This window comes from Mauremys reevesii, linkage group 13 (assembly GCF_016161935.1).
Source record: "Mauremys reevesii isolate NIE-2019 linkage group 13, ASM1616193v1, whole genome shotgun sequence".
In the NCBI taxonomy this organism is placed as follows: Eukaryota; Metazoa; Chordata; order Testudines; family Geoemydidae; genus Mauremys; species Mauremys reevesii.
This window is the reverse complement of record NC_052635.1, coordinates 33051604-33628319: the sequence shown is the minus strand read 5'-3', so window position 1 is coordinate 33628319 and position 576716 is coordinate 33051604. Positions and strand designations below refer to the sequence as shown.

General features: G+C 44.2%; 6 protein-coding genes and 1 pseudogene across 16 annotated transcripts in view; 4 read left to right on the top strand and 3 right to left on the bottom strand.

Moving 5' to 3' along the window:
- LOC120379852 (opsin-5-like) overlaps window positions 1-9331 on the top strand; it is a 20819-nt gene extending 11488 nt beyond the window's left edge. Inside the window, exons 4-5 of the mRNA XM_039497376.1 lie at window positions 4691-5019; window positions 8753-9331. Coding sequence (XP_039353310.1) covers window positions 4691-5019; window positions 8753-9331 — 908 coding nt within the window. The remainder of the gene's footprint in view (window positions 1-4690; window positions 5020-8752) is intronic.
- Window positions 9332-10188: 857 nt separating this feature from the next.
- Window positions 10189-10344, bottom strand: LOC120381345 (annotated as a pseudogene).
- A 24039-nt stretch (window positions 10345-34383) lies between these two features.
- SLC9A8 (solute carrier family 9 member A8) lies at window positions 34384-90059 on the bottom strand. Its single transcript, XM_039497750.1, has 17 exons — window positions 89647-90059; window positions 88983-89125; window positions 87651-87829; window positions 83489-83569; window positions 66277-66335; window positions 59056-59139; window positions 57495-57596; window positions 56498-56532; window positions 54552-54695; window positions 52643-52781; window positions 49804-49909; window positions 47579-47695; window positions 46110-46192; window positions 44409-44520; window positions 43714-43934; window positions 41735-41881; window positions 34384-40435 (listed from the first exon to the last, which is right to left on the bottom strand). The coding sequence occupies exons 2-17, from the start codon at window positions 88994-88996 to the stop codon at window positions 40328-40330; spliced, it is 1731 nt and encodes a 576-aa protein (XP_039353684.1). The 5' UTR covers window positions 88997-89125; window positions 89647-90059; the 3' UTR covers window positions 34384-40327.
- Window positions 90060-109763: 19704 nt separating this feature from the next.
- B4GALT5 (beta-1,4-galactosyltransferase 5) lies at window positions 109764-181591 on the top strand. Of its 2 annotated transcripts, XM_039497752.1 has the most exons (10): window positions 109764-109872; window positions 110192-110227; window positions 161401-161535; window positions 169603-169716; window positions 170984-171108; window positions 172145-172261; window positions 172850-173037; window positions 173295-173417; window positions 174330-174431; window positions 178435-181591. In XM_039497752.1, the coding sequence occupies exons 3-10, from the start codon at window positions 161418-161420 to the stop codon at window positions 178580-178582; spliced, it is 1035 nt and encodes a 344-aa protein (XP_039353686.1). In that variant the 5' UTR covers window positions 109764-109872; window positions 110192-110227; window positions 161401-161417; the 3' UTR covers window positions 178583-181591. The 2 variants fall into 2 exon arrangements, with proteins under 2 accessions (XP_039353686.1, XP_039353685.1); XM_039497751.1 differs by lacking the exons at window positions 109764-109872; window positions 110192-110227 and adding an exon at window positions 119565-119812.
- Window positions 181592-224434: 42843 nt separating this feature from the next.
- PTGIS (prostaglandin I2 synthase) lies at window positions 224435-275467 on the top strand. Its single transcript, XM_039497657.1, has 12 exons — window positions 224435-224497; window positions 227586-227710; window positions 245861-246313; window positions 249526-249649; window positions 250603-250781; window positions 254940-255083; window positions 257894-258048; window positions 259450-259631; window positions 263560-263728; window positions 266132-266313; window positions 273852-274003; window positions 274883-275467. Exons 1-12 carry the CDS (start codon window positions 224435-224437, stop codon window positions 275025-275027), a joined length of 2073 nt encoding a protein of 690 aa, XP_039353591.1. The 3' UTR covers window positions 275028-275467.
- A 4897-nt stretch (window positions 275468-280364) lies between these two features.
- KCNB1 (potassium voltage-gated channel subfamily B member 1) lies at window positions 280365-485648 on the top strand. Of its 7 annotated transcripts, none has more exons than XM_039499476.1 (4): window positions 280369-280424; window positions 281713-281898; window positions 297771-298427; window positions 481937-485648. In XM_039499476.1, exons 3-4 carry the CDS (start codon window positions 297861-297863, stop codon window positions 483953-483955), a joined length of 2586 nt encoding a protein of 861 aa, XP_039355410.1. In that variant the 5' UTR covers window positions 280369-280424; window positions 281713-281898; window positions 297771-297860; the 3' UTR covers window positions 483956-485648. The 7 variants fall into 7 exon arrangements, with proteins under 7 accessions (XP_039355412.1, XP_039355410.1, XP_039355408.1 ...); XM_039499474.1 differs by lacking the exon at window positions 281713-281898 and adding an exon at window positions 295918-296102 and having other exon boundaries at window positions 280370-280424; XM_039499478.1 differs by lacking the exon at window positions 281713-281898 and having other exon boundaries at window positions 280365-280424.
- A 45421-nt stretch (window positions 485649-531069) lies between these two features.
- Window positions 531070-575752, bottom strand: LOC120381044 (somatomedin-B and thrombospondin type-1 domain-containing protein-like). 4 transcript variants are annotated; one of them, XM_039499076.1, is made up of 6 exons: window positions 575636-575752; window positions 565619-565760; window positions 542725-542919; window positions 541638-541716; window positions 538535-538711; window positions 531070-531612 (listed from the first exon to the last, which is right to left on the bottom strand). In XM_039499076.1, the coding sequence occupies exons 2-6, from the start codon at window positions 565743-565745 to the stop codon at window positions 531495-531497; spliced, it is 696 nt and encodes a 231-aa protein (XP_039355010.1). In that variant the 5' UTR covers window positions 565746-565760; window positions 575636-575752; the 3' UTR covers window positions 531070-531494. The 4 variants fall into 4 exon arrangements, with proteins under 4 accessions (XP_039355010.1, XP_039355009.1, XP_039355007.1 ...); XM_039499075.1 differs by lacking the exon at window positions 575636-575752 and having other exon boundaries at window positions 565619-565905; XM_039499073.1 differs by lacking the exons at window positions 565619-565760; window positions 575636-575752 and adding an exon at window positions 550182-550797.
- Between the last annotated feature and the right edge of the window lie 964 nt (window positions 575753-576716).

The window sequence follows — 576716 nt, the reverse complement described above, 5'->3', positions numbered from 1 at the left end:
TTGTTTGTGCTTCTGCCAGCTGTATAATGTAGATAATAAATAGTGACCTACCATTTGGGGATTTGCAATAATTAATTGCTTGTATGTAAAGTACTTTGAAAGAAATGAAGGACACGAGAGAAATGCCACTGTTACTTAGTATATTACTAGATGAAAGTCAGAGCCAAACTTTCAGCAGATTTCTCATTAATACTTCTGTCAAACTTGTGGTGCCTCCATTCTGCACAATGCAAACCCCTGCTTTGCCACAGCTGAACTCAACTGCCAAGCTGCAGGGACACATTGATTTGCTTGCAAACTTTTGCAGATGCATGACTGGCAGCCACAAAGCAGATAGCCTCTAGGGACAAACAGTCCAATTCATAGAGATAGCATTGGAAGGAAGTCACCTCAGTTAAGCAGCCAACAGAAAGCTTATGGGATCACTTTGTATAACTGCAGAAATTATCACAAAAGGTGGGGAAAAAAAGAAAGATTAAATTTGGCTATTAAAAGACAGCCAGGTACCAGCATCTTTTCCCTCTGCAATTTCTGTTTCTGCTCTCTAGATGATTACTGCACTTGGTTGTGTGGCTTCTCAAGCTTATCTTCCTGTAATGCACTTGTGCATTTGCCACTAGGAAATGACTAATCTCAGCATATTTTTAATTGCTTAGTTTCAAAGAAAAGTTATTCCAACATATGTCTGAAGATTTAGCTCTTTAAATTAAGCCCTTAGAAGATCAGAGAGTTTAAGATTTAAGGGATGGGGGAGGGAACTCAGAGAAAAATCCAACTCATGTTTCATCAAATGGCTTTTCTGAAGTAAACTCTGATAACGCTGTTGATTTAAAACTTAAAATAAAAGCTCTGATCTTTCTCCATTTCCAGATGCAAATCCCCCCAGGCGCCTCTCCCAAACCCTTATTTTCATCAAGGTTTAGGAAATCTGCATCTTACTTAGCATTTCACCTCCAGAATTTTAGGGACTCTCAGAAACTGGAGCTGAAAAAGGCCCATCAAAGCGACCTTCCCTGGAACCAGTACAGGACAGAACTTGCGGGACTGCCCCTCAGCATATTCTTCAGCACTTTGGCTCTGATTACTAGCCTTTATACTGTAGGTGGCTTGTCATACAGAAATATATATAATGGGCACTATACAGATGATTAAGTAATCACAGTTCGCGCTCTAAAGTACATACACACTCAATATGCAGTGAACTTACTACACTTTCAAAGTGTAGCATAGAGTACACTTTAACTGCAGAGCTACTATGCTTGAAGGGTTTGTGTTGTGTGTACACAGGTCATTTCAATGAACTCAGCCCCAAATTAGTGCATAGTAAACCCCACCTCCTTCCCCGGTGTAGACAAACCCTAGAAGGCAAGGAGTGGGGGAAAGGGAATATTACAAAGTAGAAGTGCCTGGTCCAGTTTTAACTATTCAAATGCTGATGCTCCCCGTATCTTGCATGTGAGACTATTGCCAGTGAAGTAGATCTCACCCTTGGGTATTTCTCCGATTATTCAGGTGAAACAGGCTTTACCTCAATTTCCCCTGGTTACGTGGATCATCTCACCATGAATTCCATGGGCCCCCACATGGAAGAGGAAGGCCAGGATTTCTAGCTATTACAGTCAGTCAGGGTTTTACCACTAACTGGGGCAAGTCATTCCACCTCCTTCTGGGCTTTGTTTTCCCTGTCTGTCTAATGGGGATAAGAGTACGTGTACACTGCAGTGCTTAATTTGTGCCAGGGCTGAGCCCCGGCACCTCTGCGGCTTGGCAGTTCAGAGCCCCGGCACTTCTGGAGGTTGGTGCATCAGTTATGAAAATAAAAAATAGTGCTTGAGCCCCAGCACCTCTTTCATTACAAATTAAGCCCTGGTGTACTGCCCGGCCCAGCGGCTTGGTGAGGCTTCATTAGTTAGAGTTTGTTAAGTTCTCCAAGCTGCTCAGCTCCATGCAGATTGTTGTTATCCATTCCAGTGTTTCTCTGCTAAGCCAAGGCTGATTGCTTCAGCTCAGGAGTGCCATGCTATGCAGAGTGTTCACGGAGGCATAATCCTGGCTGGACACGGGTCAAAGTGGTGAATGGCAGGCAGCTCAGGCTGCATGCCCAGGGTTTGCTACACTGGCAGAGCTCCCTGTAACAATCATCATCTCGTCTCACTGAAAGTAACTACGGTGAAGTGGAAAAGGTTCATTTCCCAGCAACCAACTGCTTGACAGCTTTTTGTTCTAACCTATATGGAGTTACACCAGGGAGGCCTTTAACCCACTGGATATAGGACAATGTGCCTGCAAACCGTGAGGACTTCAAGCCTACATTTCCAGAAAGCCATCTGATTTGTACCAGAAACTGACAGGACTGCTCTGGGATAGCTCTTGTCCTACCTTATAGGATTGTTCAGAGAGAATGGCAATAGGCAAATCCTCCTCCCCATTCAGACCAAGGATCTGTGGAGTCTCAGAAAGCTCAGTCCTCCTCCTCCAACTCTTTTAAGACCTATGGGGAACTATGAAGCACCATGGTCTCAAATGCCAACACCACAGAGGACGTCATCTATATATCATTGCAAATAGCCTCATCTCCCTCAGCCTGGCTGAAGAAGAAACCACGTATGACACAGGTGATGCTGGGAGAAGACGGAAACACTTTGGAGACCTACCAATTATCATCACCTTGCCCTGCATCAAAGGTCTCTGCTGAAGATGGTGACATCAGCCCTCCTGGACTCCTCACTGTTGATGAGCATATGCCACATTGTGACCACACACATTGTTCTCTTTCATTTGTGACTAGCCAGAAAACTGCACCTCAGCTTAGCCAAGAAGCTTGGCCGCAGAGATCAAGGCCCTTTGACCCTCCAGGCTGGGCTCCTGCCGCTCACTGGATCTAGATATGAACACTCTAACATCAAAAAAGCTTCAGTAACTCCAGAAGACAGCAGTCTTCTCCTCAGCAACACCAGTCACCAGAAGCACTTCATTCTCCCCAACTCCTGATGCTCTGCTTACTACCCAGGGTCCCTGTGAAACACTGCATCAAATTCAAGGTTTCAGAGCTAAACTTCAAGGCCTTACAGGGGATAGTCCTGAGATGTCACAGGGAGAGGCGGCCTCTGAAGTAACCCCTCCCTCACAGCTGCTTTTCTCAGGAACAAAGAAGCTGCCAACCTCCAGTGGAGCTTGTGGAAGCAGGGCTTTCTCGGCAACAGGGCCAAGGCTCTGGCACACCTTCCTGGGGAAGACCAGAGCGACCGTAGATCTCATACTCAGAACCCAGAGAGACAGACTGGTGCATTTGTGCATGCAGTGACCACGACTGTGCACATGTTCATGGTAACTTTGTGCCGGTTGAGGCGTGTAATTACACACGCATCTTACTGAAAATGCAGTAAGCAACACTAACCCCAAAGCTCCATATTTTTGATGTTTGTCTTTAACAACTTACTCTGATAGCTAGGACACCAGTCACCTGAGACTCAGGCCCAAATTAAAGTCAAATACTAAGTACTGTCCTGCAAACAGTAATTTATGAAAATACCCAATCGAGCCTGTTCCAGGTATATAGACACACACACACAAAATCAGCCTTCGGTGCACATGTGTATTGGATTCCCATTCTGATCATTGCCCGTGGCAGATATGAGGAAATGCTGCCTTTTGGGTTACAGTCAACATTGCTAGAGTATTACTTTGGAAGGTAGGGGCCATAATCTGCTGCTGATGCACCCATACAGTGACTACTATCAAAACAAATGGAAGTGACTGGCTCAGTGGTTTGAGCATTGGCCTGCTAAACCCAGGGTTGTGAGTTCAATTGGGGGGGCATTTAGGGATCTGGGGCAAAAATCTGTCTGGGGATTGGTCCTGCTTTGAGCAGAGGGTTGAACTAGACGACCTCCTGAGGTCCCTTCCAACCCTGATATTCTGATTCATACCAAAAGGAGGATATACCCCTTGGGACTGGAGCTGTCCATCAGCACTGACATTAAGGGACACATGTTCAAATGGCTTCTGAAAGTATTTGCAGGTGCTGTCGTGCACGTGTGTAAATACGCAAAGTTTAATGCGGAGAGGTGCAGACTATTTACTGTGCATCAAATTCCAGAAGCCCTTTGAAAATGCAGTCCTGAGCCCATGTAATGTAAAGCTTTGCTGAAAACTTTGGAGGAGCTGCCAACACTTTCTCACACAATTCCTCAGAAAGTAAAAACTGAGAACAAGAGTTATTCAAGTAACACTACTGACTGAAGCTCAGGAAGGGGAGAGAGGATCTCTGCTAAGGGTGGTTGGGTTTGTAAAAATATCTCATCAATCCAAAAGAGCATTTGCTACCTGCAGCAAAAGCAGCATGCATCAGGGGACAAGCCCAGAGCTGGGGAGCAGGAGACACGTTCTGTTCTTAGGTCTGTGACCTTGGGCAAGTCACTTAGCCTGTCTGTGGTGCCTCAGTTTCACTATCTTTAAAATAGGGGATGATAATGCTGACCTGCCTTTCTAAGTTTGCTCTGCAAAACCAGAACTAGGGAGCGGGGGTCATATGTGGGTCCTATTTTATCTCAGTGCCCTACATTTGGGGTTGGCTCAGATAAACGGCTTCAGATTATGGCCCTTTTCGGAAAGCCATCCCCTCAGAACTGAGGGAGCTCAGCCCTTTTCTTTGGAAACCTGCCAACTGCTGTCATTTCTCTTTTTGCAGGCAATAAGTTCTCTCCCACACATGCTGGTGTCCTGTTACTGTGTGTCTGGGCATATGCCCTTGTCTTTGCCATAGCTCCTCTAGCCAACTGGGGCAGTTACGGACCAGAGCCCTACGGGACAGCCTGCTGCCTGAAGTGGAAAGCTTCAACCAGGGAGGCAGTGATCTATATTGTGGCCCTCTTCATCTTCTGTTACCTCTTCCCTTGCCTTCTGATCCTCATCTCCTACTCGCTCATCCTTTGGACTGTGAAAGTGTCCCGAAGAGCCGTGAAGCAGCACATGTCACTGCAGAGCAAAGCCAACAGCGTGCACAGCTTGATTGTAAAGGTAGGGCAATGGGGCTTGTGTGCAGCAATGAAAGCAAAGGGGCTTTGCTGGGAGATCTCTCACCACACCCGGGGAAAGTGTTACTAAGGGGATACAGCATGGACTGGAATGTAGGACCCCTGGGCTCTGCTCCCAGCTCAGCCAGAGATTTCCTCCATGACCTCAGGCAGGCCAACACCCCTCTCTGTGCCTCAGTTTCCCCGACTGTAAAATGGGGATAATGATACTCATCCAGCTTTGTGGAGCTCCTTGAGATCCTTGCATGCAAAGTGCTAAGTATGCTCAATTCTTTAAAACAAAAAATAAACAGGAAAAAAGAATCTGATCTGAGCCTGCTGAACTATTGGGAAAGTTCAGGCTCTGAGCCAGTTTGCAGCAGAATTCTGCAGCTTGAGCATAGCTTCTAAGACAAGGTAAACCATCATGCATTTTGCCTGTATCTCTTCTCCATTCTCTGTTCATCACTTACCAGGGCAGGGCCTGATACATGGCTTGTGGGGGCTGGATGATCTTGCAGGGGAATGGACTCAATGATCTCTCTCTCCTGTGGCCTTCCAGTGCAGCTGGAACTCCTGCCCAGCTCATTGGTTGAAGAGGACAGTATAGCATTACACAGGATTTGCTTTACTGCATCAGGTCACTGGTACTTTAAGTCCAGCATTCTGCCTCTGGCAGTGGCCAATACCTCATGCTTTAGAGCAGTGGTTCTCAACCCCCTTGTGGCCTGATCAGCACACAGCTGCAATCCATGGGATGTTCTCAGGGCCATATAGGTAGTATCCATATTGTGTGGATGCAGCCCACATGACACAGAGAGAGCTGTGTATGCGGCTCACAACGGTAAATAGGTTGAGCACCACTGTTTGAGAGCAAAGTGACCTCCTCTTCTCCATGCTGCTGGCTAATTGATTGCATGTGCCTTTCCTTCCGAACACCAGCAGGGATCAGCTGATGCCAGAAGTATGAGGGTTCATTACCCTTTCCTGAGCAATTAATTGCTCTGTCAGCTGAGACACCCTGAACACTGCCCAGGATTTGAGGGCCAGATTCTCAAACAAGCTAGGCATGCAAATATATGCCTAATATGCATGCACATGGCTAATGAGTTACATTGGGTCCACAGTTATCCTGTTTGATTGCACAGCTGCAGTAAATGCACACATATTTTAGGCTTGTAGTTGCTGAGTCACTGGAAGATCTGGCCCAAGCATAAGCTAAGAATTCTGAAGCCATTTGCTCCTCCCTAGAAATAGGCCCAAACCAAAAGTCAGATGCTATGCCCTCAAATTTTGGTGAAATTTGGATCTGAACCTTGGCTCCAAATTTTGAAGCTCTATCCTATTTCTATTCCTCTCCAAAAGGAAAAATACGTACAAATACCACCTAAGCACTCTGGCAGTCAAGACACACAATGGAGGGGTGGGAAAGCGTGGCTAATAAATAATTGAGAACATGAAAATAGGAAGGGAAAAGATGGCTGTTACCATTTCCCTGCATAGTGACACATGAAAGAAACACACAGGACCATGAAAGAAGAAAAAAATCTTATCAGATCAGCAACAAATAATCTTGCCTGCAGCTATTCCACCCCTCCCCCACATTCCCCAGGCACAAACCATTAAAACAAAGGCAAGTGCAGGCTGAAAATATGACCACCTCCACCCCGCGTATCTCAAAATCTGAGCGTCTCCTGACTATCTAGTGACAGCAGCATAACTGACTGTTCCCAGAGCTGCCTTGATTTGTTGGCAAACACATTCTCCTTTTATTATGGAGGAGTTTGGAGCCAGGGTGGCAAAGCCACCTTCACCAGTGACAGATGGAGGCAGCTTCCTGGAGGCAATATCCAAACATGCTAGGGTCTTGCTCATTCCATCAAACACTGGTTTGTTTGGAATTCTGAGTCAAGCATTTGAATGAGTCCACACGAGTCCATATTTCTTTGCACCTAAAATAATGAGACTCTTGAAGGCTTCTGAAAAGTAGAAGTATTTACCAAGCCAGATTAATTCTCCAAGTGTTTATATTTGTGCTGCTAGTAATACATCCCTTCTCCTCCTCCTTATTTAAAGCCATCTGATGGATTTGTTTTCATATTAAATTACATTGGAAATAATAAAAAAATGCTGCCTTCATGAGTCTTTGTTCCCCAGTCTACCGCTAATACTATAATTTACCAGGGGGTGCGGGAGAAGTCTGTCAAAAGAATTTATGCCTTTTTTAAAGGAAGAAAATTTGATTTTCTAACAGACTCAAATGTGTGTGGGGTATTGGAGGAAGGATGGACTTGTGGTGAAACCACTGGACCAGCACTCAGGAGATCAGCACTCAGTTCCCAGCCCTGCCACTAACTTCTTTTGTTTGTGCCTTTGTTCCTCATCTGTAAAATGGGAGGAAAAATGCCCCTGCCCATTTGTTTGCTGTCTCTCTCTAGATTATACATTCTTTGGGACAGAGACTGTCTCTCATTGTGCACAACAGGATCCTGGTCCAGTTAGGGCTTTTTGGTGTGACTGTAATACAATCATTCTTCTCTGTCCCAAAGAGCTTATTATGTTCAGCCTACTTGTGCTTTTTGCCTTCACATCTCATCACGATAAGGAAAGCCTCAGGACTGTTAACCTTTCCCCAACAAGCATCCTATATGACATAGAACAGTATGATATGGTTGAAGCTGTAACATGCTGACTTGCTTTGCCTATGTTACACTGCCGGCTGGCAATTTAACCATTTACATTCTGAACCTTCCTGCATGCCCGAGCATCACACAGCTTTTCAGATCATAGCTATTTAAATAAACAGAGAAGTAGGGCTCTCAAATTGTGTTCAAAATACCACCCCAATGGACAGGGGCGGCTCTATGTATTTTGCTGCCCCAAGCACGGCAGTCAGGCAGCTTTCGGCGGCGTGCCTGAGGGAGGTCCACTGGTAGCGTGGATTTGGCGGCATGCCTGCGGGAGATCCCACGGTCCTTTGCCTTCAGCGTACCCACCATCGAATTGCCGCCAAAGCTGTGGGACCGGTGGATCTCCCCCAGGCATGCCGCGAAGGCAGCCTGACTGCCACCCTCATGGCGACCGGCAGGCCGTCCCCCGCGGCTTGCCGCCCCAGGCATGCGCTTGGTGCACTGATGTCTGGAGCCGCCCCTGCCAACGGACATCCATCCCAACATACAGACAGGGTTAAGACCTCACAGCAGGAGAAGGCAGAAAGGGGATCTCACACACACCACCTGGTTTCTTTTCAGTACCTCAGTCTCTCTCAGGAGCTATCTATTTCCTGCAGTGAGGCCTCCTGATCCCACAAACATATCTAGTATGGATGGTCTGTTGGAGACTGGGAGGGATTATTGAAAAACAGAGACCCACCTAACTATTGTGCCGGGGTCTCTGGCATCATTTATCCCGTTAGATACATTGCTGCAGACGGCATGGCAGCCAAAATGCTCACTGCAAAGCTAGGAGCTGTCTTTCTTACTACTCTTTGTACATGTGTATGCTACAGAGGGGCTGCTGAGGAAAAGTTTGATCTGGATTGTTTGAGCCAGGGGGCTGGTTCTGGCCCTTCGGGGCTATGGCTGAATGGTTTGGAGTTAGGTTCAAAGTGTAACCTCCCATCCTCTCAAAGCTTAGGGATGCTTAGGCTTGGGATGTTGGCATAGGCTTGTGTGCACTTCATGAGTGTTGGGGGAACACTATGCTTCATACCATAGCCATTTCCTTTTCTCTTCCAGCTAAGCATTGCTGTGTGCATTGGATTTCTGGCTGCTTGGACCCCATATGCAATTGTTGCCATGTGGGCAGCCTTTGGAGATGCCAGCCAGGTTCCAGTTCTGGCCTTTGCACTCTCTGCCGTTTTTGCCAAGTCCTCAACGACCTACAACCCGCTGGTCTATCTGCTCTTCAAACCCAACTTCCAGAAGTTCCTCTCCAAAGACCTGTCCCTGCTGCAGGCCATCTGTGCCGTCATCTGCTGCAGCCACCAAAGTGTTGTCACACTCCAGTCTTTCCAGACCAGAGAGGGCAGAACCTCTGCCAGGCTCTCCACAGCCTTCCCTGAGTCCCCTGGGGCTTGCAGGAACTGCAACGACACTTTTGAATGTTTCAGTAACTATCCCAGGTGCTATAAGCTCACCCAGCAGCCTGATCCTACAGCCAGGCCCAATCTCTTGGCAGACAGGCCTGCTTGCCAGCCGGCTCTGAAAAGGACCGTGCAGGTCATGGTGCTTGTTACCAGGAAGAAGTCGGGAATAGGGACTACAAGCGTGGCAGGAAATGTTCTGCCTTCAGACCTTGTGAAAGATCTTATCTGAGCATCCAGAGAGGCCAGGAGCTCCTGAGCAGGGCTAGGCCTCCCCATCCTAGACAACAGGGAATATTTTAGCTTCATATTAAAAACAACAACTGTGTATATGCCTGATGGGTCCTAACCTGCAAAACACCCTTTATGTGATACAGAAAACTGTAGACCAGCCTTCCATTTTTGCTGTTGCAATTTTGGACCCACAAATTGCCCCTGTAAAAATGGACACTGGTGTCTGAAAATCTGACTATATTACAGTTATGGATGTTTCCACTGAAATACACTCCTCAGGGCCCTTTATCTTTGTTTTTCCACATTCTGGTGCTTTGATGGCCATGCATGAACTTTATTCTCTTGAGAAGCATTGTCGAGCTTTCAGGGCTGGGAGCTAGGAAGTTCTGATCCCAGCTCTGATATAGACTCCTGTAGCCTTTTGCAATCAAGCCACTTACTCATGTCAGTTTTCCCACTCATCTACCTCACAGGAGGACTGTGAAGATTAAGTAGTTAATGTTTGCAAAGTGCTTTGACTCCAAAGAGCCTTATATAAGCACTAAGTATTGTATTAAATCTCAAGAGACATCACTCTGTGCTTATGCCATATTACCCAATTCTCTCACATTAATACAAACCACCACCATTAATATAAAACAAAGCCCTGTCCTACAAATAAGGATTTGGGTCTAAGATGATCCAGTTCAATTAATACAGATTCCATGGACTTCTCCCCACAGTGAGATGGTCTTGGGATGCGGGAGCTGCTTGCTGTAGCACCTCGGTCTCCGGACTTCCTGGCTCGGCATGTCCCTGGGACCCTAGGGGCTACTATAGCCGGGAGCCTGTGCAGGGCAGCAGAGTGCTCCTGGACAGGGGTTGACTCCCTGGGCTGTGGTGCAGGAGCCGCAGGGTCTGTCTTATGGGACATTATTAGGTCCCCTCAGTATGTATCTCATAATAAAAGAGATTAAACTGATAAGAACAGAGACTACGCTTGATCTGAGCTCTAAGGAGCTGAGAAGCAATGTGAGCAGCAAGACTGCAACTGCATGACATCCATTTAGGTAGATTTGCAGTGATGCAAGACTGGGCTTTATTGTCCATTTAGCGTTTAGGTGTAATTTAAACAATGTATAGGCAAGACATTCCTAGGGGAGGGGACTGGAGTAGAGCAGAGCAGAGCAGAGCAGTTATCAAATGGCATGATCCAAAGTCCATTGAAGTTGATGGGAAAATTCCTGATTACGTGCTGAACCCTGTCACAGGGCAATTTACAAGGCAGAAAAAGATGGAAGTGAGAAGCCTGTGCACCAATACACAATCTGGTCAGCTCGCATTGTTTCCTGTTCTCAGAACTCTACCTTCTAATGGCAAAACTGACAGAGTGAGCACAAATACTACAAGTTTATATATGCACAACAGCTCCTGCGTAAGCACTTCAAGGAATGCAGTTTACTAGAACATTTGGGTAAATAAGGGAATCCCAAAACAAGAATATCCTTCTGTGACAGAAAAAAGGCGGCTATGTCCCGGATATATACAAAAGGATCTAACTCCAGAAATGCCATGTCCAAGAGAACCCACACTGGAGAAAGAGTGGCTACATGGAAGACAAAAAGAGATGCCCAATCTCTTTGCTATAGAGTTGGCTATTGGAATTACATATCCCAAACCATAAAACAAACTGAGGAAATGAAATGAATACAACACTCTCAGGAGAAACAGCCTCAGCACATGGAACACTAGCTACCATGTTGTATAATATACAAAACATTTCTAAGATCCTGTAGAAACTCTGTCGGTTACCAGGACCACTAATCAAATGAGGAGTGAGAGAAAACAATACACACTGGAAGTGGAGCAAACAGCCAGGTAACTCATACACATTCTGGATGCACTGAAACCAATGCATTTTGAAATAAGTTACTGGCTAAGAAAAATTTCCACCTTAAAATACAGCAGTAGGGGTGGAGAGAATGACAATATGCTCAGACTAGGAAATACAAAAATATAATAAAAGAAGAATGGAGGTGTAGAAGAGTAAGCTCATTGCTGGAGCACCCCCCTCATGACTGAGGATGGCCTAGCAGGCCCTCCTTGTCTGCCCACAGTTTCTCCAGCCTTGCAGTGGTGTGGCTCATCTTGTGACTCAGCCCTCCAGCCAGTCCACTTGTCCATCCTGCCCCTTTGAGGGTAACAGAAAGTCCAACAAACAATAGTCTCATGGACTCAAGCTGAGTCTTTGGCTCAAGTCTGGACTTGTTAGTATTACTACCACCCCCAGTCTCTGGGGTCTTCAACCACCTTTTCCAGTGGCTGGTAGGGGAACCCAGGTTTCCCCTCTCTTCTAGGTTCCAAGGCAGGGACCTTGTATTAAGCAGGCAAGGTCTGTCTACTCAGGCCCTCTGCTTCTTCCTACCTCAGCTATCTGCAGGCCTCCCTAACAGCCCCTTCTTGGGCTCAGCATATAGCAACATTCCTCACACCTACCCCAAGGGCTCAGGCTTCACCTGTCCTTCAGGGCTGTGGTTTGCAGGATTCCCCTGGGAGTTCGCTAAAGGATCCCAAATCACTAGACTCGAGCTTCAGTCCTTAAGAAAGCCTCTCTTATACTCTGCTTCTCAGCGAAACACCAGCTCCCCAGAGCCATATCCCTCTTTTGAAATCCACCATAGGTGCTAACTCCCTCCTATCTCCTCTTCCTTATTAAGGAAGGTAATCTCAGAGAACAGTTGCTCATAGCATCCTCTAGCTTTCTAAAAGTCCTTTTAAGGAACAACTCTTCTTCAGGTGGATCTGCTAATTGACCTACTTACCACCCCTACAGGTGCCAACAGGCAAGCTAATTGAGTTCACAGGCTTCTGTTAACCCTCTCAGGACCAGTGTGGGATTTATACTCCATCACCAGGGAAGGTGGGAGAGGGGGAAGATAATATATGTTTCCTAACAGCAAAGGGCCAGATTTTAATGCCCCACAACCCACACTCACATTGAATTGTACCGTACTAACATAATTGGCTATATTGATTTCAGTGGGGCTACGTGCAGAGTAAGGATCTACTGAGTGTGAGTATGGGTGGCAAAATTTGGCCCTAAATAAACAGATGCTGCCATCCACTGGAAGACAGAGCAGCTCAGACACTAAATGGCTCACAGTATCTGCACTAATATTCAGCTGTCCAGATGCCTAAGCCTCCCCACCCCCACAATACAGAAACTGCTTCCAGACTAACTAAATTCAACAAATATAATTAAAACGAGATTGCAAAATTCTCCCCCCTCATTTGACTCTTATTACTTTAATGTAAGGGCTGGGAGGCATCAGTCACAGCATCTATTCCCAGCTTTGCCACTCAGTTCTTGCATCACCTTGGGTAACTCACATCACCTCTCGGTGCCTCAGTTTCCTCATTTGTAAGATAGTTTAGCCTCTGTGAAAGCCGGATTATGGCTAAGGTTTCTAAAGTGATTTTCGATCCTGAGATGAAAGGGGCTATTGAAATGCAAAAGCATTGTTGATAGGATTCTTATTTTCCAGGATCTCTAAGTATTTACTTCTGTTTCATACTAAGAAATGTAGGTCTGTCATAAACCAGAGCAACTCTCAGAGCCAGTGACTGGGTAACAGCTGCTCCAGTCAGTGTCACATGGAGGTAGATGGGACACTAACTACCAATAAGAAACGCAGGAGCAGAATTGCCAGTGCCAACTGTTCAAAAATCCCAAGTCAAGTCCCAGAAATCCAGGAGATTGGCTTAAACATCCTGAGATTTAAATACAATTTGGGGTAATTTATACTTCCCTTTGGCTGCTGAGCCTCCATGAGGTTTTCAAGCTTTTCTCTGTAACCATAAGGATGAAATAAATAAATAAAATGAAAAGTGAAATTCTCACCTAATCACATGAATTTGGGAGCTGGAGCTTTAAGAAAACACTAAATATTGTGAAATTGTTGGCAACACTGTGAAGAGTCACCTGGCAGAACAAGGAAACCATTTTGAAAACCCTGAACACCCATTAGACCTCATCATGACAATTGGCCCATAGACAGAGCAGAAGCCAAAACAGAAAGAGGTTGTTTTTACTATCTACTTTGAAACCCGCAAGTGAAGGGCAGGATCTCTCTGGGTCTAAGCTGCATTAAGGCCTCATCACACCTCTCTGGTAGTGCAAATGGGGCTGGAAAGCAACCAGGTCTCCTTAGCTGGGGACTCTTCTCTGCCAGGAGAATCTCCAGCTGGCATAGACCAGATACAGCCAGCTCCTGGAACCCAGAATAATTTTGAGCTGCTTTGAAATACTTTGAGGCCAGCACGGAACCAGCCCAAGGTCATGGAGCTGCGCTGCTCAGAATCCAGCCCTCTATGCTCTCCCATCGTTTTGTTTACCACTGAAATCATGATGCTCATCACATAGCTCCTTCCATCACAGGAGTTCACATTACTTTGCAGTCAGCAAGTAATTTAGCCTTCCCACGGTTCTGTGAGGTAGGTAAGAATTGTTATACCTATCTGCAAAAGGGTCAGCCAAGAAGCAGAGATGTCAAGAGACACAGTTAAGGTCACAAAGAGTCAGTAGCAGAGGTGGGAACAAGCCCAAGCTCCCTCATGTAGTGATTAGAGCAAGCTGCCTTCTTGGTCACATTTAATGAGCTACTCCTAACAGTGATTTTCTACATCAATTTTTCAGTATTATTAGTTAATTAACAAAACTACCCTGCTCCACAATCCATTCAGCAACACTGCAGGGGAGTGGCATTAGACCATTAAGGCACTTAACTGGAATAGTAAATTATTTTCTCTCTAGTGAGCTATTGGCAAATACCATCTCACATATACAGTGCTACTGTGATAACATGTTGCTCTGTATTCTTTCCACAGCACACACTAAATTACTTGTCTTCTTTATTCCGTAATCTGATTCTTATCTCTTTCTCATGGATTATTCTCTGCAGATACAGATATTGCTATTCTTAGAATGCACTCTCTGAGCAGCAGAATATTGCTATCTTTTCTTTGCACCATGTGGACTTTTCAGTAATGCTAATACTTTACACTTATGTAGCAGCATCTGTTATTCAGACTGCACAAACCACTTTATAAAATATTAATTAATTTGAGCATCTTACAAAAGAGAAAAGTGTTATCCCCATTTTACATATAGGGAAAATGAGGCATAGGGAGGTTAAGAGACTTGTCCAAGGCCACCCCACCAATCAGTGGCAGAGCAGGGAATACAATTCAGGCCTGTGGTCCAAATACTGTGCCTTCACCATGACTATAATTCTGGTGCATACTTCTCCTGCCCCAGTTCACAGAGTTTAGCCAATAGTGCCTAAAACATCTAGGGCTAAGAATGGCCACAGGGTCGAAGAGGAAAGCAAATCTCACATTCCCGGGGAGAGGGAGTTACACTCCGTGCAGGAAACAGGAAGGAGGCAAATCATTCATCAGCTGATAAGATGACACACGGTCCAAAAGTTTCTCCTGTAATTTGATACTGGCTATGGACTGGGGTTTCATGTGAGATAAATTTCTGGTGTATCATTTCACTGAGGAAGCTCATCTGCCTCAAAAAAATGTGTCTCTCCACTGGGCCGATACTGTCCAGAGAAATGAAAAATGTCATCAGAAACAAGCTTTGCTTTTCAGGTGTCCAGAAGAGACACCTGTAAACTAAGTGAGTGCAGTGGGAGCAGCTGCTCCTTGCCCAGCGAGGAGACGGTAAGGGTTCCAGTTACACCCAGCCGCTGACTGAGCCGAAAGCAGTTTGCTGCCCATCGTTACATCCCAGCAAATCTTTATTCTCCACATTCCAAAGGACGCCCTCCAAGGCCCAAACCCGAATTCTGTGACTTCCACACTCTTTTCAGTTCCTGGCTGCACTGACACACCTTCCTGCCCACTTTTCAATTAATAGAGAATCAAGCAGTGTGCAAAAATGGCCTATACAAGTGACTTATACAGAGTTATCCAGGGCCATCGCCTGTGCCACCCAGGTGCTGTAGAAATTGTAAAGACTCCCAGAAGGGATTGAGGGCTGGAGCAAGGCAGAAACAGATGAAGTGCGGGGAAATAGGATCATAGAGGTTAGAGATAGAAGGCACCTTCCACTGGCCACCTAGGGCAAAATCCTAGGCCCCAGTGAAACCAATGGCAAAACTCCCATTACTTCAGTGGGGGTTGGATTTCACCCCAGTGCTTCACTCCCTACTGTGTATTTTCTAGGGGCTTTGTCTCATTCGGGTTTAAAGAGGATGGCAGATATGCAGGCAATTTAAAAAAAAAAAGAAACAGGGTGTTAGCCCCCAATGTCCTGATCGACTTTCAAGGTGAGTCATTATATTCTTCCTACCTACATTTTTCTAGCAGTTTCTATTGCACATAGTATCCTCCATGTCCTGTTCTTAGATTATTGTGTTGTGTCGCTATGGATCGTTGAATGGTTGCTGCACTTTAACCCAGAAGTGGCTGCACCCCAATGGTGGAGAAAGTGATTGCTGTATATTGACAGTAAATCAGAGCGCAAGGCTTGTAACAGTACTCTGGGATCCTGCTAGATGAAAGGTGCTTTCTATGTGTATGCTCATTATCAGCTTCTGCTGCATAACTATAACTAGCATGTGACAGCATGACAGTTATGTGAATGGTGGCATATGCCTTTGTGCTTCAGTGGTCTCTGCTTAGCCTTTTCTAACTAGCAACTCCCTATGATGTGAGTGGGTTTGTGAACAAGAATGGGGCTCAGCTTTTCAGAACTGAGCGCACATTTACCCCTCCCCCCGGTACTGTGATTTCATGTACATGTGCAAGTGCCCAGTTAGACAGCCATTGGTACAAATGGAACAGGTCAAGTTCTGAAAATCTGGGCTTTGGTTTCTATTCATGCTCTGCAAAAACTTACAATATTTGCAAAATCTGGAAAAACAAAAAACAGGACAGCAAACGAAGACAACAGCCAAAGGGAAACCAAATTTCAAATGTTTGCAGCTATCTGTGTGTCACAGCCGCCTTGGCCAGTCAAGACAGCAAATCCCACCTGAGCCAAGCCAAGCTCATTCAGTAGTTGCTACAGAAATCTGTAGGGCTACTGCTGGGAATGCCCCCACCACAGTGACACCCCTGCCCATGAGGAAATCCCTAACACTCTCTTTCTCTGTTTAATATTCATTGTCTTGCAAAAATTGTATGGTTTTAAAATAAATTCACTCCTGCAAAACTTGTATTGAAGTCAGTTCCGTTAGCCTGCTATTCACTCTCCTGTATAAAATATAGCTCTCCACCTTCTGCTGAACTAATATAACTACTAATGCAAGCCCCCCTGGGCATGAGAATACGGAAATCTCCTGGATTAAGAACACTATATCAAGAAGATGGTAGGAATGGCTCACTTGTCAGTAGTACTAACATTGCTGGGAGAGAAATTCTTCTCCAAAATTTCAGCCCTTATCAAAGGGACATATCCTCAGCCAGCTGATTAGCCATCCACCCCACACTACTCCCCATAGACACTGAGCCCAATTCTGACTCATTCACATCCGTGTAAATGAGGAATAACTGCAGTGAGTCAGTGGGGTGACACCAGAAGAGAATCAAGCCAATTAGCATACTATTGAGTATCAAAGGCTCATACACTCCAGACAAGGGATTGGAGCAATTAGGTCAGATCAGTTCAGGATTGTTCCTTACAATTTATTCTTCTGAGCTTTGTCTAATGCAGTATATATAATTCCTCAAACAAGCTGGGAGGCCACCACTTCCCTTGGGAGACCACGCCACAGTCCACTTTATCTCCCCATAAGGAAATATTTCCTCAGATTCAGCCTAAAATAGCAACATGGAGAGCAAGTCTGGGCCCCTTTCTGGCTGGATGTGAGGGGCTAGCTCGCCTGAGCTAAACGGCCCCACTGAGGCTGCAGCACTATCAGCAAGAGGAGGCCTCCAAAATCTGAGGGGAAGGGCCAATAGAGGGGCAGCCCACATCATTGTTTATCATTTTTATGAGCTCAGGGCCCCTTGTGCTAGGTGCTGTGCATACACATAGCGAGAGGCAGCCCTGCCCCCCAGAGTTTGCAGTCTAAATGGCAAGACACACAAGAGGTAGGAGGGGAAACAGAAGCACAAAGTGATGAAGTCCAAGGTTACAGAGACAGTTAGTGCAGAGCTGGAAACAGAATCCTGCCCTCCCAGTCCAGTGGCCTATGTGCCAGCCTGTGCCAATGTGCTTTAGCATGGTTACATTTTCCTGCCAGGTACAGAGCTCCTTTTTCCAGGCTGGCTCTGTTTTAATCAGCTCTCCTAGCAGCCACAAGGCTGGCTCTGCAGGATCTTCTGCAGCTGTCAGTGCAATTGCCCTTGATCCGTGATGCCTGGTCAGTTGAGGACACCCACTTGGATTTCAGACAGGGGAACAAACTCCTGAGCTGACAACTTGTTTTTGCTTTTGGGCAAGGCACAAGCATATCCTGCTGTCTCCAGAACCAAAGAGCAGAACAGGCCATCTGGCCTGACAGACCAGAATAGGGGATCAGCTGCTCCTGCCAACCCCAGGACCGCTGAGGTGTCTGCTCAGCTGTGGCTTGTGAATACTCCCATGGGCTGCCCTGAATCAGGGAACGTTCTGGTTCCCAAACTTTTGGGAGAGAGGAGCACGAATCAGCCGCTGCTCCTGCACCTCTGTGCTGTGGGCCCAACCCTGCCAGCCTTACTCACAAAACTTCACCCTTGTCTAGTGCTTAATTTGTAACGAAAGAGATGCCAGGGCTCAACCAATTAGGGGCTAGGGGTCAAGCAACTTTTTTTACTTTCATAACTGATGCTGCAAGCCCAGCAGTGCCGGGGCTATGAACGGGCAAGCCCTGGCACAAATTAAGAGTGCCCTTGCCCCTATTTTCTCAGTCATTCTTCCCAGTGCTAGTTGAACCCAGAGCTCTGTAGTCCCTCCCTCATCTGTGGGGGAGGGGTCTTTTGTTCTGGTGGTCTTAGGATTTATAAGCCCTGGTTCCCTGTTAACCTCAGCTGAGCTTCCCCTGTCTTAGTGCAGAAACATTGTCCCTATGGTTACCCAGGCAGGCTGTCCTTGGAGGGGGGGTGGGCATTTTGTCCAGTGTTGTAGGACTAGGCTGAAATTCCAGCTGGAATTGCTCTTGGGCTCCTCTGTTTGTTTCTGCTCCCTTATTTCACATTATTCGTTGAGGAACAGACCTTGCTGCCTCTCTCTGAATTCCATCCCCCAGCACTGGCCACTAACTCATTCCACCAGACTTCTCAAGCCGCCTTGGAGCCGGCTATTTCAGACACTACAGGTTTCTGCAGTACCCCCAACCCAGGGAGTGAGAGCTGGCTTCAGCATAGGCCCTGGGACAGGCTCATGGCTGCAGAAGGCTCTGAATGAAGCACCTCAAGGAGAAGGCTCTGAAATGGGGCATGCATGCGATCATGGCCGGCTGCCCCTTGCTGGGTGCAAAGCATCAGCTCACATGCTTAGCTGTCCCCTTTAACATTATTAGTGTGTGGCAAGATGAACAATATTTCTCCCTCTGTGACATGGCCAAGGAGTTTACAGTCTGTGCTGACGTGGGCTGTGTTCCCCCATGTGCTGGGGTCTGCATGGTCAGAGTGTGCTCCCAGCTCATCACAGTGGTGGAATTCCCTTACAAGATTGCTGCACAGGTCCAGGGTGATCTCTCTCCTCTGATGCTTTCCCCCTGCTGCCTGATTCCCACCCTGTGCAAGTTCCTCTGGCCGCATGGCACACAGACCTCAGCTGCCCCGTCCGTTTGGATTGCATTCATCTACAGGGCAAGCTTTGCACTCCAATGGAAATAATTGATCCCAGCTGTCTCGGACCAATGCAGACTAGAAGATAGGAAGTCCTATTTTCCAGCCTAGGGATAGAAAGGGAATAAACAGCCTGAACATGCTAAAAAGACTCATTTGGTGGCAGACAAGGTAATCAGTTAGAACTCCTAAGCAGTGCAGCAGCACCCTCAGCCTTCAGGTAAGGAGCACGCGAGGGACCATTAGCATCTCATCTCAGGTTTATAGTTCTAGGTTTAGCTTTCCTTTGAAAAGGGACGTGGCCTTGAGGTACTTCTGAAGACCTGCTAATCCTGGTTGTGTGAATAGGATTTTGTCTCACCAGATAGCTATTAGTTGCCCATCACTGAGCTGCAGGGATGTCTCTCAGAGCTTAGCATGTCCAGGACAGACCAACAGGGTGGTTGTAATAACCCCAAAGAACAGGGCTGTTGAACTAACAGATCAACACAGACACTTGCTCGTTGTCAGATCCAGCAGGCTGCAACCCTCCCAAACCTGGAGACTTAGAGTAGCAGCACATGTTGTTTCTCAATAAAAATTGTTAAACTTTTCCTGTCAACCCAGTGAAATGCCCCATGAAACCTGCTCAACCTAGAATTAGAGGTACCATGAAGGTGTCCTTCTGAATTACAACTGTGCTCGTTCATTGCTCGTTGGGCTTGGGGCCTATTGCAGCTCGTTATGTTTTCTTGCCATGGCTACTACCAGACAGTGTTGCAAAAATCAAGGCAAAGTATCTTTGCAGAGGGAGGTCTGTATCCTCTAACACCCCTCCACAAACACTCCTGTCCCCTAGCTCCTGCCATGCTGAAGGATCCCAAAGCACACACAGTGACAAGCCAATCTGCCAGACACTGTGAGAGCCTCATTTCCTCCTCTAGGTGAGATTCTCTCTTGGTTATTTGCTTAGTGCATTTAACCCAGCTGCTGTTCATGCCCAATGTAGGAACAACACTTAGCACACGCAGCTATGTTCAACTTCTCAACGCTATTGACAATCTTAATCCATCTGCTGCTGTCTCAGGGGACTCTGTGTCATTTGTCTTCTGCCACTCAGTGCTAAAAACAGACTGTGACTTCAGAAGGTTAGAATCCCAGTGTGCAGCAGGAGAGAAATCTCATCTTGAAACAAAACTATCCCTTCAACAGAGGCCCATGTTTATCTTTACTGTCTCATATCAACATTCACATAAAGGCATAAGAGTGACCTTTATGTCCCAAGAACATTCATTGAGCACAGGGACACAGTTACAGGAGAGCACCAGAAGGGGCAGGGTTGGCATCACATGGCTATTTGAGGGCAGTGACGGGGCGTTTCCCCCACCCCACACACAAGGCAGAGTAGTTTAATTTAGATAAATTAACTTTATATGCTGCACCTGGGGGAGGCCAGCACTCAATAAAGCCTAATGGAAGATGATGTACAGCTGGGAAGGAGCAGGCTGGGCCCGTATAAAGAGAGGAAGCTGCAAAGAGAAGGGGGCTGCTGGGGAAATAGCCTGTTATCATTTTCTAGGCGATGAGGGGCTTGTCTAGGGCTCTGGAACCTAGTGAAATGTGAAAGAGGAGAAATGATCTATAGTTATTGCCTGGGAGGAGGAAGTTTGGGCTGGGAGCCTAAAGGAGAGGGTGGGCAGAAGGGAAGGAAGAGGGAATCTAGGAACAAGCAACCTGTAGCTATTAGATATAGCACTTCTGTCTGGAATCTAGAGTAGTGGGTAGGCCTGGGTTCCCCTACTGGGTAGGTGGCCCAGGACCTGGTCTTAGAGCAGCAGACTCTCTGGAATGGCATGTGGACAGCTGATCCAGTGGGACTCTGATACCCAAGAAGGAGAAATGACTTGCCTGGAGGCCTGAGTCACAAAAAGGGAGTATTGCAAGTCCTGGAAAGTGAGAAGAGACACCATGTGAGCAGCCATTGGAAGGAGGGCATCAGACCTCAATGGTGCTAATCCCCAGGTGCAGCTACAAGGAAACACTCCAACAGTGAATGAACCCTGTTAAGGGGGATCCACTGACTTTACTGTTTCTGATTTTACATTAGTGTTGTAACCTAAAAGGCTACAGATCCAGCCTTGGAGCATTCTCAGCTTTGGGGATTCCCATCCCTCTCTAATCTAATCTCTGGGTGAGGGATTAGACTCAGGATCAGTGTTCAGTGAGTCAATTATAATGTGACATTTACATTCCCTTGTCTGGTTGAAAAGACTCAATGTGATGCATTTACTGGCATATGCTAGATCTGTCAGCAGCTGATCAAGCCATGGTACCGTGTGTGCATGTGCAGGGATGAGTCACAGAAACTGGAGATGAGTCCCTCCACCTGTCAGTGTAGCTCTGTTCCCTGGAGTGTGTCTTGTAGGGTTCTGTCCTATTAATTTAAAAAGTCCCATGTGATGGCACTTCTGCTGGAAGAGGCCATTCATTTAGCTGGCAGATGTTGCTGTCAGGAAGGTTTTCCTTTGCTTATTTTCATCTCCTTATCCCCAAGTTATTGCCCCTTCCTCTGCTGCGTGTAATTCCTCTTCCTTGTTGTTTGCAGCCTTCAAATATTTATAAACTTGTCTCCTACTAGCCTGTGTTTTTTTAAATTCTGAGAGTGTCAATTTCACTTACCATTCTAAAGTCTTTGGTAATGTTTGGGCACATGGGTAACCTTAGTCACATGAGTTGTCCCATTGAATGGGGTCACCAGCAAGAGTAAAATTGCACATCTGGGTATATGTTTGCAGCATTGGGCCCTTACATGGCACATAGGAAGCACTTCTCCTCCAAGCATCTCAAAGAACTTTACAAAGGCAGATGAGCATCATCCCAGAGTGGAAACTGAGGGATAGTGCCACACCCACGAAGGGCTGGGTGGTACTAATCTTTGGGGTGACAGGTACTATAGGATTACAGGCTATTATAAAGATGAGGTAATATTTTTTTATTGGACCAACTTTCATTGGTGAGAGAGACAAGCCATTGAGCTACACAGAGTTAGTACAATGCAGCTTAAATGGTTGCAAGTACAAGCATGCTAATGTCCAATATTTACCTATATTTAGCAAAAGGGCATAAATAAGAATCCTCCTTTCTCCCTAGAGATAAGAGCTTTTCTTAAGGTACTGAACTGGGACTTAAGAGATCTGAGCTAAATTCCCATCTCAGTCACAGACAACCTATGTGACCTTGGGCTAGTCACTTAGTAGTTCTGGGCCTCCTTTCCCATCAATATAAAAGAAATACTGTTTCCTTTCTCCCACCCTTTGTCTGTTTAGACTGTAGGCACTTGGGTGTGGGACTGTCTCACGGTGTTTGTACAGCACCTAGCACAATAGGGCCTCTATCCTGGCTGGGGTCTTTAAGTGCTACTGTAAACTAACACAGCTGCCCATGTGCTGCCTGCCTAGTTCTCAGCACTGCTGGGGTGCTGCATAATACCAGCTTCTGCACATCTGCCCAAAAAACTGCAGGGTGGAGAAGTCTGATGGAGACTCAGTTCACCTGTTCCTGATTTTACAGCTTCTATCTGCTTATTAAATATCTGCTGAAGAGACAAGAAATCCCTTTTGGGGGACAGACTGTTTGTCCTCTTATCTGCACTACAAGTGAGCTGCAGCCATCAGCTTTGGTCACTATTTAAATAGTCCTCTGATCTGCTCTGCAGACTGTGACCCTGGGTCCAGCTCACCCCTCTCACTGATTGGGGTGGGGGAGGGAGGGTGAATGCTGCAGCTAATGATTCCTTGAAAGGTGTTTAGGGTGTCCTTAGAGACCTGGGTTGAGACTTGACACACAGCACAGGAGATGCTTCAGGGAGAAAGAAAAGCCTCCTGCCGCCAGGCATGGGTGTAGATTACATGCTCTGTGAGTAACTGTGGTATCTCCTGACTGGGATTCTAGTAACAGTGCTAATGCATGAAACCTGTGGCAGGGGAGGCTAAGCTGTGCCCTTGGAAAGCTGGGCTGCAGGCAATGGAGTCTCACCCACTTACTTCACTGGAATTGTGCCAGGAAGGAACTTGACAACCCCCCCACCTCCTTGTGTTGGGCCACGATTCCCACATTAATACATTTTTAAAGAACTGTAGCCTTAAATAAATGACAGTGAAGGTCAAGGGAGATGTTTCCAGAAGGAGCTGGGGGGAGTGAAAGCCTGAGACTTTTTAACCCTGTAGCACAGACAAAGGTGAGTGAGACAATCCGGTCAACCAGAAGATGCTGCAGCTTCACGTCAAGGGCTGGCTGCAGCCATGTGCAAGACAGCAGGGGGACAGGAAAATGGCTGTCAGAGATGAGCATCACAGCCCAGTGGGTTCCCTTTGACATTGGCTTCAGAGCCAACATCCTTGTTGTGCCTGGCTCACTTACTGCATGCCACTTCCTGGGGCAGCAGGAATGGACACGCCTGGGTATTAGCTCTTCTGAGACTGTCCCCCCACCCTTTCCCATGGTGCCTTGCTGCAAGTCCTGAGGAAGAACAGGGGAGAGATGGGTGTCCTTGCGTGTGTTTCTCCTTGGATCTCTAGGGCATGTGATTCCACCCGTGCCCTTGGCAGCATGTCCCAGTGTGAACACATGCCTAAGGCTCTGCCTGGCTTGACCTGAAGCAGTGAAGCCCATTGCTGTTCTGTCCCCATGGATTCATGACTAATCATTGATCCCTCTCTGCTTTCTACTGGCCCTTGCCATATCTGTAGACAGCTGTCAGGCCTCCCCTAGGTCTATGCCACAGGGCCCACACCTAGCTCTTATCCAGAACTCTGACTTTCCAGCTCATGCATCGTTTTGGCTGCTTTCTGCCAAGCTCCCTCCACTTTGTCCTTTTGAAAGGCAACACCCTACCTGAGCCCAGCTTCCCCCAGGAGCAGCACTTCCTTCTGGAAGAATAACTAAGATTGAAACAGCGCCTGTCTCTTGGGACCCAGAAACAGTGATAGCAGGGGGACGGTGGAGTGAGTCCTCCACTTTTCGCTGGAAACTCCCATCTGGAAAAGTAGCAGCAGTGGCCAAAGGCCAGTGAACAGCCGGCCTCACCTCCTTGACAGCAGCACCAGCTCTGCTGTCAGCAGCACCAATGAGGAACAGGGGTCTGCTGTCCTGACCCAGCTATAGAGTGGGCTTTGTAGTTCTGGAGCAATGGAGGCAGCATCCTGCTTGGCCATGCTGCTCCCACGCTGCTGTACTTCCTCTGGGGAGAAAAGGTGATGGTGGCTGCAGTACCAGAGAAGAGCCTCTTCCAGTGAGCAGGACACCTCTGTCGTCTCCTCTGGGTGAGCTATGGAGAGTCTCACTCCCGCAGAGGCCACTCTAGCCCAGTGCTGCCTCTTCTCCCCACTTCTTAAACATAGTCAGATTCCCGAGGACATTCTGCACCAAAAAAATAAAATTTCTGTGCCCAAAAAACCCATCTGTGCACAATATTTTAAAATTCTGCAAATGTTATTTGTCAAATAAATGTGAAGGCTCCAGCATGGCACTGGGGAGCACTGGCCACTGGAAGATCACTCTGTAACTCCCTTGCAGGACATGGACTCAGCGATGAGGCTGTACCCGACCCTGACACAGAGGAAGGACCAGGCCTACCCCAGGGGCCTTCCCCTCCGTGCCAGGTGCACCACGTGTGGGCAGGCAGGCTCATCCTGGAAGGAACTAAGTATGGAGGTGCTTATTTGGAGTGGGGGAGAATCCAGGTATGGGTTGAGAGAGTTCTGCGTGGGGCAATCTGGGAGAAGGTGGGATCTGGGTGCAGGGAGGGGTATGGATGCCCAAGTGCTTCTTGGGGGTTATGGGTGCAGCGGTAATGAGACTCTGGATACAGGTGGCTCATCAGGGTGGTCCAAGTGCAGGAGGAGTGTGGCTTGGTAGACGGGCTTTTGGGCATGGGCGGGTGAGGCTTAGCAAGAGGGTCTGGGTATGAGGGGGTCTGGATGCACAGGGCTTGGGCAGATGGGGGAACAGCTTCCTGTACAGTGGTCTCTTCCCCTGAGTGATGGGTGCAGGAAGCAGGTGGGGGCGAAGAGACTTTGCAGAGCTTCCTGCAACCTGGGGAGAAATCTGGGGTTTGATCTGACCCAGCCCCAATTGCTGTGCATGGGACAAGGAAGTCCCGTCTTCCCTAGCCCTGCTGGGATTAGCAGCTGAGCCCAGTGCAGGGTAGGAGTCCCCAGCCCCGCCCCCTTCAGCTGTCTGCCAGCTGCCCTGGACACCCAAAACATATTGCTTGGGGTGGTTGCATGACCGTTCTTGTGGCTTCCCTTTGCTTCCCTGTCAGAAAGTCATTTTTCTGCGGGGAAGCAAAGAAATCTGTGGGGGTCATGAATTCAGCGCATGTACAGTGGTGCAGAATTCCCCAAGGTGTAATAGCCAGTGGGTGGTGCTTTGAATCTGAGAGGTCCTCATTTTGCCTGTGACCTGCCCTGCCCAGCCCAGCCCAACCCAACCCAACTCAACCCAACAACCCCCAAGGGTCAGGCTGGAACAGCCTCAGGCCCTGCAGGGACTGAAAGAGGAGAAACAATAGGATCTTTTCAATCCCCCTTCAGTCCTTTCCTCTGATTTTCCAGCAGAAGCAATTAGGGCCCTGTCGTTACTGCCCTGCGGTTAGTTTAATTATTTTCTTATCACAATTCTTTGATCTACTCTGAATCTTAATTTAAACCTTAATCTTATGTTGTGCAGCAAAATGATCATTATTATTTTTTACGTCTCTGTGCTGAAGTGCTCACTGATTGTGCCAAACCGCTGACCAAGACTTCATGCACAATAACTGAGGGACGGGCATTGCTCAGGCCCCAAAGCTGCTTCTGTATCACTTCTGGATTTTACTGCAATAAAGAAGTGAACAAGGCAGGCTTTAAACATTCCCCAGGGTTGGCAGCATATGCTCCCCAGCCTTGGTGCGCTCTGCTGGCCAGGGCAGAAGACAGGAGAGAATCTGGCCCTACCCCATTAGCCTGGTTGCATTAGCACAGTGCCTACATGCCACATCTTGACTGTGCAATACCAGTGACCACTCAGGGCTCAGCATGTACACTATGCTTTCCACCTTCAAAGCACTGTGTTCTGCACACTTCTTCCTAGAGCTCAAAGGTTAATTAGCTCAGTCCACTTACAAGCTAGAGCCTAGATGAGCTCAGTGTTACCTGGTTCTGTTAGCTAATAAACAGACAACAGGTCGTTTTTTCATGTTCTAGCCTTCACATGCTTCCTCTGAAGACAGCTTGGAGGAGAACACGTAAAGATCAGATTGCTCACTCTTTAGAGGGTTTTCTGTACAATGCAGGTTATGCCTTGTTTTTAAGGAAATAGAACTGGGGGCTTTGTATTCCTCAGACTAAAACAGCTTCTGCTCAACTTTTGCTTGAGGAAAGGTGGCAACAGCTGTTCTTGTGGGATACTCTATTGGACCAATGACTGGGTCTATTCAATTGTGCAGACTATGAACCGGGGCATTCTGAAAGGAGAAACTCACTGAGCAAAGCTTACTGGGAAAGCCCATTTACACCCAGCTGTTTCCCCATGCAGTGGAACTGTTATCTCTTGGCAGTCACAACCTGGCCTAGAAGCCATTTTCCAGCTACTCCTGGACCAAGAGGCTCATAATAAAAGTCCCATCTTAGAATGTCAGTTTTATTCCTCTTGAATTCTGTGAAAACTGCTCTGTGCTGCTGGAAGGAATTCTGTGAACACAAGCCAGTCAGACTGTTTCCATCAAGCTGGCACAATCAACACCCCACTTTAAAAGTTTAGCATTGCATGGAGCACAATCCATAGCTTTTAATTTGTTTAAAATTGTTTAAAAAGCCACCGCTCAAAAATATGCCACTTCAGCAGAGCTGCTGGAATGTTAATTTCTTTGTACGCCTGGAGAACTGCCGTCCATGCTGAGACTGAACATCAAATATTGATTAAGCTGCCTTCTCATGTCTGTGCTATTTCAGGTTCTTGTGCTGCGCCCATCACCATGGTGCACAGACTTGCCTTCTAATAACTTAGTGTGCCAGCTCTTGCCAGACTGGCTCACTCTGAGTGACAAGTAACAGCCACCCCAAAAGGTATCAAGCCTTGCAGAGAGCTGGAGCTCTGCTAATTCAATGACATGAGGTCCCCTGGATTCCAACATTGCCCATCAGCGTTTAGGGAATAAGCAGCTGGCTAGCTTCCCATGAAATGGCATTTCCTGGTGCATCCCTCTGCTTTCTCAAAGCCCCTCACACACTGAGAGTCTAAATGTGCTGATTAGATGTGGAGCTACGACAGCTCTGCACACGGTTCTTGGTCATTCCCCTGCTCTAACACCTGTTCTCTTTCCATGCACCAGTACAGCCTGACAGAATTGGAACCATGAAGAAAGGCCGACGACAACCACTGTGCAGCTGCAGGAGAATTCATGGAAGGGGTAACACAACAACGTCATGTGCCTCAAATTAGGTGTCCTTTCAACTGTTGTAACAGTGTGGAAAACAATGGCAAAGAGGGCCAAGAACAGGGATGCATGTAAAGATGTTGCTGGTTGTTTTCTCAGCTCCACTGTAGAACCACTTGCTTCCTTTGCTTGGGCAGTTTGGCTAGATCCTGCTGCAAACCCAAGATAAAACTTTCTACAAATGGGCTTTGCCATTGGGGGAATTTTGCACGTGGGATTCCCTTGCTGTGTTGTCAGTGATCTGAGCCACGTGCTCAGTGGCACAGTTCACAGCTGCCAGGAAAACCAGCAGACCTTTGCTATGGCTAAGACACTTCACAGAGCCTGAATTTTCTATCTGGGTATTCAGCAACAATGTTATTACTGTAGTGGCCTCTGGACAGGGGTGTGTACAAACTGTACACATAATGCAGCTGTACAAACACATAGTAAGAGATTGGCCCTGCCCGATGTGCTGACAATCTAAATATACAAAACTAACAAAAGGGAGTATGATTTCCACTGCCCAGATAGGGGACAGAGGCACAGAGATCCCAAAGTCAGAGGTGTGTGGCACAGGTAGGAATTGAATTGTCAAGAATTCTTCCATTGACCTAGCTCCTGCCTCTTGGAGGGATGGATTAACTACAGCAATGGAAAAAAAAAACAACCTTCCATCGCTGTAGCAAGTGTCTACAATGCTACAGGGGCAGCTGCAGTGCCATAGTTGTGCCGCTAGCCTATAGCATCTGTTGTAGACAAGCCCCATCTTCTGTCCTCAGTCCTCTCTGCTGTAGAGTACTAACTCCCGGGCTGCCTTCCCTGGAGTCCCTCTTGCAGTCCACCTCTCACTGAAGTTCCCTGCTTTTTGCCCCTATTTCTGGGCCCTGCAGCGTTCTTCTTTGCCCTTTAACTGAGCACTGTCTCCCACAGCTTTCTGCCCTGAATCTCCTTCCTAGCAGGCTCCCACTGCCTCCCCTCCCAGGGGACTCAGCAGCTTCTGGCTGACCCTGCTTCATGGCCTCCCACAGGAGCCTGCCCTGCTTCCTGTATTTTCTCACTTCCTGAGTTCTCTCTGGCCTTTTATGAGGCCCATGTGTGACCCCATTCGTCCCATGCTCTCAGGCTGGGAGGCAGCAAATCATGGGAACAAGTGGAGCTGGCCCCATTTCCCCTTTAAAGGGCCCAGGCACCCTGTGACAGTATGGGATGAAGACATCTGACAGAGGTTGGCACTGTTCCATCATCTACCTCTAATAGCTTTCAGTTTGAAAATAAGTCAAGGAGAACATTAAAATGAAGTGTAATAGGATCTCCACTGTAGCAGCTCATTAGTAATATTAAGGCAATTGATGGTTTGGGGTTTTTTTTGGTCTTGAAAAGATTCAGCTACCATTCCAGACAACTGTGATCAAATGGACGGAGACCTGGGAACAGAGCCTCAGCTGGTGTAAATTTGTTAGAGCACCATCATGACAGAGGAATCCATTGAGAGAACCCTGAGGACAACTTGCAGCCGCTAAGGATCTAGCCCTTGGCCTCTTTTCTTGACATTGCCATTGTTAGACTGTGGCTCGTATTACTTGACTATAGGAACAGGCAGGTCATTAAGCATCTACATTCTGTTGATGGGAGGAGCAGAATTGGTCTTTAGAAATGTGGCTAACAGTGTTTTGTTTACAAACAATGTGTGAACTGATATATCGATTGTGTAAGCAGTGGGGTAGCCCTGTTGGTCCCAGGATATTAGTGAGACAAGGTGGGTGAGGTAGCAAAGGGCTACGAGGTCTACACCGACGCTCTGATCGTTGGGGCCTTGGGCGCCTGGGACCCCCTTAATGAACGCGTGCTGCGGACCTGTGGGGTGGGCCGTCACTACGCGCGGCTCATGAGATGCCTAATGGTCTCGGACGCTATTCGGTGGTCCAGAGACATTTACACAGAGCACGTCACCGGCCACCGTCAATACCAAGAGTGAGCCGGCGTGACTTCGTGCACCCACAAGGGGGAAGAGACCTGTAAACTTCCCCTGTTGGACTTTATCCCCTGAGCCCTGAACCAACCAAACTGAACTCTGCCCTGTGAGGGTCATCCTATCATCATTACCCAGTCCGCTCATTTATTCATGCCCACGACTATCCATAACCTGTTTGTATGAGTGATGTACCCTCACTGCTTGCTGGCTGTACCTTGAACTCACCCACCGTATACCCCGCATTGGGGACATGACAGACTGTGTATATGTATATGCCGTCCAATACCAAAACGCTAACATCCCCCTACAACCTGTATGTTACCCCCAATGACACAATAACAGACGCTTCAAACACTTTGTATAGTTTATTTTTAAATATTCTCTAATAATCTTTTATTGGACCAACTTCTATTGGTAAGACAGACAAGCTTCCAAGCTGCCTCAGACCTGTTGATCAGGTCTAGGGAAGGAATTTTAGCTGGGACACTGAGCACCTTTCCTACACCTGAAGAACAGGTCTGTGGAAGCTCAAAAGCTTGTTTCTCACCTACAGAAGTTGGTCCAATAAGATATTACCTCATCCACCTTCTCTTTCATTTGATTACTTATAATTATAGACTGACTGATTGATTAGAAATACCACTTACACTCTAGCTTTGCAGGGACTGGCCTTGTGACCAGATCCTGAAGTTTTAGTTATTACATGGGCTCTGCTGGGCATGAGAGAGGCAATTATGCTTAGGAAACGGGTTCTGCCCTTGTAATATTTTTGTTAGCCCCGTTAACAAAAGCACAAACACTCCCATCCAGCACAGTAGACAAAGATAATATAAAATGGTCAAAACATCCAGCATCTGAGCATCCGTATACTTGCCCACCACTTGCAGAAAAGCCTGAAGTGTTGGTTATTATCCTGATCATCCTCACCACCATCGTCATCAGTCTGGTCATCGTCCTGGCATCTCCCACGTCACGCAGGCTGGGTTACAGTTTCTGTAATGTTATGCGGACTCCCACTATGCCTAATGCATATTCAGTAGGGACTTCTGTCCCTTTCCCATATTTTGTATTTCCTCTCCTCACAATGTTGGTGCCCTTTTCCTGTAGGTGACGAGGCCTTTTACCTCCACACGTATACATCAGTTACCCTGGCATCTGGTCATCAAATGTCTGCTGATTTCTCCCCCCAACTTAAAGTATCTAAAGATGGTCTAAGCTGGCATCATGTCCCTGTTGGTTAGAGCATTGCGACTAAACTGCTGGTGCTCTATGATTACTCCTGGTGAGCTGCTTATGCTAAGGCTTCTTGGGCTTTATGACTCAATTAAATACGCTTATTGCCTTGCCAGCCTTGACCCTTATAGGCTCATTGTGTTACTCCCTGATGCCTTGCCTAGCAAGCACCTATATCCATAGGCCACAAATGGAATGTAAATATGAATCACTGCTGTCCTCTAGTGGTGAGGGTTTGTCTTCTAAACCCGTGTTTAAACTATACAAAGGCCTGTCACTGGTGCTGCCTTGGTTTTGAAAGAGGCTCGGTAGACAGGGAGGCTGAATACTTAGATGGCTGAATTTTAGGTCAAGCCAACTCCGAAGAAGGTTTAATGGGGCTATGATCTTGCCTTGGCATACGAACTGCATTTCAAAAGCTGCCTTTTTCTAAATGTTACCAAACTGATCCGGGGAAAACCCCTGCTTTCCCCACAGTGTTTTTCTTAATGTTTTATTGAAATAGCGGCAGGTCAACAGGCTCTGCGCTCACTAATTCAGCATGCTTTGCAATGGGTGCTATGACCCCCAGCGATCGCCTCAAAGCAGCAGAATGGTTCAGTTTAGGTGCAACACGAATTAGTATTGTTGCTTTGGGCAGGGGCTTTTTGTTTTGTTTATGCAGCGCCTGGTGCAGTGGGGTCCTGGGCCATGCCATGCCTGAGGCTCCTAGGTGCCACTATCTCCTGGCTGGCTTAAAAGGCCATGTCGCCAGCTACCTTCTCCTGTGGATGGGCTCAGTAAAAAGGAACATGGCCACAAACCAGTGCAGAAAATAGGGAGAGCCCCCCATAACCTTGTTATAGGAAAAGCTGCAGATGACTTTTCTCCTGGATGCTCAAGTTCTTTTCAGAAATGATTTGGGCCTTTGTCGAAGTTTAGATCAGTGAATGTGCCTTGTATCAATGGCACTTAAGCCAGTTCTTTACCAACTTAAGTTAAATTCATATAAGGGACTCTTAAATCAGTTTGTGTCCACCCAATGGGGCTGCATTGTGTGGGTGGTTTTTGTTTTAAATGAAAGCAGTTTGGGGTTAGACTGATGCAACTTGTGTGTCGATAGGCCTTAGCGGCTGGGTCACTAAGAGGGCCAAATGCAAATTCTGGAACAATAAGTCGCTTTGGAACAGAGAGCAATAATGCAAGTTTCCTCACCCAGTGACCTCTAGGCTCTAGAACAGGGGCTGTCAATAGGCAGATGATGGGCCAAATCTGGACCGCCAGATGCTTTTGAATGGACCCCAACATCTTTTTATTTGTATTAAATTATTTTATTAAATGAATTATTTTTATTTATTTACTCTTGAGTCTGGACCTTGACGAAAAATGATAACCTACCCTCTAGAGCAGGGGTAGGCACACTGCTAATTCAGTCATGGTCTACTGCTGGAGAGGGTGTGTATCAGCCCACTAAGAACTGTCTGGAGCTCACCAGCTCATGTCACATTCAATATCAAACCACTGTGAGATGAGGAGTCTAAAAGGTTTTGAACCTGTGACTTCAAGACAAAAGGCTTTATTTCTAAGCCCTCACCTGAGCCACCTCAGTTTTTCTACAGCTTTTCCCAACAACACTTAGTCTAAACTTGATGTACACTTCCAGGACTTAACTAATACAACAAGACTGGATTTCAAGACATTTTAAAGTAAACAAGGAAGGAAGGGAGAATTGTAGAATACACGATGCTGACCGCCCACCCCTACCAACCCCAGGTAAAACTAGACCTAACTTTTGAGCTCAGAGCTAGCAGGGTCATACACCATAGCAGCCCCAATCCAATACACCACATACTGCACATCTGCATGGGGGAGATAGGCAGCATGTGGGGTGAGGGCCACCATGCACATCTGGAATGTATTGACAGAACAATCCGGCCTGGCAGAGAGGTGGACTATTTGGTCTTTTCTATCTCTGATTTCTACCAGCATGGCACAAACTGCAGCTACGCTACACTACTTCAGTTGTATTTAGCACTCAAACACTAGCAGAGTGAACCCTACAGAAACAGCAATAAATCAAAATAAATCATGAATAGTATGAAGCAGAATTACATCACACATTACACGTCCTGTAGTATTGGAATAAGACACATTACTGCAGTTTTCTGGTTATAACTTTTATTTCAAAATAAATAAATGTCCTATTCAGTTTACAACTCCATGAAGTTTATATTGCTCAGGCAAATATGTCTGTTTGGATTCTGTACACCCCTTATAAATAACACACATTTACTAAAAAATTAATTGCAATAAGAACCATTTCTCAAAGGCAGGAATCTGATAAAAAGTAAAACAGAGACCCCAGTTACAATCATAAGGCAATTTTCAAAAGATATCTGTGCCCAGATTCTCAGAATTGTGGGTTTAATTTGCACATAAGTAGTCCATGATTATGCATGCAAATAAAGTAATTTAAAACATCTATACAGTGTTAACAAGTGCTGGACTATCAGCTTCCTTCACCATTCCTGCATTTCTCCACTATCAATTTGAGCAGAAATTGAAATGTATGTTTTCATACATGTCATTTGAGTAAAAAGCCTGAATAATTTGCTGGGAATACAATTGTCACAGCTGGGTTTTAAACTGTGTTTTAGATATGGAATGTATTTACTGTGACATTCATTGAAATTCAGGATTTGGAGAAAATGACCATCAATATAACTTTTGTTTGGATGCAACACCGATTACTTAAAGCTGTACTAAAAAGTGCTGGAGAAACTTGTTTGCACAGCCTAGATTCCATTTGTCCTTCAAAGTATATACAACATTGGAGGTGTTCATATTTCACTGCAAAGTCGGGGGGGGGGGGGTGGGTGAAACGAGGGGGAGAGGGAGGGAGGAAAGTTGACAGAAAAACCTGTGAAATTTTATAGTGTTGCTCAACAGCTGAAAGGTCAATTTTTACATGTTTTACATGTTGCATTATTGTTGCAATAATACGATCAAAAGCAAAACTTCTGGATCATGCAATAAAATTACATGAGGGGAAGGGGTAGCTATTTCCCATTCCGTTAGTGTCAGAGTTTAAATACAATAATTATGGTGTGAACCTTGCGCCATCCCAACTCCTCTGGATCTCTCAAGAGCATTATAGAGCCAAATAATTTAAAACTGTGTATTTAGATTTGTGTAGCTCCTCAACCAGATGAGCATGGCTTTAGACACGAGTTCCCATTTATTCTAAAGGGCTTCAAAACTTCCTGTCAGGGTAGATAAGCACTGGAATAAATTACCTAGGGAGGTTGTGGAATCTCTGTCACACAAGATTTCTAAGAGCAGGTTAGACAACACCTGTCAGGGTGGTCTTGTCAGGGATAACTGGTCCTGCCTTGAGTACAGGGGACTGGACTAGAAGACCTCTTGAGGTCCCTTCTAGTCCTATGATTCTATGCGTTCTCCAACAGAAGAATGTCTCTCTCAATTTCCATTAAACTAGAAAGTAAATTCTTAAATGTGAGAAGCTACTCAATTCAAAGCCAGGGCTGTACAGTTATAGCCTCATTCATGTGGTTACACACTGCAGCATGAACCCTGATACAGCAGTGCTATTCCACATATACTATCTTAAATCACTGCAGCCTTTCAAGATCCATTTTTTAAAAAAAAACACTCTGGATACATTTTGTGGGCTATTTAATACCCAGGTGTGCACAAGTGCATGAAAACATGGTGTAGTGGAACCCCTAAAATTTGTACAGGACCTCTCTAGAAACAGTTTCAAATGATACATAACAGAATGGAACCAAATGCCACCTTGCATTTATTGGTAATACATTACACAATGGGTGAAGAGAGTGTAGGATCATGCTTCAGTTTTGAGCCTCTCTTGGTGAGCATATAACTGGACATTTTTCATATACACTAGCTGCTGAGCACAGATAAAACAGGCAGCCTGTGATTCCAACCCCGTAAAAGTTATTTATCTGTAGGTTTCATTCAGCTCAATCTAGTATATTGCTTTACCAAGCACTACAGAGGCTAGGGTTGGGAGGGACTGCAAAAGTATTTGTATGACCAGGTTTCCTTCTGTGCTTATGCTTTACAGAAAAGCCCTGACTACGAAATCTCAGAGTAGTGCAAATAACCTTCCTTTGCCATCTCCCTCCCCTCTCCCATTTGAGTTTCAAGACTAACCGTTTCCTCACTTTCCTCAGTTGTCCACCCTGTCCATCAGTGATCTCTGCGAGCTTAACTTCTACTAAAAACTGTTAAACAGAAGCAACAAGGGCAGCCTCACCTCCAAGAAAGCTTACTAGCAGTGCGCTTTGCTCACCTTCAAAGAAACTCTACAGCTAAAATAGTGCAACTCATGCTAGCCATTTCCTTTAGCAATTCAAGTGGAAGCTCTGAGCAATGGGAAATGCTCAACACTGAAATATAGCCAAGCCAGAATGTTCATCCTACCTCTTTAAATAAAATGCATGGCAGTGATACAAAGTAAACTGATGTTCATTCGAGTTGGAACTCTGACAATCCGTTCATCTCCAAGGTAATGGAGACATCAGATCTACCCAGAAATTTTATATTATTTTACAGGCTTTTGCATTGATATTTCCCAATATTGCACAGCCACCCTAGTCCCTTCCAACTATAATTCAAGATGTTGCTATTGATCTTCCTAGCCCGATTGGTCCTGTCTAACTCAGACACTGACCTACTATGATGACAGGAGCTGTAGAATTGCTGGGAGAGATTATAAAAGTTGATAACCTTCTGCTGGTCTCTTGCTAATGCTGCCTGGATCAGAATGTCTAGGCCCAGTGGACAGCTGTTTTGCTCTGGAATCTGCTTTCTACAGTGGTCAAATTCAATGGAGTTATGCCACTGTAATTGACAGGAAACTCTGGCCATAGGTTGACATGGGATTTTGCAGGCGGGTGGACAGGGGATAATACTGTCAACAGTTTAGGATTTTTCGTAAAAGCGGTACGGTTTTGTGTCTTCAGTATGGTGAAGAGGGGGCTTTTTACAGCAGTGGCAGTCTCAATGTCTTCATGTTGCTAGAACAAAATTTCTGGTGGTACATGGAAGAGAAGCAAATCCTAGCTTTTGGCTCAAACTTTTTTGCTGGCGCTACAGAATCCTTTATCTATGGACCATGAAACAGGCTGTTCAGAGACACACGCCCAATTGTAAAGAAGAGCTGTTAGCTGGGAATTGTTAGCCTGCTTGTGTCAACTTCGCAAGAATGATACTCCCTACATTCAGACACCTGCCCTCATGTACCACCCTTTTAGCAAACACGTTTATAACCCTGACATTATTCCAAGACCCATTGCTCATATTTGTGATAGGAGGACTCTCACTAAATTGGACTGAGCACTAGAAGTAGTCAGGAGTAAGGTCAGCAAGTGGCACAAGAACTGACTGGACAAACTCACACGTGGATGCTTGGAGAAAGCGAGCAAACACTGGATTTGAGGCCGATCTTAACAGTGCTCTCAAAAGGCGAGAGGACGGTCTCTTAATCATTGTACCTTGACAGTCTCCATTTAAACATGATTTCTGCTCCCTTTTCAAATGAAAGCTACTCAAAGTTGAGATCCCAGCCGAAGGATGGGGTTGCAGTTGTGGTATCAGACTGGGAATTGGATTCAATTCACTACTCTGCCACAGCCATTGCGTGGCACCCTGTGCAAGCCACTGATCTCTCTCTAATTCGGTTCCCCTCTGTGAAAAGGGAGTAATAATATAGGCCTTCCTCACACAAGTGTTGTAAAGATAAATCCATTCATGTCTGAGCTGCCCACAGTAGAGTGATCAATGCCACAGAAAAGCCAACACATTTATAAATGAACCTACAAATCAGTCATCACCATAAAGTGTCAGAACTGAATGGTTCTTCCCTGTCTTGTATTCAGGGAAAAACCCAGTTGTTGCAAGTAGCAAGACTAAAATGTGATGTTCAGAATGGTTCACACAAAGCCTGCCTCACTGTCTCTGAAGCTCTCAAATATTACCTGAAGTGGCACCTCAATTCTATAGTCCTGCAAATGTACAAAGAGCTGGGCAGGGGCAGGTCATGGCTCACAAACAGGTCTCTGAAACGATTACAATCCTAAAGGCACAAATTAAGAAAAAACAGAATAAGCTAATGAAACTGAGGCACACAAAGGCTAACTGGCTTGCCTGAGAGTCACACAGTGATTCTGCAGCAAAGCTAGACTAGAACCCAGGAGTCCCGACTCCCCAGTGATGTGCTTTAACCACAAACCCATCCTTTCCTCTCATGTGCAAGTCTTTGATAGATCCATTAAATAGGATCTCGTTGTTAAAGCTTTTGCACAGATGCTTTTTACATTTAAATAAAGTAAATATGCCTTGAAATTAGGAGTTTCAGGCTGCTTTTGTTAATTTAGAAAATATCAGTTCATTGCATCCATTTAATGTGTCTTAAATTATTTGCAGCAAACGTTTCCTCACTTAGATCTAACTGTATTTTCAAAAATTACCAGCAGAGGGCAGGAAATGACCAATTTATCATGATGAAATCTAACTTCCGCAGAAGACTGATATATTGGCATAGAATTTCATTCATTTGATAGATTGCCTCGTCTTTCAGTGAAGTAACTAGCTAACCGAGAACAGTGGCTCTGATCTCTGGCTGTTTTATGTTGCAGCACCATTACAAAGTGGCTCTAAACCCATCCTAAGAGCCACAGGGCAATCAGGGGACTTTCCAGTGGTGCAAGAGGCAACATAGCACCTCACGTGCCACCCCTTCTCTCCACAGCTAACCTGTGAAATGTCTACAGAACAAGAGGTATGGCCAAGGCTTCCCTGCACCTTGGCAGTCCCTGGGTGCCATAACAGTCCCTTGGAGCTCTTGGCAGCTAGCGTATCTTAAAGCTGCCTTCAGGGTGCTCTAAGTTATGTCTGGCACAAAGGGAGCACAGAGTGACTTAAAACTATCTTTGCAGCTCTCCTGCTCCATCTGGGGGTGCGCAGTGCACTACGCAGCCGTAGCCAAGAATTGGTACCACTGTGTTCTACACCACACAATTCTTAGGAACAGGTAAATCAGGACAACAGCTGCTATTTGTTACTAGAAAGCTGAAATGATTGACATCTCAATGATACAAAAATATCTCCAAGAACTGACAATTAACCTCAATTATTTATTTACCATAGTGCATCAAAACAACAGGAACTGCTGTCTAACACGCAACCCATTGTTTGAACGGGGAAAGCTGGGTCTCACCAATCTTTTTTTTAAAACACAATTTCTACCATTCTCCTGTAAGCCAAGAGCATATGCATCTGGCAAAGCGATCCTCATATACTCAGCAACCTCAAAAGGTTCCTAGCCCCTACAGCTTAAACTATTCTTTGTGAGCAAGTGTGACATCCCATAAAAAAACCTCATACAAACGGGCGCTTACTCTGGATGGGCACCTGAGGAAATAGCTGTATTAGAAAGTGGAATTTACATTTTTCTCCCTCTCTCTCACACACACCTACCTTATAGTACTGCAGCTAGGGTTTTCACATCCTAAACAATGTTTTCAAGCATATACCCCTAACTCTGGACTAGTTAGAAAGATCTAATGTTAGAGTTTCCTTCAGTCTCGTTAGTATGATTCTTTACAGATCTGTTCTCCTCCCAAACAACAAGCAAGATGTGATTCTTCAGTACTCAACACTGGAAACAATCTGACTTCATTCCTCTTCATGCTCACATTACACAGCATGTTCCAGTTCTATAAAGCATGAAGCCAAATTCTGTTCACGTACAAGGGTAGGAAATAAAGTGCATTTCATGGTTGATTAGCAGAGAGAAGTTACTTGATTTGTTACCCCGCAAAAAGTGTTCTTTCCTAGTGAGATTAATTAGTTTAAGTGAAAATGCAGAAGCGAGTCTGAAATTAAAGTGAGGAGGGCTGGACTATACGATCAACCTTTTAATGGCAGCATCATGCAAATCACCCATTGTGCTCTCACGAATGAGGGAGACATTCTCTAACAGTTCTGCTTCTGCACAGGATATAGCTTCAGCAGACCCACATATTCAGTAATGCTCTGCTTCAAAGCTAAATGAATCAGATATCAATGCCTAACGTTAGCATGTCTAATTTACAGCTGTTGGAAAGCTGCCAGCATCAAGTGCTGCCACTAGACTTGTTTCAAAGTAGGTATGTAGAAAAGGGAACCAAAACTTTACTCCACTTCCCTACTTGCCTTAATCTGTATTGATTTAGGGGGTGCAGATACCACTAACGGTGGCTCGAAAGTACAGAATGCTCACCAGAGAGATTAGCCAGAAACTGCTGCACTTTTTTTTCTTAAACACCAGGACTAGCTTCCGAACACACACACATGAAAAACTAGTAAGTCAATGCATATTTAGGATTTTGAGCAGTTATGCTTTTTGAATACATTCCTGAAGTGTCCTTTATTTGTCCAGAAACAATACAACAGATCCATGATTGAAAACGCTCAGTAAAGTGGTGTTTTTTTGTTTTTTTTACAAACATGTGCAAATGACCAACTAGGCAATAAAAATTTGTATTTACTGTAGCTGAAACACAGTAAGTGTGCACCATGAAAACCTATATGGAAAAGCCTGCTACTGGTGCCTGTAGAATTTAAAAACCTCCCTACATGCCTCATGAACCCTCAGGCGTGTTAGGGACATTTCAGGAATTTAGGCAAAGCAAAAATGGCTGCTTCCTGAGATTCAAAGCCTGTAGTGCCAGCTAGGAGCAACCTTTTTTATTATAATTTTTGTTAAAAAAGTGTAACCATTTATAAGTTTCAGGAGTGTATGTGTGGAGGGAGGAGGATGGGGGGGATAAGTAAAAAAAAAAAATCTATGGATTTCAAATCCAGTTCTATGCTGCTTTCTCCTTAAAACACACTTTAGGCAATGGCAAGTACTGTGGATTAAGTCATTTCAACATTAAAAAACCAACAACAATGGCAGACACACTGAGTATTTAAAAGGTTCTGGTGCTTTTGTCCATGCACAGTATCTGCTTCTTGTCTGGGGGCTCACTATGCATTCTGGATCCATAATATGCAAATTACAGTTTTGTTCCAGACAAAGATTCAATTATTCTTACTGGCACAAATTCACAGTATAAACCATCATGACTCCCCAAGACATGAATGAGTATTAAAGTATACAATAAAGTGCAACTCATTCTGTTTTGTGGAGTTGTATTACGGAACCTGTACTGTAACATGCATTTACAGCTTAGATCAGAGTGGAAGACACTCTTCTTCAAGGTTATTTCAATGCAGTTTTGCATGGGCTGAGTGAAACTTACAAGAGCTGTGATATTCAGAATTAAAAGGTACAGCTCTAACCTCAGCCCACATACTGCTTTTGTGTTATTGTAAGGGGGTCCTGCAGCAACTGGTCTTATGAAGTACAGTGTAGCTGGTTCTGTGAAACCTAAGTACAACAGCACATGGTGGGACCTGCATTGGGACGTCTTCATTCTTAATACCCTGGTCTTTTGTACAGTCAGAATCTTTTGTTACTTAAATCTAGTTTTTGGTGCTCTATGATAAACCTGTTACAGTTCTCCTTCTCTAGCCTGCTATAGCAGCTCTTGTTCATCATCTTCAGACCCTGAGGGTCCTTGTCGTACCTCTTCATACCATTTGTTGGTGAGGCTTTTCATCTGTATGCGTCCATGATGTAGGTCCTAAGGCAAAAGGAAATCAAAATTGCTGTTTAGATACAGCACCGTGTGAGTGAGAGTGACGATTTACCGTATCTTCATTAAATACCCTTCATTCCCATCGCTTCTGTCCCTAAGCGTAGACACAATTATGCTCACAGTGGAAAATAAACATCAATGTACAATCTGTCAGTGGTTATTTTCAGCAACGATTAATTCTGATGACAGATTTTTTTCCCCGTGTTCTCCAGAGGCCCACAGAGCTGAGCTGTCAGCAGTAATGTTTTCTGGGTGGCCTGGCTCCGAATCACCTTTCTTTGTATGTGCGTCAGGTTGAAGCAGGAAGCTTGTAGTCAGCTTCAGTGGCTCATCCTATCTTCCCAGGCCTTGGATGCTGCTCTGTTCTCCCAGCAGCCCATATTCTGGCTCCCTGGCACATGTGGACTCTAGCTCTGGTTTCCCAACCCATCCGCTTGGTTCTATGGAACAGTGCGGGGAGCATGCACTGGAATCTAATTAATTTTCTCTTGCAGGGAAAGGCGCCAGAGCAAGAAGCAGGTTTTACCTGGGCCCAGAGACAAAACAAAACATGCCTGGTGCAGCAAAACGGTGAATTCCGCAACAAAAAATGCTGAATTTCACAGCATGTTGGGGAAAATGCCCAGAGTCTACGGGGGCTCTGAGTGAGAAGAGTAGAGCAGTACACACCTCTCAGTCATAATTTGTAGAGAGCCTGAAGCAGAGGCATTAGATTGCTTTCAAGTCACAGTTTCTCTTCACAAGGAGAAGGAGTAGAAACTTTTTAAGTGAGAGCTGCAATTCCAGTGACAAGGGGTGCATTCTACAGCAAAGACCACAGCTGCAATATACACAGGGCCCTGGGTATAACCAGTACCGCACCTGCTTGTGCCATAAGGTTTTTAAAAAGCATGCATGTGTGGGGGCAACATTTTACACTAACATTTTAGCTTTGCCAGGTCTGATGCTTCCATTTTTAGTCACAAACGTCTACTAAGCCTAGGTTTAGTAACCAAACTGTTGATATAGGGATCTTAGTCTGTAACATTAAAGAAGAGTTTAATAAAAGCTCACACTTCTGTACATTTATTACAGACTTTGGAAGCCATGAAAAGTGTTAACTTAAATCAAATTAGCATTTTACAAGACAGTCAACTCTCTATAAAAAAGTAAGATTGGTCACCTCACTATGCCTAGCTCGAAAGTTGCAAGCCTTTATCACAAACCCTTGGTTGCCTTTGAATGGAATCCCACAAAATGCTATGCCAACACTCACCATAGAACAACAAAACAAGCAGAACCCACCTCCTGTGTGAGCCGCCTTGTGAAGAATGGATTCAAATACCTGGCATCAAGCCACATAAAGCCTTTGAGATCCTGGCGCTTTATGTAGTGGGCTTCATACTCTTCTTCTGTGAGTTCTGATAAATGTTCAGATTCAATGGTATTACCCTACAAAGATCAGACATATTGGAATAACCTTATAAATTGGCCACTGCACCTTTTGCTTTTGTTTTGAACTTGTTATTTTAAACAACTTTCACCTGCCTCTCATTATTGAGGTGCCAGTGGCCTCCCTCAGCGACATGGGACTCACAATGTACCAGCTATTATCGATTTGTCTATGACTTAGTCCATCCTGAACCTTGCCTGTGTTTCCATGGGGGTTACTTTATTTTGTGCTGATCTATTTGTAATTAGATTGGGTTATAGTCATTACTTTAGATCCCTAAATTTTCAAGAGTTACTCACGTAAATGTTGGTCTAGTAATGCTTTTACAATATTTTAAAATGACAAGGTTTTATCCCTTAGTGTATTTTCATAAGAATGGCCACACTGGGTCAGACCAATGGTCCCCCTCTAGCTCAGTATCCTGTCTTCTGACAGTGGCAAGTGCTAGACACTTCACAGGGAATGACCAGAACAGGGCAACAGTCGAGTGATTCATCCCCTGTTGTCCAGTCCCAGCTTCTGGCAGTCAGAGGTTTAGGGACACAGAGTATGGGGCTGCATCCCTTGCCATCTTGGCTAATAGCCATTGATTGACCAATCCTCCATGAACTTATCTAATTCTTTTTTTAACTCAATTATATTTTGGCCTTCACAACATAACTTGGTAACAAGTTCCACAGGTTGACTGTGCATTATGTGAAGTTCATCCTTAAGTTTTTTTGTTTTTAAAATGGCTGCCTATTAATGTAATTGGGTGATCCCTGGCTCTGTGTTATGTGAAGAGGTAAATAATACTTCCTTATTCACTTTCTCCACACCACTCATGATCTTACAGACCTCTATTGTATCTCCCTTTAGTCGTCTCTTTTCCAAGTTAAACAGTCCCAGATTTTTTAATCTCTCCTCAGATAGAAGCAGTTTCATATTACTAAGCATTTTTGCTGCCCCTCTGTGTACCTTTTCCAATTCTAGTATATCTTTTTTGAGATGGCTGACCAGAACTGCATATAGTATTCAAGGTGTGGACATACCATGGATTTATAGAGTGACATTATGATATTTTCTATCTTATTTATCCCTATAATAGTGACCTAAAGAGCTCTGTGTGGCTCGAAAGCTTTTCTCTCTCACCCACAGAAGTTGGTCCAATAAAAGATATTACCTCACCCACCTTCTCTCTAATATTTTGAGACTGACATGGCTAGAATTAGTAATTTTTCGGAGACAGCTTTGGACTTAACTATCTTGACCACAGGTTGAAAACCAACGATAAAGAGAATCTCCTAAACCAGGGGTTCCCAAACTTGGTTCGCGGCTTGTTCAGGGTAAGCCCCTGGCGGGCCACGAGACACTTTGCTTACCTGAGCGTCTGCAGGTATGGCAGCTTGCAGCTCTCAGTGGCCATGGTTCGTCGTTCCCGACCAATGGGAGCTGTGGGAAGTGGCGTGGGCCGGGCCACCACTTCCCACAGCTCCCATTGGTCAGGAACGGCAAATCACGGCCACTGGGAGCTGCAAACGGCCATACCTGCAGATGCTCCAGTAAACAAAGCATCTTGCAGCCCACCAGGGGCTTACCCTGAACAAGCCGCGAACTAAGTTTGGGAACCCTTGCCCTAAACAAATCCTCCCGTAAAGGATGTCTCTGTCTGAACTGTGTGCCCCTCCGCACTGTCTTAGCCCTTCATTTAAAAACTCCTTTCTTTGCTTTCATCTCTTTTTCCAACAGAAAGTATCACTGTATATTTATTATGCATTGATCTTTTTTGAAAATTAAAGAAAAGTATCAATGATCACTCATTTAAAAAAAAAACAGAATAAAAGGAACAAACCATCTTTTCAGTCTTGCTGAGGTTAATATCCTTCTTGTTCCTTCTTCGCGCTTTAGAATCCTCAATATCAATCAGTCTGATAAGGGGCATGGTTCCTCCACCCAACAATAAAATTGTGAATAACACAATAATGATAGTTGTGGTCCCAATGAGCTGCCGCTTTTCTATTGGCTCCAAGCCCAAATGGAGGCTCAGGGCATATGGAATTGCCCCACGTAAACCTGATCAGAGAGGATTATAAACCAAGAATAAAAACTACATCAACAGCAAGATTTGCCCTCTGCATCCTTATAAATGAACATGGTGTTCAGCCTACTGGAAGTCTCTTCTTCTAAACCTATTTCATGTTTTAAGGCTATCTAGGTTCTTACGCTGTGCCCATCACCCTAGCATTTGATTGCCTATCTGAATTTCTAAACAAATCAGATCTCTACAGCTTTTGAATGCAAATCTGTCAAGCTATTAGGTCCCTAAAATCAGGCTATTTTAAAGGCAGACTTTGTACACTTTCCTGGGCTGGACGCTTTACTGCCTGGCTCACCTGCATAGGGAAAAGATAGCATTGCGGATGCATGTGGATTTGAGAAGGACACAAATGCCCATTTAGTGTTTGCTCCATAGACAGAGGCACAATATCATGCAGAGCAGCACCTACTATGATACACTACTTTGTAAACTCCAAGCTTAAGACTTACCACTAAACCACATGATGAACATCATTTTGGGGGTGATTTTATGATCACGAAAGAAGTTGAGCAGGTAAGAGAGAGGAAAAATATTCACTGCTCTGCCAAACAGAACAAGCACCTGTTAACAGCAACAAATTAGATAATGAGTTAAAGGCTATTTAATGCATTACATCCATTCCCTATAGAGCAGTATAAATTGTAACCAGTTTGTGACTAGGCAAGGGAATGTATTACTCTCCTCATAACTAGCTATACTGGCAATCCAACTCAAAGCAATTGCTCAGCATAGGTCAATGTGGAGCTTACATTTTCAAACACCGAGTCATTGGAACTAAATCTCGTTACAGAGACACTATAGGAATAATTGAAAAAGTTACCAGATGCTGTTTTACAAATGACAAGTGAATTGAAAGCCAAGAGGGCCTTCCAAAAAACCCAGGGATTCATTTGAGTGCAGGTTGAGCACCTCGGATAGCCCCTGAAAAGCAGTCCAGCTCCTTTAATCATCTGTGGAGCAGCTGAAAAATAAGCAGAAATTTCTGCTGTCTCCCCATAGGCCAGTGCCTCAGAGAAATGAGCGGAAAGCCAAACAGCTGGTTATAATTCAGTCCCTCAGCACTTCCCAGGTATCACTGTAAAAGAACATACCCAATATATGCAATAGAATTATGAGAACTGAGGATCATTTTCTTCTACAGAATGAATGTCAACAAATATAAAGGAAAATTCCGCGTAGTACGGTGGAGTTCCTGGCAATGCTGCTCATGAAAGACCACCGCAACAAACAGGCCTTGACAAGATAAATATCCTACAGCTAGAACGTGGGGGAGTTCCTAGGGCTGTGCCCTTTTTCTGCATGGCAACCAGTCATAATTACTGCCTTTGCCTCTGGGCTGTGAAGGCAGTCTCCAACAAGAATGAAAGGCCACTCTGCTTGTGAGAAGAGGTAGTTAAATGTAATAAATTGAGAGCAGCCTCTCAGCTCCCACAGATGAGACCAACACCTCAACATCTCTCATGGCAGAACAAGACACTTCTGAAGTATACACTCAAATGTGGCAGCGTCTAGTGCTACCCTCTGGGCCAGCCTCACTGTGGATTAATATTTTGTTCTTTTCTCTCTGTGAAAGGGGAGCATGTTATGAATTTGTAAACTGATAATGTGATAATAGTAACAGGCACTTTATCCTTGTGTGAGGCATAATCTAAAGTATCATTTATACCAAACCCTTCTTTTACTTTGTAATTAAAATCTTTAAAAAATCCAGGAACTTAAAATGTTACATAGGGAAGAAGAGCTCCCCTCATAATCTTTACATCCTTTGGGACTTCTGAAAAGATGCTATTTTAATAAATCTGATTGAAAGTCATTCTCAAGCAGGGATTCTTCAGGTCTTTTCAAATAATCTCATACACACAAGCTGCACTAGCTACACTAGTATTCCTTAAAATATAGTCTGAGATATCCATGCCAAAGTCGTGTGGACAATCTGAAGAAATAGTTAATTTCAATTCACTGCTGGGGATTCGGGATGCATGATGTATAATATATAAATAGCCTGAGAATATTTTATGAAAAGATAAACATAGGAAGTTTTGTAAAAACAACTTGAGCCCTATAGACCATGAAAAATACTGTAATGTTTTTTGTTTTTTACAAATACTGTAAAAGTTTTTAAAAACTTTCAGAGGAAAGTAAATACTTACTATGCACCAGATGACAAAGGACATTTCAAACTTGTGAGGAAAACTAAAAATGGACAGACCAAGAAATGCAAAAACACAGGTTTCTGAAAAAGAAAGATCAAACTTTGTTATTCAAATAAAACTATGCTGGTCAATAAAAGCTGGTATCTAAAACCTTTGCTACTCCTGTAATAGGCTATTACATACATTATATATATGCACACACACACTCCCTGCTTCTTTGACTCAGGCCAGATTCAAAATAAACATATCTACCATAATGCAGGGGCAAGATTCTGCCACCCTTACTTTCACTGAGCAGCACCTTACTCCATGAATAGTCAGATTTCAGGAGTAAATATTAATCAGCGTGAAGAAGGCTAGCAGAATTTTACCCTAAATTACTGAAAAATGTCTTCACTGGTATGCTTGCCTTCTTGAAGATTTTGGGCCTGTTTCAAAGCTCATCGAAGTTAATGAGAAGACACCCATTGACCCTAGTGGACTTTTTTAGATCAGGCCCTATATAAAAATGAGTATCTCATGGAACTTTCAAACGTTTTATTATAAAGTTACATGCATAAATATTTAAATCTTACTAAATTACGGCACTTCTTAATGCTTTGTATGATAAATTAAAATACTGCATTGTACAAGCAAATATATTGTTCTAACAACACCTGGAAGTTATTTTTACAAATGTCTCCGATAGTGGCATTAACCATTACTAAAGCATTTTCATAATGTCACTATTTCTGAAGCACAAAGCCAATATGCTATTTAGAACATTCAATGTGTTTTAAAATTATTAGACTTTGCATGTATATGATTACTGCATTTTCAGCTGATCTAGTCCTAGCAAAGAGGGCTCTTTCTTAGGAAGAGAGACAGAGACACTAAGTGCTATTCCTCTTGCACAAGGTATGGTATCATGCAGGTGCCCTTAAACATAAGTTTATATCGTGATGCAGAATCTTCTCCCTTTCTTCCTTACAAGTTTAGCCAACAGGAAGAAAAGGAAAGGCTACCAATTGCATTGCTCCAGGCGGTTTGAATGGAGATACCTATTAATCTTTGCCAATGTCTGAAACACTATTATTTTTTCAAATAGCTTCTTTATATCCAAAACTACTTTAAAAATAGGGACATGTTCAAGTCTCCTTCAGCTGAAACTAGGCCAGAGGGGGAAAGGAGGCAAGAAGATCTATTTGGTTCTCAATTTTGTGTCAAGTCTCAGCTAAAGCTTGGACTGAAGGATGTGGGAGGGAGAAGATTTACTGTATAGCTTACCCAATATGTCAGTAAAGGTGACTTTAGACTATGTGGCAGCCTTCATAGTAGTAAGTGTGTTGGTAGAGACATGTAGTACTGATATACGACTGGCTAGAGGATCACTCAACCTTCCCTCCTGGCCCTAACAGAATCTTCCTTTCATACAAAACAAATATTAATCTAATGGATATTAGGCTTAAGCTAAAGGCAGTACCTACCACACATGAAAGCAACGGCTCTCAGTGTCTGTTGCATTAGGATCTGTGTAACTGGGGAAAGGTTATGGTGTGTATAGTGAGACATCACAATGCCAGAGAACAGGATTGCCATGATACCTGTGGATACAGTGCAACTGTCAAACAGCAGAATAATACTTAGCATTTAGATGGAACTTTACAAAGACTGCCTACTTAATCCTCACAACACCACCACAAGGTGGGATTAGCCCATTTTACAGTTGGGAAAGCTGAGGAAGAGGTTAAGGAGGTGTCTACTCTAGGGGAAATTTTCCCATCATTGCTAACACTGGTTCAGCTCCATAGTCATGGGAACATTGGGAGCTCCAGTGTACATGGATTGCTGGCTGCTGTTGGAATGTAGTTCACCAAAATACGCTTGCAAAGGTGTATTCAAGGGCAGAATCTGGAACTCCATGTCTAGTTTAAAGAATAAACCCTTGTTCTTTCAGGTTTTCCTATCAGGATGTCCGTGAGAGGTGTAATACGCTGAACCCAAACCATGTTTTCCTGCTTTTAATTTCCCTGACAAACAGCAAAGGTAGGCAAGACCAAAAGGGAAAAACTCAAATCTATGGGGCTAGGAAATTGCATCATTTAATTATCCAAGAAAAGTTTGTCTCCCCGCTCTATACACTGCTCACTCGCAATCTGAGACTGGGGGGAATTTTATCATTGGTAGGGAGAGATGGCACAATCCTTAAGGCCCATGATGGAGCCAGGGCAAAGCTGCGGTGCAAGGTGGGCCCAGGCACTCCCAGAACGATGCAGAGGGGGCCTCTAACCCAGTCATTTTAGGTTAGCATGGAAGGTAGCACTGGCAGAGAGCTAAGGGAGGGGGCACTGGGTTTACAATTATAAAGATCCAGTGGCCCTAACACCATATGCAAGTGGCAGGGTGAGCCAGCAGTTGATATTCCACCCCATGGGCTGGAGCAGCAGCTTAGAAAGTGGGGTAGTGTGGTGCAGTCCTGCACCCTTGCTTTAAGCTGGGAGAGGATTACTTTACTCCATTTTTCCATCCAGTTCTTGGGCTATGTTTTACTTTCTCTGAGCACTCAAGAAGCAATAAGAAAGCATTATGTGCCGTGTTCAGTTGTTCATGAAGAGCTGAACATTTTAAAAAAGGCTTTAAAAGTTTCAAAAGCAACCCGAGGGTTTTGTTCCTGTGAAAGAGTGAATCCAAGATGGTGGCTGTGATTTTTGCAGTTCTGTGGAAACACATGACATTACTCACTTGTGAACTTACTATGCTGTCACCTGTAAGAAATTTGTGGATTAAGTAAGCACAAGGCACAGCATGTTCCTCAAGAGGAAATCAACTGCGGTGAAGATTACGGAAAGGACTAAATGACATTTGGAAATAATGATAAACTTACCTGAGGGTTATAACACAATGCCCTGTTTAGTCAAAAACAAAGAAAGTTTGAAAAGCTAACAGTATTTGACTACAGCTACATGCCCAAACAGGAGTGGCCCTGATGAACTGGAATGGAAGGAAAAGAACAAGCATCTGAAGTGTACTCAAAAGAATCCTTTGTTTGGAATGCAGAGATGACCTTTGTAGTTACAGAACATGACCAAGGTTATTCAGAGTTTCTATTCTTCTGATAAATCATTTTTGAAAGTAGTTTGAACAAATAAGGGAGTTTGTTGTTACGATGTGTTACGTATTTAAAAAAGAAGTGAAGTACTTTCTAATGTCAGCATTTAAGAAGTCATATTTGGCACATAAGAGGCACATTCTCTGCCATATACAATAATTAATGACTAATTTACAGTATTTTACTATGATTTTTATATTACTATGCAATACGAACCAGAAATAAAAAGGTTTCATGTTTTGAAATGTTTATGTAATATGCTCAGTATTTTAGCATAGCTAGTTTACAGGTCAAAGCCTGTTTTCACAGTAACACCAAATACTTTAACACATTAAACCACTAGGTCAGGTTTCAAAACAGTTTACATTTCCATTTGTATGCCTTAGTAACATGACTGTATGCACAGAGTAATTGTGCTTGCAAATATGCAGAATGAGTCATTTGAAACTACAGAATTAATATTAGTGTCAATGGGTCTCTCACGCACATTGGAACACTGGGTGAAGAAAACAGCGTACCAGAAACTGAAAATCCTGTACATCCAGATTGCTAACTTTTTATAATTCAATAACTAATTTTGCACATATTCATTTTGCTGCTTACCTGAGAGTGAGATACCTTCTGCAAGTCCATAAGGAAGATAAGCAAAGATAATCATCATCCCAAACTCCAGGGAGGGTGTTTTCCTTAAATCAATGTGCTTTAGTACGTACATATCAAACCATTAAGGAAAAAGTAAGAAAAGAAATCCACAGAAAAATTCTAATCTATTCCATACAGGTTCATCATTCACCACATTTCATATATTTGTTTTGTGAATAGCTAATATTAAGTCTGTAAAAGATCCTGTGGCTTGATTAATCATTTCTGGGATGGAGGGTTTGAAGTGAAATTAAAGTTGGTGAAAGCTGTTAGACAGCCCTAGAGACTGAAGGCCACTGTTTTTTGAAAGAGTACATAAAACATGGACAGCACCATGCCAACATGTTTAAACCTGGATCTGGAAGCACCACTTTTGTATGCACATTCACTTGTTGACCCCTACACTCAGAGTAGCAGACATTTCCAATCATGATGTGTATTCCTGTTCCTTTGGAACTGAATGGAGACCACCAAATTTATTGCAGAGAAGTCACAGAACAGTCTTCAAACAATAATGGCTTTCTATCAAAATGGGATGAGTTAGAAGCTGGGACTCAGAACTGAAATGGCCCACACATTTTCTCTCATTTCTACTTTTGACAGAAATAAAATCCTTCTTTGTCCTTGCTTAGACATTTATGAAAATGTGAGCTAACCTCTGACTGCATCTGTATTTGTCCTAGAAAGATTTACTAGGAGTGAAATCCTGGCTCCATTCAAATCAATGACATAGCTTCCACGGTTTCAGAGTAGGAGCCGTGTTAGTCTGTTCCGCAAAAAGAACAGGAGTACTTGTGGCACTTTAGAGACTAACAAATTTATTTGAGCATAAGCTTTCATGGGCTACAGCCCACTTCATCAGATGCATAGAATGGAACATATAGTAAGAAGATATATATACATACAAAGAACATGAAAAGGTGGAAGTAGCCATACCAACTGTAAGAAGCTAATTAATTAAGATGAGCTATTATCAGCAGGAGAAAAAAAAACTGTTGTAGTGATAATCAAGATGGCCCATTTTAGACAGCTGACGAGAAGGTGTGACGACTGACTTCAATGAAGTCAGGATTTCACCCTGGCCTAGACTGCTTTTGAAGCAGCTGTAATATAGTTATTTCTCACTTAGCATCAAAGATTTGAAAAAGTTAAAAGCAAAATGATTCTTTACTGTGAAAGTGCAAAGAGTTTAATTAAATTAGAACCAAACCTGGACCCCACTCTCACCCCCACATCTCAGCTGGCCAGGCTGCGAGCTGGGCTTCTCTCGGGAAGAAGGAAGCAGAGCAGAATCAGAGCTGTTCCATAGCTGGTGTTACAGCCTCAGGGCTGCAGCAGCACCCAAAGCAAGTGAATTCCCAACTCAGGAGGAGATTTAACCAGTGGCTCAGCATACACTACGTCCGAATCAGTGTAATCTACGATTTCAGATTCACTGTAGCAGACCTCTACTACCTGTATGAGTCCTTCCCCACTCCATTTCATGGAGTGGAAATGCAACATGGTTGCAGAGGAGGGGAGCAAGATTTCACCTTATATGTTTAGTAGGACAAACATGATCTATATGTCATCAGTTGTATATTCAAGCTAGACTTTGAGTTAGTTCCAAATGGACATGATTGATCAGCGATAACATCTACATCAACATGTTCATGCACTTGATGAATCATACTCTTGTCTCACTTTCAAAATAGTCCACATTCATCTTTGTTAGAATTCAGAAGACATTTGTGACATGGAAGTTCAGGTTCCTCCAGGCTAATGAACAGGCAAGTTTCAATCATATCTATCTGCCAGCAACTATTATACATTTTCTTTGCTTCACAGAAATATTTTGCTCTAGCTAATATTTTCAGGCTCAAACAATAAAATATCAGAGCAGTTAAACTGCTTTTCTGTTTGTCCTTTTTCAGTTAGATATTGAATGAAAAATAGCTGCATCAGGAAAATGTCAGTCTCTCTCTTTGCTGAGATGTTTTGAATTAATCAAAAGTGCATGGAACAATTCTAATGAACAAAGATAGCAAATGTGCCCATTTTTAAACAAACACTCTGGTCCTCTCATTTACAAAACAAAGTACTTGGCAATATGGCCAGTTTAAACAAATAACTGTAGCATAAGGCTAGCACAAAAAATATGAAACAGGTTTCTATTTTAAACATTGAAGCAAGCTTTCAAAAGCAACAAAGGTGTCTAGTTTAAACAAACATCCTTCCTTATCTTAGGGGAGAAGCTCTCGGGTTGTTTAGCAACCAATTCAAGCTGGTGTAGAGAGCCACAGATATAATTCAGCATATAAACCCAAACTGAGCAGTATCCATATTCAGTTTGCTGAATATGACATGTAGGACTGGAAGATTTCACGGTCTGACTTTAAAATTTCTTTGGGAAAAATATTTTTCTTTTTTTTAAAATTAATTTACCATTTTTACATTTGAAAACTAGGACATATGCTATTAAAATGGATCAATGTTGAAAACAGAATATTGTGAATTTAGAAAACAACTAGCAAATTTATAACACTCTATTTACATATAATCTAAAATAGTATACAATTATTTAGACCTTAATTACATTCATCTAAGCATACAAAGCTTTTATGTAAGGTTTAAAAATAGGCCCATTAGCACTAATATTACAAACAAAATAAGCGAGAGAAAATATCATGCCCGCAAAAAGACCTTATATAAAAATCATCCCTCTAAGGAACATTACAGAATGACTGGATGAAAATCATTGTTAGAACGGTAGACTTCACCGATTTATGCATGTGCATCACATTACCCCAAAAAAGGATATTAATGCAGAAATAAGGCCGGTAAGAGTGCCAAGTGCTGCAGAGCCAAAGAACATCTTCAGAAAGTAACCCAGTGCCTGGAGAAAGGTTTGCCATCCACTTACATCTGACATATTTTCTCTTGTCAAACCTTCTGCTGTGCTGGGAATGATTTTTAAAAAGAAAAAAAAAATTAGCAACAAACAGTTATGAAGACTTGATCTGAAAAAGCCAAATGTCTTTAGAAAAAAAAATTCAAGCAACCTACAGTTCTCTGTTGCTACTGCTTTTAAAAGGCTTTTACTGTGATATAACAAGAGCAATGTCAGAAGATATTAAATCAAGTGTTGGTATAATCCCTAAAGGGAAACCTAATTCCACTAAAAATCTGGAAATCTAACATTGCTCTTGTGAAATCTTCTCACAATGGCATAAATAGGCTACAATGATGCCCAGTACAGCAACACAGGTTCCATATTTTTAGCAGGGAAAAGAAAATGCATTTTTCAATGGTAAAAACTCAAGGTTGGAGAAGGAATAAAAAGACAAAAATCACATGATCCTTATGTGGGAGAGTAAACAAACGAACAGAAAGCCCCATCCCCATGTGGATGAGAGACGCTGCAGGGTCACTGAAGAAGGGCAAAAGAAGTGATTTAGGGGAGAGGCTGGGAGGAAAGGGGAGAGCTCTTTGGATCCCATGGAATATGAAACTGCTACAGCATGAGGCAATATGGAAAGAAAGAGCTCAATTGTGTTAGAGCTTGCAGACCCCACGGCCTTACTGAAAAGTACCTATGATAGATAGGGGTTAAAGTACATTTCTTTCCTGAAAATGGCTATGTAAATATAGCACCTTTTTACTCAGGAGATCTGCTGTCCCTATGTATTCTTAGTGAGATCTACTGACTTCAATGAAAACAGTAAAATTGGGGAACATTTTACACCTGTCAGCACTGCAGAACCAACATAGCTAAGATCTCTCTTAGGCCTGGTCTACACTAAGGGGGGGGGGGGTCGAACTAAGGTACGCGACTTCAGCTATGCGAATAGCGTAGCTGAAGTCGAAGTACCTTAGTTCGGGCTACTCACCAGTCCAGACGCCACGGGAATGAAGTCCGCGGCCCCAAGGTCGACTCCGCCACCGCTGTTCGCGGTGGTGGAGTTCCGGAGTCGACCGGAGCGCGTGGGGAGTTCGAACTATCGCGTCTTGATTAGACGCGATAGTTCGAACTCCGAGAAGTCGAACTCTCTGCGTCAACCCGCGCGGTAAGTATAGACCTACCCTTAGCTATGTTGGTTCTGCAGTGCTGACAGGAGTAAAATCTTGTGAACTGGATTCTCTTCTGGCTCATGTACTGTCAATAGAATTCTTAATTTAATTCCCTTTGCAGGGCCACCAGTGCAACCCCACTGGCTTGCAGTCAGGATTCCATAAGCCAATGACCAGGAGTCAAAGAGGAGCAATGACAGAAGGATTTGGCTAGCAAAATCTTTCTAAATAAGCCAGAAAGAACAACGCTTGCTTTTCAGATCCCAGGACTGGGGTGAAGAGGAAAAAAATTTAACATGTAAACTGAGCAAATCTGATCTGGAATCAATGAAATACAACTGAAATAGTCACCTTATAAGGTAATTTTTCAGAGTAGAGCTGCACTTTAAGGATATGAGATAGACAAGCTAATGTGATTGCTATTATAATATTAGAATAGAAGCAGAATGACAATACTTAGTTCCCCTGTTATAACTTCTGGATACATAGGCAAGCAACACAATGATATGAGATGAAAAACATGTATTTTCTGCCAATACCATTTTTGTTAAGAATCAGGAGTTTTGTAAGTCCAAAAGGGATCTGTAACAAAATTAATTAGAGTTTTAAGCCATCTACAAGGGAGTGCTACAGTATAGTACAAATTCAAATGCACCTACTTTGTCAGGACAATAGAGACTGCATCATTGAGAATACTTTCTCCAAAAACCAACATGTTAAGCACAGGATCTACGTTAAGGGCATTGAAGATGGCAATAGTAGCCACCGGGTCCACAGCAGATATTAAGGAGCCAAATGCAAAACTGCAAGAATAAATAAAATCCAAAAAAGAAAACATGCCAATATAAATGTACAGCATATTTGATAATACTGATCAGTGAAAAAGCATGGAAAATATCAGTGGATTTTCTAGGGAACAGTATAGGTATATTTTGCAGAAAGTTGTATCTTCCCATTAAGGAGCACTTGACTAGCAATACTTAAAACAAAAAGTAAGATAATTTTGTTGTCTCTTTTTGGAAGAAAGGATCATCTGTTAAATACAGCAAAACTTGTTAACAGACCATGAATTCATGGGGATTGTGTGTACTCTGAGTTTTCCACCAACCCTGATAACTCAGGCTGACTTATGGATGTCCACGTTGCGAAGAAGTAGGAGCAATATGCCTCCCCAGACTTTCGGAAATAAGTAAAAATGTCCCACTAGAAGCAAGCAAGGGAAACTGTATACCTTTGTGGAAACAGATTTCCAATGTGTATCAATCCAAACCACCAAATCAGATATGTACAATGATACAGAGTGAACAGACTGTACAGAATCCCATTAACAATGTAAAACCTGCCCGAGACAGTTACTTGAAAAATTGACTGTGGTCACACTTGTATCTACTTGTCATGCCATTGAAGTTATTGAAATTGAAAGAGGCTTTATCAACTAGGTGATGCCTAGTTTTCTTTCACAGTTAGAATATTTTATATTTCAGATTTTACATACACTGTCAGACTGTCAAACTTTATTATTTTATTGTTTTAATGTAGGTTTCCTTACATCAGTTTGTTGGGTTTTAGTTGTGCATACATAGTGGGGAACTTAATTATTTTGTCAGAAAAAACCCTGACATAGGAACTGTCTTTTACATACTTATTCGTAGACTAGGGGACTAATAGAAAAGACTGAATGAGACCAAAACAAGGAGCTGGTTTAGCCATGCTATCAGTTGCTACTTACAATACTCCTGCTATGTAGCACAAAAGCGCAACATTTAAAAAAAGATGCTAAAGCTTCCTTAGATCTTATACTAAAAGGTAGAGACCACAAAATCAAGTGCTGTCAGCTGTGCAAAGCCAGATGCTGGAGGCAGTAAGGAAGACATTTGCAGTTCATGCATACTTTTTCTTGTCACGTTTCCTGGTTCTGACTAAGCCAACAGATTTGTGGACTTCTGTGGACTACAAATTTTCCGTGCTTATGTACACGGTAAAAGACAAACCAAAACAAAAAACCAAAAAAGTAAATGCAAGGTCTCCATCCAGTTACACTGGATTTATACTACTGTAACCAAGAGCAGAAATCTGAACTTTTGTGCAGTTAAGGGGGGGTTCTAGAAAATTATGTTGAGCCTTTGCCAGCCAAGTGCTCTGAAAAGTCTATGGTATTAATTCTCACAAGTTCATTCCTTGTTTAAGGAGAAGCTCTGGGTAAGGAAGCCAGACCTGCATAATATATTTTAATTATGTCAGGTTATCAAACGCACATCACAATTTACACATTTTAATTTTGAAGTCTGGGAAAAAAGAATTTGCAAGGAAAAAAAATACTGTGAAAATATTTTTGTGCCAAACTGTTCATTATTGTGTTTTCACTGCTCCAGTCACTTTGATCAGATAATGCTATCGATTAGTAAGTCTTAATATACTTCATTAGAAAAAAGGCATTACAAGAATTAAAAATGTTAATTCTGATTAATGATTTTACAAGTGATATTAAATCTAAGCGATCCACAACACAATCAGAACACCTGGGCAAGTACTGTTCATCATATCTATTGCAGTATTTTGGAGAATGCCTCTTGGAAGATACTAGGCAATTTTACCAAGAACTTACCTGTCTGTCATGTTCAGTTTATAAATTACCTCAGCCTAAAAGGACAGGCCAAAAAAAAAAAAAAATTACAATCAGCTGTGTAAAGATTTCATTTTATTATTTTTACTATGTATACATTTAGTATAATTTCATAAGAAGCTCTGTTTCAAACTTCACTTTAATCCTGATGTACAGGTGTGCATCATACGGCAAAATTATGATAAAAATGTCATAATAAATTAATTATTAATACCTAAGAAGTGCTTTATAGACTGAAAATTCTAACTAGAACTCCCAGGACATCAGTGAGGTAGGGAATTATTGTTATCCCCACTGTAGAGTTAAAGAAATAAGAGATAGGAGAAAGATTAAATGAATTTGCCCAAGCTATACCATGAGTCAGCGACAGAGCTAAGATTAGAACTCATAGAGGTGCCTTACTCCCGGTCCTATGATCACTTCTTTAGTCAGAGGTGGCTCTAGGGATTTTGCCGCCCCAAGCACAGCAGGCAGGCTGCCTCCAGCGGTTTGCCTGCAGAGGGTCCGCTGGTCCCGTGCCTGCGGGAGGTCCACCGAAGCCGCAGACCACCGGACCCTCCGCAGGCAAGCCACCGGAGGCAGCCTGCAGGCCGCCCTCGCGCCCCCCGCGGCTTGCCGCTCCAAGACCGCGCTTGGCGTGCTGGGGCCTGGAGCCGCCCCTGTCTTTAGTTTAGCCCATGCTGCATTTCTGAAAAAGCAATTAATTCTGATTCTCCTGTTTAATGCACTTTTCCACCTTGATCCACCTTTTGTGCACCTCAGTTGCCTGACTTCAGGAGCTAACTAGGAAATTACATAAGCTGATAGACCTTCCCCCGCTTTTTGTAACGTAATGTGTGGGATACATGGTAATGTAAAGCTTATCATCAGTTCCTGTTTTATATAATCTTTTCCATTGACTACTGACCCTTCTTTGAAAGAATGGGCTTTTGAAGGACCATCCTACTACATGCAGGAGTTTCAAAGACATTTTTCTTACCTGACCCAGAAAATAAATTCCTCCACCTACAATGAAAGCTGAAATTGCTGTGCCAAACACAGAAAACAGAGTGATGGAACCTATGTTCTGAAAGAAGTTACCCTGAAACACAAAAGCAAGACAGAGTGAGGTAGTGAAAATGAACTGTAAAACTAAAAATCCTCAAAACAATCTAAGAAGTTAAAAGCAGATTTCTATATATTTGTCTTACAATTGCTGGGTTATCTGTGCTTAGCATTTGGTTGGACTGGGTTGAATGTACCCATATTCCCATATCTATACCAAGCAGGCAGGGGAAAGACATTTACAAGACTTGCTTTGACAGTGTGCGTACACATGTATCAAAGCACAGCTGGGAGGCCTTCGTTTATTTCTATCAGTCTTGATCTTTACAAACAGTGTTTCACCCTTAACTCAGAATCTCCTTGCTTGTTTTGTTATTGTGTTCTGCATCCTTCAAATTAAATACATATTCTCGTACTATAAATCTGGAAATCCTTTATGTGCAATACTTTTTGTAAACTAATACATTTTGATGTTTGTACTTTACAAGTATGATTAAAGTGAAATTTTATTTCATTGCAAATACTTACTTTACTCCTAGTAATTAAAATAGATTACACTAATTTCTCTCCTGGTCTTCTTTATGCAGGATCTAATTCTCATTTAGCTCAGTATGGTTATTAAGATTCTCCACACAGTGATACTAGAAGCCCTGGCTGATATTAATCATGGAATTAAAAGTTCACTGAGATTTAAGCGGTTATTAAAGAGCTGAGCAGCTAAAAGAACCTCCCAATATGTTGTAACAAGAAAACCCATCTGTTTTTTTAATAACATGAAGAATATATTGTAATACATTTACTTCCTATTTAGGGCCAATAACTTTGATTTTAAACTCTTTGGGGCAAGGAATGTGTCTTCCAGCTTGTCACTAAAATACAACAGGGCCTTCTTGACTTCAGCCAAGCCCAAAGCAAAGGCTTAAAGTGTGGACACTACAGCCAAGTTCTAAAAAGGAAGAGAAAACTCTCTAGAGCTATGTCTACACTACACAGTTTTAGCGACATGGCTGTGTCACTACAGCTGTGCTGCTAAAAGGAAACTTCCACCCCCAATGAGCAGCGTTTGCGTTGTCGGGAGGAGCGCGCTGTTCACACTGGCACTTGTCACAGCAAAACTTGTGTCTTTCGGAGGGTGCAGGAGGTTAACACCTCTGAAAGACAAAAGTTTTGTCATTCAATTGCCAGTGTAGACATAGCTGAGGTTTCTTAGATCCTTCTTCCTTGATTTGTCTGCATCAGAGTAGAAACTTCTTGGAGAATGGAACATGACTCATGTTTTTATAGTACTTAGTACATTACCAATGCTCAGTTAATATTAGCAGAAACTACATGCCCTGCATTCTGGGTCCAAGAGGCCAAGTTCCACTCTCAGTTCCATGAGTGTAAGTATGGTGGAATTCAATGCAATTATTCCAGAGTTGCATCACAGTAACTGAGGCAGAATTTGGTCCAAAGGAGAGATCAAGTTGTAAAATGATTATCTAGTAGTATCTCACCTTGTGTAAGGAATATCCAGATTCAAATATAATAGGTGGAAGCAAGAGAAGAAAAAACATATTTGGACGAAACATTTCTTCCTCCTGCAAAACAAAAAATGCAAAGGAATTTCAAAGACTGCACAATAACTGAAATAATACCAAATCTAGTCCCTTCAAGTTTCTACCTAAATGGAAACATTTTTAAGAAGCAAAAATACTTGGAAATACAAATTATATTTAACCTGTCTCATTTCCCACCACTAAATAAAAGAGGATTACAGGATGGTAAACAACTTTAGGATTGCCTTTTAAATAACTTTTTTACTTGATGATTGAGACAGGATGTGTTATTTATCATGAACCACTGTTCCCAAATGTACTGTATGGAAAACAGACTGCTTGCAAAAAAGAAAAATGTTTCTATATTACGGAAGCATTACCATTTTTATTGCAGGCTTTCAAAGCCTGAAAGGAAATTGGTGGAAAATTCTAAAAGAACACACCTTTCACCTTTAGGTCACTGATCTGAATCTAGTCCAGGACAGTAATTGCCAAATACTGTTGCCATTAGATAGCTGATCAGGGGACCACGTGAAATCAGTTAATCGTCTCAGTACAGTTCCTGGTGGGCAGATGTGTATTTAAATACTTTGCATTTCTAAAGTGAAGCCCTCATAGTGCTTTACAAAAGGTGAGTAAACTTTATTATCCCTTTCTTTAGAGACAGAGAAAACAATGAAGAAAGAGGTCAAGGTCACATAGGGCCTGATCCGAAGTCCACTGCAGTCAATGAAAAGACTCATTTATTTCCATGAGCTTTAAATCAGGCTCACAGGATGCCAATGGAAAAAAAAATTAAAGGGCTTGAGTCTCATTTGCAAATGTAATTTATGTCCAGTTAATGCCCTTTTACACTGTCACAGTGATGTAAATGAGCCTTAGGCTATTGCTACACTGCAAGCGAGGGGTGTGATTCCCCTGCTCATGTGCACATAGTATCACTGCGCTAGGCATGGCTATAAATAGCAGCGTATCCACAGTAGCACTGGTAGCAGTAGCACAGGCATGGCTGACACATGCCACGTACACACTCATCACAGGTAAGTACTCAGCACAACTCATCAATGCCTCCACTGCCGCTACCAGTGCTACGGCAGCTCCACAGCTATTTATACTCACACTAGCTTGATGAGAACTAACACGAGTGTGTGTACACGAGCAAGACAATCAGATCCCTAGCTTGCTGTGTTGACATAGCTTTAATGTAAACAAGAATCAGGCTCTTAAGTCTCCTGACTCCTTGTCCTCTACTCTAAGCACTTGGGCCGCACTGCCTTACAAAAAGCCACCCTCAAAAATGGCTTTTTTTTTTTTTTTTTGCTGGCACTCTGAGCAAAGAAGCTGCATCACTCATGCACAGTCTTTGGCCCAGTGTGGTTCTCTTTACATCCCCTGGTTCCCTCAAGATTCCAGGAGCACTGACTAAGAAGCCTGCTCCCTTTATAAACAGCAACAAGGATTCTTTAAATCCAGGTTGAACAATATTAAGTCCTGACACTGTAACTCCTACGCTGTATCCTTGCAAGGAGAAACTGCAACTTTGTTCCTAGTATCACCCTGCAAAGCAGAAACACTTACCTATTTAAAACCTCATTCACATTTGCACATGTAATGAATTTACCTTCTTAACACAGAGGATTTATGTGGATTCATCAGCATATGAAACTCATCTCTTACAATGAAGTTTATTTCATGGAAATATCATTTATTAGATTTTTCCTTTATATGAAATTCAATTTAGCAATATGTCTAGTAATTCCAAGTTTTCACTCTGATTCAGTAACTGTATACTAGGCTACTCACTAAACACATTCTTTCTTTAGTATTACAATTTTTTAAATCTAGGTAAAAGTGAGAGCATAGGGAAAGAAGAGGAAGAATTTAAGCACAGGACAAGCAAGTGAATACGGTGTCTGTTTTAGCCACCAAGAATCATATGAAAGTAAGTATAAGCTTCGCTGCTCTCTAACTCAGACTTGGCTGCAAGAAATCTAGGTTGTAAAATTCTTAGGGCAAGGATGTGTCTCCTTATGTTTGTACTGAACGCAGAGCAAGTTCAATAAATAATAAAAGTTGCCAGATGCACTGCTGTCCAAGACCACATTTGCTTCTTAGCCAGTGTCACCTTGACCTGAACCTCAACATGCTGCTGTTCCACACCGGAAATACTACTTTTAATGGATTGTTACACCCTTTGAAATAAATTAAGATCATAAGAATGGCTATAGTGGGTCTGAAGTCCATCCAGCACAGTGTCCTGTCTTCCAACTGTGGCCAATGCCAGATGCTTCAGAGGGCAATCATCGAGTGAGTCATCTTGACCTGACCATCTTGGCTAATAACCATTAACCTTCTTATCCTTCACGAACTTATCTAATTCTTTTTTGCGCCCATTATATTTTTGGCCTTCACAATATCCCCTGGCAATAAGTTCCACAAGTTGACTGTGCTTTGTGTGTAGAAGTACTTCCCTTTGTTTTAAACATGGTGCCTATTAATTTCATTGGGTGACCCCTGGTTCTTGTCTTATGTGAAGTGGTAACATTTCCTTATTCACTTTTCTCCACACCATTCATGATTTTATAGACCTTTATCATATCTCCCCTTAGTCAACTCTTTTGCAAGCTGAATAGTCCCTGTATTTTAATCTCTCCTCATATGGAAACTGTTCCATACCCCTAATAATTTTTGTTGACCTCTGTACTTTTTTCCATTTATATCTAATACACCTCTACCCCAATATAACGCGACCCAATATAACACAAATTCGGATATAACACGATAAAGCAGTGCTTTGGGGGGGCGAAGCTGCACACTCCAGCAGATCAAAGCAAGTTCGATATAACATGGTTTCACCTATAACATGGTAAGATTTTTTGGCTCCTGAGGACAGCGTTATATCAGGGTAGAGGTGTATATCTTTTTTGACGTGGGGCAACCAGAACTGTATGCAGTATTCAAGCTGTGGGCATACCATCAATCTATATACTGATATTATGATATTTTCTGTCTTATTATCTACCCCTTTCCTAATATTCTGTTAGCTTTTTTGATGCAGCTGCACATTGAATGGATGTTTTCAGAGACCTATCCACAATGACTCCAAGATCTCTTTCTTGAGTGGTAACAGCTAATTTAGACTCCACCATTTTGTATGTATAGTTGGGATGATGTTTGCCAATGTGCATTACTTTGCATTTATCTGCCATTTTGTTGCCCAGTAACCCAGTTTTGTGAGACTTTGTAACTCTTCGCAGTCTGCTTTGGACTTAGCTATCTTGAGTAATTTTGCATCATCTGTAAACTTTGACACCTCAGTTTACCCCTTTTTTCCAGCTCATTTATGAATATGTTGATCAGCGCAGGTTCCAGTGCAGATCCCTGGGGGACACCACTATTTACCTCTCTCCATTCTGCAAACTGACCAATTATTCCGATCTTTTGTTTCCTGACTTTTAATCAGTTACTGATCCATGAGAGGACCTTCCTTCTTATCCCATGATTGCTTAAGAGCCTTTGGTGAGGAACCTTGTCAAAGGCTTTCTGAAAGCCCACATACACTATATCCACTGGATCACCCTTGTCCATGTTTGTTGACACCCTAAAAGAATTCTAATAGAGTGGTGAGGCATGATTTCCATTTACAAAAAGAGTGTTGACTCTTCCCCAACAAATTGTGTTCATCTGTGTCTGATAATTCTGTTCTTCACTACAGTTTCAACCAATTGGCCCGGTGCTGAGGTAAGACTTACCAACCTGTAATTGCTTGGATCACCTCTGGAGACTTTTTGAAAAACTGGAGTCACATTAGCTATCCTCCAGTCATCTGGTATACAACCTGATTCAAGTGATAGGTTATATACCACAGTTAGTAGTTCTGCAATTTCATATTTGAGTTCCTTCAGAACTCTTGGGTGAATACCACCTGGTCCTGGTGACTTATTACTGTTGAATTTTATCAATTTGTTCCAAAACTTCCTCTACTGACACCTCAGTCTGGGAGACTTCCTTAGATTTATCACCTAAAAGAATGGCTCAGAGTTGTGGGAATTTCCCTCACATCCTCTGCAGTGAAGACTGATCCAAAGAATTTGTTTAGCTTCTCCATAATGGCCTTGTCTTCCCTGAGTGCTCCTTTAGCACTTCAATTGTCCAGTGGCCCCACTGATTGTTTGGCAGGCTTCCTCCTTCTGATGTATTTTTTAAAAAAATGCTGTTAGTTTTTGTGTCTTTTAATTTCACGTTTCAAATTATTTTCTGGCCTGCATAATTATACTTTTGCACTTGACTTCCCAGAGTTTATGCTGTGTTGCATTTTCCTCAGTAGGATTAGACTTCCCATTTTTAAGGGATGCTTTTTTGCCTCTAACCAACTCTTTTATTCTGTTTTGCCATGGTGGCATTTTTTGGTCCTTTTATTATTATTTTTTTTAATTGGGGGTATATGTTCTTTCTCATTTCCATTTACCTAGCTTCCTCATTTGTGTGTATTTCCCATTTTTGACGTTAAATGTGACTGCAGTGAGCTTCTTTGGTATTTCCTCCCTTACAAGGATGTTTAATTTAATTGCATTACGGTTGCTATTACCGAGTGGCTCAGCTACCTCTTGGACCAGATCCTGTGCTCCACTTAGGACTAAATCAAGAATTGCAATCCCCTTGTGGGTTCCAGGACTAGCTGCTCCAAGAAGCAGTCTAGAAATTTTATCTCTGCATCCTGTTCTGAGGTTACATGTACCCAGTCAATACAGGGATAGTTGAGATTCCTCATTATTATTGAGTTTGCTATTTTTATAGCCTTTCTAATCTCCCTGAGCATTTCACATTCACCATCACCATCCTGATCAGGTGGTCAGTAATATATTCCTTCTGCTATACTCTTACAATTCAAGCCTGGAATTTCTATCCATAGAGTCTCTATGGTACAGTTTGAGTCCTTTAAGATTTTGACTCTATGCTTTCTTTCAACATATAGTGCCGTTTCCCCATAGCATTATCTAATCTGTCATTCCTATATATTTTGTACCCTGATATTAGCATGCCTCATTGATTATCATCATTCTACCAAGTTTCTCTGATGCCTATTATATCAATATCCTTATTTAATACCAGGCACTCGAGTCCACGTATCTTATTATTGAGACTTCAAGCATCTGTATGCAAGCACTTATAAAAATTGTCAATATTTATCCGTCTGCCTTCATATGATGTAATTGAATGGGATTCTTGTTCATTTGACGGTTTCTCTTCAGTTCTTACCTGTACTTTATCAACTTCTATCCTCTCCTCTTTACTAGGATATAGAGAATCCCCATTAATTGAGCTTCCCCTAAGGGATGTCTCTGTCTGAACCACGTGCTCTTCCGCACCTGTTGGCTTTCCCAAGCCCTTAGTTTAAAACTCCTCTATGACCTTTTTAATTTTACATGCCAACAATCTGGTTCTGTTTTGGTTTAGGTGGAGCCCATTCTTCCTGAATAGGCTCCTCCTTTCCCAAAAGATTCCCCAGTTACTAATAAATCTAAACCCCTTCCCCCTGCACCACGAGCTCATCCATGCATTGAGACTCTGCAATTCAGCCTGTCCAACAGGCCCTGCCTGTGGAACTGGAAGTATTTCAGAGAATGATATTATGGAGCTCCTGGACTTTAATCTCTTACCTAGCAGACTAAATTTGGCTTCTAGGACCTCTCTCCCACCTTTTCTTATGTCATCCCTACCTACATGTACCATGACCACCAGCTCCTCCCCGCACACTGCATGTAAAGTCTGTCTAGATGTCTTAAGAGATCTGCAAGAGATTTACACCTGGCAGGCAATTCACCATGCGGTTCTCTCAGTCATCATAAACTCAACCATCTATATTTCTAATTACCAAATCCCTTATTATTACCTGTCTCCTCCTAATAACTAGAGTTCCCTCCCTGGAGGGGCATCCTCAGTGTGAGAGGATACCATGACATCATCTAGAATGAGGGTCCTAACTATGGGATCGTTTCCCTCTGCTCCAATTTGATGTTCTCCTTCCCAACACTTTCATCCTGGACAAACGCTTAAAGATTAAATTATCTTAAAATAAATCAGCAGTAAAACATCAAATAATCAAGAGTGAAATGCTTTCCTGATGCAGGTTAGCCTGCAGGGGATAAAATCCTCCTATAACTGTAGGATTCACCTCATGGAGTCACTGCTGTAGCATTCTCCCCTCATGGGGAGGGCTTTACAGTTACGCAGAGGCACAGACTAGAAACCTTATGGAAGGTGTGGGTCCTGGGACATCTGCACAGAGCCAGCCCCTCTGCACAGCTACTTCACTTCTGTTAAATCCTGGAAACAAGACTCATGTGCATGCCCTGCTTTGCTCTGTGACTTTTCCAACATGGCTCCCAGAGTATGGAAAATGCTGCTGCTCCAAGCACCTCTGGCTTCTGTAGTTTTTATCAGGAAACAATTCTAGGGGTTCCCAAGAAACATGCAGTGCAAAATGCGAGTGTTTTAAGGAAAGGTTTGATTTATTACTCATTGGTGCTAAACACAGTCAATTGCTAAATTTTCAAAACATAAAGCCTATTTTAAAAATATAAAATCAGTAAATGCAGCTTCTTTTGATTTTTATCAAAATAATTTTGAAGAAGGGTTTCTGCTCTTCTCTGCCAAGGCTGGCTCGACAGTCACAGGCAAAAAAATGTGCATTTGTAAAAGTATAAGAACAGTATTTTATAAGAAGAGCCCCTACACTACTGACCGACCACAGTGACAGTACCAAGCACGTTGATTCAACCAGGAGGGGAGTTGTTAAGAAAAAATAATTGAACTTTGTTCCTTACTTAAATTGTACCAATCCTGCAAGATACTGAGCACCCTCTATTGCCATTTAATTCAATGGGAATAGAAGAGGCAAGACACCTTGGAGAAGGTACCTACTATTCAGCAGGATCAGGCCCTTAACAGGGAAACACAAGTATCTGGTTGTGGTTATTCAAAAACAACCATACTATGCAGCAAAAAAAAAAAAAAAAACCCTACACCCCCACCCCCAAAAAACAAAAAAACAAAACAAAACCAAAAAACCACTCTTCGGAACTAAGCCCAAAATAATTAATATTGCAAACAATAATCAACATTTAAAAAATCCCAGAGAACATGACTACAATAAAAAATGAATTGCTTCAAATATACCTTCCAGTTGGCCAGTTTTTGAGACTCTATAATTTTTATAAATGCTCCCATGAGGATACCTGGAGGGAGAGAGAGAGAGACAGACAGACACAACGTTCTTAATTCACTAATCGTGAAACACATAACTCTTCAGGTTACTGTCACTGACTCTCTGTCGAGAGGATCTTAAATTGTTATTTGCAACTCCACTGACCTATTTTCCGCATACTAAACAACATTATTAAAAGCAAAAGACAAGGCAAGATATAAAGCAAAACATTTTCCCATCCCTAGAACAGCATATTAGAGGACTGTTTCTGTCTTACTAAAGTTTCTGTAGTACATTTCAAAATAAAGCATGCTCATACTGCACCAAAGATGACCAGATAGGATATTTAAATGCTGTACACCAGTTTTGAGGGGGTTTTGTTCACAACTAATAAGGAAAATAGATTTTGGAGAACACTTTTGTAACTTTGCAATTTGTTTGTTTTTAATTTCTTTCATCATTAAGTGTGAACAGCAGGTTTACTTACTTAAAAAGGTTCTTCACCTGTATGTAAATGAGAAACCCTACTTCTCTTCCTATTGAGTCAATTATTCAAATAGGGACTGATGGGTGAAATCCAACCCTGTGTCAGCACTAGGGGCTTGGCTACACTGGAGAGTTGCAGCACTGGTGGTGGGTTTACAGTGCTGCAACTTAGTAACTGTCCACACCTGCAAGGCACATCCAGCGCTGCATCTCCCTGGCTGCAGCACTGGCCGTACACCTGATCTGCCTCACGTATAACAAGTGCAGCGCTGGGAGCAAGTGTAAACAGTGATTAATCTTACTACGCTGTAACTGACCTCCGGAACCTTCCCAAAATGCTTTAAGTACCAGATAACATTCTTTGTTTTGTTGTGATGCCTCTCTTTGTTTTGTTGTGAACTCCGGGCTCCCGGAGCTGCTTATCTAAAAAACAAACACAGCTCCTGTTTGCTGGAGCAGAGGCAGGGGAATTCCTTTGGAATGTGCACAGCTAGTGTTTGCTAGTGTTTGCTTGAGGAGAGAAGCAGGGGGAGGGGGGTCCGTTTTGAAACAGCTGCTTATGTGGTCTGAAGGTTATTTGCATTTAGTGAATAAGAGAGGGGTGGGGGAAGGGGTCGAAAGTTTTAAAATGATTGAAGGTTGGTGCTGTGTATCTTCCAGTCCTTAGAACTTGCAAGGCAGGGAGCTGACACACAGTGTCGGCTCCAAAAATCCACTCTCTCTGTCTCCCCCATGCTCCCTGTCACACTCCACCCCACCCCCCTGTTTTGAAAAGCACGTTGCAGCCACTTGAACGCTGGGATAGCTGCCCATAATGCATCACTCCCAGCAGCGCTGCAAATGCTGCAAATGTGGCCACACTGCAGCGCTGGTAGCTGTCAGTGTGGCCACACACCAGCGCTTTCCCTACACAGCTGTATGAAGACAGCTGTAACTCCCAGCGCTGCACACCTGCAAGTGTAGCCATGGCCTAGGTCTGCACAACACTTAAGGCCAGGGCTTTGGAATGGAGCCCGGAGCTGGAGCGCAGACCAGTAGGTTTTTGTCCGGAGATGGAGTGGAGCAATTCAAAAATTTGATTGCTCCAAATCCCTGCTTAAGGCCATTTAAACCATCAGAACAGGGCAGGAGTGGAAAATGAGAGTGCACAGACCCTCCGTACAGAGATAAATTTCACCCTGATGTGAGCAAGCAGCAGCAAACTAGGAACCCACTTCTGATCAGTGTGGGGAAACTGACAGAACCACTCCTCAAATGGGTGGACATACTGTAAAAGTCACCAGCAGGTATTAAATATATTGCCCACTTCACACACAGTTGTTTTATAGAATAATTATTAACCAAACCAAATATGTTAAAGGCTGAATTGCTAAAGCTCATGATGTTCTCCCACCTAATGTGTCTCCAGAGAGATCTGAATGAAGACTTCAAACTAGGAGGACAACTTTTAGTGTGAGTCGGGGGCATAATTTGCAGCCTGCCCCAAAGAGACTACAGAAAGGGATGAGGCTTCATCTCGTTACTCAGACTCCGTTTTTGTGTTTCTCTGTTTGTTTACAGAGTGTGGGTGTAATAATCAGATAGCACTTGGGAAACATGAAATACACTGCATGAAAAGTACAAGATGATTAAGTAACTTTGAAGTTTTAAAGTATGTTTTCAAGGAAATGGATGTAATTTTTACTCCATCACACTGTAGTTCTCAAAAGAATTTCACAATAGCATCACATGGACCACTCCTGATGGATGCATCATACACATGATGTTCCATGAGGACTAAGCCTTCTTTCATACACAAATATTTTAAGGGGCTTGTCCAAGCGGATACAAATAATTACTCAGTGAGATGGTTTGAAAGGAGACCAAGAACAAAATGTTAATACAGGAACATCAAAGATCTGCTGTTCTTTGATGCAGGATGGAATCAGCCATGGTAATTCATAAGTCCCATTACCAATTTGTAGCCCTTCTACTCTGGGATGGGAGCTACGTTGGAAGCCAAACACTGGGAAATTGATTATTATTTGCTGACCACCCACAGTAGGCTTGACTCTGTTAGAAACAGTATTGATGACAGAATATACTCTAGGGAATTTATAATCCAAATGAGAAAAACATATAGGAAGCAAAAATCAGCAGCTGAGACTTCAAGAAGTGTATTTTTCAACTGTACTTTCTAAGTTTGATAGATTTTCATTGAGAAGCTCCCTCCGCCGGAATAAGTGTTTTAACAGGGGGAACTTCAGTGACAAAAAGGAAGTGACTTAGTGAACAATCAGATGCATTTGACGAAGTGGGTATTCACCCACGAAAGCTCATGCTCCAAAAACGTCTGTTAGTCTATAAGGTGCCACAGGACTCTTTGCTGCAATTATTGGGAGGGAATTACAGGTGTGGAGGAGAAGCAATCACAAAGGCATGAAGAGACAAGTGAAAGGTGGATACAAATGGGACATTCAGGAGGGAGAAGCAGTGGAAACTGGAAGAGGAGGAGGAAATGATTGTATAGATATGGCCCGGGGAAGGATTCTTTCTCCCTCTGCTGCTCTGTACATTACTTTAGATCAGTGGTTCCCAAACTTGTTCCGCCGCCTGTGCAGGGAAAGCCCCTGGTGGGCCGGGCTGGTTTGTTTACCTGCTGCATCCGCAGGTTCGGCTGATCAAGGCTCCCAGTGGCCGTGGTTCACTGCTCCAGGCCAATGGGAGCTGCTGGAAGTGGCGGCCAGTACGTCCCTCGGCCCATGCTGCTTCCAGCAGCTCCCATTGGCCTGGAGCAGCGAACCACGGCCACTGGGAGCCGCGATCGGCCGAACCTGCAGACGTGGCAGGTAAACAAACCGGGCCGGGTTCACCAGGGGCTTTTCCTGCACAAGCGGCGGAACAAGTATGGGAACCACTGCTTTAGATATTGCAACATATAATTTTGTAGTAACATTATTAAACACTAATCTGTCATTGACTGAGGTGTGGCTAACAGTCTAGATCAATTCAATCTGCTCTCCACCATACCACCACTACACAGTTAGGTACGCATGAGTAATGGAGCAAAGGAGCGCTGAAGAAGGGGCACAGGCAACCTGGCATGTGTCCAAACCTTCAAGGTGCTTGCTGGGCACCCTTTACTCTTACTGATGTCAAGAGGGCTGGAGGGTGCTCAGCAGCCAACGGATGTTGTTCAGAACCTAATAGGAATTGAGGCCCTCTATCGATTTTCGCTTTCTACATCCACAGGTATCTAGTTGTGTGTTCAGGAGGCATGAACAGGTTTGCCCCATCTGGGAGAACTACTTCTTCTGGGAAGGTGGAAGAGCTAAATCACAAGCTGCACCACACAATTGCATGGGCATTAGAAGGCCTTTCACCAAGCCTTTTGTTCCCTCTTAAAAAAATATTATGTTCCCTGTTCTGATCAGGGCACCAGAAAAATCACTGTCTGTTGTACCAGTTCCTGAAATTTATTCAGAGAACTTTCCACTTTAGCTTTGTTTGACTCGGAAATGGTAGCGACTTAGCTTATTACTTGAAACATCTGCAGACAATATTTCTCCTGCATCTATTTTAATTACTGTCTTCATTCCCTGTTTATTTCTTACTCCTGACACCTCTGGGTAGCGATTTGTCAAAGAATGTAATCTGTTACATTCTAATCTAACTCTTCAGCTACCTCTCAAAGCTGTAGTCACACTAGCAATCATGATATAACATCTGTATGTTTGCCAATAACCTTTTTATAATACTTGCGTAGATTTCTTTGGTGGCTTATTCTCAAAGAATAGATATATAATTTCTAGCTTCAGAACATAAGGATGGTCATACTGGGTCAGACTAAAGGTTCAACTAGCCCAGTATCCTGTCTTCTGACAGTGGCCAATGCCAGGTACTTCAGAAGGAATGAACAGAACAAGTAATCGTCAAATGATCCATCCCCCGTTGCCCATTCCCATCTTCTGGCAAGTAGAGGCTAGGGACACCATCCCTGCCCATTCTGGCTAATAGCCATTAATGGACCTTATCCTCCATGAATTTATCTAGCTCTTTTTTGAACCCTGTTATAAGTCTTGGCCTTCACAACATCCTCTGGCAAAGAGTTCCACAGGTTGACTGTGCATTGTGTGAAGAAATACTTCCTTTTATTTGTTTTATATGCAATTGCATTAAAATGGTAGATTCTTTATCAACATAATAAATATAATCTTTAGTCTTCTGCAGCGTTGCAAAGTTCATTTATTACATGACTATTACAAACTGCGTCTAGGAATTCATCAAGTAGTTAAGACAATGTGATAAACACAGTTGTATAAGTGTACAGTGAATGGAGAATGCACTATCGGCATTTTGATCAGAAGTGCGTGCCTCTAAATCAGTTTTACAAAACTGTCATGAAAATTTACCAGTTTAGGCACAAATTATGTATTACTAATCACGTTTACTATAGTAACGCCTAAAGATGAAGGTACTGAGGCACCATTGTGCCATGCACTGCACAAACATAGAGTAGCAGACAGTCCCTACTTGGAGAGCTACAATCTAAATAAATCAAAATTTACCCATATATCTTTTCCATGGTGATAAAAAAATATATATATATTTATTTATTTATTTTACCTTGCCTGGGAAAAAATACTCTTTTGCCCTGGGAAAGCAGAAGTTTGCAACTCTGCTCTAAATCTAACACTGAAGTTTGCATTTGTTTTTTTTTAAATCGATATTGCTGGTAAGAGATATGATCAAATGGACCTGAATTACAATAGACATCAGGATTTCAAGATGTAATTACTTCGAGGGGACGTTGTGACAGACATGGCAATTTCCTGCAATATCATTGGGAGATCTTACTGTATTAAGTTTATGTATCACTGTATATAATTCCATAGGGGTGCTGAAGCCAGTCAGGGGGCTGGTGACCTTCGAGGAGGTGGCTGTGTATTTCACCAAGGAAGAATGGGCTCTGCCGGACCCCGCTCAGAGAGCCCTCTACAGAGACGTCATGCAGGAGAACTATGAGACTGTGACCTCACTGGGTAAGGATTCCTGTCCCCTTGGTTATTAGAAGGGGAAGTGAGGAGTTAAGATTCACAACACCCGACAGTGCAACCTCAACTCTGCCCTGTTTCAGCAACACCCCAACAGGCAAATGACACATACACTAGCACTCTACCCTCCCGACCACGGAGCAGTTTGGGAACAGAGCACAGGAGCTGTATAGCACAAAGTCTAACACCTTCTCTTTGCTAAGACAAAACGTGGGGTTAGGTCCCATGTAGGGAACAGAAGGTCCTACACCTGGCCTGCACTTAGACACTGAGCCTACTACACACAATCTATCTCAGACTTTCATAATGTTACCACCTCTTTACCCTTGCACTGAGGATTCCTTCTGAGTCGTTGCCTTCACTTACCCTCCCTGAGCATTGGAGACCACTAGCACGTATGCCACCAGACTGCTGACAAACCTTGTGACAAGAACACGCTCTTAAATACTTCTGCGGTGGGCTTCTTTGGTATTTTACCCCTCACAGGCATATTACATTTAATTACATTATGGTCTGTATTACGAAGTGGTTCAGCTGTATTCACCTCTTGCACCAGATCCTGTGCGCTGTTTAGGGGTAAATCTAGACTTGCCTCTTCCCTTGTGGAATCCAGAACTAGCTGCTCCAATAAGATGCCATTAACGGGGAATGGATCTAGATTGTTCTCAGTGGTGGCAGATGATAGAACAAGGAGCAATGGTCTCAAGTTGCAGTGGGGGAGGTTTAGGTTGGATATTAGGAAAAACTTTTTCACTAGGAGGGTGGTGAGGCACTGCGATGGGTTCCCTAGGGAGGTGGTGGAATCTCCTTCCTTAGAGGTTTTTAAGGTCAGGCTTGACAAAGCCCTGGCTGGGATGATTTAGTTGGTGTTGGACCTGCTTTGAGCAGGGGGTTGGACTAGATGACCTCCTGAGGTCCCTTCCAACCCTGAGATTCTATGATTAGGCAAATGCACTCAGGCTGTAATGTCTCCAAAGATGTACCACCATCTGGAGAGGCTCACATATACTAGCTCAAATTGGGTTCTCCAGAGACCAACAGGCAGAGAAAGGACTTTTGGATAAATGGCCTGAGTTTAAACCGACTCAGGGACTGCTGTCTGACCAAGCAAACATACAGGTCAGTCTGTCCAAGGAGGGACCCGATCCTTTCTAGGAAGGGTTGGAAGGACTTTGGCTTACTGAGGCCACATAAGACTGATGGGTGACCTCTGGTAAGCTTTTAGCATGTGAATAGGAATTTTTATTAGTTCTTATATGTTTTCTCGGTAATGCTATCACCTTAAGAATAAATGTGCTTGCTTATAAGGAGCTGTGTGGTAACTTGTAAGCATGGGCAACTACAATTATTCATAGCCTCTGAGGAGAAAGCAAATTGTACATGCTGGTCTATCTAGGCAATCTGACTTGCTGCAAATAACACAGTGTAGGCAGGGATCTGTGCAGCCCGTAAAAACCCAGTCAGGAGGGAGAGAGATGCAGGTCTCTGACAAAGAGAAGGGATGGCTGAGGAGCCTAGAGTGGGTGCCCTTGCTGGACCACAGAGGGGGAGACACGGGGTGCAATTGCCCTGAACTGTGAGAGAGGACAGAACCAGCAGTTTGTCTCAGCTATTACAGGAGATACCCAAAATGTGTGCAGTGTATCTTGTATCTTGGTGAAACTCACTTCAAGCAGAGGACCAGCACAGGGCTTATGAAGAACTTACAGCCTGCTTATATACAAAAATTAATAGAAGGCAATGAGGAAAGAAGGATGAACAGAAGGGGTGACAATCTCTAATGTCCCAATATCCCCCAGAGGTAGATGGGAGTTTCCTCTAATGCCATAAGCCTATTGAACAATCAGAAGTTCATAAGGCAGCAGCAGAGTGTGAGTGGAAAAGAGGGAGTAAAGGGAAGAAGCATTGGCGGCGGGTAATGGTGGCCGGGGGAGGCTGACTCCCCAAATCTCAGCTAATGCTTCCCGCCGCAGACCCAGGGCTGGACCACGGCAGGGCTCAGAGCTTCTCTGGGTGGCCCAGGCTCAGGGCTCCTTTGGACTGCTCCAGGAACTGGCAGGCTGGCCGGGGTACAGGGCGGCATCAGTGGGCCAGCCGGTGAGAGCAAGGTGGGGGAGAATGGAAGAAGCAGGGCAGAGGGCTAGCCTTCCCAAACAGGGGGTGCACACACCACCCATGGGAGGAAGCACAAGCTATACCAAGCTTATGACTTTTTAATGGGTGCAAGCTAGTTCTAGCTACATAACATGCAAGACACCACTATGATTACCATAAAAAAAGGAAAGACAGCTGTCCACATAGAATTCATCAGTATATTAATTTGGAGGGATGCAGAATGAAAAAACCTCCTGTGTTGGTTTTGGATAATGGAAGAAACCCACCTTGTTTTGTAGCAGACACTAAAACTGCTCTTCCTTAGAGGTTAGTTTAATGGCTGCACTTTTATCAGAGCAGATTTCTTACTATGTTATTGCTCAATGCTTTCGTCAAAGTGCAAGCTGGAAAGTTAATAGTGTCAAAGGCCAAAAGTCCTTCCTTGGATAACTTTATATCCAGCTCCATGTTGAAAATAATCTTTATTGTCTCGAGAAATGAGTTACTGTTCAATGATAAACAAAGGGCCTGATTCTGATCTCCCATTGCTGTTGCACCAATGTAACTCCATTAACTTCAATGGAGTTACTTGGGACTAACATCTGAGTAAGGGAGATCAGAATCTGGTCCAGTGAATGCACTCATCCCCTGCCCCTCATAAGAAAAGTGTGGCTAGAAATTGCTAAGAGCAAAAGGAACTAACAATTAAGAAGATGATCATTGGCAGAAAAGCGATTATAAAAATAACAGTTCTGCCATGCTATTAATTCTCCCTCAGTGACTGCCACAGCACATTTGCTTATATCTAACTTCTGGCACACAGGCAGAACTGGATACTTGAAAAATGTAGCTGTGCTCTTTCAGCTGCATATATCATCACCAGTAATAAGGATTCTTTATTATGGCAATTAGCTGGCAATTTTGTTAATGAAGCAGAAGCTGTATCTCCTCTACAGAGCTGACAAGAGCAAAAATGTGATTCTGTTGGTAAACTAAACAAGTAAGGCCTGGTCTACACTAAGGGCGGGGGTCGAACTAGGGTACGCAAATTCAGCTACGCGAATAGCGTAGCTGAACACAAAGTACCCTAGTTCGAACTACTTACCCGTCCAGACGCCGCGGGATCGAAGTCCGCGGCTCCAAGGTCGACTCCGCCACCGCCGTTTGCAGTGGTGGAGTTCCGGAGTCGACGGGAGCGCGCGGGGAGTTCGAACTATCGCGTCTAGATTAGACACTATAGTTTGAACTCCGAGAAGTCGAACTCACCGCGTCGACCCGCGCAGTAAGTGTAGACCTACCCTAAGACTCAAAAGATCAAGGCCAAACACAGCCCTGATGTAAGTGGCCACAACCCCCATTTACTTCAGTGCAACTGAACCAGCTTACACCAGGTCTAAATTTGGGAAGTCAGCAGCTATGTAATAGTTTACATTCAAAACAGCATTGAATGTATTATCCTCGTGACAAAATGGGAACTATTCTTAATGGTTTGCATAAATACTGTGTGTGTCTCTGTTTCCCCTATGTGCTGCATGTTTAACGAGGTGATGGGAGAGGGTGTTCTTTTGTTGCAGAGGATCAGGTGTGACCTTGCCTAGCAGCTGGGACCCCAGACAACGGCCTGGAGATTGGGCACCCTAGCAACTGGTGACTGAGAGGCCCACTCCATCTTGGAAGTCAGCCAGTTCTGGCCAGTGGGAGGACAAAGGGCTGAGGAGAGTGGACCCCAGTGACCTGATTTCAGTCAGTGGGGGAACAAAGGATGGAAGGAAGAGCCCAGGTAACCTGTTTGCCTGGGACCACAGACAAAGGATGGAGAAGGGGCTGTTGGGGAAGGCAACATAGGATGATCCGCTTGAAGGACTGAGGACATAGAGCAGCCTGAGCCCATTGGACCTGAGATAGAGCCAGCTGGACTATGCTGAGACGTGCCAGGCTTGAAGGCACTGAGAACTTCCAGTGCTGGGTTCAGATATTCAATTAGCCCCTCTGTCTTACGCTGGCTGAGAGTCACTGCAGTCTAGAGATCGGGGTTGCATTGTGCCCTCTGGATGTGGAGGCCCCAGGGGTCCAGACAGCGAGTGGACTTCCTGAGGAGGCCCACAGTGAGAGACAGGGATGCTGAAGGCTCAGAGAGGTGCAGTTCTGGAAGGTGGTGGAGCCCAGAGCTTAACCGCAAGAGTCAGTGTGACCCATAAGAAAGGCTGTCACACTCATGGGGGTTCCTCCCCGGGATCATAGGGAGCCGAGAGAGCATGGGGCCTGTGAGCCCATGGCAATCATAGAATATCAAGGTTGGAAGGGACCTCAGGAGGTCATCTAGTCCAACCCCCTGCTCAAAGCAGGGCCCATCCCCAGACAGATATTTGTGCCAGATCCCTAAATGGCCTCCTCAAGGACTGAACTCGCGACCCTGCCGTTTAGCAGGCCAATGGTCAAACCACTGAGCTATCCCTCCCCCATAATCTTATACTCCATCCAATTTGGAAACATCTTTAGATGCTTTGCTGTGATCACCACTACCTATTACAGACCCGGAGCTGCAGTAGCAGCCTTACTTAGCAATCTTAGAAAGTTTCACTGCAGTCTTTATTGGGGTTGTGCGATGAGCAGGAGTACAGACCACAGTCGCCTAGCCACAATCCTCCACGGCTGCTGTGAATGCTCTGCAGAAGGGAGAGAGAGAGCCTCTGCCGTTCCTGCACAGTGTTCCCCAGGAGGAGGAGTAAAGCTACACTGACTTAGTTTCTCAAATCAGTAAAACTCTGTTGTTTGCGAAGCCCTTGGGGCGGAATCTTCAAATGAGCCAAGAGTCAGAGGCAAAACCAAAGCGGAAGGAGCAATCAGTGAATAGCTACATTTCAGTATGGAGATTGTATCTGAGTTTACCTAAATCCCAGTGACAGTTAACTGGATTAGGAGCCAAAAGAAACGCATACCCTTTCATTGGAAGTTGTGCATGCAGTGCGGGAAAGAGGGATGGTGATATCCTCTTCTGTCCCTCCAACAGACTTACACTACACTGAAGCCCTGATATGGAAAGCACAAAGGAGATATTTTGGCAGTCTCCCTTTCTAACAATGACTTCTATTAATATATTTGCCTTAATGATAAAGTCGTTCAGTTTCTGAGGGAACATTGCACATGCTGGGCCAAATTCTACTGTCCGTAACTCCAACTGACTTGAGTAAAGTAACTGAAAGCAGAATTTGGCCCAGAATGTATGTGCCTCTTCAAGTAGCATAGATACTGTAAAACATTCAGGAAATAGTTATTAGGCAAATTTACTTATTAACAAGCACTGAATATCAACAATTTAATCTCATTCCATAATTTCACAATGAAGCATTATTAAGCCTCACGTTGATGCAAAAGGAAAATTGCCCTAAGGGGTCATAGTCAATGTTTGATGTATCCGTTTCCTGTCAGCTGCTTTTCTAACCCCATCATATATCATATTTTCTTTTGGATTTACTGCAGTTGAAGAAAAATGCCACATTCATACTAAAGTATGTGTACATCCTTGCTCTAAACCACCTCACCAAGTAATGGAAAAAGAAACAGATTTTCTGAAATATGTAAGGCATTTTACAGAACATGAAAAGATACTACCCTACCCTAAAGATCTTACAGTCTAAATTAGATAAACACAGATAAGAAGCCTCTTGCTGGAATAAATCTAGATACAGCAGGAAATGCTTGGTCTTTTAGAACAGTGTCTTTCGATCATTTTGATACTAGGGACCGGCTTGCTGCTTCCCTAAACTGTGTCAGGGAGATCTCAGAAACCAGTACCAGCCACTGAGAAACCCTGCCCTAGGGCAGAGGTTCTCAATCTTTTTCTTTCTGAGGCCCCACCAAACATGCTATAAAAATTTCACAGTCCACCTGTGCCACAACAACTGTTTTTCTGAATACCCAGTAAATTAAAAGCCAGGGCCAGCATTAAGGGTTAGCAAGAAGGGCAATTCCCCAGGGCCCAGCACCACAGGGGCCTGCAAAGCTAAATTGCTCGGGCTTCAGCTTTTAGCCCTGGGCGGCAGGACTTGGGCTTTGGCTTTCTGCCCTGGGCCCCAGCGAGTCTAATGCCAGCCCTGCTCTTGGGTTTATTTTGGTGGACCCCTTGAAACCTGCTTGCGCAACCTCGAGGGGCCCCGGATCCCTCTTTGAGAACCGCTGTTCCAGAAATCTATCTAGGTCAGACCTGGTGATCACAGTGATCTCTTCTGGCCTTGGAGTCTATGAACTGTTTGCTTCTCAATTTGAGACTAATCTGTGCCCAAATATGATTTTTCAGATGAGTGTCCCTTTAAGCTAAAGGATTTCCTAATATAGCTCTTGCTGTGGGCAATGTAATGTGCCACAAATCAAGTACTGTGAACTAAAAAGCAACTGCAATAAGTCTTATGCCTGGGGAGGAGAGAATCTGATTTCCTTTCCACTTAGAAACAACTTTGAATTCAGGATCCTTGTGGCACAACACCCAGAAGGTTGCAACATTCTTATTTCTGTGAAAGCCCTAAGATTTTGCAAGCACCGGAGGGCTTTGTTTCCTCCAGCACAGTAATCTGATGGGTACAGCTTTGAGAATTTGTATGAAAACACAGTTAACCAACCAGAAAATGCAGCAGGCAGAAGTCCAGGAGAAAGATGAGAACTACTTCCTCAGTAGGTATGACACTACTACACTCCTAGGCCTGGTCTACATGGGGGGGAGTGGGGAGGGAGATTGATTTAAGTTACGCAACTTCAGCTACGTGAATAATGTAACTGAAGTCAACGTACTTAGATCGACTTACTGTGGTGTCTTCACCACGGTGAGTCGACTGCTGCCGCTCCCTCGTCGACTCTGCCTGCGCCTTTCGGCAAGCTGGAGTACAGGAGTCAACGAGAGAGCGCTCAGGGGTCGATTTATCGCGTCTAACTAGATGCGATAAATTGATCCCCACTGGATCGATCGCTGCTCGCCAATCCGGCTGGTAGTGAAGACATACCCTTAGTTTAGTATTATAGCTAACCATCTTTTCCTTTGTGGTGTATTTTTAGGCTGACAGTGTCAGTGCCACTAACGACTGAAGTAAAAATATCACCACTGCACAAAGATTATGGTAAGCAGTTACACAGACAGCTGAAAAGCTGCTGCCTGAGGTTACTTACGCCAGTAAAATACTCTATTTCAGTGATAGGGACCTCTAGACAATATAATATCTACTTGAGTCCTGATTCTCTTCTCATTTACAGATTTGTAAATCAGGAGTAACTGCACAGAAATCAGTAGTTATACCAATGTACAACCATTGTGAGAGCAAACTCAGGCTCGTGAACTTTTCAGACTTACTGAGAAGTGGCTAAGAGCTTGATATGAATTAAGGGTGGCATTCTCTTGCCTCAAGTCATAGAAAGAGCCCATGTGTACAATAGGGACAGTTCAGTATCTAGTAATCCCGGCAAGTTGTCAGGCTATTAGTCAAGTATCAGAGGGGTAGCCGTGTTAGTCTGGATCTGTAAAAGCAGCAAAGAATCCTGTGGCACCTTATAGACTAACAGACATTTTGCAGCATGAGCTTTCATGGGTGAATACCCACTTCGTCGGATGCAAGTGGGTATTCACCCACGAAAGCTCATGCTGCAAAACGTCTGTTAGTCTATAAGGTGCCACAGGATTCTTTGCTGCTTTTACAGGCTATTAGTGAAATTTATATTCTTGGAGTAGGTTAAATCACATGTACCACACAAAGTTCTTCTGCAATTAAAATAAACTGACCTCATAAATGGAGATAAGATTCATGGTAGCAGGTGCCACTATTGTATCTTACCCCAGGCTAATGAGGATGCATGAGTGAGAGGAAGTTGGTAAAGTATTTCCCTCCTCCTAGATGCATCCCAGTTTTGCAGAGAATTACACCTCACTCAGGTCCACCTTTGAAGTCAATGGGACATAAGCACATACTGAAGTGCTTTCCTGTCTAGGGATGGACTTAAGCAGTAGAACAGAGACCCTGGACTTCAGAAAAGCAGACTTCAACTCCCTCAGGGAACTGATGGGTAAGGTCCCCTGGGAGAATAACATGACGGGGAAAGGAGTTGAGGAAAGCTAGCTGTATTTTAAAGAATCCTTATTGAGGTTGCAGGAACAAACCATCCCGATGTGTAGGAAGAAAAGTAAATATGGCAGGCAACCAGCTTGGCTTAACAGTGAAATCCTTGCTCGTCTTAAACACAAAAAAACAGCTTACAAGAAGTGGAAGATTGGACAAATAACCAGGGAGGAGTATAAAAGTATTGCTCAGGCATGCAGGAGTGAAATTAGGAAGGCCAAATCACACTTGGAGTTGCAGCTAGCCGGAGATGTTAGGAGTAACAAGAAGGGTTTCTTCAGGTATGTTAGCAACAAGAAGAAAGTCAAGGAAAGTGTGGGCCCCTTGCTGAATGAGGGAGGGAACCTAGTGACAGAGGATGTGGAGAAAGTTAGTGTACTCAATGCTTTTTTTGCCTCTGTCTTCACAGACAAGGTCAGCTCCCAGACAGCTGCACTCTGCAGCACAGTATGGGGAGGAGGTGACCAGCTCTCCGTGGAGAAAGGAGTAGTTCGGGACTATTTAGAAAAGCTGGACGAGCACAAGTCCATGGGGCCGGATGCGCTGCATCCGAGGGTGCTAAAGGAGTTGGCCGATGAGATTGCAGAGCCATTGGCCATTATCTTTGAAAAATCATGGTGATCGGGGGAGGTCCCAGATGACTGGAAAAAAGCTAATGTACTGCCCATCTTTAAAAAAGGGAAGAAGGAAGATCCAGGAAACTACAGGCCAGTCAGTCTCACCTCAGTCCCTGGAAAAATCATGGAACAGGTCCTCAAGGAATCAATTCTGAACCACTTAAAGGAGGGGAAAGTGATCAGGAACAGTCAGCATGGATTCACCAAGGGCAAGTCATACCTGACTAACCTAATTGCCTTCTATGATGAGATAACCGGCTCTGTGGATGAGGGGAAAGCAGTGGATGTGCTATTTCTGGACTTTAGCAAAGCTTTTGATACAGTCTCCCACAGTATTCTTGCCAGCAAGTTAAAGAAGTCTGGGCTGGATGAATGGACGGTAAGGTGGATAGAAAACTGGCTAGATGGTCGGGCTCAACGGGTAGTGATCAATGGTTCCATGTCTAGTTGGCAGCCGGTATCAAGTGGAGTGCCCCAAGGGTCGGTGCTGGGGCTGGTTTTGTTCAATATCTTCATTAACGATCTGGAGGATGGTGTGGACTGCGCCCTTAGCAAGTTTGCAGATGACACTAAACTGGGAGGACTGGTTGATACGCTGGAGGGTAGGGATAGGATACAGAGGGATCTAGACAAATTAGAGGATTGGGCCAAAAGAAATATGAGGTTCAACAAGGACAAGTGCAGAGTCCTGCATTTAGGACGGAAGAATCCCATGCACTGCTATAGACTAGGGACCGAATGGCTGGGCAGCAGTTCTGCAGAAAGGGACCTAGGGGTTACAGTGGACGAAAAGCTGAATATGAGTCAACAGTGTGCCCTTGTTGCCAAGAAGGCTAATGGCATTTTGGGTTGTATAAGTAGGGGCATTTCCAGCAGATCGAGGGATGTGATCATTCCCCTCTATTCAGCACTGGTGAGGCCTCATTTGGAGTACTGTGTCCAGTTTTGGGCCCCACACTACAAGAAGGATGTGGATAAATTGGAGAAAGTCCAGCGGAGGGCAACAAAAATGATTAGGGAGCTGGAGCACATGACTTATGAGGAGAGGCTGAGGGAACTGAGATTGTTTAGCCTGCGGAAGAGAAGATTGAGGGGGGATTTGATAGCTGCTTTCAACTACCTGAAAGGGGGTTCCAAAGAGGATGGATCTAGACTGTTCTCAGTGGTAGAAGATGACAGAACAAGGAGTAATGGTCTCAAGTTGCAGAGGGGGAGGTTTAGGTTGGACATTAGGAAAAATTTTCACTAGTAGGGTGGTGAAGCACTGGAATGGGTTACCTAGGGAGGTGGTGGAGTCTCCTTCCTTGGAGGTTTTTAAGGTCAGGCTTGACAAATCCCTGGCTGGAATGATTTAGTTGGGATTGGTCCTGCTTTGAGCAGGGGGTTGGACTAGATGACCTCCTGAGGTCCCTTCCAACCCTGAGATTCTATGATTCTATAAGTGCTCTCCTGAATCAAGGTCTCAAAATCTAGACAGCAAGATAAAGCACTCTGTAAGGAAATATGGCATACTAGCAACATCCTGCCATTTGACCTTACTGGCCAGTTTTTCTTTTTAAACTTGGCTTGTTCACTGAGCCTTGAGATTTCCTCCTCTCTTCCGATTTTAACTTCTGAAAGGCAGAGTAACAATCTTCATGTTTCCAATCAGCTGACTGTGATAAGTCAGGTAGGAATAATAAAAAAGGAAAATGGAACCATCACCCAGCACTAGTGTTAAAATTACAGAATCTCAGGGCCACATTTTTCAGAAGCGCTCAGTGTCCAGCAATTCCGTTTGAGCTCTGAAGGCAGTGCTCAGCCCTTTTGAAAATCTGACCTGAAGATTCTATAATATTAGCACTAGCACTGGGTGACGATTCCTTTTTCTTTTTGATTACTGGCTGATTTATCACACTCATCAGCTGATGAGGATCAATGGAAGCTGCTGGGTGCTGAGCACTTTTGAAAATCTAGTCACTTCATTTAGATGCCTAAATGGGAACAGGGTTCTTTTGAAAATCTGGCCCTTAGATGTTAGAAATGACAAGGTGGGTGAGCTAATATATTTTATTGGACCAACTTCTGTTGGTGAAAGAGACTAGTTTCGAGCTACACAGAGCTTCTCTTCAGGATGAGCTCACCCATCTTGTATCTCTAATATCCTGGGTCCAACACAGCTACAACACTGCAAAGCACTAGTAGGTCATCCTGTCCATCTCCCAACTGGTGCAGTAACACATTTTGCTTTGTCCAGTCTAGTTTTCAAATCATTTCAAAGATGGGGCTTCCACTTCCTCCTACGGGAAACTATTCCAAAGTAATGGATCTCACTGTCAGAAAGAGTCTCATGATATTTACCATTCCAGTTTCCTTGTATTAGTTTAATGCCAGTTATACCCTCTTTACTATGTGAGATACTTCGTCTCCCAACGTAGTGCTTGCACCTTTCAGATATTTAGAGCGCTATCATGGTTCCCCATGAAATACATCAAGCAAGTGCCCCAGTCAGGCAAAGTGGTCCATGTAAATGTGCTCTCATGCAGTCCAATTGATTTCAGTAGGATTCCACACAGCCATAAGGGGCTGCCCACATGTATCACTTTGCAGGGTCATAACACATGCTTAGCTCTTTAACTCTTTCATAAATTAGTCCTTCCATCCCTAGAATTCCTGTTGCTCTTCTTTGAACTAAATCCAGTGTGCCTACATCTTTCTAGCAATAGTCAGCCCAGAAGCAAACACAGTAGTTCAGGCATTGTCACACCAGTTAAAGAGGGCACCAAAGTATGTAAACCCTATTTTTATCTAAAAATATTGTAACAAAAATCAAGTTTACTTCAAAAATATTAAAAGTGTGGTCACAGAAATACTCACCTAAAGAAACAACAGCCACACTCTCTGGCAAGAAATGTAGTCTGTATTTTATCAGTAAATGCACCAATATGATGCAGATAGCTGTGGGGAAGAAGTAAAACAGTATTAAAATATGTAACTGGTAGGACAGAAAAAGACATTCTTCTAAACGATGTTCCAAGAATACAAACTGTGAAACTTTCCTAGTAATTTAAAATAAATCCGAAAGTAATCAGATTATAGACTGTTGTTCAAATATTTCAATGATTCCTAGAAATGGGTTAAAATAATTAAAAGATGAATTAGTCGGAGGGGAAGGGGAATGTACACACACACACACACACACACATATATATATAAAAAAACACATCAAATTATGGACCTGTCACTCCCAAGAGTGTGTCTTTAAATTCTGTTCAGTATTTGATAAAGCTAATTGTGACAAAGCAGAAAAGTAATTACTAAGGCTATCTTCATTCCCTTACCTCACTGTGCCAAATAATAATTTGGGGGTCTTTTGCTAATTCAGTTTCCAGCCTCCACAAGGCTCCTGCAAATAGACTGCAACAAAACCTGTTTCTGACTCAAGAACTAAAAAGCTTCTCTGAACTGCTCTTACTAATGGTAAGCTTTAGCAACTCCCTCTAGCTACCAGTGAACTGTCTTTGTTCAAGGGGGCAATCTGATGTGCTTCTGATCAAGAGTTGATTGTGGCTTTCAAGTAGGTAGTTTATTTTATATGCGATTCCTTTGGAATATGGCCTCACTGAAAATAATGATTTTCAAGTACCTACAGAATGAGTGAACTTGTCACTTATTGTCCTTTGTCCCACTGAAAAGGACTTTCCCTATATACTGTTCAGAAATGGAAGTCATGCCACTGTGTTCAGAATTCTGCACATTGTTATACTCATATTGGTAGGCACCTCACACACAGCATGCTTTGCATTTAGTACATTTACAAATGACAGGCCCCGTAGACTAGAGAACTGAGCAGAAACTTCTGATATATACAGTAATACTAGCTGTACTGCTGACAAGTGTTGGCCCTGGGCAAATCACTTACCTTCTGCATCTCGGTTTTCATATCTATAAAATAGGGATAATATCCACCTCATGAGGGAATCTGGATGATTAATTAATGTTTATATAGCACTTTGTAAATGTAAAGCTCTTACTACTGCCTTATTAATAATACAATTTCTGTTTAGTAGATCCAAATGCCAGCACCTTCCTACTTCTATTTCTTTGAACAAAAAAGAAATACTGTAGTGCAACTATAGGCTCAGATAATGGACTCCTACCAGTAGATATTACGAGTGGCAGGTTGGTTCCCATCTAATTCCATAGCTATTTGGTACCTATTCTCTTGGCAATAGTTTGTCCAGCTGGTAACTGACACTATTTAATCTGCTCTGCCTGCACCCTCTTCTATGGGCATGACATGAAGCAATCAAGAGATTGACAAGAAAATGCTTCAAATGTTTTTGTGAAGGGTTTGAGTGTCACACAAGGAAGGCAAGGAAGATTAAGAGCCCATAACACAGGTCAGGGGAGCTTGCAGGCCACATTTATCTACCAGGATGCTGTATAAAATGGAGAGAAGTGTTACAAAGATAGGCCCTTTTGGCCAAACAGGGTCCTGAAGTTAAACTGGGGGTTGTCTTGATAGATAAGCAGACTGCAGAAACCTGGGGCCAGAGACTAAGCAGTGTCACTTCTGGCCTGCTGAATTTTGGGCTTAGATGGGGACCTATCCAGCCCTAAAGTAAAGCAGCTCCTTGGGCTCCTCTAATTTAGGGCAGCTTCCCATAGCTGTCTAGGGGCCACTTTACAATCGAAAATAGTCAAAGCTCAGAGCACTCTGGCCACACCCTCCTTCATCCCCACCACACTCTCTGTCAGATGCTATGAATGGGGCAGCACAGAGCTCTTATACTGGCTATCCACTGCTCTAGAAACTCTCCTTTGCTGGGGGGAGAGGGAAAAGAGGGAGGAAAGGGAAATTCAGCTGCTTCCAAAATCCATTATGCTGCTGGAGTGGTGTAACGGCAGCCAAGAATTGTGGCCCTACTCTTTAGCTCTAGGAAAAGATGCAGAAACTTTACCATGAATAAGCCTCTTAAATTCCATTTGACACACACACACACACACAGAATTTTTCTTTTAAACTTCATGTTTTTTCTGATCTATTGCATTTTGTTTTGATTTTTCTTTAATACCTACTCAAATATCACTTTGGTATTGGTCACAGGGAGAACATCAGAGGGAAATGTGCATATATCTAAAGGACTGGGTTTTCTCTTTGTTGCATTTAATAAAAAATACTTCAAAGAGGGTGACACAAGTAGGATTTTATCCAAGTGGACGTATAAAATCTGCTGTTATGACAAACACACACATGCTTTCCTACTCAGTTTGCCAGATTGTGACACAAGCCACATATCAACACTGCAAACGGTGATCTAAAAGATATTGAAGAACCAAGCAAGTAATATTACATACTTCTTCAGAAAGGATCTCTTATTGCAGTTTGTTTATAGGTCCCCCACTTTGCTTGTATTTCATACAGCCAGAGGTAGGACAAAACCCTTAAACATGCTACTGAAATTGTGTTGTTACAGTTTTGACTACCGTATAGTTTACACTAGATCAGGGGCAGGCAAACTTTTTGGCCTCAGGACCGCATCAGCTTTCATAAATTGTATGGAGGGCCGGTTAAGGGAGGGAGTCGTGGCCCAGCCCTCACCTCCTATCTGCCACCCCCCCGGGACTCCTGCCCTATCCAACCCCCGTTCCCTGACGGCCCCTCTGGAACCTCTGCCCCATCCACACACTGCCACTCCCTGTCCCATGACTGTCCCTGGACCCTCGCCGCCCCATCCAACCCCTCCTCTCTTTCCTGATGCGCCCCCCCCCCCCGGGACCCCTGCCCCATCCAACCACCCTTTCTCCCTGTCCCCTGACTGTACCCAGAATCCCTGCCCAACTGCCCCATCCAAACCCCCTCCTTCCTGACTGCCCCCCGGGACCCTTGCCCCCATTCAAGCCCATTTCCCCCCAACCACCATACACACCCCTGTCCCCTGACCACCACCCCAAACTCCCCTGCCCTCTATCCAACCCCCCCCCCCGGCTCCCAGCCCCCTTTCCACACTGCCTCGAGCACCGGTGGCTGGCAGCGCTACAGCTGCGCTACCAGGCTAGAGAGCCAGGTCACGTCGCTGCCGCCGCCACCACACAGCACAGAATACCAGGTCAGGCTGGGCTTTGCAGATGCGCTGCCACAGGAGCTCACAGCCCCGCCGCCGAGTACTGCGCTGGCGACGGAGCGAGCGAGCTGAGGCTGTGGGCGAGTGGGGACAGCAGGGGAGGGGCCAGGGGCTAGTCTCGCAGGCTAGGTGCTTGGGAGCCAAATAGGACTTTCCCACGGGCCAAATGTGGCCTATGGGCAGTCTGCCCACCCCTGTACTAGATAGACAGCAATTAACACTGTTTATCAAAAAGCTGTATAATGTAAACAGACAGACTTACTGATGGCCCAGATTTTCAGAAAAATTGTGTGCAACTGTATGTGCAAAATATCTGTGCAATTATCACAAATTAGTGTTCAAGTTGCCTATGAATAATTGTGGCAATTTTCACTATAGTTACCTAATTTATGTATAATTACGGTAACTGTGCATGCAAATTCTATACAGGTTCTTACACTGCACTCTTCGCCATAGCTGAGCACCTTCCAGCAGTGCTTTAAGCTATGTGACTAATGTCTCTCATATGTTCTCTCATCCTCTCCTCAAGGGAAAAACTGTGCATAGTGCAGTATTTTGTTTTGGTAGGACACACACACATTGATGTGTGTTTATATTAAAGACAAGATCAAAGAAACATGCCTTGCACTTGGAGCAGAAGGTGGTGAGGTCTGTGAGGGTTCTTAGTTCCTTTAGGAGTTTATTCCACAGTCACTCAGTTCCACAAGCTTACCTTTTTGAACATGTAATTGCATATCCAACTTTTCCAAAAATCTGGGTCTATATGACAAACTTTTGTGGTTAGGGGTTTGCAGGAGAAATACTGCACCATACCAAAAAAGTATCCCCACGACTCATGCATATTACAAATGTTTCAGACATAACACAAACTCAACAGTGAACAATAAGAGATTTTTCAGTTCAGCATTCACCTAATACAAGGAGACTAAAGAATATAGTCATGCCACTAGATTGCTCCTCTTGCTGAGCTTGAACTCCAGTCTGCACTGGAAGGATAGGTTTGGCAGGCGTAGGAACCACCAGTTTAGTAGTAACAGACAGCGTGGTGTGGAGGGTGACATTGAGGACTTCATGGGTAGCATTTGAGAACCTGTCAGGGCAATACAGAACATGATTAGACTTAGCAAAAGCTGGACATTGTGGGGGACGTTGGTCAGGGGGAAGCACAAAACTACTGAAAGATTAAAAACAAAACTTATCACCAACAAGTTATCTTGGCAACAGAATTAATGATAATCATGTGCAGCTGCCTTAAAGAAGTGGTCCCTAATAATGAGACCATGTGCAAGTACTAGGATTCCAGGCTCATGGAATAATTTATTGCTGAATTCTTTCACTCATGTATGCAAAGAATACTTTGTATTGGAGCTGAGATTTAGCACACAGATGAATGGAAGGTGTGCAGAGCGGACAGGGGCTTATTTTGTATCGTTTGTCCAGTGGAACACATCTACTGTAATACAACTAAGACATCTCTACGGAGATGCCATGGTATTGCATTTGCACGCTACTATACCTGGCAAAGTGGCAATATTTTGATGGACCCTCCCCCATACACTAAATACTGCATCAGGACATTTGGTGACTATTCTTTGCCTTGTTACCATGTTAAAACTGGGATGTGCCTATGATTCCCTTAATGGCACTTACGCCTTCCCACCTTTAAAGATAAACCCCTCTGCTACACCCCAGTGCACCAGTACTGCCTGGTCACCATTTGCCTGTACATGTCCCATCAACGGGGCCTGCATCGTGCCAAACCTCAACTGTAAGACAAACACACCTGCCGGGGCAGGCTGGCTCACTCACAACCCAAGGGAAGGGGCAGGCCCCCTCCCGCTCAGATGAGCCTCGCAGAGTTGCCTCTTGGTTAATTTGTGCATCAGTGCATGTGTGCTGGGGGGGGATCGTTATGCCTGTACAAATGTGGCAGCGGGACCAGGGGGCACGGGGGGCTCGCAGTGGCTGCGCTGGGCAGACCCATTTCACGGGGGAGAGGGCCGGGTGGCCCCGTTTTACAAGGGGCCCAGTAGCAATGTCAGGGCCCATAGGGGGGGGCACATGGAGCTAGGGGGGTGGCTACCACTGCCCCTCCCCCACAGCGAGAGCCCCCGGCCTGGGGCTGGGCCTGTAATGAGGGGCTCGGCCTCCCGCCCCCGTATTCCCGCCCCGTCCAGGGGGTCCCTCCCCCGCCGTGCAAACTCTCCCCTCGTCCCGCAGCGCCCTACAGAGAATCAACTCACTCCACTTCCGCCATCGTGCCGCTCGCTCCGCCCCGGCCCCGGCCCCGCCCCTTCTGCCTGAGTCCTCCACAGGGCCGGGAGCGGCTGCGCAGGGCGCCTCCTGCTTCCGGGTTCTGCCGGCGGCGGCGGCGCTCCAGGCAACTCTATGGTGAGAGAAAGGGCGGGGCGAGGGAACACGCGTAGGCGGGGAGGGCGAGGTTTAACGGGGACGGAAAAGGGACAGGAACAGCTCACGTGACCCCGGGGGGGGCGGTGTCACGTGACTAGCGGGAAGTGGCCGTCCCGTAATATGGGACCCACCGCCCTTCCCCGGGAGCGCCTTGCGGGGAGGAATGTAGAGAGCAGCCGCAGCGTCATGCCCCTGTGCTGTGTCCTCACGCGGTCGCCATGGCATCGTGCTGTGTCCTCACGCGGTTGCCATGGCATCGTGCTGTGTCATCGCGTCGCTGCTGTCAACAGCCCCCAAATCGTAAATGCCCCCCCCCGGGGAATCCCGAGCTTGCATAACAGCCCCTGCGGTTACTCTCACCGCCGCCCAGGGCGTGACACGGTGGTGCAGCCACGCTACCACGGTTTCAAGCGATGCTCCACAGCCGCCAACTGTGGGGGAGAGGGGGGCGGACTTAACTCTTCTGAATGGGAGTCGAGCTCGTGGTGTACTCACATGGCTGCAGCCAGGAGCTGGGGCAGTAAGAAAACCCTCAATAGCTTCAGCCCCACCCTACAGTTGCAAGTGCTGGCAAGCAACGCTGCATCAGCTGATGGTGTGATTGTGCAGCTGTGCCAGCGCGCTGTGTCCTCACGCCGCGTCTACGTGTAGTGCTGCCTAAAGAAACATCTCTGCATTGGCAGGTCGCCTTATGCTGTGAGCCTAGTCAATGATCCCGAAACTCTGTGTGCCTGGAAGCGTGGCCAAGTGTCGTTTTTGTCTGATCGTGGTGATGTTTTGATGCAGTGATTGGTTTGGAAGCACCACTGGAATTATCTCGATGTTATCCCGGCTTGACAAAGCCCTGGGTGGGATGATTTAGTTGGGGTTAGTCCTGCTTTGAGCAGGAGGTTCGTCTAGATGACCTCCTAAGGTCTCTTCCAACCGTAATCTTCTATGATTCAATCATTGAAGTGTGATAATCCATCATTTCAAACTATCTTCATGTTGTGTCAGAATGGTTCTTTCATCCTGATGCTAAACCAAAATGCAATTGTCTCTAAATAGCATTATATCAGACTACCCTCAAGCTGAATCAGAATGCTGTGTCTCAAAATCAGTGTCAAAACATACTTGGATGAAAATGTCATTAACTCATAAAAATATCACTAAATTGTGCCAGAAGAAAGGGAAAGGACAACTGAATGGTAAGGGCATAAGCCTGAGACTTGGGAAATGCAGTTTCAATTCTCTGCTTTCCCACACACTTCCTGTGTGACCTGTGTCATTTAGCTTCTCCGTGCCACAGTTCTACATCTATAAAATAGAAATGATAGTGCTTTAGTGTTGTGAGGATAAAAATACATTAAAGATTGTAAGGAGGTGAGATACTACAGTGTAAATACTAAAATAGATAGCTGTGCCAGGCTCTTTTTCAGCCCCTCAAGGAATCTAAGGATCTATCATTTCACTTTCCAATATGAGTGCCTCAGGAAAATGGCTGGATTTGTGCACACAGGCATACGTGCCTGCACATTTTGGGTGCATTTTTGGAGGCCCTTTTCAAGTTGTAACCCAAGTTTAATAATTGAGATTATTATTCATTATGCATACACAATCCAGTAATGTGTTAGGGTTTTTGCAGACACTTACATACTCACTTTGTATATGTGTTTGTGAATGTTATTCTAACATGCATCAAAATGTAATAAAATGTAGGTGTGTTTAAAAAAAATGTTAAAACTGGAGGAGCTGCTATTTCTCCTGCCCCCATTTCAGGACCATGCTTGCAATTTATAGAAGGGTTATGTTTATGACTCAGGCTTCCTGTTTTTTTCTGGTCAGATATACTCCCACAACTCTCCCTGTACAATCAGCTTTGGGTGGCTATGTAGTAAAATACTTCTCTAAAGCTGATGGATACGATCAGTGGAAGCGTTAGAGTCACTGTAAGGGTTCATATGCCACCCACTCCAGAACCTTGTGCAGTAAGCATACCCAGAGAAAAGGGGACATGGCGAGGGCTGTTGTGTGCTCTGGTGATGTGCCTCAGCTGCTGGAATGGTCCTAGGGAGCCATGGGCAGCTGGCCCAGCATAAAGCATCTTTCAGTCATCCAGTGGTCCTAGGATTGGTGTGGAACAAAGGCATCTTATAGCCACTTGTGCCCCTTCCCCTTCCTTGCCACCTGAGCTGTGCCTGGCACAAAAAGACAGACCCTTGGACCTAGCCATGGTAGTCTGAAAATTTAGCTGGAGTTTACTTTTTTATGGTGCTTTTTAAAGGGTTATTATATTTCCTGACTGGTGTGATCTAGTCCAGTAGCTCTGAACCTTTCCAGACTACTGTGCCCCTTTCAGGAGTCTGATTTGTCTGGCATACCCCAAAGTTTTACCTTACTTAAAAACTACTTGCTTACAATATCAGACATAAAAATGCAAACGTGTCACAGCCACTATTACCGACAAATTGCTGACTTTCTCATTTTTACCATATCATTAAAAAATAAATCAATTGGAATATAAATATTGTACTTACATTTCAGTATATAGAGCAATATAAACAAGTCATTGTCAGTATGAAATGTTAGTTTGTACTGACTTTGCTAGTGCTTTTTAGGTAGCCTGTTGTAAAAGTAGGCAAGTATCTAGATGAGCTGATGTATCCCACCCCTCATAAGACCTCTGCATATTCCCAGAGGATACGTGTATCCCGGTTGAGAACCACTGTTCTAGAAGCTCCACATTTGTTTGTTGGCTTTGGTGAAGAGATGAGCCTTTAATAAAAAGGGATTGTAATGTGTCTAAAGTGCAAAGCCAGTAATAGAACTGTTTATAATATAGAAGGAGGTCAGTTTAACTCCAGCTGCTTGACTCAGCAAGGGCAGAAGTGGGGAATGGATTGGGGGCAGGGGACCAGAGAAAATGTATTGGGACAAGAATTTGGGATGGGGAATAAAGGGGAGGGGAGTTGGGGGACCTGGCCTGAGAATAGAGAATTGGAGACACATAGAAGGGTGGCATGGAGCCATGCTCCCAGCCTTAGTATGGGTGGGCTCGAAGAAAGCCGAAGGAGGCGATGCATTGGAGGGCAGGGTGCTGATGTGGAATGGAAGGAGGGTGGCAATGTGGGCAGGGGACCCCAGGAGCATAGGAAAGGAGGGCAAAGAATGTGGGCAAGGGAGATGGACCTGGAAGGGGGTACAAAGAACCAAGGAAGGCATATAAAGTGTTTGTGTATGGGAACTGGGGAGACATAGATGGAGACAGGGAAATACAGAGAGTTTATAGTTTCCAGGGCAGAAGTTGAGGGGTGTAAATTATTATAGCTCAATTGAAATCAAGTCTCAGCCTTCAAATCTATAGGTGGCTAGCAGAGTTATCTCAGGTGATCTCATTGGTACATCTCTCAGACAGCCAGGACCCAGACCATATAGGATTACAAACTATATAATACTCCGTGACGATGACAGGAACAATCCTCATTTCCTGTCCTTGATTCGGAGGTGGAACATACCACAGTGCTTGACATTTTGACCTAGACACACCACTGAAGGAAACAAAAAACAAACTTACTGTCAATGACACTGATAGTAACTCAACCAAATACTAGGCTGGCATAATTGCACAGCTGGGCTCTTCATGCTCTGAGAGCACCAGCACAACACAAACTGATCATTTTTTGCAGGAGGACTTTCTGCAGTCTTTTCATTTGCGGTTTTTTGATGTGTGTCTAATGAGCATCTGCTGGCAAATGTGTGTGTTGAAATGCTTCTTTTGAAAGATCCCAGGAATTTCATAATTGTTTAAAATTCATCCAAAATGATGTGGCTGTAGGTATCATTGTATTTAATCTTATTTCTTGAATAATACAGAGTAGCCTAAATAAATAATTATGATTATAATTAAGAGCAGACACACGTGAGTACCTGACTATATGTAACCCATGCACTGGAAGCTTGGGAGAAATAATTAATCTACAGGTCTAGGGCAAAGTCTCTTCTCAGTTATACCAGTGTATAGTCAGTCAGTAGCGTTACTTTAGATTTACTCTTGAAGAAAGAAAGGATGGTCCAGTGGTTAGGGTAGTAGCCTTGGGCTTAGAAAGCCAGGGGTCAAGTTCCTGCTGTGCCACAAACTTCCTATGTGACTTTGGCCAAGTCACTTAGTCTTTCCCTGGCTCAATTCTCCAGCTGTAAAATGGAGAAAATAGTAATTCTCTACCTCACAGGGTGTTGTGTAGATAAATACATTAAAGATTGTGGTAATTGGGAGCTATAGGAGGGATATAGTGGTTTGAGCATTGGCCGGCTAAACCCAGAGTTGTGAGTTCAATCCTTGAGGGGGCCATTTAGGGATCCAGGGGCAAAAATCTGTCTGGGGATTGGTCCTGCTTTGAGCAGGGGGTTGGACTAGATGACCTTCCGAGGTCCCTTCCAACCCTGATATTCTATGAACCTGAGATATACTTACATCAGTGAAACTAATAGCTGAAGTTGGGCCTTTTTATCTAATACATTTATAAGATGTTCTTTACCATGGGATCTTGGCTCTGCAATGGGAAGAAATAAGTGAAAGGAATTACTTTCTTTGAGTGAAGATAAGACAGGGATAAAATTTTTAGCTGACCTCAAGTGAGCTTCTGATTTTGGCTGCCCACTTTTGCACATGCAGGACAATGGCTGGCTGTTGGAGCTGCATGTGGAAAATGGGGTGCAGGCCCACTTTGCAGGCAAAATCAGTTTTGTGTTCTAAAGATGATATGTAACATCAGAACCTAAATGGGCCTAAGATGGTCCATGTCCCTTGCTTGCATGTTTGTGAGTTTATAGAAGGATTATACCCAGGACTTTGGAGCTGTTCTCCAACTCCGCTCCAGCTCCAGGCAAAAACCTGCAGCTCCACTGCTCTGGAGCTCCTCCGCGTTCCAGCTCTGGGCTCCGCTCCAAAGCCCTGATTATACCAGCAGTGCTCTAGCATCCATCCTTTTGATATTACACCTTCGCCTCAGAGGTGCTCAGTGCCCCGAGATGTGTTCAGCATTCCTCAGGCTCAGGCTCACAGCAACTCCTCAAATGCTGTCAGACCCATGCCAGACACAGTGGATGCTAATGAACTGTTGTGAAATTACCCATTTGTCAGAAGACCATCTGCTTGCAGTCCCTTATTTTATTCCCCCCACCCCACACACACACTTCAGAATGGGGTTGAGGAAAGAGAACTCATTGTACGCTGAGTGGACTGAAGATGAGTGACCTTTGCTATCAAACTCAGGATATGTATTAATTTTAGAGAGGAAGGCCACTGAAAGAAGGGAGAGGAAGAAATAGCCATGTAATGTACTTGCTTTATTGCTTTGGAGCAGATGGGGAGGATTCTCTCAGGCTGACTGATTAAATACTGATAATTGTTTCAAACCCTTCACATAATAGATTTGTTTTTATATCTTCTTAATGTGTCTTATCTTAATATTAATAAAATATATTTGGAAAGATCTGAGCATGAGCCATCAGCAGATAGCACCTCTCCTGCCCCCTTTATATTAGTTACTTGGAAATTGTTAGATACTTTGGACTCCAGTGGTTTGTTTGCTTTTCATTTAATATTTCTATATTTTAAAGTAATAAATCCTGAGTTTATCCAGGACAGTTGTAGATGTAAATAGATTATATCTTATGGGCTGTGGGCCGTGCTGGATGTACCAGCAGAGTCAACACTTTATGACTGTTATCAGTCATAAAATAATAAAGAATGAAACTTACACAGATCCAGCCCAACAGGAATCCAAAGGGCACAGGGAGGGGACATTGTTCAAGGATGCTGTCATATCACACCCTTGTTGGCAGGCTCAGCAGAATGGCCAAGGACAGTGGTCCATGGACCGTGAACTCCCCTCTGACCATGGTCAGGGTTGAGGCACGTTAATTAAAAGGGGGACAGTATAGAGAAGAGTTTATTGGTAGTTGGCTAATGGAATGTGCATAATCCATGTCTTCACCAGCCTTTTCCCATCTTCAGTTGGCGTGCAGGTCTCATTGACCCACTGAGGGATTTCACAGGCTCATTTCCTCTGTCTCCATTGTAAATACCAACTATTAACAACAATAAATAAATAATAATATATTTACTTATAATGCAGTAGAACCTAAGAGCCCCACTCAATGATGAACACTCCATTGTGCCAATCACTTTGCAGCCAATGTACAGAAACCAGGTTTTCTGCTTCCCAGGCCAATGCCCCATCCACTGGACCACACTGCATCTGCTAGTTGAGCATTGTTCCTATTGGATAAAATGAGGTCAGGTCACTTATCCAAGGTGACACAGCAAGTCAGTGGCAGAGCTAGGAATAAGAAACTCAGTGTGTTGACTCTTGCTCTAACTACCAAACCACATGCTTTCTCACAGTTCCTTTTTCATTAGAGGAATTATTTTTTTCCAAGGGCACATCTCCGAAGCTTTCATCAGTAGAATGTCCTGCTTCTTAGGCTATCTCTGTAATTCCTCCTCAGGATAACATTGGCTATGTTTCTTAAAGCATAGCTCTGATGAACACACAGTATACAAATCACTTCTAGTACGCTACACACAGGTCCTATTTTACATCTAGAGACATCAGTTCCCAACATTGTATGGCCTTTCTTGCCTTAAATAAAGGACTGGACTAGGGTCCTTGGTCTCTGGAGCTGAGATAGAGGGAGACGTGCAGATTTAAGGGACATATAATGAGAAATCCGGAGTGATAAAGGCTTAGCACTAGCAATAGGCAGAGGCCACTCATGACAATCTGCCATCCTAGGCAAAACTTCAGTATGCTACCCGCTCCAGCTCTCTAGAACAGAGAGGGGAGGAGGGATGCAGAGAGCCTTCTGATGTTTCAGTGCTTGTGGTAGGGGTGCAGGCGAGGGGTGGGGGGAGGTCAAGTTGTAGGTTGTAGCATCACTTAGGGTTGGCCCAGCTCCCCCTCTGTCATGACAGGGGGCAGCCAGGCAAAATTTGAGTGGGTGGCATTCTGACTTGGCATATGGGGTTGCAGCATCACTCAGGTTTGGCCCAGCCGCCCCAGCCACCCTATGCAGAATCTGCCACCTTAGGCAGCTGCCTAGTTTGCCTATAGCTAGTGCAGCCCTGATCATAGGTCAGAGTTGATTTAATAAAACAAATAAACATGATGAATTAACATGGAATAGAAACTATGTAGCTAGGCATTCCAAAGCTGAGATGCTGTGCAGAGGTGAGACATTCATGGGGGACTTTTAAGAAAGAGGAGGATTGAGGTTATCCAGTTAATAGGATTATTTCCTTGGCCAGATGAGGGGATCCTCCTTGGAATTCTCTCTTCTGACGGAGAAGTGATGTCAACTAGCCTCATTTGTTTTCACCTCTGTAGTGTAAAAAATGAGCCCTCAGTAGGGATTTTCCAGCAACCACTCCTTTTCTCTATGCCAGAACCTGAGGTCCTGCCTCAGAGCCTGATTCTGATCTCACCCCCTCATCTCTGAAGTAACTAGTTAGGAGTCAATGGAATTCTGCCTTTGGGAGGCTAGTGTAAGTGACTGCAGAATCAGGCCCTGGGTCTTTACTGAGGCAGCCTTCCATTGACTTCAATGGGAGTTTGCCAGAGAAAGGACTGAGTAAAATCTGCGTCAGAGTCTCAGGATTTGGCCTGGTATTAGAAGTTTCATTCCCTTCTGCTTCACAGGATCACTATTGATTTTAAGTTACTGCAAACCTAAGAAATCTGCAGTGTCCACAAGACATAGACTTAAATGTGTTTGGTCAGCTTAAAATGTCCTTTTAAATTTGATAGTTTAAGCACAGATTATGTAACATCGGAGTTTATTCCTGTAATTGCACATTGAAAAGCAAAATCTAGTTTGCATTGTTACAAGACACTGTATTTAGTGAACTATAGCCTTTAGCAACATTCAGCAGCTGTGAAGAATGAATCAACGATACTTAAGAATATAAAAATCCATGCACCTTGGTATGCAAGCTGTGGTGCTAGTGCTCTCCCTTTTGAATTGTTACTGAACCAATGGCTCACCATGACCTTAGGAGTTGATCACTTATAGATTCATAGATGTTAAGGCCAGAAGGGACCATTATATTAGAGTTACCATATTTCAATAGAGGACATTGCTGGAGGGAAGAGAAGCTGGAGAGGAGGTACAGTTGGGAGGTGCTGGAGGGGCGTGTGTGTACTTGGAGGGGGTATTTGGGGGATGCTGGAGGGGGTATCGAGGGGTGTGTGTACTGGGAGGGGGTATTTAGAGGGTGCTGGAGGGGAGTGTGTGTAGTGGGAAGGAGTGTTTGGGGGTGCTGGAGGGGTGTGTGTACTGGGAGGAGGTATTTAGGGGGTGCTGGAGGGGATACCTGTAACCTCACACTTGAGGTGGAGGCAGTGTCACATTCCCTGTCACAGTGGTAGGGTGGTTGGTGCAGGCCCAGGATGCAGCTCCAGCCCATTAGTTAATGCCTCCCAGTGGGTTTCTCCCCCTCCCCAGGGCAGGGAGCTGGGGCCTGGCCCTATTACCCTGGCCCTGTCACCTCTCCACAGGGCCGGCTCCAGACCCCTGCACGCCAAGCGCGTGTTTGGGGCAGCATGCCGCAGGGGGCGCTCTGCCGGTCGCCGAGAAGGCGGCAGGCGGCTCCGGCGGACCTCCCGCAGGTGTGCCTGCGGAGGGTCCACTGGTCCCGCGACTTCGGTGGAGCATCCGCAGGCACGTCTGCGGGAGGTCCACCGGAGCCGCGGGACCGGCGACTGGCAGAGCGCCCCCCACGGCGTGCCGCCGTGCTTGGGGTGGCGAAATCGCTAGAGCCGCCCCTGCCTCTCCAGGCCAGACTCTGAGGCCCTGCGGCGGGGCAGGCAGCCCGGCCAAGAGGCACGTGACAGCTCCGCTTACCTGGTGGGCCGGGTGGGGTCAGCCATTCGTGTGGCCTGGTGGAGATTTAAAGGGCCAGGGGCTTCCAGCCACCGCTGCCAGCGCTACCCTGGGGCTCAAGCAGTGATTGAAGGCAGGGACTGGACTCAATGACCTTCAAGGTCCCTTCCAGTTCTATGAGATATACCTATCTCCATATTAAAAAAAAATAAAAAGGCCGGAGCCCCTGGCCCTTTAAATCACCACCCCATGTTAGTGGTAGCAGCAGCTGGGAGCCCTGGGGCTCTGGCTACTGCTCGGAGCCCCAGGCCCTTTTAAATTGTTGGGTCCCGGGGAAGCTGCCCCAACAGTGGCCCTGCCGGTACGGTCGGCTGTGTACCAGCTCTTACCAGTATGCTGTACTGGACTGTACTGGCTTACTTTCACCTCTGCTTGGATCTGACTAAAATATAATTTGTGATTGGTTAAAGCATCTCTTCCAAAAAGCCTCCTGTTGTGATCTGAAGACATCAAGAGATGGAGAATCCACTACTTCCCTTGGTAGTTTGTGCCAATGATTAATCATCATCACTGTTAACAATGTGTGCATAAATTTAATTTGAATGTGTCTGGCTTCAGCTTCCAGCTGTGGGTTCTTGCTATGCCTTGTGTCCATTCAAGATCACATGGCACTTATGATAACTGTCAGAATGTTAGCTATGGTGTCTTGACCGAATTCCAATATGGATGATCACACTCTGCTTCCCTAAAACTCCCAATGAGTTTTTATTGCCAAATGATAATCCACATATCCTGTCCCATCTTTTGTACTATTGCTATGTGTTCTTCTGAGTACAGGGTGTCAAATACAATGGTGACAAGAGCAACATAATGGATAAGATGGTTAGGTGGATAGACAGGCTGAACATCCACAACCCCTATTGACTTCATTTGGAATTGAGGGTACTTAGCTTCTCACAGGAAGTGCTTTGCATCTTGCAAGTTCCTGAAGAGCTGACTGCATTTCAGTAACAAATCAGTTTTAAGGTGCTTTGAGCGCCTTGCACAGAAAGATGTTATATAAATGTAAGACCATTATCATACCAGATTAGACCACACGGTAGGTTCATATGGTCCAGACTCCTGTCTCTGTCAATACCTGGTGCTTCTAAGCATTAAGTTTTCTGTTTTTGTAAAACTTAGCAATTTGGCAGGGAGATTCTTAGTGTTTCAGTAAAAAGTATTAGGCCAGAATACAGTGGCTGGTGCTATATAAATATCCAAGACAACTGGAGAGATACACTGGCCTTAGGCCACACATAAAAGTTCCATTAAAGGAAAAGGGAGTTGTTTGCATGGATCAGACACAACATGGAATTAAAATCTCTTTGTAGTAAAATCTGCATACAAATAAACATGGGGAGTATATTCAACAATAAACATCAAGAAAGATGGGATCTATATAGTAACTTGTTTGTAAAGTATTGCAATGAACTGGAGTGTGTGAGTGTATATGTGCTCGCTCTCTCTCCCTCTCTCTGCTGGAAAGAATCAGAACTGATTAGCTGTGTGTCACAGGCCCTATACTGATATACTAGCTAATAAAGTTTCTTGGACTCAAGTGGGTGAAGCCTATGCTTTTGAAATAAGAGGACCTGGGTTCTACTCCCATTGCTATAAAATTCAGAATGGCCTTACTGAACAGCATAGCGGTGGTTATGAAGCCCTAAGTAGCTAATGCTTTGTTACAATGTCATATATATTGTTTATGGCTTGGTAGTCTGAGTAAGTATTATTATTTTATTTGTTACATGTAACCCTACATGCAAACTGAATGGGTCTGGTTTTAGTTATGTTCCATGCTGGGAAATTTCTGGTGCTTAATTTTTCTGATGGATACTATGAAGCTGACTAATCCATTGGAACAATCTTAGTCTGCCTGAGCACGGAGCCTTGGATGGAGTTACACATTTTATGTTCTAGAAAATGTATGCAAATAGCTTTTTTAAAACATTCTCATCACCATCCACATTAAAAGCAATTAACTTCCCTCATAGTGACACTTCCATGCAAAAAATATTACACAGTATGTCAGCAAAACCTGAGTGCAGCCAAGTAAATCATGAGTGGCAATAACTTTGGTCTTTGAACCGTTGTTCTCCAGATGAGGTAAAAATCATTTTGAATAGAAGCAACCGTAGCATCTGTATTCAGAGCAGGCCAAAGGCCTCTCTAGCTTGACATCACCTTTTCCATTCTGTCATGCTTTCTCCTGCAAAGACTTTGGAATTCGATATTTATAGAACAGCAAGAACCCCCCCCCCCACACACACACACACTAATATGAACAATTCTGAGCAAAGGAGGAAAATAAGCAGAATTTACTTGGAATAAACTAAATATAGAAAGAGGAGGTAAAATCTCCCTTTTGGAAAAAAAATAAAAGTAAAAATGCAAATGGTATTAAATACTGGGAATAGATAGGAATTAAAGGTAGAAGAGAGAGAACCAAAAATGACCCTTAGGGCTTTTCTACGCTTGAAATGCTGTAGCAGCACAGCTGAAGCACGGCAGCTGCACCCCAGTGGTGCTTCAGCATACATCCTACCTATATTGATGGAAAGGGTTCTCCCATCTGCATAGGTAATACACCTTCCTGAGACACAGTAGCTAGGTCAGCAGAATTCTTCCATTGACCTAGGGCTGACTACACCGGGAGTTAGGTCGGTTTAAGTACGTCACTCGGGGTATGGATTTTTCACCTAGAATTTAGTGTAGACCAGACTTTAGGTTTGCAGTAGTCCACATTGGGGATAATCAGGACTCTTAATTGCTGATTCATCAAAGCATTTAAGCACACATTTAAATCCCACTAAAGTCAATGGGTATGTCTACACAAGCCCACAGCAGTGATGCACGGTTTGTGTCAGCATCAGAATATAGCTGTGTAGACAGTGCAATGCTTCCACTAAAGCCCCAATTCAGCAAAGCTCTTAAACCCATGCTTAGGACCCATTGGGTACATCTATACAGTCCATGACAGTGAGCTTCCTAGCCCAGGTTGAAAAACTCTGGCTTGTGAGGCTCACCCTAATGCTCTAAAAATAGCTGTGTAGACAGCACTTTGAAGTGGTGGCCCCAGGCTGGAGCGCCAGCTCTCAACTTAAGAGCATAAGAACAGCCATACTGGGTGAGTCCAATGGTCCATCTAGACCAGTATCCTGTCTGTTAACAGTGGCTGGTGCCAGATGCTTCAGAGGTAATGAACAGACCAAGGCAATCATTGAGTGATCGATCCTCTGTTATTCAGTCCCAGCATCTGGCAGTCAGAGGATTAGAATGCCCAGAGCATGGGGTTGCATCCCCTGCTCATCTTAGCTAACAGCTACTGATGGACCTATTCTCCATGAATGTATCTAATTTTTTTTAACGCAATTATACTTTTGGCTTTTAAAACATCCACTGGCAATGAGTTAAACCGAATGACTGTGTGTTATGTGAAGAAGTACTTTCTTTTGTTTGTTTTAAACCTGTTTATTAATTTCATTGGTGAGCCCTGGTTCATGTGTCATATGAAGGGATAAATAACACTTATTAACTTTCTCTCCACCATTCATGATTTTATAGACATCTATCATATTCCCCTTAGTCATATATTTTCCAAGCAAAACAGTCCTAGTTTTTTTAAATCTCCCCTCATACAGAATTAGTTCCATACCCCTAATTATTTTGTTGCTCTTCTGTGTACTTTTTCCAATTCTAACATATCTTTTTTTGAGATGGGGCAACCAGAACTGCACACAGTATTCAAGGTGTGGGCATACCAGGGCTTTAAATAGCAGCATTATTATATTTACTGTCTTATTATCTATCCCTTTCCTAATGGTTCTAACATTGTTAGCTTGTTTTGCTATTTCGTTGCTCAGTCACCTAGTTTTGTGTTCTTATGAAAGGTTCTAGTGACCTTAGTGAGAGAGTGTAAGAGACCCTGTCAGCTATAGACTATCCTTCCTCTCTTTGGCACATTAGCACTGTCTCCTTCCCCAGGCCTAAAGATGCAGAAACCAGGGCCACCCAGAGGGGGGGCAAGAGGGGCAATTTGCCCCAGGCCCCGGGTCCCGCCGGGGCCCCCACGAGAGTTTTTTGCGGCCCGTGGAGCAAGGTCCTTCACTCGCTCCGGGGGGCCCAGAAAACTCTTGCGGGGCCAGGCCCCCGGAGCTTCTTCCGCTCCCGGTCTTCGCCGGCATGGGGTCCTTCTGCTCCGGGGCGGAAGGACCCCCCACTGGTGAATTACTGCCGAAGCGGGACCCGCCGCCGAAGTCCAGCTCGGTCTTCGGCGGTAATTCGTTGGCGGGGGGCCCTTCCGCTCTGGTACCCGCTGCCAAAGTGCCCCGAAGACCCGCGGTGCGGGCCCCCTACCGCCGAAGACCGAGCTGAACTTCGGCGGCGGGTCCTGCTTTGGCAGTAATTTGGTGGCGGGGGGGCCCCTGCCGCGGGTCTTCGGGGCACTTCTGCGGCAGGTCCCGGAACGGAAGGGCCCCCCGCTGCCAAAGACCCCAGGCCCCCGGAATCCTCTGGGCGGCCCTGGCAGAAACTCACCTACAGCCCAGTGCAGGAGGAAGGCAGCTGCCAAATGTGGGAGACTTAGCAGCAGAGAGATGGGCTCAAACCAAACTCCAGATCATACTCCAAAACTTAATGGTTCCCTGGGTCTGAGCCTGCACTACATTGCACTAGTTTTGCACAGATGTAACTATATTGACTTAAGGGCTAATGGATCATCCCCAATCCAAACCCACCAGGTTAGAATTTTGCAGCTAAATCCATCTCTGTAGGTCAGCATCACAACACCTGGAAAAGAAAATGTCTGGCCCTGCTAATGCATATTTATTAACCCCTATATATAAAAAACGAGGGAGTTCATCTGAATAATTTGAAATCTTCTCTGCCCAATGTGCTCTTGAAAGTCTTATAGTTACTGAATTGAACTACGTTTAAATTAATTGTGATGTGCTAAGAGCTGATATTGTGCTCCTTGTATGAGACATATTAAGAAAATATCCCAGGACAGTGTTACACTCAAATATGCAAATTCATTTGTATATCTAACTTGTACACACAAATAACCAACTAGCAGTATTGCTAGTATTTGCAATTTAGACATGTAAATCCATACCTACTTTTGTGTGCATATATGTACATGCATCAATCTGAAAATCCTGGCTCTGAGCTTCTGAGTAAAACTGCATGAACTGTTCATTAGAAATAATTTATTTGGCAGATTTAGACCTTTGTAATTGTTTTGTTTGTTATTTGATTAATAGAATTTAGGAACCATGTTTCAGCCTGTTGGATTTTTGCTAACTACTCATACTGAGTATTCAGAGTTTACTGTTCGAGCTGGGTGACTGGCCTGCAAAACATGATATGGTTTCTACCTTCTGACCTCAGATGAACAGAGAATACTCTTGATTATTAACAGCTACCTGTGTTCACACAAATAACTGCGCCCCCTCCTTCGCAAGTGTTTATGCAGACACAACACAGCAGCGCAATGTTCATAGAAAAGCAGACAAAAAATGGTCAGATTGTGACTGGATCAAACTGAGCTCTGGATTTAGTGAGCACACTCACAAATATTTCGGCATATTGTTCTCAAACTCTGGTTCTGTGTAGAACAGGCCTCTGTGCTAATGTGGTTAATGCTGTAAGCAATGCAGGTGCAGTCATGCTCTTTATTTCTTGTACTTAGTGCTTGAAATCTATTATGCACATTCTTCTGCTTAAAGCCTGACAAGGTGGTGGTTGTATAAACTGACACCCATATATTTGGAAGACTTCAGGTTTCTTATGACAAATTAATTTAATCTTTTTAATACTCTGGCCCATTTGAGGAGTTAATTAACAGGATGAACGTGGACTCAAATTTTTCTATTTCATGTGTATCCAAACAGGAGCTTTATTTTATTATAACAGTGCCCACTAGCACTGCAGTACTTTAAGGTTTGTTACCATTTCTGTGATAGAAACCTCATATTTCAGCATTTGTTGCTAGGCCATAAAAATAGACAAGATTTAAAACCTGACTTAAAAAGAAAAATCCATGTCTTTGTTTTCAAGTCACAGGAGAGCAAAAACAATGAGTTGCTGAGTTCAGGTGTTTCTTTTATGCCACTATCACTCAAAAATGATTTTGTTATTTAAGCTGATTTGGCGGAGTCCTGTCGTTTATAATGCACGTGAGTCCCTGGGGCTATTTTAGGGGGAGGGGAAAGTGGCCACGTTTATTTTGTCTAGAAGTGTGGGTCATTACCTGGCCCAAATCCTGCTTGACTTATTTGCATAAATAAATGTGTGCTGTTGGACCTAATCCTGCTCCATTTGAAACCACTAGGGTTGTGCTGTGATTGTGTACTACAATTCATATCAAATGCAGTACTAGCCTGTTGGAGTGAGCACAGCACTGGGAACAAGAAACACCTGATCGTTAATCCCACTCCTGACAGTGACTCCCTCTGTGGCTATGGGCAAGTCACTGAACATCTCTGTGCCTCATGTTGCTCATCTGTATAATGGAATAATAATAATAGCTATATTGCAGGGTGTAGTGAGGATTCATTTGTTTATATTTGTAAAGCCCTTTGCTGGCAAGGAGCACTACACACATGCTAAGTATCTCTTCCCACACCCCTTTCCACTGCCTAGCTCCACCCAGTGCTTTCGCTTGACTGTTCCCTCCTCCCACACCCAACTCCATGTCTTCTTTCATGCAGGCCTGTATGACTGGAATAGCTTCCTAATTAATGCTTGCAACTGTCCTCCCAGTCCCATGAAGGCCTACCTAGTATCACAGAATCACCGGGCTGATGCTCTGGAACTACTCCATACGAAGCCAGTCAGGACTCTGGGGTAGCAGGCATCCTCTCTCTGAGCATATTGTCACCAGGGCAAGAAGCTGACCCAGTTTCCACCTTCCTGGGTCTGACCTCAGAGCATTCAGCATCCCCACCCTCGGAAGGGCACTGCTAGCAAGTTTGTATAATAATGTTTAGGAGTCCAAACCTTGGGCTATGCCCAAAGAATATACAATCAACTCAGGAGGAGGCATGCAATAGTGGCTTTATGTCACCTTTGTACTCCTCCAGTCCTGGGCCAGCTGTGTACCTGAAGGCTGCTCTAATTTGTGCCAGGTGACTGAAGATAGTGGTCAGGTGGGAGTAAGGGAGGCTCAGCCATACCCCTTGACCACATCCTCTCTGTTGGATGTAAAGGGGGAGAGTGGTGTGTTCTGAGTTTGTACAATAGGGCCGTGGTCTGTGACTGGGGCTCTTAGGCATCAGTGCAATAGTACTACTAATAAAAATAACAATAATAATAGAAACGGCTGTGAAAACCTGTGGAGGATCCATCTATGCTCGAGTGATCTCCCTAAGGCTGTCCCAAGCCCTGGCAGGCCCCTCCCTGGAGTGCTAGAGCCCTGACTCCCCCCTCCCTGTGGGGCAGAAGCCCCAGCCGGTGCCTCCGTACAGGGCTGGAGCTCCGAGCCCTGAAACCCCCTTTCCCTCAGGGTTGGAGCCATGAGCCCTGGCTGGCACCTCTTGTGGGGTTGGAGTCCCAAGCCCCGGCAGGCTCACCCAGCTCTTGAACTTCTGAAGATTATTTTATGCAGCTTGGAGAGTGAGTAAATTTTTCCACCCCTCGTATATAGAACAGCATAAATGAGTGATTATATGAAATTTAAGTTTGTACTGACTTTGTCAGTGTTTTTTATGTAGCCTGTTGTAAAACTAGGCAAATATCTAGATGAGTTGATGTACCCCTGGAAGACCTCTGCATATACTGAGGAGTACATATACCCCCGATTAAGAATCACTGAGGTCTGAAATCTATCATTTGCACACAACTTATACACAACAAGAGGCAGAACTGACAGGGGTGGCTCTAGCTTTTTTGCCACCCCAAGCACGGCAGGCAGGCTGTCTTCAGTGGTGCGCCTGTGGGAGGTCTGCCAGTCCTGCGGCTTCAGTGTACCCACCACCGAATTCGCGGGACCGGGGACCTCCCGCAGGCAAGTCGCCAAAGGCAGCCTGACTGCCGCCCTCGCAGGGACCAGCAGGGCGCCCTCCGCGGCTTGACGTCCCAGGCACATGCTTGGAGCGCTGGTGCCTGGAGTCACCGCTGAGAACTGAGCCCCCTTTGAAATTTTAGCTTTCAACTTCTCATCCTTTGCCCATTGAAGTGAGTGGCAATGCTTCAATTTACGTCAGTGGGTACAAGGTCAAGCCCTCAATGCCTGTGACACAGCAACTATATTAGCACTTGAGGTGCACATTATTTGAGGGACATTCTAATAAGCACTTGGTGGGGTTATGACATAGCAGTGAATGTATCTTCCCACATCTTCCATTCCCCTTTGCTACTGCAGTCACTAAGCCAATGCTATAATTACGCTTGATCCCAGATATGAATTAACACAGGTTATTTTATATTTAGAATGAACTTCAGTCAGTCAGACTTTGTTCCTTGCTTACAAGTTAATGTTACTTCCTTTTGAGTCTGATGTTTTTGCTTTGAGTCTTACTTCAAGTTCTGAGTAGCTTTACTACTCAGATCCTGGCATTATTCTGTGAGACACATGGATGCATCTTGGCTTCCTGAATGTATTTATTTTCCCCAATGACATTCCATAGTTTCCTTAGCTAAGGAAGACCCTAGAACAGTTCAGCACTAGCCTTTACTAGCCTTGTATATCAGGAAGCCAGGAGTGAACTTTTTCTGTGGGCATTTATAATCAGTGACTATTTAGTTGCATAAAAATCATTTCTTGCTCAACTTGATCATGTCAATAGATCATGAAAGGGTACAAATAAAGAAATGAATAGCAGGGAGAAATTATTGGAAGGGCACTGCTAGCAAGTTTGGATCATAATGTCAGGAGTCCATACCTTGGGCTATGCCCAAAGAATATACAGTGCAACTCAGAAGGAGATGTGTAATAGTGGCTTTATGTCACCTTTGTACTCCTCCAGTCCTGGGTCAGTTGTGCACCTAAAGGCTGCTCTAATTTGTGCCAGGTGACTGAAGATAGTGGTCAGGTGGGAGTAAGGGAGGCCCAGCCATACCCCTTTGCCCTTGGCCACATCCTCTATATTGGATGTAAAGGGGGAGAGTGGTGTGTTTTTGAGTTTGTACAGCACCTAGCACGATAGGGCCATGGTCTGTGATTGGGGCTCTTAGGCATCAATGCAATACTACTACTAATAAAAATAACAATAATAATAGAAACTGCTGTGTGAACCTGTGGAGGATCCATCTATGCTCGAGTGATCTCCCTAAGGCTGTCTAAAATGGCGTTAGAGCCACTTTATGCCATTGCAGTTGTGCAAAATGGCCACAGCTCAGCCCAGGATCAGGGGTTATTTAAAAAAACAAACCTAGTATTACCAGAAATGTTTTGGTTTTTAAATTCAAATAAAAATATTTAAATGTAGACATTTCCCTGCTGTGTTTTCTCAGTCCAGCTTCTGTCATGTTGCACTAAGGGCTTGAGAACCGCAAAGTGAAAGTGATTAGAAATGAAACTAACTGAGGAACATAGTTTAACCAGCCCAGCTCAGTGAAAACAGCCTGCAGGCCAAGATAAGAGGAAATTGCATTTTAATAATTATTTCCATTTGAAGCGCTAAATGACATGATTCTCAAACTTTTCTGTGCTGTGGGCCACTTCCTAAATTTCAGACCATCTTTATTCCCAGCCCCTATTCTTTACACCAGTGGTTCCCAAACTTGTTCCACCGCTTGTGCAAGGAAAGCCCCTGGGGTGCCGGGCTGGTTTGTTTACCTGCCGCATCTGCAGGTTCGGCCGATCGCGGCTGCCAGTGGTCGTGGTTCGCTGCTCCAGGCCAATGGGAGCTGCTGGAAGCGGCGCAGGCCAAGGGACGTACTGGCTGCCACTTCCAGCAGCCCTCATTGGCCTGGAGCAGCGAACCGCAGCCACTGGGAGCCGCGATCGGCCGAACCTCCGGACACAGCAGGTAAACAAACCAGCCCGGCCCACCAGGAGCTTTCCCTGCACAAGTGGTGGAACACGTTTGGGAACCACTGCTTTACACTATACCTTCTGTGTGGCAAGTGGGGAGTTTAGTTACATGAACAAAGACTATGAGGACAGAGTCAAGGAGATAAGATGAAAATGAATTCACTTCAATGCAAGGGGTGCAGGAGCTTGGTTATATCTAAAGACAGGCCTGAGGTGTGAAATTCAAAACTAGATTCCAATTCCCACATAGTTTGAGACTGTTTTGATATGGGAAGTGATATGCTGCCAATAGTTAAACAAAAGACTCCCTCCCACAAACATTTCCCCCACTAGCCTGTATTTAACTCTTTGCTCAGTGGAACACATGAACGGGAGTGAAAGACTTATTGAAATATAGGAATTAACATATCAGATCAGACCAGTGGTACATTTAGTCTAATAACCTCTCTCTGTCACTAGCCAAAACCGGGCACTTCAGAGGAAGATGTTAAGATCCTCTTAATAGACAGCTATAGATGTTAGTGTGTAATCTGTGCCATGGAGGATTTATATCTCATATTTTAAAAAAACCTTATCTAATGTAACAGTGAATATTCTCATTATCCATACACGTCTAATCTTTCTTTAAATCCTACGAAGCTCTGAGTCTCAATGATGACTTGTGGCAGTGAGTTCTACAGGTTAATTATGCATTTTGTTAAAAAAAAAATATTTTTTGCAGTATCCCTTGGAATAGCCTCTTGGTCATATATTATGAGAAGGTAAATAGGAGTGCCTGATTTATTATATCTGTTTAATTCATTATATTGTTTACCGCTATCATGTCCCCTCTTATTCATCTCCTCTTTAAATTAAACAGTTCCAATCTTTTCATCTCTCTTCATACAGAAATTTTTCCATGTCCCTAATAGTTTTCCTTGCCTATCTGTGGACCATTTCTATTTTTGCTGTATATATGCATATATGTTTAGTTAGGTTCACAGGAACTGAGCATGCTAAGTGAGGGTATACCATTGATTTATATAATAGCATTTTAATATTGACATGATTTATTTTCAATCACATTTTTTATACAGTCCAACACTTTGCTTGTTTTGACTTCCACTGCTTACCAAGCAGAGGTTTCCATTAAGCTTACAGTGTATGGTGAAATCCTGAAACTATTAGTAAGTGAGAGTTTTGCCATTGAGTTCAATGGAGCCAGAATTTCATCTCTGGTTTTATTCTAAGTTGTTAATTTAAAATCTAGCAGTGCATCGCAGTAGTCCAAATTTTTTCCTTCTAGTGTACATTGACTTGCATGATTCAATACTAAGTGTCATCTACCACTGTGTTGCCCATTCACCTAGCTGTGTGAGGTCCCTCTGAAGTTCCTCGCAATCTTTCATAGGCTTCGCTAACCTAGGGAATTTTGTGTCACTTGTAGTTTTTGCCACCTTACTGTTCACCCCCTTTCAGAGATCATTAATAAATATATTAAAAACACTACTCTTAGCACAGAACCATCTGGCACTCCACTGTTAAGCTTTTGCCATGTTGAAAATTGACCATTTTTCCTAATCTTTTTTTTCCCTATTAGCCAATTTCAGATCTCTGACAGTACATTACTTCTCATGCCATGACCACTTTGTTATTTAATAGCTTCTTGTGAGGGACTTTGTCAAATGCTTTTTGAAAATCCAGATAAACTATAACCACTGGATTTCCTTTATCCACTATCTAGGAGAGCCTGGAATGGTTTCCCTTGGAAAATGTTTGAAAGTACCTGCCATCTGGTGCAATCTGGTGCATTCCACAGAAAAGAGATTTTGCTCCTCCAAGGCATTTTTATGAGCCCCAGGGTAAGTCATCTCTTGTAGGGATAAATTAGCAGTATCCAGAGATGGGCTAATATCAGCAGAGACAGACAGTATTGATATGTCTTCACGGCAGAAAAACCCTGCCTCAGTGAGTCTCAGAGCCCAGGTCTGCAGATGCCAAAAATAGTCGTGTAGACATTTGAGCTCAGGCTCTGAAGCCAGAGGAGGTAGGTGGATTTCAGAGCCCAAGCTCCAGCCCAAGCCTGAATGTCTACACAGCTATTTTAGTGCCATAGTGTGAGCCTGTTAGTAGACTCACTGCCACAGGCATTGTGATTTTGTTTTGTTTTTTGTTGTGTAGACATACTCAGAGAAAGCACCTCAACCTTTTGAAAAGGTCAGTGACAAACTCTTAATATTTTGACCTATCATTCCACAGCTAATTACTTCAAGGTGAAAAGATGTCTCTTTCAAAACATGTTGATTGGCATTGTCTTCTTGCGGGGCGGGGTGCGGGGGAGGGATGTGACATGCATGGCAACTCCGAAAAAGCCAGCTCTCAGACACTCCTTGGGAAGTGCATGGTGTAAGAGTCATCAGTAAACCAATGCCCATTTCTGCCAGACCTGAAGAAGAGTCCTGCAGAAGTTGGTCCAGTAAAAGATATTACCTCATCCACCTTGTGTCTCTTCTGTTGATGGCAGTCCTGATCTTTCAATGGCACCTTAACTTTACACATGAGACTAGTCCCATATTGACTTCAGTGGGATGACTCACATTCTGGAAGTTAAGCACGTGCATAAGTTCTATCAGGATTAGGGCCTTAATAGTCTTGGTAGAAAGCTTAGCAGGTGGAGCAGTCAGAAAACAGGTCTGAACCAGTCCCTCCCGCAAAAAGAACATTTCAACTCTGATGTTCTTGCAGTTAAATATTAAAACATCTTAATAAATACTTATGTGCCTCCAGTCTCTTAACTATTAGTCCGGACACAACAAGATTAAATAAATTGACAATACACCTAAGTGCTAGTCCGTACCCAGCCTTTAGTCTTATGCTACCAGTGCCACCTAGGTGTGATCTTATTATGACACACCCCGTTGTGTCTTTTATAAAACTTGTAAAGTTAGATTCATGGCTGCATCAATAATTATTTTTCAGGGGTCCTGCATGAAGAGCCATATGCTATGTATTTATGCTGTGCACTGTGTGTATATGTGGGTGTGTTGGTTTAAAATGTATACATTGTTACCACACACAAATCCTTATGGGCCATTATAATACTTCCACTGACTTTAAAGGGCACATGATCAGACCTAAATGTTGCAAAACGGAGTATTTGAAAAATGGGAAAAAATCATTAATTTTTTTGACCGGGGTTGCAAAATAAAGTAATCAGCTGTAACTCTCAGTCACTCCCTGCATGGCACAGCTACCATCGCCTACCATCTCTCTTAAATAAAATATTTGATAGTGATAATAGGAAGAGCTGCAGGGAAAATGAAAGTGCAAACTAACTAGTACTGAATAACAAAGAGTCAGATGCTGAGAGATGCTGACCATCACCAGCCTTACAGGGGAAGTGCTCTACACACACAGGATTGGACCACTAGATAGTCTCCTCTTTGACACCTGAATTGAACGTGCCGGGCTCTACAAAGATATTGGTAAAACTCATAAAATGCTAGCTGGACTTTTAATGTCCTGGCACCATTCTGTAATTTGTTGAAGCTGGCAGAACAAATATCATCCCCCCAAACTGGGTACCAGTTCCATGCTAAGGGTCTGTAGAAGCTGTCAGAGGCAGACTTTGATAAATGTCCAGCTGATCAGAGACTGGACTGTCATTTAATGAGTACTTCCAAAAAGTGCTGTTAATTTTTGTACAGGGGTGAAGGAGTGCTCTGAGAATTCTACCTATTTTCTTCTACTCCTTTATGGCCACACTATGCTACCCTTACTCATGTTTGGTAGCATCTTACTTTGCAAGTAGTCCCAATTGACTCTTATAGAACTTCACATGGGGTCAGATTCTTCTCAATGGCCTTGTCTTTATTAGGGGAAAAAAGGTGTGTTCTTAACCAGGGCCGGTGCAAGGATGTTTCGCGCCCTAGGCAAAACTTCCATCTTGCGCCTTCCCCCCGCTGCGCCCCCACCCTGAGGCGCCCCCCCACGGCAGCTCCCCCCCTCTGCCCTGAAGCACCTCCCTTGCGGCAGCTCCCCACCTTCCGCCCTGAGGCACCCCCCACTGCCCCAGCTCACCCCTGCTCCGCGCACGAGCATGAGCACCCCGAGCACGCCTTTGCTGCTTCACTTTTCCCGCCTCCCAGGCTTGTGGCGCCTAAGCTGATTGGCGCCGCAAGCCTGGGAAGCGGGAGAAGTGAAGCAGCTCACCCCTGCCCCACCTCCTCCCCAAGCACGCCGTGGCTGCTTCACTTCTCCGTTACTTGCTGCAGGCAGCCCTCCCTGCGCTCCCCTGCCCCAGCTCCCTCTGTCTAAATGCCGGCGGCGACCGGGGCGGCCGAAGATCTGGCTGCCGCGGTCGCTGCTGAAGAAAATGGTGCCCCCCAAATGCCAGCATCCTAGGCGACCACCTAGGTTGCCTAAATGGTTGCACGGGTCCTGTTCTTAACTTGATGTTGCTAACTTGTGGTAACTTACTTTAGGTCAAATTCTAGTGAAGCTAAGGCAGTTTGTAGTTTTCACATGAGTTAGCAGGTCAAGTGATGAGTTATTGTATTGCAATTTGGCTTTCAAACTTTTAGCCCCAAATTCTAAGGATTACCCATGAAAAAATATGTTTGCACAACTGCATGACTAATCTGCATTGGTAATTGTTGCAGTTGTGTGCATATAGTAATGGTTACTGTGCAGGTAAACAGCCAGTGAGATATCTGAACTGTCGTTTGCCTGCATTTAGCACAGCAGAGTAAACTGCAGAAGTTGCATGTTTGGTTACGCTCACACTTTTGCATGAGCAATTGTGTAGGTGCAGTTCTGAAAATGGGGACCCTAACTCTTGTCTATGTTGTCTACAAACTTTATTTTTGTTCTTCCTTATCTTTTCTATCCCTGTACGTGCACTCTTCAGCCTTAGTTATACACCCTTCAAATCTGGACTGTAACAAGTCGATATATTTGTATGCAGCTTGTGGCACGGACTAACAAATCAAAAGACAAATATGTGATCCCTTTCATTGCATGGTCTTTTATTCATAAATTATTGCACCTTCTTACACATTTACAGGAAACAGCATGTGGAAATATTGTGCCCAGTTTATCTCTTTATAGTTCTATGCTGCTAGCTGCTTCCTCCTGCTCCAAAATGTCAATCTGTTCTGGATTTGCACCCTGCATTCACCAGTTTATACTTTTCATTAAACCTGTGTGTTTACTGACACAATAGAATATATTAACTATTTGTTCAGGGCTACCAAACTAGCTGGTACCCCATCCACTGTGGGCTAGGTGCACACAATCAAACAAGGCTATTAAGCAGGGATTCTATTACAGCATCTGTTTCGGCAGGCAGTGATCCAGTTAAAAAAAGCCATCGGGACTTCCTGCAGAAGCTGAGGCTAGCCTGGGTTACCAGCAGAATCTACACCTACCTGGAAGACATAAGGTTGCTAATATGGCCTGGAACAGACCCAGGTGCAATATGAGAGACAAGCACAGCAGCTCCCTGTAGAGCAAGGGGTCTCAAACTTAATTGTACCACGACCCCCTTCTGACAACAAAAATTACTATATGACCCCAGAAGGGGGCCCGAAGCTTAAGCCCACCTGAGCCCCACAGCCCTGGCGGGGGGGAGCAAAGCTGAAGCCCTCATGCTTCGGATTCAGCCCCAGGCGGTGGGGCTCGGGCTTCAGGCCTGGGCCCCAGCAAGTCTTAGCCAGCCATGGCAACCCCCTTTTAATGGGGTCACAAACCACTTTGCGGTCCCGACCCACAGTTTGAAAACCGTTGCTGTAGAGGTATTTGAGGAAGAGCAAAGAAGCAAAGGGCCCTTCTCCTTGGACCCTGAAGTCCCAGCCTTTCCCCATTTCCTTCAGTATTCACCACCTCTGAGATGTCAGCTCTTTCTAGCTGACAATTCTCCCAGCTCTGCTAGATAGCAGGAAATGTCCAAATGATGCAGAGCTGAAGAAGTGGAAATCACAGTGCAAGAGGAATTGAGTGGGAGCAGCAGAGCATAGGAGAGGGAGGCAGGGCTGCTGGGCGGATGTCTGGCTTACTGGATATTAAAATTCGTATCCTCTCTGCTTCACCTATGTGAAACTCCCTCATCTCCCTGCCTTCCTCCTTCTCCATTCCTCCACAACCCCCTTTTCTGTCCCCGCTCCCTGCACTTGCTCTTCACCTTTCCTTCTCATTTCTGTGTCACCAGAACACTCCTGCTTTCTGCCGTCCCCTTTCCATCCATCAAACAGCAAAATCAAAGGAACAGATTAAGGGTACTGTGTACCTTGTAATGTGCTTCTCCCCCTTTCCATGGAGTGCTGCCCCTTCTCCTTAAAGTATTTTGAGTGTGCTGCTGGTGGCTGTCCTTCATAGGCACGGTCTGAACAGCCTTGCACCACTGCTCCTCCTCTTATGTGCGGTGTAAGAGCAGAGAAAGACAGAGGAAAGTGGAGGAACAGCAGCACTGCAGGGTAGGCGTATACCACTGATGGGGTCTTAGTGGCACTGAGTCATAAACATTGAGAGGGGCAAGAGACATAATTACAATCAGTAAATACTTTGAATTGATGTTAAACCTTCCAACCAAGTTTCTCAAAGGAAAGGTAAGGATTATTATTGTCAGTTTACAGATTAGTTTGAGACTCATGGGGTTATTCTTAGTGTGGAAGTCTCCAGACTAAATATAGTTATTTGTATTTATTTATTACTTATTTGTATTCCTGTCACCCCTAGGAACTCCACCTGAGATCCGGACTGAATAAAGGCTTGCCTCCACTTAAATGTTTTGCTTCCAATACCAATATAGTTAAAGTGCCAGATTCCACCCCCTAGTGTGGATGCAGTTATATGGTATAAAAGTGCTTATACTAGTATAGTTTATTCTGGTTCAAGAAGGCCATCTCTGCACTAGAAACAAATGACCAGTATAGGAGTACCAGGATACTATACTGACAAAGCATTCCTGCCTAAAGCTGCAAAACTGCATGTAGTAAAACTACCTCTCATAAGCAAAACAAGCTATACCAGGCATAAAAGCACAGCTTTGCTGATGTAGCTACATCTACATCAGGGGCTTCTGCCAGCACAGCTATGTCAGTCAGAGATCACACCTCTTACACCCCGGCTCAACACAGCTATGCCAGCAGAAGTCTGTAGTGTAGGCATAGTCTAAATGAGAAAAGCTATAAGGCACTTTTATACTGGTATAAATATATCTACACTAGGGCTTTTACCAGCATAGCTATGCTGGCAAAAATTCACACCTCTACCGAATGTAGTTGTTCCGGTAAAACTTTTTAAGTGTAGACAAGCCCTGAGAGACTGCCACTGCCCCAAAGATCTTACAGTCTAACTAGACCAGAGGTGGGCAAACTATGGCCTGTGGGTCACATCCGGCCTGCGAGACCCTCCTGCCCGGCCCCTGAGCTCCTGGCCTGGGAGGCTAGCCCCCGGCCCCTCTCCCGCTGTTCCTCGTCCCCTACAGCCTCAGCGTGCTGCGCCACCAGCACAATGCTCTGGGCAGCTGGGCTGGGCAGTACAGCTGCAGAGCCCGGCCTGACCCGGTGCTCTGCAGCTGCGCTGTGGCGTGGCTGGCTCCAGCCGGGCGGCGCGGCTGTAGCCCTGCCAGCCACCAGTGCTCCAGGCAGTGCGGTAAGGTGGCAGGAGCAGGGGCTGTTGTATACAGGGCAGGAGAATTTGGGTGTGGATAGGGGTCGGGGTTCCCAGGGGTCAGTCAGGAAGGAGGGTGGGTTGGATGGGGCAGTGGAGGCAGTCAGGGGCAGGGATTCCAGGGGCAGTCAGGGGACAGGAAGCAGGGGGGGTTGGATAGAGGACAGAGGAGTTTGGGGTGGTGGTCAGGGGGTGGGGGGGATGGATAGGGGTTGGGGTGGTCAGAGGGCGGGGAACAGGGGGTTGAATGGGTGCAGGAGTCCTGGTGGGCAGTCAGGAAGGAGCGGGGGTTGGATGGGGCGGTGGGGGCAGTCAAGGGTGGGTGTTCCAGGTGTGGTCAAGGGACAGGGAGTGTGTGTGGGGGTGGATGGGACTGAGGTCCTGGGTGGGCCATCAGGGAATGGGGGGCTTGGATGGGGCAGGAGTCCCGGGGGGGCCGTCAGGGGGTGAGAAGCAGGGGGAGATAGAGGGCAGGGGCCAGACCATGCCTGGCTGTTGTGGGAGGCACAGCCTCCCCTAACAGGCCTTCCATACAATTTCCGAAACCCGATGCAGCCCTCAGGCCAAAAAGTTTGCCCACCCCTGAACTAGACAGTGTGTAACATACAAGCCAGGTAATCAGTGTGATGGTTTGCAAATATCATGTTTGTGTCATGATGTTCTTGTTGGCTGGCTTCATTCTTTTTCTACTTATTTGGATGGAGTTTTGTTGGGGGGAGAGGTGGGATTAGCTAACCACACAGGCAAAGGGCAGGAGAGGGGACACTGAAGAAGGGCTAAAGAAACAGGGGAGCAGAAGGGGAACATGGAGGGCAGGGTTGACTAAATAGACTGGGAAGTGAATAGACTGGGAAGGCTAGGGCAAGAGGGAGCTCAAGCAAATAGCCAATCAGCAGAAAGGAAAGAATGTCCAGAGTGAAATCGGTAATAAGCAGCTGGGCTTTGGAGACAACATCAGTGTCTGACCGACCCTACTACAGCTGTTGTTTCTGCTCCTGCTGGCTGTTTCTCTCCCAATTAAACATATATGCAGGCTAGAAAATTGATGGCAACAGTGTATCACTTTTGGCCTTTCCTGGACCTGGTAAGAAAGTGATGACACCTTCTCCTCAATTATTGGGAGTGGACCACATCCACCCTGACTGAATTGGCCTTGTCATTACTGGTTCTCCACTTGTAAGGTAACTCCCTTCTCTTCATGTGCTAGTATATTTATGCTTGTATCTGTAATTTTCACTCCATGCACCTGAAGAAGTGGTTTTTACCCATGAAAGCTTATGCCCAAATAAATCTGTTCATCTTTAAGGTGCCACCAGACTCCTCGTTTATGTCAGGAGAGTTGTTAAACAGGTTTGTCAAAGGAATGTGTATTTGATTTTCTGACAAGCCCAATATTCAGACAAAGACAATGAAGGTCCATGTTAACACATAAGCAGTAGACAGACCATCAAGACAGCAGGGGGAGGAGATGGCAGGAAACAGAGTAAGTTGCATTTCAGGAAACACAAGTAGGGGAAAAAAGAGTATGGAACTTCCTTCACCATCAGACTCCATGTTTTCTTCTTCACTGCTTGAATAAATGTTACTTTGAGGGGTAACTCTCAGAAGAATCCATTTCAAAGGTCTATAAAGATAGGGGATCTGAATCTCAAGTGATAAGCAACTGAATCAACTGATTGTATACAATGTTACGGTATTATAAGGTCGAGTGAGGTCTTTTCTGAAGGCTAATGACACATTGGTGATTGATATAATTGTGAAATGTATGTAATAACACAATGTATGGAATTATGTATAGCCATGGATATTAGGCTGTACAATCTGCCCAGACAGCTGGGAATGTCAAAGATATCTACCTGTCTCCTATGTAAATAAGCATGGTGGAATGAGAAACAATGGAAGCCCCATTTACACAGAAATCATACAGCAGGATGGGAAGCTCACAGTAAGGGAAGAACAGCATGAGTTCATCCTGCCTCTTGAAAGAAAGTCACTGAACTTTGGAAGATATAAGCAAGGAGAGAAGTAATCTTGGGCATCCATCACTAGACAGACAGACGAGGCCAGAGCTCTTGCAAGCTGAGAAATATGGATCCTTCAAAGAAAGGGTGAGGGGAGAAGCTGAACTCTCTGGAACTGAATACAGGTGAGAAATTTGCTTAGGCAAAGATCTTTCATCTGCAAAGTCAAGGAAAACCAACCCCATTTGCTTTGTGGAAGGTCCAGGCTGAGGGAAAGTCAGACATTGCTGGGAAGAATGACTGGTGAGAGAAACCATCTTGAACAAAGCCTTTATCTTGCTAGATTAAGTTTTAGACTTTTAGATGTGTATTTTCATTTTTATTTGCTTGTAACCCTTTCTAACTTCATTCCTTTTATGTGGCATCACTGTCTCCAGATATGTCCTATTGTTAATAAGTTTGTTTTATTTTACTATAAACCAGCTCAGTGCTGTGTTTAAAGGGAAGGGTGTATTTACCCCAGTTAAGTTAATAAGCTGTGATGTGGTTTTGTCTCTTTACTGGAGTAATGCATCTTATTATTTCTTTGAGCTGTTCAGGAGAGGGCTGGGCACTTCAGAACACATGGTTTTGGGGAAATTCTGGACTGAGAGTGTGTTGGGGCCATCTTGCTAGTTGTTACCAACAAGACTGGTAGAAGCCAAAGTGAGGCTATGGGGCTGTAGACAGGCTGCTGGGGTCAGAGTTACTGGACCAGGGCTGTCTAGCACACAGAAACTCAGGGTGTGATCTGCATTCTTGTAGACTGATTGTGAGTGTCCGAGGCTGGGAGCTCCAGCAGCAAAGCACTGTAAAGGCACTCAGCGCTGCAGGACAAGTGGTGACACAACCCCTCACTGCTCTGGATTGCACCCTGGACCCTGACCGGACAGTGAAAGGGGGTAATCAGGAATAGCTAATAGTTAATTTGCTTTAAATTCACATCCTGCTTTATTCTGGATTAATTTTCATGTATACACAAATCAATGTAATAGGAAAGCAAAAAGCACACTTTTGTAGTGTGAGTAGAATTGAAGGGGTAATTTGAAGATGCTGCAGTGTGAGAGGGTAATTTTCAGGCAGTGTAGAGTGGGAGAGAAGGGTAGACATTGTTTGTAGACATTGCATGGGCATAACAGTGTAAAACCCAAGAGGAGCAGACACGCGTGCATGCTGAAATGCAAGGGGAGAAGAGGCGGATACTTTTCAGAGGCTCCCTGGGTGTTGTAACGTGAGTGGGAACAGAAGAGAATTGACAGAGGGTACCAACTTGGGTATTCCAGTAGGACTGGGAGGGGTGGGTAAATTGCAGATAATTCCTGAGTGTTGTAGTGTGAGGATAGGGTAATGTGTAGACTCTCTCTAGGAGCTGAAGCAAGAGTGGGGAGAACTTTATAGAGGCTCTCTGGATGCTGGAGTGAGAGTGGAGGACACTTAGCACTGTTAGCAGATGCCCCTGTAGCTCAGTGATAAGTGCTGCAAAGAGATACCCCCCTGGTTCTCAGTATTCCCAGAGTGCTAGCGAGTGAGTAGAAGGGTGTTTTCAGGGAGTCCCTGAGTTCTGCAGTGTAAACTGAGCTTAGTTAGTGGACACCCGCTGGGTGTTTCATTATGAAACAAGGGGTGTTTGCAAATGGTTCCCAGTACTACAGTGTAGGCAGAAAGGACTTCGCAGATGGTCCCTAGTCATTCTGCGGTGTAGGCTGAGGGGCGCTTGTGGCGTGTCCCTGTTCTGCAGTGTGGGCAGAGGGGAAGTGGGGGCGGGTCCCTATTCTGCAGTGTCGCGGGTGCGGAGTTTCCAGACGGTCCCTGCTCCGCCGCCTCTCTCGGGCCCCGCCCGCCCCGCGCGCCGGTGCCGTTCCGCTGGGGGGGGGGAGCGCAGCCGGCTCCTCATTCATGCGGCGGGGCTGCGAGCTGGCGGCGGCGGATCGGCCGTAGAGCGCGGAGCCGCCCCCTCCCCGCCTGTGAGCGGCCGCGGGACCGGACCGGATCGGATCGGGGGCCATGCGGTGGCTGCGGGGGGCCCGCGGGGCCTGGCGGCTGCTGCCCCGGCGCTCGCTGGTGGCGCTGCTCTTCCTCTTCTCGCTCTCCTCCTCCTTCCTCTACTTCGTCTATGTGGCGCCCGGCATCGGTGAGAGGCCGCGGGGGCGGGCTGGGCTGGGGGGGGTCGCCTGTGGCTCTGCCCCCCCCCGGCATGCGGGCGGGATCGGGCCACCCCCCCGGGAGCGGGCCGGGGCAGCGGCGGGATCGGGCCCCCCCCCCCGGGAGCGGGCCGGGGCGGGCGGAACCGGTGCCAACCCCGCGTGATCCGCGCCCGCCCGAAACTTCCAGAGAGCCCGGCCCGTGCCCCGGCCCCGGCCCAGAGGGGCTCGTTCCCCCTCGGAGTCCCCGAATCCTCCTGCTTCGGCCAGGTTCTGACACCGCCCAGGGCGGGGCTGGGCTGGCCGGCACCTGGCGCCTCCGGGGCCGTGTGGTGTGCCCGGAGCCCCGGCTGTGCAGGGAGTGTGGCTAAACGGGGGCGGGGGTCGCCCCCGTAGCTTCTCGGCGTCTTGGGGAAAGGCCGCCGAAGGAGGTGGTTCTGCTCGTACCGTTTTAGCCAGGGGTTGCTAATGGGGTAACGATGCAAGAAGGGCAGGAAACGCTCCGTAACCCACTCTAGAACTTGGGGTGGTTTTTTTTCATTTCAAAATAGAAAAATGACACTACCTCTGTGTCCGGTGTATTCCCTCGTGCCAAGGGGCGGGGAAAGCATTGGAAGAGGAAGCAAGTTTGTAAAGCTAATAAGCAGTGACACCATTTTCCCTTTCAAACTGCCGTCCACTAAACAGCTATTAGCTTCACAGGCACCTAGGCTGTGCAATTAGACCATTACTAATTCAGTCTGGTGATTAAGGGTCTTACTGCTAACTACCCAGTTATGAAAATGGTAACTGTTTGTTTGTTTTTAAAAAAAACAAGAATGCTGTATTTCCAAATGTTCTCCAGTTGATTAGTTTGACAAGTTTAGTTTCTAATCCAGTACATGGTATACTAGGTATATCTTGTGAAAGAGTGAATGTACTTCAGAGACCGCACCACATCCTGATAAGCCTTTTCTGAGAAAAGGACTCGGGTAGTTTTCTTGTGTTTGTACATAAGCTGGTTCCACTGTTTAGTGCAAACTATTGATCTGAAAATTCATGGTGTGGTTTGCACCTTCTAATGTGAACAGATTAAAATCATGTTCGAAATGAAATGCGACTGCGGTGCTTACCCAGCAGTTCTGAGAGTGTCCTGGGTTGATGGTCAAGCTTTCTATAGAAATCAGTTATAGAAAGTTAGTATTTTCATCACCTTCAGCATACTTTAGAACACCCGCTGTTTCTAACATGCAGAACTGATCCTTAGGGGTTTAGGTCCTGTTGGTATAATATGAAAACCGGAAGGAGGGAGATATGTTCCCTATGTGTATTAAATTTAGTAGCTGTAAATTAAGCCTTGGAGACTTCAGGTGCCTAATGGAGCATAGATTAACATGACTTTAAATTTGTATTATTAATCCATTATTTTCTTCTTTTTGGTTAACATGCAGTTTGGTTTCAGTGATTAAGAATATTTCTTCTATTGGCTTATTAAGTAGATCATGAACTTTTTGTTAACAGAATATGGAAATCAAAAGAAGCCCATTTATATAAAAATCCTGTAATGCAAAGTATGTGTCATGCATTATTCCAGCCTTGCAAAATTCTACTTTTCCTCTGATATAGGACAATTTTTTTTGATAATTCAGAATATATTATTCACTTATCAATCCACCTTGCTAAAGGATGGGCTGGTAATTACACAATTTTCCAAGGCTGCATTACTTCTGTTCCAGTTTCTGGATGCTAGTTGAGTTTTGGGACTCTTATAGCCTGCTATGGGTTAAATTCTGAGGCTGCTGATTTCCTGATTATTGGAGAGTTCACTGGAAATGAGTTAAGCATTATCAAAAAAGTGTTAATGGTTTAACCTCCTTCCAACAGAAACTTTCTCCTCATTCTTGGAATGTCTCAGTGTGAAGTGTATACTGTCTTCTAAGGAGCTAAAACTTCCCTCTTGCTAGTCAGCCATAGTGCACCACACACACGCATGGTGAAATGGGCATCCACCCACCAAAATGCTATGGCTAGTAAAGTACACCAAAAATGTTGTCTGAGTTCCATCAGAATCCTTTAATGTCCTGTTTTTGTTCTAAAACCTTATTCTTACCTGGGGCTTGGGTAGCAATGATGGCCTGTCTCTGTATTGTATCCACTGTAGAAATCTACACTGCTACCTGGGAGTTTGGTATGCACATTTACCAGCATGACTTTCTTGAGTTGGCAACTAGACCTAATGCTCTTAGGGAGGGGAGTTCTGCAATCATTGATAAATGATAACATCCCAAAATGACAATGTGGAAGCAATACAGAAGTACTATCTATCTAGCTCTTATTTGGGGAGAGTCTAAAGTGATGAGGAAGGGCTTGGGGGAAGTTAATATTGCTGTGTCTCTAGTTCTCAAGTAACTGTGCTGTAGTTCTTAATAGCTCTTCTGCATAGGGAGTGAAGTAAAACTGTGTAAACATTTGTATTCTGTAACTCTAACAATATTTGAACTATCTGAGGCGTTCTTAAGCAAAGGAATGAGCTCAGTCTGTTTTTTCTTCTTACTCTGTGAAGAACCTGGAAAAGTCTCTGTACTAGTTTTAGCCCCTGTTGGATGCCTCAGTCAAGAGAGGTGGAAAGAGATCTTGCAGTCAGTCAGCTAAAGTGTGGTTTTTTTCGCCTTCTAATCTTCGCTAGCCTCTGGGAAGGAGAAACATTTGCAGCTGGTGGAGGAAAAGGGAGAGTGGTAGTTAAAAAGACACATTTTAGAGAACAATGGGTACACTCTTTCATGTTAAACCTTGCTGTTCACATTACACAGCACGTGCTTTCGTTACAAGGTCACATTTTGCCTCTTGTATTGAGGGCCTGCTGGTTTGGTGTGAGAGATCACTCATGCTTCACCCCCCCCCCCCCACCATGTGGCTAACAGCAGGGAACATTTCTGTTCAGCAATAGCTGAGCAGGAACGGGCACCTCTGAATGTCCCCTTAATAAAAGCACCCTATTTCAACCAGGTGACCATGAATGATATCACTCTCCTGAGGATAACACAGCGAGATACAGAACAGATGTTGTTTGAATGCCAGCAAACACCAGGACCATACGCTGCCTGCCATGCTTTGTTATGCAATGATTCCCGACTAAGTGCTACTGGCCTGGCGTGGTAAAGTGTCCTACCATGGTGGACGGAATAAGGCCACCCTCCCCAGAAATCTTTTGCAAAGGCTTTGGGAGTACATCCAGGAGAGCTTTCTGGAGATGTCCCTGGAGGATTACTGCTCCATCCCCATACACGTTAACAGACTTTTCCAGTAGCTGTACTGGCCGCAAATGCCAGGGCAAATTAATCATTAAACATGCTTGCTTTTAAACCATGTGTAACATTTACAAAGGTACACTCACCAGAGGTCCCTTCGCTGCCTTCAGGGTCCGGGAGCACGCCTTGGGTGGGGTCGGAGGTTACTGGCTCCAGGTCCAGGGTGAGAAACATATCTTGGCTGTTGGGGAAACTAGTTTCCCCGCTTCCTTGCTGTGAGCTATCTTCAGTCTCTTCATCATCTTCCTCATCCCCAAAACCCATTTCTGTGTTGTGTGATTCTCCATTGACAGAGTCAAAGCACAGAGTTGGGGTAGTGGTGGCTGCACCCCCTAGCATGGCATGCAGCTCGTCATAGAAGCAGCATGTTTGGGGCTCTGATCCGGAGTGGCCGTTTGCCTCTCTGGTTTTTTGGTAGGCTTGCCTGAGCTCCTTAATTTTCATGCGGCGCTGCTTTTTGTCCCTGTTATGGCCTCTGTCCTTCATGCCCTTTGAGACTTTTTTTCTAATGTTTTGGCATTTCATTTACTAGAATGGAGTTCAGCTAGCATGGATTCATCTCCCCATATGGCGAGCAGATCCCATACCTCCCATTTGGTCCATGCTGGAGCTCTTTTGCGATCCTGGGACTCGATCATGGTCACCTCTGCTGATGAGATCTGTACTCACCTGCACCCTGCCACGCTGGCCAAACAGGAAATGAGATTCAAAAGTTTGCAGGCCTTTTCCTGTCTACCTGGCCAGTGCATCTGAGTTGAGAGCACTGTCCAGAGAGGTCACAATGGAGCACTCTGGGATAGCTCCCAGAGGCCAATACCGTTGAATTGCGTTCATACTACCCCAAATTCGACCTGGCAAGGCCAATTTCAGCGCTAATCCCCTTGTCGGAGGTGGAGTAAAGAAATCGATTTAAAGAGCTCTTTAAGTAAAAAAAAAAAAAGTCGTGTTGTGGACAGGCTTAAATCGAGGTAATGCTGCTAAATTCGACCTAAAATCGTAGTGTAGATCAGGCCTAACAGATTTATTTGGGCATAATCTTTCGTGGGTAAAAAACTTCACTTCTTCAGATGCATGGAGTGAAAGTTACAGGTGCAGGCATTGTGTCATTCTATAATGCCTGCATCTGTAACTTTCACTTCATGCATTTGAAGAAGTGAAGTTTTTTTACCCACAAAAGCTTATGCCCAAATAAATCTGTTAGTCTTTAAGGTGCCACCGGACTCCTTGTTGTTTTTGTGGATACTGACTAACACAGCTACCCCCCCAATACTTGACACCAGGACAAAAACTGTGTAAAGTCTGATCTGATCCTGCATCATCATTGTTGACTAGACCTGCTGGCCTCAACTGATCAAAACTGCAAACCTTGAACCTGAGAGTTAAGTTTTTTAAAATCAAGAATTAACTGTATTAACAAGTATTGCAGTGTTAGAGATATCACTATCCCTTTGTTGTTTTTTGGTCTTAATTGCTTTATTGTCTCAAAAATAAAGAGCAATGAAGTTGGTTAGTTCTACTTGGTCTTATGCTTCTAGATGAGTGTTTCTCAACTGAAGGATCATGACCCCCAAGGGGGTCACAAAAGGCAATGGAGGGGGTCACGAGGCATTGAAAATTGTATTATCTAAAGCAAAGAAAATTTTGTTTCCCCTCTCCCCTCATGCACTGATCAAGTACTTACTGTCAGCCTTTTGAAACATGCACACAGATTAATTGTATAGGCTTATCATTATTTGTACATCTTTGACTTGTACAGTAAATTTGGGGGGGGGTCCTCAAAAATATTGGACTTTGAATAAAGGGCTGCCAGCTCTAGAAAGGGTGAAAAACAGTGTTCTAGGTTAATTCAAAAATCTTGAGACAAAAAGAATAATTCATTGGCACTAATGAGGCTAATAAATTACTATCATCCTCAGGTACTGGACCAGGTTTTGTAGAAAACAACAAAATTCTGTAAATTGCCTACATTAAAGCAATACTTAATAGTTGATCACATTTTAAAACCACTGGTAAGGATACTCCTAATTCTAAAGGAGATGTAAGCCCATGCTTAGGGGGTGGGGGGTAGTATTGCCAATTCCAGGGTCAAAAACCAGAAAGTAGTCTTGAAAGTCCTGTCTTGGGTAGGAGAGGTTGTTTTGTGCATCTTGGCAGCAGAGAAGCTGAGTGCCCACCCATATCTTAAGATTTTATTGTGTCATCCATCACCATAGCATCTGAGAACATTCAAGATAACGTCAGCAGAAACAGTGATGTTCCTGAGGTATCTTCTCTTCCCCTTTTCCCCCCTTTTTGAGTGACAATGGGGGAGTCCACCTACCTGTCATTGTCAACACCATGTGTGTGCAGGGAAGAGTTTTGAGACTTTCTTCCCCAGTTGGTCTGGGTGGGGAGTCCTGCCTGGCAGCAAGATAAAACTGTTAATGTAGTCTCATGCTCTTTTGTGTCGCTTGAGCTGAGGACACCACTTCTGACCATGTGCGCCCTCCTCTCCTTGAAACATCTCCGTGTTTATGGGATCACCCTCATGTGTCTGGGATACTAGGTGAATGCGTGCTTTAGAAATAAAGGTAAACCCACCCCCTCTCCCCTGCAACTAACTAGTCATTGTTTGAGATGCAAGAATTACTTGAGAGAATTTGGTAGGATTTGATCCCTTCTCACCGTCAGCGCAAGGAGACACTTTCCAGGAGATGCACTTCTCTGCTTTCTCCAACCCTTCGTCTCTTCCACCCCCAACCATGTTCGTTTCTCACATGTTACCTGGCTTCCTTATAACTCTCTCTCTCCTGGTTGTCCCCTGGGATCTCTCTGGATGCTGCTGCCCTCAGTGTCCATTCCTCAGGCCTCCCTTTTTCCAGTTGCCAGAGAATCTTAAGATCTCAGTGTTCTAGCCCCCTTCCGTTAAACAGAATGTTGGGTGATGCCCGTTTATGCTGTGGCTAGCAGAAGGTCAGGATTCAACTGTAAATCCTCCAGCTGGCACCAGTGCACATGCAAATTAGGTGCACAGCTGTGCATACGTTAATGCAATAAAGTTCTTGAAAATTTCACTGTTTAGCCTTGACTGCTCTAAAGAATTTCTAATTAAAATTTTCCACCATTGTCACTGGTTCAGCGGCACTGGTGTGAGCCATACTGGGGGACTTTGTGTAGATGGGCTGCTAATACAATGTCAGTTAGATTTGCTCTGATGAGATTTAATTGGGACAATGGTGAAAAAACTAGGGCTGTCGAACTATTAAAGATAATCACAATCATGAGATTAAAGAAATAGTCATGATTAATCACACAGTTAAACAGTAATAGAATACCAATTTAAATTTATCTTTTTGAATATTCTCTACATTTTCAAATATTGATTTCAATTACAACACAGAATACACATATTTTTTATTACAAATATTTGCACTGTAAAAAGGAGTGCAATCTACAAGTCAAAGCATGAAGGGGCATATGAAATTTTTAAAATCTAGTTAATTTGTTTTGCATTAATTGCTTGAGTTAACTGTGGTTAATTGCTTGTAAAATTTCCATGGGCCTAGAGTAGACAAGGCTTCAGTTGGCGTGTTCATTGATATTCTCCTGAATTAATAGGTCAATTCACACTTCCTTGGTGCTATTTACGCTTGTTGGTGTGTTTGCATGTTGACATTCCCATCACAACTAGAAGAGCTGTCTTCTTAGCATTATCCTTTCCTTAAGCTATTGGAGATATCTCACTGGTACAGCTCAACCAATGAGAGTAATTGTAGGAGTGAACTTCAAGTGGCTGCTACCATTTTAGGCAGTGTCTAACCCCGCTCTGAACAGATCTACGCAACCATGGTTGTCTATAGTGACAGACTCCAGGAACTCAATCTATTTAGCTTAATAAAGAGAAGGGTTAAGGGTGACTTGATTACAGCCTGGTGACATAGGGGAACAAATATTTGATGCTGGGCTCTTCAGTCTAGCAGATAAAGTGATCCTGTGACAAGAAGTTGGAAGCCAGACAAAGTCAGACTGGAAATAAGGTGTAAATTTGTAACAGCAAAGGTAATTAACCATTGCAACAATTGATGAAGGGTCATGGTGGATTTCTCGATCAGTGAATTTTAAATCAAGGTTGGATGTTTTTCTACAAGGGATGCTCCAGGAATTATTTTGGGGAAGTTCTATGGCCTGTGTTATACAGGAGGTCAGACTAGTTTATCACAATGGTCCTTTCTGGCCTTGGAATCTATGAATATGGTTTAAATGCTGACAGCTTGGCTAGCACTAACATTTTTGCTGTAATAGTGTGAAATCCCTAAAAGAACTTCAAGCCTATATTGTAGGGAAATGAAAGGTCAAATTCTGTAGGAAACAGACAAACTTGTCAGGTATCCACGGGGAACCTGAAGTTCGCGGATTTGGGTTTGCCCCTGTTTTTTTTTCTCTGAACCATGGGTAGCTCCACCCTTTCCTGTTCTTGACAAAACATCCTTGCTCATGAAACTATCTACCCTCCTTAGCATCCTGCAAGCTAGAGCCTGCACAGAGTGAAAGAATGAATGTAAACACACCCAACCTCTAATTCTCCTTGGTACTTGAACAAAATACTTCTCTGTGCGTGCACACACGTGTTTAAATAAAATCTGCCTTCCCGGCCCACATAAAAACTATTTACTTTTGCTGATTGCATAAATGCAGTGGGTTTTCCCCCACCCCAAGAAGCCTGTGATTCAGGGGTGGCTCTGTTTTTTGCCGCCCCAAGCATGGCAGTTTGGCAGCATTTCTGCGGGAAGTCCGCCGGTCATGCGGATTCAGCAGCAGTTCTGCAGGTGATCTGCCGGTCCCGCATCTTTAGCGTACCCGCCACCGAAACCGCGGGACCGGTGGACTTCCCGCAGAAATGCTGCCTGACTGCTGCCCTCAGAGCAACCGGCAGGCTGCCCCCTGCGGCTGGCTTCCCCCTGCGGCTTGCCGCCCCAGGCACTTGCTTGCGGCACTGGTGCCTGGAGCTGCCCCTGCTGTGAATTTTAATGTTGTTCAGCTCTTTGGTTTCACTGTCTTGTTTCTGGTTTGGAAAGGGTTATTAGGGAGAATACCACATAACCATTAATTGCCATTGTGCATTATGCCTCATGGTAAACTGAGTGGCACTATTAACAAGTCTACGCTTGCGTCCTCCAATTAAGAATAGTGCACAGTTTCACTAGGACACATGCCCAGAAGTAAATTTGCGTAAATTGCATACATACGCAGAAGCCAACACTGAAGCAGGGAGTTGTACAGCTACACACACACACACACAGCTCAAAAGCACAGATTTAGTGTGAGCTAAACAGTTTCATTTTAAGTTTTAATCTATATTGCACTGTGTGTTCCTTAACTATCACATTTTTGGTTGCTTGTTGAGCTATTGCTGTAGAAATCTACATGGTGTTTGTGCTAGTATCGTCAAAGTGTGGCTAGTTTAGCTCTCCTAAAAATGTAGTCCTCTCTTGCAAATGCAGTTTTGAAACTTAACAGGAAGTAGGGAGTAACATTCCAACTTTCTAGCTCAGTTCAAAGTAATAGCAGTGCTTTCACAAATCAATTGTCGAGTCAGTTATAGGAATCTCCAACAACTTGGTCTTGGTTCTCTTTCAGGATTGTTGCTACATTGACCTTAATGCTTAGGAAATGGAGGCCTTCACACTGTAATTGTGTACTGCCTTCTATATTCCAAAAGTGTTTTCCTTCAAATTTAACTTTGACAGGAGATTTTTCTTTAAACCTGTGCTTGCATTGGGAGTCTCATTTGGTTGACCCTGGAAAATGCAGAGAAGCTAAATCATTGGGTTAAAAAAGCCCTTTCTGTCTAGTAGAGTTGTAATTCACTTTGGTTTTACTTCTCCAAACTTGGTGGATAACAGATTCCTGCTCCAAACTCATCAGTGGGGCTGCTGGTTATGGTAAAATAACAAAGAACTTGGTTTTGGCATGGTAGCAAAGTTCTTGAGTGCATCTTCTCTTTTCTCTCCAGTGCTTAGACATTTTCTCTCAATAAACAGTAGCACAATAAAAGGGAATCTAAAATTACACAACTGCTACTAATGTGTCATTCTACATTTTGCTCTTAACCTGTTGTTGTCCTTCTCTGTAAAATATCTCACTTAATTGTTGTCAAATGTGATACATTATACAATTAAACTGTATCGTTTTGACAAATCTGAAATGCTCAGCAGTTGGTGGTGGAAATGTTACAGTAAGGTGGTGAGGGAAGCTGGGCATAGCTGACAAGACTTGGGGGGTTGCGATGGTGGTAAGCATTGCCATTGGAAACAGCTCAAGAGCTATTAGCAGTGGGCAGTGTGGAAAAGGTGAATTGTAACTTGAGCTCTGTTTTACAATGGGAGACAGTAAGGTGAGCAGAGCTCTATAAAGAGGTGGTCAGGTTCAGCCCCTTCAGAGATAAGTGGAGATGTGAAAGAAGAATACCAGAATTACTGCAGCAGAGAAAGAGGGAAGGGCATCAGAGACATCAGTGATCGTTTCTTACTTGGGGGAGAGGGAGATCTCCAGGAAAATGTACCCAAGGTAAAATAAGTAATGAGGACACAAGCAATGCTTGAGCATCCTTTGCCCCATGGGCATCTGCCACTCAGTCAGTAATTTTGTGTTAGTTTAGTCTTCTAATTCACCATGATCACAAATGTAGATCCAGATTAGCTGACTCCCAGGAGGTATCATTGATCACTACCTGGCCCTCTAAAAAAAGTTAAAATAAATAAGACCCCAAGCAAATCAAACAAAAAGGACTGTACCCCCCAAGCGGTTTTTATACCCTGATAAAGGAACAGAAATAGATTTCCATGAAATCCCCTGGGGATCTTACTATTGCCAGATACCACTGTAATGGGCAACAGTGCAAAACTCTTAGACCGAATGCTTGAGTAGTTTTAAATGCTTGGTTTACCTAAGCATGCTGCTCAGTGGTAGAATTAAGAGTTAACAGATCTACTATGTTAAGCATGGCATAAGACTGACAATAAACATGATGAATAATCCCAGCTTTATGTCTCGGAGATTAATTTTAGAACTAAAGATTCTCTTCTTTTAAAGGAACATGCAACTAAGGAGACCCGCTTCAGCCATCTCTTACTATGGGGTACGAGAATTGTCTACACTACGGCCATGTTTACACACAGTTATTACAAGCATTGCTTCTGCAGCCAGTGTATCTAATACCCAAGTGACGGAGGATGTCAGGGCTACAGCTCTCTCGCTCTCGCGCGCTCTCTCTCTCTCTCTCTCTTTCTTAATATGCGTTAGTTGGAAGCATTCTTTTTGGCAAGGCTAAAGACTTGCATGTTTGGATACCAGTCTCAATAAAAATGTAAGTTACTGGGTTTTTTTTATATGCCTGTTAGGTATCAGTTATGTTGAACAGTGTTATCTGACTTGGATTGCAGGTGTTAGTTATTTCTGTTGGGTGCTCAGTACTGTAGGTTTAAACAGTTTAAAAATAGATATTCACTGTAGACAACTAAATATTGACAAATTTTATAAGTGCTTATGTACAAATGCTAGAAGTCTAAATACTAAGGTGGGTGAACTTGAGTGCCTGGTATTAAATGAAGATCTTGATATAATAGGCATCACAGAAACTTGGTGGAACAATGATAATCAATGTGACACGGTGATACCAACATACAGAATATATGGGGATGACAGAGTAGGTCATGCTGGTGTGGGAGTGGCACAATATGTGAAGGAAAGAAGTAAAATATAATAAAAACCTAAATGAATCAAACTGCCATAGGATCTCTATGGAGAGAAACCATATTCTTGAATAAGAAGTGTACAGCAGTAAGAATATACTACCGACCACCTCATCAGGATGGTGACTGACTGTGAAATGCTCAGAGAGACTAGAGGGGCTACAAAAACAGAAACCATGCAATAATGGGGTCTAAATTAGCTGTCATCACTCAAGAAAGAGATTTTGGATTCATTGTGGATAGTTCTCAAAAAACATTTGTTCAATGTGCAGTGGCAGTCAAAAAAGCTAACAATGTTAGGAGCCATTAGGAAAGGGATAAATGATAAAGCAGAAAATATCATAATGCCACTATATAATTCCATGGTATACCCACACCTTGAATACTGTGTGCAGTTCTGATTGCCCCATCTCAAAAAAAGATCTATTAGAATTAGAAAAGGTACACAGAAGGGCAACAACAATGATTAGGAGTATGGAACCACTTCCATATGAGGAGAGATTAAAAATGCAGGGACTGTATAGTTTGAAAAAGAGATGACTAAAGGGTTATATGATAAAGATCTATATAATCATGAATGATGGAGAGAAAATGAGTAAGGAAGTGTTATTTACCCCCTATAAAAAACACAAGAGCCAGAGGTCCCCCAACAAAGACAGTAGGATTAAAACAAACATAAGGAAGTACTTCTTCACATGGTGCACCGTCACTCTGTAGAACTCATTGCCAGGGGATGTTGTGAAGGCCAAAAGTGTAACTGGGTTCAAAACAGAATTAGATAAGTTCATGGAGGATAGATCCATCATTGGCTATTAACCTAGATGGTCAGAGGTGCAACCACAGATTCCGGGTGTTCCTAAACCTCTAACTAGAAGAAGCTGAGACTGGAGGGCAGAGGATAGATAATTTAATAAATTTCCCTGTTCATTCCCTCTGAAGCATCTGGCACTGGCCACTATAGGAAGACAGAATACTGGGCTAGATGGACCATTGATCTGAGCCAGTATGGCCATTCTTATGTTCTTCTTTGCTGTATTCTCTCAATGAGGTGGAATTCATGCAGGCTAATAGAATAAGACAAAATAGCTTCCCATTTGGTGGTTTTTCTTGTAAAACAGTTACATGGATCAAAGCCTTATCACAACAGTATGCAGTGGGCAAAGCCTTATATGGCATTGCTACTGTCCAACCAGTTGTAGTGTTGTGCTTGGCTCTCTGCTGTTTGCAAAATGAATGAATAACCTGTAGAAATGTGGTTTCAAAACAGTGGTTGAATCCATCATAATTACCTCCAGGGACGCATGCCGAAATCAAATGTTGCTCACAATTAGCATCATGCCAAATTGCTCTCTGACCAAACTAAACAAACATGGATTACTTTTCTTCCTGAATGTTGCCAGATTTTGTCTTGAGTGGACTGAGGAATCAACTTTCTGTATCTTCCATGAACAGCCTACCACAAGTAGTTCAACTCTGGAGATTGATCATAGGCACTGACTCCGTGGGTGCTATGGGGTTTGAGCACCCATGAGGGGAAAAAAATAGTAGGTGCTCAGCACCCACCAGCCACACCTGATTGGAGGTGCCACTGAACAGCTGTTTGGTGACTGGGGGAGGGGCTTGGGGGAAGGTGGAGAGCAGTGAGGGCCTTGGGGAGCTGGGGTGGGAAGAGGTGGAGTGAGGGCAGGGCCTTGGAGCAGAGCAGGGTGGAGCACCCTTGGCGGGGAGAGGGGGTGGAAGAAAAACTCAGCGCTTATGAGATTGATGCCCATCTATCTCTACCCGCAAGAGTGCTTTTTCCTAGCTGGACTCACTCAGGGTTTTTCCTGAATAGATTGAGTGGTGTAGCTGTGTTTTTATGGCGTCAGTGGATCCCTATGGGAGAACTTCAGCCTCCTGTTTCTGAGAGAGAGAGAGAAATCACAGCTGTGGCCATCAATGCCTGAATAATAAGCTGTCTTGGAGGCTGAAAAACCAGAGCTGACAGCATGGAAGGCTGCAGTGTCAACCAGGGTCCTGGACAATTCAGGTGGCTACAGTTGTGGAGACAAAGGGTCTGGCAACTGCTGACTTGTTTTCTGAGCCCATTGTCTGTCTTTTCCAGGTGGACTAATTATATTAACTCAGACAGCGTCTGAAGCAAACCCTAGAGACTAGGTCAGAAGGGAAAGGGAGATGAAAATACAGGGATCTGTGTGTTGCAACTTTTCCTGTATCAGTGCCGTAATGTAGGCAAAGTTTAACTTCCAAACAGAGCATGAATTTTTAAGAGCTAAGCAGTCTGAAATTTCTGAGGGTCTCAGTTGCTGAACGGAAGTGGGTGAGTGGTAACAGTGGGATTTTTGATGTGGAAAGGCCACTCATGCCTACATATAAATGTGTTACTATTGACGTGCATTTTGACCTAGCTGATGTTTTCTGGAATCTCTTATGGATTATTCCTCCAAGCACAGTGCTTACACAGGTATTCAGATAGAGAAAATGCAATAGAGTTGTCTAAGGGCAGGATAAAAATAATTGTCTCTGAACAATTTTACTCATAAAAGGCCGCTCTGTGTGTATAACTAATTTACTGATTAGACGGAGCACCTTAGAAAGAGAGATGTTTCCATACCAGGTTTTCCATCTGGCTAGCTATACTTTGAACAGTGAAGCATTTGTGTGGTGGTGATAATACTTGAACATCTTCCACATAAAGAGCTCAAAGTATTTTATCAATGGTAAAGTAATTCCTTCCTTAGAGACATCTTGAAACTTATCTTTATTTGTACAGTAGGCTATTGAAACACAAAAAGAAATTGTTCCCAAAGACACACATGGTGGAGTGGAGAATAAACTCCAGAAGTTCTGACTGGGGTCAAGATGGTGATGTAGTGTATATGGTTCCTTTTTTTTGCGGGGGGAGGGGGGACCTGTTGAACTAGCACACTTTACAGTAAAGCTACAGTTCCAAGAAATTATAGGATTCCTGGATCTTTCTGGAACTGTTTTATTTTGTAGGCAAAGACAGTCTGCCTCTGCTAGCTTTTGGGTCTGTTTTTTTGGTCTGTTTTCTAGTGCCTAGCTTTCTGGTTTTTTACCAGGGCTCTTAGGCACTGTGATAATGCAAATAATAATTGAAGTGTGATGTAACTTCCCAAGCAGGTTGTCCCTGGAGATACACAAATGAATCGTAATCTGTTACTGGAATAGTCCCAGAAGCAAGGAAAGGATTGTACATGTAATCAGTCCCCACAGGAAATGCCTCTGGAGTGTGTAGTTACTGCATAACATTCAAAAGGCAGAGAGACTGTGGCCCAACTTCAGTTGTAATGGAGAATTTCCATTTTTTTCTTTTTGTCATTTACATTTAATCTGAAAACACGCATGTTCTCATCCCCTGTTGGGATGTGTCTTAAAGGTCTAAGTCTCTCTAAAAACACCTACAGTCTGTGTGAAATAGTCAAATCTTGGCATGATTATCTTAGTGTTTCATCTTTCTGAGGTAGATAAGCTGCCTGGAACTGATGGGACGTTTTTCCAATGCCACTTTAAGATGAGGCTGTGTGGATGTTAAAGATCTGTCCTTAGCTACAGCCTATCAGGATTATGTTATTTCCTTGAGTTAATATGGGTAGTGTTGGATCTCTCAGCATTGTGGAAGTGGTAATCAGGTTCATGAAGGTCATGCTGCACTTTAAAACCTTCTCTTAGGCAGCCTACAGTTGGGGAAGTTTAACATCCTTTCAAAGCTGAGAGAGCCACCTTTAGAATCACTCTCTGAAATAGTGTGTTCTAGGTTTTTGCCTCATGGCAGCAGCTTCAGTATGCATGGTGCATGTACTTCTAGGTTTCAGGGGTTGGGTGATGCTGCAGTACACATTATAAGCCTAAGGTGTTGCTATGGACTCCTCCTGCAGGCCTTCCAAAGGTGGTGTCAAATTCCACCTAATAAATCATCTTGCTAAGCATTTGCTGCACCTGCATGCCCATCCACAAATACTGCTTCTAAAAAAACCTTTAATCCTCTCCAGATGAAAAAGTTAAGTTCGGAGAACATCCATCCAGCTCTTGAGTCATTTGATACTACAGTAGTGCAGTAGGTCAAGCAGTTTCCAAGAGAATCATGTTTAAATAGCTAGCTGCTTGCATCTCCTTGGTAGGCCTACAACTCCAAGCTCATGTTAAAGCTCATTGAGTCAGAGGAATGTCAGCTTCCCCAGCTAGCCTTCTGGAAGGGAACAAGTTGGAGGCCAGCAGGACATCTGCGTAACTTTCAAAACACTATTGCTTGGACTGACCAAATCTACATTTTGCCCATCACAATCTGTGTCTGGGTTACAAGTTCCCCAACATTCGCAGCTCTATGAAGAGAGTTTGAGAGAATGTTTGGTTTTGATTTTGTATGTTATGCTAAGCTGTTCTCACTTTTCACCCCCTTTTTTGACTTGTTTATTGAAGTTTGGAGGTCACTTTTGTTTCCTACTTGCTTGTACAGAGTGGTTTTCTCTGGATTTTTGTTAGCTACTAGCTGTGTAAATCTGTTAATTTCTGAGCTGTAAACAGTGCTGGGGAATGATTAAATTGGATCCTTTTTATTTAATTTTTTTAAATTACAAATTATAGGAATTTGTAAACATCCTCTAAAAACAAAGACCTAAATTACCAAACAATACAATGGAATGATAGTATGGGACAACTTTAGGATGACTGAAAATTTAATACTGAATACCTCTCTGGAGATTGTGGTTCCAAACTGTATAATAAATGTCTCTTCTGGGAGGGCTATTCTTTCTTCTTCTGGTACAGATTGTGTATGTATGAAGGCCTTGAAGTGTGGCTCTTTCTTTACGTGGGGTGGGGAATTTTCTGGCAAGTAGTTGAGCAGTTCTGATTTGGATTACGGAGCCCCTAGTATACAACAATAATTTATCATGTGCTACCGAAACAGATACTGGTGTTGCATTACACTCCCATCTGTTTGCTGTTGTCAGTGTCATGGATTTGTAGCTTAGGATATGTCTACACAACAAGTGGCTGGCCCATGCCAGTTGACTCAGGTGTAGACTTCTGGATTTGGGGACCCTGCGAGGGAGGAGGGTTAAGAGAGCTCAGGCTGCATCCTGACCCCAAACGTCAACACCGTGATTAAACTTCCCTTTACCTCAAACCCTGTGAGTCCAAGTCAGCTGGCACAGGCCACCCGCAAGTGTCTAATTATAGTGTAGACATTTAACAGAAGGGCCAAGAACATACTGAGGATATGTTTAAATCTGTCAATAGGCAATTGAATTTCTTTTCTTACAAGAAGAGATCTATAGGCCCCTGTGAAAATTAGGATGACTCAGTGGCTTACATAGACGCTGCAATGACAACTTTGTATCAGCATGGAATTATTTGTCTTCATTGCTTCTTGTGCTAACCTGCTGTAGTGTTGCTGTGTGTCAACACCTGTCATGCTAAATGTTTAGGTGTAGGGTGAAGCAGAAAAGTGTGTGTGTTAACATGCCCAAAGCACATAGGAAAAAGGTACAAGCCCTATAGAAGAACAAGAACAATAAAAAGCTTAAATGTTGTCACTGGGTAGTCAGGTGTTGATTGTGTCCTGCTTATGCACCCTGTGTGTGAAGGGAGCACCTGTATGTATTTCAGCACCTGCTATTTCATTAGGGCCTTTTGGCTAAGATTATCATCCTGTTGCGTATGAATAATGTACAAACAATGTATTTTGCTCATCTCTTTGGTAATGTTGATGATCTGCCATCTATTGTGACAAATGCCTGTGGATTTTTAGGATCAGGAGAGAATTGAAAGCAAAATCAAGATTGGTGTGTTTTGGGTTTTTTTTTTCCTTCCCCAGCTGAGGGTATTGAATTGGCCAATAACAAACCAACTTTCTGGTATATTTGTCTAATATTTTATTGCCAGTGCTAAATTTGGGGCTGACCTGCATTATTTCTTCCACAAGTTCAGTGGCAGTCTTGCATGTGTTGCAGAATCCAGGACTTGGCCTTTAGAGTTGTAGTTTGTCATTCCCAAAAGGGAACCTATTGCTGATGCATTCAGTGTTTCATATGTGACCTTGAAGAAGGAAATGTGATTTTCTTCTATAGACTGTCTGCTTCTCCCTACATAAAACAAGTCTGGGGTCAAGACAGAGCTGTCTACAGTGTGGCTAATGCAGTGCCTCAAGCTCATGATATGGGCTTCTTGGACACGACTGGGAGGGAAAGCTGGGGATCATGAGCCTGGAAGGGGATTTAGTAGTGGAATAAAAGGCAAATAAAAGAAAAGAACTGTCTGGTGCCTCACGCTGACACATAATGCAGTTAAAAGTAGTCAAAACGGACGTAAATCAAAATGGGAAAAAGCCCAAATCAAAGCAGCACGGGCCAGCTCCTCTGTTTTCAGTATTGAGGCTGAGCCAGATGATCCAGGGGAAATAAAGTCCTGCGGGCCCCCGCAGCAAAGGTGCAGTCACCTGCTGATCAGAGGCACTGTGATAGGAACTCTAAAAGCTGGGTGATATCAGTATGTGTGTCCCATCGCCCCTGGGTGTGACTCCAGAGTGAAGTATCTAAGGCCTGGTCTACACTAGGGGGGAGGGGGGGGTCGAACTAAGGTACGCAACTTCCTACGCTGAAGTCGAACTACCTTAGTTCAAACTACTTACCCGTCCTCACGGCGCGAGATCAAAGTCCACGGCTCCCCCGTCGACTCCGCCACCGCCGTTTGCGGTGGTGGAGTTCTGGAGTCGACAGGAGCGCGTTCGGAGTTTGATATATCGCGTCTAGATGAGACGCGATATATCGAACTCCGAGAAGTCGATTGCTACCCGCCGATCCGGCGGGTAGTATGGACATACCCTAAGAGAGCCAGATTCCGAATGGGAAATGTAAACAGGATAGTGTGAAATGCTTAAATGGGTGTAGCTTTGTCTTGTTCTGCAGTCAGATGTTTCTTCAGTGTTTTTCCAACTCAGACCCTGCTGCTAGAGTCAATATTAATAATGCATGACTTTTTTGTGCTTCCTTCCCAGCATCCCTTTCAGCTGCTGAGTCAGAGAAGTCTGTTACAGCAGCAGTCTCCAAAGCAGTGAAATCCCTCTGCAGTGTTGTAATTTATCATGCAGGGTTAGTTTCCAGGAAGTCCTTCCCCTTAGATACTCCAGCTGGAGATACAAATGCCAAAGGAACATTGCTGTAACATCAGTGGATGGTTAGAGAACCCTGCATACTGTGTAGGAGAGTTTCTCCAAGAAGAACTGCTTTGTGTATCTGATTAAAAGATACAAGTTATCTCCTTTGTTTTAAAATTGTCCTTTTTGAAGTTTTTCTTTATGCCTGTCTGTAGGATTTTTCATCAGTTTGTGAGGATCTCCCTCCCCCATCTGTGTTTATGGGCTCTTCAAGGTCATAGAGATTACAGAACCCGCATAATATGCTACATTTGTTAAATAAATTTGAATCCTTTCAGTAGCTGTCAGAATGTGTTTGGCTGACAGCAGTAACCAGCATCAGTGCTGCGAATGCTGCATAGAAGCTTGGATTTATTTCCATTTCTGAGCTCACATGATTAGACTCAGGCTAACTGATTGTGGTTACTGCAAAGTGGGAGCAATATTTACGTAGCTGCAGTATTTACACTTGGAAAACTATTTGAGAAGCAGGGAGGAGTATGACTCTTCAGGACCTCAGATTTCAGAGTACTTCAAACTTTAAGGTGTCTGGGAGGGATAGCTCAGTGGTTTGAGCATTGGCCTGCTAAACCCAGGGTTGGGAGCTCAATCCTTGAGGGGGGCCATTTAGGGAATTGGGGTAAAAATCTGTCTGGGGATTGGTCCTGCTTTGAGCAGGGGGTTGGACTAGACAACCTCCTGAGGTCCCTTACAACCCTGATATTTTATGGTTAAAAATACTTCATTGAAGTAGTACCTACCATGCAGTTACATTCCTGAGGGCAAGTCTACACTACAAAATTAAGTCTACCTAAGTTACTTTGACTTACAACTACCACACAGTAATTAAACTTGATTTGCATGTCCACACTATGCTCCTTGTGTCAACTGTTCATGTCCTCACCAGGAGTGCTTGCACCAATTTCACTATCAGTTTGGGGCATTGTGGGATGGCTTCTGAAAGGCAGCAACAGTCCATGTAAGCAGTGCAGTGTCTACACTGACACTGCATTGACCTTAACTATGTTGACTTAAGCACTACGCCTCTCATGAAGGTGGAGTTAAGTCGGTGTAGTGGGCAAGATGCAAACTCTTACAAAAGCTTACAAACTCTGTAGTGTAGACCAGGGCTGAGACCAGATGCCTTATGTGCAAAAGCAATTTCCTTTTAAATAAGCCTATTCTGAGAATAGATCCTTCTTTTGAATGGTAAATTTATCTGAAGCCTCAAAAAGTGTACTGTGCTTATTCTGAAAGTATTTCATTCTCTGTCTGTTTAGCTACTTTCAGACTTTAATTTTTATACAAATTTGTACCTTTATCAACAGATCTGTTAATGTATTGATGCATGCATCAGTACAGATCTGCTGACTTAATGACTCACAACAATGTTGCACTATTTATTATTCCTGCTAGTTCTGCTGAGCCAATACAACTGAGTGAACTGGATTCTGCCCCTTCTTATGCATGATCAATAGAGTTCTTTGTTAATTTCCACTCAATTACACCTGTGCAGCCCCAATGAAGATATTAGCTTTACACCACAGATAGAGAGGACGTAATTTGGCCTGTGGAACCTTTGCTGGTGAAGAGTGAGAAAAGAACCTAGCTTGATTCTTGGAGGCAAACAAAGCTCATTGAGTTCATTGCTGCAGAAATCACTGGAACATGGAGCTTTCTTCAGAGTAGAATTGTACTGTAAGGATAGAGATGGAAAAAACATGTTGAAAGTGAACGCAAGGGGGGAAAAAGGGTTTGTGCCTCTTATTTCTTTAGAAGCTTAAAAAGAGAGAGAATTCCTGATTATTTTTACTAGTAGAAACTCATCTTGTCCAGTTTGCAAGACCCTAACTGGTGCACTGTTGAAACGATAACCTCACCAGAGCCAAAGGAATGAAGGGTAAGCAACTGAGAGGGAAAGGGATTTTTAGTCAGTGCTTAAAACGGACTTTTGTGAGTTTGACATTAAATAGATGATAAAACAGTGACTAACATTGGAATTCCCAGAGTGGACTGCCTGTATGCCCCTCACAATGTGGACGAGGGGCTGAGTCAGCTTGCTCGGCTTGCACAGCGGCATCCCTGGGGTTTCTGGGAAATGTGGAGAAGAGAGAGACTCAGGCGTTGTCCACACTAGAAAGTTGAACTGCTTTAACTGTACCAGGATAGCAGTACAGTTCTGCTACTGTGGACACAGTCCTTGGGATGAAGGTGTTTTACACATCATAGCTATTTATGTACAGGAAGGGGAATGTTGCACTGGTATAAAGCACCTTTATACTGGTTCAACTGTGTCCATACTAGAGCTTTTAGTGATATGACAATTTTGATTAAAAAAAAAAAAATCACACACCTAACCAACATGGTTATACCAGTACAACTTTTAAGTGGAGACCAGGCCTTCCTGATTTTCTTAAAAGTGCATCATTTTTGCTTTCAGTTTTCCCCTCCATTAAATACCAGCTGCTTGCTGTATTGATTAGTTTCTCCTTGGGAAGAGCAGTATCAAGCTGCAAATGTGACATGCCCAGACAAATCCCATTCTTTATCAATAAAATTGTGGTCCCCCATCCCCCCCACATTGTATTCAGTGAAGCTATTGAAAATCCTAACTAAGAGGTAAACCGTGGAATCCCTAATGCTGACCAAGCTAAGATACACCAAAGAGCCATTGAGACCCCAGTGACTGAAGGAAGTAGTCTGTAGGCAATCTATTATGTTGCCTGTGGTGAGATGAATCTGCATCTTTTCACTAGGGGCGGCTCTAGCTTTTTTGCTGCCCCAAGCATGGCAAGCAGGCTGCCTTCGGCGGCATGCCTGCGGGAGGTCCCCGGTCCGCAGATTCAGCGTACCCACTGCTGAACTGCCTCCGAATCCGCGGGACTGGGGACCTCCTGCAGGCAAGCCTCTCAAGGCAGCCTGACTGCTGCCCTCGCAGGGACCAGCGGGGGGGGTCCCCCGTGGCTTGCCACCCCAGGCATGCGCTGGTGCCTGGAGCCGCTGCTGCTTTTCATTGATTGCTGTCTATTGCAGATATAGATCACATTTTGTAGGATTATAAAAGAAACCCACAATCTCCAGTGCCTTGAATCAATCTAAACCTCCCTGCAGCAGATGCACTGAATTGTGTTGTTTCAGTAAATGTTGAAACCTCTGCTCAGAACTGTTTGCTCAGCACTTCCTCCTTTGCTGTAATATGCAGGTGACTTTGTCAGGTGCAATTTCAGTTAGTAAGACGTCTTCAGTGCCTTCCTGGCAGCAAAATAAAACACCACCTACATCTAGCAAGATGATTGACTTGCTTTTCAGCTAACAAGATTTAGGTGGATTATGCTATGTATTTAATCAAGGGATAAGCTCATTGCCTTATTTTAAATGGATCAAACCCCTGAAAATGCCAGCCCTGAGACTAGCTATCAAGCTAAAATATTTGACTGCATTTCAGCAAAGGGGGTAACTGGGGACAGCCCTCCTTTATTTTTAAGTATAGTAGTTTAGCCAGCAACCTAGTACCTGAAATTCAGACAGGAATGTACAATGGCAGCAACACCCTTCTATATCTCTAAAATGTTTGAATACTAAAGGGAGGACAAAGCAAAAAAGATAATGGTGACCATGAGTGAAAACTTTTCCATCCTGTCCTCCCTTCAAGGAGCTCATAATGCATTAGTCTAATGGGCTTAGCTTCCTGAACACGACTATAGTAGATAAGTAGTCTAGTCTTCATTTTACGGATGCTGGAGGAGAAGTGCCTTGTAGTTAAGACAATCAGTGTCAGAGATGGGAATGGAAACCCAAGAGACTGAGACTTGGAATCAAAATATATAGTGTCATTTAAATCTATTAAATCAAAATTTGCTGCATATGGTGCACAATGCAGCACTCTTTAATTGCAGGGGGCATGGCTTTGGGGGCACTCTCCACCTTGGATGTGAGGCTTAGTCCATGAGGCAGTAAATGTTGGGTAAATGCTTTAAGCCCTGACAACTGGAACTAAGGACTCACTATTCCATTTATTTAATCAGAAATTACTCTTTAGGAGACCAAACTTCACTACTGTGTGTGTAGGAGGCTGCTACTGTGAGGAGGTCACTCTTAGCCTATGTCTACACTACCACTTGTGTCAGAAAAATTTACGACACTCAGGAGTGTGAAAAAACACCCCTCCCTGAGCAACATACGTTTTGCTGGCATAAGTGGTAGTGTGCACAGCGCTACCTTAGCAGGAAAGCTTCTCCCATCAACATAGCTACTGGTGCTTGTTGGGGATGGTTGAATTATGTCGATGGGAGAGCTCTCTCCTGTCGGCATAGAACACATGAGAGATAGTACAGCTACATGAGAGATCGTACAGCGATGCCAGCTGCATTGGTACAGCAGTGCCGTTGTCAGGTCTCTAGTGTAGACCTAGACCTAGCTTTTGTGAGTGAAGGGTTTTTGTGTTCATCTTTAGAAACCAGAAGTCAAGAATTTTGGCCTCACTCTGAATCCCACCTCACCCTTTCAGTGGATCACTGAGTGACATGGTGTGAAGGACTCAATTTTGCAGCTGGTACCTTTATTTATTGTGAGACTCGACAGGAGCAGCACATACCCTTACATGCATTAGGTGTGATACACTGCAGTTTTCTCCTGGTACTTATAAGTACTCTTAGGAGGAATAGGAGCTCAATTTTGGCATCTATCTAGGGCCCTCCCCACTTTCCAAAGGTTGTGCTTCATTGTCTGCCTCACTATTGTCTAACAATAACAAAAAAAGAACAAGACTGTATGGTCTCCACTGGATTTAGCCTTAAATACTTATGCCTAATTATAAAAAAACCCAAGTTACTTACCTGAGTTATTTTAACTACCCACAAAAAAAAAACCCCACAATGAAGTGAAGCTCTAAAGCAAGGGTTGGCAACCTTTCAGAAGTGCTGTGCCGAGTCTTCATTTATTCACTCTGATTTAAGGTTTCGCGTGCCAGTAATAATTTTAACATTTTTAGAAGGTCTCTTTCTATAAGTCTATAATATATAAGTAAACTATTGTATGTAAAGTAAATAAGGTTTTTAAGATGTTTAAGAAGCTTCATTTAAAATTACATTAAAATGCAGAGCCTCTGGATGGGTGGCCAGGACCCGGGCAGTGTGAGTGCCGCTGAAAATGAGCTTGCGAGCCACCTTCGGCACCCGTGCCTTAGGTTGCCTACCCCTGATCTAAAGAATAGTAACAATAATTAACATTTTATTAACGTTAGGTTAGCATTTAAATTTGAAATTTATTTAAGACAGAACTGTTATTAAAAAAGAGAAGAAAATTAATGCATAGTAACTATAAAAGAAAAGTCATTTTTAAATGCACTTACACTAGGTGGGCAGAAAACCAATTTTTCATGGAGCTTGATGGCTGTACATCTTTTCTCTAGTTAGGGAGGAGGTTTAATGACTGAATTGTTATCTACCTCCCACCACTCCCTTCTGTGTGAACTTCTGTACGGTTGTAGTCAGTTTAGAAGGTAAACTCTTCAGGGCAGGGATTATCTCTTTTACCTTGTTGAATGTGTTTTGTAAACCACCATGTACATTGATGACCTGGTGTACAAACAAAGATATACAGAATATAAATATACTGTAGTGTTTGTTCTATAAGATTCCAGTCAGTCAGGATGAGGTTAGTTCACCCATTTCCCAACAGGCAGTGTTAACATTTAGTCAAGTGAGTGATTGAGACATTTAAGTAGGCTTGCTAACAGGTGGCACTATGATGCAATCAGAAAAGTAGGCCACAATCTACATTGCTGGAATACTGGACAAGATTTGATCGTGGTCGAATAATAGTCAGTTGACATTATTTGACTGGTCAATTGTCTTGTCAAACCTAATTGCAGCTTATGCTCTATCGATTTTTGTCCTGTTCTCCTATCAGTCAGTGAGAATTCTGAATCATTCACGAAACAGGAAGAGAAATCTTTTAAAACTTTGACTCCTCCACTCCTATCAGTGTCGTGCAGTAAGGTCTTAAGTTTTAATAGCTCAGATGCAAAAGCGTGGATTTAACAGAATTCCAGTAATATAGTAGATTTGAGGAGCCTGAAGTTTTGATGATTTGCGAGAATACTAATAATTCTTTGCACTCATCTAGCACCGTTCATTTGAGATCTCAAAGTTCTCTAAGATCCATTAGCCAAGCAGCTTCATAATATAATGAAGAGGTAGTTAAAAGGCTATTTCCCCCCCTCTCCCTCCCCTAAAAAAAAGTGTAAGTGGCCTTTAGAGTGGACCATGGCAACAGTTTAATAATTCACATCAACACTATGGAATAGTTGAGAATAGGAAGGGTGGAATACCCTATCCTTGAAGCTGTAGGAGGAATTTAGGGAGGCAGAATGTATTGGAATTTGTCAAGAATGCCAAGGATAGTGCCTTGGCTCTTAACAAGTTTAGTTTCTAAAATTCCACAATATGGATAAAATGCACCACAAGATTATTTTTTTTTGACCTCATGGCAGTGGTGTAGCATTTTATTTTATTGGTTACTTTTTTTCTGTTTGGACAAACGACAAAACATACAGTACCACTAGCAGATCCACTGGTTAGAGCTAATTTAGAATAGTGGATTCTGGTAACTGAATTTTATAGCACACAAGTCTTTGTGCTGTAGAGAAAGCAGCAGGCTGTGGTGGGGACTGCTTAATTGCCTTCAGGGTGCATTCTGAAGTCTGATTATAAGGCAGTGGTGATGAGGTACTTATTTCCCTTGATAAACTTAGTCTCCCAGGTTTCAGAGTGGTAGCAGTGTTAGTCTGTATCAGCAAAAACAAGGAAGAGTCCTTGTGGCACCTTAGAGACTAACAAATTTATTTGGGCAAATAAATAAGTCTCTAAGGTGCCCCAAGGACTCCTCCTTGTTTCAGTCTCCCAGGGTAGCCTTGTTAACACTTAACATCAGACTGTAAACATTTTTTTAATTCAATTGTAACAGTAAAAATAATGTTGTTGGTGGTAAAGTCTAGTAGTGCTTTTGCCTCACCTGCAATGCATTTTGTTCCTGCTGTGAAGGAGGGGGCATACCAGTCTTACAGGACCATGTCTGATCATTTCAGGCAGTAGTTTTGGTAAACATAGCTTTCCATGGCCAAAAGGACGTGGGAACTATTGGGGGGAAATTATGATGGCTTCTAGAAGCCACCTCCTGTAAACAAAGTAACTGAGCGTATGCAGTGGCCACTTCAAAAATATGTAAATACGTCTCTGCTCGCCTTCAGGTGCCAGTTGTCCATTTAGAATTCCAGTTGCTTACATTGAATGTATGTTTGGCCTTTAAAAGAGTGTGTGTCTGTCTGTCTCTCGTTGGGGGAGGAGAGAGAGAACCTCATCTTTTTTCCATTCCTCCCCTCCACCTTCCCCAAAGAGGTTGGAAACAAAAAAACATTGTTTCAGCCATGAAGGTAGGGATATCCCTGGAGTAAGCTTTGTAAATTACATTAATATTTTAACATTGAAAACCTGCTAATGAATGTTGGAAACACTGAACCTAAAATGGAAAGATAACTTTCTCAATACTAAGTTGAACTGGCAGTTGATTAAATAAACATTGCCTTCCTGTTTAACAATAACAGCTTGTGCTTATATTGCCTTTTGCGCTAAAAAATTCCTGAGAACATAGGCTTCGTAGACAGGCAACTTTGTATCCCCATAAAATATCCCTTTTTCTGAATGTTCTCACAAAATAGGCAGTTCAGAAATAAGGACCCAGCTATCATTAGTTCTGGTCTAGAGCACAATCCTCGTTCACCTGCCTAAACTTGGGTCTGGCTGGTCCTGATCTCTGCTTTCCTGCGAATGAATGTCTGGTGCATTTGTTAACCAGAAGGGATAAAGACATTCATCATGGGTAGAAGAATAACTTCTTCCTAACCAAATAGCAACTCTATCCTTTAGCAGTGAGTTGGACCTTCTGAATAATGCCATCTCTATCAGCTGTTTGCCAGCCAGTGGAAGAAATATTTTAAAGTTATCCAAAGTCTACATAAATAATTCCTGAGAGAGCCTAATATAAACACCTATCACATAACCACATGATTCTTATATGAAATGGCAGCCTTGATACCAGAGCATCAAGGTTGCATCTTTCTTCTGTTATAGCAGTTGCAGCAGTTTTGTTACAGTGTTGCAGTTTTTAATGTCAGACAATAAGAATCCCTCTGAAATCTTATGCAGCATCTGGGTACTTTGTATGATTTTTGTAGCTGCATTGGAACACAATCGTTTGATTTTTAAATCTAGAAGTAACTTAGTCTATTGACCTCAATACATTGTTAAAGGCATTATTTTGTTTTGAAGCCAAACTTTTTAAAAAAAACTTTCCATAAGTATAGTGGACCTTGCTGACAGGAAACTCTGCTGTAGTGAAGTAGACCAGAAGTCTGAAATTGTTTTGGGCCATAGGTTTACTCTGCAGTTTTAGTTCTGACATTCTGTGGGGAATGTCTTCCCAACAGGAAACTTCTACTATATTGTGAAAAGTAAGTGACCCATTTTTTTTGATGTGGGGCACCAAACTGTTGGCACAATCATCCACGTGATTAAAAAATAAAATAAATCCTTCAAACAATTGGAAGTGGTGTGAATCCAACAGTGAAACTTAACAAGTTTCAAGCTGGAGGACTGAAAAGGTTTAGAAAAAATGCATATTGAAATGTCACTTTTATTTTCCACCATGTTTAACAATGACTAAAGTAAATAATAAGGGGGAGATGAGTCATTAGGTGCAGTTAAGATAAAAAAGGTTAAAGTCCCATTACTACAAAGGAGCCTTGAAACTGTACTAAGTTTTACTAGGTTAATTGTATCTGCCTTGAAATCAGAATAACAGCTTGTGCTTATATTGCCTTTTGCACTAAAAAATTCCTGAGAACATAGGCTTCGTAGACAGACAACTTTGTATCCTGAAATATCTGAAATATTGAGCTCCATGCCCCGGTTGTGTCTTGACTCTTTAGCCTCATTATGAGGGTTTGAAACCTTGGCAGGAGATTTTTTTTGTTTGTTTAGATTTTTATATTGCTTTTAGGGAGTAAACATGTTTATGTGAAATAGGAATATTGTTGACACTGCATATGAACCAGAACATAAGAATGGCCATACTGGGTCAGACCAAAGGTCCATCTAGCCCTGTGTCCTGTCTTCTGACAGTAGCCAGTGCCAGGTGCCCTAGAGGGAATGAACAGAACAGGTAATCACCAAGTGACCCATCCCCTGCTGCCCATTCCCAGGTTCTGGCAAACAGAGGCTAGGGACACTATCCCTTTGAGAACCTATTCTCCATGAATTTATCTGGTTCTTTTTTGAACACTGTTATAGTCTTGGCCTTCACAACATCCTCTGACAAAGAGTTCTACAGGTTGACTGTGTGTTGTGTGAAGAAATACTTCCTGTTTGTTTTAAACCAGCTACCTATTAATTTCAGTTGGTGACCCCTAGTTCTTGAGTTATGAGGAGTAAATAACACGTCCTTATTTACTTTTTCCACACCAGTCATGATTTTCAACCTCCATCATAACCCTCCTTAGTCATCTGTTTTCCAAGCTGAAAAGTCCCAGTCTTATTTATCTCTCCTCATACAGCAGCTGTTCCATACCCCTAATAATTTTTGTTGCCCTTTTCTGAATCTTTTCCAATTCCAGTATTTCTCTTTTGAGATGGGGCAACCACATCTGCACACAGTATTCAAGATGTGGGCGTACCATGGATTTATACAGAGGCAATATGCTATTTTCTGTCTTATTATCTATCCCTTTCTTAATGACTCCCAACATTCTGTTTGCTTTTTTGACTGCTGCTGCACACTGAGTGGATGTTGAAGTTAGAGGCTGAATCTCAAATTTTCTTCAGTTTTGCCACACTGGAGACAAACGATGCAACCCTCCAAGCTGTGCGCACTGCCTCACAATCCCTTTTGGCTTTGGCACAGAATTTTTCAACCCAAGTTTTGAAGATGGAAAGAATATTCAAATATTTTAGGGCCTGGTTCTACTCTTAAAAAATGTCATCATGAGTTCCCACGTATGTTTCAATAACTGTAGAGCAAATATGTTCCATTTCCATGTTTTAAAAAAAAATTAATTGCAAGCCTTGCACTTGCACTGGAGAATTTAGAGTGTGTGCTTTCCTTTTGCACTATTAACTTTAACATTCAAGTCTCATGCAAGAATGTTAATCAGTCAAGTCTATAGCTTTCTCATTAGGTAAAAGAGATTAATCAGAATTTGAATTAAACCTAGACCCCTGGTAGGGGTGAGACACCTATTATCTGACGATTGACCAGAAACGCACACATTTGGCCTCCGTAAGAATAGTTCAGTTGCAGCCACAGCTCCTAGTTTGTTGTTTTAACAGCTTAGATTCATTTCATCTTCACCAGTAGTGAATTGAAACTGCACTGCTGAGAAGTATATCAAGTATCTTACTCCTGTCTGAGAAATGTGGAATGTCCCAAATGACTGCATGCCATAAACTGTTTAATTCTTATGGCTGGGGTGCTAAAACTTGGTTAGGAAGCTAGGATTGGATTGGATTGGATGGCAAGGCTTTATTTAATCCACCAAACCAGATAAACCCATTAGTCTGTTTAAAATCTTCCAGGCTAAAAATAATTTGTAATCTCTCCTGGGCATAGATAATCTTTTTCTAATTTAAAGGATTTAGCAAGTCCAAATGCTATTTTTCTTTAAATTGAATGTGATATAGATAGTGGCTTTAAATTTTTAAGAAAATGATTTCTATTGTCTATTCTTCCCTGGATGTAGCAGCCTGCTCCAGAGTGTCTGAATTTTGGGCCTGCAAAGTTGGGCCTGCAAAGTTTATTTATATGGGCTAGAAACACCATATAAATAAAGGTAGTGGCTTTATTTTGAAGAAGTGCAGGAAATAGCTCAAATTTAGCCTCCACTCCTGTATGATTTTCTTGGTGTCCGGAACTTGAAGGTGAAACTGAAAGACTGCCGAAAAACATGGTGCTTTCTTGGTTTGGGGAGGGGAATGAATGACATTATACATACACCCTCCCCTAGTCCAGGAGTTCAGGAGACCCTTTCTTAGATCTAGTTGAGGCTGACTGTGGATTGACCTGAGCATTCCTTTACTGGCATTTGGTGCTCTCTCTTAAAAGGTTTTTGCCTCTGCGGCACTCTTGCCGCCACCTGGCCCGAGGAATGGGGGTGGTAGTAGGAACTAACTAGTTGGATCTCTTGCATTTAATGGAGAGCATGGGTCCCTCTCTTCCTCCCCAGGAACTTGTTTATTGAAAGCAGATGGCTCTGTAAATTAAGTAAAGATCCCAGTCTGCCTAAGGATAGTGAGGAATCAGTGCTCAGTGAATGACGGATTTATGAAGGTCTTACAATAAAAGCAGTGCTGAGGTGGTGTTTGGGACTCTGACTTGGCTCTTGCTGTTGTTTCCTACATGCTGAACTGTAAGCATTTGCCAGGGTTCAGGTTCTCAACAGGACATAGGTGGTGCCACGTTAAGAAGAGATAAGGTGTTGGTTACTGATATTGGTACTCAGCTCATTGAAGAGAGAGTCTGTGGCATTATAGACTTAACTGTGTAATGCCCATAAGTCCTAATTGGACACAATAGCATTACTTTCCTTGTCTTAGTGGAAAATCGGATCCACAGCTGATGTTTCCCTTCCTCTTAGAGACAGTGTTACTGGCCCTGGGGAAAGAGAAACTCTTGCAAGAAGTTAGTCTGGTCTCTTAACTCTCTCCTTGGTTGATTACAGTAAATGGAGAGACAATGACATCTGCATAGTTGTGAAGGGGGAGGGAAGGAATGTAAACAAGAGGCAAGCTAATGTGGAATTGCATCTCTTCATGAACTCTAATTACCTTAAAGTAAGAGAATCAGAATCTTGCTAGGAAGGCATGCATCTGATGAAGTGGGTTTTAGCCCACGAAAGCTTATGCCCAGATAAATTTGTTAGTCTCTAAGGTGCCACAAGTACTCCTCATTCTTTTTGCTAGGAAAGGTAATCATTAATTTAGGCAAATGATCGTTGAGGTGCTCCATATTTTTTTCCTCCCAGGTGTATCACTTTTTGTGAGAAAAGGTTTAGTGATTGCAGCAGGAGACTGGGAATCAGGACTGGGTTTTATTTCTGACTGGTTTGGTACTGACAGTAGACAAGTAGTTTAAATTATGTGCCTGTTTGCCATTCAGAAAATGACAGTATACACTTAGCTAATAATATATTAAAAACAACATCCCTACACCTTCATAGCACTGTATGACCATACTGATTTATGGCAAGGAGCAGTTATTCCCTCCTCTTATAGATGGAAGATCCAGGACATAGTTTACCCTTGGGGGATTACTTACCTGGGGCCACACATCAAGTATGTACCAGAGCTAGGGTTAGAATTCTGGCTCCCAGTTTTTATGGTTAATCATATAACAACTCAGCTACCTCAGAGAGATTGAGATTTAATATATCAACTTTGAGGTCCCTGGATGAAAGGCACACTCAAATGAACAGTATGTATTTTAGAAGCTAGTTCTCTTGAAGTTAAATCGTCCCAAATAACCACTGGAACAATTTACTGTGAGTTGTACATTCTTCTTCACCCGAAGATTGTAAACCAAGACTGGAGGTCTTTGGTTTAAAAACAAAATGCTGTAACTCAACCAGAAGGTATGGGCTGGATGCAGAAATTCCTGTGACATTCTATGGCCTGTGTTTTGCAGGTGGTCAGCCTGCATGATCATAGGTCCCTTCTAGTCTTAAAAAAAAATCTACAAATCCTCCTCTTTTGAAGCCTCAAAATACTTTGACATTTCTGAGATAGCATATATAGAGAGAAATACTCCATTTCTGGTTAAGCAATACTTGATGATGTCTGATCTGTTTCTCCAGTCAATCCATGCATGTACAGTTTGAAAACTTGCCAGTTCTGGGTAAATGTTTTGTAATTACTTGCGTGTGGTGCCTCTGCACTGTTAATTTTTAGCCTAGCTAGTGCTATAAATAGTTCAGCAAGTAATAACTTATTAATACATGGTAGATAAAGGGGTGATACCAGTGTTACCACATTTAAGAATAAGCATTTGTTCTTTAAAATTAATATAAATTCAAGACCTATGCATAGTTGGAGAATACTTTTTCTTCTTATTTAAATTAGGTAGAGGGCCAGTAGAATTGCAGGTGTATCTTTGCATGTACAATATGGGGAGGGAAAATTAAAAAAAAAATCCAGCCTCCTAATCGCTAAGTGCCCACTTTGTACTCTTGGTAGCCTAACAGTGAAGGAATTGCACAGTTATTTAAGGCTTTGTCTGTGCTGAGCTTCGGTAAAAGCTCTCACCGCTGCTACCACCAATGGAGCTGCACTGGGGCTGGAATGCTGCTGGAAGACTAACAAAAGAGTCGCTGTAGAGAAGGCTCTGTTGGTTATTACATCAGTTTGTCTCTTAAGCCACATTGCAAGGTCTTTGCAGAAGGGAACATGTCTGTCTGTACTAAGTGGACAAAAACAATGGTGTCCTGGTCATGATTGGAGCTTCTATGCTACTGTAATAAATTAATTATTTAAGAGATTTGTTTTTCAGATTCTTTAGCATATTGCATGTGTACTGCTGAGTGCAATATTTTGTGTAATATTTTCAGCTTTGCATTATTTCCAAAAGCTGAGTTCAGCCTTTGTACTGCAGTAGTGCCAAGGAGCCGCAACGATGGATCAGGGTCCTGTTGTGCTAGATGCTTGACAAACATGTAAGAAAAAGATGGCCCTTGCCCTGAAGAGCTTATACTCTTAGGGTCAATAATTTCTGGAGCTTGCTGTCAGACTTGTCCCTAGATGACAGTTGGGATTGGTACCAGTTACATTCTGGAATGCAGGTGAATAGCATTCCATAAACCCTAGTTTTCCTGAAAAAGTTAACATAGCTTGATTAGAATATTTTTTTGTTAATTCAGAAGTGGTCCATATGCATTAAACAAGGCTTTCAGGCCTACTTACAAATCAATTAGGGTGACCAGACAGCAAGTGTGAAAAATCGAGATGGGGATGGGGGGTAATAGGATCCTATATAAGAAAAAGACCCAAAAATAGGGACTGTCCCTATAAAATCGGGACATCTGGTCACCCTAGGAAGAATGTCAGATACTGTAGAAACAGAGGTTGATACGAGAGCCCCTAAACCATACTGCATGCTTTTTTGTTGGTCGTGGTTTGGGTTTTTTTTAATAGTAGTCTGGGAAGATGGTCTCATCAGGAAACATTGGGCCCCAGTACTCCAAGCTGATAACTGTTTCTGTAGTGTGTGAACCCACCCCTTTGATTCTCTCAGGTTGCTGTCTGTTAACTGAATTCCTCCCTCCCTCCCGTGCCCTTCCTGGCTGTTGTCTAGCAGTTCCTACTGTATCTTTATCTTCATACCATCTGCTGCTGAGTGCATTACTTCATTAATAAAACAGACAAGATGTTCTTGCTGTTTCCTCCCAACAATGAAACTCTAAAGGAAGCATTTCTTTCTTCCTCTTATTTCAGAAACATGCTAACAGACAGTGACCTTCACTGGACTCTTATCCCTTCTTGCATAGACTGGTTAGCAGGAATAGTTGTTCAGGACCTCTTCCTAATAAGCCTCTGAACTGGAAAGTTTCCCACTGTTGGCAGATCATTATAGTGAAGTTAAATTCATTTCCCATGAGAAGAGGTTATTCTATTCCTTTGTTAGAAGGGTTACTAAAATGCCAACTGAAAAGTTATTACAGGCAGCTGCAGCACTGACTATGTAATTGGGCTTTGTCTCACAGTTAAAGCTATTCCCATCTATAGTTTTGTAGCGAAACTTGTGTCTGTAGTTTTTAGGCCATGGCCATTCTTTCCTTTGTTAGAAGCTTATAAGGTTATCTGTCTCTCTCTCAGATCCACCATACTGTCACATCTCAAGAGTGGGAATTTCTAACTGCAGTTGGATGCCATAAATGATGTTGAGACTAAAGTTTGATTAAATCTGGATTCATATTTATAAATCCTAGCCAAGTTGGCCTTAACCAGCATCTCTCTCCCTCCATTGTCATGCAACAAGTTGTATATCAGTTGTCTGCCACCTTTGGTATAAATATAGCTTGTAAATTACTTTGTGCTGCCATGAGATGAAAAGCACTATGCAAACATAATTTAATAGTAATAATCATGAATGATCCATTAGATCAGGGATAGTCTATTATTTTTTGTCAAGGTGCAAATTTCTTGGTCAAAGGTATAGTCAAAGTCCAGACTCAAGAAAGTAATAAAACAACAATAATGATAATTAAATAAGATTTCAGAGTCCATTCAAAAGCATCTAGTGATCTTGCTTTGGCTTGTCATTCATCATCATTCATGCCCGTCACCCCAACCGGGGTGTGGGCTGCCAACAACAGATCTCCATAGTCTTCTATCCTGGGCCATTCGCTCTAGCTGGTTCCTTGGCTTGTGGTCTGCCTATTTTAGACTACCCCTGCATTAGATCAACAAGATCTCATTCCAAGAATTACTGCACGGATGAAGCATAGTTCAACCTGAACAAACACTGCAACTGCATGTGTACATATGCACATTCTTTTGCAGACAAAACAGCAACAGGATATTTGGTATCTTGAGTTCTGCTGCTGCTCATAGCTGTGCCAGTTTTGCATGGAGAGAAGCAGTCTGTAAGTAGAATAGTCCCAAATTACTCATCATTTTATAGGTCAAAACCAATAACTTGAAACTCTGCTTGGAAGCTAATAACTTCTATTGGGGAGGTTTGAGTGCAGTTCAGAAATTCCTTATTCAAGACTTCAGCATGCCATGATCAAGCCCATAGATAGCCATGCTTCACAACCATGACTCCCATTGAAGTTGTTTTAAGAGCTTTATATGGATAAAGACTGTAGTGCTTAATATGGCTTCCTGTAATCTGATTCCATGATTAGCTGAACAAATCACATGTCCCAGTTATGGATAATTTTAAGGTGCCTAATAATGGCAGCATTTTTTTAATGGTGATGAATCATTTCCAGCATTGGCATTCAAATGCTGAAAAATAGGCTGTCTTCCCATAAGATTAGGTGGTGGTAACCATTGTGGCTTCTCTTTGCATTTAGCATGTTGGCTTTACAATGTGTTCTCTGGACAGGTATCTCACTAATCATTTTACCAAAGGGGTTAATATCTGAAATGACAATCAGCCATCTCAGATTTAAACAGACTTGTTTTTCTTTCTTCAGTTTTTCCATGAGATGGTAACTGCTGAGACAGTCTGTTAAGGATTCCTGCTGCAGTCTCATGAAAGTCAACAGTGTCTTGTCTTGCAGCATCTACTAGGTTATGCATCATCTAGCCCAGGGGTGGGTAAACTTTTTGGCCCGAGGGCCCCATTGGGGTTGCAAAATGGTATGGAGGGCTGAGCAGGGAAGGCTGCCTCCCCAAACAGCCTGGCTCTCGCCCCCTCCCACTTTCTGCCCCCTGACCCATCCAACTCACCCTGCTCCTTGTCCTCTAACCGCCCCCTCCTGGGACCCCACCCCTTATCCAACGCCCGCTGTCTCCTGACTGCCCCCTGGGACTCCTGCCCCCTTACCATGCTGCTCAGAGCAGCATGTCTGGCAGCCGCGCTGCTCGGCCGGAGCCAGACACGCTGCTCGGCTGGAGCCAGACGCGCTGCTCGGCAGGAGCACACAACCCCCCTGCCTCCCAGAGGGCTGCCCGCATAGCTTTGGGGGAGGGAAAATAGCAGGGGAGGGGCCAGGGACTAGCCTTCCTGGCCGGGAGCTCAAGGGCTGGGCAGGATGGTCCTGCGGGCCGGATGTGGCCCGCAGGCCGTCGTATGCCCACCTCTGATCTAACCTATTAAATGGAACAGAGGTAAAAACAGAATACTCAGTAAACTGGACAAGCCTGTGTTTTAAGCAGGAAGACACTGGGTCCTATGCTTATTTGTTCTTACTACTCACGAAATGTGATGGAACGATTTCCTGTGAGTATATGGCATAGTGAAGTAAAGGCTCTCTTAATCATTTGTTCAGAATCAGCAAATAGCATGGTGCTCTACAAGCCACAGAACTGTTCCTATCCCCTAATGCAGGGGTTCTCAAACTGGGGGTTGGGACCCTTCGGGGTCGTGAGGTCATTATATGGTGGGTCACGAGCTGTCAACCTCCACCCCAAACCCCGCTTGCCTCCAGCATTTATAATGGTGGTGTTAAATATATTAAAAAATGTGTTTAGTTTATTGGGGGGGGGGGTCGCACTCAGAGACTTGCAATCTGAAAAGGGTCGCCAGTGTAAAAAAAAAAAAAAAAAAAAGTTTGAGACCCACTGCCCTAATGCTTCTAAACTAAAAACTGCACAAAAAGATGCGCATCAAAAACCCATCTTCTATGACTGAGCATGATGCAGATAAGTATCTTAAACTGAGTAGTTAGCATGATGCATGTTGTGTGCTTCCTATGAAACGGACGAGAAAGAACCACAGTACTTCACTAATTTTCAGTCTGTTTTGATGTTTTTCATCTGAAAGTGGAACTGTCACTAATGTCCTCCACTTACCATTTTACCACTAAAATCACTGTACTGAACAGAGCAGCATGTCTCAGATCTGTAAAGGGAAATCTGTTACACATCCTTTTGTATGACACACCTCTAAGGCATGGGAAACTCTTGTAGTCTCTTGTCAGTGCTTTTCAATGCACAACAAATTTTCCCTAGCAAAAGGTATTAGAAGCACCTACAAATCCCTGAATTACATACCAGAGGCATTGAGACCTATGGCTCAAAAAGTGAGTGGGGTGGAGTAAGTATGTTTTTGATTTTAAAGATGCTTTGGAGTTGGCACATCTGCCTGCTAATCCCAGCTCTGCTTTGCTGTGTGACTTTGGAGAAATTACTTATTCTCTCTGTGCGTCGTCTTCACCCTGTATAAGTCAGAGATAACATCATCTCCCAGTGCTCAGCAAATGTTTTTAAATGTAACCTTTGACAGGTGGGCAAAGTATTATTACAAATGGTTCCTTAAAAACAGTAAGCCCCAAATATTCTTAATTTTAACAATACGTTAGACTGTAAATAGCTAAATTTTAAAATTTCACAATTGCAGACTAACATATTCAGGGAAATCAATTCTGCTTAACTTTTTTTTTCGTATTGTATTACAATCAAATGTAGACCTAGTCTTCCTATATTTAATTTTTCTTGCATGTTAAGGCCAAGCCTTTGGAAGCCATTGTTTAGTTGTTGTAGTACTACCTATCCTTCCTTATAGCCTCAGTGATATACCACTCCTACTGCACTGCTTGCTTCTCTTGTTCACCAGACTTTCACGGCTTACTGTACCTATATAACAAAGCTTTTTAGAGACTCTAGAATCTATTTGTAGCAAGAGAGACTAAAACCTTAGTTAAGAGCTGTTGGAATCGTACTGAATAGTTATGATAGGTCCATCAGTGTTTATTAGCCAGGTTGGACAGGGATGCAAAACCATGCTCTGAAGTGTCCCTCGCCTCTGTTTGCCAGAAGCTGGGAATGAGCAACAGGGAATGGATGACTTGATTACCTGCTCTGTTCATTCTCGCTGGGGCACCTGTCATTGGCCATTGTTGGAAGACAGGATACTGGGTTTGATGGATTATTGGTCTGACCCAGTATGGCCATTCTTATGATGGCTAAATTGCAGAGTCTACCTAGGCAGCAAGCAGAGTCCAAACAGTTGCATCAAACTGGACAGTCTTCAAGGAGTAAGTCTCACTGCCTCCTCCATTCCGTCACCGTGTCTCACTTATGGATGCAAAAACAACTTTGCACTGAGACTATAATTAATAATTATAATTAATAATTATAATTAATAATAATTATTAATTATTAATTTCATTTGGTGACCCCTAGTTCTTGTATTATGGGAATAAGTAAATAACTTTTCCTTATCCACTTTCTCAACATCACTCATGATTTTATATACCTCTAACATGTCCCCCCTTAGTCTTCTCTTTTCCAAGCTGAAGAGTCCTAGCCTCTTTAATCTTTCCTCGTATGGAACCCTCTCTAAACCCCTAATCATTTTAGTTGCCCTTTTCTGAACCTTTTCTAGTGCTAGAATATCTTTTTTGAGGTGAGGAGACCACATCTGTACACAGTATTCGAGATGTGGGCGTACCATGGATTTATATAAGGGCAATAATATATTCTCAGTCTTATTCTCTATCCCCTTTTTAATGATTCCTAACATCCTGTTTGCTTTTTTGACCGCCTCTGCACACTGCGTGGACATCTTCAGAGAACTATCCACGATGACGCCAAGATCTTTTTCCTGACTCGTTGTAGCTAAATTAGCCCCCATCATGTTGTATGTATAGTTGGGGTTATTTTTTCCAACGTGCATTACTTTACATTTATCCACATTAAATTTCATTTGCCATTTTGTTGCCCAATCACTTAGTTTTGTGAGATCTTTTTGAAGTTCTTCACAATCTGCTTTGGTCTTAACTATGTTGAGCAGTTTAGTATCATCTGCAAACTTTGCCACCTCACTGTTTACCCCTTTCTCCAGATCATTTATGAATAAATTGAATAGGATTGGTCCGAGGACTGACCCTTGGGGAACACCACTAGTTACCCCTCTCCATTCTGAGAATTTACCATTAATTCCTATCCTTTGTTCCCTGTCTTTTAACCAGTTCTCAATCCATGAAAGGTCCTTCCCTTTTATCCCATGACAGCTTAAGGTTGGGTGCAGGGGGTGAGGCCTCCGGCTGGGGGTGCAGGCTCTGGGGTGGGGCTGTGGAGGAGGGTGTTCTGGGGTTACTGCTGGGAGAGAGGACTCCCCCAGTGCTCTGTCTCTCGCAGCAGCACCTGGGCTGCGGGGGAGAAGCGCCTGTCCCTGCTGCGGGGGGGCTGGGGCTGCGGGATAGGCGCCCCTTCCCTGGCCCCAGCAGGGCAGCTGCGGAGGCAGTCCCGGAATCTACATGAGGCATAATAAACAAAAACTTTTTTGCCAAATCCCACAACAAGAGGTCCAGCTGCCGCAGCAGCACCATGAGAGGCAGATTCATGGCCTGCGATCTGTCCATGTCTTATACTGTATATCCCTGACTAAATCTTCGGGGAGAGGGGTGGCCTGGAGGGCACCGCGGGTGCTTGGGGGAGGGGGGTCGCATCTCTAGGGGAAACCGCGCCTCCCCAGTAGCAGCGACATCCCTCTCTCTCAGCTCCTAGTGGCTCTGCACACTGCCTCCACTACTAGCATTGGCTCCGCAGCTCCTATTACGCGGCCAATGGGAGCTGCGAGGGTGGTGCTTGCAGGTGGAGGCAGCGTGTATAGTTGCCTGGTCACGCCTCCACCTAGGAGCTGACGGAGTGGGATGTCACCATTTCTGGGGAGCCCCCCCGCGGTAAGTGCTACCCTAAGCCCCTGCCCACACCCAAACTCCTGCTTCTTCGGAGGTGTGGGGGCAGGAGGCGGTGGCCTGAGACTGCTCCAGCGGCGCTCCTCTTGTGCACTCCCTGGGGTGCGCGCACCCCACTTTGGAGACCACTGCCCTAGAGTAACCTTTCTAACCTGGGCTTTCAGTGACTGAGTGGGTGCATAATAAGCTTTGGAGCTTTCTGGTATGAGCCAACCTTTGTTTTTCCAAGTTAAGCCTTTGTTCTGTATGTTGCAATAGAAAGTCAGTTGCTTGTTACAAAACTGTATGGTCCTTGTCTTTGGGTTCAGAGGTATTTTGTTGGTTTACTGCTCACCCTTGTGCTGAGGGCCTCCTTTTTAATGAATGTCATCTTTGCTTAACTTGTTAGTATTTTCATCTCTCCTTATAGCTTTTCCATCTCACTGCTTCAGGGGGCCTTGGGTCACTTTTAAATACTCTTGTTTAAATAATTTACCTGTGTTGGGTTAATTTAACCTGCATGTTTCCTCTACTTTCAAACAGTCTGTTTTTTCCTCTCCTCTTCAAGCCCCCCAAATGAATACAAACATTTTAAATCTCATTAGAATTGTGATGCAAACTGGCAAAAGGGAACTGAAGATCTGACAATGAAAAGATTAGTGAAAATGAATTCTTTTAGCCCGCAAGAAACCTGATTAAAGGGTCGGGGAATACAATAACAAATACATAGTATTTGCATAATGCTTCACCCTCAAAGTGCTGTAAAACATCTTATCTGAGGTTAAAAGGGGTTATTGTCCTCTGGGGCAGAGGTATGATCTTAGACATTGGGAACATTCCAGTCACAGAGGAAGACACTTGTCACTGAGGGCAGCTAGGCTATAAGGAAAACAGTCTCTTGAAATAAGGGCGTGACCATCTTTGGAAGTGCTGAGAAACAGATTAGAGACAGTGCTGATTAGACAGAATTTTGCTCAAAGCAAAGATGGGACCACTTGGTTTAGGGCAGTGATACTCAGGCTTGTCTACACTGGCAATTTACAGCACTGCAATTTTCTCACTCCGGGGTGTGGAAAAACACCCCCTGAGTGCAGCAAGTTTCAGCGCTGTAAAGTGCCAGTGAACAGTGCACCAGCTCTGCCGTGACTACACAAGCCATGTTAAAGCGCTGCCTTGGCATGTACACTGAGGAGAGCTTTTATGTGCCAAGGCTGACACCTGGGTCATTGTACCCTCTTCTCTGAGTTGTCCAAAAGAGTTTTTACAAAGCGTAGAAAGGGAAAAAAGGCATCTCACTCCATAAATTGTCACTATCCAAATGGCAGAAACCCCTGCTGCTTCTAGGACCTTGCCAAAAATCATGCCTCATCAGCTGAGCCATCAGAAGGTATTTTTTAATACCTTTTAATACCTTTTGCAGAATTGTATGTCAGAATATTAAGTTGTATCACATTTTCCTGAGCCAACCCATGGCCTTTCGTGGAATTATTCATTGTAGCATATTAAAATGTAAATGAAAGATAAAAGATAAAACCAGAAGGAGAATGTATGTAGACTTCTTTATCACACTTTTTACAAAACCTATGTAAATTTGTCAGTGAGCCTTATTTATCTTTTAATTTTGGGCCAGGTATAAAATTTCCTCTTTCTACACAATTCTTTTAGCAATTTTCTTTAAAAATAGATAGAAATCCCCTCACAGACTATTACATGCCTGTCCCTTATTCTATTCCACATGGCTAACCCCCTCCTTGTGGTAGGGGTTTCTGCTATCAGGCTAGTGGCAGCCTGTGGGGTGAGATGCTCTGCTCTGTGCTTTCAAAGTTGTCCAAAAGTTTTTTGTTTTTTTTTTAAAGGTGGCCGTAGAACAACTCGGCCCTATACAATGTAACTCGCTTCTAGGATACATCTTCTTTGTCATTAATAATCTGTGGCCTTGGTGCAGTTGTTCAAATAGACTTTATTTAGAAATTGTCTGAGGCTGTGTATAAGCTAGCACTTTTGTTGGTATAACTTAGGTTGCACCGAAGTGTGAAAAAACACCCCACTGAGAGACATAAGTGGCACTTCTGTCGGTGTAAATGTGAACAGCACTATGACGGCATGAGAGCCTCCCTGCTAACATACCTGCCGCTGCTTGTTGGGAATGGTTTAATGATGTCAATGGGAGAGCTCTCCCAATGGGATAGAGCAGCTAAGCAGGAGATTTTACAGCTGTGCTGCTGTAAGTTCTCTGTATGTTCCTCGGAAAGCCAGGAAAGGCATATGTCATCTGTCTTTATTAGTAATGCTGCCAGTAAGGGTAAATCTATTTTTAAAAAATCCTTTTTTGTCCAAAATGACTGGTGGCACAAAAATGCATATGTCCAAACATGATACGTAGGGGCCTTGGAAAAGGCAGAAGGGGACCAGACAAAAGGCAGCAGAGGACTTAACATATAAAAAGATACATGATGAGTAAAGGTAGAGTTATTACTACTTACTAGTCTAGTTCTAAGCATCCCAACAGACGGGCTTTGCTAGTATACTGACTAAAGGTGAGCTTCAAGGCTAATGAAAATGGAATAAATTCCATGTTTATGTGCTGATTTCTGTTACTAATCAGGCTGTAGTGCACCATCAGCACCAAAACCCTAAATTCACTCTTATTAAAGTCCTCCATTTACAAAGTCCTGTATTTCCTGGTTTACTAAAAATGTGACCCAGTGGTATCAGGGTTTAGTAGGAATGTAGCCTCTAACTATAAAATACAGTCCTGGATTTTAGGGCTAAATAGTTTAAATTCCTTTTATTGTTCCAGTTCCGTTTTGAAATATGCCTTAGATATAGTCATGTGAAATTGTATGATCTTTCCCATCCCACATCTGGTAACTTGGTCATGTGTCCCCCAAAGAGCTTCTTGACACAAGGAAACTGAGGTGAAGCAGAATGGTTCCAAAAAGGGTTAAGTATTTGAGTTTCTCTTACCTATAAAATTTGCTGCTAATTTAATCTCTCTGGTTATTTCTTTCAGTGAACACCTACCTCTTCATGATGCAAGCCCAAGGCATCATGATTCGTGAGAATATGAGAACAATAGGAGCTCAGGTTTATGAGCAGGTGGTCCGCAGTGCCTATGCCAAGAGGAACAGCAGCATGAATGACTCAGGTATATTTTTAGTAATTAAGTCAATTTGATTAGAATTTCCATTGCCATAGGAAAGTCTAAACAGTTTTTCTTAGGAGAATGAATGCACAGGTAGACACGAGAGGAGAGTTTGCTTTTAGGTCACCCTCTATATTATATTATAGGGTCTATATGGCCCTTTCCTCAGATGCCTCTAGTAACTGAAGAATTGACAAAACAAGACAAGAATGGGTTGCATCCTTTTCCTTCCATCTGCTTTCTAGAGATACAGTGAGTGACATCTGTGAAATCCCATTTTGTTTTCTTGAAGGGATAACACAGAAATGCATATGCTTATGAGCCTCACTGTTCACATGCAAGAAAGGACCTGAAGCTGCCCTAAATTGTTTTTGTTTCAGAAGTGGGAGTAGATACAGGGGTTCTGACTACAGGCCCCTGTTTTTTTTGTTTTGTTTTTGTTGTTTTTTTAAACTGCTTACACTGTATTCCCTCTAATGCAGCGGTCCCCAATGCGGTGCCCGTGGGTGCCGTGGCGCCCGCGGGGGTGTCTAAATGTGCCCGTGTCCTGGCCAGCGGTCAAGCACCCGCCGAAATTCGGGGGCATTTCGGCGGCGACACCTCTCGATGACACCGCTTGCCGCTGACAAGCGGCATCATAGAGAGGCGTCGCCACTGAAATTTGACTGCATTTCAGCGGATGCTCAACCGCCGCCACGGTCCCTCGTCTGGCGCCCGCCAGACGAAAAGGTTGGGGACCGCTGCTCTAATGTAATGCTAGTTTGACATATGCTTTGGATATACCACCTTTGTATTTTAGTGATCCATTTGAACCAAATTGCTCTTCATACATACCCATCTTCCTCCTCCGAAAGTGGCCTATATTTAAATTTCCCCTGAGGAATTTCTCTGCCAGTTCTCTTAATCTGGTCTTCATCCTTTTTATCTTTTTTTTTCTTTAGACACGTAGTGCAATTTTATGTTCCTAGGGCACACAAAACAAAACTTGCAGCCCAGAAGAGAGGGAATTTAGGTGCCCAATTGTATTTTAATTTAGGTAGCCCAAGCCAAACCTATGGCAGTGTACGTAAAATTGCTGTAGCAGTGTCTGCTGTGCAGAGGTGGATTAAGATTTATGGTGGCCCTGGGCACAAAGAACATTTGGGTTCCCCCAACTCCCCCTCACCATGGGGCCCCCTGCTCCTCCTCTTCCCCGCAAAGACCCTGCCCCTGGCCAGGCCAGAAGCCAGATCTAAGCTGTGGTAAGAGCTGCCTAGGGATCCTGGGCCATTGTGAGGAACCCCAGCCCCTTCACCTGCTCTGGGCAGCGTGCCCTGGGGGGGCTGCTCTGGGGCGCCTGGCACACTGCAAAAGGCAGGTGGAGTATCTGGGGCTTCCCATAGCAGCCTGGGCTCTCTGCGTAGCTCTTACCACACCCGAGGGTGATCGTATGGGCCGTTTTGGCTGGGACTGTCCCCTTTTTAAGCCCTGGCAAGAGCAAATGGGACAAATACCCAGTTTTGCCAAAAAAGGGCTTGGGGGGGGATGAGCAATGGAGCTATCGGAGGTGGGAGGGGCTCAGGCCAGCTCTGTGTGGAGGGAGGGAAAGGACAGTTTGGGCGAGCCCCACATGGTGTTCCATTTTCCTTTTAGAAATTGTGCTTACCCTACCACGGCAACTACAGACACAAATTAGGGGGTTGCAATCAACTAAGTTTGAGAACCACTCGTCTAGGTCAGTGGTTCTCAACCAGGGGTACCCAGAGGCCTCCCATGGGGTACATCAACTCATATAGATATTTGCCTAGTTTTACAACAGGCTACATAAAAAGCACTAGCGAAGTCAGTACAAACTAAAATTTCATACAGTCAATGACTTGTTTATACTGCTCTATATACATACACTGAAATGTAAGTACCATATTTATATTCCAGTTGATTTATTTTATAATTATATGGTAAAAATGAGAAAATCAGCAATTTGTCAGTGATAGTGGCTGTGACACTTTTTTTTGTATTTTTGTCTGATTTTGTAAACAAGTAGTTTGTAAGTGAGGAGAAACTTGGGGCCACTGGTATAGCGTGTCTTGCTTTTCTGGTTACATAAAGAATTCAAACTTGGGACTTTTACCAGCATAGCTAATTTGGTCACATGCACACCCCGCAGGCCTGACCAACCTAGCTGTGCCAGCAAAATCCCTACTATAAATAGACACAGTTATACCAGCAAAAAAACCCTTTGTTTCTATAGCTTATTTTGTTTGGGGGAAATGGTATAAACTATACCGGCAAACCCTTTCTAAATGTAAATGGTTACTTATAATGAAGCGCTGACAGCATTTCTTTCTAAAACTAAGTTAGGCAAACTGATGTCCCGTTGAAACTGCTCCTTTCAGTGTTAACACAGTACAAGTGAGTCACTACTGCGAAAGTCTCGACCTACCTTCATGCAGTATCAGGCTGGAATAATGTCAGTTTCAGATAAGCACCGCACCTCATGAGGGCGAATCCCTGCTGTGTCACGGGGTTTCAATAGTGAGAACAAGTGGGTCAAGAGTGTTACACAATAAATGTTACTTTTATGAATAAAATCCAGGATACTCACTCTGCCTCGCCTTTGTAAATAGGGAGTGGGAGTTGCCGTGGTGGGTGTTAGGTCACATCCTTTCTTAAGCTTTTCTACTGTAAAGTTAGCTTGTTAATGCATTCACAAATTACCCAAGCAACAGGTAGCTCACCACATACTTAGTCTTCACTACCTGATTAAAAGACTAGAATTTCCACTGGATATGGCAACTCAGTTCAGTCAATTTTAATATATGAAAATTGGTAAAAATCTGTTTAATCTAACTTCTGAAAGCAAACCCACACATTAAGGAAAAAGAAACCAATTGAACCACTTTTTTCCTCTACTACTCCATGTGGTGGTAAAGCATTAGGGTACATCTACACTACCCGCCAGATTGACGGGTAGCAATTGATCTATCGGGGATCAATTTATCACGTGTAGTGTAGATGCAATAAATCGATCCCCGATCGCTCTCCTGTCAACTGCTGAACTTCAGCAGTGCGAGAGGCAGAAGCAAAGTCAACAGGGGAGCCGTGGCCATCAATCCAGTGCTGTGAGGACGCGAAGTAAGTAAGTAATTTTAATTCAGTCTAAGATATGTCAACTTCAGCTACGCTATTCTTGTATTCTCACTATTCCCCGCCCTGCTCACTCAATTCCTCCCTCCCTCTGTCACGTGCTCTCCCCCACCCTCACTCACTTTAACTAGGCTGGGGCAGGGGTTTGGGGTTTGGGAGGGTTGTGTGGGCTCTGGGCTGAGGCCAAAGTGTCCGGAGTGTGGGAGGGAGCTACAGGCTGAGCCTGGGGCAGGGGGTTGGGGTGCAGAAGGGGGTGAGGGGTGCAAGCTCTGGGAGAGAGTTTGGGTGCAGGAGGGGGTGTAGAGTGCTGGCTCCAGGAGGGGGGGCAGAGCTGGAGCAAGGGGTTGGGGTGCAGGAGGAGGTTTGGGGTGCTGGCTCTGAGAGGGCTCAGGGCTTGGGATGCAGGAGGGGATATGGGGTGCTGGCTCCAGGAGGGAGCTCAGGGTTGGGGTGCAGGCTCCTACCAAGCGGCATTTACCTCAGGCAGCTCCTGGTCAGTGGTGCAGCTGGGCTAAGGCAGGCTTCCTGCCTGCCCCATCTCCACACGGCTCCCAGAAGGGGCCCGTGGGAGGGGACGTGGCTCCGTGTGCTGCCCCTCTCTGCAGGCATCATTCCCGCAGCTCCCGTTGGCCACAGATCCCCATCCCCGGCCAATGGGGGCAGTGCTTGTAGGCAGGAGCAGCACGCGGAGACCCCTGGCGCCTCCCCCGCCCCTGGACAAGGGGGAAAGCTGGCCGCATCGGGGAGCAGTGAGGGGCCAGGGCAGGCAGGGAGCCTGCCTTAGCAGCAGCGCTGCTGCACCACCGGACTTTTAATGGCCGGAGATCGTGATCAACTGGGAGAGTCTCCAGGATTGTCCAGTCAATCACGATCTATGGATTGGTGACCACTGCTGTAGAATGCAGTTTTTAGCTATTAAACGAGATCTGGTTGGCTTTGTGTTCAGTGGCGTATACCAGTAATTTTCAGTCTGTGGTCTGCAGACCACATCTAAGGGGTCTGGGAAAGGTGTCTATGAAAATAAAATTTCAGATTCCAGAAAAGGAATTCTGTTTTTCTGATCAATCAAAAGTATGTAAATACCCCCACCTACAGATCAAAACCCAGAACTGTTGTCACCATAGAAGCCCACCGTTTAGTGCCTTTTCTCAAAATTCTTCAAATGCCATGCCGAGCATGTGCAGCATTTATAGCTGAATTCTATTCAGTCATATTTTAGTCTAAGGCTTCTATAATAGGGGTCCACAGACCACAGGTTGAATTTCTAAAGGGGTCCACACCTCTATTAAAAAAACGTTTAGGGGTCCGCAAATTAAAGGTTGAAAACTACTGGCATATACAGTAGATCATTACTTTTGAGGGCATTTTGTGCCCCCCCCAAAAAAATCAAAAAAAAATCTGCACATATTTTAAAATTCTGCAAATTTTATTTGTCAAATGAATATGGAGACTCCAGCATGGCATTGGGGAGCGCAGGCCACTGGCTGCGCAGAGATGGGAGATCACTGTGCAGCTCCGTCCCCGGGACATGGACTCAGCGCTGAGGCTGCACCCAACCCTGACACAGTGCAAGGACCGAGCCTGCCCCAGAAACACGCCAGGGCCCCATCCCCCCACTGCCTCTCACTTGCCAGCAGGCCCCACAGATCAGGCTCCTCCCCCCTTCCTCCCTGTGCTTGCCACAATCAGCTGTTTTGCTGTCTTCAGTAGGCTCTGGGAGGGAGGAGCGAGGACATGGCGCACTTGGGGGAGGGAGAGAACTGGATGGGAAGGGGTCAGGTTGGGCCTTGGGGGAAGGGGTGGAGGGGGGGCACAGCCTGGGGCAGAGCTGGGGGTTGAGCACCCCCTAGCAGTTTGGAAAGTTGGTGCCTGTGTCCAAGACGCCCCTTCCCACTGGGCAGAAGCCCTTACCCCACCACCCCGCTGCAAGGTAGAGGTCCCGAGCTTCTTCCCCACCCCCAGTCTGATAGGTGCAGAATGGGAGGGCTGTGGGGGGCTCAGCGAGCTGCACTTTAACAGTAAAAGAGCCTCATGTGGCTCACGAGCCACAGTTTGGCCACCCCTGATATAGAGGGTGTACTACCAGTGTAGTTTTACTGGGAATTTTTGTCATAGCAATAACAAGTGTCCAAGATAAATTGGCTCATCTAGACTCTAATAATATGCCCTAGGCTGTCAGTGTTTATTTGCAATTCCATCTTGGCCTCTTTCACTTTCTAGTTTGAATAAGACTGTGCAATTACTACTCGCTCTGATAAACTGAGCTAATTGCACGGGAATGCCATACAGTAGTGAGAGGAAGGAACCTGAAATATTGAAGCAGTGAATTGTAGTTAATTTAGTGCAGGATGGATTTATTTTATTCAAAGTTATTTTAATCACCCATTTTAAGCATGAGCTAAAGCAGCAAGCAGGAAACTTTGATTTAAATAATTGATTTTAATCTTGTTTTGCATTTGTACTTTAGTTAATTTCTAAAGAAAAGTTTGTTTTCCTTGTTTGGTGTAACCATTAAAACATGTTGATTTGAAACCAAATGTATCTTTTACAATGAATTAGGTACTTTTGTTTTGCTAGAAGGAGGTTACACTACATCTATAGGTATTTAAGCAATTATGTAGGTTAAACACTTATACGGGTTTTTAGTTTTTACATACCTTGTTCACTATTTTCTAATGAATTTATTCTTTACTATGTTTTTTCCCCCTCCGGATTTGTGTCAAGTTGCATTTGGGTAGAAATTGAAATTCAAGTAAATGTACAAAAAGAGCATTTGAAAACTGGTTTTAGTTAAATAAACTACCTTTTAAATATACAGTATACACAAAGGAAAAAAGTGTAGCAAAGCACATTTTGTATTTAAAGCGGATTTAATAAATGTTTCTGGTCACCGTGGGCCAGATTTTTGAAGTATTTAGGTGCCTAAAGATGCAGATAGATGCCTCATTGGATTTTCAAAAGCACTTAGGCAGATGAGATACCTAACTCTCATTTAAATCAAAGTTGAAACCAGTGGGAGTTAAGCACCTGACTTCCTTATTTTCTTTTGAAAATACAAGTTTGCATCTATCTGCATTTTTATGTGCTTAAATAGCTTCAAAAATCTGGCCCCATCACCTCCTAATTCTAAAAAATGGTGGATTTCATCCTTGCCCACCTGGTTTTTATTCATGGATTGGGAGAAGAAAATAAGCTTTCCTGCTTTTTCAATTCTCAGCTGGTTTTTCAACTTTAAATGAAATAGTCCTAATGAAGAAAATAGTCTCTCTCCACTTGCTAGCTTGTCTGAACCAAAAATTATTAAGGCAACAGCTTTTTCCACAACAAACTGAAAGCACTTGCTTTGGAAAAATGTAAATACCAGCGTTTACTCCATTATAATGACTGAAAAGAATATAGGTACTTAATGCGGTGCATAGCACTGAGATGTTGTTTAAGGCTTGAGTTGACACATTGTTTTCCGCTTGATTTTTATATATAATTAAAAAAAAAAAAAGCAGCTCCCTTTAATTCATTAAAATTTGAGGGTTCATTGACTCAGTATGATGATCATTTATTTAAATAATTTTAATAGATTATAATTTAGGTATTAACACAGGTTGTTAATTTCAAATGTGGTTTATTTAAAAAAAAATTTAAATTAAAAAATCCCTGATTTATAAAATAGTTATCTGGACTGATTTAGTGTCCAGCAGGAATATCAGTTCTGGCCATGTGATGTTAACAGATCATACAATGTACTTGTATGTGCAATGTATTTGTATGGCTCTGTTTAAACTGTAAACTCTTTGGGACAGGAACTGTCATTTTGTTCTGTTTGCACAACACTTAACACAATTTGGGGACTGTTTCCTCGAGTTAGGCAAAGAGGTGTTAACTGACTTGTCCATAACTCTAAGTGGGGAAAGGAGGCAGGCATAAAACCCAGTCCCCTGGCTTTTTCCCCTTTGACCCTCAAACCCGAAACTTATGAGAGGTACAGTATTGTGATTTTAGGGGTCTTGTGAGAAACTTCTAAATTAGCTGTACCAAACAATTGCTTTCAAACATTAGAACTTCCCCTTTGATCTCAGCAGTGCCTAAAGCGACTATTTGTGAACACTTACTTTGGAAAAGAATGGCGCATGCATTGTCTGTAGAAAACAGAAATACACTTCTTGGAGGCCCAGAAGCTTTTTAAAATAAATGAAACTCACAAAGAGATAAATGTGTTTACACTTAACTGAGAAATAAGAGAGCTGCTTTGGAGAAACACGCTCTTGAGATAGTCATGGCCTGCTGAAGTGTCAGCCTCACTTGCCCTTTATTTTTAGTTAACTGAATAAAAGGCTGCACCTAATGTTGGATTTTTTTTAAGCGGCGCATTACGAAAATGAAAAGTAGAATTATGCAAGATATGCAACCTTTCATACATGAGAGAAGTTGCCAGGCTTGGAGGATAGATCTGGAGGTGGAGTTGGCACGTGTGCCCTTAGGAAAAGCATGACCCAAGCAGTACTTGCTTCTCCTTCACCCAACCTTCTGTTTCAGTCTGATCTTTTCTAATAAGAAAAGATGCAACTCAAATAATTCATAGGTTGCAAAACCGGAAGGGATCGTTATGATAGTCTACTCTAACCTTCTGCATAACTTGGCCCATATGCATCTCTTGTGGTCCTTTCAGCCTCAGCTCTTCTGCCTAGCAGAAATGTTGGGACAGTTCCTAAATGTCCACCTGTTGCCATGTGCACGCTGTCTGTTGAAATGGCCAGGCCAAGAAACTCTAGTCTGATCATGACATATCAAGGAATAAAGCTTTGTGGAAATGCCTGCAGTTGATTGTAGTTGAAGTTCCATCAATACACTGTAGTTGCGAAATAGTCAGCTAAATGGCTTTGTTAGTAATAGAATATTGGAGAATGAAAAAACCTATAGCTCAAGTAGCTTTTTCTTTCCCCTCCCTAGATTATCCTCTTGATTTGAACCACAGTGAAACCTTTCTGCAAACCACAACTTTTCTTCCTGAAGATTTTACCTACTTTCCAAACCATACCTGTCCCGAGAGACTCCCTTCTATGAGTGAGTAGTGCTGTGACTCGTTATCTTCCTCCCCTCCCTAGACTCCATCTCCACGCTGCCCCCTCCTTCCTGGTTACAATCTATAAAATCTGTTTCCTGTGGGAGTGGGAAGAGGTAGGAAGAGCGTACTGTTTTATTACAGGTTCTGCACCATCCCAGTGTGGTGTACACTGCAGTCTTTGGGAGTTGAGCAGCTATGCTGATGATAACTAGAATATCCTCATACCCCCCACATTTGGGTTTCTGGGAGATCTTCACCGCCTACCTAACTGCTCCAGAGTCCTTGTTGTCTGTTCCTGCGTGGTTTTGGATGGTGTATTCTAGTACCATTTTTCTACCTCCTGGCTTATGTACTGCACCTTCTTTTATCTAGCTATGTTAGGAGGGTGGGGAATGAATAGAAATGTTGTTCTGCAAGCACAAAAGCTGTAAATCATTTTTACCAAACTCCCAAAACTAATCAATCTCTGTCTGAGACCCTTTTTTTTTTTTTTTTAAGGGAATGATAGAAGTGCTTGCTTCTTACCTCTTCACAATATTTGCCAACCTGGACTAGTCCCAGAAACAGAGCAATGGAATACGATGATTTGGACCACCAAACTATTCTCTAAAAATCCTATTTTGAATTTCACTGGGCACATGTCTCTTCCTTGAGCTATGGTCAGAAAATAGTGACTAAGCTGGGGTGTTGAGAAGCTAAATGCTAGTGAGGAAAGAAGAAACTAGAAAAATTTTGTCAACCATTTTAAATTGAAAATTGACTTTTGATAAAACAAAACTTTCCTGTGACAAGTGTCTGTCTTTCTGCTGAATATTGATATATATTATTTTTTAATTGAATCTCATTATTTTGATTTAGAAATGCTGCTGCTGTGCCTTGTCCTCCCATTCTCTTCTAAAGGTTGGGCTCCCTGGCCAGACAACAATTCCTACTATGCCTCACAACCAGTCTCCCATGATGCAGTGCCTCTCTACAAGAGGGAAGATCATGATGCATCATGGGAGATGTAGTCTGACCAGGGAACCCAACCTGTAAAGGAGAATGAGATCATGAGGTACTGTGGCAGCATTTTCTAATCATTTTTTTGATACTTGACAGGAAAAGACCCATTTTGCAATCAGCCCTAGTAATAAGTGTATGAAAAGTGAAGTGGGAAGAAGCATGCACACTGATGTAGGACCACTGAGACTGAAGTGTGTGAGAAGCCTGAGATGTACCTTCTCTTGCTGGGACTGGAATATTGACTTCTTTCCATTGTGTACACAGAGGGCCCAATTGATGTAAATATGAGTGAAATCAGAATGGAGGATATCCATCAATTATTCTCTAAAGACCCGGGTATCAAGCTAGGAGGCCATTGGAAACCTGACGACTGCCTGCCTCGCTGGAAGGTAAACTGTAGCCTCAAAACAGCCACAAGCTCCATTAAAATGTGATGCCATTGTTCAGTACAAAGGAGTACAAACAATGGTATTGGCAAGAACTGGGCTATGGTTACATTTTGCTGTTCTAAAGAAAAATATCTTGAGTTGCATCACAGATAATGTAGGGCTGCCTGTAACGTAGGTATTTCTTGTCTGGCTACAGCAGTCCTCTATAAACCCATAGCTTCAGAAGCCTGTTACCTAGTGACAGATGGGTCAGCACTTCATTTCTTTTATAAGAAAGTTTTGGGGAGGGGTGTCTGTTGCTAATTGTATGTGGAGCCTGTCAGCTCTGTAACAGTTCAAATCCAGCTCAGCTGATAGTGTCTGAAATGTGTTGCATGCAGATGGCTGTTTAATAGTTTGTGTAATGAATGAGTTCCTAGCTGATAGGTATCCAGATCACCAAAATTACCTCTGGATTTGAGCAAGAACTAGCCCAGAAAGACCAAGGGTAGCATGGACCTTGGAGACCATGAATTTATCTTTGCTAGAGGAGTTCCCTGCTTGTGAGGGTGGAGACACATTCACCATGGTATAAGAGAATCATGCCCTACCTATTCAGTTGGTAGAGGATTTAAGTCTCCAGTGCAGTCAGTCTCTGTCCCCTAAGCCAGCATGAAATTTAGTTAATATTTGACAAACTTCCTCTCCAAAGTAGTATCTATTTTAAAAAGCCAGAGTACCGAAATGCACAGAATAAAGGAGGCATGAGAGTGAATGGCCAACACACAATTGTGTGCTCCATGTTGTATGTTGCACTATAAAATAATCCTTCATGGCAGCCCCAGGAAATGGGTTAGATCTGTTAGTCCTTTTCCATCAACATTGTCTACGGTCCTGTGATCTCTCTCTCACACTCACCTCTCTCTCTCCCCCTCCCTCCCTCCCTCCACCTGGCGTCAGGCACACCCAGTGCCCTGAGCTGAAGATTTGTGGGCTGCCAAAGTGAAAGCTGGTTTCCAGATATAGTAATAACTACCTGATGTCTTCCATCTCTTAGGTGGCAATCCTGATACCATTCCGCAATCGTTATGAGCATCTTCCAGTTCTCTTTAGGCACCTTATTCCAATGCTGCAGCGCCAACGTTTACAGTTCGCGTTTTATGTCATTGAGCAAGTGAGTCACTTCCCATGTATATGCAATGTATTTTTCCGGGTTAATCTACCACCAGTGGGAATAACCACTGGAACATGAAACTTGCTATTGTGTGACTGATTTGCTGCCCAATGCATCCCACATACAAAAAGCTATTTACTGCCTTCTGCCCCCAGTTATTGCACAGTAATGTCAAATCTCCAAAGTGTGTTCTTTGTGCTTTTGTTTATCAGGCAGAGTACGTATCTATCATAGGCTTTCAAAGGTTACTGCCGAACATTGACGTGTGTACAGTACCTAGTTTCTCATAATATGCCATTCACCTGAATGCTATGTTGGACACAGGCACTTTCTGAAAGCTGCTGGGAAATTAAAGTGTATTAGAATACGTGAGGGTGGTTTAGCACATATCTCTATTGTTAAACCAGGGCAAGAGGGTTACAAAAGCAGGAATTTAAGGGGGTTTTTCCCCTTGAGTTTGTGTAGGAGGTCATGAAAAGAATGACTGACTTCCAAACATGTACTTGCAGTGTACATAGAGAGAGAGAGAGTGAGTGTGTGTGTGTGTGTTATATTGAGCTTCTTCTGAGAAATAACTCTATTTCCTAGGCTGGTAACCAACCATTTAATCGTGCCATGCTCTTCAATATTGGCTTTCGGGAAGCAATGAAGGACTTGGACTGGGATTGTTTGATCTTTCATGATGTGGACCATATACCAGAAAATGACCGTAACTATTATGGATGTGGACAGATGCCAAGACACTTTGCAGCCAAGCTGGATAAATATATGTATCTGTAAGCACCTATTGTCCCCCTTCATGCAATAATGGATAAAAAGTCAATAGCTAGATTTTAAAAAGATTCATTTCAGTTTGGTTTCCAGGTTTTGTGCAAGTAAACATAGTAAAAATAGAGGCAAACCTCCCAATAGCTTCATTCAGCTCCATCCAGGAGAATGGCTGCTCTGACAGGCTGTGAGCAGGCAACTGCATCAGCCCTGATCTGAGACACTGTTCACACCTGTGGTGACTAATGTGCTCTCTTTTATTTAGGCTCCCTTATAATGAGTTCTTTGGTGGCGTGAGTGGCTTAACAGTGGAACAGTTTAAGAAAATCAATGGCTTTCCTAATGCGTTCTGGGGCTGGGGCGGAGAGGATGACGATCTTTGGAACAGGTAATGTGTGTGTCTTGGCTTGAGTCCACTTCCCAAAGGATAGGGGGATAAGTCCATGCTGACTTTCCTAGGGTGTGATGTGACTCTTCTGTTCATTGATGAGTTCTTGTAACAGCATCAAACTCGCGACACCTGATGCATGTTGTACAAACTGCCATCACTGATAATACAGTAGCGGCTGGCCGGGTACAGGAATGTGCTGCCACACGGGTTGGGGATATATTTCCTCAGGCATACAGTGCATGCACCCACCTTCTTGGCAGTGGACACTCCTCAGGGCTCTGCCTGCTGTGTTCTGAGTGAAATAAAGCATGGGTATTTTTCCTACTGCTGTGAACTGGCTCTAAGCCTGCCCCCTGAAAGCCTTAATTTGGTTGAGCAGCTTTCAGACATCTCCAGCCTCGCAATCACCTGGAGAGGGGTTTTACACAACATGTGAAGGGAAGCTGCCCCTTCCCACCCCAGGCAGTGTGGATTGGCTCTGGAGCTATTCCATGCCCTCTTCACATGCGGGGAGGGGGAAGAGATGCTCACGCCCTCGAGGGCATCCTGATAAATGAATAGATTGAGGTTTCATTCCATTCTACTAAAGCAAATTGGACTGGAAGCTCGTAACTAACAGAGAATGAGGAAGTATCGTTCTTGCCATAAGTAACTTTGTGAAATTGTTGGCCTTGGGCATTATTTCTCATGTTCATCTGAGGATCAGTTTGACTACTCAATTAAAATTTAATGTACTGAAAGCGGCTTAGTTTGCCCAAAGCCTGAACTGGTTGAAATCTTCTCCCTTTATTTAGCTAGCTAATGGAAACTTGTGCTTACTACAGATGAGTCTGTTGTGGCTCATGATTGTTCAGCCTTGGCAAGTATTGAATTTGGAGCAAATGCAACAGTCTGATCTTTGTAATACAGGGTGCAGTATGCAGGCTACTCAGTGACTCGACCAAGAGGAGTCACAGGGAGATACAAGTCAATTCCGCACCATCATCGAGGCGAAGTGCAGTTCCTGGGAAGGCAAGTGAGATTTTCATTATTGAAGATTTGTTTTATTCAGAAGGATCCCCAAATCATCATGCCACTGATGTGCCCACACCTTGAATACTGAGTCCAGTTCTGGTTAACACATCTCAAAAAGAGTATAGTGAAACTGGAAAAAATTGAGAAAAAGGTGTCAAAAAAGATCAAGGGTATGGAACAGCTTCCATACGAGAGGAGAGTAAGAAGACTGGGGCTGTTCGGCTTAGAAAAGAGATGACTAAGGGGGGATATGACAGATCTATAAAATCATAACTGATGTGGAGAAAGTGAATTGAGACGTGTTATTTACCTTTTCACACAATAGAAAAACCAGGGGTCACCTGATTAAATTAATAGGTTGCAGGTTTAACACAAACCAGAGGAAGTACTTTTTCACACAATGCACAACTAACCTGTGGAACTCATTGCCATGGGATGTTGAGAGCCAAAAGTATAACTGGATTCAAAAAAGAACTGGGTAGTAAGTTTATGGAAGATAGATCCACCAATAACTGTTAGCCAAGATGGTCAGGGTGACCCTAAGCTTCTGACTACCAGAAGCTGGGTGTGGTAGACAGGGGGTGCATCACTGCAAAATTGCCCTGTTTGCTACATTGCCTGTGAAGCTTCGGTATGGGCCTCTGTCAGAGACAGGATGCTGGGCAAGATGGGCCATGATCTGACTCCATATGGCAGCTTGTATGTTCTAATGTTATGTACTAAAGCACTTCCAAATTAGCATTCATACTGTATAAGAGGCTCACTGCATTTACTTCAGGGTGATAGGTGGCAGCTGTCAAGCAATGCACAGAATTTTTTCACAACAGTCTTAGGACAGGAAGGGGATAATCAGAACTGCAGAGGGGCAGGATGTAATAACCCAAACTGGCATGGTTAATACCCTGGACTCTCTATTCTAAGGTCCTCTTTAGTGGTTGTTGCTTTTCCAAAAGAGTGGAGTTCAGCAGTTCAGAACCTTTTAGCAACAAACTGTGGCCCTGGCTCTGTACTCTGAAGAACGTGAGCCTCTCATGGAGTAGTCAGCACCACATACTGAAGCAACGTGTGTTTTCCTTGAAGGTTCTCATCCAAACATCGAACCAGGCCAGCCCTGCTTAGCCTGCAAAAGGGATTGTAGCAGGATCCACAGCCTTGGGTGTTATAGTTACTATAACAACCTCTGTCCCTGTTTCTATTATACCTGGTTTGTGAGGGATTTCAAACTCTTATATTTGCATCATGCAGGTAGCTTCCATTGCGAAAGCAATATGTCTGTGTCACGTGCCTCATAGCAGTTTTGCTCCAGTTTTGTTTGAGGTGAAATAACACCTCAATTGGCTTTCTTTCTTCCCCCTCCCTCCCCCCACCCCGAGTAAAAGCTAGCTGCAATAGGAGAAAATATATTTTGCCATAATTTTAAAGTGAGCAAGATTTTCCATCCTGCTAATTGATTTTGATTTTACAGTAGTGTCTAGGAATGCCAACCAAAGCTCAGGGCTTCATTATGCTAGGACTGTAAAGATAAGTAACAAAACAGTGCCTGGCTCCACAAAGTTTATAGTCTAGGTGAAACAGTATTCTGAGTCACCGGGAAAAGCTCCACATCATTCGGTTTTGTTCCTGTTCAAGAGGATGTAAAGACTTAGATTGTGTATCAAGATTGGCATTCCAACAGGGCCCAGAGAGCTGTTTCTGGAAGCATAAATGCACACGTGCTGTCCCCTATTTTCCAGGGGGCCCCTGGAGGAGTATGAGCGAGCAGTACACAATGGTGCGAAAGAGCTTGTTTAACAGAACCAGTGGGAATGATTTATTTGTGAACAATTACATGACTTAACACCTCACAAACTACAACTGTTTGTTTAGAATGGCAATCAGCTATAAATTGTATTCTCCACTACTAATACCAGAACAGGAACTGCTAGGAGAGCTCTAGAAGAGAAACTCACAAAGCTCACCCTGCTAATACTTTTTGAATTAATTGCAAATTCAAGCAGGGAATGAACCAGTTCATTAAGCTCTGGGCCTCTTTCCAGCATCAACTTTCCTTTATTCTCTGAGCTTCCAGTTGATAGAGAGAAAAATCTTTTCCCTCTCTCTGTCTAGCTTTCATTTTGCTACCAAACAGATTAGGGTGAGGAAAATAAGTTTCTACCATTTCAATTCTCTGTAGCTGAACCAAGGAAGTCAATTTCGGGGAAAATGTCACAATTGTTCAGTTCTCTGAAGTATCAAAGGGCTTACAGTGCAGTGGAAATGAGAGCTTTAGATCTGCCTCCTTTGTTTAATCAGATCTGGAATTTTGTAGGCTGATGGTCAGCGTGCATCCAGTGAACGGCTGTCACTTATTTGGCAACAGTCACTTGAGGTGCGTTGCTACCTGATAGTATGTTTCAGAGGGTTCTGAAGCAGTGTGATGATTATTTTATTTTTTTAAGCCATTCAGCTTGCTAGTTGGAGGTATTACAGATCAGAGCATAACATCGTAGCCCAGCGCTGACTGTAAAGCTTGCAGTGACAAAGGCCTACCTGACTCAGTTCAAAGGCTTTGAATTAACGCTTTCTTTTATTCCCCTTTTTTCTGTAGACGAGGGCTTGGTCCAGTATGGGGTCTGGTTAGAGCCACCAGTGGGTGCTCCCTAGTGCAGATGGGCCAAAGCTGGTATTTGCCCCGGTGCAACTTAGCCTTGCTTTACACTGATGTCAGTCGTGTAAACAGCTTTGCCTGATGACCGCTCCTGTAATGTCAGAGCCCTGTGCCGAGGAACCTCCAGCCTCTTCACATTTCCTCCTGGATCCCACTATTTCTCAGACTTTAATTGATCAAATGGAACTTCACTTCCCTGTGCACTGTCCTTACTGACGCACTCATAGTCTGTTCACTCAAACCTTCAGCTGATTGTCAGTTTCCCCACACCCAATCTCTTGCCAGATCTTCGCTGCTACTTTTCCCTCTGCTGTGTCCTTTCCATCCCCACTGCTAAAACTCTTATCTCATGCCACTGTTTTTCTCCTGCTTGGGCTACTGTAATTGTCTCCATTCTGGACTCACTCCTTCCCTCTCTTCAATCTATCCAGCGTGCTCCAGATAAATCTTCTTGCTGCTCCTGTAACATTCACTACTTCACCTCCATGTTCCTTTACCAATTTAATATTTCACTGAACCGAGTTCAAAGTCTTCATGCTCTACTTTAATTCCCCCTCTGGAAAAACATTAAAAGATTGTGAAACACGTAGATACTACAGTAATGAGGGCTATGCAAGTACCAAAGAGCCTACCCTGCCTGTATATTTCCATTTGTTCCTTCTCACACCCTGTGCTCTCATGTACCTTTGTGACTCTTTTTTCCATGCTGCCCCCACCTCTGAAATGAGGTGCCAAGAACCTTTGCTCTCCCCCTCCTCAAATTCAGTTCTTCTGGCTTCTGTCCACCCCCAGCCTCTAGGCTAGTCCAATGTCATTTGCTCCTGCTTTTGTGAGTAGTTTTATTTTGTCTTCCCTCCCATTTGCTCTGTCTCACTTAGATGGTAGGTTCTGTGGGATGAAGGCCATGTCTTATTCTTGTATAGGGGCATGCAGAAAACACCTGGAGTCATTCAGCTGCTTTGTGTCAGCATGATCTTTTGGTTTTGGGGAAGGAAGTTATCAATTCTTATTTCTGTGCATATTGACAGTTTGACAAAACTGTGCCAACTGGACACACAGAAAACATACTAGCCTAGAAAAATAACACTGATCTGATTCTGGTCTGTGCTATGCATCACTCCAGCCAGTGGATCAGAAATTTATTTCTGCAAAGTGTATTAAATATTTCTGTGTCTAAATGCTGGAGTTGTCTCTTATACATATATCTTAAGGGATCTGTGTTCAGGAGGATTTTCTCATGTTAGTTTTTTCTTGTTCTTGTTGGGACTGTGTGTAGTAGCTCTCAGTCTAAATTTCTGCAGCCTTGAGCAGTGTTGGGAGTGGATACATTCATCTTTTGTTCTCTTTAAACAGGTATGCATTGCTGAGGAAGTCAAAAGAGAGGCAAGTCCTGGACGGTCTCAGTAACTTGAACTACTTTCCAAACATTACGTATGACGCCTTGTATAAAAACATAACTGTTAACCTGACACCAGAGCTGGCTCTGGTAAATGAATACTGAGAGGAGAAAATAAGTTTGCTTTGCCCTTCACCAAGAAAGCAACACATTAGACATTCTTTTATAGAATTACCAAGGACAAGAAACACATTGTCTAATGAAGGATCACAGTATTTCGAAGAATAAAATTGAAAGTGCACGCACAAATCGTCTGGCCCAATCCGGTTGTTTGTGCAACAAGCTCGGGGACTTCACTCGCTTTCTGGTTTTATGAACAATGGTGCGACCTGTTGCTCTCATCTCTGCATTCCGTCTCCTCCAGCAATCTCAAATATCACAACGGTGATCTGACGTACTTTCTTCTCACGGAACCAGTTTGGCTGAATGACTCTGTTGGCTTCTTGAGTTTGGATGCCAGAAGCAATCCAGTAGGCAACTGCCCTAATAGGAGATCAAATGAAGCTTAAGATGATACCATTCTTCTACATTTGTGTGTTTTTTTTAATGACCTGCTTGAAATATATACAACAGAATCGCTTCTTAAAGAAGTGCAAGTGTAAATAAGCTGTGTAAAATGCCTTTTTTATTTTCTTTTACAATTCAAACTCAAGCTAAAGGTTTACATATTAAGATCACTCATTTAGGCCCCAGCCCTGCAAACACATACATAACTTTACCCCTGAGCAAGTCCCTCTACTTATGTGAGTAGACCCAGTGATGTAAAGTTAAGCGTAAGTGTTTACAAGATAAGGGCCTTAGTTGGTAGGATGCCGGGGTTCAGAAATATGGAGCCACAGCATTGCTTACTACGGAAATGGCGGGGGCTTTTGGGAGAAGGGAGGGATAAGGGAAACTTCATGAAAGAACAAATATCCAGCTCATATCATTGTGTGGTAGATAATGCGTAAATTATAGTTCATATGGAGTTTTTTTCCATTTTATTCCTGTTGGGTTTTCATTGCCCATTACCCTCTATTCCACAGTGGTGGCAAGTGCAAGCTTAGATTCTAGACTTATTCAAACACATCCCTCCTCTTCTCTCTCTTTCCCCCTCCCCCAAAATTCACCAGTAGGCCTGTGTGGTTTCCATGCACAAATCCCAAAAATCTTAACTTCCCGCCTCAGTCACTGTCTTTGGTTTTGGGCAGTCAGCTGCAGCTTATTAAAACTGCCCCTAAATTGACAACGTTCTACAGTGATTCCTCTAATGTAACATTTTTGTTTCATGAAATAATATTTTGATATATTTATTGTGTAAATTGAACAGAACACTGAACTAATGTACATTCTAACTGTAGGTAGAACCCTTGGTTATAATCCTTAGCCAGGGAATGCATTCCACAAGGACAAATAGTGAGCTAGATTTATCCACAGATGTAAAATCATAATGAGAAAAAATGAAGGGCATTCTAATTAGTTCACGAAAACATGAGTCTCCAGAACTGAAGTGCTTGGTTGATGTCCTCATCCAGTTTTACAGGGTTAGGTTTTTTTCTGGATTTTCCGTTCTCCTTGGGTTGTGCCTGTTTTAGGATTGTTTTGTTTTTTTTCTGGTTTAAAACCAATCCATCACTTATACAGTATGTACAAACTCACTTTTACTCGACTTCTATATGGTAAAAGTGCTTTGGGTTGCTTTTTTTTATATATCTATATATACAGATTGTGAGTATTTAAACTCAGAAGTTCTTTAACTTTCTTTTATTGTATTGTTTGCCTTCTGTTTCCTTAACTCTTATGGTTTACATTATTTTCTTGGTTCCATGGACATATGATCCCCATACACATCTGCTGTGGGTGTGATTGACCAGGGCTCTTTTTTGTGTCTCGAGAATAACTTAGGTTTAGAAAACATGGAGTTCTTGTTGTGTAGATCTTATCAGCCTGCATGAAAGGACAGTGCTTCTGCCCTGGAAAGTGCTGGTAAGTTTGTAATTTAGGTTTAAAGTCTTTGGAATACATGTGCTTTAAAATGGTTTTTTGAGGGTTATTTATAGTTTGTTTTTTATGGCACATATAGCAATAAAGACGCTCTTTCTTCTGATTCTTGATCTCTGTAATTCTTGTGGACCCTTTTCAAATGCTGAACCTTTATTCTCCCCCTCATTTCTTTAATCTTTAAATGTTGCTAGCAACTGATGTCTTTAATGGTGCTTCAAACAAGGAATGTATTTCAAATGGTCTAAATTCACCACCACAGGAATTGTGCATGCATGTGTGAGTAGATGTTACTGTATTTTAGTTTGAATCCTCGGTCTTTAATGTATATTTACAATCTCTTACACCCTATGTTTTGAACAAAAAAAAGCATTACCTCCACTCAGAAATGTACTCATTTAAGGTTGGCCTGAAAGTGCCCGTTTCACACCTAATCAGTGTCACTCTTTGCATTTTTTTTTTTGTCAATCAGGTTGAGTTTTTCCCTCTCTCTAAAATGTGGAATATCTTAAAATGTGCACTGTTAATCTTATCAGCTAAGTCAAATATTGTGTAGAAATGTAATTGTTAAAACATTTTGTCAAGCGCATGTACTGTTATGGTGTAAAAATTCTCATAGTAAAAAGAACTGTACATATTCTGGCAGCTGAAATTCAACAAGGCCACTTGTGCACCCCTTGTATGTCAACATTGTCTACTAACCTTGCTGGGAGTCAGGGCGTGTTCAATGCTGATTTTTTTTAACAAGCCATGTGGGGTTTTATTTGCTAAAATATTTATTTAAAGTTCATTATTTTTTTTTAAAGATCCTCTTCTTCTATAACAAATTTACCAACTGAGCAAGAGTCACACACTTCTAGTCACCCACCGTCTGAGGTGGAGTTAAACCATAAGTAGTATCTGTCCATCATCATGGCTTTTGAACGTACTCTTATGTTTTTAAGAGGTGCCAGGGTACATGTTTGCACTGAAATGTAGTGTTTTAAGACACACACACACACACACACACACACTTTTTTCAGCAGAGCAATTCTTTGTATCATTACATTTATTTACCCATGTGTTTGTACATTTTTGTATTTAATTTATGAATGATTTTTCAGTAAAAAAAAAAAATACATATTCAAGAACCAAGAAATTGCAGTGGAGTCTCTTATGTTGTGTGTTCTTTTGGGGAGGAAGGGGAGGCTTGTATCTGAGGATGGGAAGAGGAGGTCTCTGTACCTTGAATGGTAAGTCTTTAGAACAGAGCAAAATGTCAACAAACAGAAAAGAGTGAGGGTCCACCCAATCTTCTGCTCTTGGATATGGAGTCAAACGTTTATTTTTATTGCAGCAGCATGTAGCTGTGGCATTCTGAGATCAGGGCCTGCTTGTGCTAGGCACTGTGCAAACACATAATCAAGATGGTCATTGCCCTGGAGAACTTGAATATAAGTGACAGATAAGACAGCAGGTGGATGCAACAAACATGGGGAAAGCACATGTAGCAGTGAAATAACTAGTAGTCCTGCACATCAGCTGCTTAGCATTCCCACAGGCATTCCCTCCTTTCCTAAGCAGCTATAGCCGTTCTCTTGAGCACCTGTGCAAAGGGAAGGGAAAACCACACAGCTCAGGCCCTAAAGAAAAAGAATAGGAGATTCTTTGCCTTTTTGTGATTCAAATGCAGCAATTGCACGCGAGAAAGACTTGTGCATGCCGGGTTAGCAGTCTGGATTAGATTTGGTTGGTGATTGGCTGATGACCTGGTGAAATGAGTTGAATATTTAGTGATTTGTGGGCAGGTACCTACGTCTACTGCCTACCACCACCCAAATTGGCACTGATCCAAGGCAACTGGCTGAACACCCCGCCTCCTTAGGAGTGGTAGCTGTGATAGAATAGGACTGAATTGGTGGGGGACACTATGGGGCAGCTTCTCATGTAGTCTGTGTATGGAAGAGATCCTTCAAACCTCTCATGAGCATCCCGTTTTCTCTAATATTAAAGGGGAAGCTCCTCAAAAGATGGATTTTGCCCATCCCATGTTAGAGCTGGATTCACCAGGATCTTTATCTACTGCTGCAAAATGTCCCAGAGACTGCCCATCTGAACCTTTTTGTCTACGCACTCCCATAGTGGTCAGCTGTCGGTAATCTCTGGGGAAAGAGCAGAGTATGTTTGACAAAGCTGGCACCTCTGTAATGTATCTTCCTGAAAAGCTTGTATTAAATGCTAATTATGCGTCTTGCTGGGGGTCATATTTGTAGTTCCTAGGTCTGTCCTGTGCTTGCTTTATGCTCTGGATCTGATGCAGTGTGTTCAGATGGCCTGGCAGGTCCTTGGGTGTGTAATACATAAGGAGTTTGCCTAATCAGATTATCTAGTGATAAGAGGTGTTATAAAGATTGTAGGAGTCATGAAGGTCGGAACTATATGTCGTTCGATTGCTTTTCTCACAAGCTGCTGTTGTCTGCATCCTCTCAGCGGGAGGTGGCCTTGAACATTAACAGAGTTTATTAAACATCATCCTTGGAGATGCACACGTGAGTCTGACGCTCTTGGCCTGTAACTGAAGCTGACCTCTGATTGCTTTGGATGAGAACAGCTTTGCTCTGGATGGATTCTTGCCATAGTGTCCTAATTTTGCTGTTGGATTTTAGTGCAGTTTGAGATTAAAATATAACGTATTGTTGGATTTTAGCCACACCAGAGTTCTCACCATTCCCTAAACTGGCTTTAGTCATCCGCTTTCAGAGGGAAGGGAGAGATCAGTTTCAATTAGCAATCCAGGACAAATTTATCTACTGCAGCTTTAACCTTTCTTTCATGCCTAAAAGTGCCAACACACTGGTACAAACAGCTGACATTCTAGTTTCAAGACAGAATCCTCCTTTGAGAGATTTTGGGCATGCACATTCTGCTACAGGTATATGTGTGTCCAATGCACTCGATAGTCTCAACTATGCCAGAAGCTATCCTCCTATGGAATCTATGCATATGTCACAACATTTCCTCGGAGGCCTTCCGCTTTCCAGGAGTGAGGAGCACAGTGCTCGGAGGCACCAAAGGACCCGCCGCTGAAGACCCATGGAGTATGCAGAGGTCTTCCAAGGGGTACATCAGATTATCTAGATATTTGCCTAGTTTTACAACAGGCTACATAAAAAGCACTAGCGAAGTCAGGACAAACTAAAATTTCATACAGCCAATAACTTTATACTGCTCTATCCACTATATACTGAAATGTAACTATAATATCTATATTCCAATTGATTTATTTTATTCTATGGTAAAAAGGAGAAAGTCAGCAAATTTTCAGTAACAGTGGCTGACACTTTTATATTTTTGTCTGATTTTTGTAAGCAAGTAGTTTTTAAAGTGAAGTGAAACTTGGGGTATGCAAGACAAATCAGTCCCTGGAAAGAGGTACCGTAGTCTGGAAAGGTTGAGAGCCACGGCCTTAGGACTAAACTTATGCTTAAGACAGTGTCAGCTTTCTACCTGAACCAAATTATTCATTTGCTTGTGGGTTTTATCCCTGAAACCCATTCTCCTAAAGCTGAAGAAACACTTCATATCTTGGGCATTCGTAGAGCTTTGGCATTTCTACCTGGATTGCACAAGGCCTTTGAGGACTTCTCCCTGGCGTTTGGTAGCCTATGCTGAGAGTGTAGAGTGTCAACCAGTTTCATCTTGGGAAATCTCACATTGGATTATGGCTGTTTTATGCTCTGCTACAAGGTTCTCTTCCACCAAGAATAATGGCTCAGTCCACGTCTTCAGCCTTTCTGAGCTGTGTTCCAGTAGCTGATATCTGCAAGGCAGCTGGTTACTTTTTCCTGTTGTGCCATTGCTCGAGCCTTGTGACAATGCCAACTTTTACAAGCCAGTGTTACAATCTCTGTTCAGATGATCCTGTCAGGGCTGTGCTGATGAGCCTCCTGCCGTGACTGTGTATGTGCCTCATCATTCGAAGGAGGACAAAACGGTTGTTTTACCTGCACAGTATCTGTTGTTCGAGGTGTTGTGGAATGAATATGTGCACAATCTTCCCACCTTCCCTGCTACTTCAGATGTTACAGTCAGTGGTGGATTACTGCACAGGCCGACGGGGACTGTGCCCTGGGGGCCCCGCAGGAGCACCAGCAGTCTGTCCCCAACCTCTGCTGCTCCTCCCCCGCCCATCAGCCCTGCTCCTCCGCTTTGCTTCTCCTCTTCCCCCTGAGGCCTTGGCCAGGTCAGAAGACAGAACCTGTGTAGCGTGAGTATATTTCCCCCCGACTCTCCCACGCACGGAGCTGGCCGAGCTCCCTCTCCTTTTATCCCCCTGCCCCACACATGGAGCTGGCTCAAGCCTCCCTTTCCCTTCTGCCCCCTGCTCAGAGCTGGCCCAAGACCCCTCCCTGGGTGGGGGACCAGGGTGCCCGAGAGTAGTCCCTGCCCCAGGATGCTGCTGCTCAGGGCAGATGGGGAGGGTCCAGGGTTCCCCCATAGTGGCCCAGGTTCCCTGGCCAGTTCTTATGATGGCCCCAGCTTCAGGGGAGGGGCCTTGGGGGAAGGGGAGGAGCAAGGGACAGGGCTCCATGGTTGGGAGCAATGTGGGGGGGGGCCAAATGTTTTGTGCCCAGGGCCCCAATAAATCTTATTCTGCCTCTGGTTACAGTGATGAGAAGTTAGAGGGAGGAAGCAAACATACCCCACTTACCCCTCACCTGAGAGCAAAAGGGGAGCAGGGGCTCGTGCGCCACCTAGAGGTACTGCCAGGGCCGGCTTTAGGAAGTGTGGGGCCCAACTGGAACAGTTTCGATGGGGCCCCGGCAGGGATGACTTGTAAAAAAGAACACGTGGGGCTTGTACTCACCAGGCGGTGCTCCGAGTCTTCGGCGTCACTTCGGCGGCGGGTCCTTCGCTCGCTCCAGGTCTTCGGTGGCACTGAAGGACCCGCTGCCGAAGTGCCGCCGAAGACCCAGAGCGAGCGAAGGACCTGCTGCCGAAGTGCCGCCGAAGACCCAGAGCGAGCGAAGGACCCGCCGCCGAAGTGCCACTGAAGACCCGGAGCGCTGCTAGGTGAGTAAAAATTAAAAAGGCGCCTCTAGCCAGGGAAAGGATCCTCACTGGGCGCAGGGCCCGATTCGGGGGAATTGGTGGAATAGGCCTAAAGCCGGCCCTGGGTACTGCTGACAAAAGTCTCCGGCTCAAGTGCACTGGGCACGTGCACCTAGAGGGGAAGGTTTGTGTGCACAACACCTGAAAAACACTTACTGTACAGATAATTAGCTGGTTTCTTTTCTTCATCATTCCCTTTCCTTCACTGCAGTTTCCTCCCACTCATTGTGCATGTAACTCTTGGCTATGGGGTAATGTGCAGTTATCGAAAGTGATGCTTTTAAAGTTACTGAGTCAGATTAGGAGTATGTTTTGTTATCCACCCACTTCATGTGGTTGCTGGCCTGCTCCGTGGAACCAATCTCTCAAGGGTTTTGTTCAGGTTTAAATATCTGATTAAGGGTCGTTTTGAAACTACATTCTCTGTTCTCCACTGAGCTTCCGACAGTGATCCCGTGGGACTGGTGGTGTAATGGAAATGTTCTCCGCTTGTGCCTTAATCTCTCGGTATCAATTTCTACATATTTCAAGTGGAATTGAGCAAGCGAGGTAATTGATCATTCCTAGGCACTGACTAGTCTGGTTGTGGTGAAAGCTTTTTATTGGCATAACATCAGAGAAGGGAGAAAGTTAGTTGCAAGAGACAGAATAGTGATGCAAGGATGCAGTCTATCACCCTCCATCGCCTCTTCCAACCAGGGCCTAAGTTAGGAAGGTGACAGGTACTGCCAGCTGGCTGAGCATGTGGGTCTCAGTCCAGTTCTCAGTGGACAAGTGTCCATATCCCAAAAACTATACCAACAGGTGTCACTTGGTTGGCAGTCTAAGGAAAACCAAGGCTTGGATGGGCCATGGAGATAGAGGGCAGGGTGGAAGAAGAGCATATATAAGGAAGCTGCTGCTGCCCGAGGTGTATATGCTCTGTTGCTAAAGAGGGACCGGGGTTGCCTATCCAGCACCTTTCATGTGCACAAAATACAACTTTAAACCTATGGGAGGATACGCAATAGAGAAGCCATTCCGGCCTCTCTCAGAGCAGGGGCTGTCCTATTGATTCATCACTGAATCATGAATAACTATTTGTTCGCTGGCCTAGCAAACTGCTCCACCAAAGGAAAACATGATCTCCTGGGGAAACTCAGGAGGTTTCATTGATCCTACAGAAGACAAACCAGCTTAGTAGTGAAGTCTTGCGCCCACATCCTGCCTACCCCCTTGGAGTCAATAGCCAGAGTATCAGAAGAAAGGTACAGGGCCCAGGTACCTGGGGCATTTGTATCTGGCAGTATCTTTCTCCTCGTCATCAGGATTGGACATGAGGAAATCCAAGAAGGTGTGAGGTAGATTGAAATGTGATTCGGTGCCTGCCCAACTCAGGTGGCAAAGTTCCACAAGAGATGTTGCCTTCTGGCTGATTATATCTTTCTTTATCAGTTCACGTGGGAAGTCATGGAGCAGTGCGCTCTGCGTATGTGCTTCTCTGTCTGCCAGTCACAGAGTCCAGAAGCATTCCATTCAGACGCTGCTGACAGATCAGCCAGATAATCTGGACTAAATAACAACTGCCTTTCTGTTAGGGACAGGGTTATTGCCTCTGATTATCTGCAATGTGATTCTTCCATTTACATCTTCAAAGGGTTTTGCATGGAAGGGGGGAAAAAGGTATCTTGGTGCTGATTAACCGTAGGGCAGGACAAGCATATGAATTGCTCTCTTCTGGACAGAGGGACCCACGCAGTGAATTTCAGTCCTGATTTCCCTGTGCTTTGGGAGTGGAGGGGGTAAAGTTAAATCTCTGAGGCTCTCTTATGTCTATCTCTGAAACAAGAGAGATGCAGCATCTCTCAAGTCAGCTTCCGGTTAGTGACACCAGGCTCGTTGGGGTGATTTTTTGGATTCTGACACATCTTCCATAAATGTTGGGTTATTTTTCCTTCTACAAAATGTCTAAAATTGTCCAACTTTCCCCTGAATGGCCCTAAATAAAATGCCCTTGGAGCCTGCAGCGTCTCCGAGTTAGTCGTATTTCATCAAGTTTGGGGTCCCTGGCTTTTCCTAGGCACAATAAATCATACTATAATGGCCTTGTCTGGCTATGCCTGATTCATTACCTGTGCGGACTAGCCCTGGGAGCAGTTTTCTGAGATGAGCCTTGATTAACTGCATAGAGATACTTTGAAAATATTCACAAATGGGGGACTTGTAATGAAAATATTGTAAAGAAAATGCAGAAATTGTTTTTCTGGTTCTTTACCCATATTTTCATGATATATCTGCTTTTGCAGGAGGGAGAAATCACTGCTGTGTTTTAAAGTCTTAGCAAAGAATTGTTAGGCTGGGTTTTACCACAAACACAGACACAGCAACGCTCCAGGGCAGGATGATGTCTGGCTGTACAGTCAGAGCAGCTGTAATAATCAAGTGGCAGTAATGCTTGGTGAATAATCTCTGGCTCCTGCCCTTTGCAATGTGTGGGCTAGAAATTAGACTCCTCTAACAGCTAGTATCACACTAAATTGTAATGACTTTCTCCTCCAAGACAGCTGGAGCTTAACTACTTCCTGCCATGGGTGGCTCACCATGGATTTCTGATTCAGCTGGTGGATGCTCCATTTGTAACCCAGGAAAAATTGGGACATTTCTGTGCCTTAAAGAGCACAGGGAAACTGAAAAGAAACATGCAGCTCCTACCAGTAAAGGAGAAGAGATTAGAAATACCCCAGGCTCTGTAATCCAGAAGGTGGAGAGAGATGGCATGTGAATTCTCCCTAGCTATCATATCATCTGGGTGATGGTGTTTCTTGTATTGCTGCCTAGAGTAGCACCTTCAACAGTACAGAAGTGATGCTTCCCAAAGGAGACATCATCCCAAATCACTGGAGTTAGACAAGGGCTTTGCACCTACTAGTCCTCATCCCATCTCCACCCTGTTCTCCTGGAAGAAGGGGAGTAGCATCCTCATTGTTCAGACTAGGACATTTGGGTATGGAGGAATTAGCTTGAGCCTGGGCAAATCACTTGAGTCAGCCAGCACAGCTGGGCAGAGTGATGGAAGGCTGATGTCACAAATTAAAGTGCTAAGGAACCTTAGTGCAATTGAGTTGCTTGCTGTGTTCCAGCTGCACACAACCCAGTTGGAGCCACACGCTCTCCTTTGTAGGATCTGGCTATTTATCTTAGGGTTTTATACTGCTGCCCATTGTGATAGTATCAGCTCCTCTGACATCCAATCAATAGCAATTGTGAAGTCCCTAGTGGACTTCTTGAATTCTCTGGCACTTCACCCTCTTTGAGGTAAAATATCTACCTGGGACCAGGGCTTGTTTCATTTTTTTTTATTATTAATGTTAATTTCTTCTTTTTTTGGAGATGGTGCGATTTCTTGGGCTGAAGCAGATGTCTGTGCTGAGAATGTCGTTCTTATGGTGGCAAGGGCTTTATGGAAGATTTTGCAGCATTTCCTAAAGGTGCTCAGACTCTGGATTTGTCTGAATTCCTCTGTATGTTTGTTCCATAGCCAGATCCCCTTTGCCAACAATGCTTTGTCACCAGCTCTCACACACTGAGTCCTGGGCTTTATCTGTATTGTTCCACTGGAGCTGTGGCAGTAGTTCATAGCTCGAAATTCAATCTTCAGGGTAGCTGGGGCTTGATCCAGCCAGGGTGGTGTTAGAAAGATGTGGCCTGGCTTTCCTTTCAACCCCAGTAGCATGCTCCTTAGCTTGAGCCCTCCAGTCAGCATCCTATGAGAGATGGAGATAGGATAGGATATCTCCTAGAACTGGAAGGGACACCCCGAAGGGTCCTCGAGTCCAGCCCCCTGCCTTCACTAGCAGGACCAAGTACTGATGGATTACTATAAAGACAACAGGGCAGAAAGGATTAAAGGTAATTAGCAACCTCCAGTTGAGAGGAGTTTAGTGCAGCTAATGGCAGGGGCTGGTCTTTTGGGCTCACCTTCTAGAGATGCTGCAAATGATACTGGGCGTTACTAAAGTCCCAGTGTTGGCAATCGAGCTACAGAGTTAGGGCCTGGCTATCCCACAACCCTGTCAGGGAACCTGATGCCTCCTAGTCTAGTTACGTGCCTGGCTGCAATGTGTAATGCAGACTGGACTGACCTTAACCAGACCAAAGGTAGGGGACAACAGCCTAGCTAAGCAGTGCTATGTTCATTGTGTGCACTGAGAGAGTGAAGAGCCTTTTCTGGGTGCTTAATGCTGCTGGAAACCGGGATTGCTTGGTGAGTGGAGGGTGGTTTTGTTCCCATGTATTTATTCCTCCTCCTGGGCTGGCGCTGCTCATTGGCATTGACTGTTGTTTAAGGGAAGGCACTTGTGAGTCAAGAGGCAACATGAGGCACCCACAGCAAGGGGAAAGGAGAGGTCTGGTTCTCTGTGACGTCCCCTTGCAACTCCTGTCCTGGGGAGGTGTCCAAAGAAATCCTGTCTCTTGTTGCTTTTACAGTTTAAACAAACGGCCTGCCCCGGCTTGTGTTCTCTAGTGTTTGCTCCTTCCCCCATGCTCAGCAAACAGCCCAACTCCATGGTTTGGAGCTGAGCTGGCACCTGCCTGTGCTCTGACGGAAGCAAAGTGCCCAAGTCTCAGAGAAGCCACGTCTCAGTCCTGTGGAGTGGGGGCGCAGGGCGCTTTTACAGTCTCTCCCAGCTTCTGGCAGGAGACCTTGCCCTGGGTTCTGAGGAGGCTTTGAAACCCTCCCTGCTTCAGATTGTCCCTGACGTTTGAACGGCCCTGGCCCTTTGCTTATCTCAGCTATTAATTGCTTTCACAGATGCCCTTTAAAAATAATGTGTAGCTGAATTCTCGGGCCATATGGGGCACATGGTAGAAAGGGGAAAAGGCCTACAACTGTAACCCAGTCTTGTGCTCTAATCTCTAGGCCATACTTTCTTCCAATACAGTTTCCTATATCTTGATCTCTACACAGGGGCCAGTGCACGTGGTGTCCATCTTGGCAGGCTCAATAGAAAGTTGTCTGTCTTGACTGTGAGCTCTGCAAGACGGGGCTGTCTTTTCCTGGAGGGGGAGAGGGGTGTGCAGCACCTAACACAATGGTGCTGGGAGCTCTGGTGGAAGGGAATCTCTAACTACTGTCACCATACAAACTCATGTGACAAATGCCTTTGGTGCCTTTCAGTCCAAAGCTGTATGGGCCAGATTTTCAAAGACTTCAGGGGTGCTGCTACCATGACTGGATGTGCCAGGGGTCAGTTCTCATCACTGGCACACAATTACCTGATTTGTATGTGCAAGCTCTGTAACTCTGCATGCCCAAAAATGTAAAGCCTACAATCTGACTATCTCAATATGAAAGAATCCATTATTCCCTCCACCATGGAAATGCAACCAAGTTGGGGGTGAATTGAAGCAGCTATTTCACTAGGGAATAGTTTAGGACACAAAGCTGAAGACAAGGGACCAGATCCTTGGCACCAGCTCAAAGGGATAGAGAGCAGCCCACATGTAACAGGTGGGGTTTCCTGTTGCATTGGGAGAACCCTGGGTGATGTAAAGCTTGTGCAGATGGCTCTATACCACCTGCTTCTGGCCCTCCAAGATAGGTGTGAGTGTGCCAAGGTGGGGCTGGAGTGCGTTGTGCTCTAACAATTCTGGCCTTTTAGGAGTGTCCTTAAGGAACTGTTCAAGATGGTGCCAGTCAGAGCAGCCTTGAAGTTACTCTAATTTGAGCTGAGGACAAACTGCCCCCAGCCTGGGGAAGGAATAGGGAAGTAATGGAAAGTCTCCTTCTATGCAAGCTTTCCCCAGGTGGCCCTCCTCCCCAACACAGCTCAGGTGCACCTGTGACTCTGACTCAGCGATTGATCAAATGTATCTGGGTTTTAAAGCTGTACTATTTAAGAAGCAATAACTGGGCTCACCAACTGTAGGCATCCTTGTTCCCAAGCTTTCAGACAATAGCAGAAGGTTTGCACTCATGCTTAATTGCTTTTGGCTTAAGGAAAAAAAAAGCGCAAAACCAATAATCCTCCCCAGGTCAGCTTGGTGAAGTGAGAACAAATGATACCTACCAGCTCACAGAGAACAGAGCTATTCATTTACCAGTATTGACATTCCTAGTGCGATTTCCTCAGAACTGCAATGCCACATCAATTTCATTATACTTGAAATTAGGAAAACAATGCATCCTTGATGTGTGGGTGGATGTATGTGTGCAGAGGTAGCTATGGCAAACACACATATCTGGCCTGCCTCTGATTACTAAAGGACACATTGAAATATGGTTGGGAAATAAACCCTTTAAAATCCCTCCCAAGTTATTAGAGGAATATCGGTGTCGCTTCAAAGGAGCTGAATTTCAAACGGCCGGACATTAACTGCACACCCCAAGATGCATGCCCATTTAGTGTGGCTGCATGCCCAAACGTGACTATTTGCTTGTAAAAATGATAATGCAAAACTGCTTCTCCGTGCATGGAAAAGCAAATCTCATTGGGGTGACTGCACAGCTATGCCAGTTCCATGTGTGATTGCACACATCCTCAGCCGGTAAAGTGATACGTAGCAATATAAACCCCCTGGAAGATAGACTGGCGTTTTATGCACTGTTGCCTTCTGAATCTTAGGCACAATCTGTTCCCAAATGGTTTTAATAATAACATATAGGGGCCAATTCCTGGCTCCCATTATGGTGTGTGCTGGAATACTGGCTTAAATAGCTGGCTAAAGTCAAACGGGTAGTTCTCAGTATAGGGGATAGTTAGGAGTTGGGGCATAGCCAGCTGTCCCTGTCCTCTGATGATTCTCAGCTGATGTAACAGCCCCTGGGGGGCTGGTTACCAGCCAATGCAAATTAGAAGAGGCTTGAAGCTGGTCACAGTATGGGGTGTGTGTGTAAAGGAGAAATAAAGCCATGTATACTTGTGCTGAGCAGAGCTCAGCTCCCCCAAGCATTGGGCCCTCAAACCAGATGTCTTCAGCTTGTCCCTGACATCTGAGCAGCCCTGAGTAGGCACTGGCTCTTTGCCTCTATTACGTATTTTTAAATGGTTTCATGCGAAAGTACAGAGAAGAAAGTGCACGTGAATCATCAGGGAAAAAGGCCAGGGGTGGTGTGAATTAATGTTTGCTGAATTGATTCATTGGCCATATCCACATCATCAAGTAATTCACAGCCACTCTTTCCAGTAGCAGCCCTGACCTGCAGATGACGGGCCGCAAGGGAAGCATGAAAATAACCCTAACATGTGGCCAGCTTCCTTTGTTTTGCACTAGAAGTCACTGCTGACGCTGAGTGTGCCGGATGCATGTGTAACCCACACACCTCCTGGGTGTGGTGTTCGGCCCAGCGGGGAGGGGGAGAGAGAGAGAGAGTGAGTGAGTGTGTGTCTCTCTCTCTCTCTCTCTCTCTCTGCATGTCTGCTGTGGGGAGGGATAGCTCAGTGGTTTGAGCATTGGCCTGCTAAACCCAGGGTTGTGAGTTCAACCCTTGAGGGGGCCATTTAGGGACCTGGGGCAAAAATCTGTCTAGGGATTGGTCCTGCTTTGAGCAGGGGATTGGACTAGATGACTTCCTGAGGTCCCTTCCAACCCTGGGATTCCATGATTTTACAGCCTTAGCATGTGGTAGAGGCTCATGCACTAAACTCTCGAGATCCCTGGTTCAGTGCTGACGAGTGGGGTCTGTCACATTATACGTGCTTTGCCTCTACTGTAATCCAGTGCTCTTCTCTCACTCTGATTGAATTAAGCAGCTAATCTTGTTAGCTGTGTGATCACCAGGGGACCCGTCCCAGAGGACATGCACATGGGAGGGCTCTGTTGTCAATAACAGTGCCTAAATTCCAACTGAGTCCTAATCTTCCACTATTAACTGAGATTCATTGCATCCTTCTTTTCTCTCTGCCATTCACAACTAGGAACTTCCTCAGTAGTTAGATGGCCACTTTCTATAGCCAGTGATTGAAGGATCCAATAATACCTGTGTCCAAAGCAATCAGTACAAAGAAAGGCAGGTGAGGGAGGCTACGATTAATAGAAAGCATTTCTGTTCCAAAGGTTTTGATCAGATTTAAAAGGATGGGCAGACTAGCCGGTGATTGAATTCATGGAAGTCCCGCTAATCCAAAAGAAGCACTGAAGCATCAGTAACTCCTTTGTCCACTTGCCATGACTGGAGTGCAAGAGCCTGTGTCTCTTCTGCTGCAATTTGGAAGGAGGGTTCAGATAAGCAGGAGCAAAATCCTAACCCAGTTTTGCTTTCGCAAAACCTGATTCCCCCTCCTAAAGTCCTCCCTCTGCTTTAGATCCTGAGTATGTTGTTCCCAATGAAATCGGTAACAACATCCCCCACTCCTCCCACTGACATCAGTGATTGCAGGATTTAACTATTATGTCAGTGAGGGATCAGGGAGTCCTGCACATACAGTGTTTGCGGGCTTAGGCTCAAGCCAATGCCAGAGAGATGCAGACACCTGGAAGTTGTTCTTGCCAGGTCAGCTTAGTTCACCAGCAAGTGTACAGTGTTTTCAGGTGTAAGAGGGCTGTGCCCCCACAACCATGTGACTCCCCAGAGCACCTACCTTTAAACATGTGGCCCCCAACTCTATGCAAATCCATACGAATACCGTGCTCTTATACAGCAGCACCTGCCACGGGAGAAGGATTTACAAAGGGAGGCCAGCTTGTTCTCTCCATTTTACACTCTGGGGAGCCAAGGCAGGAGGACTTTAGGGGGCAGGGCCACACAGCGAGTCTATCTCAGTCCCCTTTGCTAACCATTCTGCCCCCCGTCACATGACATTGGAAATCAAACGCCGTTCCCAGTGTTTATTACAGACTGCTCCGTGCTGTGTTGGAGACAGGGGAGAGCTCATGCACAGCAGTACCATGTGTTGGGGAAAGAACCACTAAGAGATGGTTCCCTCCAAATAAACCACCTGGGTCATTTTCCCCCTTCCCCATGGCCCAGTGGCAGCCTCACATCCAGGGAGCTTCTGCGTATTATCAGGAAGCTTTAGTTAAACAGCAAGAGCTTTAACACTGAAGGAGGGCTCTGAAGAGATGCCTTTTGAAGCTCCTGGGGGATGCAACAGGGGGAAAGGCTTAGTGCCTGATGAGGGACTTGAACCCTGGACCCTCAGATTAATAGTTTGATGCTTTACTGTCGTCTTCTTCAATGCTTAGCCAGAGTGTTGACTGTAGCGATCATTTGCCATTTGGTCTGTTCCTGCACGACTGGAAAGGCTTGACAGCCTGAGAGTCCAACGTCGGAACAGACTTGATGAACCCATGTAATAGGGGTTCTGCCTCTGGGCCACCTCCACCCCTCAGTTGGTGGAATTTTATCCCAGATGTTACAAGCCACCTGGAGAACAACGTTCACTGGAACGTCTTGTGGCATCCTTGCAACATGTCCGAAAAGTGTAAGGCGCCGCCTGCGGACAATGGCCCCAGTAGTCCGTAGACCCAAGTGACCATAAACAGCTGCATTACAGATGAAGTCACTCTATTTTATGCCCAATATACAATGTTGACATTTTGTGTTGAAAGCCTCCAGCTTTGTCCAGTCTGTGCGGCGTAGTGTCCATGTTTCACAGCTGTACAACACTATGGGAAGTATGCAGCTCGAATAAATCCTGAACTTGGTTGTCATACTAAGATTATGTTGATTCCATATCCGTTGTAAACAGCCTATGGCAGATGCTGCAATGCCAATCCGATGGAGCACCTCTGTGAGAATTGAAGGAGCTAGTAAGTATAGAACCAGATAGCAAAAGCTGGAAACTGATTTGACGGTTTTGTTGTACAAAGAGATTGGAGATTGGTCCTAGATTTTGGAATTTTTGTCTTTGACCATGAAATATGGAGACCAATCTTAGCTGACTCCTTCTCCATACACTGGAGTGCCTCACAAAACCTGTCGGGGCTCTGTACTAAAAGAACAACGGCATCAGCGTAGTCAAGGTCTGTGAGCAAGAGATCACCGATCTCGGTGCCTATGGACCTGACGGAATGCTGCATTATGAAATCCATTGCCCGACAAAGGAGTGCAGGGGCCAGAGCCCAGCCCTGCCTAACACCAGATACTGATTTAAAAGGCACTGACATCTGGTTCCCCAGACGAACACGGGCAGTTGTTCCATTATGAAGCTCTCTAATCAAGTCCAGCAGTGTGGGAGGGACACCTACGCCCTTTAAGGCCTTCCATAATGCGACACGGTCTACTGAATCAAATGCAGCCTTAAGATCAACACACACTACATGCAGGGGCTTCCTGAACTCGCGATGTATCACTGACGACAAGCGAAGAGCCAAAATGGCATCTAATGTGGACCCGTTCCTCGTAAAGCCTGACTGTTGGGGACGACACTTCTGGTGTAGCACAGGCTCCAGGCATGCCAGCAAAACATGCGCAAGCACCTTCCCTGGAATGGAGTTACCTTTAGCACTGATGGAAAAGTAGGCCTGCCTGGGCTTAAACCAAACCAGTCTCCCTGGCTGCCTTCTCCCAGGATCCCTGCTGTTCTCCTACCCATCACTGCTTGTAGCTCCTGCCTTAGCTAGTGAGGACCCCTGCCCAGTATCACATCCGCAGCCTATGGGGACGTGTACGTTGTAGCTGGGAGCAGGCCTCCCAGCCCACATAGACAGACCCATGCTAGCTCTGCTGTGGGAGCTAGCATGCTACAGCAGTGTAGACATTGCAACATGGGGGTGGCTCAGGACAAGTGCAAGGCTGCCTGGCTGGCCAGGTCCCCATTCAGATGGCCAGCCTCTGCAGCCACAGCCACCCCTGCTATTTTTAGCACATTAGTTCAAGCTGAGCTAGTGAGTGTCTGTCTCCAGGCTGGAAGGCCCACACTCAGTTGCAGTATTGCCATCTGAGGGGGGAGGGATAGCTCAGTGGTTTGCGCATTGGCCTGCTAAACCCTGGGTTGTGAGTTCAATCCTTGAGGGGGGCCATTTAGGAAACTGGGATAAAAATCTGTCTGGGGATTGGTCCTGCTTTGAGCAGTGGGTTAGACTAGATCTGCTGAGGTCCCTTTTAACTCTGATATTCTATGATTCTATCCCCTAAACCCTTCTACCTGCCTGTGTGAAGTGGGAATTCACTGCTGGTGCTAATCACTGGATTATAAAGCTCTTCAGGCCAGACCATGGGCAGGGAGCCCTTCCAATAGCCAGCTGTGAGTGGGCAACATCCAAGGCCTTTGTCAAATGGCCACTGGGACCTACACGTTGTTTGATCCTCAGCCAAAGAAATGGCTAGAACCCTCCACGATAAGGATTTGTAGGGTTTTTATCAGCTTTTAATTGTGCTACACTAGTTTCTCACCCACACACATTCCTCCTATGCAACTAGGTGTGGTCCCCTGTCTGGGTAAAAGTGGAAATGAGAAATAATAGAAGTTACGCTCTGGGGAGTGCCTGCTACAATAAAATCTCAACAGAGCCTCTTTCTTGACAAGGCTATTCCCCCGCTCCCCCCAGCTATGGCACAAGAGAGAAATTAGGCTACCAAACATAAGAATACCTAGCTCTAATACAGCGCTTTTCAGCAGGAGCTCTCTGCACTTCACGGTCTTTAATGTATTTATCCTCACAACCCACATCATATCCCTACAGTAAGGAGGAGGTGCTGGTGAGTATTTAGAGCTGGCGACTGGCAGGCACGACTTCTAGGTTCTATTCCTGCCTCCAGCACCAACCCGCTCTCTGACCCGCACAATTCACATCACCTGGCTGTGTGTCAGTTTCCCTAGTGGTTAAAGGGGGTTAATGATGCTTCCGTGTTGTCAGGTGTAATTAATTTATTGCTGGCAAGGCCTTTTAGCCCCTCAAAGGGAAGTATTAGCCCCACAGAAGAGGATCACTGGGGGTTTCCTGTTCTTGAGGTACCTTATGCTGTTATCAGGTGCCGTTGAGCACTGTCAGGGTACATAGATGGCCTGCTCCTGTGCGACACAAGTGTCCCCAACTCCCATTGGAGTTGGGGGCGGGATTGAGAATGGCCAAGGCTGTGATGTCTTTGGGACAGCCCTGCTAAGGTTTGGCCTGCTGGAGTGGCACAATGGGACCTGAAACCAGCTCTAAGAGGCTGCAGAGGCTTCCCGCTGTTCTGCAGAATCTCTACCTTGTATAAAGCTGTTTTTGTCACCTACTTTCCCACCTGGCATGGGGGCATGTAGAGAGTAGCTGGGTAGGTCCATTGCAGGTTGTAGAGCAAGCCAGGAAGGGGTGCACTATATATTCCAGTCAATCCTCAGGTGATAGTGTGTTTCCTATGGGACCACTCTCACCAATGTAATTTAGAGCAGCCTTTAGGCTGCTTTTAATTATGCATGGGGCTTTTAATGACCCCCTCCCTCTGCCCAGTCCTAGGATTAGAGCAGCAGAAAGATGGTTTAAAGCCACCTCTCTTCTAGCTGTGCCAAGTGTAAGCAACAGCCATCTCAGGCATTTTACAAGCACTGGTTGTGCCAATTAGTTGCAATAGCTGGATCAAGGTCTCTGGCTCTGATGCAGACTGTAGTAAAAGCATCTCTCAGTACGAACAGGAAGCTGAAAGCGCTTCAGATGCAACCATTTCAGCCAGTCTCTCTAAATCCATTCCAGAATGCAGGGCTGTGTCTGTAGAAATAATCCCAAACCCACTGCACCCAGTGAAAATGCTGGGCGGTATCTGGGATGGGGCTTCTGGTGTTCCAGAATGCACTGCTCCAATGATTGTAAGGCACCTGGTGTGTGGATGCAACACACAATGGTGCTATTGCAAACTGTGTTGCTAGGTGGATGCACTAAACTGGAGCTCGTTATTTCATGCAATCAGTGTTCGGGAAATGGTCTCGTCACGAAGTATAGGTGTAGCCCAGGAAATTTCCAGAACGGCTGTGAGGTTGACCAATGTACGGTGCAGTCTGTGCACCATGAAACTGTCCTCCACAGCAGCCAAGCTCCATGACCACAAATCAGCCTGACAGCTAAGCTTGCAGAGGGATGTGCCTTCTGACAATGTGAGTATATTGGGAACAGAAAACAAATTCTGCTGGAATTCCCTAAGCACAAGTGACTCATGTTCTCAGGTACTGAAAAGCATCTAGTATTTCACTGAGAAATCTACAGGTATGTAACCACACTGAGCTGTCCTGTTCTGAAATAATCCCCACAGCTGGGAACAGGAACCATTAATTCAAAGGGTTTTGTTTTTCAAATGAGTCAGGTGTGCAGTGGTGTGAGGCAAATTTGTGTCTAATTAATGCTCATTGTTATCACGATGAGTGCACAACCAATTCAGGCAACTGTGTGTGTGAGGGGTGAATTGTGCAGATTGACACAGCTATCTGCCTTGCACTCTCAAACACACAATATACATATGTGAATTTAACTGTTTTGACAATCTCGTCCAAAGTCTATAGTAAAACTAGGCATTGATAAAGGAAAAGAGATTTTGGTGGGGACAGAGGAGGGGAGCAGAGATTTGAAGTATGCCTAATGTAGATAGCTATATAGATTCCCATGTTAAGAAGAGAGAGGATCCTGATGAGAACCCCGAGGCCAGAAACCCTCACATGGGGGCATATTCCCAATCTTATTGCACAGAGAGGTAGCAAGTACCGAGACAAGACTGTCTCCTTCATAATCAACAAAACACTGAGTCCAAATAACAGGTATTCGCATTCAGTGATGCATCAGAATTTAAAATATTGCCTCTTAACAATGTATCTTAGACTGTAAGCTCATTGGGGCAGGGAGTCCTATGGCTGCAGAGCCCTTAGCACTAAGGGGCCCCCATAGGTCAGTGCTGCTCGCTGGAACTACTAAATGATTGTGTCTCTTCAGCTGAAGAGACGCTGTGATTCTAAGAGCAGTAAATGAATTGGAATGCCAGTCAAGAGCTCTATCAGTCTTCAAAGGGGACCGTCCGGTCCCTGTCCATCCAAACCATTTCAAAAATGGGCAATTCAGCATCTGTTAGAACAGTGGTTCCCAAACCTTAACAGCCAGCAAACCCCTTTCACTAAACTGTGAAATCTCATGAACCCCCTCCTAAAAATGAATATTTCCAGGGATTTAAGTTTAAATTTCCTCAGTGTGGTGGATGCGCTTGCTTTGTTTTGCAGAGCTCTTGGAAGTCCGGAACCACCGGAAAAAGATGAAAATCTCAGGTCTGGTTCAGCATCTGGCCCCGCTCTCTCTGGGGTTTGGGCTGCTGGCCCTGCGTGGAGCACTGGGGTTTGGGCTGCCGGCTCCCCCACTGACAGGGGCAGGGCTCGGGCTGCCAGCCCCAACTGCCTGGCCCTGCTCTCCCTGGGGCTCGGGCTGTTTGCTCTGCAACCGGGTCCCACCTGCTGCCTCCAGTGCCTGGGGTCCTCTGGCCGCCATTAGTGAAATTTTTCTGGCGAACCCCCTGGCCCATAGTGCTCAGCGGTTTCCTTTTCGGAGCCTTGAGGCGGTGAAGAGGACAGTTGGCAGGAAGGGCTCAGTTTCCTCGTTCACGCCATGAGGGGAATAGAAACAACCAGCACAGAGTCTGGCACAAAGGAGGGAAGTAGCGGGAGATTTTCACTTTTGCCAGATTAATGGGACTGAGTAGGCCTTTGAGAACAGCGGAGTTGCCTGACTCACCTCTCACGACGAACGAGCCAGGGCTAATTTCTAGGATAGCGGTGGGGGTGATGTGGGTCAGTTAAACAGGGCAGAAGATGAGGGACGACGCTCTGTGCTGCATGCACCTCCCCCCCCCTCCCCAGGGCGTGATTCCACAAAGTTATGCTGATGTGTGCCAGCTGAGGATGTGGCCCTGAATATCTTTACAGCACTGGCAACCTGTCAGTGTGATCCATGCCCTCCAGAAGAATGCGGAGTATGCCCTCCCAGAGGGCTTCCTCGGTGAGTAATGGATGATTCATCACCACCAAAATGGCTGGCTGGCTTGCTCACTGATAACCATGTGGGGCCAGGAAGGAATTTCCTCCCATGGTCCATTGGCAGTGACCTGTTTTGTTTTGTTTTTTCACCATCCTGATTGCCTCCTATGATATAACTGGCTCTGTGAATATGGGGAAAGTGGTGGATGTGATACATCTGGACTTAGCAAAGCTTTTGATACAGTGTCCCACAGTATTCTTGCCAGCAAGTTAAAGAAGTATGGATTGGCTAATGGACTATGAGGTGGATAGAAAGCTGGCTAAATTGTCGGGCTCAACGGGTAGTGATCAATGGCTCGATGTCTAGTTGGCAGCTGGTATCAAGTGGAGTGCCCCAGGGGTTGGTCCTGGGTCCAATTTTGTTCAACATCTTTATTAATGGTCTAGATGATGGTATAGATTGCACCCTCAGCAAGTTTCTCTTGAGTCATAGACTATCAGGGTTGGAAGGGACCTCAGGAGGCAGGCAGGGCTGCGGCGGAGCGCCAGCGCCGCGCCGCGCGTCCGCGCCCTTCTCCCCCCTTCGGTCCCTCCTCTTGGCTCGGTTGAGCTCCTGCTGGCATGCATGCGGCAGGTCCACCGGAGCCCGCGCAGCGCGGACCTGCGCTCGCGCGCGCGGCGGAGCAACGGAGCGCGGGAGGCGGGCCACCGCCGTGCGTCATGCGCGCGCGGTCCGGTCCGTGCTCCTCCGGACGCGCCGCGGCGCGCCGGGCCGGAGCCGAGCCACGCCAAAAACCGCCCCCGAAGCGCCGCCGCGCCTGCTTGGCGCGCTGGTGTCTAGAGCCGCCCCTGTCAGGAGGTCATCTAGTCCAACCCCCTGCTTAGAGCAGGACCAATCCCCAGACAGGGCTATGGCAAGGGCAGTGCATGGCTCGTTTTCCCCGGTTCCTAACTGTGGGCTGTGTGGCCATGAACTGTGTTCATAGCTAAACAAGCCCCACACAGGAGAGCTAGCAAAGCTGGAATCTTTTATTTTCCATCAGGCAACACAAGCTTCATAAAAACGGTCTGAAATCGCCCCCTGCTGGCAAAGCAGTGCTATGGCAGCCTAGTAAAAACTGCATTGGAGAAGGAACAAAAACCTGCCAACATTACTCCTTGTACAAAGCATAGAGTGGGACAGATCCTTGGCCCTGGCTCCAGGAGCCTTGTTTTACTAGCTACCTGGGGATTCCCCCAGCATGCGGGAATCCCTGGGGCATGTAGAACTAGAATAATTTGCTTCTGTTTCTCTTAAGATCATAAGAATGGCCCTGCTGAGTCAGAACAATGGCCAGTACCCTGTCTTTCCTCGTACGCTGTCTTGGCCAGTACCCTGTCTTCTGACAATGGTTGGTGCCAGATGCCTCAGAGGGAATGAACAGAGCAGGGCAATCATCATGTGATCCATCTCCTGTTGTCCACTCCCATTTGCTGGCACTCAGAGGTTCAGGGACACCCAGAGCATGGGGTTGTGTCCCTGACCATCTTGGCTAACAGCCACTGATGGACCTACCCTCCATGAACTTATCTAATTCTTTTTTTAAACCCACTTACACTTTTCGCCTGTTAGGTGAAGGGATAAATAACACTTCCTTATTCACCTTTTCCACACCATTCATGATTTTATACATGTCTATCATATCCCTCCTTAGTTGTCTCTTTGTTTAAGCTAAACACTCCCAGTCTTTTTAATCTCTGTTTGTATGGAAGCTGTTTCATCCCCCTCGACATTCTCGTTGCCTTTCTCTGTATCTTTTTCCATTCTAATATCTTTTTTGAGATGGGGCGACCAGAACTGCATGCAGAGCTGCACCTGCCTTCCTTGCCCTCTGTGTGAGGAGTGGGTCCAAGAGAAATGTGGCCAGAACACCAGTACACTTTAGTGAGCACTGGTTGCATAGGGGCGATAGCCCAAAGGCTGTTCTAAAGCTATTCCAGGAACCAGTGCATACTGGACGCAGCTAAGACTCTGGGCCAGAAACTTTACAGAAAGAAGCCAAATGCTTGGGTGGTGTAGCCCTGCAGTTTTTGGGAACCCCATTGTGATGCCCATCATTGCCAACACTCGTGATTTTACTGAAAGTCTTTCAATAGCTGGGATGAAAAGTGCCTAAGTCACTTATTGTCCAAGTCTCCAAAAGTCAATGGGACTTAAGGTCCTAAATCACTTTTGACTATGGTCTTAGACTCTGAAGTCACTGAGGTGCTTTTGAAAATGTTACCCGTGGTGTTTTTCTTCAAGCCCCAGCTCCTGGAGTCTTGTGATGACAAGACACTTTCATTTTTTTTTAAAGTAAGTTTCTAGCCCTCCTGACTGTGGAGGAAAAAAATACAAAATGACGCCATGTGCCATAGGGCAAACCAAGAAATGGTCCGGTTACAAGCAGCTGGTGTTATTGAGCCTGCCCAGTTCTCAGACTGGGCTGCTTCTGTTGTTCTATTGTTGAAATCAGACAGTGGAGTGAGCATATGCAGGGACTACAAGGTCAGGGTCAACCGTGTAGCATACTGATTTTCTATCTGCTCCCCAGGATCAAAGACCTGTATGTATGCTACCATATCTGGGACACAGCTTTCACAAACATTGATTTAAGTAGTGCATTATTCTGAGTTTCAGACCCAATGGCAGTAATTCCATGTTAACTGTACATCTAATTGTGTATTTTTTTTCTGAAAATGTAGCTCCCATCCCTTATATTTTGAGCCTTGAATTTTCAGAATTACACAGTCAAAAAGGTTCACACTGAATTTGTAAGCACAGATACTTTGGTAGATGTAATTGCAGTAACTGTATGTGCAATGGCCAGCTATCCATTTGACCATAATTGATGCTAGTTTGAAATCTGGCCCATATTTTTGCTGTTTGTAGTACACAATGCCTGAGTTTTCAGAGCAGCATACCCACAGTTACCAGAACTCCACAGACACATTGTATATCAGTGCTGGCCATTCTGACTAACTGGTCAATTGCATGCACAGTTACCAGTTTGCAAGTGTAATCCTGGAATTGGTAGGTGAGCAATTGCACCCACATTTAGGTCATAATAAAAAATGATATCCATCAATCAAAGATGACCAAAACATTCTCCATTTATGCCTTAAGGATCTTGAGATAATCAACACGGCCACTCAGCCTTTAATTCCTTTTAGTAGACCAACAGATTGCTTTCTAACCCCCCAAAAAACTCTCCTGAAAAGCATTTGGAGCTTATAAATTCCAAGCTGTTATTGAATAAACCCAACAGAAGATGGAGACATTAGATAGCCCTGGAGCTGGGAGAAACAATTAGCAGCTGTAAAGCCCCAGCGTGTTGGTTCTGTTTCTCCATCCAGCTTCTCTGACAAAATCCTGCCCATCTTTTAAAAAGGGGGAAGAATAAGAAGCTAGAAATCAATGGGAATTAGGTGCCTAAATACCTCCGAGTAGCTGGGCCTTCCTCACACATTGTCAATGATTTGCACATAGGGATATCTCCCACTATACTAAATACTGTGCAGGTTAAACTATGCAGCTCTAATTGGTTTGTTCTGTTGGCCTAGATTGATTTGCTATACAGAAACTCCTCGCTTGGTGTTGTACTTATGTTCCTGAAAAATGCGACTTTAAGCAAAATGATGTTAAGCAAATCCAATTTCCCCATAAGAATTAATGCAAATAGGGGGGGTTAGGTTCCAGGGAAATTGTTTTACCAGACAAAAAACTATCTATCTATATATACACAGTATAAGTTTTAAACAAACAATGTAATACTGTGCACAGCAATGCTGATTGTGAAGCTTGGTTGAGGTGGTGGAGTCAGAGGGAGGGATATTTCCCAGGGATGCCTTGCTACTAAATGATGAACTAGAACAGCTGAGCCCTCCAGGGTTAACACATTGTTCATGTAGCCTCACACTCTGCAAGGCAGCACAAATGGAGGGAGGAGAGACAGCATGGCAGACAGACACACACCCTGTGTGTGTGAGAAAGAGATGTGCATTGCCCCTTTAAGTATGCTGACCCCAGTCTAAGTACATTGCCTTTTTAAGTAGATCAGCAACTTGAGACAGCAGCTTATGCCAGCAAGCTCCCTCCGTCCTGAGCCCTGTCATGTCCCCACCCTGTTCGGTGGAGATGGGGTAAGTGGGGGGCAGGAGTAGGGGGGGAGGGGAGACAACCTGACATTAGCCCACCTCTTCTCACGCCCCCTGCACAGCAAGCAGAAGGCTCCTGGGAGCAGCTCCAAGGCAGAGAGCAGGAGCAGCACACAGCAGTGGGGGGAGGGACAGCTGAACTGCCGGCAATTGATAGCCTGCTGGGCGGCTGCCGCACAGGGAACTTGGGGGAGTGGGGAGCTGATGGGGGGCTGCTGGTCCACCCTGGTTCCAAGCCCCCACCAGCTAGCTCCAACGGGCTGCTCTTTCTGCAAGCCGTGGACAAAGCAGGCGGCTGCCAAACAATGTTATAAGGGAGCATTGCGCAACTTTAAACGAGCATGTTCTCTAACTGATCAGCAACATAACAATGAAACAACGTTAACCGGGATGACTTTAAGTGAGGAGTTACTGTACACAGAAAGTTGGAAGTTCGTGCATTCTGTGAAAATGCTGCTGCTGCTGCCATAGGAGTGTCAACCAAACTACCTGTGTAGTAGCAAAGGAAAACTCTGATCATTCCCTGGGGAGCCAGGACTGGAAATGGCAACAGAGCAATGAAATCTGAAGAGAGTGTGTTAATAGGAACCAGCCACGTTCCTCTGCATGGGCGTAAAAGAGTAGAAGGCTAGAACTCTATCCAGCCTCCTCCTGTCCACTTCAGAGTCTGGTACAAGCTGAGCCATGAGCGTTTGGACCAGAGTGTGATTCGGGAGTGCTCCCTTTTGTAACTGTATAGGAAATAGGGAGCTGAGCTGAGCAACAGAAAACAGCTTTTTGTAGGTTCTTTGTGGCTTCCCCAGTGCCAAAAGCACATGCCTGGGAGAGATCCTTCAGCATGCAAACCTCCACGATCCCTGCACCGAGTGCCAGGATAGCATGTCCAATTCTGGGCGCAGGCAGGCACATTCCATGAGCTGGTAAACACCATCAATCACTTATCTAGCGAGAGGCTGTGGAAGGATTTTAAAACATTCCTGATGTCAAGCCCGCAGGTCCAAGCTCGCCTGCTGCAACTGGTGGTCCCCACATAGAAATGGGCTTGAACCAAACTTCATCCTCCTGGGCTTTGGGGAATTCAGAGTCGGAACCTGGATCCAGACCTCAGCTTGACAGCTGGCTCCTAGCTCTAGAATGGGCCCAACCGTTAGCTGGATCCGGATACCTCCAAAGTGGGGCTTGAAAACTGGATCTGAATTTAGCAGCTGGGCCCCATCACTAGCTTAAAGGCAAAATGTAAAGGGGGGGAAATGCCGCCAGGCTGACCCTGATCCTGGCACAAAAATGCCCCTGCTAATGAAATGTAGGTGCTAATTTTAATATTTGCATATCTAATAACCTGAACGGAGCCCATCAACAGACAGTTAGATACCGAGGGCCTGACTGACACATGGGTTGAGACCCACAATTATTAGGAAGGTCAGTGGGAACTGGGAGCACTCAGCAGCTCTGAAAACCAGATTTCTAATTGCTAAAGCTTGTGCCAGCAGGAGGAAAATCTGTCCCAAAGGGAGGAAGTGACTCCCAGGGAAGAAGAGGAAGGGTGTTCCAGACACACATGCAGGGGTGTGAGGTGCTGGGAGGTGGAGACGGGCCAAGACTAGAAGAATACCATGAGTAGGCGGAGAGGCCGTCCTGGGGAAAGTAGATTTGAAAACCAGGCCACAATCAGGGTGGAGAGGAAGCCAGTGACGGTGCCTGCAGAAGTGAGTGATACACTTCATTTTCAGCTTTGAACAGTGAAAGCTGAGGCTGGCCGGGGGATTTTGAACTCCCTGGCAGTTACAGAGCAGGAGATGGGAAGTGATTGAAGCATGAATAAGGAGTTCAGCAGAGGCTTGTTCAGGATTAACTGTGGCAAGTGCCCAGAGACAGAGAGAAAGGTCCAGAGTTTCAAAGATGTACAGGTGCCTAGTGGGATTTTCAAAAGAGCCTAAGCAAGCCAGACACCGAACTCCCATCGAAATCCATAAGAATTCGGGGCCCATCTGCATCTTTAGGTGCCTAAAAATCTTTTAAAATCTGGCCAAAGGACCCCAGTCAGACTTGCCAGGCCAGGAGGAAGCGGTAGGAGAAAATGAGACACTGTTGCTGTGTTTTCCCAAGACAATGCTGTCCACTTTCCCACTACAATTTTTTTTCTTGTTTCATACACAGACTTGGTGCTCGTGAGAGGGAAAGTATTGCCTAGGAAGGGTGCCCATGTCATGATCTCAGAAATTTGGAGGCGGGGGGCTTGAGCAGCTGGCGTTTTAGTTTTCAGAGAGACCCCTAGCTACTTGTAGCTGCCAGGAACCCCCTTGCAGAAAGGTTACAACAGTGAGGTGTTCTTACACCACAAATCGGGGCCGGGTCCCCAAGAAGAACAAGGCGATTTAGGAGAAGAGTTGGACAAATCTGGCCAGTTTCTACCTACCGGTCCTGCATACTGCCCCAGGACCTGACTACCAAGCTGGGCTCAGGTGTATTCCTCTCAGGGAATAGTCTATGTTTAGAATTTAGTTACAAATTCAGAACAGATTCCAGCTGCCTCCCCAGAGCGATGGTGGTTCTGTACAGCTAGCAGGAGAGGACAACGATAAAAGTGTCTTTGTCAGGAAAATAAGATGATCTGACCCTAAGTGCACAGGGAGAAGGTCTGCTAATGGGGAGGTGCCACGTTTGCAGTTTCTTTTCTGTCCAAACAGAAGAGCAATAATTCTGCTCTCAGTGACATGGGTGTATGACCCATTGTCTTCATCCGAGTTACTCTGGCCTAAGCTTCCAAAATAACTAGTGATTTTTGGTTTCCTCGATTTTTTTTTTTGAGTGCCCAACTTGAGACACTCTCATGAGGCCTGTTTTTTTTTGGAAAAATCTGAGCCCCTTCCCTCAAGAAATCCAGGTCCCTCTGTGGTGTTTTAAGATGGCACCTAACCTGTGTTGCACCCAAAACCAGTAGTTACTTTTGAAAAGATAAGTCTCTGTATTTGTACCACTGCACCATTATGTCCCAGTCATGGGCTTGGGTAGGAGACCACATGCTGCGAATGATGGTCCCAACATCTTTCCTCGTATGTTATTTTCATTGCGGTTTTAGAAGCCCATGGACTGGAGGCAGGAAAGCATATAAGCTGCATTCAGATGGTACTATGAAACTCGCTGTCTGAGTTCTGAAAAGCATCAAAAGCCGTGGGAAGGAAGGAAGCAGGTGACTGATCCTAATGAGTTGGTAGCTAATGATCTTTGTTTACTTCCCCGGTGATGTGGTCTTGCTCTTGAGCCATTTCCTGAAGTACTTTGGCTTCTTGAACATTTTGTTGGCTGGCTTGTTTCTGCTCTTGAGGACATTGCTTGATACCAAGAACAACAGTGAGGGTTGGTTGGTTTGTTTGCTTTAAAAAAAATAATGTATTTGCTTTCCTATGAATGGTGTTCTGTGATGGAAAGCTCCATTTGGGCAGAATTCCTCTTCCATTCTGACATGACTGTGAAAGGTGCTGAACACCTCTGATTCCCAAGAATACAATGAGCTCCCACATGTCTCAAGATGAGAGTCCTAGTCAAGCCCCTATCCTTGATCTCTGGTGTATTCCTGTGCAGACTGCAGGACTGTTTATATAACAGAAACCTGTTCATGAAGGGGCATGACACAATGGAAATGATCCACCATTAGGAATTCACAGGAGCACTGTCAGTGCTGTTTTTGTGGTATCCCATGCGACTAAATACCTGTGATCTTTCAGTGCTATGTATGCTTTTTTAAAACTTCCTAAATAGATAATCTTGTACATATCAGAGACCCCACTATTTGAATGGCCATATTATGGAAATTCAGGGTCACATTCCCAGCAGATTTAAACGGGTCCATTGACTTCAGTATCAGCTTACTCCCTGATTCTGTCATTCCTTCTTCAAGATAGTGCCAAATGGTTCATTACAAATTCCCTGCAGAGTAACATCCTGCATGTGATTTCATCCCATGCTTCCTGTGCTGGGTCTGTCACCTCAACTGAAGTTTTGTAAAATGCTAGTTTTTCAAGAGATGGAGTTTCAGAAATTCTAGTTTGAGAAACTTGAGCAATAAGTATTTCAACAGGCTTTAATATGGTGTTTTATTGGCTTTAAATGATACTTTACGGTCTTAAAGTAATTCACTTCAAATATCTAAAGCACGGTACTTTGTAATCTGAAACTCTGCTGATAATCCATAGCAGAGGTAATTATTTAAGAGCTTGGAACCTTTTCTGATCTCTTTTGGCAAAGAAGTAGCCTATTTCCTCCAGCGCTGTATAGTTTTTAATAATGGCACTTGGCACTTTTCATCTGAGGATTTCCAGGCACTTTGGAAACTTTAAATCAGCTCTCTCAATACTTTACTGAGGTAGGTATTATGATGTCCACTTTTTACAGCTGGATAACCTGAGGCACAGAGCAGTGAAGTTACTTTCCCACATGTTAGAGCTGGGATTAGAACCTAGGAATATGTCTACACTGCAGTAAAAGACCCGCAGCTGGCCTGAGTCAGCTGACTTGGGCTCAGGCTGCAAGGCTATAAAATTGCCATAGAGATGTTTAAGCTTGGGTTGCAGCCTGGGCTCTGAGACCCCTGCCCCAAATTGCTATTTTTAGCCCTGCAACCTGAGCCCTGCTAGCCTGAGTCAGCTGACCCAGATTCGGTGCCATGGGTTTTTTGTTGCAATGTAGACATACCCTATAAGTCCTGACTCCTAGATCCTTGTCTAGGTGCAATCCCTCCCTCCATGTGCTGATTCCTTCTGCATAGCTAGTTCAAGCCAGACCTGTGGCAGTGAACAGCAGTGTCTCCATTGAACAGAACCTTTGGCTGATGGCATTGTCTGTGCAACTGAAATAAATGAGCAAACAAACCCAAAGTGTAGTGTGAGCACGGATCTATCAAGGAGTGCACCGTATTTATCATTCGGCAGTTGGCGGCCCATACCCCGGTTGGGGTGACGGGCATGAATGATGATGATGATGAAGCCAGGGTGGCTTTTTTCCCTTCCTCCACTGAAGTCTAATGCAACAGAAAGGAAAAATACTCATAGTGGGAGGAATAGAGCCTGCCTGCTACACAGAATACACACCCAGCGTTGTTTGTTACTGATGCCCACATAAAAGACTGAAACCTTTCTTTGGATTTCGTAGCCTGCTGTGATCCACAAGATGCATTTGCATTGTCTGTTTAACTGACAATTGAAGTCTGTGCAATTCAAATCGAATGATGTCTACTGAAGTGTTGCCCTAAAAGGGTCAACGGGAAGTAGACTAATAGATTTAATGAGTAGGGAACTTCTTAGGACTGGTGCCTTTTCTTTTTATTTTATTAAAATAATTGTAGCTTTCAGTGTCCACTCTAGGATGCTGGAAAGAGTGCCCATAACCATCTGGATTGGCTAATGGTGGCTTTGTGATGTTTACATTGGGAGAGGGATAGCTCAGTGGTTTGAGCATTGGCCTGCTAAACCGAAGGTTTGCATATGTCTATCCATCTGTGCAGTGTCATTGCATTATATCTGGCTGCTGTGTATCATACTTACTCCACCTAAAGCATGCAGTGCCTCTTATGCTGGATGTGATTTTTGTAGTAATATCGAGTAGTTTCCATATTTGGGTTGTTAAAAGCACCCCTGTTTCGATGGAGCAAGCCCCCTTTATAGATTCATTGGAGGCAATGCTGATGTTGTACATAGGCTGCAGAAAACCTTATTTGGACATTGAAAGCATCTGCATAAATCACATTTCTCTACTGTTCCTGAGCTAAATTATTGTCATTTTGTGTGCTTTCTTAATCTGTCTACCAATGTGCTGGGACAGTTTTGCCCTTAAATAAACTGGCTTGTCCCGGAAGTTCCTGTAGTGGGTTCGGTTTTTGGCATTCTTACTTTCTGTATGCAAGTAAATTGTACCAGCCAGTTTGAATTTGATAAGGGATGATAGGGCCTGGGCTAAATTAGGCCTCATCAAGGGAATCAAAAGGCTTTTTCTTTAAACTTCCCTGCAATTGCTAGTGGCTATATATATATATAGTAGCAAGTTAAGTTATTAATGGTGTCTTTGATGTTCATTGCAACCCCTTCAACGATGATAAACTATTGGACTCAGTAGTGATCCAATCAGCAAGCACATTGCCATGTTATATCTCTGAATGTACATGCACTTCAGTTAAACAGCCCATCCCTTCCTTAGCTTTTTGATGGAGACTTTCGCAGGGTGAAGTGGAAGCAGATGTACTCAGACCCATATCAAGCTGGCCATAACTTGCCGTCATACAGAATCACGTTGGATAGCACACGTAAGCAGTTGAAACAAAGCCATAAACAATTCTTTGGGTAACGGCAGAGTGGGAAACATGATGTAATGGTGGTTATAATGACACATGGGTCAAAAAAAATCAGAAGTTCAAGAACAGAAAGAACACTCTGATCTGGAGAAGTTCTCTAATAAACTGCTTTCTTTGGAGAGTTAGGGAATTCCTGTGAGTCACTCATATTCTGTGCTCTTTTATATTAAGTGGTGGGTTGTTTTCATGTCACATACCCAAATATTTATAATCTGGTGAAAACATTATTCCTTAATGTTGTTTATACTAGGTCATTATTGGTCATTAATGTTTCTGGTGCTGTCAAAAATTAATAGTGCAATACAATAGAAAATGTTTTGTTTTTTTTAAATGCAGGAAAAAATGTGAAATGGCCCTTTCTGTGTTTTATAAATATTGAAAGAGAAAATATAACTCCAAAAAAGACTTAGCTGGGGTAGTGTAGTCTCTTCTTCATTGATATGTGAAATAAAGTAGAGTTTGCTGCCCAAATTAAAATAATTTGCAATTTTTATATAGACTGTAAACTGTGAGTCAGGGCTCACCTCTTTGTTCTGTGTTTGTGCCGCACCCAGCACAATGAGGTCCTGATCCCTGATTGGGGCCTGTAGATGTTACTGCAATATGAATATGATAAATATCAGAATCACAATTTAAAATATATTACTAGATGGAAGGGAAAAAAACTTATTTTTGTCATAATTCATCTTTCAAATTATATTGCCACTAGTGGGAGAAGATGTTTATCTTTATTGAGTTATCTACACATACCCATAAACATTATATTATATACATGGTTGTGTGTGTGTGTCTAAAATTAGTGAATAAGACTATCGACTGAATAGGGAACCTCATGATTTCCCCTTCTTTATATAAGTATGGCAGGTGATGCTATTACACAGCTTTCCTAGTTCTTTTTTAGTGTAGAAGCAAGACACCACTTGGTAGCAAGTTGACACGTGTGTCAGAATGGCACACTTGTGTTGGAAGTGAGGATGACAACATTATTACACTATTGTACTGATCTCAACCCAAACCCTATTTGGAGTATAATGCTACACTAGAATCTCAGCACCTTTCAGCTCAGGAAAACTAGGCCTCATAGGAAAGGAGGGCAAACTGAGGCCCAGAGACGTTAAGTGACTTGCTCAAGGTCCCACAGAAACTCTAGGTCCATCTCCTAGAGTGGTTCTTTTCATGTATAATAACAGCATGATTTGGAGAAAACTGTCAGGACCTTTATGTTGTTGAAGCCATAACGTTTCTGGATTTCTGTATCCTGGTAGCTGCCTTTGCAGGACAAACAGTGACCATCTTTCTATTGAATTGAGTCCATGAGATGCTTGCTCAGACTTGAATTTAGATCTTGTCTGAATGACAGCAACAGTCATTTCCTTGGCATGTGGGGCTAGACAAAGGTATTTGGACCTTAATAGCAATAATAGATCTTCTTTTCATAGGACCTGATCCTGCTCTCAATTAAAGTCACTGGCAAAACTCTCTGTGACTTCATTAGAAGCAAGATCAAGACTTGAAAAGCAAAATATCAGACATGTCCATTATGCCACACGGAGGAGAAAAATGACTCCGGTTTGTTTTCTGTAGTCTAATCTGCCTCACTGCTATAAATGATCACCGTGGCAGTATTTCTTAAGATGTGTGCACTTAGCAAAACTTTTCCTTCGTTACCATTGTTTGGATTTTGTAAATGCTGACACATGAATGATGCATTTTCCATGGATTCTCTCCTATTTCCTGTTAACTTGACCTCCCTACCCCCAATGCAGGAAAAAGAAATCCAAGTTTTGCTATTTTTTGATTATCATATTACACCAGATATTGGGTCAGGTCCTTCCCTGGTATGTGACTCTCCTGATCTCAGTGCTCTTCCAGCAGGGCTCACCTAGACTCAGGGTGACTGACAGACTAGGATTCTGTGGAGTCTTCCATAGGGATGTGGTGACACCCAGGATCAAATCTTTCCTTTCCAGTGAAGACACTGGGTCACACAGCCCTGCCATGCTTCATCCCCACCGAGGGCTTCAGCTTTTGCCTTCGCATTCTCTGCTGACCCTCTTTTGTGCCATAGAGTCAGAGGAAATGAAAGAGCCTGCGGTAAATCAGAAAGGATCCCCATTGGCCTTCAAGACTGGATGGGAAGGTTGTTCTAGTTCATCCTAGCTGAGTTCTAACCCCACTCACAGAGTGGGAGCCAGCTCTTTCCTTCCCTCGTGTTACATAGGAGGCTAACAGGCTGCTGCTCTTTTGATACATTTTCGTCCTTTAAGGGCCTGATCCTGGTCTCCCTGAAGTCACTGCCAAAGTTCTCATAAACTTGAGTGGGAGGCAGGATTGGGACCTCCAGTTGATATCTCCAGATACCATACAAATAGGGCCCTACCAAAGTCATGCCGATGAAAAATGCAGTACGGACCGTGAAATCTGGTCTCCCCCTGTAAAATCTGGTCTTTTGTGAGCTTTTACCCTCTACTATACAGATTTCACAGGGGAGACGAGTGTTTCTCAAACTGGGGGTCCTGACCCAAAAGAGAGTTTTGAGTCACAAGGTTATTTTAGGGGGGGTCGTGGTATTGCCCAGGGCCGGCTCCAGACCCCAGCGCATCAAGCGAGCGCTTGGGGCGGCATTCTGCCGGGAGGGCAGCAGGCGGCTCCGGTGGACCTCCCGCAGGCATGACTGCAGAGGGTCCGCTGGTTCCGCCGCTCCGGTGGACCTCCCGCAGGCATGACCGCGGATGCTCCACCGGAGCCGCGGGACCAGCGGACCCTCCGCAGGCACATCTGCAAGAGGTCCCCCGGAGCCGCGGGACCGGCGACCGCCAGCGCGCCCCCCGCGGCGTGCCGCCGTGCTTGGGGCGCCAGAATTCCTAGAGCCGCCCCTGGTATTGCCACCCTTACTTCTGTGCTGCCATCAGACCTGTGAAGCCAGAGACCTGAAACTGTTGGCTGTGCACCCAGCTGTGAAGGCAGCGCCCCGCCAGCAGCAGTGCTGAAATAAGGGTGGCAATACCATACCATGCCACCCTTACTCCAGTGCTGCTACCTTCAGAGCTGGGCGGCAGGAGAGTGGAAGCTGCTGACTGAGGGCCCAGCTCTGCAGGCAGCATCACAGAAGTAAAGGTTGCAATACCATACCGTGCCATCCTTCTGCGCTGCTAGTGCTGGTGGTTCTGCCTTCAGAGCTGGGCTCCCAGTCAGCAGCTGCCGCTCTCCAGCTGCCCAGCTTTGAAGGCAGTGTCGCCGCCAGCAGCAGTGCAGAAGTAGCAGTACTGCAACGCCTCTCCCCCTACAATAACTTTGCAACCCCCCACACCACAACTCCTTTTTGGGTCAGGACCCCTACAATTACAACACCGTGAAATTTCAGATTTAAATAGCTGAAATCATGAAATTTAGGATTTTTTAAATCCTGTGACAGGGAAATTGACCAAAATGGACCATGAATTTGTTAGGGCCCCACATATAGAACTAACAGCATTACGAGAGCGCCCTGGAATATCCCGTGGGCTTTAATGAACCAAATAAACAGCTCAAGGTTTTAAGAGCATCTAGTTGTGACACCAGAGCTGTCAAATAAACATGCTACAAAGTGACTTGTCCAGCCAAGCCTGATGGAGGGGGAAGGTGGGAGAGGAAGGAAAGCAGAGTTAAGATGGGAATTGGAGGGAAATGAATTTCCATACCATGCACCTACCCCTTCAGTTGGAACAGACACATTCGGTAACAATTCTGGTTCATTGAGGAGTCCTTCCTAATATTGTGGGCCATGTTTTTAAAGGGCCAGCTTCCGCTATCCTCACTTGCGTGGAGTAGTACCTTAAGCCGCGAACAATACCACTGATTTCAGTACAGGTTCTTATGGACTGAGGTGCTCCTTAATGTGACTAAGGGGATCAGGATTTCACCCAAAGAGTTTGTGTGCAAAACCTGTCTCATTTGCACTTGCCATTACTATGGTTGTGCTCACAAATCAGGTGTGTGCACATGAAGAGCTGGTTATTTGCCTGTGCAATTTCTTAATTTGCATGTGTGCCTGCAGTCACTGTGTGCACATGTTTGTGTAATTTAACTCTTTAAAAATCTGGCCCTTTAATTCTTGTAGGGATCTGGAAGGGAGATATAACCTCTTTCAAGAGCTGTTGCTAACAGACCCCAGATCCAAGACTGCCAGTGCAACTATAAATAGAAATTGACATTTGTTAATAAGCATATCTTGTCTATGAATATATCTATGGATCAACACTGAAAATCCCCTAGACGTAAATAAGAGAGAGAATGGTAATGAGACCTTTCAATAGCATGCAGGTCCCATTTTCTAAAGTGACGTAAGCACTTAGGAGTCTAAGACTCATTGAAAGTCAGGCCCAGTTCCTCAAAGGCATTTAGGCACCTGAACTTCCAATGAGTTAGACAGCAGCCAATCAGGGGTTTTGTGGATCACAGTAGCAGCTATATCTGGCACTTAGGCCCAGATCCACAAAGGACCATTTAGGCATGTAAGTGACTTGCCCAAGGTCACACAGATAGTCTGTGGCAGAGCAGGGAAATGAACCCAGGTTTCCTGAGTTGCAGGCTAGTGCCCTACCTACTGAATTAATAAGACTGGGACTTTTCCACTTGGAAAAGAGCTGACTAAGGGGGGATATGATTGAGGTCTATAGAATCATGACTGGTGTGGAGGAGAAAGTAAATAAGGAAGTGTTATTTACTCCTTCTCATAACATAAGAACTAGAGGACAACAAATGAAATTAATAGGCAGCGGGTTTAAAACAAACAAAAGGAAGTATTTTTTCACACAATACTGAGACAGGTTGGGTCACAGAAACCCCATTGGGACTGCCACCTGATGTGCTGGGACTACCTCTGAGCCCGTTTTCCCTGGCAGCTTGGGACTTCAGTACCCTGCCTTGTTGAGCTAGATACACTAGCCGCTACAAACACAGGCCCAGGTCCGAACCATGTGCCCCAAAACCTGCAGGCTTAACTGAAAACAGCTTAAGAAGTGCTCCTGTCTCCAACATTTTGGGTACGTCCACACTACCCGCTGGATTGGCAGGTAGCAATCGATCTATTGGGGATCGATTTATCATGTCTCATCTAGACGCTATAAATCGATCCCCACCGCACTCCCCGTCAACTCCAGAACTCCACCAGGGCGAGAGGTGGAAGCAGAGTCCACGGGGGAGCCGTGGCCATCGATCCTGCACCGTGAGGACAGGAGGTAAGTCAAAATAAGATACATCAACTTCAGCTACACTATTCTCGTAGCTGAAGTTGCATATCTTACATCAACCCCCCCTCCCCCAGTGTAGACCAGCCCTCAGATACCCAGCTCCCAATGGGGTCCAAACCCCAAATAAATCCATTTTACTCTGTATAAAGCTTATACAGGGTAAATTCATAAATTGTTCACCCTATCTAACACTGGTCGAGACTGAGAGAGAGAGATGCACATCTGTTTGCTCCCCCAGGAATGACTTGCTCTGGGTTAATTAATAAGTAAAAAGTTATTTTATTAAATATAAAAAGTAGGATTTAAGTGGTTCCAAGTAATAATAGACAGAACAAAGTAAGTTACCAAGCAAAATAAAATAAAACACGCAAGTCTAAGCCTAATACAGTAAGAAATTAAATGCAGATAAATCTCACCCTTAGAGATGTTCCAATAAACTTCTTTTACAGACTAGACTTCCTCTTAGTCTGGGTCCAGCAATCACTTACACCCCTGTAGTTAGTGTCCTTTGTTCCAGTTTCTTTCAGGCATCTCTTTGGGGAGGAGAGGCTATCTCTTGAGCAAGCTGAAGACAAAATGGAGGGGTTTCTGAGGACCTCATATAGTCTTTCTTGTGGGTGTAAACCCCTTGTGTTCTCCTATGCAGAATCCCAGCTACAATATGGAGTTTTGGAGTCATATGGGCAAGTCACATGTCTATGCGTGACTCAGTTCTTTACAGGCTGACGCCATTGTTTACATGTTGGTTTGAACATTCCCAGGAAATCTCAGATATGGACTGGCATCTTTCAATGTTCATTGTTAGTTAAGCACTCCCAATTACTTGAATAACCCCTTCACACTATGTTGACCAAATCTGTTTTATGCGCTTCCTACAGCAAACACTTTAAATACAAGCATAGCGCCAATGCTCATAACTTCAGATATAAAAATGATACATGCCTACAAACAGGATGAATACATTCAGTAGAACATAACCTTTTCAAAGATATGTTACATGGCATATTTAGCATAAAACATATTCCAGTTATGTCATATTTACATTCATAAGCATATTTCTATAAAACATCATGGGGTACAGTGTCACAGTCAATCTGTGGAACTCTTTGCCAGAGGATGTTGTGAGGGCCAAGACTATAACAGGCTTCAAAAAAGAACTAGATAAATTCATGGAGGATAGATCCATCGATGGCTATTAGCCAGGATGGGCAGGGATGGTGTCCCTAGCCTCTGTCTGCCAGAAACTGGGAATAGGTGACTGGGGATGGATCACTCAATGATTACATGTTCTGTTCATTCCCTCTGAAGCACCTGGCATTGGCCACTGTCAGAAGACAGGACACTGGGCTAGATGGACCTTTGGTCTGACTCAGTGTGGACGTTCTTATGTTCTTATGTTTATGTTGGTCTTATGAACATCCTTTGACCCCAGAAGGGGGCAGATGGGAATTGCAGGTGCTCAGCCGTCTCAGGATCTGGTTATTAAAAGATGATGAACTAGCATAACTCATTCCCTAGATCACTACAAATGCTGTCACTGTTTCAGTTCTGCTGTATGTCTGCTCAGAAGGACCCAGCATGAAAGACCCACAAGTGGATGTTTATTCAGTGAGAATACAAGTATCTGCTCCAACAGCCCATTCTCTTTGGAACTGGGAAGGGAGTAATACTGGTCTGCATAATATCAAATTTGGACTCCATGCAGAGCCAGAGGATCCCACCACTTTCTCTAAAGAAAGGCACATTTTGTTTGTTTCAACTAAAGATTAGCAGATTGTCCACACAGAATCCTGCTCTGATATAACAATTGTGTTTATGAAGGAAACCAGAACTGGGTTTTTTTTAGGTAAAGGAGGAAAAGCAGCCAAAATAAACTCTCTGAAATAGACTAAAACCTCAATCTTTGCAAATGCTTTTAAACAAGTTTAAAGCTCCCAACCAAAGCAGGATGTAGGAGGCGTTTGATAAAACCGAACAGCACATATATTTTTGGGGTTTCTGAGGCCCAACAAGTTAGAGTTCAAAACAAAGGCTCTGAAATGAAAACCGACTCTGGCTAAGGTCAAGACCTTGTCCTTTAGGAAAGCTGAGCGTGTGTAACTTCATTGTGCGGCTGTTTATAATGAAGGAGCTTTGTTCCTGGTGGTCTTCCAAAGACTTCAGGCTTCATCCATTTCCAAGAGTTTATTTTGGCTGCTTTATTTTGGCTGATTTTTCCTTTAGCAAAGAACTCACTCCCGGTTTGTGTCGGTCACAAAAGGCTTTTTCAAAACAATCCCCAGAAGGTGGTTATACAAAGGGTGCAATACATCCCAGTGCAGGTGGTTGCTGCAGGGCTCTCTGCGCTGCATAAGCCCCATTTTAGTTCTGAGGGGCATATACTGTCCTCCTTTACTGGTACCGTTCTACTACTCCAAAGGGAGGCAGGGTTTGAGGGGCACAGGCAGGTATCCTAGAATAGCTCAGTTCAGCCACACTCCTGGTAGTCATGCATCCATAGAACAATCATTCATTATTAGAGCTGCCTCGAAAATTGAATTTCCATCACATGGGAAATTCTGACAGTTTGCAATTTGTTTTTGTCCCAAATCAAGACGAAACGTGGAATTCTCAAAATTTTCACAGACTATTCCAAAATATTTCCTGTTGGAACAATTGGAATGACCTTACTGAAATGTTTCGTTTCGACTTTCTCACTTCAACTTTTATATTCTAAGTTGAAATGAGAAAGTCAAAAGGAAACATTTCAGAACTTTTCCATTAAAAATGTCATTGACAGCGACATGTTCCTGCAAAACATTTCAATCTCAGCAAAACAGGTGTGTCTAGACGAAATGATGATCTGAACAATAGTAGGGAATTTTTTTCAAAGACATAGGTTATGGCAGATGAATGTATCAGCCGTGGAAGGTCATAGGGCTCTTTTAGATCTGACATATTAATTCACCAGTCATTTTGCCTATGGGATCTTTTCTGGTTTGGTTTGATGAATCAAACTGGGACAAAGTGATTCAGGCAAAGAGTGAAGGTATAGCCGAAGGAATTTTGTTTGGTCAGTAAAACATGGGGTGAGATCCTCAGCTCCTGCTAAGGTCCCTTAGTACCCCCAGAGCACTAAAGGGGCTGCGGAGAATCCCCTTGGCATAGGACTCATTCCAGGTGGCAGGAGAGTCACGTTGAGGAGTGGATGCAGTGCAGTGTGGCAACCTCTCCCAGTTTTCTGATGTGCCTCGTGATATTTGGTGGGCTTTTTTTAAAGCCCCAGCTCCTGGAGTCATGTGATTACAGAAGAATCTGTTTTCATTTAAATAACAACAAAAAGGTTCTAGCTCTAATAGTTGCAGAAAAAAACTTGAAAACATAAGCTAAGTGAACCCCAAGTGTTCAAAAAGCATAATTCAAATAAAAAGAACCCCAAAATCATTATTTTTGGCTTAAAATCATGAGATGTTTTTAATCTTGTGACTTTTGGAGGCCTAACTCGTGACTTTTGACCACGTGGGGGGGCTGCTGATATTGTTCCTGCTGGTCCTTGGCCAGTTGCGTGGTGCCTAGTGGACTGCTCCAGCCAGCATAATTTAAAACACCCTGTAGCTCTAAAATCACAAATGTGGAAAGGTACAGTTGAGGATCCAGCCCACATAGCCTGATTCTCTTCTCATTTACACTAGTGCAAATCAGAATTAACTTCCCGGAAGCCAATGGAAATACAGTGGTACAAAACTGGTGCAAATAAGATCAGACTTGTGGCCTGGATTTGTAATCTGAGTGTGTCTCTTTAAAAGATCTGGTTTTGATTTTTGTCTTTGAATAGCAATGCGTGTGCTGGGAAAAGTTTTGTTATGAAACTAATTATACAATTCTGGCAAGTACAGCAAAAGGCTGGGGCAGCCCTTGTGGAGAGCAGCTGCTAAAACAAACCCAGAAGATGTTTTCCCATGATTCCTAGAAGACTCTTTAGAATGTCCTTGAACAAATAAAGATTAGGCAATATCAGTAGGGTTACAAGGGACGCCCCTTATTGTTTCATCTCTGTGCAACGAGATCGAGAATTGCAGAGTCCTGCAACAAGCAGCAAGAAATAGCCCTGGCAAATGTAGGTGATTATTATTTATTTAATAATATCAGGAGGAGGATGGGGTAGGGTGCTAAGAAAACGGTCCCTTATTTTTGAAATACAATGTTGGCAACCCTAGCTATGGGAAGGGCCCAGAACTCTAATCTGCAAGACAACATGGGTGTTCAGGAGGCGAACTGTGTTAATATTAGAAAGCATCACGCCTTTTCCTTCCCTTTTGGTATAAATAGCCATTAGAGGAGGAAATCGGGGGAAAAAACAATGTGTTGTATTGAACAGATCCTTAAAGAGAACCCCAGGGGGTCATTTGTCCTCCTTCCCCTGAATTTGGACTTGAGATCTTGGGGGGGAATCAAAATAATAAGAACTAAAAATAATACATATCTTTAAAGATTTAGGGTCAAACCTTGCACCCACTGATGACAACAGCAAAGCTCCCATTGATTGGAATAGGAGCAGGATTAGGTCCATTGCCTGTGTTAATGTTTCTACCTAATCCTGAAGGACTTTCTATTTTACTATAGATTCCATTACCATAACTACTATATTACAAAGTATATGGGTCTTAATCACATGGGAGTGTTTATGGGCCGAATCCTGTTGTCTTTACTGAGAGAAACTGTCCATTAGTTTCAAAAGGCCTTTAGCCTGGCAGAGAACTCCGTAAGGGATGCAGAATTTGTCCTGGGGGCGGGGGAGTGGTTAGTCCCCTCTCCTCAGGGATTTCCCTACACTCCCCCAAATTTCCCCAACACCCTCCTCCGACAGTTTTGTGAACTAGTTATATGCAGTGTTGCCAATTTCGTGATTGGAAATTTGAATTGAAATTGAAACATTAATACACACTTTAAAAACATATAAATTGTATGATAAAATCCGTGTATCTGAAAAAGTATAATAGATTTGAAAAGTATGAACATAGACTAGCTTTCTTATACAGCTTTTGTGTTTATGACGATGTCAGTGCATTCATTTCGGTGATGCTGGCCAAATTATGATTTGTAAGCAAAGTCTAAATGAGCTTTCCCTGACAGCTAGTGATGAGCTGGGAGTGGGGAACGCTTCAGGACCAGATTGTATTTACATTCACACCCAATCTACCTAGGTATCCAGCATTCAGAGCTGTGTTGCCCAAGTGATAGATTTTGGCTGGGGTTGGGTTACAAATCACTTGAATGTGGGGGGTAATGAAATGTTGTTATTCTTATTGTATAAGTCAAGGGCAGTAGAACTGTACTTAGCCTGTGTTGATTGAGGACATCCAGAGAGGGTGGGGACAAGTGTTTTGCTTGATGGTCTGCCTGAGTCAGAGTACTATTTGACCTGCCCCTCTCCCCTGTTTAAAGACAGAGCTGATTAGGCTTCTTAGACAGTCTTTTGTTTTGTCAATACAGCGATGGAGTGAACGGTGGCACAATGAACAACAGTGGCCAGAGTGAACCGTGAACAGCTGGAGGAATGAGTAAGGTGCCTTCTTGCCCCCAAGCTGGGAGGTGAACTCATGTGAAAGCACCTCTGAATTCTGAGTCTCCACTGACCAAGGACAACACCGCTGAGTGTTAATGAGGCTGTTAAGAATGCTGGAAACAGAAAACAGTTCATGCAAACAAACATGGCTGTGGCATCCTACTTTCTATTTAAGCAAGAGATACCACACACTACAAACTGGAGGCCAGTGTTAAGTGCATTGTCACTTGTTCATCTTGAAGTTGAACACTGGTTCTGACCAAGACCAGCAAATGCTCACTATCTTTCTGCAAGAAACTCAACTGACTGGCTAGAAGCACGTGGTACAACAGTGAAAGACTCAACAGTTGAAAAAGTGAAGAACTCTCTCACCACATTCAAAAAATTTGCATATATGGCTGATGAATGCACCAATGCGAATGACAGGTTTCAGAGTGGTAGCCGTGTTAGTCTGTATCAGCAAAAAGAACAAGGAGTACTTGTGGCACCTTAGAGACTAACAAATTTATTTGGGCATAAGCTTTCGTGGGCTAAAACCCACTTCATATCTAAGGTGCCACAAGTACTCCTCATTCCAATGCAAATGGGCATCAAGTATTAAGTCATTGTGTACGTTATCTTGATGTCAGTGGTAGGCCAGTAGATGCATTTCTAGATGTTCAAGTTATAGAAGACACATTGGCTGCATCTGTGACAACCCACAAAGAGTTAGATGCTTTTCAGTTGGACCCCAAACAGATGGCTGCTTGTGCATTTGTTGGAGCTGCAAGCTTCTGTGGAAGACATGGTGGAGTACAAGCTTTGCTCAGAGAAAAGTGTAACCCTAATCTCTCCTATACACACTGCAGAGGCCATCTACTCCAATTAGCACTAGTACAAACTGCAGACTCTTCAAAAGACATTTAAAAAAGATATAAATTTAATGTCTTCATTATATTCTTTTTTCAGCAAGAGTCCAAAAAGACTGAATATCTTGGAAAATATAGAAGATACACTGGGACTGAAGTTCAAATTAGTCCAACCTGGGAAAACCCTCTGGCTTTCTCATGAGCGATCCTTGGCTGTTGTCTTAAAATTATTCCAGTGTTATTACTGGCTTTGGAAAGTATCTACCAAGATGGGATGGATCTAAGTAGTGAGGCTGGTGGATTACTTTTGCTACTATGTTCAGAGAAGACTATTGCCATTCTCTCTCTTGTAAGTCTACCATTGAAACCACTTGGGTCATTAAACAATGCCGTCCATGGATCTGCTACAACAGTAGTAGATCTTTGTCCAGCAATAGAAGGTACATTTGGATCAATCAGAGACTTATCCATTGAAAAAGTACTGGAAGAAGCAAAGACTTCAGTCCAGAAGTTGACTAATGAAGGCATTTATATTGAATCCTTAAGTGAAGAGGCCAAGAAGTGTTTGTTAAGACAACTGAAAAAGTACACAGACTTGGTTCTTAAAAATCTACAACAGCGACTTCTAGATTCTACTTAACTTCTATGTAGCTTTTACAGACCCCTGTCCTATAAAACACTGACAGTTGGGTGGAGTGAGGCACTACCAGCAATGGGGCTGCCATGTGTTCAGGACAGAATAGAGAATTTGAACACAGAGTGGAATATCATACGACAAATGAATGAAGATTTGACTTCAACTTCTTTTTTTATCATCATTAGTGGCTCGACCCAATCTTTATGCTATGTTTCCTGAAAGAAAGAAGGATGAAAGAAATAGGAATTCATGTCTTGCTACTCCCAGTCACTACAGCTATGGTTGAGTGTTCTTTTTCATCACTGAATAGAATTTTGTGTTCTGAAAGAAGTCGCCTTCTGCCTGATCATGTGACTGAACTAATGAGCATATCATACCAGACACATGAGAAGCCACCAAAGATGAACGCATTGCATTCAAGAAGTTCATTAACAGAGTTGTGCAAAATTATAACACGGAACCAAGAAGGATGTAGATGTTGTGATTCATAGAAGGCTTGAGTAGCCAACTTTAACTTGTGTGATGATTTTAAAACATGAATTAAATCTAATAAAATGGTCATGAAACATTTTTCAGTTTTTACTATGGTGCCATACAGCCCACCTTCACCCTCACGGTCTCACCCCTCATCAGCCCTGATGCTCCTGCTCCCGTAAATTTGAACAACCCCCCTAAATTTCAATTCCTGGGGAAAACACTGCCTCTCCCTCTCCCTCCTGTAGTATATAGGGGCTGTAGACAGGTGACAAGTGACTCTGGGAGAACTCCTCTGGTGCTGGGACACTGTTGGGCTGTTGTAGATTCAAGGGGAAAACTGGGATTGGAGCCAGAAGTGGAAGAAGTTATGTCAGGAGTGGGAGGGGTCAGGGCCATCATGCAAGCTGCAGAGGGGGCACCAGGGAGGCTGCTGTAATTTAGAGCAGCCCCTATGGCTGCTTAAGTGACCTTGAGGCAATTTTAGCTCCTGAGCAGCCCAAAACTGGGAGGGTGCACAGGTACCAGAAAGCCACCTTAGTTTCCTCCCTGCCCCTGGCCTGCACCTTCTTTCTTGTGCCTCCTGGATGTTCAACACGGAATCTCAGCCAACGGGATTCTTTCCCATTGACTTCGGTGATCTTTGCCCGGGTATATGTACAATGTAGTGTAACTTCAATGGGTTCCGGCTGGTCAATTAAATCCACATCCTGCCTGGTCAGAGCATCATTGTATATTTGATTTTAAAACAAAAATGAGGCCTCAGGTGCCCATGATGGTGAGATGCCGGCAATAGGGCAGGAGAAATACCTGGCAGAGGCTGACGCTGGCTCTACGGTAGAAAAGGTTTGCCTGTATAGCTAGACCGGCAAACGCTCCCAGTGCAGACACAGCTCCCACTGCTTTTCCCCAGTGCGCCTTATATCCCTTCCCTGAATGAGAGAAGCTGCAAGCTGGAAGCTGTGTCTACACTAGGCAGGGTGACCGTATTTCCCTGTGTGGGGCTAGCTCAAGCCCCCTCTCTCCCACCGAAATGCTCATCCAAGTCCCCCGCCCCGCGGGGTTGGCATTGCTGCTTGTTCGAGCCCTGCCTGCCCCCACCCCTGCCCAGGGCTGGCATTGCTGCATGCCCCCCCCATTCCTCTGCATGCTACTTTTTTTTTTTGACAAAAGTGAGTCTTTGTCCCATTTGCTCTTGCCAACTGGTCAAGCTGGGAAGAGCAATTGGGACGAACACCCACTTTTGCCAAAAAAGTCAGGACGGCCAAGTTAGGGCTTAAAAAAGGGACTGTCCTGGCCAAAACGAGACTTCTGGTCACCCTAACGCTAGGGCTTTTGCCAGTATAAAGCCATTGTAAAAAATCCTCCTCCCCAACTGACGTCACTGTAAGTTTCCGGAGTAGACTTGGCCAAAGAAAAAAAAAGTTGACATTTGGCTTCCTACAACCCGACGAATGAGAAACAAGTAGCCCTATTTATACCCAAACCACATCCAGCTCAACACACAATTACACCGCCCAGGGCAAAGGGAGCTAAGGCCTCACGCTCCACTAAACCACACTGAAAAAACCATCACCCCTAAGATAGAATAGCTGGTGCACGAGAAATCCTGGGACAAATCACATTGGTACAGCGAAACAGGAACTAATCATAGTCAGAGGGGCTGAGCATTTGCAGCTCCCATTGAACTCTCAGGATCTGGCACATAAAATATACTGGCGTGTACATCGCAGAGCCCTATTTTGTATCATCCCTTGTATAACCCACACCCACTCACCATCGCGTGCTATTTCCCCTCAAGCAGAGGCTGGGCCATAGGTAGATCTTGATGAGTCTGCTACAACCTCAGCTAGTAGAACTGAACTTTTTGCACATGAGTAGTAGTCTTGGCACTACTAGGATGAATAAAGTTATTCATATGCATAAATGTTTGCAGGATAGGGGCCTGCCTAGATCAACAAAATACAGCAGGAATCACTTTTTTCCTCTCAGTTCCACAGCGTCATGATGAAGGCTGCAAAGCAAAACCCCATCCCTTTTTCTGCTGCTTTGAGTGTGCCTGGCACACTGCCATCTTGGTGTGCAGCATTCCAGAGCAATTCCTCCAGCGTGGTTACGGGATGACTATTTAAACTGAATCCAGATGCTTTTCAGAGGCAAAAATAAGGACTTTCACTCCAGAGAAAGAAAGAGACCACAGAGGTCTACAGAAAGCAAATCTGGGTCTGTGGAAATACCCGCTTATTTTGCTTGCAGAAGGATTAGTTACATCAGCCGGAATTTACATGGCATTTGGTTAATATTTTATCAATAGCTGATGTTTTGTTCCATAAGAGCAGGAGCAGCAAAGTATTTGAAAATTAAAGAAAAGTAGTGTCTCTCATGTAGAATATGAATGCACACTTTATCTAGCAAGCTGTCCATGCAGATGGGAGAAATCAGAAACATTTGCCTGCTAAATTTGCCTTAGAATTTTGCAAAATATTGGGGTGCTAATTAACCTTTTCATTTTCTTTTCAGCAACTATGGACACCCCAAGCTCACCCCAAGCTCTAATGTTAAGAATCAGACACTGAACAAAAGACAATGATTTCACGATTTCTCCCCTGTATTTTCAATTGTCACAAAATTCATGATAACCTCATTAGATTTGGCCTGAGTTCTCTTCCAGTTGTCACTGTAAGTTTGATTGGCACAGGGCATAGCGCTGATTATAACTGTCGAGAAAACGTTGGTGAAAATTAAATTTTGATGGCAAAGTAGGTATGAAAAACACGACCAAAATGTCATGCACATTTTCACGATTTCCCCCCTGTATTTTCCATTCAGCTCTAATACTGAAGGTAAAGCCCTGGACACCCTGGGTTTCATATGTTATACGAGAGAGATCAGTCAGGAGAACATAAGTCTGAGTGGTTTTTTTGAGGGGTGGTGATGGTGGTGTTGTGGATACCAACTTACCTAGATTAAGATCTGAAATGTAGAGGAACTGCTCAGCACCTGCAATTCCCCTTGACTTTGACACAGGATCAGACGCAGGCCCTTTAATAATATTTGATCAACATGCTTTAATAACTGAGCTGAGAGTTGCTAATATGAATACACTTGCTATATGCTTGGGTTTCTTTTCCTAATCTAAATGAGTGTTTTATGCCTTCTCATGCAGTGCTTTGTATTAAGCAAAACCCCTGTATTCACCATTCCAGCAGCCTTTTCTCATGGATACTGGATGTCTCATCTGTTGCTATTCTTGGTCTCATGTTGCTACTGCCTGATAATGAAGCGCATTTTGAAAATCCAGAATTGCTTTGTGACTGGTTTGGGACCCGATTAACAATAATAAGGCTGGAGCCACGTGAAAGAGGCATGAGTTTCCTGTGTGCTCACAGGCCAACCCCTTCATGTAACATCTGCAGAAATAAAAACAAACAAAAATCCTAAATGACTAATTCAGGGGCAAGAAAGGATTAACAGCTCCAGTCAACGTGTCAGATTCTCAAGTGGTATAAATTGGCATAGCTCAAATTATACCCATTTGAGGATCTTGCCCAAGGGATTTGAGACTAATGTCCCTGCATTGGAGCATTTTAACCAGGTGACAGAGTCCTGTGGCACCTTATAGACTAACAGAATATTGGAACATGAGCTTTCGTGGGTGAATACCCACTTTGTCACACGCATGTGGATATTCACCCACCAAAGCTTATGCTCCAATACGTCTGTTAGTCTTTAAGGTGCCACAGGACTCTTTGTTGCTTTTTACAGATCCAGACTAACACGGCTACCCCTCTGATACTTTAACCAGGTGTTACTTAACTAGTCGTCTTCTTCAACACTTAGCCAGACAGTCGACTGTAGCGATCGTTCGCAACCGCAAAGGCTTGACTGCCTGAGAGTCCAACGTCAGAACAGACTTGATGAACCCATGTAATAGGGGTTCTACCTCTGGGCTGTCTCCACCCCTCGGTTGGTGGAATTTTATCCCAGATGTTACAAGCCACCTGGAGAATGGCGTTCACTGGAACGTCTTGTGGCATCCTTGCGACATGTCCGAAAAGCGTAAGTTGCCGCCTGCGGATAATGGCCCCAGTAGTCTGTAAACCCAAACGACCATAAACATCTGCATTACAGATGAAGTCACTCTACTTTATGCCCAATATACAACGTTGACATTTTGTGTGGAAAACCTCCAGCTTTGTCCAGTCTGTGTGGCGTAGTGTCCGTGTTTTATAGCTGTACAACGGTACGGGAAGGATGCAGCTCGAATAAATCCTGAACTTGGTTGTCATGCTAAGGTTATGTTGATTCCATATCCATTGTAAACAGCCTATGGCAGATGCTGCAATGCCAATCTGATGGAGGATTGGAGGAGCTGGTAAGTATAGAACCCAGATAGGAAAAGTTGGAAACTGATTCAACCGTTTTTTTTTTACAAAGATATTGGAGTCGCAGGTGGACCTGGTCCTAAATTTTGCAGTTTTGTCTTTGACTATGAAACATGGAGACCAATCTTAGCTGACTCCTCCTCCTTACGCTGGAGTGCCTCACGAAACCTGTCGAGGCTCTGTACTAAAAGAACAACGGCAGCATCTAGTCACCGTCTGTGAGCAAGAGATCACCGATCTCGGTGCCTACGGACCTGCTGGAATGCTGCATTATGAAATCCATTGCCCGACAAAGGAGTGCAGGGGCTTAACTAGACGAATTAACTAGAGGGGGCATATTAAAAAAGGAGGATCAGGGCTCTGCTGTGGAGTTTCTGTGGGAAAATAGGACTAGATGGCCAGGCTCTAGTGGGTGCACAGTGAAGTCAAGCCATTGCCTCTGGGCTGTGGTCCTTGTGCCTCAGCCCAGGGAAAGCCCAGCTGTAACGAGCAAGCACCCGGGGACAGATAATTTTAGAGAAGGGTTCGTATTGTTAAAGGTAGTAATTTGGTCTGAATAAACTATATTGATGCGAGTTCTGGAACCTGCCCCTTTAAAAATAGGCAGAACTTGGAGCGGTTCTTTGCAGAGGCCTGTGAGCAGTATGTGTGTACTGCTCTGCGAGGAAATTGGCATGTAGCCGAGCACTGGGGAAGACTTGGAGCCAGATTTTTAAAGTTGTGTAGGCATTTGTAACTACAGATAGGCATATAGGGGGATTTTCAAAATGACCTAGATATCTAACGTCCATTGTTTGGTGTGTAAGTGCTTTTGAAGATCCCACTGGGCATCTATTTGCAACGTAAGATGCCTAAATCCCTTTAGAAACCTGGCTCTTTCCCTGTAAGAAGCTTCCAAGAGAGGTAGAATCCAAGAATAAATAAAGTTCTCTTTTGTAAACTGAGCTTTGTGAGTGCAAGTGTAACCCACACATTCCTGGGGAGTTTTCAAACCCGCCTGGACACAGAGAAAACAGAGCACACCCTTTACAAAAATCCCCTTTCCTGTTCCAAAATTATTTTCTCTCTGGCTAGGTGCAGTTTGGGATTCAGTGAGCCCTTTATCAAATCAGTGCTGGGACATTCATCCACATGGCAGCTGTCTTGTTGACAGCCTACTGCTCATGTGTTCTATATAGTGTCAGATCGTCAGGTGGTGTAAATTGGCATTGACCCACTGCCTTCAATAGAGCTGTTCTGATTTACACCACCTGGCTCGGGATCGAGCCCACAGTTTGTTTTGTTGGTTGCTTTGTTTTAATTCTCATCTGGGAAATTGTCTCTAATGTTTTGGTTCAATCTATTTCCATCACGGGCTGGTGAAAGGCAGGGAGCAGATGCTGTAGGCCAGCAAGGACATTGTGCCCAGCAAATACCGTGGATGTGAGGGATGTTGTTTTTGTAGATGATCCCAGACACATTTTTGTGTCAGTATCTGCCCCTCATGGCCACTTTCCTCTAACAGCAGCTCTTAATGATTTTGAAGTAACCGCTGCTCCTGGATGGCAGGAGGAGTAACCGAACAGCCTAAAAATGTCTGTTGAATGGATCACCCACAACTGTATCTCAGCCCCTATGCCTTGGTCGTGCTCTGACTCTGCCCTGTCATGCACACATTCTTCCCCTGCAGGTTGATCCTACCCCATTCTAGTCAATGGCGGTTTGACTTCATGGGGGGCAGAATCAAGCACCTACTCACTGGAATTCTGTTGAGAGAAAGCAGGTTTCCTTGCAAGCTGAGAGGCTGGCTGTGCTCCTCTTTCTCATATTTAAACTCCCTTGCCATCTCAGATGCCGAGAAAAAAAGGTCAGTGAAATACAGCCGTTGCCTGATTGCTGCATGAGAGCCAAAAGGTCTCCTGACAGGAAGCAGGACATTGTATTTCGGTTTAATTGCAGAAATGACTGACTCAGACTCCAGTAATAGGTCAAATGTTTTCTAATGCACTGTTAGAAAAACACGTCAGAACAAATGTCAAGTGGCAGGCCCGTGGCCTGAATGCTTTTAATTTGTCCATTGAGAAGTGCGATGGTTAAACACTTTTCAAACACTAAGTGGCTGCGGGATGGAGTGAAGTACGGCATTCCTTCCCCATCTAACTTGTAGCTCGCGCATGGAAATGTGTCCGAGGGTTTTTCTAAAAGAACAATGTCCGCCACATAGTTTGGAGTAAATGTCCTCCGGGAAATGAGAACTCAGGTTCCAAACCTAGGCAAGCTCATTGGAGAGCCCAAGCTGCATTGTTTCTATAGCATTTTTCAAGCCTGGGCTAAAGATTTTGAATGTGGATCCAAACTCTTTCTAAATTTGAGAGGGGGTGAATACTATAGATCTGAAATCTGAAACAGTTTTGCTCCAGATCTGAAGAGTTCTAATCTAAGTATTGTGGTTCATAAAATCCATATTCTGCTTCTCAAATTGGCATAAAATGGGTACATGGTGGAGCAGGTGCTGGATGAATAGTATTTGCAGATAGCTCAGTGAAATTTTTCAATATATGTCTGATAAATTGTGTGACTGTTTTCTGCTATTTGACAATTTCTAGAGTTGGCTGAACAATATTCATCATATTATTCACTTTTTCGCTGTTGATTGGGGATTAATTTTGTTTATGAAGATTTTTTTCCTGCTCTGTGACCACATATAGTGTTTGAACACCCAAGTGCTAATATGAATGGGAGAGATGGGTCTTCTGTTAAGGTGTCTGTGTTTGAAAACTGGGCCTAGACTCTGAACTCTTAAACATTGTGATCTGGAAACACTGCCTTTACCCTTGTGTTTGATGCACACATCACTTCCAGATTGGATACACCTGGTTCTCTATGCCAGCTAGCAATGTCCACTGGGATCTGAAGTGTCCATGGTATAGGAGATTCATCCTAACTAAATGCAGCCTCTGTGTCTGATGCTTTGCTCTTCCCTCCTCTATCTGAATTCTAGGCAGTACATTTTTTGCACCTGAAGGAAGATTCTTGTACTTTCTGTATTGTGGTTCTTACTATTCTAGCTCAAGGCCTATAGCCTGGAGTGGAAAAGACTTTAAATCACTTCTGGTGCAGCTTTTTTTAAGAGTTAACGTCTCAAACCCCTCGCGGGCTAACTAGATAGAGCAGATGGCAGCTTCCTTCTGTTAGCCTGGGAAAGAGAGAGGAAAGAAAAAAATAGCATGAGATACTAGTCTAATTTTCTTCCTCTCTTCCCCTAAGACAGTCTGGATTGTGTGTGAGGGATTTTTTAAAATGTTTAATTATTTAGTTAAGGTTTAACAAGCTTACAGGCTTACCAGGTTTATTTATAGTATGCCAAAGCAGCTGGAAGTTGTAGTTAAAATTTTTTTTTATCAAACTACCCCAGGAGTGTTGCATGAATGAGACTGAACTTTTGGTAGACTTTGCCTTATCCAGTGCACACTGGAAGAGTCACCTAGAAAGAAATTTGTCAGTAGGAAACGACAACCAATTTTTTTCTTACTCTTTGTAGCGCACTGTTCTAAACCCAGACTGTAACTAAAAAAAAGGAAAGAAAGGAAGTAGCATTAAAGGAGCTGCTGGAGGGATGAAAGCTGTAACTGGGGAAGGCTTGTGGCGATGTTAACTTTCTTCCCAGCTACAGCTGTTTTTTCATGTTGTAAGAATTTTGAAAACCATGCTGTGATTCATGACCGCTGCACAGTTCAGCAGCTGGCTGTTACAAGCTCGTCAGTGTGAACAGAGGCCTCCCACATGCAGTGAATGCAGTAGCAGCATGACAAGGTGATTTTTCCTGGCTGTTGTTTAACGATGCTGTAGGGAAGATGTTGTGAACATGAGTGTTAACGCATCTTAGTCAAATAAACACTATCTAACTAGCGTAGTGTTTTCTATCCCCAGAATAGGTTGGTGCTTGTTTCCACATAAAGAGCAAAGCATTTCCCCTCTTGCAGTATCCTCTTCTTCACTATGTGCCAAATTGTGGCCCTGCTGACCTCAGTGAGCGTCTTGCTGGTGATTTAGGACTGGGATTTGCCCTGTGTCCATGAAGATTTCCCAACCAGTGTTTTGCCTGTCCAGATTAACACACAGCTTGGGTGCTGGAGCACCTCCTTTGAGGCACCTTTACCTCCTTGCAGAGGATGGGGCACAGAATGGGGACAGAGGAGACATTGGTTCTATTCCTGCTTCTGTCACCTTTGGCAAGTTACTTCTCTGCACTTTTGTTTCCAATCTCGCCCTTTGTCTATTTAGAGTGTAAGCTCTTTGGGACCAGGGCTGTCCCTTACGTGGTGTGTACGTGCTGATCAAAATGGGGCGTCAATCTTGGTTGATGCCTTAAGTTTCTACTGTAGCACAAATATTTAACAATAAGCATATTTCCCCTGGGATATGAGTAGGGTCCTACCAAATTCACGGCCCATTTTGGTCAATTTCACGGTCATAGGATTTTTAAAATAGCAAATTTCATGATTTCAGCTATTTAAATCTGAAATTTCATGGTGGTGTAATTGTAGGGATTCTGGCCCAAAAAGGAGTTGTGGGTAGGTTGCAAGGTTATTGTGGAGTACTGCTACCCTTACTTCTGCGCTGCTGCTGGGCAGCTGGAAAGCGGGAGCTGCTGGTCGGGAGCCCAGCTCTGAAGGCAGAGCCGCCACCAGCACAGCGCAGAAGTAAGGATGCCATGGTATGCTATTGCCACGCTTACTTCTGCGCTGCTGCCTGCAGAGCAGGGCCCTCAGTCAGCAGCTATCACTCTCCTGCCACCCAGCTCTGAAGGCAGCAGTGCAGAAGTAAGCGTGGCATGGTATGGTATGGTATTGCCACCCTTACTTATGTGCTGCTGCTGGCAGGGCACTGCCTTCAGAGCTGCGGTCCTTGCCAACAGCCACCACTCTCTGGTCTCCCCGCTCTGAAGGCAGCACAGAAGTAAGGGTGGCAATACCGCAACCCTCCTAAAATAACCTTGTGACCCCCCTGCGACTCCCTTTTGAGTCAGGGCCCCCAATTTGAGAAACACTGGTCTCCCCTGTGAAATTTGTATAGTATAGGGTAAAAGCACACAAAAGACCAGATTTCATGGTCCGTGATACGTTTTTCATGGCTGTGAATTTAGAAGGGCCCTAGATATGTAATCTATTTTCTGTCCTCTAAACTTTCAGGTACAACTGCATTGGTATAAGAAGCCGGTGCAAACCGTTTCAAATACAATAATCCCCATCACTCTTCATCAGTAGATCTCCAAGCACTTAACAAAGAAGGTGAGTACCATTATCCTTGCTTTACAATTGGGGAAACTGAGGCATACAGCAGGGCAGTGACTTGTCCAAGGTCACCCAGCAGGCCAGTAGCAGATGTGGGAGTAGAACCACTGATTCCCAGTCCAGTGTTCTAGATACTAGGCCACGCTGCCTCCTGCAAAGCAGTTGATTTCTGTCTAGTAGTGGAAATGAAAGAGTAAGGAAACATCAGTTATTCCCAAAGAATGGTAGGACAAATCAATTTTATATAACTGTTTGCTGATTAAATAATTTTTTGTGATGCTCCTGGCCAGGACTTCCCCCCCGCCCGGTGTAACTGGGGAGATCACTTGTGAAATAATGGGTAACACATTAGTTTCCATCTGCCGGATTTAGTTCTAGCAGGGACTTTTCCTAGACTGGTCAAAGGGATGAATTATGCACAGGTCACCCAAGGCATATAAAGATAAATTATTCAGGGTTTAATGCATGGTGATTCCTGGTTACATATTCCATTGATAATCTTTGAGTCCTTGCATCATACATGCACGCTTCCTGGTATGGGCTTGGGGTTGATTTTCAGAACAACTCAGTGAGCATTCCATACAGAATTCCCATTAGTGCAGTGGACAGGACTTAATAGCCCATAGCAAAGAAATGCAATATTAAATGTTTTATTAAAGCAGCAAACTGAAATTCACACTCATCCCTTGTATTCTAAAAGAGTTCAGTTTGCATTGAAAAGGTGGGTGAAGAGAAGCTGGATCAAATTCCTTCCAAGGAAAGACAAGGGTGAAATGTAATGTTGATGACTTCACTAATACTCTAAACCTACCAGCAGCTGAAGACAGCAGATCACAGTTAAGATGGCTCAAAGTAATAGGGTCAGGATGGACTCACTACTACCCCTAGACATACAAATTGTCACGTTGTAAAGAAAGCCTTTGTTCTCCTTTGCATGGCTAGAAGGCTGTCTGTTTCTTTCAGATGATGATGTAGCCCCAAGTGATCCAAATGAATATGTACACATTCTCTTTGCACTGTAAAATTACAGTCTGGAGTTATCCTAGATGCCTGTACACTTAAAATAATTGACCCAACCAGTTTATTGTCTGTGTGTGATTCCCACACAGGTTCTGTTGTCTTTTCCCCCAGTTCAAAGTTAATGCTGCTTTGGTTTTCCTACCACTTCCACAAATCTCAAGAAGAACAGGAGTATTTGTGGCACCTTAGAGACTAACAAATTTATTTCAGCATAAGCTTTTGTGGGCTACAGCCCAGTTCATCAGATGCATGTAGTGGAAAATACAGTAGGATACTGTATATATACACAGAGAACATGAAACAATGGGTGTTACCATACATACTACAAGGAGAGTGATCAGTTAAGGTGAGCTATTATCAGCAGGAGAGAAAAAGAACTGTTTGTAGTGATCATGAAAATGGCCCATTTCCAGCAATTGACAAGGAGATGTGAGGAACTGTAGGGGTGGGGGGTTGGGAAATAATATGGGGAAATAGTTTTACTTTGTGTAATGGCCCATCCACTCCCAGTCTTTATTCAAGCCTAATTTGATGGTGTCCAGTTTGCAAATTAATTCCAATTCTGCAGTCTGTCGTTGGAGTCTGGATTTGAAGGTTTTTTTGTTGTAATATTGCAACTTTTAGCTCAATCTGATGCAGATTTGTGGAATCCCAAGGAAGGCCAAAGTTAGCTGCTGCGATCAAGTATGACCATGCTCCTGGGATTCAGCATGTTACTAATAATGATGGACCCGCACCAAAACTCTGGATCTGAACCCTGAATTCACAGCCACGTTTTATATCTTTATAATGGTCTTCACCAAGACCTGCATTCAAACACTCAATAATCTGGGATTCAAACACCAGAATCAAATCTCTGCTTTTTCCAATGTCAGGATGTTCAGGTTTTAGTAAAAGCAGCAAAGAATCCTGTGGCACCTTATAGACTAACAGACGTTTTGCAGCATGAGCTTTCGTGGGTGAATACCCACTTCGTCGGATGCAAGTAGTGGAAATTTCCAGCGGCAGGTATATATAAGCAAGCAAGAAGCAAGCTAGAGATAACGAGGTTAGATCAATCAGGGAGGATGAGGCCCTGTTCTAGCAGTTGAGGTGTGAAAACCAAGGGAGGAGAAACTGGTTCTGTAGTTGGCAAGCCATTCACAGTCTTTGTTTAATCCTGAGCTGATGGTGTCAAATTTGCAGGTTTTAGTGTTTGAGTTTGACTCATTATACACTGTTTCAGCTGAGACCTCATCCCAGGCATTGCATCCAAGCTGCCTTGGATATCTATTGTATAAAGATGCATGGTATTGTACAGGCCCTACAAGCACAAGATTCTCCAAAGCCTAATGGTTGGTTGTCCACCCTTTCCACTTAGTGCAGACCAAGAAAGCGGGTTCCCCATGAGTATGTAGTTCTCTCTGAAATACCGGCTGGAGCCAATTTTTGTTTCCTTTTAAGCTCCAAATTTCACCAGAATTTAGCAAGGATAGATTTGGAAAGGGGAGGTGGGGACACCAGTATATTGCAGCTTCCTATGGTAGAAGAATAGAGCGTCAATAATCTTGTTGCAAAACTCAGCTGATCATAAAGTGAGGGAAGCAGGACCAATGACACAAACAGGAAGAAAGTGTGATTGGGGAGGTAAACAGTGGAGGCCACTGAATGTAAATGTTTAGCTCTGTTAGGAGCCTGCAGTGAGAGTGGCTGGAAGACTTATTGCTCTCATGCAGAGATGGGTGACAAAGGATTTGCTGCACAGGGCATCCGTAGGATATTAGGAATTGAAACTGACATGATCACCTGAATCCAAATCACAGCACTGGCAGGACCTGGGCAACACAGGCAAAGCTAAACTTCATCCCCTTGTGACTAAAGGGCTTAAAAGCAGAAGCAGGAGAGGCAACTGTCGGCATCTGGCTAGTTATATGGAGAAAAGGTAACCAGGAGGATGAAGGTCAGTGTCACATTATTTCAGGAAAGGAGCTGTTTTGTGGTATTTTCTGTACAACACCTGTACTCTGTATATGGGGCTGTGTGAACCAATAAGGCTGACAAAGAATGGCAGCAAGACTTCTTGTCAGCTGTACCACCTTTGCCTACTCTGGCATCTCTTACTTGAATCGGGGGAACCCAAATGACACACTATTTGTTGGGGGCAGTTTTTCCAGGTGAACTTTTAAAATTTTGTTCGGATAAAAATAACAAATGTGTTGATAAATATTTACACGGCTTGATTCTGAGCCCTAACATGCCTTAATTCATTATATATACACTGTAACGGCATGTAACGTGGGCTGCTTTATGTGGGATGCAGTTGAATAAATCCAGCCAAACAGCTGAAAAATACCAATTTCCTTTGAACAAAATTCTGTACGTACATTTGTCAGCATTTTGTTTGGAAGTTTACAGAATTTCTGCTGCATGAGTGTCCCTGAGGCGGCCTCGGGTTTAATATTCAGATCAATCCCTCAATTTGAAGAGATTAGCAAAACTAATACAGATGATTTCTGCATATAGCGACTAGAATTCTTTCTTAAGTAGCTAAATCCCTTTCTCTGAGGTCCAAGATTATTTTATTTGCAAGGATTTCTCTCTTGTTTGACATCTATAAAAACAGCATTGCAGTCAAAGCCTTGCTCTGGTACATCTGTTTGCCATTTACTTCTTTTATGTTAAGTTTTAAAAACATTTCTGATTAGCTAGGTTACACGATCTCTAGATTTTATGGGACTGGTTTCCAATTAAGTGTTTTGACTATCCAGACATCTGTTTAGAGCATAGATTGTTCCGGTGTAATTTTTTACATGTGTACATCACATAGGAAATAAAAAAAAATACGTAAACAGAAGAAGAAATAACTTTTCCTTTTCCACACAATCCACAGCAATAAAACTTTACTGGAGTTCCATAGTGTGCATCCAGGAGTGGCCATAATAGTTGGGCAGGGGAGCGTACACTCTGTAAATGAACATGACTAAGTTTCCAGTGTCATTTTTTCCATTCCAAGTGACCTAAACATTTTCTCATCCAGGCAGCCCTTCTTGTTATGCCAGAAAGAATACACGGAGCTGATAGTGTGCAAACAGCCTGAAGTTTTTAAAGGAGGGTGGTAAATATTTGTGGTACTTGTTTGTTTGTTTCTGGTCATAGGAAGAACCTCTCAACCAAAAATAATAAAAAAAAAAGCTTCTCAATATAAAAACACGAGGCAAGTGGTTTTGGCAAGCTATTCTAGTCCTGCAAAAATATATCCATGTCCACAGATCTAGCAGTGAGTCTGGCTTTATTGCTAAAACTGGCTTTAACTTAGAATATTGAAATATTACTATGATTTAAGTTATTAGTAGTTTCTCCTGTTAAGCCCTGAATTGTTGGACATTTTGTATCAGAAGAGGAGTTAGGTAAAACCATGAGAGATTGTGGTGATTTTAACTTGAAATGTATAATATTGATTTCTGCTGGAGATCCTAAACCACTCTTTAAGGGCCTGATTCAAAGACTGTTGAATGGGCTTTCAACCAGACGCGGTTGATAGGCTATACTGAATTCTCAAGTGCAGCTTCCTCAGATAACTGAATTAAAACTCTTGAAAGGGATCCGGTAGTTATCTAAGCATAGGACTATGATAATGTTTGGAACAAAACTTCCGTTGACCATCTACAGATTCTGGATTCTGTATCCTAGGTAGGCAGGATCCATGTTGAATTTTGGGTCACCAACAGTGTTTCCACTTGCTCAAGTGAAAAGGGCCCTACTCCATGACAAACAAATTCTTCCAAAACATGTCATTTCTTTTGGCCACTATCCACCTGTGAGAAGACAGATGTTGTATTCGAATCCGACTGACGCTGTTTCATTGCTTATACCTTATTATGTTTGATGTAAACTAGATAACCAGTGATTAATAATTCTGAAGTTTTTTGCTCATTTAAATTATAGTATGCCTGCAAGTTTTATAAGAAAAGTTGTGTAACAAATATTGAGCTCACACATGTGGACTTAATTCACAAGAAATAATAACTACAATAACTATGTTTTTCCAGACTGTGTGCCAGACTTTCAGCTAGTGTGAAGCAGTTTAGTTGTATTGATGTCCTATACTTTTAGCAATGTTTAGATATCATTATGAGTGCTCAATAAACTAAACTCTGGATAAGAATACCCTATTCCTGCCCACTCTGTCTTGGTTAGTTACATAAGTACCATTGTATTGTTTCTGCCCTGATTAGATTACTGATGTAACTAACCAATGCAGCCCAGACAATGACTCTTACAATATAAAAACCATATTCCGTGCCATAACTTCATAAGTAATTTATAAAAGGCACCCAAGTTAGTTGCACAAATTGCAGTATTTGCACTCTGAGAATTAAAAATTGTGAATCATTTTACCTGTTAAATATATTGGAAATTATTTGTGCAGCTGAGGAGCGCACCCTGACTGTCATCTAGAATTCTCCTGGCAGTGAATGGAGCAACAGTATGACACGATCTCACCCTCCTACTCACTCTGGAAGGAAACAATACTTTGCGCTGGGGTGACCAGATAGCAAGTGTGAAAAATCAGGACAGGAGGTGGGGGGTAATAGGTGCCTATATAAGAAAAAGCTCCAAATATCGGGACTGTTCCTATAAAATCGGGACATCTGGTCACCCTACTTTGCGCTACCCATAGCTTCTGAGGCTCATTTGGGGTTAGATCCAGATGGAGCTCATTGCCATAAGCTTCAGAAGGTGTTTGACAGCCACTGATGTAATCTGGGAACTGACAGGCAGGGATCCGTCTAGTAAGACCCCAGCACAGCTCTTCACTTCGACAGTGGTTCGGCAGATGCCTGCAATTGCTGGAGCAGTCGTACATTTTGTCATCTCTTCTGAAAGCTTTTCCGCTGCAGAGCAGCACCACCTCTGTTATTATCCAGGTGGAGCTTTAGCCAACTGGCTTTCATCCAGGTCTTTGTTCTTGCCAAATCTTTTGGGGAATCTGGCACTGGTTATGACTGGGGCTAATGAAAAGGGATTGCAGACCTGAGTATCATCAACATACTGATGTGATACCAAAGCCTGTATCGTGTTACGATCTACTGATAGCAGGGGAATCCTGTTGACCATTCAAACAGATGAAAGCCTACAATTCAAAGCTGAAAAGGTCCAGAATGACACTTATTTGTACACAGACACTGGCGTATGGGCCAAAATATTTTGCAAGATTAATTATTCTGTTTCTTCTTATCCTGGAACTACTTGCCTGAGGCTGATATTTTTGAGATAACCTGTTTTGATGCTTCTTATCTGTCTTTGTGAAATCATTCATGTTACGCTTTCACAGCTAAACTTCATTTCCCAAAAGCCATACATTATAGGCCATTCTGGAAAACCATAACATGGCAGTGAACATCACTTCCAAAGCATGAAATGATACCTTGGGAAGAGCACCAGGGAACCATCCTTTACCTCACCTGCTAAGTTTCAAATTATTATTGACACTGTTAGTGATTTTTTTTGGTCTCCGTTTTCTCCTGTGGTGTTCTCTGTTATCCCTAGTATAGCACTTAAAAAGGCTGGCCACCAGCTGATACATTTGGGAAACGTGGGCACAAGATCTGTATTAACTTATTGGGCCAGATCAGCTGGTGTAAATCAGAGTATCTCTGGTGAAGTAAATGTAACCATGCTAATGCACACAAGCTGATACCTGTCCCATTATTCAAATTCCAAGTTAAGAAATCTTCCAGCTCTAGAGTTTGTGTCTCGGTACTGTTCTCTCCCCTACTAGGTACACATAGAAAGAGTTGGAATAAATATAAACACACATGGTGCTGTTTGCAAGCATGCTAACAAAATACATTCAGCATTGTTCATACAGATAGTGCAATCCACCCATTCCATTTCTCTACTGTGTACTCACATCAAATGCTTTGTTCAGCAACCAGTTGAGAAAACACATTTGTTACATGGAACAGCTCACAGTAATTACGAGCAGTGGCTAACATAGGGCTGGATCCCCAGCTGGTGTAAAATGATGTCGCTCTACAGAAGTCAATGGCACTTCCCCAATTTACTCCATAACAATCTTTATATAGGTAAATATGTTGGTTCTTTGGCTAAAAATGCAGTGAAAGTCAGACCAAAGTAAAGAGATAATAGAGTTCAGTGGATTTACGCCTAGGATGAATTTGTTCCATATTTTGTATCATTGTTTCTTTTCAAAGATGCCAGTAAAGGTGACTTTATTTCAGATTTCGGCTTCTATATTTGCTGTGGTTCAGTTTTCTTTGTAGAAAATACTGTAAGTGTATGTGGGTTGTTGCCAGCAAAACAGGATCCCCTCCTGATATAAAGCATCCAACCAGTATCCTGCCTTTCTTTTATTTTCCAAAGCATTTTTTAGCATTTCTCCAACCGTCAGTGGAGTTAAACCCGGGATGAGTTTGGGACATCGTGTTCCCTATGTTTTAGTGCAGCATTCAGCACAGAAGGAAAATGTTAACTTCTTCAGTGTTTGCATAGAATCTTAGGGGTTGGGGAATGTCTCTCAAAATGTACCCAAAATTTTTACAAGTGCCTCCATATACATAAACCTGACTCCTTGTTTGCCTGGGTAGGAATTCTGTATAGTAGCGCCTAGGAGCCCAGTCATGGACAAGATCCCTATTATCTGAGGTGCTGTACAAGCCCAGAAGAAAAAGACAGTCCCTGAACCCAAAGAGCCAGGTGACTGCTCACCTGATTGCAGCCTATTTGCATGTAAAACCCAGGTTTGGGGGGGTTCTATTTAGCCTTAAGGTTAAATTCAGTCATCATCATAGGACATAAAAACAACAAGGAGTCCGGTGGCACCTTAAAGACTAACAGATTTATTTGGGCATAAGCTCAAATAAATCTGTTAGTCTTTAAGGTGCCACCAGACTCCTTGTTTTTGTGGCTACAGTCTAACACAGCTACCTCCTGATACTTGACGTCATAGGACATAATGCACAGCCATGCTGGAAATGTGTTGGGAAATAATTTAGTTGAATATGCTCTTTCTGGAGTACATTTTTTTATTAATATTCAGTCAGCTTGGGCAGATTCTGCAAATCACTGGTTCTTTTTGTCTTTTGCTTCCCAGTTAATTAATTGAACAGCATCTTTTACAAGCAATAGGTAACGTTGTTGCCATTCTCCCCCACCTAAAAAGCACCATAGCCTGACGTTTAGAAGGTTTTATTCTAAAAGTCTTTCTTTCACAACTTGGGAAGATCCTGGTGTGTATCCAATCCACACTGAAGCTCAGTTCACCTGGAGCTCTTTTAGTGTCTCAGATGCTTTCCAAAAACCATTTAGTAACTACCCAAATTAACTGTAATGTACTCCTTTAATTTATTTGTTAGAAACAAGCCTCTAGCGCTGTTGTCAACATACATTTATTCTACGTTGACCATTTTGAACTAGAACATTTTTTATTATGATGTCATTCTGCAGATAAAAATACAGGCTACCTTTCACAACAGATGAAGAAAACACAATAATATATATAAACCCAGTTCTTTGATTAGCTTTTCTCCCTGTTGAAAAAAATATGTTTTAAAATAGTTGTATGCCTTCCTGTGGGTCATAATTGCTTCTGCTATGGTTACTGTAGGAATTGTTGTTCTTCCTCTGCCTTTTTAGTGTACCTCTATAATAATAACATACACATATGCATTTATCTAGTTCTGGTTAGGAACAAAGTTGACTATCTGCAGCTAGGTAGGGGTGGAATGATGGGGAGAAATAGATTTTTGTTTCCACCCCAGGCAATAGGCTCATAGTCATTTAAATAATAATTATATATATATATGTATAATTTTTAATTGTTTCCCATGTCTTGGGACCTATTTCTTACAGAAGAAAGAACCTTTCACACCAGATACACACAGCAGTATTAATTCCAAAGCAAAAGAACATGGACCAGATTCTTCCTTTTTTCCATGTGTGTAAATGCAAAGCAAGACAACTGATGTCAGCGGTCACACTGGTATAAAACCAGATGGGGTCAGAATCAGACTCCAGTTCTCTCAGGCCTGGTCTACACTAAGGGGGGAGGTCGAACTAGGGTACGCAAGTTCAGCTACGCGAATAGCGTAGCTGAACTCGAAGTACCCTAGTTCGACTGACTTACCCGTCCAGACGCAGCGGGGTCGAACTCCGCAGCTCCAAGGTCGACTCCGCCACCGCCGTTCGCGGTGGTGGAGTTCCGGAGTCGACCGAGCGTGCAGGGAGTTCGAACTATCGCGTCTTGATTAGACGCGATAGTTCGAACTCCGAGAAGTCGAACTCACCGCATCGACCCGGACGGTGAGTATAGACCTACCCTCAGATTATAAAATAACTCATCAGGGTGTAAATTACTCTAAAAAGAACTTGTCTCTGCCAGGCAGATAGCTGGTTGGGAAACCATCTTTCTATTTTAACAGCTCAGCAAAGAATATTTCAGACAATGATAAACCACCTATTTCTATAGACCGTGACAGGGTCAGGCCGGATGACTACAGAAGAGTGATAGAAAGTAGAAACATTAGCCCCAGATTAAGCAGGTCCCTTTTCTTTGAGTAAGATAATGGGCTGTTCCAGAACAATCAAGAAGCTACTAGAATCAATTAAGACAGGAAGGCTCATCAGGGCACCTTGTTTAAAAAGGACCTCACTTCAGCTAGTGAGCGGCGTGCAAGGAGCTGGGAGCAAGCGGCACGCAAAGAGCTGAGAGTGGGAAGGCGTACTGCTGGAGGACTGAGGAGTACAAGCATTATCAGGCATCAGGAGGAAGGTCGTGAGGTGAGGATAAAGAAGGTGTTTGGAGGAGGCCATGGGGAGGTAGCCCAGGGAGTTGTAGCTGTCACGCAGCTGTTACAGGAGACACTATAGACAGCTGCGATCCACAGGGCCCTGGGCTGGAACCCGGAGTAGTGAGCGGGCCCAGGGTTTCTCCCATCCCCCCAACTCCCTATTTGATACAAAAGGAGTTGACCTGGACTGTGGGTCCCACCAGAGGGGAAGTCTCTTGCCTGTCCTCTGACCCACTAGGTGGGACACAGAGGCTGCGGGGATTGTTCTCCCTTTCCCCATGGCCAGCGATGAGCGAATGGCAGGTTTGGGCCACTAGCAAAAGTGGCCCCAAACTGAGGGCTGCCGTGAATCTGTGAAGCGAGCAAATCCACCAATAAGTGCACGACCCACCAAGGCAGAGGAGGAGCTTTGTCACGGGACTTTAAAAAAACCCAACAACCTAGTTTTAGAGAAAGTTTCTGACTTGTTGTCAGTGGTCTGTTCTGCAACCCAAACAGTGTTCACAAGGTCATTAACAGTTCAGCAAGCAACTGAGCGTCTGCTGCAGTAACTTCCAGTTCGTCCTTGATTAAAGCTACCAGGCATTTGGGGACCCAGCCTGCTATCCTTACGCTCTTCCTGATTGCCATGAGAATTTTGCTTCAGTAAGTACTACAGGGTCAGTACCTTGGTATGAGATGAATGGTCATTGGGTGTATTGGGTCCTAAGGGCACATTCTTGTGTATGTATTAGTAGTAATAATTATTTATGTAATGGCACCTTACAGAGATGTTTAAAAAGGCACTGCCTCCAGATTACGGAGACAAGCTCTTTGGGGCAGGGCCTGTCTTTTTGTTATGTACACCTCTACCTCGATATAACGCTGTCCTTGGGAGCCAAAAAATCTTACTGCATTATAGGTGAAACCGTGTTATATTGAACTTGCTTTGATCCACCGGAGTGCACAGCCCTGCCCTCCCAGAGCACTGCTTCACTGCGTTGTATCCAAATTCATGTTATATTGGGTGGCGTTATATTGAGGTAGCGGTGTATTTGCATAATGGGGCTCTGACCTATGAATGAGGCTCCGAGGTGCCTCCAAACACAAATAATAAGAAGTAATAATGGACACGTTTGCAGAATCGCTTATAAAAATGAGTACATTCATGGTATTGTACATAATATGAATTGTTTTGAACCATCAAAACATATGCATATCCCAAACTGAGTGACCACATAATCCTGAATCTGCTCCGGAATAGCCACTGTGCCATACCACAGTGCCAGAGTAACCAGAGTCTCTTGAGCAAGCTCCATCTTGCTGTGGCAGTCACAGGGCCTTGGTTATATAATGCCTGGCAATCATAGCCATTCATTAGATGTGAAGCTCCATCAATCTTTTAAGTGTCTTTTGTGAAGTGCATCATACACTTGCGGATGCTATAAAAAGTAATACAATACTTCAAACGATTAATAAAATCGGCATGACTAGTATTTAATTTAAAAGAGTTTTTCAAAAACACTTTAGTTCCCAGAAGCCCACCAAGGTAAATGATGACACAATGGGCACATTTCTTCTCTGCCGCCCTGTTTGCTTGCTTAGCATTTCCCTTCGGAGGGGCAAGGAAAAACCGCTTGAGGCCACAGTGATGAGTATCATGAAATAAACAGATCTTGGAGTTATCGTGGATAGTTCTCTGAAGATGTCCACGCAGTGTGCAGAGGCGGTCAAAAAAGCAAACAGGATGTTAGGAATCATTAAAAAGGGGATAGAGAATAAGACTGAGAATATATTATTGCCCTTATATAAATCCATGGTACGCCCACATCTCGAATACTGTGTACAGATGTGGTCTCCTCACCTCAAAAAAGATATTCTAGCACTAGAAAAGGTTCAGAAAAGAGCAACTAAAATGATTAGGGGTTTAGAGAGGGTCCCATATGAGGAAAGATTAAAGAGGCTAGGACTCTTCAGTTTGGAAAAGAGAAGACTAAGGGGGGACATGATAGAGGTATATAAAATCATGAGTGATGTTGAGAAAGTGGATAAGGAAAAGTTATTTACTTATTCCCATAATACAAGAACTAGTGGTCACCAAATGAAATTAATAGGCAGCAGGTTTAAAACAAATAAAAGGAAGTTCTTCTTCACGCAGCGCACAGTCAACTTGTGGAACTCCTTACCTGAGGAGGTTGTGAAGGCTAGGACTATAACAATGTTTAAAAGGGGACTGGATAAATTCATGGTGGCTAAGTCCATAAATGGCTATTAGCCAGGATGGGTAAGAATGGTGTCCCTAGCCTCTGTTCGTCAGAGGATGGAGATGGATGGCAGGAGAGAGATCACTTGATCATTGCCTGTTAGGTTCACTCCCTCAGGGGCACCTGGCATTGGCCACTGTCGGTAGACAGATACTGGGCTAGATGGACCTTTGGTCTGACCCGGTATGGCTGTTCTTATGTTCTTAACACAAACAGTTGTGGCCTGTTATTTATCTAGTGCTGTTGGGCTGCAGGATGCTCTGCGAACAAGGGGCTACTTAGAGTCTTGGCGCTGTGGGGAAGGAGATCGGGGTCTGGGGTCGCTCTTTCCAAGAGGGATTTGCGGGGCTTTCCCGCTACACACAGGGAGCCGTGTGGGGGGCGCTACTCGGGGGTGGGCTCGTTCTGGTGTGGCTGCTGGGGTTGGGGTGCCGACTGAAACTGGAGTGGGTGGGAAGGGCTAGACGGGGCTGGGTTTGCCCCTCCGTGTCTCTAGGGCTCCCAGTGAGGAGTGGGGATCCGGGGACCAGGGTCTGGATGTCTGGTTCCCTGAAACCCCATGGGAGGGGGGAGAACCGGGGGGCAGCCCCTGCCAGCCGGACTGGAGCGCTTCCCCCAGCAGTGGGGCCCGGGGGCTCTGCCCCCGCACTCGGGGCTGGAGCCAGCGCGTAGCCGCCAGCGGGGCAGCCTCCCACGGGTCCAGCGGGGCTGCTCCGGCCCGGCCAGGAGGGACGGAAGGGGAGGAGACCAAGGCAGCCCGGAGAGAGGGGCTCGGCCGGCCGCCCGGCCAGACCAGGCTGGCGGGGACCGAGGCAGCAGCTCCAATCGGCTCCTCCGGCGGGGTCCGGGCGATCAGCCGCGCCATGTGCTGGGCTCTGGCCGCCGCCTTGCTGGGGACCCTGCTGCTGCTGCTGCTGCTGCTGCTGGCGCTGCGCTCCCGGCGGACGCGGTGAGTGACCAGCCTGACCTGTGCCCAGAGACAGGGCAGCCGGGGAGCCTCGCCGGGGCAGCCTGCGGGTGCGGGGGGAGGGTGCCCCAGGCCCAGCCAGCGCCCGGCTCCAGTGATCGGGGTCCTCAGGCTCCGAGGCCACGGTGAGGGGCGCAGTGTGGACCTAGGTGAACAGAGATCCTGCCTTGCCGGCTCTGATCCTGCCCGTCGCTGAGCATCCGCAGCTGCAGGTGGCCCCGGCCCCACCGTCAGCCCGGGAGTGGGGTGGCCGCACGCGGATGGGTGTCTGGGGGGAGCCCCTTCCTTCCTCCATCTGGCTGCCGGTCAGTGAGAGCTGCTCTAGCCCTGCTCTCCTTTAGCTGGCCCAGCAGTGCAATGGTTAACTGTGTCCTCAGGTCTCTTCTCCAAACCTCATTGAATCATCATAGGCTAGGCCAGGACCCCTGTCCTTGATGAGTTGCAGGATACAGCGGGGAAGGAGGAGAAATTCTTTCTTTTATACTGTATACCAAATCCTGCGACCTCCTCACTGGATAAGTTCAGGCCCTGGCGCTCCAGTCCCTACTTACGGTAAATCTCTAGCCTGGAACCAGTGGGTTCTGCTTAGGGGTCACTGTGAAAAGAGGAGCAGAAAGGAGGGGGAATGAATCCTTTGAAAAAATATGGATGAAGGGAAATATTAATAGAGAGAAACTGTGAACATAGGAGAAGGGGAGAAAGGAAAATAGCGACTGACGACTTAAAGGCAGTCCATATAGCATGTATAGGGCATGCGCTTGGGCCAGCCTCCCTTTCAGGGAATGTTATTTTCTCCTTAATAGTTTGCACAGGATTCCCTCTAGATAGGAAAAACACGGCTTAAAAGCGCATCTGAATTATTCTCGGGGGAGGAGTATGACCCAGGGGTTTAAATGACAGGAAAAAAAACATTTGCAAACTCAAACTTCTTGGACAGAGCTATGAATTAACTCAAGTTTGCAAAACCTTGAGCTCTGTGATATTCACCCACTGCCAGTTATTGAGCCAGGGCACCACCGATTGGCAATTTGAATCCGCTGATTAGGATGGACACGGTTGAAATCAGCGCAGATTCCCTGTTTAATGGGGTTTGTATAAAATCCTCTCACTCTGCAAGATCCCAGAGTGTGGTTTGAATTGCTAAAGATCCCAATGTCAAGTTTGTTTGGCTCCACACAGGCCCTTCTATACACCCCCTTGCCTTGTAACAAATACAGGGCATTTTGAAAATGTTCCCTGGTAGTTATTTCACTGTCGGTTAGGCCAGACTGTGCTCTTGGTTATACTGGTGGTGTGAATCTGGAGTAATTCCATTGACTTTACTTTTTTACACCAGTGATAATGAAATCGGAATGTGACCCCGACCCTTCAGAATGAAGGCTGTAACAGTGTTCAAATCCCAGCTCCTCGAGTGGGTGACCCAACAACAAGTGAGGGTACAGTACTGGACTTGCCTTGCTCAGGGAATGCATGGGCGAGTCATGCCATCATTGTTCCCTTTGAGCTGGCAGGGGAATGAAAAGGACACGATTCCTATTTTCTTCCCAAAAGCTCACACCTCTTGACAACGGTTTGAAATGGGCCATCTTGATTATCACTGCAAAAGTTTTTTTTCTCCTGCGGATTATAACAATTAATTAGCCTCTTAGAGTTGGTATGGCTACTCCCACCTTTTCATGTTCTGTATGTGTATATATATCTCCTTACTATTTGTTCCATTCTGTGCATCCGATGAAGTGGGCCGTAGCCCACGAAAGCTCATGCTGAAATAAATTTGTTAGTCTCTAAGGTGCCACAAGTACTCCTGTTCTTTTTGCGGATACAGACTAACACAGCTGCTACTCTGAAACCTGCCAGTTTTCATTTACTCAGAGCAATGACACCACAAGTGAGTTTGTGATGATGGAGCAATCTGAATGCCCAGATATTTTAACAGTACTGCAGTCCTCATTTTGGAATTGTGGATTGTTTTTCCACTATTGTAGGGATCTTTCAAGGTTGACGGTGCTCAGTTTACTGCATTCCATTGTGCCTTGGTATTGCATAGGATTGAGAATGTACCCTCTACGTGTTGCTGTAGAATTACGATTTGTTATTTTTACAACACCCAAAAATGTGCTCAAGTCTTTACAGAACAGAGCATGTTTGCAGTGTTGTTGTAGCCGTGCTGTAGACCGGAAGAGGAGCTCTGTGTAGCTTGAATGCTTCCACCTTCCACCAACAGAAGTTGGTCCTGTACAAAATATTACCTCGCCCATCTTGTCTCTCTTAGAACAGAGTATGGCAGATTCCTGGTCTAAAGCACTTACTATCCAAAACCAAAAACTGCAGAAGTAAGGGGAAAGGATGTAACATTTGCCCTGGTATAGCTCTGTCTTGTCCTTAACACACTTACCCTTTGCTGTAGACATAACCAAAGAAAAACCTGCGGCTCGCCCGTGCCAGCTGATTCAGGCTGGGGTCTTAGAACCCAGGCCCAGAAGTCTACACTGCAATAAAATAGCCCTGCAGCCCAAGCCCTGTGAGCCCGACGTGGGTTTTTCTTTGCTGTGTAGACATACCATTTTTCATATATATGGTATTGATATGGTCTTAATATGGTGAGCTACAGATGCAATAGCATGACAGCTTTTAATCCTAAAATGTCAGTCTTTTGCAGTTTGCAAGACCCATAGGATTATTTTAATGCACTTAGGTATGTCCATTTAATTTCTTCTTTTATATTAGCTGTATTAGAAAGAGAATAAACCCCCAAATTAATATCTTTTTGTCACTAACGCTTATGTACACTATTATACTGTTTAGTCAGCATAAATCTGAGACACTTTCACTGAATAAAAAAACAACAACAACCCACAAACACTTCCTTTGAATTGCTAATTAGTCTTTGCGCCTTTCTGACTCAGGATAGTAATTACAAATCCTTTTTTGGGTTACGCCTGTGGAACCCTGGAGACTTTAAAAGATTCAAACTGGGGTAACCCGAATGCAGTTTGGCTATATAATTTTGTCCATGTGATGTTATAAAGCGTGCTTGATCTATGAAACAAAGCAAGATGCAGATGGTAATGTCATTTCACACTGACACACCCATAGCATGCTGGAATGCAGGAGTTTAAGTGCCAATGGTTATTAAGCAACTGTAAGGCAATCCTTCCACAGGCTTTAAGAGCTTTTACTGATCTTTTTTCCAGGCTACCGAGTGAACCTCCACTTGACAGAGGTTTTGTTCCTTGGCTGGGACATGCTGTGGAATTTGGAAAAGATGCTGCCAGCTTCCTGTCTAAAATGAAGCAAAAACATGGCGATATTTTCACAGTAGGTGCCAGTTGTGAATTGCCTGTGCTGCCTGGGTTTAACCCCTGCAGGGTGCACAGTTCAGCTGTTCAGAAAGCTTTGTAGAAACAGCTTTGATTGTATGCCACAGACAAGCATAGAAATCAGCAAACCTTTCCTCTTCTCTCCTGGCCACACTGCCTCTTCCTTCCCCCACCTACAGTAAGCCAGCCTGGAGCTGCTTTTAAACTAAACAGTGCATGAGTGGCTTTATTTTAGAAGGCTTTAACGTCACCTTTCATACGTGCCACAGAGCAGCTTTGTTTTTCATAGCAACATGTTTTTTCCCATACCTGGATTAGACTACAGATTGGTGTCTTCAGTCCATTCTGCCTCCTGTAGGGGCTAAAACTTGATGCTTCAGAGGAAGGCGGATGCCCTCATAATGTTGTACAGTGTTGGGGGGTGAGGGGAAATGACCCTAGCACCGTTAAAGTCAGTGGGAGGTTTGCCTGAGTGAGGAGTGCAAGTTGGGTCCCTTAACTTGTATACCTACAGGTGATGTTCAGAGTCATAGCATTTTAGGTCCTAACAATCCCGAGCCCAGATGCGTAACAGTGACCAGGTATGTTACCATCTTGATCAGTGAGTTTCTGTGTTTCCGTGGGAGCATGGGAGTTTTTCAGACCATCAGATATGCAGTCCAAATAACATTTTGGAATGATTTGCAGACTATTTCACCTCAGCTGGTGTAAATCCGTGTGCCTCCATTGAGGTCAAAGGCCCTGCACTACTTTGCACCAGCTGAGGATATGTGCTCAGCTGGGAATAACAAAGGAAAAGGACTGTGGCTGAGTTATAGGACTTATTACTGCAGAGTTTGGCTTAGCATTTGTCCCACTGTTTGGTAATATTTCACATTTTTAATGTATTTTTGTATTCATTAAGCTAATAGACCCATTAATTTGGTATTGTGGATTGTTTTCCTCCTTTAGATCCAGGTTGCCGGGAAATTTATCACCATCTTGTTGGACCCTCACTCATATGATTCGGTGCTTTGGGAGTCAAGTTGTCAACTAGATTTCAGCAAATATGCACGCCTTTTAATGGATCGAATGTTTGATGTCAAACTGCCTGCCTATGACCCCAATGAGGAAAAGGTCATACTGAGATCGTGAGTATGATACAAAAGAAAATTTGTGTCAATGTCTCCAGTTTGTTTTGGAATATTATTTTCCAGTGAGAGCCAGGAAGTTCCTGGTATCCAGGACAGGGATATTAGCTACAGCATAAGTACAAAGCAAAATGGAAGGGGATAAGATCTGAGGTTATCTAGATTTTCCCAGTGAGTCACTCAGTAAGGATGAAATGACAATGGGCTAACTATCCTTGATGCCTGGCTTCTAAATACCAGAGACGAGTGCACTAGGAAGATGGATAGATCATAATCTATCTTTGTTAACTTTAAAAAGAAATAACCAATAATAGCCCTGGTGGGTTTAAAATGTAACATGGTGTGGCAGCAAAAATAAGGCTAACGTGACTTGGGGTTTCACATACAGAGCAGGGGGTGATAATCCCTCTATGTACGGCTCTAGAGAGGCCAGGCCTGGTGTACTGTGTTCAGGTCAGGGCACCTCAGGATTGACTAAAAGGTAGAGCCAATTGTTTGACTACACTTGTGGTCCATTCTTAACAATGTTCAAGAGACCAAATTACCAAATATAGCCAAATTTGCTGTCTAAAGACACAGGTACAATGCAAAAAGGAGATATAAATTCCCCTCCTTCTGGGAAGCAAATTCTTTCAGTGTGTTCATCTTACACAAAAGGTGTGCTTCACAGATACATCTTCAAACTTGATTGTGTTTATATTATGGTTGTTTCCAAGCTGAAAGCCTCCTATATGTCAATTTAAAGTTTAAGTTTAACCCACTAGTTTGTGCCAGCTTTGTCCTGGGTACCTGAACATAAGAACGGCCATACTGGGTCAGACCAATGGTCCATCTAGCCAAGTATCCTGTCTTTCGATAGTAGCCAGTGCCAGCTGCTTCAGAGGGAATGAACAGAACAGGAAATCATTAAATGATCCATCCCCTGTCGCCCATTCCCAGCTTCTGGCAAACAGAGGCTAGGGACACCATCCCTGCCCATCCTGGATAATAGCCATTGATGGACCTATCCTCCATGAACTTATCTAGTTCTTTTTTGAACCCTGTTATAGTCTTGGCCTTCACAACATCCTGTGGCAAGGAGTTCCACAGGTTGACTGTGTGTTATATGAAAAAATACTTCCTTTTGTTTGTTTTAAACATACTGCCTATTAATTTCATTTGGTGACCCCTAGTTCTTGAGTTGTGAGAAGGAGTAAATAACACTTCCTTATTTACTTTCACCACACCAGTCATGATTTTATAGACCTCTATCATATCCCCCCTTAGTCACCTCTTTTCCAAGCTGAAAAGTACCAGTCTTATTAATCTCTCCTCATACGGCGGCTGTTCTATACGCCGAATCATTTTTGTTGCCCTTTTCTGAACCTTTTCCAATTCTAATATACCTGGCTATACTTTCCCGTATCTCGTTTTGAATACTGCATTCCAAGTGTTGATGAGCCATGCAAGTACTCCCTAGCTGTACTTGGTACAAAGTATTCATGCATTTTTGCTGTGAAAAGTTTTCTATTTTCTAATGCCAAAGCTAATGTCAGCTTTGCAAAGTGCTGCGGGATGCTTGACATGGGTGAACAGAATTGTGGGAAGAGCATAATACATTCAGTTACCATAATTTCCCAACAGCCATATATATATGTGTATAGAAAACATATACTATATTAATACCATGCACATAATACCTATTAATGTGGTATGTACTACACCAACAAATATGTATTGGCTAACATCAGTATGTGAATCATGTGGGTTAACTGAAGGGGAGCTCAAGAAGAGCAACAAAAGTTATACGGGGCTTGGCTAGAGGGATTAGTTTACAAGGAAGAATTAACACCATGGGGGTGGAATATAGATAACTTGGCTAAGAGTCATCCAGGTTACGTCTGGGAACAAACCTTGCTTGTATATCAGTCTTGCTTTTCATCCAGGCAGCAAATGTCATGTTGACCCTTGGCGCTGACTCCGGCTGGCACAGGGCCCAGCGATGCACGACGTGTGTGTGGAAGGAGAGGACATAGGGAGTTCCAGCATGTCTCTTGCACAAGCAACAGCACAGGGTCTCTCTCTCTCCATAGCACTAAGGAGAGCTCTCGGTGCAATGGCCAGCAGATATGCGTGCGCTGATGGGGACCAGTGGGAATGCGTCGGTCAGCTGGAAGCTCTAGCCAGCAGCAGATGGGCTGCACTTTAATGCTGCGCAGAGTAGCAGCAAAGCAGGCTCCACAATGCAATGCCCCCAACCCTCCCCATAGTGTCCTGCCTTGGATATCAAGAGTCGCATGGTAGAGCCAACATCAGGAAAAGTTTCTAGTCTCTCCTGCCAGTTAGGGCAGGATTTAGACCTTACGAATTAGCAATGCCTGTCTCACGCTGTCTGGCCAGCACAACACATGTACACCAGAAAATGCTGTCCTAGCCCTGAAACCAGTAAAAATCATCCTGAAGCAATTGCAGTTATTCGGCAGGAGACAACAGTAAGCAGCAGAGCCCTGGGGCTGTCATTATTTTACTCTCTCTGGGATCAATATTTACATCTAATATTTTAAGATATTAGAGAGATGTAATGACTTCTTGCCGGGTGATAGCAGCGAGACATGTTTAAACCCTTTAAATAAAAGCAGGGGAAGCAACCTGGCTAGAGATAAATACGCCGACCACATAGTTTACAGTGGTAAACAAAGCCCACGGGAGAGTGTACGTCTGATGGAGCATCGGCAGCGTGACTGAAAGCAATGAACCATCATGTTTATACTCCAGTGGCATAAAAATGGGACAGTCTGTGGTCTGAACTTCTGGGAACATCTCTGCTTCACCAATAGATACATCACACCGAGACATGAATGGCTGAAAATAGCTTTTTAGACATGAATGGCTGAAAATAGCACTCCCCCCTTCAGATGATTTGTTTGCCAATGGAAGTTTTAAGGCCTGGGAGATGTTAATGTGAATCGTTCAAATGTGTGACCCTTAGTCAGACATCGCCTTCCAATCTATAGGTTTAAAAATTGCTGGTCTCTCAATTGCTAGGAGGGAGTGGCTTGACCTTATTGTGCTGATGCAATTTATAAGGAAATGAGGTTCGGATAAAACCAGGCTGGTTTCAGATGATTTATTCTGCAATATTGCATTTGCACATTGGCTGAGGGCACTGATCTTCTACGGTATGCACTTCCTTCGTTGTGCTCTTGTGGGAATGTTAACACCATGTTAGTGCTCTGGTGGTCACCCCGCGATTGGAAGGGTGGCAGGTTCATTTGTCAGTGCGCCTCAGGTAAACTGGTCTGAGCAGCGTAGTGTTCTGAGTCAGCCAGTGTAAACGAGCACAGCGTCTTCCCCTGAAAGGATTGCTGCTGCAGTGCTGTGCAAGCCCCCCTGAGAGTCCTACGTGGGAAGCCCCAGGCTGACAGAAAGCTAAGGAGAATGGCCCATAATCAGTCCCTTGGAAACCATTTGAGTAGCAGGAAAAGAGCAGTGGCTCCAATGTGGTTAGTGAAGTCACAGAATGGCTGCTCATTTTAAGAACCACGCTCCGTGTACTAGCAAGTTCCAGTGGAAGTACAGCATAAGAAAGCCAGTAACCTCCATGGAAAAACGTTGTACTGTTGCAATCAAACCTCTCATCTGACCAGTGGCTACCAGTAGAGGCAAATCCCTGCTAGATGTCATAGCAAACTGGCCTTTCTTTTGTTAAGTCTATAACAGCCACTTTCCCACACAGGAGTACAAAACAGTGAAGGCACTTAAAATAAATCTGCGTAGATGGCATCTCCACGTTCACCACTTATTCCCTCTCAGTGGCGTCTATCCCAGAACATGGGTCCAGAGCAAAAATCCAAGTCCAACCTTCAGCCTCACCCCCAAATGTTGGGACGTGTCCAATGTATCTTAGAACTGTGCAGCTGGTTTCACTCTCCATAATGGGCAACAACAGAATCCAGATCAGGCCACTTTACGGTACCTTAGTGCAGCATGGAGAACTCTGCCCATTACTTTCCCCTTTGCACAGAACACAGGGGCTTGGGCTATGCAAGTGACTAGCTTCAGATACCCAGGGATGTAGGTGATATAAATAGGTGAGGCTTGTCCCTAGCTAAACACTGATTATAGAACAGTAAGACTTATACATGAAGGTGTTTCACAAAGTAACTTCTGCTTCTGCAGGGCTCTGCAAAACAAGAACCTTCCATCCCTCACTAAGGCGATGTTCTTCAACCTTCAGACCCTTCTGCTTTCTGACCCAAGCAATTTGAGCCGGCAGTGGATAGACGAAGGCTTGTTTAATCTCTCCTATGGTATGATGCTCAGGTAAGTGCTGCACTATAAAGCTTCGGCCCTTGGAACTGGAAAGGGAGCGATATCACAGTCAGCTCTACTCCATTTTTTAACAATTGTGACTCACTTAAAAAAGAACGGATGTTTGCACCAGGCTTTAAAGATGCAGGGCCTGCTGTGGCTCTCACACTGGTGTCAGTAAGAAGCAATGGCACTGGAGCCAGTGAGGATACACTGGTGTGAAATTGCTGTACAGCAAGAACAGAATCAGGCCTGGAACGTGCTATGAAAGTGCAGGTATCGTTATTTCATCACTATGAACACTTATTTTTTTGAGCATATCTAATATTTTAAAACTTTAGTCACTGCTGCCTCGTTTTGCGCTTTCTTCTTTCCAACAGCCTGTTTTAGGGGCAAATGGAGAGATGTTTTTTGTTCATGAAGGGATGGGGAAGAAGCAGAGTGATCTAGTAGTTAAAACTCTGGCCTAGAAGTCAAGAAAACTTTTTTTCCAGCTCTGCCTCTGACTTGCAGCATGACCTGGGACAGGTCACTGCAGGCCCAGAATTAGGAGCCTAAATATGTGGCTTGATTTTCAGAGGTGCTGAGCACTCACAGCTCTACCTGCCTTTGGGTAGCCAGGTTTGGAAATCTTGGTCTTACCTGTGTTTCACTTTGCCCATGTGTCGACTGGGGAGTAAGGACCCTTACCTGCCTGACAGAAGTGATGTTCATTGACATATAGAAAACAAATGGCAGGGCTTGCATGGAAAGTTCTATAGAAATGCAAAACCAGGGTCTGCTTCTGCCGGCCTTTTTCCTAATAGCATCTTAGTCCAGGAGTTAGTGTCATTAACTTTGAAACCGAGAGGAGTTAGTGTCGTTAACATTAAAACTGAGAGGGCTCCAAACGGAGAAATGAAACAGCGAAGTTTTCTTTTTACTGAAACCCCAAGAAAAGAGACATTATAGAAAAGGAATATTTGGCTCATGACTTTTTTTTTAAAGCAGTTTAATTAGGGTTGATTTTGCAAACCTAACATTAAATTAACCCCCTGTGTGCCATAGGATATGCAAAATCCATCCAATGGTCTATGGAACTGACCTGCAGTGTGGACATTCGTTGTACCGGATATCCTACACTGCCAGAAAGCATAGCTAAGGCGTTGGTGCTGCATTAAACATTTCAGTGGCACTTACAAGTTTACAGCCCGGCAATGTTCGGATTGTAAACTGTGGAGGGAAATATTTATTTGTTTAAAAATAATTATATCCAATAGAACACACACACACACACACACAAAATGCCACCTGATAGAATTTCTGTTTGCTTTTAAAAAGCCTAGGAGATTACACACAAAATACCTACATGAAGAGAATATTATTAAGGTTGCAAAGTCAAGCATTCAAAAGTTAGGAACTGCCATAATGAAGGTTTCCTGTGCAATGTTAATTTGGCCCCCTTGTGTGTATAGATTATTATACTGCCTTTAGTTACATGATCGCATACTATTTTTTCCATGGGATCCCTGCCTCATTCAGTAAATAGGTTGGGCCTGGTGTGAGGATGAATTAGGGTTGTGTATTGAGCAGGCTGTTGTCTAGGACCCCTGCCTCACTTGTTGCAGAAGTTGGAAGGTGTATAATTAATGAGATGGGATTTCAGGAAGAGAAAGTACAGTCTCATGGTTAAGACGGTGGAATGCTGCTCTGGAGAACTGGATTCTATCCCTGCCTCTGCCAAAGAGTTCCTGTGCGATCCTAGGCAAGTCACTTCAACCCAGATGTTCATAGGTGGTCACTAGTGATATGTTCTTCTCTTTCTGAGGCTCCATCTTGATACCTGGGGTTTTATTTGCAGAAGAGCTGAGCACACACAGCTGATCTGTGCTTTGAACATATAAAATGCTATGTGATGCTAAGTACTCTGAAAAATCATCACAGACTGGGAACCCAAAATTAGTAGAAACTTTGGACCATAATCTCTGTGCCTCAGCTCCCAGTCTATAAAATGGGGATAAGAGCGTCTTCCCCGTTCTCCTCACCGGGCAATGGTGAAGATAAGTTAATTAACATTTGTGAAGGACTCCGATACTATCATAGAAAAGCCCAGGAGGAGATTAATAATTCTACCTCCAGAGCAGGGGTTAAATAGTATGCAGCAAATAAGGCCTGGGACCACACACTGAACAATGAGGAAAAAACAAAATGTTGAATAGCTGCTCATTAAGTGAGGGCCACCCATGCTGTGCACTGAATGAGGCAGGGAGCCTGTGGAAAAAATAAATGTGATCATGTAATTAAACGCAGTATAATAAGGCATACGCACAAGGGTGTGTGTGCGCAAATTAAGGTTGCAGAGGCAACCCTAATTCTGATGTTTCCTAACTTTTGAGTGCGTGACTTTACAACCTTTCGTGTGGATGTAATATATAAAAACCAGGGGACTTCAGTGTGAGCTGGATTAGACTCTAGTAAAAATATGCAAACAGGCATAATCACATGCAACAAATCCTATATAATGTTGGACTTTCTAAGGGCAAATCTTTCCATGGAAAGCAACGGGAAACAGATGCAAAATAAAATATCAAAACTCTATTTATGCCATTATCCTGTGTCTTAAGACGTAACTGTTGTTGCATCTGTCATCTAAAAAGGTTTCACTATACATTGCACAGAGCCTTTTAATTATATGTTATATTAAGATTAAAATACTAAAAATATTGGGTGAAATCCTGGCCCCTGTCAACTCAACAGGAGTTTTGCCCTTGACTTCAATGGAGCCAGGGTTTCACCCATTGTATTTTAAATACAAATATATTTGCCCTCTTTGTTCCAAACAGAGCTGGATACCTGACCCTGTATGGAAATGAAGGAGAAAACTACAACGATCCTTCTTGCCAAGATAAAGACCGGGCCCATTCTGCTGAGGTCTACAATGCATTTTATAAATTGGACCAGCTGTTGATGAGAGCGGCCCGCTCCATGCTAACTGCAGGTGAGTGCCTGTGGGCCAGAAAGAACCATCCACTAGGGTGACCAGACAGCAAATGTGAAAAATCAGGACAGGGGGTGAGGGATAATAGGAGCCTATATAAGAAGAAGACCCAAAAGTCAGGACTGTCCCTATAAAATCGGGACATCTGGTCCCCCTACCATCCACATAGACATAGGGGCCACATATTCAAGCATGTTAGGCATTCAATTACACACCCAATTTGTAGGTACAGTTCATGCAATTGCACATGTAAATCAAATAATATAATATCCCATTTGCGTGCACCTCAGACACTTTGGCCAGTTCCAAATGCAGCTGGCCATTTGTACTATGCCTGTACTCCCTGATCTGCACAGGCTTCCAGGTCATTTCCAGGTGCAATTTAAAATGCTGGCTTTAACCAATAAAGGTTAATGGTAAAGAGCCTCAGCACCCCAGGAACCTGCCCCTCTTTCTCAGGGGATACAAAGGTGCCTGAGGTCATCTGAGGCCTTCCCTGCATTGCAAGAATGGGACCAGGCCATTGTGTTTTCTTTGTGTGACACTTGGAGAAGTCTGCATTGGCCCTGCATAGTCTGTGTGGAAGGTGGTGATGGCGCAGGACAGCAAAGGGGCCTCCAGATCCACATAACACTCCATGGTGTGGCAGGAGTAGCGGCCAGATGGGGCTGTACTGCAGCTCTGCCCCTGCAATAGGGCTTGGGTTAAACTTCCCCAGCTCACGTGGAACCCAGTTACCTCGGCTTTCTGCTGGGAAAGAGAATGTCAGCCTCACTGGAATATCAGCACGTCCACATAGAGTAGTCTGGAGAATAAGGGTTTGTCTAGCAATGTGTCAGCTGTGCGTGCTCAATCCCAAGCTTCTAAGTAGCTAACGTGTTTTTAAACATGACTGTCTACACCCAGGGCTAAATGGGGTTCAACAGCATGCTAATCAACACATTTTCAAACACAACTCAGTTCCCAGTGTAGACAAGGCATGGGAGGAGTATTTCTGGCAGGGAGCTGTTGAACACCTCACCATGGAGAGGTCTAACTGTTCCTCATTCCCAGCCTTCTTATGGATTTGCTTTTGACCTCTCCTTCCAAGGTCCAGCACACGTGATTAGAGTCTCACTGTCGGGGATTGCTGAGAGCACACAGGAAAGGACCATTATTCTGGAAACCACTTGGAAATTAAGCCATTTAGGTTGGAAATTATTTCTGAGCAAGGCCCTGCTTTTACATAGGAGCTATTCTAGAAGAGCAAGTATGAGCAGTAGATGGCACCATTGTGAACGTTTTAAGTTCCTTCTATCTGTGTCACTTACACTTTAGACCAGGAGTCACTAGAACTGGTCAGCTGCAGTGTCTCTTAAAGTTTGTATTAATAACAAAATTTCTGCCTTTGTTTATGTGCAGCGGAAAAGAAGGAAGCTGCCAGCCTCAAGGGATATCTCTGGAAGCTACTGTCTGTAAAAAGACTGAATTCCAAAGCCAACAAAAGCCTTTGGCTAGAGAGCTACAAGCAGCACCTAGAGGAACTGGGAGTGGATGAGGATATGCAACCCAGAGCCATGCTGATGCAGCTCTGGGCCACACAGGTAAAACTGTCTCAGCTCTTTCAGGGAGATAACAAGATGGAGAGAAAGCTAGAAATTGCCTTAGGCCTAACAATAATGATACTGATTCCACTAGAGAGGTTGTGATGCTCCTGGAAAATAACAAAGAAATTCTAACCACATGGGGAAAACGTCAAAGGAAATAAAACACCCACATTGATGTAAAGTAATATTGCGGCAAAGCCAGGGCCAAGCTGGAAACTTCCTCGTGGTTGTTCTGAACTTCAAGACAACAGTGGGGACAGAATATTGAGCTTCCTTCTCCAAAAGCACAGGTCTACACCACTTGAGAGAAAGGAGAATCGTAGGATTGTTAGCAGTGAAGGATCTGTGACACATAGTGGAGCCCTTCTGATTCCCTCCAGTTGAGGGCAGTGGTGAACATATGCACTAGGTCAAGTCTGTTAATTACAAAATTTAGTTTCTTAGAGGCACAAACACAAAGATTTAGGTCTCACTCCTGCAGTGCAAGGACTTGGCTGTGTTCTTAATGTACCCAGCATGGCAAATTTCACCTGCAGATTGCGTGGTCCTTCAGCAGAGTGTTTCAGGACAGTGAGTGATCATGAATCCAGCACTGTATCAACTGCAAAGCTGACATGCCATCTTTCATTCACTGTGTGTGATCATTCATTGTTCTGAGGCCCTTTTACCGAGGGCCATATGAGCTGCAATACCCAGCTCCAATACAGTGAATGATGGTTGCCATGAAACTTTAACCGTGATTTTTACAGAATTATGCCTGAGGCGTTTGGATATTATCACTTGTGTGCACTGAGACAAGTCATGTGAATTCAGCCTAAATCGGTTCTGCGCATGTAAATTCTATGGAGCAAATCCTCAGCTGCTGTAAATTGTCATAATGCCATTGATATCTGTGGAGTTGTGATCATTTATACCAGCTAAGAAACTGCCTCTATCTGTGTGTAAGTGCTAGCGTGCAAAGACTGTGTGTGTTAACTCACTACACACACAAGTAGGAGTTCACAATTTGCCCCTCTATGTGCACATTTCCTCACACACCTGCTGGACAGGTACATAACATAAATCACCACTAGGGGGCGGTGTATGCCTTATTTTAAGACGCGTTCGTGTCCTTGGCCAAGGTACTGCTTTCCCAGGAGAAGTAATGCAGACTGTCTGGCGCGGATCGCAGATGACAGTCTATCCCCAGGCATTTCCAGTATACATTTGATCACATCTGACTTTCTGAGCAAGGACCTTTTCTAAGCAGCTGTAGTTTCAGACCTTTTAAAAAAAAACCCACTTTCTCCTGTGTGTGACCTAACACTTTGAGGGAGCATTTTCACATCCCAAATGCAGAGATTTCACTGGAGACGCTCAAACAGGCAATACTTCAGATCACCGTGCAGCTAGTGAAAACCACCCCATAACTTCTATAGAATCCTAACCAGGGTAGGGAAAAATACCCATATGTAGGGGGTCTTGTTTCTTCATGCCTAAGGCTAGGATTTTGTAAAAGTCATGGACAGGTCACGGGCAATGACCAAAAATTCACGGAAGCCGTGACTTTTACTAAAAGCATCCCTGACAAAATGGGGAGTGAGGAGGGTCCAGCATCCTGCCCCACTGCATGAAGTGGCAGGGAGCTGCGGCCCCTCTGGCTGGGGAGTTGGGGGGGTATCCCCCCCACTGCAGGCTCGGAGGCAGCTGGGGAGCTGGTGGGGTATCCTCCCCACCTCCCGTGGTGGCTGGGGAGCTGAGGGTATCCCCCGCCAGCAGCGGCAGGGGCTGAGTAGCTTTGGGGATCCCCTGCCATCTGCAGGGAGCTGGGGAGCTCCGGGGAATCCCCCTGCAGGGCCAGGAGCTGAGGGGGGAGTCTGGGAGCTGGAAGGGAGTCCCCCGCTGCCACGGCCGTGACTTCTGTGCCCCCGTGACGTACTTGTAACCTTATTCATGACACAAGGGAGAGCTATAGAGCAAACTTTCTATTGGTGAGAGAGACAACTTTCGAGTTTACGCTGACCTGAAAAAGAGTTCTGTGTAAGCTCAGTACTTTGTCTCTCTCACCAACAGAAGTTAGTCCAGTAAAAATATTACCTAACCCACCATGTCTCTCTAATATCCTGGGACCAACACGGCTACAATAACACTGCGAACTAGGAAGAGAAGTGTTACTTCTCCAATCTCTTTGAAGTATTTGAGCTCCTGTTATCTGCCTCAGTAATGTACATAATTGCTGGGAAGGCATTTGCTTTAAAACAGTCACTGAAATAAATTCAGCATTGACTTGACTTTTCAGTGCTTTGTTCTTTTTTTGGTTTGATCTCAGCAAACAACTCTTCCTCCAATGACATTGCACTGTGCAGTGTGCCGAAACTCTCTTTAATCACAAGGAGAATTTACTCAGCTCACGTAGGTTTCTGGAATATAATCTACAGGAAGAGGAAAGATCCTTTATTCTTTCTAATGCATGACTACGTCTGTTCCCTTGCAACACGAATAATTAAATGGTCATATGCATTTATAAATGCCTCTATTTTAATTAAAAAGTAAACTGCCCTACTTGAAAATTAGGCAGGATAAAATGTCATTGCACTTACCAAAACAGAATGAATTATTAAATTGTATACTCTTCTCTTTAAATTACTTAGACTTAATGTACTGTATCTGCACTCCATATTGACAGTGATGCTTCTGTGATTTCCACTTAATCATCACAATTGTTTTAAAAACAAGAATGGATATATACAGCGCTGGCCCATCAAGTACTTCTCTTTGCTGGTTTGACATGGGGGCATATTTCCTCTTGCACTCTGGAACAGCAATGGCACTCTAGCTGAGCTCTCACTTCACAGTGGCTTTTATTATGATGATGATTATTTGTATTGTGGTAACACGTAGGGACCCCGGTCAAGGACCAGAACTCCAGTGTACTAGGTGTTGTATAAACACAGAACAAAAAGACAGCCCCTGCCCTGAGGATCTTACAATCAACACGTTAGGAGGCCAAAAGACAGTATCACCAAACCCAAGTATTCAACATTTATGAATCAAAATTAGAGAGACAAAGTGGGTGAGGGAATATATTTTATTGGACTAACTTCTGTTGGTGAGAGAGACAAGTTTTTAAGCTTTCGCAGAGCTCTTCTTCAGGTCCTGGGATAGATTTATACACAATATAACTTAGTGAGAGATGCTGATTGCAGATGAAATGGAACCAGACCCAGTAAAATAGGGTTATGTGGGATTTAATTGCTGCATAAGCTTCGTGCAGGCTCTCTGAAATCACTCTGTGTATATTACATCCCACTCACCACAATACAATAGGTGGGACATAATCCCTATGATAGATTTCCCCTCACTGGATGCAAAGGGGAGTGAGTGTATTTATCTCCTGGGCATGTGAGTACTTTTCTATACAGTAGCTGAAACACTGATAGGTAAAGCCTTGCCTATTATTGTCTTTGTAAAATTCTCCTGTTGCCTTCAGAGAATCTGATTGAAATGAGCAGAGGTTTCCTACAGTGGGTTACATTTTATGCCTTCACTGTCTGCTACTGCCATACACTAGGCTGCCTCGCTGACTGTAGGATACTTGACCCAGCAAATTCTGCTGTCCGCATTTTGAATGGCAGAATTGTGAGATCTTTCACATTTCTGAGGCAGCCATTTCGTTCTGGGATACTCTCATTAATGGTGTACAAGAGCCTGAAGGATACTTATCATCCTTTAAAATCAGTCCTTCAAGAATTGTTTTATGTTCAGTTTCAAGTGTTGCCAACACATTCCTTTCACTTAGTGACTAAAAAGATTTTGCTTGTAATGAAAATTGAATTGCCATTGACTTACGTTTTCCTTTTGTGATGTAATGGAAATTCTCTTTGTTCCAATTCATCTGCTCACAATTGTGATAACTCTGATTCCTTCTGGGCGTTTTTATTTTTAGGGTAATGCAGGTCCTGCAGTTTTTTGGCTTCTCCTGTTTCTTCTAAAACATCCTGCAGCCATGGCAGCAGTTCAAGGTGAATTAGAAAAAGTAATTAGAAACAGAGGACAAACAATGAAACAGATGCAAGGCATTAGCCAAGAGATGCTGGACAGCACTCCTGTTTTTGGTTAGTACATCTCTTTTGGGGACATCCGTGTACCTTTTGACTCAAATTCTCTTTGGTAGTTTAGGAAATTTTCAAGGCATTTAGGCCAAAATTGCAGGCGCAAAATGTGTATGCAGTCATAGCCCTAATTTGCACATGCAGTTAATGTGCTTGCTCATGCAGATCAGAGAAAATCTGCATACTGTGGTGTCTAGCTGTCATAGAAGAAATCCCAAGTAAATGAATGTCAAAATGTAGGCATGCAACTGGCATTCTCACTTTGCTCTCACAATTGTGCCCCTTAAAGATTTAAAAACCTGGCCTACAGCCTGCTAGGTACTATTCAAGGTTTTACAAGTGTTAAATTAACTAGACTGATGTTAACTGCAAAGTAAAACGGTTTAATTATACACCATTCTTCATGACAAAGCTAAACATAATATTTAAGCCATAGAAGCTGGTTTTTAAACAGTGTTTGGGAAATGTAAATCTTATTTTCTCCATACTTTGGGGAACACCTCTTCACCTTGGTTATGTTTTCTATTATCTAGCATGTGCATTGCTCACCTCTTTTCTGTTTTTCTATTCAACAAAATGTATCTACATGATACATTCTGATCTTTAACCTGCTCTCTGCACAGTGAGAGTAAGTAATGCTGTTGTGAGCAGTCAACCCAGTTTTAATAGCTACACTGAACAGATTTAGTGATAACTTCTTTCAAGAACTGTTATTAGAGAGGTGGAAGTCACTGTGTTAGCGTATGAAGCATAATCTTTTACATTGGGTTAATGACTTGAAATAATGGCTGCAATGAGAAGAAATCTGAATCTATTTTAATACTCAATTGTGGTTTTGATGAAAGGAAAACATTCTTAGTAGAGGTGAGAAGGAAACGATTTTCCTGAATTTTCAAGATTTTGAAACATTTTCCTGTCCTGAATTGGGGCAAAAAGTTGAAATTTTGAAAATTTGCACAGACACAAAATCCAACTAGTTTTTTAATTGGATCAATTGAAATGTTGCATTTTTAAGATTTTAAAACACTTCATTTTGATTTTGACCTTCTTTATTTTTTTTACATATTTTTACTATAAATTAACTTTAATTTCTAAACAAAAAATCCTTTTGTACTGAAGAAACAAGCCTTTTCATTTCAAAAATGGTGAAACAAGGCAGTTTGACAATTTCAAAACTTTTTTTTTTCAAAACCTTTCAAAACAGGAAATTTGTTCAATTTCAACAAAATCAAGATTTTCCAATAAATAAATTATTTTGTGGAAAATTTCTGACAGTTCTAATTCTTAGTATTAATAACAAAGACACAAAGTGGGTGAGGTAATATCTTTTATTGGACCAATTTCTGTTGGTGAGAGAGACAAGCTTTCGAGCCACACACAGAGCTCTTCTTCAGGGCTGAGAAAGGAACTCCCAGCATCACAGCAAAATGCAAGGTGCGCTTTTTCTTATAATGTAGGTGCCTATTACTCCCCTGATTTTTCACCCTTGCTATCTGGTCACCCTAGGTGGAACAGATTGTTTAGCATAAGTACTTAGCACATATTGTAAGGGACCATTCAAGGTAGAGTGTCCTGTTAACACCTCTGCAGTCATAGGACAAAAAGAGGGAGGTTAGTGGATTACAGATTGTTGAAATAAACCATAAATCCAATGTCTCTGTTCTGTCCATGATTTTTGGTGTCTAGCAGAGTAATGTTAACGGGCGGCTCTACCTTGAATTTGTATAGGCTGAGCAACCTACATAGTCAAACATGGATTTTAAATGAGAGAGGGATTTCTCCTTGGTTTTGACAATATATATGTTAACTGCACAGGCCACTCTGTAATCAGAAAGCTGCACACATTATTCCGTAACAAAGCAGTTAGCTTCTGAGTGCCTGAGATGCAGGAAATAGTTAGATTCACATTTTCTGCAGGAGAATTGCAGAGAAAGTCCTCGAAGATATGGCTAGTATTTCTGTGGTCTCTCCTTTATGTCTAGTTCAGTTTCCCAGGGAAGGCAGGAGATATAAACCCTCTAAGTCTAAAGTATATCTGCCATTTGGTAGTATATAACATGGTAGAACCAGGGGCGTCTCTAGACATTTTGCCGCCCCAAGCACAGAGGTCGCTGGTCCACCGAAGCCGCGGAACCAGCGGACCCTCTGCAGGCAAGCCGCCGAAGGCACCCTGCCTGCCGCCCTAGCGGCGACCGGCAGAGCGCCCCCCGCGGCTTGCAGCTCCAGGCACATGCTTGGAGCACTGGTGCCTGGAGCTGCCCCTGGGTAGAACTTCATTACGCAATTTATTTTTTGCAGGTATGCAATTCCATTCATTATGCATAAATGTAAAGCAAGCAGCCTGCAGTTAGCTCAGTCTCGTTTATTGCATGCAGTAATTCTTTCTTTGCTTTTCCTCTTGTGCAGACAGTGCACTGAATGAAACACTGCGTTTGACAGCAGCCCCTTTTATCAGCAGAGAAGTACTTGCAGACATGCAACTGAGACTGGCAGATGGCAGGAAGTTCAGCCTGAGAAAAGAAGACAGACTCTGTCTTTTTCCGTATTTAAGCCCACAGATGGACTCCGAAATCTATGAGGAGCCAGAGGTAACTTTGTGTCGTTCTGAATCTTAATTCTTGTGACAATGTTCTGTGCTGCTCCCTCTCAGTGTCCCAGCTTTAGTGGTTTCTCTAAAACGATTGAGTTGAGCATATAATACAGTAGGCTGCATTATTGAACCTGAACTTGGCATCTTCAACATGCCAGTTTGAATAGATGCCCTTTTAGGTTAACTAAATCCTAAAAATAAGGACTAGATTTTCAAAGAGTTTAAATGGACATTTGTGTGCCTAATTTGCATCAGGACTGGCTCCAGGGTTTTTGCCGCTCCAAGCAGCAAAAAAAAAAAAAGCCACGGTTGTGATCTGCAGCTCTACTGCCGCCGCTTCAGTGTTTGGCGGCAATTCGGCAGCGGGTCCTTCACTCCGAAAGGGAGTGAGGGACCCGCCGCCGAAGACCTGGATGTGCCGCCCCTCACCGTTGGCCGCCCCAAGCACCTGCTTGCTGGGCTGGTGCCTGGAGCCGGCCGTGATTTGCATGCACACCTACTGTGATATGCTGGCTTAGTGAACTTGCTCAAGCTTCCCTCTAGTGGCAGGACCAAGCAAAGAGCCTGCAACCTTTTGACAGCTAGCAAGGTTGCTCTTTTAGCTGAAGTAGTGGAGGTTTGTGCATTTGGTGTCTCGGGTTTGATCCTCACGTTGACTGTGGCCAACTAGTACACAGGCAAATGAGGCAACAGCATGTGAGAGGGACCAATTCTGGTCATTTGTGCATGCAGTTACCTGAGCTGTGCATGCAATTCTGCACCTGAACTCTGGAAATGTAGCCTGAAATGGCTAGTATTTAAATATCCTGGACTTTATTTTGCCCTGATTGAAGTTAAATTTCAGAAAAGCTCCATCTGATTCATTTAATGTTGCCACAATCCAGTATTTGAGAGCTGGATCTCAGTGCAGTTCCTATGGTTGTTTGTGTACTGGTTGCATACTCGTCTAGTGGAAGCTGTCCTCTCCCCTTTCTGAAAAGCTGGACTGCTTATCCTCCTCATCTCTAGTTTGTGTGGTCAAATGCTTGTGAAGTACTTGAGTTCCTTTAACATTGAATGTACAGTACTGTACATTGGAACTACTGTGAGCAGAAAGGGCTGACTTATTTGTAACTCTGTTATATGTAACCAGATCTAGAGAAGAGTTTTAATATAATCCCATTGCATAGGACTGCACAGAGGGATCTCTTTCCCTGTCATCTGTGGGATGCAAAGGGGTCCTCATAGTGGTTAGCACTGCATGGGAGAGGGAAAGGGCTCTTCTACAGTTCAATCTCAGTAATTACTACAGGCTATATGGATCATTTCCCATTCCCATCCTCCTGTCCCTATAGCCCTAACCCCCCACCTTCCCTGCACAATGTGTAGAGATTGGATACATCACAAAGGAATATTAGCACAGTCCAGACATTCCCGTTTTGGGCAATGCTCCAGATGGGCTTCTGGCTTCTTTGGAAACTGCTAGCACTGTAACTACTGCTGGCCATTTTCTCTCCGATTTGGGTGAATCCCGTTTAGTGCTTTCCAGTGCGGGCGAATGACTGCCCCCTCCCATAACAACCGCCTGCTGCTTTAGTGACATGTTGCAAAGGATCCGATGGCTGCTGTTCCAATTGTAGTGCTTCACGCGCTGACTGTCACTTTCATCTTGAAAATCTATCACTCGGTTACTCTGGGTTGAGTGGCAGAGTAGTTTAATATCAGAATCACTATTCCAATATTAATACTAGAACACCTCTTATCAAGGCCGGCTCTACCTTTTTTGCCACCCCAAGCGGCGAAGCAAAGAAAAAAACCCCAGAAAACGGCCACAGCGGTGCCGCTGAAGAAGAAAAAATGAAAAAGTTGCCGCCAAACTGCCGCCAAGGAAGGAAAAAAGAAAAAGCTGCTGCCAAAGTGCCGCTGAAGAAGGGGAGGGGGGTTTGGAGTGCGCCTCAAGAACTGACGGAGTGCCGCCCCTTCAGATCTGCCGCCCCTGCTTCCTGAGCTGGTGCCTAGAGCCTGCCCTGCCTGTTGTTATTTATTTATTGTTTTGTCAGGCATCACCAGGTGGTGCTGTAACCCATAGTCTTTGAAAGTGTGTGTCTGGGTTTGTGAGCAGTTGGGAAGACAGGTTGTGGTATTGAGGTTTTCTGTCAAGTCAGCCTGGGGAGAGGATGCTTTGTGAGCGGCAGGAGTGATTGCTCTCAGCCTGGGGCTCTGAGTAGAGTTAAGCCTTGAAGCAGAGTCGCTCTCTGTGAAGCAGGACTGAGAGTCCTGGAGGAAGGGATTGGATTGCCCTGCATGCTGTTTGGGTGATCTCATTTCAGGACTGGCGTGTCTGTGTAAATAAAGCACATTGCACTTCGAGCGTGCCAGACTCTGTGTGACTAGACTCCTCTACTGGGAAGCTGACCTAGAAGGTCCTGGCCGTCCGCTGCAACTCGGCAGAGCAGGGACGCTGGTGTCGGAAGAAGGGGTCGCACTATGTGTAGCACGCCCAGCGGGTCCGGCCCTTTTGAGAGCTGAAACCAAGAACTCAGCAGGAATTAATGGCAAGACTCTGGTTGATTGGGTGAAGAGTTCCATTAACTTACAACTGTAAATTGGAGACTTGGACATATGATGCAGTTTCTACAGCACAAAATGTAGTTAGACGCCAAACTGGAATGAGGTTTCTTTCAGCAGGGATAGTAGCCAGCATCTGAATGAGGGCAGCACAACTGTGATGTTTCTTTAAGGTGTCTTGTTGTGCTTTATAGGTATTATTTTTAAGAACAGTGTGAATATTCAATGCTCAGGTGAGATTTGGCCTGACACCCCTAGAGATTCGGATACTACGGAGATGAAGACCATAAAAGTACACAGCTAGGTATAGAGACCAAAGTCTTCTCTCCTTTGGCCAAACAGAACAGGTACAGCATTGGGCCACAGCAGTACTGACGTCTCTTACCACGCTGTAAGAGTGCCTCAGGCTTGACCTGATGGGAGTGACGAGAGAGCATGAAAGAGTTCATTCTACATGGGCGGTTCAGGCAGTACATTCTCTGCTGTTCCTGCCAATGGGTACCAACTACCATAGTGGTCCTGTTTGCAGCTGGAACCAAGGTGGACTGGCCCATTCAAGAATGACCACCAAGAGGCTAACAACATTTGGTTGCTACCAACTGGATCTGGATCCTGGCACTCCAGCATCTTGGAGGGTTCCGAGGATTTCTGCAATTGGCTTTTGTTTTAATAAATGCTGTTTAGGTTTAAGAGCACATTCTATCATGTTCCTTTAATCTGCTTCTCATTTTAAGGGGAAAAGCTTGTCTTGAAAAAAGATCAAATGAGTTACTTTACTTTTCTCCTTCAGATTCAGTGTTATGGGAAAGGCTGGTAAGTTATGTAAACTTGAGCTCTAAAAATGAAATTGTGGAAACAATGGTACGTGAGGACAACGCTGACTTGTTATGACGACTGGAATTCCACTATCCAGTTGCCATAACAACTTGATGCAATCTTTAAATATAGAAACATATGTTACCCCTTAAGCCCCCTGCTAATTGCTGTTTGGTAACAAAGAAACAAGCTGTTTTTGCTTCCTCTACGTAGTCTACCATGGACCAAAATGTCAGAAATGATGTCAGCATTACAGCAATGTAAATGCTTTTAGATACAGTTTGCAAGGTCAAAAGACCTCTTATAACTGGTTAAGTTACTGTGCTCCATTCAGAGACAGAGTGTTCGGATTCCAAATATTAGTTTAACACAACAAAACCCTATGACAGGTTGATTTAAAAGACGAAAGATCATCAGGCAAGACTGGAGAAAATTTGACTTCTTTTCCCCCCTGAGTCACCGCTCCTTTCTCAATAGCAATAGCAGCTCAGCGCCGTATGTCACATCTGGCTCTTTGACGGATTGTGTTGTTTTTAATGCTCTCGCGATACTGCTGGAAGAGAGTCAAAGTTGGGGTGCGCAGGGAGCAAATTTTGGCAGCTTGGTTATCGTTTGAAGTTGAGCTTATTCCATGCAAAGGTATACAGGGACCTGATGCCATTTTTCCACTGAGGGTTCATTGAAAAAAACCAAGGGAACTGGTTTGTTTGTGTGGTAAAGTGACCTGCTCCCAAATCCTGCAGCTGAATCACATGTAAGGGCTCCAGTGAACTAAGTCTGTCTCCCTAGAGGCAGGTCCTATAGCTTAGAGTTGAGGTGCATCGATAGGACAGGGTGAGGAAAACTTGCACATGCAGCTCCTGTTTTGTGGATAAACTCAGGACTTCAGTCTCCAGGATTGTCAATTCATCACTTTCCACCAGCACTAAATTCAAGCTGTTAGTGGATTTCTGTCTATGCCCATTAATCTGGGGGAATTTATAGCTTCTCCTAGCATGAAATGTGTTTCTCCATTTATGATGTTAGGTTGCGGAGACACTTCCCAGGCTACAAAAATCTTTGTGTTCCTTTATGCTTCTCAAGGACATGACCAGGACATGGGCAGTTGGGCCTAATGGACAGAGCCATAGCGGTCACCAGGCCTGGAGGTTAGAATGGAGTTGAACTGAAGTCAGGGTTCAGGGCCACAGAATACCTGGAGCTATAATTAAGAACAGAGCTGAGGGTCAGGGCCAGGGATCAGAAGCTGAATGCCAGAACCAATGGGTGAGCCAGAGATTTGGTCAGAAAGCAGAGCTGTGGTGTCAAGGATGGAGAAGGGTAAGGGTTGAAGAGGGCACAGGGGCAGGCAGAGAAGTAGTAAGTGTAGGAAGCAGGACCAAGCCAGCTGTGGGTAGGGAACATGTTGAGCAGCCAGCCAGCACTGGCTGTTGCTGGATTAAATAGTAGCTAGCTCCACCCCTCCATCAATCAGGAAGTGAAGTCAACCAGGCAGCCCCCATTAGGATCCCTGTGTCCAGGGTGTTGCTAGGAGACTGGCCCTGCTGCAGCTGGCTCTCTGACAATATTTGATCACAGTCTATAAGTACCTACACGGGAAAGAGATTTCTGACCACAAACAGCTATATCATTAATTGAGCAGAAAAAGGCATAATTAGATGAAGCATAACAAGATCATGCTGAAGACCTAGGGGTGTGGTGGATCCTCCATCATTCAAAGTCTTTGACAGTCCACACTGGACATTTGGCTGACAGACATGCTATAGCTCACCCACAAGCTGTGCGCACAGATCTTCTGCTGATGTAAATTAACATAGCCCCATTAGCTTTACTGCAGCTCTGACAACTTACAGCTGAGGGTCTGCCTCACGGGCCCTACGCAAGAATTACTGGGGGGTGGGGGAGTGTCCTATGGCCTGTGTTATGCAGGACATTTTCATAGATTATCATAATGGCCCCCTCTGACCTTGAAATCTAGGAATCAGTGTTTGCTGGGATCAGGGGCGGCTCTACAAAGTAGGCTGCCCCAAGCAGCGCGGAGCGCTGCGCCGCCCTTCCCCAGTCCCGCGGCGGGTCCCCTCTTCCCGCGGCTCCGGCATCCTGGGGAGGGCGGCATTTGGCTCCAGTTGAGCTCCCGCAGTCATGCCTGCGGGAGCTCAACCGGAGCCGCGGGAAGACGGGACCCGCCGCAGGCATGACTGCGGCAGGTCCGCTCGTCCCGGGCTCCGGTGGACCTGCCGCAGGCATACCGGCGGGAGCTCAACCGGAGCCAAATGACGCCCTCCCCAGGATGCCGCCCCAAGCGGGCGCTTGGCCCGCTGGTGCCTAGAGCCACCCCTGGCTGGGATTATATAATAGTCCTGCCGAAGAACATGCCAGAGAAAACATTCAACGGGTTGAGACGCTAGCCAAGAGTACTGCAAGGGAAAACTATTGCCATGTTACAAATGGGGAAAGGAGACCGAGAGAGGTCAAGTGACTTGCCTGAGGTCACATAGTCAGTCACTGGTAGAGCAAGAAGTAGAACCCACATCTCCTGATTCCTAGTTTGATGCCCTCGACACTGGACCAAGCTGCCTCTCCTAATGATTTTTCAGAATTTGTCAACACAAGTGCACAAATGTAACATACTCAGACTATTCCGTACTCCTCTATCCTTCGGTGTATTTGTTAGTCAGGGCTAATTCCCACAGTGTTTATTCAGGGGAAACTCCCTTTTAAGGAAATAGGTTTTGGTCCACATGAGCAATGCTAGGACAATCAGCTGGTGCCCTAATAGGTGAGAAAGATCAGAACCAATGGTGGATTTTCCTGTTAGTTGATTATAGGCCCTTTAACCCAGGGTTTCTCAAACAGGGGTTGCCGCTTGTGTAGGGAAAGCCCCTGGTGGGCCGGGCCAGTTTGTTTACCTGCCCCGTCCGCAGGTCTGGCCAATCGCGGCTCCCACTGGCCGCGGATCACTGCCCCTGTTTGAGAAACCCTGCTTTAACCATTCCATTAGAATAGGTGAAAAAGCAGAATTCCAAGCGGGAATGATAGACCAGTGAACTATGTGTTTGCATTACTTTGCACGACTAAAGGATTCAGCATATGAGTCACCAAGCTGAAAATACGCAGTCTTCATGGTTGTGTGTGTTCTGCAGGCAGGCAAGGTTTAGAGCAGGACAGATGTTTGCATGATTTCAAAGATGAGCATCGGGGAATGATTGGGTTTGTTTCCAGCTGGATGAGATCATTGAAGACTCTCCATTTCACAGCTATTTGCCAGTGTGGAAGAAACTCTTGATTGTGTCTGTTATGGTGGATCATCATACACTTCTGGCTCAGGGTCTTCACATATGCTAGCATGAGCCTTTGTACCTTTCTCTTTAGGGAGAGAAACTCGGGCCCTTTCCAAACCTCAGTTTGTGGAGCTTAGCTCTGCAGGGTTGGTGGATTCACACTCGGAAGGTAGAGGCTCCCCCAGCTCCCTAGGACAGTCAACAATGGTTCTCTTTCACATTAACAATCACATCCAAGTTACAGTTGAAGAAAAAGAATGTATAACTTATTTAAGAGAGAAAATAGATTAAAAAATAAAGAAAACCATTTCTTCCTATGCTCATACATACCCGATGGCTGCATGCTGCACGACTGCAGGGTAGGGAACACACATTTGGAAGGTCAGAGGTTGGGGTAATCTCTCATCTCAGAACCCATGCTGGTGCACTTTGCTCTGCTCTCTCTCTCCCAGTCCATACCAAGGTTCCCTGGAAAGTCTTCTCATGTCTCTAAAACCTAGTTAGGTCGCCCTAGATAGGGAAGTCCATATCTGTGTTTTCCCCAGCACACTGCTCTTTTGACCTATATTCTCCAATCTTCATTTGGAAAACATGGAATCATAGGACTGGAAGTGACCTCAAGAGGTCATCTAGTCCAGTCCCCTGCACTCATGGCAGGGTTAAGTATTATCTAGACCACCCCTGACAGGTGTTTCATCATAGGCTTCCCTACTTCTCAGAGTGTCTTCCAGTCGGTGATTAGAAAGCCTCTAATGTTCTCCCTACAACAACATTTTGGGTGATATCACAGTACAAATATACAGCAAATGATTGCCTCGGTGTTCAGAGATAGCCATCTGCTCCCGTGGGACAGAGAATAACTGGGTGAGAGAAATGCGTTCTTATTTTTCAGAAATTTAAATACGATAGATTCCTGAATGCAGACAACACAGAGAAAAGAGATTTCTATAAAGGAGGGGAAAGGCTGAAATATTACAACATGCCATGGGGAGCAGGAATTAACACATGTATTGGAAAGTTCCATGCAGTCAATAGCATCAAACAGTAAGTAAATGCAGAGAGTCTCTGAAACTTAGTTATTCAGGCCACTTGTAATTTTAATATCCAGCATAAGAACCCTCTTGTTCTATAAAATTTGGACCTCTGTTCAAAAAAAATAATAATAGCAAAACAGATAATATTTATCTAATCCCTCTGGCATCTACTTTGTATAAATACAGGTTGAGACCATTTATAAACTCTGTATCTACTCCTCAATAACCCATATAAACTCTTTTGGAAAACATTTTATTTATTTTTTAAATAAGTATTTTTTTAACACCATAGATCACAAAATCTCTAAATGACTTGTGAATTAGTTAGTTATGCCACATAGTAAACTGTGGTGGTAGAGAGGAAATGCTCCCAGGCCTCCCATTCTACTGTAACTTCATACATATACTGCACACATAAAACGACATCAAAAGAACGTGAAGGTTGTAAAGTCAATGTTATATTAAGGATGCAAAACTTAGGAAAGTCCAGAATTAAGTTTTCCTGTGCAACCTGCACTGGGCCCCATTGCATGCATTATGATACAGTCTTTAATGATCACATACTATTTTGTCAATAGCACTTCTTCACTTTGTACAATGTATTTTTCCCTAATGTCATTCTTGGAAATGGCTAAACCATTTTTTCTGAAATTTTCCAAAATAATTCAGCCTGTGGCAGGCACCTGGTTTGGAAAAGTTCCATCTGAATGGTTAAAGTTTGGCAAAGTCGTAAGCAACTGAAAACTGGGTGTTAATAGTAGGAAGTATCAGGCAACCTTAACTACAGGCAGAACTACCAGTTCCCTCTATATTTGCCTTCTAAGCATAGAAAAACTAGTAGATCGTCAATAACATATACTTTACTGACCTGGTCATTTTACCATTTTAGGTTTGTTTTCATCTTGTTAACCAATTTTGACTTGGAACTGAAAGATCCTGAAGCAAGAATCCCAGGGTTTGACAAGGGAAGATACGGCTTCGGAATGTTACAGCCAGAGAATGACATCATGATTCAATATAAATTGAAAGATTAGTAAAATAGCAATGGCTTCCCTTCCATCATCCAGCTGGTCTCCTCTGTGTTCCTCTGGTTTTTCTGATAACTGTCATCGAATTGATTCTAGATCCAAGTAGTGTATTTTGGCTTTATTAATTAATCCATTGGGCTGGGGTAATGGTAGCAGTTAGAACATTAGAAGAAAAAAAGTCACCATTATGTTGGCTTTGTACCTTCTAGATTAAGCTTTAATGCTAAATGACTCTAGTTAATAGGGGAGCTTCAACATACCATACAGTCATGTTTAGTAACTAATCACTAGATATAGTCAAAGCGAACTTTACATCACGGAAGCACGTTTCAAGGGAGACTATAGCTGTCATAAGCTATTGTGTGTAACTCTCAACCAATTTTGCACATTCATGGAATTTCTTGCAAATCCTTGGGTACGACGAAATATATCTAGCAGAGTCATGACACAGAAAGCTGAGTTTTTATTTCTGAGTAGCTGGGCCTTGGCGTCCATACAGAGGGTTGGTCTTCCTGCATCCCAGCATGAGAGAGAACTTTGGAAAGGAAGATACACTTGAGTGGGTCAGCATCATTAAGCATATTGTGTCTTAGTGGAATTATCTGATCATTTTGACTGCTGAAGGTAAGGGCCATTCCAGATCATAGGTTTACAGCCCAGATTATGGGCTGGCCGGACAAATTGCACATAGCACAGGTAGGTAGGAGGGGTGTGTGGTGTGGGAGAGAGTGTTGGAAAGTGACATAATGTTCTCCATTTGCACTCTCTTAATCTTGGAGCTCTTGAATGCAGGCTGGTCCCTTCAGGCTGCTCTAATTTATGGAAGATGTTGATGGCTCCAAAGAGATGCTGCCCTGTGCCCCCTTTCCTCCAGCCACGCCAACTGCATTGGTAGCAGGGAGAGGCAACAAGAAGGAGAGTTGACACTGAAACCTCTGCACTGACTCGATGCCACTGAAGGATTCCCATTGTATGAGGCTGACCCTTCTGAGTCTGTTTATGCTTCGTTGGTGTCCAGAATCCCCTGACAGTGCAGTGCAAAGCCATTGCATCTGTTCCTGGGATCATTTCTGAACAAGAGCTGCTTAATTTGCACGTGTTCTCCTCTCAATTTATTTTTGTAAAGAAAATGTCTTGGAATCCTTTATTTTTTAATTCAATTTCCAATGACAAATCATTAATCTTTTTTTTTTACTAACCACAAATATCTGGAAATCTTTCATCTACTCTTGAGTGCTTTGAGAAAGACATAAGCAGGACTATGCCATTTAAGGTCTATGAACTGAGAAATGTTATGCTGTTTTGTTTATTTTAGCAGAAAGAAGATATATGCATACACATCTACCCAAGAATCCCCCCCCACACACACACAAACACATATGCATATAAATAAAGTTATTATTTTAGTTAGACAAAAAGCTACATTAAAAGAATGGTAAAGTTGCAAAATCAGACACAAAGTTTGGAAATGCTAGAATGAAAGTTATCTGCACAACTTTAATTCAGCCCCCTTGTGCATTAAAATACAAGATGTACTGACATGATCAGACACTTTAATATTCAGGTTTCATGGGCAATACCATCCTGACAGTCACAAGTCAGCCATATGCAGGAAAGAACTGATAACATTTGACACTGTGGCACTGTAAGAACCAACCATTTTACCTCAAAACTTTGTGAGTGAAGTTTTAACAAAACTTTGTCTTCATTACACACGACAGCACTTGTCTTTATGGCCCTGAAAGCAATATACTGCCTAAAAATCTTGCTATTACAGTAGAGGTTTATTTAAACCTCTCTTCTGCAGTGCGGCTGGGGCTATCAACCCACCTTAACTCAGATAACACATTATTGTAGCTTGGATGTTTCCTTTAGCATTATATACATTTACAATGCTCATTATAGTCAACCTGGTAATAGCCCTATTAGCTGCTGCCCTTTGCCTTCCTAAAGCAATCTCTCTAAAAATCTACATTTTAAACATAGCAGCTGCTGGCTGGAGAAATGAGTCTAAATTACAGCCGGGAAAAGCACTTTAATGGAGCTGATCATCTCTCTCTTCAGTTGTTAGCACATCCAAATTTCTTTAGAAGAATAAGGTTTACGCTGACCTCATCAATCCCAGAACTAGCAGCTCTTAGTCTCCACAGTCTGGTAAGGAGGAGCTCTGCCACGTCTGGTACCACAGATCCAGAAAGGACCATGTTTGACTTATAAGCTCCCAAGTAGTTTAGGGCCTAATACCTAACAGGTTATCTTTGTCCGCCGTGATACCACAGCGGCTATAGTCAGCTCTGTACCTTCTGCAGTGAGATCAAGAAGACCTTGAAAAGAAAATGGCTCCCCTTCTTTAAGGCAATGTCCTGTCTCACTGGTGCAAGGGGGATTGTAGCAGTTTCTGGGCACACTGGGGATCCATTAGCCATTGTGGTCACACAGGCAGGATGGCTAAGGGTAGCTGGCTGTGCTGGCTGGGAAGGGGGAGAGGGGTTGGGTGTATTTTACTACTGCTCCATAAAGAATGGGGCATAGGAAGGCTGGGGCCAGGACATGCACCCAAACAATTAGACTGGTCCATTGGCGCCATGGTGTGTCACTGAGCAAGCTGTCTGGATCTCCTCCCTAGCTGTCAGGAAGCTGCTAGGTCTGCCTGCTACGCTACTGCTGTATCTTCCTGTTGTACTGAGGGGAAGCTCAGGCTCCACTCCAAGGTAGCCGTGCAACACAGACTGTGATCTGGCCCTGGGACTTAGGGCACGGCTCCGCTTGCAGATGTAGAGTGCTTTGAGTTAAACCAGCCTTTGGAGAGTGCACTAGGGAAAGCGCTGCAGTCTGTCCACACTGACAGCTTCAAGCACACTGACGTGGCCACATTTGCGGCATTTGCAGCGGCACTGGGAGCGGTGCATTATGGGCAGCTATCCCAGCATGCAAGTGACTGCGACGTGCTTTTCAAATGGGGGGGTGGGGTGGGGTGAAGTGTGACAGAGAGTGTGTTGTGTGTATGTGCGGGGAGAGAGAGTGGGTTTCGGGGGGGCTGAGAGTATGTCAGCGTGCTGTCTTGTAAGTTCAGACAGCAGCAGCCCCCTCTCCCCGCCTTTCTCTCTCACTCACAGCATTCCACACTAATGGTTGCTTTGTCTCAGGGCAGATAAGGAGCCGGCTGTCAGAAACAGCATTCCCGCTGCCATTCAAAACAAAGACAAGAGTGGCCACTTGACTTAAGCGGATTATGGGACATTTCCGGAGGCTGATCAGAGCTCAGTAATGCAACACCTCGTTCACACTGATGCTGGGGCGCTCCAGCGGGGGTGCATCAAACATTATTCTACTCCCCACAATAGAGTACCAGAAGCGCTGTAGCCATAGAGTCAGAGCACTCTACGTGCCTTGCCAGTGTGGACGGGGAGTGAGCTAGGGCACCTGGGGCTCCTTTATTATGCTGTAACTCGCAAGTGTAGCCAAGCCCTCACTCCTGCCAAATAGTTTAATGTAATAAAGTAAAATACATCAATGACTTAAAACAGGGTGAGCGCAAGGGGACCGAAGAGAAAATTATTCCATTCCATAATGGACGGTGAACCAAGAGGGTGAGAGTCACGTAAGCTGCTGAGCTGACACAAATTTCTGATCCAGATCAGGCTGCAACTCTAGGACCTTATATGGCCCTCATCACCGTAATATCTAAGCATGGATGTTAATGGATTTAGCCTCATACCACCCCCTACTGAGTAAAGCAGTGTCATTATCCCCATTTTACAGATGGGGAGCTGAGGCACAGAAAGCTTAGGTGACCACAGGGAATCTGTGTCAGCGTCAGGAGCTATATAGATCTCGAGTCCCAGTCCACTGCCTTAACCGTAAGGCCTTCCTTTAGTCAAGGATGCTTGAAACCAGCCTTTTGGCTTGGCCTAATCGCTCTACATGCTGTATCCATGGTATAGCACAGCACTGCCTACAGGATGAGGGGTTGGAAATGGAAAAGTACTATTAGCTGATCTAGGCCGTGCCCTGTCAATTCAGGAATGTTCCCTACAGGACATTAACTATGGTACATAGCATCTTACCGTAATCCTTCTAAAAAACAAATGATACAATTAACTTGTATATAAATGTATCTGATCGTTGCAAAAACGGAGACGAGCCTGACGCTGTAGCAAAAGGAGAAAGGTGTTTAACTTTTGTTAGTATGAGCAGTGCTATTTTAAGTTAATGGAATGATCCTGTTGAAAAAGCTCAGATTGTGAAAAGGAAATGAATCATGAGCATTGGAAGAAAACAAGGCTTTTTTTTTTCAAGGAAAACTATTGTTTAGAACCTTGCAAATTAAAGTCTCAGTACTGAAAGGCACTGAATGATTTCTGCAAGGTGTTCAGTGCCCATAACTCTGGAACAATGCAGTGAAGTCACGGAACTGCAGTGCTCAGCATCTCACAGGGTCAAGCATGTGGCTTCAGGATAGTTTTTTTTGCCACTTTAGCTAGAAAGTTAAGATTCTGTTTGCTTCTTGCCCTCCAGGTAAAAGCTCACATTCTAAAATAATCAAGAGATGAGAAAAGGTAAACCGAGATTGCACAGTGACACAAGCCTCTGGATTTCTGAAGGCTTTTCTTGGATGAAAAGATAACCCAGTAATTTTTCATAATGTTGTAGGTGTGATATGGCAAGGAACTGTCATTAGGAATAAACCTGCATCTGTACGTGATACTCCAGAAATAATTAGCATTGTACAATGCACATTTCTGGCAAAAAAGCACACATGTCAGTTAATCAGGTAGATTATAAATAAATGATAACTGTATTACGAAGCTTAAAATATTACATTGAAAGGATACTTCTGTTGCAGCCCAGGTTCTAAAAAGGATTACAGCTGTTAGGCTTTTCTAAGTCTTTCTAGGAACAAATTATGTTGAACAGGCCTTACCCTGCATCTCAGCCAGTGTTTTGGTTTTTGTGTGAACTGATCAAGATAGACTTTACGTGTATTTAGCATGGGGCTGAGACATGCAGAATTCCTCTTAGCTGACGTGATCCTACGATGAACATTAGCCATTGATTCTGACACTCAGGAGCCACCTTTGTTTATAGATAGATAGATTAGATTAGATAGATGATAATGATCTAAATGGCTTGTGATACAGCATGGCCAGAGGGCAGCAGGAGAGTGTTACAAGGGAGCCTTGTTCCCTGTAAGGGGAAGAAAGTTTGCTATAGATTAACTAGAGCACCTGAAGCCAATTAGAGTACCTGCAGTCAGTCACATGATAAAACCCCCCTGCTTCAATCAGACAGTGTGGGAGTTGGAGCAGAAAGGATTGGTATTGGAGCAGAGAACAGTTTGAAGAGAAAGCAGAGGAAAGTTTGGAGGAGTGCTGTGGTGGGCTAAGAAGTCCAAGACCCTAGGTAAGGGGCACCTGGCTTGTGCAGAGGGAGGGCAGGAAGCCCCCCTTCCCCCCCCCCCCAAGCTGAAGGGCAGGAGAGGGAAGTAGCCCAGGGGAAGGAACTGCCAGTTCAAGTGGTTCACCGCTATCCTCAGGGCCCCTGGGCTGGGACCTGGAGTAGAGGGTGGGCCCAGGTCCCTCTCTCTCCACTCCCCTCCTCAAAGACACTAGTGGGGCAATTAATATTCTAATTCAGGGGCAAGAAATGGTGCCCTGAACCCCCCCAAAGAAGAGAAAGCGTGAGACCCATCATAATAGTGCCGGCAATTTGCCACAGGCTGTAATTTGCAGAATGGGCAAGCTGGCCTGTATCAAATTAGAATCAAACCTCAGACTGAAATATATGAGGTTTGCTCATTGCTAGTTATTAAGGGCCAAATTGTGACCTGCACTTTGTGGCTGTGCTGGGACATAGTGGAATGTAAGGAGACCTCTTACTCTTCTGGGAAGCTTCCCCAGTGTGCATGGGCATGTGTGTATGAGGGCAGGGCAGGGTGGGGGAGGGGGCTAAATGGAGGAGAACGGACTTAAAGCCACTACTCTCGTCATCCCTACATAGATGGGGGGGGGGGGAAGGGATGGAGCCTGGGTTCTTCCTGCCCCTACAAATAAACTAATCCATATAGCTGAGCTGGTATGGAAGGAGAAGTAATATGCTACTAGTATGGGTTGGTAGCAGCTCCAGGGACCCCCAGGAAAGACTAATGATGCTAAGTTTCTTTCTGTGCCATGAAAGATTATGTTAAGGGCTTCAGTTGCAGTGATCCTTTACTAGGAGAAAACTAAGAAGTCAAGTTTTCGTACTATCATAAAAAGTCACCCAAACATCAAGAGCTAGATGGCTCATGTGGTTTGTGGCCAAAGTATGTATTGAAATGGCCTGCTATAGTGCAGATTCCATTAGAGAGAGTCGCTAAAATATGAGCAAAAGTCTACAGTACTTCATTTAGAGGATAATTATAGATTGTCCAAATTGCCTTCTAATTAGGCATACAAAATGCACTATTAGGAGCTTCTGAGTTTGTTAGAGACAATCCACCCATTCTACTGTAATATTTCAATTTAGAGCCGCCTACATTACTCTTCCTTTGCATCAATCTGCTCAATTGTCAATATTTAATGCACAGTGAAAGACAAAAGCAGAAAGATGCCAGTTTTTAAAAAATAATCCATAACAATTTTTCCCTATGGCTTTTCTTGAGAAACATGCATTACTGTTTTTATTTTGCTTGCTGCTGTGCCACAAGTAGGATGGGAGCCCCTTTGTGGTACGCACTGTACAAGTAATAGGAAGAGATCATCTCTGCCCAGAAGAGTTTGCAGCCTTAAGAAGATGAAGCATGGGGGAAAGCTAGAACACAACACGAGTGATCTGTGTGATGCCTGTTTGCAGTGTTGTTGTAGCCGTATTGGTCCCAGGATAATAGAGATCCGAGGTAGGTGAGGTAATATCTTTTACTAGACCAACTTCTGTTGGTGAGGGAGACAAGCTTTCAAGCTACACAGAACCCACCTTAGCTGTGTGGTGACTGGCATATGTTTTGTTAGTCCCAATTAATAAAACATGACCTGTTTTTCAGGCCTCACTTTTTGTTACTAAAGTCTATAGCTAGTCACCACTGACTAGATTTGTGGTGTTTGGCCTGGTGCTGTTAGCCTGGCCTAAAGCCTGATACCCTTACTCCTGACAGATAGCACTTTACTCCTCAAGCGGTCCTGTTGACATCAATGAAGTGCAGTGATACACTACACAAGTAAGGCTTTCAGAATCTGGCCCGTCATGTTGCTTTTCTTGGTGTTTTTCCTTTTGCCTTTTATCCCATTTCACTTTATTGTGAGCCAGTTTGCACACCTCTTACTCACACTGATAAGCAGTTATTCCCAATACAGGGCTGCCTGGGGGTGGGGGCAAGTGGGGCTCCCACGAGAGTTTTTCGGGGCCCCTGGAGTAGGGTTCTTCACTCACTCCATGGACCCCGGAAAACTCTTGTGGGGCCCGGGCCCTCAGAGCTTCTTCCGCTCCGGGTCTTCGGCAGTAATTCAGCAGCGAGGGGCCCTTCCATCCCGGGACCCGCCGCCGAAGTTCCGGGTCTTCGGCAGCGAGGGGCCCCCGCCGCGGGTCTTCGGGGCACTTGGGCGGCCGGTCCCAGAGCGGAAGGACCCCCCCGCCACCGAATTACTGCCAAAGCGGGGGGCCCCCGCCGCCAAAGACCCCAGGCCCCCTGAATCCTCTGGGCAGCCCTGTCCCAATAGTAATTAATGGAACTAGTTGTGTGAGTAGGCACTCGATAGCTTGAGTAAGGAGCTCAGAATCAGATGCTTAATTGATATTATTTAACCCTGGCCTCATTTTTTAAAAATTGTTTGACAGCTTGAATTGTTTAATGATATATATTGTTCGAGCCAAGAATGGGAACACCATCATCAGCTACCTTGTGCATGCTACAAAAATGGGCCCATTTAAAAGGGATCATTCGAATTCATGGGGAATGGTGGTGTCCCATGCAAAGTAATGCCAGTCAACCTTCAGAGATAGTTTATTTTAGTCTTTTACATCACACAATGAAGGGGGCACCTGGTGGGGGTGGGGCGGAATAGTGTTAGATGAGTTGTTTTAAAAATGATCTTCTTGTGCCAATTAATTAAAATGTGATTAACAAAATACACACATTAGAAATGGAAAACAATGCAAATTCTACCCAGAAAACAGCGCACTCAGTTCTGGGAGAATTGAATTTCTTTATACTGCTCAACAGTGACCCCTCTGTCTGATTAAAGGATAGTGGTGACTGGCTCCAAGAGAGGCAGGTGAAAGAATGAAGAGCATGTGGAGGGGAAACTGGGGCATAGTCAAGGCCAGCTCCAGGCACAAGTGAAGGAAGCAGGTGCCTGGGGCGGCCAATAGAAAGGGGCAGCAGTCTATCCGTTGTTGGGCTGGTATGTCCAGGTCGGCAGCAGTGGCACTTCGGTCTGCTTCAGTCTTCGGCGGCAATTCGGCGGCAGGTCCTTCACTCTTTGGCAGCAGCGCAATCAGGTTTTTCTTTTTTTTTTTTTTTTCTTTTTTTTTTCCCGCCACTTGAGGTGGCAAAAAAGCTGGAGCCGGCCCTGGGTATAGTGGGACAGAACAGGGATAACTGTCACCAAAAATAAAGTTAAAGAGTGATATAAATTATCCTTGCATTGGATGACCACAGGGCTTTTTTAATAAGCTACAATGGGGAGGATTTGATCTCCAAATCACAAATTAAAATCCGGCCCTGGTTAGTGACTGGAAGTCATTACCATCTGATGGCTGGCTGGCGGTGTCCAGGAAACAATCTGATGGTGTTGGTCCATTTCAGCTTCTACATGGAAACTGGAAAAAAAGAGAAGCTAGTTGGTAATTGCATCTTTTAGGGATTGTTACAACAATTGATGTAAATTTGAAGGTAACGTACTATATTTTCTGTTAAGCAAAGCAAACAGCAGACTACAATGGTAATAGGTGTATGTATGTGTGAGAGAAAGGAAGACACCAAAGCAGCTGTGACTTTTATTATTGTAGTTACATTACAGGACGGGAAAATTAATAGTGACGTTTATTAAAATTGGAGGGCAAAGTTCTGCCCTCAATTGCCACTCTATGGGGGTAACATGGAGGGGTAGGTAAAGGCAGAATTTGTACACTAGGCTGTCCTAATTTGCCAAATCCTGCTTTTTAACTGCAAAAAATATGCATGAAAATAATATCAGATTTATTCTTACTAAAGTATGTGCATTAGTAACCGATCCCCTAAAGGCTTCCCTCACTTATACTGCTGACACCTGAAAAATGCCGTTTTCAGTTAGCTGGAAGAAGCTATGATGTTAGAGAATAACGTTAAGGGTTAAGGTCCTGATTGCACCATGAGCAACATGTTGGCATTCTACACGCTCTGTGCAGGTGTGAGAGCCTCTTGCATGTTAACTTAGCTCTGCATGGCTGCCGTGGTTCATCCATATAGAGCTCATTGCATGGGCAGAGCCTACCCATTTTGTCTCTTGATTCTGTAACAAGCTTGGTTACTTATTTCCTGTGCAATCTTGGGTAGGTCATCTCACCTTTCTTTGCCTCGGTTTCCCCATCTGTAAAAGGGACATAACAGTATCTCCCTCCCAAGGATGCTTTGAAAATGAAGTAGTGTTTGCCAAGCCCTTGGAAATCCTCTGGGGAAAGTGCATAGTATTTCCATCAATAGCCTGAAAGGAACATCTAGGCCTGGCTGTTTGGTGTAATGCAGTTTTCCAGGATTGCCTTCTGCTCTAGGGTTTATCTGGTCAGTTTACCAGTTGGGCTCATTATTGCTGATTATGCACTATATGTATCTCATGACTTTAAAAACAAACTTTAGATTTGTGGATAATCTAAGCACTATTCCCAGATGTACAGACACTCTTTTCTCAGCCTGTGTATTACATAATTTTAACATTAGCTTTAATAAAATGTTTAAATTTGTCTTTTAGGATGTGTTCTCTTCTCACCTCGATTAAGAGATGAGAGGCAGTGGGGCTGGGAAGCCTCAGATCTGGGGAGGAGCAAATGGAAGTCAAGAAGTGGGGAGTGTGGGAGGAAAAGAAGGGTCCCAGCTGGGAGATAAGGTCTATCAAGGCAGGGGCATATGACTGGTCTGTGCGGGGGTAGGGAGAGTGTGCTGACTGCACCCCTGTCTGCCCAAACTCACTTCTGCTAATGCTATGTACAAAGCTGGAACTGTGACAAATGAGTCCTCTTTTATCTCTGCCTGTCTGACAAGATTAAGAATCAGGTGGGGAGCCGGTCAGTGCCTATCTGGGTCTAGCAAAGGACACATAGGGCTGCTGGACTTCAGGATAATAAAGAATTACAATGCAAAACAGAGGGGATTCATTTTTTAAACCTCCGCTCCCTGTGGAATCTAGCTAATGAAACTCTTGCATAGCAGTGACTGATGCCATGAAAACTGACAAATATTATTGGAGCTGCGCTGGTTAATGCAGCTTTTCTTCAACGTGTGAACTTCAATACACAGATGTTGGTCACTCTGTTCTTGTCCTTTTATTTTTGAGCTGTTATGATTGTATCAGTCCTAATAGCACAACTTTAATTTTAGCCTGAACTGGCTCCCTGGTGGCTGAGAGCAATCGTAGGATTTTCCCCTCATTTAATCTGTATACTACTGTTATATTGCGTAGTGTGTGTCTGATGAAGTGGGTATTCACCCACGAAAGCTCATGCTCCAATACATCTGTTAGTCTATAAGGTGCCACAGGACTCTTTGTTGCTTTTTACGGTTCCAGACTAACATGGCTACCCCTCTGATACCTTTACATTGAAACCTCTAATTTTCCTCCCTCTATTTGGAGTTATGTATAGTGATGCATAAGTACAACTATGTATTTGTTTCAAGGGGAATAAAGACAGGGGAATGGCAGTAGACCTGGCACCTCAGACCTAATCTTGGTAGAATCTGAGGCCCACCTCCTCCAAGGTCTTTAAGCACCTAACTCCCATTGAAATCAGCAACTGAATGGCAAAGCTCTGGATGTGCAGGGCTGGTGCAACCATTAGGCGAACTAGGCGGCTGCCTAGGGCGCCTAGTGGTTGAGGGCACCTAAAAGCCTGCTAAGGCGAGGAGGTGGAGTGGAGGTGAGCTGGGCAGAGGGGTGCAGGGAGGGCCGCCTGCAGTAATGGGGTGGGGGCGCACAGGGGAACCGCTCCCTGCCCCAGCTCACCTCCACTCTGCCTCCTCTGCGGAGCACACAGCCCAGCTCTAAGTCTCCTTCCCTCCCAGGCTTGTGGCGCTGATTTCCCCACTCTAATTCTCCTCCAATTGGCGCCGCAAGCCTGGGAAGTGAGGAGTCTTAGAGCAGTGCCCGCGTGCTCAGCAGAGGAGGCGGAGCCAAGGTGAGCTGGGGCGGGCTCCCTGGGCGGGGTTAGCTGCCACAGAGGGGAGCTCCCTGGGCGGGGTTAGCCGTGGCAGAGTGGGGGAGCCTCCCCTGGCAGGGTTAGCTGCTGGGGGGCTCCCCAGGGTGGGGGGGGTGGGCTGGGTTAGCTTCCACGGCAGGCGGGTTCCTCTAGTGGGAGGGACAGGTGGACGTGGTTAGCTGCCAGGAGGGGTGGTGGTGGTGGGTGGGGTTAGCTGGGTGGGGGGTGGCACAAGGTGGAATTTTCGCCTAGGGCATGAAACTTCCTTGCACAGACCCTGTGGACGTGAGTGCCCTCAATTCTGCTTGATGTCAGTGGGACCTGAGGGTTCTCTATTATACTGTATTCTATCTATTGTAATGAACTGGCTGGTGTGCCTATGCATGCCTGCCCTGTGCTGGATGGAACCAGAACCATGCTTCTGTGTGTCATAGATCCTATACTGTTAACCACTAATAGAGTTTCTTTAGTTCAAGGGTAAGATTCTGTCCTTCTGTGGGGGGCGAATTTAAGTTTGATTTCCCGCTGTCACAAAGAAGCTCTGAGTATCTATGTTTTACAGCACAACCTTTAAAGATCCTTTAAATCAACAGATATGTTGCACCATAATATGGAGTATGTGCAGGTAAATCAGCTCTTTACCAACCTGACTACTAGCTATGCCTTTGGCGAGCTTTGCTGCCTAAGCTTTTCCAAAAAAGATCCTGTCCTAGAACTTTCAAGTGAGCCATAATCTCTGTCACCTGATACTGGAGAGTTTATTCCTCACTGCTCGATTGCAATGATTTGCTCTTACTCAGCAATACCCTAATCACTAACCAGAAGTGGTTTTTACACCACCTGTTATAGGGCTAGAAGAGGGGGTGGCTTTCCAAATGCTGCTAGGGCTTTCTTCCACCCAGATAGAGAGATCACTCACAGCCTGTGAATCCGATACAATTACACATAATGCTCAGTGCTTACTACAATTGTAATAGGGTCAATAATATTTATCTTGTTCTAACTACATCTCTATTTATATCCTGTTGCACTCAACTGAAGGTTGCTAGGTCTGCCTAAAATCAGCAGCTACCCATTACTTTAGGTGTGAATTTCCACTATCAGCTGGAGATGTTTCTTACAAACAGCTGCTATTAACCTAATCATGGGCATATTCCAGTAATGTTGTAGGAAGCATCAGAGCTCAATTTCTTATTTTTTTTTAAGGGGAGGAAAAAAGGTTGTGCAGCCCCAGAAAGAAGTGTCAGTTATTCAAGCCAAGCAGGAAAGAAACAGGATCCTGACAGTGAAGTTCTACAAACTAGTCCAATGGCAAATCCTACAAGAATGTTAGTATTATGTTTTTCCATGTAGGGGCTAGAATAGATTCTACAATGATGGGGGCATTCAAAATGCCTGAGACTGACAGATCACAGGTTAATGGGCTCAGTATTTTTAATTTACATGCTATACATTTTAAATATAATGATTTTATTGATGATGCATTTGAAAATAGAATAATTCCACTTTGCAGGGAAAAATCTCTCTTTAGGTAGCTAGCCATGTCCTCATCACATTAAAGGTAAATAAAAGGTAGCATTTTCAAAAGCCTCTCAGTCACTTAGGAGCATAACTGCTGTGATTTTTACATTACAGCTCCGATTTTCAGAAATGTTCAGCTATGGTCTAACTGTGATCCCTCTGAATAATCTCACCATTAAGATTAACTATAATACCAAATCATAATCACCTTATACTAAATACCTTGCCCCCACTTAGCATTTTTCATTTGAGATAAATCTCAAAGCACTTTACAAAGGAGGTCAATATCATTATCCCTATTTTACAGATGGGGAAAGTGAGGCACAGGGAGGGCAGTGACTGGCCCAAGGTCACCCAGGAGTCCAGTAACAGAGCTGAGAATAGAACCCAGGTCTCCTGAGTCCAGTGCTCTACCCATTGGGCCTTCTTTTTCTGAGTTTAACCCGTTATTGAATGCACCTTATTAAGATTTGAGATTAGCAAATATATTTACATTGTATCCAAATTGTTAACATTAATGTTAACCTAAAATATCCCATACAAGGCTGGTGCTAGGGGTAGACTACATAAACATCCACCCAAGATGCCTCATTTTCAGGGGCTTCTACTTCTGCACCCTTCCCCACCACCTGGGACAGCTTTGGGAGGAGCCTACTGCTTTAAGCATGTCCGTCCCTTCCCAATGCGGCAGCGGCAGTTGAAGCCTGCAAGTAGGCTGGTCCGGTGTCCCCTCCTCACCAGCTGGGATTGTTCTGAGGTATGTGCTTTCCCCTCTAGTGGCACCCCCCACACCATACCACTGGGTAGCATCAGATTAGTGTGCGGTTAGTGCTGACCATGACCATCTTCATGTGCACTTTGATCCCAAAAGGCCACTAACCTTCATTTTTAGAGTCATGCCTCATAATTAATATAACCTTTCCCTTGACTAAATGGGGCCATGTGATCCTGACAGAGGTTCAGTTTCCTTTGCCTGCTGCATGAGTCAGCAAGTGCCACAACTAATGGGGGTGCAAAAGCTCCCATTTTCCCACTAAGCCTAGCTGGCTTCCCCCTGCCCCCCATGACTAAGGCAAAGACCAAAAGCCTGGCCCAGCCCTGCTGGTTAGCTGCTGCCATGCAGAATAAGCCATGCATTTGGATGGACTCTCAGAACATCTGTTCCCCAAGCCAGTAGAGACCAGGCAGTTATGGAGATGACACAGCTGGTCCTTGGGAGAAAGGAATCAGTTCCTCCTTCTCATAACACCTACCCGAGTGGGGCACAAATTTGGATCCCAGTCCTGCACAACAGCTTGCACGGAACTCCTTGTGCTAGCGGGACCTTACTGAAAAGCTATAGAGAAGAAAGGGTTCTGGTGGGATTGAAAGGCTGGAATTCACTTCCACAGAGAGCTGTAGAGTGAAATGCATCAGCTGGGTTATAAAGAGGACTGGACAATGGAAAGCTTTAATGGGCCTGATTGTGATGGATGATGAGGAGCAACTGAATGTCTTGATGCTAATGGGAGTTGTGGTTCCTCAATGGCATTCAAGGTGAAGTTTAATACTTGTAAATTTGCTTGCTAAAATAAGAGGGAATCAGTCTCATATTACAGGGCATAAATTGGTCAGGAAATACAGTTTTTCCCAAGGACACAATTATGCGTATTTGGCAGGGTGCTTTGCTGGGAGTAGGCGTGATGGATTTTTGTCTTCCTTTGAAAAACCAGGTACTGGCTTTGTGTCAGGAAGGGAAGAGAGGCACTGCAGATCCACGGTTAGGTAACAACAGCCTGGTTTAGTTAGATATACCTCAAGAGAGGAGAGAGATTCCCAGCCTGGCTCATGACTGTCTATACAATCACAGAACCAGAGTGGCACAGAGAATGGTCACAGAGGGTTCTAGCTCCAAGAGATACAGACACCCCAAACAGTATAAAATGATAGATCAGTACTTGCAGGCCTCAGCTGAAGGGAAGATACTGATCAATGCTTTGATCCAATATAGTGAATACTGCATGGCAGTTACTGCACTCATTTACACTGATGTAAGTATGGAGTAACTTCTTTTATTCCAATAGCTTTATTCCTGATTTACACCAGTGTGACTAATAGTAGAATTTAACCCTATAGGCCTAAAAAACCCTGGCATAGCCATCTGCAGTCACTACATAATATAAAAATAAAATTCCTTTGGAGAATTCAGAGCTTCAAGATAAGTGTTAGATGGCAAATCTCATAGGATGAAAGTTCTTCCCCAGAGCAAAGCCTGATCTAACAGTAGAGGTAGGGAGAATCAAATTTTCCTGTCAGCTGTGGAGTCAAGCAATGGGACAGATACACCCTCTGGTTTTGGCCAGTGTGGAATGTAGCCCCACTGGCCACATGCCCATCATGTGCCCTAAGCTACCCCACTACCTCTCCCTGTGGGTCACCAGGGCATCCTGCCTGGCAACCCGCTCCACAGCATGTGAGGGATGTCAGATGTGGAGTCTTTGTGAAGCCTGTCATGAGGAATCCATGCAGTTGCTGCTGCAATTCCAGCCTTGTGCACCCTTGAGGATGGATAGGGAGAAGGATCAGGACTATAATGTTTACAAACAGGGCTAAATAAATATCCTGGGTAATTTCATTGAAATCATTGCAGCTACACCAGGGATGCATTTGGTCCATTCTGGAGGGTTTTAAACTCACACAGAAGAAACATTTAAGGGCTTTTCCCCCTTCCCTTCGTGTGTTTATGTGCTGTCTCAAATGCAGTATGTTCAGGATGTGACCAAGACAAATGTGGCTGTAGGCAATGTAGATTTACATGTACAACCACCTTAGGGAATACGCCAGTGTTCCTGCAACACTTAGGAGCTATTAGTTCTCCAGATCCATCTTCATTAACAACCCTGAGAACAGTTGGTCTTACTGAATCACTCTGAGGAAGTGAGGCAGCAGTGTGTGTGTGCCCATTGTCAGTAAGGGCTGAAATACTATTTTATGTATGCAAGGGAGGACTCCTCCACAGAAATGTTTAAGGCTGGAGTCCAGTGGGATGGCTTTTAATGTGCTTTCTGGTGACTTAAAATAGAGCTTCTTTAAGAACCAAATCAGAGTGGAATTTCTTTATGGCCTAGCCTCACAGACCAAAGGAGCCTGACCCTGATTAAGAACCAATAAGTCTGATAAAGAGCTTTATAGAGTGAATGCAGACACTAGGCTGGCTGGCTTCTTACCCTATCAGCCTTCCCATCTTGCCTGCTATGGGCTCTTTGGAAGCATATTTTACTATATTGCCTGGGACTGAGAGTTACAGTGTAAAACCAAAGCCTGAAAGGACCCTTACAGCCAGTGACAATGCTGGTAGCTTGGGGGGGAGGGGGGAATTCACAAAGTTTCTGAAAAGTTCAGATAAGCCTAAAACTTCAAATCCGTATCCAGACTCACTGGATTCTGAATCTTTTCAGGGATTTTTCTGTCACTCTGCACCCTGAATGGTATGTCCAGTCCTTATAGGACTAGTGTTCTCTCTCACAGATGCACGACTCTTGATTCCATTCCCCAAAGCAACTTGTACTCGCTTTGCACTCCTCTCACATCCAACTAGCCTTGCTATGCCACTTACAAAATCCTCTTCCAGGGACAAGTAAAATTGCCCCATGACTCGATCCTTCTCCCATCCCTTGCCCTTTGTTTCCTTCCCAGAGCAGAGGCCCTCCCTTGCTCTTTGCCTTTAATGAAAATGCCAAGCACAGCAGCTCAGCTCTCCCATGTTCTTTACTTCCCCGAGGAGCCTCAAAGGCAAACCTGAGGGCTTGGGATCAGTTGTCTTCCAGGCTGGGTGGCAGTACAAGGCTGCAGCTGCAGCTGCAACTGAAACCCATACCCATGTAGTTAGACTTTCGTTGAAGGCAACTGTAAGGATGGAAAGGTCAACTGGGTGGGGAGCAAAGGAGGATCAAGTTGGCATTGATGTTTTTGCTGGAGGTGGGCCCAGTAGTGTACACGTTTGTTTTTAATTGTGTCTCAGCAGGGGAAGAATTCTAGAGGTGTGGGCCCTTTGCCACCAGCACTTTCCCCTGGTATTTTAGTATCTTGGAGTAGTTGGGCTGTGACTAGCACAAGCCATTGTTTGACTCTCAAAGTCTGTGTATCTCGTCTTTCATTTTGAACATACATTGGGGACTCCTGGGGAGAAACCTGATTTTTTTTTTTAACTCTTTCCCCATTTAAGAGCAGGTGCACTGAGCTTCCAAACAAGAAGTTTGGAAATCCCTGTTATACCTTGATATTTCATTGGCCTGACTGAAAAGGCCTTGAAACAAAAGGAATGACTAAGAGCGCAAGGGTTCCAATATTTACATAATGAGAAACACATTTTAACAGAGGGACAGTGCCCTGTGGGTGACTTCCTCTCCATTCACAAGTGGATGACATCTCTGGGACAACTACAGCAATGCCAAAGAAGTGTTTGGTGTGTGATGTCTTTTAATACATTTGAATGTTAGTAGCATGTGAGCAGACAGTACCTCATGGTCTGCCCAGAGATGTTCTGCAGACCACAGTCTGAGAACCATCATTCATTGTCATGAGAGACCTTGAAGCTGCCTTATATTAAGGAGCCCTTTGTTTCCTCACAGCTGTATTGTTTATGTTAAGTCCAGCAAAGCCTTGTAAATCAACCTTTTCCTCAACCCCACAGGAATGGGCTGGGAGATGCTGGAAATGATTTTAAGCTGGGCAGCCCTTTCACATTGCCAGCTGTGGAACCCCTATGGGAGTCAATGACATTTGGGGGGCTGACCAGCAGCAGGATATTTCCACAGGTAGCCTCAGAATATCCCACTAAGGTGCTGAAGCCATGGATAAATGCTGAAGAAGCTGGTTTACCCTCCTTGGCATTTACCAGGTAAAATCTGGGTATGTAGATAGGTAATTTCAGTTAATGGTAAACCCAGGGGAATGCATTTGAACCATACATTGGACATGTTCTCTGAAGTATTTGAGGTTTAAGGAATCTCCTGGTTAATAACTAAAAATGCCTGGCAATGAACAGGATTTTCCAATGATTCAAGTGTGTGGCTGGCTCCAGGGGCCTTGAAAGAATAAACCACAAATTAAGATTTGAGATGTTTTGGTTATAAAAAATATCAACTGAGAGAGGTTATCCAGATAGACTATGTGCTCTCAGGTTAGAGAACTTTGCCAGAAGATGTGGCGTGTATTACATTATTTCATCCCTATGCTGCCCCTTGCTGGCAAACTGCCTGAGCTGACCCAGTGGGCAGTTTCTGGGAGGACACAAATCTACAGAAATAGAAATTCTGTCTGAATAGACTCTTTTAGGTGTAATCAGTTTGGCAACCCTTCTTCCTTATTTAGGGCCTGATCTTACAGCTTTTATATGAGAAGCCACTTTGACTCCAGTGTGAGACTGTTCATTTGAGCAGTAAGGGGCAGGGAGGAGTCTAATGTGAACAATCAACAATGGTGTTGCCAACTTGGTCCCAGGCTATTTTGTTGTGGATCCTTTTTCCCCTTCTTGCAATGATCTGTTCAGCTAGTACTCCATAGTTTCTACAGTAACATGTGAATGATATTAACAGTGTCATCAGAGTGGTGTAGAAGGTTATAAATGCTCTGGTGATAAAAGTAAGGGTTGCCTCTCTCCTAAAGATTTATCTGCATTGAATCTGATTTGTTGTCTTATATATTTGTCATTTTCCTACTCCCTCCTTAAACAGGCAGAGGTTAGTTCTCATACTGTTGCTTGGACAGCACAGAGGTCACCAAATGTGTTATGCACCTCCATGATCTGTTCTAAGCCAAATTTGGTGCATTTCAGGATAGGATGCCTGTGGAAAAACAAGTATCTGTTGATGCTGTCCAGCCATCGTGTTTTATGTCTCCCAAGGGCAGGCTTTTTTCCATCCTACTTTCATTGGGTCAAAGTTGAAAATGATTCTCACAGGGAAATTAGTAGGCATTTGGAACAGATGACCATGCTACTTTAGCATTGGGCTACCATTTGAGAGAGTGGGGCCTGTTTAGTTAGAAAAAGGATATCTCCGTTTGATTTGAATTTGTACTATTTAATGCTCACGATCCTTCAGAGATGCTTCATCTTATGCAAACAGAGGCCTGACTTCATTATAATGTAAGATTATGTGCCTCAGATATCATAGATGGTACCACAAGCAAATAACTTGTTCTCATAGTTGAATTATTTTAAAAATTGCTTAAGCACTTTACAAACTTTAATAATTTAGCCTGACCATCCCATGCATGACAGCTTGTTATTATTATCCCTATTTTACAGGTGGGTAAACTGAGCCCTAAAGTTGATATGACTTGCCCCAGGTCTCACATACAGCCTGTGGTAGAAGCAAGAACAGAACCCAAATCTTCTGACTGAAGATCATGTGCTTTAATGACAGTAATAGCCTTCTTTGAGGCAGCGTGGCCTAGTGAATAGAGCACTGGACTGGGACTCAGGAGGGGTTTATCCCCAGCTCTGCCAGTGGCTGCAGGGTGATCTTGGACAAGTCACTTCACTTCTCTATTCCTCAGTTTCCCCATCTGTAGAATGTAGATAATGATGCTTACTTCCTTTGTAACATGTTTTAAGCGGTACTAATGAAAAGTGCTGTGTAAGAGTTAAGTATTATTCCTTTAGAGATAAGTCCTGACCCTACAAGCCCTGTGTGTATGGCACTATCTTGATTTTTCAGTGGCATTTACATGTGAAGACAATTTGAAGGACCCAGTCATAAGGATAATAGGTTAAAGTGTAGGTATTAATTAGATGATAGTACCAGGGTGAGACTGCATGGTGAGAGAAGCATAGTAATAAGTAGAGAACACTATTAGCAGGAGGATTAATCTCTTAATTATTATGCATGTATGTAGCACCCAATGCAAGTACTTTACAGACTGAGTAATTCACAGTCTAAATTGACATTATACAGACAGGGAGTGAGGAAGGAAGCAAATAACAGGCAAAGGGGAAGATACAGAGAATAGGTTGTGGGGCTGCTTGGTAGTGCCACATGCTCCAGAGTTGTTTCTTCAGTATTACCCCCGGCCAAGAAATTTTCCTCCTTGCTTTATTTAGTGGCGTTCATAAACCAGACCAACATCTGAGATCGACTTCCTCCCTCCCTTCCATGTCTCAGTATCAATTTACGCATGCAACAATTAAGATCTAGTAGAATAAAGGCTGGGATATAGAGCCCATGGAGGAAATCAGTCAGTCTTCACTCAGACCAAACTCCTGCTGAAGTCAGAGTAACAACACGTTACGCTGTTGCAAAGGGCTAGATGACAGACAAGGAGAAAATCCCACGGGGTGCATATCTAACAGCTCAACAAGCCAGGGCAACAAGAAAGGCCATGATACGTTTATCAATATAGCTTTGCTTTCAGCTCCTAACAGTTACTATTCTGACACAAATCCTTGTTGGCTTTTTGTGGTATCATTTTGTCTGGTAACAGAGGGATTGTGTGTGTGTGTGTGTGTGAGATTGGGTGTGTATGTGAATAAAAGACCTGAGATGCAGCTTCTCTTAAGGAGAAATGCTCAGGAATCTGTCTCTTACCGGAGTTTAGGAAGAGTGTGGGTAATAAAAGTTCCTCCAGGCTCCTCCTTCCTTGTAAATCATCCCCAGCCTGGTGCGGCCAGGCCAGGCAAGTGTTAACTTCCCCTGCAATGCTGCATCCCAGCTCATGGTGGCGCTGCCCTCCTCATCAACCGCCACCTTCCCATTCACTCTAAACAACGCTGGGCCAGAATTGCAGGGAAAAGCTGGAGGTTCAGACCAGACTTGTTGATCTCCATTAAGAGACAGCACAAGGAAAGAGGCGCTTTCCTTTGTATCTTTAAAACGAGAAAATGTGGCTCCATCTTGGAATGTAGACGGGGGCGGAGGGAGAAAGCCTCATCCAAGTGCAGGCCTTGGGAAGCTGCTTGCGAAAGGATCCTGGGAATAATCTGCAGCTTTCCGGCGTCTGTGGACCCATTTGCCTTGCTTCCCTTCCCCAGCCCTCCCAGCACTGGGGTTCTTGGACATACTGGAATATTACTGTGATCTCGCTGCCTAAGGCTTCCAGGGAGCCGATGCAAGCGGCCTCAGCTTGCTGATCGCTTTCTGGCTGATGCAGGATGTAGCCACGCGTTGGGTTCCCTGTTGTCCGCCGACGGCCCGGCTTTGATCCTTGGCGAAGAAGGTAGGTAGCCCAGCTCGCCTGGGAAAAGGGGGAAGCAGGTTTAGGAGCGTTTGCCGGAGTTTATGGCTCTAGCCAGGGTCATTGTCAAGGAGTAGACTCGGCTGCTGTTTAAAGACACGGTCGGTCTCTGATTGATTTGCCAGGATCCCTGCACTGGCTATGAGAGGCGAAAGAGCGCGCCCGTGAACCCTTGAAATCCTTATAGGGCTGGAAGGCTGGGCATGGAGGACGGTGTGAACTGCTTCCCATCTGTACTGGGTTTATTTTAATGCTGTCTGTGTAAGCAACAGTGCCAGGGGACGTTGCGAGGCAGCCGCTTTCGTAATAAGCGTGTGCTGGGTTTATTATTATTCACTGACCCTCCGTTGATTTATGTTGGATGGAAGGGAGGGAATGGGGGAGAGTCTCCCAAATGTGAAATGCGTTGTTCAAAGTGACTGGCAATCAATCCATCTCTCCCCCACCCCCTTCCCCCATCCAATCTCCTCCGGGAGATTCACAAGCGGAGAGTTATAAAAAGCATCTGCAGCTGAGCAAGAGGACGAGCCACGCAGGCAGCCAGTAGCTGGGAACAGTGTTCCCCTTGACCCTACGTGCATAATCTACTCCCTACATCTTGGGGGGCGTGGGAGGAGAGCGCCCCCCCCCTTATGGCAAGAAGCCCTGTCTCCTCCAGAGCCGCTCCCCTCGTTTAGAGGAGCTCTCAGCACCCGCTCTACAATGCATGCTCCGATCTATGGTAGCTGCTCCCGTCCCCAGACTTTCTTCATGCCGAGGACTGTGCATTTCAGGCAGGATGCGTAATTACGTGTCATCACGTAAATCCTTAGCGGCAGCCTTTATCCCTGACGCCTTTGGGTTAAATTTATAGCCAGGTAACAGATGAGGAGTACAGGACCGGGCTGGAGGCTTGCAGGTTTCTGCGAATAGTCCAGGAGGATTTGGACTGAGCGCCACACAAGGTTGTGGATATATATATATATATAATTTAAAATTCACGTTTTCTTAACCTGGGTTTAACAAAAGAGAACTGGAGGATCTGGGGGGAGGGGGAGAAGCAATCGGAAAGCAAAGAAATAAACACAGCTCCTGTCATGACTTTAGAGCTGAGTAAATATCCCTCGCTTCCGGCGTGGCTGTCCCGGGGCCATGGCACCCCAGCAGTGCGTGCTGGGTGCACGGTGCGGGGGAACGGTGCGTGTTAGTGTCTGTGCCAGGGGTTAGTGTCTGTGTGGCCAGAACTCTCCCAGAGCCTAGAATAACGGTCCTGGCTTCCGCAAGTCCGGCTAAAGCCCATGGGAGCTGGGGGATTGCCCCGATCTGTTTCTCTCATTCCTCGCAGCCCTGCACAAACCAAGGCAGAGCCGCGTTCCCTTCGCCTGGAGCCCCTCTGCCAGGCCGGCTGGAGCCCTGGGAAAGGCGCGTGTTACCCCGCGAGTCTCGCCCCGGGGCGGGCCCCAGCGCCTGGTGCCCCCTGCCCCTGGGGCCGCCTCCCCCGGGTGCACGGCGGCTTTCCCCCGAGCGGGCCGGTTTCAGCACCACGAGGCCGAACAGCGGCCCGCGCTCGCCCACAGCCGCGGCCCCTGGAGCTCTTGGCCGCTCCGATCGACGCCCGGAGCCGGCGGGCGGGGGGGAATGACCCGTGCGGCTTTGGCTTCTCTCTTGCAGCTCTTCGGCATGGAGGGGAAGGAGAACAGGTGAAGCCCGCCGCCTCGGAAGCGTGAGCGCCCGGCCCCGCGGAGCCTTCCCGAGGCAGCGATGCCCGCGGGCATGAACAAGCATGGATCTCGGTCGTCTACCTCTTTGCCGCCCGACCCCATGGAGATCGTTCGGAGCAAGGCCTGCTCCCGGCGGGTCAAACTCAACGTGGGGGGGCTGGCGCATGAAGTGCTCTGGCGAACCCTGGACAGGCTGCCCCGGACCAGGCTGGGCAAACTGAGGGACTGCAACACGCACGAGTCCCTCATGGAGATATGTGACGACTATAACCTGGAGGAGAACGAGTATTTCTTTGACCGGCACCCGGGGGCATTCACGTCCATCTTGAACTTCTACCGCACGGGCAAGCTGCACATGATGGAGGAGATGTGCGCCTTGTCCTTCAGCCAAGAACTGGACTACTGGGGGATCGACGAGATCTACCTGGAGTCCTGCTGCCAGGCCAGGTACCACCAGAAGAAAGAGCAGATGAACGAGGAGCTGAAGAGAGAAGCCGAGACGCTGAGGGAAAGGGAAGGGGAGGAATTTGATAACACCTGCTGCGCCGACAAGAGGAAAAAACTCTGGGATCTTCTAGAGAAACCCAACTCTTCAGTAGCTGCCAAGGTAACTTCTCAAATCCCTGCTCACTGTTTGTCATCCATAAGTATTGCCCGTGGGGGGCTGAAACGGGTTCCTGACGGCCAACTATCATAAGCAAACCGAGGGGACACAGCTTAGATGTATGTGCTTTTAAAGATTTGTACTGGTGCCTGTCACACCAGGGTTTGAGCGTCTTCCATGTAACATTCATTAACAATAGCCAAGTCCCTAGTGGACTTCATGGAATCTCTGGCTCTTCTGCTTTTCTGGATAAGGTGTTGGGATTTGGGGGGGGGGTCTGGGAGAGAGGGAGGGCCTCCCACACAATTCTACCTTGCTCATGCAAAACAGGGCAAGATTTTCTATTAATTATTATCATCTGTGGGTAGATGAAAGAGTTGAGGAAAGAAAAATAAACATCAGAAGCCATCCAGTCCCCAGAGGCCAGTTGGACCAGCTGCACAATTACAGTGAGAAGTGTAACCTCATTAGTTTATCTAAAGCATGGGCTGCTTTACTGTAGGTTTGGCAAGTTCTCTGAGAAGCAGTTAGGGTTTATGTACTGCTTGTCCTATGTTTTGTTTTGATGCACTGTCACAGTAGATGTCCAATTTTGGTCCAAAACTGTAATGATCTATGTACACTTCCCTATGAGTTGTACTAGCTTGAATCGAACTAGTAAAAATCTAATACTGTGTATCACTCAGTATAGGGTTATTCAGAATCATTTCTAACAAGCTAGTAGTAAGCAACGATGGCTGTACTAATACATGCTGCCTTTCAAGACTTATCTTAACTTTTCAGGGTAAAATGCAAATGCCCCAAGGGAGTACCAGGCACTTTTAGTCCTCAGTTTTACTGAGGACAGTGTTTTAAATCTGTTTCTTACCTGCTTCTAGCAGATTTTAATTTTCCCCTCTATACAATGCTGTTGAAATTCCTTGGCTGTTAATAAATGATTGACGTGCTGCTTGGTTTGAAGTTGTTACACTTGGATCCAGCAGTTCTATTTTAATATAATTTTAAAAGAACATCATAGTTCTGAGAAATTAGTGTCATAGTTGACAGCTAATTAGCTGCTCCACAGTAAAGAATGTCCTGGCAGCTGCACATTTTGATTAGTGATGAAGCATCTGCAAACAAACATGATTATTCTGTAACTGTGGAGATAAAAATAAAGGTTAAGAGGTGGAAATTCAGTATTAAGAACTGGAAAGTACAAGAGACTGAACATTAAAGGATTGAAAACTTGACATTTCTGGGACCAGTGCTCCTGCAATACTGCTGCATACCAAAATGAAAGGAGAGCTGTTTTTCTCAGTGTTATCTGCTTGATTTACATTTCTACATGGAAATTGGATCTTTGTCCCTGTAGCATGTGGATTATGTTTTGTTTTTTGTTTGTTTCTGATTTTGAAAAATGGGTTGTTTCTATTGCAGCATTGCCAGTATGAACAAAAGTGTCTTTAAAGTTCTGGGAAGATAGTTTGAAGAGTGTGTGTGGGATAATGATTTATTCTGGCAGGGAAAAGGAAAGGTGTGTTGCTTTGATGAATTGGTTATTGCTTTTTTTAATGACAGACGGAGACACAGAATGTCTTTTTTTATTTCAAACGGCACAGATGACACTGCTGAAGATGTTAATAATTTATAGGCATATTTTGGCACAGCTATGGAATCCTGAAACACAGGCCCTGGGCTTAGCTGTCTGTGGCACTGACTCAAAATCCATTAGGACTGTTGAAGTTCACAATTTATTGTATATGAGCAGGGGGTCACTCTTGCCAAATAAGTGTCTTTTTGTGATTTATAAGTGAAATACACTCTAGGTTTATCTCTGAGAAAATTCTCAGAGTAAGTGCATTCAGCACTGCTGGCTTTGGACTAATCTAGAGTGAACTGCAAATGCATTATTGCCCTTCCCATGTTAAGCTAACCCTCTGATGTTTCACGCTTATAATTGACGAGGTGCTGTAATTTGTCTGGGAACTGCTGGAATATTTGAAGACAAATGACTAGAATCTGTATTTTAACTGTAGCAAGGAAAAGAGGTATGATTAATGATTCGATTAGGCAGAAAAAGACCACTAGGCCTAGTGAAACCTTTGCCTCCTTGCTTGTGGATACGTCTCCACTCACTCCCACTCGCTGCTCTTGGGTTTGTACACCGTGGACTCTTTGCTTTGATAACCTTCCTTGAGCGCTCATCCACCTATTGTATTTATTGGGCCCGATCCTGACACAGGCCAAGGTCTGACTGAAGTCACTGGGCAGCTGGCCATGGAAAGGACAGAGTAAGGATTTGGGGGTCTGACCCATTATTATCAGAATCAAACAGTTGTGCCCAGTTATCATGACTTTAAGACTGAATTCTCTGAATCTGCCTCACCTCATCCAGCTATTGCATACATGTAAGTCCTTCTAATAGAAGTAGGCGACCTCCAAGTAATTCTTCTGCTATCTTAACCCTCCTTCACATTGCCTCTTAAAATGAGATTATTTCTGCTTTTGCTAGCATAGTGCCTTCTCCGGGGCACTCAAACCTTTCCCATGGAAAGGGGACCTAGTAATCTATTCCAGTAGTTATCACCAAAGTGTCCTTCAGCTGGTGCAAACCAGCATTTCCTGTCTCATCCCTCTTCCCCACACCCCTCCCCAGTTTACAGTTGGGCTAGACTGAAATACTTAGACAACCTCTTTCTAGTTCTCTCCTCTCAACCCCAAGTCTCCTCCTGAGTCAGTAGAATTCTCACCTGTGCTATTTACTCTTTCCTGTCTCTGGATTTGTTGCTCCCCAGTAGAAGATTCCTTCCAGTTAAATATGTCACACACATAAGCTGGTTGCAGTTCCTGCTTAAGCAATTTTTAAAATAATTCAACAAACTATTGTACTTTCTGCACCACGAGCCTTTGTATAAGCCAGTGCTGGGCTTCAACAAAGCATTAACCTTCCTCCTCGCCTCTGCATGCTTTGCCTTTGTCAGCTCTGCCCCATCTCTCAGTTAGATGATAAGGAACAAGTCCTAATCGGATTAAGTTTTTCAAGGTGGGCTCCCTAACTAAATCTCTCCTCATTGTTTCTATTCTAATACTTTCTCTACAACATGTAACCTAACAAATCCAGAATAACTTTCTGCAGGATATCTGATAAACATGTTGGGCCCAGTTTTGCTCTGGTCCCAACAGCATTAAAGGAAGAGGTAGGTCTATCAGGGCAGAAGTGGGCTCTTTAATAATACTAAAAAGAGAGAGAGAGAGAGAGAGACTGCATGAATGAACTAAAAATAAGCATATTAAATTAACATCTCCTCTGGGTTTCTCCATACATCTTGTTGAATCTTTGATTGGCTTTTATGCTGTAACCTCCTCAGGGCAAGGAATGTCTTGTACAATGCTGAGCATATTAGTGCCTAAATAAAATAGGAATAATATTGTTAGATTTGCTAATATCCTGTCCCCTGAGAGCCTCCAAATATCGGAGCTGGTATCAGAGAACTTCTCAAAACAGCAGTTTGTCTCAATAATTGTTGATGCCATTTTCTGTAAGACTTAAGGTAATACGCATTTCTCTCCTTAACACAGTTTGCCTCAAGAAGGGCTGTTCCACCCCACCCCTGTCCCCCAAGCACCCAGGCCCAATAAAGATGGGTGCTATAGAGAGATATATTATAAATACTATACATTTCCACTCTTCCATGCACATTACACTCCTCCCCACAATACTGTAATACAATTGCAGCATTGGGCCCCAGTCCTACAAAGAACTACTCAAGTATTTAACTTTATATGCATGAGTAGTTTCACTGAGCTCAGTTTAGTCCGGTTGTGTTCAAAGGGACTATTCACATGCATAAAGTTAAGCCTGTTCATAAGTGTTTGCAGGGTCAGAGCCTTAGACTACTCTCCATTCCTGTACAATAAACCTGTCTAACAAAGTCTTCTATTTTTTCTTTATCTCTTGCCCCTAATTCCTACTGGTTCCTTTAATGGATCAGTTTCTCCTGACTGTTGTGATTATACTTGCAGAATCCTTTACTGTTAGCTGAAATATTCACTGTAATTTTAGTCAGTTTCCTTCTGCTCCTCTGCTTATCCTTGTAGCTTACATCAGTTTATTTTTATGGATCTCTCAATCCTCCTTACCAGTTTGTCTATATTTTTTAAAAGCCTTCTACTTATACAGTGGACCGCCCACTATATCCCTACTTAACCACATTGGCCTCTGTTGCCCTTGCTTCTGTTTGGATTTAATCTGGATGAAACTGAGTTGCAGATTTTCTTAAATTGCTCTTTTTCTAACGGGGCTAAAGGTTGGTTTCACTTGCAATTCCCTAAAAGCTGGGCCGGCTCCAGGCACCAGCATTCCAAGCTGGTGCTTGGAGCGGCAATCTTCAAGGGGCGGCAGGGACTGCCCCCGCCCTCAGCGGCAGCAATTCGGTGCGCTGCTTGGGGCGGCGAAAACTGTAGAGCCGGTCCTGCCTAAAAGCAGCCTTCCAAAAGTCAGATGGGAATATTGCTTTTCCAGGACTTGAACCTCATGAGTGTGTCAGATATTGGCATCTTTCGAGTCTGGCAGTTCCCTGGTGTTGAGGTCCCTGGGATTAAATATCAGCCAATCCATTCACTCGCTCAGTGACCTCTGCCTAATATTCATTCTCTTGGGATCTCAGTCTGCCAAGCCATAAAACTGTCTAGATACTAGGACTTCCCTGGAAACCAGAGACTGCATTTGGTCCAAGCTTGACTAATAAATAAATTACAAAACAAACCAGCTAAAGTTTAAGTAGCATGTGTGGCTTGTTTTACTAGTGATCACGATCTGAAATCCTCTAACCATCTAGACCTTTCAAACAACTCTATAAGAAACAGTCTTCCTGCCTCTTAAGAAAAAAGTTCGTTCTTCTTTTAGTTTCACAAATTCATACCATGATCAATATCAGAACAATTGGTGTTCCACTGGAAAAAATATAAACCTCTGATCTTCTTATAGACTTTCCTGCATGACCTGATTTTATTTTATTTTTTTAACTTCTCTGCAGGCCTAGAGCACCATGTCAAAATCACCCACATCCCCCTGCCAGTAAAAAGCTTCTCTGCATATTGTCATATTAATTCTTCTCTTATGCTGCCCTTTCCTTTTGCTTTATTTGGAGTATAAATCTCTCCATTTTGCCGTGCTAAACTTCCATGTATTTCCCTGTTTCAACCATGTTTCTGCTGTTGCAATAATATCAGATTTATCCTTGAAAACATGCAGCTCCAATTCAGTAATCATATTGTGCCTGCCTCTAGAATTTGTACAGGAGATTTTTCCTCTCAGCTGCCCATTGCTCTATGCTGTTAATCTCAAGATGCCTTATGTTGGGATTAATGAGGTTCCTCCATAAATTCTCTTCTTTCCTTATGACTATTATAATATAACAAAAAAAAATCCATCTGAGATGCTACTTCTGTAACATTCTGCTTTTACACACAACAGGTTATAAATGTCTTCAAATTCCCATATGACGACCATTTCTCATTCATCTCTAAAAAGCGACAGAGTCCTATGGCACCTTATAGACCAACAGATGTATTGGAGCATAAGCTTTCGTGGGTGAATACCCACTTGACGAAGCAGCTAGCAGTATATCAGACTCTCCCCTTTCCACTCCCTTCATTTATCTCCCATCTCTTAGCCAGGTTGCCAGGTGATATGCTTGCTCATTCCATTAAAGCAGGGCTGTCTACATTTTGCTGAGCTGTAGGCTCGTAGGTGTGGTTTACCGTCTTCGTTTGTCCAACATGGCTACTGCCTTGGTTCCCCTCCTCTATGTAGGTTAATTTAGCTCTTCATCAAACCAAAGTAAACTCCTCCCCCTCTAAGGTAAACAGAAATCTAATATCAGTCCAAAGCCTCCACGCCTTGGTGCATGGATTCACCTTCTTTTTGGGCCATTGACAATCTTGCCCACTGGGCTTCTTCCACTGCAATTTGGTGGAGACGCACAAGCAGCTGCCACCCTCTCCATGTCTCTTCCCAGTTGCTGGTTATTCTAGCCCCAACCATCACTCCTTCCTCAGGTATATTTCCAAGTCCTTCAGTTATATCTCTAGGTCTCTTCCCAGGTTCTTCCTAAGCCCCACTTAGATCCTTTTCCTGCATAGAGCCAACAATATGCCCTGTTTCCTTCAGTGTTCTCTGCTGCTTATATTCCCACCCCCCCAACAGCCTCAGGAACCTTCCCAGAATGCCTTACTGTGCCTACAGTTCCCAGAGTTTCTCTGAACTACAGTCCCCAGAATTGAGCTGGTCTGGTATTTTTCCATTAAACTTTTTGGGTTGAAAACTGCTGATTTTTGAAAAACAAAAGTGTTTATGAAACAAGGTCGGTGAATCTCCCAACTCAAAAATAAAAAGTTAGAAAAAAGGTTTGGAGTGGTCAAAATGTTTTGTGTTGACATTGTTTGTAACAAAACATTCTGGGTTTTCCATTTGAAGCATGTTTTTGGTTTGAAATCTAAGCTAATTAGATGAAGGGGGGGGGAAAGAAATGTTGAAATCTAAATGAAATGTTTCAGTTGATGCACACCAAAAATATTCTCTCTCGCCTCAGTAGCACCCTCTGTCTGGTCATGCATGCTTATTAACTCAGTCTCTTTTCACATTATAAGCCACATTTTTTTTTTCCCCTCAGGATAAGTGTGCAATTGCCTGTCTAATTTGGTTGTGAAATGACTGCGGTTGCACATGCAAATACATCTGATTAGTTATTTGTACGTGAAACTACCTGATGTGTATATGTAACTGTACCAGCAAATGAGATGTGCTGCTAGCTGCACTTCTCTTCTGCTTTTGCTCCATAGCTTCCTCACTAGTGTTCGTCAGTGCAGTCTGAATCCTACATGTTTGCAGCCAACACTCACCTTGTTCCCAGGGAGCGTGGTTAGCTGTTAGAGCAGGGGAATGGAAAGCAAGACTCCTTGGTTCTACTGCTTGCTGAACAAGTCACTTCTGGGCTTACATCTGGGATTGTGAAGCTTATTTGCTAATGCTGAGTTTCTTAGATGACAGGTGCTATGGACGTGCAAAATATTCAGGGGTGAAAATTTCAAATCACGAAGGGCTGTTAGGCACCAGCTCCCATTTGTGCCTTTGAAAATCTCTCCCATAAATGTTGTTTCATTCTCCACTGCACTAGGCTTTCTCCCTTCCTTATCCTCCTTCTCATTTGCCAAGTCACTGTTTGCTATATTTTACTGTCTCCTGTGCTTTCAACAGCCCCATTTAGAAACTCACTCAGCTGGTTCTCAGACTGTGGTTTTATTCCTTCAGCAGCAGGGAACCTCTCTAATTCATTGATCTTCCTGGAAATCTCCTGCCTGACCTTAGTGTCAGAGCCAGGTAGCCATGTTTTTAAAAATGGGATCTTTATTTAAATGTACTTATTGTTATAAGCCAGTAATGTACTCAGTGCTGTGCAAGACACACATGCACCAAAGGTCTGTTTCCTGCTGTGAGGAGTTTACAGTCTCCTGTGGCAAGCCTGTCTTACACTCAGTGAGCCAAATTCAACCTTAGTGCAACTTTGGTGATTTCGGGGGGCCTATGTCCCTTCCATCAGGGCTGTATTTGAACAAATAATTTGCATTTTGGCATATGTGAAAATGACTGCAGATCGAGCCAATCAGGAATTTTCCATTAGGATTATTTTAACAGAAACTGCATTTTCTGCATTTTCCATGAGGAAAATGAAAATTAAATATTTTGTTTTGGGTCAGTTTGATTTGAATTAGAACATTTTGTTTTGTTGAACAGATTTGAAATGTCCCATATAGGATAAGATAGAGAAATGCCGGTTAATGTTTTACTTATCAGTGCATTGCCTTATGGGAGTTACATTCTGTCCTATGGGCTGAGCCCCCGATCCCTGAGGAGGCTGAGCTCCCTGCATTCCCATGATGTAATGCAGATTTCCTGCTGACCAAGTTCTGTGTGGTGCATCATTGAGTCATGACACTCCAGCGAAGGAGTATGGCCCACAGGGGAGAATGGAGGCCTCCAGTTCCTGAGCTACAGCTCCCACAAGGCAATGCACTGCCATGGAAAAATGCAGTTTAACATTGAACTCACTCGAACTAACCCCACATGCTTCATTTTAATAAATGAAAACATTTTGATTTTGGGAATGTCAAAATATTTTCATCAAAAATGGCAACATGAAAACTTTTTGATATTTCCAACTCAGAATTTCTCAGAATTTCCGTTCCATGAAAAATTTCATTTTTTAATCGCAATTTGGGATAAAAATCTGTTAATGTCAATTTCCTGGGGCATAAAAATTCCAAATTTTGCTCAGCTCTAACTGCAGATGTTTATTACTGATTGTTGTTCATGAGAAGAATTCTGGGCTAGATTTTTTCAAAGAATTTAGGTGTGTGGTTATATTCATAGTTATGTGCATGCAATTAGAGCAAATACAAGTGCAAACCAAATAATTGCATGCAGTGATTGCCAGTTCTGGTCAGCAGACCATGTGATTACTTGATTTGCGCAGGCTCGTATTTGTAGCTGCATGCTAAATGGGGTGTGCAATTGCACCCTTAAACTGTGTGGAAATCAGTTCCTTTCCATTAAAAACAACTTTAATTTAATTCATTTTATTTGCTGGGATAAACGTCTCCACCATTGGTTTTTAGGAATAAAACTTGGCACCTAATTATCAGCTCCAATGTCCATTGTCCATTCCTTTGATTCAGGGTTGCCTTTAGGTTTCTCCTAACTTGTAAAGCAGAATAATCCAATGCTACTTTCACAATTACAAGAGTATGCTATTTGTTATTACTAATGACAAAATATTTATGTCAGTGACAGTTCACAGCTGATCATTTAGTTCTTATAATAAACACAGTCAATATGATTTACTCTATGGAGGTACCTGGCAGTAGCAGAAGAGGCAAGTGTGGCCAATCAGTATGGTTAACATGTTAATATTAGTCCTGTCTAAAGAAGCTGGTATCTCTTGCTCCCACTAAATTTAATGGATAAAAATTGTATTCTGACGAAGGGAGACAGGAAACATACCTCTTTTAGCACAGGCAGACTACGTGATCTAATAGGTCATTTCTATTTCCAATGTCTAGGTTTCTGGTATCTCAACTTTTTTCTACCCTGCACACAGCTCTGAGGTAGTGTCCAAACTCCCTCCTTCCCTGGGATTTCTCTTTATTGATAACTCAGTACAACACCACAAACCTCAGCCTAATCTTCTTGCCCAAGCTTGGCTGTTCCAGTGGTTTCCTCCCAGGTTCTCCTGTGTCCTAGTTTTCTCTGTCCCCTTTGAAACCTGCTGGAGCTTACTTGGATATATCTACCAGCATGACTCAGCAGTACTCATCCTGAATCTTGAGGCAGGGATTTAGCTCTGGAGCCTAGAGAAACCCCACATAAGAGCCAGACATTCCTATGCAGGGCCTTTGAATTTTCTTCCCTAATACTTACACACACACAATTCACATAGCTGGAGTAGTGTAACTTAGGTTGATTTACCACGGTAGTGTAGACATAGCCATAGTAAATGCTAATATAGAAATAGTCAAAGCATAGTAGTTGCTTATCTCTCATGGTATCAGCCAAGGGTCCAAATGGTAAAACTCCCATTGAGTTTCACTGGAACAGTTCCTTATTACTATAATAATGTCTGCATTTATCAAGCAAAGCTCTGAAAGTGCTTTGAAAAGATACAATGCATACGCATTCAAACATAGCTGTGGCATGCAATTATCTCATTTTATACATTTGTAAAGTGAAGCAAAAGATTAGGTGGCTTCCCAAAGGTCATATGGCAAATCAGTGGCAGAGTCAGGACAAGAAGCCAGGAATTCTGCCACACAGTGCCTTGTTGTAACTACTAGACCACATTGCTCACAACATGATTTTGTTGTTAGTATGGACAAGTGTTCCAGGTAACAAATCTTATCTGATCTGTGTTCTGCAGTAGTAAGACATTAGCTGATGTACCAAAGATGAAATTATAGTTTGCTGCCCTCTGAATGTCCTTACTCTGGGGAGGCAGTTTAAGCCCATCTTTGTCTTCATGTAGCTATACCTAGTTTAAGGATTCCAGCCCTTATGGAGAAGTCTTGTAGAACTTAACAGGGAATGAAAGGTTGTATAGAAATTTAATAGGGTTGTACAGAAGTTACTCTAAAAGCCTATGACATTTAATATAGAACTAAATCCTTTCTATACTGATAGATTTTCAGAACCATCCTATGGAATTCTATGATAGGGATACAATTATTGATTAAATACTGTAGAATAGTTCAAAAATTTGGTGGAAATATTCTTATGCTCCATTAATTTCCACAGGATTTTTTTCCCTGTAGCTCTTATCAAACACTGAAATCATTAACTTGTTCAAGGAAGGTGTTACACAGTTAAGGTAATTACACTTAACTAAGAACATTTTTATAACGGTAGCAAGCTGCTTTCCTCCCCTCCCCCTCTCCCATCCCTTTCTCCCAGTACAGTAAAAAAAATTCAAAGCCACAGCTTTGTTTTATAATACAATCAATATATTTCCATATTATTTGACATTCAGATTCTACAGATAAAGCCTACCTATGATGCTGTTGTTATCAAAAGACCTTTCACTGAGTTGGTCTGTTCTAAGTGGAAATAACGTCCACCTGTATATGAGAGGATTTATTTTGATAAAACATCCTTCATATGAATTAGAAGGTTGCTCAACAGTTGCAATGTATGTGCTTGATAATCTGGTCATCCTGTATGCAGCCGATTTCATTCAGCTGTCTGAAGTTGCATCCAGTCACACAAAGGTTGACGTTGATTCCTCATCCAAGCCAGAACTGATACAGAGAGTGTAGGAAAATTAATATTACCATTGGAGATGTAAGAGCCGGTTGGTTGATTCATTGTGAATAATTGTTGTAAATTAACTCTTTTTTTCCATTCACAAACTGTCACTATTTTCTCTGTCATCCCTCATCTTCTAACAAATTGGATTTCTAAGTGTCATTTGTGTTATGTAAATAGAATAAATGCCAAAAATACCTTCTGACTGGCGGTGATTAGTGAAACCATTTCAAAGGCACAGCACTAAAATAAATATAGGTGTCTATAATTAAGAAACCTTGAGGGTACATTTTTTTTAAACTAATCATTCTGCTAAAAGAGTAAGTTGAATAATTTATCAAAGATTTACCTGTCTAAGCCTTTCTACAAAGGCTTTTGAAGTACAGGCATTAGATTATAGGACTAGCTTCAGAACTTCCATTGGAAATTTCATGACATGCGAAGTCTCGTATACATGCTTGACTTTATCAGCGACTGATTACAAAACTTCCAAACTTTTATCATGGCTCTGCCCTGAGCACGGTAGAGTCTAGGTTTCTGTGATGGCCACGCTGGATTCTGGACATGTTCTCTCATTTCTCTGACATTATGTTTTTTCAAGACTTCTCATCATCTTAAGATCAAGGGAGCAATAACAATAAGCAAAAATCAAAGCAAGAACTTACAAATCTTCCATGTTCCTGGGGATTGTTTGTTTCTTGTAAATACAATAGGCTAGATCCTTAGTTGGTATAAATCAGCATAGCTCCATTGAAGTAACTGATTCACTAACATTTTTTTTTAAAATCAGTAATGGAAACATAGAGACGTGGGTATATTTGGGTTTAAAACGGCCATTTAACTATGGCAGTATATGTCCTGATCCAATGACGTATGAAGTCAATGGCAATCTATTATTTGGCCCCCATCACCATATAATCGCCTAAATCCCCGGCTAGCACCCTAGTCACTGGAACATCCTTCCTCTCCAGTGATGCAGGATCCTACCCATGAGCACTCAAGAGGTAGGTTTGCCAGAAAAGAGAGCTCAGCATTTCTATAAAATTGCATGAGAATCCACCACAGACTGGTTTCAGAGTAGCAGCCGTGTTAGTCTGTATCTGTAAAAAAGAACAGGAGTACTTGTGGCACCTTAGAGACTAACAAATTTATTTCAGCATGAGCTTTCGTGAGCTACAGCTCACTTCTTGTGTATCTTCAGACCTCTCAAAATATCTAGATCCTACTGGGCATGCATGGGGTTTAAACACAGTGACTCATACTTTCTTTTTAATGTGCCTGTTTGTATCAAAGCATCCAGCCATTGCTTTGAGCACTTTTTCTCTGACTCTGTATGGTTTTTAACCTTACTGATTGTGCATTTAATAAGCTCTGTTTACATCTTTGCAGAGTAGTTATATTCACTCACCCCAATGACAGAGAGCAAAATAACTCCCCTTGTATCTTGTCATATTCCATTCTTTGTATTCCTTGAAAACCTGAGAGAAAAGTAGCATGATAATTTGCCTTACATGGTGATGGTTCTACATTCTATTATCAGAAGAGTCTGCAACCTACTGTGGAATAAAGAGCTCCACGTTTTTGTTTGCTTGCTTTTTAAATTTTGTCTTACTTTTGATATGAAAGACAGAATTAAGAACTTTTGGGGGACAAAAGTCTCTCTTCTCCTATCAGTGTGCCAGAGGTTTATTAATAATACATACTAATTATACTGTGCACTTCTCAGCTTCTTTCATCAGAGGATCTTAAAGTGCTTTAAATATATTAATTAAGTAAGCCTCACAACTGCCTGCTGATTTAGGTATCTGTTATCCGTCTACATTTAAAAATGGCAATTCAGAGGAAATAGTAACTAGAAAAATCCTGTTCAGGATTCAGACAAACAATAGCAAATCTGGCCTAAAAAATCTAGTTGGTCCAGAATATTTTCTCCTATAATTTTGCAGTTATATTCCATTTAAAATTTGTCTAATCAGCCTATCACTGTACTCTCTAGGGGCCAATATGCTGGGATATGACTAAATTCAGACCCAAGCCCAAGATGGACTCTGTGTTATATATTTTTCTAGACCTAGGGAATATTATCATTGCTGGCATGAGGAACATTGCAACTGGCAGCAGAACTGAATCTAGCAGCTCCTTGATTTAAAAGGAAGGAGGCTGGCAGCAGAGGGGTGGTGGTGGTGTTTTTTGTTAAGGATGCTCAACTCTGGAATTTACGATCCTTGCTCCAAAAGATTTGTTACCCTTTAGGGCGCACTGCAAAGCTCGTGTATGTGGGTTGGACGGATGGGTGTAGGGTTGTTGTTATCTTCACCAAGTATCATTTTGGGGTGGGCTAGTTCTTGAATAGACATTTTCTCCTGTATAGTTTAGATTTTCATGCTATTTTTTTTTAAATCAGAAAACAACAGAATTAAAGAAACAAAAAATACCAAATACCAAATTGTCAGCAAATGTCCTCAAATACCTCCCCCCCCTCTCACACGTTGCCAGCAAACAGAATTAAATTTAGGTCATTCATATGGCTATTTTTAACCTCTAATCTTTCTCACATAAACTTCTGATTGATCTCTGCAGGTGCTGCAGCACTCAACTGCCAAGAGCCCTGTCTGTAGTCTATGGTACCTGTTACCATTTTGAAGGAATGCTGACACAATTGCTGCTTTTGTAGACTATACCAAGTGCATGTCTGTCTGCTTTTGCAATAAGAACAGGAGTACTTGTGGCACCTTAGAGACTAACAAATTTATTTGAGCATAAGCTTTTGTGGGCTACAGCCCACTTCATTGGCTGCATGTAGTAGAAAATACAGTAGGAAGAGGTGGGTGTGTGTGTACACACACACACACACACACACCATGAAACAATGGGTGTTACCATACACACTATAAGGAGAGTGATCAGTTAAGGTGAGCTATTATCAGCAGGAGAGAAAAAGAGCTGTTTGTAGTGGTAATGAAAATGGCCTATTTCCAGCAATTGACAAGGAGATGTGAGGAACTGGGGGGAGGGGAGGAGAAAATAAGCATAGGGAAATAGTCTTACTTTGTGTAATGGCCCACTAACACGGCTGCTACTCTGAAACCTGCTTTTGCAATGTATTAAGGCAGATTATACTGATGCCGCAAGAGGACTGAAATTCTGAGATCAGGTCCTTGGGTGCTGAATGGCATGTCTGACAATTAACTTTTGACGATGACCTCTTAAGATCGATAACTGACTAAAATTAAATTGGATTTTATATTTTTTACTTTGTTTTTCAAAGCTAAATTTGAAATAGGTGGATTACTCCTATAGGGCCCGATCCTGAAGTCCATACTTAATTTATAGTCAGTCCTGTGGTAAAATTCACACAGTTTTGGGGTCTAACACTGGGGACCTTGTCAAAGCAGAGCTCCTGTTAATTTCCATGGGAGACTGGCAAAAGCAAGGGCTGCAGGACCTCGCCCTAGGGGTTGACAGCTCCAGTAATTGCTATACTACCTTTGAACCACCAGTGCTTCCAAGCCCTTCTGTATGATTCAGGGTGCCTGTATCCTCACCTTGCCATCAAGGTACAAAGAGATTTCCCCACTATGATAACTGTGCTGCATTTCAAATCAATTGAAGTAATGGAGCTCATTTTGTTGATTGACATGTACAGTGTATTCCTTATCTATGTTTACACATAGAAGGTTGTTTTATAAGAGTAATTTAAGACTCTCACCAATGAGAGTGAAGTAAGTGAAATGTGATCTCATTAAATGTTCCTAGCACTGGCCAATAGCCACTTTAGGATATTCAATTCAACAAGTGAAATATAAGACTTTTTTTATCATGCCAGTTAAACACCTCTGGTCTCTCACTTGAGTGACAACTGACTCCAATTCAGTCTTAGCTGATCACTGGGACATATATAATTCCATATTTCTGTGTGCCCATTAAACTGCAGAATGAGTACGGGATTTTTGATTTCTGGGTAGTGCACGAATGCATCCCCCTTGATTGATTGAATTATTGTCTTTAAAGATGCTGCTTGTAGAGTTCTACATTGGGTTCCAATGCCTATTAGTCAACACTGTTCTTTGGCATGGGAAGCTTGTTACACAATTATCGATAACTTGGGCTTGGACAGCACCTCTTGCAGAAGTCATGTAACAGTTTACTTGGATTGCAAGATCTTTGTGGCAGGAGTCGTCTTTTTTTGTTCTGTGTTTGCACAACACATAACACAATGGAGTCCTGATTTAGGGCTACTAGGAACTAGGGCAATATAAATAATAGATGTTTAAAAAAATCTTCTGTTGAAAAGATAATTTGATTCCTTTAAGCATAACTCATCTTACAGTTGGTCTCTTTCTCTGAAGTTTCAGTTATCTAGTAGATACCAACAAATCCTACGTGTTCTTTCATCCACCACAATATTTTGATGGTTGTGAATGGAGAACTTGTATCAGCAGGTTCTGTAACATAATTGTGAAAAGACTAGAGAGCTGGAAGGCCTGGTCTAAGGTAAAGGTGGGTGTTTTAAAACCATTTAGTTATAATGGTGCAAGCCCCCTGTGTGGATACTCATTTATTGCATATTGATTTAGCTTCATTCCGTAAGGAATCGGTTTAAACTAAATTGATGTAATCCAGGTTTAAATCAATTTAAAGGCACCCACACAGGGATTTTGCAGTTTTAACTAATTTGGTGTGTAACTGCTACTTTTTTGTGTAGACAATGCCTAGGTCTGTCATTTAGGATGAGTTACTTACACATTTTTGTGCAAAAAGAAATGAGTACCTAATTTGTGTACACAATTACTGGGATTTAGCATGCAAATCAGGTAATTGAAATACACAAATATACTTGACACTTTACATAAGTACTGTATTACAAAATCAGCTTGTGGAAAAACAGGATAACTGTGTGCAAATTAGATGTATAATTGTGCAGTTGTGTATCTGAATGGTTAGAAAAAGTGTCCCACTCATGTTATATCCTAAGAAAAATTAAATAAATCTCCTTTCTTTGTTTTATTCAGTCTTCTTTTCTTTCCCATCAAGGTGTTACCCAATTCCACCCTGCCTACATCTCTGCTCATTTCCTTTTGGTCTCTCTACTGTCTCCTACTGAGCCCTGCGCCTACCTACTTGTTTGTTTCTTTCCATTGGCTACACAGTTTCCCCCCACACACACACCCTAAACCTGGTACTGCCCCCTTCTTCCTATGCGTAAAGTAACCTCCCTTTCAATAAAAGCCTTTCAGTGCTGATCTCTGGGCTGCTTCCCTTCACCAGAAACACTTCAACTGTGTATCATTTACATCTGAATTAAACTGTCAATTCTCAGGGTCAGAGCCATTTGGCCAAATTCTGCTCTCATTTATGGTATGTCCCTATACAATCCCATTCAGGTCAAGGAAGTACTGAGAGGAAGGATGGCCTTATGGTTAAAGTATTCAACAGATAAGAGTTCAGGTCCCAGCTCTGCCACTGGCTGCCTGTGTGACCTTGGTCAAGTCATGTAATCTTTCTGCTTCTGTTCCCCAGCTGTAAAATGGGAATAATGCTTCCTTTCTCCCACCCTTTGTATGTCTTGTCTACTTAAAGTGTAAGCTCTTTCAGGCAGGGACGGCCTCTTGCCAGGCATATGTACAGCACCTAGCACACCAGAGCCCTGATCTCAGTTTGGGCCTCTTGGTGCTACTGTAAAAACAAATGATGTTGCCTGTTTACTTCTCTGTGCATACATACAATCTACATCTGCTCTGTTAAAATAATACATATAAACCTTAGCTGGGTCAAGTATCCTATAGGTAACTTAGAGACAAACAGTCCTTGATGACCCATCACTAAGGCTTAGTTTCAAGTTCCATCTCCTTTCCTGTCTGACTGGCTACTTAAAGTGTTCTGATGTTTCAATAGTTTCAGAGTAAAATAACGACAAGCTGTTCCAAAGTATACAGAACAAATGTGGCAAAGTTCCAGCTATGATATCTGTTCTGATTTTTTTTTTAAGTGCTGTACATTTGTTTTCTTCATTAGAGGCCTGCTAAATTCTGGTATGTAATGGATTCAAAACTCTAGAAGACATTTAAAATAATCCATATTCATCGGAGAAAACAGAGACGTTAGAGCTCTGAAATATTTTCACATGAGAACAGAAATTGTTGGATTATTATTTTTCCCAAAAAGTGCTAATATCAAAGCAGATTCGTGTAACTGATAGTATCCTTATGCCCGAAGTGTACATATTGCTCAAATCTTGTCTGACCCTTTGGATGGTTCTACCACTCTTGCTGAAATTAACAACCCTCTAATAGCCTAATTCAGCAAAGCACTTGAGCATGTGTTTAGCTATAAGCATATGAGTAGTCCAGTTGAAGTCAATAAGATTGTAAAATTAAGCAAGTGTTTTGCTGAATTAGGGCATTAATAGACTGTTCATTTAATCAAGAGTGCTAAGAGCATCCAGGCTCTAAACTGCTATGGAAGATAAGAAATTCTCTCTCCTTAAATTAAGATTCTTGAAAAATGCTTGAGGGTAATTTGTCATCTGTAGCATCCAAAGGGCCTGCAGAGCTTCTTGGCCGGAGCAGATGTTCAGGCATCTATATTACCTTTTTGATTTGGACACTTGTTGCCACTTGTAGAAATCTAATCCATCAGCATTGAAAAATACATAAGCATCCTGTACTTGTGGAGCACTGTGATAGAGACTCTTCATGACAATGGGAACACTTGTGGGGTAGATTTTCATCAGTAGATCTCAAAGCACTTTACACATTATCCTCGTTTTACAAATGGGGAAAGTGAGACATAAAGAGGAGCAGTGACTTACCCTGCTAGGTGACCTTGGGCAATGGCAGAGTGGGGAACAGAATCCATGCCTCCTAAGTCCCAGTCCACAGCTCTGAGTACTAGCCAACACTCCCTTCCATATCAAATAGCTGGCATACAGGAGACCTTGCAGTCAGATCCCCATCTGCCATGTTCTTTTAGGGTCACAATATGCTAGCCTTCGTCACACAAGTAACCCCAAGGAAAGCAATGGGACTATTCCTATGGGTAAAGTGGTTTCAACTTGGTTCTCAGTGCTATATGAGCACAGCGCATGGAAAAATAGCTCATATTAATACCTGCAATTAAATTAGAGGTGATGAAGTAAAAGAAAAGGAACAACAGTCTTACCCAATCACCTCCTATAAGGTACTTGTTTCTGTGCATCCGATGAAGTGGGCTGTAGCCCATGAAAGCTTATGCTCAAATACATGTTAGTCTTTAAGGTGCCACAAGTACTCCTGTTCTTTTTGCGGGTACAGACTAACATGGCTGCTACTCTGAAACTTGTCTTCCAAAGAGCTGGGTGAAGCATTTAGACACAGGAAGCCAGAGCCTCAGGTAGTGTAAATCATTGATTTCAGTGAAGCCATGCCAGTTTACATTAGCTGAGGCCCTCAGGGTATGGCCCACTGCTGCCATTGTATACATCACTAAAGGTATTTAAAAATCAATTTGTTATATAATTATCAAGAAGCCATTGCAGATCCTCTTAATTATTATTATTTATTATTATTGCTATTTGTATTACCATGGTGCCTAGGAGTGGATCTACAGAAGTGTTTTATACCTATTGGAGCCTTCTCAGTTTTCTTGGGAAAATCACAAACTAAAGCCTACAGTGTGCAGACTAGAACTGAGAGACACTCACCCTGCTTTAGCAGTGCTCATGTTCAACTGTTTTCTGAGATTACAAAATGAAGATCTCACCACAACTTTTACCTTTTGGTTCTTTTGGCTATATATATATCCATACCTTCCTAAACAGTTACAGGATAATAATTCTTAGCTCTTATACAGCACTCTTCATCTATAGATCTCAGAGTGCTTTACAAAGGAAATTAGTATTGTCCCATTTTAGGGTAGATGGTCTGGAAACTGTCAGAATTCTGTGTGCTAACAGCTGTCCAAAGACAGAATAATATCCCAAGGGCATACATACGCAGTGCAGATTTTTAACACAGACAAGAGGGACAATTAGAGCAATGATCCTGGACAATATATGCTTTTATAACAAATAGAGCTGGTCAAAATTTTTTAATTTTTGAAACTTTTCAATGAAAAAAGGATAAAAATTCTGTGGAAAAAATGTTTCCATTTTAAAACCAACCCTAGTAATGGGCCCTGCATGTCCGTAAGAGATGAGTCAACCATTCCTTTTATTTTCACCTTTTACTTTTGGGGAAGTTTTGTAACATCTGTGTCAGTCAGTCAGAATAACCTGAGCCACAGCTAGCCGCAGGGGCGGCTCTAGGCACCAGCAAAGCAAGCAGCTGCTTGGGGCAGCCCATTTGCAGGGGCGGCAGCTGGCAGGGGATCCAGCCTGGGAGCTGAGAACCAACAGGGGGCCCTGGGAGCTATAGTTCCTTGGTTAGCTCCCTGCCTATAGAGCCAGCCCTGGAGCAGGGAAAGAACTACATTTCCCAGCATTCCCTTGGCCGCTATCAACAGGAAAGGGAGGGGGAGGGAGTATGGTAGCTGAAACCTCATGCTGCAGCTTGCTGTGAATGGAGAGCTCACTGCTAGAGCGGGGTGGCACTGTGAATGGGAAACAAGTGTGCCCAAGGAGTAGAAGGCCTTGCCCCAGATATCCCCTTCAGAAGACATCCCCAGACTGGATTAGGGATACTGGTGTGACCTCACCTTGCAGCCTCCAAAGAAGGAATTGGGTCGACTAAATGGACAGTGCCCTCTCTATCTGAAGCCTAGCAAGGGAGGTACGTGGATCCCACTAGAATTTAAAATGAAAAGTAAGGGAGGGTAGGCTCTGGACCTGGGCAGCTTTAGATACAGTACCAGGCACGTAGGAGGATTTCCACTTCTGAGCCATGGAAGCAGAAATTGACTTTTCCTTTCCAGATTTAGCTAATATTCAGAAAGGGAATCTAGCACCTGCCTTCTAGATTTGAACACCTCAAAATTCAGGAGTGCTCAAGCTCAATTTGGGCAGCTGTTACTTCATTTCTTCCAAATCAAATATACTGATCCACTGTAATTTGTTGTAGAAAAAGTAGGATAAAATTGAGCAAGAAATGCTTCTCAGTGGTTTTTAGGACTGGAATTGCTATTTTCAACAGCCATTGCCTTTTAGTTTTATTTGTTTAAAAGGAAGACAGTGATATTGCATTGGCAAGTTCCCCATAGAAACAGAGTGGAACAAAAGAATAATAAAGGCACCTCAACTTTTCCTCATTTATGGAGGACAGTCTTATAATATGCATCCAGATATCCTCCAATCACACAAGTTGAAAATGGTTCCACTTTACTGAAGTTCTGTAACCATATGGGAACCAATCCTGTCTGTGTTCTGTGGACAACCAAAATTCTTGCTGAATGACCCGCCCTGGGAGCGCGTTACCAGTGACCCAGGGCTGGGGCGGAAGGAGGGTGCAGGTGGTGGTGGTGGGGAGAGCCCATGGCTGGGGTGGCAGGGGGTGCGGATGGAGGGGGCAGAGCCCAGGGCTGGGGCAGCATGGGGGGTGTGGGTCAGGGGAGGCCCAGAGCTGGGGCAGCAGGGGATGCATGTGGGGGGAGAGCCCAGGGCTGGGGTGGGGGCAGCCAAATTTTTTTTTTTGCTTGGGGCAGCAAAAAAACCTAGAGCCGGCCCTGGCTAGCCAACAGGGGGTAAGTACAGACCCTCTCTGGGTCATGGATGCAGGCAGCCTCTGAGGCCATTTTATATCAGGTGATCCATCTCAATCATTGACTGGCTACACAGTGACACTATTCCTTTGCAGGTGAAGAATCACATGGTTATAAAGTCCTGCAATATAAACAAGGGAGACCTGCTCAGAATCCTATTTGGACAGATTTATCACTTGATTATGGAGTAGCAACCGGGTCTGGGCTGTATGCCACAAGAGATTAATATGCAACTCATGCTCTGTTTTCTCTCTGGATGATGTACACTCGTGTGCTTTCCCATTATACTGTAAGGTGAAGGTCTGCTGGCTTTACAGAAATAGACTATTGTGTTCTAGACCCCCCAGATACAGTACTGAGGAAGGATTACACCGGCAAGCTATTGCCCAACAGATTGCAAAAAGTTGGGAGATACAAAATGGCCAAAATCTCCAATTAATCCATGCACAGTGATTATTTAAAAAAATTTGGTATTTGCCAGACATTACAGTACTCTGCTGTACTTTTCCCTTGGGCCTAGGTCTGTTGGCTTGGAGTGTGAAAAATCCATGTCCCTGACCAACAAACACCAATGAAAGCCCTAGTGTAGTAGCAGTTACACCAGCAAAAAAAAAAAGTCCTTTAGTCAGTGTAGCTTATTCCATTCAGGTATAAACTCCACTGGCAAAAGAACTCTCTGTCAGGTGTAGGTTGCATCTCCCAGCGGAGGGTTTGCCATCAAAACTCTAGCAGTAGAGCTATATCGGCAAACGCTTACTAGTGTGGACAAAGCCTTTGAGTAGGGGACGACCACTGTGACTGTGTGAAATCCGTTGGCATTTAATGGGGACCTCTGTCTGTCTGTCTGAGCTGTGGAATTTTTAAAAGAGTCACAGCTACAGTTTCTAGGTCTAAATATATCATTGTTATTTCTATTTAAAACCAAAGTGAAGCAATTCCTCCTCCACTAACCTCTTCCAAACCCCAGTTCAGGAGAGCACTTAAGCACGTGCTTCACTTTAAGTACCTGCTTAACCTTAATCGAAAGCAACAGTACTTAGGCATGTGCTTAAGTACTTTCCTGAATCAAACCCAAGTTATCAATACGCAGGGTTGGATTAAGGCAATCTGGGGCCATAGGAACATCATGACACACATCACCATAGCTCTGTTGCCATGGCCCCACCCCAATACCATTGTCTATTCTCCCCCTCGCTTGCAGCTGGAGTGGCAGTGTCAGGGGCTCTCTTCCTCTCCCAGAGATGGAGGAATGACATAGGATCTCCTTATCCCCATGTAACAGGCTCCCCTTGACTTGGTAGCATCCCAGAGAGGCAGCCATGACAACAATGGATGTCTCAGAACTTCTCAGCAAATGTGGTGTATGGGCTTGAGTGAGTGGGGCTAGCCCATTTTACCCCTCTTCCCCCGTTACACACCATGTCCTTTGTTGGAATGGTATTGGCAACCCCCCAGAGCAGTAGGTTTTGACATTCACACCCAATGAAGATGAATAGGGCAGGTCACACCTCTTACAGCTACTGTTTCAATCTGTCTGCAGACTCAGGCAGATCTTGGTGCATCAGTTACACTCAGGTCATATTTTCAAGCTTTTTTTTTTTTTGGTTCTTAAAGAAAGCTGAGATTATGCCCTCGTTATGTGACTCCATTAGCTGGGTCCTTAACCACTGATCTGTAGTGCCTATGCCTTTATCTGGCCCTGGCAATGCCCTCACTGAGAATCCACTTCTCACCCAACAACCCCTCTCCCAGAAACTGCTTCCAAAACCAAAGTTTTTCTCTTCTCCGTCACATGGGTAATATTATCATCTCTTTCCAAGACCATCCTCCTCATTCCTCCCGATATATTCAGCTACAACATTCATCTACGTTTCTACAGGTGAACTTGGCACTTTGCATTCCCCCTTAAGGAAAAAATATGCATCCTCCTGTAGTATTAAAATGTATCTGATTATATAATGATAGGGAACATTTGCAATGAATGATTGTCAAGTGGGAGGAAATGTACAGTGTACATAAAAATCCAGTATGTCAACTTCAATATTTTTTCAATGTGAAATGAATGCTGCTGTTTTGATGAATTATTTGCTATGTTGGTAACCTAATACCTCTATTCCTGTACAGTTTGGAAAACATATTTCAGTAGTCCAGTGATCATAGGACTTAACAACGAAATCAGTACTGTTTGATTAGATTAAATTGCTTTGGTTCAATTATGTCTTTTTCAAAACAGCAAGTGTTCATATTAGATCAGGGACGCAGCATGTTAGCAAAGGACTGGTTAGCTGTTAACTTGTCAGTGTAGCTATGTTGAAAATGACATACAGCTCCTCCCTCCTCACAGCTGCCAATCCAGTGCCATTCACAAGCACTTAATTTACTGGCAGGGTAACATAAAAGACAAAAATTACATAGGAACTGGGTAAAAGGAACGTAGAGTTTAAAAAAAAATTCAGCTCCTGTTGATACAACCACACATGCCTAATATCAGTGCAATTGCTGTCCTATAGTTATGTGTCTGTGCACCTTTTCCTGGGTATGGATATTTTTACTTAGAGTGGATATCCTGCAATAGAGATTTGAGGGGGATGGATATGAACCCAAAATTCAGATTTTGTGTTTAAAAAAAACCAAACACCTGTCAAAGTTTGGGTGTGTTTGGATCTAGAGATTCTGGTTCCACGCCTTATAAAAATAGGTGCCATTAGCACAATTTGTCTCTGAATTTAGACTTCAAACACCATCTCTCCTCAGAGTTTGAAGGTGTTCTGGTGTCAGTTGTTGGTTTCGGCCCAATGCCCATCTTTAGGTTTTGAAGGTTCTCAAATGTTTTGAAGGTTCTCAGATATTGAGGTACCTTTTCCGTTTATTTTTCTGTCTAGGGTCAGAACCAGACATGCAGAAATACTGTCAGAGAAGTGTTTTTCCTGGTACTTCTACTTTGACAGAAAGCAGGAAATGCCATAAATCTCAAGCAAAAGCCTGTTGCTGTACGATTTTTAACAAATTTTTGCAGATTCAAGATTTGGTTGGTTCAGTTAAGGTTTAGGAAAATATCCACATTTTATCCAAACCAAATCTCAACTCTAAGCCTCTTTTAGATTCCCCTATCACTAGTTACACATTTTGGACCCCATTACGCTAAACAGTGAAGTTCAGGTACAATAGCATGTCATTCCTTCTGGTTTTCAGAGTAAGGTACAGAAGGTGAATTGAACAAATGGGTGTCAGAATCTAAAAGATGGTTGCCACTGAATAGCTTAGGTCACCAGCCAAAGTATTCCTCGGATAGGGTCATAAGTAGAACCAGGCAAATAGCTAATTTTCCTGATCGCTGTCAGTTCTGAAAAAAAAGAAAATTAAAAACTTCAGTCTGATGTGAGTCCAAAAATTTCATATTTCAGTGAATTGAGAAGATCTGGATTCAAATTGCTGCTCCAGAGTTCTAATTCGAACCTGTGTCTCCTACATGCCAGTGGGATGCCCAAACCTCTCCCTTCAGCTGTTTTGTGTATGTGGGGGAGGGGGGAGTTCCTGTCCGAAACTATTTAGCAAACTTTTGGCAAATTCACAAATAGTTTTGAGTTAACCAAAACTGCATTTTTTGACAAATCGACTATTTCCATGAACAATTTTCCTCAGCTCTTGTTATAAATTGAGGTACCAAGAGTTAAGGATTAAAACCATATGTTTTGGTGTTTGTTTCCCCTGTAACTTTGCAGTGATCTGAGGTGATTTGCAAGATTTGATGTTAGATGATTAAAGGAGAGAATCCAACAGGAGGGGACACAGTGATTTGATGCTGACTGTCATTTTGTGTGATTGCAAAAGCAGTCGATGACAGAAGATGAAAACACTGCACTCATCACAGGTTTTTTGTGCAGTCACCCACAGGGCTGCTGTTACCCAGTGCCCAGGCTGCCTGTCTTGAATTTCAACAAGATTTGATTATATCCTTTAATACAGGGCTCCACGCTGAGAAAGAAGTGACAAAATCAATCTTTTTCTTTCACCTGTGGGATAGCTAATTAAATCTGGGCTGAGCTGCAGGCCAGGTATGCTACAAGCTACATGATGATTTAGCCGGCATCAGATCTGCACGCTACAATACTGAGCGGCACATCAAGAAATGAATGTGTGTGTTTCCAAGCCTTTGGGAAGGTGCACAAAGCGTAGGTGTTACTGGAGGGTATTTGTTATTTGAAGTGAATAACACACATTGCATTAAAATGACCTAATTGATCTAATTATAGAACTGACATCTGTGCTATCATTGAGGTTTCCAAGCTAATACTGAGCCACTGCGGGGGGGGGGAAATGGGGAGAAGCGGCAAATTGACCAGTTTTGCTCCTTTTCTATTTGTTTTATGAGACAAGAAGCTTTACATGAAGCAATTTATTCACACCAGCAATAATTGTCAAGGTCACACACAACATGGCGATGTCTGAGGCTGGGCTAATGTAGAACAGCCACCGTCTTGGGAGTCTGTCCCTGCTGGCACCAACGTGCCCTTTACATTATTCATATTTTTAGTTTTAAAGCGTCAAAGGTCTGAAAGTCAAATGCCAGGGAAGGGAGTTCCAGTGAATGACGTGCTTTTAAATTCTCTTGCACTTTTCCGGGTGCCAAATAATTCCCAAAGCTCTCACTCCTAAAGAAATATTTACAGCCATTGAGTTTATGGACAATAAAGAATATTAAGCATTTCAAGGAGAGTCTTTCATTTGCTATTGAATAATATAGGGGATTACCAACAAATGAATCAATCCCGGGAGTTCTATGATGATATCGCGGGGGTTTCTAATATCCTGCCATAGCTCGTCACCCTGGCTATTTGACATCATTTATATGCTGTATACTTGGTAATGTGACTTTTTAGAAATAGAGCTGATAAACGGATCTACTTACAGCAGGCCTGCATCTGTTGTTCACGTATAGAGGTGGTATCTCAGATACCCATTGCTCAAATCATAAAAGGCTTCATAGAATAAACCTATTACATTATAGAGGCATGATGATCATCTCAAACCACAGTTGTATGATCAGGAAGCTCCTTCATGCATTGTGGATAAAAATATGATGTGTTTGTTCATTTATGTATGTGTCATGTTGTTGTGACTAGTGAACAAGAGAATATCATTAATATTTCTGATAAATTTCCCCCTGATGTTATAGATCTGGAATCATGGAATCATATAGGTGAGAGAGACCTTTAGTGGTTCATCAGATATTACCCTCCAGTATTTATTGCATTATTCCTAACTCATGGATTGGTGTCCAGTCATTGAGTTTTAACAAATAAAGTCTAGGCTTGAGTATCTCCAGTCATTGCAGTGCCACAAACTTCCTTGGCAGCTTGTTTTACTGAGCAATTCTCTAGGTCCCAGTCTTGCAAAGAAAGACATACAGGCAGACCCCTGCTTCTGCCCACACCTGCACTCACTCCAGCGAGAGCCCAGCAGACTAATGTATGGGTCTGCCCATAGCATTCTTTTTGCAGGATGGGAGCCATAGCTAACAAGGGATAAAATCTTCCCTCAGATATGCCAGCAGCCCCTATTGAAGTCAATGAGACTATCTAACCTACATTTTCTCTGATCTGATAATACACAGAGGTACAGCAGGAGACAAGTGCTGATACAAAAGTGGAGGTTGAGCAGTTTAGACATCTTTGAGACTGTGTAGACATCTCTGACCCTTAAGTTCTGGCATTTGGAGAAGCCAGATAACGGCTTCCAGGGGAACTACCATGATTGGAGAGGTAGAAGTAGGTGAGTTCAGTTGTTGTGTTGGGGACAGACTGGAGAGGGATGTATGAAGAATAAATTCAGTGATTAAAGTTGAGAACTGCAGCACAGGGACTGGGGTGAAATCCTCATCCCAAGTCAAAGGCTAAACACTGATTAACTTTTTAATGGGACCAAGATTTCACCCTAGTTTTCCAGGAGAAAAGGGTCACGATCTGCAAACTCGAAGTATTAACTTGCCATTCTATGGCTTTAAAGAAAATGGATTAACGGTTATAAGACACAGCACAATTGGGATAAGTAAATACACGTTTTGTAAAATGACATCCCTATTACATTTGGGCTTCTTATAGGGCCCCAGCCAACACCGATTGAAATCAATGGATATTTCAGGGTGTGCTGAATCAGGCCCTTGTGTACAAGCTAGCAAGTAATTCATAAATGTATATTGAAAACAACCAATTTGCTCCATTTAGTATGTCAGCCACACACCTCTGACTGAATCAAACTGCTTATTCTTTAATTTAAACTCTGCACTTGTTCTGACAGGATTACTAGTACTGTAGTTTATTTCTGATTACTAAGCTTACTACGAGTCTGATAGTTAGTCACACAGAAGATAAGCAATTTTCCTGGTAATCTAGAATTCAGCGGGGAATTATTTACACCTTCTGTCATATATCTAAACCCGGCTTGTTTCTTTGCTGTCAAACTTTCAGTGACTCTTTGAAAGGTAGGTGCATAAATTATGGCAAAACGGTAGAGAGCGAAAAACTCTTGAGTCTGAAACCTACGGACAGATTATGGAGATTGGAAAGTGTGAGTCATGAGATGGCTACTTCATTTAGATTTAGCTAATACTGCTCCAGGCACATCTTGGAAAAGTCTTCTAAAGGGAAAGCGTGTTCTCTTATTTTATTTAAAATAGACTATTTTGACACTTGCAAAGCTAGTCGGAGTTTTCTAAAAGTCAGTGCGTATTATGGACGGTGGGTGGTTGTTTTTATTTTAAAAGTCTCTGCACAAAGTTATTTTTCTTTACTTTGTTCCAAACGAATTAATCTCGAGACAGATTTTTAAAAGTGTTTGAAGCAGGTTTTCAGCTGGTGTAAATCTGCACAGCTCCACTGAAGTCAATGGATGAAGATCTGATCCTTTAAGTGTGCAGCTGCACTTGCAAATTGGGGACCCAGTTGATCAGGCAGAGTTCTAAAAAATGTGGCCCTCATCACATTCTTTGTTTGTACCGATTACTGTTTTTATGGACCCATCCTACAAACCCCTTAGCCATACAAATAGTCTGTATGTGAATAACCTTATTGACTTCAAACATACAGGTGTAAGAACTGCTTGCATGGGTAAGGGATATGGGGTTACTACTGTTTTATGTGCTCAGTTCTTCCTGTTGTAAAACACTGTTCAAATACAGAGCCGTATAAATATTAACTAAGAAACAAGATGTGCCATCGGGGCTCAAAGTCAGTTTCCTGTAAAGCTCTCAACATGCTGAAACAAATATGACTGTGCTTACATTTCCCCCTCAATGGAAGGGAAGCCTGTCATTTAAACCACACGCATGCGTGTACCCACCTGTGTACTCATACATACCCACTGTCCAGAGTGGTTAGAGCTCTGTGAAATCGATGGGAAATTTCTCCATGAAATTTCGCTCTACATTTTTGCTCTCCTGATCTTGCACTGGAAATATGTGCAGTTCAGTCATAGAGTATTTGGAGTTTCAAAAGCTCCCATTTGCTCAGAAGGTGACAGTTTCCACTGGACATGGGCGTGTGTTCACCAGAGCTGGGCCTGGGTGTAAACCCAGCCCCAATCCCCACCTTGTGAACCGGGAGGATGTTCTTGTTCTGGATACACATCGGAAGTTCACAGCTTGGACCCACTGTTAATTTGCATTGGGAACCGGGGATGGGGAACTTCGTAAATAATATAAACAGATGGCTGAGGTCTATGTTTTGGTAAAACAGGCTCATTTTGAATTGTGAAAATGCCTTTTTTAGTAGCTTTCCCTTCCCTGAAGGTATTTCTTAGGCTCACATATAGTTGCATACAGGACAGTATCCTTGTTCAACAGTGTCCTTTCAAGCACTGTATTTTGCTCAAGGTGGTGCAGCACCCCCCTCCCTCGGCACCTGTGTTCTGCACTTTGGTATTCATCAGACTTTCTCTTTAACGACTAGACTGTGACCTGAGCAAGCATAAAAGGTGCCACCTCAAGGCATTGTGCTTCAGAGATACCCTCGTCTTCTCAATGCTCCCTTCTTGCACTGGAGAGATGGGAGAATAACACAGGCCATAGAACTACCCCAAATAATTCCTAGAGCAGCTCTTAAAAAAACCCAACCCATCCAATCTTGCTTTTAAAGTTCAGTGATGAAGAATCCACCACGACCCTTGGTAAGTTGATCCAATGGTTAATTACTCTCACTGTTAAAAAATTATCCTTTATTTCCAGTCTGAATTTGTCTAGCTTCAACATCCAGCCATTGATTTTACCTTTCTCTACTGGATTGAGAGCCCATTATTAAATATTTGTTCCCCATGTAGGTACTTATAGACTGTAACTAAGTCACCCTTAACCTTCTCTTTGTTAAGCTAAATAGATTGAGCTCCTTGAGTATGTCTCTATAAGGCATGTTTTCTAATTCTTTAATCACTGTGTGTGTTGTACTGCTTCCTTCTGTATGGTGCAGCATACTGCCCCCCTCAGACGTGCCATGGCTCCACCTACTTCTTGCTTCTCATGGGGGAGACGGTATTAGGCACAAAGTCCATGCTCTCCTCCCTCACATCGCCATGCCCACGGCAACAATCAGGGCAGCCATGACGTGGCCACCTGGGAAGGCCCAAGGGAACTCCTTACACCCTTGTTGGCTGCATTAGGCTTTGGAACAATCTAGTATCTCATGAAAGAAGGCCAGTTAGTAAATACAGCGACTTTACAAATGAAGTTGAAGAGGTTTGGTCACTTGATCCTTGAGTGAATCTCTGGAGAGCAAGCCCCTGCTTCAGCTACTGGTTTCCTGAGGCACTGTTGACATTTCCTCCATCCCATTGTGGATCTTTGTACAGAAAAAATAAATTTAAAAAATTCCACAAGGAAATTGCACTTGCAAAAACTTCCAAAGGAGACATGGCTATGGCTGGCTAGATCTTACTCTGAACGTTCACAGAAGGGATTAACAGAGGAGTGACAAGGACAGATTTTTCCAGAGGAATATTGGAGCTGGATGAAATTGGGGAATACATCATTCCTAAATTAATCCCCAAAATATAACACATACCCAGAAGCATGTAATTTTTCTGTTAATTTTACACCACTTTATTTGTTTAATTCTCCTTGGTTCACTTGTCACTTTAAGAACCTTATTAGAGAGAAAAACACAACAGCTTGTCTTCCTGTGTTTGATTTTGTCTCTCGGAGAACAAATGTATTTAGGTTTTCCCAGCGAAAAGTTCTGACGCGACAGCTGAAATATCCAGCATAATGAGAGCAAGTGGTGTCTGCGTGTGTGCAGTCAGCAATCGGCTTGGAACTACTCTAAATGAAGGATGATGCATTTTGAATTGTTCCAATGCCATCCAAAGCCTACAACAATTCAATGAAATCAATTCCAGCCCAATGCTTTATATATTTTTTTCTGTCTCATTAACTTTGTAGCTGTTGATGATACTGCAGAGAGATAATAGGCCCTTATAGAGAGAAATACTCTCTGCTTTCTGCATTGAATCATTTGGCCTGATCTGATTAGAAGTATTTGGGTGCTGGTTACCTGGAATCCACGTGGCTTTGATGTATTAAATTACCTTATAGTGTGTGCAGGGAGATTAGCTCACAATCTCCATTGACAACTCTACTATCTTTCTTGTCTCACAGGCATGTAATCACAATGTTATCTTTGACTCCTGTTTCTGTACTCCCCATCTACCAGCCCCACATCCTGCCTGAGCTAGCTAAGTCCAGTTGCTTTGTTCTCTTTATTAGCACCAAGATTTGCTCTTTCCTACTGTCACCACTGCAAAAATTCTTGTCCATCTGCTAGTTATTTCTCACCTTGATTTCACTTGCCTTCTCCTGTCTGGCCGCACTGCCTCCCAATGCCCCCCCTTCAGTCTTTTCAAAACGCTGCTGTTAAAGTCGTGTTCCTCTCCCAGTGTTCCTACCATGTCATTTTCCTCTTTGAGTCCCTTCAGTGGGTTCCCATCTCTTACAAACAACATAGATTTGTTTGCATGTGGTTTGTTTTTCTCACTCAGTTATGTCTCTGCTCCCTTGAAACAAGGGAAGTTTTGCCCACTGCCTTGTAGCCTGTTACAGACTTGTTCACGCAACACATCTCTCTAGCGCCCCCTTAGGGAGAGGGCTGCAGAATCAGGGCAACCGCCCTTTGGATAACTGCTTAGGGTGTCTTCCCCCTTGCAGCGGGAATTAAAGTAGACCAGACAGAGTCAGTAGGCTTCGACAGCCCACAAAAAGCAGAGTCCTAGGCCTTCAAGAAGCCGAAAAGGGAAAAATACGCCTCCTTCTCCTTTCTGAGAGGGCCTGGGCAGCCAAGACTGTCCAGCCATTTCCCTGGTCACCAACCCTGCTTGCAGGGGCTGGGGAGCCCTGAGCTGCAGTCCTGCTCCTACAGAGTGCCACCCTGCACTGAGCAAGGAGGCTCCTTTATAAGGACCCACTCATCTGATTGTGCCCAGAGGAGCAATTTAACTTCTTCCTGACTGGGCGGGGGGGGGGGGGGTCACATAGCCGGGAGGATGCTTCAGTATAGTTCTAAGCATCCTTTAAAGACAGGTGCACCTAGGGTGACCAGACAGCAAGTGTGAAAAATCAGGATGGGGGTGGGGGGCAATAGGCACCTATATAAGACAAAGCCCCAAATATGAGGACCGTCCCTATAAAATTGGGACATCGGGTCACCCTAGGTGCACAGTTCTATGGGGTTTAAAGCTGAATTGGGCTAATGCAGGGAGAGAGGTGTTTGAAGTTCCATTAAAATAAATATAATGTGTAATTCAAGTAACAAGATCAGCAGGGGTGTGTGTATGTGTTTGAGGGTCTCAAGCCCCTAAAATCTCAATTTCCCTCCATTTTTATCACCCCCTGCCTCCCCCCCCCACCCCACCCCCCGAAGTCCCTGTATTTCAAAGACCTTCCCTCCTGCAGGGGGATATTTGAGCCTTTCACACCAGATATCCAGGTGCTCCCTCTTTACTACAAATTTATGTTCCCTTCCTTTTGCCCTCGTCCCAGGCCCTGCCCCCTTATTGGCATGAGGCTGGTAATGAGACATGAATTTGGATCTCTGATATGGGGGGAACACAATGCTGTCTCTAAAGTAATGGGCTGGCCATGCATAGTTTCTCATGTTAAAAATGACTATCATGAACAATGCCATCTCTCTAATTTTAGGGAAGCAAACACTCTAGTAAAAAAAAATGAGTTTGGTAGTTTTTGCTTTTAAAAACAAGGAATTATTGCTTAAATAACAGGAATTGTCAAACTGGATTAGACCAGTGCTTCATCTAATCCAATATCCTACAATTGCCCGAGGCAGATGCTTCAGAGGAAGGCCCAGTTGATGAAAGTGGCAATTATGGAATAGCTTGCCAGAGGGAGAGTCTTTCCCCCAATTCAAATATTTTCTGTTTAAAATAAAATTATAATACAATCAAAAGTTAGTGAAGTGGGCAGGATAGTTAAGTCTCAAAAATGTGTACTATGAACAAATGCCCAGTGGATGCTTTTTCTCAGGGTATTTTTGTGAGTGATTTTATTTTCCCTTTCTAATGGACCTCACCATAATTCTTGAGGCCATAACAGCGGAGATGACCTCTTCCTCCAAAGAATGTTGAAAAACGGAACGAAGTGAAATGCAATACTCGTTGGCAGCTTCTGGAGACGATGTCAAAACAATGTCCGAGGAGATGATGTTACGAGGTGAAGAAAGACAAAACAATATCAGTGGAAGTCTCTGGGGATGATGTTACAGATGGAGATATGATCTGAGCGGAATGCAAAGTGATACTGCCACTAACACCCCCCCCCCCCAAAGGTGACATTCTCCAATTAAAATTAGCGTCGGGCCCAAATCAAAGAGCGGCATGCATATAAACACCCAAATTGAGGGGAAGCTTGGATACTCCTGCCTGTAGTTAAAATGATAGGGAGCTTTGCAACATGGGTCTGTCTGTAGTTAAAATGACAGGGAGCGTCCCACTTATCGGAGCTTAAAGGTGGAATAGCCTCTACATTTTATTCTCCTTCGCCCCTCAAAAAAGCTGGGGGATGCATGGTATTTTGGGGATATTAACAGGCTGGGAGCATATCTGTAAAGTGGAACAGGAGTTGTTAGCCATTTCCACCAGCTCATGATGTGATGCAAACTCAGTAGTAGTGCTTCTGATTGCCATGGAAGAAAAACAGCAATGGACTACAATTCCCAGCAGTCACTGGTGACCGTTCATTAATCCTACAACACTGTTGGCTGCTAGGAAGTGTGGTGTCTGGCCAACTTCCAGCTCACCCATGGTTGAAACATGCAATGGAGCATCCCACAAGCTCAAAGTGGAGTTGAAGGCCTATGAAACAGGGAGGCGGGAGACAGGTGAGTTTTTAGAGAAGCGGGAAGAAATATGGCAGATATTGATTGGACTCTACCAAGTTTATGTGAGGGTACCCAGGCAGGAGTGGCTGTCAGATTTTAGTTTGGTCCCCTCTGCAATAAGGAGAAAAGCTTGGATGGAGCAGAATGAGATCTGGGAAATGAGATCTGAGATGTAGGAGAAAGAAGGTTCTGTGGCACAGTGCTGGGTGCTCTGTACTGCCACATGGCAAACACAATTCAGTTACCACTCCTGAACTTCATGTCTGTGCCATCCCACAACAAGCACGTGCTTGTTCCTTACATGAGATGGGCTGGACAGTTTTATGTAAAATCAGGATTGATCTCTCTTTTTTTAAAAAAAATTTTTAATAGTCCCATTAATAGACATCGCTTACGAATCCACAACCATTGGTGTGATACTGTTACAATTAATGTTTCTATTGCCTAAGGGACCCCCTTAGAAAAATTGTAGACAGTGCTGCAATGGATCATTAAGGAAGCAGCTGTATAATCAAAAAGGCTGTGCTGAGCTACCATATACTCTGTGTGTAGTGTAACCACATTACTACAGCACAGATAAGGGGCAAGGAAAACAGGAGCAGAGTCCCCTTTGATACACGTATCAACTCGGATTCCACTGATGGCCAAGCTCACGCCTTCAGACCATAATTATCTTAGTGTTGGCCCAAAGTTCCCTTCTGATTTTTTTTTAAGCCTTTGTGGGGAAGGGCTTTAGTGATGAGTTGTTCACTTTTCTCACAACTTCCTACATGCTTTCTTCCCCTTTGCATGGGATGCTCTTCCTGAGCTGGTCAGAAGGCTACTACCTCTCCTCATTCAAATCTCCCCGAAGAACTCCTGGGGCGCCTACAAGAAACTAGGTCACTGAGTCATCTCCTTTATGGCTCAGAGCCTCAGCTGGTATAAACTGGTCTAATTGCATTGGAGTCAATGGAGCTATGCTGATTTACACCAGATAAGAATCTGGTCCACTGTCTTTTTTTTGTTTTGTTTTGTATAGACTATACTACAGTATCAGTCATTTTGATAGTAAAAAATTAAGCTATTTTAATGGGAAAAAAGCAAATGTGGCAAAAGTGACTTTAATATTAATAATAGTACTGGCCTCGGAAATGTTGTGGACTCACAGATTATTTTAGTTATGTAGCGTCCAGAGATTCAGCTAGTCTAAATGGGCCTGGCTCTGTTGTGTTCAATGGCACTATGCTGATTTATACCAGCTGAGGATCTGGAAATAACTTATTTGGAATTATTTTCCATGACAAAGGCAAATGGTTCAAGGTTATGGATAAAAGAAAGAATTTTCTGCCAGCACTTAGACTCAATCAACAGTTACTAATTTTACTCTTTGTAGCAATTGAAATTATTCTTCCCACGGCAACTAATTTAATTATGTATAATCCAGTTCCTTACGCTCATGCGGTGCTGTACTCACTGAATAGTCTCAGGGGATGACTCAGATGGCTAAATCACACACACAAATGTTTGCGGCATCAATTGCCAAACTCAAAATTATTATTTATGAGTAGGAGCCCCAGTGATTGGCCAGGATCCCGTAGCAGTAGGTACTGTAAAACACAAAACAAAAAGATGGTCCCTAGCCCAAAGAGCTTACACTGTACATGTAAGGAAAGAGATAACATGTGGATGCAGACAGGGAAAACACAACAAAACAATGAGACAATACTAGTCAGCATGATAGGCAGCTGGTGTCCTGAGATCACTGCCTATTGCCAAGGTTTTTGTAGGCATCACAGCAAAGAAGAGTTATAAATTATAACATACCTTCCAAGATGACTGGAAATCTCCAGGGACCATCAAGGACCTATGTGCCTGAAAGTCATTGTCATCTGTGGTGGTTTGGTAACAGACATAACCGGGAGCGCCACCAGCTTTTTTGGCGCCCTAGGCGGCAGAAGGTCCCGCCCCTGAAATACTGCCGACGACCGGGATGGCCGAAGATCCAGCTGCCGCGGTTGCCGCCCCACAAAAGTTAGCGCTCTAGGCGACCGCCTAGGTTGCCTAATGGGTTGCGCCGGCCCTAGACATAACAAGAGTTGGTGGGTTTGGGCTAGTTTCTAGCGTACAGATGTTCAACACAAAACTTGTCACTTCAGCTGGCACTAATTAGCTCCTGGAACCTGCATTCTCAGCAGAGAGGCTAATGGATGAATGGACAATTGTGACATACCAGGGTAGAGTCCAGACCAGTAGGAGGCTGTGTCACCCCTTCCCTGCGACCTTGGGTGCCTTACAAATAGCCTTGCTGTAGTAACTCCCACCTGGGCCGCTCACAAACAGCCATCTGGCATGCAAACCACACCCTGAGTGTCTGTGTGTAACTGCAGCCTACCAGTCACACGTGGGTTACACTCTGGTTCTCACCAGCCTTGGTTATGCATGGCAGGGGTGAAAGTAACTTAAAGGAGTTACTGGTATGCTGGAGTCCTGAGCAGGGGGCACGGCCTCAACCGGAAGAGGTGGGGGCTTTAAATACCTGGGCCCTTGAAATCAAGATTTAAAGGCCCAGGAGCTCCGGCTGCGGCTGGGAGCCCCGGGGCCTTTAAATCACCCCCAGAGCTACCAGCTTCAGAGGCGGCAGGGAGCCCTGGGGCTCAGAGGCAATTTAAAGGGCCTGGGCTCCGGCCGCCGCTACCACAGCGGAGCCCCAGGCCCTTAAAATCACCACCCAAGCCCTGCCGCGACTACCCCGGGGCTCCGGCAGTGGGGCTCAGGCAGCGCTTTAAAGGGCCCAGGGCTTCGGCTGCTGCAGGGAGCCCCAGGCCCTTTAAATCACCAGCCTGGGGAAGCCGGTCTGGTCCGGCAGGGCGTACTGGCTTTTGCTGGTACGCCGTACCGGACCATATTGGCTTACTTTCACCTCTGATGCATGGTGACCCCAACACACCCCCAGTCTCAGATTTCCCCGCAGAAATGTATGTCCTGTGCTGCCCAGCCTTCTCCTAGACAATGCAAATATTTTAAGTCTATTATTCCTTAAAGGGAATAATATGCCATTTTAGTATCAATTCAGTTTCAACACTGGATTAGATAAAATAGTAAAACAATTTTATTAATTACAAAGATATTTTAAGTGAGTACAAGGAATGAGACATAAAAGTCAGAAATGGTTATAAGAAAAATAAAGATAAGACATTTACTAATGCCTAACTTAACAAAATATATTGGATTGAAGCAAAGTTTCTCACCACATGCTGCAATTTTACTGACCAAACTCTGTGGATCAGGACCCCTCGCCCAGAGTCCAATATCTACTTCCTTTTCTCTTCAGGTGCAGTGAATGCAATAGACAGGGAGAGAAAGAGGGGTGCCTTGGGGTGTTTGTCCCTCCTTTTTATAGTTTCAGTCCCCCTCTTGAAAATCATTTCCAGCTGGGCACTAGGAAACAAAGAGCCTATGTGGAAGGATGTTCCCTGCTGGCTTTTTCTTACCTGTTTGTTTCCCTCCCTTCTTGATGACTCTGTTTATTGCTTACATGCAAATTAAGGCAAGTACACATTCCTTTGTCTAGGACAGACCTGTTTGCTGACTTCTGTTTGGGCAGGGCAGTGAGGTGTGGTGCATGTGTTAACATCATACAGGGAAATCTTACCATGTGGTGTTTCCACACCTATTTTATCAGGATGACACTGACCAGCAAAGTATGAGTTTTCAAATGATACCTTACAAGACATGCCTTGTACACAAATTATTACAACAATGTGTAGGGTGTGAACACAGCTGTATATTCTGTCACAACAATGGAGGCCAAGCTACCTGCTTTACCCTAAAGTTGGTCCTTCCAGGTCAGAGGTGAAGCGTACACTGACAGGGCAATGTTGGGGAAACTTGCACCACCTCTGTTCCTGCCAGGTTTCTTCTGGGACAAAGAGAGGATTTAGTGTGGCTGTCAATCCAGAATCATTAGCTCTAAACAACATTCACTTTGGGGGGGGGGGGGGATTCTCATTTGGGGAGGAAAAAAATCATCAAAAAATAAGGCTAAATAATTCAGTTCATAGCTATTTAAATCAATTTACCTCCCAATAAAATGAGCACCCACTTTATGCCTTTTTATAGAGACAGAGCAGCTTAGCATGATATGAGTACATCTCATTCTCCTTTTCTCCTGATGTAGAATAAAACTTTTCTCTAATAACTTATTGGAGGATTTATGCAGTATCCCTAAGATTAATTACTACAAAGTGGGATCTGGTACTTATTATTTATGCAAAAAATCACTAGGAATCCCTGGCCTAATGAAGACAGTGGCTTGACTTGATACAAATAAAATGATGAATCAGTCAAAAAAGCACACAGTTAACCACAGTTGACTTGACATTAGGAAAAAAATCCACAGAAAAGGGAACTGAAAAGATTGCCCTTCAAAAGAGAGGGTCAAATACAAGACAAATCCATAGCTCCCAGCCCTATTTATGTTGTGCTATCCTCATTCACATACCTTTCCTGTTTAATGTCCTGTAATACTGTCTACTTTGATGAGTGATGTTTGTTTGTTTATGTATTTTGCATGTCACCTAAGCTGTCTACATACATTCTCTGGATCTGCTGACAACTCTTTGTTCCTTGCAGTGGAATCTATTTATTTTCGAAATGATTAACTGGACAGATATGTTCTCAGCCAGGCAGTGTTAAGCTAATACATGAGAATGCTGGCCAATGGCAGGATACTGGATTACTAAACCTTTTTACATAAATAGGTAAGGAAAGCAGAATGCAGAAAAGAAAACAGGCAAGACTTCAATAATGTTACACCAGGAATGAGCTTGGCCTAACGTGCTAATTTCAAAGGGGCTCTCACCAACCCCTTTGAAATAATAAAGTGTAATTGACAGTTTATGCCTGTCTCCTCCTTTGCTTTTCCCCTGCATGCCGGATTGTAGCTTTGAAATGTTAATTACAAACTTTATGCTGCCCGTCAGTCTGAGCGAGCTATTTTGATGCATTTTTGATGCACTTTTGAGCTTCGCTATAAGAATATGAGGTTCTGCTTATGGAAGCAAGAAATGTCTCTAACTGCCATATTCGAGTGGAGATAAGGGAGGAAATGGATTGAAATAATGCATGTTAAAAAGTTGAAAGCGAATGTAATATTATAATGTGCACGTGGAGTCATTGAGTCCGATCACAGGAGGATGCCCAGTTATTCATGTACTGATGGTGTGTGTGTTAGGCAGGGATTTGATTATACAGCAATTGCCTTGCTTGCTGTCACTTGCAAGAGGGCTGGTGACTTGGCTTGGATCCTGGCTGTGCCACTGACTTGCTGGGTGACCTTGGGCAAATAGCCTCCCCTCACTCTGTGCCTCTGTCTTCCCTCTTTTTTATTTTTCTTTTCTCTTTGTCTAGTTAGACTGTAAGCTCTCCAGGAGAGATTGTCTTTTATCGTGTGTGTGTGTGTACAGCACCTAAGCTGGGCCTTTTAGATACTACTCTAAGACAAGCAAATAGTACCAGTGATTTAGTGAGCGAATCTGGGTTTTGAAAGGGAATGTTATATCAGGAGTATAAAGTTACCAGGAGGAAAAAAAAATACCTGCTAACTAATCTGGTCTCTCACTTGACTTTAGCAGACTGCCACCACAAAGGAAGGGCTCTTTCTTAATACTTTCCTGAGGTATCAGAGAAAATAGCAATTAAAACAACCTATCAGGTTCGTTTGTCCAAGCCCAGCCAATTCAGGATTGTTCACTATTGAATGTTCTTAAGTATGCTGGCTAGGATCCCATTACTTCTAGTTACAGCGGTCTGTCTAGCTGTATAGTGACTTGATGATTACAGGACAAATCACACACCATTCTCCATGTCTGAGGAAGGTCCTGCCTGGGAGATAGGGTGCGATGTTGCAGAATATATTCAGGGCATCCACACTTCTTGTGCTTAGTGGAACCCACCTCCTCCAGTGTAGCATGAACTTGGCAGCAGGGCAGGCATGGAGCTCAGGCCAGTGGATCCAGGACTACACCGATTAATCGGCAAATAAACGCACATACCTTGAGGCTGCAATATCATCTATGGAGTGGTTCTATGGCTGCTCCAAGGCCTCCAGGGAAGGATTCCTTCCTCTCAATCTCCAAGGAACTCCCCTGTGCATAGCTCAGCTTCTCAGACTGGGGTTCTTCATGATTTGGGCCTAAAAAAGCAGATTTTCCATGAATTTTCTATGTAACTTTTTTCTTTTGACAATTCAGTTCTTCTGAGTCTGTTTTACTGAAGAGAACAGTTTGTCGTCTCCCCATCAAAACAGGTCTCTGGCCTGCTGTCCACTCGCCTGTGCCCGATGCAATCTGTTTGCTTTGTTGGCATAATTTATCACCAGGAGCTCTATCCTAATGGCCTTACTTGGCCTGATAATATCTGTTGTGTCTTTTGCTCTTTACACAACAAAAATAATATGAAGAACGCACACATGCACAGCTGTGTCCCAAATAACCTAACAAACAAACATTTGAAGCCCTAGTTATAAACATACTGCTGCATCTAAAACAGAACACAGTGAGCACCCCTAAAGGACTAAGAAATTATTTAAAGGGCTACTACTCCATCCCTATAAACTATAAAACCAGTGAGTGACTCCTCCTGTCATTAAGGCATGCAGGATGTGAGGCAAATTATATTGTCGCACTGAGCAGTGAGTGCAGATTCTGGCAGGCCTTTTGGATCAGAGACATGATTAGAGCAGTAAAAAGACAGTAAAGTAATTACTCCCTCATGGGAAGTTTGTATATCCTCTGACTCTGCTGCCATTTATATTTTATCTGAGAATCGTACATGATTTCCAGTCTCTCTGGCACTACCAAGAAAGCAGCCGCTTACCATGGTACTTTCATCCCTGACAGAAAATATCCCTTGAATTGACACCTACTCAGTAGCATAACAGGAAATAGGGATTCTACACAGGTAGGAGTCCTGGCTCCTCGCTACCCCATACAGCAGACAAGCTGCCTCTCACATGTGCCCTGAGAACTGCTGCAATCTAATGAGAGGGAAAGGGAGATAAAATATTCATTACTTGACTCTCTAAAACTGAAAGTATATAATTGTTACTCGTTAATGGAGAGTTAGGCAGAGGCTAGTTGTGGTCATGAGTTCTGCTAAGAGAGAATCTTGTGGATAAAATGAAGTGCTGTATAAATTGGTAATATTTATAGCATCTCTTCCTAGAATTCCTTTTGTGTCTGGGAAGCATTATGGCAGATGAAATTCAAAGTTGATAAATGCAAAGTAATGCACATTGGAAAACATAGTCCCAACTATACATGCAAAATGATGGGATCTAACTTAGCAGTTGCCACTGGAGAAAGAGATCTTGGAGTCATTGTGGATAGTTTTCTGAAAATATCTGCTCAATGTGCAGTGGCAATCAAAAAAGCTAACAATTTTAGGAGCCATTAGGAATGGGATACATCAGAGAAAAAAATCAAAATTCTACTATATAAACCCATGATACACCTGCACCTTGAATACTGCATGCAGTTCTGGTTGCCCAATCTCAAAAAAAGAGATATTTGAGTTGGGAAAGGTCTAGAGAAGGACAACAAAAGCGATGAGGGGTATGGAACAGCTTCTGTATGAGGAGAGATTAAAAAGACTGGGACTTTCAACTTGGAAAAGAGACGACTCGGGGGGATATGATAGAGGTCTATAAAATCATAAATAAGTTTTCACCTAAAAGTCAAACTTTTCTTGAGGACAGGGAAGAAAAAGCCATTTTTGACCATCTCTTGTTACAGCCTAGCAATACTACATTTGTTAGCAAATATCAGAGCAGCGCGTATGAACTCAAAACTTCTTAATGTTTCCATTTTCATTCCATATTTGCAGCATTTTAGGATTGGCCAACAATCATTAGCTAATAGCTACAGGATAATCAAATCCTTGCCTTCAAATCCTTCCTCCGTATTCCCTTATTTCGGCTAGTTTTACACCATTATTCTCCACTTTTGGGGGTGGGGGGGCTGTGGTCTGCTGCTCCTGTGGTGTGTTATGAAAGAAAAAAATTAAAAGAGAAATTAGTATAACATGAAAACTCCAATGACTGTGAGCTTAAATGAGCCAATTTTCTTTTATAAAGGGGTCTATCAAGAGCCATCCAATTGTTCCCACTTTTCTTCCTCATCCAAACCCTTATGATTTGGTGTTTAGAATAATTATGGGCCAGATTCTGATGTTGAATAGCACCTTACTCCATGAGTGATCTTACTGATGTCAGTGAAGTAAGGTGGTACTGGACATTAGTAAGGCGATCAGAATCTGCCCTTGTGTGATTTGTGTATAAATTAGGTTTAAGCACCATGACACCGCCACCAGCAGAGAAGTGTCAGTCGTGGGGCAAAGGCAGGACCTTTTTGGCGTATGGTTCCAGATTATGAAACTCCCAACCAGTATCTTTTGCAGATCGAGCACAGAGGAAGACCTGTAATGCTCACTCACCAGTGGGTAACAAGAAAGGTAGACATCTGTTGTCCTCATATAGGCCAGATGTAATGTAAAGCTTCACAGTGTTAGCCTGTAGGCTATTCCATGTTCATTCCATTACTATTGATTCCTAAACATCATTCCATATAACATGTTGCCATTCAGCTGTGAATTCTGAATGACATGAAATGAGATACATAAAGGTAATGGCCCAGACATTCTCCTGAATTTAAGTTGCTTGATACCATTCCACTACTGCAAAGTTACACTAAAGCTGGTGGGGCCAGCCATGAGACGATTGCCTTGGTGTAGGGGGATGTTCTAGTAGCATAGAGGATGTCGTGACCCTATTCCTCCCCAATATGCAGTACCCAGGTAACTACAGCCTGTCACATGCACATTTATATGCGTGTGCAAATGTGATCATGTATAAGTGAAAGGTAGGGTTTACAAATGTACTTCAGATTTTCATGTAACATTGGCAAGAGGCCACCACTATTTCCAAGTTGAAATTAACTCACTTACTCCTGAAACCACATGCAACAATTTTCAGAGCATTTAATTGCTCCATACCTTTTGACTATCCTTCTCATTCATCCCATAATAGCTGGGAGGGGAAAAGATCTGCTTCTGGATAGGACTTCTCTGCCCTTGGCTAGAGAGTAAAACTTTTGAAGTAACAGGTCCACATGGAGATGGTGGCTTGTTTCCTTTCCACCCAAAATGACCAAAAAATTGGACAGGGGAAGGCACCATAAACTGAAGACACTCGAGAAATATCCCAAAGAGATTAAGGGACAAAATTGCTCCATGCTCAGCGGCTTCTGTTGACAGCAATGGGAACTGCTTCACGCTGAGCACCTTTGAAAATCATTTAGGTGACTAAATGGGAGCCGAGATCTCATCTGGCCCTAAAACGCTAATGTTTGAAATCCATACATTTAAAAAAAAAAAAAAGCCTTTTTCTTTCCAAATTTTAGATCCTGACTGTGGATTTGTCTAGGCAGCAAACAAAGGTGTGATTGAAGGCAGAGCAGGTATGCCTGCCCACACTGCAATCTAGCTAGCATGAATAATAGCCCCTATGCTGCTATTGTTACCAGGGGCAGCTCCAGGCCCCAGCACACCAAGCGCGTGCCTGGGGCGGCAAGCCATGGGGGGCGCTCTGCCGGTTGCTGCGAGGGCGGCAGGCAGGTTGCCTTCGGCGGCATGCCTGCGGAGGGCCCACTGGTCCCGCGGCTTCGGCAGACCTCCCGCAGGCGTGCCACCGAATCCGCGGGACCGGGGACCTCCCACAGGCAAGCCGCCGAAGGCAACCTGCCTGCCGTGCTTGAGGCGGCAAAATACCTAGAGCCGCCCCTGATTGTTACTTGTGCTAACTAGATCACAGCTATCATATGGTAGGTCTAGCTGTGCTAGTCATACCTTCATTTGCTGTATAAACATACCCTGTGTGCGTTTCCAAAACACATTTTACCTACAGAGACTCTAAGCAGGAAATACTTGCAGGGAGATTGAATAACTGGACAGTCTGTTATCAAAGAAGTATGTAAATCTGTGGGCAAAGAATTTTGAAGACCGTGTGTGTTAACATCTAAAAAACCTTTTTTTTCACCTGGTGCACTGCTGCTCTGAATAAATTCCAGCTGAACTGGACCAAAGGGGAATATGTCACACTCCATAAAAGACAATGGGAAAGTTAAACTACAAATACATCACTTCTCCTCTGCAGGAAAATCTGTACGCAGGGATTTTGTTTGGCTTTATTAAAGCAGCAATTTAGAAGATATTTGGAGTTGGTTTCAAATAACCATAAATCTGAGAAAAGCATTAGCAGTTTTGTTTTTCAATTAGATTAGAAGCTTTAACTTTGGTTCCACTTACAACAAAGATTTGAATTTCAAAGCCCTCTAATGACTCCATCTCTTTCGCCCACTTACAGCAGAATCTCTTCAAATAAGCAACTTTTCACCACTGCACAATTTCTTAGACATGCCTCTCCCCTGCTGAGAGAAGTGCCAGCTTTGTAGCTATAGCACCTTTCAGACCTTCAAAAGCCTCCTGCTGCCACCCACATCAAACTGTATCTGAAACCCAATTAGGACTTGTCAGCATAAATTATTAGATGGAGCTGAGCTGCAGGCCATCAAGGTAACAGGGATGGGCAGAAGTGTGGTTGCTTGAAGAGGCTTGGTATAATCTGGTGCTACCAACTCTGCATATTCCACAACGTAGTCAAATTCTGACAGTAGTGGCTGGTTTATTTTGAATCCATCAGAGCCAGATTTGTAAAGAGTCTAAGTGAACAATTGTGCATGCAAAATGAGCATGCAGTTGTACATTACATTTGTACACACACTTACCCCAATGTTATTAATTCATAAGCGTTCCTATGCTGCCCATCACCATGGAATCTGAGTACCAGTTGTGCATGCAAATTGGATAACGGAGTGTACAAACGACAATAATCCGCTACTTGCATGTACTGTTACACCAAGATTGCAGTTGTAAGTCCACGTCCAGATTTGGCACACAATTGCACACCTCAAACATATTTTAAAACCAAGGTGTTAAATGTAATGTAGCCATCATTGTACATTGACATGTTTGGAAATACCACTGATGCATATTGATTGGTGCACACCCTATGGTACATACATTTTCAGTTATGGGAATGATCAGCTTAGAACTGATACCTGCAAAAGATACTTTAGTCCTTAAAAAAAGAAAAAAATGACATCACCACTTAAGAGGTGGAAGTTGATTTTTTTTTTAATTTATTGAATAGCGAAGAGGCCAGTGGAATCCTCTCAAATATCTCCAGAGGGTTGGTTTCCACTGGGAGGGAGGTCTGACCTCCCTGATCTGCCTGACTCTGTTCTCTTTCACAAACAGGTTCTGCTTTTCTTCAGATTCTAGCATTTTATATACTCCTCCTCTGCTCTCCTGTGTCAGCAGGAGACTCCCTCACACAGTCCTGACTCCTCTTTTAAGCAACATCAGATGGGGGGACTTAGGGGGTAATATCTTTGCTTCTCTTTGAGCTGGAAACCTCAAATTAGTTAAAATAAACAATAATCTTTTAAGGGCTTCCCAGCAGTGAAATCTTGTCTATCCTGCCGCCCGTGAGACTTTATTGCCAGTACTTTCATTTTTGGAAGTTGGCAAGTAGAGAAATGTAGCCTTTAAGTTTAAGCAGTTTGCAGCATTACTGAGTTCAACATGAGTCTGATTATGTATAGGTCAACAAAGACAAGAGGGGGAAAATGCAAAGTCAGAAAGCTTTTAAATAACTAGTTTGTCACTCCCTGTTTACAGACAATAATCTCCAAGACACACTCAGAGCCAGATTTTTGGAAAAATTAGGTACCCAATTGTGTTCCTAATTTGCACACACTACGTACCTTGATTGTACATGCAAATTGGGTAACTGCATGCAGAAATGGCTAATTGATTAGGTAATTTTTGCTTGCAATCACTGTAATTATGCACCCAAACTTGGGCAAAGTTTTGTTGTAGGCTTTTTTATTATGTCTGTTTAAGAGATGGGGAAATCTAGGTGCAGAGAGTGCGTGTGACTTGCCAAAGACTTTTGACTTACACAATAGACCTAGTGATAGAATCAGGAACAAAAACCAGGTCTCCTGACTCCTGGTGTTTTGCTCGAACGCCTAGAACGTGCTGTCCCTCCCTTACATATATCTGTTATATGCATCTATCACCCTGGTACTTGAGTAAATTGGTGAGAATGCACAGATTTTCCACTCGTCTGCATCCACTGAACCACAGGATGAGTTATGTAAACCTGGTCGGATTGAGCTGCGCGTTTGGGAAGTGTATGACTAAGCCATGCTTTCAGCTTTGGTTATTTTATATGCTGAACACATTGTACAGTATTTTGATGAAGATATTACCCATTTCTTGTATTTCCCCAGTAATTAGATGCTAATTGCATTCAAGGTCTCTTCTTCTGTATAGACAAATTAAGTGTTGTTATCTTACAACAAGGGACCATCTCTGATTGACAGAAAAAGGGCTTTGCAACAACAAAAAATGGTAGGAGCTATGCAATTTAAGTCTATAAATGGCATATTGGTTGAATGATAGATAATTTGAAATGATTAAAGACAGATCAGCCAAGCACAACAAGTGAACAAAACAGCAGATGACAAGGAGGATCTAGAACTGATGAATTGTTGCCCTACAACAGTTCCTTGCAATGGTCAGGGATGACCTGTTTAAATACTTGCACCACACACCTGGGATAAGAAGAAAAATTAAATGAATCACGAGCTCTTTAGAAAATCTGTCTCCAAATCTCTCCCAGACTCTTTTCTCTGCCCATGTTGCACATCTCACAGACTCATAGACTTTAAGGTCAGAAGGAACCATTATGATCTTCTAGTCTGACCTCCTGCACAACGCAGGCCACAGAATCTCACCCACCCACTCCTGTAACAAACGTCTGACCTATATCTGAGCTATTGAAGTCCTCAACTTGTGGTTTAAAGACTTCAAGGTGCAGAGAATCCTCCAGCAAGTGCCCCACGCTGCAGAGGAAAGCAAAAACCCCCCAAGGCCTCTGCCAATCTGCCCTGGAGGGAAAATTCCTTCCTGACCCCAAACATGGCGATCAGCTAAACCCTGAGCATGTGGGCAAGACTCACTAGCCAGACACCCGGGAAAGAATTCTCTGTAGTAACTCAGATCCCACCCCATCTAGTGTTCCATCCAGGGGCAGCTCTAGACATTTCACCACCCCAAGCAGGGCGGCATGCCACGGGGGGCACTCTGCTGGTCGCTGGTCCTGCGGCTCCAGTGGACCTCCTGCAGGCATGCTTGCGGAGGGTCCGTTGGTCCCGTGGCTCCACCGGACCCTCCGCAGGGATGCCTGCAGGAGGTCCATCGGAGCCGCCTGCTGCCCTCCCGGCAACCGGCAGAGCGCCCACTGCAGCATGCCGCCCCAAGCACGCGCTTGGCGTGTTGGCGTCTGGAGCCGCCCCTGGTTCCATCACAGGCCATTGGGCATATTTACCGCTAACAATGTCCTCTTTCCATTCCTGCGCCTTCATTCATGTGTCCTCACTAACTAGTTTCCCCCTCCTCCACCTCTCACTGCCCTCATTTCCATCCATGCATTAGAACAAACTTTTCTTGGGTGGTTTGTAAAACTCGACTCCTATTTTCAAACCAGCGCGAACTAAACAGATGGCAAAAAAGTCTTGGAGCCTCCCAAGCAAAACTAAATTAAAGAAACCTGGAGCTAACACTATGCCGTGTGGTAAACATCATCGCTCTGTGACCTGCAGTATTGCCAACCCCAAGTATTCAAAAATCACGAGTCAGGCTTGCCAAAAATCATGAGATTATGTAAAAATAATAGATTTTTAGTTGCCTCCTGCTTTTTGAGCCTTGAGGGGTCACATTTTGAAGTTCTCTCCACAACAACGAGAACTAGAAACTTACTTTTTCTTTAAGAATGAAGGCTGGAATCGTCACATATCCACTTTGACTCCAGGAGATGGAACTTTACGGAAAACAATAATGATCTCGAGAAAATCATGAGAGTTGGCAACACTGAGAGTCTTGCTTTAATTTTGTGTCCCATCACCCACCTCTGAGCAATGTAGCTAGACAATGCCTCGGATATGGACCTCAGCTTCATTCTTGACTGTGAAGTACCTAAAATGAGAGCTGAGTGAAATTTTTCAGGTGAAACTTTTTTTTTTTTTTTACCAAAAAATGCAGATTCGGGTTGACCAAAACATTCCGTGAATTTGTGTCCATTTTTGGCAAATGGTTTTAGCAAAAATAAAAAAAAAAGAGAAAACTCAGAAGTGTCCAAATGAGCTGTTGCGACATTATATAAGTGAAATATTTTGCATCGCACCAAAAGGTGTAAGGCAGCCATCCTAATAGCCCATGGTTAGAGCACTCACCTGGGATGTGAGAGAATCTGTGCTCGGGAGCAAGGATAGGAACCCTCTTCTCTCCCTCCCAGGTGGTAAATCCCATTGATTTTAAGAGGATTTAGGCACCTAACCTGCTTAGGCACTTTTGAAAATCCCACTGGATGCCTGCCTGCATCTTTAATCACCTGAACACATTGGAAACCCTGTCCCTTAGGGCTAAATTATGCCTTAGAATGGGGAGGGAGGGAGGCTGCCTGCAGCATCGACCACTTCAGGATGGGGAATGGGCGGTGTGCTTGCTACATGTTCTGACCGATCCATGCTACCACCAGCACCCAGGAGGCCTCAGGCTTTTAAAGGGTTAATACCCCCCCTCCCTGCTCCCCATTGGGACTCAGCTTCTTAGGAGGCATGATTTAGCCTATAATCTCTCAGTGCCTTGGTTTACCCATAGGTATAATATTTGCCTTCCTCACCTGCATGTCCTGAGGCTTAATGAAGGTTGTAATGTGCTCTGTGATGCTTTAATGAAAGAGGCTACCCAGGTGTGATATTACTGTTAGTTTAAAAATCCATATACCTGCTCTATATTATTATTTTTCTTATGAGCTTTATAATAGTAATAGCGCCGTTCCAGGAAATACCTTGCACTTTGGTTGCTTTTGCTTAATGGAATCCTGTTAACCCAGTACAGGATTAAAATATAATGGTATAAATCTGCATTTTGAGATGCTTATCCTTTTGTATCCATCACCATTTGTGGTTGATTCGCTTCACAATAGGTTTCTAAACCATTTGTCTTAATACTGCAGCCAGAAAAAGAATTCCATAGTGACCAGGAGGGGTAATTGCAGAGTCATATTTCTTGCTGAGCTGCTAGGAGATGATCTTCAACTGTGTTTTAGGAAGTAACTATGAGAAAAGGGCACTTGCAAGGTTTCCATGGCAGCTGATTCCCAGGCTGGGAGTTGAGAGCTGTGACTAGGGATAATTAAAATAACGAAAAGAAAAATACAAATATCCTTCATGTTTGTATCCTGCAAATCCCACAAGGTAGCAGACCCCAGTTTGTTCTCAGCTCCCTGCCTGCGTCTGATTATAAAGCTGCCAGTGACCAGCCAGTCTCTACCTGAAATTGGATCCAGTTCAAAAGGAGAAAGGTCCATAGTGCAGACTGAGAATTTCTCACTGCCATCACTCTGTGCTTAGGCAGGGGGCATTGTTCCGCTAGAGCAGTGGTTCTCAAACTCACAACCCTGTTTGAATGGGGTCACTAGGGCTGGTTTAGACTTGCTGGGGCCTGAAGCCTGAGCCCCACAGCCTGGAGCCGAAGCTGAAGCCTGGGGGCTTCAGGCCTGGGTAGCAGGGCTCAGGTGACAGGCCCCTTGCCTGGGGCTGAGGCCCTTTGGCTTTGGCTTTGACACACACCCCCACCTCACCCAGGGCGGTGGGGCTCAGGCTTTGGACCCCCATCGGGGAGGGACAGACGGACTTGGGTGGTCTCAGGCTTCAATCCTCCCTCCTGGAGTAGTGCAGTAATTTTTTTGTCAGAAAGAGGTCGCGGTGCAATGAGAACCCCTGCTTTAAAGGAGCATGTCACATGCCTGGAATCTACAGCCAGAGGAAACTCTTAAGTCTGTTAGGTGAAAAGGAGCTTTGAGAGGATCTCATTGAGCATCCCTGTAGAGTCATATCTAGAGAGAGCTCTGCCATTCTAAGCGGTGCTCAATTATTAACTAATTGTTTATGAAATGGGTGGTGTACGTTCCGTGTGTAATTTGCATTGGAGGATTTAAGGCAAGTTGTCAATTCAGTTGACATCTAGTGATTAACGGAGCTTACTGTGGAAAAAGGAAGCACTGAATGTGAAGGGACAATGAATTACTGGGGTCATTAGTCACTCATTATCTAGTAAAACAGCCCCTATAGCAAATACATTCTTTACAGTGAGTTACCTTCAGATTTCTTCTTCTTCGTGGTGTTTCTGCAACATAAAGAAACCTTGATTTCTGGTTCGCCTAAAGCAAACAACTAGCTCAGAGCCCCACCGGGCACAGGGAATCTGCAATTCGCCACACACAGCTGCCTGGCAGGCGGGAAGTAAAAGAGCCCACTTGAGGCCTTTACAGGGAATGGGCCAAATAAGTTGCTGGTGCAACTCCTTTGATTTCAGTGGCTTGCACATGTTAGCACAAGCAGTGAGTCTGACCTATTGAGAGTAACCCTGTTACTTCCATGCCATCTGTCTCACCCTGGGGTGGTTTCATCAGACACACAGAGATGTTACTGCTTTTATGTGTTAGTGGCGTGTATGGTATTGGACAGGATGTGTCCTTGAGACCTTAAGAAAAGGCAGCTGTACTGGGTTGTATTGAGATGCCATTTGCTAGTAGCAGGGAGAGAATTTATTTAACGCTATTGCAAAATCATGGTATTTGCACACATGGGCCAGTTCCTTAGTTGGTGTCAATCATCAGCGCTGCGTTGAAGTCAGTGCTTATTTACATTAGCTGAGGATCTGTCCCCTGGCACTGAAAACCTGAGTCTATGTTTTTTCAGGGCACCAGTAGGACATTTAAGCTTTTTCTGAGAGGTGATCTCAAGAATTGAAATAAATACTTGCATAAAGGAAGCAGTCGCAGTGCTGAGGACTGCACTGGGCATTCATTTCTCAGGGTATGTCCACACTGCAATTGGAGGTGTGAATGCAGCACGAGTAGGCACACCTGAGCGAGTGTTTGGGTACCAATAATAGTAAAGCTGCGGCAGCACAGACTTGAGCGTGGGTGGCCACCCAAGGGACGACTTAGGATCCCAGCCAGGTTTGTACAGCCAGCACAATGAAACCTGTGCTGCTGCAGCTTCACTGCCCTTGAAGCCACCACGCGCTAGCTAGATTAAAGCTAGCATAGGTATGTCCACATGTGCTGCAACCACATCCTGTGGTTGCGGTGCAGCCATACCCTTTGTGGTAGAGTCACCTGTGGCATATCGTAAGCCTGATTCTTTCACAGCCTGACATTACACCAAGCCAGTTTGGAATAACCTGAATTGTTGCATCCGATGAAGTGGGGCTGTAGCCCACAAAAGCTTATGCTCAGATAAATTTGTTAGTCTCTAAGGTGCCACAAGTACTCCTGTTCTTTTTATGAATTTGTCAGGCTCTGTAACCAGAAGCATGGGTTAGGTTTCGGGGTGTTTTTCAGGACACGTGCCAGTGAAGAGGAGTATTCCTGGAGTATCTGAAACAGTAGAGGGGAGGTGGAGGGGGAGGTGTGTGTGACAGAAATCTTCCCTATTGCTGTGACTGTCAAACCCTCTTGCTTGTTTGTTGGTGAGGGCAGGAAATCTTGTGTGTCACAAATGCCTCCCTGAACCCTGCTCATGAATCATTTATCGTCGCCAACCTACTGCCTCCCTGGCTCCGTACGTGTGTCTGTGTGCTTTTATTCTTTATAACCTACGGAAGGAAGAAAGGCAGAATTGGTAAATTAAGCAGCTGTGACACAATAACACAGGGAGCTGGGATTCTTTTTTTTGTTTTCTTCCTTTTGTTGGAAACTGCCTGGGAGTGTGTTCTTTTACACAAGAGGAGGTTGTTTGTTTTTGTTTGTTTTTGAGGGGGGGGAGGTGAGAAATGAGTTTGTCACACCAGCATTGTCGTATATGAAGGATCTGAAAGTGGGTGGTAGGAGAGGGACTGGGTGGTTTGGTGCTTGGCAAGACAGACCTAGCAGCACAGTTGTCTAGTGGGCAAGGAGGCAGTGGCCTGATTGAATCTGAAGCAGTGTCCCTAATCCAACAGGGAGCCCACCCCTAGGCAATTTTCCTCATCTGTCTCTGACTGCCCCAAACATGATCTTTAGTCCTGGTGTCCTTAAGCCCTGAATAGGGCTGCCAGTTCTAGGAACAGGGCTGGCTCTAGGATTTTTGCCGCCCCAAGCAAAAAAAAAACCCACCCGAAATGCCGCCCCTGAATTGTGCCGCCCTAAGCATGTGCTTGGTTTGCTGGTGCCTAGAGCTGGTCCTGTCTGGGAATGGGGGTTGTGTGCATTTCAGGTTGGAAATAGATATCCTGGATTCATTTTTCTCCATCTTGTGCTGTTCTTAGCTCTTGGATTTGGCCCCGACCAGCTGGGAATCAGCACCCTGTCAGACTCTGCTGTGTTGTTGCTCAGGGCCCATTGCGCTCTACCTTCTAAGTGGGCTGCAACAGCATCCCAGCTGGCAAATCCACACGTTCACCAGGGCATCTATGACGCTTTCTCTGGGCAAACAGAACTTTGGGTGACCTTGATACCCCTCTTCCTTAGCAAAAGGGAGATTTGCCTGTGCTAAAGTGAGTGACAACTCCCCGTCACCTCCATCTGTTAGCCACCCCAGACAAACTTCAGAAGCTCAGGACTATGCCAGCCCTTACTGTGCCTAGCAGATAAATCCTGGTGCATTTGAGGAGCGTTCCCCTGCAGTACCAGCCCCTCTCTCTGGACACTCACAGAAATGACTAAGTCCACCCTCTCCAAAGAGACAAGTATACACAGCAGCCTGTTAGCTCTGGGTGCCCACTTTACTTAATACTACAGCACTGAGATCTACTTATGATAACACAAAGAGAATGTTATTAACAAAGATAGAAATTCAAGTGATACTGAGCCAGGGTAGTAGAAACAAATATGGTTAAAAATTAAAGAAAACTAAAACTCGCTTCTTAGAGGCGAAACATAACTTTAGCAAGTGACAATCCTTTGACTACAGCAGTTTTCTCACCCTCAGAGTCCTTTTGAAAAGTTAGCTGATTTTTTTCAGTCAGATCAGGATCCAGATTTTCCATGAATCATTCCCCTCCACCAGGCGTGTTCCTCGGTGAAATGGATCCCCAGAGGGTTCCTTCCCCTTCTTCTTATAGTCAAGCAAAGCTTTGAAATGTATTCTTGTGACATATACCCCCAAACAAAGTTCTTCTCCCCTGCTGGTGTGCAGACACCCTGCTGCTGCCCAGGCTGGTTTTTCTCAGCCTTCCGTTAATTCTGTTGACGCAATGAAGTTTTCTTTGTGTTGACTTTTTCCATGGTCGATTTACATTGGAGACTTAGACAGGCAGGTGAATCAACATTCCTTCGCCCAGGAAAAGCTTGTTTATCAACCCTACTTAGTTTTCTTGGTTTAAACATATTTTCAGTGTACACATACAACTTCTTAATTGTTACCCGTTCGTACGTCACGCGCTGATTATGTCAACCCCATTACGATATGTTTTCATTTGATACCTTATACAACATTCTTCATAGATAAATATTGTGACAGCAATGTGTTAGGTCAGTGTTTCTCAAAGTGGGGTCACCGCTTGTGTAGGGAAAGCGCCAGGCAGGCCGGACCGGTTTGTTTACCTGCCCCATCCGCAGGTCCATGGCTCCTACTGGCCGCGGTTCGCTGCTTCAGGCCAATGGGATCTGCTGAAAGCAGTGCTTGCCGAGGGATTTACTGGCCACCGCTTCCAGCAGCCCCCATTGGCCTGCAGTGGCGAACCGCGGCCACTGGGAGCCGCGATAGGCCGGACCTGTGGATGAGGCAGGTAAGCAAACCAGCCCAGCCCACCAGGGGCTTTCCCTACACAAGAGGCGACCCCAGTCTGAGAAACACTGTGTTAGGTGTAGTGAGTTTGTCAAGCCTGACAGGAGTTGCCAGGGCTTAAATTCTCAGAGTATTTCCTGGAGACCTCCCCACCCTCAACATGCTATAAAAGCTCCAGGGGGGTTGAAATATTTATCGGAGCTCTACAGCTCCGGCTGAGTTCAAGCCCTGAGAGTTGCTATTAGATGATAGTGAATCCTTTGCAAGTGAGCAATGAGGCACTCGTAGACTCACAGCATCCATTCTGATGCCATCTAGTATAACTTAAAAGGTGGGATTTTCCAAAGCACTCAACATTGGCCTACTTCTGCTCCCATGGGAGTTGATGGTGAAACTCCAATTGACTTCAGTGAGAGCAGAGTTATCCCACCCCAGATGCTTCCCTGCCCCTTGAAGGAAGCAGTAGAGGTACATATGTATTTAATCAAGCTGCCACAGCCCTAAAACTCTGTTGCAAATGCATGAAATTCAATCATTTGGCATTGGAAGAGCGAGCTCTTCATATAGATTGAATTCTTTGCTACTTATTTGTGTTGCAATGTTGTGCATTCAAATCATGACATTGCATCAATGCACAATGTTCTGTGGGGGTGTGTTATCATGTATTGACAAGCCCTTATGACCTGTGCAAGCAAGTTCATAGTGTCTGCAGAACTGAATTCAAAACTCTTTGGTTGTTCTGTATGCTAGACCTAGAGTATAGCCATGGAAATTGGGACTGTTTTGCATATTCAGAGATGGGCAGCAACCTTAAATCCCAGCATGAGAGTCCTTAGCAAGATCATCATTTGGATCAAAAATGAGCTGTCTTCAGTTCATTTTCCTAGTAGACATGTGTTCACATCAAAATATACCCATCAGAGCTAACACTGAGTTGTCCCCTTGTTGGCAGTAGCAATAGAGAGAGCAAGGATTGAATGGACCATGGAAACTAAATTTGCCTTGCATGCCCAATAGTGGTCCCTCAATATGTTGCCAGGACAATATGTACACATCTCGTGCATATAAAGAGAACTTTTAGCTCTGATGCCATAAAGGCACCTTTCACCATCACAAATTTTACTTTAAAAGAACAGGTGAACCTAGCACTGATCAGGGCAGCATCCCACCTGTTGAGGGTGGCGCTGCTGCAGTCTGGCTGTCCTTTCGCTTGCTTGGCCCATGCTGTGGAGATGCTACATACTGTACACAGATTTCTAATTGCACCCATTTATTTTTAACGGCTTTATAATACATCAGATCTTGCATCTAACACAGACTGGCCTCTGAGAAAGTGGTGAGTAACAGGTGGGGTCATGTCTGTAATGCCACACCCCTGGGTAGGCTGTCAACAGGAGGGATTGAACCTTGGATCTCTGGAGCTAAATGCATTTTTCCTGGACCAAAGTACTCATCTCTGTTAGCCAAGGCTACAGCAGGCTCATCAACCTCTGTCTGTGGCCAAGCCACCACCAGAGGGGAATCAGAGCAGCATGGTGTGGTGCTGTTAGGAAGGAAGCCATAACACTTCTCTGAATCTTTGTACCTCCTGACCCAGCTTGATTCCACGAGCATCCGTCTCCTGCATGAAGCAGCTACATGAATTGAACCAGTATGTCAGCTTATTGGTCTGTTTACTTGGAGCTTGGGCAGGGAGGGCCCACGCACAGCCCTTTCCCACTGCTCTGGCAGACAGAGTGGAATTGGTACTCTCTTCCACAGTCACCTTGTTTGGACCAGGGCTTAGGGGACAGCTTGTCTGGTGAAACTGGGCAGCCGTGGCTTACGATTACTTAGAGAGCCCAAGAAAACTACACGCTATTTCTGGGTCCAGCAGCCTCAATAAAGGATCTTCTAGATATTCATTACAGCCGACTCCTATCTCTTCTCTACTCTGAGAGACACTCCAGTGAGGTGGCGGGGAAGGACAGAGAATCCTAAAAATCTGACGTCAATGACTGTAAGTGTTTTGGGTAGGGACCATATTTTTCTTCTAGGTCTGTACAGCTCTTAGCACAATAGGGTCTGGCCCATAACAGGGGTTTGCAGGTGCTTCCACAATAACACTTAATAATAATAATTTGTAAAGTGTTTTGTTTCTCAAAATCAGGGAGTTCATCAGATCAGTTTTTCTTTCCTCTCCATTCACACCTGAAAGGGAGCAGAATCGGTGATTCAGTAAGCCATGTCTGTCCTAACTTTAATGCTGAATTATACAAGATTCCTTGCATAATTCCTTACGGTATCATTGTGCTTCCCTTTACATTGTGTGTTTGTTTGTCTCTTACCCACACCCACGCACAGAGACATCAGCACATACCCATTTTCTTCTAAAGCAGCTATCTTTTGTGTTTCCCAAAGCCTAAAGTTGATCGGTTAACTTCACTCATTGTTTTCCCCCTCCCTTCCCAGAGCTGACAGTTTTCGGCCTGAGTTATAGTGTTCCTCTGGCAAGAGGCAGTGCTGTGTCCTTTTGACCAAATTCTAAAAAGGAATTATTTATGTTTCATGCATATTTCTGGGCTTGACTGCCAAAAATGGCAAGCAGTACAGGGACACGCTGATAGCACCAACCATGGAGGAAGGGATTCATGGCTTGTGACAGGCAAACAAACAACTAACACAAGATAGCTACAGTGTGAAGCCTTTTATCAGGTGAGGGAGCGGGTGTACAAGTGATGGGGGGTATCCAAGGTTGTGGCGAGAGGGGCTCAGCTGCTGGAAATTGCACAAAAATTACAAAAACATTCATCCAGTTTATCCTTTCCCTCAAGTCCCTTAAAAATCATCTTTTTTTCCAATCTCCAGCATAACGGATAAAAATAGCATGATGTAAGAGAGACAGAACTGTGCATTGCCCAAATATTCCATGTCTGTGCTTGCATCCTGGAATATACTTAGGCTTGGCAGAATTTGATCTTTTTAAAATAATTTCAACAGATATTATCAATATTTATTTTTAATCATTTTTTTTCCACTTTTTATCAATTTACATTTTCACAGTTTGGGGAATTTTTTAGGGGATAATACAGTTAATGATGGTAGATGTTGAGATTCAAAAACTTACAGGTTTTATAACCATTAAAACACAATTTGTCAAAATACTATATGAAGTAAATATGCTTAAATCAGACTCTAAGAAGTTCTGAAGCAGCAGTTTTCTTTCTTTGCCTAACTGTAAATTTTGATTATTATTGACGGACATACTTTTTAATCAATTTGTTTGCATACAGTGAAATCAACATTACCAACAAAAATCTAGTCATTCTACGTCTGTGTATACTACTGCAACGTCCCACTGGCATTTTAAACCTTTTGGGGGAGGTTTTCAAAAGCACCTAAGGGAGTTAGTAGCACAAGTCCTGCTGAAAGGTGAAGAGAAAAGATTTTGGAGGAGAAAAGAAAATAATGCTTATCTGAAAAAACTTGATGAGTTTGGGTTTTGTTTTCATGCACTTCTGCACATACAAAGATGCATTTATTTTGTAAGTGCACAATTGGATGTATGGCTGCACGTGGTTCAATGTGCAGTCATAAACCACATACATGTGCAAATCAGGGCATGATGTGCATAAAGCAGACATGTATTGACACGTACATGCAGACAAATTATTTGCACCCTTGTATTCAGATGTATATGTGCAAACTAGGCAGACCATCTGCACACCCTGAGTTTTATCTGAGTTAATAAAATCAGACTACCAACTGTTTACTTTGCGTGTGCAGATGCAGATTATGCATGCACAAAATCAAATTTACATGAGCTCAGAAACAAATGCTTGCGGGGACATGCCATCACAAATGCAGAAGCTGCTTTTGCAAGTATGGGTCTTAGTCTTTCCCTCCAATGTAAATTAATGTTGGAAATAGTTCCTCTCAAAATACTGCAGAGTGTCAGAGTGCAGCTGGCAGTAGATGGAGATGGAGATGCTAACAAAATTCTAACTGAGGGAAAGTGACATTACACCTTCTTTGGCTGGTGCTCTCCTTTGTATAATACAACCCTGCCATGCAGCCTGCCAGTGTGCAGTCTAATTTAAAGTGAGATTCATCTGATACATTTCATTATGAGATAAATACTGGTGTGTCAGCATCTATAATTTCTGATGTATTACACTGCAGGGCTTCAGTGCTGAAATGTAACATGAAAGGTACAACTCCAGTGCCTGTCCCAAACAATGGTGTTATGGAACATTTAAAATACTGTATAGGCTGGAGTCCACAGCCTGGCACAGTTTATGCACCTGGCTGGGTGGTTCTGCACAAGCTGTTGTGGGATTTTCAGAACTACTCAGTGTTGGCCGACCTGGGCTTCCATTGAAGTCGATGGTAAAAATCCCCATTAACATCAATGGGAACAGAGCTTGTCCAAGGCTAAGTGCTTTGGACAGTTCCTCCCTAGAGCTTTGCCATAGGGACCACAAATAATTTGCCAAATTCCATGAAAAAAAATCTCCATTTCAGGCCATGTTCTCAGAAGTGCTTAGCACCTGCAACTCCCATTGAAAACAATGCGTGAGGAATGTACTGAAGACTGCTCAGCAGTTGCTCACGACCTCACTTGTTCCAGGCCATTTTGCCACCAGAATCTTCATAATTCATGAAATTTCCATGAAAAAATGAGAACCTCGACATTTCTTGTGTGCTTGATGCATACTGACCTTCATCGAGAGAGAAATCTGGATTGATGGAGATCCTGCTGCGCAATCCCTGATGGAGTCCTCTGGGATGTTGGTTTGTAAATACCTGTTGTCATTGTGGAAGCCTTGTTCCTTAGATAGATATGGAAGGTGAGACTTTAGGTTCCTCATCTGAACATAACCAACATATTAGCGGAGGATCTTACAGTCATTAATTGCTTTTATCCTCATAAGTACTATCATCTCCATTTTATGGCTGGGAATTGAGGCACAGTGAGACTAAGTGACTTGGCCAAGATCACATGAGAAGTCTGTGGCAGAGTAGGCAATGGTTTTCAGATCTCCCAACCAAATCCTAGAGCTCTAGTCATTGGGCCAGACTTCGCTTCATCTCTTCCACCTATGACCTGAGACAGTAAGGAAACAAGTTATTAGAGCTGGTCGAAAATTTGTTGATGGAACAGTTTTCTGTTGGAAAACACAATTTCATCAAAATTGACACATTTCATGGGAACAGGTCTATTTCATTGAAATTTTTGGCAGGAAACTACCCAAAACAAATTGTTTAAGCTTTTTCATCTTGTTTCAATAATGTTGAAATGTTTCAATAAGGTTAAAATGTTTTTTAGTTTGACTTATGATTTTGATTCATTTTGATTCATATATTTATATGGTATAATTGATATGATATGTTATAATATTTTGTATTACCAGTATCAAAAAGAAATATTTTTACCTTATCAAAACAAAACATTTTGATGTTTCCAAATCAAAACTTTTTGGAATTTCTGGTAAATTTCAAAATTTTCAAAATTTCATGTTTTTTTTCCTACCTGGAACCAAAACAAATTCTGAAATATCAGAATTTCCCATGGAATGGAGATTCCATTTCCTGACCAGCTTCACTGTTAATACAGTTTTGTATATCTGGAAAAAGGAAAAGACTGACCTTAACCTTTTGTTCCCCTCCTGGCTGCCTGTCTGTCTAATTTTTCATGACCTCATCCCATGGCTTCTGGGAATGAAGAACTCAGAGGAGTCACCCCCAATTTTGCACATTGAGTTTTCCAAAGTGATCCAACCCTCTTAAGGCTGGGGTTGAGGGTGGGAAGAATTTTTAAAAGGAACTAGTGGCCAGGATGAAATCAGCTGGCGAAGTTGTGTGTGTTTCTTAGGCAGTGGCTCACAGTTAATTAGCATGCTTTGTTAAGATGAATGAATGAAAATAGTCACAGTGGTTCAAAACCATTACAAGATCATGGTCTGAATATCAGTAAAGCCATCTTTCTCTGAAGCAGGCCAGGGAAGATCAGAGCAGAATAGCTGCTTTGTAAGACCTACACTTTCCATGTGTAAGATTTTGATCTGAAAGGGGATTTTTGGTCTGAAATGAGCTATGCTTATTCTTTGTACTTTTTTATTTGAGAAACAGCCTGATTGTTGTCTTGACAGACAAAAGAAGCATCACATTGGGCAGTCCCAATGCCATGACAAAAGCCTAGTGCTCGAACAGAGTAAGAAAATCAATTCTCATTGATTCCCCTTCTATTCCAGGAAGACCAAGGGTCTAGCTTATTAAGAATTATTTTGTACCAAGTCCCTCAGCTCATTTGCAAACTGTATGGGAAAAACTCTTTGTTGCCTATACAGGATGATAGAACAAACCTCCAATTATTCAGGCTAGGATGCAGAGTGTCATGCAACTAGCAAGCAGTTTCCTCCTTTCCAAGGGTGACAGAGGAGTAACAAGTCACCATGACAGTTCATCTTCAGAGCTTGGGCCTGAGTCTCACTTAAAGCCCCTTTGCACCTCTCTGGCAGTCTAAAGGGGCCTTAGTGTAAACAAGAATCAAGCCCTTTTTTGCTTCTTGCCTCCTATATTACTCCTGAGGGAATTCTGCACCAAAAAGTTACAAATTCTGTGCACAATAATTTAAAATTCTGCCTATTTTTATTTATCAAAATAACACAATATAATCATGCCAGTTTCAATTATTTTGGTAATTTATTTCAAAATACCTGTCAGCAAGTATGTCTAACAATACAGACAACAAAAAAGATCCAGAAAATGTTTTTTTGACTAATAGATTCCTTATTAGGCATATTAATACAGAACTTTGAGAAATAATTCATTTAATCTACAATACAGAAATATATTTCCTGCACCCCTCAGCAGCGCAAAGGCTTGAGGGAGTCAGGGGTAATGGAGGAACTGAGGGAGAGGGAAGTCATTGCTGGGGAGGAGCTGGGAGTGAACCTGGAGGGTTGCTGGTTTTGGGTGGGAGAAGTATGGAACAGTTTTTTATTGTTATGTTAGGAAGTTGCGGAGCCTCTCCCATGCAGACCCGAGCTGACCCCTAGTCTCTCCCATTCAGTCAGGCACATCTGCCCCTGTCTCCATGTGTCCCTGCACTGCCATTCACCATACAGCCACTGGCTCAATGTTGTCACCCCACTAGCTCTGTGGCCCCACCCCATCTGCCCCCCACTAGCCCTTTTGAGCCCCAGTCTGTGACAGCACCCAGCAGTCCCGTGTGTCCCACTCTCTCCGTCCACACCGTATCCTGTGCCTCCTCACCTGGCACTGTGAGGAAGGTACCTTTGCCCCCTCCCTCTCTGGGGCTGGCTGCTCTGGCCTGTGAGAGCCCCTGGTGGGTGAAAGGTATCATCGCAGCTTCCCTTCACTTCCCCGTCAGAATCAATTATTCTGTTGCGGGGAGGGGGGAGTCTGTGGAGGACATTAATTCTGCCCTTGCACACTGGTGCAGAATCCCCCCAGGAGTACTATATATAAATGGCAAAGTAGCTACCATAGTAGCATCTTGCCACCAGAACCAAACTTTGTAACTGTGGGGAAAGCAAAAACCACACACACACACACACACACACACACACTTTTGATCATTTTTTTGAAGTCTTACATGGATGATGATGGTGATTTATTTGATGTTCAGTTTTAGCTTGCAATCTGAATCGTGGATTTCTAACATTATGTCTCCAGTTAAATGCTTATTGCTGAGTATCTTTCACTGTCATAGCTCAAACTTCTGACTGTTACTGTTTAGAACAAAACCCAGCAGATGTATGGTTCCCTGCTGGAGGGATCTAAAAACAGCCCTATACCTTTAATTGACAGGACAATGGGAGAGCATGTTTGGATGAGGGTTGGTTTGTTTGTTTTTTATTCTGGAGACCCAAATTTTAACCTCTGCAAACATAAAGGATTAATTACTTATATAACCCATTTAGAACCTCTTTATCTGTAATGCCTGTAGCTGTAGTATCTGGGCACTACACAGTTACATAAAAACCATACAGTTGCAGGGGCTTGTGCTCTTTCTCTCTCCCTTTACTTGTTGTGAATTGCCTTGCACATCAAATGTCACCCCTTGCTGGTACCTAACCAGAAGGAACAAGCAGAACCACTACAAAGTGACCCAATTCAAGCAGATGAGGCAGCATTTCTTCATGAGCAACGGGGGTTGGCTGCAAAGTTCAATGTCCTCTCCCTTCCATAGGGGAGGGAGGGTTCTGTAGGTCAGAATCAAGTCTGCAGGTTCCACTGAGAAGCAGTTGCATTCCATACCGCAGTGTGGGGAGAGTACAGTCAGAACTGGTGTCGTACCCTCTCTCCCCAACCCTGAAATAGGCACAACTGGCTTGAGACGATTGCTCCTTTGTTCCAGCAAATCAACCTTTTTCTCTGATGTTTGGTAGCACTTCTAAAGGAGCAGCTGAGGCAGGGGCTAGTTTTCCTTTTCAGACTGTCTCCCATCAAGCCGTATACCCAGATTAGATGAAATAAGCATCATGCCTAGCAGGCAAGAAATAATTTAATTTACTTGAGAAACATCATGATCAGAGGGTTTGAGAGCAGGGCCGCCCAGAGGGGGGGGCAAGTGGGGCAATTTACCCCGGGCCCCACGAGAGTTTTTCGAGGGCCCTGGAGCAGGGTACTTCACTCGCTCCGGGGGCCCCAGAAAACTCTTGTGGGGCCCGGGCCCCCGGAGCTTCTTCGCTCCCAGTCTTCGCTGGCGGGGGGTCCTTCCTCTCCGGGATCGAAGGACCCCCGGCCGCCGAATTACAGCCGAAGCGGGACCTGCCGCCGGAGTGCAGCCGGGTCTTTGGCGGTAATTTGGTGGCGGGGGGGTCCTTCCGTTCCGGGACCCGCCGCCGAAGTGCCCCAAAGACCCGCGGTGGGGGCTGCACTTCGGCGGCGGGTCCCGTTTCGGCGGTAATTCGGCAGAGGGGGGTCCCCGCCGTGGGTCTTTGGGGCACTTTGGAGGTGGGTCCTGGAAGGACCCCCCGCCGCCGACTTACTGCCAAAGCGGGGTCCCCCGCCGCCGAAGACCCCGGGCCCCCGGAATCCTCTGGGCGGCCCTGTTTGAGAGCCAGGAGTCTTGAAAGCTACTCTATCTTGACTTTTAGTAGGAACCAAGGCATGTTGGTCTCAGTTAGATACTTCCTTGGCCAATCTGCTGTTTCCAGAGTACAACTGGGTGGGGAATAGTGTTTCCTCCATGCATATCTTCAGGGGCGGCTCTATGTATTGTGCTGCCCCAAGCACGGCAGTCAGGCGGCTTTCGGCGGCATGTCTGCGGGAGGTCCGCCAGTCCCGTTCCTTCGGCATACCCACCGCTGAATTGCCGCTGAAGCCGTGGGACCGGCGGACATCCCATAGGCATGCCGCCGAAGGTAGTTTGACTGCCGCCCTCGCGGCGACTGGCAGGCCGCCCCAGGCACACACTTGGTGCACTGGTGCCTGGAGCTGCCCCTGCATATCTTCTTCCTACACATTGTGATAAATGTACATGCAAAACCAGGCCATGCTTTCAGCCATCACTTGAAGTGAAACCCAAAATGAATATATTTTTGAGTACCAATCTGGGTGAGATAATATCTTGTATTGAACCAACTTCTGTGGGCGAAAGAGACAAGTTTTTGAGCTACGCAGAGTGTTGGGAAAGCTCCGTTTACTTTTGTGAATGATTGTTTATTGGCCTCTGCCACTTCCATTCCACAAAGAAACTGGAAATTCCAGGGTAGAGAAGGTCTCTGTTGTACACTTCTGAAATACTGTGGGAGGATGTTCTTATTGCTGTTTGTGGCCCAGCCAGAAGCAGGAAATCAGTTCTGGAAATCTCGAGACAAGAACCTGTTCTCATGAGATTTCTTGCTTAGTTTTGTTGACCAAAGAAGGTGGATAGTACAGTTACCTGAATTTCTGAGGGTACTGATTAATTTTGAACCTCCACACATCCTAATATCCAACTAATTATATTATTTATCCAAAGCAAAAGTAGCAATAGTAGTAATACATCAGCCAAATTCTCTGTCAGTGTAAATGGGTTCAGCTCAATTGACTTTGATGGATTTGGCTTCAGATTAGACCATGATGCTTGAGCCGTTAGTTTCGTGGAAAGTGAACCTGGAAGGGTTGCAAAACCAAGCAACTTGATGTTCTCTTTCAAATTCCAGTGAATAGTTTGTTTGCATTATTCACCTAGCTCTTCTGTAAATGCAACAAACAAGACATCAATAGAAAAGGTAGGCAAGAATCCCATCCAAACGTAACTGTGACAGACAAGCAAGTAGCCGAAATTGGACTTTACTTACATGCTAATCAAGTCAATCCTGCTTTGTCAGCCACGTTATCTGGATTGAAGGAGGCTATAAATACACAATGGTAAAAAGAAGCTGCAAAGAAGGGCACATCTAATTCTAGTGCATTATCATCATTAATAGCAGGGTTATGCACTGTGAGCAACAATTGATAAAGAGATTTTGCTAATGCTTAAATGACAGTGCATGCAGAACTGGAGGCCATGCACTGGCAAGGTGTCCCTTGCTGTCTGCTAAGTGTCAGGATTGTTGTTTTTTCTGAAAGAAAATGGTGTCTCTTTTTAAAAAAAAATTTATTCGAGCATCAGGTTTCTGATGTAGTACTTCAAGCTGTGTCACGTTATGTCACTTACCAATGAAACAAGTTGTGTTAGTGCATCCCATCATTTTAGAGGATTGCTTGATTATATAATGTGGTGTGATGCATTACAGCAGCCAAAATTATCAGGACAACCCATTTATTTGTTTGTATTGAATAGAACTGGATAGAAAATGGAAATCCATTCTTCTGAAAAAGTTTATGGTTTTGAGAATTTTTTCCATTCCAAATCAGGATGAAAAGTAAAAAATGCAAAGATTTTTGCAGGAAAGGATTTGCAGAAAAATTCTGTTTTGGGAGAACTGACATGTAATTTTTTGGCCTGCCTGGAAGGCTCTCATCAATTTCCCCTTTTGCTGGGGAACCGTCATATTAATTTTTCCGAACAGAAAATTTGAAATTTTCAGGAAAATTTGAAATTTCCTTTCAGATAATTTCAATTTTGTTGGAAAATTATTCTGATGGAATATTCCCAACCAGCTCTAATATTGAAGCAGCTCTTGTTGATTTAGCAGAACAGACACCTGGGGTGAAGTCCTGGCCTCATTTAAATCCATGGAAATTTTGCCTTTGACTTCCATGGAGTCCTGATCTTGAGCAAAGCCAGTTTACAGAAGCAGCAACAAATGATTAAAGTGTCGTACGTGAATACTGCAGCAATATTAATTTTAGGATATTTGGCAAATCTTCAGTAAAATTCTGCATTGTTCTGAATAATAAGAGAAAAGAAAACAACTTCACTGTTTGTTTGAGTAAATGAGGAGTAATTTATTGCCTGGGCTTCCTGTGGTAATTATTTAGTGTATGGTTGCTTAATATCATGGGACCAAGAAAAATACATGTGTATATCTGGGAGAGAAAACCAGAACAAGTTTTAAGACTCTGGTCTCTGTATATTACTTGCTACAGACAAGTTTGGCTTTCACAGCTGTAGAGTAACCTACCAAATTATGACAAAAATAACTCTTTGAACGATATTGAAACCTGCACAAGATGCACTCATGATTTTTATCATAAGTCTCATGGTATCTTATCTTTTTCTTAAAGCCCCAGCTCCTGGAGTCATGTGATTACATGAGAATCTCAGATTTCATTTTTTGGAAAAAAAACCTAAGGCTATGTCTACACGCACCATGTTCCAATTAGGAGTGTGCGAACTGCAGCAGCATGCACTAGCATGCGATGCTGTAACTCCGCTGCGTGGACACTGCAGGTGAAAACGAAGGGGTAACTACTTCATGTTAACTTAGTCCTGTTTAGAGAGAACATGAACTAGGTATCTCCGAGTTCACATCTGCAGCATATACACAGGGTATTACAGTGCAGTGCATCCTGCAATTCACACCCCTGTAGTCCGAATGGTGGGGCCATGTAGATGAGCCCTTAGTCTCTAGCCCTCATGGTTACAGAGGAAAGCTTGAAAAAAGAGAGGGCAAATAAAAAGAATCCTCTAAAGTATCTTTTTTTGTGCCACTCTCATGAATTTTGCATGTTTAGTAGGGTTGGCAATACTGCTATCAATCTTTGGCATCCTCCCAAAGACCCTGAATCATCATGGTACTTAAGCATGTGTAACTTTTTTATAATATTACCTACTTCTTGTATAGTATTTTTCATCCATAGATCTCAAGCTGGTTTACAGAGGAGTCAGTATCACTACCCCTATTTCACAGATAGGGAAATCGAGGCACACAGTGGAGAAGTGACTTGTCCAAGGTCACTGGAAAAGTAGTGTCAGAGCTGGGACTTGAACTCAAATCTCCTGAGTCTCAGTCCAGTACTCACTCCACTTTGTTACACTGCCTCCCCTCACAAAAGTACTCCCCTGGACATCTATGGGACTAATCTCATGCTTAAAGTTACATAGATGCTTAGAGTCTTGCTGAGTCAGGGCCATGGTTAGGAAGGCAGCCAGATTCAAAGTGCTTTCTTCTATGGTGGTTTTCCTAATTTAAGTTTCTTTTCAATCTGTGCTCCTGAAATACTGTTTTCTCATCCCTGTCCTTACTCTTATAAAATTAATTGTTGAGAAACAAACTGATCATCCTCTTCTCTGGATCTTTTGTTCAAAAGACTCGACTTCCTTTCAATTTAATAAACATCCTCTGATCCTCTCTGTCTCCTACAGCCCATCTGCACTCTTAAAAAGAGTTTTTCTTTACTTGCTCTAAATAAAAATAGGTCAGTCGTAAGTAATTTATTACACGATGACTTTACAATGTTTTGCCAGTCATAAAAAGCTAGAAGTTGTATCAAATTCTAGATTTAAGCAAATGATGGTTCTACTCAAGCTATTATATATCCTCAAATAATTTGCTTGTGAATATTTTTCATAGATCATATAAAAACATAGGGATGGCCATACCGGATCAGACCAATGGTCCATCTAATCCAGTATCCAGGCTTCTAACAGTAGCAGGTGCCAGCTGCTTCAGAGGGAATGAACAGAACAGGGCAATTTATCAAGTGATCCATCCCCTGTCACCCAGTCTCAGCCTCTGGCAGTCAGATGTTTAGGGACACCCAGAGCATGAGGTTGAATCTCTGACCATTTTGGCTAATAGCTATTAATGGACCTATCCTCCATGAACTTATTTACTGTAATCCTTCTTTGCATGCAGTTATACTTTTGGCCTTCACAACGTTCCCTGGCAACAAGTTCCATGAGTTGACTGTGCTTTGTGTGAAGAAGTTCTTCCCTTTGTTTGTTTTAAATGTGCCGCCTCTTAATTTCATTGGGTGACCCCTGGTACTTGTGTTATGTGAAGGGCTAAATAACACTTCCTTATTCATTTTCTCCACACCAGTCATGGCTTTATAAACCCCTGTTGTATCTCCCCTTAGTTGTCTTTCTGCTAAACTGAACAATCTGTCTTCTTATTTTCTCCTGATATGAAAGCTTCTCTCTACCTCTAATCATTTTTGTTGCCCTTCTCTGTCCTTTTTCCAATTACAATATCTTTTTTTAAGACGGGGCAACAAGAACTGCACGCAGTATTCAAGGTGTGGGTGTACCTGGGATTTATATAGTGGCATTATGATATTTACTGTCTTCTTATCTATCCCTTTCCTAACGGGTCCTCACATTCTGTTATCTTTTTGACTGCCGCTGTATGCTGAGCAGATGTTTTCAGAGAACTATCCACAGTGACACCAAGATCTTTCTTGAGTGGTAATTTAGACCCCATCGTTTATGTATAATTGGGATTATGTTTTCCAATGTGCTCCACTTTGCATTTATCAACATTGAATATCATCTGCCATTTTGTGGCCCAAACACCCAGTTTAGTGAGATCCCTTTGTAACTCTTCACAGTTAGCTGTAGACTTACCTATCTTGAGTAATTCTGTATCATCTGCAGACCCTGCCACCTCACTGTTCACCCCTTTCCAGATCATTATGAATATGTTGAATAGGACTTGTCCCAGTACAGATCCTTGGGGGACCCTGCTATTTAACTCTCTTCACTGTGAACACTGACCATTTATGATTACCCTTTGTTTCCTATCTTTTAACCTGTTACTGATCCATGAGAGGACCTTCCTTCTTATCCCATGATTGCCTACTTTGTATAAGAGCCTTTTGGTGTGGGACCTTGTCAAAGGCTTTTTGAAAGTCTAAGTGCACTATATCCAGTAGGTCACCCTTAGCCACATGTTTGTAGACCCCCTCGAAGAATTCTAATTGATTAGTGTGGCATGATTTCTCTTTACAAAAGATGGACTTATGGCTAAGACATTGGCCCGGTAGATGAGAAATTCAGATTTTATTCCACGGACTTCCTAAGTGACTTTGTGTAAATCATGTCACTGCTCTGTACCTCAGTTTCCCCATTTGTATAACTGAGATAATCGCACTGTATTTTATCTGGCCTCTAATCACCTGAACTGAAAGACCCCCACTGACTTTGGATCAGGCCCACAGTAATGTCAACTGCAAAATGCCATGGTTGAAGAAGAACAAAGAACTGGGACAATCCCGTATGTTAGTATTTCATTTTCTCCACAACAAAGCAGAGTGTTGGTTTTTAAAGGCCATCTTAAAATATATGTGCTTTTTAAAATGAAAAATGTAACAATCAAGCTACTTGTGCCCAGCAGTTCCTGTGTTTCAAAACATGCTGGGAAACATAATGCTTGTGGGCAAGAACAACAACTGAACTGACTTCAAACCTACTTATGAGCTTAAAAACAATCAGGAATCTTTTCTTTGTTCATATGTAATGTTTGCATGCTCGTCCAAAGGGGCCAAGTGCTTTCAGCTCCTTGACTTCAGTTGGACAGGATCAAAGTGCACCCCCAGGACAAACTTCCAAAGGAGCTTATAACATTGCACATGAAAACATATTATGATATCCATTTTTGCCTGGGCACAGGCTCTTGAGAGCTCAGAATGGGTAATTGCCCACAAAAGTGCCCATATGTGTGCAAATGGGTACATGTGCAGATGCTACAGGTGCAGTTTAGGAGGTTCTTTGACCCAGTCACTAGTTAGCATGCGGGGATAAGATTCTGATGGAGTGGAAAGGCGAGACTCAGATCCAAGAGATTTTTGGCTGCTAATCAAGTTTCTTCTGCCAGTCTCTGAGTTATGATGATGATGATAATAATAATATAATAATAGTAATAAGCTGTGAACATCTGCAGGGAAACATTAACCATTTATCCACTATATTTATTGGTTCTTGCCACTGCAAATACATCACTGTGGCAAGAAAATTCAGAAACGTTCTCAGGCCATTAATTCCATGTGGAGATCATCATTCACTGCTGTATTTTTAAAGGCAGTTTTCTGCCCATAGTCTAGGAAAGGTGTGTGTGTGTGTATGTGAGCATGTGTGTGTTTTCATTAAGCATCAAAGAAAGTTGCTGAAGTACGAGCTTTCAGCTGCAGAGATGATAAAGTGTCAACCCAGCAGAGGCTCCACTAGAGGTTTCAATTATTGTGGCTGAAACAGCATCCATTAAGTGATAGATTGTGCCTCCTTACACAAAAGAGTAGAGAGAGGAATGAGAGGAGTAAGCCCAGCCCAGGATTGACCATTGCCCTGAAAATACATTCAGTTGCTATGATAAGCTTTATGTGTGGCCCTGTAGGACCCCTATAGTATCCCCCTCTCACATATCAATGAATCACAGCAGCCTTATGAGGTAAGGAAACATTATCCCCATTTACACATGAGGAGGGACTGAGACAGAAAGAGGTTAAATGACTGGATTCCAGAACTCTTTAGTCTGATAAACTAACCACAAGGCCATCTTTCATCTTGTAAAGTTCCGCTAGTTATTGTCTTCCCATTGCTGGAAGTAGGCAAAGCCCATAGCTGCTCAGGCAGGTACAGTAACTCCTTGCTTAGCATTGTAGTTATGTTCCTGAAAAATGTGACTTTAAGCAAAACAATGTTAAGCAAATCCAGTTTCCCCATAAAAATTAATGCAAATGGGGGGGGGTTACGTTCCAGGGAATTTTTTTTCACCAGACAAAAGACTATATTATATATATACACACACACACGCACAGTATAAGGTTTAAAAAAACAATTTAATACTGTGCACAGCAATGCTGATTGTGAAGCTTGGTTGAGGTGGTGGAGTCAGAGGGTGGGATATTTCCCAGGGATGCCTTACTGCTAAATGATGAACTAGAACAGCTGAGCCCTCAAGGGTTAACACATTGTTCATGTAGCCTCACACTCTACAAGGCAGCACAAATGGAGGGAGGAGAGACAGCATGGTAGACAGAGACACACACCGTGTGTGTGTGTGTGAGAGAGAGAGATGTTCATTGCCCCTTTAAGTACGCTGATCCCAGTCTAAGTACATTGCCCTTTTAAGTAGATCGGCAAGTTGAGACAGTAGCTTCTGCCAGCAAGCTCCCTCTGTCCTGAGCCCTATCATGCCCCTCCACCCTGCTCTATGGAGATGGAGTAAGTGGGGGGCAGGAGCAGGGGGACACCCTGACATTAGTCTCTCTCTTTCCCCCCTTCCCCCCCCCCCACAGCAAGCAGGAGGCTCCCGGGAGCAGCTCCAAGGCAGAAGGCAGGAGCAGCACATGGCATTGTGAGGGAGGAACAGCTGAACTGCCGGCAGTTGATAGCCTGCTGGGCGGCTGCCGCACAGGGAACTTAGGGGAGCTGGGAGCTGATGGGGGGCTGCCGGTTCACCTGGTTCCAAGCCCCCACCAGCTAGCTCCAACGGGCTGCTCTTTCTGCAAGCAGTGGACAAAGCAGGCTGCCGCCAAACAACGTTATAAGGGAGCATTGCACAAGTTTAAATGAGCATGTTCCCTAATTGATCAGCAATGTAACAACGTTAACTGGGACAACTTTAAATGGGGAGTTATTGTAGGTTGGTTCAGTGACATATGGGACTTTCGTCCTATGGAAAACCTTACAATCCTCAAACAGACTAAAAAATAAGCAGGATTTTAGTATCTGTCCTCAATTTATTACATCATCTGACCCTGAGGACCAGCCTATGTGTCTCACATTGTCTGTCAGCTGCTATAATTATTGTTGACAGGAGTTAAGAGCACCAGTGTACTGTGTTGGACTCTCTAGCCATTATTAGGTAGTGGTACATAATGTCTTGTAGGAGTCTGGTGCTTATAGTACTGTTGAAGTAGTAAATCAGTTACAAAGGGGATAGTGAAACTAGAACAAAGAAACTGGAAAGTCCATGGCTGTGATTCCTCTCTTCCCCAATCCTTCTTTCTTGTGCTAGGAAGAAATTAGGTCAGAGAGATCCTGAATGTTTTCATATTTAAACAGCGCAGCAGGGTGAGGTGAACCCATTTCCTTTCTATGCAAGGAACATTATGGGAGTTGCTGGCATATAGTTATTTAATAGGTTCTATGAATAGAAATAGAAAATTTAGACTTGTTCTGCCCTTGATTTAGTACACCCACAAACAGACCTGGCTTTCCATTTCTAGGCCAGAATGTCAATGGAATTATGTTGTAAAACTGACTCTGACTCCAAAGTTTGTCAAAAGAGTCTGCATATCATATTTGCTATTCTGATATCAAGAACTGACTGTTTGTACCGGATTTGATTATAGAGTAGACATTTGTGTGCTCGAGTGAGAGGGCCTGCAACGCCTTAGAATGAACTAATATTTCTGCTTTGAGGCTATTGTTCATGGCCTTATTTTTCAGGATTATCTCTTGTGGAGTTTATAATGAGGTGCACATATCTATGTGGGTGCAAGGAGGATGCACTGTAGTCCTGTCAAGACACACACTGGTGTGGAGGTCTGTGGGTTAAATCCCAGCACTGTTTTTTTAGTACCATCTTGGAGTGCCTTTCTGAGCCTCCGTAACTAGAAAATTCCCTTCTGACCCATACTAGAGGTAATAAGGTCACTAGGTACCATACCTATGGTGATAGATGGATGGATGCTGCTGAGTGTAGCTGGGCTTAGAGACTCAGTTCCTTTCAGAATTGGGATAAAGAAAAGGATTTCCTAACTAGAATCCAAGACAAGGGGCTCTGGATCCATAATTGCTGCTCTGTTTATATGGCTTGTTTTAGGCATTTAAAGACTGTTAAACTACCTGAGGGGAATGTGTCTGGGGACTTTGCTAACTTTTGTGGTATTTTGGCTGCACACAGGGGAGGGGAGAATCTGTAAATAAACCTGAGACCCCAGAGAGGAGATTTACTGTTTAACCCAAGACTCCTGCTGAGTTTATTCTGGCTGTGTGGACCCTAGTGCTGTCACAGGCTGATCTTTAGGAACAACAATTCAGGGTTTTACTGCAGTGTCTAAATGGGACTCTTGCTACTCTTCTGATGTCCTGTGCCTATGTAAAAGCTTTCCTAAAACTCCCAGGACTCCCAGCCATGTATGGTATTGGCCTACTCCAATTGCATAGTTCTGTGGCAGCTTATATATACAGTTTGTAGCATCTCACAAGCAAAAATGAGTTTAACTAACTATGAGAGTGGTAGCATGGAGGTGGAATTTACCTTAGTACGTCTCAGGGTGCTCCTTGTACCAAGACAGAAAATATTTTGGGATGGGCAAAGGGGAGGGAAATATACTGCTTTCGTTTTTAGAAGAAGAAAGATCATATAGTTCCCTGTCTTAGACACTCGGAACAAATCATAAGAGCTCACCTCAGAGAATTCTTCTGGCAGGACTTCAGGCACAGACACTGAAATGTCAAGACAAGAATCTCTGCTCTGTGGAGATGTGCATGTCTAATTTTAAAATGGGTAGAAATCGTGAACAGCTTCAAGTTTCAGCTTTACCCTGCCTCCTATTCGTGTCTGAGACAGCCAGGAAGTAGCAAGGGGGGTTAGCTAAGCAGCACCAAGCTTCTCACAAATGTATAGGCGGCAGGATACTTGAATGTCATGCCTGTTGGCAAAGGTGAAAATGCACAGCAGGGCCAGCGCTCACTCCTGGAATCTAGCGCTCGCTTCCAGCAGATCCTCTCTGGAACTGCTCACAAGGAAACTAGCAAAACCCCCTTGGTGTAAAGGTCTGATGCATGGGCCAGCATGGCAACTTGGTGGCACCATATTGGTTGTTTGGCGACAGCCATGACCTCAGGACTTCAGGGATCATCCCCTTTCTCTTGGCTGGTGGAGTTCTAGAGGATGACATAACACACGCTGCTATTTTCAGTTCCCACTTCCTGGGTAACATAGGGCCTGATCCAAAGTCCATTTAAGTGACTGGAAAGACTGTCACTAACTTCAGTGGGCGTTGGATCAGGCCCATACAGCAGGAAAGGCACAGACTGAATGGGTGCCAGGATGCATGTGGTTTTAAAGAAAACCCCAAATTGTATTTTTAGTGAATTAACTGCTGGTGAAAATTTCTGGATTGATAGCCCTGAGCATTCCCTTCACACACGTGGGAGAGCACAGGCCGCAGTGTATTGTATATATTATACGTGTATTTCAGAGATATTAAAATAATATTAGGACCAAGTGTATCAGCCTCATCTGAAGTGCGCTGCATGAACAATCCCTGCTGTAAGCACGGCGGTATCGTCCAGGCAGTGACTCACCCCTTTCACAAACTCTTTGTCATCCCAAATGCTAGGTCCTAGAAATGCCACCACTAGCCTTCAAACACTAACATCCGCTTGGATGATGCATGACTTAACATTTCTAAATGATCTGTTGGTGACACATCTCCAGGGAGCAAGATAAGGGCTTGTTCAAACTCTTGCAAGTATCTTTGCACGGTTCCTTCCTTTGCTGAAAAGCACGTGGTACTAAATGCCTATGAAAAGTGTGCCATAACGAAGGCTAAGATTTGGTATTTTTAGTAAAAGTCATGGACAGGTCACGAGCAATAAACAAAAATTCACGGCCCATGACCTGTCCTTGACTTTTACTACAAATACCCATGCTGACTAAATCTCTGCTCCTGGGGGGGCCCTGCTCCAGCAGTGAGGGCTGACTGCCCCCGGTGGCCCCCCTTCAACAAGGCCCCCGGGGACTGCTCTCCCGATTAGCCTCCAGGGCCACCACTGCTCAGGCGCTCCCCAGGGCAAGCTACACCAGCTGTTGCTGGAGCAGCCACAGAGCCTGCCGCACCGGCTGCTGCTCGGGCAGCCCCGGGAAGCTGGCCCCAGAGAGCCTGAGCAGTGGCCAGTATGGCTGGCCCCAGGGGCAGGGCCGCTCCGGCTCGGGCAGTGCTGGGGTCAGCCACACTGGCCCCTGCAGTTACGGAAGTTGCAGAGGTCACAGAATTTGTGACCTCTGTGACAGAATCGCAGGCTTAGCCATAATGCACCTCGACCTAAACCCCTCCTACAGCCTGTGTGAAATATACATTATATCCCTGCTGTACGAGATGGTGAAGGAGCTTAGTATGCACCTCTAAGCCTCTTCAGGGGAAAAGTGCATGAGGAGAAGATACCCTGGGCCTTAAGTAATGTTAGAACAAGACTGTTAGTCTACTACCCTTTTCCCTACGTGCAGCAAGTCCTGTCTTGCTGCTTCCAAACCGACAGCGAAGACCAAATGCAGTGACAACTGGGAACGTGATGGAAGGATAATCACTTAGAAGTAATGAAGGAACACACAGAAGAGGCAGCCACAACATAAGGTCATTGGGTGGTGAAAGTTTACAGCTGGAAATGCAGCATGTGCATTCCTAGCACAACTCTTCCAAACGCAAGAGGTTCAAGGCTATTTCTTAACTCTCCTGATGATTCACAGGTGGGACGCTAGCTCCGCTCTTTCCGACCTGAACTGGTTATCCGTCTCATTACACAGAAATTAGGGAAATGGGAGGTTGAAGACATTTGAGAGATCTCCATTAAAAGTTTTGCTAAGTCTTTACATCCAACTTAGTGCCTGAAATTGCATGCTGAGATCAAGAACTCTGCTTAGGGTGGAAGGCCATCAGACTAATGAGAATTTCTTTTAAGGAAGATGTGAAAGGATGGGTGTTGTAGAGCACAATTACAGCCATGGCTGCAAATACTCAGCGGGCAAAAGATTCTCATCTCTCTGAGCCCTAATCCCTCTATGTGTTGACTTTGTAGTATTTGAAAACAGAAATATAAACCCTTCCCCCCTCCCCCCTCAACGTTATCCACCGGTTTCCAGTTCATATTTCAGGAGCAATTCAAGGCACTGAGTTTTCACCCAAGAGCCGTGAGTAGTTTGAGACCTAGCCGTATTTTTTCTTGTTTAAGTCCTTGGCAGTGGAGGTCAGCCGAGTTGCTCAAGCTAACAGTCCCAGGGTTTCAAAGAGAGGGGGCAGCTGGCAGGGCTTTCCCAGTGAGGGAGCCTGTGGTTCTGGAACACATTTCCCTCCCTTGTCTGACAGAGCTGCCATCTGCCCAACTTCTAGCACATTGTCTGTTCTCCTGGGCTTCTCAGGAGGGCGGGGGAGGTGAATCCCCTTAATTCTGAATGACTGATGGCTTTTATTGAACATGTGCTCAGGGCCTTGCCTGCGGGCAGTGTTTTACAATTGGAATTAATAGGTAAAGAAGCAAAACAGTTTGACTTCTAACCCCCTAAACAGCAGTCTGGGTGATGAACACACGTGCAAGTGTATAAAGCCCTAGCTGAGAGTGCTGGGTCAGCATTGGTGAGATACGGACTCAGATTCAACAGTGCTTCTCTGCTTCCTCGGCTGAGTTTGCTCCCTTATAACCCCGCATAAGAGACTTGAAACGGGAGCTCTGTAAGCATGCTGAAAAGGTATGCTTTGAAGTTAGCAGAGGAGATACCATTCCTGACAATTGTTCAGTGCACTGTTCATACCAACCAGGGGCGGCTCTATGTATTGTGCTGCCCCAAGCACGGCAGTCAGGCGGCTTTCGGCGGCATGGCTGTGGAGGTCCGCCAGTCCCACACCTTCGGCGTACCCGCCGCCGAATTGCCATCAAAGCCATGGGACCGATGGACCTCCTGCAGGCATGCCACGAAAGGCAGCCTGACTGCCACCCTCACGGCGACTGGCAGGCCGCCCTCCTGCGGCTTGCCGCCCCAGGCATGCACTTGGTGCACTGGTGCCTGGAGCCGCCCTGATACCAACAGCCCAGCCTTTGACTACTTGATGCTCTTCAGCTTAGGTTAGCTCACACACAGCTCTTCTTGCCTCCCCCCGTACATCAGACAATAACGGCCAAGTTACCCTTTAGGGAAGAAAGTCCTGGTAGGAAGGAGGACCCACTATAACCCAAGCATGAAGGGGTGACCTTTTATGTAGCATAAACTAGATCACCTCTCACAAAGGCCAGTTCCTTCCAGGGCCACCCAGAGGATTCAGGGGTCCTGGGTTCTTCAGCAGCGGGGGACCTCCGCCACTGAATTGCTGCCGAAGACCTGGCACTTTGGCGGCGGGTCCCGGAGTGGAAGAACCCCCTGCCACCGAATTGCCGCCGAAGACCCAGAGTGAGTGAAGGACCCTGCTCCAGGGGCCCTGAAAAACTCCCATGGGGGCCCCTGTGGGGCCCGGGGCAAATTGCCCCACTTGCCCCGCCCCAGGCGGCCCTGGTTCCTTCACCACTCTAATAGATCATGACTCTAGTGTGGCATGAACCCCCACAGCAGTCATTTCTTGGATGAGATAGAAACAGCAGCAATAGAATTTACATGCTGTTGATTACAAGCAGTGAAACTGCTGTGGAGCACTTGGTGCAGCATCTCAGGATATAAGTGGCAGATTTCTATGATATAGGATAGATTTTTAGGGCTTTAAAATTGTTCTGTATGAGTACAGCTAATCCAGAGCCCAACAGAAAAGAGTGTCCTTCCCCATGCCCTCGAAAGAGGCAGAGGGACTTTGAACCCAGTCCAAGGCAGTTTCCTTGTATCAGCGGAGTTGGGCAGCTGCATTTCAACTCTTTTCTGGAGCAAACAAATGGGGCTTAGTTAGGTTCTCACAGTGAGCCTGATTCTGTAACCAGTGAGGGCAGTGGGAAACCTTGTGTGAGGAACGCTGGCAGAAGTGGGCCTGTAAACATTAAACAAAGGCAAGTAATGTTCACAGCGTGAAGGGGAGGAGCAAAGTGTGGATAGGGGTGGAATGGTCCTCTCCATCACGGTGGAAGAGAGTGTACCAGTTGGGCAGTTGTGAATCATGTTCTCTGTTCTCCCCAACCTCCTGAGAGAGCCTTTCTATGCAGTTAAGGCTTGGTGCACAGAGATTTTCAGGCCACCATGGAAGAAGCTGGAAGCAACCTCTCCATGTGGCATGCTGCACCAGAACCCTAGCAGAAATGCTACCAGGCATGATGGCAGAAATGAACATAATTCAGACCGTTGCAGCAGTAATGTCTGCACCACACTCTGCCTCCATCGCAAAACCCAGGCAGAGCTCCTTCACCCCAAATGTAGCAACAGAAATAGAATCATAGAAGATTAGGGTTGGAAGGGACCTCAGGAGGTCATCTAGTCCAACCCCCTGCTCAAAGCAGGACCAATCCCCAGACAGATTTTTACCCCAGTTCCCTAAATAGCCCCTTCAAGGATTGAACTCACACCCCTGGGTTTAGCAGGCTAATGCTCAAACCACTGAGCTATCCCTCCCCCCACCTAAGAAGTGACTGTCGCCAAACTCCCTGCTTAAGCAGAGCTTTTGCCTTGCACTTCTCCAAGCTCTGTCTCTGGAACCCAAGCCACGTCCTTTTCTCCCAGCTCTTCCTGCTGTGAGCCTGGAGGCTGCTTAGCCAGGCTGCAAACACACAGCAGAGCTGACGGAGCCCACCTCAGGCCCTTTCTTGGTGAAGAAGATCGGGATTCCAATGTTATAACAAAAATAGTGCTGGCTAAAAACTTCCCCCCAGCTTTTCACTTGCACTAAAAATGAGCAAAATTCTTAAGATGTTTGAGGAGACCTTTGTACAGCTAGAGCCATATATTTGCCATTCTTCACACACTGGTTATTTGCTGTTGTATTGGTTTATTCAATGCCATAGCACTTTGCAGATAAATAAGATGCAATGCCTGCTCCAAAGAACTGAAAATTGAAGACTCCAGGCCAGCAAACACGGCTGGGCAGAGTATTTACTGCCATGTGCAGTGACCTGGAGTTATTGCTGAATCCAGCAGTGTATACTCGCAGGACGGGGTTCTAAGTTTAGAATGGCAGAGTGGTGACAGCAAAGAAGTGGGTAGTCACAGGGTGAAATTTACAGGAAATGGTCATCATGAAGATGTCCTGGGTTCTTAATTACACATGCTACATTTCAACTATCCTCATGCATCTAATATTTTCCTTTGCTGAGAGCTGTAGAGTCTTGTCTCCTGGATTCAGGAACCAGTTGATTCTGTCAATGGTTTGAGGCAGCATGTTTCAGGCCGGCTGGCTCCTTACCACTTTGTCTAAGATTTGAGCAGCATTGCACAGTGTGTCAGCGTACTCAGCTTCCTGTGCAAGACGAGAAGCCAAGATCACAGAGCAAATCAGTAGAGAGAAAAATATAAGATGTGCCTGATTCTAATTAGATTATTCGCAAGGATCATGTCTGTACAGCACCCAGCACAATGGGACTGCAAACCTGATTGGTGCTTTAATACAAGCAATCAAATAACAGTAATTCCCCTCTCACTTACACAAGGTTTACGTCTATACAACTCCACCGGCTTCAACAGAGAGACTCCTGATTTACCAAGCCCATTATCACTTCCAGCTTTCCATTTAAAACTAGTGCTAAGCAGCAAGGGGAGCTAGCCTTGGCAATAGAGACAGTAATGAGTTCTCGAGGTGTATTATTTACAGCATGTTGGCTCTGAAGCAGCAGAGAGTATCATGTGAAATACTTAGGCAGTAATGAGACTCTGCTGAAATGCTACTGGTAATGATGGCTGCTGGTGAAGGCAGAAACAGACAAAGTGCAACAAGTCAGCAAGGAAAATCATTATGCTACATAGAAAAAAAATAAATGTTCTCAGCCTCCTCTAGGGATCTAATCATAACAAATGCATTCTTTCTGTTTGGGATTAACGACATTATTTAGGCCAATTATTCTGAATGTCTCCCTCCTCTTTTGAGTTGACTCAAAGGAAGAATAAAAGTCTTTATCCTTGTGAGAATGTTTGCTTTTTATTTTAATCGTGGCTTTTCCAGACGTTAAATTCCCCTCCCCCGTCCGCCCCCGTCTTGGTTCATGTTTCATCAGATGAAGTCATGACACTAGTGGGGGCTGTTATGTAGCAATGATTCTGACCTCACTTCACACCCATTTTACACCAGTGTCAGTCTGGTGACTTCAGTGGAATCACTCCTGTTTTAGGCCAGTGCAAGTGAGGGTCACTTAGGGCTTGATCCGAAGCCCATTGTTGTCAATTGAATTCTTTCCACTGCCTTTAATGGGCTTTGGATCAGGCCCTAGGTCGGCTCCAACATCTCCATGCTGCTCAGAAGCTCCATTCTGAAAATCACCCAGTGGATGTTTCTCAGAAGCTTGTCCGAACTCATCTCTTGGAACTGGGATTCTTGTAGGATAAGATTTTTCCCATGTGGTTTCCAATGTTCCTATTTTTTTAAAGCCAGGTCAGAAAAGCTATGAGAACAGCATGTTTTAATGACGGTGATTCGGCGTAGACCAGGAAGTTTGACGCCACATGGAAATTAAAAACAAAAATGAACCAAACTGCAACAAAGATTTGGGTTTGGTTGGAGTGTTAAGTGACCAAATCTCATTGCAACCAAGTAATTTCCACTGCCCCTAGAAAGGGGACAGGGTCCAGTGGAAAGGGCAGTGGACTGGGGTCTCTTCCCAGCACTGCCACTGACCTGATGTGAGACTCTGGGCAAGTCACCCTCCATTATTAAAGTCACCTCACCTGTAGGATGGGGCTAATGATACTCACTTGTCTTCGGAGTTCTTTGAGATGTATAGATGAAAGGTGCTAAATAAGAACTAAGCTTTGTTTAGATGGGAATTCACAGGAGACACAAAGCTAGAGGGTGGTTATTTGGGGCCTGATGCTGAATAGGTGGAAGATTCAGATAGCGTTTGCTGCGTTCCTATCTATAGTTATTTGGAGAGTTGTGTTTTAGTACGTGGACCTAGTTGAATGACCCTTCCTTTCAGTGATCTGTCTGTCTATCTAGAACAAAAATGTTTTCAGAGCATTGGTAGTGTCAGTCCTGATACATTTTTACTGTTGACATGTCCGCTAAATTATGTTAGAGAGACTACTGATTTCTCAAAGGATCAGTGCTTAATTTGTAATGAAAGATGTGCTGGGGCTCAAGCAATTTTTTTACATTCATAACTGATGCAGCAAGCCCAGAGATGTGGGGCTATGAATTGCCAAGCCTAGAAGTGCCAGGGCTCAGCCCTGGCACAAATTAAGCACTGCAAAGGATCTGAACTTTATTGAGTGGATGGGTCAACTCTTCTCCTCAGCTGTCCCATTGGGAGGGAAAGGGGCCAGTGAAATGCATGAGCCAAGTTTCAGGTCTGGATCAGCATGTTTTGTTTCTGAGTGCTCCCTATGGGATTTGTGCTGCATTCTTCCCGTGTGATGAGAATTTCCATGTTTGAACTGCATTTCTATGTGAGAGCTGGTCTTCATCTTTTACAGCTAGATTTGTTTTGGTGAAGGTGCCAAATCTATTTTTAAAGAATCCATGTAGGTATTGTTTTGTCAGATGTTTTTGTAGCTGCAAACTAACAGTTATTAATAGCCATGGTCGGTTACTTATATCTTATTGTCTCATATGTCACATCAAACAAACAGTGAGGTAATGCTGATGCATCACTACAAAGTTAATGTATGACTCAAATAACTGTATTTTTAACAAATAATAGGCCAGCTACTTTGTTAATGTAGCTCAGCATATCTCTAGTGAAGTGAATTGAGCTCGGCTAATTTACACCAGCTGAAGATCTAATCAGGTACCTGTATACATGTAGTGTACCCCTGGCTTTTCTCTCCCCTTGATGAGTGGGAGTCTGTGCTTTAATACTATTGACATTAATGAAGATCTAATCAGGTACCTGTATACATGTGGTGTACCCCTGGCTTTTCTCTCCCCTTGATGAGTGGGAGTCTGTGCTTTAATACTATTGACATTAATGTAGATCTCATATGTCCCTTGTATATTAATGGGAGAGTTGGTGTAACCCACTGATGAGCATGTGTTGCAGGACCCCTCAGTGCTCAATCTGCAAAGGATGTGAGTCTGTTACAGGGCCAGTTACCCCATTGCTCTTTAGCTCAAGCCATAGCAGCTCATGCTTTTAGTTCTGAAGATCCCCAGATGGGACATTTGATGGTAGTTGACTTTGTGTGAACTAATAACATGGATAATTTAGATATTATGGGCCACTCACTTCTGCAGATGCCTAGGTTAGGCATGCCAGTTATTCTATTGTTATGATAGTAGCATTTATAGGTCCCATTCAAGATGAGGGCTCCACTGTGCTAGGCATTGCATCTACATCTAGTGAGAGACTCCTTACCTCATTATACAGATGAAGAGCTGAGCTACAGCTACTACCACCAAAGCAAAGGAAGCCCTTCCATTGACTACAGTGGGCCTTAGATGAGGTACTAAGGGCCAGATTTTTAAGTGGTCAGCACTTACAGCTGGGGCCAGTTTCTCAATATGGCTGAGGACCCAATGTGTTTGTCTCTGTTGACAGCCTGATTCCTTGTGACTTTGCCCAAGGTCACATAGGCTACAGCCTGGAATCAAACCTAGATCTCTTCCTGAGTCCTAGTCCTGTTCCTTAACCAAGAGACCATCCTTCCTGTCCAGCAAATACCCTGATATGGAATGTGTGCACAAATCAGGGTTTGGGTACAGGCACTGGGCTATTTGCATACTTCAGTCAGGCATACATTTTTGTACATGCCTCTTTGAATTAGTGCCATGTTCCTGTCAGAACTTAAAAACTATCTTTAATGCAAACATGCAGTTTGTTTCATATTTGTGTAGGATCCACCTACCATCTGTGAATGCAACATTAAGTGTTTTCTCTTTCATCTATGCATTATATTTCAGCATCACACATTTAAAAAGTACATTGGATAGTCTGCCCTCTTAGATCATCAGATCTCTCCAGGGGCTCCAGATGTAATCCTGGCAATTACATGCTGGTGAGCCTAGCTTGAGTGCTGGGCAAATTGATGGAAACTATAGCAAAGAACAGAATTACAAATACATAGATAAATATGATTTGTTGGGGAAAAGTCAACACGATTTTTGTAAAGGGAAGTCATGCCTCACCAATCTATTAGGTGCTGACACCCTCAGAGATTTCTATGCCAATATAGTGTACTTGCTTTCAGAAAGCTTTTGACGTTGTCTCTCACCAAAGTCTCTTAAGGAAACTAAGTAGTCATGAGATAAGAGGGATGGTCCTCTTATGGATCAGTAAGATAGGAAACAAAGGGTAGAAATAAATGTCAGTTTTCACAGTGGAGAGAAGTAAACAGAGGGGTCCCTCAGGGATCTGTAGTGAGATGCTGTGCTAGTCAACATATTCATTAATGATCTGGAAAGAGGCATGAACAGTGAAGTGGCAAAGTCTGCAGATGAGCCAAAATTATTCAAAATAGTTAAGTCCAAAGCCAATTGTGAAGAGTTACAGGGGGATCTCACAAAAATGGGTGGCTGGGCAAGAAAATGGTAGATGAAAATCAACACTGATACGTGTAAAGTAATGCACACTGGAGGAAAAAAAAATCATCCCAACTACATACATATAATGATAGGATCTAAATAAACTGTTACCACCCAAGAAAGATTTTGGAGTCACCATGGATAATTCTCTGAAAACTTAATGTCAATGCACAGCAGTGGGCCAAAAGGCTAACTATTAAGAAAGGAATAGATAGTAAGACAGAAAATATCATAATGCCACTAGATCAGCGGGTCTCAAACTTTAGCAATCCAAGGACCCCCATTTTGATTTACATTTTTTCCACAGACCCCCCCCAGCCTCCTGCTCATCCCCAGGCCCTGCCCCCACTCCACCCCTTCCCTGAAGGCCATACCCTGCCCCTCCTCTTCCCATCCCCTCCCCCAAGCACACCCTGTCCCTGCTCCTCCCCCTCCCTCCCAGGACCTCTTGCAAGCCACTGAACAGCTATTCCCTGGCATGCAGGAGACACTGGGAGGGAGGGGGAGGACTTGATGAGCAGGGCCCGCGGACCCCCTGGAGTATCCTCGGACCCCCAGAGTCGCCAGACTCCGGATTGAGAAACTCTGCACTATATGCATCCATAGTACTCCCACACGTTAAATACTGTGTCCAGTTCTGGTGGCCCCATCACAAAAAGCATATATTTGAACTGGGAAAGGTTTAGAGAAGAGTAGCAAAGATGATCAAGGGTTTGGAACAGTTTCCATGTGAGGAGAGACAAAAAAAAAATATAAGGGCTGTTCAGCGTAGAAAATAGATAACTAAGGGGTGACATGATAGAAGTCTATACAGTGATGAAGGGTGTGGAGAACATGAATAAGGAAGTGTTACTTACCCCTTCCCATAACACAAGAACCAGGGGTCACCCAATGAAATTAACAGACAGCAGGTTTAAAATAAACATAAGGAACTACTTCTTCACGCACCATAGTCAATCTGGAACTCATTTTTGCAGGATGTTGTGATGGTGTAACTAGGTTCAAAAAAGAATTAGACAAGTTCACGGAGGATAGGTTGGTCAATGGCTATTAGCCAAGATGATCAGAGATGCAACGCCATACTTGGGGAGACCCTAAACCTCTGACTGCCAGAAGCCAGGAGGAGAAGACGGGTGGATTTCTCCAATTGCCCTGTTTTGTATACTCCCCTGAAACTCTGGTACAGGCCATTGTCAGAGACAAGATACTGGGCTAGATGGACCAACTCTTTGGTTCTTATGTTCTCCTGCTCCTTGAGTTCTTCTTCACTCCCTGTCCTAAACTGCTATGTAGAGATGCTGGACTGTATTAAGAAGTTATGCTCTTCACCTCAGAGGTGGTTGAATTTAATTGCTGGATAAAGCGATCGCTATATATATATATATCTGTCTGATCTCTCACAGTAGTCAGTCACAGGTTAAAGCAATTTGACACATTTGGCATATTAGAAATATATATATATATATATATAACAACAAACATAGTCTGTTATAATCTATTCAATTGCTCTGAGATAGTTATATAATACCTTTCATTACAAAGAAAGTTATCATCAGGGAAGATAGTCAATTACCCAGAATCCATGCCTGCTCCTGAATTTTTGATTCGTGGTCAAGCACCATCTCTCTCTTTCTATTTATTTATCTTCATACCAGCATTCATCACCACAGTATCTGAGTGCTTGTGACCATGCAGTTCTGTTTCTAATATGCCAAATGTGTCGAATTGCTTTAACCTGTGACTGACTACTGTGAGAGATCAGACACTTGCATAAATTCTGCTCTCAATTATGCCAGCGCAGTCCTGCTGCGTCGTGGGGTTGCCACACTATAACTGAGAGTAGAATCTAGCAAGGATCTCACCCATTGTTATAATTTACCAGAAAGTCTTGTCTATATCTATCATTTAAACCAGCAAACAGAAGTTAAATGAGCATAAAGCAAATCTCAAACTCAATGAAATTTTTAAAAAGCAACAGATTTCAAATTTAATTTACAACAACTATGGGAAGATTTGGAAAAATGAGCCACTTTATTTTTCTCTATAGAACTGTTCCCTAATTGATCTGACATTGCCCAGTACTTCATGGAGATTTGGCTGGAACTCTCAGAACGTTGGCTTGGTCACATGGTGCTCTCATCCTATTTTTTCCGCTGTTAAATTTCATTAAAGGAAGCAAAAACCACATTTATTTTTTTCCTAGTATTACCTTCCTTTGTCAGATATTGCTGTAGCCGCCAAGGGGGTTTTATTTGAATGCCAGTAGTAGGATTATGCTGCCCAATGCTATCGTGATTGGGACTTTGGCTACATAGCTGCTGGAAAGTGTAATTCCCAGCTCAGAGAGATGGACACACAAGCTCTGCTTCAGCTAGCACCTAAAAATAAACAGTGTAGCCACCAGGGCTTGGGAGGCAGCTCAGGCTAGCTGCCTGAGTACAGTCTTGCCTCACGCCCTTGCTACATATTTGCACAACTAGCCCGAGCTGCTGCTTATGCTGCTGTAGCAACACTAGTATTTTTAGGCTCAAGCAGAGCTAATGCATGTACGTCTACCTGAGCTGGGAATTACATTGCCCTGCTGCTATGTAGACAAAGCCTATCAGGTCTGCCTAGATGCATGACGACAGATCAGAGTTCTGTAGTTACTTTGCACAGTATGTTTATCTGATGGACTCTAGGCTCATCCATCCAAGAAGAGGTGGATTTCTCCAGACATTTTCAAGGTTTCAAATCCAACAGTGCCATATTTATGTAATATCTTTTTACTAGTATTATCATGGTGAGAGCAACAGGACCCACAAACACTAGGTATCTGTATTCCTTAAAGAAACCAAAGCCTTAAACACAGTTGCAGAAAAGAAATCCAAGATGGCAGATGCAATGGATTAGCAAATGAGGTGAACAAGCTGAAATAAAAGAAACAAAAGCAGGAGCATTCTCCAGCCTTTAGCACAGTGCATAGGCACTCAACTGGGAGTTACACAATCTGTGTTCAGTTCTTGACTATACTACTGGTCTTCTGCATGACCTTTAGCAAGTCATCTCACCTTTCTGTATCTCAGTTTCCCTTCTGTAAAATGAGCATAAGGAAACTTACCTTCCTATGTAAAGTGCTGTGAAAACTACAGATGAAAAGTGCTATGTAATAGCTAAATATTATTATTACACAGATCCCATCTTTTGGGTGTTCAGAACACTTCGGCCATGTGCCTTAACTTCAACTATGGTTAGCCATGATTATAGTAACATGGACCCCATTTTCTGTTGCAGTACTTACCCAAGGTACTGATATGAATGCCGATGCTTTAGTTGGACTATGCTCTGCTCAGGTATTTACTAATATCCATCTACTATGCCAGTGGATCTGTTGACTGATCATCTGATCTGACTGCAGAGGCAAGGGGATGCCTTGGCTTGTGTGACAGAATTGTTTAAGAGGGTTTTCCTAACCTCACCGGTGGCTGAATTGGATAGAAGGGGTTTAGGAAATCACTTTTGGCTCAGCTGTTTTTCAGTATCTGGATAAGTCAACAACAACAACAACAACAAAAACCCAGGGCAAGAAGGGAAATTGTCTCCAGTAGCAAAGGTAGGGAAGAAGCCTAACTGAATCACAGATGCGGTCTTTGTTTTGATGTTTAAATAATTGCTTGGTGCAGACACTGCTTTATAAACAGGTGGTAAACACGCTCCCTGAAATCAAAACATAAAATCTTTCCTCCCTAGAATATTAAAGGACAAAGGTGGAAATATCAATTTTTTCAATATTTTGGAATAACATCCTTTGTCTTTACAGTGACTTTTACAATGCATACCTGATGTTATTCCATTCACAGTGGGAAAACTATATGTAAAAATATTCAGGTATTTAGCAGATTCCATTTGGAATTGCATTTGCATGTTTGCTAATTTGCTCTAGTTAAAATATATTTCCTGTTCCAAATTAAGCACTTGAAAAATATAGTGTACTTTTCACCCCAACCCTCTCCTGTGGAAAGGTCCTATAGAATTTAATAAAGAATAATATGCTTCCTGAAACCAGCCTGTAGAGTTATATAGCCGTGATACGATTCTCTACTGAATCCTTGAAGAGGGTTTAAAAATTCTGTATAACTATTAAAATCTACAGGTTTGTAGACTAATTCCTATAGAACCCCAATTAATTTCTACAGGTTTCATCCCTATTCACTTGTGAGGGACTTCTCCACAAGGGGTATAGGGAATAAAGAGCCAAAGCTCTTGATTCAGATGTTAGTATCTTCAGGGTCCAGACTTAGAAGGTGCTGAGTACTCTTGGCTGCCCTTGAATTAATGCTCGGTACCATGCAGGGTCAGAACCTAAGACTACACAGACAACTTGTGCTTCAGAATACTTTGTGAACAAAACATGTCAGGTTTTGAGCCACCCACACCTCCTGGGTAATCATTTTATGGAGGCAAAAGCCATGTATGTCACACTGGCATATGTCAGTGGCTTTAACCTAGAGCAGGGGTTCTCAGACTTTTGTACTGGTGACCCCTTTCACACAAGCAAGCCTCTGAGTGCGACCCCCCTTATACATTAAAAACACTTATATATATATATATATATTAACACCATTATAAATGCTGGAGGCAAAGCAGGGTTAGGAGTGGAGGATGACAGCTCGTGACCCACCATGTAATAACCTCACGACCCCCTGAGGGGTCCCGACCCCCAGTTTGAGAACCCCTGACCTAGAGTGTGCATGCACTATGCACATACACCTCTCTGGTGTGATTAACATGGACCTCTGGGGAAATATTTAATGGTTTACAGAATCAAAGCAAGTGTGGGGGGAAAAACAGGGATCACCAAAGCAATACAGGATTTTCTCCCTGCTTGCAAAAGCTGAAAACCAGATTCATTTTGCAGAGTGCCAATCAAGGTACTGTTGTCCAACAAGCCACCTGAATGCAAATAGCCAACTCATGGCTATACAGAGCCAAAACTTTTAGTATGAAGCAGATGGGGAGATGATGAACTCTATTTCTGTAATACTTCATTGCCTCCCCGATTGGTTCTGTTGCCACAGAAACACAGGCCAGGAAATGACCTAACCTCTGAAATCAGCCCAGTTAAGTTTCTTTCTGCAGCCCTGTTAAGTTCTAGTTCTATGATTCCACTGTGTGCAAATCTTCCTGAGAAGGAAAAGCAGAGTGCATTTTGTGGGTTAGACCGTTGGTTATATTATGTAATGTAGAACCATACTGTAATTTCCATGTAGTTACATAGAGAATAATTCGGATCCTGAAAACCAGAATACCAGAGCTGGTTGAAAAATTAATTGATGTAGTCTCCTTCTGAAACTGCAGTTTTGTCAACATCAAAACCTTTTGTGGCAGTGTGTTGGTTTTGGCAAAAATTTCTGCAGGTGAAAAGTCAAATCATTTAGACTCTCATTTTGATAATATTGAAACATTTGTTTTTATAAAGTAAAATGTTTCATTTCTACTTTATCATTTGTGTGATTAAATATGGTCTATTATAGTAAAATACTAATTTAAAAATTATATGTTATATATTGTGACAAAGTTCCTCCTCTATCTTGGTTGGTTCTGCACTTATTGGCAGATTTGTTCACCTCAGAGATTCACCATGTGGGTTAGTGAACAGCCCAGAGACCTTCCCCTCTGGTAAAACCCACAGTCCATGTCAATTCCTCCTGTGTCTGATCAGGAGTTGGGAGGTTTGGGGGGAACCCGGGCCCGCCCTCTACTCCAGGTTCCAGCCCAGGGCCCTGTGAACTGCAGCTGTCTAGAGTGCCTCCTGGAACAGCTGCTCGACAGCTACACTCCCTGGGCTACTTCCACATGGCCCCCTCCCAACACTTTCTTTATCCTCACCACAGGACCTTTCTCCTGGTGTCTGATGATGCTTGTACTCATCAATCCTCGAGCAATACGCCTTCCCGCTCTTAGTGCCTCTTGGTCCCACTTCCTTGCATGCATGCTACAAACTGAAGTGAGGTTCTTTTTAAACTCAGGTGCCCTGATTAGCCAGTCTGCCCTAAATGATTCTAGCAGTTTCTTCTTAATTGGCTCCAGGTGTCCTAATTAGCTTGCCTGCCTTAATTGGTTCCAGCAAGTTCCTGCTTGTTCTGGAACTGCCCCTGTTACCTTACCCAGGGAAAAGGGATCTACTTAATCTGGGACTAATATATCTGCCTTCGAACACTCTCCTGTAGTCATCTGGCCTGACCCTGTCACAATATTTAATATTCAATATTATCTTGTTTTGACATTTCCAAAATGAGTCAACATTATTGAAACAATGTTTCAGTGGTTCCAAATAAAACATTTTTGGAATTTCCATTCCTTGAGTAATTACAAAATTTCAGCTTTTTGTTTAGATTCAGAATGTAAACAGGTTTTGTAAAGGCAATTCAGTTCCTCGCATAATGGTGATTCCATTTTCTGGCCAGTTCTACTGAATTCCACAGAGATATGGCAGGTAGAACAACTGAGTCGAGAATATTGAGTTTCTTCTGCTGTGCATAACATTGCTCATTATTGGAGGGCAGATTACAAGTATGAAATACCAAATGCATGGCCCGGTTTGATGCTTTGGGGGCTATGCTTTGCATTCTGTCAGGGGATGGTACTTGGTTCCAAATTAACTAAATTATGTCATCCTTTCCACTTAGTAAGAGCTGTATCTTTCCCCAGGGCTTTCCAAAGCTGCAGCACCTTCCCCTTCATAAACTCCACTGCCATGGCTTAATTTCACAGCTCATATCTGTGTTGTCCAAGAAAGATGCTGATTGGCGTTTCTATGACTCTCTCATTGTTCTACTTACTGAAATCAGAGATGATGATTGCCTCTTCTGTTTGCAGAGAATATGGATCTCATAAAAACACAGCACCACTTTAAGGCTTGTGTGACATGGGGAGGCACGAACCACTGAAGCTGCCGTGACTTTGTAACCTGCTTGTTCAATGGAAAATGGAGCAAGAACAGTCACACTAGACTAATGGACCAGGAAGCCTATTAGATTCTGCTTGTGTGGTTTTGAGTGGCATCAGGGTGGCATGACAGCTGCTGAGCAATTGTTGTTTGCTCATGCTGAGTCCTCTGCCATGCAGCAGTGTGTTCAGAGTTACAATCGCCTACATTTCAGTCCAGGAAAGGGATTGTCTTTCTCATGCAAATCCCAGTATTTGGAAATACCAAGAGTCCTCATGTAGATCTACTGCTCTCTGCGAGTAACGGAGGTTACTGTTGGGGCTTCAAAATGAAAACAAACAAATTAATAAAAAAGTTGGACGTGCTGATCTCAAGCATGTTTCTTTAAATTTGACTCTAGTGGAGTAACCACAGATTTGCCTCCTGTAAGTGAGATCAGAGAGCTCCACGTCTTTACTTACACCATGCGATGATTTGTCACAGTGTGTTAGGCATGGCTTTGGAGAGCATTCACATACTTATTACACATTTCTCCTGATGTGCTGCTGTTATCTTTATATAATAATTAGTATTTTTATTAGCAATAATACCTTGGATTAGTTGCCCAAATTCATCCAAGCAGCATTTGGCCAGTTGGTGGCTGGAGGCAAGGCACAGGTGTGCTCGACTGCCTTTCCACCCCCTGATTCTAGGGTTGCTTGGGTCCAAACCAAGTCCCAGCCAAGTAACAGCAGCCCTGAACTTACGCAGTTCTGGGTAACAGCTATACCCCTAGCCAGGATCCCGCCCCCTGACATGTACCCTACAAATTGCAGCCCAAACAGAATTCCCTCTATACCAGGGGTCCCAGCCTTCACATGGTATCTTAACAACTTTAAGCAGTGCAAACAGGATTGAATCATAGAAGATTAGGGTTGGAAGAGACCTCAGGAGGTCATCTAGTCCAACCTCCTGCTCAAAGCAGGACCAACCCCAACTAAACCATTGAAGAAGGATCCCTGCCTCTAGAATGTTCAGGGCATTATTCATGAAGCAAACCTGGATTTACTTGATTACAAGGTTTAACAAAGCAATTAAATATCCTTTCCAATAACATCTGTGCTGTAATCATAATTTGTGTTTACTGCTGGTTTTTAGCTGGTGGCTTGCTGGGGACTCTCAGCTTAATCTTGCTGTGTGCATTTTATTTTACGGCCAACGGAAATGATAAATAAATGAGCTAATAAAATTCAGAGTTACATTTTTTGTGCACAATCTTTTATTCTCACCTCTAGGCCACTTACTCTTATCTAAACAAAGCATCCCAGTTGTCATAACACCTATGTATATTTACACTCCTGATGTCTTTTTTTGGTTACTTCATTTTCCAGCTCAGCTTGTATCACTTTAGAACATAAGATGCTACAAAATAGGACAGTACTATCGTGACAACCAATCAAAGTATTCATTTCATAGTTTGTTCTTCAAGGAAAATTACAATTCTCTAGCTCTCAGGAGAAAATGTAGGGCCATATTTGCAGAAAATAACTTTAGCATGTACATGGGGGGTTACAAGCATGCAAATTGGACATACACAAAAGTGCACTTCTGGACATCCATCATGAACTCGATAGCAACAAAGCATTGCAAATAGCAATATAGGCCTTCATCCTTCATGGGACTCTACAACATTGCCGGGGTCTGTGATAGCAGATTCCCATGCAGAATCAGAGCCTTAGAATATATATTTTTATCTAAAAATAAGTATCAATTTATTATATCATATGTGATGAAGAGACACTAATTGTAAAATGATTATTCCTGTTGCTGTGCTTTTTTTTAATATAACAATATTATTAGCATTGTTCTGATAGCAGCTCTGTATCTCCAGAGAGGCAATGGGACTGGGAAAACCACAGTGAGTTCTTCTAATCCTGCAGAAATTCATTGCACTGGACCTGTTTCATCCATTACAAATATATTGTTGTTTCCAAGAAGATTGCAAAATGGTTTGAGCAGATGCGGGTAGTGAACACGTCCATTTTGGTGAACTAACCCTGTTAGGCAATTCTGCTGAAACAGCTGCCTTCAGGTGTTTATGCAATGCTAATTATAGTCAACATTTTCCAAATCCTATTAACAAGAGTGATTCCATTTTATTTGCTGGTTATTAACATAACCAAACACAGCTGAGTGGTGTAACCAGCTGAAACTGAAATGGACTTGCATAAAGGGAGCCTGCTGGAGAAGAGCGGGCTGCTGGCAGAAGTCAAATATAGTCATGGGAAAAAACTCCCTTTCTAGGCAAGCCTTGTTGAGTGATGCACAGCAGGAGGTCACCAAGAGTTTTTATCAATAAAGCATGAATAACAGCAGAGAGAATGGGGGAAACAGATGGGAACTGCCAGAGCAGAGCAGCAGCACAGGCAGTGGAGGGAGCGAAGTACCATGAAGGACTGTCCTAATACAGAGGCCTCCTCCTGATGTGCCATCCGCGGCTGCAATTCGGCGTGCTGCTTGGGGGCAAAAACACACGGCCTGCCGCCCCTTGCAGATTGCCACCCCAAGCACCTACTTGGAATGCTGGTGCCTGGAGCCAGCTCTGACCCACGCACACTTTAGTATTATCACCTTCAGACCTCAAGGATGCTAGTTTGAGGCAGTTCCACATGAATCCTGCTATAATTAAGAACAATTCCATTTTTTCTTTTGGTTATATTAGCATAATCAAACCTAGCAGAGGGTCCAATATGGTTGTCACAGCCCCATAAAGAGCAGAATGGAGCATATTTTGCTTTGACAGCTTCAGTAAGGCAAAACCAGTGTAGGACAAAAATGGCTTTTACTTGTCTAAATCCAATTCTCAAGCAGCCCTAGAGATGTTGTTTTACAGGAACTTCTGGCTATTGCAGTTAAGTTTGTTTTGTTTTGTTGCGTGTAAGGCCCAGGTTTTGAAAGGCTCAGTTTTACCCATGTGCCACTTTTAATACACGTACAAAAATAATGGACAGAACTGTTAGTTTGTAGAGTTTTGCGCATTTCTGTCAGCTCCGAGGTTTCTAAATATAGCAAAGTTCCACGCTAAGTGTAACAGTGTGCCCAAAATATGGGTGCAGTCTCAGATCATGGTTACAGTGTTTCTCATAGAAGTTCTTCCAACTGTATCCAATTGAATTGGATTCCAGAATAAAAAATAACAATTTTCTGATTAAGTTCTTAAGTCCATGGAGGACTATTTAATGTTGGAACAAATGTTGTTTATTAGTTTCATAATTAAGATAATGGATCTTTCAGCTTCAAAGTTCCCATAATTATATCTTTTGGAGAAGGATGCTGTTCTGGAGTACTGTATGTAGTTCTATACCGTGCCTGCAAAGCCATGAGGGAAGTTTAACTATATACAAGACAAAATAGCAATGAGCTCTGGAATATTGTTCCAAATGAGATTGTAACGTCCAGGAAGCAGCCCCACGCCTTCTAGATTCCTAACAAGAATTTGGGAACCACCCCCAGAGAATCCATCCCGGATTTTACAGTTAGTACATTGCGGGCTGGGAGCGTAGTCAGTGCTGTGTAGATGTCCCATGTATTAGGGGTAACATTTTCCAAAATGCCTGAATGACTTAGAAGCCTAAGTGCAATTGAAAGTCAATGGAACTTAGGCAGTTTAGTGCCTATGTCAATTTTGAGAATGGGACTTAAGTGAAGTATACCCAGGATCAATAAATCTCCTGTTTATGTGTGGTCTAATGGGTAGAGCAGTACCTAGGACCCAGGAGACCTCAGTTCTATTTTTAACTGCTCTGTGCCTCAGTTTCCCCATCTGGGGCTAATGACACTGACCTGCTCTATAAAGCACTTTGAGATCTATGGATAAAAAGAACACTCTAAGAATTGGGTATTATCATTATGTACCTGCAGAGTCTCAGTGTTTTCAGTTAAGTAGCTCCTAGAATCTGGTATCTAGGTTAGTTTGGCTTATACAGAAAGCTCCAGGCTCCTGCACTTTTGTGAATGTATCACAATCTAGGTTGAAACTGTGATCGTTATCGCTGGGTGACTTGTGTGGAATTTTTGAACACTGCAAAGGAAGCAGCCCTAGAGGTTTTTAAGGTCAGGCTTGACAAAGCCCTGGCTGGAATGATTTAGTTGGGAATAGGTCCTGCTTTGAGCAGGGGGTTGGACTAGATGACCTCCTGAGGTCCCTTCCAACCCTGATATTCTATGATTCTATGATTGGTTCCCTCTGAAGGGGGAACTGACGTTGATATGACACAATGAAGGCACCACTAGATAACGACATCCAATTAGGTTCTCACAATGTGCCAGTCAAACAAGCTTACACCGAACATACAGAAGAGCCATTTGTAGTTCCGAACGGCACTGATTCTTTCTTTAAAAGCCCAGAACATGTAGTGTTGTTTTCTGCAAGTCTTTCGGTCCAGTTACCCCAACTGCTGGCAAACTGCTGGGTTTGCGTTACCATGGATACACTCTGCTGTGATTCACATGAAATACATCACTGCCTTCTCCCCAGAGTGGTGAAAGCCTTTCACAGCTGATAATTTTGAAGAGGATGACTCATCGTTAAATATATCATGGCAGCTTCATGTTGTTTGCTCTTCCTCGGAAGCACAATCTGGAAATAGACAGCATTTGTGTGGCCCCGAAGTCAGGTAGCAAGACTTTTATCAAGACATTTTCAGTAGTGAAAGGTGGTGCTTGATTTATTGTCTCTTTTTTTCCTTTAGTGAAGCAAGCTTTGTATTTGACTCAGCCCCTTTTGGTATAGCTACATCATTATTATTTCCATTGTGGTAATACATAGAGGTCCCAACCAAGATCAGGGCCTCATTGTGCTAGGTGCTGTACAAACGTAATGAGAGACAGCCCTTGCCCCAAATAGCTAACGGTCTAAATTGACAAGAGAGCCAGAGAGGAAACAGAGGCACGGTAATTTGCCCATGGTCGCACAGCAGGTCACTGGCAGAGTCAGGAATAGAACCTTGGTCTCCTGACTCCCCAGGTAGTATCCTATCCACTGACCACACTGCCTGTATTTGTTAGTCTTCTTTCCAGAAGCTAATGAGAAAGGGACCAGATGTGGGAAACTGCCATGTCAGCCTGTTATAACTCCTCCAGGGCCAGGTTCTGAAAACTCGCTCACATTGGATTGTTAGTTCTTTCCTCCACAAACAGTCCCCCTGTAGCCAATGGAAGTCATCAGGTGTGACTCCGCACAAATATGGGGATCAGAATCTGGCCACATGGCTGAAGGACCTAGAGGTTGTATTAGCTGTTATGATTCTACACACACACACACACACAGAGCCACCACATACTTTCTGTCTGAATGACTCTTATTTTAGATTAAGAGGAAACCACAAACCAAAAATAAAAGTGAGGTCTCTGTGGGAGAGGATAGCATCTCTCCTTTGTAACATGCTCCATCTAGTCTGCCTGCCTCACAAATTGGCGGCTGCCTTCTGCTGAGAGCAGGCCCCTAGAGATGTATTTGTAAGGTGCAATTCACCAAAAGCAAACTCATAACAATTCCACAGTTATATATGCCACAGGGGAACTTCCCAGCTGATGACTCTCAGCTATATAAACCACTTCCACATCCCGTTGCCACACTGTTATAATGAATTACGGATTAAGAACCTTTTGGGATGAGAGTTTCATGAGCTGGGAAACATAATGGGGCCAAATTCCCCCAGTCATGATCTCCATTGCATATCAAGAATTAAAAAATTCAGGACTCAGGGAAAATATTTCTGAGGGTCACCCCTATACTGCCAGGGTTTGGTCAACATGCTATGAGGAGAACTTGCTGTGTGTGTGGAAAGCAAGGCAGGAGGCCACTAAGATTTCTTATCTATTGGTTTAAGAGTAAGAAGAAAACAATAGAAGTAAAATGGAGGCAGAGAAAAGGAACTGACAGAGTAGATGTCTGGTGTGGTAAGGACAGAAGAATGAGGTCAGGAGCCATGGAGATCATCCAGGAATCAGGATCATCCTTGGTTAGGGTGTGATCTAGGTTTGCAAACCAGAGATGGTTCCTTATAACTTTTTTGTGTGTCTGAGAGCCAAGAATCAACTGGATTTTTTTCCTGCTCTTTTTTGGATATTTGCAAACTCTTTGAGGCAGCTGATCATAGACACATTTAACCCATGTTCACTGGGTAAAGTCACAAGTCGCAATGTATGGTCAGTAACCCCACACTTCCATTCCCAATTTAGCAGTGAACACATGCAAATATTTGTTAATCCATCAAACCCCAGCCATGACTATCCCCGCAGATCCAAGGCCAAACCATAGGAAAGTAGGGTTCAGACAACCTCAGCACGAAGAAGGTTCCAAAATGCCTGGGCCGGTTTTTCAAGCATAGATTGTGCCTGCAATAGTATATCTGGAGTTGTGTGCCTACTCTGCACATGCCTTTGCAGGTGGGCAGTTCCCAAACACACGTGGTAGTTTGCATGTGCACAGAAGGTGCATAATTCCTGACTGAAAACCAGGGATACAATTTTCAAAAGCTCTTAAGTGATTTAGGAGACTAAGTCCAATTTTCAAAAGTGACCTACACATTTAGGGCCAGATATTTAAGGGTATTTAGGTACCCTAAGACACAGATACATGCCTGGTGGGATTTCCTAAAGTGCCTTGGTGCCTAACTCCCAGTGCACCTGTTTCCCATATGTTGCCATTTCTGGAGACAGGGTAACATCTATACACAAAGAATGAAGTAGATTTTCTCTTTTTGGAACAGCATAGAGGGAGAATTTGGCAGAAAAAGTCCAGCATTCTCTTTTTCTTTTTTTTAATGAAATGGGCCCATATCAAACAACTTCTTGCATTTAAAAAGTAACCCAAAACAAACTGAAACAAAAATAGAGCTGCAGATTCTTGACTGCAAGCCAAAATAAATCTCAGTGACTCCTCAAATGAGCCTGTCTCCTCTGTCCCTAAAAGCCCAAGACATACATTTCATGCATAATTAAAGTGAGATTTTAGCATACATCAGAATCTCCGATTGTACAAGGTACAAATGGAAATTTCCAAACAAGACTTTTGATTACCAAAGCCATTTCAAGTGAAGGAAGTAATAGCACTTTGGAGACCTCCAAGCCATCAGTGAGGAATTTCTGGAGTGACTGATTGCTTTGGCTGCATTATTCTTCAGTTCAGTTTGGCAGTATCTCTCGGGTGTATTGTAACATTTGGGGCCCAGTTTTCATGGGGGATCTGCAAATGTACAGTGGAGGCATCCAATCTAGCTCTTCTTTGAGACAGAGGGAAGGAGATACAAGGTGATGGACCCTTGAGTCTGAAATGGGGAAGAAGATGGGATGGAAGGTGGGTGAGGGGCGAGCAGTTGTTAATTGCAAGATAATGGAGTGGTGTGTGGGAATGAATTGTGATTGTATAGGTGGTCCACAATGGAATTTAGTGGTCCACTGCAATTCTTTTGTGTGTTGGCACGGATACTCAGAGCATAAAGCAACGTGACAGCACTAGCTGAGGGATGGGTTAGATGACGTGATGGGGCTTTTCCATCACTATTTGCTATCATTTAGTGATTGTGCATGCATGCATGGGGCAGGGTTGCATGAAAAGCAGTGGAGGTTTGAGGATGCTAAGTAAGAAGGCCTTGGGAAATTTGGCCCCGAAAGGAAAAGATATTACAAATGACTCAACGGCACTCCCTTCAGAGTCTTCTGTGCCATATGATCCACAAAATGAAGGTGAGAATGCTTGATCTCTACATGAAGTGTCTTGCCTTCCCACCCACTGCTGGTGCAGTTTTTAGAGATGGTGGCATATAGAGAAAAAGTAGCTACTGTATTAATAATACTGAAAACTTACATAGCACTTTTCATCCTTGCATCGCAAAGCACTTTACAAAGATGGGCATCATTATCCCCATGTTACAGAGGGGGAAACTGAGGCATAGATAAATCAAGTGATTTGCCCAGAGTCACAGAGCGAGTCAGTAGGAGATCCAGAACAGAACCCTAGTCTCTTGGCTCCTGGTAAGATGACTCTATCCATTGGACCATGCCGCTGAGAAGAGTGAGAGTCATTTTGCATGACTTGTGTTCAGTTCACGTGCTGTAACCATGGTTGAAGAAAGAACAGAGGGGCTCGGTTGGTGCATAGCTGCCAGTGGAGCGAAATGAAAAGTATCCGTTTTTGGCACAGGCAGCCCCAGCACTGCTGTCTGCTGTAGCGCTTCTCAAGCTGCAAACCACTGACCTCCTGGAGAAGGGAGACGTTTCTCAGTGGGGAATTAGAACTAACTTTTTAGTCGTTCCCAGGGGCAGCCGCTGTTGTGTTTGATTTAGCTGGGCTGATCCCAAGCCCCGCACACATGCTGTGCTACCATTGACTTCAGGGGGATGTCCCTGCTTGGGAGCACAGGACTGGGCCCTAAGAGTGTGCAATACAATTAATGCTCATTTTTTAAAATCCAGTTCCTGCAAAACCTATAGCCAGAGATGTGTCTGAAGAGCTCGAGGAAGGAATATGTGAGAAGGCAGGAATGGCAGGAACATGAAAGCTAAGAATTTGCCATCAGCTGGTCTGTTTGGAATTGCTTTATTCTCTCTTGAGCTCTGTCTTTGCAACTTGGAGAATTACTGCCCGTCAGTAGGATACCATCACACAAACCACATTCCCCTGGCACGGTCTCTGTTACCTGCGGTGTTGCAAGTAATAGGAGATGGAGTTTTTCTGCTATTTGAAGCACGTTATTCTAGTCTCCAGAACGTGTGTGCAAGGCAGGCTGTAAATATGCACTTGGGGGTAGAACACAGCGGGGAGGGTGGCTAAGCAGTAATCGCCCACCCACAAACCCATCCACCCACAGAGCCACTGCTTGATGTGATGTGCATGACCAGCAGGATGGGGAAGAGCTGGGAGAACAAAAGCTTTACATGGCATGTTCTTTCCTCAGGGCAGGGTCTCCCTCCACGATGCAGATTGGTTTGCACTGCTGCTCTGAGCAGCCGTAATGCCCTTCCTGACCCCCCTGCACCAAGCAGGGAGCATAAGCATGGGACTAGCAATGAGCTCACAAGTTGTTGCAAGGCACCTTTGTGAGCCAGGCCTGTATTGTCATGTGGAAGGGGTTCCAGGAGCAGCATGACTCCTATGAGGACCCCTCTGTGGCCTGAGATCCCTGGGGTCTTCTTTTCACTGCCATTCCCGCTGCCCTATACTGGATTTGTAGGCCCAACTCCCGCAGTGCAGGGAGCCTGCCAGATGGTAGGGGGCAGAGCAGCAACCCCCTGGTTTTCCAAAAGAAGAACGTTTCTGGAGCACAGCGCTCTCGTTAAACACAGTTTTATATGGGAGAGGACGCACCCGTCCCAGTGTCCCTGCCTGATCTCCTGGGCTCGCTTACCTTCCTCTTTTTTTGTTGCATTTCACAGCACTTACAGGTCCCCTCCAGGCCTCTGCCTGGCTAAGCAGCGGGGCTGGGATCCCCCTTTGATGTCCCCTGGGCTGCTGAAAGTACTTTGCACTTTGCTGTCATTCTCCTGCTCACACTTTACCTTATTCCAGCAAAGTCACACTCACAAGGGATATTTTCTTCAGCTCTAATACCCAGTGAGTTTCCAATCTGTTATCCTCATTTTTCTGCTTCTTCGAGAGCAGCCGTGAACGGATGAGGAGAAGGATAACGCACTTTGCACGAATGCCTCACTAACGCCATGGCCGTAGCTATGTTCCCTCTGTTGGAGGCCAGCTGGCTCTCAGTGGGGGACTTCAGTGATGCAGGTCTGCCTTTAGGTAGTGCCTAGGGCCCCAGTCATGGGCCAGGACCCCATTATGCTAGGCTCTGTGCCAGTTCTTTCTACCTTAGCATTATCTTGTGAGGCCCCATAGGTCCAATATGATCTGCCCCGGAATTAGCCCAGATGCTGGTGCAGCCCAGTAGTTTCCCACCATACAGTTACCCACTGGGATTTTTTCTAGGCTGTTTTCAATTCAGCAGCTTTATGGGCTGGGGTGGACTGAAATGTTCCTGAGCGTCCTGTCCCTGCAGGGAAGGAACAGTAATCAGTGGGGAGCAGAGGTCTTGGTCTTTCAAAAAGGCAGGAGACAGGCAGCCAAGAGAGGGGGTGCTATATATGTGTCACCAAAATATTGAACTTCAGCCAAAACAGGAAAGAAAGCCCTGGTAAAGCCACAGGGCCCTCAAGTCTCAATGAAAACAGGTTGGAAAGGTTAGAATGAGAACCCAGAGCTCTCATGATGGGGGAAGGTGCATACCAAACCCATTAGAACCTTTTCATGCCCTTGCCTTGGTGTTCAGAGTCACTCAGCTTAGTCATCTGCTAACCTGCGAGCAGGAATGATTTCTCTGCAGATGTTTTTGACAGGTATGTAAAATACCCTCTCTTTTCTTGTATTAATCTCATGATGCTGAGAGACGGAGAGTAGAGGCTTATGTCTGGGCTGGTACATTTTCCTCACAGTTTTGCAAGGCTGGAATAACAATGCCCATGTGTAAACGCCTCTCTAATCAAGATAGTGATTAATTGTGCATCAGCTCTCCCTTAGCCTATGTTAGTCTTCTGCTGTGTCCAGACTGACTCATTTTCCCTCCTCCCCCAGTGCGAACTGGCATTTCACTGTATCAGTACTAGTCCTTCCTTCTATCCGGGCTGATCCCAATCCTTATTAAAGGTTTGCCTCAGATAAGAATACTGAGAAAACACAATCTCCTTTCCCCTTTCTTGCTCCCCTTAAATGACACATTCCCCTTCTCAATGCAAACTGCCCCACAGCAGGTCTGGGTGCATTCCCTACACTCAGCTGTCCCTCCCCCAAAGCCAGCTGCTACCCTGAGCTGACCTCCTCTCATACTTAGATCTTCCTCGGAGCCTCTAGCTGCGATAAAAATCCAGCTGCCCTACTCTAATCTCATTGCCTTGAACCGGCCTGGTGAACTCAAGGTCAGATGGTAAAGCACTGCATTCTGGGATATCCCATGAAGAGGCAAACTTACAGTACAGAAATATCACATACTTATCAGGGCAGTATGGGTATGGACGCTGTTATAGAAATACAGTTCTTGTGATAGAGCCAGATTCACCCCAGGATCTCTATTGGCTTCCACTGGGGTGGACATTAGCATAACTTTGCAGCAGCAACAGAAAGCCAGGCAACCAGTAGCAGCCTGAAATTAGGGTGACCAGATGTCCCAATTTTATAGGGACAGTCCCGATTTTTGCGTCTTTTTCTAATACAGGCTCCTATTACCCCAACCACCATCCTGATTTTTCACATTTGTTGTCTGGTCACCCTAGCCTGAAAGTGAGCAGGGATGGACCAAGCGGATGCAAGGCTCAGAGAGCAGGGGGTGGCTGAATGTCCCTACTGCAGTCTCGGGGGGTCTAAAGAGCGATCACAGCTCAGTCGTGCAGAGGTAAGCCTGGCCCTTTGTTTCAGCCAGACATCTTCATGGAACTCCTGCCTGGGAGATCAAGAGAAAAAGATATTGAGATGGAAAATTCTGATGCAACCTATTTACTCCAAAATGTAGCAGAGAGAGCAATGCATAGATGGGAGGAATGGGCATGACTGGGATCTCACAGTACATGAGAATTGTAGTCACCTTGTTTTCGTCCAATCTCGTGAGATTAAGAACATAAGATACACAATTTTCAGTTTGAATCTCCATTTGACATTGATCCATATTTTTAATGCTCAGACTTTGATATAATTCCCATCTCTACCCAGCGAGAATGTGAAGTGCTGGAGTGTGTTGTGCCTAATCAGTCCTGGCATTAATAATTGATTTATGGAGGAGAGAGTTGACAGACACAGTGCTTAGAAGAATAAGTCATCATTGAGGGGAAAAAAGGAAGAAAAATGTGGTTTCCTTCTCTTGTGCTGAGAATTATTAGCATCAAAGTGCTTTCTAAAACTTCCATCAGCTGGTAACAAAATGAGGTCACAATTAAGTTCTCAGTTTCAAAAGGCAGTATCTTGGTACGATACATAAATGAGTGTATTTGTACTGAAGATTGTCTGAGCTGCAGAGCAATTCATCTTGAAAAGCACAGGGAATGTTATTTGTTTATAAGTGCTAGATTCACAGCCCCAAAGACTAAGTGCCCTGGAACACATTCAGCACAGGCAGTAGCAGTGAAAGGGGGTCCCCCAGATCTTCCCCAGTTAACATGCCTCAGACTTTGAGGGTACGTCTAAGCTGAGGATGGGAGTGAGCCCCCCAGCCCTAGTAGACAGACTTATGTTAGAAAGGCTCACACTGACATGCTAAAAATAGCTGTGTGGGCACTGCTGTATTGGCAGAGACTTGGGCTAGCCACCTGAGCTTGACCCAGGAGGTAGGATGGGTCCAAGTTTGGATGGTTGGCACAAGCCTCTGTCAGTGTGGCAATGTCGACACCGCTATTTTTAGCATGCTAGCACAAGCACTGCTAGCACAAGTCTGTCCACCTACGCTCCGAGGCTCGCTCCGAGCTGCAGTGTAGACACACCCTGACCTTGTTAGGGTGAGAGGGAAGTTTGTATGGTCCTCTCATTCCTTGTCCTTTCTGCTGACACTGGCAGCAGGTGGGGAGCAATTAGTGCCAACTGGGATAGAGGTTTGTATGATATAGACACCTGTCCGCAAGAAACCAGGCTGAAATCACCAATGTATTTCTGGGTCCATCAGGGTGCTCAGAAACCATAACGCTCATTGACTTCAGCAGTCAAACTCAGTAGGAACTGAAAGTGCTCATCACCCTGGAGGAACGGGCCCTAAGGCCTAAGCTGAAATCCTATCTGAAAGCTGTACATCAGTGATCCACATGTAATGAGTCTCTTAGCAGATGTTTGACTAATTTCCTATTTAGTAAAACAGGAAAATCAAAGGTCTTTGGAAAAGCAGAACGAAGCATCCCGTGTTTCTAGCAGTTTAGTGCTAGCTCTCCTGTTCCCTGTGTTTGTCGAAGCAATGTCAAGTCACAACTACTGTATGCTGTGGTGCTGGCAAAACATCCCAGAGGAACCAGCAATGATAATGATAAAAAGATCCAGGGCCAAGGCTGATATTCATAGCACCAAGGCAATTGATCCCCAGCTTTTTCCTGCTGACTTTTGAGTAATGTTGATGCTTTAGAGGCTACTTTATTGAAATGTAGGAACTCTTTGCTCAGACACCCTGTCTGATTTCAAGTTTGGTGGCTTGCTTTGGCAGGGGAGGAAGCTTCTAAAACTGATGGTTCATTAGAGGTTCCCTGTGAAGTCATTACATCGGGGCATTGGGAAGAGCGACATCATATATCCATTAACCTGCCTCTATAGAGTTCTTTGGGTGGCTTTTCTTTTCCAGCCACTGAAAGGTCCTTATTGCTGCAATTCAGCTAGACCGGCCAAACCCTGATTTCTGCTTGATTGCGTAGAAGGTAGCAAGTGAGAAATCTGAGCAGTACTTAACCTGAACTACAAAAGAGAAGCTCCATCTCACTGTGTTGATTGAGGACAAGACTTCCAGATGGCCCTTGCCCCAATCCCTGAGACCAAGTCAATGCTATACCTCTGGGAAGTGCAGACTAGAAGGCACAGCACAGAGGCTTGGCGTCAGCATGGCACCCCCAATATCAGTTAGAGCAGCCTCAAGGGTTCTGTAATTTATGGCAGCCTCTGAGGGCCACCTGCACAGCACTGAATCTTTGAGGCAGCATGCAGTGTGGATATATTCCGCCTGCCTCCTACACATCCCCTTCTGGAGTGGCATTTAGTGGGTGGGATGTGGGGAAGGAGAATCTCCATCCATTTCCAAAGGTTTAATTTTGTGCCCATAGATACATACAGCTGCAATTAACTGTGGGTGCAAATAGGAGTAGTTATGCATTGAGTGTCCTGGCTTGGTCTGCAAATCAGATAGTTGGGCACCTGTTCTTTTTGGTTTTTGCTTACAATTAACATGTGCAAAAATACATATGTAAGTTATGTATTTCAGAGGGCAGACTCGGTTCCCGAAAACAGAAGACAGCATTTAAATTCTTATACATTCAAAACCACTACAATGTATAAGAAATACACCATTCATGTACTCCATTCAACAAGGAGCTGAGGGTTACCCTCTATTGATAATTGCTTATTTACCAATGACAGATTGGGGTCTGATTTTGCAGCCCTTTACTTCACATTACTAACTGTTTGAAGGATCAGGCCCTGGGTCTGTTAATTTTCAGTTTAGCAGAATGGGATGCTGTATCTGTTGAATGAAGTAATGTTGAAACATCTCTTCCTTGACAAATTCAGTAAGCAGTGCGCTGACCTGTTTTCTATTGCATCTTGCTGTGTCCCAGCACTGTGCTGGAATTATTACTGGGTGATACAAACATAGACGTGAAACACTTTCGTACATACAATGTAATACCATGCTTCAGAAACTGAGATATAATGTAATATTTATTGACTCCACTTTTATTACTGGTGAGGTAACTGGGGAACTCTGGAAACAAAGGACAGGCATTTTAACTGATTGCACTGACCTGAGCTAGTGTGGACAGCTGCTTTCACCCCCTCACTGAGTCTTATCTAGCTCAAGCTAGTAATAAACTAGATCGCACTGCCAGAATCAAAAGTTTTTGAGGTGTAAAAGTGGTTCTGGTCAATGCATTTCATGCTGAAAAGTCTACAGGGTCTTTGTTCGATTCCAAGCTTCTAGAGCCCGAGTTTTAAAGTACAACAGTACAAAGTTGTATGTGAAAATGGCCATAACTAGTCAGTACATAACACAGGAAAAATTCTCTGGGGAGGACACTGCATTTTTCATGGAGATACTCTGCAGAATTCTGCTGACTGTGCAGAACAGTGCATCATCACAGAATTTCAAGCAGGCTCGTGTGGATTGAAAAGGGCACAGGACTTTTTAGGAATTGTTACTGCTGTTAGCTAGATAATTAAAAATGAAAGATGATGTCCAGAGTCTTTACTAGAGCTGGTCAAACATTTCCTGACAAAACATTTTTCTATCAGAAAACTATGTTTCATTGAAATCAAAACTTTCTATGGGAATGCATCAATTTTGATGAAGTTTTGGTTAGAAAAAATGGGAAAATATTGTTTTGATAAGGTGAAAATGGAACACTTCCATTTTTCATTTTGAAGTGGCTTTTTGTTTCTAAATTTATTTTATTTTGTATTATAAATTATGTAATATAAAAATTTTAAAATATCCAAATCAGCACAAAACATTTCAATTTTATTGAAACAGAATATCTGGATTGACCCAATCATTTTGAGTCCATCAAAACATTCCATTTTGATAAAATTGAAATGTTTTGTTCTGATTTTTACTTTAAAAAAATGTTATATTACATTGTAATTTTGTTTTGCAGGGAATTTCTCCATGTTTTGGTTTTGTTCTGGTGTGCAATGAAAACAGATCTGAAATGTCAGAATTTCTTGTCAAATGTAAATTCCAAGTTTGGACCAGGTCTAATCTTAACCGGGAGATGCATCAAAAACTTCAGCTATAGTCCGGAAAAAACTCATCTACTTCATTACTCACAGCAGAACTGTATATAATTACACAGAGTTATTATACAGAGTGACCTTCAATAATATCTAAGCTGCTTATTCCAACAGAAATGCAGATGTATATATTAATCTTCTTATTCCTACTGAGAAACATGAACAAGACAGCATATGAGGGGCCACTTATTTTTGGCTGTAACAAGGTTACTATACAAGCAGGTATTAATTTTAAGTTGTTTTAATCAGTTTTTTCTTAAATAAGTGAAAAATGGGAAGTCTCTTTAAAGCTTCATACGCGTGAACATCTCTCTTCTGGAAAGGAGATGGAATAGGATCAACCACTTGGGCCAGCCCCGTCTTCACGTGGGGACCTGAAGGCAACGTGCTCTTTTAGGCCCTGATTCCATCAAGGTCCCTAAACCCGTGAGTAGCCCCACTGACTGCTCACGTGCTTAAAGTTAGGCATATGCTCAAGTGCCTTGTTCAGTCAGGGTGATAACGTGCACTAAAACAAGTTTTGCAGCACTAGGCTTGCAGTATAATATTAATGGGGCATCCTATTAAATAATGGGGTGTATGTGTTATAACTTGAGCTGAATGGAAAATGGTTTTTTTCCCATGTAAAATGTTGACTTGTTGGTAAAAAACAAAAACAAAACATTTTTGGTTCAAAACTTTAGGTTGAAAACCTTAGATTTTGATTTGGGCATGTCCCCACAGGGCTTTGTGGGAGCTGTAGCTCAGGTGACTCTCACCCCCATTCTTCTCTATGGGCGAAGCTTTTTGACCCAGGTTTCTTAATACCTCCTGGTCCCCTCTCTTGCTGAGCCAGTGTGGTGCATCATGTGAGATGTAGTCCAGCCACAAGGCCCAGCCTGTAGAGGATGATGGGAGCAGAACGCAGCCAACTACAACACTCATGAGGTACAGGGACAACATTTCTGAATCCAAATTTTGGTTTTCAGCAGAAAGGTTCCACTCTTTGAGTATTTGGTTTTTCAATGAAAAATCAAAATTTTCTGACTCTTCCTGTGAAAAACTTTGTTTAGTCCAAAACCTTATTTTTCTATGGCAAATTTTTGATCAGCCCTAGTAATCACAGCAGTTGTTAAAGGGAGCTCCATGGAGAGTCTTTCCTCCTGATCTGCAGAATGAAACATTTTGAGAACCGCTCGTTGGGAGATTAGGAGGTTGGAAGAAGTGGCGGAGCAGAGGCCATGTGGGCCAGTTTTAGTGCACGACACACGCTAGTGAGCACTAGAGTTTATATCCCTGTAGTGCAGACTAACACCCCATGGTGTTACAGATACAGACTAACACGGCTGCTACTCTGAAACCCCATGGAGAGAAGCCCTTGTAAAGTGTTCCACAAGGTTAGGAGTCCAAGGAAACTCTAAGTAAACTGAGTCTTAAAATCAGGATGTAGGTGAGCTGTGCTGCACCTTGCATTTGGGGCCAGTCCCAAAGGGCAGGTCTACACTACAGGGTTAAGTTGACCTAAATTACACAACTCCAGCTATGTGAATAACGTAGCTGGAGTCGACGTAACTTAGGTCAACTTACTGCGGTGTCTACACTGTGCTGGGTCGACAGGAGAAACTCTCCCATTGACTTACCTTACGCTTCTCATTCCGGTAGAGGACCGGAGTTGATGGGAGAGCACTCTGCAGTCGATTTAGCGGGTCTTCACTAGACCACTAAATTGACCCATCATGGATCGATTGCCGCAGCGTGGTAAGTGTTGGCATACCCTAAGACAGAACACAAAGGACAGTAAAGAGGAGGACAGTTTTATTTTTTGTTTCTTTGTTTATTTCTGCCTGTTTTCTTCTCAGTCTGAGTTTTTTGCTTGATTCGAGCCCTACTGCTGCTGCTGCTAAGAGGCAAATCAGCTCTCCTAAAATAATCATCAGGGATTCTAAGCTCTTTAAATGGGCATCTGGAGATGGTGCCTGTGCAATAGAGAGAAGAGAGATCTGATATGCTGGGAGCACAAATATTTGGGTGCTGTGTTGCTATTTTAAATGGCTGAGTATCTCCAAACACTGGAAAGGACTTACACAAAACCACTGCTATGTTTTCATTAGGCTTTTTAATAAGGGACAATCAGGGCCAAGATGGTTTGTGTAGCGCAGGATCTAATTCCAGCCCAAGCAATATTTTGCCCTATTGAATCAATATCTCTTCTTCTAAACTTTTTCCCCCAATGTATGTAGTAGAGGAAAAAAACAACCCCTTCCCCACCCACCCACCCACACATGCTGCTGGGGCCCAATTCTCTTTCCACAAGATATGAGTAACTCTGACTTCCATAGGAGACACGTGCATTCTGCAGTGGGAGGGTCCAGTCCTAGACTCTCTAAAAATAACTGGTCAGACAGCAAAAGAATGGAAAAATATGGAACCCCCCAACTGCCCAGGTTCACAGGGTCACTGGCTGGACACATTGGGGTCCTGAAGGCGCATCATTCTTTATCTGTTGGGCTGAGATTAGTCATCAGGGCATGTTCTGCCAAGAGGCACCCCATTCTGATTGGCCACACCTCCCACGCACTTTGCCCAGGAGACTCTGTTCTACCCCTCTCTTAATACAAGAACAAGGGATTATTCAATGAAAGGCAGCAAATTTAAAACCGATAAAAGGAAATATAGGTGGTTAGACTGTGGAACTCATTGCCACAGAATGTCACTGAGGCTGAGAATTTAGCACAATTCAAAGGCTTTATCTTCACTTATGGCTGCATGTAGAGTATAGGCGCTATATACATGTAGCTACATGCTGCAGTGGAAGGCTCCAGTGTGCGGGAGGCAGTGGGGAAAGGCTCTAGCAGTGGGGAAAGGCGCTGCAGTTGCTCTGGAGCCTTTCACTGCTGCCTCCCTGCTACCAGAGCCTTTTACTGGGGCTTTTACTAGGCAAGGCTCCAGCAGCAGGGAGGTAGAGGGACACTGCACTGCTGAAAGTAACAGTGCAGACATGGGAGGCACTGCTTGAGCAAGTAGCAAGCCCATGTAAGGTATATACACAGGGGATTCAGGCTGGCAGGACACTCCTCTCTACTGCACTGTCCTAAGCTGTGCCTCACTGTCTACATTGCTATTTACCCATGCTAGCTGGACATGCAATGCCTGTACTCTGCACAGCGCTGTAAGTGTAGATGTACCCAAAGAGGGACTGAATAGTCATATGGGGACCAAGTGTATCCAGTTTTAAAATTAATGGTTCCAAAAGAGTTTTGGAAAGGATATAACACCTCAAGCTGTAGGGCTGAAACCAGTCTCTATTAGCTGTTAGGATGAGACCTTCATGGGATATATATTACATTTTCCTTCTCAGGGGTCTCTGTTATCTTCCTGTGAACCACCAGGTGTTGGTGACCACTGGAAACAGGATGATGAACTAGGCAGACCCCTAGTTTTGATCTGGTGTGGCAATTTCCTATGTTCCTATGATCAACAGCTTCACTGGCATATACTATACTAGACTGCACGTAGAACCAAATCCTGAAGGCCTGAGAAAGGCAACATGAAGTCAATTAAAAGTTTCCCTGTGTCCCAACTTCAAGTTTTGTCTCTGTATTGCATATGTTGCAATGATTGCATTGTACAGTTACTGTACAGCCCAGGCATATACTGTGCACTGCATATACTACATGGTACTGCATATGCTTAATGCACTAGAGTGTACTGCATATGTTCTGTCATTGGCATGTGCTGTATTACATGCTATACAGTGGAGCCTACTCTTCAGATGCTGGTCTGTTGTAGATGAAATGACGATGAAATATCTATTGTCTTCAGAAGGGGGAAAAAAATCTGTCTTCTTTGCCCTTTGGCAAATGACTTGAGCTTCTTCACCTGGTTTCCCTGGGAGACTCGACTTGTGAACAGTGTCTGTCAGTTGTCATTTACTAAAAGCTCATGCTGCTCTTAGTGCTTTTAGAAATATCTGCTGTCATGGCAACAAGTTATTTCCTGCCTAATGGGCATCTACTTTTTAAAAAATGTGGCCATAGTTGCTAAGTGAAGCTTGGGTCAGGGAAGTGGTAACATCATCAGCCTTTCTTGAGCACTTTTCATTTGATGGTTGCAAAGCCATTTACAAACACTAATGAAGCTTTACAAACCTCCTCCCCATTATGAAGGGGAGTATTATTAGTCCTAGTTACATGCAGGTAAACTTAGGGTCAGATAAGTGACTGGCCCAAGGACAAGGTCACATGCAGGGGCAGAGGCAGGAATGGCACCCAGGAATCCTGACTCCTAGTCTTTTGGTCTCATCACTAGGTCACACTCCTTCCATGTCAGCAATGACCATCTTCCCCTGCTGTAGTTCTGCTTCATGGCCTAGATTCACAACTTCACTGGAGCAGCCCTTGGTGCTACTGGGGTGAGGCTTTGGAGGGAATGGAGGTGGGTTATGCCTCCTTTCTACTACCATCACCCTCTTTTTGGGCACTGATTTGGCCCACTTCCCAGGTTAGAGCAGCTGCAGCATCTGTTTTATCATGTTATCTTCTTTGTTGTCCTTGTCCAGTGGATGTTGATTTACCATAAAACAACTGTATTTAAAAAACAATCCCTGGCAAACTGGTGCCTGGCAAAGCTGCTTTATGCTTCCAAAATAGACTCAGAATGACCTTTTGATTTGACATGATCAAGTGCTAATATAACCGTGTCAAAATGTAATTAAAAGGTGCTAGCATCCCTTTCAGTCTGAATTGGAACCCACTGATATCAATGCAGAGCAGACCCTGGCACTAATCAAATTTACATTCACCACACTCCCTGCATTCATCTAAACCATATTTAAACCAATTTGTATTGTAATGCATGGTTGATCAATAATGTTGTTCAATTATTAAATAGCTGTACCAGCAAGGAAACATTACTATCCTTCTTATCAAAGCCAGGCTGATGAACCAGGTTCTACATCTAAAATTTCAATTTAGTTAAATTCTTCTTTAAACTGTCTCTGTTTTTCGTCTGTCCATTTCCCATGGCAACCAGCAAGGACCAGAGTTCAGAGAGCCAGATTTCACTTATGCAAGATGAATTTATATTCGCCATCAATGGGCTTAGAAGCAGAGAATCTGTCAAGGATTTTATGTGAAGTGGGACTCTCCACCTATGGGGTAGATATAGCATCTCTTCATGCATGATCCACAGACTTCCTTCTACTGATTTCCTCTACCCCCCATTACTGGATGAGGCCTCTCAGGAGATGAGTCGGTTCCAGTTACATTTAATATTTAGTGCAAAGGGTAGAGAAATCCTCACTAGAAAGACTAGTGTAAGCTACTGCATGTTGTTCAGCATGGATCATTGCCAAAGGTGGCACACAAGCTGATTTTCAGCGGCACTCACACTGCCCGGGTCCTGGCCACCGGTCCGGGGGGCTCTGCATTTTAGTTTAATTTTAAATGAAGCTTCTTAAACATTTTAAAAAGCTTATTTACTTTACATACAACAATAGTTTAGTTATATATTATAGACTTATAAAAAGAGACCTTCTAAAAACATTAAAATGTATTACTGGCACGTGAAACCTTAAATTAGAGTGAATAAATGACGACTCGGCACACCACTTCTGAAAGGTTGCCGACCCCCTGAAATAGAACATAAGAATGGCCATACTGGGTCAAACCAAAGGTCCATCTAGCCCAGTATCCTGTCTTCTGACAGTGGCCAATGCCAGGTGCCCCAGAGGAAATGAACAGAACAGGTAATCATCAAGTGATCCATCCCCTGTTGCCCGTTCACAGCTTCTGGCAAACTATAGATGTGTGTGTTACCCTGAGGTAAAAAATACACCTTTTTTAGCAGTGAAGACAAAGCCTAAGAAATACCTCAGATAGGTGCTATTTCCACAACTACTGAAAATTCTGGCATCAAAACCATGGCACTGGAGCTTGAGGTATGCACTTGCCTTATTAAACAACACTTTGGCTGCCTGTTCAACATTTCAGTGAGGTGTAAACTTTTTGATGTGGATGTTCATCAGGATACATTACCTGCTGAAATCCTTTCAGGAAAAGGAAGGGTTACACTGGCTGCTTAAAATTCCAATGATTGAGTAACCCAAGGAATTGGTGGAGTGTGCTCAAGGAGAAAGGAGTGTGAATGCAGGAATAACTTTGAATTTATGTAGCATCTTTCACTTAAACTGTGGTTGGTTGGGCATTTTGTGACCCTGGTGGATAAAGGATGGATCTGTGTATTTATTTTAGTTTTAACATGCATCCGTCATAATGTCTCTGGGCTCATGTATAAATAATTAAAGACAATGCAAAATTACTGAGTGGCATCAAACTACATACAAAGGGACTTAGCCCCACAATCAGCAGCATGCAGGGATTTAGGGGCAAACTTTATTTGAGGGAGCTGAGGAAATAGTAGGAAATATTTACTATTGATAGCGCTATAGATCACAACTCAGCTGTATTTGCAACTGTATCCAATGGCTTTCTGCAAACATTACCCCTGGAGGAATTTTGCACCACCGTGCATGCACAGAATTTATGTCCCCTGCAGATTTCTTTGCTTCCCTGCAGAAAAAAGACTTTCTGATAGGGAAGCAAAGGGAAGCCACAAGAGCGGTCATGCAGCTCTCCCCAGCAGTATGTTTTGGATGCCTAGGGCAGCTGGCAGAGAGGTAAATCACTGTGGGGCAGGCGGCAGAACTGGGGAAGACCCACCTGGAGGCTCCTACCCTCTGTCTGGCTCAGCTGCTAATCTGGGCTGAGGAGGATGGGACTTCCTCTTTCCCTGCACGGCATCTGGGGCCGGATCAGACCCACCCCCAGATTTCCACCTCTGGCTTCAGGAAGCTCTGCAAACTCCCCCCTCTCTGCTTCCTGCACCCACCGCTCCTCAGCTGCAGGGGGAGGGTTCCCTATACAGGGAGTTGCTCCCCAACCTGCCCAACCCCCATGCATCCAGACCCCCTCATACTCAGACCCTCCCACCAAGACTCAACCCCCGCATCCCTGCACTCAGAAACCCCCCTGATGAGCCCCACTGCATCTGGACCACCCTGACGAGCCACCCGCACCTGGAACCCCCACTGAACCGCCTGCACCCAGATTGCCCCACACAGAATCCTCTGAACCCAAACCTGAATCCCCCTATGCTAAGCCCCTTCACACTTGTATCCTGCCTTGCTGAGCCTGCCTGCCCACACCTGGTACTGAGGGGCAGGGCCCTAGGGTGTTTCTGGGGCAGGCCCAATCCTTGCGCTGTGTCAGGGTTGGGTGCAGCCTCACTGCTGAGTCTGTGTCCCAGGGGTGGGGGGAGCTGCATAGTGATCTCCCACCTCTGTGCAGCCAGTGGCCTGTGCTCCCCAGTGCCATGCTGGAGCCTCCACATTTATTTGACAAATAAAATTTGCAGAATTTTGCAGAATTTTAAAATATTGTGTGCAGAATTTTATATTTTTTGGTGCAGAATGCCCTCAGAAGTAAAACATTGAAGCATTTAAGGACTCTTTGTGGAATCTTTGTGGAAACATCCAGCCTGAATGTTCAGATAGCCTCCAGAAGCAAATTTAAAACTGTACATTTGAAATTAAAATTCTTGCTTCACAGTGGTGTTTGTTTGTTACCTAAATCATTCACCTGGAGAACAAAAACAATGTCATGTGATTTAATTAACTAACCAGCACAGCAAAATATGTTAAACTGTTTCACTGCAGATATTCAATCTGCAGGCCAAGGATTATTCACTCACAAAATTCACAAATAATTCTGAATAATGAATAAATTTGGGAATTTTCTGATCTGTCTATAGGCAGTTTGCAAACAGAAAAAAAAGGCAAATTTGTCAGATAAATTATTTGTTATGAATAAACACTTAGCTCTGCTCTGAAGTCAACAGGGCTACTTGCATAAATAAGGGCTATTCATGTGAGTAGCATTGAGTCCGTAATGGTACTTGGAGAATGGAAATTTCATTAGCTGAAAGCACTGATTACAAATCAAACGGAGGGGGGAAATCAAGTAATAATTAGTCATTTAAATTTTATCAAGCATAAAGCAACTGATTTCAAACAAATCTAAATAAAGAGGAAGTGCTTCTTTCTTATTAAGTTGGTCTCCCTTGGCCTTTTAAAGATTTATTAAGTAATGTCAATAAATTATGGCCCTTGGGATTCAGCCTATAAAAACCGCATAGAAATACAATATCAGACAAGTGAGTAAGACTGTCACACTGGAATAGACACTAAATGCATATTTATTAAGGAGGCATATGCTGAATCTTGGTTCACCTCTCTCATCTAAACTCTCTCTTGCTTTTCCACCTGTTGTTATTGATACTGTATCTGACTTCAGTTCTAACGTTGAAGTCAGACCAGATTTGATCACTGATAGGTTTAATTACATTGCTAAAGGACTCCTTGTAAAACTAAGCAATCTGAATTAATTATAGCATTGCTAAATTATGCAGCATATGTGTAAAGACCCATTTGGAATTTACCTTCATTTATATTCTAGCATGGCATTTGGATTTCCTTGAATACATTTTTCTGTGGTGCTACCATTGAAACAATTTTGTGGAGAGAGAAAGTATGTGATTAATGAGTCTATTTATCCAAAGCAGTGTATTGAAAAAGAAGATAAAGGGAAAGTACCCAGTGTTTGCTGCAATGTGGTAAATGCAGAAACACCAATTCCTTTCCAGTATATTATTTTTAGGGAAGAGTCAACAGTATTCTTGGAGCTATACAAGACGGGGTCTTGAAGACCATGGCCTGAAAAGCTCACAGTTTAGAAGAAGTCCAGATGAGGCATGACACACTGGGAGACTCAGAGGGAGGTGTGACCTTAATTAATTTTAAACATTTGTTTGTTTATTAATTTATTCTAGTTTGGGGAGCTTGGGGAAGAAGTGAGTCTTCAGGGAGGATTTAAGGGAGCCAAGGATGATGGGTTGATATAATATGTATCTGTCTTAGGTACTTATTTTGGTCCTCATTGCATAATATCTGAGTGCCTCAAATGCTTTACTGTACTTATCCTCACAACACCCTGTTAGGTAGGGATTAGGGCCCTACTAAATTCACGGCCATGAAAAACACCTCACGGACCATGAAATCTCGTCTCCCACCCCCCACCCCCCACCCCCCGATGAAATCTGGTCTTTTGTGTACTTTTACCCTATACTATACAGATTTCATGGGGAAGACCATGCTCCTTAAACAGGGGGTACTTGGGAGTCATGGGAGGTTCGGAAGGTTATTGTATGGGGGTTGCGGTATTGCCACCCTTACTTCTGCGCTGCTGCCTTCAGAGCTGGGTGGCCGGAGAGCGGCAGCTGCTGACCAACAGCCCAGCTCTGAATTCAGCAGTGCAGAAGTAAGAGTGGCAATACTATACCATGCCATTCTTATTTCTGTGCTGCTGCTTGCGGTGGCTCTGCCTTCAGAGCTGGGCTCCTGGCCAACAGCTGCCGCTCTCCGGCGGCCCAGCTCTGAAGGCAGCGCCGCCACCAGCAGTAAGGGTGGCAATACCAGAACACCCCACCCCACCCAGTAACCTTCGAGCCCGCCACAACCACCTTTTAAGTTAGGACCCCTACAGTTACAATACTGTGAAATTTTCAGATTTAAATATCTGAAATCATGAAATTTACGATTTTAAAAATCCTATGACTGTGAAATTGACCAAAATGGACCGTGAATTTGGTAGCTATGATCCCTATTTTGCAGATGGGGAATTGAGGTACAGTGTAAAAGGAGGGAGGAGGTGTTCAGAGGCACCCATTTTACCTGGGCTTTCAAGAGCCTAAGGGCTGGTCTACACTACAGAGTTAGGTCAACACAAGGCAGCTTACGTCAATCTAACTATGTAAGTGTCTACACTAAGGTCATGTCTACACTGCCACTTATGTTGGCAAAACTTACGTCGCTCAGGGGTGTGAAAAAAACACACACACCAAGCGACATATGTTTTGCCAGCCTAAGTGGTAGTGTGCACAGCACTATGTCGGCGGGAGAGCTTCTCCTGCCAGCATAACTGCCGCTGCTCATTGGGGGTGGTTTAATTATGTCAGCGGGAGAGCTCTCTCCCATCGGCATAGAGCGACTACAGGAGAGATCTTATAGCGGCACAGCTGCATCGGCACAGCAGTGCCACTGCAAGGTCTCTAGTGTAGACATGGTAACTTTGCTCCTGCTGGCGTAACTGCCCCGATACACCAACTGAATAACTCCACCTCCACGAGAGGTGTAGAGTCAGTGTCGATGGTGTTAGGTCAACACAGTGTCAGTGTAAACGCTGCATTGCTTACATTGATTGTTACTGGCTTTCAGAAGCCACCCCACAATGCCCCGCACTGACAGTACAATCGACACAAGCACTCCTGGGGAGGATGTGCCCTGCCAACACAAGGAGCAAAGTGTAGATATGCACAAGCGATGTAATTATTGCAGCGGCTGTATGCTGACATAAATTAGGTTGACTTAATTTTGTAGTGTAGACGTGCCCCTAATACCCTCTGTGCCTTTGAAATATCACCCCCGTGAGACTTGTCTAAAGACTTCAAATGCAGTCTGTGGCAAGGCCTGAAATTAAACTCTGATCCCTATTCCACTGCCTTGGATGGTCATACCTCTTCCTCTTGTGATAGGAGATCATTCCATGCATGGGAGACAGCATGGAAAAAAGAGGCAAAGGCAGGAGAGCGAGGAGAAAACAAAAGGGATGTCAAAGTGGGGAAGGACAGTAGAAGATGGAGAGAGCAAAAACAACCAAGATGTGGATAGGGGATTAGTCCTATTGTGTTTAAACACAGATGACCACCCTCAGGAATCTATCACAAAAGAAGTTCTTAATAGTGTCTTCTGGCTGGTGGCTGTGGAAAAGTCTTCCAAGAGATGGAATGTGATGTGTGAAGCTCAATTAGGCAAAGCACAGGAAAATCTAGTGCCAAGAACAACCCTGGAGGGACTCTAAAGCATCTATGACACTATTAAATATTACTTGCCTTGAGGTATTCTCCTATGCAGTTTGGAGGATTTTGCAGCCATTATAGTATGACAATAGGCTGTGAGAGTACAATAGAACAGCAGGGTATGAAAGTATGGTGTTTTGCAGCATCCACTTTCTACCTCTTCTTAGTACAGGCTGATAATCACACAGTGATGTGGAGATAGACAACTAAATTCATTTTCTTTTTTTGACTCAGGCAGGATTTGAACTCTGGTCTCAGTGGCCAATCCTATTACTCAACCCCACCAAATTACTGAGCTCACGGAGATGTTTGGTTGTCACACATAATTCATAGTCTGTTTCCCATCAGCAATGGCTATACTTATCCCAGTGAGTACTGAAGCCAGTCAATGATTAATCCAGAGCTACTGGAGCTAATAATACTTTGCACTAACATTGTGGATTTTATCCAGTCAAAACACTTTGCAAAGCTAGGCAAGGAGTATTCTCCTGGGAGTAACAGAGAGATTAAGGCCTGATTCAGCAGAGCTTTTACACATAGACTTAAAGTTAAGCATGTGTTTAAATTCAATTCTAATCAGAGGGACAAAACCAGATGCTTAAACGCTTTGTTGAATACGAATGGGATTACTCATATGCTTAAAGTTTGGCATGTGCTCCAGTGCCCTCTTGAATTGGGGCCTAAGAGACTTACTCAAGATCTTGCATAGTAAATCAATTGCTAACTCAGAAATAGAACCCATGGATGAAATCCTGGCCCCATTGAAGTTAATGGAAAAATTCCCATTGACGTCAGTGGGGCCAGGTTTGACCCCAGGTCTTCCAACTCATCAGTTTCTTGTTTTTAACCACTAATCACAATACCTCCCTTCATTAAATGCCTCAGAACTACTGTTATCACACGAGAATGATGAGCATATTTTCAGCATTCAGTATCTTTGTAGTACTGTAGCATTAGAATTATATCTCTGGATTCCAGTGAGTTTTCACATTCCACATGTAGGCACTTGGTAGGATCCATGAATATTTTCAATTGATCCATTGTTAAGAATGTTCCATCCATTTTTTCTCAGGACCTGGTGTCACTGATAACATCTGTCTTATTATTCAGTATGTTACAAAATAGTCTTAAGATCTGAACAGCCTCGCTGGTAGCACAGCTCAGCCTAGGCTCAGGAAAAAAAATTAAATTAAATTTCTATGGACAATGTGCTGTGGTGCTAGCCAGGAGGGGGCAAACTAAGACCAAGTGGGTAGCTTGATCTCTATGGTTTATTGTCCTCAGCCTCACTGCCACTACCAGTTAGTGCTGGTGATGATGGTGGATTTTGATCTGGGAGATGTATCCACTAGGAACTGAACTGAGATCTGTTAGCACATTTCACACAGGCCCCCAAACAGCTATCAGATGGGAATGACAGGCAGGATTGGAATCTGTGATGTAGATGCATAAGACTCTCTATGCCAGGGAAAATTTGAAGCCATCCAACCCTCTCTCTATCTATTTTTGGTTCTGATAAATCTAATGTACGCATTACCTTTGCCAGGTCTTATTCCCCACACCCCTAATTCTGTAGAATCTCTTCTGTTCCAAATGTAATTACTTTTCATCTTTCTTTTTTTCTGTTTGGAACCACAGAGCATCATCCTTCCGTGTCTCATTATCTTAATTAAACCAGGGCAAATCAAGGGTCTGTTTTATAACCTGTCATCACCCGGCACAATTTCTTTAGCTCAATAATTGTGAAATCACATTAGGCCAAATCCTGAGAAGTGCTTAGCACCTCAGCTCCCAGTGACTTTGATGACAGCTTTGCCTGAATAAGGACAGAATGAAAAACAGAGCAAGGAATTCAGGGTTTGTCTCATCGTATCAGCTAAAGCCAGTCTTCCCCACAACAGCACAGTTCCTTCATGCTCTCTCTGGGATCCCGGTGTGAATATTTCAGGTGATTATATCACTGTATTGCAAACTTTTGGTTCTAATCCTCTCCTCACTCATTATAACAGTGAATAATTGTTCTATTAGCCTTAAGTGCATTTATACTTCCCAAGCCACTATTGTCAAGTTGGCCATAATGACCGGGAATAAGTTATGTTTTAAAGCTGACAGGTTCTCTGCAATGAACACTACAGGGCTGTAGGTGGAACAGATTGCAACTAATCACGGCGCTGTTGTATGCAGTGTTGTTGTAGCTGTGTTGGTTCCAGGATACTAAGGGGAAAGGTCATGTTATTGGACCAATTTCTGTTGGTAAGAGAGACAAACTTTCAAGCTTACGCAAAGCTCTTGTTCAGGCCTGGGAAACTTATGTCACAGCTGAATACAAGGAGGAACAGATTGTTTAGCATAAGTAGTTAACACATATTTCAGGGGCCCATTCAAGGTGAAGTGGCTTGTTAATACCTCTCCAGTCACAGGGAGAAAAGGAAGTGAAGGTGGGTTTGTTAGTAAGTTATAGATTGTTGTAACAAGCCATAAATCTAGTGTCTCTATTCAGTCCATGATTTTTAGTGTCTAGCAAAGTTATGGATTTAAGCTCCCAGGCTCGTCTTTTGAAAGTGTTGTGCTGGTTTCCTTTGAGGACGAGGACTGATAGGTCGGATATAGAGAGATCGCTTTGTGAAAAGTGCTCACCCACAGGTGATATGGTGTTTTTGCCTTTTATCTTTTTCTTGTGTGAGTTCATTCAAGAACATAGAGATAGTTGCTATTGAGGCATTTAGTGCGCTGGATGGGGTATACCACATGTTTAGGATGGCCATATTTCCCTATGCTAAATACGGGACAGCTGGTAAAATTACTCATATTCATATACAAACGTTCAGATGAACTTCAAGTTGACTGAGCCCCTGTTAAAAAGAAATACTGCTTAGCTGGATCTTTTTATTTACCTTCTTATCTTTAAGGCTTTAGGGTTTCACACAGGGAGAGGTGACACACACACACTCCCATACACCTGTCTCACACGGGGGAAGAAAGGGGAGGCAGGCGGGTGTGACTGACCAACCCGACCTGCCTGACTCTCTATGCCTGGCTAGGCCACCGACACAGACCTGCCTCTCTCCAAGTACCTGATACTAAGTCTTCCTGAGGCAACACATGGGGGGGCACACAGGGTCACATGTCCTCCCTCCCCAGATTTCTGCCAGGGTTCACACCAGAATGTGGCCAGCACCAGCCTTTCGGCATCATGTGGGAGGGAAGGGATGGGAGCTGCTTCCAGCTGTGAGGGGCAGGGGGGAAGGGATGACCTGGCCTGTGTCTTTGCAGAGGTCATCTCTTCCCCCCCACCCCCCTGCTCCCCTGTGGCTGGAAGCAGCTTGTCTCTTCCTGCCAGCATACTGACGAAAGGCAGCTAACACATCCAGGCTGCTGCTGGATAACCCAGCCGCCTTCTGTCCCCTGGCTACAGCGTGGACAGGAAGGAGTTAAGCTCTCAGGATGCATTGTGCACCAGGGCCCAGGGAACCTGACTGCAGGGGCTTCAGTGAGCCTGGCCAGAGAGATGGCTCAGCAGGTGAGGGTGCCTAGGGGTTGGAGCAGCCCTGCTCTCTCTGGGGGCAGTACCCAGGGCAGGGAGGTGAAGAGGATGCTAAGCTAAGTCCCTGCCTGGGGGACTTAGCTTCAGGGATATGTCCCAAACTTTCTCTTCAGAGCATATTCTGTGGTATCTGAGTGCCTAGCTGTAGATAGCAGATTTCTTGGTGTGTTTGGGGGTGGTTATTGGATATATAAAGTTAGGTGTGGTGATCTGTGGGTTTCTTGTATATAGTTGTCTAGGGTTCCATTGTTGAAGCTGGTCGTGGTATCCAGGTAATGCTGGTCAGGGAGTGTTCCAGAGAGAGTTTAATGGACGAGTGGTGTTTGTTGAAGTTGCAATGGAAATCTATGAGGGAGTTTCAGTTCTCTGTCCGGAGGATGAAAATATCGTTTATGTTATCATTGGAATGTCCTTTTGGTATAGGTCTAACTCCAGTATTTACCCGACTCCTCTATTTCCAGTCAAAATGTATTGTTTTCCAGAGGTAGGTAGATCATGTTTACAGATGTTTTGAGAGCATCCACCAGAATTTGGAAGACTGGGGTGGAGCTGATGTTTTGCCCTTAGGAGTGGGACCCTGAAAACCAGGGCTGAATGGCATAGCAGAACTGTACTCAGAGACAGAGTCTTCAAGGTACTGAGCATTGTAGCTATTCACTGGAAGGCCATTTACATCTTCAAAGCAATGTCCAGTTAAAGGAATAACCCTCATCGCCTGCTGGGTTAGTGTTACTACTGTCTCCATTTTACACATGAGGAAACAAAGAGTTTATGTGACTTGCCCTGGGCCACGTAGCAAATCAGTGACATAGCTGGGATGAGAACTCAGGAGCTCCTGGCTCCTCAGCCCAACCCACATTGTCTCACATGTTTGTTCCAGACCAGCAGTATGATGCAGGTGTTGATGTGACAACGTTGTTTTAAATGTAAAGGTTCAACAAATAAACGTTATGGAATTCCATACTGGCACCAAAAATGCACTTTTTTTTTCAGTTCCGTCTATTCTTTTTGAGGCATAGGAGGAGAGAGAGTTGGAGAAAAGACCTAAAGGCTGAGATCTTTCAGAGCTAACAGCTGTGAATGTCCAGTTCTCATTAATATTAATAGGAACTGGGTATCTGCATTCCCTAGGCAACTCAAATACTGTCTTGTGGTGGAAGAGTTCCTTGTCTTATGTTCCATAATTTCAGGGGGGGGACAGCACCAAAGATCATATAGACATGAGCTAAACATTCAAATACGTTCAAAGGGTCTAGATTGCAATCACGAGGTGTGATTGCAGCTCAGGTGACATACCCAAGCTAACTTTAATGTCACTAGTTTGAGTCCCAGAGCAGTGAAAGCGTGGCAGCATACTCTTCAGCTCAGGCTGGCTCCATGAGTAATTACACCGGATTCTGGGTGGGCTTGTGCAGCCCTCACTGAAGTTCAGACTTCGCACTTCGGGACATGAGCTAGTGAGATTAAAGCTCGAGCTGCAGTCATGCCCAGTGACTTTAATGTGGTCCAGTAGTGAGAGGAATAGACAAGGAGTCAGATACCACATACCTGGACATTACATTGTTGGGCACCTTATAAATCCTTTGCCATTGCCTCGCTGTGTGTTTGAATTACTCATTAATCAGCTGCCCATCTGTGTATGTCTATGGTAAAAATGTTACTCATTTCCCTCCTGGGAGTTTTCTGAGGCTTTCTTAATTTAAATAATTAGAAATCCCCAAATAAAAGTGTTGTTAATAAATAGACTGCATCCTGCTATGTGCTGCATCAACAATGAGGTTACTACTTATTACATATAATTATACCCAGCGCTGATGTAGCACTTTGCATCTCTACATCTCAAAATGTTTTACAAAGGGAGGCAAGTCATACCATTATCTCCATTGTCTTATGGGAAACTGAGGCACAGTTAGATGTAACTTATCCAAGATCACACGACAGGTCAGTGGCATAACAGGTAACAGAACCCAAGCCTTCTGACACCTGGTCTCTTTACTTCATCTTCCCTTTTAATGAGCAGTGAAGCTTTGTGGTAACATCACACACCGGTAAACTGATGGGCTAGTCAGAAAATGGGAAATTCAGAGAGCTGTCAGCTTTTCTGTTCACGTGTTTGGTTGCCTTTATGACTCAGTTTTAGATCTTATTAATGAGATCTCTGGATAAGCTGCTGCAGCCTTTTTTCTAGGCTAGCCAGTAGAATGCAAATGTGCCCAACAGTATTAACATGCCAGCGACATACCAATAGTGAATGGCACACACACATACACCTTTTCTTAACTTTGGTAGCATTTCCTTTCATTACCTGAGGGAAATTCACACTGGAAACAATGTGGATTAAATAAAAACAAAACCGAGGCCTAAACTGGAACTCCAGCCAGAGAGCAGAGCAAGGAATTTAACTTCAGAGCTCAGAAGAACATTAATGTGGTATTATACACTGAGTCCCTAAACACTGTCACCCATGAGTTTCTAAAGTGGAGCACTTTATAGTATCACCTCAAATACCTCAAGGATCCAACATCCTGCAACCATAAATTCAAAATGTATAATATATCCCCCATTGTAGTCATAAGGTTAAATATTACGGTTATAAAGTCCCTTCTCTGTTGCTAGGTTCCATATTCTCCTCTGTATTTCACTCCTAACAGAGGAAGTTAAAACAACTGAAGCTGTAACATATTGGAGATTCTGCAAATTCAATGGCAAATATTGGCCTCAATTCAGGAAGCATTTACACACATACTTAACTTTAAGCACAAAGTTAAGTCCCTTACCAGTCAATGGGATGTAAGCAGTCTTGTCCTGAATAGGGAAAGTTTCCTGAATCAGGACGCTAGTACTTAAAAATTTCACAAGAAGAAGATGTTACTTCCTGAAGCAAACAATTTAGAGCCCTAGTTTTATGATGAAATGAAGATTTTGGTTGTGAGTTACATGATTTTGTCTCAAAACTCTGTGAGGAAAGTGTGTGCATGTGTATGAGTGGGTGGGTGGGTGATAGAAACATATCCAAAAATTCTTTCCTCACTGCCACTTTTCTAGCCACTACAGAAAAACAGCAACATTAGCAAAACTGATGGCTGCTAAATGGTCTTCTTTCCAACAATAATGAGCTGCATTTAATAAGGAATTAAACATCATTAACTGGGGAAATATTTTTTGAATATTTCTTTAATAACATTGTGCAGTAATTGCCACTGGGGTGAATAGGCTGGCATTGCCAGTCCTGATCATCGTCCATTATTCAATGGCACATTAGAATCACTCCCATTTGCAAAGGCTTATTACAGTAAGTGATACTGAATGAAGTGCAGTGCTCACATTGCAAACCAATGTAAATAAGACACTTTCCCTCCTGCCACTTGCCTCTGTATCTAGATGATCCAACAATACTGGCTCTGTTTTCTCAATCAATAAAAGCCTTTCCTAGTCTATAATCCAAACTAATAGGCATATGAAGTTTGTTAAAAACTGATACATATGATTAAACCCTGATAAAAAGATTCTAATGGGAATAATGAAGCTGCTTGTAATCTATATTATACAGTGCAATTCCACAGTAATCAGACCTTCAATAATTGTTCTTCATGTCTATTTAGAAAGTCATTTTCCTAAGAAATTGTTTGGTACTCTTCCAAATATTCCGTCTCTTAAAATAACACAATTTTTTTAACTGTTTGCAAGATTTGCTTTTGGGCTTCCTTACTTGTCCTTTACCTCTGTCTGAGTGGAGTCTTCTCTGTTCATATCTAAGGGTTGATTTTGACAGTGCAGCTAGCAGACCAAAGATGCAGCCCTAGCTCTGACTTAAAAAAAAGCTTTAAAATAAATGAAATGGATGGAAAAATAAGGGATGGGATGTACAAGTGACTTTAGCCTGTGGATATACCTGTGATTTATGTCCCATCACATTAAGCAAGCTTGCCATCTGCATTTACTCTGCTGCTCGGTAAAAGAAGAGCATATGGTATATTTTAAGGCTGTACCTCCATCAGACAATAAAATGTTGCTATTGACCACATCACTGTAATATCTCTTGCAGTGGAGAGACAGTAATGACTTACTAAAGCTGCTGGGCATAGACAGATCCTGTGGTTCTGTTTCTTAAATCTCATATTGACTGTATCACTACACAGGGTCTCTCTGAAACCTGTCCTAGGCAGAGCAGTCAGGGGATAGACCGTTGACCAAACTACAATAAGCAGACCTTTCCCAAAGTGCTGGTTCTGGGTTCAAATCTCTTTGCCACTTCTTGATTTTGGCAGTCAGAACTGGTGAAATAAAGGAAAGAAATTCTGCCTACTTTTTCCTCTGATCCCTGTAATACCGTTGCTCCACGGATACCCAGTTTCAGTTACAATACACAGAGTGACGATGCACTTGAAGGGATTGCAGATTTTTATTTCCACATCCTGTCCATCACTTAGCAATGACATAGAATCAGTGATAAATAACCCCAGTTATATGCTAACAGCCAAATTATCATATAGTAAATAGACGTAGGCCAATTTTTAGACTGAAGAGCCTAAAGTTGGGTGCCAAAATACAAATGTAGACACCTGAATAAAAGTGGTCCGATTTCATTTTCATACTCGCTGAGCACCCCAAGCTCTATACATGTGTACAGACAAGACCCACTTGTGCTGTTCCACACTCAGGGAACTACCACGTTATCACATGAATCCCTTACTACAGTAGCTTTGGTAGTGCACACAGTTCTCCACCGAGAGAGGAAGCATACTGCTGAGCCCATTCTATGGACTTGAGTGGAAGGTGGACCTATAAAATATACCCATGCATGTACAAAGAGCAGGTGCACACCAGGATCCTACGCACATAAAAACATGTTCTATGTGCACAATTATATACTTTGTGCCCACATTGTGTGGACATGAACCAGGCACCCATGCTTGAAAATTTATTCCAGAATGAGCAAAGGTGCAAAGCAGGCAGAATTCTTCATTAGAATTTCTCCCTTCTCAACAGTCTCTCTCTCTCTCTCTCTCTCTCTGACTGCACTTACACTAAGAGAACCAACTCCATAATTCTGGTTAAAATGCCTGTGCAGAGGGTCACGGAAGCATGACTCATTGTGTCTTGGCATCATCCGCTTTAGGATGCTCTTGCCAGTGTTGTGATTCCTGAACCACTCAGGTCTTTGTGAAAACATCCATTTATTTCCTGCTGCCATTGTGTCTGAGTATGGGCTGATTAACTCCTTGCTCACTTCCTGTTTGACAACCAAAATATTTACTGCTCAGGGAATGTGGCTGGCAGCAGCTCCAAAACTTTGATTTTGATAGTAAATGTAATTAAGTGCAATACTGATGATGTGAACTACTCAAGTCATGCCAGGGTGAGCTATTAATCTTGGCTAATAAAACCTGTAATGGAAAGCTCTTAAAATGTTTTATACTTTTTTAAAGCACATGCAACTCTTGGGGGGTGAAACACATACCACACACAGAAAGAAATCTGAGAATCACACTAAAAATGTAACAATCCTGTTTCTTGGTATATAGCTGTCAAAATTGATCTGCTGTCCATGCTGGCTTATTGTTCACCTTAGCAATCCATAAAGCCAGCTCCCACACAGATCGTCTGCCATAGAATGGAGCGGTTACTTTATCATCCTCAATAAATAGGCTTAGAGAAATACTATGCAATATCTTCTGGGACAGGTCACTTGCTGCGTGCAGATCCTAGATATCTCAGTCACTATAGTGATTTCTGCATTTCAGGGTAGTGGAAAGTAGAACTGGCTGGAGGACAACAATCCCACTGTGTAACAGCTTCTGAAGTTTTGAAATTGGTTTTCATCCCACATTGGAACGAAAACAAAACCTTGTCAATGTTTTCACTAAATGGAATGTGGGTCTGTCCGCTCTCTCATCAGAAGTGACCAGAGAGCTCTGGATCTCAAAAATATTCCCATCAGAAACTTCATGGAAATGGATATGTCTCTGCAAAACATTTCTGCATCAATGAAACAGCATATTTTGATGAAAATACATGAAAACGTTCTAACCAGTTCAAGGGAAAAAGAATCTCTGTGAATAGCAGAATTTGCAGTACGTGACTTGGTGCAGCCTAGTGTATGTGAATGAAATAGGTGCCTCATTAGAAACATCAGGCAAATAACTTTATGTTTCTGAAGGCAGAAGATCTTGAGGGATCTACTGCATGAGACTCTGGTGTGTTAGCAATACCAAAAGGAACGAGAGACAATGTAAAATTGCCTAGCATTTGAATATTTGAAGTTTGCTGGTTAAACAGAGGGAAAGTTTTCTGACTGCTTGGGGACAAATTCTGTTCTCAGAACAGAAAATGTTAGTAGTTTATTTTTTACTCCAGATTGATACTGGAGTAACTGATAGCACAATCTGGTCCTTCACGCTTAGTTGCTTTGTTATATCTTAAAAGTGCTGAACAGACGCTAACTAATTAATCCTGTACTTCAGCTTTGGCCAAACTGTTGTCCATGGGCCAAATATACAAGCTGAGGTTCTGTGGTGGAACCCATGTTGCTCAGATCAAGAAGCAACATTGTGTGGTGGGACCTCTACCTTCAACCTGCCAGGGATTAAAAATATGGACAGATTCAGGCTGCTCCATTCCATGCAATTTGGCCTGGCCCTCAGGCTCATGACAAGTTTCCAAAGAGGTTCTCAGTTGGGAAATGTTCCTGCTGTACATTCTACCAGGGTAGAAAGGGTTTTCTGTGTAGCAGGGCTGTTATTCCTAATGCCTGGCTTGCAAAACAACACCATGGCATTGGTTTATCAAGAAAAAATAAAATGAAGGCAACATTAGATGAAATTATGGTTTGCCATCCTCCATGGAAAGAATACGCATTCTTCGCTGCTTTTGCCTTTAAAGCTGTCAGAGTTCATATTGTTGTGCTTTACATAGGGATAAAAGCAAACTAGAGAGGACTGAAGTAGAAACCAAACATGGTGTTATATGTAAATTATTAAGGTTTTGTGGTTATGGTCTGCAAATCGCTTCTGTCTAGCTTTGAACCTGGTGACAGAGCTAAACCTCGGGTAAAGGGAATAGTAATTCTACATACTTTTGACGTCTGTACTGTCTTCCACCTGGAGCTCTCCTAGAGTTTCACAAACATATTAAGAGCCAATTCTGTCCTGACTCTCACCGCTTGCAATATCCGTGTGCACTAACTATTATCCTTATTGTACAGATGGAGAAAGTTAGGCACCAGGAGAGTAAGTGGTCACAGAACAATTCCATGATGGCAGAGTCCTTCTCCTAACTCTGGGTTCTTTAGCCACAAGACCAAGCTTCATCCCCTAATTTGGATTGCCTTCTCCCTCTAAACTCCTGGGTTAGTCACTCACGGTGCCCCTTGCCCTGACTCCCTTGCTCTCGTATCAGTGTTATTTCCTGTTTTCCAACTTAGCAGTACTACAGTACATATACAACTGGTACGTTTCACTGTAGCACCATATCTGGCAAACCAAAACTTTTATATTTGATTCTTTATTAGCCTACTGCATCCAGTTATATTAATTTGCACTCAAAGTTTCATTTTGCTAAACTAACTACTGAAGAGAGCACAGTTTCTTAGTCTTTAATAACTGTAGGGTTTTGACTGTTTGTTCCTCAGAGGAGTGGGACTGATTATTTCATCAACCCTAAATGCTGGCTGAGATTAATTAATTCTATGAATGCACTGGAATCTTTCAATCTTGTATTCCTTCTAGCCATCTAATCAATATAGGAGCTAGTCCTGATTCTTCTGAAGACCTTCAACGGATTCCTTTTATCTATAATCAAGTTTGAAAGTGTCAAAGGGGGAGATAAGGCATCAAAATGGGAATCACTGGGATCTGATTTAATTTTAACTCCCTGTTGTATTGACTAGAAAAGGCTAGTCCCAGGATAGATTAAATAATGTATATTGCCATGGGTTAAGGGTAAATGCATCACATTACCAGGAAGCATTCTTTAGCAGGAAATAAAACATATTAATGAACCACAGAAGTTTTTCAGCATCCTTTTCTCTGTAGCAAAAATATACGTTAATTAATGTGCAAGAAAGGCAGCAGCCTATTTAATTCCTGGAATGGGGGCAGAGTGCACCAGAACAACAAAAGGCCTGCCTCATTAGATAAAGGAGGGGCCACAGATCTCAGGAGTCAGCGAAGCACTGGGGACAACTGTGACGAAGTGGGGATTTTCCCTTGTTATGTTGTATGTGAGTCTTACTGTTGAGCCTATATGAGTTTTACTGTTTTGCATGAATACTGTGTGTGCCTCAGTTTCCCTGTGTGCTACACCAATATCTCGGTGGTGGGAATAGGGGTGTATGACTTTGGCTGACACCTCTGGGGCAGGTGAGGTTTCTCCAGCTGCCTGCACATATGGTATGACCGGTGCCCTTCATAACTTGAGACGCAGGAGGGGGATGCAACCAGGTGACTCTTTGCCCAGGAAGGGAGACAAAGACAAGGGGGAGGAGCAATGGGGGTGTCTGAGGTCAGGTCACTGGAAGCTGGCAGTCTACTTGGGGGGACTGGAAGAAAGGGAGTCCAGAGTTTCTGGCCCAGGACTCCCCAAGATGGACTGGGATGAAAGTCACTGATTTCTAGGCTAACAAGTTCTGACCTACGCTGTGTTCCTGTCAACTAATAAACCTTCCATTTTACTGGCTGGCTGAGAGTCATTGCTGACTGCGGAGTTGGGGTGCAGGACTTCCCCAGGAGCCCCGCCCAGGAGGACTCACTGTGGGAAGTGCATGGTGTGGAAGGGGATGCTAAATTCGCTGAGGTCAGACCCAGGAAGGTCGAAGCTACGTAAGCTTCTTGGCCCGGTGACAGAATGCTCAGAGAGAGGAGGCCTCAGGCCTGCTACCCCAGAGTCCTGACTGGCTTCATTTGGATCGTTCCAGAGCATCGGCCCAGTGACTCCAGGACAACAACAAATGAAAAAACAGGGACAGGATGAAGGTGATAGGTACACAATGAAAAGCTTCTAGAAGGAGCGCCTGCAAGATGGAACTAATGTGAACAACACACATGCTCAGAAAGCTGCCCAGGGCAGAACTCAGTTCAAAGTATATGGTTGGTGCTCGGGTTCAATGACAACAGCATGTCACACATTGAGACCTCCAGATACTTTTAAAGGTATGCAAATTATTACAGCTCTACAGACGGAAGCTCCCCGTTTCTGCACAGAACAGTCACAGCACAGGTCGCGGCAGTATGAGTTTCCTCCCATCCTAAGTGAAAGGGAAATTCAGTCTGCCTGGCTCGTAGAATGCTCGGCCTGACTGCTGAGACAATCTAGACCCACTGTAAGCAGGAATAGATGACATAGGGTTAAAAGGCTTGTGCACATTCCAGCTATTGCCAGCACTGGCAGAACTGCATTGGTGCTACCTGAACAATGGGAGAATTTCTCAAAGTTCAGTGCAGCTGCAGCCTTAGTGCCAGGGGCAGCTCTAAGCATTTTGCCACCTCAAGCACGGCAGGCAGGCTGCGTTTGGCGGTTTGCCTGCAGAGGGTCCGCTGGTCCCACGGCTTTGGCAGACCTATGGGCACACCTACGGGAGGTCCTCCGAAGCTGCGAGACCAGCAGACCCTCCGCAGGCAAGCCACCGAAGGCAGCCTGCCTGCCACCCTCGCGGCACTGGCAGAGCGCCCCCCGCAGCTTGCCGCGCTGGGGCCTGAAGCCGCCCCTGCTTACTGCTCAGCATTGTAGTGGAGATGCCCAGCCCGTGCTATAGGACAGTGCAGGTTCTTATTGTCTGTGTAGGGCAAGGCATCATAATGGAGACCTTCTGCAGGGAATGCAATCCAGCCAGCTCTTGCTGCCTGTGCATGCCCTGGCATCCTCATGGAGGATACTTGGATGTTCTATGCTAAAGAAGTTGTCTCTATCCTTCAAGTGGCTGTCGTCAAGCTGCTGCATGGTAGTCACACTGACTGCTAAAGTCCAGATCCTCAAAGGTATTTAGTCACATGATTCCCACTGATTTCAGTGGGCGTTAGGTGCCTACTACGTTTGAGGATCTGAGCCTAGGTAGACATGACTAGAGGTGGTAGGGGGAAAAGTAACAATTTTCATTAATATTTTGTTGATTTTTTCCTAGTTTTTAAAAAAACATTATCAATTTAATTATTTAAATTATTTAATTTAATAATTTTCTATTAAAAATTTTTTTTTCAAATTTTGATGGGGTGCACTCAGTGACATTTGAATTATTGAGAAATATTTTCATCCAAAAAATGAAAATTGAAAATTTTCCAGCAGCTGCAGATGTGGCATTGCTGTGAGCTTTCTGCATCTACTTTTGGTTGGTGTGACTGAAAAGGCAAGAGAGACTTTTTTTTTCTTCTTTCAAAATATCCCTAGGCTTCCCATGCTGACTGGTCTTCACTGAGAAAGCCATAAAGTTTTGTTCTCAGCTAGCATTATCAAAACAGTTAAATTTGATATTCTTGGATCAGACATCAAGAGATAGTTTTCCTATTAATTGGAATCTCATTAGTCAGTCCCGGTGGCTTGTTCATTTAAAAATGTAACCTGCTGCATATGCCCATTCCAAGCAAATGCTGCCTGCTTTGTTCAGCTCATTCCTAACATTTATAAAGTAGTTTTGTTTTGTTTTTTTCTGCAAGTCCCAGCTTCTGGAATCATATGATTTCATCAGAATCTCAGATTTCATTTAAAAAAAAAAGCAAGTTTCTAGTCCCCATGGACCATGGTTCCAGAGAAAAGCTTGACAATGTGAACCCTAAATACCAGAAAGCAAATAATAAAAATCCAGAATTTACTGGCTTTTTTTTAAACTTATGATTTTTAAGCTGATCCTCTGATGGGTGGAGGGTATAACTTTTTTTTAGCTTTTTTGGATGCAATACTGTTTCATGCTGTAAATATTTCCCCATTTTGATTTAATTCTCATTAAAGAGGAAAGAGTGTGAGAGAGAGTGCTTCAGTGTTTAAAAATTAAAAAATGTAATGAAATATTAAACCTGGCAGTGTTTCTTCTCTTCCACCAGTATTAAAGGCAGGGTGCAAATTGATTTGCAATCATACTCTTATTCTGGGCTCCCACACTTCCAGGGCCACAAATAATATCTTTCAGCAAGACAGATACCTCCAGCAAGAAGTTTAAAAGGCCAAATGTACAATAATGACAAACTTTACTTCCAAACCCATTTTGCAGTCAGTAAGAGGAATGATCTGGATGATGGGATGGACTGTACCCTCAGCAAGTTTGCGGATGACACTAAGCTGGGGGGAGAGGTAGATATGATGGAGAGTAGAGATAGGGTCCAGATGGACCTAGACAAATTGGAGGATTGGGCCAAAAGAAATCTGATGAGGTTCAACAAGGACAAGTGCAGAGTCCTGCACTTAGGATGGAAGAATCCCATGCACCGCTCCAGGCTGGGGACCGACTGGCTAAGCGGCACTTCTGCAGAAAAGGACCTAGGGGTTACAGTGGACGAGAAGCTGGATATGAGTCAACAGTGTGCCCTTGTTGCCAAGAAGTCTAATGGCATATTGGGCTGCATATAGCCAGCTGATTGAGGGAAGTGATTATTCCCTTATATTTGGCACTTGTGAGACCACATCTGGAGTATTGTGTCCAGTTTTGGGCCCCGCACTACAGAAAGGAAGTGGACAAATTGGAGAGAGACCAGCAGAGGGCAATGAAAATTATTAGGGGGCTGGGCACATGACTTATGAGGAGAGGCTGAGGGAACTGGGCTTATTTAGTCTGCAGAAGAGAAGAGTGAGAGGGGATTTGATAGCAATCTTCAACTACCTGAAGGGGGGCTCCAAAGAGGATGGAGCTACTTCAAAGTGGTGGCAGATGACAGAACGAGGAGCAATGGTCTCAAGTTGCAGTGGGGTTAGATATTAGGAAAAACTATTTCACTAGGAGGGTGGTGAAGCACTGGAATGGGTTACCTAGGGAGGTGGTGGAATCTCCATCCTTAGAGGTTTTTAAGGCCTGGCTTGACAAAGCCCTGGCTGAGATGATTTAGTTGGGGTTGGTCCTGCTTTGAGCAGGGGGTTGGACTAGATGACCTCCTGAGGTCTCTTCCAACCCTAATCTTCTGTGAGTCTAAGAGGTATTCATAGAGTCTAAGGCCACAAGGGCTTACAACATGATCTAGTCTGACCTTCTATACAATGCAGGCTGAATTACCAAAGCCCTATGGACACACAGACTTCTGGGCACAAAATGGGTGGGATATTTCCTTTAAATTGTAAGATCAAGTGTATAAGTCACACAAAATCCAGTGGAAACGTTCAGGGATGACAGGCTTTCTCCACTGCTTTTGAGACCCATCTGTATACACGTTGGGAATGATTATGACATCTTGGGCGCTGACAAAAAATCATATGAACAGCTGGTGAAATGTTGCAACCTCCCAGAGCCCTTCAAATACCTTAAACAAATTTATCTCATTTAACGATACACTGGGTGGCTGGAAGATCAACTCATAGACAAATTCATGTGATTTAATATCTTATTATTCCAATCCCAAATAAAATTAATATACAGCACCTAAGAAAAAATGGGAGGTAAACAACCGACTCCTTCTCAGGCTTTGATGAAGTCTTAGAAGTATGTTCAATTTCCTTGGAAAACTGTAAAGAAAAGAACAGTGCATCTCAAAAAATGCCTCTTCTCTGAATCCACTTAATGAAATCTGGGCAGCAAGAGAATCCACTCTGCAGATCAAGTGCAGTCAGTGAGTTTCCAGTACACCCAGCATTGTCAGAGAGCAGAAATAGCCAGGCCTTGTTTTTTAATTAGTGCACTAAGATGCCTACCTCTTATCTTCTGCTCTACTTAAACAATAATAACAGAAGCTCAGGCATTCCTTGAGGATTAACATCTTGCTGGGAGTAACCGATTGTCCTGAAATACAGCCCAGGGACCTCTACAGTGAGTCATTAATCTCCAGGAAAATTCCCTGCTGCTATTATCATTTAAAAATTAAAATTCCAAACCAGAGGTGATAGTGATCCAGAGCCAAGGATGTATGGCTTGAAAGCAGTAGGGGAATAGTCTAGCTGAAAGGTGCTATAGAATCATCCTGAGTTGTTGTTGTGTGACATTGACATCTCACAGAAAGGCAGTATGAAATTATCTTGCACAGGTGATTCTTGTGAATTTCCAAGCATCAGTCCAGCAGGTACCCAGTACTTGTGGATCTGAGGAGAAGTTCAAGACTGCACTCAATGACTTTTTTTCAGTTTGGACATTATGGTGCAATAGCTATTGATATAGATTGCAAGGAATTTTAACTGAGTTGAATATAGTGATGTAAAAGACCGGAATCCTTGTGTCCATTCTGCATTTCTTTAAATCTTGCATTCAAGAATTACAGCATTTAGAGAGATGCCTTTTTATTCAAGTGGTGATTCATAGGCTGTGGCTCTTAGATAGATTCATAGACTTATAGACTCTAAGGCCATTGCGATCATCTAGTGTGGCATCCTGTTAGCACAGACCATAGAATTTCTCCCAAATAATTCCTACAGCAGATCTTGTAGAAAAACATCCCATCTTGATTTAAAAATGGTCACTGATGGAGAATCCATGGCTGGCAGATACAGTCAGTATGTGGTATTTTTTTCTGTGCTTATTTTACTTATATTAATTTTGATTTATAATGACATATGCGAAAATGCTTCCCTCCTGGGCTCCATGCATCCTTGCCAAAATTTAAAAATCCAATTAACAGAAGTAAAGCCAGTGTCTGCTCCACAGCTCTCAGTCAAAAATAACCAATCTCAGTTTACTCTTCTCCCCAACACAGAGGGATTCCATTGTGCATGTCCCTTCCTCTCCAAAAGCCTGGGTAGATATGTAGTGTGGCCCCCTCTCCTCCCTGCAGCATGGTCTGAAGATCAACACTAGAACTAGCTAGAGCAGGGATCGGCAACCTTTGGCACGTGGTTCGCCAGGGTAAGCACCCTGGCGGGCCGGGCCGATATGTTTACCTGCTGCGTCCGCAGGTTCAGCCGATCGCAGCTCCCACTGGCCACGGTTCGCTGCTCCAGGCCAATGGGGGCAGTGGGAAGCAGTGACCAGCACATCCCTCGGCCCGCACCGCTTCCCGCTGCCCCCATTGGTCTGGGACGGCGAACCGCGGCCAGTGAGAGCTGCAACCGAACCTGCGGACGCAGCAGGTAAAGCTGGTGGGCCACGTGCCAAAGGTTGCCAATACCTGAGCTAGAGGGTGACAGTTCCGTTTCGCAGCAACCTTCACGTTTTTAGAATTTGTTTTTGTTCTGCATTGGAACAAAACCTTCTGAACATTTTCATGAAAATGTAATTGTGTTGAAATGTGTCTTTTCAGATCAGAACCTGAGCTTTTTGATCTGGGACAGGGGGCTTAGGTCCAGGGGTCTCCAGTCACTTTTGTCAAGCCCAAGATTGATTTACTTCCTATAGCCTGGTGGCTAGGAGTATAGCCTAGGATCTAGGAGATCTGGGTTCAACTTCCTGCTCTGCCTGGTTCAAAGCAGGATTTTTCATCCCAGATCACTCTGAATTCGGCAGAGCAGGGACTTAACTCACATCTCAGGCTAGTGCCTGAAACACCAGACTACAGTGTGTGAGTCTTTTTCATTAGAAGTGACCAGAGAGCCCTGCACTCACTGCCCAACCTCCACTTCCTGCCCAAACAGTAGTTCAATGGGCCGTGGGCTTGGGAAGAATGGACGAAGTGAGTCCCTGAAAGGAAAAACTGAAATTACCAGTTCTACTGACATTCCCAGAGAAAGGTCATTCCAAAGTGGGTGCTGCTTTTTTGGCTGGCATCCCTTCCTGTCCTGTGCCCAGTGGTGTTCTCAATCACAACTTCTTTCAAATCCATCACATGCTCAGGAATAAGGGCACAATTGGTTGGCACTCCCTAGCCAACACTTGTTTTCCTGTGAGGACTGATACCCCAAAGTAACCTCCCCCACCTGGTTAGTGCAGCCTGTGGACTATGATGGCAGGTGTCTCCAAGTAGCACTATTGTACGTAGTTCCCTTTATTAGCACATGGACAAGTTTTTAGACTTTTGAAGAAACGTGGTGGTGGTGTTAGTTTGGGTTTGCAAATGTCCTTTGAGAGCATTTACTCCCTCCTTTACCTTCTTTAACTGGAGTTAAATCCTGGGGCAGAATAGCTTCCCAGAAACTGTTGCCTGGGCTGAGATTTCTGGAAGAAGAGACTTCCTGCAAGCTGCTCTGTTTCCAGTCTAGTGTATATGTGTAAATAACGTTACACTGAGAATACACCCAGCCACCACATCACTGATTTCTCCTCTTGTGGGAAGTTGGCCTGAAAGACCCTGGAATTTGACTATTGCTTAGCAGAAAGGGGACATTGGTATCAGCCATAAGTGACGAATAGTTGATCACTCAAAAGGGAGCTTTCAGGCTACTTGTGAAAAATACAGAGCTATCAAATCTAAAAGAGTTGTGCTGGTGAGGAGTGTATGTCCTGTAGTAACAAATGAGCTGTTAGGAAATCCTCTGTGGGATTTTAGACAAGGTGAGGTAACTTTTAATAGTTCTGCCTCTGCAGAGTAGAAATGACAGCTGGCGAGACAGAACCCAAAGAGCTGGGCTGAGGCCAGTTAAATCTGCCAACATAAGTACAGTTTTATAATTATTTCAGGCTTTCCTCAGGGATCAGAGATGGAAATCGACATAGGGCTGGTAGGTAAATGCCAAGATTTAGTTCAAGACAGCTAAATTCTATTGCTAGTTGTAATGACTGATGGTGGAACGCATAGGAAACTGGGGAAAACCTGCATCTTTCTTATCAGTGCAGTAAGAAGGGGTTTCAGACTGGCCATGACAACAGACCATATAGGAATCCTAAAGTATATGTGATTCTAATTATATAGCAGAATAGCCAATAGGCATCACAGAATTTGACATCATTGCCCTGGGTGCCAATGCTAAGAAGCTAAAGGGGAAAATCTAAATCCCAGTGATTTAGGAGAACTCCTGGGTCTCCTCACAAGCTGCAAGTAATAACAAAGAGGGATACACGGCTATCAACAGTTGTTTCTAAAGGCTTGTAAAGTTAATGTGTATTTGTGTCATCCAAACTGGTGGTTTTCTATGTGATTAAAAGCCACTGATATGTTTCTGGATAATATGAGGTTACTAAATTAGGAAGAGACTCCAAATCCAATCGATGGTGCAGACATTTGGCACTGGACATAGAACAAGCCTGTGTAAGAAAGAGACAAGTAGAGATGGGCAGGAAATGGGCTTCCCATCCCATGAGAATTTTCAAGATTTTCAAAATTTTCCCTGTCATGAATTGGGATGAAAAGTCAAAATCCCCCAAATTTTCCCCAAACCAAAAAGGTGAAGAAAATTCAGACCAGGTCAACTGAAATGTTTTGTTTTGATCATTTCTAAGTGCTTCATTTTGATTTTGATCTTTAAAAAACATACAAATTAACTAATTTCAAAACAAAAAGTCATTTCAAACAGAAAAACGGAACTTTTCGTCAAAAATGTTGAAACGCCTTGTTTCGAACACTTCAGAACTTTTGTTAATAACAGAAAATTTGTCAAATCTGACCTTTTCCCATGAAAGTTTTCAATGTCCACAGGCTGGAATTTTCCAAAAAAATAATTTGTCAAAAAATTCCCAACCAGCTGTAGTTAAGGGTAACCTCCTTCCCCCTTTATGTAAAAGAGTTTTATGGAGTCAGGAGCTGTGGTAATAGAAAAGGGCAGAAAAGCACTGGAAGAAGAATTAAAAGCATGGTAGCTTGGAAACTGTAGGATACAAATAAAATTAAAGAATTAGAGTTAGCGTAAGTTTGGGTAAGGAAATATATACGTTGTAAAGAAAGGCTCTGGCTTGCAAGTAGAAGTCAGGCCTTTAAAATAAATGAGTTAAAAGGCCAGAAGGAGTGACATAGGGAGGATGTCTAGTTCACAAAAATAATGAATGAGATAAGGGAAAATGTATAAAAAGAAAGCCTTTGACCAGCAGGGGGGACTGCAAATGGTTTTAAATAAGGCAAAAGAAATCTGTCTTAAAATGAGCCAGCATGGCCTTACTAATCCACACACCAGTGTTCTCTCAAAATTTAGGGTCTATGTGAACCCAGGTACCTAAACAGTTGGTCAGCAAGATGGAGGGGAGGAAAGGCCTTGGGAAGAAGGGAGAATGCAAACCTTATCGGGACTGACTGGAAATAAGGGTGACCTGTCTCAACTTGGTTTTCAGCTGAAGTTAGTAATTGGAAATAACATCATTTGTTTGTTGAAAGGTTTAAAGAGTTATGAATTGAGGGTTATTTTTCAGACTCTATCTAATTATGCTGGAATATGCTAGAATGAGATGGTCATCTCTAGGTCTGGCCTGTTTGTAAGTATACTGATCACATGCTTATGAATACTTTGTTCCTTTATTGGGTATAGTGGCTGCTTATATTTAGACAGTTAGACATGGTTAGAGCAAATACATAAAAGTACTATTTGGCCTTTGGATTTAATAAAGGGATTTATGGTTAAATTGGTGTTTGATGATTAATAAAAATAATTTCAAAATATTATTAATAATTCCAACTGAAACCATTTAAGAAAAGGCTCATTGTGAAGAGCAGTGTTCATTTAGGGACATATTTTAAAGTTAGTCACGTACAATTGCATGCTAATAATTGTGCACATCTTTCACTTTCATATAAATAACTGGTGTGTCGGTGCTCAAGGACAAGAACCAGTTACTTATGCACAGATACCTGCTTTTGGATGCATATGTCAAGTATCTGCTGCCATAAGTTAGGTGCATGCAAACATACATGTGCTTCACTTTGAAGATCTATGCCTTAGGCCGGGGGTCGGCAACCTTTCAGAAGCGGTGTGCCAAGTCTTCATTTATTCACTCTAATTTAAGGTTTTGCATGCCAGTCATACATTTTAACATTTTTAGAAGGTCTCTTTCTAGAAGTCTATAGTATATAACTAAACTATTGTTGTATGTAAAGAAAATAAGGTTTTTAAAATGTTTAAGAAGCTTCATTTAAAATTAAATTAAAATGCAGAGCCACCCAGACTGGTGGCCGGGACCCGGGCAGCATGAGTGCCACTGAAAATCAGCTCGTGTCCCGCCTTTGGCACCCGTGCCATAGGTTGCCTACCCCTGCCTTAGGCCTTGTCTACACTACGGGGTTAAGTCGACCTATGTTATGCTCCTCCAGCTACGTGAATAGCTGGACGACTTATTGCAGTTTCTATACCGCTCTGCATCGACGGGAAACGCTCTCCCATCAACTTACCTTAATCTTCTTGTTCTGATGGAGTAGCGGAGTCAACTGGAGAGCACTCTGCGGTCAACCCCCGCTGTATCGATCACAGCAGCGTCAATCTCCAGTAAGTGTAGACATGGCCTGAATTTAATACACTAAAGGTATATCTACACTACCCGCCGGATGGGCGGGCAGCGATTGATCCAGCAGGAATCGATTTATCGCATTTAGTCTAGATGCGATAAATCAACCCCCTCAGCGCTCTCCCATTGACTCCTGTACTCCAGTGCCACAGGACACCACGGTAAGTCGATCTAAGTCGTCCCCCCCATGTAGACCAGGGCTTCAAGTATATGGAAAACATGTTACAGAAATTCAAAATGCAAGGGAAACCAGACAGATTTCTGAAAGAGGCTGAGGGGCCACTCGAGCTATTCAGTTATCTCAACATTGGAAATTTCTTTTGGAGTCAGGGATGGTTTCCTAAGCTAAACAAAGTCCACAGGAGACTTCCTACTTGACTGCACTCTCCTTCCACTGGTACATGGAGTAGCGCCCTCACAGCAAAAGTGAGGCAATGTGAAGGAAGATCACACTCCTGCTTCTGCTGTCCTTGTTCTGGAGGTAAACAGAAAGTCTCCAACACTGTCAGGACCTCTTGCCAACACTAAATTCACTCGGAGCCAACACAGAGGCTGAATAGAAGAGCCATGAATAGCCCCCATAGATTTCATTGAGAATACTCACGGAGTTAGGTATATGCAATGTGAGTAAAGCTGACAGACAGATTCTGGCCCATAATAGTTGAGAGAGACTATGCCATTCTTGTCCAATAGTCTTGAATCATGTGTTTGTAGCAGAACCAACAACTTCAGTGCAAAGACTGTACATGATACAGACAATACCCACTGCAGATAAAAGACAGTCGGTCTTTCCCCTCTGATTCTAATTTTAGGGCTTTATCTACAATCTTTCTTCTCATTCACACATTGCCAATCACAAGTAGAGCAGAATTTCTGTTGGTCCAGTTTGGCTTCCATATGTTCAATACTAGGGAGGGCCTTGCTTTGCCTTGGACGGATTTCTGCTTTTATTTAATAAGTGCATAATCTTCATGTGTTGACAGAGCTTCCAGATGGCTCTTGTGCATTTCCTGAAGCACAAAGAACCTTATCAGCTGTTAATATCACAACCCCTCTGGGAAAAATACCTCTGGGCTCTTTGATCATTGCATTTTTAAATATATATATTTAATTTTTAAAAATAGATGTTGCTTTTGTGATCGCAAGAAGATTTTAGGATTTGACCCTATAAAGAGAAGGGAAACAAAAATATAAGAGACTTCTAAAATAAGTTTTCATTGTTCATATAGGAGAACTATCATATCTTCACAGCAATCTCCATCACTCTAACTTGGCCAGTTCACTGGATACTGGACTCTTTAATATGCATATCATTGACATTTGAGACCCCAAACCCACAGATTTTGGGGAAAGAACACTATATTTCCACACATTCCAGTGCAGATTCCCCATTTAGAAGCATTTTGCGAGGCAAAATCAGACCACCTTTCTCCAATGTAAGGGCTAGATTGTCCCTAGCCCTAACACAGCCACATGGCGGGAATAGAGGGCAATGAGGATTCCCTATAATTTTCAGGCTTCCTGAGGGCTTTCCAGATCATAGCTGTTGGAGCTCATGGGAGCACAGGGCTGCACTCAAGGTGTTCCCCGTGAGAGCAAGTGGACAGGAAAGGACATAGAGTCGGTTGACCGATGGCTCCTCTCCATTACCAGGTACCTACTAAGTAGAGCTGACTGGGTGTATGCTACACCCCCAAAAAGGGAGGTGCTACATGATCCATCCCCCTCCCCCCAGCAGAACAGAGGAGCCCCAGGAGGAATTGTCTCTGAGGAACAGTGCTTCCTCAAGGCACCCTTTGAGCCCTACTTTATCACTGCAGTTTTAGATTTAGAACTGAAGGTCCTCAAAACTGTCAGCAGCCACAGACGAGGCAGAAGTGCCACACTGTAGAAAACATGGAAATCTAGTATCTCCTTTCATGATAGGTTCTGACTTTGCACCCATTGAAGGCACTGGCAAAACATCCATTGTTAGGATTATGCCCACAGGTCCCAAAATTATGAAAAAATATGGAATCCGTGGTGTGATTTGATGTCGTACCAAAGGGCCTTTTTCCTGCCTCCTTCTTCACAGAATTATTGGCATGGGGCCAGCTTCTACTACCTTTACTCTCCTTGAGTAGCACCTCTCTCCACAAGCCGACCCATTGCTCTCGACTGGGGCAATTCCTAGAATACAGTGCTACTCCCCATGAATAAGGGTATCAGCGTCTGGATCTTTAAGGGAACAAGTCGAGGAGTAAGGTACCACGCAGCATGAGTAGGGCTGGCTGTATCTGGCCCGTAGTACAGCACTGTACGTCTCAGTGTGAGGAAGGGTGACAAAACTGGGCCCTATAGGTTTACACGCCCTGTACAAATGGAACAATAAAAGAGTCATTGAAAAAGCTATGAATATTTTAAAGTGTGCTGACTTGACTAAATATCTTAAGGCAATTAGAACTTCAGGTGCTCGTTTCATATGCAAATGTGCATGGATCATTGAGATACATTTGAAAGCTGAACTGTAGTCAAAGGAGACTATATTTTTTGAATGTTTCCCTGTTCATGGCAACATTTCCAACCCCAAGCATTCAAAATTCATGAGTCAGGCCACAAAATTTTTAAATTGGCTTAAAAATCATGTGATTATTATTTTAAAATAAATATATGTTTTGGATTCATTTGCCTCTGGGTTTTGAGCCTGTGGGGTTCATGTTTTCAAATTTTTCTACACAACCATTAGATTTAGAAACTTATTCTTTTTTTTTTTTTAAAGGAAAGCCAATGTTTTCATGTAATCACATGTCTCAAGAAGCTGGATCTTTAAGGAAAAACACCAAATAACATGAGAATTGGCAACACTATAGACAGAAATGCCGCCTTTCCAGGGCAGCCTAGTTGCTCATTGTTGTGTTTGCTTGTTGATCTGTTTGTGTGATATGGGGATTTCTAATTTTGAATAAATCATTTCTTGATTACTGTTCAGATAAGCTAGAACTTTAAAACAAAATGTTGGAGCATTTTACATCCTCGTTGCTGTTTTCTCAGGCCCATGTAACTATTTGTTGTTTGTATTCTGAGTGTGACTGGAGGCCTAGTCAGGACTTAGGGATGGGGCCCCGTTGTGCTAGGTGCTGTACACACTCAGAAAAGGAGCTTACAATCTAAATACCTGCCAGGACTTCCCAAGAGAAACCCCACCATTACAAATGTTTTCTTGCATCATGAGGCTATAAAATCTGGACACTTTCCTAAAAGATTCTCAAGAGACCTGGTAGCCTGCAGCTGTGTGTCCTGACGCTGCCCTAAACTAGCATGAAATAAACTCTCCTAACATTTCCTTATTCTGATTCCATTCTAAACCATTATGTGAGACCCTTGTAGGATCTCTTTCAGTTCTGTGCCTTGTTTGCTTGCTGCTGATGCAGCATCAAATTCATGTTCTGCTTCTGCAAGCCGAGAGTTACGCTGCGTAGTACGTTGAGAAGGGTGGCATTTGAAGCCTCACTTTCAACTCAGCAGACCTGACAGAGTGGGGAATGGGAAAGACCAAGAGGCTAGACAGGTTTAAGCAGCTTTGCATCCTTCTTTCTACAGGGGCCAGTAACCCCGCTCCTGCCCTGAAGGGCTTAAAACAGCCCTGGGAGAGGGCTGTGGTAGGGGAAAACCTGGGCTGATTGGGGAAGTAGCCACAGCTGGGCCACACCCCACTCAGGCTGCAGCTGGCCCTTATAAGAGGGCAGTGGACTGGGAGCAGTCAGTCTCTCTCTGCTTTCAGAGAGAACGGGGGTGGGAGGGGTCTGGCTGCTGGGAAGTTCAGGCCTCCTAGCTTGAGGCAGGGCTGGGGAAAGGCCAGAGGGGCTGTGGGGGGTCCAGGCTGGCAACTCCCCAGACTGCAGGGCCTTGTCCAAGGCCCCATAGAGGTATTGGGTTGCAGAGAAAGGCAGCAGGTCCAAAAACCCCTTGCCTGTGATGAGTGGCTTATACTGCAGTCTGCCCCAGGGAGTGGGGGCTAGTGACTGAGGTGAGGTGGGGATAGTGGATGGGGGTTCCCTTGGGTGGGGAGACCCAAAGAGAGGGTGTACTGCCAAGGGGCAGCACCTGAGGACAAGGGGCACCAGGTCTGGGAGGGACACGGGAGCCAGTGGCAGTGAGGCACCAGCCTGCAGAGGGTGCTCTGGGTCAAAAGAGCTAATTGCCAGGATGCCTGACAGGAGGTGCCACAGGGGTGAGTCTTGCCCCTGTTGCAGACCCCCAATGCCTTTGAAGGCTGAATGACTTGCATTCCATAGAGTAAACTCCTAGAGGCTGCAGAAATAATCCCAGTTAGCATTTCCGGTATATTTTCCATCTTCAAAGCACCATGGAAATGTTAACTAACTAACCCTCATTCTACCTGGGAGGGCACTGAGGTTGGGGGCCAGATTTTTAAAGGGATTTAGGTATTGCTCAGCTGAACAGAGCAATGCCTAAGCCCCTGGAGGAATTTCTATCCCTGAGCTAGGTGGTTCCATGCTGCCTAAGGTCCCGATAGAGAGCATGGGGGAAGCTAAATATCTGAGAGGGATTTTTCAGAAGCCAGCTAGTGGAGTGGGGAGCCACCTAAGCTAGCCCAGAGTGAAATGCCAGGAAAGGGCAGGGAAAGGAGACAGGCTTAGGCACCTAAGCAGCTGACTTGGGGAGCCTGGCTGAGAGGCTGGAGATAGGCACCTCCCTCTCCTCATGATCCTTAGCCACAAACCCTCTCCTGAAGTTAGGCAGATGCGCCTAACGTTTCCCAACGTCCCCAGCTGTATTTTGTGCGGGTGCTGTGCTGCCTGCCCCCGCCTATTGGTGGCCTGCACCTAGCCCTCCTGCTCTGGGGTCTGACAGGTGTGTAGGAGCAGCATGCCTCCAGGATTGGGCCCTGCTGATGATAGGCATTGCCCAGCCTAGTTTTAAAACCCACTTCAGGGTCTCTGGGGCTTCAGCTGAGCTAGGGCTCTGGCCATTTCATTAGTTGTGGGATGGTAGCACCACGTAGGCTTATTTGAAAAACCTGACCAGGGGAAACTTGGAACCGGGGGAGTCAGACACCTCAGGGAGTTAGGTGGTGCCTGAGCCACAGCTTTGAAAATGTCACTGGTGCCTACATGGTGGATTTAAGGTCCTATCTGCCTATTTAAGCACTTAAATCACTTTAAAAATCTGGTTTGGGTGACTTAGCCAAGGCCACACAGTGAGTCAGTAGCAGAGCTGGGATTAGTAATTACAGGATCCTGGTTCCCAACCTTTTGCTCAGTTCATTAGACCAGATGGTCAGTTTTACCCCTTTCCTTTTCTTTGTTAAAGAACGCTTTTGCTTCTATTAAATTCTCTTGCACTTTCAACCATCTGCATTCTGAACTCCTTCCCCACCTCAACCCCAGGATGGCATCTCATGGCTTAGCCAATGTTTTTGTCATTCAATAAAATGTTATTTTGTGTACTTAGAAGGAAAGCTTTTTCTCCTACAGTTAAAGACTGTGACATTTTACACAGGAATTATAGTGGGCAGAACATTCATCTCCAGCACTAAAAAGAAAAGGTTTCTGAGGGACAAGGGTTAAACTAGTCATTTCCCTCTTTAATTAACCTTGATTCAGGTTAATTAAAAGGGAAGACTGACTGCTCTTTGCCCAGTGGAATGAATGATAATCAGCCTTAGGAGGAATATTGATATGTCTTAAATTATCATACTATTTATCAGTGGGACTATTATCAATGCTAAAATACCCCTAGAGAAATTGGTGGCAGGAGCAGAATCTGCCTATTAGGGAACTGCTACAAGCAAATAATGCTCTCTCCAAAATGCTGACAGCAATGAAGATTGAGTCAGAGTTAGGGTTTGTTGTAGGGTTGAGGGTTTTTTATTGTCCTGAAGCCATCTTCCAGATATTAGAATAAATGGAAAAAGCTATATGTACTCTCTTCCTTTGGGGATAAATATCAGACGGGTACAAAGATGCATGTGCTTATCATAAACTTGGAAAAAAATGAGAGGGGGAAAAAAAGCAAAGCAAATATTTCAATTGTAAAAATATAATATCTGAGGGCCTCTTTCATACAGGGCCAACTTTTCTTGAAGGCTGAGAGTGCAGGTGCATAAACAACTGCATGCCTAATTTGCATGTATAGTTACCATAGTTGCATGTGCAAATTGGACAACTGCATGTGCAAATCACTCGTTCTGATCACAAGCAGGTGCACTTACCCAGTTTGAACACGCAATCACTGTGATTGCAATGCTAGCGGGGTATGTAAATGCAATTTACCACTCAGTTTCTTAAAAAATCAGTTGTACAGACTCTTCAAAACTTTTGGTTGCAGAATGTTATTTATTCAAAGCCATTTCCGACACAGTTTTTTGGGTAAGCAAACCAAGCAACATCTGAAGATATACACTAGAATTCCACCTGACTTTGTCAAAGTAAACCTACTCTGAATAAAAATGACATTGAGGCTTCTGCGGTATAATTGTCTATTGGAGGAGCCAGTTGGACTCATGGAAATATGGATGAAGTGTGCATCATTTCTGACTTGGACAGTTCATTGGTTCATGAAGGAATTAATTATCATCCTTTTTAAAAATCAACCTTTTAATCATAACTCTTAATGGGACAGATGCAACCCAGGTGCAACTTTATGGAAGTAAATGGAGTTAACGGGGGAGGAATTTTTTCATAGTTATTATTGAATCATGCTCTCAGAATGCTATGCAGATATTTATTAATGAAGCCACTGCTTTGAATTAGGTAAGTAGGGAAACTGAAGTACAGAGCAGTTCATGGGACTTTCCCAGTATCACACATTGATCTAGGACTTGTCTACACAGCAAGTTACTGCGCAGCAAGCTAGAGTGTGAAGCTACAGTGCACCAGCTCGCTGTGTAGTAATGTCCCATGTGGACAGTGCTAGAGTGTACTAAAAGTCCCAGACGGCAGCTTGATGTGCTGTGACTTGTAACATAATAAGCCAAGTGATACTCTGGAACTTTTACTGCACTATAGCAGTGACCACAAGGAGTGTTACTGTAGATCCACACCCTGGTTTGCCACACAATAACTTGCCATGTAGACAAGCCCTTAGTGTCAGAATTGGGAGTAGAATCTGGAGTCCTGACTCCCATTCTCCTGTTCTAACCTCTGTATTAATTCTTTTTCAGTTTCTGATCAGCATTAAACTTCCAGATAAGCTACAGTGGCATCAATTATTATTTTTACCATTAATCTCCAATGTGCAGGACCTATAAGTAACTAATAGCATTTTTTTTTCAGGTAAATGAATCTGTTTGCACGAGTCACACACAGCATAGATAGTGATTAGGCACAGGTCATCGCTGTAACAATGAAGACTTTGTGGACTGTGATGTGTTATTATAAATATACTGCGGTCTTCGGTTTACAATCAGAATAGGTGCAGCACAGGCATCAGTAGGGCAAGTGTGACAGCTGCCATTTTGGCCAACAGAACAGGGACTGAACTGGGGGTCTCCGGAGATAAAAGCGTAAGTCAAAGAGACACAGGTCTGTAGCTGGGGACTCTACCAAACTCATATCTCCTGTGGATCAGCACAGAGGGGGACCTGTAATACACACTCACTAATGAGTTATACAAGCGGCTCCACCCAGCTCCATAAATATGCCTCCAACCAGACTGGGAGGAGTCACTGTGAGGAGGGAGATGATTAATCAGTTTCCATGGCCCACTGCTTCGCCTCTGTCATGATAGTCCTCCAGGGGACAAGTTAATGCTAGCTGTGGTGGTGATGTGATATTGGCACATGCCCACTAGGAACTGGAGTAAAGGCTTTCTGGTTCATTTTCACACAGGCCACCAAACGTTGCAGTTGTGAGATCAGCAGCTTCCCACGGTGAGGGATCGAAACACAGAGAGTGTAGGAAAACCAGCACAAGCCACATGCTGAGCCTCACCCCTTATTCTGTCACTTGTTTCCTTACCTCACATTACCCATCCCTCATCTGTTCATGGGCTGCGTAGACTGTAAACTCCTCAATGCAGGCAGCTGTGGCCACATTGACAAAGGAGGCCAGGGCCAGGTTGTCAAGTGCCCAGCATCCACAGGTGGTGCCAGATTTCTCAAGGACCCCAGCTCTGATTGAAAAGAGACAGATATTCAGAAGTGCCCAGAGCCCAACATCTTCTATTGTGGTGTTTTGGGGCAGATTTTCGGAATAACTATTGGTGTGTATTTTGGTGCCTAACTGGAAGCTGCATTCTTTTGAAAATTGGGTTCCTTGTCTTCTTAGTTATTTTTAAAGCACTTTGAACATTTTGGGAACTGTATAATAATAATAATAATTAGTCTAAGTCCTGTTTGTAGGGTCTTTTGCTGGCCTGTGCAAACTGGAAAGTGCCTGTGCCTCACAGCCCCATGTTTATCGACACACTAGACAACTTGCTCCACATTTGGCTGTCCCTTAGTATTTTATTTCCCCAGAGGGGGGTGCCTGTTCTGTTGGTATGGAGGAGCCAGCCCTGGGTAATCCTGCTATATCACTGCAAGTGTCAACGTGAATAACTGCAGTCAGATAAACCCACCAACTACTTTTGACAGCTACCGTGATGTAAATAAGGCAACTAACGCAGATGCTGATATTAATTTGAATGACCCAGTTGTGCTTCACTAATAATATCTGGGTTAGCAGCCGGGCAAGGGAAGAACACAAAATATAAGTATAGTCTGCCTGCCATCGTCCATTCCACAGAATGGCAGCCATCTAAATATATTTGTTTCTAGCAGGAAACCAGGGAGCCATTCTCCAGGGAAGAGAGAGTGAGGCAGGGAAATACAGCTGCATAACCTGCTGCTTAATATAAAAGGCAATGCCAAGACTGGCTTGCCACCCCCCAGACTAGAACAACTAAGCAACTGAAGGTTTCTTCTGTGAACCGCTGTCTGCAGCAACCTTAGGCAAGATACATCGCTGTACTCTAGAGGCGTCTTCTCTGCCTTCTATAACTGTCTTGTCTTCTTTTGATTTCAGTCCTTGTGTAAATTTTACCCAAACCAGTATCTGCTGGTGCTTAGGTGCTATTGGTCCTGATACAGCTGTTGCTAACCATACATTAGGTAATATCAGCTGTCCTACGTATTGCAGAGGTAGTGACATAAAGTCCAATCCTGCAAGGTGCTGGGTGCACACCGGAAAGTCTCTCTGCAATGGGAGTCAAGGGGATTTGGCATCTGCAAGATTGGGCCCATAATGCCCGAAAGTCGTGTACCCCTGCTGCTATTTGGCATCAGTACTCACATTCTCCTTTGGTTTCAGTGTAACAGTTTGTGTCTCCTCTGTCTGGCTGTGGCACATCTACAATGTCATGCATACGGAAGATAACTGCAGTGCTGCCCATCTCTGAGAAGTGAATGAGAACCTGCCGGGGGAAAACGTAGGGCTTGCCCAAGGTTTGAGGGACAATAATATGTACAGGGCTTCAGAGAGACATTCATAACCCACATAGCACATCTGGGAGGCTCTGACAGCTGGCAGGTCAGGGATGCTTGTCATTACAGGAAGGCATGAGGGTTTTAGTAACTGGGAGTGACAGATGAGAGCATATGTTGTTAATGGGAGAACCTGAAGGGAGGGATTCAGCAATTGAGGAGGCTGGACCCTATTGTTCATCTTTCAAGGCTGTGGCAGGATCATAGATGGAGAAAATGTACAATCAGAGAGAAATACAGTCAATTTTCTATGTCATGTCAAAGTAAACACAGTGATCAAAGAGTCAGGAAAAATGTGGCTTTGTTCTTAAACGTACACAATTGAAATTAAATCCCCAGGACATATAAATGTCTGTGACCACCAGCAGCAAAGATTGACTCAGCTGTTCGCCTCTACATTCTACACTGGTGTTAAAAGGATGATTTGGGCCAAAGCTCTGAAAATCATTTCATAGTGAAAGAGGAAACTATGCAGACAAAATCTTTAAAGATCTTCAGAAACCAAGAGAGGGGCCAGGTCTAGGGAACCACTAGCTGATTATTAATATTCATTTTCAGAAGCCAAAAGACTGAGGCACCTGGCAGAAATAAGTAAGGACACAGTCTTTGCCCCTGAAGAGTTTACAGCCCAATACTGCAAACATGCATGCATATGAGTAACTTTACTGCTGTAATCTCAATGTAGCTACTTAGGAGAATAAAATTACCCACATGTGTTAGTGTGTGCAGAATGGGCCCTTCTTAATATAGAAATAATAGGATGATCCTTCCTACAAAGGACTCTCCTTGTATAGATTAAAAACAAGCTGATGGAAGAGGGTAAAGCAATATACAGTGTGAATATGGTGCAAGTATATCAATTATGTTTTACAGGATAACATGATTGTGCAGTTAAAAAGAAATAGAACTGTGCTTTTCATAACAGCCTAGAAGGCTTAATTACGCTTTTAGTGTTCTGTAAAGTTCATTTCACTGTTCGGTAGAGGACAGTTTAGGATCAGCATAATAGGATTACAGTTGCTATATACAGCTGTGTAAGCCAGGAAGTCCTCCTAATGGGCCTTTACCCAGCAGGAAAATCTTTTCAAAGGATGCTTTTTATTTACTGCACAGTTATGCACGCTATAAACATTTAGGGGGGAAATACACTTCCTTAATGTATGATTTTCAGTAACAACCCCTCCTTCCAGATCAAAAGCCTATAAATAATATACATTCCAGATCACAAACTGGGTTAGCCACATCGTTTGCTTTCTAATAGCTTCCCATGGTCCTGAAATTGAAATCTCTGACTATGCTATCTTACTAGGATACATTCATTGTCTTCTTTGTGCTGAAATGTTGGTAACTTCCAGCTAGCTGTGTGCACGAGAAGTCTCTCCGGCTGCTCCCTTCAGCCATGTGACCTCTTTTGAATTTTATCCCTTGTGGAACCATGCCATATTCTAGACTGCCAGCCAAATCCAACTGCCTAGGAGCAGCTGTGTTCCCACCAGCTGGAGCAGGTTATGGGATTCACTGAACTACAAGGCAAGAGTGGGTTTCTGTTATTTGATGAATAACTTGGTCAGTTGGCATAGGATTGAATTGTGTCCTGTGCATACAGGTGAACCGTGGTGCTAGAATATACTGGAGCTAGTGCTTTGCAAATCCTGGACCTTCAGAGAAACAGCTAACATCAACATTCAGCTTCAAGTGTTTTCTGTGTTACTAACCAGTAGTGACTACAGCAGATTGTGGCAAATACTGGTGAGGAATGGGAAAAAAGCGATGAGTCTAGACTGTGCCAAACTAGAGTAAAACAAAAGGACGGGATTTTCAGAAGCACTCGACCTTGTCCTAACTGTGTTCCCATTGAAGTCAGTGGGAGTTCTACTCCTTACTCAAAAGGCAGCACAGTTAGGCCAAGAGCTGGGCATTTTTGAAAATCCCAGTATAGAAGTGCAGACTAATTGCGCAAGTCTGGACTAGAACAAGAGGCTCATGCCAGAGGTTCAGAAATTTTGTGAACAAAATTCGATACATGATACAAGCAGTAGTGAGGGGAGATACGGGAGGCAGAAGGACCCTGTGGAGTGGTTGGATGGCTAATATGCATTTAGCAGCTGCAGTTGTGTTGGCCAACACAGGGAAGGGGAAGAGGCCAGAACAGGAACTGCAAAGCTGGCTGAGCAGAGTTGGGTGCATGGAGAGAACTAGCTGCCACAATGTAGAAGTTCTGCCACCATTCTGACCATTGAGCTGTGGGACTAAAACAATAGTTAAGAATATAGAGGAGACACAACACATTTTAGGAGCTGTGAGTGCTTGTTGGGTTCATTCGTCCCTGGCTAGTAGCCTTTCCTTTCCTCTAAAATAATGCACATATTTGAGATGAAGAAGGGATGTGTGAACTTCTGTCATTGTAGAAAATGGGAGGAAGTATTCTGGGATGATTAGAGGCAGGAACAGAACACCAGGTCTCCTGGGTTCCCTTCCTGGCTCTTGCTCTCTGTATGGTGGTGGACATGTCGGTTACCCTGTCTGGGCCTGGGTTTTACTTTCTGTAAAATGGGGATGATCATCTGTAACCCACCAGAGAGCCGTGACATTTAATCTATGGAGATATAGAAGCATAAAGTCTAATTATCACTATATCTTTAGTAACAATAATGGGGCTTTCAGTATGAGTTTAGTTGGTGTCGTGGCTTTAGTGCTGTTCCTGAGCCCTCCTCAGTATATAGATACCACAGGGCTCAATCTGCACTGCACTGAGATAATGTCACATCAGGCAGGTTAAAAGGGCACAGATCTCAGCTGTGAAGGAATAATCCCACTAATGCTCCTTCCAACAGGCAGATTCATAATGGTTTTCTTACCTCTGTGTTTTTTTGTTGTTTTTTTCTGTACAGTAGTAGAAACTTCACTGATAGAACAATCGGGACTTACACCTACACCCCCCCAATCCCTCCGCACACACACACGCTGCTCTTAATCTTTACAAACCTCTTAATGTTCCTAATGCGTACAGTTTTGAATTCCTAGATTTAGTCCTATAGATTGATTTTACACACTATCTCAATCCAAAATGGCACCAATAACTAATGAGTTGGGGTTGGGTGTTTTTTAATCCCTGGCTGAGCTGCTGTAGGACATAGAACTATAGCACATCCATCAAAAGCACAGTGGCATTACAATCACTGTGAGTACTGTTCTCCAGTAGCACTTGTGAATTTAGCCCTTGGATTATATAAACCCTGAGTTACACTAAACTATGGTAGAATTTGGCCAAACCACTGTAGTCTGAGCATAGGTTATAATACATCATCTCCTTTCTGTTAATTTGACTTATTTTGCATAACTCCCAGAAAACAAGGTAAAAGCAGGAGAGTAACGAAAGGTGATGCAGACTCACAGTAAGGAACAGTGGAAAACAAAGCAACACAGATTACCTGTTTTTGCCTTATGACTTTTTGTGTGCATCACCAGAAACTTTCACAAGAATTGGGCATTTTATCCTGTGAGTAATTGCCCTGACTCTGCTGGTGAACATACAGAGCTTTGTCACCACAGCTGTAGTGAAACATGGCACTGTAGTGGGGTGGTTACCCCGCTCCTGTCCTGAAGGGCTTAAAGCAACCCTGGGGAGGGCTGTGGCAGGGGGAAAGCAGCTAGTAGGTTGATTGGAGAAGCAGCTGGGCCACGTCCCAATCAGGCCACAGTTGGCCCTATAAAAGGCCAGTGAGCCAGGAGCTGGCAGAGACTCTCTTTAGCTTTGAGTGGGAGGGACCTGAGAGAAGGTACCTGGAGTGGAGCAGGGCTGGGGGAAGGGCAAGGGAGCTCTGGCCTGGAAACCCCCCAAGCTGCGGCCTAGTGGAAGGCCAATTAGGTACTGGGGCTGCAGGGGGCAGCCCAAAGGGGTAGGCAGAGGCAGCAGGTCCAAACCCCCTTTGCCTATGATGAGTGGCTTTTACACTACAGTCTGCCCCAGTGAGCGGGGGCTGGATGGTGACTGGCAGTAGCCCATGACTGAGGCAAGGTGGGGATAGTGGGTTGGGGCTTCACCTGAGACTATACCCCAAAGACAAGGGGCACTGGGGTCCTGGGAGGGACACGGGGGACAGTGGCAGTGGGACATCGGCCTGCAGAGGGCACTCTAAGGGTACGTCTATACTTACCATCCGGGTCGGCGGCTAGCGTTCGACTTCTCGGCGTTCGATATATCGCGTCTAGACGCGATATATCGAACTCTGAACGCACTCCCGTCAACTCCGGAACTCCACCACCGCGAACGGCGGTGGCAGAGTCGACGGGGGAACCGCGGACTTCAATCCCGCGACGTCTGGACGGGTGAGTACTTCGAACTAAGGTAGTTCGAGTTCAACTTGCGTACCTTAGTTCGACCCCCCCTCCTTAGTGTAGACCAGGCCTGAGTTGGAAAAAGCTAATTCCCTGAGACAACCAGCAGGAGGTGCTGCAGGGGTGAGTCCTGCACCTTTACAAGTGGTGCAGCTAGGTCCCTCCCTCTCAAAGCTAGAGAGAGTCTCTCCCAGCTCATGGCTCACTGGCCTTTTATAGGGCCAGCTGTGGCCTGATTGGGGTGTGGCCCAGCTGTGGCTGCTTCCCCAATCAGCCTAGTACCTGCTTTCCCCCAGCCACAGCCCTCCCAGGCAGGAGCAGGGTAACCACCCCGCTACAGGCACACATGAACCCGGAATAGGTACAGGCACACGTGGTCAAAGTCATGAATTTTCTGATGCATGAAACATCTGTCTTTTCACCTGAGCTTTCTGGTGAAATGGCACTTTTCATAGAAACTCAAACAGTCTTCACCAAATTTTTAGCAAATGGAAAATGCAGTGTGATTTTTCTGATCAGTTTGGCTGATCCTGAGAGCTATTTCAGACATCCCTATTGGTAAACGTGACTCCATCTATAGTTTTAGGAGCAGGTCTCTGTCAATACCTTCCAGCAGAAGGATGTGGTACCAAGGTGTTGGCAGACATTGATAACCCCAGGCTTTGCTGCATGCTAGCTAGCTGGATTCCACTGTCTTGTGGTTGAAGCATTAGACCCTGATTCAGGAGATCTGGGTTCAACTCCCAGCTCCGTATCCTGGTGAGATCTTAAGCAAGTCACTTAATTTCTCTGTGCCTCAGTTTCCCATCTGTACACTGTGGGTAACAATATTTCCCTGCCTCACAGGGGCAGTGTGAGGATAATTTCATTAATAGTTGAAAGGTAATCAGATAGTACAATAGGGGAACCCTATAAATACCTGATAGACATAGTGCATGTTAAAGGCTGGCCAGCATCTTCAGTGAGCAGCTCTGTGATTCTTCTTCAAATAGCAGAACCTTTAAGGGAGCAGCTGTGTTGAAACTCTCAGCAGCAAAATTATTTCCATTTGTATAAATCAAACTGTATAGGTCAAACCACGGACACTGTTTTGTCTAAGTGTTTATGTCCTTTTCAATATACCAGTCAGCTCTGTCATATCTTGTCTATTAGAAGCTACTTGGGTTTACAGATCACCCTATTAGTCCAACATTTTTCAGTGACAGAGGCTCCTCACTCCTCCTACATCATAGTGTTTAAACCATTTGCCCAGATCATAAACAATGTGGCAGCAAGATTTCTGAGACTTCTGGCTTTGTGTGAGATGATGTGTGGAGGAGAGGGGAGAGGTTTGTTAGTTTTAAGCTGCAAGCTGGAGACTTGAGAACAAGTGGCACAAAAACTATATATTTTACAATGTACTTGTCACAGAAGGCCAGCTACTAGAAACACTGGGCAGAAAAGATTTTTTTGTATTTTTTTTAAATAGCCTACTTAGAAAACAATGTAAAAAAACCTGACGTGAACTATGTGTTTTGTCATTTAAAAAAAACATTTATTTAAAAAACTAGAAATCAACCTATAGATCTGTTTTACCAGCCCCACAGTTCAAAAGAATGTGTGCAAAATATTCATCATCAAATGGTGACCTTAAAGTGCCAACTTGATAAGACCCTACAGTACTATTACAGTATCGCCTACTGATGCTGCCATAATTAGGGCTCTGTCAGCCTTCAGCATTTCCCTTTGCACACTATGATTTTCATGGGTATATAATTTAACCAGAAGCACTTGCCCTGGCAGCACATTATTTTACGGGGTTTCTTAAAAATATGTTTGGACATTTTTAAATTACAGACGTGAAAAAACACCCCGCACAGCTAGTGTCACACTCTTAAGTGCAGGCATCTAAAGTGCACTTGCAAAAGTTACCTGGGCACCTGTCGGGTATTCAGATCTTGTATTTGCAGTGCACAAACAAACATGTGCAACTGCCCAGTTTGCACACCTAATGCTCCCCTGTGCATGCAAATGCTGGGGCTGAGGGGCCAATAAAGCTAAGCACTTATCCAGGATAAGCATTTGTGTTAGGTTCTTTTTGTGAGAAAGCTTCATTTTTTACAGGGAAATGTCACAGGTCATTAGTGCACAATAAGGACTGGACTTTTCTGGCATTGGAAAAAAATGTAGACTGGTCAATGGCTACATTCAGTGAAGAAAACTCTGTCCAGTCTCCATGTGGCTAATACCTGCACAAGAGCACATATGAAGGCTTCTGCAGCATTAAATCTGAAACTGAAGTCAAACCTCATGTTATTAATAGTGGCAAACTAGCAAAGACACAACGGTTTTGGATTCACCCAACTAAATCTGCTCCTCTTCCTCATCATTGTTACGGGGTGGAGGTGGGGTATTTCGGTCACTTAATTGTGTGTGTGGCACTCTTTTTAACCCCATGTGGTAGACATAACATGGAGTAAGGCTCTTCGGGGGAAAAGTCAGGAAAGAAGCTGGCATCATCCTAAATAACCGTATGAAGCCTGATTTATGGAGTAGACCTCTTGGGACAGAATGGGCATTAAAAATCTCACAGATCCCTAAGGCTGTGATCCTGCAAATGGAACAGCATGGACAGACCCCAGATTCACCATGGAAACCCCATGAAGAAAATGGGCCCAACCACAGTGTGTTTGGTCACCTGTGTGGATCTGATTGCAGGATTAGGGCCCAGCAGGCTAACATTCCTGTGATTAGAGACCCAGCTAGCATAGCCAACATGGGAATATGCCCACCACTTACTCTTTTCAGAAGGGATGGGATATCCGGTTGATAATACAGATGACCTCATGATGAGACAGAACCCAGTCACCTAGAGTCCATCCACTGAGTGGTCACTGGACTATTATAGTGGGAGGGAAATCCATGATTTTATATTTTATTATTTTGGAGAAAACAGTCAAACAGAAATGAAGGCAAAAACACTGAGACAGTGACAGCAAGAGTCTGACTTAAATCCCCCCAAAGAGCATCAAACATGGCACCAATTTACAATGCAGGCTCGTCGGGAGGAATTTGAAAAGCATTTGCCCTTTCTCTTTGTGTAAATGGGTAAGTCTCATATTTCATTTTTCTCCTACTTGTGAAGAAATGGTTATTTTTACATGGAGAAAATTTGAATTTTTTACATGTTTTCTGTGCACGGCCATTTTGTGTCATGCATGGTCCAGTTTCTGTCTTACAAGCCCGAATGCCCATCCAAATGCAGGATCTAGAATTCCTGTCAAAGGTGCCATGGAAGAAAATTGGACCCACAACTCTAGATGACCATCCACCTTTAACTAAACACAGCAAAGGTAAATCTTGCTTTGGCTCTGCTGCTGCAGTGGCTTCCTTGGCATGAGAATCAATGTGGTCCCATCATGAAAGGATGAGCAGGATTCCAAGAGGTTGTTGGCCCAAGGGAGAGGGAGTCCAGGAGAACCAATGAGTGGTATGGAGAGGCCTTAAAAGAGAAGTCTTCATGGAATGGCTTCATAGTGCTACAGAGCCTGGGATGAAGGAAAATCCAGCATGAGGAGCAGTTGCTCTGGCAAAGGATCTGAGCTTCATTGCAGGAGGTCACCTGGAACAAGACTGTCTTTTGGTGGTGCTGTGTGCACTTTTGAAGACATCACAGGGGCACAGTTGGGTCCAAATAACTATGGTTAATAACTCTAGACAACATGCATGGCCTAGCTGCATATATATGCTGCAGCTCTGGCAGGAGTCTGCTGGCTTCTAAAATAGAAAAGACAGGGAGAGTCATTAGAGGGATCACAAACTAGTTAAAGAAATACTACCCAGTTCCTATACATTACAGGTTGACTTAAGCCAGAGCAACCTGCCCTTAATAAACCTCTTGCCAACCTGTCCTTAATAAAATGTATTCCCATATGGTCCCATCTGCTACAATTTACAGTTGTGATATAACAGTGCCTTGGGCCATTATTGTGAACAGTGTGGTATTCTGATATTTATTCCAATAGTACATTTAAGAGCTTCATTTCCTTTGTGGATTGGTTGGGGTGCGGAAGAGGGAGGGAGGATGAGTGCAGGGGTGGTTGTGGCTTAAATCTCTGAAAATTGTTCATTTAGCCAAGGCTCATCCTTTCACTGTGACTGATATTAGCACAGAGTTACTACATCAACACATTTGACCACAATTCTTGATTTTTGCCTCTCTTACATTATGGTCCTACAGGTGCTAAAGGGTTTGTCCCTTACTCTTGACAGTCTGTAATAGTTAGTGTTAGTGTTAGTGTGTGTATGTGTGTGTGAGAGAGAGTGAAAGAGACAGAATGGCAGAGAAAATGATGCAGTGCAGTAAAGCATAGAGGGTTTGATGCCACTCAGTGGCAAAGAGACCCCTGCTGGCATGTTGCTGTTTATGTTAATATTGTAGCAGTCTCTTTGGAATTTGAATGCAAAAAACTGACAGCATTTTAAAGCTCTCCTATTGCGCAGTGAAATAAGACCAGGAGCATGTGTTTATTTACCAGTTTCATTTCTTCATCTATTCGCTATCTCACCTCTTCCTCGATAACTGGTGTCCTTGTTATCCTGAGTTGTCCAAAGGGATTGTGGAGCAAAATCTAACATTAGAGAAGGAGACTGGCTTTGGCTGAAATGTCTTTAAATATCAACAATTCCTTCTCTTCTGAAATAGCTCTGTGTAAAACTTGGCTGTTACTGCTCACAGGACACTGGTTGATTTGGTTTTGGTTTCTGATGTATTGATACCTTCCACAAGTGCATTCGTGGTTCCATGGTTTGAATTTCAGGGTCAAATAGAAGCAAAACTCAGCCAAAACTACCAAATTGTGCCTGGTTTGGAGTCAAAACCACATGAAGCCATGAGTTTAGGGATTATTTTGAATTAATCCATAAATCCCTCCCAGGGAATTTGACCATTAGGACCTTTCAGCAATTCTTGGCTGAGTTTGTAATGAAAGCAGATGAGTTGTGTATGCATTAAGGTTTCATAGTGCACAGATGGACAGCCATTCTAACTATCAGAGCATTGAGGTCTGAATCATTTCTGGGACCGTAAATTTAAGATTGAAGTTAGCTGGTTCTAGTCTTTATACTTTCAATAAGTATCAAGCTTCCCTCTATCATTTTGTTTTCTGTGTGAGCTATGGCTGTCAGCGTTAGACATGATTTTGCCATAAATAAAATAATATTGTGCAATTTTTATTGTGCATTGGCAAGTAGTATGAAAGTAGTATGGGTGAAATCTTCTTCCCATTAGATCAATGGGAGTTTTGCCATTGAGTTCAACAGAGCTAGAGTTTCATGACGTCTTCTACTGATGGGCGTGTTTTTGAGTGCTACGATAAACATGAGAGCTGGTTGAAAGTTTTAACACTGAAATTGTGGAAAATGTTGAAGTTGTCTCCATTTCATAGGGGTTCAAACAGACCCATTTTTCATTGTTTCACAATGTTTCACAATATTTTAATTTGAAATTTCAATCAAATTCTGAACCTATAAACATTATCAAAACTGCTCTTGAAACAATTATTGAATGTTTTCCCCCAGAAAAATGGGTGTACACTAAAGGATGCATTTCAAAAAGTGTTTTGATAATTTTTTTTAAGAAAGTTGTGAAAAAAATGGTTAAACATGAATTTTTTTGAAAAAGTCCACAGTTTATTACAATAAAAAAAAGCATTCCAAAAAAAAGGCCAATATTTCAACAACAGGTGAAGTTTCATTCAAGAAATTTCAAACAGCTTATGGACCAGGACTCCACTGTACTAGCACTAACACTGTACAAACATAGAGCAAAAACATAGTTCCCCGCCCCAAAGAACTTCCACTCTAGTAACCATTAGCTAAATCACCACACAGAAAGGTTATACAAGTGTTGGTAGCTTGCTATGGTCTTACCTCCTTCAAGCCTTTGCTAGTGAAACTTTATAGAGAGCAAGATGACCTTCTAGAATATTAGAGGAAGCAATAAATAAGATACTAAGTTAAAAAAAATCATTTTGCCTATAGCAGTACCACCCTGTTTAACTCCACTTCCAACTTGGTCCGACAAATAGGATTTGGATTTTTTCTGTCATTCGGAATTGTTAGAAAGAAGAGATATTTGGGGGGAATATGATAGGGTGCATCCTCTGCTCACACATGGGGCACGGGTCACTTGCTGGAAGATTCTCTGCATCTTGAAGTCTTTAAACCACAATTTGAGGACTTCAGTGGCTCAGACACAGGTTTGTTACAGGAGTGGGTGGGTGAGCTTCTGTGGCCTGCATTGTGCAGGAGGTCAGACTAGATGATCATAATGGTCCCTTCTGACCTTAAAGTCTATGATTCTATGAGACTCTCTGCTTGTAAATACCATGTGTGGTTTATTTACAATGTTCCCCCATCAGCATTGTACAGCACCTTATCTCCAATAACCATCATTCTTCAGCCCCTTAGAGCAAGGACAGGAGAGGGAGGAGAGCTCCCTCTCAAAGCCTGCCTCACAATCACTCTCCCCTCTTCCACTTCCCTCCTGCATGGTTGTCTTCTATTCCCAGAGCTAATGGGCTAATTAATGCTTTAACTCTCCTCAGACCATTCTAATCTGCAAATTAGGCACAATTTTGCTCCTCGGGTTTACTCTGGGGAGATTTAATTGGTGATACAGTGATGAGAGGACTGGTACAGCTGCTGTTGTCCAGTTCTCTGTCACAGGTTCTTTCTTTTACACCTGTCCTTGATTATCAATTCAGACCCCAATTCATGCTTGGTCCTCCTCACTCACATATGGTGTGGATGGCCCCTTGTCAGACCAGGTACCTATGCATGCTGTTCTCACCTCTTGTACACTGTGGGTGATTCCATTATCACTCCAAGCAACCAAGCATATTGCTTCCGTGAAGCTTCTCTGTGCTGCAGGCCTTGTGCATGCTAAGAACTCAACATACTCTCCTGAGCAGTATAAAGGCAAAGAGCATGGGGCAGATGTGCTCAGGGCTCCTTGTCTAGTTTTATTCATTTTACTTTCCCTGACTGCTGCCCAATCTACCAGTTGTGATGTGGAAACTTCCTAGTGTAAGCAGAGTCAGGATGAGCTCTACCCTGACATCTGGTGGTGAATTATGGCGAGTTATGGAAAAGAACTTCAGGGGCTGATCTTGTTTGCATAGGCACACCCACCCCACGTAGCATGAGCCCACAGCAGTCCAAATGGTCACTTTGGCTGCTGTGGGATCCCCAGTTTCTCTGTTATTGGGGCAGGAAGAATAAAGTGTTTTACCCTGATTATGTGACTCAAGAACAATGAAGCTGTTTTATGACAGAGGGACTCGCCATCAACTAAGCAGCACTCGCTAGACAAGGGACATGGGTTCCAAAACCCAGTGAACTGAGAGAGGGCTGAGGATAGGTATTTGTACCTGATGGTATGGGCTGCAGAGCAGTTTGTGGGATGGTTGATGCGGCCCACAGGATGGCTAGTGGAGCGGAATGGCTGGTGGAGCGGCTCGCGGTGAAGGCTGCCGCAGAACCCCATGAAGAGGCGGGGCAGTCAACGTTGGACCACATAAGGTGCCTCTTAACACTGCTGTATCCTCCCCTCTCCTGCCTGGGAGGTAAAACTCTGCAGATAAACTTTTTAACTCTGGTGCTGCTCTGACCAGGGACAGAGACTTTTGGGGTGTTGGACTTTTGGGATGTTTTGCAATGTGTTATTGAAACAACCCCTAGATACTGAACCCAGCCCTTGTTGCTGCCAACTCAGATGGGCAGAAGGGTTACACTAGTATTACAGGGATTCCCAGTCAAGATGGAAAGTTATAGAAAAACGTCCAGCCTTACAGATGTGCCTGTAGCATGAGCATCTGTGCTGGCAGCCTTATCTCATACCAGTTACAGTGTCATCTTGCAATCAGCAAATTATGGTTAACCCTCAGGAAATGGTGGGATCAAAGCATTGCTGCCTTGGTCTAAAACTAGAGAGGAGGCTGAACTAAAGCCCCAGGAACTAAACACAGGAACAATTTACCAAGGGTCATGGATTCTCCATCACTGACAATTTTTAAGATGTTTATCTAAAAAGATCGGCCCTAGGAATTATTTAGGGAAGTTCTATGGCCTGTGTTTTGCAAGGGGTCAGATTAGGTGATCACAGTGGTCTCATCTGACCTTGAAATCTATGAACCAATGAATCTGAGCTCTTCCCCCGAGAGCCCCAGGATTCCATGCCCACCCCTCAATTTTGCAGCCACTCTCTGACTCTATCCTAGGCTGACCCTGAACCCCAGGCTTGATCACCTCCCACCCGCTGGAATGTTCAAAACACAGATGGGAATTTTGTGGCTTAGGCTGATCTCTACGCAACACTTAAATTATCATATCAGCTTGTGTGATTCCATTTTTAAATACTTTTGTAATTAGACGTGCTTCCCAAAAGGGGCTCTGGAACCAGTGCACTGAATACAGGAAGCTCTCGGGTCCTGGTTCATAGACACTTATTGCTGTGGGACTCAGAAAGAACCTGCACCAGCGGCAGTGGTCAGGTCTGCAAGGCAGGGGTTCAGGAACCAGAAAAATTAGGCTTTGAAGGCCAGTCGTGCCCTCTAGCAGTGAGCACTCAACCACTAGAGACAGGAAGAGAAACCCTGAGAGTGAGCAAGGGAGAGGGAGAGTAAAGGCAGCTCCATAAAGCAGCCTTGGGGCAAGTAGGCTTGGGAACAGATGCTCTTTGGCTTCCTCTATAGGTGAAGCAAGAGAATGTAGGGGAGCATTCCTGTAGCTGCCAAGCTAATTCGCACACATGGGTCTCCGGCTCCACCTATGAGTAAATGGGTTACGCGGATAAAGCCTTTTCTTTTGCAAGAAATAGAGGAGAATAACAAGCCCATTCTATTACTGGCCTCTCTGCTGGGAATAAAGAACAGGAGTACTTGTGGCACCTTAGAGATTAACAATGAAGCCCGATGAAGTGGGCTGTAGCCCACAAAAGCTTATGCTCAAATAAATTTGTTAGTCTCTAAGGTGCCACAAGTACTCCTGTTCTTTTTGCGGATACAGACTAACACGGCTGCTACTCTGAAATCTGCTGGGAATGTCCACTCAGAGCTGGATTGTGACTACCAATTTACTACACACATGGCACAGGACAGCCCTCGGATGCTAGTGACTTTCACTTACTTCGCCCCTGTGCTAGATTTGAACCAGTGACAGCTCTGCATCCCTTTGTCCTACCTCTAAACCCCAGTCCTCTGCTAGACTGTTTTTTTTCATTGGGTCCTAATTTAGACTGAAGCTATTGTTTCTTATTTTGCTGCTTACAATGATTTCCCCACTTGTTACGCTGCTCCTCTTATTTATAGTTTTTTTTAATTCTGTAGGTGCCTAACAGCCACTTTGGCAAGAGTTCAGCCCCCACACCCAGATCTTCAAAGCCTAAAATCAAAGCCTAAATACCTTTGAGGATTTGGGTGGACCCTAATTGACTTTCAAAAGTGCTCCATCACCCCACATTGTTGTCAATGGGAGCTGCTGGGTGTGGAGTACTTCTGAAACCCTCACTGCTTCATTTTCTGGCCAAAATGGGAGCAGAGCTCTTTAAAAATCTTCCCCAAAGCCAAATTTAGGCATCTCCCATAAATTTCCTCATTTTCAAAGGAGCTGAGCACCTGCAAGTCCCCAGGACTTCCATTAGCATCATGGGTGATCAGCAGCTCTGAAAATCAGGCCCTTTTTGAGTGCCTAAATTTAAGCATGCAAGTTTGCAACCTTTGGTCTTTGCAGCTGTGCAAGTTAAAACTGTCATGCATCCGACGAAGTGGGTATTCACTCACGAAAGCTCATGCTCCAAAATGTCTGTTAGTCTATAAGGTGCCACAGGACTCTTTGCTGCTTTTATAGATCCAGACTAACACGGCTACCCCTCTGAAACTGTACCTTTGTGCATGATATAAAAATCTGCTGTTCATAAGCAACTACCGACAAATCATGAGGCATGAGTTGATCTGCAGGAAGATCCCAGGCTTGACATCTCCCCTTCATTGTATTTCAGTATTGTCAACCTCTAATGTTCAAAAATCATGAGTCAGGCCCTCCAAAAATAATGAGATTGGCTTAGAAATCAAAAGATTTTTTAAAAAAATCAAAATTGACGCTCTTTTTTGTTTGCCTTTAAGGTTCAGGTTCTCAAGCCTTTCTCCACAACCACATGGACTAGAGTCTCACATATTCACATGACTCCAGGAGTTCGAGCTTTATGAAAACCCTTAATATCATGAAACACACAGTAAAATTGCACAAGTCAGCAACTCTATTTCTGAATATAGTCTTTCACAAGCAGAGATGTCCTGCCTTCAAGAAGTTATGTGCTGTGGACACTTGTCCACACCAAACTAGTCTGAGACCATCAGCCTGTTGAACTTAGGTCATGAAATATCCCTAACCAAATCCCTAGATCTGAACTGTTCAAATGGCAAAACCTCCTGCTGTTTTATTTTTTAAGCTCCTAACTCTGGTTCCTGTATTAACATCTGTCTGTGAGCTCATATGAGAATCCTGAATTTGTTCAAATCAGCACTCAGATGGCATTTAGTGTCTGTATGTGGGATGTGGGTGTCTTGTTAAAAAGCCTCTGTTTGAAATGTGGGCTTCCCTGTGGATCCATCACAACATCTGTGCATACAAGCTGACTGTGGGGCATCTGCAACTGAACAGAAATCAGCAGGAGTGAAACAAACTAGTTATAGACTTTGCTTTAAAAGACCCAAATGCTGCCCACCAGAAGGTGGGATTTTACTAGTTTGTCTTGGTTGAAGAATAGTGTGTTGAAGTGTCTGACAGTGCTAATTAGGGATAATTCAGTCTGACTGTAGACAGAGCATAATCCAGTGGCTAGATGAACTCACAGGGTTATCTGACCTTGTAAGAGGAATTAATAGCCTGTCTGGATGGTTCAGAGTCAAGGAATCTGATTGGGGCCATCAGAGCTTCAGGAGAGGGGATTTGACTTCTGTGTTGAGAGAACCATTAACAGTCAAGGGTTAAACAAAACACCACCCCCCATCCAGTGTGTTTGGATGTACCACTGTTACCAACTGGTCATTTACAGTGCCATGTTTCTCACTCATAATCAGGATATGCCATGCTGCAGTATCTTTATAGCTGCTTTATTGCTGTGATTCAGAAGCAGTAATTGCACACTGCAGAGCCATGTTCGGAAATGAAACCATTCAAAAGAGCAGTGGATCAGAAATGGAATCATTTAGCTGAACAACTGGCTGAAACTTTGGGGGAACAGAAAAAAAATGGAACCTAGACCCAATCCTCCCTTTGTTTTTCTTTTGCAAAACCAAAACCAGATCAAGTCCATACATGTAGGCAGACATATATAGACTGCTAACTGGCCTGAGACAGCCAAACTCGTTCCACATGGTGGCACCTTTGGGTCATCACCTACCTGAGTTGTACTGAAACAGCAATCACAAGTGAAAAGCTCTCATAACCTACCACCAGTCATCTGAGAGATCAAGACCTTCACAATTTTTCTATTTCTAATTACAGTAATTGCATTCACAAGTTAAATGCACAAAGTAATACCTAGCTCTTAACACCTCTCCTCAGTAAATCTCAAAGCACTTGACAAAGGAGGTCATTATCACATACCCCACTTTACAGAGGGAAAAACTGAGGCACCATGAGTAAAATTACTTGCCCAACATCACCCAACAGGCCAGCGGCAGAATTAGTCCTAGAACTCAGGTCTCGCAAGTCCCAGTCCAGCATTCTAGTCACTCACAATTTTGCATACACAAAGTCTGCACACCTGACCCTTGTTTTCAACCCTTGGATGCAAAGTTTAAAGGGCTTGAATTTCAGTCACTACTGTTCTCTCTTTAAAATATAACAAAACCATTTATGCAGAAGGCACAGGACTGGCATGTTGGTTAGTCATTCAGATGCAGGAGCAGTGTATCTGAAAGAACTGCAGTCCCAAGTTTCCCAAGACATCAGAATTGTGTAGGTCACTGAGGTGACAAGTTCTATCTTTGGAAAAAAAGAAACTTTGGCTCCTTTGCTAACAACATAACTGGGGGAAGGGTATGCAAAGGAATGATGTTGATGTTAGTTTGAAAAACAGCTACTAGGAGGCCCCACTAGTTAAAGAAATTATATGGAGAATTATCCTCTGTGGACTTGGGGGCAGGGACAAAACATTTCTAATGCAGCAAAGTTCAAGAAAGGTTCATCTTTGCTATTCCAAAATCTGCTGCTCTGGAAACCAGCTCAATTTTAAGAACTAGAGAAGGATCAGCCTTGCAAAGGAGTACATTTGTGATTAATTTCTGCCTTGGATGGAATCCTCTTACATTAAATTGTAACAAACAAAGAACAATACAAAACGCTCTGAAAGCGGTGAAAATGAATCATTTCCCTTAATCTTAGACACTCATCTTTGCTGTTCTGTGTGTGCATTATAATACAATATGCAATGCAGCAATGTTAGTCTGCCATTCACAGCAAAAATCTTCCCTCCATCCCCTCCCACACACCAGAAGGCAGTACATCCCTATATACCAAAAGGTTTCAGGGGACTTTGTCTTAAGGGATAAAATTCAGTAGATCAACTATAGAGAAATAAAATCTGTGCTCCAGGTCTCCAGCATGGCAAAGGGGCTCTAAAAGGAATGTCTTCCACATAAGGGGGCTCCCCCAGCTGCTGTGGATCCAGCAAAGATGAATCTCTGCTGGCTCATTTTGCAGGCTCTGGTGGATGGAGCTTCCTGGGGATGAGGACATGGCCAGAGCACTGGCTGTTCATGGCTGACACAGTGGCCCTTGTGTCTGTCTTTTGTTGTGTAAGCAGGTTAATTTCTTTGCTGGTCTTTGGCTGGGAGTTGCCTGTTTGCGATGTGCATAATCAGTCCTATTGTGAAAGATTTGGAAAAGATCAAGAAGCCAGGGGCTGTACAGAGGTAACAGGTGCTTATTTCCTATGTTTTTGAAGAGCTTATTTATTACATTAATATTGCTCCCATCACTAAGATAGGAAACCAGCTAGCACACAAGTGCAGAGTATTTCAAGATTGCCAGCTGACACCTAAAATGGTATTTTAGCTCAATTAGTCTGACAAATAAGCCAATACATATTCAGCACCAGTGCTTTATTTTCTGTCTTCTAGATGCATATGTAGAATGCATCAAAATAGCTTAATTGAGGTGCTATCAAACTTTGTTGTTGAAATGCTGATGTACAGTAATTGTTTTGATTTCCTCCCCCCTTTAAACAGACTCCATATCTACTATCTCTATTTACTACTCACTGGGGCCTCATGCTAAAATGAATGATTAATTGCCAAGGATTAGCTCTAACCTGCTTTGGTTTGTATGCAGTTGTTAGTATTTATTATATATGTGATATCTAATCCAGCAGTTAGTACTTTCAAAGAGAAGAACCATCTGCGCTTGAGATTAAAACACTTTCGTTTGCATTGGTACCAATAGCCTAACAAAGGGCTTTATGATCTAGCAGAGTGAGATGAAAGCTTTGGGGACCTCAGCTTGGAATGAATGGATCGGCTTGCGTGAAAATGTGTGTTCAGGATTAAAAATCAAAGGCTTTTCGTCTGATACAGGCTCTGTGTGCCAGACACAGAAATAAATACAGGAATTAGAGAGAGAAAAGAAGCAGAGAGAGAACCCGAGGTAGGGTCAGAACAAAAGACTTGGTGCTAGGAACCTCCTGAGATCTAAAAATGAGGCTCTGTGTAAGCCTGCGGACTCATCCCTGTGGCACCTCCTGCTGGTCTTTCAGGGAATTAGCTCGATTTCCAGCCTAGAGCGCCCTCTGCAGGCCAGTGATCCACCACAACTGGGCCCTGTGTTCCCCCCAGTGCCCATTCTCTCTGAGGTGCTGCCCCCAGGCAGTACCCCCCCCCCGCCAAGTTTCTGTGGGTCTCCCCTCCCCAGGGAGTCCCCACCCACTACCCGCCACCTCACCTCAGTCTGGGCTACTGCCAGTCCTCACCTAGCCCCCTCACTGGGGCAGACTGCAGTATAAAAGCCACTCATCACAGGCAAAGGGGTTTGACCTGCTGCCTTCTACCACCCAGTACCTCTATGGGCCTGGGACCAGACTGGAGAGCCCCTCCTCCTCTGGCTCTTCCCCAGCCCTGCATCACTCCCAGGTACCCTCTTATTCCCCGGCAGCCAGGCCAGTCTCCCTCCACAGCTAGAGGAGAGACTCTCTCAGCTTCTGGCTGCCCTGGCCTTATAAGGCCCAGCTCCCTTGATTGGGGTATGGCCCAGGTGTAGCAACTTCCCCAGTCAGCTTGGGCTTTTTCTCCTAGCGCTCTCCCAGGGCTCACTTCTACCCTGTCAGGGCTGGAGCGGGTAACCACCCCACTACACTCTGACATGACCCATTGTGTGATCTCATCTAATTCACTTCACCTCTGTGTCTCATTTTCCCCATCTGTACAATGAGCAAGAATATTCGCCTAATTCACAAGGTGATTGCAGTGAATAATTAACTAATGTTCGTAACATCTAGGTAAGTGCTAAGTATTCTTACCATTGATTAGTCCTGGGCAAATATAGCCAATTTTTCATCAGACTTCCTTAAATGTATACATATGCAATATTTGGCTCCATGCTTCATGCAGGTCTGGTGACTCTATGTGCAAATTCTGAATTGCACCAACAAATTGGTGTTTGAATAAAGTACAAGTGTGGCTGCATCTGTGAATACTGCAGCTGCATTTAAGAAGGCCTGTTGAGAATTTGACCCAGAATGGAATTAGTACATTTACCCCAAAATCTGTCCCTGGTTAGACTCTAAGGCCCAGATCCTCAAAAGTATGGGAGTTAGGCAGGGGCAGCTCTAGACATTTTGCCGCCCCAAGCGCGGCAGGCTGGCTGCCTTGGGCGGCTTGCCTGCGGAGGGTCCGCTGGTCCCGCGGCTTCGGCAGACCTCCCGCAGGCGTGTTTCTTGCCTGCGGGAGGTCCACTGAAGCCACGGGACCAGCGGACCCTCCGCAGGCAAGCCGCCAAAGGCAGCCTGCGTGCCGCCCTCGCGGCGCCGGCAGAGCGCCCCCCACTGCTTGCCGCCCCAAGCACGCACTTGACGTGCTGGGGCCTGGAGCTGCCCTTGGAGTTAGGACCTAAATTTCTTTGAGTATTGGGGTCTAACTTATTTCTGCCCCCTACCTCACAGCCTGGAGTTGGGCTGTTGTCTCAGCTTTATTTCTTTTGGTCACTGACTGAATCCTGAAATTTGTGCAGCAGGGGTGGGTACCAACCATAAATTTTTTATCTGGATTTTGAAACCCCAAAACTGGTGGCATAGATGTCTGGCATAGGTTTGGCTCCTGGCCCATCTCTACTATTTTGGTAAATAAACCTATTGGGTAGGGGTCTTTTGGCAAATACCCTAAAACCACAAGGACTAAATCAAGGAAATGAGTGCAAGGATGGGCAGAAGTGACCATTTGCATAGTCAGACCCAATAACTGCTCCCACAAATTCAATACATGATTGGAGAGATTCTAGAAATCTGACCCAGAATGCTTTGCAAAGTCTCTAGAAGTTATCAGCAGCCCTTTAAACCACCATCCTCTTACCACTTGTGTAGAACTGGGCTGGTCTAAATATGCTCCATTCAGGGTGTGTCTACACAGCAGTCAGGAAGCACAGTTCCCTGAACATGCTGTCCCAATGCCAGTGTAAACAGACCCTCATTGAGTGGTATCCGCAGCATGCATGGTTCTCTTTGCTGGATGTAAAGCCAGAAAGAGTTAATCTTCCTTGTCATATTAACTCCTGTACATTTCATGGCTGAATCATCTGCTTCAAATCAACTTGTTTTCGGGTCTGTCTGTAAGTACACATTGTGATGGGTTCGGTCACAGAGACCCCCTTGGGACTGTAACCTGATGTGCTGAGATTACCTCTGAGCCTGTTTTCCCTGCCAGCTTGGGACTCCAGAACCCTGCCTTGTTGAGCCAGACATGGTAGCCTCCTGCAACACAAACCCAGGTCTAGTCCATGTCCCCAAAGCTGCAGACTTTAACCAAAAACTGCTCAGCAGGTTAGCTGTCTCCAGCACCCAGACACCTAGCTCCCAATGGGATCCAAACCCCAAATAAATCCATTTTACTCTGAATAAAGCTTATACAGGGTAAACTCATAAATTGTTCGCCCTCTATATCACTGATAGAGAGATATGCACAGCTGTTTTCTCCCCCCAGCTATTAATCACTTACTCTGCATTCAATAATAAATAAAAGTGATTTTATTAAGTATAAAAAGTAGGATTTAAGTGGTTTCAAGTAATAACAGACAGAACAAAGTAAGTCACCAAGCAAAATAAAGCAAAAACATGCAAGTCTAAGCCTAATACATTAAGAAACTGTTTGCAGGTAAAAATCTCACCCTCAGAGATGTTCCAATAAGCGTCTTTCACAGACTAGATTCCTTCCTAGTCTGGGCCCAGTCCTTTCCCCTGGTACAGTCTTTGTTAGTTCCAGCAGACATCTTAGGTGGAAAGCAGCAGTTTTCTCATGACTTCAGCCTCCTTTCTTCTTTTCCATCCACTTTTATAGCTTTGGCACAAGGCAGGAATCTTGTGTCTCTCTCAGTCCCCACCCTTCCTTCTAAATGGAAAAGTACCAGATTAAGATGGATTCCAGTATCAGGTGACATGATCACATGTCCTGTGAGACCCCAGCCTCCATTCTTCCTGGACTGGCTTACAGGTACACAGGAAGGCTTGCAGGTAAATAAACCATTTACAACCAATTGTGCTAGTCAATGGGAGCCATCAAAATTCTAAACCACCATTAATGGCCCACGCGTTGCATAATTACAATAGGACCTTAGAGTTATACTTCATATTTCAGATACAAGAATGATACATTCATACAAATAGGATGAACACACTCAGTAGATTATAAGCTTTGTAATGATACCTTACAAGAGACCTATTGCATAAAGCATATTCCATTCATACATTATATTCACAGTCAAAGCATATTTTCATAAAGCGTATGGAGTTCAGCCTCGCACACCTATTGTCCTTGTCAAACCTTAATTGCCTATTAGGTAGTCTGCAAAGTCAGCCGCGTATCAGAATGAACCAAGCTTTCTGAGGTCCCTACCTGGGTTGCCCCGTGACCGTTGTTACTGAGGAAGCCTCTTCCTTCCCTGCACCTTTCAAAGGAGGGCTAGCAGCCTTCATCTTTTCCACAATAGAAATCATCCCGATGGAGCCTCCTCATCCCTCTCATACTCACTGGCAGCACTCTTCAGAGGCGAAGGGTCCATGGGCCCCTTAACACCAACAGCACTTATTTATGGAGGCTTGGTGCACCTCTTTCTGGGAGCATTCCATACCTGCCCCTGCAGCACTGCCTATGGAGGAAATGGAGGCTTCTGTTTCCCCTCCCCACTCTCATTCTTCCTCCGCCCTTCTCAGGACTTTTTGGCGGGGAGGTCCCTTACAAGTGATTGGTATCAATGATTAAAATGCTTAATTAATCCAGGCTTGGCTTTGCCTAGCCACATAAATCGCAGCTAAATGGGAATGCCAGGAGAGGAAGTCTTTCTCTTTTTTAAAATGAATGTTATGCTTATGAAAGATGCTGGACTCTCAGCCGGGGAGACTGAAGTCCCCTCTCTCCAGAAGAGACAGGCAGCATCCAGCAGAGCAAGCTTCCCCACAGTGCCCCACCAGCATGCCTCAGCCCCAACCTGGAATGATTATTATTTAGGAAGAAAGGAGCTCCAGCTCTATAGCTGGGGAGGAAGAGCAGTCTGGTAGAGAGAGGCCAGTACCGGGAGTTGAAGCCCTGGGTTCTGTCCCCAGATCTGACTCACTGTGTCAGCTTGGATAAATCACCTGGGCCCAGTTCCCTTAAGGTATGTAGGTGCCTAACTCCCACTGATTTCAGTGGGAGGTAGGTACCCAAATACTTTTGCGGATCTAGGCCTTAATCTCTGTGTCATCTTTACCTCATCTGTAAAATGTCTGCACTTCCTCAGCTGGGTGTGGTGGTGAGCAGATAAATACATTAAAGATCATGAGGTGCTCAGATGCTATGGAAACGGAGGCCATATAACTACCTAACATGCTAAATAATGATGTAATATTGAAATCACTTGTCTGTTGATGACGTGGAGGTCAACTAACACACTCATTAGGGTTTTCAGTTTGGCTAACATAGATGTTCAATGTCCTCAACTGGATCTAGTGCTATTAATGGGTCATTGCCATTTGTCCAAGCTAACATCATTCGCCAGCTATTCTTATTTCCTAACAAGTTGGCAGCCCGGTGTCCTATCAACAACTGTGTATGCCTCCCAGCAGCAAAAATAATTATATCTTTTGGTTAGAACATGACAGTGGAACTGTTTTACTCTTTAAAAAAAAAAAGCACAGTATAGTATGCAGTAATAATGTGCTTTTGCTTTTCAAAGGAATTAATATCAATTATTCTCGTGCATATTCACAAGAGGAAGAGTGATTCAGCAATCAAGCTAATAGTTTTTGCTTAATTACATTTAGTTGATTTCATGCTGTCTTGGTACATTGCTGATTGAATCTAAAACCCCCAAAATCCCACGGAACAATGTCACCATTTTGTACTTGATATTTCCTGTAAGAAGCAGCCAGGGCTGAGTGGCGCAGCTAGGGGCAGCGGGTTTTTTAACAGGCTTCATCTTTTGGTGTGAAGACGATAAAACTGCTAAGCACCTCGACAAGAGCACTCTTTACACTGAGCTGGTTGGTGTGGGAAGTTAGTACATTGCTTCTCCTCCTCTGGAGACCTGACCTCAAATGTTAAGCATGGCAGTATTAAGTGGTCTGGTCCCATCCTAGTCCCTGTTGAAGATTTGTTCACACTGCAAAACTACAGTGCAGTTTGCTAAGATTAGCAGGAAAGGCAGGAGTGCTGAAGGTCAGTACTGAGGTGCATTGACAGATGTGTCTGGAAAGCTGGCATGAGGGCTGACGTGGACCACATCTAAGTATTTGCCATGAGGCCTACAAAAAGAACTTGTCAGTGGGTAGGCTGCTGATGTGCTAAGACCACTGCCTATCTTGCTTACTAATATTGTCTCATTACTGTTTCCTTGTGTTCCCCCATGTTTGTCTGTCTGTATCCAGCCGTTGTCTCTTGTCTTAAACTTAATTCGTAAGCTCTTTGGGAGGACGAAAGAGCTTTTTGTTCTGTGTCTGGACACTGCCGGTGCTGTTCGTATATTGCTTGTGCATGTACACACTTGGTTTCTTGCGTCAGGACTGTGCATACTCACCACAAGTATTTGCTCTGACACACAGTGTAGTGCACTGTCGGTAGGTATCCCAGTTTGCAACTCCCCACCACCCGTTGCACTCTTTTGGGAAGTGTTGGCAATGCACGGTGAGTCAGAAACAAGTGAATTCATGTGGTTTTAAAGAGGGGGTGTGGTAGGGGCTTCCAGTCTCTGTGACTTCTGAGCAGTGAAGTTCACAATTATGACTAGAGCGGTCATTGTCAGGCACTGTGAGACAGCTGATGGAGGACTTAAGGTTGACACAGATAACGCACTGTCTACATTCATGCTGTGTCCATCTCAGTGCATCGACCGTGGCTTAATACCACTTGGGAAGGTGGCATGTTGGAGTGCTTCTATCAGTGGGTGACAGATTTAAGTGTAGACACATGCACAACTAGGCTGACACAAGGCAGCTTACATTGACCTAGCTGTGTAACATAAACCAGGCCTCAGCTTCCTTCAGCCAACCTCTGTATTGTGCTAAAAGTAGCAGGAATAAAATAGAACTTCAGATGACCTGGGTGATGCCCTCCTGTCCCTTCCTTGAAGCTGAGGAACATATTTATATCCATGGACATCATGTGCCTTTGAATTTTGCCTTTTTGATATTTTCTTTCATTTATCATTTTCTACTTTCCCTGCAAGCCATTTGCAGCTGGAACTCTAGGCTCTGCTCTGAGGGAAGACTGATAACATTTATCACTTAATGGGACTTGACAGCCCTCTGACAACTAAACGTGTGCTTAACAGCATTAAGGAATTTGCAAGCAAGCATGCTTCAAGGGAATTTTCCCGGCCACTTCCGCTCAGCATCAGAAGCAGTTGGAATCTTGTGCGAAAGCCGCAGTGACCAAACAAATTGCTGAAACTTAATTAGTGACATTCCTTTATTTCCTTTTAAACCACATACTGAAATTGGATCCAATGACAAACAGAATGATTACAGTTATAGCTAAACTAAAATAGTCAAACATCAATCTAAGTTGTCTCAAGGAACAGAAAATTGAACATCGTAAAACCAGTTGCCTTGTGGTGTTACAGCTATTCAACCCAGGAGTCATTTGAGCTTGTGAATGAATAGAAGGGCTCAGTCTTACACAAGCTGCACCTATGTACTCACTCGCACTTTAGAAATATCAGTAGCGTAGCTTGTGTAAACTGATAGTACAGGCAGGTCTGACATTCAATCCAGCTGAGAGCAACACATACAGATTACATATGCATATCTACCTGTCTAGCAAGCATGAGGCCCCAATTCAGTCATTTTCCTCAGCTGTGCATTAATGTTTTGAAACTATTTTAATCACGCAAGAGGCAATGAAATGTCATGTAGTAATGTTCAGTATCAGGGCCTGCTGGGCTGCATAGAACAACTCAGGCAAACTTAATGGTTTGTAGAAATGAGTCTATGTATTTGGGCCATTGAAGAAATAAAGCCCCGGATGGTAAATTGGGATAAATCAATGGGGCTACACAGATTCACACCAATTGAGGATCTGGCGAAAGATGTCCAAGAATGAGAAGTACTGACGGCATATCTGCCTTTAGACAAGTGGGAGGTTCTCATTTGATTTTCAAAGGCTGTGGAAGCCTGTCACAAGCCCCATAAATAGCGAGCAAGGCAGTATGTGCCGTGGTTCAGAACAAGGGACTGGGTGTCAGGATTCCTGGGTTCTGGTTCAAGTCATGTTACCCTCTGTCTGCGTAAAGGGTACTGCACACCTCACAGGGGTGTTGGGACACTTCATTCATTCATGGCTGCGAAGTCCTTTTGAGTCTCTGGATGAGCAGTCTGACTTTATGAAGGGGAGTCTGGTTTGACCCTGATCCAGGAAAGCATTGCACCATGTGCGTAAGTCCCATTGAGCACAAGCTGGCACCTCTGCGGGGAGAAACGTTCCAGCTCTCCAGACTGCCACCAGCTGCCCCCGTTTAACCCCTGAAGCAGTTGCTCTTGACCTTAAACCACTAACTCGTGTCTAGGGGACTGCAGGGGTCTCAGGCTAGTGCCTGTGTGTGTTCACAGCCAACATTTGTATGGACCCTGGCTGAGCAACTAGCCTCGGGGACTTTTGGATCACACAGCTGCATCTACAACATAGCCCTGGCATGTAGACGACACATGGTGTCGCTCCTGCCACACGCTGCTCTGTATGTTCCAAAGGTTGGTTAGCTCCAGAGTGGACAGAGAACTATTTATAGTTGGGGCTGGAGGTAAAGGGGAAATAGAGCCATGGACTATACTGAGTAAAAGTATGTTGTTTCCTTAGGGAACTAAGAAGACTGAAGGGGAAAATCCCTCAGCAAATGGAGTGTAAGGTTTCATGAATGAAACTTGTTCTTGGTGCCAAGTTTATTTTTCTGCAGGCCTCTCTGGAGCTTTAAAACGGGGGATGGGGGGAGAAGCATTAGACCAAAGTGCTATTGAGCTTGTCAATTCCATTCCAATTCTCTCACTGTATTTCCAAGAATACTGGATCTATTTTCAAATGCCAACTTGCTCTCTCCACCTCCCATGCTGGGTCTTCTTCACTACTCAGTATAAGCACACACACACAAAGGGGTGGGGGGCATGTTGCCAGTAGCAGAAAACGCTCCAAAGGTTCAGCTGAGATTTTTGGACATCCATCTCCCATTAGTGAGAATTAGGTATCCAGATCCGGTTGGTTGCTTTGAAATGTTCAGGTCTTTGATCTCAGCTGGGGCCTCTAGGTGCTCCTGCAATACAAATAACAAACAATAATACTGTGATAAGCATCCCAGGGCCTGAATGCTCACCAGATCCCTCCCTCCCTAAGTCTCACCCCATTCCCTAGTGAAAGAAAGAGCTTGCTCCTTATTTTTGCTGCCTGCAAACTTTTGCTGCCAGGAAGGGGAAGAGAGAAGCAAGAAATTCTTGAGCAGATTTCCTTCTAGGTGGGACACGTCTGAGGACCAAGCCCTGCCCATCTTGCCTGTATCACTAGGCCTCCACAAGGTCAATGGGTCTGATCCTGATCCCATGGCATTACTCACAGGAAGTGAGCAGGAATTGGCAATAATGAAGCGTTTCAAGAATGATCGCCACGACAGGTTTATTAGGGGTCTCGTGCCAAATTTTCAAGAACAAGCATGGTGCACAAATGGGAATGTGAAACATCTTTGCCCATGGTTACAGTAGTTTCATGTACTGATGTGAATGCAGTGCATCTTTGGGCCTGGCTGCATGAACAGACTGGGTGCACAGTTGACTTGTTAGGCTCATTTGCACATAACCAGCCCATATGTGCACATGTGATAATTACACATACGCAATAGGCGTACATTTTGCATGCTTGTATTCGTTAACAAATCTTGCTCTGCTTTCCCCAAGGTTACTTAGCACTAATTAATCACTAACAGTCACAGAAATTCAATCAGAGGCTTGCTCACTTAAATCTTTGCAATGATGGGAACAATTTAGTATAGGCAAAGCTTTCTGGACTCTACTGCCTGGTTGTGTCCCTGGAATTCTGCCTGTATCTATTGAAACTTACATTCCAATACAGCAATATCATTAAGAGCCAGTGCAATCCAATACCTTCTGGCAGATGCCTGGAGAAGTATTTGATTGGAACTAACAAAATCTGTTGCTTTCAAGCAGGTGAATCGTATGTAACAGCCCACTGTTAAACAAAGTGAAAGGAGGCTGGGGATTGGTGGGGAGAGAACACTTACAACATCACATGCGAGATGAATTAGCTGAAGGGGCTTGAAACCCTACCTGGCAGGAATTGTGTGTTTGGAGTTCTATCAACCATATGTGAATTGGGTATGTGAGCTTGTTGGGATGTATTGGGGATACAGATCCACTCAGACCTGGACTGTTAGGGCTACCGTAACTGGCCCTAATGGGCACCTGGTTTGGGCAGATGGCTTGGTCTAGCCGTTAGGGGAGTGGCCAGAGAGTCAGGAGCATGTGGGTTCTATTCTTGGCTCTCCCACTGATGTGTTGTGCAACTTTGGGCAAGTCACTTCCCCTCCCTATGCCTCTGATTCACACTCCCAGCCTTTGTCCATCTTGTATTTAGACTGTAAGCTTTGCAGAGCAGGGACTAGCTCAGACGATGTGTTTTGTACCACACCTAGCACAACGGGGCCCTCATCCTGGTTGGAGCCTGTTGGCACTACCATACGAAGGCTCCTAGGTGCTATGGTAATACCAATAATAATACTAAACAGAGTCCCACGAGAGCTAGAGAACTGACTAGGCCATGGATATAGAATCCCCTCTCACCTCTCCAGCTGTCTGTGCAATGTAAGCAGAACTTGCATTTCTGCTGCAAAGGACTTCAGCCTCGGGGCTGTCAGTCCATGACCTTTCCCCAGAGCTAAATCACTCACAGTCTTTTTGAAGGATTTCAAATACTGTAGCAGTGAAGCTGTAGGTCAGTAGCACAGAGAAACAGAGACACTGTTTGGCTCTAGAAATGCAGAGATGCAGCCGATTCACTAGTTGGTAAGAGGGTTAATGCTCAGGAGCAGGTTTCAAGGACACTGGGCTCCAGTTGTCAAAGGCTAACACAGCTACAATTCACCTCAGTGGAATTATTCCTGCTTATGTCACAATTGGAGCTAATGGCTTTTCCCAGCCTGTAGTAAGGCCACCAGGCAGCTGTGAACACTGAAAGCAGCAGTGGGGAAGAAGGAAGGGAATGTAGGTAGGATTGGGAATGGAATGGAAAGGCAATTACTGCGGCCATGAGCCCAGAGCGCCCCTAGGTACACAGTGTTGCAGAGGCCTGGTTTGTCCACTAGAGAAAGAACTCCTGGAGATATGCCTACCTCTCCCAGAAGGGCTTTATCATGACTGATTCAGCAGGCTGTTTCAAATGTGATTCATGATCACAGGGTTAGGGGGAAGCAGTGAAGGCTTCTTAATGGTCCCCTTCCCACCCCTCCCGTTTCTCATACCTTCTCCCCACTTCCATGGCAGCCTCTGTCTTCTCTCGGATGTGTCCTTGACCCTCACTGCTTCCTTTGAAGCTTCTCCCTCCCTTTGTGACACCATCTCATATACTCTCTGCTCCTTCACTGACATCTTTGCTCACGTTCTGTGCTCTGTTCCCAGGGCTGATGGTTCCCATATCACACCCCCTCCTCCCTCTTCAGAACCAAATGGCAGCACAGCTGTTCTCCAACACAGCCAAGACACACTTCTATCCTGCATTACAAATGGGACCTGACCATGTTCAAAACTGCCCTGAAACAGCCCATTCCAGTTGTGATGGGATACATTAATATTCCCAGGTTGATTTTTGTAGTGTAGCAGAAGTTCAGATTGAAATCACCTCAGAATTGGGACCAGAACTGTATAGCACCAAACACAGTCATTGCTCAGTAATTGATGATAACAACAGCTAAATCTGAGTTTGCTCAACTAGCATGCACTTAGTGCATTTACTGGTTGATAGCTGTTGTCCATCTTAACCAGATACCATGGTGATAAATCAGAGAGAGCGGAGAAAATGTTATCCCTGACAGCTCTGTGTACATTTCAGGATGTAAATTCTTTTACCCACTTCAGGAGAGCTTACACAAGTTTAATTTTAAAAGCTGCTCATAGCTTAATGGGCTTCCTAAAGACAAAGAATGGTTGTAGATCAAAAAGGGGGAATCACATAGCTTAGTAGTTCAGGTGGCATCTTGCTGTGACTTGCAGGAGAAATGATAAATGGCTTCTTTTGTGTACTGCTTAGCTCAGTGACCAGAGCTGATAAACCAAAAACAAATTCTACCCCCTACTGTGCTACTTTTCAAATTAACATTCACCTGGCATTGCCTTGATCTTCAAAGCAGGAGAGTATATCCAAAGAAATAAAAGATGCGACACTGATTATTGCTGGATGCAATCCAATGAGTAAAGGTGCAGTGATTGATATTTGAACTGAAGGTAAAGGACATAAACACACCAGACATATCAAGGTTTATAAATAAATCCTTCCGTATATAATATGTAGAGACGAAACCCATCAAACAATGAGGAATTACCATTTAAAACATCCCAAACATATTTAGAAATGTTGGGTCATACCAAAGAAATCACAACAAGGAACACTAAAACAGTCTTACCTGAAATGATTCACTGATTTACAATGCCATTTATTTGCTCTTCAAGAAAGCACTTTTACTAAATAAATAACAATACTGAAATAGTAAAAGTCTGGATTTCATTCATTTTCCTCTTGGAATAGCTGACCTCAACTTTTGAGTCTGAATTTGGAAGCTACTGCTCCCCTAACTCTTTGAGCCTTTTTCCTGTCATTCCACTATGCCTCTCTTTGCAGTGTCTCCTCAACCCAGCATTCTTCCAGCCTTCTGGTTGCACACCAGTCCTCTGCATGGGTGCCTTTCTCATAATCTTCCCTTGTCACATTCAGTGCACTCACAGCCTCCTCTGTGCCCCTCCAGCCCTTTGGTCTTCCTTTGACTCTTTTTTACACCTCTTCCATCCTTTGTGGACATCACATACTGCTCTTTTGCTTAGATTCCCCAGCCATGATTTACTGCAGTTCTTCATGCAGTAGGGGACTAGGAGCCAGAGTGCCTGGGTTCCGTTCTGCTATCTACAGCTGACTCACTTGAGAAGCTAACAAACTGTCTTTCTAAAAGTTATGTCCAGTTCATCCCACAAGCTATTGGGCTTATTAATGTTCATTTATATAGAAGAGAAGAATAGTTCACCCACTGCAGGAATTACTAGGTGAAAGTCTAGAGGTCTGTATCGTACAGGAAGTCAGACTAAGGACTGGTCCACACTACAAAGTTAGGTCAACATAAATCACCTTGCATCAACCTATTTGTGCATATCACAACCGAAAGCAAGATCTGTCTCTGGCTGACATAAGCACCCAGTTACGGTGATGCAGTAATACCACTGTCCCGAAGGAAGTGGCACCATGGTCAACCTGTTGAGGTCAATACGGTGTGAGTGTAACCACTGCATGACCTGTGTTGACCCCAACAGTCCTCCAGACATTGTCCCACAATGCCCCATGCCCTGCGACAGCGACTCCTCTGGTCATAGTTGTAAACTCCACTACCTAGGGGGCTCATCCCTTTTTAGGCTCCTCCGCTCCCCCAGCATGTTTTAGAAATGCCTTTTCCTGATTGCTCAGCATGGCAAGCATACTTACCTGTTCAACTGCCCAACCAACCATGCCAGCTCCATGCACTAGACATGCTTCTGCCTGGAGTAAACAGGAGATATTGGATTTCCTGGGCCTGTGGGAAGAAGAGGAAGTGCAGCTGTAGAAACGTGAACATCTACAAACAGATTGCTCAGGGGATGCTGGCAAAGAGGTACAACAGGGCTCTGTACCAGTGGCATGTGAAAGCAGAGGAACTTCACCAGGGATACGATAAGGACAGGCAGGTCAGCACTGGATCTGGTGGTGCCCAATGGACGTGCTGCTTTAACCACAAGCTGCATGCCGCTCTTGACCAAGATCCCACCAACAGACCACTCTGAATACCCCAGAGGAGCCCAAGATAGAGATCCCTGCCATGAACAGCAAGGGGGGGAGACGCAGCAGCGGTCTCCAGCCATATCATGAGCTAGGACCTGTTCAAGACTCTGCCTCAGTCTAGCTAGTCCTAACAGATGAGCACGTCAGAGCCTGATGAAGAAGAAAGGAACTTGGGTAACTGTGTGCATGCATTTTTCCTTACCATGTTTAAATTTAAAGATGGCACCCAGCCCATCGCCATGTTAACAAGACACAGGTATGAACTGTTCATTGTTTTACTCACATCATGAGGAGAAGTAGCAGTACAACAAACAGAAATTGCAGAGTTGGCATCTGCTTTTCATTTCCCTGTTGGATTAGGTGGGGTGGATGGGGGAAGGAGGCATGCAGCGCACTTTTTTAAAATGTCCATAAGGATGTCCCTTTTATCCTCTTAAGAGATCTTGATTTAAACTTCCATGGAGGTTCTCTGCAATCCTCTCCCCCAGGGATGGCTGCCTTATTTCTCCCTCCATGGTAGGACACTGTCCCATGCCACTCTGCAATGAGTTTGCCAGGCACCATTGCAGTAAGCAGGCTAGTGGCAGATAAGCCCCGAAGGCTTCAGGATGCCAGTAGTAGCTGTGGTCTCTGCCCTTGTTGCCCTCAGGAGTTAGGTATTAGCTCAGATCACCACCAGCTGTGGAAAATAGTTCCAGTATTCAATGCCAATGACCCTGTGCTCACACCCATGGAATAGGGACTGAAATTTTAGTGCTTCATGAAACAGAAAATCCTTCGCCTGCCCTTAACCCTGGCAGGCCATACTCACCTGGCTGGGAGCTGGAGACCAGTGCCGTGGAAGGGTACTCCAAAGCTAAAGTATCAATAATAATTTCTTAGTAAATGTGTTTATGGGAATAAGAGATGGGAGGTGTGAAACTTGTTTTCCCCCTTCATTGTGACTGTAAATCCAGTTGTACATCTGTGTGTTTTTATCAGCAGCTTCTGGCATGGTGGCCCTGAGGAGTGCCCCCACCATCTCTGCAGAATGCTTGACCCTGATGAGGCGGAGAAAGAGAAGTACTAGGGAGGACACGTTCAGTGAGATCCTGCAAGCCAGTGCTGCATCAGACCACGAACAAAGGGGTTGGGGGGACAGTATGACCAGCAACATGGAGAAAGAAAGAGCAGCCAACATAAAGGTCCAGGAGTCCCAGCAGGACAAGGAGAGGGAAATGGGTCTTCTCAGGCAGAAAATCCAAATGCTGCAGACTCTGGTTGACCCACAGGTCTAAAAATCCCAGAATTCCTCACCTTTTTCAGGCCTCAGACAGTTTCATGGTCACTGGTCCCTTTGCCCTGCCCCCACACCCTACCCAACATACCACATGGCATCACGGCCCACATCCTTATTCCTACTACTTTGTGCTGGGGAACAGCAAGGAAAACCACAGCTTCCACAGTGAGATCGCCTCTTTCTTCTCAAGTGTTAGCTGGTGTCTGTGTAGCCGCTGCATTTGTGCACTGAAATAGACAGAAATGTTTGCTGCCTTTCCACTTCTAAAGTTCCACTCCATTAATTTATGTTAAAAGTTTGCATTACGTCACCTGTGGGTTTTTGCACATTTTTTTTACCACACAATAAAGTTCTTTTTTGAGAGAATAAAATTATCTTTACTAGTTCACCACACGTATTGCAGAATGCACAGTACTCAAAGCAAAGAGTACTTGGACATGTACAGCAAGTACAACATAACGCATAGCTCCAGGAAAACACCCAGTCATGTCATATTTATAAATGTACAGCAAGCACTACACAATTCTTAGCAGCACACAATGCAGCAGGCCCAGAGAACATTCCATCACAGAGCACTACCGTGACTGACTGTTAAAGTGCTCCCTCAACTGCATAGCTCCATGCTGGGCTCTTGTAGTGGTCATTGTGTCTGTCTGTTCAAAGCCAGCAGACAGCTGCTCCACCTCTTCCCTCCACCTCAGCAGCAGCTTTGACCCCTTTGCTTCACAAATATTATCCAGGGCACAACAGACAACTTGCTATTGAGATACTTTTCTCACTGAGATCCAGTCTAGTAAATAAACACCGCCAGCGTCCCTTCAGTCTACCAGAAGCACATTCAGCAGTTGTTCTGCAATTGCTTAGTCAGAAATTAAATCTTGCCTTGGTGCTGTGAGGCGGCCGGTATACAGCTTCATGAGGCAAACGGGCTAGGTCCCCCAGAATTACTATTGGCATTTCAGTGGTAATCCACTGGTTGGGAAAAGATGTCCCTGCTTGCAGCTTTCTGAACAGTTCTGTATTCTTAAAGATGCAAGCATCATACATCTTCCTTGACCAGCCCAGCCCACACTGATATTGGTGAAGTGTCCCCAGTGATTCACCAATGCTTGCATAGCTACAGAACAGTAGCCCTCTCCGTTCATGTACTCTGTGGCAAGGTTGGCTGTGCCAAAATAGGAATGTGTGAGCCATCTATCACCTGCTGCCATTGAGGAACCCCATTGCAGTAAATCAAGCCATCTGTCCTGCACATTACTGAGAGTCACAGTCCTGGGTAGCAGGAGATCATTTTTGTCCCTAAACACTTGTATGACAATGGCCTCTACCATGGATTTTCTGACTCCAAAATGAGTTCTCACTGACCGGAAGCAATCCAGAGTTTCAAGCTGCCACAGTGATAGCCGCTTGCTTCTCCTCTGTCAGCACAGCCCTTATTCTGGTATCCCTATGCTGAAGGGTTGGGGCAAGCTTGGCACACAGATCTGGGAATGTGGCGAAAGTTCTGCACCTGCTGCTAATCATCTCAAACCTGCATTACAATGTGATCCCACCAGTCAGTGCTCATTTCTCAGGCCCAGAAGCAGCGCTCACCATCTGCAGCTGCTCTGTGAATGCCACAAACCACCTTGACCTGATTGTTTTGTTATGTCCCTTAGCAAGTTGTCCTTGAAGACGTTGCCACTTCCCCCATTGGTGTGGTATTTCTTGCAGGTCTACGAATACAGGAGAATCATGCGTTCTGTATTTGAAGCATTAATGAGAACAGTGCAGAGCTCTGTGGGCTCCATGCTTCTGTCAGAGATGGTGAACACTGAGAAGTGCTGCAAGGTTTTGTGGGATTTTTTAAAAAGGCACCGAAATGATGGGATATAGATGGCATGATGGAGAAAGTTGCAAACTGGGAATATGACCCCTAGAGCCCAGTGAGTCCCATAGATTCATTTCTACCTCACAACACATTGAGAAAAGTTCCCAAAAGGCATCACACTGGATGGTAGCACATGCCACATGGGGCTACCTGCCCATGGTGCACACCGCACTTTCTGTACACTGACGTAACTTGCATCAACTAAAATTTGTAATTCAGCCATGGCCTTAGTAGTGGTCCCTTCTGGCCTTAAAAATCTATCAAGCAATGCCAAGTCAGAGCTGACATGAAGAAATTATCTTCTCGCCAACTGAGGGTTCATTTTTATATAATTCAGTGTGCCAATATTTTTGATCAAAATGTTTCTGTGAAATTTTCCTCCACTTGTCACTGCCTTGTTCACCAAAACAAAAAATTACTTGTGTATGGGCTGGAGTAGTTTGTTTCTTTTCTATTCCTTGTTTCTTTTCTATTGTTCATGATCTAATTGTATTCCTGATTACCTCTGACTGGCACTCAGTTCACACACCTATTTAAGTTCATTTCTAAGCTGTTGGAAGTTTGTCTCTAGTGACTCCTGTGTTTTCATTTCTCTAACAATAAAGTTATATTTAACCACAGTAGAAAGAAACACTTAGAAAGGGGAAGTTTCCTACCTATGTTGCCAGTAATACTTTAGTTACTGTTTGTGGTGGAATTGTAAAAATCCACTATACTTTTCACCATTTGTTCTGTTCACTTGTTCCATTTCATTTAGCTGCATGGGTTGCAAATTTTACAGGGGAGATTTTTTTTAGCCAATTTTAAAAAAATGTTTTGCATTACATTGTTTTGGAAAAAATCATGAAAACATTTTAAAATTACAAATGGATGTTTTATCACTTAAAAACAAACAAACATAGAAATCTACAGTTTTTTAGCCGAAATTACCTGGCAGTATCTCTTTTACCTGTTTGTTTTCAAGGCATATGTAATCTACTTTTGTTCGAAAATCACATCTGAAGTGTACTGCATCAGCCCAACTCATGCAATGCCTCCAAGCATTGCAGAACACATCCACTTTTCAATCCTTGAATAAGAGTCAGGTGCAGTGTGTGTGACTGAAAATGGGTGATTCTGCCACAGCAGCAAGGGTTGGGTTGCATTGTGTTCCATTTTAGCTCTTGTCCATGTAGGCAGATGTTCAAAAGCTTGGGGCATCCTGAGTGCTTATGGTATTGGTACTGCTTACAGTTGAAAATGTGATATGTAAGAGTTTTTTTCTCTAATGCTCCTGATGGTAGTTCTTGATGCTTTCTCATTGAAACTGGTTAAACAGTGTTATTGTGAGCAAGGCTAACATTTCTAACCAGTCAAATTGGGGAGGACGGGGGCGAGTTCTTTTCATGTTTTCAACTCAGTGTGTTGAAGTCCTGCCATGGGATTTTATAATTCATTGTATACTGTGGTATATTTAGCCAATGCAGCTTTTGACTTTACGTTGTTTTTAAAGCAGAGCAGCAGAAAAGTAAGCATAAAGGATCACCTTGCAGCACAGTGAATAAATAAAAATAGTCATAGACATGTATGTTTTGAATGCACTTCCATATTTTTCCAGTAGCCTAAGAAACAAGATATCCTTTCACCCAGTTAGGAAGCAGCAGAATTAATTCATCACCAAGAGAAGGTACATCTCAAATTGTCCATCAACTCTAAAGCATCCCACAAATAAGTTAAAAGAAAATGTCATCGGCTCTTGAAAGCAGGGAAACAGAAAAAAAGTGAACGTTATCCATTTTAATGCTTGTATACAACAGCTATGGGTGGACAGCTCGGATACACAATCTTAAGGTTGTAATGAGCATAGAGTAATCCAGCACGGTACCACTTCCTAGTCTCTTTACAATCAGTGATTCAGGAACAGACAGACTTTTTTCCCCCTAGCCATTTTCTTCTTCTCATTGCATTCTTTGTCCCAGGAATGGGTGCCTAATGGCTGATGTGCTCTCTGGAAGTTGGTGCTGACCTGACCTGACGACCTCAAAGTTGTGTAATTTGATGTTCACAGGCAAGTTAGCTGTGATGATGAGTTCCAATAGCTGATCAGGCAAAATATGGAATGTTTTCGAATTCTAAGATCTCTTTCAAAAGTCTTGGGAAAGTTTTATCAGCTTTCAAACCAGTCAAGCCAGTTTTCCATAGGTTTTAGTCATTCAAAATGTGGCATATATGGTATAATTGTGCCTGTGTAACGCCGGCAGACCCCGGTTGTCGGCGGGTGGGATCAAACATGAGCCCTGTGGATCTAAATGCATAAGCCTCTACCACATGAGCTAAAAGCCACATGACCCTTAGCTAAAACTATAGCAGGCTCATTAATCTCTAAGTGGTCTCGGTGGAGCACCACACCCAGGAGATGTGTGGCTTACACATGCAAGTGAATATTATTAGCCATATGCATGTGCAGTTACCAAATGAACACAATTATGTTAACTGTACATTAAATGGGGTTCATTACTACACATTGCATTTTGCGCACACAATTGCATCCCCAAATTGGATGGAAATCTGGCTCTCATCTACAGGTGGCCTTTAATGGGTACCTTGTGGATGGCTAATACAAAGCTACTCCTCTGAATTATCTCACAATCCTCCAGACAGTTTGGCTATCTGATACAAGTGCCTTGAAGAGGTAGAGATGAGCAAACTGGTTTGGAGTATCTGTGTTCAGCCTTCTTTGTATACAAGACACATTTAAAAACTGTTTGCAGAGTCATCCCTTTTCAGATCATATTTTGTTATGTTGTATTTATGGGAGCCGCACTTGTATAACTAAGGGCAGAATTAGCCTGAGATACGTCAGTGAAAATATCCTGTATATTATTAACAGTGAGGATAAATATTGGAGCATATCTGTTGAGATGAACTAACTAGTTTTTCTTTTATTTGCAGATTTTGGCCATCATTTCCATCATGTTCATTGTATTATCTACAATAGCCTTGTCGCTTAATACGCTTCCTGAACTACAAGGCACGGATGAATTTGGACAAACCACGGATAACCCTCAGCTTGCCCACGTGGAGGCAGTGTGCATTGCATGGTTTACAATGGAATACCTCTTGCGGTTCCTATCCTCACCTAAGAAATGGAAGTTTTTCAAAGGCCCCCTGAACGCTATTGATTTGCTAGCTATCTTGCCCTATTATGTCACTATCTTCCTCACGGAATCAAACAAAAGTGTACTTCAGTTCCAAAATGTACGCAGGGTGGTTCAGATATTTCGTATCATGAGGATACTCCGAATTCTAAAGCTTGCCAGGCACTCAACTGGTTTACAGTCCTTGGGATTTACACTAAGGAGAAGCTATAATGAGCTTGGATTACTCATCTTGTTTTTGGCCATGGGCATTATGATCTTTTCCAGCTTAGTTTTTTTCGCAGAAAAAGATGAGGATGATACAAAATTCAAGAGCATCCCAGCTTCCTTCTGGTGGGCAACTATCACCATGACAACAGTAGGCTATGGAGACATCTACCCCAAAACTCTCTTAGGCAAAATAGTTGGAGGGTTGTGCTGCATTGCTGGGGTGCTGGTGATTGCCCTTCCCATCCCAATCATTGTAAATAACTTCTCTGAGTTCTACAAAGAGCAGAAGAGGCAGGAGAAAGCCATCAAGCGCAGAGAAGCACTTGAAAGAGCAAAAAGAAATGGCAGCATTGTCTCCATGAATATGAAGGATGCTTTTGCCCGTAGTGTAGAACTGATGGATATTGTGGTTGAAAAGAATGGAGAAAGCACAGGCAAAAAGGATAAAGTTCAGGACAATCATTTATCCCCCAGCAAGTGGAAATGGACCAAGAGAACACTCTCTGAAACTAGCTCCAGTAAATCTTTTGAAACTAGGGAACAAGGATCTCCAGAAAAGGCCCGATCCTCTTCCAGCCCTCAGCACCTGAATGTCCAACAGTTGGAGGACATGTACAACAAAATGGCAAAGACTCAGTCACAGCCAAACCTCAACACTAAAAACACAGGTCACCCTGGAAAGCAAAAGGAAGAGCTAGAAATGGAGACTATTCCTGGCCCAACGGTCCCTTTATTGACCACCCGTGCTGACGGGATCATTGACATGAGGAGCATGTCAAGCATTGACAGTTTTATAAGCTGTGCTACAGATTTCCCTGACTCTGGGAAATTCTCCCACAGTCCACTTGCTACACTTCCCTGCAAAGGAGGTGTTAATCCAATTCAGGAGCAAATCAGGGCAGAGGGAAGTGGAACCAGGTTCATGGAGATAAACCCAAAGCCGGAAGGCAGCCATCGCTCTACATTTTTCATAGAAAGCCCAAATAGTTCTGTAAAAGCCAGTAACCCTTTAAAATTAAGATCTCTGAAAGTCAACTTTATGGAAGACGACAACAGCACATTAGTACCAGCATCAAATGTACTGAGACTATATCCAGATGCTCTCAAGAATAGGGGAGCTGCTGCCGCTGCAGACAGTTCCTTACTCTCTGATCGATCTTTAGTCAGTCCAGAAACCTCTATCTACACAACAGCGAGTGCTAGAACACCCCCAACATCGCCAGAGAAGCAGATAGCAATAGCTTTCAATTTTCACGATGCCAGCATACATAAATATATAGATGCTGACACTGATGATGAAGGTCAGTTGCTTTACGACTCAAGCCCTCCAGGAAATGTAAGTCCCAAATACAATATTACAAACAGTGCTTATCTAAAGCAAAAAGATAACATTTATAGAATGGAGAAGAACCATCTAGAGAGTGCTGCTTTACCCACCTCACCGAAATTTATAGGGCAAAACTGCATTTACTCCATGGAAGGTATCACTGGAAAAACCCAGGGCAATCAGGAGACTGTCAGACTAGAAAATCACATTTCACCTGAGGTCCATATATTACCAGGTGGTGGAGGACATGCTAACACCCATGATCAAAGCATCTGACATATGCTCCAAAAAACTTGTTGAACATTGAAAGGAATGTCTTTACAGTCAACACAATGAACGGGAGCTTCTGCATGGCATGAACTTTGACTGAAGCAAGCCACTTGTTTCTAAAAGTCTGAGGGGAGGCCTGGTGTGGGTTTATGAAAACATCCTTCTCTGGAACAACTATAACGATGTTGCCTGATTCATCCTACAAACATCAATGAAAATAAAGATTGCAAGTCTTGCTCACACTTCGATCTCCTTTCATGTCCTTCATTGAAGTCAGCATGACCAAATATATATCAACTCCCCTTGTACAATGGATCTCCTTTTGGAAGTGTTAACATCTGATTTGTGTTACTTCCATAGAAGAGACCAAGGCATCCAGATTTGAACTCTGGACCAAATTACTGGGGTTGGTATAAAGTTAGAAACACAATACTTGTTGGTTCAGGGCAGTTGTTCCAAATAGCCCCATCTGCATCTTTCTTTCCGATGGATACAGTGTCTAAAGGTAACAGGGAACACTTGCATTATGGGTAAATCTAAGCTTATGTCTATTTAAAATAACAGTGATCTAGAGAAATAAATTATTAAAATGCCCTGTGTGTGTTTAATTCTTCCAGATACTGTAGGACCTGATGTTTTATTTTGAAATATCATCAGGGTGAGTTGCACCACTTGTATCTAATTTAAAACGCCCCCTAGGTAAAGTAGTGAAACTTGCACTTACCCACTGCTAAAACCAATACCAAATCCGGGGCTATAGAGGGGCTTCTAAGCCACAACCCACACTGGGGGAGTGTGAAGGGGCCGTGCAGAAGTAGGACTCTCCAGGGGCACTTTGGCTGACTCAGCCAGAATTCTTCCAGGGTTCTGCGGGAGAATGCACCTGAGTGAGAGCTCGACACATTTACAGGTTGTAACGTGCTTCCTCTTACTACTAGTCCATTACCCCATACCGCCTGTTCTGTGCAGAAGGCAGGGACCCAGGAGCTGCCCTTTTTGGCGAGTCCAGGCATTCTAGGCTTGTATACTGCTTGTGTTGCAGCCTGCCCCTACACCAGAGTGTAAAGAGTGGCAGTGATTGCTCCTTGTGCCCCTCCCATTCTGACTTCCATATTCACTTAGGGGTCAGCCTCAATCTAACTCATAAAGTAGGAGGAGAGGGATGAGTCAGTCTGAAGCATTTTGCACTCAGTCGATGTTGAATGACTAGATATGCAAGTGTTAACTAAATATGCAAAAACAGGACTTATTTAATTATACACAACAGGCCTGATTGTACTGTCATTTCCACTGGTGAAATCAGGAGTGACTCCATTGAAACCAATGAAGTTACACTAGTGTAAAATGGATATAAGTGAGAGGCAAATCAGGTCAAGTCGCTTAATAATATTCAATCTTTTTCTTAAAAATGACCATTTTAAACAAATGCAACTAACAGCAACCAGCTTAGGTTTTAAACATTGTCCTTCTATAAAGATATTTGACTTGTGTAGAAAATATTTTTTCTTTAATTTTTAATATTAAAAAAAAGCACTTTCTGTTGAGGGTTTGTTTTTATTATTATTATTTGGGGGCGGGGGGTGAAGGTGGAATAACAAACCAGTGTGTAAGAATCTAGCACTTTAAACAAGCACTATCTTCATTTGTGCCTCCTGTTATGGCTGTGATTTGTTACACACTTGTAACAAAACACAATCCGTCCTGTGATAACTGTGATGGTAACACTTTATGTTGTCTGTTTCTATTGTAAAGCTAAACTGTAAATAACTTATATCAATAAGAGTTTGATGCATATTTATGAGTACCTGCTGTGATGTGTAACTATTTGCATGCAACAGGTCTTGGTACATAAATATCAAGTGTCGCTTTATAAAGAAAACTCTACATCTCTAGGAAGATAAACTATCTGGGTCTGGTGCATTTTGTTCCTCTCTATTGCAAAATAGCTGTTGGTTGGTCCTGAATGTAACTGTCTGTCCACTCTATACTATACTTCTGTCTATCAGTAACAATGAATGCAGCACGTACAGATGAAAGCAATAAGCACATGTATGTTTTAGGAATTGTTATGGGTTGTAACTACAGCTTTGTTAGGTCTGTACTTGGAACAGTACTGTACACATATTTGGATCGATTCTGCTCTCAGTGTCCAGAGCAATTATCCAGATTACTCTCCTCATGTTGGGTTAGAGCTTGAGGTTCTTCCTCAGAGTTTTTACTCACTTCTTAATAAGGCTGAATCCTGGGAAATTTCCTGAGGGAGAAGAGAGACAGAACAAACTGAGTAAGGACCTCAAGAATTAGCCTAGTGACAGAACAGACCTCATTCCATGCAAAATGTTACACAGCAAGTACTCAAAATAAATAAAAGTACCTGTCTGTACAGAAGCATCTTCAGAGCACTTATATAGGGCCAGTTCCTGAGGGGTCGTTAGTCAGTTTTTACTCAGTCTTCACTCAAACAAAACTCATTCATTTGAATGGGTGTTTTGCCTGACTAAGGACTTCAGGCTTTGGCCTATCGTAAATACAAGTGTACTTAGGGGAACTAATGTAGTGTGTTGCTGAGATACTTGTTAAGACTAAGTAATTATTAGAAAGTAAAGTTAAAGTGACTTTCCAGCAGATAAAGCTTTAAGTATTGATTGATTCTATGGGCTGCTAGGCCATAGAGTGGAAATGTGAATTTTTAAAGAGAGCAGTCTCGGCATAATCTCAATTTTTCAGTCATTAGCCATGTCTGCCATCAGCACAAATATAAACAAATAAAAAAAATTAATTCAGGGAAAAATAACTTTTTTTTGGATAAAGTAAATAATAGTGATTTCCGATTTAAATATTTTTAAAGCTGATGCTTTCATGTTAAAAAAAAGTCATATTTTACATATCAGAAAAGTGATCGTATTTAAATATAGCCATACACTGTAGTGTTTACCACACATTCATTCAAAGTGATGTATTTGGTTTATAGATGGCACTGACAAAAATGTATAGATCAATAATTGTCATTTTTTAATAAAAACAACTGGTGCAACTCTCCTTGTAACCAAAGGCCCTCTCTCTCTGCCTTGTGTGATCAAATCTGACACACACCTTATCTCATCTATTTAGTCTTACCATTAAAGTAGCATTTTATTGAATCACTTTTGAAGTGGCTGTCAAAAGTATCATTAAATTTCTACCTTTTAAGTCTTAATGGCCAAACTCCTATAGATTTCTTATAGAAAGAGAATAATGTACAATTAAGCATATAATATGCTTGAAGAGCATTTCTTTCTTATTTGTGTGTGGAGATGTAGCTCTTATTTTGTGCCCAGTTAAAAATGAAATATGCTTAACTTATTTTAATGAAATAAAGTCTGAATAAGAAATATATATCTATATATATGTGTGCGTGTGTGTACATAATACATATATATATATGTAAGCACTGGGAAATCTACTCTCAAATGAAAAGCTAAGCTAGAATGAGAGTCTGTACTCATTACAGAAGAAAAGGCAGTGCTTTGAAAACGTAAAGCTCACCAAATCCCATAGGTATTTAAAGGGCAACTTCATTTTACAGTTCATTTGATAAATATTTCCCTGATCTTCTAAAATTGGAGGGGAAATATGTAATATCTCTTGCATCAAGCTAAAGTCTGCAGATCAGTCGCTAATATCTGGCATTCAGGTCCTTCACTGTGTACCATGCGTCAAGCAAGCTGATAGAGTTTTATCTACTGCAGCAAAGGGCATCACAATCGAAAGGACTGTGTGCACATCATGTCTGGGTTCTTGCTTGTATCTTACGCAATCTACAACTTTTAAAAAATATATATATATATATATTTGTGGAAGGAATGGGTGCAGTTTTCTTAACCAGGAGGCAAAAGATTTTTTTGACTTTTAGCTTTGTACAAAGGAAAACAACAGTAACTTATTGTAGTAGATTTCTCAGTGCCTTTTCTTAGAAACTTCACCTAAGCACATTTAAGGAAAAACAAAAACAGACTCTCCTGTGAAACCCACATTTTATGAAAGCTTCAAGAATCAATAAGAAGAAAGAAGAAGAAAGAAGAAGAAGAAAGAATGCCAATGGAACACATATTCTCTTTCTGATCATACTGTGTCAAAGACCTGGGGAATATTAATCTGTGCACGTCATGTAGAAACAAACCCTACGTGGTTGGTCTCTTTGGCAACTATGGCTGTGATAAACTGTAGCCTTTTCTTCCCTTGCAGCTAATATGATAAACATTTTTAAGGAAAAACAGTATTCTCTTCTGTAAAATTGTAATGTATTGTTAATATTTGTATCTATTGTATATTTATGTTTTGACAGAATTATGGCTGGTACAGTTTCTAATAAATAACAGGGGTATTTAAAACTTATTACAAAGACAAGGTTGCTAATGCCAGGTTCTCTCTGTTGATAAGTTCCGCATAACATTATCTCCAATAGTTTTTACCAGATTTCTCAAACACCTCATTTTAAGCAAATAGTAGAATTCCTGGATAAGGTAATGAAACAATGGAAACTATATGACATTTATGTTGTACAGTATAGCTCAGACAGTCAACAAAATGGGGAGGTGGAGCATCCCATATATCTATTTCTTTAGCAAAGCTCTCATATTTTATCAATTTTTACACTTACGGTAACCAAAATGAACCAAACATTAGCTTAGATTGCTTTAGAATCACCCAGTTGGGCAGAACATGGCTTTAAATAATTCTTGATTAAAGTACAGATGTTCTAGTTACCTCTATACCGTTTGTTTGCCATTGTGTTGGCTCGATAAGTATCTGATGTATGGAAAAGTCGTGTGACTTTCATGCATTCCAGAGTAGTCTATTTTTCTGTTCAGATTTTAAATATTATATATATAAAATATAAATATAGATCTGTATTTTTAGCAAATTTATAATAGGGCAGACAAGTCAAATTTCTTCTTTTTGTATTACAGAATAATATATTAGCAGCTATTGTTGTTCATTTACATAGCTGATTTCCTGAGTGTTTTTTTTTGTTACGTCTCTGTTCTGAGAACACCTGAAACATCCCTCCTGAAGTAGGTCTGCAAAAGGTCACAGAGTCTCTTTGATGTCATCATGTATTTGTATTTTCCTGCTTGTGGTCCTTAAAAAATAAACAAACTACAAGGACAGTACATGGAAACTGAGATGTGTTTTCTTGGAAAAAAGAGAGTATGGGCCAGACAGTGATCACAAGTGCAGTGGTGTAGATTGGGAGGAGCTCCACTGACTTCAACCCTTAACTGCAGCCTTTGCCTTCAGTGGAGTTTTTTCAGATTTACATTGCACTGTGTGTAAAAGGGACTAGATTTGGAAATCACCATCATCATCATCATTAGTGATGGAGTCAACTACAAAAGTTTTAGCCATGGAATTGGGATAAGCACCAGAACTGAAAGTTCAGGCTCTTATCCAACCTGAAGACCTGATGATGTATTCTTTATTCAGGTAAAGTTCCACTGAAATGCCAGGCCCAGTGGGAGTTTTGTCTAAGTAAAGACTGCAGGTCAAGTAATTGTTCTGTATTTTGATATTGCTACCTTCAGTCCTGGGCAAAACCAAGAATTGTGGAGAACATGTATTTATCCAAATTCCTAAATATACAAGTTTCAGAAAGGGACTGGATTTGGGTTTGGTTAAAGCAAAGTTTTGTCCGTGTACTTAGTTCTTCTTAATCATTTTGCTGCTCCCCAATTACAATCTCACCTACAATGAAACAAAAATACAAGAGAAAAACAAATGCCTTGAAATGTACCATCTCATGGCCCCATGGGAGATCAATGGGGAGTTTTGGCCCTAAATCTATGCATAAATATTACTTTTTTGAATTGGTCCAAATGTTTAAACATAAAATTAAGAAAACACGACTCTTTGTACATTGGCAGTTTTTTTCCAGAGTTGAAAGTCTAGTGCAGTAGCTTCTGTTAGCCCAGCTCTATATTTACACAGCTATGGTCTCTTTGTGGAATTTTCCTATATGCCTGCAACCCTAGAGAGCAAACCTGAAACATGATTTAATTAGACATCTGTACATTTGACAATGTATAAATAATCAGCAATCACAGTATGAACAGGCTTGTAATGACCAGCAAAGGTTGCCTTGCCCATGATTTATACATTAACAAGGCTCAGCTACCATGAGTGGAAATAAATGAATGGAAAATGTGTGTTTCTTTTTCTGAAAGGGAGCCACACCTCCAACTAGCCAATGCAATAACCCTACACATCTGACATCTAGAATCATATAAAGTGCCCTCCAACAGGGCATACCAATAAAATACTTGGTTTACTCAACATGTTATGGACCAAATTCACCACTGCAGTAAGTTGCAATTGCTTATTCCAATGTTAAATTTGACCCTCTGCTATCTCTCCTGCATTAGGAAAGAACACATCCAAATGCCAGTCATCTCACCAATTAAAAGGTGATGGTTTTCCAGCATGTGTTTTGAAGCCATGTACCAATATAATTAGGCTTTGGGGCTTAAAGAAGTTATTTTTCTGCAAGACAAAAGAAATCTTCTGAAAGCTAAAAGTTCATATTCCCCTTTGTTGCTGATGTTACCTAAACCCCGATAAGTGTCCTTTGACCCCAATGGTCAGGTGCCACAATTGTTCATATCTGTAAATATGGCTCAGTTTTGCTTTTCTCGATTCTGGCTCCATCGCACAATAAATCATGTTAGCGGCTTAGGAAAGAATACTTTTCATTTTAAAACAGAGCTTAATACTATTATATTGATGATCCCTAGGTCTGAGCAAGGATAAACATTTGAAATTTTAAAGGGATGCTTATAACACTGCTGCTATGCTGTATTAAATAAGTAAATTTGAACTCAGTGCAAAGCCGCACTATATTCAGATCTTTTTGAGATGCCAGCAAATATATTTTAGGGGAAAACTGAAGGCTCTGTGTGATCTCAGGGATGGAAGACACCTGTTCGAAAACAGTCTGGATAGGGGGAGGTGAAATGCAGTAATAATTCGATGGAAGTGTGTGAAAGAGAATGACAATCATTTCATTCAGATTTGTTGGTTTATGATCATTCTGTTATTTCTCTTTAAATGTGCAAGATCATCTTGGGTGAACTCCTGGCCCCCATTGAAGTAAATTATAAAACTCACATTGATGTCAATGGGACTAGATTTCACCCCATATTTTTAAAATTTATCAGGACTTTAGACAAGGACTTGTTGATTTGTAGGAGTAGTTACCAACAGATATTGTATCAGTTACTTTGATTGTGTCACACGTTTTAGTGTCCTTGCTAATCTGCAATTAAGACCAATTCTGAGCTATGTGTGGTACTTCATGGTTATTGTGCAGTATTTCAATTTTGATCTGTCCCTGACATATTTCTTGTCATTTATCCTCCTCTATCTTGTTTCTGAAGTACTGTTGAGCTCATTTTGCCTCATATGACCACTATCTTTGTTTTATATTCTGTTGGTTTAAGCCCTGAGGGATAGGACACTTCTCAGTCCTTGCCAGCTTTTTGATGGTTGGTCTACAGAGTTGTTTTCACAATAAAACATTCCCTGCTGGTTTGTCATTGGGGCAGATCCTCCATATTACGTTGAACTTTGAAGCCATGATAAGAAGTGATTCTCAATACCTAAGACTAAAAGGCTGGCCACAGCTCCGAAATTGTACCAATTTTAACCTTTTTATATATTATTGGCATTAGAAGATTTTGATCTGCTGTACTCAACTTTAACATGGAAGAGTCCTGCTTTTTAATCAGTCCAGTGAAGTGGTTCTTGAATGGAGAGAAAACATCTAAAGATGCACTACTCTTTGTGCTCTTAAAGACATGCCATGTTGTAACAAACGTATGACTAGTCAGGGAAGTTACAGCTGTCTTTCACTATGCTATAAATCATTTAGAATTTCACAGTGCCTGCAGGGATAGAACAAATCTCCTCCTGCTCCAAAAGCACAGGCCCTCATCCTGTCAGCAAACACACTCTCCATTAGCGATATAGGGCCTATGAGCCACAGATGAGCAGTTCTGATTGTATTCATTAGAGGGCAGTGAGGGGCATACAAACTAGCCAGTAAGAAGGTGCAATAAAAATGGCACAGGTTTTAAAAAAAACCATTTAAACAGTAAAGCTGGTATTTAACACCAAATAAAAACTGGAAAAAATTCCTGGGACACTCCTGGTAGATCTGGATGGAATTATAGTGAGAAAGGGAAGAGAATATCAAGTCTGATGCTCCACTGCTTTACACCGTGTTTAGTCATTTTATACCTGTGGAAAGTGGAGGCACTAGTAAATTAGGCCCAAAATGTGTATTGAAGGGTAGTTGTTGCCATGCATGTCCTCCTGCCCCAGCAGATTCTGCACAGCCAGCATGTGTTCATCGTTCTATTAGATTGGGTCATGCTAAGGGCCAGCGCATCAGAAGATGTTTTTTCACCATTTGAGCAATATCTGCTCCAGACCCTTATGTTTTGGGGTAACTATGATTCCATTAGCCATATACTAGTGGACTTAGAGTCTTACGTTTTGGGAGGGGAGAGGGAGGGCTTGGTGTGGGTTTTTGTTTGTTTGTTTTTGGTCAATAGTCCTTCTTTGTTGAAGTTTATTGATCATGTTTCTGTAAAAAATAATTAAAAAAAAATAAAAAATCAATGTCTTTATATGCATGTAGTGGTATGAAACTGTGATCAATGTGTGACATTCAGAAACTGTACTGTCTTGTAAACTATGTCCAAATGTCTACAGATTTTAAAGCAATGGTCCCCTACTGCAGAAATAAATAAAAAGGTATGGATAAAACTGAGCCTTTGGCTGGTTTGTTTTATGGCCATATTTACTGGCCAACGCTACAATAACTATGGTCAATTGGCACAGCGATTCAGGCTACTTGAAACCATTGCAACTGACAGCAGATTTTATACTGTATCCTATTTTCCCATATCTAGGGCACTGGTTCAGAAAAGCACTTAAGCACATGCTGAACTTTAAGCATGTATTTATGTCCCATTGACTCCAAAGGGACTTAAGCATATGCATGAAGTTAAATATATGCTAGATGGGATGCCAGCAGAGTTTGTCAGATAAAGAGCTCTGGATGTGGAAATTGGCTAAACAGGTTGCACGTATAGTTACTGGGTCAAAAACCTGGATTTTCTGATTGAACAATTGCATTTTTCTTCCCCAGAAAATGAAATAATGAGAGGTTAGTTAAGTTGTGCAAGACATCAGAACAAAGGGCCTTTTGCACTACTCAGTTATACTTTTCTTTGAGTTGGTGAAACTATGTTTTAAACTGACATACAATTCCAATATAAGATAGGAGTCTTCAGACCTTTAACACAAACCTCCTGATTTCTAAAGACAATTAGCTTCATTTAATTCATACACTTTAATTGATGACCAAATTTTTAAAAAAAATGAAAGCACACACTTTAACTCAGTGTTTCTCAAATTGGGGTTGCCACTTGTGTTGGGAAAGCCCCGGCAGGCCGGGCCAGTTTGTTTGGCTGCCCTGTCCGCAGGTCCGGCCGATTGCGGCTCCCACTGGCCACGGTTCGGTGCTCAAGGCCAATGGGAGCTGCTGGAAGCGGCGCGGGCTGAGGGACTTACTGGCCACCGCTTCCAGCAGTCCCCATTGGCCTGCAGCAGTGAACCACGGCCAGTGGGAGCCTGGGCTGCCCAGAGGATTCAGGGGGCCCGGCGGCGGGGGGCCCCTGCTGCTGAATTACCGCTGAAGTCCCGGCACTTTGGCAGCAGGTCCCGGGGTGGAAGGACCCCCCGCCACGGGTCTTCGGGGCACTTCAGTGGCTGGTCCCGGAGCGGAAGGACCCCGCCACCGAATTGCCGCTGAAGACCTGGAGCGGAAGACGCTCCGGGGGCCCGGGCCCCGCAAGAGTTTTCTGGGGCCCCCGGAGCGAGTGAAGGACCCTGCTCCAGGAACCCCGAAAAACTCTCATGGGGGCCCCTGCGGGGCCCGGGGCCTGGGGCAAATTGCCCCACTTGCCCCCCACTCTGGGCAGCCCTGGTGGGAGCCGCGATCGGCCAGACCTGTGGACGGGGCAGGTAAACAAACCGGCTTGGCCCACCACGGCCTTTCCCTACACAAGTGGCGACCCCAGTTTGAGAAACACGGCGCTAACTAGAATTGGCCATTTGGCCACACATTTCTCCAGTCTGCACACGCACTCACAGTAATCACATACACAATTTTTGTGCAAAAAGGTACGCAATACATGCACAATTGTGTACCTAATTTGTCCATGCAGCTACCATATTTGCACATGTAAATTGGATACATATATGCACAAATGGTCAAATCTGGTCAAATTATGCGCATAGGCATTTTTGAATAGCTGCCTTCTGTTTTTTTAGTCTCTTTTCAGTTTAAGTTTTTTTAAAATGATCTTTTGAGTATCACACTAGCTGATAGTATCTAGCATTATTAGACCTAAGCACTAGGACGCGAGAGAAATTTTACAAATTTCAGATAAAACCCTGATTCCAAGAAAAAATTTCTGACAGAATTTGGCTACATTTCCCACTGATTTTTTTCTTCTTTCTTGTCTAATTATCTGAGCTCAAGAATGCCTGAGCGCTAATATGGGCTCTGGAACTGACTTGTTATGTGATCCTATGCTAGTCTTCGCTCTGCCTCAGTTTCCACATCAGTCAAATTGGGAGCATGCATACCTTGAGGGGTTTGGCAGGTTGGGCAGATTGTTTGTCAAGTCCTTTGAAGATGCGAAGCACTAAGTCTTCTTTTACCGTAATTAAAGCCAATTTACAAAAATTGTTTGTTTTGATTGGAAAAATCCAGATTCTAGACCAGAACTCTGCCAGACCTATTACAGTCTATTGATGTAAAAGACTATAACAATTTTAAAAAGAGCATAAGGAAAAGGAGCTGTTGGTGGTAAGCAGGCTGTGGTACTACTGATTTAAAGGGTTTAATTTGTGGTTCATTGATCATTACAATTTGCTTGTGTGTGTCCTGTTAGGGTCAGTTTTACCCAGGCTTGTCTTATTTTTATTAAAATGCACTCAGCTGGCCACAAACATATGGCTAAAATACAAAGGGACTTAGGCCACTTTAACTCTTTTTTCACATGTGTGGGGATATACCACCCATCACACATACGACACCTAAAGTATTGAGAGCGCTCTGAAAAAGCCTAAGAGGCCAATTAATCCCCCCCCCCCAGGCTTCACCGAGAGGAGTGTTAGGCCTATTTGGTGATCAAACCTGCAAGGGAGGGACTGCATCTTCATAAAGGAAGGAGCAAAGGCAGTAAGTCCCTCGGCCGGCACCGCTTCCAGCACCTCCCATTGGCCTGGAGCAGCGAATCGCAACCAGTGGGAGCCGCGATCGGCCAGACCTGCAGACGGGGCCGGTAAACAAACCAGCCCGGCCCACCAGGGGCTTTCCCTGCACAAGCGGCGACCCCAGTTTGAGAAACACTGAGCAAAGGGATGCTGGAAGAAAGGCCAGGGAAGCGAGTCACCTGAGAGGTAGATGGACGCTTTTGCTCTTGGGCTCTGGGATGATTGAAGCTTGGGACACTGAGCCCTGAGTTGGAACCCTAACTGAAGACAGGTGCCGATCAGAGAACCGCAGCCTTCCTGAAACCCTGGGTAGAGGGTTTTGCTATTTTCTGTTTTACTGTAAGTTAAGGACTTTGAGGTCCAGTGAAGGGTTGGATCTGTTACCTGCCTTGGCTGGAGGATGAGGCGACGCCAACAGCCAAAATAGGCCAATGACTGGATGGGGCAAACTGATCTACCACTTTTGCAGTGCCATCTACCGCCAGTAGGGGGCACAGTATAGTGGCAATTTTGCCACAGTATGTCAATGCAATGGACAAAGTACGGAGTTAGATCCCAGCAAAAAACCAGCAGCCATTACACACTCAGCAATAGCTCAGCCCTAGTTTCAGAAAATGGCACTAGGGTGACCAGACAGCAAATGTGAAAAATCGGGATGGGTGGGGTGTAATATGAGTCTATATAAGAAAAAGACCCAAAAATCAGGACTGTCCCTATAAAATCAGGACATCTGGTCACCCTAAATGGCACTGAGAAAAGGAACGTTGGCCAGGCTTGAAAGAGGAATGAGATTTCACAGCGCTACAGGGACCTCCAAGCACTTTACCTATTTCATACATACAGCACAAATGGAATGCAGCCTCTTCTTCTCCCGGACTTTCTCGGCCAAGCACCCACTCTCATCTCTTACAAACCCACTTCTCCAGGCAAGACAGCCTCCCTTGTTCTTGTTACGACTAGTCTCACTGTCCTCCCACTCCTGACCCATTGTCCCGTGTCTTGTGTTTAGCTTAGTTAGCCTATACGCTCCTTTGGGAAGGGAACGGGTCTCTTTCTATGCATGTGAGCTAACACAGCTCGCTAAATGATGTTGTTAAAAGTTCAGCAGTAAAGAATGGTGACCAAATAGAGTGGGGTGCACTTCACACCAGTGGAGAGGAGGTGGGGTGGTTGGTTGAGGCCATTGCAAGGGTTTACCAAGAACCCGTGCTCTTAAAGTGCCAGCAATATTCATGCAGCACAGCAGCATGGGCTTCAATTTAAAGACTTATTAAAACTGCGCCCCCCTCCCCCTCCACACACACACTAATAATCTGCATCAAAGGACTGAGTCAGCCCCACCAGGATCTGAGCCTTGCATTTCAGGGACTATGTATAGTTCAAACATGAGGCACAGAGGGATCCCCTTTCATTTATGAAGGGTGCTATAGGGCCTTTGCGCTAGACCTGAGTATCAACATTGGGGCAGTATGAAGGGTTCTGGATGTAATACCTCAGCTCCAGGATGGTGCCACTAAGCATAAAAGGCCCATTTTTTGAAACGTTAACTATTACATGTTTTAGCCTGCGTAGGCACTGTCCTGCCCACTGCTCCATGGACAGATGCACTGGGTCCATAGCTGGCACCCTGTGTGCGCCTGACACACCAAGGTAACTAGGCTACCAGAGGCGTGGGATTGTGGGGGGCAGAGAGACGAGATGGAGCTGTCCCAACTCACATCTGTTAAGTGAGCATGTGGCAGCTCCGCTGAGTCTGCTCCTCACAGTGTGCTGGAGCGGTGGTACCAGGGCAAGGGAGTGAGAGAGCACGGTATGCTCCCAGAGTCAAGCTATAGCTATTCTGGCCAATAATCACCAACGTTTATAAAATGGATCGTTAAACTGGAAGCTTATTGCTAGGCAAAGCACATAACCCTACCACTAAAGGAACAGGTGAACTGAACAGCTTCAAAGCACGAGTGGCTCAGTGCCATCTACTCCTAAACCTAATTTAGTGCAGAGGGAGGGAGAGAGAAATCAGCACATATGGTAATAAAAGCTGCACAGTGTTTCGGCAGCCTGTCTATGGGGAAAGAGCCTAAAGTGTATAAAAGCTCCTTGTAATGGTGCCGCCAGCTCTCCCCGTGGTCTGAAATCACTATATTATGTAATACTTTGCATAATGCAATTATAATCACTCATTAAAAATGTAATCTGGGTTCGGGGCCTAGCACACACTTTCCAACAGAAGGGTCACAACAGCAGGAAAACCTTCTAGCAGGTAAATACTGAGCTCTAGAGGCTGGGGTCATTTAATGACCTTAGTGCTGTGTACTACTTTTTCTTTTAAACGAGGGCCAAATACCCTCTTAGTGTAAAACCACCACTGCAGTCAATGGGGTTTCCACCGGGAATGAATTTGGCCTGTAGCTCCTGAGCCTGGGGTTGCAGCACAATGCAAGTGATTCAATAGAGACCCCATTTTGAGGAATAACTAGCGATTTAGCAGGAGGACGCAAGCACCTAGCCCAACATTTAACATTTTCTGTGATTGCTTGATATTTCTTGGCCAAGTTTGTTGCCTCAGTTTCCCCATCTGTAAAAATATGGATAATACTACACACCTCCTTCAGAGGAGTGTTATGGGGAATAAGTGGTTAATATCTATTAAGTCCTTGCGGCTGTAAAGTCTCAGCATTATTAAGACTGCAGTGTCAGATAGATGCTTGGTTTCAGAATCAAAAACTGGCTACAGTAATAAAAGAATAAATGAAATATGCAAATAGCCTCCTTTTTTGCTATAGCTACATGCTGCTCTGAAATTGTTTTCACTAATTTATTCCCAAAGCTTTTTGGTGGAGTCTCTAAGCGTTCCCAGAACACCCAGCCATTTCCTTACAGATTGCTAATTTTTGCTATGTTGGGCTGAAGTTCTTCACACTCTGAGTATGTAGGTCACCCACCAAAGCTCGTCTTATATTACAAACAGAAAATCTGTGTTAAAAGAATGTTATCTAGGTTGTAAAGTCAAACAACAGAAAATGAGGCCATTCCAGATTAATGGTTGTCCATGCAACCTTGATTCTGTCCCCTTGTGCATCCATCATGTGACCTGAATGATGCAAGAGTCCTGTGGGGGAAAATAGCATGTGATTGTGTAATTAAAACCTGTATCAGAATGTATATGCGCAAGAAGGCCAAATTAAGATTGCACAGACACGCATAAAATCTGACATTTCAGTGCTAACTTTGCAACTTTTGAGTTCTTGACTCTACAACTTAAATAACATTATTTTATGTGGATTTTTTGTATATAATTTCCTAGGGGGTTTTTAAAGGAAAAAGGTAAAAGGCCATTGTGCATAACTGTAACAGTTTGCCTATCCCCATGATGCAAAAGCAGCAACATGTGAACCCTGAACCTTCAGCACTGACTGCTACTGCTTGCGCTATAGGTCTCAAAACATCAGGCAGCAGCAGGAGAAGGATATTATCCCAGAGTGGGAGGATGATCTCATGGGGCCAGGTGCTGGGTCCTGGGTATGTGAGGAGCTGAGCCCAATTCTCTCTCTCTTCCTCTGCCCCTGAGGAGTTGGGGGGAGTTCCAGCACTTGTGGCACCCCCAGAGATGCCACTGGGGCTATGGGCCGGTCCAAGTGAGGGGAGCCCAGCTCACCTTTCTTACCCACCCAACTGCTCCAGCAGGTCTTCCCAGCATAATTTCATCTGCTCATACTGCTGCCTTGGCAGCAATGTGAGTCCAGCACTTCAGAATGTTAGTGTTCACATATTAATTTATTTGGAACACAACCAAAATTTTCTTGAGGGACACAATCGAGAGAAGGGAAATGGTGATTTTTAACAGCTTATATCTCAGGGAAACCTAAACAGAATTTCATGGGGGAAAGGAAAAAAATACCTCTGTCACTTGAGGACATTCCCCCTGCCAAATATTAAAGGGCTACTGCAAATAATGGAGCAGTGAGCACTTCTCAAAGAAAAGATGCCAACAATCCTTGGAAATGGAAAGTTTAGGCAGACTAAATATAGGGGCACTATGAAGTGCCCCTATAAAAATGAGACAAAAAGACATCATTGGGATGGTGTGACAAGTCAACTCACTGTGGGTGGATGCTGTGGCATTTCTGAAATAGGGAGGAAGCAGGTTATCCTTGACCCTTAATGTTGATAACTTCAGGATCAGAAATCCATTGGGATGATGTTACCTAGTAGCCATTATTGTTGAAAAAGGACAGAGCCCTTCCAAGTCTGTGTAGGAACAGACACTTGTACTTTGGTGCTCGTGAAAGCCTCCCAAATGGCTGGCAGCTGCCAAAAGTTTCCGAAACACAACTATTGTGGTGAGTTGTGGAGGAAGAGTTTATTCCCTGGTATTGTCAAGGAGGGAGTTGTAGGTTAGCACCAGGCCCTGGAAGCAGATCTTGGACTGAAAGGCATGCAGCTCTCCCAGGACCCATCTGAAAGGCGATGATGAGTTTTTCAGGAGAGCTGTGGTTTAGAAGACTTTGGATTCCCAGGGTATGATAGACCTGCTGCTTTGACCCTAAGACTTCCCTTGGCAGGAGCTTGTTTCATTGTTCTCTCGCTCTTGGCTTGCAAGGACACAGATGAAGAAATCATAAGGGGAAAAAAACTGCTGAAAAAGTTACTCAGTGCCAGATTAACCTACTGAACAATGTAGAACCAGTTAAAATAAGTAGACAGCTCTCTGTATCTGTGGTGTGCCATCAACTGGAAAAACAGTCCACATAACAAGGGCAGTGTCAGCCAGCGCATGGGTCAGGCTTTTGCCCAGCCTGTAAATCTATCCATCATGAGCCTCTGGAAGCAAAGAGGTTGTGCCACATGGCTGCAGTTCGATATCCATTTGAATGACTGTTACACCACTTCCTACCCTGTGGTCCAGAGACTACAAGTGACCTGCAAAGCACTTGCACTCCACAGAGAGCTGGTTCCACCTGGTGCTGACCCTCCTCCCCATATGCAGCAATTAAATCACATTAAAAGCAGATAAAAAGACATGGGTTGAAACCCTGGGCCTATTGAAATTAAGTGGAATTTTGCCATTGGCTTCAATGGGGCCAGGACTTCACCCGTGGTCATGAAAAAGCCCACAAGTTTCCAAAACACTACATGAGCGATATAAGGTCCTAGCCATGTGCTAATATGAGCTATTGCATTTTGCCTCCCCTAAATTCAGGCTGGTGTTCCAGTTGGAGAGCAGTTCATTTCCCCTTCTGAAATCTGTTGTGCAAAATGTTGCTGTGAGAAGATCTGCCTCTTTCCACGAGCAGATGAAAACCACTTAAACACACAGCAAATAAAAAAATTAAGGATCAGAGTGGAACAGGGGTGGAAATCAATGGTCAGTAAGTACGCCAAAGGGCTGAGAGTTGGATAGCTCAGAATTGGGGAAACATGCTTGTACACTTGGGTCTTGTGCTGAATCTGCCTTGGTAATAATTCTTCAGCATGAAGAAATGACGAGATTACGAGAGAGAGAGAGAGCACTGTGGGACCAAACTATCAGTATAACAGCTGAGGAAATTGCTAAGGAAACTGCAAAGGTATTTTCCCTCAAACCCCTCCTTCTCTTCCTCTTTCCCCAGTCCTGGAGCGCACCACCGCCCAACGATCCATCAGGTGGTTGCTCTGAGCCGCAATTGACAGCACTTGGGCAGGTGAGATTGATTTCAGCTTGGATGGCTGCTAAAGTTCATTCCTTAGACCGTGTGGCGTGTGACATTCAGGGAACAAACACCTCTCCTCATGCTCTTAAATGAAGGCCACATGTCTGTAGCTGAGCAAAATAACTAATCCGACCCTTAGGAGCCAGCAAGTTCTAGAACATTCATCCCTGGCAGTGAAGAAGATGCCTCTGTGTTGACTCAGTTTCAGGCCAACTCAAGTTGCAAATATTTCACCCTGCCCAGGCCCAGTCTTGCAAGGAACTGAGCACCCTCAATTCCCAGTGGAAATGAAGGTGCTGAGCACTTCACAGAATTGGGCCAAATCCCAGGGAATCCCTGCCCAACCCACATCCAGGAGGTATTATCCCACCAGACTGTCAACAACTTCTGAAAGACAAATATTAGGGGCCAAAGGTTATGATCTTTGCCTAGACTGAACTCCCATGGGCTTCATGCCTGAATAAAGACCTCAGCCCACTCCTGAAAGGTTCTGGGCTCCTGTAATTCCCATCTACTTCAGCTGGAGCTGCATGCTCAGCAGATACTGAAATCTCCTCAGGGGCTGACCCTGAGTTAGAATGGCAGGACTTGACCCTAAATAACTAGAGGACAAAGGGACTCTGCCTGGAGTGACTTATTGAGGGGGCTTGACAATGTATTTATCCTTCCAGCAAGGGCAAGATGAGCCAATCTCAGCTCATCCTTCAAATCGGGCTCCTTGCTTTTGAGCAGGAGTATGAAAAAGACAGAACTCACAATGGCAAACACTCCCAGCCCTTCATTTGTTCTGGCTGTAAAGCTCCTCCGAGCAGATGCTGCAGATCCTTGTGCTAGAGGGATCTCTTGCAGCTTTCATGTCACACTTTTGGATGCCAAATGGGCCGAGCCTGCCTGGTCTCATCAGTTATGCTCAAAACAAATTTTAATGTATTTATTTAATTGGCTTTTTCTATTATACTCAGCACTGGAGCATCTGCCCATCTCACAAACATTAATGAATTTAGCCTCATGGGACCCAGGCGAGGTAAGAAAGTCACTCTCCCCATTTTGTGGATGGGGAAAGTGAGGCCTGGCGTCTTCATCTCACTGACGTCAATTAGAGTTGTTAGTGCTCATAGCTTCTTAAAATCGGGCCCCTGGTGTCTCAGTTTGGGCAACCAAAATCTGAGGCACCCAAAATGAGTGGCACCTTTGGAAATTTTTGGCCTAAGTGACTTGCCCAGTAAGCCTCTAGTAGAAGAGGGTGTTAGAATACAGATCTCCAGGGTCACAGCCCAGTGCCTTAACCACAAAACCATCCTTCCAGGAAAAAAACTGTATAGAAATAGCAAACTTGTATTATGGAAACAGCTAATCTACCTTCTCTCTCACTCTTTCTAATCTACCTTTTTTCTTGCTCAGTCTCTCTCCCTTTCTCTCAGTGAACAGAATCTCTTAGAAGTTTTGAGAAGATGCCTTAGTATCAGTCTCTAACTGAAAGGAGAATGTTCTTAACCCAACCACAGGTGCTAAGTCAGGTCCTTCTCTTTTCCTGGCAGGTAGCCAGGGTGCAAGATAGAGATCCATGCCACAAGCCAGACTGGGACTTCTTTTCCTCCCACTATAACTCCCATCCACCATCTGCTTCTCTTTTTCTCTCCTATGACACATTCCTCAGTCTCTTAGCAATACCCCTGGGTTGCCAACCAAGAGCCAGAGAATTAATCAGAACAACTGCCTCTTTCATTCTAATCTCCCCAACTTTTCACATGCCTCAGAATCCAGGTGTGGGGCTGGATTCCAGCCCTTCTCTCTCCCACTTATGGGGGTGTTCAAATTCAAGATTCCAGGTCAACCAATGAGGCAGTGGACTCAGATTCATGCTTCTAGTCTGGGTCTAAGCTCAGTTGAGTGATATAACTTGTTGGCGAGATGCGATGAAATCCTGGCCCCACTGAAATCTATAGCAAAACTCCCATTGATTTCAATGGGGCCAGGATTTCACCCATGATGTTTAGATCAGACAGTTTCCAGAGTGCACTTGATCTAAGATAGAATTAAACTTTTAAAAAGTTATTTCAGGTGCATTATTACTATTATGAAAGGGAAAATAATAAAACTCTGGTAAGGTGTCCCCTGCTGGGTGGATCAAGCATCCTAAACCTCCTCATTGCTAGAGAATCATTCTGCTACAACAATTTGCCGCTACAGCCCTGTGCAGGATCTGTCCCCATATCCAAAATTTGAGGTTTACCCATCAGTAATTATTGCACATACTTCTGTTTCTTGCTCAAAGTGAGATTCTTCCAGAGCTGCCAGTAACATAGTTCTTTTTTGCCTCCTTCAAGATCCTAAGTCACATCAGGCTTAAACTGCTGCGAACCACAGTATATCATCATTTTTAAGTCAATGAATAAGTGAAACCTGCTCACTGGGAATCATGAAGATAACGTTGCCTGTAGCTACTGCTGGTGTGTTCAGAAATTAGTCAGTAACAGCAAAAATCCTCCTTGATATCTCGGGAGATGAAACAAAAATTGGCAGTTTTACTGCTGCCCTTAATTCGTTTCCTCCCATCCCATCCTGCTTTTTTGATCTATAAAATCTGGCAATATGGCTAGAGTAAAATCAGGTACATGTCAGAGGTTTAGTGATATATTTTTATTGTGGTGCCCTAAGATGGCAACTTTCGTTAGTGACCAAGATAACTATTTACCCCACAAATACTTACCTTCCCGAAGCACTGGGGGGAACATGAAGCTAATTATGTTCTATGTTCACGACGCTAAAGGGGCTTTCTGAAAGCCCCTCAGAATGGTATCCCTGCAGACCACCAAAGGGCTAAGCCTTTGTAAAATGGATCCTGAAACCACCCCAGATCAGGTGGGTTCCAGTTCTAGTCCACTCAAAAAAAAAAAGATCTCCAGCCCCAGGTCCTGTTTGTGGACTTTTGCTAACACCATTCACCAAGCCCTGGCCCCGTCTCTCCCTCTCCACATAAACAGAGTCCTACAGTTTTCTCACCACACCCACATCCCATGACACCACCAGGTGAAACCACCACCTTGGGTGCTGCAGAGGATTAGCCCTTTCCACCACCTATTTCCACTGCAAAGCTGCCTTCTTTTTGCTCAACAAACTCCCTAATGCACAGCTCGATCCTGGCACCTGTTGGCCAACCCAAGGAACGCCTCTTCTTACAGCACACAGAGAAGATCCAACACTTAAGCAAAGAAAGAAAAGGACATGACTGATTTTATTGTCCTGGAGAACATGTGGCTGAACAGCTCGTGCCCAGCAAAAATGCCATCTGCAGGCTGCGTCATGCAATGCTGTGTTTTCCCATCTCATTCCATCTCTAGGGGAGGTAGCAGGATGGCTGCATAGACTTGCCTAAGATAACATCCCCTTTTCTTTCTCCATGGTGCTGATTGCCATACTGAAGCGGGCCCTGGTTTTTACTGTGTATTGCTGAGTTCCTTCCTGCTTTCCCTGGCATACCCATTCAATCCCTAAATGCTGTCTCTTGCTTCCATTGCCTAATTTCCCCCATTAAGCTCTGCACATGTGTCAGATGGCATCAGATGGGGAACTAATTTTTTTTCCCCTCAGCAATTTGACACCAAAATTAGATCAGGTTAAATTTCTAGGATTGGACCATCTGTGCTAACTACCAAAATAACCTTCAAATGAAAAGCATTATGCTTTGAATATAAAAAACTGCTACTGTCTCTTTTAACTACATTTGCTTTCCTCCATAAGGCAATTATAATGATTTCAATAGCTCCCAGACATCAGTCTTTATTGTATGATAGCACTGAAAAAAAACACCCATCAACCATGTCCTTAGTAAAATCCACAAGAGTGTCATGTATATTTGTTCTCAACCTGGCAGAGATCCTAGCATCACTGGAAACCCTTCAATCTTCCTCATGTATCCATTGCATTATTCCAGCTGTTACAGAGATCCGGCCACCGTCTGATCTCAGTCACATGCTTGCAACCTCAGTGGAGCTACATATGTGTAAAGAAGAGCAGTACTGAGCCCCTGTGCATTTGGAACAGACCCACTGAACATCTACTAGAGCATTAGTGGGATTTCAAAATGGGCTTTTTATACTAAATGTTCTAAATGTAAAATATCCTTGGAACATAGGAGCTGCCAGACCAGATCCGAGCAGGTCCACCTTGTTGGATAGCTTTCCTCTGGCAGAGGACAGTATCGGATACTTCAGAGGCAAATTAGCTCTAATGTCCTTGGTGACGTGTGCAGTACTGCGTCTGAGACTGCACATGTGGATTCCTTCCCATTCCCAGCTAGAAATTGTTTTATATTCTGAAATTTGAGTTGTTTAATCTAGCGAGTGTAAAATGTTTTTGTAACATTTCATGGGGTTTGCAAATAAACATTTAATGTAATGAGGCAGCCAAACACAAAGCTCCAGTCAAAGATTGTGGACTAAGTTTTATTGCCATAACATAAGAGTTCTATATACTTTGGGCCAGGTTTTCACACACTTTTGGCACCCCTTGTCTTATGCACTTTTGTAAGTGTGACTCTTACTCTGAAAAACCACTGTGGAAAAATGGCACCTTCTTCACCATCTTACTTCCTGGACTGGCTCCTTGTGGGCATTCATGGTCGAATCTGCTGACTTCAGGGACTAAAAGAAGGCTTTACTGCTTTCTAACTCCTGTTAATACTGCTGAGCCTGAACAGGGAGCTGGCTTCTAATCCTTCTGGTCCATCCTCAACCAAACTAGTTACTCATTCTCAGTCAGTTACACCTGTCTAACTTTACTGAAGGTGCTGAGATGGCACAGAGTATAGTGTTGCCTGCAGAACCTTTAGTTCTGGTCCGAAGGAAAGAAGGCAGCTTAATTCCCAGCTCCCATGACCGGACTGTAGGGCCGGCACTTAGGGTAACAATCTTACGTATAAACAGAATCTTCAAATTGTAGTCCTTGCTCCCCAACAAACAGAACTCTGGGTAGGAGCTAATACAAGCAGAATAAACTGAAAATCACATCAAATAAAATGGGCCTCCATGATGTGTATCTACAGAGTCACATTTTGGAGGAGAGAGGCACTTTAAATGAGCAAAGAGGACCCCCGCCTGGGCCCAGTGTGCCTGCCTCAAGCAGCCCCGTGCTTGTTAAATGCTGCATTTCAAATCGTGGGTTTTAATCCTCAATAAAGTCTGTTGGTCAGAGCTGCATGTCCAGCCTGGCATCCTTGACAATAAGTCTGATAGTGCGAGAGAAAAAATGGAGTGCAAGGGAGTGCGTGTGTGGGAGGAAGGGGGGTGTCTGTATAAAGGGGAGCTCTGGGAAAATGGAGTGAGGGTGTGTGAAGGATGCCAACGAGGAGAGCGATAAAGGAGGGCAGAGGTGGGGGAAGAGAAAGGAGGACGACTCCATGTCAGAAGGAAGGTGAGCTAGCTCGTAGAATTACCTGGAGTCCAAACACACAATAAAAAGCTCATTCTGGAAACTTAGAAAGCTTCTCAACAGCTCTCCCTTGCTCACTACTCCATGGCAGTCACTGAGCAGACCAAGACCTGGCTGCTGAAAGAACATGCTGAGTGTCAGGAAAGTGAATGAGGCATAGAATCATTTCCTGTCAACAGCCGCCTGGCTCAAATGCCCCTTTCCTGCAGCCCTTCCTCTCAGACATCCCCCCACATAGCATACGCATGCTTAGCAGGCCTCTGCTCTCCTTGTCCCAGCACGCACACCCAGCACACCACAGACTCGCTCAGAGAGCTGGGTGAAACAGGCTGCTGGCCTGGACGTCCTGGGAACGCTCTCTCTGGAGCAAGGACCAGACGACAGGCTGCCACGCCAAGTGCTCAGATATAAAGAAGTTTGAAAGGGTGGGGCATAGGCATGGAAAGATCCCAGGTCAGGAGCTTGTTGAGGGGCACAGGAAGGAGGGAGAGATCTACTGGGGGCCTCACAAGGGTTAGAGGGAGCCAGGCTGGAGTCTTTTTAATAATCAATACATGAAACGTATGCCTTGTATTTTTATAGCTATTTTCATCCAAAAATATTTAAGCACTTGATTTTAGACATGTGGGGAGTTGGGCTGTTCAGAGATTGGCTCACAGAAGGGCTGGGAGCCTGCTGAGGTTACATGGAGACGGCAGGGCGGTGTCTGCTTGCGCCAGTATAGGTTGCTTCAAAGCAAAGATTCAGATCGAGCCTTGTTCTTATTTGATCAGATCCCTGTTTTCCTCGCCTTAATTTTCACGGCAGCCTCACACCTGATCACAGCCGCGGACACTTGCTTGCCAGCTCAAGTGTATCTAGCAGATGGGAGGAAGACCTGGCATTCACACTCCTCTCTGGCTGCCAGCAAGCCAGCATCAGCTTGCAGCATGGAGGGCAGTGGAGAAATGCCTCTCAGCATGTCTAAGTGATGGTAATTTACAATCTGCCTGAGGTGGGGCTGGGGGTGGGGGGGGAAGGAGTTAACAAGATGTTACACTAAATGGCAAATGGCATCATAGCATCCTATGTTTGCTTTATTATTTCAATCAATATTAGCTCCTATCTAAAGCTTTGTTGTATTTCACTGCAACTCTTCCCGACTGGATTAGAAGGACAGCCTTGTAGATGAGGCACCGGCCTGGGTCTCAGGAGAGCCGGGTTCAATTGCTGGCCAAGCTGTATGCTTCTTGTGTGATCTTGAGCAAGTCCCTTAATCCACCTGTGCCTCAGTTGCCTGTTTGTTAAATGGGGATAATAGTCCTTCTTTCCTCCCACTGGGTGCAGGTGAATGTGGGTGTCACATCAGACATGCCCCCCCCCATCCAGCAATACGTAAGTCACGTCAACAGGGAGGACATAGCACAGTGAAGAGCAGTGCCATGTGTTTGGAAGGGACAGTTTGGTTAAGAGGCTGTTGAAGACTGGCACCGTTAAGGGTGCAGGCTGTGGTAACAGGAAGGAAAGTAGAGGGTATGCACTGTTATGTGGCTTAACAGTACCTTTCCTTGCTTCGCTTGGGTGTCAGGTATGTTGTGTGTGTAGCAGGCCTAACTATGGGGATCAGGGACAAACATCCTTCCAGCGCTGAGACGACAGCCCAAAGCCATCCCAGATCAGGGGTGATTAAAACTGTTAACATCTAAGAGAAGTTCAGGAGGTTGAGGGTACGTCCAGACTACCCGCCACATTGGCGGGTAGCGATCGATTTATCGGGGATTGATATATCGCGTCTCATCTAGATGCGATATATCGATCCCCGAACGCGCTCCCTGTCGACTCCGGAACTCCACCGGAGCGAGCAGCGGTGGCAGAGTCGAGCCGCAGACATGGATCCCGCTCCATGAGCACGGGAGGTAAGTCGGAATAAGATACTTCAATTTCAGCTATGGTATTCCCGTAGCTGAAGTTGCGTATCTTACATTGACACACACACCCCAGTGTAGACCAGGCCTAAATGACATGAGTTTAATGCCCAATGAACAGGCGCATACTAAGAGGACGGACTGATTAGATGTGCGGATACTATTTGGCACCCTCATTTGCAGCCTCAGAAAATAATCCAGTGATTGACTGGTCAGTGGAAGCTGAATTCTCCTGTCACCCTGCAGGTCATGCTTGGGCCACATCTGCAGTTCAGCAGGAGGAGAGCTATTGTCTGCATAAATAGAAGTCAGTGCTGTTCCTATTATCTGGATAAATAGATGACTGACCTTTAGGGCTGTCAATCCAGTAACTTTCCCCAGCTCTGATTCAATTAAACAGAGAGAAATGGCAAAGGTTTATTAGGTCATCTAGTCTATCTCTTCATTCCGTGCAGAATTGTTCCCCATAGGATATTCTCAAGTGGCTCAGTTGACCTCTCAGAGCACAAGCGAGTATGGGCTGTATGGTTCATAGCTCTGGAAGGCATTAAGACAGTGGTTCCCAAACTAGGGGTGCAGTTTGTTCAGGGAAAGCCCCTGGGGGGCCAGGCTGGTTTGTTTACCTGCCGCATCCGCAGGTTCGGCCGATCGCAGCTCCCAGTGGCCACGGTTTGCTGCTCCAGGCCAATGGAGGCTGCGGGAAGCAGCGGCCAGCATGTCCCTCAGCCTGCGCCACTCCTGCAGCCCCCGTTGGCCAAGAACGGCCAACCGTGGGCACTGGGAGCTGCGATTGGCCAAATCTGTGGAAGCAGCAAGTAAACAAACCAACCCGGTCCACCAGGGGCTTACCCTGAACAAGCTGCGCCCCTAGTTTGGGAACCACTGCATGAAGACAATGTCTGCTTGGGAAGAATCAGCCACTTCAGTTAACTTACATAATAAAAAAACCTAATGGAGTTCCTCTAACCCAGTGTTTCTCAAACTGGGGTCATCACTTGTGTAGGGAAAGCCCTTGGTGGGCCGGGTCAGTTTGTTTACCTGCTCTAGCCGCAGGTCCGGCCAATCACGGCTCTCACTGGCCACAGTTTGTCACTCCAGGCCAATGGGAGCTGCTGGAAGCGGTGCGGGCTGAAGGACTTACTGGCCACCGCTTCCAGCGGCTCCCATTGACCTGCAGTGGTGAACCGCGGCCAGTGGGAGCCGCGATCGGCCAGACCTGCAGACGGGGCAGGTAAACAAACCAGCTCGGCCCGCCAGGGGCTTTCCCTGCACAAGCGGCGACCCCAGTTTGAGAAACACTGCTCTAACCTATTCCTAATTCCTTCCACAGAGCCATAGATCTTCAAAATAAAATGCCCATTGCAGAAAGTACTTGGAACAAATGGTCAGCACCACCTGACAGCAAGATATGCAATCTTTGTGCTGATAAGCCTCCAGCAAAACCGCAGCAGAGAATAAATTCATGTACTGAAACACAACCAAAAAGCAGTCAGCGTTGCTCTGAAGTCAAGTTTGCTCCGACCAGTGCTGCTCCCAGCCAAGTTTTTTTTTAATGTATTTAAGTGCTAATGTATCAGCAATCCAGTCAATATGAATAAAATGAAGCCACTTTCTATGCCAGAGCTAGGCGCACACGGTAATTCTGCCCACAGTCTTTGTGCAGAACAGCCATTGACAGCAACAAGAGGTTTACAAAATGATCTTAGGTAGAATATACAACACAACATAAAATAGCTTTGGTCTGTATGGAGGGTTTTGTGCAACATATACACAAAGCCCTTACAGAGTTAAAAGGCACAGCACAGTTACAAAGAGATACAGAAACTGAAGCGGGAAGACATTCAAAAGGGTTTCAGGTCTGATGTGTAGTGGAGTGAAGAGCTGCTAAGCTGGGAAGCTACTGGACAATCCAAGATTCTGGATAACCCAAGATGGCTGGAGGGTTAGATCTCTGGGCTGAGCTCATCTCTGTGCTGTGCAGAGGCTGACGCTGAGGCGACTGGGGTTCCCTCAGCGCAGTGCTGCCAAGGACCAAACCAGCCCCTGGTCTTTGTTGGGTGATTCTTGTGTTGCATCCAACTACCCAAGGCCCCTATGGACCTTGCAACTGTCATGGAATAGCTGGGGGCAGGACTGCCATAGCCACACCTTTTCTGGCTCCCAGAAGGATCCCTGCGCACTCCCTTATGCCCAAGAATGGCCCGTGTCAGGGGCTCTGGTGGAGGATATCTAGAGCTGTCTGTGTGTCTGGTAGGAGGCCTCCTGACTGAGGATATTGCCCAAGGGAGGGCATGCAGATGCTTACGTAAAGGAGTCACAGGGCATTCATGAGACAGGTTGCCTGTGAGCACATACCACCTTCTCAGCTATAACAAAGAATTAACACAGGGGTCGGCAACCTTTCAGAAGTGGTGTGCCGAGTCTTCAATTATTCGCTCAAATTTAAGGTTTTGCGTGCCAGTAATACATTTAAACATTTTTAGAAGGTCTCTTGCTATAAGTCTATAATATATAACTAAACTATTGCTGTATGTAAAGTAAATAAGGTTTTTAAAATGTTTAAGAAGCTTCATTTAAAATTAAATTAAAATGCAGAGCCCTCCGGACTGGTGGTCAGGACGTGGGCACTGTGACTGCCACTGAAAATCAGCTCATGTGCCACCTTTGGCACGCATGCCCTAGGTTGCCTACCCCTGAATTAACATAACAGATACTTACTAGCTGGAAGACAGAGAGAGGGGGGGATGCAGACAGCAGCTATCAGTTGAAAAATGTCCACTTAGAGCTGCAGCTGCTCACCCAGCATATTTTGACCTGCTCTAGTCCCAGGTTCAAGCCCTTCTGAGGACCCAAGTGGGGTCAGTTACAAAGGCACTTTCCTAAACATTACTATAATTCAGTAATAAAAATTACTGAAAGCTTGCAACTTATTGATGTTCATAATTATGGCATGGTGTGTGTATGAGTAATATTTAAGACATAAAGTAACTATATTGAAGTTTATGCCTTCTTGGCAGTAAAGTTAAAAGCATCACCAGGGAGTAATACTACTCAGTGACGGCCTATTCTTGCAGGAGGGAGTTGCCATCCCTCCCTGCTCAGCTGGTGAGGTAATACAAGCTTCTATTGTCTACCATTGCCCCATCACAGAGAAGTCAATGGAAAACCATCAGAGACAACTGCAAAAGATTGAAACCACTTGGAGGGTGAAAAGGAACATTGTAACAGACAGTGGGAAGTTCCTGTCTATGAACATACTGTTTGATTATAACACAGAGTGGGGAGAGGCACTCTGTATCCATTCACTGAGGAGACATCTTGTTGAGCAGAGTGTTTTATGAAAACTGGTTCCGGTGAAGCCAGCCAGCTAGCTCTGCAAAAGACTGAATGGGGGAGGGGAGCTACTTTATTTAATAGGAAATGTAACTATTAATAAGCGTAGGCACTAGAGTTTTCATTTTAGGATTTTGTTTTGTATTGTAACCATTTGTATCCATCAGACTCTGTCTTGTTTCTAGTGGAATCTCTATTCTTTCTTAAATAAACCTTTTTTTGTTTTATTGTAAGTGCTGTGCATTGTACAGAGTGGTGATTTAAGGTTAAATTGGAGTACGCTTTTCCTTTGGGGGCAGAGGGGCTGGGATTTCTGTGAGTAGCCAATGTCAGGGGCTGTATATGACAGAGGAACATTTCCAGGGGACTTGGGGACTGGGGTGCACCAACTGTTAACCTGCAAGGCTCAGTCAGGGCTGGCATAGCCCACAGGAGAGTGCTTGAGTAGCTCACAGGCTGATGGTGATAGCTCCCTAACACCTGGAGGCAGGGGGTGATTTACTGTCCTGGGTACCCCAAGAACTGTCACAGTGGTTGCCACCTGAAGATTTTAGTGAAAAAGACTGAAGTTGTAGATAGTGGGGACAGCCTGGCAAAGGATGCTGAGTGAAGAGAGGCAGAGTACCGTAATTCTGAGGAAAGAGCAAGCGGGATAAATTGACTGGGCTTTCCTCTTCATTGGCCCAGCTCTGCAACGCTATGAGAACCAAAAAGCACCACATGGGAATCCAACTCTGGGACAGCCATAAAGTAAAAGAAGCAAAAGAGATGCAGTCTGGGCAGATAGACAGACAGGAGCACTTACAGGCTATCATAATGACTATCCCATTGGAACTGGTCAATAAATAGGGCAGGAAATTGTGACCGAAAAAAATCCCTTTTTTCTTATTTAAAATATCAATGAAACTTTTTCACCAAAAAATTTAAATTTATAAAATTTTAAGCAGCTCTGCTAGAAACAAGAGTGAGACAAAATATCATCCCTGTTGTAATTCCACTGATTTCAACTGAGTTATAACAGCAATGGATTAGTCCCAGTGTGTGCACATGGAAAAAGGGAGGGAGGAAGATAGAAATCTAAAGTCAACATGATCCACTAATCTGACTCTGTCAAACCTATAAAGAACCACCCAGCAAGAAGGCTACATTCTGTGTGTGTGACCAGACAGAAAAAGCAGTTGAGTTAATTAGAAAAAAACAAACAATGTGATTCCATCAAAGCCATGGAGAAAACAATGGTTTTGGCCAGGAAGGAGGGCAAGGAGGAGGGTGTGAATCAGCCTCTGTGGGGTTATTTTTTTAAACATCTGCAATTTTGGAATAAATTCTAAAGCAATTTGCAATCCTAAATTTGCATCCTCCCAACCCTATTTACCAAGGCAATGAGAAATTACACTTCCTATGGTACCCTGGGCACATTATTATACTGTGTAATTTCCTTCTGAGAAAACCCAATTAACTGTGCATGTCTGGGCCCATCCTGTCAACCGTATCATTTCAGAACAGCAGCAGAAACCGCCAATGAGTTATCAGTTAGAACTGTTCCAGAATAATTAATAGATGTGAAGATCAAGGCAAGGAGCATATCAGACGAGTCTTTATTACCATAGCCAATTACAAGGAAACTATCTACATGCCTGGGATCTTGTCTAAAATTAATTCTCTTATTAACCTTGACCATCTCCACCTGGTTCTATTGCAAAGAATGCAGAAGAATGGATGTAAAGTCCAAGTGACTAGAGGACTAGTCCTGATCTCCAGTTATTTGTTTTTAAATGAATGTATCTGTGACTTGAGAGATGACATGCTGGATAGTGGGTCGGGATATTAAACATATTAGATTTTGGAAAGCCTTCCACCTCACCTTTAGCAAATACTTGGCAATGTGATATTGACTGTGTGTGTTGTTGCTTCTCTCTCACTCTTGGCTCCACCTTTTCTTCGAGGCCATCCGCTATGCACAGATTAGCTTCACATTTCCCATGCCCTAAGAGTCAAATCCTAAAACAATTCTAGTCATTAGGCTCTGGGATTCTTAAAGGAGCCTAAGGGAGTTAGGTACCCAACCCCCATTGAATGTCAATGGGATCTGAGCACCTAATTCCTTTAATCTCCATTGAGAAGTCCAACCTCAGGGTCTCTCCATTGCTTCAGTGGGCTCTGAATCAGATCCAGTGCACTTATCCTCACTTCAAAACTCACTTCTCCCATAAATTCTTCTGTCGGTGGCCTGTTGGCTCTACCCCCAATATAAATAATAAATAAAATATTAATAATGTTAATTCTCTTCATCACCAAAGTCTCCCCACTGACTGGTTCTGGAACTGTCGTCTGTATATTGTATTTCCTCAAGTTGCATTGTTAGCTTTTTGGGGTAGGAACTTTTCCTTATGTTTTGTGAAGTGCTGTGTGCACTTACACAGTGCAAATAAATCATAGTACTTCAGTACAGAGAAACACTGTGCTAAATCAGGCCCTGGACCTGCAAACACTAATACCACTAACTTTATTTGGGTGACTAGGGCCCCACAGAGTAGATCAGAAAGCCCCACAGTGTTTAGGAAAGATACGAGTCAGACAAATTTTCATAGACCATTTCCTCCTCCCCTCATAATCCCTTACCTACCCTGTTACTGCCCCGTCCAAGGGTCACCAGGTCTATTGTTGCTGACTCATCATTGTTTATCAAGAAAAAAATATCCTAGTTGTTAGTGGGAATAAGCGACAGGGGATGGATCACTTGATGATTACCTGTTCTGTTCATTCCCTCTGGGGCACCTGGCATTGGCCACTGTCAGAAGACAGGATACTGGGCTAGATGGATCTTTGGTCTGACCCAGTATGACCGTTCTTATGTTCTTAATAGAGATTTGGGATAAGATTTTAAAGTGTGTCTAAGTGATTTAGGAGTCTAAATCATTTTCAAAAGTGACTTCAGCACTTACGGCCATATGTTTAGAGGTATTTAGGCACGCAAAGATGCAAATATGTCCCTAGTTGGATTTTCAAGAGTGCCTAGGCACCCATTCAAATCAATGACGTTATGAGCCTAGGTGTTTTTGAAAATTCCAAGAGGTATCTTTAGGCACCAAAATACCTCTAAAAATCTGGCCCTTCGGTGCCTAAGTCTCATTGAAAAAAATCTCTGTGACTTAAGGTATGTCTACACTACCATAACACCCGCAGCTGGCCCATGTCAACTGATTCAGGCTTGCAGGGCTCGGGCTCCAGGGCTATAAAATTGCAGAATAGATGTTTGGGCTCAGGCTGGAGCCCAAACATCTCCAGTCACAGGGTCCCAGAGCTTGGGCTTCAGGCCAAGCCTGTAGATTTACACTGCAATTGTATAGCCCTGAAGCCTGAGCCCCGTGAGCCCAAGTCATTTGACATGGGTCAGCCGCGGGTATTATTGCAAATCCCAAAGCTGGGATTTTCAAAGGCACCTAACAAAGTTAGATGCTCAGCTTTGATTGAATTCCAATTAAAGTTGGTACCTAATTCCTTTGGGCATCTTTGAAAATACCAGTCTGAGTCACTTTCAAAAATTGGACTTAAGCGCCTAACTCATTTAAGTGCTTTTTAAATGAATCTACAGTGGATGCTCCTAGCAGAAAATGGAAAATTAATTTAAAGCACAGTTCCGCTGTGAAAGGTACTTCTGTAAGAAGTGTCTCAGCTACTCCAGCTGAGACTTTTCCAGTTTATAACTGCCTCCACCACACGCTCACCCTGGGCACCTGCAAAACACCTCAGTCATGGGCCTGCGATAAAATCTTGACTAGATTAACTGAGTAGAAAGACAGGTAAATAGAAGTAAGACTTGCTTCTGAACAATATCCAGCTCTTTCATGTGCACCCTAACCTTGTTTTGCCCTCCAGAGCTGCTGAAGTTGTTGGGTTTGTGTGAGGTGGGTTTTTTTCTTGGACTGAAGGGTATGCATGTGTGTTAAAGTGTAACCAAATTCTTTACAGCTGTAGGGCCCAAATCTGCTATTTTTCTTGAAATTACTTTCCAGATTGAAGAAAACTATCAGGAACTTTATTTTTCATATTCATGATCTATTGGGGTGCTCCATATTTATAGTCTACTTCAGAGGTGGGCAACCTACGGCCTGCGGGACCGTCCTGCCCGGCCCCTGAGCTCCTGGCCCAGGAGGCTAGCCCCCAGCCCCTAGCCCCTCCCCTGCAGCCTCAGCTCACTCGCTTGCTCCGCCGCTGGCGCAATGCTCTGGGCGGTGGGGCTGCGAGCTCCTGGGGCAGCGCAGCTGCAGAGCCAAGCCCAACCTGGTGCTCTGAGCTGTGTGGTGGTGGCGGTGGCAGCAGCAGCATGGCCTGGCTCCAGCCTAGCGGCACGGCTGTAGCACCACCAGCGCTCCAGGCAGCATGGTAAGGGGGCAGGGAGGTGGGAGGGTTGGACAGAGGGGGCAGGGGTCTGGGAGCAGTCAGGGGACAGGGAGTGGGGGTGTGTAGATGGGGCAGGGGTCCCGGAGAGGGGTGTGTGTGTCAGGGAATAGGGGGGGGTTGGATGTGGCAGGAGTCCCAGGGGAGGCAGATAGGAGGTGGAGGCCGGGCCCAACCCCTCCCCTAACCAGCCCTCCATACAATTTCCAAAACCCAATGCGGCTCTCAGGCCAAAAAGTTTGCCCACCACTGCTCTACTTATATGCTTCTTATCAATAGTGTACAGGTTTGAATACACAGCTCACAAATAGTCTACAGCATGTACAGAGCACAGTACAATTATAACTCTGGAAAATGCATTTACTTAATTCTAGGGCTTCCACATTTCACAATAAATGACTTGAATACATTCATTAAGCCATTTGCAATGAAATGTGCAACCATTAATATAAAGCAAATGGCTGGGTAGTGCTGGTTGCTGAATTATAACTGTTTAAGAAACCATTCCTAATAAAATAAATGTGGGTACAACTGTTACATCCCTATGTAATAAGGCATTTAGGGGGCAACGTGCTATCTTGAATGTAAGTGCATTTGGACTTATTGATTTAAAACACAATTCTTTAGACAAACGCGTCATCAGTTTCCTTCCTCTATTCCTCATCATCAACAAGACCAATCCCCAAAGGATGGAGCCTCCTTGCAGATCCATCACTAGCTAGGTGTTTAAGATCATCTGATTGGCTATTCAGTGTATGCCCACCATTCCTGCTCCCTCATTATAACAGCTCATCCCTGCTTCTTTCCATTCCCCTCTTCCCATGCCCAGCTAAAGCATGCTTTCCAGGCTGTGATTACCTGCTTGTGCTGCTGAATATTCCTGTTTCAATTTACCATCCCACTGAGTTCAGTGAATGGAAGGACAGCTTCTGAGTGGGGGGCAGCAGAGACCAGCAGAGAGCTGTGTTATTTCTGCATTCACTGCAGAGAAAGTTTCCCTAAGGGCCATTGGCATGGAAGTGTTTTGTGTTTAAAGAGGGCTTGCTCGCCAGCTTCCTACTCTCACTAGTTCTTAGTAGGAACAGTGAGATTACTGATATCATCCCCTTCCCTACACTAAGAAAGTGCCACATCTAGGTCTTTGCTGTTCTAACCCAACATTTAATATTTGATCAAATCATTTGCTTCAAATCTCATCCTAGCCTTTGCTTCCGAAAGGCGAACCACGGGACAAGGTTGCGATTCCACCTGAGACACATAGGTTACGCTGTTGTCTTAACACTTGAAGAAATATTGGTCTCCATCCTCCTCTCAGTTATTGTAAACATTCCACTATTCTTCACACCCACAAACATATCCACTTAATTCACGTATTTGCTTTCAAGTTGTCATCTTTGTTTCCAGGAAACCTATGTTAACCACCATTAATATTGCAATTCCGAATGTCGAAAAGCAGCCTAATGGAACTGAATGAATTCTCAAACCCAAAGCTCCCATCTGCCATCCGTCTGTTTGTTGTAAGACACAAAATCAAGCCACGCAGCTGGTGTGCTAAGGGAATATTTACACTTGCCCTGTGATCAGAGGAACTTCCCTACTTTGAAGGTTTGAGGTGTAGTTTCTTGTGACACATTATGCCAGTACAACTATATTCCACATAATAAACAGTTTCAGCCTAGAGCATCGTTTTGAGTTTCTCTGGCCTTTGACTGCACTAAAAGGAGACTCCCACCCATGTAACAGTGGAGAATTCCCCAGATACAGACAGTGAGTAGGACAGCTGTTAGCCACAGCTGTCCTACACATCCGCCCCACAAGCCCCAGCATGGGGATGTGCAGTAGGCAGGAGAATGCATGAGGGAAGCAGGAAGGGATGAACTTCTCATGATATGGGAATTCTGGATGAGCTGCCATCCGTGAGCAGGAGGGGACAGGCTGCTGGGACATTTCAAGCTCTAGAGCAGCCCAGAATCGGGAGGGTGCAAAGCTGGCTAAAAGCCACTTTTGCTTTCCCTTCACAGTGTTTGCAAGTTTTTCACCAGTATATTTTAAGGCCAGGAGATGCCTGTGTGAACATCTAGTCTGATCTCCTGCATAACGCAGGCCAAAAAACTTAACCCAGTGATTACCACATCCCGTCCAATAACTTGGGATTGAATGAACTAGCATGGTGGCTCTCAATCTTTTCTACAGTGACCCCGTGTTACAATAAAGAAATTTTAGGATCCTCCCTGTTCCCCCACCATCCCAGCTAGCCATAAGAAAAGGGTGGGTGGCCACACACACACACACACACACACCCAATTTGATAGCCCAGGAATTAGAAAGACAGGTAACAGTCCCTCTCTACATGGCTCTGGGGTGACCACACCTGGACAACTGCCTGCAAAGATCTGAGCAAGCTGGAGGGAGTGCAGAGAAAAGCCAGGGCACTCGGGGATTGCTTTGTGAGGAGAGATTAAAGGAGAGAATCATGTATGGTTTGAGTAAGGGAGGCAGGATAACAGTCTACAACTAGCTGAAGTCTGCAAACACCAGTGATGGAGAGGAATAATTTCACGTGGTAGAGGAGGCTATAAACTAGGAGGACAGGGAAAACATTAAGAAGGGGGAAATATAGGCTGAATTACAGGAGAAATTTCCTGACAATGAAATACAGCAGGCAGCAGAAGACACTTCCCAGGAAGCCCCCTCACTTGAAACATTTAAGACCAAACTTGACAAAGCACAATAAAATGAGCTTCAGGGAACACTGCTTCATTGGGCAGGATGATCTAATAGGTCTTTTCCCTCTCTAGAGTCTATGATAAATGGTAAAATCCCTGGATAATCAAAGTGGAAGCAGCAGCAAATTGGTCGTTTAGCATCTTGTCAGATAAAAAGCTGCATAGCTCCTTTGGCGCACAGGAGATGCGTGTCAGACAGAGTGCGTGGGACATGGCAGTGTGGGGGTGCCCAGCTCAGTATTTCCAGATTATTGAATTTATTTTTATATCTTTTGTCTTTATTTAAAAAAAAGGAAATTTCATTTGTTTAAAAAATGAAGTTAAAAGAATGGCACGGGATCATCAATACACATTTAAAATTCAGAAAACGACCTAGTTAAGCTCATACATTTCTTAGCCCTGCCACTGTCTGCATGTGAGATAGAGCAGGTGGGGGATGGGAATGGTGGGGGGGAAGGATTAACTTTTTATTTTCTGATTTTCATCAAAAATTTGCAACCAGCTCTAATTACCATACTGTCTTTAATTAGATGAGCACACACTATTTCTCAAATAGTACAGAAAGACTTTTTGTTTTAACTGTAGCATCATCTAATACTCTCATGTAGGCAGATTTAAAATAATAAATATGAAAAACACACAAACTATGCACAGCATACTATGGATTAAGGGTACTGTAATATAAATAATGAAAAATTGCTGGCATGTACAGACTATCAGGGTTTAGGGCAATTGCACCTGGATTTCCCCCTAATGGTCCCTTGAGGGCACCCACTCTTGGCTTCAGTCTCCTCAGCTGTCACCTCTCTTGGCTAGAGAGTCACATCTCTCTCCATCCTGACCAGGTTTTTTTCCTGGCTGCACAGTTCCCTCCCATCACTGGTATATCTCCAGCAAGCCAGATGGCCTAAGCAGCCCTGCTTCGCCTTCTCCTCAGAGGCTATGAACAGCTGTAATTGTCCACAGTTAAGTTACCACACAGCCCTTTCTAAGCAAGCACATTTATTCTTAAAGTGAAAGCATTACAGAAAAAACATTAAAATAATAAAAGAACCTACACGCATGCTAAGAAGCTTACCAGAGACTTTCCCCTCACCCCACCCCACCTAGCAGCCCTGCTTCGCCTTCTCCTCAGAGGCTATGAACAGCTGTAATTGTCCACAGTTAAGTTACCACACAGCCCTTTCTAAGCAAGCACATTTATTCTTAAAGTGAAAGCATTACAGAAAAAACATTAAAATAATAAAAGAACCTACACGCATGCTAAGAAGCTTACCAGAGACTTTCCCCTCACCCCACCCCACCTAGTTACTGGTAGGAGTCAGTCTTTGAAACCCCACCCAGGGGGTTTTCTGTGGTTACAAGTTCAGAATACCCTTTGTTCAGAACAAGAACCCCTCATGAATAGGGCAAGTCCTTCCAACCCTTCCCAGGAAGGAATGGGGCCTCGGTCTGACAGACAGTCCTGTCCATTTGCTAGAACACAAAGCAGGCCTTGAGTTAGTTTAAACTCAGGCTATTTATCCAAAAGTCCTTTCTTTGTCTGCTGGTCTCTAGAGAATCCAGTGTGAAGCAGGACATGCAAGCCTCTCCAGGTGGTGGTACCTCTCTGGTGTTACAGAGAGGTGTTACAACATGAGTTAATTTGCCTCATCACCCCTAACAGGTCTTAGGTAGTTAACTGCTTCATCTCCTGAGCTGCATCTGAGGGAGCCATGCTGTGCATGTGTGTGGAGATTAATGAACTTAATGGTTACCTGCCTCATTCCCTGAACTGTATCTAAAGAACGTTATGCTGCCGACTGGAAAATAAAATAAATTGCACATGGTTGCAGAGTAAAACCCCTATCCTGCAAACACGGACATACATGCTTAACTTCAGCAGTAGTGTTAAGCAGTAGGCTGAATTTGTTTAGCTCAAAAGTTCCTTTTTCACCCATAGAAATTGGTCCAGTAAAAGATATTACTTCACCCACCTTGTCTCTCTAATATTCTGGGACCAACACAGCTACAACACTGCAAATAACTTTACTAATGAGAGTTGTTCCATTGAAGCCAATAGGATTATGTAGATGAGTAAAGTTAGCATGTGTACAAGTGTCTGCAGGATAAGGGGCCTTAATTATTGAAATACAGACCTTAGGGAGAGAAGAGTGCATGTAAAATGTCTAAATTACTGAAGATCTATTGAGCTGTTATGACAATGAATATAGACGGAATATACAAGAATAAACAGGTTTTACATATTGCTATCTAATTGTCTGTCTGATACTGTCTTTCAAGAAATAATTGCGCAATGAATGATGGGATAGCATAATGAAAGGTGCAACGATGTGTACACAAAGGAGTAGAGCGAAAGCTGGGCACGCTACCATAAGCAGAGGCCACTCTAGTTATAGGCAAACTAGCCAGCTGACTGAGTGGCACTGCAGACCGGTCCACAGGTACGTGAAGGGGAGAGCACTCTAACGTGTAGTGCTCTAACCACCCATGTAGACCCTGATGTGAACCACGCTGGTGTAGTCTGTTCGGATCAGGCAAACTGCATGGCTGCCTGGCTTGAAGTGGTCCCTGCGCACATGCACTGCAGGAGTACCAGATCTTTCAAAAGAGGAGGAGCCTCCCATCTCACTGGGTTTGGCAGGTAACAGGTAGGGGGTGGCTGGGCACTTGGTACCGACTCTTGACAGATGTGTGCATAGGGGAGGTGGTGAGAATGAACTGGGATGCTCCTGTCTCTCCACCTGCTGCAGGCATCCACCTTCCCGACCTCTCACACAATCCTCCCCGCCTCCCGCAGGCACAATCCCCTCCCCCCGCCCCTTCCCCCCCGCAAACCACTGCATCCTCCCAGACAGCCCCCTGCCTCCCACTCTCCCCAGCATGGCCAGTTTAGTTGGTTGGGCTATCCCTCTCCTGTCCTCTGTGGCTAGGGGAGAGAAGGGGCTTAACTTTGCTTCCTCAGTCCCCCCTCCCCTTTACAGTCTCTGAACCTCAGCAGCTCAGGGAAGCCTTCACCCTGCAGCTCCCCACCCACAGTCCCTAGCTAGCATCTCCCCACACCTCCTGCCTAGGTCTCAGGCTCTGCTGGTAGGTGTTGTGACCATACACATGTCTCTTCCTGACTTCTAGGAATGGAATTGTGCAACTTTAATCTGCTGCCACAAAAGAATGTGCAGTTCATTATGGGATTTACCAAACAGAAGTATCTACGCTACCAACAACAAAAAGTTAGAAAACATTAAAGTTTTGTGAATTCTCTTCCATTAGGTTTGGTTTTTCTGCATGCTCATTTTCAGTCTCAAAGAAAGGTGTAACACCAGGAAGACTTTCCTTCGGATTCCTCTGTTACCTGCCAGCCGCTGCCCCTTTTAGTGCAGAAAGGCTCATTTTGTCCATTTCGCCCGACAGTCAGAAGTTTCTGCAGCAAAGAATCTTAGCCCACCAGGAATAAACTATGTCATGTACCTGAAACGTTTGTGTTTTAACATGTGTTTCAGAGCCCTTTGCTGATGGCCCCTTGTTGTGCAAGGACATTCCTGACACCACCATTCTGAAGGGAGCCATGTGCAAAGACTGCAAAGCATTCCGGCAGCCTCCAAACTGGTGACAACTTAATTCCTAGGGGTACCCTCCCTGTTTGGCTAAAGTCCTGATGCTCCCTCCCAGTTCCCTTTGTGAATAGTTTCCAGCACAGCTCCCTGACGTTGGATTTAACCATTAAAGGCAGAAAAAAGATTAGCACCATTTTCACCCCCCTCTTCATTCACTCGGTGTGTCCCCACATGTGTGTGCACACGCACCTTGTTTGGGTCCCTGTCAGACCTGCAGCACACTGTACAGTTGAGACTTTCTAGTTTGCCCAGCATGATAAATAGTGGCGCTTTTCTTGGAAATATTTCAGCTCTTTGGCCTTAGGAAAATGAACAGCTTATGACTTTGTTTAGTATGCAGAGTACTAAAGGCCGAGGAGCTTAGCACACAAAAGCAAGGCACTTTCACAATTTGGAACCCATCCTTAGCCGGGTACATCTGACAGAGAAACTCAGCAGAATGCAACTCTAGTGCTGCCAGAGGTAGCAAGTACATTGTGATAAGTTATTTCCCTTTAGGGCTCCCAGGGTTACGTTTTGATGGGGTGCCATAGCTCTTCCCTCATGGGCATAGGCAGCTGTGTAGGGGTTAGGTATTTTATTGTTGTCCACTGTGCCTTTAGTGTCATCTGTGAAACGACACATTTACCTGTCCTCTCTGCATTAAACTCCTACCTCAAATTACATTTCAATTAGTGCATTTCCCACAGGTTCCTTTCTGTACTGTACCAGCCTGCTGGATTCACATTTGATTTGAGTTGAAACAAACAGATGAAAAATAGGAGTAGTCTTGAAAATCCAAAATACATTGAACTCATGGAACTAGCATTGTTCTAGTGAAATGGCAGATTATTTACAGAAGCATGGGAATTGTCCAACCGGATCAGCCCCTTCACTCCAATATCCTGCCCCCAGAAGTGGATAATAGATTATACTTCAGAGTAGCGTGACCATTCATCCCGTTTTTAAAGGGACAGTCCCTTTTTTCGGGACTTTTTCTTATATAGGTGCCTATTACCCCCAACCCGTCCCATTTTTTCACAGTTGCTATCTGGTAACCCTACTTCAGAGGAAGGTTTAAAAAAAAATCCAGAATGTACACGGTTAGTTGTTCAATGCTGTACTTCCATGGAGGAAAAATAAGACCCCTACTGAGTCTTATGTTCTGAAACATGAGTTCTGATTACCCATATGACTGAGTTTTCAGATCTAGTAAGACATAGTAAATTCTGTCCAGGAGGTGACAGAGGTGTCAGCAGGTCTCCCAAATGGTCTTAACACTGGCGTTGCAGATGCCATTGTTTGTAAAGAAGGTCTAGTTCCCGCAATAGATTTTCACAAGAAAACAGTGTGGCAGAACAATAGCACTTATGGCGAATAGAACTGTGCCAAGCACTTGCCACCACGTACTGTTCCTGCATTTTGCAGACAGCATTAGTTCCACCTCAGGGGTCTGTGTCTAAAGTGCAGAGTCAAGGAATAAATGAAAAACTGGCTGAGGATTGGTTTAAAAGCAGAGAAAGCCTAGAACCCATTAGCTCTGACATACTCCCACGCCCTAATTCAATCACACATAGTCATTGGTATGAAAAGCCACAAAAATACACAAATAAACAAGCACTAAGCATAGAAAGTAACAGCAAAACCTAATGCACTGAAAGATAGTATCATTGACCTCAGCAGAGGCAAGACCTCATTGTGAAAACAGCCTTTCTACCCTGATGACTCAGAAATGGGCACTTAGTGGAATTAAAGAGGTGGTAAATTTACAACCTGTAATGGAAAATACCATACTTCTTTATCCAATGCATGAGTGACCTCTGGAACTCACTGCTGCATGAAGTCATCAGATTAAATACCATGGCTAGATTTAAGAAAAGAATTGCATAATGTTATGATCATTCATTACATGTGTGTGGATGGATGGCCCCAGATTTGCAACTTCCAGCCTTCTCTCTATTCTTATAGCATGGAGAACATTTTTAACAAGCAGCTAAGCAAATCCTGCCCTTGGTATGCACATGCAGGTCCCACCAAGAGTTGTGTGGTTATATCACAGGACAAACGTTATCCTTGACAGTGTAGACTGTAGACTGTCAAGTCCCTGAATATCCTGGTCCCTCCTAGATTTAAAAAGCCAGTGACTAATCAAAACACTGAACTCAGTTTAGAAATCAATCTATTTCTCTCAGTCTGGAAATGGGGCGTGAAAGAGTTAGTTTCTCCTTTGTTAGTGTGTCAGGTTTTTTTTGTTTTTTCTGTTTAATTATAAGAGATGTATATTTACAGAACAAAATAATCTTTGCTGGTTAGGAATCTCCTCTACTCCTAACACTTATCCTCATAAATTATAATCCTCTGTTTGCAACATGACAGCCATCTCCACAGCAACTAATTGTACAACATGAGTCTAAGGCCTTAACAGTAACAGTTAAGCATTACACAAAGTTCTAACATTCTGAAAGTGCTTTATAACATTAACTAAAGGTTTCAGTAACCCAGAGAGATTCATCACCTGAGCAACTGCCACAAGGTTCATTACCAAAACACAAACCCCAATGTAGGAGGGAAAATTTAATCCAAAACAAAAAAACTTTCCAAAAAGTTTTAAAAGACAAAAAAAGTCAAATTCTCAAAGCTAGCATTAGCAGACTAATTATGAAACCTTTCCACACATGAAGCAGTATTAAGCCTTTATCAACACTCTGCTCCCCCCAAAAATCTTGAGATTACTTTAAAAAAAATACATTTGGAGTTCTTTTTATTTACCTTCCAGCTTCTGAGCCTTACACATGCAGTTGAGTCACGTTTTCAAACTTTTTTCCACAACCATCGGGGCTAGAAACCTACCTTTTTTCCCTTAAAAAGGAAACCCTGTCTTCTCACATTCACATGAATCCAGAAGCTGGGGCTTTAAGGAAAACAAAGTATTGTGAGACTCCCACAAGCGTTGGTAACACTGGTGAAGGCCCCATGGTAAGGTGTGATCCTGTGCTGCTTTGTGTTTCAATACTGAAGAAGACTGGCTAAATCACAGACTATGCTACAAGACAAGAACACAATACACATGACAAATTCCCAGGGCCTCTCTGCTGGCCTCTACACCACTCTGGAAGTGGCCTGTGGTTTTGGCTGGCTTGTGACTGTGATAGAGTTTCAATTACATGAAAGTATTCATGCAAAGTGTCTGCTTCCCTTGAACATTTTTAGCTTTTCCCTGAAAAGCCAAAGACCTGAAAAGCTAATCTTTTCCAGCCAAAACCAGCCGGGAGGGGATAGGGGCGGAACCGGGGGGAGGGAAATCAGGTTTTGGCCAAATACTTACAGTTTTTGGCCTTAAATTTTTGGTTTCCAGTTATCAAAAGCTGGAAAGTTTTTTATTAAAAGCTGAAATTTTCAATGAGGAAAAGAGTCCTCACCCTTCCACTGAGCCCATCCCCCTAAGCCTCAAGCACATAGAAAATTAAGTGGGGGAAAAAGCTGGGGAACAGGCAGAAGAACATGGTTTTTAATCAAACATTTTAGGCTTTTATTTTTAACTTTGAAAAATTATCTGAATTCTTGTGGTTTTTCCTTCATTCACTGCTCAAAAGGCCCCTAGCTAAAACGTGAACCCCACACAAGTACACAAGGAACAGTTCCTGATTGTTCTCAACCAACAGGATGATTTCTGAGTTATTGGGCTAAGGCTCTTGGTTTCATCCATTCACTGCAGGAGCTGTTTTCCTGTTAATACCCAATGGTGAAAGGCTCACAGTGTTGTCATGGGAACAACTGTCATCTCTAGTAAACAGCCTTTTGCTCAAGATGAAGCTGGCTGTCTTTTTTGCCATCTGAAGGCATTTTTCAGCAATATTTAGCCTGGGCTTTCCAGTAGCTGTGTCTTCCCTTAGATCTAGACTCTAAGATGTTAGAGAGATTATGATGATGGATGGTGATAAAAACCCTGGGGGCAGCAGGCAGGACTAGGGATTCATTTGTCATTGCTGGGGAAATTGGCCCATCACCTCCATTAACCTCTCCTGTTAATGGGATATGTCTCTCTCTCTCGCGCTCTCTCTCTCTCTCTCTATATATATATATATATATTTGAGCTTTCCCCTCCACAAACTCACCAATAGGTTTATTTGTGCAAATGTCTTAGGGGCAACATTTAAACCGGTGCCTGGTGCTGCCCTCTTCTGGGACATGTTGATGCATGTGCTATGGTACCATCACTATGGAATGTAGCCTCAATGTAGCTTTGTTTGAGGTTCAAACTGAGGAAAGATGGGGGCGGACTATGGGAAACAGTCCCTTCTTGGTTAACCCTTGTGCGTGTGTGTGTGTCTGTGGTGTGGTGCAAGATTGACAGCCCTGTAGATTTGAAGTCATCATCTCACCAAAGTGCCTCAGTCATGAGCTGAAGGTACCACCTTGAGGGTGATAAGGGATTTATTCCGACTTCAATGGATCATGAGTCATTGCTGTCTTCATTGACTCGGCCTAGGAAGTTGCCCCTTTGGGCCCATTCAGGTAGTGTTTCATACTACGGACACTTGACCACTTCAGGTCACATGGGCCACTGAACAGCTTTCAGCTGGTGGCAACTTCCAATCAATCAGAGCTTCACTTGAACCAGCAACGTAGAACTGAAAGGGCCCATAGCCCGTCACCAAGCTCCTTGCACTTAACTGGCTGATCCTGCAAGCCCTCCATGCATGGAATTCACACTGAGGCCAGGGGGAGTTCCCTAGAGGAAGGACTTGCAGGATCAGGTTCTTAATTTCTCAGCATCTCTTTGCAACCTCACCTGGGCCAGAATAGAATTATTGGTACCAACAAGACAGCAGTGCTAACCATTACGCTCACATAGCTGACACGAGGAGGTTCTGTATAGCTCTGTCCATCAAGGTTTTCATACTGCACTTGTCACTGTGGCATGTGGCAATCACTAGATCCTGAAAGTCTCAGGACAAAGCCCACACATGAGATTTCTAGTAATAAATACTTAAGAGTTTTACACAACTACCTCTGTGCTTTAGAATACACATTAAAAACATTTCATTAACATTTTTCTAACCATAATCTAAACTGTGTGCAACAGTCTACATACACTTAGTTGGCTGGTGGGTGAATTTGTAGGGGAGGGGTGCTTTGCAAGATTAGGAGTTGGGGCTGAATAGAATTTTTGTAGAGAAAGTTAATTAGGCCACATGTTTTATATTGAATGAACACTGAGTCCACTACTACACCCACTGAAGGCAATACGAGTTGATGGTTCCCAGCACCTGGCAGGAGGTGGGCGTTTGGTCTCTCTCAGGATTGGATGCACTAATTTGCAAGTGAAAATGCTACTGACATGCACTTGAGCCTGCTGCCAAGGAAGCTAATAGCAAAACTCCCTTTGGACCCATATGGTGCAGGATTAGGCCTCTTTAAAACCTTCCAATAAGTGTTACTATTATCACATAACTCCCAAGAGAGACTTGCTTCCATATCCAGAGAAATTCCTCACTGCAAAAGCACAAATACTGCACTCATTTATTCATACAATCATTCCTCAAAAGGAGCATGTCTTTGTCCACAAAGCAGAAAGGATCTCTGAGGAGGCCACAAAGGCCAGTTACTCTCAGATGATGCCAGGGAGAGCAAAGCATAAGCCATTCCCCCCCCCCACACACACACACCTTGCTACACTGAGATGAAGTCATTTCACTGAGAGTCATTAGTCCACTACGAGAGTCTGTAATATACAATTAAAAAGCAAAGGCCTGCCATACTATCTGAGTTTACTGTTTCATCAGCTGTGCAAAGAAGTTAAACAGAGCAAATTCCTAAGGCAGGCAAGGGGAAACCCACTACTGCGGGGAAGTCCGAACAGTACCTCATGCCAGTTTGAGTGAGTCTAAACAGGACTCTTGGGAGGCAGATCATAAACACAAGAGGAAGAGAAGGGCTGCTAGAGGCTTCAAATAGACCCAAAGGTAAAGATCAAAGGCTTGGTTTTCACTGCAAAAAAATAGGTGTGTAGTTTCAGGGAGATGCTTTCTTGATGAAACTCTAGTGGAAAAAAGGCACTGTAGTTTTTAACCTTGATGAGAGGGAGGTTATAGGGTTGGCCTTAACTAGCTTGACTGAGGTAAGAAGTACCTGTGCCTTGTCTCCACTAGGATTTTATAGTAATATAGCTAATTGGAGTCAGCTCTCTTGATGTAAAAACATACCTCTTTTAGCAGTGAAGACATAGCTACAGACATCACAGGACTGAGTACAACTACCCCTGAACTCAACAGCCCCAAAGCAGTGGATAGTTTCTGTTATCATTTACTGTGAGAATGGAAGTAGACCCCTAGAACAGTTATGCATGTTACGCAAGACAAATCAGACTCCTGAAAGGGGTACAGCAGGCTGAAAAGGTTGAGAGCCACTGCACTAGAGCATTCCATCTGTAGGCAAAAATACAGAATTTCCCTTTATCCTATACAGCTCTACTGTATACTGTGTTACTTAGGTCTAGCAAATGGACATTAGCACATATAGGTGCCACTCTGACTGTCCAAATGAGGGATCCTATCAAGGCAAAGCTAGAAAGATGGGCTTTTTATTTTATTATATTTAGTTTTTTATTTTGCTTAATTCCATTTAAAAACAAAGCATATGTAAAATGTCATGGCCGCTTCTCGGGGCCATTCACTCAAGGTGCTTGGGATCTTTTTGGAAGTTATAAGTGGCCTAGGGATTGGATATCAGAGAGATCCATCCTTGCCCTATATCCTGTGGTAGATAAGTGGACAGCAAGATTAGCTGGACTGGGCGCTCAATGGCCAACTGCTCGATGACGGCATTATAGAAACAGATCGACAAACACTGTTAGAATGTTTCCAGCATCTCTTTATTCACTACAGGAAAGTGTTACAACAAAACTCAACAAATTATAAAGAAAAATACTTCAAACAGTTCCATGTGCAAACAAAAAGGAACAGTTATCTCCCAGCTGCACGTTAAATGGCTACTTTTTCTATACACCTCAAAGGTGTTCTAGGCACTTCACAGATAGTTGAAATAATATGGTCCATGCTCCTTGAAGCCTGAAATCAAAGGACTCCATTCTCCATGGCACCCTGGACTCCCGTCGGGTTCAACAGGCCTGATCGTGAAATGGAAACTTTGCACAAAGGAACATAGGACTGGAAGGGACTGCCTGAGTCACCGAGTCCAGTCCCCTGCTATTGCAAACAACGCTCTCACAAATATACAGTAACTCCTCACTTAAAGTCATCCCGGTTAACGTTGTTTTGTTTTTACATTGCTGATCAATTAAGGAACATGCTCGTTTAAAGTTGCACAATGCTCTGTGATAATGTTGTTTAGCAGCTGCCTGCTTTGTCTAGAATCCTGTGGCACCTTATAGACTAACAGACGTTTTGCAGCAGGAGCTTTCGTGGGTGAATACCCACTTTGTCGGACTTCCACGAAAGCTCCTGCTGCAAAACGTCTGTTGGTCTATAAGGTGCCATAGGATTCTTTACTGCTTTTACAGATCCAGTCTAACATGGCTACGCCTCTGATGCTTTGTCTACTGCTTGCAGAAAGAGCAACCCGTTGGAGCTAGCTGGTGGGGGCTTAGAACCAGGGTGGACCAGCAGCCCCCCACCCCAGCGGCTCCCCACTCCCCTAAATTCCCTGTGTGGCAGCTTCCCAGCAGGCTATCAATTGCCAGCAGTTCAGCTGTCCCTCCCACCACTGCCATGTGCTGCTCCTGCCCTCTACCTTGGAGCTGCTCCCAGGAGCCTCCCACTTGCTGGGTGGGTGGGCAGAGGGGAGGAAAAAGGGGTGCTAATGTCAGGGTGTCACCCTCTCTCCCCCCTACACTCTTTTACCCCATCCACAGAGCAGGGGGTGGACAGGACACGATAGGGCTCAGGACAGCGTGAGCTTGCTGGCAGCCTCTGCTGTCTCAACTTGCTTATCTACTTAAAAAGGTAATGTACTTAGAGTTGGGACAGCGCACTTAAAAGGGCAATGCGTGTCTCTCACACATGATGTGTCTGTTTCTCTCTGCCATGCTGTCCCCCCTCCCTCCATTCCTGCTGCCTTGTACAGTGTGAGGCTACTGTGGCTACATTAACAATGGGTTAACCCTTGAGGGCTCAGCTGAGTGCTAGTTCATCATTTAGCAGCAAGGCATCCCTGGGAAATATCCCACCCTCTGACTCCTCCACCTCAACCAAGCTTCACAATCATCATTGCTCTGTACAGTATTACATTGTTTAAAACTTATATTGTGTGTCTGTATACATAGAAAATACAGTCTTGTCTGGCAAAAAAATTTTCCCTGGAACCTAACCCTCCCTCTTCCTCCCCATTTACATTAATTCTTATGGGGAAATTGGATTTCGCTTAAAGTAGCATTTTTCAGGAACATAAATGTAACGTTAAGTGAGGAGTTAAAACTGTATACCTCAATGGAAGCAGGATCCAGCCCAATGGGAGCGGAGGATGCCCAGCAATACGCAGGAGGCACTCAGCACCCTTCAGGATCAGTCCCTAAGGACTCAAACCTCCTCTCACTGAAGTAAATGAGAGCTTTGCCCCAAATTTCAATAGGTACAGCACTGGCCTCTTCATTAGACCAGGAACCCAACATAAAACAACAAAAACACTGGGGGAAGGTAGGAGTGGCCTCCAGGCAGGGGGGCGTTATCTGTATGGAGAGGAGGCAGTTTGAGTGGACTCATTTTGCATGTCTCTTGTTGGCTACTTAGCTAGGTTTTTAAACAATACATGTATATTAATTCTCTTATTTGGTGGCTTCTTGCTGGAAAGTCTCAGGGAAGGAGGGACTTGGAAGTAGAGTAGGCGACTGACTACCCAAGTCAGGGTGGCTGCTCTCAAGCACAGGGGACATTCATGGAAGGAAGTGTGGGGACAAACACTCAAGTTGCTTTGTCAGCCTGTCTTCTTCAGAGAGCCAAGAGCGTGGGTGGATAGGAAGGGGTTTTCAGCCTCAGAACTGGCAGGTGGCAACCTCCTTGAAGTAGTCCAAGAGGGGCTTTACTGACTGATCAGCAGGTGGGGTGGGGTTGTTACTTCAAACTTTGTGCCAAATCCACGATCATGTGACTCAGGCTTGGAGGCGCTGGGCCAATTCAGAGGAGTTAGATGAACAAGAAACTGTGAACAGAAGGACAGGAGCAAGTGTCCAGCTGACGAACTCTCCTCCAAGTTCCTCTGCACCGGGGATTCCCCATGGCCTGCCAGTGCAGCAGCTGATTCCTGGAGGAACAAAGCAAAAGTGGGGAGGAAGGGATTAGTGTATTAACTCCTTCAAGGATAGTACCTGAGTGCATAATGCACCATCACTAATGGGGGCTCCAGCAAGGCTGCTAAGCAGGAAGCTGGCTGCTCTGTAGCAGTAGCCAATCACCCAGCCAATAAATCCTGAGGCTTCTGTCTGACATCAGTCTGCACCCACTGGGCCTGATACTGATCTCACATGGGGAAATCAGTGTCAACTCTATTGATACCAATGGGGTTACATCAGTGCAAAAGCAGTGCAACGTGAGATCACAATCAGTCCTCTTGTACTGAAGCATTTGATAAGTTGCAAGCCACAGGCAAAGTTCACTTCTTCAATGCACATCACCAGCCTCTACTAGACCTGGGCGAATAAGGGCTTTTTTGGTTCACTGGTAATTGAGCGGCTGAGGGAATAAACTAATTGTTAAAGTTCAAACAAAATATTTTGTTTCAATTTTGAGCATTTTTTTTAAATTTGATTTTTTTAATAAAGTGAAGGAAATTTTGAAACAATGTTTCAAAAAAAAATTTGTTTAAAAAATGTCAACATGAAACGTTTTGATTTTTTAAGTTTTTTTTTCAAACCAAAACAATTTGGTGAAATCTACAGGAATTCATGAAATATTTTGGTGACACCAAAAAAAAAGTTTTGTGCAAAAAAATTCACCCAGCTCTAGTCTCCTCTGTATCCTGCCAGCTTTCCTTGGGCAGAGCTCTCACTGTCATCCATAGATGCTGCAGACTCATAACACATTCTTGTTCAGTAACACAGAGCCATGCAGTACGGATCTATTTGTATGACAGGAAAAGAGCAGAAACATCACCGTCACCTTCTAAACTATTTTCTCCTAGGTTCTGAATGTTCCCAGCAAGTTATTGAATGTGTTTATCCTGAACTGACTAGAGAAATGTTCCATTTTAAGCAAATGTTTTTAAATACTTACCCTGATGTGTAGATGTAGCGTTTGTGAGTCCCAGCTCACATTAGACATACTCGTACTAGCTGGCTAAAAATAGTGGCGAAGCCACCGCATCACAAGCTAGCACATACCCACAAAGTTCAGGAAGGCTTGTATGCAGCGCAGCTACCCTGTGCCGACACTTGCCGCTGCCCATGCTACGCTGCTATTTTCAACATGCTAGCTTGAGGAGAGCTAGCAAGAGTATGTCTAACATGAGCTGGGAATCACACCCTCACTCTTGTGTAGGCGTACCCTTAATGTTAGCACAAAAGGTGTTGGCCAGACAGACAGGGAGCTTGAAATTTAGCCATAGAAAAAAAGGTATGGCACGGGCAGCAGCACTGCAAACTTCTCCCATTACACATGCACTACCACATGCCAACAGGTCTCAGCCTGGCCCTTTCGGAAAAGCACAATGGCTCGTTCAGTCCTCACCCCAGCGCCAAGAGCTGTCAGCAAAGTAGCTAGAATGATCTGTTGCTCCTGTTTGCTTTATCATTCTCAGAAGCCTGAATGATCACTGCCAATTGTACAGAGACAGCAATGCTGCTGGTTAAATGAGGTGCCATGTTCCAAGGTGCAGTTTTATACATCACACATGGTGGGGGAGAAATGAAACACTCTCTTTTCTGACTTTGGGTCATTTCAAGGAACTGGGGTTTGCATAGGAAGAATCAGGTTCCTAGATATTACAGAGCAGGCTACATACATGGACAGGTCCCACATGTTGTATGGGTCTCCTCCTCCCCGGGCCACAACATTATCTTTAAAAGGCTCAATTCCTTCAACATAAAGTACACTTGCCAGCTTTGGCCCTGCCGATAGGAAACGCAGTCTGTGTTCTGTTTAGAGGAATGTTCCCCCACTTCCCTATCTGGATGTACCAATTGAAGCTGTTTGTGGGCGGCAATCACCACATCTTGATTAAGACTATAAAGAACAGCTAATCCTTGCAGGCACCGGCCCCCAGAGCAGTTTGTAGCGCATGCTCATCACAGACATCAGTGCTTGTTGCTTAGTATTCTGAGGTCTGGTACCATTTAAAAAAAAAACCAACCACCACCTGTCCTAAGATTGCTGGATAACTTTACAGCCCTGTCACGTTGGGCTTCTTACCTCTTACCCTTCCATGAACAAGGAGGCCAATCAAACTCCTTGGAGTATCCCAGGTGTCCCCACTTATGTGATGGCTGCTACTTGGCCATCACACTGGGCACCTCCAGAGCTACAAGCAGGAGCTGCTACATCTTGAGCCAAAGACCCAAGGCTCCCTAGCTGTGACTGTAACAGATTCACATTCTCTGCAGGTCAGGCATGGAGAAGGAACCTCTCGCTAATGGGTTACATAGGCAGCCTTCAGAATCTCCTGTTCACTGGCTACTCAAATACTTGAATTGCGCCAGGCTAGGCAGGCAGGCGGGGGGGGGGAGAAGAGAGAGAGAGAGAGAGACAGACAGACAGAGACAGACAGACAGGAAATATTCAAAAGTACAACACCGCTGCTGAATTTATTTTAAACTCTCTCTCTGAAGTTTTACTTCCTGACAATCATTCTGGGAACAAGTAGTGAATGAAATGCTGGTGCCAGCTGTCAAACCGACAGCGCTGGAGGACTGAAGTGTCGAGATGGGATGGGTGTGACCCAGGCACCAGCTGCACATGCTTCCCTTGCAGTGCCTCAGCCAGGAACTGCAGTGACCCCCCCTCTAGGAATGGCAGATAGTTCAGCCTGCATGATCACCAGCAAATAGATCAATTTATCCTATTAGCATAACTGGAACGGTTACACAGGCTAAAGATTGAAACCAGTGTACTTTGTGGGGAAGGGAGGTTGGGTGCACAGGATGAGAGTTCTACGTAGATCTGGCCAAGTGCTCACTAATACTGCAAAGCTGTATCCCAGCCCCTGCCAGCTGCTGCTGCCTACTTCACCCGGGCTCACAGATTCTGGCCTGAGGAGTTTAGCACGACAAGAGCTCCCCTAAAATGTTTCAAAACTCAGTCGATACTCTGATATGTCTAGCTACTCTACTGGAGTGGCAATGCCCTCCAACACACGTGTTTCTCCCATCCCACCTGCTCCCCTTCCTTCTCAGAGATCATGGCTGACCAGCTCCATATGCCACCCCCCTCACATGCCATCCCTGCCTCCATCCCACTTGGCCAGTCCTTAAAGCCTGTTTCTGGAAGGAAGTGAAAAGGGAGCATCATGCACCAGCACAGTGCATAAGACATGCCCATAAGACATTCCAGACAGGTCTCAGCTCCACCACCAAATACTGTGAATCGCACACAGGACAGCAATTAGAGAAATCAATAAAACCGGCCCCCATAACTTGCACAACATTTCGTGGTAGCTTTAGGAAGAGCTATCTTCTAATGTGTGAATCATAAAAATACTTCCCACCACCCCAGAAGAGATCCAAGCCCCATTGCTCCCTCAAGAAGGTAAGGCCACAAATCCAGTTGAAAGGAACAAAAGAACCAACAAAATCTCTTACCCTGAAGTAAAAGCTAAAATGGCTCAGAAATTTGTTGGGAATTCTCTTTGCTTTCAAACAGCAGGGGGAGTTGTGGTGGGAGATGAAAGGATTGAGGTGATGGGGAGTCAAGGAATGAAATGAATGGAAACAAGATGACTGCCAAGGCTGGGATTATTCTAATCACTCAGGGATTTCAATTTATTGGGGGTAATCAACCTGTTAAGATTCCCCCATTAAGGATTTCATCACAGAAGGTTTGCCTTGTTAAGGGCTAGAGCGGTGCCTTGCCTTTAGATTATTAAAGGTGAATTCATTTTATTTATTTTTTTAAATCTCTACATGGCTTCCTATTCATCAGTCTCTTCATCATAACTCTGCAGTGCATAGCCCCCCCCCCTCCAACAACAGGAATGGCATTATACACAATGGCATCCCAATGGATTTGTAGGCTGCACCATCTTGCCTTCAATTGGCCAACTGCACATTCCACCACCAACCTGAAACTGCTAATTAAGCTTTCTTCTGCCAGGTGCTCTCACATCAGAGTAGGGCTTCATGAACCAGGGCAGTAGAAGGTAGGCTCCCAACATTAGAAACGGACACCTCACTGAGCTATATTGGGCCAAAATAAAGTCCCACCTTGTCCAAATTTGAAAACGAAAGATCACCAGAATAACCTGGCATCGTGCACCCTGCTGGTATGTCCCACGTTGGTGCCCATGAGCCTCTATCCATGGTCAAGCAAGGCCTGCGTAATGATTGAGTAGGGTCCTTTCTGGTTTACATACTCATGTGCACTGGGTGGAGGCAGACAATGGAAGGATTGAGGTGATGGGGCACATGTGTGCCATCAGCGACTCCAGCACCGTTCAGAAAGCCCATTCGCTCAAAGCCCATGATAAAGGCTAAGATTTTGTCAGGGATATTTTTAGTGAACGTCAGGGACGGGTCACGGGCAATAAACAAAAATTCACAGAAGCCCATGACCTGTCCCTGACGTTCACTAAAAATATCCCTGACAAAATGAGATGGTGGGCTCAGCACCCACTGCTGGTGGGGCTCCAGGGTCCTCTGCCGGCAGTGAGTCAGAGCTCTGGGATCCCTCTGCAGAGAAAACATAACCTAAGTGATGTTAGGGCTGGTGGAAGATGCTGGACTGACAACCCAGAAGGCTAGCCCCAAAACAGATGTGGCATAGGCAGCAGCAGTGTAAGCTTCCCCCACCTGGCCCCAGTGCTATCTGGAAGGACTATCTCTAGTGCTGCAAGAGGCATTCACTGTCCAAACCCCATTCAACCCTTGGTCTCCTTGACAAGACGGCCAACTGGCGCCACTTCCCATGAGACTTATTTGATTCAGCTTGGAAGCTAGACTGGTCAAGTTCACTACGTTTTATAATCTGTTTCACTTCCCAGTTTTTCATGCACCTGGAAATGGATTAGCTCAGCAACTCATCTCACATACACCACTATACAGCAAACAAATGGGAACAAATTCCATCTCTGCTGAACTCGAAAGGATTCAAGCCAGCTCCTTAGAGATGAAAGGCACCATGGATGAAATCTTGACTCCATTCAAGTCAACAGCCACACTCCCACTGGCTTCAACGGAGCTAGAATTTCACTCCATATTCCGTTAACGCTGCCCTAAGATCACCAGTTTTCCAGGTTGCCATCAGAGATTACTATTTTTAACAGAGACAATGCCGTTTTTCTTGCCCTATACACTAAAGTGTTAGAGCTGAGCGAATGACCATCTTCCCCCCTCCCCCCCAAAAAATCAGTTAAACAAAAAATTTGTTTTGGGTCAAAACAAAACATTTAGTTCAATCCAAAATGACTTAAGGTTTGTTTTACTTCTTTCGTTTTCAAGTGGCTTTTTTTTTAAATAAAAAGAGCTAAATTTTAAGCAAAATGTAGTTTGAAAAGTCAAAGTGTTTCATTTCGAAAGTATTGAAATGAAACAATTTGCCCCCCCCCCAAGGCAAAACTCTTCACTGACTTTGACCCAAATGTGTACATAGTTGCAGTCAACCCAAACCTGCATTTTTCCATGAATAAACTGTTTGACATTTTTTTGAACACTCAGTTCTATAAAGCTATGAATGTAGATGATGTTATTCACCAGACAGCTCGGTAAATGAGGAAGGGTCTCTTTCCACACCCCTGGGAAGGAAACTGGGCTGCAGATATTCTTCATTTCACCTAGTCCGATGCTCTTCTTTGGCTCCAGGATTTCCAACAAAATAACTAGTACACTTTTTAGTTCCGCTGACCACATCAGTTGGGTTTGCTGCTCTTTATCTAAAGATCTTTGCAACTTTCATACTTAAGCAGGGGGAAGAGTGGGAGGAAAAGAATCCAACGTGACTTGTTCTCATTAAAAGCCATGGGCAGCCTCTACGTAAAAAGGCTATTACTGGCTGCGGTAGGGGTGTGTAATATATAGCATGTTTTCAAGCCTCATAATCCTTGTTTATGGTTAGTATTTAAAAACAGAGCTATTCATTTCAATATTAAAGTTAGCTACAAGCAAAACACCCACAGCCCTGCCACACAGTGATTTCCAGTGCTGGAATGCCCTGCAGTTCCACAATGGGTTTTTAAATATGTTAAAAACAAAATTAAATTCCACCTGTTACCCAGACGTAACTAGGAAGGGAACTGTGTGAGAGAAAAGTGGAGGGGTAGTGAGGTCTAGTGGCTACAGCAGGGCACTGGCAAATCAGGACTCTATTCCTCCACTGACTTGCTGTGTGGCCACAGGCAAATTCTTCCTCCTCTCCTTTGGCCCACCTGTACAGTGTGATTAATGCCTGCAGAAGCAATTTGAGACTCCTGGGTGAAGGGTGCGATAGTGCAAAGATTTGTTTTGATCTCCAGTTACACTGGCTACCAGTCCTCAGCACCAGTGTCTGGGGTCAGGGAGAAACACACTATTCTGAACCACCCAGTTAGGGTCACTTGGGGAAACACAGTACAGATCTAGATGAGCCACAGGTCCACTCAAATGAAGTAAATGGTTCTTCTAACCAGTGCCAGCCTGCAAATAGATTTGGTTTTATTTGCTGGCCATGGGACGTTGGTCAGACGACAGGAGAGCCTTTTTAAAAAAAAATCATTACTGTGCTACTTAAATTAGGAGGCAGTGAGATTTAGCAGACTAAATCACAGGAGGTCCTGAGTTCCCATGCTGGCTCTGCCACTGGCTTAGCATGCAACCTTGGCCAAGACCTTTCATCTCAGTCTCTCTCTCTGTCAAATAATGATTATAATGTCACCTACCTAACACCCAGCGTTCAGTGAGGATTAGTTAACATATGTACAGGGCTCTGAAGATGTAAAGTGAGAGGTGAGCACAGGGTATTATTAAACTCTCCAAGCAGCTCAATGGGGAGGAATACAAAAATCCAATCTGAAGAGACACGAACAAGGCAGGATTCAGGGCTCTTACTTTTCGCTTCCACTGCCATCCCCATAGCAATGCAGACTCCTGGAATCCAGGGCCGGGTGCTGGCACTCCACACAGACCGTGTGCCCCTTGCTGAGATATCGCATCCACTGAGTATAGGAACTGCTCCCCTGCAAACAGCCTTCCGTGATGGCTGTGATCTGGAATTCGACACAATACCTGCAGCAGAAATGACAGTCTCAGCTAGCTGAACAGCTGCGTTACAGACCTACCAGTGACCGAGCCGGGTGAACAAAGATAATTTTTAAAAAAGGGGAAGTGCATCACAAAACACACCGTGTGCATTTACTCTGACAGGTTAGATTGACTAGCAACACTCAGCTCTAACATAGGTGCTTTCAACCTACAGATACCAAAGTGCTTCTCAAAAAGGAGGGTAAATATCGCTGATGCCCCTTTTACAAGTAGGGAAACTGAGGTACACAGCAAGTAAATGATGCTCCAGGAATAGAGCCAAGGTCTGCTGACTCCTAATCTGGTGCCTTGTTCACAGGACCATACTGCCCCCAGTGCTTAGTTTTGATTATTTATGGTAATTCTTCACAGGAGACTAAGACATGTCTTGTAGAATAATTCATAACAGCACCCAACTCAAGTAATTGGAGGTCTTTCTATAGCAATGTACTTGCTTTGAAGTGGGGTGAAGCTGCCATCTTTTTTATGAGGATTATCATGTTAACGGTGAGACTTAGCACTCTATTTGTGCCATGCTCAGATCATGCTGTACTGATGTTTTTAACCAAACCTTACAGGAAAGGCTAAGAACTGGCCTTGTTCAGCAAGGAGAATGGAAGTTTGAGGAGGTGGCAGTAACTGTGTGCAAATATATCACAGAACGGGGTTTTGCACAAGCAGGGCCAGCTCTACTGTTTCTGCTGCCCCAAGCAGCGCACCGACTTGCCGCTGCGGAAGGCGGGGGCAGTCCGTGTGCCCTTAGGGCAGCTCGCGCATTTCCGTGGCGGCTGAAGACAGAAGCTGCGCCGCCGAAAACAAGTGGACATAGAAGCTGCCGCCGAATCGCCGCCACAGCAGAAACGCACGAGCCGCCCTAACGGCACACGGACTGCTCCTGCCCTCCACAGTGGCAATTCGCACGCTGCTTGGGGGCAAAAACACAGGGACTGCCGCCCCTTGCAGATTGCCGCCCCAAGCACCTGCTTGGGAAGCTGGTGCCTGGAGCCGGCCCTGTGCACAAGCAGAAGTTTTCCCTGCAGAAGCTTAAGTGAGGGTGATGGATGTATGCACATTATGGAAACTTGTGCGCGCGCAAGGGTGCAGAACCAGCAAGTGCACAGCTGCCGTAGGGTGCCAGAGGTACCAATATCCTCCCTGTGACACTTACAGAAAGGCAGGTGACAACAAAGAAAACCTCTCCACAGGAGCTTGAAATAAGATGCCGCAGAGAATCACCAGCCTGCAAAACCGAGTAAGGCAGGAGACAAGAAAACATGCAGCAATCCCTCTTAGCGATCTGCTACATGGGCCTGCAATAGCAAAAGCAGCCCCTACTGGGACGAGAAACAGGGAGGCAAGGCCAAAGTCAGCACCCTCACAGATCTTAGTTCTTTACGGTGAGTGTAAAGGAGGAACGTTTGCCAAATTCGTGGCTATGTCGAGAACCCCAGCCTGGCGACTGATCAGCACTCGCACATCTGTGTCTCACGGGATTTAAAGTGCACGAGAGCCACATGCAGAACCTTGATGCTTGCCAGTACCCGCGCTGTGTAACGGTGACACTGGGGGAAAACGTGCAGCAGGAGCTTAAGGGAGCCAAGCCCATCAGCTGGATCTCCCTCCAGCTCTTGATGCAATCGAGCCAACCAGTACAATAACCTGCCTCCTACACAGGAAGGATGCCCAGACTCTGCTCTGCTGGTACCCAATAGGGCAATTTACCAGGATCCCAAAGGGCAAAGCTAATTTGCATAAAATGGAGCCAGCTGCACCTGGCTTCACATTTAATACAGAGCTGCTGCCCACAGAGACTACAGCTCCCAGCATGCTGGAGCCTCCTTAGCCTCCGTAGCCCACGCTTTCCTGTTAATGCTGAGGATAACTGTGGGTCACACTGTAGCCCAAATGGCTATCACCATTACAAAGCTGAAGATCGACTGTAAACGAGATACACAAGGATAAAAACAGGGGGTCCATAAATGCACTCTTCTTTGACAGCAATTAATAGGCATTAAGGGCCTATACAGTTGAGATAAGAAGTTCCTACGTCAGTGATTGATTTATTCTAAGTACCATGACAGTACCAGTGCATACACACACATTCTTCTGACTATTTAGGCCAGGGTCTATGCTGGAAATCTATTCATGGTAAAACAAACAGCAAAGAGCACAGCGAGACAGACTACCCTGCCAGCAAGCCCAGCACATGATGGGAGAAAAGGGCACTGGACCCCGAGAGAAGTAGGTCAAGGGAACAGGCTGAAATGACTGCGCTTTGCTTACGTGATTCTAAATAGCAACAACTACAATTCAACTCTCCCCATCACGCCAGCTTTACATCCGTGGAGTCCCGCCGACCTCAGTGGAGTTACTCCTGGTTTACACTGATGTTCCCAAACAGAGTCAAGCCCTTTATTTTGTGATGTTGGTGCTGCTCTGGAATCAGGCTTTAAGGGTTTGTGGGATCTGGACTTGTAGATTCGGTGTTTCCAAACCTGCACTTTAGCTTCCACACTAAATTGTACACCTGGGTTCACACTTACTGAACCTGGGTCTTGCAACCACGCTAATGAATCCATACTGAACTACACAGACCATCTGACTTGGGTCTTTGGTTTGACCTGTGGCCACATAGCAAAATTTCACAGAGGAACTCGGGTTTTGACCCACCGGCCCCCACCCCTCAGCCAGGTCATAGGACTAGGGTCCTGATTTGTATGTGGACCGAAGGGGAGTTTGGGCTCAAACCTGAGTCAGAGCCCAGGCTTAACACGCCATGTAGACATAGTCTAGAGGTCTTCATCCTGTTGAACATTTGCTTTAAGACAAGACCCTGGGTGCAATCCTACACATGCTGAAGCCAATGAGAAAAGGTGTGTGAAGTGTGATTACACTGCAGCCCCCTACTTACCCTGATCTTTCATTTTCGCTGGACGCAGCTCTCTTTTTCCTTGCATTCCCATAACCTCCTGTAGTTATTAATGCTGGAACTGTGCACAAAGAGAAATAGCACGCATGGTAAGTGACACTACTCCACTGAGGCCACTTGTGCCTGTCAAACAATAAAGATTCGGGCTCTGATGGTCTTTAATGGCACATAATTTTTACTTTGGCAGGAAATCAAAGACAATTCCATATTATCAGTGAATATCCAGCATTTGATTGGAGATAAAAGGCAGTAAAAGGGGATGAATATAAATTTATCAGAGCAGTGCCAACCAACAGAGAACAAAATCACGGTTAATTTAATAGCAACTCTCAGCAGGTTTGAGTAAGCTGATTTAAAATAAACCTGAACTATTAAAGCCACACTAGTAAAGAAGCCAAAGCCAAACTCCGGTCCCAGAGACATCAGCAAAATAAATCAATCAATCAGTTGTCAGTGGAGTTATACCCATAGAAAGTCAATGTATTCAAGATCAAATCAGCCTTTACTCCAGATTTACATCAGAAACTGGCATGCAAGAGAAAAAAGGTGATACTTTGCCTCTGATGGGTGCCATTCCTCCATGAATTTTGCAGCTGATTTATAAAGCCACCGTTCAGCGCCTCCTACGGCCAAATTTTCCCTCCTACTTACGAGAATTTTCCTCAACCGACTTAATAGAAATGACTCCAGATTTACACTCACAAGTGAGATCAGAATCAGACTCCTGGTGTTTTACTTTTGAAACATACCAGATTACACTAAACAGCATGTACGAATTAAAATAAAGGTCCCAGAAAGGATGCCCACAAACCCCATATAAAAGGTTAAATTCGGTTCTCAGTCACGCTGGTGTAAATCCAGGGCAACTCCACTGACTTCACTGGAGCAAACTCCAAATTTACACTGGTGTAACAGAGCAGAATTGGGCCCAAAGGCTTTATCTGCAAATAACTCCAGCCAACAAACACTACAGAAAAGATTTAGTGGCCAGACCCCTGGATTCAAACAATCCCTCTTCAGCCCAGGACTCAGCCATGTGCCCAAGAGGTTGCGTTTTCAATGCACTTACTAAGGGACTGTTTGCACTCAGCTCCTTCCTGGTTCCAATACTCCACGCAGCCAGCCTTCTCCTCCAGAGGAGGACACGCCTCGCCTCCGTTTCTAGGCTCCTGCACGACGTGTCTCCTCCGAACTCGATATGTTGCCCGGCAAGGCTCTGCACAACCACTCCAGTCACTCCACTCGGATACAGCACAGGAGACCTCTGGGAGTGGGGTGAGAAACAACAATGTAGGCTGCAGAAATCGCTCACATACAGGAACCTTCCCCTGACTAAAGCTGTGGGATGCTGAGTTTGCAGCCAACCGAGACTGCCTGCCATATTCGGTCACACACAGAGCACTTCCCAGCAGTTTCAGTGGAAGGCCCCATGCTCTCATCGCAGGAAAGTACTTGACCCTGGAGGAAGTTTCAACAACTCAGGCTAGTCTGTGTGTTAAGGGGTTTTGCACCCACGTAGCTACACTGCAGCAAGGAAGCACTGCTGTAAAACGGTTATGCCTATTTTTATGGCCAAGTGGCCTGTACACACACAAAAAGGTAAATTTACCCAGAATAATATTTTAGGATTTCAAATAAAGACCCTCTCCTTACCCTTTACAGTCACCAAAGCAAACATGGTAGAGAAGTCTGTGAAGTTTGTCCCTGGAATGGGGTCATTGGGCCTTGTACTAGTAACACAAGCATTACAATAATATTTAGAAATAGCAGCATTCTGGGTTTATTCAGTGCATGTTTATGTTTTTGCTGCCTCTGTTACTGCTCATTCGGGAAATATTTACGCAGAACCACCAAGGGTTCCATCTTCCCCAGGGCCTCTCATCCGCCTGGGTGGTAGTTTCATCCAGGCATCCAGCAAACTTTGGACTAGAACAGAACTCTAGGGCATTGGTCCTATCACGACTGAATGAGCGCATGGTCCTTAAACTGGCCCATAGGCCAGGGGTTCTCATCCTCTCTCTTTCTGAGGTCCCCCCCCATGCTATAAAAAGTCCATGGCCCACCTGTGCCACGACAACTGTATTTCTCCATATAAAAGCCAAGGTTGGCCTTAGGGGGTACCAAGCATGGCAACTGCCCGTGGCCCCATGCCACAGGGTCCCCCACAAAGCTCCATTGCTCAGGCTTTGCTTCCGTCCCAGGAGGTAGGGCTCAGGGCCCCGTGCAGTGGGGCTCCGACTTTCTGCCCTGGGCCCCAGCGAGTTTAATGCAGGCCCTGCTTGGCAGACCCTCCTGAAACATGCTTGCAGCCCCCCAGGGTCCCCCGGACTCCTGGTTGAGAGCCACTGCCACAGGCTACCTGGGAACCACAAGCTGAAATAGTTACAGGACTAAGCAGCAGGGGGAACATTTAAAAAAAAAAATGAAGTCCATCAGGGTATTGGAGATAGTCTTATGCTCTAATCACTCAACAAAACTGAGTGTTGGGAGAACTGGTTTCCTATCCCTGGCTGGATCTGCCACAAGTTTCCCTATGTGACCTTGGGCAAGTCATTGCATCTCTGTGCTTCAGTTTCCTCATCTGAGATAGGAATAAATATTATAATCATTTATTTGTACTGTAATAGCACCTACCGACCCCAATCAGGGCTGAGAGCTTGCTAAGTGCTGTAGAAACACACAATAAAGAGATGGTGCCTATCCCAAAGAGCTTACCATCTAAGCCAAGAGACAACAGGCAGATACAGTCGGACAGACCAGGGAGTACAAGGTAAGAGTGAGATGACAAACAGTGCATCCCATGAGCTGCTTCGAGGTGAAAATTCATCAACATTTGTAGAGTAATGAGATCCTCAGAGGCAGGACATAGCTCTGGATTGAGACTCAGGAGTCCTGAGTTCTATTCCCGGCTCTGCCCCAAGCCAGCTGTGTGACCTTGAGCCAGCCATCTCCCCCGCTCCAAGCCTCAGTTTCCCCATCTGTAAAATGGGGCTAATGGTACTGACCACAGGTGCTGACTCCCTCATTTCCCCTGAGGTGCTTGATCCTCACTCCACCCCTTCCCCCAATGCCCCACCCAATCTCTGCCTCTTCCCACCCCGCCAAGTTCACATCAGTTAAGAACATGTCCCAAGTCCAGTTCCCATGCTCTGCTCACTAGATCACTCCCCACCCTTTTTTTTTTGCTTACCTGATGCTAATTTTTTCAGCACCTCCATAGTTTGAAATCAGATTCCTCATCCCCACCTCATTTTCAGTCACCACTACACTTTAAATATTTAATTGTAATATTACTTGAATAAAGTAAATCTGTAGTGAGGAAAAATAATTTGAAACAGTCTAGAGATATGATTCAATATCAAATACATTTGAGTTCCTTGCATCCAGTATAAATGAACCATTACTAATATCTTTTGCTCCAAGTTGTTTCTTTACGGAAAATGACCATGTATTTTTGGACATAATTCAGTGGCTAGTACATTGTTATACCTACAATACACCACTAGATGGTACTGTTTCAAAATACTATCATTTATTTATACATCACAATAACCAGTATTCATAACAGGTGGTTTGCTGCAAATTTTGGCAGCTTTTGCAAAAGTGACCTACAAAGAAGAAAAATTGTACTTGCCTTTTTGGTTTATTTATAATGCATGAAAAGATTTTTTTTTCCCTGCTAGTTTTATACACTAGAAATTTGGCCGTTACCATTCCTTGTTTTCTTGGAAGACTCTATAGACAACTGGGAAACTAGGAGCATTATATAACAAGGAAAGTGTTATTATTTGGATTACAGTAATGCCTGAAGGCTCCAGTCATGTTCAAGGGCCCATTACGTTAGGTGGTATATAAAACTGTGCAGGGGAAAAACAAAACAAAAAACAAAAACAGTGCCCCAACCCAAGAGTTTCAAATTAGGTTGTGAACAAGACTCAACAGTGACTGACAAACAATAGGAGACAAGGAGTAAGGGAGGACAGGGGTAACAGTAAGGAATCACATGGTTACATACATCAAGTATTGCACAGCTAAATTATTGGATTTTTTTTTTAAATACATACATAAAGTCAGCTATTCCTGACTGCTGCTCAATCTAACCATCGCTGGGAGTGAAACCTAACTGAGAGGAAACAGGATTGACAGTCAATTACGGGATTTTTGGGGACCACATCCTGAAAGAAACCCTTCCCAACGCCCTCTTGTGGTCTTCAGACAATTCCCCCAACCTTGCAAGATCATAAGCAAGCATCTCAAAAGTTCACCACCCTTGCCAGAAGAACAGATGCATAAACCTACAGACAACACCCCCCACACACACGCCTTTCAAGATCCGTCAGTCCTACACATGCCTATCACAACACCATACCCAGTACACTAAATGTCCTACCACCACCTATGTGGGCAAAGTCAGAATCACTACACTCTCAAATGAGCTCTCAGAGAAAAATGATGAGACACAAAAATACTATGCCATCTGCGGGTGAACACTTTTCACAAAATGATCACTTCACATGTGACCTCTCAGTCTTTGTCCTCAAAGGAAACCTGTGCCGCACCTTCAAAAGATAAGCCCGGGAGCTTAAATTCATGACTTTGTTAGACACTAAAAACCATGGTCTTAATAAAAAGACACTGGATTTATGACTCATTATGGCAATCTCTAACCCACTAACCCTCTGTGTCCTATGACTGCAGAGGTGTTCAAAGTGAAGTGGGCAGTTAATTCTATTTAGGGTGACTCAGAGTGTCAGCTTTCCCAAGCCTGCAGAAAAACTGAGTAGCTTGAAAGCTGGCCTCTTTCACCAACAGAAATTGGTCCAATAAAAAAAAAAAAAATCCATCCATCTTCTCTCTCTAATTAGGTTTTTGTTAATTCCAATACCTGGCATACAATTGGGAAGAAAGTTCTCCTGGTTAATAATTCAACCCCCAGTCTCTTCAGCTGAGGGCTGAGAACTCTTCCACTTCAGTTACCTAGTCTTCCAAGGAGGCCTTCAAGGAAGATATGACTTGATAGTTCTAAACTAAGAAAAGCAAGATTTTTTTATATATATATATATATATATATATATATATATATAAAGAGAAAGGGAGTGAGGGGTTATTTTGTTTGTTTCACACCCTCCCTCCCCCTGCTCTGCAGTTCCTTTAACCAAGGACATCAGCAGCAGGTCTACCCTTACAATTCTGCAGTGGTGCAACTGCACTGCTGTAGCACTTTAATGAAGATGCTCTAAACCAGGGGTCGGCAACCTTTCAGAAGTGCTGTGCCAAGTCTTCATTCATTCACTCTAATTTAAGGTTTCGCGTGCCAGTAATACATTTTAACATTCTTAGAAGGTCTCTTCTATAAGTCTATAATATATAACTAAACTATTGTTGTGTGTAAAGTAAATAAGGTTTTTTAAATGTTTAAGAAGCTTCATTTAAAATTAAATAAAATGCAGAGCCCCCCAGACCGGTGTGAAACACACAAGGTGCTGCTGAATTACAATCCAGTCCACTGGCTTAGTGACCGTGTACAGAGGCTGTTTGAGCTCTCAGAAGAGCTCCCCAAGGTTTTGAATAAAAGTTTCACCAGAACTGTCCCAAAAACTACAAGATCCAGAAGTACATGGTTACCTGCTCTTTTTGAAAGAGTTTTTACCAAAGCTTGCTTCTTTGAACCTGGAGCTTCAGAAACCTCAGCTAACAATATTTGATAGCATTGAAATAATTAATATATTTAGAATGACAATCACCGACATTGTCCAGCACCTACAAGAGGAATGGGACTTTGAGTTTTGTTTTGTTTTTTTAAAAACCACGAGCTTAGTCAGTTTCTCAGCTGTCAGGATGAAAATGTAAAGCAAAAAGTCAGCTTAGGTATTCAGTTACAGCTGAGTATCCTGTTGGAGGATCTTGAAAAGTGTTTCAGTGAGGGAAACTTTTTCCATCAGTACACCTTTGTGACTGACCCATTCAACAATTCCGGTTCAGCTTTTTTGGCTGCAAACAAACTAACTGCCTTTCAAGACAGATTAGCTTCCTTTGACTCTTTGGATTTAAGGAATCTCAAATCTCTTATGCTGAAAATGTGCAATGATTCAAGAATGAAAACATACTTCAGTCAGCCTGGTGGTACAGTACAGGAGTTCTGGAATAATGTGTACCTGTTTGAGGACACCTCCAAGCCCATAGCTAAAGTTGCTTTGCTTGTCCCTGTTTTCTACTACTGTGTGAGAAGGCATTCAGTGCACTTCATTTCCTGAAAAACAAGTACTGAAACTGCCTCGCTGATGCTAACCTCAAAGTGTCTCTTCTAATTTCACAGGAGAGCCGAGATCCTGCAGACTTTCCTTTCAAAGAGCTGCTGAGTTTTTGCAATTAATCTGATCTATACAATGGATGTGGTAAAACCCAGAACTTTTATCATACTGTATTTCTAACATACAATATAATAGGATTAGGTTTGTTGTTCATATCATTATTACTGGACTGGATTAATATATTTGTCTTTCTGAAATAAAAAATGTGGACCTATTTGCAGAAATGTTTTATCATTATTATTTGGAGTTCTATTATGTCAAAGTATTTTTAAATTTACTTCAGAATTGTTGTACAGACAACCACTTTTACCAAAAAAAAATAAAATAAAAAAAATCAAGAACATGCAAAGCACTCTGAGGCCACCAAAAAAATTGTGAGACCCCCCGCCCTAGGGCACGGTCACTGGGAATCATGATGTGTCTGTACTTCAAACACTCCCCACATGTGAAACAGTTCAGTTCCCAGTGGGCCTGTGTCCACACCACTAAAAGCCATCCTGACATCTAGCACCAACAGGACAGACCCCCTCATTGGCAGCCTCAGCCTAGAGGAGCCAAGTCAGAACAGGGATGAGAGAAGAGCTCAGTCACTTGAGTTAATCCCTCTAAGTCAGGGCTGAGACAATGCAGATGTCGTTTGCATTGCTGCAATCCATGCTGTGCATGTTGGGTACACAGGAGTTTTCAGTCTCCAGAACTGCCAACCCAGCCCCTTTCACCAACACTAAATTCAATTTAAAAATAATTAAATGAAGTCATTTTCCACAGGGAATTTTCTCTCAAAGTAGTGCTCCCAAGAGATCACGGAAATGTTTGAAAACTTTGTTAGAGCAGAGCCAAACTGAGAAAAAATATGGAGACCGAGACTAGGACACCTAAGAATACTGTGTGTGTGCACATCTGACTCTGAGGAAATTGCTTGTGGGAAACAGGCAGGTGATTACACCAGTCTCTGGACAAAGTTACCTCCCTGATTAAAGATTTGCACTTTGCTCTAAAGCATTTTATTGCTTGCTCCACTCCCCTGCCATTGTGAACTGCACATCAATATGAAAACACAACTGCCCATGGACTGGGGCTCAGGGTCCAGCCCGCTCACATCCCAGCCCGAACCCGTACAGAGTTTGAGAGCATGCTGACTTCTGAGGAGCTGTAGCAATTTACACCAGCAGAGGATCTGGTCCTAGAGTTAGCAATTCATTAATGAGAGGAAAGCAGGTCTTGTGATTTAAGCACAGGACTGGGACTCAAGAGATCTGGGTTCTTTCCCCATTTCTGTTACAAGACTTCCTGTGTGATCTTGGGAAAGTCATTTAAGCTCTGTGCCTCAGTTTCCCTCTGTCAAATGGAGCTATTATTTCCTTATTCCACAGAAGTTTCTGAAATGTAATTAATACTTGTAGAGGTGCTCAGATACTATAGTGATACACGTATCACTAAAATAATAAACTTCACCTGAGTAGCCTCATGACATGTCATGAAGGTTAGTTGACCGTAATCTTAACCATAAATGTATCATCATACTGCTGCCTCAGAAAGTTTTACCTACTCTTGTTATAAGTAGTGCCTGGGGTTCCTATAACTGGAAGAGATGAGAGAAAACCAGCCTGTGTATTGTGTGCATTTGTGATGGCCTGTTTGGGGGTTTCTCCTGCACAGCCAGTTCCCTCTGTTGTTGGGGTGGGAGGTTACACACACTAACAAGGGATGCTTCTGAAAACAGACACACATTACAGTCCCACACGATACCGAAACGGAGAAGAAACTTGGGGCAGGTGTGGGATCTGAAACTACTCTTTAGCCATTTTTTGTTTTAACCAGACTAGATTACTTTCCAGTTAATGGCACCCCTTTAAATTCTAAACACCAGAAAAAAGGGGGGGGTGCTAAGGGAGACTGCAAGGCGTTTATCCACTGGGCATTTTTCAGATCGGACCAGGAGCTGCCCAGCAGCACAGACCCTAGTCAGTAAAACCCAGGGCAAAGTAACAAATATTGAGCCAAACCCTGAGGGGACTTGGCACCTCTTCCTGGCCCCCCACACGCACGGGGGGGGGGGGCTTCAAGGAGACCCATGGGTGCTCACTGCCTCGCCTTGAGACCCACAGGCAGGTGGCACCTATGGGTGCCAGGCACCTTCAAAGTGACTTATGGGTGCTGAGTGCTCGGCCCCTGGGGGTGCAGCCCCGCTGGCACAGCCCGTGCCCTCACCCACCTGGGCAGGCCTGCGGGTAGTCGTGGCAGCAGTCCATGGTGCGGGGACACGCCTGGTCGCAGTAGCAGGCGCCGTGGGATCGGTCCGGTCTCCAGCCGCTGCTGACACAAGCCAGGTCTCTGCCCCGGCAGCAGCGCCCCAGTTCCGCGCAGCCGGCCTCCGAGCCGGGCGCCAGGAGCAGCAGCAGCGCGGCCGCCGCCAGCCAGCCGGAGCCCCGAGCCATCGCCGCGCCCGGCTCGGGGCGAGGGCAGCAAATGCAAATACAAACCGGGCCGGGCCCGGGCAGGCACCGCGTGGGGAGCCCGGCAGCTGCCGCAGGGGCGCGGTCCCCAGGTGCTGCTGCTGCGGAGCAGGCGCCCGGGGGAGGCGGTGCCAGCGGCTGCTCAACTCATCGTCCCCGCAACGTGCTGAGCCTCGGGGAGGGGGCGAATCCCGCCGCAGCCGGGGCTCCCTCAACCTGGGCTCAGCCCTGCGGCCGGCGATCGCGCTTTAAAGGAACAAGGCACCTTCCCCCCCGGCCAGCTCTGACACACCGGCCAGGAGCCAGGACCCTCCTACCCCCCCGGTGCTCGGCGCTGGCGCCCTTGGATCCACGTGCCGGCGTCTCGGCTCACACTTGTGTGTTTCATCCGCACAGAGCCGCTCAAAGCTCGGCGGGGCGGGGCTGTGGGACTCATTTCATTCACCTGCCCCTCCGCCCCCGCTCTCCTTCTCCGGGGCTGCGGCCAGCCATTGACCTCAACGAGTAGCGCTGAAAGTGCCTCTGAAGAGCCCCACACACCCCTAACGAGGGTCCGGTAGCGCCGGGTTTCCCTTAGGCCAACATGAGCCACTGCACGAGGGCAGAGACTGCCTTGGTGTGGGGATTGTCTAGTGCAGTGGGGCCCGGGGACTGGTTGGGGGGACCCTACACGCTATGGCAACACAACTGGATAATAAACTCCGACCATCTGCTCTAACGCTCCAGAGATCTTCCGCTAGCAACGGTGCTGTTACATCATGTTGTTATTTGTGAGCTGGGGCATAGCACCTGGGAGCCCTAGTCATGGACCAGGGACCTCACTGTGCTAGGAGCTGGCCAAACACAGAACCAAAAGACAGTCCCTGCTCCCAGTCTCAGGTTTTCAGTACTTCAGACCATTGCTACGACCACAGCAGTATTTCCATTAGGTTAATTCTTTGCTAGAACATACTTATATCTGTCCTTGATGTTAATAGACTTTGTTTCTTGACTTTAACCTTGCAGTGGCTGTGAGGTGAACATGATGTATGGCTCAGCTTCTGCAACTTTTGAAACTTAAAGGGTACGACATGTATGCATTAGCTGCCAGCTGTTAGCCAGCTCACGCCCCCCAAAAAGGGACACAAAGAACACTACCAAAAAAACATTTAAAATACACTATTTTTTTTTCAGATATATCTCCAGCAAATCCAGGACGCCACTATAACCTGAGGCTGCACCATTCTCACTACAGCAGCTTGTAATAAACATGATCCAGCGGTCTACCCTGCCTGGCTGCAACAACTTTACTAAGAATTTTTTGCTAGCTTTCAAGTGCTGGAGGCTTAAAGACGTTAGAGCAACCCCTGTGAATTATTTAGCTATTCATTGGGGATCTGATGGTTTTACTGGAGCTTTTTAAGCAAAGGAATTGGCTTTAAATATTGATCACGACAGATGTTATTACTTGCAGCGTGCTGAATAGGGGTTTGCAAAACCCACCCACTGACTTGTTACAAGGGATTATACTAGAGTTCTAATGGGGGGCAGAAGAATAAAGTTGCCACTTAAGAAAGGCTGCACTAAAGACATTTCTAGATGTGGAAAATATTATTGCAGAGCAGACTGTGAGGTTCTGAGCACTTGGCAGTTCAGGGGACCTAGCCTGTGCCAGGAGCAGGCCTTCCAAAAGAATAAAAAATAAAAGACGTTATGTTCCATGTATGGACATGTGTGGCTGTGACAAAGGAATTCGGGGAAGCCAAGGAGTTGGGAAAATAAGAAGCAGTGTGGTCTAACGCTCACAGAAAGAGACCAGGAATTTAGGACTCTAGGGTTCTAATTCCTCCCTTTGTCACTGACTCACTATGTGACCATGGGTAAGTCATTTAATCACTCCATACCTCTATTTACTCATCTATCAGGCTTAACATAAAGCCAGAGGTCCTCAGTGGCCTGGTGCATATTATGCAGAGTGGCATCAATGGAGAATAATTCTGAGGGATTTCTTCTGTCTCAGGCACCAATACTGCTATCGCTTCCATGCTCCTAGTCCCCATCACACTGGGGCACAGGGGACACGTTCACACTGCACTGCTCCTAAAGCTCTCCTCCTGTTCAACCATCAGTCTCAAGAACACTCTGTCCCCAGCATTGTAGTTGTTCAACTAACAAAGGCCAAAAGTAAGAGAGGCTCCACTGACTGTTTCAACAAGCAGCAGCAAAAGCAAAGCTCAGCCCACTGGATTAGCAGAAGCTTGTTCTACAAACAGAGCAAAACTTTAGTTTTATACAGCTACGGGGCCTGTAACCTGGCCCTCGCCGGCCTAGGCCGCCAAAACACCCAGAGACCAACCGAGGTGCAGCACCCGTGTCCTTGTATTGTTTGTGTCTCTTCCTACCACCTACTATTTACAGAAACCAACACTCTTGGAGACTACTAGCTTCCCAGCCAGCAGGGATCTAGAGCCCCCCATCTCTTAGCCAGCTTTATAGGGCTGGCTGGCTACCCAGGCCTGCAGGTGGATCCCCTCTGGTGAATAGGGTGTGGCCCCTCAGCCAGCCCAACTAACCCTTTTTCCTCTGGAACAGGGGCCTGGCTTGTTTCTCCTAGCCAGCACCCTGTTACAGGGCCCAAACCAAAACCTCAAACTTCGAGGAAATTCAGATCAGGATCCAGACTTTGTGGTAGATTTCTCGCCCAATACAGTCTCCCCCTAAGCTTTGGCATAGTTAACCTCCAGCTCCCAATCGGAACTTTGCTGGTTGGCCCCAGCGCTAGCTTTAAAGGACAAGCGTTAACTCTCCCTTATTCTGAACTAGTTGGAGACTAGCCTTATGTGAACTCCTCATTTGAAGTTGAAAAAGGCTCTGAAGTTGAAAAAGGGCCACATTGAGACAGGCCCTGTTTTGGCTAAACCTTGCTGAGACCCCATCAGCAGGGCAACAGGCTCCCTAATTTGCAGGCACTAGAAGTGGGCTTACTTGCCATATATGAGAACAGCATGTGACTTGGCCCAGGCAAACGTATTGTACAGCAATAGATGTGCAGCACAAGCATGCCTGGGTCTCCGGAGCGGAAAAGCTCCTTGTCCAGCTTTGACAAAATGTACCCAGCTCACTGCAGGGCCATGAGTGACAGTAAGATGGGACCCAAAGCTGATCTTGAGTGTGGCCGAGGGTCAAATCGAACAATGTGACCTCTAGTGCCAGCTCCTACCACCTGTGACACTGAGAACCGGACCCACAGTTTGGCTTCTCCCATTCACTTGGCTTCTCCTCTGATGCCGACAAGATAAAGTTACAGATGTTTTTCTGCAGGAAAATGGAATAGCAGGCCTGATCCAACTCCCATTTAGGTCCATGGACAGAGTCCAATTGCACTCTGAAAGGGCTGGAGCCAATAACAGCAGAGAACAGAAAATGAGACAGAACGTGTGTGTGAGAGGGTTGGGGGAGTGGGGAAATGAGGGTGTGTGAGAGACTGAAGGGGGTCAGAGGGAGGGATGTGGAAGTTGATGTGATCCATTCTTCCTCCATAAAAGAAACAATTCCACTATTTGGCGTCAGCTGTTCCTGTGCCTAACGCTTTGCTTATTTCATGGCAAAGCCTAGCAGGCCCATTCCAAGAACATGCAAGCTCTCTGCCCTTTCCGCTTTATCATAAGGCAGCATGATTTTGCCAAGTGGGAGCAGTCCAGAGGCACGAAGAGTCCACAGGGGTGTTCTTGGCACTGGCTGCTGTGCTTGCCAAGCTAAGGGGAACACCAATGGGCTGTTTGCTGGGACCATGCGGACAAACAGTTTTATCTGCTCCTTCAACACACAGCTGCCTTTCCTGCCAGCCTCTTGGGATTTCCTTCCCCTCTGGTTCATTTTTTCTGCCTTAATTAAGCAAGTTGCACTGCAGCAGAGCTGCCAGTGACCCAATTCCCAGAGGCTTTCACTCTCAGTCCCCCTTTGTTAAACTCGTGGGCAGAAGGATCCTGGCAGACGAAACATTCCTTAGAAGTGGTAGACACAAAGGAACCCTTCTTCTCACTTTTACTTCTGGATAGTGCTTGGGACTGTTAATTGCTCTCCCTGGCCCAGCACCAGTGGTGTCTGCATTACAGGTGAACGCATCCGCTTGTGGAACTGGAGCCACTGTGCTACAAGCAAGGAGGGTCATCAAATCCCTTCATAAAACTCTCCTTTGCCATAGGGTGACCAGACAGCAAGTGAAAAATCGGGACGGGGGGTAATAGGTGCCTATATAAGAAAAAGCCCCCAATTGGGACTGTCCCTATAAAATCGGGACATCTGGTCACCCTACTTTGCCATGATGCCTACAAAAAAACTTGGCAATGGTTAGGGAACTGGTGTGCAGAGAGTGCTGCCCATGATGCTGATCAATATTGTTTCCTTGGTTCCCCCAGTCTGTTCTGTCTGTACCCATCTCTTTCTTGTGTCTTATATTTAGAGCATGAGCTCTTTAGGGCAGAGATCATCTTTTTGTTCTATGTTTGTACAGCACCTAGCACAATGGAGTCCTGGGCCATGACTGGAGCTTGTAGGAACTACTGCACTACAAATAATCATCATCATCATCATGCCAAAGAAGCCCAGTAATATTTCACCATTTCTGGTTTCATTTGTAACCAGGGGCCTAGGATAGCAAACCCTGCGGGGGAGGGGGGGTAATACTATTTAAAGGGCACTGTGCAAGAAATACTTAAGTTCACAGCGTGCCTTTAAAAATATCTATCAGAAAATGCAAACGAGCAGGAAAGCTCAAGCCGCATTTAGATCAGGTGAGGAATTTGAAGACTCTTGGGGCAGGAAAGGTGAGGAAGAAGGAGTTTGGAGCTTTGGTTTTGCCTGTTAGAAACACAGGGAGCTTTGCAACATTCTGTCATAGATTCTGAACCTCCCAAAATTTGGTTCCTGAGTGTGAGCTTAGTAAAGATCTTTTAACTCTTTCCTTTTCATCTCATTGTCCATGGAGAGACATGCCATATGTGCTGATGTCCCCTGGCTCCAATGGCCTCCTGTGATGCTGGAAATAATGCTTGATTAATTTTTCAGATGCCAGGCTTGGATTGTGCTGCTGCTTAGCTCATGGGCACCAATTCAAGACTGTAGCTATGTACTGATGTTTGCTCCTGCTCCCCCATCTGCCCTAGCCAAAGGGAAAGTGCAGCAGGGGATGGGAGGATCACAGGAATCAAAAGGGAGACTAAACAGCTCCACACGGTACTTCACTCATTCCCTTTCATACAGTCAATTCTGCATGTGCTTCACTGACCTGGCAGAATAGGGAAGAGCTGGCTCCTTGCCAAGGCCAAAGGGACCGCTGGGTCTTTGTGTATGTGGCACTCGTCCGTCTCTGTAATTTACTGAATGGTTTCTCCTCCCGCTCCTTTCCTCTGCCAGTCAGATGGGGAGAGGAGAGAGCGAGCGCTGTGATCATGCTCTGTCAGCCCTACTCCATATGTCATGGCTGGGGCTCCTTTAGAGCCATGAGTCCAAGAGCCTTTGATTGTTTTCAGGAGGGTTACTAACTTACTCTGCTCAACTATTGTGGGCTTAGAGAGTAAGACAAATCAGGGCTTTTTTCAGTCAGTGGCCGGGGATCTTTGAAAGGTCCCAATCCCGGCCCACACGCCACCTTCAGCATCCTATTCGCCTTACAGTCCCTCTGCCACCCAGCATTGTGATAACCCTCCCTCTGGCAGCTGCTGGAAGGAGCTGTGTGCGATGCCATTCCTTGCATGAGCCAGATACACACAGGGTGCTCCCCACTCTCCTTTCCAGGGGCTGCTCTAACATTCCCAGAGCAAAGGACAGAGCACGCTGCATGTTGTGCTGCTGTTACAATACTGGTTTGACCAAAGTGAGCAGTTTATTAATCCTGAGCTAGAGGAGGCAGTTTGGTCTTGTGGTATGAGCTGGGGCTAAGTGTCAAGGCTCCTAGGTTTTATTCCAAAGAAACCTGTTATTAAGAGCTTTATAGAATTACTATATTCATGTTAAAACTCCCCATGTCCTGTCTCTCTCAAGCCATTCCACAGATTGGCCGCTGGCCTTAACTGCAATAGAAATAGATGGACTTACTTTCCCATGCAACCCACTCGCCATATGAATGCATGCACTCAAGGCCAAGCCGAAAACAAATTCAGAACAAGCCGATAACAAGGTCTTAGCGCCAAGAAGAAAAAGGATGTAGTGTGAGAAAATACCCGAGAGCAGGAATTAAGAGATTATTTTTTCTTTTGACAAACTGAAAATAATTCTCCTAAAACTAGTGGAGTTTGGCCAATTTACTTTCACACCTGCTCCTGCTTTCTCAAAATCCCCATCTACCTTCTTAGCCCAGGCACCCTGCGTGGAAAGTCGTAATTAAAAAAAGTGATGACAGGAAGGTTGGGAGAGGGAGGACAAAACATTTTTGAGTCTCAGAAAAGGCTTGTGATCTGGGCAAGGTTCAAGGGAGTTCTTATTTTATCCAGTCTGGTTCACCCAGAATGTATGTGAGAGGATTCTAAGCTATGAGGGTTTTTAACTCTGCCTGACTTAAAGGGGAGTCTAACGCTGAACCGTGATTCATTACTCCTTGCTAAGTACTGTTGAGATTTAGGAATGGAAGGGATCTTTGGATGGAATTATTATATTTACTTTTCTGTACCTGCCTGTGAGCCTTTATTCTGAGACGAGAAGGAGTAAAAGCTTTCACTAAGCAGGTCAGGTTTGATACTGAGCAAAAGGCAGACACGTTTCACATAAGATTTGCCATATTCATTATTGTTCCATAAGCTTTGGGACTCTGTCTCCTGCTATACTGGATAAGACCCTTGAACAATCTAATCCTAAACATCATCAGCAACAAACCCCCTTCACAAATAATTGTATAAATTAACAAAAAATAAACGTGGCCCCTTTCACACTAAAGAGGAATCTGGCTAGCATATCTAAGCAGGGTATTGCCCCATAGGCTTAAGAGCCTCTCACCCAGAAACAAATAACTCTTTGTTGGCCCTTCTGCATCCTGTGCCAGTTCAGACCTCCAGGCCCTGCTGTGTCTGGAGGAGAAAGAACCAGTGTTGTCACCATGTCTGTAGAACGTGGCCCCTGCCTTACTGCAAACGGGGAGAGGAGATCACATCAGCTTGCAAGACAGCTGGGTATGGGGAAGTCATGAGAAGAGGGCAGCTGACTCCTACTGCCACCTCTGCAGCCCTATTTTAAGATCAGCTAGGTCCAATATCTGTGCGTTTGTTCAGTTGGATGCATGTCAGCAGTTTTATTTGCAGGATTTAGAGTTGCAAGGTGCCACAAGGAGACTCTTCATCTGGGTGGAGGCAAGTTACTTGTGTAACTTTATAGGGAAAGCAAACAGCCCTCACTGATTTCAGCTCTGCTCTTAGCTGCGAAAACATTAACATTGGCCAGAGACGCACATGGCCAGCTAATTAGTCCAGAGCGGCTCTCTCTCCCTGGACTCCAGCAATGAAGACTTGAACTCAAGTTTTATCCAGTCACTCTGCCTCTTCTTCTCTCACTTACAACACTGTGCTAGTGATAGTACAGGTGAGGGCTAGAGCTGGGTGAACCAGGACTCTGTATAGGAAATAACTCATTCAGTTCAGTTTGCTCTGTTTTCTGTTCATGAATTGAGAGAGACAAGGGGATTCATTGGTGACACACTGGACATGAAGGAGTCAAACCTGCTGTCCTCGGCAGTGACAGCTCCAGGCACCACCGCTCCAAGTGTGTGCCTGGGGCAGCAAGCTGCAGGGGGCGCCCTGCTGGTCCCTGTGAGGGTGGCAGTCAGGTAGCCTTCAGCGGCTTGCCTGCAGGAGGTCCCCGGGTCCAGCGGATTCAGCAGCAATTCGGCTGTGGGTATGCCGAAGCCGCGGGACCAGCAGACCTCTCGCAGGCAAGCCGCCGAAGGCTGCCTGACTGCCGTGCCTGGGGTGGCAAAAAAGCTAGAGCTGTCCCTGGTCTTCGGAATCAGTGGCCAAACTCCCATTGTCTATAACAGGTCAGCAACCTTTCAGCAGTGGTGTGCTGAACTCTAATTTAAGGTTTCGTGTGCCAGTAATACATTTTAACACTTCCAGGTCTCTTTCTATAAGTCTATAATATATAACTAAACTATTGTTGTATGTAAAGTAAACAAGGTTTTTAAAATGTTTAAGAAGCTTCATTTAAAATTAAATTAAAATGCAGAGCCCCACGGATCGGTGGCCAGGACCCGGGCAGTGTGAATGCCACTGAAAATCAGCTCGCATGCTGACGTCAGCACCCGTGCCATAGGTTGCCTACCCCTGAGACCAGGAGCAGGTCCAAAGTGGTCAGACCATTTATTTTTAAGTAAATAAAATATATTTATAAAGCTTTTAGTGGTTCCTCTGATGCCCTTTTGCTCCCCACCAGAACAAGACCAGAAGCAACCTGCTTATTTGGAACTGGCACATTTCACACCCAAACGAAAGATTGGCTTTCTGCTTTGTGTTTCCTAAAGAATCCAGGAGAACCTCAGAGTTACAAACACCTCGGGAATGGAGGTTGTTCATAACTCTGAAATGTTCGTAACCCTGAACAAAACCTTATGGTGGTTCTTTCAAAAGTTTACAGCTGAACACTGACTTCCTACAGCTTTGAAACTGTACTAAGCTGAAGAAAAAACTGCTTTCCCTTTATTTTTTTAGTAGTTTACATTTAACACAATACTGTGCTATATTTGCTTTTTTCCTCCCAACTGTGCTGCCTGTGTACTTTCGTTCCAAAGGAGGTGTGTGGTTGACTGGTCAAGTTCATAACTCTGAGGTTCTACCATATACTAAAAAACCTCTGAGAAACTGCCCTTTAAAAAATGCCCCCCTGAGCATTCCAGGTCCGAGACTACTTTCTCCTAACTGGAGGGAAAGCCAAGGGCAGAGCCACTTTCCCATGAAAGCTGGAGTTTCTGCACACTGGGATAGCACTGGGTCACTGTTCCTGGGTCATACCCAACGTTGTGAGGTGCTAGCAGGGAATTTTTCCGAGCCCAGAATAACTCTAGAACACAGTTCAAGTAGGCCAGGTCACAGACTCATCTTGGGAAGAGGGAATAGATCACTCAGTATCCCCTGTGTCACTGTCACAGGCTCCCTATTCGTCTTCCAGACTAATTCCAAAACACCCTGCTGCTTTTCAGAACTCTCCACACACTTGCTATACTTTGCCTCTCTAACATCCACATAATCCTCACCATCTCGTTCCAGTTTTTATGGTGCATTTACAGCCCAGGGCCACTCTAGCTCTAGGCCAGTGGTGGCCAACCTACGCCTGAGAAGGAGCCAGAATTTACCAACATACATTGCCAAAGAGCCACAGTAATACGTCAGCAGCCGCCCATCAGCTCCCCGACCCTGCTCCCAGGGCCTCCCACCCACTGGCAGCTCTGCCAATCAGCACCTCCCCTCCCTCCCAATCAGCAGTTTCATGGCATGCAGGAGGCTCTGGGGCAAAAGGAGGAGAAGGCCTCTTTAAGAAAATATTTGCAAGTTGGCGCTGGCTCAAGTCCAAACCCTTTTTATGTTTTTGACGTATGACAATTCATAAGGTTAAAATGCAAAAGCCAACATCTCCCTCCTTTAGGACAACTCATGAATCTAAGCAAAACTTCAAGGTTTTCTTACAATGAATTATCCTGAAAAGACAATGAAAAATTATTCTTGAATGAAGCCTGGGCTTTGTTTGGGATTTATAGCTGTACCTGGTGTGTGTGTTTAAGGACAAATTAATCCAGACAAAGCTAATGAAGCCATTCAAGTTATTTATTTATTTACTAATTTTTCAGGGTCAGCTGAATTGGCTTATCTGAAGGTAGCAAGTGCACAGGACCTGTCATACACACATTCTAGCTGCCAACTTCAGGCTTAGACTGATCTCTAGACTTCCAAGCTTCTTCTCCAGTTTCTGAGCACAGGAAACAACTATTTGAGGGCATCATTATATATTCAAACCCTTATGTTCACCCATATCAAATATTCACCCCAGATTATCAAGCATATTTAACTTTAAGCACATGCTTAAATGCTTTTATACATCATGGCCACCATGCATAACCTCATTAGGTTGCCATGCAAGTTGCCGAGGAAAGCAATTACATTTAAAATAAAATGGCCTTGATTTTAAGTTGCCAGGGGAAATAATTACATCCAGCAAGAAATCTTGGTTTTAAACAAAGCTATTCGGTAACTAAAGATACAGGCCATTAATATCTGATTGATCCAGGCAAGGTTTTGAAAATACTTGGTCAAATGTATGTAGATTAAAAAGAACTGTAGAATACGCACTTTAAAACAAAATAATGTCAGTTTCTTAGAGTCTGAGGACCCTAAAAGCTTCCCTTTATAAAATAGCAAAATTAGGGTCAGATAAAAGGTCTTTTAGCATCATGAGACGTCTCACATGGGCTTCAACGGGAATTGGATCTGTATTAACATTAGATCTATTACACCTCTACCCCGATATAACGCTATCCTCAGGAGCCAAAAAATCTTACCATGTTATAGGTGAAACCGTGTTATATTGAACTTGCTTTGATCCACCGGAGTGCGCAGCCCCGCCCCCCCGGAGCACTGCTTTACCGTGTTATATCCGAATTCGTGTTATATCGGGTCGCGTTATATTGGGTTAGAGGCGTATTATAATTAATTAATGTTAATTCCTCTTCACTCCCATAAGTAATTTTCAGCAATAAATCCCAAGAAGCCCTGATTTTCACAGACTCATTCTCCTCTGGGTTTGCCAACTTCCTCCTTTCTAATACAAGGCCTATATATAAGATTCGCGGCCTTTTGTGGAACACTTATTGGGCTCAGTCCTAAGTCAGGCCTCAGTTGCCATTCATGCAGAACTCTGGCTGAAGTCAGATTCTCAGTGAACTCTCGCAGTTTTTAACAATTCAAAATGAAAAGCAAAACCCTCCAATGTCAAGGGTTTCCGTTTCCTTTGAGAGTGGCTTGCATAGCCCTGGCCCCACACAATGGTGTTGGGTGAGTGTGTGCTCACTGCAGAGTTTTGCTAGGGGTATAGTAATATAGTAATATAGGGGTAGCAAGAATATAGTAATTGCAAAGGACATAACCAGGTCAGATGGCAAAATGAAGTGTAACAGAATCTTAGCAAGAACCAATGCAGCAATGATAAGGCCCCAGGAAACGGCTCATATGCAGATACCTAACGAGAAATCTGGAACTCCCAAAAAACCGACTGCTTTTAGTTAGAACTTAGGTAGCAAAAAGATTTGATTCTCCTGGCCAGGCCCATTTAGATTCCGTTTGGGGCCCTGCTGCACAGGCGGTGCCTGATCATTGTTACGCCCAGATTATATAGTTATATTTACTTTGGCCTTTTGAGAGTGCAACTCATTGATAAAATAAGGAGGTCAGAGGAGAGCACCTGGTTCCTGTGAAGCCCACAAAGGGGGAGGAGCTTGCTCTGCCCGTGTTTGTTTACCTAACTCGAAGGAGGAGCACATGGCTCCAAGGAGTCAGACAGTTCTGGTGACACTGCGTCCTAAGTGTCAATTATCCTTTTCAAATGTTTCATCACAGAGCTAACAGGGCCCGATCCTGCTAACAGCCCTTACTCACACATGTCGTTCCATGGTCTTTACTGGGTCTCTTCACTTGCCTTTGCAGGACTGGACACAAAGCAGAGAAGTGACCTTCCCATGGTCAGTAGCAGGGTTAGGATTCAACTTGGTCAGGAGTCCTGCTTCCCACCCCCATGCTCTCGCCTCTGAACCACTCTGTCTCCTGTAGCTACTCTCTCATTAAAGAGGACAGTGTAACAGTAGCCACCAGAATGACTGTAGACTCACCCCCATCATGTGACAGCACTTCTCAGCTGCTGCCCTGATGTAATCTCTCTATGCATTTGTAATGCAACCAGCACTACAATATCTAGACACTGGTTACAGACCAGGGGTGGCTCCAGGCACCAGCACGCCAAGCGTGTGCTTGGGGCGGCAAGCCACTGGGGGCACTCTGCCAGTCGCCGCGAGGGCGGCAGGCAGGCTGCCTTCAGCGTCTTGCCTGCGGAGCGTCCGCTGGTCCCGCGGCTTCCCAGCGGACCCTCCGCAGGCTTGGGACGGCAAAATGCCTAGAGCCGCCCCTGTTACAGACTCTCAGAATTCACGGTGAATGTCTGAGGTGGGCCTAGCTCATTTCCCTTCCCTTGTTTTAGCCTTTGGATCCTATAAAAGGGCTCTTTTGGCCATTTGGTTAGTGGACCTGATCCTGTGACAATATCTTTGGGCTCCGTTGTTTTAAATAAATAGTCGCTGTAGAACTGTGTCCTACTCCATGGGAAAGGGCTACCACAGCAACTCCAGGAACTAAAAACAGTAGGGGGTGGTGGCAGGGCCAGCTTTAGCAAGTGCGGGCCCAATTCCTGGGGGGGCGGGGCTTGTATTCACCAGGCCACGCTCGCAGTCTTCGGCAGCACTTCGGATTGCCGGTCGGGAGAGCGGGGCCGCCGCGCTCCGGCCAAAGCTCCGGCCAGGAGAGCGGGGCCACAGGGCTGCCGCGCTCCAGCCGGAGCTCCGGCCGGGGTCGCGGGGCCGTGGGGCTGCCACACTCTGGCCGGGGTCGCGGGGCCGCCACGCTCCAGCCGGAGCTCTGGCCGGGGTCGCGAGGCTGTGGGGCTGCCACACTCTGGCCGGGGTAGCAGGGCTGCAACGCTCCGGCCGGCGCTCTGGCCAGGGGAGCAGGGCCGCTGAAGACCCCGGCGGAGCTGACCACCGCCGGGGTGAGTAAAAAAAATTAAAAAGGCGCCTAAGGCACAGGGCCCGATTCCAGGGAATCGGGTGAATTGGCCTAAAGCTGGCCCTGGGTGGTGGTGATGGCAAATCAGCCAGGATGCAGCAGCCCCTCCAGAGAGGCACCATGTTCTGCTGCAGCTTGCCCAACTGGATTACCCTGACACCAACGGACAAAAAACGAACTTTTGGATAAATGGTCTGAGGTTAAACTAACTCAGGAGCTGCTTTCTGATCCAGCAAATGCACAGGATCTTTCTGTCCAGACAGAGGTCTCCAATCCTTGCAGAAGAGTTAGAAGGATTTGACCTACCAGGGCTGGAAAAGACTTTTGGGTGACTCTGGTAAGCTTATTAGCATGCATATCGGAACTTTGATGGGGTTTTATGAGTTTTCTGTGTAATACAGTCACCTTAAGAATAAATGTGCTTGCTTAGAAAAAGCTGTGTGGTAACATATAACTGCAGGTCATATCCTGGAAAGAGTCTCTGGAGAGAAAGCAAAGTGCAGACATTGACCTTTTAGGCAGTCTGGGTTACTGGGGAAATCACAGTGTAGGCAGGGATTGTGCGGCCTTCAAGAACCCAGTCAGGACGGCGTGAGACACAGGTCTTCACCCAGGAGCGATGAAGGCTGGGAACCTAACGTGGGTGTCCTGGGGTGGACCACAGAGCGGGAATGCAGAGGCAATTGCCCTGAACTGCAACAGACTCTTATAAATCAATAAAAGTGTAGCAGAGCTTATTTGTCAGCCAGGACACGGCTTGCATGAAGATCAATGATGGCTGTGACACTGAGTTGATTAAACCTCTGAGCTCATCTAGGTGAAATTTACCTTTCCACTTGCGTACAGAACACCCTGTCTTCAAATCCTAGTAGCTGGGAGAAGTTCAAGTGCAGCTCCTCATGGTACATTCAGTATCCGCAGATGCCATCTATGCAATCTGCAGAACCTTGAGTAGCAGCATAAAATTACACCAGATTGTAGAGTTTAAAAAAATAAAATAAAAAATAGGCCTTGCTCCAAACCCTACTGAAGTCAACAGAAAGACTCTCATTGACTCCATGGGGCTTTGGAGCATGTCCATATGGTGGTGGTGGGAAGAGGGGAGGGTGGGAAAGAACTCACAGGAGCTCATCTACAGACTATGCCAGCAAAGGGCCCTGTATTCTCCAACCATCACTGCATCAGGGAACTGTAATGAAATAAGAGATTGTATCTTTCTGCCTTATGAGGCCCTCATCTCGACCAGGGCCTTTAGGTGCTATTGCAATACAAATAATATGTAATAATAATGCAGATGGGAGCAATGAATAACCACCTGTACAAACTAATCTACTACATAATATTTTTCTCAGCTGATACAACTTACTACATTGGCAGAAATAGCCATGCTTATTTTCTAAAATGAAAGCAGAAGCAACCATGGAATCAAGAGTTTGTTATTCGGTCGGGTGTTTGGTTAGATTTTGCATTTTCTTAGAATAAGCAAAGTTGCCATGTAAGCCATCAGTATATGCGATTTTCTATACTTTGCAGTTTAGGCAAAAGAAAAAGCTTAATTACTTTAGTTGTGGTTTTTCATGCTGGGGGGGAAACCTGAATTTTTCTCTCTCCTCCAAAATTATATTAAACTTTGATCATTTCAATGCTGTTCAGTTGGTTCCAGGTTTAAATTATGGGGTCCAAATCAAAGCTTTATTTATCTATTTCACCTCCTTCACCACAGAACAATTTCACAGCTTGGGCTCCTTCTTGGACTCATGAAAAACAACAGTAAAATTATAGCAGGAAGCAAAATAACCTTGTAAATAAAAAGAACGAGATAGAAAATTAAGTGTATGGTAAATAGCTCCCTCCCCCCCACTATAGCCGTGTGTTTTATTCAAACACACGTATAATTGGTTTTTATTATTTCTTACAGTTATCATAGCAGGCAGCATATGAAAGGCCTCCTAGTGCTTCCTGGAAAGATGTAACAAGAGAAAACTTTAGCTCTACAAACAATTCTGCGGATGGATATTTTCTGGGGTTTGCATTCGTAGGGGTAGGGTGGGGGCCTGGGGTGTCCTTTAGTTGTGATTATTAAGGATAACTGAAGGTGCAGCATTCTGGTGGTGACACTTAGTTGCTGTGGAGATTACAAGTTCACAAGCAGAAGATACTAGGCTTTGGGTGTGGGGGCAGAATGCTATGACCTAAGCCAATCTCTCCTGCTGATCAGCCAGAGCAATACTGCTGAACAGCTTTTGGCAGCCATTTTAGGCCCTTGATCTTGTACCGAGCCCCAGGAAGTCAATGTGTGGGGGTGCAGAGGCCCACCCACACAAAGCCAGTTGCAGGATCCTTCCCATAGATTTTAATATCCTTGGGAAAAGGACCATGAGTTTCCTATGTGTTTTCTATAGCAATGAACTCACCGATGATGCTCTGTCTGTATCCATCTGTTGTCTCCAGTCCTATAGCTGATCGTAAGCTCTTTGGGGCAGGGACCATCTGTTTGTGCTGTGTTGGTAAAGCACCTACCCCAATGGGGCCTTGGTCCATGGCTTCGAGGCACTACTGCAATACAAATAAATAACTGTATTTACCATGACTTGCTCATCGGCTGGAGTCCTGCCAGGGAAGAATCCAGTTTTAAATGCCCTACACTAAGTTTCAAGTAATAGCTCAGTGGATTGATGTAGCTTTATATCCCACAGCATCATGTCAAAGAAAAGTCACATACATTTTTATTGTCTCTCTTTTTCCATAGAGTTAGATTCTAGGCAACCTCCCCAAACCCTCCCTCATCCTTTTCTAAATGCAAACATACTGTACGTTTCTATTGCTAACTTCAGCACAATATGAGCCTAACACTGTCTGGAGCAGAGAGCCTTAAAGAAAACAGTCAGAGGACAGATCTGAATAAGAAAAGGGGTCACTAGACTTTAAATAATTACATTTTAAAAGAACTAAGAGCTTTTAATAACATACTAAATGAGCCCAAGAAATTGGCCTTATAACCCAAAAATCACATTAACAGTATCACTGGCTGGCTGTAACTCTCCCTTCTAATCTCTACAGATAATGGAAATACTGCTGAATAGCATCTCATATTGTCAATGGGAAAAGGGGGTGGGGAAAGCCAGAGGAGGAATTCACGAGCACCATGTGGCAGAAACAAGAGAAATCTGTGTGTGAAATCCAAGCAGAGTTTTTAAAATCATATTTGTAATTTTGCTTTAAATGCTATAGTACAAGCCCTGCAGAATACAGGGTAAGGAACAAACCTTGGGTGGAAGTTAGATGAAGGAGATGTGACTTAAGACTTTTCCAACTCTTGTTTCCATGAGACAAAGACTATGATGTTTGCAGCCATTTGACATCATTCAACCATCACTTCCTATGACTGAGGGCCTGGGGAGGATGAAATGCTAAGACTCACAGCACAGATTTCAGTGGCTGAGTAGCCAAGACCGCCTCAAGAATTTGAATTCACAAAATGACTGAAAATCTGACAGCTGTTTGCCAGAAAAGAATTGGTGGTTTCAGCCCAGTTTATATCAGATGTGTGTCCATGTCACAAGAATCACCACCACAATAGGCACTGAGGCCCAAATCCGAGGTATTTAGGGGCTTAACTCCCCTTGAAATTGATATCAAGAGGAGTTAGGCCCCTAAATACTGTTGAGGACCTGGGCTTAACTCTCCCCCTTGTTGTAAGCAGCCTAGACTGGGAAACCAAAGGACTCTAGTGATCGCTCCAGGATAGGTGGAGGCACACTGGAGGGCCAGTGTGAAGGCACGGCTAGCTCTGCCACTGCTTGTACAGTAACTCCTCAGTTAATGTTGTAGTTATGTCCCTGAAAAATGTGACTTTAAGCAAAATGATGTTAAGCGAATCCAATTTCCCCATAAGAATTAATGTAAATGAGGGAGTTAGGTTCTAGGGAAATTTTTTTCATCAGACAAGACTATATTATATACATATACATATACACACACACACAGAGAGTATAAGTTTTAAATAAACAATTTAATACTGGTACACAGTGATGATGATTGTGAAGCTTGGTTGAGGTGGAGGAGTCAGAAGGTGGGATATTTCCCTTACTGTTAAATGATGGATTAGCAATTGCCTGAGCCCTCAAGCGTTAACTCTCTCTCTACACAAGGCAGCAGGAATGGAGGGAGAGATGCGCATTTCCCTTAAGTACACTGCCTTGTTAATTAGATCAGCTTGCTGAGAAGGCAGCTGCTGCAAGCTCCCTCCGTCCTGAGCCCTGGTGTGTCTCCCCTGTTCTATGGAAGAAGGGGTAAGTGGGGTGCAGGAGCAGGGGGGAGAGGGACACCCTGACATTAGCCCCCCTCTTCCTTCCCCCCCATCCCGCACAGCAAGCAGGAGTCTCAGGGAGCAGCTCCAAGGCAGAGGGCAGGAGCAGCACATGGCAGTGGGGGGAGGGACACAGCTGAACTGCAGGTAGCTGCTGCACCGGGAACTTAGGGGAGCGGGGAGCTGATAGGGGGGCTGCCGGTCCACCCTGGTTCCAAGCCCCCACCAGCTAGCTCCAAGGGGCTGCTCTTCCTGCAAGCAGTGGACAAAGCAGGCAGCTGCCAAACGATGTCGGAAGGGAGCATTACACAACTTTAACCGAGCATGTTCCCTAATTGATCAGCAACGTAACAACGTTAACCAGGGCGACTTTAAGTGAGCAGTTTCTGTACTGGACAAATGGAGGACTTCAGTCTCCAGGGCTATCAGCTCAGCACCTTTTACGAGCACTAAGATTCACTAACACCGCCCTCCCCTCCACATACACGTGCACACAATTCATTTGGATCACATCTTTGGAGATTACTGGATACAAAAGAGACTGCAGGTCATCTCCTCTATTTGGGCCTCTGCTTTCCACTGAGGTGGAAAGGGAACAGCTTTAGTGGGCAAGTCACTCAGATAGGCTTGGTGAACTGAACAATGATTTCTGCTGCCTGTGCAGCTAATCACTTCCCTCTCCACCTCCAAAGCGCTCCTTAAATGCACTTCTCCTGCCAGCTCTCTCAGTTTTACCTGCCAAGCACAGAACACAACCCATAGCATCAATATTGCCTATGCAAAAATGCATGCACATTCACACACCTAATCTGCATGCAAATCAGACAATTGTACATGTAAATTACCATAACTGGCCATTTGCATGTTCAATTAAAGTCTTCCATGCAATGAGGGAAATGAGTGCCAAAGCAAATTAGCTGCAGAACTGGGTAGACATCTTTGCATGGGGAAAATTTGGAATATTCTGGTCAATTTATAAAATAAAGAAACACCTGCCTGGCTTAGTTTAGTGTTTCAGCTTGTTTTGTGCATCTGAATGATATGGTTTGTATCCAATTTCAATTGTAAGTTCCTTGGAGCAGGGACGACATCCTCTAGTTATATTTGTGAAATGGCCACTATCTTGACTGAAACCAGGGAATGAACTAGAGATCTCTCGAGCTGAAGCTAAAGAGCCGGGCACTGTAGTTGGGAGCTGTAACAGATTCACATCATCTGTGGTTTGGGGGGCAGACACATACCCAACACTGACCAGCTGGTTACATTTGCACAGGGTGACCAGATGTCCCAATTTTATAGGGACAGTCCCAATTTTGGGGGCTTTTTCTTATATAGGCACCTATCACCCCCCCACCCCCATCCTGATTTTTTTACGCTTGCTGTCTGGTCACCCTACATTTGCACAGCACTATGCATTCACTCACAGCCTTCAGCATGTAACCATCCACTCCCAGCTCAACGTACCCATTTTAACCGAACTCCCTGTGAAAGTTCATATGCTGGGAAATCACAGAGTTGGTGGTTGTTATTATTTTTAACGAAACAAGACAAAAACAAAACAAGGAAGTTTGCCCCCTAGGATTTTTCCTCCTTCACATGCTCAGTGCTCTGTTAATAATAGTGCTCTGAGCAAGATGACATGACGATTACAAGGCTGTTGCTAAGAGGCCAGATCCACTATTACATCAAGGAACATTTTATTCAGTTCCTCCTCTGATTTGGAACTTTCTCTACATAGCTAGTGAGCTCCTTGTAGACCCAGCTTGCACATTTTCCTGTCAGGCTCTGCTCTCCATAACAGCAGCATGAGCCGGTATATAAAAGCTCTGGCCCGATGACATTTATTTCCCTCACTGCAGTGTTATGCACATTATTTTTCTGAATAGCTTTTTGGCCATAAGACTTCTGAGCCACCCCATTTCTACAGCAGGCACTAACGTTAGAAAAGGCTTGACCACAAACGGTGCTTTACCATCCTCTACCTACTTTAGGTCTCATGGACAGAGGGCACCACGTAACACCACATCTCTAAGGCTGCCCTGAACCGAGTCACAACTCTATCAGCATGGCTGAGAACCGAGGCATGGCAGGCATTAACACATCTGACACAACCTCACGATTATTCACATTGCTCCAACTCCTGAGGCCCAAACAGCTGGTGGGAGAGGGCTAAACACAAAGAAACCACCACAAGTTGCTCCTCATGGAAGCTGCTCATCAATCCTTCTGCCAGAGGGTTCTCTCCACAGGCCAGCCCCCACAATCTCTCCAGATCCATACAGATCCCAGGGAGAGGGGGACCTGCAGGAGGCCATGACTCTCTGTGAGGAGGCCTCAAGCCTCCACCCTGGTTGTTCTGGGTCTCTGGTGGCCCAACTCTGTAGCGTAGCTCTAATGGAACAGTGCTAACAGGGCTCTTGTCTCTGACACTTCCCTGAGGGACACCCCCAAAAGGCAAATTCCTGCTGCAAGTTCCAAAGGGCTGGTGAGAAGATGATCTGTACCTGTCCTCTATCAACCTGTACCCTCCTCTCCCAGACCACAGTGGCCCTCCACATGGATCCCAGGAGCCATGGATCAAGGTTTGAAGAAGAGGGAGGAGAATATTGCGATGAAGTCAGCCGAGCCCCATTCTGAAGGGAATGAATGAGGGAGATCCCCTCAGTATAGGGATCCTGGGGGTGGGAATGTGATTTAAACAGTCAGTTCTTCTTCAGTCCAGCAAACTCCCCAGGACTCCAATAAGAGTTTGGCTTGAATCAGAACCGAGTATGGGTTTTATTACAGCAAAGAACTAGCTTTCCCTCACATCTCGCCATTACACCTTTCCTTGAGAAACTGACACTTCAAGAGCACAACCGCTTCCCTGGAAGGGATCTGTGTTTTCAGCTTTGCTGTAAGGAATGAGCCATGTGGAAGAGCAGGATGCAGCTCCCTGGATGCTCCCCACCTTCCTCCTATTGCATAGAGGGCTACAGTGCATCTCAACAAGACACTGCAAGAAACGTACTGGTAACTTCACACACCTGCACGGAGAGAGAGAGAGAGACGCCCGCTTGCGGAGAAAAGGCTGCATCGCACCTCACAGGGAACAGACCCCACCATCCTTTGTGCCTGGCAAATCCTATTTGTGAAGCATTCAGAAGCATAAATGTTAAATAATTGATAGCCTGGCTCTGTCTGCTCCATGACAATTTGGGCACTTGCCAGCTGCCTCCTCTTCTCCTCACTGCCATGCTTCTCTGCATACTTTGGGCAGGATTAGCCCCAGTGAAAGTCAGCACATGATGTCCTTTTAGGGTAAAGAGCAGAAAGGGGATTTATTTGTGTTTGCTGCATAAACATGCAGGCTGATCTCAGCACTGCCCTTATCTCAGTGGGCATCCAGCTTCTACAGAGAGTCCAAAACAGAACAGAGCATGCATAGTGAGATCTGCTGGACAAAAACCCAGGTCTGTTTGAGTGCAAACACATTCATTAGCTGCTTGGGCTGTAGCCCGGACTGCACATAACTTCTCATTCCGATTAGCGAGCACTAACGATCTCCCATGCCAACATCTCCTTGTCTTTGACTTAAAGCCAGGAACCTCACATGTGGGCACTGCATGCTATGCATGAAAATTACTCTGGCCCCAAGCTGAGTAAATGGATCAGTGGAAAGGCTGGCAGGGAATCTGCTTCACAGAGCCGGGCCAAAGTCAGCAGCAGGAAGAGACAGGTCTCAAATCATTGCCCCTAAATAAGCTAATGGCAGCCCTTGTGTACCACAGGCCTCTTTTTATGGTCTAACAAGTGAGTTTGAAACCAGTGAGGCAATAATTGCTCTTGGCCTGCTTGACAGCTTTTGTCTCTATGCGCTTTCCCTTAGTCCTTACCGCAACATAAAACGTTGCCATGGCAACATAAATCGCTGACTAACGAAACTGCTCAGACGGATTCCTCTCTAGATCTCCAGGAAAATCAGAGCTATAAATAAATCGCTGTAAAAAGCAACTGTCACCACAACCAATGCTCTGAAAGCAAACATTTTCTAACACTAGCGTCAGGTACCCCACCCCAGAGGCCCGAACCACACCTGCCCGAGGCATTTACTCAGCCCAAAGGCAGATTTCCCAGAAGGCAAACTTTCCTGTAATAAAATAAAATAGTAGTAGTCGATTTCTAGCTCTTCTGGGTGATCAGAAAACCTTTGAAATGTGAACTGTGTGCAAATCAAGTGTAACCAATGCAGTGGTTCTTGCATCTACAGATGGCCTGAAATAACATCTGTAAGAGAGATGTCAGCTACGCCTTTACCTCAACAGGGGGATGACTCTTAAGTCTATCACAAAAGCCAAGTTTTCCTATCATTTAGCTGTGCAGCTGTTTATGCATTTGTCGCCATTGTGTGCACAAATCAGGCAACTGCATGTGCCCACGGCCGAATAAACAAAGGGCAGAGACAGTGGTGACCCTAAAAATGCCTGGGACTGTTTTTCTCACTGAGTGATTCTAACAAAGTTTCCTTATACCTAAGGGTCATGCTCTTTCCTCTTTAAGTGCAAGCCTCCCATCATCACTGGGGGAGATCAGGACCAAAATCACAAGCTTCCACCACCTTTGAGCTAAAGGAGCAGCTTTGAAAGTACGTATGTAGCAGGCTGTTAATGTTGGGGCCAGGCACACCAGGGAAATATGATCATATATGCTAAGCCAAATGTATATAATGTACTTGCTGTAGGCTACCTAGTGGGTACCAATGTGCAGCATCTATTCTGTAGAATAGCTACCAGGAAATGAGTTGCAAAAAAACTCCACACAGTCAATCAGGACCACCAGGCAAAACTCACGCATTGTACATCACCACCACCCTGGCTGAGTGGAATGAGAATAGCTCTTGCCCTTCATCCATGGATCTCAAAGTCCATCCCTCACACTCATTAAGCCTCTACCCCACAGCTAAGTATTATTGTGCCTACTTACACAATAAAAAAAAGTGACCCGCCTGCCAAATGCAGCAGCACTGAGAGTCTAGAACAGTGGTTCTCAACCCGAGTTCTGGGACCCCGGGAGGCTGCAAGCAGGTCGCAGGGCGCCCGCCAAGCAGGGCCAGCATTAGACACACTGGGGCCTAGGGCAGAAAGCCGAAGCCCCACTGCATGGGGCTCTGAGCCTCACCCCTCGGGGCTGAAGTCTAAGAAATGCTGCTTGCTGGGGGCCCCTGTGGTGTGGGGCTTTGGGCAATTGCTCTGCTTGCTACCCACTAATACCAGCACTGGCTTTTATATGCAGAAAAGCAGTTGTGACGCAGGTGGGCCACGCAGTGTTTATAGCATGTTGGTGGGGGGTGGGCCTCAGAAAGAAAACGGTTGAGAACCCCTGGTCTAGAAATCTTTGCACAGTCACCCCTGGGAAAGCAGGTGCAAAGTAAGGAAATGAGGACAACTCCTGGCTTTAATAATACGTGTTTGGAGAAAAAGACTCAAGACATTGAGCTTATTCTCAGCAGTTCAGGGAAGACTTCAAGGTGATCCAATAGGAGTGTTTGGAATTATGCAGAACAAGGTTGAATGACAAGCACAGTGAAAAGGCCAGATGCCCCCAGAGGACACTGAAATAGAACAGGAAAGAAAGAACAAATGATTCAGGCAGGTGGAGAACAACTCAGGCCCAGAGCCTGATCTCGGTTACTCCAAAGTGACCTCAATGAAGCTAATGGAGTTACTCCAGATTTACACCAAGATCAGAGTCTGGCTCATAAGGTGGTTTTTTTAATTACCACCATTGAAGCAAAATTCCAGTGAAACAGAGACAGCCTATGAATCAGTTTATAAAAAATCAGTTCTGTGGGGACCAGGTGATCAGCCCTTTGCAGCAGCTCTCCGGTCAGTAGGTGGTCTATGTCCCTGAGGAATGACTCCCCTCTCTTAGCATCTCTCTATCACCATTTACCTGGGCTGGAGGGAGGGGTGGGTGTGGTCCCTATAGCTTAGGATCTGTGCATTATGTACAAAGAGATACTAAAAGTCAAGGCCATTGCAGCCTTCTTTTCAGGAACTGAGAATCTTTTCCCCTGATGGATGTTTGGAGATAAGAATGTATTTTTTCTTGCTGGTAAATATAGGGCAGGGGGTCTCAAACTTCATTGCATCACGACCCCCTTATTACAACAAAAATTACTACACAACCCCAAGGAGGGAGGACCGAAGCGTGAGCCCTCCCAAGCCCCACTGTCCCAAGCAGCCCGGGCGGGAGGCCTGTAGCCTGAGCCTCGCTGCCCCTCGGGCTTCAGCAAGTCTAAGCCAGCCTTGGTGACCCCATTAAAACAGGGTCAGACCCACTTTCGGGTCCCAACCCACAGTTTGAGAGCCACTGATCTAGGGCCTATTAGTGAGAATCCCTTTACATTTTCCTTTCAAAACCCAGCTTATCACTGTTCAAAATGAAGAGAATTAAGTCTTTGTATAAGAAGGATGGTAATGGTCTGTGGATCCTTTCACTTGTGTCACTGGAGCAAATCCAGCCCAGTTCAGAAGTGATCAGCAACTGCTACAATCTGATAGTTGCTGGACGGCCTATGGCGGTCGTTTTCAGCCAGGGGTATGCTTACCCCTGGGGGTACGCAGAGGTCTTTCAGGGGGTTGGTACATCAACTCATCCAGATATTTACCAAGTTTTACAATGGGCTAGAGAAAAAGCACTAGCAAAGTCAGTACAAACTAAAATTTCATACAATGACTTGTTTATACTGCTCTATATACATACACTGAAATGTAAACACAATATTTATATTCCAGTTGATTTATATGGTAAAAATGAGAAAGTCGGCAATTTGTCAGTAACAGTGGCTGTGACACTTTTGTATTTTTATGTCTGATATTTGCAAGCAAGTAGTTTTTAAGTGAAGTGAAACTTGGGGTACACAAGACAAATCTGACTCCTGAAAGGGGTCTGGAAAGGTTTAGAGCCACTGCTCTATGGCATGTGACATTAGGGTAGTGGACTCAGCCCTGTTCCCAGTCTCCACATCACAATATGCAATTAGGACCCACTCCAATCAATGGAAAGACTAATGGGAGTTGTATCAGGCCCTGACTGGCCCCTTGTTGGTCGCTTCAGCAAAGAGGCAGATGCAGAGAAGCTTTAATTTTTGTTGCCTGGGCTCTGTGAATAAAGTGAGCGTAACAGTCTCCTGGTCATCTAGCTGACACTTCTCACCAGTGTTTCATTCCCTATAAAGCATTTTAAAAGACACTGGCACTGGGCCTTGATGTGCATCCTGTGCTAAAAGGGAGAGTCTTCTCACAGTGGTACAGGCTGGGTTGTAAACACCAGCAGAAAGCTACAAAATACTTTGGGCACCTCTACCTTCCATCCACGATGGTGTCAGCAGCTGCATACAGCAAACCTGGGCAGCAGCCATCAAGTGCTAGCACCAGAATTCACAGCAAATAGCGGGGGAAGCTGTCATGATTTTTCCCATGGCAAGCAGTGACAAAAGACAGTGCATGCTTTTTAGAACATGCTTATCCATAGGTGCACAATGGCCTCATTGTCAGGCCCTGCCTTATTATTTTAAAATAAACACCTGACAAAGGCCCCAGTTTACAATGGCCCCTCAACTTTGCTCCCTCCACACCTGCATTCTGAGGCACGAGCACCTGCACGCACAGATGATTTCACATGCAAGGCCCATTTCTCCCAATGAGGGGATGATGCATGGGAAACACTACCACACGCATTTGCCACTGTTTGAATCTGCCAAAGGTGCACATACAGGTGTTGTGCACAGAAGTGTTTGCAGGTGTAAAACCGCATGATGCAGGTGGCAGCTGGTGTGAAGGAGGGGAAAAATGGAAAGTGGACATGGGGCACAAATGTTTGTACAGCACCTCGCACGATGGAGCCTCAGTCCCTATTTGGGAACCCTTGAGTGCTACTCAAACTCGTAATAAAAACATAGGCCCAAAATTGTGTTTAAAAGCAAAGACATCAGAAAATTCAGCCCCAAAGATGTATTTTAAAAGGATCCTGATGCCAGTAGCCCACAAGAAAGCATTTACAGTTCTTCATTGTATGGATAAACGGTTGACACAAAACCACTATTAACACATTTCCATGGCAAAGGGAAAATTAAACTTACCACGCACAGCCTCCAGAGCAGCCATCTAACCATTTTTCAGTTTAAAAGAATCAACTGAGCAGCAAGGAAAGGAAGAGGCAAGTCATCACCATCAGGTAATTAATCAGTTAATCAGCCGAAAACCAACAAGATGTTATGACAGTCAAAAGCATTTGTTGATTGCACTGTGCTCCACAGTCAGAAGCCCTAGATCTCTCCTAGAGCAATCACAAACTATTATTGCCTCGAATACAGTCTGGCCTGTCAACACAACTGATGTATCAGAAGCTGATAACTATTCAATTTATCACTCTCAGATTAGAGATGGAGCGGGGGGGTCGGGGGGGGGGGGGAGAAACAGCAATGAATAAATAGTTTGTGCTAACCCATCAGCTAATGCTGCTGCACAGCAGAGCTAGGATAGGCTCTAAAAATAATAATATAATCAGCATATGGCCAGAAAGATTACTGGGTCTTTGGGAAAATAAATGTTAAACTACTCATGGTGTATGGGGGAAAAAGTAAATCTATTAAAAGCAACATCAGACAGAGAAATAATCTGTGCTTATTTCTGGCCCCGCAGACCCTATCCCCTAAAGGCACCAAGAAACAGACCTGTTTGAGAAAAGTAAACATTTGTTTAAAAATAGGAACCAAGTGAGAGACTCCAGATTTTCTTTTTTTTAAGTTATGTAAATATGTATGGAATTGTCTGTTCCTGCAGTAACTGATAAGGCAAAGCAGAGAGAAAATCCACTCAGTTCCCAGCATTCATTCTCTTCTCCGGCTACTTCACACGGCTGGATGCAGCGCTAACCCACTGGAACCTTCCTTAAACTACCTCTGAGTTGAGGCTCTCAGTTTAAAAGGGGAATTTGAATAAACCCCTGGTCAACTTCATTCCAAAAATGTTATTTCTGCCATCAGCTGGTGCTCCAAAAACACGCAGTGGTTATCACAAGCGCTGGCTTCTTCTGGGCCCCCCCCCCCCCCCCCCACCCCACCACACCACCCCCCCGGAGAGAGCCCAGGTCGCCTATGGTGGGTGGTTATAATTGGCTGGTTGGCCGCTAGCTAGAAGCTGACAGATGTTTCAGTAACA

Excerpts from the sequence above, each read along its gene's own strand:
- SLC9A8 (XM_039497750.1), bottom strand. Across the intron at positions 57,597-59,055 it reads CTGGATATTCCTTACACAAG|GGTAACTTCTTTCAGAACAT; the intron begins GTGAGATACTAC and ends TTTGTGTTTCAG. Across the intron at positions 56,533-57,494 it reads GAATTTATTTTCTGGGTCAG|GCTGAGGTAATTTATAAACT; the intron begins GTAAGAAAAATG and ends CTGTCCTTTTAG.
- KCNB1 (XM_039499478.1), top strand. The coding sequence starts at position 297,861 with ATGCCCGCGGGCATGAACAAGCATGGATCTCGGTCGTCTACCTCTTTG. Across the intron at positions 298,428-481,936 it reads ACTCTTCAGTAGCTGCCAAG|ATTTTGGCCATCATTTCCAT; the intron begins GTAACTTCTCAA and ends TTTTATTTGCAG.
- B4GALT5 (XM_039497751.1), top strand. The coding sequence starts at position 119,686 with ATGCGGTGGCTGCGGGGGGCCCGCGGGGCCTGGCGGCTGCTGCCCCGG. Across the intron at positions 171,109-172,144 it reads ACTGCCTGCCTCGCTGGAAG|GTGGCAATCCTGATACCATT; the intron begins GTAAACTGTAGC and ends TCCATCTCTTAG. Across the intron at positions 174,432-178,434 it reads GAAGTGCAGTTCCTGGGAAG|GTATGCATTGCTGAGGAAGT; the intron begins GCAAGTGAGATT and ends CTCTTTAAACAG.
- LOC120381044 (XM_039499073.1), bottom strand. The coding sequence starts at position 550,404 with ATGGCTCGGGGCTCCGGCTGGCTGGCGGCGGCCGCGCTGCTGCTGCTC. Across the intron at positions 538,712-541,637 it reads AGCGAAAATGAAAGATCAGG|GTATTGTGTCGAATTCCAGA; the intron begins GTAAGTAGGGGG and ends TTTCTGCTGCAG. Across the intron at positions 531,613-538,534 it reads GATGGCAGTGGAAGCGAAAA|GAATCAGCTGCTGCACTGGC; the intron begins GTAAGAGCCCTG and ends TTGTTCCTCCAG.
- PTGIS (XM_039497657.1), top strand. The coding sequence starts at position 224,435 with ATGCCGGCAATAGGGCAGGAGAAATACCTGGCAGAGGCTGACGCTGGC. Across the intron at positions 255,084-257,893 it reads TCCTATGGTATGATGCTCAG|AGCTGGATACCTGACCCTGT; the intron begins GTAAGTGCTGCA and ends TGTTCCAAACAG. Across the intron at positions 266,314-273,851 it reads AAATCTATGAGGAGCCAGAG|AAATTTAAATACGATAGATT; the intron begins GTAACTTTGTGT and ends CTTATTTTTCAG.